The sequence below is a fragment of the Zonotrichia leucophrys genome, chromosome 1A (assembly GCF_028769735.1).
Source record: "Zonotrichia leucophrys gambelii isolate GWCS_2022_RI chromosome 1A, RI_Zleu_2.0, whole genome shotgun sequence".
NCBI classification, from domain to species: Eukaryota; Metazoa; Chordata; class Aves; order Passeriformes; family Passerellidae; genus Zonotrichia; species Zonotrichia leucophrys.
In genome coordinates this window covers 50,067,182-50,643,897 of record NC_088170.1, presented here as the reverse complement: position 1 = coordinate 50,643,897, position 576,716 = coordinate 50,067,182, and the positions used below count along the sequence as shown (strand labels likewise).

The 576,716-nt window shown below is 38.4% G+C and overlaps 8 protein-coding genes and 1 long non-coding RNA gene across 18 annotated transcripts; 7 read left to right on the top strand and 2 right to left on the bottom strand.

Moving 5' to 3' along the window:
• Positions 1–10,096: 10,096 nt before the first annotated feature.
• On the bottom strand, positions 10,097–12,003 carry ASB15 (ankyrin repeat and SOCS box containing 15). Its single transcript, XM_064733666.1, is given in 6 exon segments — positions 10,097–10,229; positions 10,231–10,315; positions 10,318–10,350; positions 10,353–10,633; positions 10,635–10,708; positions 11,917–12,003. Coding segments are annotated over 6 exon segments (693 nt in total).
• Positions 12,004–18,919: 6,916 nt separating this feature from the next.
• NDUFA5 (NADH:ubiquinone oxidoreductase subunit A5) lies at positions 18,920–23,156 on the top strand. The gene is made up of 5 exons (XM_064702738.1): positions 18,920–19,024; positions 20,012–20,056; positions 21,567–21,683; positions 22,299–22,364; positions 22,932–23,156. The coding sequence occupies exons 1-5, from the start codon at positions 18,950–18,952 to the stop codon at positions 23,031–23,033; spliced, it is 405 nt and encodes a 134-aa protein (XP_064558808.1). The 5' UTR covers positions 18,920–18,949; the 3' UTR covers positions 23,034–23,156.
• A 4,289-nt stretch (positions 23,157–27,445) lies between these two features.
• On the top strand, positions 27,446–46,856 carry IQUB (IQ motif and ubiquitin domain containing). Its single transcript, XM_064702735.1, has 12 exons — positions 27,446–27,677; positions 27,936–28,198; positions 29,030–29,161; positions 29,269–29,444; positions 29,688–29,843; positions 32,159–32,369; positions 35,953–36,128; positions 40,473–40,643; positions 42,038–42,214; positions 43,527–43,775; positions 44,189–44,374; positions 46,609–46,856. The coding sequence occupies exons 2-12, from the start codon at positions 27,970–27,972 to the stop codon at positions 46,768–46,770; spliced, it is 2,025 nt and encodes a 674-aa protein (XP_064558805.1). The 5' UTR covers positions 27,446–27,677; positions 27,936–27,969; the 3' UTR covers positions 46,771–46,856.
• A 4,071-nt stretch (positions 46,857–50,927) lies between these two features.
• ATP6AP1 (ATPase H+ transporting accessory protein 1) lies at positions 50,928–101,100 on the top strand. Its single transcript, XM_064702737.1, has 10 exons — positions 50,928–51,132; positions 57,274–57,400; positions 57,503–57,571; positions 64,356–64,549; positions 65,587–65,630; positions 69,200–69,285; positions 88,814–89,055; positions 89,644–89,697; positions 95,448–95,691; positions 100,402–101,100. Exons 1-10 carry the CDS (start codon positions 51,023–51,025, stop codon positions 100,609–100,611), a joined length of 1,380 nt encoding a protein of 459 aa, XP_064558807.1. The 5' UTR covers positions 50,928–51,022; the 3' UTR covers positions 100,612–101,100.
• LOC135442665 (uncharacterized) lies at positions 101,092–108,479 on the bottom strand. Its single transcript, XR_010438700.1, has 4 exons — positions 107,318–108,479; positions 106,395–106,477; positions 104,916–106,229; positions 101,092–102,036 (listed from the first exon to the last, which is right to left on the bottom strand). It is a non-coding gene; the product is annotated as an uncharacterized LOC135442665 (long non-coding RNA).
• Positions 105,076–150,975, top strand: SLC13A1 (solute carrier family 13 member 1). The gene is made up of 17 exons (XM_064702736.1): positions 105,076–105,167; positions 127,336–127,469; positions 129,260–129,388; positions 130,128–130,264; positions 134,140–134,327; positions 134,921–134,978; positions 135,068–135,134; positions 135,628–135,788; positions 137,386–137,505; positions 138,701–138,799; positions 138,889–138,990; positions 144,770–144,873; positions 146,692–146,801; positions 147,454–147,615; positions 149,796–149,933; positions 150,034–150,209; positions 150,899–150,975. The coding sequence occupies exons 2-16, from the start codon at positions 127,371–127,373 to the stop codon at positions 150,175–150,177; spliced, it is 1,818 nt and encodes a 605-aa protein (XP_064558806.1). The 5' UTR covers positions 105,076–105,167; positions 127,336–127,370; the 3' UTR covers positions 150,178–150,209; positions 150,899–150,975.
• A 72,710-nt stretch (positions 150,976–223,685) lies between these two features.
• Positions 223,686–507,900, top strand: CADPS2 (calcium dependent secretion activator 2). 8 transcript variants are annotated; one of them, XM_064702726.1, is made up of 30 exons: positions 223,686–224,179; positions 281,058–281,171; positions 316,811–317,143; positions 339,275–339,355; positions 340,871–341,107; positions 345,212–345,333; positions 361,927–362,038; positions 371,892–372,031; positions 399,808–399,874; positions 404,373–404,481; positions 405,641–405,844; positions 413,389–413,525; positions 417,105–417,292; positions 428,215–428,316; positions 432,397–432,460; positions 434,521–434,644; positions 437,120–437,140; positions 448,027–448,130; positions 451,665–451,821; positions 458,880–459,021; positions 459,151–459,270; positions 467,485–467,640; positions 469,306–469,453; positions 470,475–470,489; positions 473,200–473,274; positions 476,667–476,750; positions 476,865–476,897; positions 486,427–486,534; positions 503,117–503,221; positions 506,958–507,900. In XM_064702726.1, exons 1-30 carry the CDS (start codon positions 223,856–223,858, stop codon positions 507,126–507,128), a joined length of 3,897 nt encoding a protein of 1,298 aa, XP_064558796.1. In that variant the 5' UTR covers positions 223,686–223,855; the 3' UTR covers positions 507,129–507,900. The 8 variants fall into 8 exon arrangements, with proteins under 8 accessions (XP_064558796.1, XP_064558798.1, XP_064558801.1 ...); XM_064702728.1 differs by lacking the exon at positions 437,120–437,140; XM_064702729.1 differs by lacking the exon at positions 459,151–459,270 and having other exon boundaries at positions 223,687–224,179.
• Positions 507,901–516,963: 9,063 nt separating this feature from the next.
• Positions 516,964–520,418, top strand: FEZF1 (FEZ family zinc finger 1). Its single transcript, XM_064732613.1, has 4 exons — positions 516,964–518,151; positions 518,317–518,451; positions 518,733–518,865; positions 519,467–520,418. Exons 1-4 carry the CDS (start codon positions 517,354–517,356, stop codon positions 519,769–519,771), a joined length of 1,371 nt encoding a protein of 456 aa, XP_064588683.1. The 5' UTR covers positions 516,964–517,353; the 3' UTR covers positions 519,772–520,418.
• A 25,468-nt stretch (positions 520,419–545,886) lies between these two features.
• Positions 545,887–573,597, top strand: AASS (aminoadipate-semialdehyde synthase). Of its 3 annotated transcripts, XM_064702724.1 has the most exons (24): positions 545,887–545,955; positions 547,772–547,992; positions 549,049–549,225; positions 549,865–549,949; positions 550,691–550,758; positions 550,870–551,016; positions 552,008–552,086; positions 552,168–552,295; positions 552,461–552,609; positions 553,784–553,906; positions 554,057–554,168; positions 554,695–554,754; positions 554,848–554,915; positions 558,569–558,690; positions 560,919–561,048; positions 561,901–562,011; positions 563,255–563,363; positions 563,725–563,865; positions 565,736–565,903; positions 568,065–568,160; positions 569,770–569,885; positions 570,064–570,152; positions 570,478–570,654; positions 571,099–573,597. In XM_064702724.1, exons 2-24 carry the CDS (start codon positions 547,780–547,782, stop codon positions 571,215–571,217), a joined length of 2,787 nt encoding a protein of 928 aa, XP_064558794.1. In that variant the 5' UTR covers positions 545,887–545,955; positions 547,772–547,779; the 3' UTR covers positions 571,218–573,597. The 3 variants fall into 3 exon arrangements, with proteins under 3 accessions (XP_064558794.1, XP_064558793.1, XP_064558795.1); XM_064702723.1 differs by lacking the exon at positions 545,887–545,955 and having other exon boundaries at positions 547,517–547,992; XM_064702725.1 differs by lacking the exons at positions 545,887–545,955; positions 547,772–547,992; positions 549,865–549,949 and having other exon boundaries at positions 549,118–549,225.
• Positions 573,598–576,716: the final 3,119 nt, after the last annotated feature.

The window sequence follows — 576,716 nt, the reverse complement described above, 5'->3', positions numbered from 1 at the left end:
CCAGGGAGGAGAAAAACATCTACTTATAAGGTGGGATGAGGGAGGAGCGGTCATACAAACTGTAACATTAGCAACTAAAAATAGCACGGTAACTAAGCAACTTAACTGACAAGGAGGCAGTGGCGGGAAAAACTGGGGAGAGAGGAACCATTTACAAAGAACAAAAGAGGGTACATTACATAAAATGGGGGAGTAAACTGAAAAACTTAAAACACACTACAACAGAGAATGTCAGATCTTTTTGAAAATCACACTCAAAGAAATTACATTTTTCCTTTGATAATTTGTCCATACAAACTTCATGCAGTTATCTTGATCAAGAAATGGTACGAAAGCTTATAACCTTAGTCTTTCCTAACCTACAAAATACATTAATAAAGCAGACATAAGAATATCGTGTAGCTTAATATAAAATAAATATTTGCAGGTCATTTACATTGACAGAATCTTTGGATAAAATAAAAAGGAGGCAGATACTTGGCTTATGTAGCTAAGAATGTTACCTACACCCTTATACCTTCATAGTATAAGGTCCCATCATGGACCAAGTGCACACACAGGTCAGTTCTGTTCACTCTTTCACTGGGCCAAATTCTGAAAAATGTGAAAGACTAGGAAAATATAATAAGTTCCTTTTGTCTTTTAATTTGACATTATCAATGCTTTTGGGTAGAGCTGACATAGGCATTAATTATCTGTATATAGCCGCACTCCAAGCAATTTTATTTTTTTAATATGTCTAGGACAATGGTTCACATCATTCTCATTGGAGTTAGCCAGAGAAGCAGCATAATAAAGTTATATTTCTTGAGTGCACTTTTGCTGACAACATTTTGTTACAAGCATATTTTGATGGAGTTAGGAAATGTGAACTGGACATATTTTCTGTTGGAAAATCCCAATTGAAACTGAAATGCTTTTAGAAATATGCTATATTTTATTAGTACACTGTTGATATGTATTAGTATATGTTGATATGTATACAACACTGATATGTATAATATTAAAAGCAAAAACATGCTGTTAAAAATTAAATCTATTGAAATATATTGTTTCAATAAGAAAAAATCTCAGCTTTCTGCTCTTCCTTTTTTTGTCAGGTACAACAAAATTTATAAGTCTTTCAATTTTCCTGAGCTGAGAGTCCATCAAACAAAGTACAAACATACAGACACCTGAATTGTCTATACGAAGTTTTCTATGTATAAACAAAATTTTCCAAAATCAAAGAAACTTTTAAAAAGCAGCATGTATTATTCACTTCTAAAATAATATTCCAAAGGAATATTAAATAGTATGAATATTACCTTCAATGCTACTCCTTGCTGAGACATGATACAACACTGGGCCAGTAGCAATATTTTTTCTTCACAAAATGTCAATGATGTCCATTTTAGTAATGAGATAATTTAAAGACCTTACTAAAGATGGACAAGGTACTTTCTTGTACATTTCTCCCCTGAAGCAGGGGGAAAATTGGCAGTCAGGTGAGGTTATGAGAGGTTTGTGTCTCTTCTTGATCCTATATGGCACTCGTGGTATTTTATGACCTATTCTTTACAGGGAAATGGCCAAAGGTGAAGAGCCACAAACACTTTCTAGGACTAGTTTAATAAAAACAATAAGGCTGCAGCACATGGAAAATAACACACAGACTAAAATTAATATGCTAAAGCAGTACAAGTACTCACTTGTCAGAAAATGTGGCAATAGTATTTGTTATTGCCTACTTATGAGCACTGAAACACAGTCCTTAATTCCATAGCTCTCTAATCACATACTTTGATCCTAGACACATGAGTGTCAGAGCCATTACTCAGAACCTTTACTCTTTTTCATTGCATGGGAAAGATCACACACATTTAATAGCCTTACAGTGTTTTATTTTGCTCCTGTTCTTCAGCATAGTAAAGCTATCAATGATTTCAAATGTCAGTGGCCTTTTCAGAGGACCTGAAAGTGTTACCTCTGTTTTAAGGAAGAAGAAGAGAGGTACAGAAACCTTAAGACTCAAAGTACCCACTAATTTGGAATTTTGGATTCCCTTTCTGGCAGTATTTGGCATTATGCAAGCATTTCAGCTGATCAGGGTTCAGTTCCTGTGGGCGTCAGCCACGGTTGAAGCTTCCCACCCTTACAACACTTCAGATCACAGGTTCCAACTTCCAAGAGGAACTCAGAACAAAGACAGGAGTAATTGTGTTTTCCTGTTATTAGCATTCTTACCTGAAACATTTTGTTCCTGTTTCATAGTCTCCTTTCTCAGGCACTATACATGTTCTGATTTCTAAAAAAAACCAAGCAAAAGACCCAGAGATCTGACCAAACTATTTCCCCAGCTTTGTTCTCAATCACAGCATTAGAAACAGTTTAGGAAGAGTCCATTGTGGGCTAGTGAGGTGGCACAGGGAGCTTCCTTCCATCACAGGAGGCAGTGAGTAGAGCATGAACCATATGTAGTAGAGGAAGGCAGATTTATAGTGGCTACATTGGCTGCTGTTTAGGATGAGTCCTACAATTAGACATTAGGAAAAATCTCTTCATGAAAGGGGTTGTCAAGTACTGGAACAGGTGTCCATAGCTGAGTCACCATCCCTGCATGTATTGAAAATGCATGTAGATGTGGCACTTAGGAGCACAGTTTAGCTGTGGTCTTAGCAGTGTTAGGCTAACATTTGAACTTGATGACCTAAAAGATCTTTGTGATGATTTGATGAAGTGCTTTGCCAACTCCTAACAGAAAACCCAAACTCACCTCCCTAATGCCCTGCTGAAATCCTGTATGCAGGGAATTCACTATTTCACCAATAGGTCATGAAAACTCAACTCTCATTTTACAGAATTATTAAATGTTTTTTCACTTCAGAACCTGAGGTGAGGGAAAAGGAGAACTGGAAGCACCCATTTTCTAGGAGGAGGATTCACTCTATCATTGCAGACCTTGGCATCCAGGGTTCCTGACTTTCCGCAGCTAAATTTCAAACAAGATTTTCCATCTTTCCTAACCTGGAGGAAAGATCTTTTATTGTCTTGGTTTTACAAGAGGAAACCCTTCAAAGTGTCCATTTTGCCTTTCCAAGCAATTAATTATTTCAATCAGCAGCCAAGGGGACTCTCTCTGTTGTGCTTCTCACGTTTCTACACTTGGGGCACATTGGCTCAATTGCTTAAAGGCCACAAGTAACATGTGGCAGGTGGTGCTCACCCCTCAGCAGGACAAAGCCCACAGTTAAATGCATATTTCCACTCGGATGAGTGCAGGAGAGACTACAGGCAGGCACAGAGAGGGCTGCACAACCTTGTCCTCAGGCGCAGGACAGTGGCTATTTCAGTCCCGGCTCGGGAGGACAGCCTGTCAGACAGATGCGTTGGCTCATACTGAGCTCAGTCCCACACTGCAGGAACTGCTCCAATTGCCATAGAGCACACTAAAAACAATGCATCACAGCACACTGGGCTTTCCCCATGTCTCCTGCTGCCCATCTGCTGTGCTGCTTGCTCCTGCCTCCCACCACCACTTTTGCAACCCTCAGTCCTGAACCACCTCCTTCCCTCGTGCTGTCCACTCAAGGCACCAGCCCCTGAGCTCTCTCTTCATGCCTTATTGCTACTGGGCTGCCTTCTCCATCCCTGGTCCTGCAAGCCCCCTGCTCCTGCTTTCCCTGCAAGTCCCTCACTGTTCTCAGCCACCTCCACCGCCTGTTTGCTGACCTCTCCTTCCTACTCCGCCTTGCACATCCCCTGTGTCCTGCCCTTGTGTTCCTCACTGCCTGCTCTCCCCCTCCCACTATAGCAATATATATATATATATATACCTCTATATATGTCTCAGTTTTTGTATGCTGCGTGTACAGGCCCAGGTTGAATGCAGAATTCAAACCATCCTGGACAGACACAGGGTCAAGCAGCCTGGCAAGTACACACGACCACGAGGCAGACTGATGGGACAAGCTGCAGCTCTTTCCCTCGGGAGACTCGCATAACTTGTGAAAATCGTGTGCACGATACTGTGCCTGAAAAGGATGTGTCATCACCTACATTTAACAGTGCTGTCAGCAGAGCAAATGGGATGAAGCATGCACTGAAGGTATTTGAAGAAACAATTTTTCAGCTGCTTTTCTCAGTGCCAGATGATTCTGTTGTTCACTCCATCTCTCTGGGTGATGGCTGTAAACAGGGAGTCACACAGAAGAAAAAGATGTTTTCTATCATACATGCTGGGGGAACACAAAGTGGTGTAAGTGCAAACATGACCCTGATTCAAAACCAGTCTTTGCTTGGGAATCAGATTCAGCATTCTATCTCAAAGACAGATTTTTCCCACAGATTCCCAGCAACACACTCCAGGCTACCTACCAAGAGGGCAGATTCCAGGTCCAGGCTGTAGTTTAAGAACTCAAACCATCACAAACAATAACTAGCTTTCACTCAAAAACATGTGCATGTGGGCTGCCTCATTGCTCAGATCAGTTTGGAAAACAGCTTTCTCAACAGTTGCTGGGGACATAATTATGCACATATACCAACAAGGCACAGGGCAACCACTAATCTAATGTACTTCACCCCCACACAGTGAGGGTATTTGTGTTGCCTTACTTATGAATACAGAAGAGTAAGAGGGAGTGAAGAAGTGAATGGACTCCGATAATGCTGCTGATAGGAAGATAGTATGGATGCATCCTGGAAGGGGAGTCAGGTAAACCTGACTGCAGGGAAGGACTGGGGGCAAAAATACATCTGAGTGCAAATAAGAACATTTCTGAACTAACAAATTTCTCAACCTTTAATGAAAAGAAAGAATGCTCACCTTTGTGCATGGATCATGGTGGTATATTTTATTATACAGAGAGGATGCCACTGGGTGCCAAAGGTGCAGCAGACTTGGGATTTATTGCTCCTTCTGCCTACCTGAATCACACTAAAATAAGGAAGATATTAGGGGAAAATAAATTGTATTGAATAAATGTCATTCCCATTCCCAGTTTTCTTTTCTTCCTATATGGCCAATACTTTTTAATCATCTCATGTCAGTACAAAGTCATGTGCTGTGTTAACAGCATGAGATGAACCTACTTATCTTTGACAGCACAAACTACTCCTGCCAGGGTTTTGCCCAAAGCAATGCTTTTTCACGTGTCTGCAGACTGGCCATTTCCTCATTTCTCCACACCAAATAGATAAACTGATTTGTACGCAAGGACGGGATACTGCTCTTGCTTTCCCAGAGCTGCTCTTACTCCTCAGGAAGAATCTCAGTCTGCTTTACAAACATCGCCAACAGATTTGCAAACTATATATAGAAATCGTTTCACTTGCTACTGATGTACAGACATAGGGTGACCACAGCAGCTGTTTGGAATTACATCGCAATATTGCTCAACAGGTTTGGAAAGGAAGTAGAGGCCACTGTATTGCAAAGAAAGTAACAGAGGAACTGCTGTATGCACAAAAAATGTGGGGTTTGGAAGGATAATTTCAGTGGGATGCAGTTAGTCTATTACTTTTTTAAAAATGAAGCATAATAAAATAGGTAAAAATTACCAATGTAAGAACTGTATTATTTATGGTGGTGTTTGCAAGTACACTGTAATATGCATGTCTGCATGTAGTTATTAAATTATAAGTGATTATGAAAACTGCATGGATTTCATCCTTTGTTACTTGGGAGAATTATCTGTCAGAATTACCTGACAGATAATTCTCCCAAGTAACTTAGCCAAAACTATGGTTTGTAATTCAGTTTAAAAAATTACTCTATTTCTTTATACACAAGAGAGCAAAACAGGTAGTTACTATATTTAGCATCCTTTGTCACTTTTTTAACAGTGTGTGTTTATGAAGATTTTTTAAAAAGATGCCAGCAATATAAAGAAGTTATACACTTCATAGAGAATTAAACACAAGCAGCAGTACTAACCAGGTAAATTCTCTATTGTCTTTGATTATGTTGGGGGTTTGTTTTTATTTTTTGTCAGTCCATATTAATGATTACAGAAGTTCTGCGAATATCTACCATGCATAGTAAACGTGGACAAATAGCAATGTGTTTGCCCAATTAGATGTAGAGATTTCTACTGAAAATTTGGATTTTGAAAATTAAATGAAAATACATTGAACATGTCCCCAGAGCTACATTGTTATATCATTCTTATGACTACTAACGATTCACTAATATATTTTTGTAGCTTTTCAGGAGAACCTCAGCTTCCGCAGCCATTCCTCATACGACTTATGTTCCAGACCCTGGAAGTGATGGAAAAACAAAAGAGATAAAAACTTACTCACAGATAAGTAAAAACAAATTTATGTCCATGCAAGCCATAGCCAAACCATGGATATTTTAGTAGGGTTTTTTTCCTGCCCCAAGTAAGGGTCCCAAAAAATGCCTTTACCTTACCCCAAGGTAGACACAAAAGAGCCTGTGACTTTGTGACGGTGTTTTTCCATGTGTGACTCGTGTACTGATGGCAATAGTCTGGGAAAGGGCAGCTCAGGCACTTGGAGCCCATGCCGGAACACAGACTGCTGCAGTAAAATTGCTGCTCACCTCCCACCTCAGCCTCAGCCCGGCCTTGATATCCAGAACAAGCTCTGCCATGCCAGCTCCCAAAATTAGATGGTAGCCAGTGCACAGAGCTTTCTGGATGTCCCCCACACAACATTATGGCTTCTACAGAGAACAGCTTATCACATACAGGACTTGTGGCTATGGTTTTCTCCCTCCTGCACTGAGCTCTGAAAACACTCACAGCTACAAACTCCATCCCACGAAAAGGCTGAAAAGGCTAAAGGCTGATGTAACCACTGCTGAATGTCCGGCTCCTTGGAGAGCTCACAGCCTGGTGCAGCTGCTTGTGTCAGATTTTATGAGAAATAGAAACCAAATTATACCTCTGATTTCAAACATTGTCCCCTAATCGATAGGAGGCCCTATCCCACAGCATGCCTGATTCAGTGCCAGGGTATTTAATTACTTGTAGACAACACTGCCTGGGGGTGGGCATGCCATGGAATTGGGTTGCGGTGATACAGCCTGTGGGACACACCCAAATAGTCGAGAAAATTAAATGCTAGTGTTGCAAGGGTTCAAACACAGTCCAAGAAGGGAAAATAAAAAGGTTTTTTCCTACCAATTTATTCTTCCAGCTGGGAATGAAGCCTTTGTGCCTTTCCACACAACCACCAGCTCTGGCCCAGTTACATTTCCTGGTCCTACCATCACATAGTCAAGTCCATAAAAAGTAGCATCAAATGGTCTGGCTGCAAAATATGGGAGTCAAAAGAGCTGAGTTCAATTTCTAGCTGTGCCATAAACCTGACATGGGGAAAACAGCTCCATGACTATCTCACCTCATATTACATTTAAAATAAAGTTTTGCTTTTCCCTCCATTCAATTCACAGATGCCTTGAAAATATAAAAGATACTTTCTCATAATGCTGTACTTGCTTTAGAGTTGAGGTGGATAGGGGTGGGAAGGAAGGGAAGCAAGGGTGGGCAGAAGTCTTTAATAAATAAACAACTTCAATGGTGAAGGACAGAAAAGTTTTATACCAGTATCACTCCACCTCCTATAACAGGCAACCAAACAAAAAAAAGGGCCTGGCTGTACTGATTAAAAGATAAACACAACCAGTACCATGTCTTTTTAGCTTACCTAGTGAAATTCAAAGGACTAGTTCATGGTATTTTAAACACTTGGGGAAATGCTCACTGCTACATCTGAATGCTTTGATGCTGCAGGCAATGTAACTACTGCCTGATGCTTGTATGAAGTCCTAAATATAAACCTTTGCCCGTGAACTAAAATTACTAATGGAATTTGGCTCTAGCCACAGAAAGGGCTTAAAATCTCCTATCTAAAGCCTTATTTGATCATGTTTCCTTTGCTGGTAGCAGTATACTGTATCAGATATGTGATTACTCAGATTCTTGTGTTGTGGTCACTGTATTAATTAAAATTACCACAATTTAAGATTTATTATGATTAGGCCCATATTTCTGATTAAGAATTCCCACAAAGACGTGTCAGTTTATAGGTTAGGAGGCATACATGTATTTATCCTGTTATGTCCAGGAGGTATTGGCCAGTGGAGCCTCGACTTGCAGTCAGTTGTGTGGGGTTCACTGGGCACTCTGTGCTCAGGCCATGCCTGCAGTCACCAGTCACCTGGGGCATCCTTCTGTCAGGGGCCTGGCTCAGATACCTGATGCCTAGAAATTTTTCAGAAGTGACTAAATTATTATTTTTCATCCTGGTCAAAATTCCTGGCAAAACCCCCAGAAGTTGTGTCTCAGAAAGCTACATGAATAGTAGCCTTACTGAGAGCAGAAGGAGGAATTAAGCCTTCTGTTAAACCTTCTTCGTGTCCCAGACCAGTAATCTTCACTTTTTCCATTTGCTCCAGTGAATCTGTCATTAAGAAGGACAAACAAAGGACCAATCAAGCTGCCTTGGAAAGTGGAATTTACAAGTCTGACTCAGGGCTTATGTGACAATGACATTCAGCAAGTAAGGAGAAATTCCGAAGAACATGGAAAGTGAGTTCTGGGGGCAGGGCAGAAGCATCCTGGAGCTGAGTTTTGGTTTGTGTGAATATGTGTGTGTGTGATAACCAGCATATCTCTCAAATAACAGGATGCCCAGAGTTGTTGTGGCTGCCCCATCCCTGGAAGTGTTCAAGGCCAAGTTGCAGATGGCTTTGAGAAACTTGCTGTAATGGAAAGTGTCCCCACCCATGGTAGGGGGGTTGGAACTAAATGATTTTTAAGGTCCTTTCCAACACAATAATTTGATAACTGTGGGTTTAGCTAAATGGATTATGCCCTGTGTAATCCTGATATCCACCAACTGAAATATCTTCTTAGCTGGGAAGGTCTGCATTTTTTTCTTTCCTCAAGATGGAACAGATGCTAGAAAAACAAAGGGAGTAACTGCAAATAATTTTTAATTAAATATCTTTAAATTCATTCTGTCAGATTTTTTTTCTCTAAATGTGCAGAAACATACTGTGCAGTGCATGGAAGCATGACTGAGGGTGAGTCTGCTCAAGAACTGATCTGCCAAAACTCTGAAGGAACCAAAATTAAAGTTACAATATTTCCTAACCAAGGGAATAGGCTGCTTGATTTCCTGGTTTGCCCATCAAAATCTACTGTTTGTTTAAAAGAACTTACCTAAAGTCCCTTAAATTTTGCCAAGCCTTGATACATGTATACACCAAAGCTGTACCTGGACCAAACACTTTGCAAAAATACCTAAAAATAACAATTTAGATGTTTGAAGACTTTTACATAGAACCATGATCTTTAATGTACAAAGCATGCTACAACTCTTTGGATGATTGTGACCTGACGTAAGCAATTAAAATTTCCTATAATAGCTCTTAACATTACTATTAACTGGAAGTTAGATATTTATCCAGTCTGTTGTATCTCTGCTCATTTTTACTGTGTTTCTATGAAAGAATGAATTCTTGTGCTTAGAGGCACATAATCTGTGTAATTATAAAAAACACAAGCCACTTTTCCAGCTAAATGTCTCAATCACAGAACAGCAATAAACTCATAGAACTGAAACAGAGAACACATCAAGCCATAATTTCTAAATCTGTGCAGAGAAATGCCAAAGAACACATTTTAAAGTAATTACAGAAGTTAATTTAAACAAAGCCCTAGGAATGGCCTTCAACAGTCAAATTAATACCTAGGTAGGTTACCTTAAAAGCTGTTTTCTTCCATGTTTAGCCTTTGTGAACCCTTAATTTAAGCAAACAGGCTTGAAGGCAAAAAAAATCCTGTAATCTGTGGCACTGTTTTGTTCAACATAAATATTTCTTTGGAAACACATCTACTCCACTAGCTAGGAAAGGAACAGAAATTCCAGAATTCTTCCTCGTGATTTCTTAAAATTTCCTTTCTAAATCTCTGATATATTAATGTAAATAAATAATAAAACAACATCAGCACCATCATTTCCTCCACCTCAGAGAGGAAAATGAGAAATGGCTATTTTATTTTTAGAGTGTTTTCAAAAAATGATTTTGACAGTATGTTAATCTTAATTCAACACTATAAACCAGAGTGTTTCAATCTGGCTAATGAAAAGAGCCAAGTGAAGAGAAGCAAGGAATGTATGTATTTATTAGTTTATTATTTATTGAAGAAGTAGTCCAACTGGGAATAGGCTCAAGCTCTGGAGCTGGCCACACAAAAGAATTTCCAAAGATACCCTGACACAAAGTCCAAACACATCTTCACATTATATCCATGACAGAGCAACAGCCTCAGCATCATGTCACCACTCAAAGAATACCAAATGCACTGGGGAAATGTGCATCATTAAGCAACCAAATTAGCAGTTGACATCTGCTCCATAAGATAGGAGTAGTTTTACAGTTCCATGGCTGTCAGCTCTCACTGCTATGAGAACATAGTTTAAAGGATCCTTTTTTGGATTTGCTCCTGCTTTGAGCAATATTTTGGTGTGAAGAATCTCATTATTATAAACAGCACAACAAAGTGCAGTCCCTCTTCTGTCATCATAAGTATTTGAAGTTATGTGTTCAGACAAGAGAGTGTTGACATCCAAACCATTTTCAATGACAAGCTCTAGACACGGGTTCTGGCTGTCTAGCAGAATGAACAGTGCTTGGCCCACTTTCCTGGATTAAAGTTTGGGATGTGGCTGCAATGAGATACTTCCTGCCCTAAAAACAGTCAACAAAACTAGGCAGGTGAAACTTCCTTACAGGAAGAAAATAACCCTCATCCATCTATGTTCGTAGTTACCACCTAGACTTCTTACAAAAGATTAAAACATAGAAACACCAGTTTTGAGCACTGTCAAATAAGATGTGTTTAAGTTGCTTCAGTGGTTTTCACTTAATTCTAAGGAGTGTGTTTTGCATTTTGCTTAGTTTCTGCAAAAAAGAAAAGTTAATTAAATCTAATAGAACAATGGTACTTCTAAAATAGAAATGTACATAAATATATGTTTGCCAAGTTTACTACAAACATCTTTGATGTAACCTTGTGTCACATTGTCTCTTAGTAAAAATGTAAAGTCCAAGCTCATACTCACAGGTGTGAGTAAGCCACTCACAAGCCCTCACAGGCCCTCACAAGCCATTTTGTGTGTGGAGAGCAGCCCTGCCTCACCAGGCTCACTGCCACTTCATCTTTCAAAAGCAGAGTTATGCAGTCTAGACTACGTCGTCCAGCTGCTTAAAATAATGCTGGTACACAATCATCTGCTGAGGCCTTGACATTTCCACCTCAAAAGAGGAAACAGAACTTATATTTATATCCAAAGTGATTTACAGAGCATCATAAAAACAAACCCAGAGTACTTTCCTTCTTATTTTCAGATATATTTAAGTTAAAGCTTTACTAAAGCATGGCAAATATAAAACTCAAAATCAAAATAAGAGGTATACAGACACAAGTTCAAGTGCTCACCTGAGTGGGCTCTGCTTTGACTCTAAGCATTACAACTGAGAACTTTCAAACCAACATATTTCAAGTATACTACATTAATTAATAGCAATATAATTCCATATGTGGAAGGAAAGGTAGGAGGGAGGGATAGAGTGGAGTAAAGAGAAACAAAACAGAGCAAGAAGAGCACATATAGCAATCTCTCCTTGAGTGAAAGGGATTGCCTTCAACTCTGCCACTCCTCCCACATGCAATACAGAAACATGTAAGCATCACTCCAGTCCAGCAGAAACATTCATGTATGCTTCCTTTCCTTCCAGCTAATTTCCTCTTTTTTTCCTGAAAGACCTCAGCACTCAGGCAAGATGTATGCCAGTGCAGAGGTGAATTTCTCTTTTCTTGAATACCTATCAATATGATTAAGATGCTCCAGCACAGCACAGTGACCACATTCAGCCATAACCCCTAATGGTGTTACTCCATATTTGTCCTTAATGTTCACATTTACATCATTCTTCAGAACATCAAAAATGTCTTTGCATCTCTGTTTTGCAGCTTCTTGCATTGTTGACCAATAAGTTTTTCTTGTAACTTATGGTCTTGGGATAAACACCCTTTTCCAGGATCATTTGCACATTTTCCACAAAGCCAGTTTTTGCTGCCAAAATTAGTGCTGTTTTCCATTGCATGTTTTTTATTGTCATGTTGATTCATAAGATGCTAGAGGTAAGAAAGTGAAAAAAGATACAACAAAATAAAGCACAAGGCTGTTAACACATACACATATATCAGAAATCCTTAAGTGCTATGTTTTTATTAAAAGTATTTGTAATTATGTTCACCTAACCAGTACTGCCAAACACACAGAATACTGAATAGAAATTCTTGCTTTTTCTGTAAGCTTCTGAACAAAATGTTAAAAATGGTCCAATTTATTAGCTGTTGTAAACTGATGCAACTTTTCCAAAACCAGAAAATTTGCTGGAACATTTAAACAACATAAGCAAGATGCTCCATGGAGGACTTGGTCATACTTCTTTTAGTTAATAGTTCTAGCCTGTTGGTGTCTTCATTATTCTGTTTCTTTGTTGCTCCCCTTATCTTATAGGATATTTTAACCTTTCCTGCCATCTAAAGTGACTTCAAATACCTGTGGAATTGGCTGAACTGCAGCCTTCTGCAGTGGAAACCACTCCCTTTGATCAGTTTCCTTCAAAGCATATGTCAGGTTCACAAGTCCTTGAAGCCCAGATACTTGATCTTACAAACTTGAATGGATAAATGTGATGCAGTTGAAAAACAAAATGTCAAAAGATCAGATTTGCAATGGGACTATTTTATTTACTTTTAGGGTGTGGGTTTTGTTTTGTTTTTTGTTTATTTTGTTCTGTTTTCACCCCAGGATACCTTGCTTCATGGATGTTACAATTTTCCTATTTTTCTCACTAGGTGATACAATAAAATTATCTCATGTCATTAATTATCTCTTTTAATGGTCTTTAATATGTTAAAACCTCCCAAAACAAACCCCAAACACTCACAAATATTGTTTTATCTTTATACTGCCAAAGCACAGTCGATTACAGAAGAAAAAGGTCTTTGGACTCTGCACTATTTCTGCAGTCATGAATAATGGACATTCACATGAGTTTGGTCCACATGGTCAGGCTATGGCCAAGCCATGCCAGCTATTATTTTCAAGGTGTGAGAGTCATTGAAACGCTCAGTGGATTAGTAACAGAGTATGTCAAACCTTTTAACTATAGTCATCAACTTAATTCAGTCTGTTCATATCACCAACTGTAACTGTGGCTTATGTTCACTGCGCTTTTTCCTCATGATATCACATAAACCAACCATCTTACTAGTAAATTCTCATTATAACTGGAAGGTCAGGAATTTTGCTCTTTACAACATCTTCCAGGTTCTTGAACTATAAAATGCAGTCTTTATATGTTGTAAAACACACAGAAAGAAAAACATGTTAATATATGCTGTACCTACCTAGGTTTTTCCAAATAAGCTTTGGAATTTGATGGTTTCTCTGATTGATTCAATCTCAGTCGCTTAACACATTTGCCCTGTTGAATCTTTTTATTTATTTTTAAACTACTACTTCCACAGTTTGTGCAGTCATGTGCTCTTTCCACCACACTGAACACTTATAATCCTTAAAATGTTGCACGAATATTATACACTTATATTAAGTCCCTGTTGTATGTTTGTCACTGATCATGGTTCTAGTCATCCTGCAAATAGAGAAGGAAAGTTGGAAATTTTATTTGGAAGAAATCTTATGAAACTTGTGTTCAAGGGGAAGTGTTAATCAACTTTCTCTTCAGACTAGTTTCTGCATTGCTTTTGTAAGCACTAAGTCACTCAAAGTACCATAGCCAATATTATAATCCCATCCACAAATACCTTACTAGTTAGTACATTATGATAAAGCTTGCAAGCCAAAATTAAATTAGTAAGGGCTTACATTTAGATTGACTCAGAAACTAAAGTTCTCTTGGATTCTGACTCCCACATAACACAGTTTCTCACCTCTTTCGATGTGTACTGGAGTCATGGCCTGGGTTTTCAACTGCAAGCAAAAAAATTTGAAGGAAGATGTTAAAAATCTCTATGTTAATTCCATTTTGTCTGATGGAGAAAATATACAACTTGGGTCTTGAGTGCCATGTCTGAACACAATAAAAAGTAGTCTGAGAATAGTAAAAGAATATTCACAAACACATTTTCATTTGGGGCTTAGAAAAACAAACCTTTGTGCTGTTCATAAAGGACAAGCTTTTCTGAAGGTTCTCTTCTCTGTCCCTTCCTATTGTGTCCATAGTCAAGGTTTGAGCATAACAGGCCAAAAGAAGATTGAACATGGAAGTCAGACTGAGGAACTGCTCATCACTATGTGGACACATGCACCACTCTCCCTCATCTCTTGTGGGCAATACACTCCATTGACAGGCAGAAGAATTCTGAGGTAAGATTCTTTTATGCATTTTTTCTCTCATTTTCATTAACACTTCTCAAATTCTGATGGCACCTTACAGCTTCCATCATTTAAGTCACAAATACACTCTTGTTACAAACACACACAAACCTTTCAGGGAGCAAGGATAAAATCTCTCCTAGACTAGCAGTTTCAGAAGTATACATCAATGAACACAACTGCAACCTCAATCTGCCATCAGCTAACAGGAAAGTACATGTTAGAGCACATTAATATCTCATTGGCAGCTAAGAGGTGCTCCTAATGAAACAGTTAATTTACGTGAGATAATTTATTAAGGAAAAATATGTAACATTCATAATCTTATTTCCTCCACAACTGCTTTAAGACAAAAGTTACCTTCCCCTTTTTCATACCTTCCATTTTGAAAACCCTAAATTTGAATAACCCTCAGTTATACCATTGATAAAACTTTTTTTTAATGAATCAGGATCACCCTACTGGATCCAGACCTTCATGCTCTGCCAGCCTTACTGAAGTTGCTGTCCATAGGAAAGTTGAGAATTATTATATTCCAGCCCATCATATTATATTTACCCCAGAGCCTGAACCGAAGAGGCTCCTGAAGATTTGCACAGGTCTCAGATCAGACCCTCATACTGCAAAATCTCTGAAAAAAAAGTCAGCTTAGTATATTAAAAAGATATTTTAGCAATGTTCACATATGGTCTACTCCTGCGAGATGATAAACACGCTCTCAACATCAGTGTTTCCATGAAGAATTAAGAACACTAAGATAGTTTTTAGTAATAAAATCCTTTTATTTTCATTAGAATGTATTTCCTTTCTATGACTCCTTTCTCTCCAAAACATCAGAGGAATAAACCAGCTTAGAGGCCACCACAGAAAATTTTCTCTTAGTTATGCAGTTTCCATACCCAAAACTTTCTCCTGCTTTGCTATACTCCCTGAGTGATTCCACCAGAGGCATGAACTTAACTAGAACATGAACATGAACTTAACTAGAAAGGTCTTAGATGAGCAGTGTTTCAGAATTGCTGTGTGTACTATTTTCAAATTATCTCATCCCACAAAAATCCATACATTGTAAAATGAGAAAGTTGGTTAGTAGCAAGTAACTGTGACAGGGTAGAGCCGGTGTGAGGCAAAGAGCTCCCCAGAGCTGGACACGCTGCCAAGGGTCTACAGCCGCTCCTGAATTGCTGTATCACTGCTGGTAATACACTGTGCTGGGGTGACAAGGGCTGACAAAAGCATGGATGTTCCACAGGGATGACAGGGAACAAAACAGCATGGCTGATACCCTGAGCAGCACCAGAAACATCGCTGCCCCCTTACGTGATGTTGCAATGAAAAAGCTAAAAAGCTCAGCAGGAAAATCTTCTTCCATTCACCCTTGGCAGTTTCTCAACGGCCTGACACACACACTACCTCACTGGAAACAATTGCAAACCCTTACTCTAAATGAGTTGTAGTTTTTTATATTACAAAGAAGATTTTCCTGAAACAACATTTTGAGTAGGCTGATATTTTTCTGATACTTTTTATATTCATACCTGAAACACTAGACATTACTCCTTGATGTTCTATTTAGAAAAAATGTTTTTCTCTCTAAATTACTCCTTTCTCATTAGAAAAAATATGAACCACTTGCTGATCATGGAAGTTGTATCTTTCCTTGGAAAGAAGTGTATCAAGCATTTATTGTTTTTAAACACATAAAGTTACGTGAGAGTGAGATATTCTAATTTCTTAACCTCAAAATAAACTAGACAATCTTAGCTTTATTCTATAAATAGAAGGCCCTTAGGCATGCACAGAGGTTATTCATAGCAATGAAAGAATTACTAGCAATCTAAATTTGGACTCAGTCTCTGAAGTATTACGTTTTTAAACTATTTCTCTGTTCGTTTAATTGGCGAGCACAGCACAGTCTCACCATTTCAACCCATTATCTTGCCAGTGCTACTCTGGGGCCTGAATTTTGAGCAGCCAGGAACAGTGCCCTGCAAGCTGAGGTGTCCTGTGATACTTCTAAAATTAAATACGCAGTTGCTAGATAAATTAAGGTCTGACCTTGTACAACTGTAACATAAGCAGACTCGACCCTCAGGAAAGTATTACACATGACTTCTCTAAAATCTCATCAAATGTAACACGAGGTCTGGGGATATAAGAGTATCTGTGTTCCCATTGGTTAAACTACTCCCATTAAGAAAATTAAGTATTTGCCAATTATTCTCAAGCACTATGTTAATAACATATGGGAGCATATTTACATAAATCACAACAAATTTGAGAAGGTTTAGCCTTCAACTAGTTGCAGATCCCACCATGTAACATCACCAAACACTAATCTCTCTCTCTGAGGCTGGCATGATACAAAGCTTTATAGATTCAATGACAGACAATTACAGTACTTTTTTAACCAGTTAATAACTTGAAGCGGGACAAAGAAGCAGGAAGCATGGCGCCACAGACAGCAGTGATGAAAATACAGAATAGCTCCAGAATAAGATCAAGAACAGCAGTACACAGCAAGCTAAACCCAGGCATGGGATGAGGAAGAAGTTGAAAATACCACTGATTCAAAACCAGTCTTGTTCTGGTCTTAACCAATTAGTTATCATTTTTACCATAATGAACAGATCAATAAGAGTACACAACAAACTGAAAAAACTCCAAACTTCCATCTTGTCTTCAATTGTTCTAATGAAATTAAATTTTACAGTGAACTCCTCCATGACATTTGACTCACTTGCATTTATAGAACCATAAAAGTGTAAGCTTAACTAAGGCACTACATGCATTTCAATCTTTGAACACGAGATCAACAAAAACATTTAATGATGATAAACAATATTCACTGAAACTTCTTTGGCAAATGCAACCTAACTAAAGGTGGCACACCCCTAAAAAACCCCAGTATAAGCAGAAGCAGACAGAAGCAGACAGAAGCAATGCTGAGATCCTGTTCTACTGCTGGCTATGAGATGATATGGAGAGAGATATATTCTTATCTAATTAAAAAATGAAAAAATATGTATTTATAATACATATAAAGAACACAAATGTTGTAATTATTTACTTTCAGTTCTTTCATTTTTTTTACATAACCAAGACACCATCAGAATTAGTACACATCCACATTACAAACATGGTATTGTTTTGATTTTCAGATACTTTTAATAACATTGTGCATGAAGTGCATGATTCCACTCATACATAATTACTAGATATAAATCCATCAATTACGTTTCGTGCAGAATAAGTGAGTTGTTGTTGTACATACACCACATCACTTGGCAATTTGAGATATAATATCATGCAATAAATTCATTGGTGAGACAAACATGGGATGGAGAGCTATAGCAAGGCCTTCTTAGGTTACCTACATACTGAATATTAATACACAGGATACTAGTCATAACAGAATCCCCAGTGTAAAGCAAATAATAACTGTGAAATGTTATGTGGGTGGGGTTTGTTTGTTTGTTTTCAAAGTCAGTGTTGACTGTACACTGATAATATTTTGTAGGTTTCAGCTTAGTTATATTTTAAAATAAATCATGTATTTTAATGGTATTTGACCAGTTTGGAGAATTTCCCACAGTACCACTTTGAGATGGATTTCATGAAGGTTTTCATCAACAAGGTCTATTGTTTTTCACTTTGTTGGGATGTGGCAAGCACTCCCACATGCTTAGGCTGTCTAAAGTCAGTCAGAACTACTGCTGGAACGACACTGACTGTGCTCAAAGATTGCCAGGCACAGAGCCATTGGTGCTGTGCTCTGTTAGTGTCACCAGGAGACAGATAATCTGGTTAGACCATCAGAGAGGCGGGGAAAATACAGGGTGGTCCAATAAAAAAAAGGCAGGAATTTTTGAAGACTGGCATTTTGGAAAGAAAGAATTTCAGTACCTAGGAAAGAAATTCCAGCTCTTTCTGATGAAATTGCCAAGAACACAGGCGTGGGGAAACACAAACCCTGCATACTGATACAAACTGTATGAGCCACTGTGCTTTAGTTGCAGATTGAAGTGTTTGTTTTATCAAAGGACTGGCTTCCAGGGAAAAATGAGATAGAACTGAGACTCAGTTGGGGGAGTTTGCTCACCAGTTATGAAAAATAGGAGCTCAACAGCAGGACAAAGGAACTATAAAGAACGAGTTGTCCAGGATAAGATACAAACTTACAATGTAATTATTATAAAGTAGTACTGCGGAAAACTCACACTTTAAGTTAGCAACTAAGCATAAGACTTAATAGAGGGACAACTGGATCTTCAAATGAACATCAGGTTCACCTCTACCAATAACTTGTCTTTCCACTGCTCTTTTGTCCCACTTTCTCTATCGCAAGGTCCTTAATGAAGTTCCCTGTTGTCTATTTTCTGGCTAGCTCTGTTTTGGGGCGTTTTTTCGCTTTTCTAAGCGATCCCCTGACGGGACTCGCACCACTCCGAGCACTCTGCACACAGCGGCCCCGCGCACGCGCACTGCTGCCGCCCCGCCGGCCGGGCCGCTGCGGCGCATGCGCGGCCCGGCGCCCTCCGCTGCGTCCTCTGCGGGCGCCGCGAGCGCTGCCATGGCGGGGGCGCTGAGAAAGGTGAGGCGTTGCCGAGGGCCCGGGGCCGCGTCCTGCTCCTGCGGCGGGGCGGCAGTTCTGGGGGAGGGCAAGGAGTGCCGCAGCCGTGTGGGGAGAGCGGTCGGCCACCCCTCTGCGAGGGAAAGAAAGGCCGAGGGCAGCGCAGGGCCTGGGTGACCTCCCCGGCAGCCGGGGGTGGCTGGAGCCGGGGCACCGGAGCGGTGCCGGCAGCTGCTCGGTGCGCATCAGGCACAGCAGCGCCGGGGTGGCGAAGGAGGGATTGTCCCGCTGTGCTCTGCACTGAGGCGGCCTCACCTTCAGTGTTTGATCGCCGCGGTCTGAGAAAGATACTAAGCTATTAGAGAGCATACTAAGCTATTAGAGAGCATCCAAAGGAGGGCAACGGAGATGTTAAAGGGCTTGTAGGGGAAGCCCTGTGAGGAGCGGCTGAGGTCATTGGTGTGCTCAGCCTGGAGAAGAGGAGGCTGAGGGGAGACCTCATTGCAGTTACAGCAGCGAGGGGAAGAGGAGGGACAGACACTCAACTCTGTGGTGACCAGTGACAGAACCCGCGGGAATGGCCCGAAGTTGTGTCAGGAAGGTTGAGGTTGGATATTAGAAAAACGTTCTTCACCTAGGGGGTGTTTGGGCACTGAACAGGCTCCCCCGGGCAGTGGTCACAGCACCAGCCTGACAGAATTCAGGAAGTGTTTAAACAATGCTCTCAGCACATGGTGTGACCCCTGGGAATGGTGCTGTGCAGGGCAGGAGTTGGATTGGATGATCCTTGTGGGTCCCTTCCAGCTCAGGATATTTTATGATTCTGATTCTGCTAAGATGAGCTGCTCCCTCTTGGAGCACTGGAACTCTGGGATAACGGGCATATAGCAGGAGGTAAGGCTGGTGCCATGGAATGGTCCCTCTCAGCTGTATATTGAGTCAAAACAAAATAATTAATGTGGGAATGGATGCTTAGGTGTGTTAAGTATGTTTATGCTCTCTCTGCAGACCACTGGACTTGTAGGATTGGCTGTAGCTGAGAACCCTCATGAGGTATGTAACATGTCTCATTCTGTAGTAATAGAAACTGTCAGTCTGCTCTAAGGTTTTTGTGATGTGTTTGCATGTGTAGGTATGCAGTATATCTTAATATGGTGCCAGCTTAATGAAATAATTAAAATTGTCCACAGTGATAAAGGTTTAATGGATGTAATTATAAGTTATTTTACACATGTACTTTTTGTGGCATACACTGATTTCAAAAGCTCTCTAGTGTAAGTATCTTTATGAACCCATATTTGACTTCTTTCATCAGTAAGGCCAAAACAAAGAACTCTTTAAATTCAGCTCTTCATAGATATAATTCCTGCTTCTCGGGAAAAAAAAAAAATTTGCTGCTTTGCTGTGTATGCAAGTATTGAAATAACTTACACCAAAGGGCTGGCCTAGTCTTAGATGGTAGAGACTAGCTATGTGCAAAGCCATGGCAAAGCCCTGGGATGGAACACTTCAGTGGTACTCAGAAACTCCATTAGGGGGTTCTTGTAGCAATGTGTGGCTTTCTTTTGACCTTCTCAGGCTCAGTAGTGTAAGTATGTTTGTCACATCATGCTTATTCAGGAGGCATTAGCTTTGAAAGAACTTCAGTGATTTTTTAAAGTTCTCCACTTTGAAATTTGTTATTGTACAGCAATTCTATTTCAAAAATGCTTTTGACTCCAATACTTAAGAACGCTGTAAAAAAGAACCCTTGAAAAAATCACTACTGTTTGGTAGAAATTATTCTAGCTCAGTCTACAGCCTTGTCAGACTCCTTCTGAGTGAACTTAGTACATTTTAGTTTTTTTCTGCAATTTAAAGCTAAGAGTAAAGTACTGGGCAAGGGTTTAGTTGAAGTTCAGATTTTTTTGCCAATTTTCTTTTTGTTTCCTGTTTTTCTTCCTTGTACTTCTTTTAGTATTCTGCTTCTATTTCTTATTGTTCCTATGGGACATCCATTCCTTGTCAGGTAGATACAATTACATGGTACAAAAGTGTGAATTAATTCACCACAATGTGTCCTTTATCCCTGCATTTAAATCCAGCAACAAAAGTTTCAGGTTTAATTTAAATCTATTTGTTACCCAGAACTTTGCACCAGCATGAGGAAAAGTGACCAAAAACCCTCCATTATAATCTCTTTGTATCTACTCAGGTAAATTTTCGGTATCTGATGGGTTAGATATGAATTTGCCTCTTTTTTTCTTCCTCTTTTTTTTTTTTAAGAGCACTTTATGGCCTTTTCTGTTTTTTTCATTTTGCATCAAATCTGTTCAGATTGCAACTTTGCTTTATCATTTTATTTTTCCTTTGAGGAATGTGACAGCAGGAATTTTTCAGCCCTGATAAATCCCTGCTTTACCCAAGATGGAGTTCAGTGGCTCAGACTCAATAATTAGTTGATCATACACTTCTGGATTGAATACCATATTTTGTGTATAAGTAGTAGCTTAGTGGGTTTGGTAGGACAAGGAATTAAATAATTGCAGTTGTGTATTTTAACCATGCCTTGTGATCCCTTCAGCGCCTGCGAATACTGTACACAAAAATCCTTGGTGTCCTGGAAAACATTCCCAGAGATGCAGCTTACAGGAAATACACCGAGCAGATTGTAAATGAGCGAATGGATTTGGTGAAAAAGGTAAGTACAGTGCTATTTCCTTAATGCTGTATCAATTCAGAAACAGTTGAAGTGTCAAGGTTTGTTTTTGTTATTGACTGGGATATTTTGATGGCATATGAAAAGGAATTGTTAATTTCCTGTTGAAATTTTTCTTTGAAAGATGGAAAAGTGGTAATTTTCACACACTTTCACAAAAAAAAGTTTGTGCTCTTGCCAGTGTAGTGTCTTAGCACAATCCTTACCTTCAATATTTAAGACAACTTTTTGTTACATTAAACTCTACAATACTGTTATTGTGTATTCAAGGTGATAATTGAAAACTTGCATATAATTCTATAAAAATCTAAGAACAAGACTTTTTTCCAAGATAAAAACTAAAGCCTTTATCTGCTAATTCTTCTTTGGATTCAGTAAATATTATTCATTCTTTGTATTTATCATTGAGGGTTTGATGTTTGCTTCTCAGTAACAAATGAGTGTGAGATTTCTTTGATAATGTAAAATTATATAAGCCAGCTGATTTGATAGTAGTTCTGAGAAAGATTAGAGTGTGATCTGGTTAAATTATTGTTTTCATGCTTCTCATGGGCTTTCTACACTAAAACATTTTATTGTTTGTGTTTGAACACACAGGAATCTGATGTGCAAAAACTACAGGACAAACTGAACTGTGGTCAGATAGAAGAAGTCATTGTACAGGTAAAGAGGGGAAATTTGAGATGAAGTGAAAATGTAGCTGTGTTTTTTAATGCTCCTTGGGCTTTTGTTGAGAAAATTGGAAGTTTCGTCTATCTTCCTTTGCTGCAAAACAGTCAAGCAGAAGAAAAACCCCTGATAACAAATTGTCATGTAGTAATGGGATAGCCTTGCTAAAACCTAATAAATTAACAGCTGTTTCTTGCATTATGCTTATAGATATGCATGTATACCTACATTGCTTCTTCCAGAGTCTAAATCCGTGAAAAGGGCAGGAGAGGATTGAATAATACTGGGGTAATCCAAACCAAGTGGAAAATATCATGAAGTTCTCATTGGGAATGTCTCTCTAAACAGAATGTCTGTTTGGGTATTTAGGGGTGATGGGATTTTTTTTTAAAAACAACCCCGAAAAGCATACAGTTTCTTTGATATTTATAGGTGAAATTTGTGTAGTCTGTGATCATGACAGATAGCAACATCACTGAGGTAATTAACTGACATAGAGGTAATTTAATATTTTGGCAATTGTATAATATTTAAAACTTTGTGTATGGTGTTTGTTAACAGGCTGAAAATGAGCTGTCCCTGGCAAGAAAAATGATGCAGTGGAAACCATGGGAGCCTCTAGTTGAAGAACCTCCTTCTAATCAGTGGAGATGGCCAATATAATTTTCAAAATGGTGTAACCTCTTGAAAGTAAAAAGAAAAAATTAATTATTAACCTATTGTTACTGACAGTTGTCTTTAAATTAAAGCTAATCACTTCATTAAAATATATTTTGTCCACTTAATTCAGCAATCTAAAGGCTGCTGCCAATTTCTTGAGAAAAGGGTTTTAAGAAAATTCTTTCTGGCATTCCTACAACCTTTTGTTTATTTAATTTTTGGCATTTTTTATTAACAGGGTACTTGTGTCTTACGCTGAGTTGTTTTTATAATCTGTATTTCTGTGTTAAAAATACAGATATTATAGGCCACTTGAAATCAAAGTCCAAGTTGTAGAAAAGTGTGATGATTTTGTCCCACCTTTGGCTATGTATTTTTGCTACCCTCTGACAAGATCCTAATGGTCATGCAGATGCTGCACTGAGGGATCTAATGCTTCCCAAAAAGAACAGGATTTTAGGTTTCAGCTGAGTCCCTGTCCTGAACTGGTTGACCCTACTGCCCACATAACTAAACACGATTTCTGGCTTGTGGGAGATACTGGGAAAATTGGAGAGGTGAGAGGGAGAAAGAAGACTGCTACTCAGATTGATGGCAGCAGCAGGTCTCTTGTTAACAGGTAGGTTACCATGCTTGGCATAACACTGCAGCACAAACCTTGGCATTGGGATCTTCAGGAGCCATTGTGTAGGCTTGTGTTGGTCTGCTGTTGATTCACATCTTGAGTGTTAGGTGTTGCAGGAAATGAGGTGACATCAGGCTGGCCACCAGTCACCAGCTGGGTCCCTATCTTTGGCTGAGTGCTCTTGGTGTGTTCATTAACAACTTAGATGTGGGACAGGAAGGGATTCACAGTAAATCTGCTGATTACACTAGTCTGGGAGGAGCTGTTGGCTCCCTCCAAGGCAGAGAGGCCTTGTGGAGAAACCTCAACAGGTTAGAGATGGGCCATCACCATGGGAAGTTAAAGAGACAAGCACTGGATTCTCCACTGGGATGGGGCAATCCTGGAGGTAGCAACAGACTGAGGTACTGGAAAGCAACATTCCTGAGATACAGGAATGAGATACTGGGAAGAAGTGCTGCAGAAAGAGATTTGGAGTCCTGGTCAATGGCAAGCTGAATGTGAGCCAGCAGTGCCCTGGCAGCCAGAAGGGCCAGCCCTGTCCTGGGATGCATCAGGTACAAGCTGGGCAAGGGAGGGGATTGTCCCGCTCTGCTCTGCTCTGCTCTAGGGCAGCCTCACCTCTAGTGCTGGGGCAGTTTTGGGCACCACAAGAAAGATGAAGAGCTTTTAGAGAGTGTCCAAAGGAGGGCAGGGAAGCTGGTGAAGGGCCCTGAGGGGCAGCCATATGAGGAGTGGCTGAGGTCAGTGGACAGGCTGTCACCTGTTTAGTCTGGAGCAGAGGAGACGAGGAGAGACCTCATTGTGTCTTCAACATTCTCACAAGGGGAAGTGGAAGAGCAGGGACTCATCTCTGGTGAGTAGTGACAGGACCCAAGGGAACAGCATGGAGCTGTATCACGAGGAGTCTGGGTTTGCTATTAGGAAATGTTTTTCAACTACAGGATGTTGAGCACTGAGATTAGCTCAGTTGTTAAAGCTTGGGGCTAATCACACCAGGGTGTGGATTCAGTCCCTGGATGGGCTTTTCATTTAAGAGCTGGATTTGATGGTCCCTTGCAGGCCCCTTCCAACTTAGAATATTCTGTGATCTGGGAACTTAGGATATTCTGTGATTCTTTTGAAAGCTTGTGTTTAGAGAGTTAATCTTTAAAATCCTGAATAAAATATCCAAACTAGATCTAAGGCTCCTGTGCAAGTTTGCCTTTACTGATGTTTTTTTCAAGACCACTAGCAACATTCCTGCAAGTTTAAAGACAGAAATATAGCTATATCACAAAAATCTGCAGTTTAATAAGCTTTAGTTTATGCACTAGTTATATTACACATCATACTTGGCCATAGCTGTTTTTTCATCGTCTTTAGGCTTATAAATTTTCTTGTGACATGATTATTATAAATGGATTAATTACAAATTTATATTCTATGCAGTGGTATTTGGGGGTAGGTCAATAGAAGAGAAAACCAGTATTCCCAAGTTATTCCCTCCAGAAACTATTTTCACTGCATTCTTTAGCATTGAGTTCCCCCCCCCAACTATCATTACTGTAATTACATAAATATTTTAAATTTTGAAAAATTAAGAAGTGAAAAATACTTAGTTTTATTGTTTGGTTTTGAAGGATTTTTCAGTCTTGACCAAGATAGAAGCTGGTCTTTTCCTAAGTAAAACCACTAGATGGCATTCCAGAAGAGGACTTTGCTAAAGTCAACAAACACAATTTTCTCATGAGAAATAGTAAGGGATTACAGACTTGAATGAGGGCCAATGCTGTTACATGTGTAATGAAAATTAATGGATTTTGGTAATAAGTATTGAGCTGACCTGAGAGAAATCAAAATAAATTAAAAAAAACCCCACAATAAACAAAGTGTAGTATAAATGACAGACACATGAAATACTGGAGGTATGGGGGGGAAGGAAAGTTTGCAGAATATGGTAGCAACTACTGGAATTCTTTCTACTATTCTGTACCTGAGACATTTGCTGTACTCTCTTCTTGTTCAGTTATTTCCTCTACTTCTAAAGATGTATTTGTCATGTGATTTAAAAGAGCTCTCCTATAAGCTCATTAATTGTCCTCCAGGGGAGAGGAAGTTTTTTTCATGGCCCACTGCTGCTGAAATTTGATATATAGCCTTTTAAAACTGACTTTCACAAATAAAAACATACTCTCATCTTCCTTTCACAAATGCACATCTGTTTCCTCCATACAGGTCCTAATTTATTCCAAGAGGAATATGCTAGCAAAGTATAATTTGAAGGCTAACTAATGATGTTGCTTGATTTTTCTCCTTTAATTGTTGGAAATCCATGATGATGCAAACAATTTTATAATCTGTTGTAATGTAATTTTATAATCTGTAGTAAGGTAAATTGCTGCAAGCTGTAGAGTTAACAAAGTTTAGATCTTTAAAACACTTTGAGATCATCTGATTGAAGTCATGTCAGTAAAAAAGAGGTTTATCTGCAAGGATGGGACCTAGCAGAGACAGAGCCTTTTATAACAGAAAAACAACCTTCCCATCATGAGAGCAGAGCAAGTACTGAGGTTTTTGTAATTTCTAGCCAGATGGCAATCTGTGCTGCTTAACCTATCCCAAGTGGTTGTGTTCTGAACCTGAAACCAAAACCAATAGGAGATGAGTGAAAGCTGCTTTTTATTATTTTAATATTCAAAGCTTATATGCTATTTCATTAGGGAAAAAATGAAAAATCATTGCAACTTGAAAATGAGCTTGAATGTTTAATCAACTATATAACAGTGACAAAGTGACACAAATGACAGTATCTTTCTACAGAATTAATGGTGATCCTATTCTAGGAGTTCAAACAAGGTTTTACACAAAACAGCATTAGTAGTAGTAATGGGAAATTTCTGTCCTTTAGATGCGGAGTAGGCCCACGTTCAAGTGCCAAACAATGTCTGGGAAACATGGTAACAGTGATCATGGCATACAATTATTGAATATCCATTTGAATTCAATGCCTGTTGAAAGGCTTTTTTCCAGGATTCTCTTGGAATTGCAACACAGAACTGTGTATTTCACATCTGAAAGTTCTGTGATGTGACCGTCCACTTGGTTTTCTTGTAGCATGCTGAAAAGATTTGCAGGAGTTGTGTCTGAAATGGCACCTCAAACACCAGGAAATCCAATTTCGTATGGTTTTCATTCTGATTTGCAAGTCTTTAATTTCCAGTTGCCAGCCTCAGTCCTCACGCCACGGACCCTCCAGGAGAGCAGCAGGGTTAGGCACAAGCCATGTCACGGGTAGGCACTGCCACACAGCCCGGAAGGGACGGTGTGTGGCACGAAGGCTGCCAACACTCACACACAACACCCTTTCTCGATATCCAAGAGTTCTGGGGCTTTAGTACAACTTCTGCTATTACTCGCAGAATAAGGATATAAGGAAAAACGGTGTTTTCGTACATTGCTGCCGCTATGGGCTGGTACGAGCTCTCATCGCTGCTCAGGGCACGGCCCCTGCGGGTGTGCCGGCACTGGGGCCGCCCCAGGCCAGCACGGGTTCGTGCAGCTGCTGTGGCTGGAGGGAAGCAGGGCACTTGCTCGTCCTTTCGCACCGCCTCCCTTTCCACTTTGCCCGACCCGGCGGGTTCCCGGAGCGTTCTCAGTCCGCCCGGCCCGGCCCGGCCCCTCTCCCCAGTGCGCACGCTCCTGCTCCCCAGGCCGGTTGCCGTGGCTACCGCGCCGCCGCCGGGCCGAGCAGCGCCTGCTCGGAGCGCCGGGCCGGGAGGTGCCGGGACAGGGGCGGGACGGTGGGTGCGGGGGTCCCAGCCGTGCCCCCAGCGGCGGCCGCAGCCCCGGCCCCGGTGCGCACTGTGCCGGGGACCCACCCGCCCGAGCGGTTTGGCGTCCCCGGGCTGCCACCAGGAGCTGCGTCCCGGATCCTGCGGGTTTGGTTGTGGTTCTATGTTGAGGAATTTGGGCTTAGGACATTTCCACCCCGTATAATTTCTGTGGCAACTCGGATAACCGTAAAGGTGTGCTGTCTCTAGGTAATGACCCCTCGGACCATCTTGTTCTGTAGGCAGAGAACGAGAGGTAAAAAGAACTGTGCCGGCTACTTGCCTTGGAGTGTTACGTTTGGTAAACACCAGCCACAAGTGCTTTCTGTTTGGTGGAAGCAAAGATTTCATGCTGTTCTCAGTAGGCCTTTTGGGATTAGATACAGGAAAAGCTTTTCAGGACATAATTCTGGTAGTAGAAATGTGCCAGTATGCAATTTATAATAGATCCTGTGATTTTTCTTGCAGGAAGGTTAAAAGCATGCAACTGATGCTTTAGGAAATGGAAGGTGCATCAGATGGCTTTGAAGTTGTTACATCAGAAGGATCAGGTGCAGAGCAATCACCTGCCCCCTCACAAGGAAAAGCAGTCGGAGAGGATGGGGATCCAGCAGAAAAGCCTCCGCTCCCTGAACCTGCAGGCACTGCACAATCAGAGAGGGGCTGGAACCAGCCATCTCCTTCTCAAAATTCAGTACTACCAGAGAGTACAGAAAAGGGGACAATGACAGGTAAAGAAGTAGTTAAAATGTTGGGAATTAATGGTTTAAAGAGATATTTTTTCTTCAACTTGGTTATAGCTTCTTGCACTCCCACACACCCTCATTCTGTTTATGCTTGCTGAGATTTGGTCCTGCAGTAACTTTTTAAATTCTCATTTGAAACATAGTCCAAAGGAATGTATTCTTTATCTCAAACTGTAGTAGTAATTTCTAGATGGCATTTTATAGAATGATCCTTATTTCCAGAAATGTGTATGCATAAGTATACATATTTTGTATGTGCATTTAAATTACCAGTCTAGCCAACATTATAGAAATCACCTTACTATTTTACCTTTCTTAGATTCCCCTGAAAATTGCCTGCCACCCTTCTTTTATCCGTGTCTTTCTCCTGCAGCCTCCCAAATCCTCCATCATTTCCTACACCTGTTCTTCAGTGTTCTGGATGTCTTCTCAGTCACTTCCTAATACAGGACCACATTTGCTTGGTTCTTCAGAGCACAATACAGCATATCCTGTTCAGCAGCTGAGCACAGTGAATAACAATTCCTCGTATGGACTTGCTGACTACTTTCCTCTCGGCTAAGTTGCATTCATCTGCTCTCATTCTGAGAAGCTGGCTAGGAATATCTTTATGTGGTGGCAGTATTACATCAGATACCACCTTTAAAATTGTATGATAATACTGTTTCAGCTTTCAAATAGACTGTCTTTTAGCTGAAAAAATGGTGGTTATGCTGTGTTGCAGTGTTACAATAAAATCATCCTGGGCTAAAGTTGAAAGAGTTATTTGTTTGTTTTGAGAAGCTTCTCAGGAATGAATTTTGGTTTTATTTTTAGTAAGCATGATTAAGGATAATGGAACATCTTGGAAGACTTGGCCTAATTTTGAGAATCAGGAATGTTTCCCTGGAGAAGTCATTCAACAGGATTACCACATGCCTGATGTCTTAACTGTCAGAGTAGAAACAGGTAAATGCTGCTTTTGCACATTTGTCAATACATATGTAAATATTATCTAATCTAGATGTGTTACTGAAATAAGCAATATTTATATTTTGGAACTTCCCTTTTAACAGGTTCAGATTCATTTCAAGAAGTAGTTGTAAAAGTTGAAAGACCTACCTATAAAAAACCTTTTCTGGGTGGATTTAGGAACGTGTCAACAGGAGTGGAATTTCATAATGCAGGATCACAAACAAAACCCAAAAAACGACCTGACAAAGGAATTCAGTTATTTTGTAGGGGAACACAGGTAAAGGCTTTGTAATGTCCCTTTAGAATGTTGTTTTTACCAAATGGAATGGAATGCTGGCACTATTTCTGATAGGAAAGAGGAAATAAATCTGAGATAAATGTGCAAATGAAAGTATTTAATAGATAAATATCATCATTCTTGTGATTTTTATTGCAAATAGCTAATTTTGCCACTTACTGCAATGAGGAAAAAAAAATCTCTGTGTATTTGCTTCTAATCTGAGATGCATTTCTTCCCCAGACGGCCGTGGAAAAAAATGCCCAACAACAAACAAGAAATACAACATCAACACAGATGACTAAAACTGGCCTTTATGTATCAAACATGACTGACAAACTAATAACTCCTGGAAAGTATTTTACAGCAGAGGAATACCATAAACGTAGACTTGAAGCAGTAAGTCCTTATCTGTTTGAAACTATCTGGAAAATAATGAATTGTGAAGGTTATCTGAATATTTAATGAGTGTTCAGAGTGCTCAAAGACGGAATTTAAAAGTGAACTGTAAAATATCTTCTTATGCTCATCTTTTGTAATCTTTCAGATACAGGGGAAGTGCATGTTTGCTCTGGGGTTTTAGTGACATTTGATACCTTGCAATCTCTTAAATATTAAGAATTCTGAAATTATTGTTTTCTGTCTCACAGTGACAGTTACATTCCCATGTAGAGCATTAAGGATTAAAACAGGCTTGTTCTTACAACATTCTCATGATCTCTTTGGAATAACCTAAGATACATGCTTAATGTATGGCCTGAAATAAATGCAGTATTGGGTTAGGATTTAGGCAGTCTATTGTTCCTTGTCTGTTTGGTTGGGGTTTTTTTGTCAGACTTAGTAGGTTACCTTGTGCAAGCTGATCCATTTGGATTCTGTTCAAGCTCCCTGCTTTGACACTAAAGTAGAAATGGGCTGTTCAAACACAGGCAGTGGGTCTGTGGGGTTTTCTGGTGCACTGAGTTGCCTCATGAAGGCAATTCAGATTACAGATTCTGCATATTCATTGTGCAGAGGATGCCGTTTAGGCCTTCCACTCTGCTTTTTGAAAACCATGTGTTCTGTGACTGCACATCTAACTAAAGTCTGCCCTAAATTGTGTTAGATGAGGCATTGCTTTGTAAATGCTCTAGTTATTAATTTGATTGCTGAAAATAGACAGTCTGAATCCAACTGAATGGAGAAACAGTTGATTCCCCAAATGTCTAAGTAGAATAATTGTACTGGTAATTGTATTGACATGGTTGGCAAGGTATTTGAAGTTTTCTGGGCAAAAGTTTTCTTGTAAAGGTGCTGGTGTTCGCAGGGGTCCCAGGATGAGAAAAGAGACGAGAATCTTGACTCCATGTTTCAGAAGGCTGATTTATTATTTTATGATACATAGTATATTAAAAGAAAATTATATATTAATACTACACTAAAGAACAGAAGAAAGGATTTCATCAGAAGGCTTGAAAGGTATAGAAAGGAATGGAGTGATAATAAAATCTTGTGACTGACCAGAGAGTCCAAGACACCTCGACTGTGATTGGCCATTAATTAAAAACAACCACATGAGACAAATCACAGATGCACCTGTTGCATTCCACAGCAGCAGATAATTATTGTTTACATTTTGTTTCTGAGGCCTCTCAGCTTCTCAGGAGAAAAGATCCTAACAAAAGGACTTTTCCTAAAATATGTCTGTGAGAGTAAGAACTTCTTAAATCGCTCAGCTGTAGCTGATGGCAGTGTGCATCTTGTAGAAGTGGAACCCAGGTAGGGAGTAATTTCCTCAGGACTACCAATATGTTTTACTGTGGTCTTTAGTGACCCTTATGGAAATCTGTAATGTGTCTATAGGTAATTGATAATACATAGTAGAGACATGTCAGCTTGGTGTTGGTTCACATTGATGGGTTTGCCCAGTGCAGTATAGGTCCATATTGAAATACTGTTTGAAGACATATTCAAGAGAAGTTTTAGATTAAGATATTACCAGAGACAGTGTGACTGTGTTAGTATGATTTTGTGCTTGATAGCTTTTGATGCTAAACAGTGCTTGGTACCTCAAGGCATTGATCTGACTGAACTGTTTGTAGTGCAACAGCCAGCAGAAGGTGAGGCTTGTGCAGTATCCTCCCTTAACATATCATAGACATTTCCCCAGTCCTCAATAGCCACAGCTTGGCAAAGTTGATGATTTAATTTTCTTTTTTTCATTTCTGTCATAACAGCATTAGTAATTTCACTTTCATTGTTTGTTCACAAATAAAATGCAGTTGATGCTGTGTCTATGTGTTGATTTTTGTAACTAGAAATTTAAAAGAAATTTTGCAAATGTGTCTACATTTCCACTCTGTAAATTGGCAGTAAGATAAGGCAAAGAATAAAAACAGTGCATGGCAAAATACATTTTTAAAGGGGAGATTTGAGAAAGAAAAATGGATATTTAAATGTAGTTTATATTTTGATTTGATTATTTGAACCCGTTTTATCCACTGTACTCACTGGTTAAATTCCTGCAGTTACCTAACTGAGTAATCATACTAGTGCTTAAACTAATAGTACATGACTGATTTTGTAACATTTAAATTAGTTTCAGTACAAGAAAAGTTTTAGAAAATGTAGTTAGGGAGCTGGAGAAAAGAAGAGTTAAGAAATAATGCTACACTTCAAAATACTATGTTGTTTCATTTTAAATTCATGATTCTTTGGTATTGTATCACATATAGGTAATAGTAATACAGAAGTATTTCCGTCGTTGGCATGCTGCATATTTAGTGCAAAATCTGAAGGAGCAAAGGAGGTTAAGGCTGGCACAGGAGGCACAAGAAGAATTACAGAAAAAATTGGAGAAAGAAGAAAAATTGATTAGAGAGTATGAGAAAAAACTGAACCCTAAAACAAGAGAAGACTTTGAGCTACTCTACCATGACTTGGAATGTAAGTTTTCTTAAAGGGATATCCTTAAAGCAACAAAACAGTACAGTTTGTTTAAAACAAACTTAGGGTTTTTACATGTTTTTATAGATTTTTTTTTCTGCTTGACAGTGGAATCTTTTTCATTGTAAAATAATTATTTTACTTTAATGTATTACTAAAAAACAGGAAGAAGACCTTGATGCTCTGTAAGCACTGCTCAGCAATAACCAAACATCCCTGTGTTATCAACATCCAGCACCTTACAAGCTGCTGTGACTAAAAATTAACTCTATTGCAGCCAAAACCAGTACACCTTTTTTGAGAAACAACTGGCTTATAGAAGAGTGCTCTTTGACAGTTTTATTAACATTTTTTATTTATGTCTAAAGTTAAGGTCAGCTAGAAGAACAAATGGGTGTTTTTGTAGATCAGAGTTGCTTTTATCTTTCACTCTACATTTAAGATGCTGAAGAATTTTTGTACAGAATTTTACAGCATATGACAGAAGTTATTCTTTTTGTCTTAGTTGTCCTCTACTGATGCTTTTTCTCCTTCCTAGTTCATTCCATGTTTCATAAAACTGTGTTGTCAACATTTAAAAAATCTCTTAGGAGTTCTGCAGGATATTCTGAAAGTCATACATTTCCTGTTCTTGGAGTAGATGATGTTTAATACAGGCAAGCACCTCTAAACATCTTCAGAAAAATAATGTGAACACTGCAGATAATTGACATAAAACCTTACAAGAATGTAATGGTGCAAATAGAGCAAAAAACTTAGAGTATTACCTTTGGAAAGACAAAAACATTCAAAAACTGTGCACTTGTAGCAGCATATAATGAAACAGCAAGACAAATTTTGTTTTTTTACAATGTCTCTTTTAAAGCCAGAGGTTTGTACTGTAACTTGTAACAATTCTTATGTTATCTCAGCTACAGTGCTTTATGGTTTAGCTCTTTGCCAGTTTGGATATTGTTGTCCCTGTAGCAGAGCTGACCTAAGAGATGACCTACTTCATTGCAAAGCCACCTGCCCTACCATAAACCATCTCAGCTCTTTCTTCAGTGGTAAACTGAGCATAAATTTGATGGCATGTGTTATTCATAGAGCTCAGCATCACGATTCAAAAATTCCCAAGTTATACACTAATCTTTTAGGGCTGTCATACTTTGTGTGGCATTGAACAAATGGCTTTGTCTGAATTAATAAATGATTTATAAATATCACTGTTCGTGACAAATGTAAAAATTATTCCTTGTCTTGAGCTTTGCAGTTATTGGAATAGTATCTTCATGAGATTTGTGGCTTGTTTGAGGTTGTCTAGCCCCCCCCCTTTTTTCTGTGTAGATAGTTTGCTTTTCACTTCCCAAGAATCAAGCCCTTTTCAAGTTGTATCTGACTAAGTAATCAAAAGCCAAGGTACTCAAATAGGACTTTTTTCCATGCCACTTATGAGAAATCTTACTATTTCGCATCTGATTTTTTTTAAGTGTGAAAAGTCTTACTTGCAGTAGAAGCAAGTAAGTTCTGTTGAAATTATGGAAGAGTGCTGATCTTCATGATATTTTTAGATTTGAAACTTATGGTTATGCAAGTGTCTCTTGCTTAATTGAATGACTTTGGATTCACAAATAATGAAAGTTTCAGCCAAGCATGTTCACAAATTTCATATCTAGTCAACCTGAAAAAAACATGTGCCACTTCAGAACAGAACAAATTCCTGTATTTGAAATGGTTTTTTTTCTATTTTATTAAAAATAATGGTCTGGTATCAATCTCACTGTTTAGTTTTTGTTAACTGGTATTGACCAGTTGCTTCTCTACATGGAGATTTGCAATCATGCTCTTCATTTTAATAGAGCTTAATGATTCTAGGAACTTGGAGTTTTTTTCCTACCTGCATCTGCAACAATTTTGCATTCTTATAGTGCCAACAATATACACAAGCTAAATCATTGTGACAGTAATAGAATGAGACTATTGTCCTCCAGGGATCTGTGAAGGTTATTGCTGTAATCACAACAGGGTTACTATTACAGGGTCAGCCAGTACAAGCAATTCCTGGTGGTACAAGAACTGTTGACTATATAGTGCAAATGAGGTCTGTCTATATATGCAGCATGTCTGCATAGGCATTTATTATTTATTTGAAAAGTATGAGCTATTTTACTTTATAAACAGTGGAGTAAAAATTGTAATGAGTAAAATCTCTGCAGACATAATCTGCAGAACAGATAATCTAAAAGGAGATTAGATTGATTGCAGGTAAATGGGGAATCAAGAAGTGAGTATCAATGGTAAGTGGCAGCTTTTTAATTTCTGAATGTATAAAATTGCTTACTGTATTTATTGCTCCACCTTAGAAGTTGCTGGGGGGCATTATTATGCCCCCTTCAGGCATAATAAAGCTTCATGTAAATAATTCTGTATAATGCTGTTGTTTGGTGAATTGGCTGTATTTAAAATATATATCTTGGGGTTCTCAGAACTTGGCAGACAGCTGTCATGTTACAGCTTGGAGAGCCTTAAGGAAATGAATTTAAATATTTAAAAATGGAAAACAAGGTGTTGTAGATAAGAAGCCACAGGCAGAAAATAAGCCTTCCTCCTTTCCCTCCTCCTGTCTCTAATCTTACCTGATCCAGGATGTTACAGGATTTTTCAGTACCTCACATATTGAATGGTTTCCTTTTACTCTGGGTTTTTCTTTTGCGTAACTGCTCTGGGATGATAACAACACTTTGAGGTATTCTTCAGGAATGTTGAAGTTTTGGATCTTACAAAATTCCCTACAAAACCCTAGAGGTATTTGAACTAGATCAGACTCTTCAGAGAAGCCAGGAATTGTTATGGGATATGCAAAAGCAGTAAACACAGTTTAATTTTACAGGCAGATTTCTCTAAATCCATGCAGTGTCTATATTGGCAGCAAAAGTGTCAGGGGGTCAGATCCTTATACAGCATGTACTGATCCATGTGCTGCTGTCATCACCTCCTGTGGCTTCTTCTGTGGCCACTTTCACCCACTTGAAGGGTTGTGTTATAGAAAAGGAAAGGGAGAGTAAAGCAGTGACTGTTGAGTTATTAAAGTGTTCTCATCTGCCTTGGATGGCGCAAAAGGTGATACCACTGCAATATCCAGTGTAAAACCTGAAGTGCTAAATGTGACTGTCAGTCAAGTTTTACCTCAGTTTTGGAGGACTTCAAGCTTCTTTAGATTTTACTCATTTATGCAGGGAGAAGCAGTAATATTCTCAGCACTGAGTACTAGTGGTACCACAGTAAGATGCAGCCATTTCATCATACATTTCCACAGGAGCTAAATTCTTTTTCTCACATACAGATTCTTTTTCTCCTACTCATCCTTGAGTTTGGAGTGCAAATTGGCAGTCTGGAATTGATGTACACACACATACTCTCACAGAACATCTGTATAATTTACATTCATTTCTAGGCCATCTGCATGTATTGAAAATAGCTATAACATCAACTCCCTAAAATGGAAACTGAGTTTTAGTGAATATTGAAAGAAAAGTCGATTATGTTGTTTCTTAAATATGAAAGCAGAAGTTTTACTGGAAAGTAACAATATTTGTATCTGCAGTATGGATGCAGGAGGAGACTGAGCGAATTAACAGAACTCTTACTGGAGGTAAAAGAAAGGCAGCACTTTTTGCACTTCTGGAAGAAGAGACAGAGCTCATTGCTTGCATTGGGATGCACAAACTAAATGCCAATCTGGAGAATCAACAAAAAGCAATACTGCACTTTCTGAGTAAGGTCTGTAATTACTCTGATCATAAAGAATATCTAAGTACAGGAACAGAAAATACACCTGCAAAGTACAAAAATACATTTTGTAGTTTTTAACAGTTAATCATGTGAATGCAAACGTTATAAATATCCAAATTATGTGGTTGTTCATGTCGATACAATTTAGTAAATTTCTTTTTTCCAAGCTGAGAATTTCATAGCTACCAGACCAATTGAAGGTTGAACAGTGGATCATTAATGCTGTTAACTATAAAAAGTATAAACAACACATATAATTAATTATAATAATATAAATATGTTGTCCTTCAGGAAGTAAATTTGTCATTAATTTCCCAAATGAGTATAGGCCTCTGATCATCATATGTCTGTCTTTAAAGAAAGTATTTATTCTGTTTCCCTATATAAAGAAGAGTTTGAATCTGATGTTGAATTCAGTTATTAAATCACTGACTTTAGTTCCATTAGAACTTTAACTTGAGATTTCATTCATGTATAATCTTGGGGATGATAATTAAGGGAAGTGTTCTTCAGTCTTTATAAAAAAAAAGAGAATTCTTTAATTCACAAAAATTATTTAAATTGGCATTAAATTCAGTGGTATCTTAATGTAAAATACAAAAAAGCTTGTCCTTTTAGGTAGATGTCCAGCCATTGGAAAAAAGTAAGTTTGTTTATTTTCAAAATATATTACATGATTGTGAAAAGAAATACTGCAACAGAAATGGGTTTTAGCTATCTAATTTTTTTATTATTATTATTTTAAAAATTTTACTATTGAGTGTTCAAAAGTAGAAATGGTGGTTTTGTCCAAAAGAGACTTTTTTGCATTCTTTTTAGTAATGATGCTGGGGAACTGTACTCTAAATGTGATTTGATAAAATGTATTACATTTCTCATTATGAACAAGTTTCTTATCTGAAATGTTGGTGGAACTATTACCACATTTATTGCTGTGCTATGATGGTTTTCTCTCTTACTGCTTTCAAGAATGAAAAAAAAACCCCACTAAACCAAATAATTAGGATTATTTTCAGAGCCTTGAATAATTTTTATGTTTAACGTTTGCTTCTTCTACTTACAATCTGTTGTGTTACCTTCTTTGAAAAAGAAGCCTGGAACAGTCAAAGCAAATATATTTCACTTTTAACTGACTCTGTCCTTACTTTTCCATAAGGACTGATTTCCAGTGTCCTACCTGTACAGATTGCTTCCAGCACATATTCTGACAAGCTGGACAGTTTTCTTACATCTAGAATCAGGAGCAAAACGTTCTTCAGCACAAGAACTCTCAGTGACAGTTGATGTTTGGAGAATCAGGAGACACATCAGAGACAACTGATATTTTGTCTTTCCAAACAGTGGAAAGACAAGTGGAAAGACTGTTTTTCCTGAAGCAGTCACTAATAATTTATTTATTCCTACTTTGAATGTATAAATTATGCTTTTCATGAAAGGGACTGTAATATTTTTAGTTTTAAAATTTATTGAGCTTCTGAACTAGTGCAATGTTTCATGTTTTTTATCATGTTAGCTGTAGGATTTTGAGTGTTGTTCTAAACTGTTGACATAGATAATTCTAACTCAGAGAAAAAGTAAACATTTTTGCATTTTTATAAAAGATAAATTTAATTTCGTAAATCTCAAAATTAGATGGATGGTTTGCTATGACTGTAACAGTGCAATTTAAGCACTTTAAATTACAGTATGAAATTTATTTTTGAGTGCTTGATTAGGGATTATTTGGTTTTTTTCTTGAACTTTGAGCTGGCAATGTTGATCTGGACACTTGCCAGTTAAAGCTGCAACAATATCTTTCTCATGTGAAGACTGGAAGCTGCAATAGCCAATGTGGCATGAAAGTTGCATCTCCATGGAAACCTTTGTTCCCTTCTTTGCTACTTTAAGCATGTACCTCCACAGGCATGTGTGCCCTTATGAAGATTGCTACTGGTTGTGTGTGCCCTAAGTTCTAGGGGGTTCTTTATGCTGAACTTGTTCTTCTTCAGCTTTTGTACTTTGGAGAGGAAGTATTTGATTAAGCTTTTGTCCAGCAATCATATTGACTTAAAGAAATGTGTGTAACTATTAACTGTCACTCAGTTCATACCTTTCATGTTTTGTACTATTTCTGCACACATCCTATGGATTTTTTTTATTATACTCACCTTTTTCTCTCTCACTGTGGTGTTGTGTTTCCTCAGGCGCCTTCTCTGCTTTCATACATTGGCAGCAGAGTGTAGTTGTAGTAATACAGATAACAGGGTTATTGTAAATTCCACAGCACTGCCAGCAGACTAAAAGACAAGAGAAAGCTGGCAGAAGATCTCAAAGTTTTAGTTTTTCTCTTGTCAGTCTGGAGTACAGAAAAATAGTCCTGAAACCAGAGAACTTGTGATTCTTTCTTTTTTCAGTAAAAGGCTGCATATTTTTTTTTCCATTTTAAAATTTTTATGTAATACCCAGCTATGATCAAGTAGTAAGAAAAAATACAGAAGTTACAGATTTATTTTTGAAGAAATAATTATAATAACAGAATTGGTCTGTTTTAAGGGTCATTTGAAGAATGGGTTACCAAGTTTACTTGTACCTATTGGGTTTGCAAATTATCAGAAAAATCTAATTTTACTGATTATTTCTTAGGGTCTACCCTGGCCATTGATTTTTTCTAGCATTAGCAAATGACCTTTCTCTGTTATGGTAAGTGATTTCCTTGAAGAGGATCAAATGTAGGTACTGAATGAACTACTATATGGAAAAGAGTGATTTGTCCCAATCTAACATACAAAGGATTGCCAGCATGATAGACCTTCTAGGTTGGTCTGAATTTCATTGTTTGCAAAGTGTGGGGTTTTGGTTATGTTTTAGGGTTTTTTTAAGAATTTCTAATATTGTATAAAGATAGTGAAACAAAATGAACATACAATAGAATGCTCCCTATATATGACAGAGAAAAAATTGCCTTGCTCAAGTTTTGCAGAAATTCAAAGATTTCACCAAGTAATTAGGAGTTGGTTAGTTGTTTTGGGTTTTTTTTAGCTACTGTCTGATTTTGCTATTGCATTCTTAGTTTTGGCTGTGAAATGTGATCCCTGGTTAACAATATCTCCTTTAATTAGATTTCTACCCCCACTGAAAATCTAATTAAGTGTCATTAATTTGATGTTAAATCCTTTCTGAAATTATTTTTTCTTTCTTTTCCTTGCCTATTTACTTAAAAGTGAGGAAAAGTTTTGATTGTGGTGATAACTAATCACATCTCTTCTAGCTATCTAATATTCTTGATATTTTTATTACTTATCACCATATCAAGTCAATTTCATCAAAATAATGACTGTCAATGATGGATTCATATCCAGAAAGCTAGTAGACATGTGAATACTGCATAAAGTGTTCCTGTTGCTAGGTCACACTGAGACTGCAAGGTGAACTTCGTGAGTGTTAGTGAGTACTTAAGTTCCAAATATAGTGAAAGAGAATAATTGAAACATAGAAAGAGGTTTTGAGTACCTCTCCCCATTAAGAAAAGGAAATTGAGTTAAGTAATGATGGGAGAGGCTTTTGAAAACTCTTTTCTATTGGATTTGGACACCTGTCTCTTTGTGTAACAGTTATTTGTAACCAAAATCCATCTTCTGGAAAGAAGAAAATGAAGAAAATGGTTGTACTTTTCAGACCTTGTGGGGCAGGTGACATCATGGAACTTCTTACTGTCTATAAAAGTTAAAGATGTGTTAAAAGTTAAAAGCAAAGAGATAATTGAAGCATAAGGCATATGGCATGTGGTTAAGTTAGCAAACAAGAAGCTAGGTGAAGTGTCTGGTAAACTGTAAATACATACCTTGCCCCAGCTCTAACAAACTGTATTCCTTCTATCCTTCTCTGCAACTAGTATAAATAGAACAGTTCCCTGGAGATATTTTTTACTGCAATAGACTTTAAGGTCTTAAATTTTCAATCTTTACACAGTCAACAGACCCATTGATTTTTACTGAGAGTTTGATGGGATTTATGACTGCAAAGTGAAATACAGAACAAATGTATTCTAACACTACTGTCAGTAAATTCACTTTAAAGAAGTAGAGCATATCCATTTAGGAGAATATTATTTGCTTTTAATATCCTGTAAGTCGAAATTGTCATGACCTGCTGCTTTAAATAAAGTGTGCAATTGAATGCTTGCTTTGGTGGAAGAGGTGCTGTATCAATATCAGCAATAGAATTAGCCTTTTGCATTAGTCAAGCATTAATGTTAACTCCCTCTTTGCTCTGATAAAACTTGATGTAACAATGCAATTGTTCAGCTGGTGGTCAGATTTTAATAGCTCAGAGTTCTAAAAACTGTTTCTGAAGTGTGCACAACCTAGGAGGTGGAAAGCATTTGATGGAAAAATCACTGAAATGGATACACCAAACTCGCTCCGTGGCAAAGAGCTGCTTGGAATCTACCGCAGCATTAACGCAAAGGACGTCCCAAAAGATGAGAGGATATCTGTGCTGTTAACACTCAAATGGACAGTGAAGGTAAGGTTTAGTTTCCTATTTATGTTTAGCTTGAAGCTTTTTATTCTAAAGGTGCTGTCCCTTAATTGACTCACTAGCAGTGCTGCTGCTGGCAGGCAAGTGCCATGATGGTGAGCTAGAGACCCTCATGTACTACCTGGTGTGTGAGTGTAATTTAAATTCCAGATACACTCTAAATTCATATTTCACTTTATCATGTGCATATTTGTCTTCAGGTTGTGTTAGAATTTTAACCCCAGGGTTTTAGATGTCTTTGTATATTAATACATAATACAATTTTAGTACAAAGTTTTGTTTCCTATTTAATATCAACCTTATGAGAGCCGTGGCAGGGATATATGTGGCAACTGCTATTAATTTTTTCTCAGTTCTTTGAAATATCTGTGTAGAACCTTATCTATCTATTGGTTTGGATTACCAATTTTATGGGTAGCAAATACTGATTTTTTTTCTTCTTCTCTTTGCCCCCCACTCCCTGCTGCCACTGTTGCTGCTAGTGTTCCCAATGAATTAGAAGCTGGTTGCATTTTGTTTTAGTCTTTCATATATGTTTTATTTATTTACTCATGTGCAAAAACAATGAGTTTCATGGTCCTTTCAGATGATACTGTTGACATCAGCCTAGAATAGAATGCTGCTTCCTGGTCTTATTAAAACAAGCAAGCATCTTGCTGTTTGTTTTGGTAGTGCCAGTATTTGATTTAAAGTCACTGTGGCATTGAGAACACTTCTGTTTTATGAACTCTTGCCCATCGTAACACAAGTCAATATTGCTCTGGTGAACAAGGGAATTTCTGTAAATTAGCATTGTCTTTTACCTGAGAAATCACTGAACTCATTCACCTCTGACGTCTCTCTCTCTCTGGAGAATCTCCTGCCAAGCATTGGAAATACTGAAGTGACTAATTTCCAGGCAAAGTCCCCCATGCCTCTTGTGTGGTGGATTTTTTTTGGGTTTTCTAGTGGCATTTTTTTTAAACTCATCTATATTACACCTCCAATCTCATAGCCAAAGGAAGCTTCTTAGGGAAATATTTCTTGGGACTTTTGAAGACATAAAATTTTGCACTTGTTGAGTAGCTCTGCTAAGCATCTTTTAGTGCTTCCAGTCTTACAGTTCCTCACAGCTTTGGTTTACATATACAGGCCCTTTAAAACAGAATCTGTAAGCATTCTCACTTTTGTAGTTCTACAGTTCTTTCCGTGGAGATTTTTTTTCCCTGAGAGACTAACGAATTCTTCTGTGAACATGTTCTTATATGAACATACAGAGGCATGAATAGTAATGTCCATAGATTCCATAGGTTGCTTTCATGTCTTGTTGAATGATTTTGTTTGTTTGCTTCTTTATTGTGCAGTTGATTTTCCTTTTTCTCTCTCTTTTTTTTTTCCAGGAACATGAATGTAAATTAACCGAGGAATTAGTGGCATTAATTGACAGGGAAATTGATCTTTTGTCAAGAGAGGTGAAAGAATGCAACTTGGAAGGACTGAGAAAAAGAATTTGCACATTATTTCTCCAGTATATCAAAACTCCAGAGTTTAACCCTCAAGTTGCTGGGTTAATTAAGGTATTATTCTTATTTTGCAGCCTGACATAGTGGCCATTGAAGTAAAGAGAAGGGGGATGGAAAATATTGAAAGATTTTTTATTTTACATTTTGCTGTAGAATTTGTGGAGGAGTTCCTCAGGAAGTAAAATGTAGCAAGTACATAGGTTTCACACAAATAAATTTATATTGACCTATTAGGAAGCATGGGGCATAGACGTGGGTCATAAGCACCTGACAAGTGGCTGGCAGCACTGAGAGAGCCCAGGAACTCTTGTGTTTGAAATAAAAAATCTGAAAGCTATAAATGGTAGATCTCATGGGATAGTATCAGTAAAATGTAATAGCAAAGCAGTACCAATATACTGAGAGAGGAAGTTGTGTTTTTTCTACTGGTCAAGAGGCAGCATGCTGGGCATCCAGAAAGGAAGAGCATTGCCCATGTCAATGTCTAGTGAGTTTGCACCTAAGCAGAAACTGTTCCAGTGTGTGAGTGTTTTTCTTTTCTGACTACATATTGCAAATAAAAATATGATTCACTATCATATGTTGCTTTTCTAAGTAGCAATGTCTGTTTTGCATCTATCAGAAGAGCATTCCTCATACAGTGGTCAATGTTATCTCAGGAGTAGAGAATCTGTCAGATGTAGATGCAGATGTCAGATTTAGAACCAGCTAACAGTTAATGTTACACTGGGTTTATTAGCAGACACTGAAGATTATCAGACTACTTAAACTATCCAGTTACAGACTTGGTCCCTCTGCACAGACCGCATTACATTCTTTTCAGAACCCATGAAGGAATGTGAGGATGAGGAGGTCACTATCAAGTTTAGTCTATTTTCTTCCCCTGTGTTGTTTCTGGACATGTGGGTCTGATGGTTTTGTATTCTTATACCAAAATATTAATATGCCTATAATCTCAGGGTTTTATCTTTGCCAAAAAGGGCAGATTCTACATGAAAAATCAAATGTGGAGAATTTAGTTTCTCTTTTCTCTGTGTTGTCATCTTTCCAGAATAACTGACAATCTGCATACATAAAAGCACTGGTACATAAATTTTAGGATCTTCATATAGCTTAAAAATGAATTGACTGATTTATATAACTGGTTTTAGCTAATGCAGTAAGAAAATAGTTACTCTTGGTATCCTATCCAAGAACAATCACAACACTTTATTGAGTATTTTTAAATAAATACTTCTAGCTTTTACATATTAAAATACTTGCATGAAGATACGGAAGACTTATCCTGATAGTGTTTGAGTAACATACAAGTAATACAAAGATACCCTGTAGTAATTTAACTTTTTTGGTTTTTTTAAATTTCTAGGTTCCACAAGATCCCTTAACGCTTTATAAAAACGTTTACTTCTGTCATAGCTGTGAAAAGTACTTACCACCTTCTGAGTTTCCCATTCCTGCAAGTTCCCACACCATTGGCAGATGTCGCTCCTGTTACCAGCTCGATAATGAGGCTCGGAAACGAGAATCATATTTCAAGTACAGACTTATACTGGAAGATCTCAGGAAGTCTGAAGTTGATTATCAGGATGATAGTAAAATTGTTTTCTTAGTTCAGGTACTGTTGGAAAGAGCACTGCAACTCATAGTAAGCAGTGGCTTTGACTATATGTCCTCTATTTTCTGTATGTTGTGGACAGACTGAGAAATGGGGTAAAAGCTACAGCTTCTTCCTCTGATATGTGATGTTCCACACCATAAAGAAGCAGCTCTTAAGCTCTTGAAGCATAGGTGTGCTTTAAAAGGTGGTTTGCAATCTATGCACTAAAACAAGTCTAGCTGATAGGTCAAAGAATCAGATGCTCCAACAACTATGCAAAATGTATATCAAGATACTCTTTAATGAAGTGATCATATGAAATGTGCATAGAATTTTTTTTAACCCAAAGCTTTATTTGGATTTTTATATGGGTGTAAGACTTGTAGAATGAAACATGCTTCTTTCCTTTTTAACCCTGTTTTCAATCTCAGCTTCCAGATATGCAGTACCTGATGGAGAAGATATGGAACTGCCAGTCAGCTCTCAGTGCCTGCAGTGACCTGTATGAGCTGGTTATGGTCAGGTGGGATAAGCAACGTGAGTGGTCTCCATGGAACACTATTCTCCTCACTAAAGAAGAGGCAGACGTACATCTTAAGCTGTGTAACCTTCAGAAGGTAAATTTCAATGGGCTTTATTTTTTACTGTATTTATGTTATGTTTTAGTAGAATCCTGCCACTAATTATGTTGGGCCAAATTTAGTCCTTATACTTGTCCATCTTTAAATTAGCTCATTGTGACTATTTAAATGATTGCATCTGTGCTATTAAACAGAATGGACAGTAATCCAGAAGGCATCTGGCATGTACAGCTCATTCCATGTACCTGAACTCTGTCTTGCCCCAATTCTCCCTCCTGAAATGCAAGAAGCTGAGTGGCCTCACCCATGCTGCCTGCTGAGAACAGTGCCATGCATGCTGTCTTCCTTCAGATCAGACCAGACAAGAGCTAGGCTGGATGAAAAGCATACTAAAGACTAACCACAAATACTGTGACCATTGTGTGCCCATGCTCTTGCACATGCTCTGGCCCCATTAGTTTCTGGTCTTATAAATTTTTCATCAAAAACAAGAATGGCTCCTTGTCTATAACTTGTCCATTTGTCATCATAAAATTTGATGCTACTTTCTTACATGAATATCAGCTAAGTATCCCTTACAATGTAACCTTATAGTTTGCATTTAAGCAATAGAAACATAATTTCTCTTCTGAATTAAAACCACTCAGAACTGCGTTAAACTCATAATCAAAACTGGATTTTTACACAAACCTTCCCAAATTCCATATCTAAACATGGTAGTCTATGAAATACCTCTCCACTGAACATAATATATTAAGAGTATTTAGTTTTGTAAGGCTCAGGAGAATCCTGTGAGTTGTGTTTGTCCAGCACTTAATAATGGCTTATTAAGCCTTTCAGTTCCAGGTTAATGATTTATGTAAGTAGTGATCTGCAGTCATTGTTGCCTAGTGTTCTTTTGTTTTGGGTGTTCTTAATTCAATTTTTAACACAATATGTGTGCATCAGAAATGCAGCTTTAGCTGTTATGTATTGTTCTTCTTTCTGGAAGTCTTAAGAGCAAACTAAACAGAGCAAATTAATTGCTCTCTTTAAAGTTTCGCTTTATGGATGAAATATATCAGGGAATTCTAAAGGCAAAAGGAATTCTGCAATCCATTATATTTTGTGTGTGAGTGCCCAGTTTGTGTCTTCAAGCAGACATGTTTATGTGACTTTAGCTTTAGAAGGTAAAATTGGTTTCAAGCTGGGAATCCCTTTCTTGGCTCCTCTCACTCACTGTGAGTCAAGAAGGCTATTCAGACAATCTGAATCTAGTGATGCTCCTCAGCACCCATAAATTTGTTACCAGCATCATGGCAGGCAAAGATCCTGATTGAGCACTTCTCTGGTTTGATGGCCTGAGTCTCAATGTCATAGTCAAAGAAATGCCATTGACTTGATCAGGTCCAGGGCTTCAGTGGATGGGGGAGTTAGGTCAGAACAGCTAAGCTACACAAGCCTACATAAAAACCATGAGGTATTTTCATTAGCTCTTGCAACAAATATGGATGTGAATCGGTTGTAGTGAGGACTCAACTTTCTTCTTCAAAAAAATAAAATTAAGAGTGTGAAATAAGGAAAATGAGGCAAAGATAGAATGTTGGAAGTTGAATCATTGTTTTTCATTCACCAAAACAAAAAAGGTCTCTTAAGCCTTTTGTTCAATAGCAGTTATTCATAGTGATTTTATTTAATAGCAGTTATTCAAAGTGATGACTACAGCAATAGAAAAATGTTTTTTCAATTAAACATTCTGGTTATTTATTCCATCATCCAAACTACTAATAATAACTAGGAATTTGGGAAAATGTCACCACTGCATGCAAGTGCTGACCGAAATGCTGCAAAATACTTGCTGCCATGATTAGTTGAAAATAACTATTCTGATTCTTATCAAGGAATGCCTCTACAGTCTTCACCTAGCAAATCTTGCTAAGTGTTCCCTTATTTAATTTTCAAATGTAAGTACAAATGTTCTCACTTGAAATAAATAAATAAATAAATTTTATCTTGGATGGATAAAAAATAGTTACTCTGCTTTTAAAACACGACTAATGTTTCACAAGGAGAAATTTTCCCTACTGGTCCATAAGACAGTACTATAGAACTATAAAATATTTTATTATGTATATATACAAATAAATTATCTACCTTAGTTTATTAAAAGGTCAATATTTATAATGGCTAAAATATGTTGAAATGTTTATAATATCTAAAATATGAAGCAACACATATATTTTTAGATATCTTAATTGTATTTATGGTAATAGAATTTTTTTTTTTTTCAGACTTATGAAGCTCCATTTATTTACAGAATAGAACAAAAGCATATCCGGGCAAAAAGCTACTTTGCTCGGATTCCTGCGATGGCATCATTTTTGCATAGAAGTAACAATCAGTCTAATGCGAATTCCTCCAAAGAAAATAGTTCTTTGAATTTAAAGAAGTGAACTAAATTCCTAGATTTTAAAGAAATATACTTTTTCATCAATACCCTAACTGTATTAAACAGATCAAAATAAACTTCTAAGATAAAATAATTTGATCTCAATCAGTTAATTTAACTGCATTTTAAGTTTTGTAACCTCATTTAAAAAAAATAAAATGTTGTTAAACAGCTTTGTAAATTCTCAGTTTTTAAAGCAATGATTATTTTTCTGTGTATTTCTGCATTGCTTGGAACATTCTGTCTGTAGTGTAATATTCCTGTTGGGCAAATTCTGTTAATTCTTTGTCACCCTTTAATTAGAAAATTATTACTATAGCACTGTATTAAATTTATTTTTCTTGTCTTAAGCACATAAGGCAGAAACCCCCTCAAGCCCTGGATTCTTACAGAACAAATATTTGTGCAAAAGAACAACTTTACATTTTGTCGCTCATATAGATGGTCATAGAAGAACTGCCAGCATGCAATTGTATCCAAGTTGTTGAAATTATTATAATTATTATAAATTGAGTATTAATAATTTAAATATCATAATTTGAAATACACATTTCAGACTGTTTGAAATGTGTTTAGTTTTGAGGAGTTTGTATTTTTTTAAGAAGTAAATTCTCCCCATAATTAAAAAAGTTTATGTTTGATCATAGTTGCAGAGAAAAATATATGGTGTAAATTCAAAAATCCAACAGAAAGTTGCAAGGTTCTTCTTTAAACCTTTATTATAAGATGTGGATTTGACCCAGCCTTTTGTTCTAACAGATTAAACTACCTAGGAAAAAGCAGTTGCATTTACTGGAATAAGCACATATTTGGCAGCAAACAGCTGAAAACTGAATTGATTCCCTCAACAGAACATGAACTGTAGAACCAGCATCTGGCTGACAAGTGCATTGGAATCTTTCCACTGATTTTACCATTAAATTCAGAATTGTAGTTTGTTTAAGTTCTGGAATGTAGTTCAGTACTGAACTAATTGTAGAATTGCAGCACATGTGCATTCCAGCTGGCTTGTGTGCTTTCTGACATCTGAGCCTTGAGATAAGAATGGCTGCTAAGTCTGAATTTCCCCCAGAGTGATAAAAGGAGTTTTGAAGTAAATTATGGGTTGAATGGCAGTGAGTCACATAGATAGGAATCTGCCTCTCTATAAATTTTTTCTTTTCTTCTTAAGCATATTTTTAAAAAGGTGATTTACAACTCCAGAAGGATGATTTAAAAAAAAAGGTAAGGAAATAGTTCAAACAAATGTGAAAAGCCAGTAGTCCATTGATTTCAATGCAATGTGGTGTTGGAGGTTTCTGGAATCCCAGAATCATTTAGGTTGCGAGGACCTTTAAGATGAGTGCAACCATTAACCTGACACTGCCAACTCCACCCTTAAACTGTGTCTCAGTTCTACATCTACATGGCTTTTAAATACCTCCAGGTGTGGTGACTCCACCACTCCCCTGGGCAGCTTCTCCCAAAGCTTGACTGTCCTTTGAGTGAAGAATCTTTTCCTATTCTCCAACATAAATATCTTCTGGTGCAACTTGAGGCCATCTTCTGTGGTCTCTCTTGACTAGATTCACTGCCCTTCTCTGGACATGCTCCAGCACATCCTTCTCTTTCATCATCCTGAGGCAACAGATCCCCTCCTCCACGTCATTGGTAAAGACATTAATCAGGACTGGCCCCAGTAGTGAGCTCTGGGGAGCCCCACTGGTGGCTGTGTGCCAGATCAGTGTGAACTCCATTCACCACCACCATTGGCTCTTTCCTGGTAGTGCCATTTAGTCACACTGTGGAAACTTTTGTGTAAATAGTTAAAATTTTGTGCTGGAAGTACAGTCAGTTGGATGCTTGACTAATATTTGGAACGTGCTTTTCCACAAAAAAAGCATCTTCTAACTGTCATCCTTCAAATCAGTGTCCAAAAACCCACTATTTTTAGGAGTGAAGAAAAGAGGAGAAAATATATGCAGATATATTTGTGAGCTAAATTTACTTAGTGAAGCAAATTGAAATCCCACTCAATAGGCTCTTCTGGTTTCTTTTTTTCAAAGCTTTTTTCACTTCAGTTGTTCCCAAACTGTGGTTCATGCAGAAATATTAAAAAGGAAATGTCGGTTTGTTTTCAGTTAAAAGTTTGTTCATAAGTGATATGGTAATCTGAGAGAAAACACTCTGGTTATGTTTCAAGAAGATTTAAGACTGTTTCTGTAAGGCAGAATACAGAGTATACCCCCCAACTGTGCATGTCACTGGTGTGTGTTGGAAGCACGGAGCAGTGAAGAGAGGGCAAAGCTCAGGATGTGACGGAACCCGGGCGGAGTCCTGTGGTTTGTGCTGCCACAGCCATGGGGAGGAACGGGAAGTGAGGGTAGAAACCATGTGGCTGTGTTCCACTTGTTGCCCAGAAATGTTTTGTACAAACCAAGTACACCTCCTACCAGCAAATATTCCATAAAATGCAGAGAGTGGAAGGTTTGACCACAGTCCCACCATCAGTGCTTTGCACAATAGTGGTTAATAAGGTATAAAATGTACCTCAATTTTGTACCTCAGTGGGGGATGAGAATTTGACACAAAATTTTAAGGGACAGATTGACAGGTTTGTCTTTCTCACCCTCCACAAAAATGATGCCTTTTGGTTAGTCTTGGGTTGTCAGTTATGCTGAGTGTTGACACAGGAAATTAAACTTGTGCAATATATTCTGCAGCAGCTGCTTTTGTCACCAGCAATCCCAAAGAAGCTGCATTCAATAAACCATGGATTTGTGAACCCAGCTGGCTCTTCTGAATGTGATCAGACCTGCAGACTATTTGTGCATCTGGTGTAGGGCTTAGGGTGATGTTTTTGTAACTATGTGAATTGGTTAGTGTGTCAAATATTGTCCTTCTGCAAAATTGAGTTTTGTTGGAAATTCTGCAATTCCTTTATTCTGTCTAGGTGCTTCTGTTTCTACCTCTGTCTTTGAGATCTGGTTTACCGTCTTACCTATACAGACCCTTAAACAGACAAACACACACACTGGCTTGTTAAAGGGAATTCTAATATATCTCTGAGGTTAAGAGGAAAAGGTACAGTAAAAATCTGTGTTATGTAAAGATAAAATGGAGAAGAAAAGGAACATGGCAATGTTTTATTGCTACCCTTAAAATTATTTTTTTTCTGACAAATCAGATTTCAGATTGAGCTGATGAACAAATTGCCTTATATTAGGCAACCACACTCTAACAATATACTGTGATTCAAGACAAGTAGATTTAACTGATCTGACTGCATGTGCTCAGATTTAGTCATGCATGTCTTCTGACCTCTGTTTCTGTCATCTTGTACAGTTCTCATTGTGCTTCCTTATTTTCCCCTTAACACAACTCATTTTAATATAGCTCATAACTTCTTTTGTGTATGATCTCTAACATCCTGTTCTGAGGGTGAGGAGGCATTTTTGCCCAGAGCCAAACATGTGCCCGAGCTGCTGCTGCCTAATGTAGTCACAAGGTGTAGAAACTGCTCAGTGTTTGGCCGCCACAAAAAAGCGTCCCAGAGCAATTTGCTTCCGGGCATGAAGGAATTCTCTAAGACTATTTTGTTCTCACATGAGTCATGTGAAACACTGAAGTCCTGTCACATTCTGGAGTGATTATAATTTGCCCCGACTTAAAATATTTTTGATTTCTGAGGCAGCATTGCTCCGTGCAAAAGATAGCTTAACAATTTTGTGTTTCAGTGGCTCTGAACGTGCCATTTTCTCTCTCTTCCTTCTTGCTGGAATCTGCAGTTTGTTGCAGATTTCAAACCTGTCAACACCCAAATGTGTGACGCCAGATCTAAATACATGTGAAAAAACTAAGCTGAGGGACATGATAATATGTAGCAGGGGAAGAAGATAGAAGTTCTGCAGAATACATTTTGTGCAGTACAGAAAACTTTTCTGTAAACTCCATTTTGAAGTTACATAAGTGTTATCAGCCTGCATAGGACAGGCGTTTTGGACTTCATGACTTTCCCTTGCACTTGAAGGTTAGAGGAAACTGACAGGGCGTTTTACGAGCTGTTTGAACCACAAACATGAAAGTATTAAAAGCAGGAGTGACTCCCGAGCTGAGGCGGAGGAAGTTGGCGTTCTGAACGCCCTGCGGTCGGGAGCGGTGTCAGCGCTCGGCGCGGCGGGTCCGGCGGCAGGGCCGGGCGGGAAGTGCGGCTGTGCGCACGGCCGGGCCGGGCCGGGCTCTCCGAGTGCCGGCGCTCCCTGGGCAACCCCGCAGCCATGGCTCCGTGCCCCGCCACCCCAGCCCCGCTCCTCGCCTCCCTCGCCCTGCTGCTCCACGCGGCCCTGGCCGCGCACCATGTGCCGATGCTGCTCTGGTCAACACGGAGGTAAGAGATCGAATACAAGTGTATCCCTGCTTGTGCTCCTGCTCTGTGTGTGGCTGCACAGAGTATAGTGTGCCGCCGAATATGGTAAATCAGCTCTGGGCAGTAAATTCACCAATAAGTAAATTTGCACCTCGGCCATCAAACAAGTCAACAGGTGATTTTACCCGTTTTTATTTATAATTTTAGTGTTCTAAGCTGAGCAAGAAGTAAATAAATTCTGTGAACTAATCTGAAGTAGATGTGCTTTATTCACCTTAAGGCATCTTTGAACTCCACTGTTAGAGATGTTAAGGCTTAAATCCACAACATAAGGCAGTGGCACAAAAAGGGGCTGTGTAGTTTTTTAAAACTCTGTTGTAGTTTTTTAAGCCTTAGATTTCCTAACTTCTGAACCCTGACTTTTCGCTTTAATGTTCATTTAAATACAGGTTCTTAAGTACATTACTGCATGTATATGCATCGGATGTTAGAAACAACCGCAGTCTTGACAGATCCAGAGACACATGAAGTTCAGGGGTTTGCATATACTTATAAAATAGGACTGTGAAGCTGTTTTGAAAGAATCAGGAATAGACCTCTTTCTTTCCAACCAGGAATTTTGTTCATGATCACTTTAAGGATTAGTACTATTACTTGGGATTTCCAGAAATATGGCAGGTTGGGCACTGCAGTAGTTTCAGGTGGATAGTGAATATGTAAAGTTGTCAGAAAAATTCATTACCACTTATTAACCACCTTTGCCATATGTTTACTCATCTTTTATGGATTTCCAAAACCTGAAACTCTGCATATGGAAATCTGCATGTTTTGAAAAAGTTTGATTTTATAGCTTTCACTTTTTTTTCTCACCCTAAAAGAAAAAAAAAGTTTCAACATCAAGGCAATTTTATATTGAAAATACTTAGTGATTCACCACTATATAAGACAGGATTCATATGAGTGTATTAGCCCTGTGTAATACCCCTGTATTAAAAAGCAAAGTAAATGTTGGAAAGCACTGTTCTTAGGTTAAAAGTGATTCTAAGCATCTAAGAAAAGTTCAGTGCTTCCTTTGTCCTACTTCCTGGTTTATATAAAAAACATACCTGCTGTATATATAAACAAGGTCTTATCACTTAATCCCATGTGGTCATAAAAGCAAACTTTCCATCAATATGCAATTAGCAGCTTGTTCTACTGCAGATTTTTATGGTTTATACAAATCCAGAGCAGAAAATCAGGATACTGGACTGGGTAAACAGTTTCATGTCTTCAGGAATACAACATTTTGTGTAAGAAGTGCTCCTCCTCTTGTGGGGCCAAAATTAGTTCTGGTGAAGGTCTATGAAGCAACTGAAAAGAAGTTTTTCGTTATTTTATAAAACAAAGTAACACTAACAGCAACTTCCTGTTGCTAACCCCTAAGTCTGTGCTTTACATTTGCTACTTTCCAGTGATGCGAGGTTTGCAGTGTGTCATCCACAGGCCTACGAAATCTGGAAATTACTCTTAAGAGTCTTAGGAAAGTTAACTAGAGAACTGCAGTAATTATGGATATCTGTGGATATCTATTCACTCTGTAGGAACATGTCCCACCAGTATTTAAGTTCAGCAATTCATTAATCAACACAAGTTGTGATTCGCTGATCTATTCCATCACGCTTTCCCAGGTTATCTGTTAGGATTTCATATTGAATAATTGAAGGGATACTACATTTTTTTCTAATTTAGAACTAGCCAGTGTTTGCCAAGCCATGTCTCAGGACAGCTGAATTAGAGAATGTGACAATCTCTTTTATGCATTATTGCTATACTGTATTCATGCTATTAAAGATTATGTTAGATGCCAGACAGAGGCGAAACCCACAGCTGACAAACACATGCAGTGTACAAAGAAACGGGAAGTGTGATACCAGTTCTCACAGAGACATTAGTAAATCAAATACCTCTTTCCTCTAGAAAGTAAAATGCTGATCCTTACTTGGAGAAAAGTGTTTTTTTAAAAAGCAACACTCTATCCCAATTCAAATGTGGACTAACTCAGTACGTCACACTGTCCTGTTGGATGTTCTTCAAATAACTTTGGTGTAGAAAATTTGACCTTTATTTTAAATCAGCCTTTAAACTAATATTCCCTGATTGGGTTTTTGAAGCAGGGAAGGTTGAAAGGCTCTTCTTGCATATGATACACAGAAAAACTGGATTTATCCATTTTGAACTAATATTCAGAAGAATTGCTTTCCTTCCACAGATAAAGAGAAGGAGTTTCAGCAAATAAATTCATTAAAACTAGCTTTTGTAATTGCCCCCTCATGTGTTTGTTTTAGGAATGATTTTTGCCTACAGTCTTTTAAAATATATTACTTCCTTTTTTATGCTACACTTATATAGGGAAGATAATCCTTTTCTGACAAACCCAGGTCATAAATGACTTTGAGAATGTCTTAATGCAAATTAGTACATTTGCACTGTTTCCTAAACTACGGGGACTTTACTGATAAATCTACTGAAAGAAGGTGTAACACAGAAAGGAAAATTTTTTTAGCTATAATTTTATTGGATAAAACACACCACAACAATTGGATGCCTATGGAGACACTGTGTGCCAGCATGAAAGCTATTTTACTTCTCCTGAGCAGGGGAGAACATGATTTCTTACATGGTAATCACAAGGTGGCTGATAGAGACAACTGACAAGAATAACTGGTAGGAAAGATTTCTGAAACCAGCTACAAAGCAAAACTGTAATTATGAGTTAGAGTGCTAGAAGCCTTGTTGTCTACCCGTCTGCCCTTCTGGTGGGTCCAGATACAGGAAATCTTGAAATCTTTGCTTCCATCAACCCAATTGCTCAAATTCCAGAAAGAATACTGTTCAGGAAAGAGCACACTGTTGTCATGTCAGAGCAGTGAGGTATAAGAAGGGAGCAAAATACCAAGCTAAGCTTGCTTTCCTCACTTTCTTTGGGGCACTGTTTGACTGATGGAGGAAAGAGAGAGCAGTTGAGTTTTAAGTTTACTCAATCTTAAAGCTTCCTTAGGGTTCCTTAAAGCTGTGTGCTCCTGCACACATCCATTAGCAGAGATGCTTGTCATTCGGAGCTCCGCTGGTGCCATGGCAGGGAGCCCACTTGGCTCGTGGGTGGCTGTAGGAGGCTGTGTGTCTCTGGGCACAAGAGTTTGTGTGAGCAGTCAGTCAGAGCAATCAATGTGTGTGTTGGCCTGCCGCCAGTTCCACCATTCACCATCACTGAGGTGAGCAGTTCAGTGGGATGAGCTGCTTGGCTGCGTTCAGGGAAGCTCATCCTGGCTATATCCAGGAGCCCCTGGCACTCACAGATCTCCCTTTCACCCTGCAGCTCCCAGCAAAGCACCCAGCAAAATGTCCTGACCAGGCAAGGAAGCTGGTGTTGGCTGGGGCACAAGTCTTGTGAGGAGTGGCCGAGCAAACTGGGGGTATTCAGCCTGGAGAAAATGGGCTGAGGGGAGACCTTATCACTCTCTACAACTCTCCAAAAGGAGGCTGTAGCCAAGTGGGGGTTTGGTCTCTTCTCCCAACTAGCAAGAGATTGGATAAAAGGAAACAGCCTCAAGCTGCACCAGGGGAAGTTTGGGTCAGACATTAGGAAAAATTTCTTCACTGCAAGTGTGGTCAGGCATTGGAACAGGGAAGTGGTTGAGTCAGCTGGAAAAGTTCTAAAAACAGGTGGATGTGGATGTTTCACTTAGGCACATGGTTTAGTGGTGGGCATGGCAGTGCTGGATTGACAGTTGGACTTGATTTTAGAGGTCCTTTCCAGCCTCAGTGTTCCTGTGGTTCTATTTCCTGTCTGAACTAGGCTGAGAATGTTGTTGCACCAAGCAGACAGCAACAGCTCCCTCAGTGAAGGATGTAGCCTTCCCCAATGCCATGCATGGTGCTCAGCAAACTGTTAAAAAGCAGCAAAATAGATGCACGGATAATATTGTGAATACAAGTATTAGGCAAATGCTGCATTTTAATAGAATTATTAATCAACGGATGTGGATTTTTTTGATGATGAAGTTACTAAAGTTGACTGCTTGAAAGTTAAAAAGTGTCACAAAAGATGTTTTCAAGGTTAGATAGATAACAAGAACTGCTTCAAGGAACAGGGAACTTCTTAGAAGCAAGTATGTTTTAAAAGAGGATCATTAAACTTCTGAGGTTTTGAGTTCACAGCAAAAGCCTTTATCATTGTGCTGCTGCAGATAATTTCATTTTGTTTGATGTGCTTTTGTTACATTTTAGTCTTAATTACAAGTCCCCAAAGCTCTCAAAAGCTTCATTTTTCTAAGATTAGGTATGAAATAGATTTATTTAGTTTTTTTTTTAATAAACATACCAAGGTATTCTGTGTCATTTTCTTTCACACAAGCCATTTTTTATCATCTTTTAATTTGTTCTATCTGCTTTTTCTTTAATGTCATTAGTATTTTGATGTGGTAATGCAAGGCACAAAGTCAGTATCCAAGTCAGTTCCTGAAGAGTCGTTCAGAATCTTTGGGACTTTCTGTGTTTTCAAATATATTAATTTAAAAGATTATACTTAATTTTTTTAACTTGTGAGGTATGTCTTCTCTGAAAAGTTGAGGCATGCCTGTTGCAATTTCTCAGTTGTTTATGTTTATAAATATAAGTTAATGTGGATTTCCAAGCACAAATTAACAAAGCGAAGATGCTGAGTAAAGCTAAAAAAAATCAGATAATTTCAACCAATAAAAAACATCTCCTTAATCTCAGCAAGATTTATTTCTAAAGCTTGTAAAGTTTCTACTAGAATTTAATTTTCACATCTCCAGCACCTTGTCTTGAAGGAGCCTTCCACATACAGAGTTTGCTCTCATGCTTTCGCAAGCCCCAGAGTCCGCAGTGAGATGGGGATCGCCTGCTGCTGCAGGACTGTGCTGGTTTGACATCTGCCATGGGTGCAATTTGACACTTTTGATTCACTTTCAGCAATCTTCTTTGGAATTACAGGGAGGACTTGGAGCACAGTTTAGATTTTCTTATCCAAAAAACCACATTGAACCACACATATGAGTTCATTAACCCTGTTCTTTCTCCATTTTAAAGGATTGCAAAGGTTGTTCTTATTCATAAAAGTTTGCTGTGCAATGGTCACTTGCAAATTGCTTTGGGTTAGAAAATTTAACTTTTATCTCAACTTGATCAAATTGCAATCAATAATAAATGATGTTAGAGCACACAACAATTGCCTATATTCGACTCATTGTAATTAGAACCAGTTAGAGTATCATCAATTGCTAAGACCTGTTTTCTGGGGTTGCAACTGATGTGTGCCTGGGCAAAGATGGAAGATTATGCATTAAGTTCAATTTGTTTATCCAAAGACAATTTTCCTTAGTCAAAAAACCTGGGATAGAAATGTTCATAAAAAGTTTCATCCCTACATACCCATGTCACGTACTGTTAAAATCCCAATGAGGTGTTGAAAGAATAATGCCACCTCTTGTTTTGCCTGTTTCCTGTAGCAGCAGAACTAAATAGATGAGTTATTTCTCTGTCCAGTCCTCATAGTGACAGGTTGGCAAAGGAGTTACAGGGCTGGGTACTTTGAGTCATTCCATTCAGAAGAGCTACTGCTGCTGGCTTTTCTTAGCGGCTGCTGTGGAATGGTTCCTTCATCATGAAAACCTCAGGAGAGAACCTGTGTACAATGGCACTGTAAGACACTTCTACTAACAAAAGTTCTATTGAAAAAAACTAGTTTAAGACAACTTGTGATCTAGTCTGAGTTCTACTCCTCCTGACCTCCATCTGTCAGCACAGAAAAGTGTTTTGGGAGTTAGGATGCCATCTGGGAATTCTCTCCGAATGTTTTCAATGTATTCTTCTTCATTGCACTTAGTAAGTAACTTTTTATGGAAAGATGCAACTCTGCTGTTGTACACAAACAAGAAAATAGAGAGAGACGTTACACCTATTCATTCTTACTGTAATACAGTCAACTTTATGCAGGCATAAACAAGCAAAATCTTATTCTCTTGAGTAGAATGAAAGTAAACTGAACTGCAAAGTTGATCTTAAACGTGATGATTTCATTACATGCTGCTGCATATTTAAAGAAAGGTATCATCATTGGCAGAAAATTTTACAGAAAAAGGAATTATTGCTTTGTAGATCACAGTGGAATCCAGGCACTGCAGTGCATGAAGGAAAAGTTGTCACAGAACAGGAGCTGACATCGCTCTTGCAACCTCTTCTTACCCAGAACTCCAGAAATCTCGTCTTGTTCCTGCAAGATAGGGTATGTAAACCACTTTTTTTTCTCACCAATCCTGAGCACAAGTCTATACCTAAATGAGATGCCATGGCTCCTTCTCACCAACCTACTCTCTTTGTTTTTCAGCTTAGCATAGATGACTTCACATACTTCAGTGAATCCTATGGCAACAAGAATCCATTTCAAAATGTTCAGGCAAGCATTTATCTCATTTATTTCTTTATGTGCAGTATTTAAAAAGAAAAAGAAAGATGTAAGAAAGATGCATAGAGAAAATAACTTGGAAAAGGTCACTGAGTTGCAGAAGTTTTCCTGTTTAAATTATTGAGATTATTCTACTTAAGCAGATGTGTTAACTGAAATAAACTGAATTTGCAGATACATGCTTTGTAGCTACTATATTTTTAAAGACTGAGTTTTCACAATTCATCCTAACTGACAAAATTGCTCTGAAATATGCTGCAATATTCTATTGTAAAAACCAATATAAAGTTCCAGACCAACACCGCAAAATTCTGTTTTGAAGCCATAAGAAGAAAATAACTTATAGGAACCAATAATTTTTTTTCTTATTTTCATAATTTAATACCTATTTTCTTTTTACGGAAATTGAAGCTCATTCTGGGAGTTAACTCTTTTATATTTGTATTAATATATCATTAGATGCTATGTTGGCTTAATCTTCATGGAAAAAATAATGCTAGCTGAATAACTTTAAATAAACTTTAGGCACAGAATTTCAGATGGAATCATTCTGAGTCAGTCAACAGCTTCAAGTTTTGTCCTCACTGAGAAGTTTTATAGATTTTGTGCAGAGCATCTATGGTTGTACTTACATGACAGTTTATTGAAATGTAATTAGACAAAATGTTCACTTGTGGAAGTCATAAAGGCATTCCTGGAGGCAGTGCAGGATGAACAGAGCTATTAGTAATGTAAATGGTATCAGAGCTCACAAGGAAATGTAAATTCCCAAGCACCACACAGCAAGCACTATATGTAATTAAATACATAAATATTCACATAATACCTATCTCTACATCTTAGAACCTCACGTCTTCCTTGTACAAGTGGAACTGGAGATATTAATCTCTTTGTCATATAACAGCATTTTAATGCTGCTGCTGGAAGAGAAACAATTATTCAGAGTATCTGCATGAGTTTTCTGAGGAATGAATGGGAGTGATAATCATCTGTACTGGGAGGATCAGTGGCTGTGCCCGCAGGCAGCTGTGCTGGTTCTTCTCTGCTATGTCTTACCTTCTCAGGGTTTAACATCTCTGGAAGACTGTGTCCAGACCAAATTTTTGTTGCTGCCTGACTACAAAATGGGTTACATTTTAGCTCTTTGACGTGCATTGCAATGCATGACATTGCAAGTTCCTAATAATGTGGTGGTCTTACTGAAGTAGGCCCTCCACGTTTAAGAGGCATATCAAAGTACCTAAAACATTCTTCTTCACCTTGTAATCAGGACTCCCTCAGCCCTGTAGATAGAGATTAAAGGCTTTAAAGTCTAGAGATAAGGCCAGAGACTGATGGGTTTAGAAATCAGGTGGTATGCAAGGAGATTGGGACCTAGTGAGGCTGGGAAGGAGGTCCTCAGCTAAACAAAAGGTCGTGTTTAAGTAAATCCTTGTCTGTATCTGGCAGGTCAAACACTTATACCCAAGTATTTAACAATCTGAATAAATGTCAGCAACTGTTTTTCTTCTGCCTTTAACTCTGTTCCCTCTCTGTCTTGGAGCTGAGGAATTTTTTCTGTACTATGGCTTCTTTAAAACTGGGAAGTTTATTTTTACAAATTGCTCACCTTAACTCCAGCACTTCCTACATTCGTTCTCTTGGATTTGGCAATCTTAATGCTTTTCCAGTGTAGTTTGATGGAGGTGAGGTGAGTGAGTTTATAATTTTCTTTTCTTTCACGTGAGTGGAAGCAAATGAGATGTATAAACTGCATACTTTCCTTTTCACATGGGTGCCCACAGAGAGAGTTTTGTCAATATCTCTTGCATAGGGTTTAGTTCTCAGGGCCAGGAAAGGAACTTTATAGTCATCCATATTGGGCATAACAGAATCTACAAAAATTTGCTGGGTTGCTATCATATTACTTGAACTCCACTTGAGATACTTTGGGTAAGAAATCAATTCTTTATCATGCTGTGAAAATTGCAATAATACTCACACAACACAGGACAAAATGAAGGTCGGGTCTGAATTTTCTCACTGGGGAAATTAGAATCCTTGATGTTGCATAATCAGAAGTTTTTTACCTACACAGTCTATATTATACAAGTGATCAGTGAAGCTGTAATAAATGTTCCATTGCTCTCAAGCATCCTCCTTTATGAACCTCAGAAATGCAAACTTATTCATAAACCTAAGCTGGAGATTTCATTTAGAATGTATAAGAGCATGTAACAGCATGTGTTCTACAAGAAGAAAGTGTTATTTGAAAAAGAGTTATAGACTTGTAAACCCCAGAAACATTTGTAGATATTTGATTTGTTCAGCTGCATTAGCAGCTGTTCTGAGATTTTGGTATCAATGGGTTTACATGCAATAAAAGAATCTTACTCCAGTTCATACAAATGGAATCTTATAGGTAGATAATTTATCTTGAACTTTCAAACAACTTCTAAATTAAATAATAAAATACAGAGATTAGCATTTGGGGAACTTTTTTTTCAAGAAGTCACCTAGCTTACAGACTATTTTTCTTTAATATTAGCTTTGGCTTTCCCTAGACAATGCTCAGCTCCTCAGCTCCTGCAGTGTATATTAACACACTCCAATTAGTGGCCAGCTATGCATCTACATAATTATGACTGTGTAAGTCATTGCCACTTGTAGTGTGATAACTCCATCCTATCCTCACTCAGTGGTCATGGACTGAGCACTACTATTTATTCATGTGTGACACACAGGTTCTAACAAAATTTTGACTGTCTTTATTTTCTTTCTTCTAGTTTTATTATATTATTTATTTTTTGACAAGGGAACCTGCACAGAACCACATAATAATCAAGATAAAAGTTCATCATAGATTTATTCAGTGACATGATGATGTTTTGTTCTCTAGCCTTTTCTAAAATACTATTAATATTTGAATTTTTTTCCATCCTGATCTCTATCAGCCTCTGAATTACCATTTTCAAAGTGCTGCTGTAACTCTCAAGATTTCATTACTGAAGGGTAACTTAGTTCTGAGTTTAATACTTATTATTGTGTATGTAAAATTAGGTTTGTTTTTCTGTCACCCTGTACTGTGCTAAAATCAATTTACATTGAATCTTATCAGTTACTCAGTTGACCAAAAGGCTGTGCCAGAAGCTGCTTCTGTAGTTCATCAGTCAGTCACTGCCTTTACTAACCTGGAAAACTCATCATAATGAGCAAGTTTCATTAGCTCAATATTTATCTTTTTATCTGATAGTTTAGGAACATATGGAACAGAACAGACTCTAGTGCAGTAACAGATATTATTTTTATGCCCCTTGCTTGCTAAATCTTATCTATTCTTTAGCTACCTTCTTGTAGAGACTGCCTCTCTCTCCAAAGCAGCTCAGTTTCTTAGTTGCCCTTGCTTCAAGACTGCCAAATGCCTTGTGTGGGTCCAAGCAGACTGTACCATCTAGAGCTTCCTGGAGTACATGCCCATTAACTCCTTCAGATATCCTCAGCAGAACTGTTAGGCAAAACGTTTTTGGGAAGGCCACATCAATCTTTCCCCCGGTACAGTCCTTTGTTATTGTTATAGTCTGTATTTTATTCTTTGGAATGCTCCCTCCCATACTTGGACTTCAGGTTTTCTTCTTGACAGTTCCTTGGATCTGTCTGTAATCCTCAGAAAAAAAAAAAAATCGGTGTCATGTTTCCCACTACACAGTACAGCATTGGGGTTTTCAACAATACTTCCTGTAGCTGTAACACACTTTATCACGTAAAGTACAACAGATGAATGTTCATAAAAATTATAACTTACAAGTTTATGCATATATTTGAAGGGCATGGCTGCAGTGTAAAAGTTTGTGGGATAGATAATAATTGGAAAGTTAAAATTAAACCTTCCCCTTCTCCTTCTTTCCCCCTTCCTCTCTCTCCTTGTCCCTCTCATGTTCCTAGCTACTGTGTGGTTTTCTTCAGCAGAATGCAAAATCAGTTGTTTCTCAATATCCTCTTCATTCTCCACCCCCTTTTGGATTTTTCATGTTTTGAACAAGCATGGCAGCTGAAATCCTAAAATGTGCAAAGCAACATATGGGTATTGTAAGGAAAAGTGCACAATTGCCAAATGGCAAGAAGGACAAAGAGGCATGGGATCAGATTGCCTACCTGAGGCTGCTGAGCTGATATCCAGCTGTGTCTCCCCTTCAGATGAAAAGCAGCTGAATACCAGTGGCTGGAAGCTGAGACAGATGGCAGTGCAGCACTGGTTAGGAGTAGAGCACAATTAAGATGTTACTCAGTAATGATACATTTTATATCTTATTCTACATTAAATGAGTTATCTGTTTAATGTCCTTGGATGAAATGGCTGTTGCCATTCTGGCTCCTGCTATAGGACAGGGGATTAAAATATTGAAAATAAAAAAAATCCATTAAATTTCTCAGAATTTGAGGTCTAAATGCAAATCTGTAAACAAACCAAAATGAAATGTTTCATCATTTTTCTCCAGGAGATGCTAAGAGCTCTACTCAAAGACCAAACACTCAAACACTCACAGACAGACTCAAACACTACACAAGATCAGTGCTTTCTGCTCTATTTTAATTTCTGCAGTTACTTTGCTCTTAGTCTGGTAAATCAGACAGTTCCACATAATCCTTATGAGCATCTATAGAAATATGAAAGTACCTATAGCCTTTGCCTAGGAAGGAAGATGTGAGCAATTAGAAAGCATTAGAGAGCAGATCAGAAAAGCAGTCAAAGAACAGACAAAAAGGAGCAAATGAATAGTAGGAGAAAAGTGTTAGGAACACCATAACACTTGCATGGGAGGGAAAGACAGAGTCTGTAACAGCTTGAAGATCTCAGTGTTGGATTAAGTGAAAGACTTAATCTGGACTTAAATGTAGAAAACATAAAAGTAAAGTTAACAAGCTGTAAACTAGGACTCAATGAAAATATATCTTCCAGTATTCATATTTGTATTGGGTTTCTGTGGCAAGACTTTGGTAGTGGGTGGGCTGCAGGGGTGGCTTGTTTGAGAAGCTACCAGAAGCTTCCCCCATGTCCAAAAGTGTCAGTGCTCCAAGAGAGACCCACCACTGGCCAGGGCCAAGCCCATCAGAGACAGTGGCAGCATATTTAAAAAGGTGAAGTTACTGCACAGAAGCAGTTGAGTTTTGAGAAGAGAGTGAGAATTTATGAGAAACCAGCCCCAAGGTCAGCACAGGAGGGGTGGGAGGAAGCAGCAGAGCAGGCAGAGATTCGCCTGCAGCCCGTGGTGCAGCCCATGGTGTGACAGCTGTGCCTCTGTAGCCCAGGGAGGTACACGGGGGAGCAGAGATCCACCTGCAACCCAGTGCCAGGAGAGCTGGGGGCCTGAAGGAAGCTGTGACCCTGTGGGAAGGCTCCTGGCAGGACCTGTGGAGAGAGGAGCCCGGGCTGGAGCAGTCTGTTCCTGATGGACTGCACCCCATGGGAGGGACCCCGTGGAACAGTTCATGATGGACTGCAGCCTGTGGGAAGGACTCTCCTTGGAGAAGTCCCTGGAGGACTGATTCCCATGGGAGGGACCACATGTGGGAGCCAGGGAAGAGTATGAGGAGTCCTCCCCCCAAGCAGGAAGAGGCGTAGAGACAATGTGTGATGAACTGACCACAGACCCCTTTCTCTGTCCCCTTCTCCACTGCAGGGCAGGAGGTAGAGAGTCATGGGTAATGTTGTGCTTGGAAGAAGAGAGGGGTGGGTAGCAGGTGTTTTTTTTTTATTTCTATTATCATACTCTGACTTGATTGTTAATAAGTTTAATTAATTTTCCCAAATCAAGACTGTTTTTCCTGTGTAATTGGTTAGTGAATTCCCCCTGGCCCCTGAGCCTTTTATTTTCTCTCCTTCATATAGTTGAAGAGGGAAATGATAGAGCAGCTTTGGTTGGTACCTGCATCAGGCCAGGGTCAACCCACCATGACATTAAATATGGGCTACATTAATTTTGATAATTTTCAAATCTTTGCCTTGCATTTTGTTTCCCCAAATATTTTGGGTTAATTTTATTATCAAGAAAAATCTAGGAAATATGGTTTTTGACTATGAAGTTTCCAAATTTAAAGAATGAGAATGTTTTTCAATTAACTTTATTCAAGTATCTGTATCAGGAACTCAGCTATCAGATTTGTAAATAAAGTGGACAATACCCTGATGCTTTATCTGAACCAATTCAGCCTGAGCTTTGTAATTTGTACTTTGACTAAAAAAGTGGAAAGTATGACATGAATTTTGTTTGTGTGTGTCTGGAGGCTCTGTAGATCCTGAAATCTGCAGCTTTTTAAAATTAATAATTAGAAATTAGACATTTTTCTGTACCATGTGCTGTACCACCAGGATGTACACAAATGCAGGATGTTTTTTATGCAAAGTATGACTTAACTGAATGGAGCTGCTGGAACTGGAGGTGTCTGACACTGATCTTGCTCACATCCAAGGGCATTTAGTTAGAGTCATCTGAGCTTTGCTTCTGGCAGTGCTCATACCAATCACACACTTAGCTTGAGAACTTCTACATCATCTAGCTCACCTCTTCCATACATGTGGAAAAGACAGAAAAAAATTTGGTGTTACTGAGTGCTTTAGGCTTGCTGCAAGAAAGCTCAGGAGCAGCCTGCAAGCCACCATCAGAATTCATATGCTTTTTACTGTGTATGTCCCTCACCTTGAATGTTAAATTAAGGATACATTATAAGAAAGGTTGTGTTAATTATTAAGTAACTGAATATTAAGCAGGTAAATAAATGTCTTGTAAATTTTTTACAGGAAATTCTTCAGTCTTCTCCTTCATCTTTAGTTTTGCCAGCTGTTGACTGCAAGGCTACCAAGCATCTCCTGAATATTCTTCAAGAATCAGGAGATTGGAAGTTAACAAATGTAACTAATCTCAATGTCTCTCAGCTGGAAGTGAATGCATCTAACCCAAACTTACTGGTGGTTCAGCTACCTCCACTTGCCAGGTAGGGGCTTATCACAAACAGAGCTGACCCACATGTGTGCATGATTTTTGGAGCTTTTGAATATGTCAGGTATTCAGAGAACTAAAAAAACAGAATGCAAGCTTGTAGGGCTATCAAAATTGTTTCTCTTACAAGGATAAATTCAGTGTTTCTGAAAGTCGCCTGATGAGCTTACCGGGTGTAATAGATGAATTATGTTGAGAAAGGCAGTCAGGCATTCCTATTTTGTCTGCCTCATTATATGAGAACAAAGGGGCAGCTAATAAAACTAAATGGCAACACACTTTTCAGCAGAAAGGCTCAATTATTTTACTCGACACATGACTTACCTGCAGAATTAATTGCTAGAGGCATTCCAGGGGTCAAAAATACTGGCAGGATAAATAAGCAAGCAAATAAACATACAGACAAACCTGAAGCTAATAAACAGCCTCCTTTTTCCATTGCTATGGAAGGAAGGGAAGGGTTATAATTCTTTATGTTTCCAGCTCCATGAGGGCTGTAATCTAACAGAGAAAGGGAGACACTGTTCCTTCAGGTGAATGTATATTTAGACAATATAAGGCATGATTGCTGAGCTCATTCTGCTTACTCTTCTTCCCCCAAATGTTACTTGGGCATTTGTACATGTTGGTGTGAGGTGCAGATATCAACTTCTCCTAAACAAATGCAATTCTAGCTGTCACATCACTACACAGGAAGAGGCATGATAACAATTTTAAAGAGCTCCTGAACAAATGTTAAACAAGGGACCAACACCAAATGAAAAAAAGCTTCTCAGAGGCTGACCAAAATACTGTCGGTAGTATGGCTTCCCTGCTGCCTAGGAAATCTGAGGGGTTTAACAATCAGCTGAAGTTGTGGTCCTACATTTTTAATGGTTTTGCAGAAAAAAAGGGTCATTAGGAGGAGATGAAAGAAAAACAGAGGGATTGACAGTAATCCTTTTATCAGTCAGTATCTTCATACTTTTCTGATTCACATCATTCTTGCCTAGGAAAGATTTTTAATTATTTCTCTTCCCTCTTTTTCTCTAGTGATTTAAAAGAGATTTCCACCCTGGAAGCAATTGCTGAAAATGGTAAGTAATAGTACCTAGACATAACTAACATTTCATCATTTATGGTTTCATCTGAGCAGGTAGTATTCTCTAGTTCCCAGGCTTTGCTTTGCTACTACCATTTAAAGACTTTTATCCCCCTTCCCTTCTTCTGGCTGTCTTAGTTTTAATCAGACTCTAAGTGTCTGTGACATGAAATGTGAGCTTGATAAATTCACATGTGCTTCAGGCATGGGCCTTAGCTCACTCTCTGAGCAAAGCCTGCAAGTCTGTGCAGCTTGAGCTGCCTCCTTCAACCTCACCTTGCACACTGGCAGCTGGAGGTGCCAGGCTCATCTAGCAATTCCAAGGCCTTGGTCTCAGCAAAGGGTGTCAACATGAAAAGAAAATGCTTTTCTAATCTTTATAAAACAGTACTGATGGCCTTCTTTGCCTTTGATATCAGTCTTTTATTGGTTTTGCAGTGTATGAAACGTAACTTGTTAAACTTGAATGTCTCAATATAATACTATAGAAAAAGTTTCTTGCCTAGCATCTGGTTGAAAAAGAGGTGCTGTACATGAAAATGGACCTTAGAGGCATCTCATTGCAGAGCTTTCATTTACTACTCTAAATTAGAAATCAAATTATAAAGCATGCAAATCACTGAAGTGGTAGTTCTGGAGGTTTACAGTGTAGTGGGCTGATAATTAAACAGTGTTCTTAGTGGCTATGACTATTTCTGCTCAGAACTGGGATTGTAAAATCAGCAGCAGATTTGGAAATCAGGGGAAAATACCTTAGTTGTGTATGCTTTTCTGTTTGTTTTTGTTCTAGTCCAAAATGAGTGGGTTTTATACTAAAACAAGCAGTTGGGTTTTCATCTCTGAATTGCAGAGGAGGTATTTTGCTCTATTTTCTTGTCCCCAGAGCATACTGGGTAGCTGAGCCTTGGCTTAATGTTGGTCTTGGCTAAATAGTGGCTTTGTCTTTATGGGACATTTCTTTCATCAGCTGCATGGATTCAAGAATAAGCTTCCCAAGCCCTAGAATCATAGTATCATAGAATATGCTGAGTTGGAAGGGACCAGCTGGGATCACTGAGTCCACCCTAGCCCTGCACAGGACACCCCAAGAATCACATCACATGCCTGACGATGCTCTCCAAATGCTTCTTGAGCTCTGTCAGCTTTGGCCCTCTGCCACTTCTCTGGGGTGCTCTATTGCAGTGCTCTGGGTAGAAAACCTTTTCCTGATATCCAGCCTAAACCTCCACTGACTCAGTTTCATGCCCTTTCCTTGAGTCCTGTCATGGGTCACGAGTGGTGAGATCAGCAGTGCCTGCCCCTTCTCTGCCTCTCATGAGGAACTTGTAACAGCAATGAGGTTTTGCAATGAGGTTTCCCCTCAGTCTCCTCTTCTCCAGGCTGAACAGACCAAGTGACCTCAGCCACTCCTCATAAGGCTCCCTTCCTCCTTTTGACCCTTCACCATCCTCACTGCCCTCCTTTGAACACTCTCATAGCTCTATATCCTTCTTATATTGTGGCACCCAGACCTGCCCCCAGCCCTGGAGGTGAGGCTGCCCCAGCTCAGAGCAGAGCAGGACAATCCCCTGCCTTGCCTGGCTGGGGATGCTGTGCCTGATGCACCCCAGGACAGGGCTGGCCCTCCTGGCTGCCAGGGCACACTGTAGACTCAAGCAGCTGCTGTCCCAGGCCACTTTGTTTTGGGAAAGCAAAGTTAAGAGGTGATCTGTGGGAGGATGGAAGAAAAGGCTCTGCCAGCTTTTTGTTTAGTATCAACTAGATTTTAATCAGGAAGAAGGTGTGTGGATCAGGGAACATGTGCCACTTTGCTGGCCAAGTACAGAATCTGCACTATTGCTCCCAAGTAGGCACCTCATTTGGTGCTCTAAAACATGGTGCACAGTCTGAGCTCTTTTCTTTGGAGAATTTGAAAATACTTCATAAGAAAGGTATATTCTGATCACAGGCAAGCAAGAGATCTGTATCAACTCTGTTGTCATAAGGATGTTCAGAGAAGCTTCTCTGGATGAAGGAGTTGCCTCTAGAATCTTCCTGAAGGCAGGAGTTATGGATGTTACTGGTAACTATAGTTACACGTATCTCCCTTCTGAAGGGAAATGCAAATAACATGTTATTTCAGAAAGCTATTGGTTGCTTTAATGAAAGAAAACCCAAAGCCAATCTCTGTGTTTTTATTCATATTACTTTTTTTTGTTCTGCAAATTTTTGCTAAGGCTGAAGAGAATTTCCTATGAATCCAGATTACAAAATCAAGGTTATATAATGCCTTGGATCTCCATAACCAGTGTAATTATGGCAGTAGTTTTTAGGCAGTTGTTTTTCTGAGTAAGTACATTTCTCATAGTAGATTCTCTTAGCAATAATTTTGAGAAGGAAAATTCACATAGCTATGATTCTTGACTGATATGAGGAAATCAGTTCAGCTGAAACCCTACAGAAAAAAGCAATACTTAAATTCTTACAAAACCCAAATATTTTACTCAGCCAGGACACCATAATTACAGTAAATAGAAGCGGTTAAGGAGGATAATAATCTAAACTCCTAATTTCAGCAAATGCAAATAAAACACAATTCCTCTAAAGTATAACCTCAAAATCTGAGAAGTTTGTATATCCAGGTTACAAAATCTCCATCCGCCAGACTGGTGCATGAAGGAGAAGTGGGAAGGCATTGAGCAGTAAATGTGAGTCTGCTTGCTTGCTTCTCAAGCAGTCCCAATAACAACACTAATAATGGCTCATGAGTCACAACTATTGTGCTCCTTATAAGCAGATGTTAATGTTTCTGCACAAATATTGAAAACATTAATCAGTTGAAAGCATTTATTGCAACTGCCTGTGGTTTCAGAACTAGAAGAGGGTCTTTTGTAGAGGCATATTTGGACCTTTTTGAAAGGCCCTCCCTTATTTGCTTCTTCTTCCTTTTTCAGAAATACTCCACCATATTTCTCCTTTGGCCCCAGTGTAATTGGAGAAATTTTTCTGTGTCCTGTTGGGGGTGCAGAAGTAGGCTTTAAATCCACAGAAGGGAAAAGAATTATTGCTACCAGTATTGTACATATCACACCCCGCACCAAACACCATGTTTTGAGTGCTGTTTCTCAGTGGTAGTTATGTGTATTCTGTAATTCAAAGAACAATACTGCTTACATTTTGTTATTTATTTATTAACTGATCACTTGACTAATAGTACATGCATCCTGCATGTACTCTCTTAAAGAAAGAAAAGAAACCTCTGAAGTGATTTCTCCCACTCATGCTTTTAACTGCCCAAAGTTCAAACTTTTGGGTATATTTTCTGTGGTTTTACTTTTCTATTTCAAAATCACCCCTTTTTCTGAACAGTTGTATTTTCTTTTTAAATCATCTCGCTGAAATTGTGCATTTTTCCATAGACTGAGAGTGTCTTATCCCATTTGTACCTAGATACAATGAGCTCTTAAGTTGCTTAAGCAAACTGAATATGCTTAAACATCTAGCTCATTACTTCTCCAACTGCTGTAGGATTTTGGCTTTCTCAGTTTACTGAGATTGTTGAATTATACATATTTCTGTTTACAGACAAAATAATTGGAAGAGTGACCATGGATCTGCAGGAACGAGGGATTCATTTTTCAGTCATTTATACTGCAGTGAGACCCTCAAGGGTGAGTAATTGTCAGTGCCTACAACTGTCAGATTTTTATCATCCAATAGCTCAATGTTTACAGGAGAAGTCTGTAGATGATTTTCAAGATTATACAGACAAGCAATCTATATTATATGAAGTTTTGACCAGAAATGGTTGCATGAATTTTCATATATGATAGCTATATCACATAACTATTGAAGTTTTACTGTTCTAGGAGACTATAAATATGCCTTTGTCCATAGAACTTATTAGTGTTTTTAAGAACTGTAAGTTAATTTTTTTTTTCAGTTTAACTCTAGTGGTTTTGTAGTGAGTTCTACATGGAATGTTATCAAACTTCCTAGTGTGGCTGGTTAGTATAGACAGAGTGCTATTAATTAACTGAAGGCTACTAAAGTATCCGTTTTAAAATTAATTGGTTTAATTTCTTTTAAGCAATACTTGGTATTTACAACTGCAAGGTTAAGTTTTCACCCTTTCTGATAGTCAGAATATAATTTGTAGATCACATGATATCACATTAAGTAACAATGCAGGATAGTTATTTATGCAGAGTTATCTTTTTGTATGACAGACACTTTGCAATCAAAACATATAAAATTTTTAATTTAAATGTGAATAAATAGAAGACAGTCTTGCCTTGAGGAAAAAAAAAAGAATTCCCATTAAAAACAGAAACATCTGAAGGATGGGCTGAATCCTAAAAAATGCAACTTTGAAAGAAACATGTCTATCTGTTTCAGAAGTAACACAATCTGAGCTCCTAATATGATAATGGACTCACAGAATCATTAAGATTGGAAAACACCTCCAAGATCATTGAATCCAACCTTTGACTGGTCACCATCATGTCAACTAAGGCAGAGCACTAAGTGCCGCATCCAGTAATTTCTTGAGCTCTTCCAGGGATGGTGACTCCACCACCTTCCTGGACAGTCTGTTCCAATGGTTGATTCAGCCCATTCAGGGAAGAAATTCATCCTGATGTCCCACCTGAACCTCCCGTGGTGCAGCTTGAGGTTCCATTGCCCTCTCTGGACACACTCCAGCCCCTCAATGTCTGTCTTTTTGTTGTGAGGGGCCCAGAGCTGGACACAGCCCTTGAGGTGTGACCCCACCAGTGCTGAGAACAGGAGAACAATCCCTGGCCTGGTCCTGCTGGCCCCACCATGGCTGATCCAGGCCAGGATGGCAATGGCCTCACCAGTGCTGAGAACAGGAGAACAATCCCTGGCCTGGTCCTGCTGGTCCCACCATGGCTGGTACAGGCCAGGATGGCAATGGCCTCACCAGTGCTGAGTACAGGAGAACAATCCCTGGCCTGGTCCTGCTGGCCCCACCATGGCTGATCCAGGCCAGGATGGCAATGGCCTCACCAGTGCTGAGTACAGGAGAACAATCCCTGAACTGGCCCTTCTTGAACACCCAGGCACACTCTGGATTGTGTTCAGCTGCTGCAAACCAACACAACCACGTCCTTTGTAATCGCACAGACTCTTGAGTGTCCAGGTGGCACAGTGGGTCTCTGCTGCTTCTTCTTGGATTGCAGGGCTCCTGTCCTGCTCCCAGACCTTGTCCAACAGCTCAGCATGCTGCCCTGAGGACAACCAGTCTTGCTGTTAAAGACTGAGGCCAAGAAAGTACAAGTACCTCAGCCTTTTCCTGGTACTTGGTTACAATGTTTCCCCCTTCCCCACATCCAAGGATAGAGAATTTACTTAGCTCTCCTTTTGTTGTTAATTTATTTATAAAAACACTTTTTATTATCTCTCACAGCAGTTGCCAGATTGAGCTCCAGCTGAGTTTTCAACTTTCTAATTTTCTCTCTACATGGCCTAACAACACCCTTCTACTCTCCCTGAGTTGTCTGCCCCTTCTTGGAAAGGTCATAAACTCTTTTTTTTTTTTTTTTTTTTTTTTCCCCTCTGATTTCCAGTGAGAGCTCCCTGTTCAGCCAGGCAGGTCTTCTTCCTGCATGGACTCTTTTCTGGCACATGGGGATGGCCTGCTTCTGTGCTTTTAAGATTTCTTTCTTAAAGTGTGTCTAGCTCTCCTGCACTCCTTTGTCATTAAGGACTGTCCATGTTAGAGGTTTTGTTGACCCCCTTCCTCCCTTCACCAAGAATTGCAGACTCTCTCATTTTGGGGCCACTATGCCCAAGGCAGCCTCCGAGCACCACATGTCCCACCAGCCCTTCTCTCTTCATAACCAGCAAGTCCAGCAGGGCACTGTCCCTGGTAGGCTCACTCACCAGGTGTGTCAGGAATTTATCTTCCTCACGCTCCAGGAACCTCCTAGACTGCTTCTTTACAGTGTTGAATTTCCAGCCGACATCTGGCAAATTACAGTCTCCCATAAGAACAAGGGCTAGCAATCATGAAACATCAGCCAGTTGCTTACAGAATATTTCACCAGGCTTTCCTTGGTTTAGGCAACATGGAAGACATCTGTGTGATTGTCCAGATCTAGCATGAGAAGTGCCAGCAGGATCTTGAGAGACTGGGAGGTTTTCAGGAGGTAGCACAATGAAAACTGCACTGCTATTCTTATTACAAGAATAAAACCTAGAAAACCTGTGTTCAGTTGGTGCAGAGGGAAGTCCCTTTATCTTCTCCAAGAGAAGAGTAAGAGGCCACTTAAACGGACTTCATAAATGTTCTTAAAGTGGACGAGCCCCTCAAAGGGGTCCTGTGTTCATTTGAAAATGGTATGGGATTTTGCATGGAGGCAGGATCTTGAACCTCTGACTAATCCAACTAGGTGATCACAATACTCCAGGCTCTGAGGCAAAGGCAAATTCTACTAAAGAAAAACAGGAACTTTCTTCAAAAATTCACCCTGGAAAATTAACTTTCAGAGACTGGATTTTGGAGATCAAACTTAGAAAAAAACCCAGTAGCATGAGGAAGCAAACTCACATTGCTATTCTGTGTACTGTGTGGTTTTTGTGGCAAAGGAGATAATATTAGGCCAGAACTTGTGATCTGCCTTTTCTTTTATTTCTTTTTTTGACAAAGACCCAAAATAAAACTAAAATTTATTTTGTTATTGTGGCTCTTTATGGTTTGAAATCAAAGGCACATGAGCATTCTTAGCTGAAAATTGCATTAGAACAATTGAAATGAAGAATATTTTTAATTAATGAAAAATTGGAATTAAGAGAAGGATTTTTTTTATCAAGTTTAAAAATGTTTTAAATGTATGCGTATTTCAACAGGCTTTCCAAATTAAAGTAACTAAGTTTGAGCAGCTGAAGCAATTTTAAATAATTAAAACAACGTATTTTAAGACATTCTACATTTTAAAAATAAAAGCAATTTAAACTTTTCTCAATTGTACAAATTTAATACTTTATAAAAGCATTTGAACCATTTTTTGGCCCCTCACAATAACTTCATTTCAGTGCATTCAAGGTTATCAGCTTCTGCACAGATTTAGAAAAGCCAAAGCAGAATGTACTTTTAAGGTTCATCACTCTGTGTATTTGCATATAACCTCTCCTTGGTATGTATTGCATATCTTTGGCTGTGCTTGAACTGCAGAAGTTATGAACTGTTTGGTAACTGTAAATACAAATACTAACTCCCTTTGCTTAAACTATAAAGACTATATTGCATGGTCTAGATGTTACAGGATCACTCCCCAGTGATAGACAAGATCAATATATATAAGAAGTAAAAAATCAATATATATAAGAAGTTTAATAACAATGAGAATGATTTTCAAATGCACTATGAATGCTGTATAGCTATCATTCACTATGGAGGATTTTGCATTCACTCGTGGCCTTATTTTCAGTGATGAAGGAAATTAGCTTTAGGTATTACACTTTAAAAAAAAACCAACTAATCTCCTTCTAGTTAGGTAAATTAATTTTTTTCAATAAAGCTCCCAAAAAATTATGGTTTTGGGATGCTTATCTTCTAAAAACTCTACCTCCTTGCTCTTGGGCTGTTTATGGCTTAATAACACCACTATGTCATATTCATTTGTTCTTCCACTGCCTCAAGCAGAAAAAAATAGATGTGAGAAATTAATATATTAGAAAAGGTTCCAGACTGGTATTGGCTTTACAGAAAGTGAATTAATGAGCAGAACTCACCTATGCTTGAGCGTCTTTTCTGATTTGATGAGATAGAGCTATTTGGTTTAGTCAGTGCAGACACAGATGCCTTCAGGCTGTTATAATTATCAGTTCATTACCCCAGTGCAGGATGGAAATTTGCTCAGACTGGTTCTTGTTCTGTTCCAGTTTCAGCATGATTGGAGGGCTAGAGCACCTCTTCTTCGAGGAAAGGCTAAGGGAATCAGGATTGCTCAGCCTGGGGAAGAGGGAGCTTCAAGGTGAACTAATTGCTGGCCTCCAAATACCTGAAGGGAACCCACAGGAAAGCTGGAGAGAGGCTTTCTTACAAGAGGGTGTAGTTATAGGAAAAAGGGGAATGCTTTCAAACTGAAAGAGAGTAGGTTTAGATTTGATATAAGGAAGAAATTCTTTACTGTGAGGGTTGTGAGGCCCTGAAACAGGCCAGTGTCCCATCCCTGGAAGTGTTCAAGGCCAGGCTGGATGAGACCCTTAACAACCTGCTCTAGAGGAAGGTGTCCCTGTAAGGGGCTTGGAACTCGATGATCTTTAATGTGCCTTTTAATTCAAGGCATTCTATGATTCTATGATTTGAAGCTCGAAGACAGAATTAAGACTCTGAAAGAGGCACCACTTGGTGACCTGTTTGAAATGGTTTCACTAACCGGTTGATGATTCCTCCCACCATCTCATAAAGGAGCTGCCTTCCTCCAACAAGGCAACTGCTGAGTCTTGTGGCTCATGTTTTGAAATGCTTTGCCTTGTAGGTCTGGCTGAGTTGGGATGAATTGGGATCTCTCTGCCTGAGTGATTTGTATCAGCTAATTCTGGGCAAGTGAGGTCTATATGTCTGTATCTGAAGTCATCCACCAGGGTTCTCTTTACAATCAAGGGGTTTTAGGTTATGATTCTTCTGACTGTTTTGTAGGAGACGGCTGCAGGATGAGATGAAACTCACCCTTAAAGGCAGTCATCATGCTTGGGTCAGATCTTGACATGTACATATAGTCAGACAACGCTTACTCAATATTTCTCATATTTTTTTCCATTAAAAACCAGAAACTTATCTCCAGATATGAGGAGTATCTGGCCAAGACTTTCCTTCCCTTTGAAAATCATTTGATGTCTTATTTTTCTTCATGAGAACCAAACCCTTCTGCAGCCCTTTTCCTACTCTTTCATCAGGAGTTCTTGTGCATATCTCAATATCTGTGCTCTTGAGGAGTTTGATCATGGTCATCTCTCTACTCTGCTTTCTTCTGGTTAGCTTTTTGGCTTATGGTTGTAATGCATAATTTTACCATGCTGTTGTAATTGGAGAGGTTAAAAAGGATGCAATGATTTAAAGACAGATATGCTTCAAATCATAAATCTTAACAAGTTCCCCATCTTTCTGATACTCATAGGTGTCCCTGTAACATTTTTCTAGTTTTCTTCTGAAACTGCAAGACAGTTTTATAGTTGTTATCTTTTCTCAGTGAGATTGAATGCTGAGGGACCACATACTGCTAAAAGGAGATTTATGGCTACCTTCCAGCTGATACTCATTTTGTTGACTCCACTTTTTACAGATGCATTGTGAAATGCTGTTTAAATTTTCTGTACTGCCTCCACATTTCAGAGTGCTTCAGTTACCATCAGCTTTGGACTCCATTCTACAAGCTGTCTGCTCTAGTTGGTGTTTCTGTGTGTTGAGTCTTTGATGCCACTCAGAGCCAAGCAAGAGTTACAGAAACTTTTTACAGTCAGAAGTAACACTGGAATCTGTCACACAAGTGGTTACTTTTGACATTTAAAAAGTGTCTCTTGGAGATGTTTTCAGGTGCTATTGTTGTGCACTGCAGCTGAAAGGAATAAGAAAAGTTTTCATCTGCTTTGACAAGTGCTTGTGGTTATGTTTTCTTTGTTTCTGCTTTCCATCTAACACACATTTTAAAATGCATTGTATTTTGCTCTGCTGCATCTTCCACTTACGTCCAGCTCCCCTTGTTTTGTTGACTATTCAGTTTACCACTCCGAGGAGACTAAATGCTACCGCAGCCACCCCACTGACTTCACAGCTTCTGGCTAATGGAATGCTTTTGACCATTTAGTATACTCAAACTTTACATAACATGAGCTTTCCCATGAATAAACATTAGGAAAATGCTTATAATGCCATTTGAGGAGCTGGGGTGTAGATTAAATATCCTCACATATCCTTGAATACAGGAATTGCCTTATTCATTTAGTCTTCTATTTTTACATTTGAAGGAGCAGCTGTAGTTTGGCACAGTGTAATAAAGCATTGGTGTCTCCAGCCTAAAAGAAGAAAAAAAAAAAGGAATTTTTTATCCTTTGGTCCTTTCCTCTGCCCACTTAATGAATGCTATTATAATAAAACATAAACTTGTAGATGAAGAATGTATATTTGATTATTTTCTAGCAAACTCAGTTTTGAGAATTTTTTTCTGACAGAGGTAGAGTATTTTTAAATAACTACAAAAGAACTGCTTGAAGCAGGTTGAAGCCAGTTAGTTGTTATTCTAAATGAACAAACCAAAATTTAGCCAAATTAGTTTCAAAATTGAGTGATGAAAATGTGAGAGATTCTTGTTAGCAATGCTGTATGATTCATTCAATGTGTTAGTGGGGAATTCAGAGAAGTAACTAGTATTTTGCCTTTAACTCTAGACTTTGTGCCAGAGCAAGTTGATTCATTTACTTTAAACATTTTTACAACTTTAGCTTACATTTTATTATATATTTTTATATATTTATATATAGATATATATATATATGTTTATGCATTTCTCTGCTCAATGAAGGGTAGCATAGAGCGAAACTATTATTGTTATCTGATCAGAACAGCTTTGTTATTTTCAGGTGCTAAGATTTTAAGGCATAGATGAACCCATAGATGTACAGATGTTCCAAAAGATCAAATCAGAAAGTTGTATTTATTTTGCTTTTAAAATTAAGGACCAAGAAAACTGAGGTGGAAGAGGTATGGAGGGAGAAGGACACAGGTAATGATGAATTGTGTCTTAGCAATAAAATTTACCATAAATTGGTAAAATGCAGGCATAAAAGTTGCAATGAGTATTCTAAAAGATACAGTCATATATAAGCAGAAGTCATAAAAGTAATAATGCAGAATGAAATAAAGTTACAAGGGTAAAATAGGGTAGATTAAATGGAATCTGTAACTGTAAACAAGCATATTTATATGACACATTGGTAGGCATACTAAACACTTTCTGGAAGGAGAATGCCTAGGTAAAAAAAGTATTGGAGTGACAGAATAGAGCTGTAAAGGACTCATGCTGTGTCTTAAAGTAATTTTGGATTCCAGGGGACAAAAATAAATATTCTGAGAATCTTGGAGACCTAGTCTAAGAACAGTCTTTGAAGACTGAGGTTGAATGCAATATCCAAGTGACATTTCTTTAACCTAAAGATTAAAAATATACCGTCTATCTGTGATTTGATAAATTGCCCAATAATCTCCACTGATTATGTTGATTGACACTGCTTATATCTGAAATACAAACTGCTTCAACACAGCATATTAAAAGGTCAAATAATTTGTCAACAAAGCATTTTTCCCTCCCTACATGGGAGGGGAGTTAGGGGAAAAATGCTTTGTTGACATATTATTTGACCTTTTAATATGTCATAATCAACAGAGTGGAAGAGGTGAGGCTATTAAAAGTAATAGTCACACTTCAAAAAGTATAGTCCTGTATGATACAGAAAATTAAAAGAAATATAAATTCCTGCAAATTTAGTGCAGCATCATATGGCAAACATAAAGAGATTCAGAGGAATAATGTGCACAAGACTCAAAAACTATTCATAAAAACACATTAGACAGGAATTCTTTCAGAGAGTAATGTGTCTAATAAAAAAGAGGAGTGCAGGAAAATGAGTAACAATGCAAAGCCAAATGGCCTTTGTGTTGATCATTGCTGTGGTAGAACATAAAGAAGTTCTCATTTCAAACACTCTTTCAATAGTCACTGAGCCTCAAAATATTTTGCTGCTACTCCATTAGCAATAGAAGAGGTTTCAGAATAAATAAATAAAATTAATTTTGTTGTATCATCAAGGTTATATATTTTTCACCTAAGTTTAAACTAAAATAATAAATTGCCAAACTGTCATTATGATTTCTAATTTACAAATTTTCAATTACAATTTTTATAATTTACATGAAAACTAAAAAATCATTTAGCCTCCATCACAAGTGTGACATGGTGCTTGAAAAGAGGCTCCATATGTCTGGACAAATGCTTCCAGGAAACTTACCTACCATACTGACAAAAATGGTTGAAACTGTAGTTATAAATATGTGGATCTATGAAGAAAATACAGTGCGGTTTCAGTATTCTCTAAGAGACATAGGATGAGCAAGTAAAAGTGACTGTGTTGCTGAAGTAAAAAGGGTAAAAAAGTAAAATCCTTAGAGATTAATAGAAGTAAAATCTTTAAAGGTAGGAAACAAAGGATAAAAATAAAGTATTCATGTTCTCAGTGGGGAGTATTTGCCAGTGGAACTCTGTGGGGATTGATGTTGATGCCTGTGCTGTTCAGCAGAGTCATTATTATGGAAAGGGGGCTGAAATTCAAAGTGCCAAAGTTTGCTGATGTACTGACAGGCTGGAGAAACCACTCACAGCACTGCATTACTGAGTGATGAAAAGACAGATACAATCCAGCCTGAAGAAAAGTAACATGTAGGAAAACCTTAAATATGCATATTACACTGTAGTGAGTGGCTGCTATTTCTCAGAAGAGGAATTGCAGTACAGCCGTGGGTAGATCTCTTGGAACATCCCAGCAGTCAGCAGTAGGATGAATAGCAAGTAGAGTGTTGGAAAGGAGGAAGGCAAGGCAGCATCAGTTCACTAAGCCCTTACTGAGTACAAGTCTGCCAGCAGAATAGTGCATGTGGCTCTGGCCACCCCATCTCCAAAGGATACAGTAAAACTACAAGATTAAAATATTTCAGCTAGGAAAAGTGAGGGCAAGTCAAGAGGGAAATAATATATAAATCTGCCAATTGCGTGGACAGGCTGAACAGGAAATATTACTCACCTCAGAAAAATAATCATGACAATCACCACTCAGACAGTAACATGGAATTCAGGGGCACCAAAGACCTTTAAAGAAAAAAAGTGAACTATTTTTGGATGACAAAAGCACACAGACTTCAGTGATTACATAAACTAATGGAAGAAAGATAGGAAGGATGGATGCAAAGAGGTCATATTTACATGTGTTCATTTAAATGTAATCTTCAGCCCTGAAGGTTTCTAACCCAAAGATTGCAGAACTCAAAGAGGGCATCCTAGGACAAGTATTGTTTGTATTTACCCTTTCCTTATCTCAGCTGCCAGTTACTATCAGGAGCTCTGGCTGTGAGCTAGGTGGACCTTTGCCCTCACAGAGTTTAGCTGGTCTCATGTCTTGGCACTGGAAGCTTGGGATATTGACATAGCATTTCTCTGGAACAGGAGTGTGAAAAGTAATATGTAACTTATTTAACTAAAGGCCAAGAGCCAGAAGAGGCAGCCAACAATAAAGCAAAGCTCCACTATAAGAAGCTCTCGGACTTTCCTCTTCATGCTCGCCTATTAGGTTGTTGTAGAACTGCCGCTTCTAGAAATGAAAATAATTGCCACAACATAAAAAAAAGCCTACTGCATGTAAATCATTGCTCTGCTGTCAACCAGGAAATCCATAAGGAGAAGTGACTGTGCCAGATGAAAATCGGGTAGGTGGCAGCTCAAGCTTGGTGCAGTCTTCCCTACATTCAGTACAGTGAAACAGGCTGGATTCTCAAGATCCTTGTGATTAAGCATTTGCAAATTGCCTCTGGGAGCTCTGACTCTCATCCCTGTTCATTGCTGTTGATGAGCACAGAGACTTGTGTCTTCAATGCCTTCTCCTGACACCAAAGCTCATTGGCGTGATGTTTTTCACAGGGAGATACAGATTCCCATCTTAGGGAAGCACAGGGTTAGAAGTGGGAAACGATTACATCTACCCAGAGGATGACTGTGTATGTGAATCCCCTCAGGAGACACCAGGGGCTGAAAAGCCAGGAGCTGGGAGATGTGTGGCTGTATGGTTGGGTGGCCTCTGCATGTGATCATAGCAAGCCTTACCCTAAATATCTACCTGCAGTATTTCTTGTCTTCCTTATCTCATAGGAAATTAAACTAAAGCTTGTAAAAGAAAAAGCTGGTGCAATCACAGGGATACCCCATGCACTGAAAATACCATTTCTATCCTGTATCATTTGTTTTGTACTGCAGCCTCTGTTGTCTATGCTGGAGAAATATCTTTTAGAGGAAGAAAGACACACTTTACTATCAAGGCCATAAAAATTTGCTCTTAATCAGTAAAATGCAGATCACATATTCTGGGAAATGTGAGATCTGATGGCAGAATAACAAAGCCCTAAGTTTTAATGCATCCAGTCTGTAATACAGTTAGGACTAGTTAGAAGAAACCTGGATTATTTGATTTTAGTTTCAAGTGAAATTTCTTATTCTTTCTTTTCACTTTATAAAAATTTCTGGAAAAAAAAATCTGCACGTAGTGCCTCAGAAAGTTTTGATTTTGGAAGTCAGTTTTGTAGTAGAAAGACATTTTGTTGTGAAGTTCTAGATCTGCTATATTTTTGCATGTAGCAGCTGTGTTTTTCTCTAATTTTGAACTCTCACCCTGAATGTGATTCCCTGAAGTATTAGACTGTTCAATGCCATCAACTAATGATTTTCTGCCATTTAGAAAGGTAAAGAGGGGCCATCATTATTCATACATAGTCACTGTGTATACAAAAAAATAGAATCATTAAGGTTGGAAAAGACCTCTAAGATCACTGAGCCCAACTGCCAAACTGTGCAACCATTTAAATTCCTAAGTGCAGCATGCATGCCTCTGAAGTTAGGATAAAGAATGATAATTTCTAAATGGAATTTTCAAACATATTTATGATTTTAGCAGAGGAATATATCTTTTCTTTAGGGATGGGTGTTGAAATGCTCTCTCTAAGAGTTACTTCCATTAAAATTTAAGTAACTTTAAAAAGTTACTTTCATTAAATAATGAAAGGCTTTTCCATAAAAATCTCAAACCTGGAATTGTATGCAAGTATCTTTTCATAGTTTGTACATTAGAGCACTAAGCATACAAAGCTAAGGAATAGCCAGGGTGTTAATAAAAGGTTAACAGAATGTTAATGCAGTATTTTGGTATTGAAACACAGAGCTTATTTCTTTCTGAGGACTGTATAACCCATTCCTGCTAGATGACAACTTTGAATTGAAACTGATTTCAGTCTACTACTAATACATTATGTATTTCTTTTTAGAAAGCTGTCTAACTAGAAAATAGACTGAATAAAGAAAGCTGTGGCACTTACATCCTTTTAGGAAATGGTCCTGTATGGTCAGACCCCTGTAGAGTCACCTGTGCTAGCAGCATTGGGAGTACAGCAGAGCTGGAGGCAGTGTTGGGAGAGCTCTGAGACTTGCCAGTGTCCCCTGGGCTGGTTACTGGGGATGCTGGAAGGGAAGAGGCAAATTTGCCCTGCATGAGGTTAAGTCATTGTTTCTTCTGGGATCCCAGTTAGTATCACAGCACTGTTCTGTCCCACGCAGGCCTGCAACGCCCTCCAGCCTCGCACAGGAGTTTCTGCTATTGAGTTGCTGTGTTACATATTCATTAGTGTCACTGGTAGACCAGAAAAAAGGCAAGAAACTAATCCCTTTCCTGACAAAATGTCACAGACATATTTTTTAATTTGTTGGTGGAAGAATTACTTTGAAAGCTGTACATAAAGTGATGCCTGACATAAAATTTGATATTACATGGCATATTTTGTTCTTGTTCTGTCTTTTCTGTTTTATGAAAACCTCAATGTTTACAATTTTATTGAAACACTGCAACTATCATTCTGTGATATGATTTTTTATTTAGACTAAGTGAATGAGTGATTTCCTAGATTGATATTTAATGAATCAGAAGAAGCACATTCTACTTTTTAGTACACTACAGCATGAAGGCTAAACCTCAGCTATTTTAACAGCTAGATTTCTCTTCTTCTGGGACTTTCAGCCAAATCATTTGGAATCAGCCAAATCACTTGGAAAATTCTGCAACAGAACAGAGTGTTCCTTGCCTTATGTTGAGCAGAACTATTGGAAGGTCAATGTCGGATTCTGCTGTGCTTTATTGCTGTTAAAAACTCCTTCCTTCTCCCCAGGAGGGAAATTTTTAGGTTCGTTTCCTTATGAACCTAAAAATATTCCTTGCTCCTGATCCTCAGTTCTCAGGATCTGAACTTCCAGCAGGAGTTACTGACTGTAGTTGAACCAAATCCCCAGCCAGGCTTGCCATTACCTGGCACTGAATCCTGGATATGCTGTAAGAGCAGCAATAGGCATCAAGCTGCTAAAGCAATCCCACAAGAATGGTGGAAGGAAGTTGGTGTTCATTTTCTAATAAATCTCACCTTATAAATTTTCATTTTCCAAAGTTTCGTATCAAAGCATCCTGACAAGGATCCATAAGTAGCAGACACAGAGGTGGTAGTTCCACCAAACTACTGGGAAAGATTTCATGATTTGGTCTCATTTTGGTTTATTTGGTGGGCTAGAGACTGGTGAGAGATAAAGGAAATTATGAAATTGTGATTGATGACATTGGCTGGAATATTTAACTAGGTTTTGGTGGAAACACGTCTGTTTTGAGAAAAAAATTGGAAGAGAAAGAAAGGTTTGTCAAGAGAAAAGCATGGAAATCTTAAAAAAAAAGCATGGATATTATTTCTAAGATTAATTTTGCCTAGACTTTCTGGTGTGGATTTCATTTATATATGAACACCTTCTACCTTCAATATCCTACTCTCAGAAGAATTATATGCATATTAAGTGCAAGAAAGCAGAGTAGAAATTAAAAACCTTTCAATAGATTTTCTTTAAAAAATGCTTGTTTTAACTTCCCTGTCAAAAGATCCAATTTGCTAGATTTATTGGCCAGTTTTGCAGATAAGTCCTCCAAAGTCCTGCGGGATCTAAATATTAAGTAGAGAAAGGGAAAATGTTAAGGGTCTTCAGATTTTTAATTTCCCTGTGACTAGCCTACATCTGGGACAAACAGTGCTGGCAAGTCTCCCAGCACTGTGAGTAACACACTTTGGCTCCTGTCTGCATTTTTCAATTAAGTGACCCACCAGACCCCTGTGTAACCTCTTTCCAACTCTCACTGCATATCTGTTCCATTTTTTTGCAGCAGACACTCCTCCATCCTTTTTCACATCTCCCATAGCAACTTGAATTTTGCATATGGACATAAGAAAGGGGGTAAAAGCAACCAGTTGGAAGTGGGTATTCCCTTAGCAGTCTAAAAATTATGCAAAATCTGTAGCTTCTTTTATCTCTGTGGCAGAATTGCCAGAAACAGGGCCCAAAATCTAATGCTCTGCCTGGGGACATTGGCATCAGCAAATAGCTCTTGAATGATACATCTGGTAGATTCCTTTCAGGAATAATTTTGTTTTACAAGGCAAGTTCTTAATATATTTTTCCTCTCTTTTGTACATTGCTTGCAAAATCTGATTTACTAAAAAGGGGTAAGTAAGTTCTAACACTTTTGAAGATGGCCAGTTCATTGTTTTCTTTGAAGTACTTGTGTTTGGGTTAATTTAAGGTGGCGAGTGAATTAAGTGTAGTAGCTCCTTCCAGCTGCGATTCCAGCTTATGCTTTCTAAAATCAGGATATTTTTGTAGAAAAATACTGCTCTTTCTTAGGGTAGATTAAAAAGTTTGGTATAAAAATGCATTGAAAATTGTATCAAGAAAATAACACGAAAGATACATTTCTTCAGAAAATGGAGACTGCATTTACAGATGTTCTTGCATGTACCATACAATATCTGATTTTAAAGCCTTTCAAGTGGAATTGAATTGAAGTTTTCAGAAGTGCTGCATCCCAATACCTTGCTCTGCTCTGGGTTCTGTTGCTCACATGGTCCCTGCTCACTCTTGTCTCTGCACAGTGTTGGTGGCACAGACTAGTTCCATTCTCTGTAAATGACAGTCAAGAGATCTTTCATCCATCCCAGTGCTGCTACAGGACAGGCCTGTGAAGAAGCAGATCTAGCCCTGAATGTGTGAGCTGATCCTGCAGATCATGTTTATGCATGGATGGATTTGCCCACTGAACTGAGCAGTGTAGTAAATACTGAGGTTTTGTTGTCTCTCCTAGCAGAAGGTCTTGAAGTGCTTGCTCATGACTTGGTAATTTCCACAAGTCACAGCAGTTCTATCAATTTTAAAAGAGAACATTATGTTTTACAGAGAGATCATTATCTCTTACTGTAAGATGTGCATTTTGACTTTAACATTTGTGTCCCAGCCTTGTTTTTGTGAAAAACTCTGAGTGATGCAGAGCGCCAGGCACAAGCTGAGTGTCACAGTTGCCAAGCCATTTGGCTTGCTGCTGGAAGTGTGCATGGTTCGAGAGGGAAACCATCAGATACTAATGTGAGACATTTAGGTTGGTTATATATGCAAGGCACTGCAATGATCATAATCACTGTTAATAAATGAATGCACATTTCTGGGCATTCTTTTTTGCCTGCTTCATCAGAGTAATAATAGAGATGGGAAACAGAGGTCAAGGATTCTTCTGGGAAAAATATCAATATGCTATTGAAATTTATTCTGGTGTCTTGTTTAGGCTTACAGCTGCAGTACAAATACATAAAATAGGGTTGGAAGGGATCCTAAAGATCATCCAATTCCAATCCCCATGCCATGAGCAGAGGCACCTTCAAGTAGACCAGGTTGCTCTAAGCCCTGTTCAACCTGGCCTTAAACACTTCCATGTCTGAGGCAGCCACAAGTCAGCCTAGAGGGGAATTAAAAAACAAAATCCCAAAATGTTAGAAATAATAAAAATGTAGACAGTTAAAACTTTCAGAAATAGAGATAATTGGTAACTCTGCTTAATGTTCTAGATTTTGACAGCTTAAAGCACTGTTATGTTACAGTCTTCCACTGACAGGTGAAAGAATGAAGTCAAATCAAATATATTTCTGTTTGCTGCATGTATGATTTTGTAAACTTGACACCATAAAGAACATTTTTTCAGTTATGCCAAATTCTAATGCTTGCCTTTGAAATTGCTGACCTTTAGCAGTGAGATTGCCTGCATCACAGATTCGTGATACACTATCCTTCAAGAAAATTGTGTATTGGCAGAAGTGGTTGTGATGCTATCCATCGTGAGACCATGAGGCCATATCAAATAGAAGGCATGGAGGAAAACTGATCCGTTTGTGTGGGAAGGAATATTGAAATGATAATTTCAAAAAAAGGATTTGAAATATGCTGATACTTGGCTGGGATGTGAATGCTGAGTGGTTTCTGATATGCCACAGCCAAACCCCAGAAAGAAGCACGATCTGCCATTTTGCAGTACCCCTCTACTGAGCACATGGCAGCCTCCTAAGGTCATCTTTTTAAAGGACATCTTGCAAAATTTTTTTTTGTTGGTCCCTGTTAAAGCAAATGGAGAAAATGCAAGCATACAGTTCTTTTGGTATCCTGTGAAAAGAACTAAAGTTGGTACATGATATGTAGGTGCAGTTTCGTCTACCAAACCCCAAATCCAGTTCAGATAAAAGGTATTTGTCTTTGTGGTGTTATTTTAGCAGTTTTAGCACCTGCCCTTCCTTCCTTGGACCTTGTGCTTCATGATTTAGGGCATCATATGTGATCCAAAAAGATTCTTTGTCCTCATTTTACAATGAATTTTGAACTTTTCTCTACATACATTCCCTAAATATTTTCAGGTTCTTTTCTTCATTTGTGCTATGCTGTGCAATGCTAATAAGCAATATCTGGCTTTAATACTGCACTTTATTTTTTAGTAGAAGCTAGGATTCTTATGTAGTTTTACAATACTAACAACTAGATTAATCAGGTTATGACTAAAATTGGAAAAATTGCCATTTGTCATCCAAGTCAGGTATATACAGAGAACACACTGTAGTGCACAAAGTAGGATGGATGTACAGACTAAACTAAGATACAGCCTGAAAAGAGAAAGGGAATGGACCCTTCTGCTTACTCACCTCCCCCCTTGAAAGTACAGAAATATCCTTTCAATGACAGCACCAATCCCACAGAGAGGATGTGGTCATAAATCTATGCTGTTAGAAATGAAAAGGAGCAGCAAGCACCACCAGGACAGTTTTCTTATTCTTGATGTGCACACTTAAATGCAGCAATAAGAAGTCAAAAAACAAAAGATTGAAACAGAAGACAGAAGCGTCTGTTGAACTGATATCCAAAAATCCCATGTTGTAACCTGTGTAAAATGTCTGTTTCTGTTGTTCATTACCATTCATCAGTTCAGCAAATGAAAGTTTCATTTTCACAGTATTTTGTGTGGTTTTCATATGTGTTTACAACTGTTTGGTTTATATTTGTTTTCAAGTGTAATTTCAAATGGATTAGATGGCCCCAAATCTTTTTTCTTTTCTCTAGCCACTCTGTGTTGGAAGAGCCAACAAAATTGTGGCAACAACAAAATAAGTAATTTTGGATGTAAGGTCTGTTTGCTTTGAAAAAGATGTGTATGTTGGTGTATCAAAATGTTCCCAGATCTGCTTCCTTTCTTGTTTTCAAGAGAAATGATTCTGAATTGGGAGGCTTGAAAAACAGATCAAAGGGAAGAAGACTTTCAGGCTACCTCTATTGCAGGTTCAGTTAGTAATTACAACATTCCATTGTGGTCTAGGAAAATGTAAGTTCTTTGTTTTTCTTCTGCACGTTATTTAATCAGGTCTTACTGTTGTTCACTGCATGACTGAGATCAAGAATGCCATTGATAAATTCAGAGAATAAGACAGTGATTCACACATCCCTCAGTTCAGGTTAGCTGAAGGAGAAGAGCACACTGAATGACAGAATTAAATATGGTGTAATGACTGGCAACACTTCCACGATGTATTGTTCCTAAATAATCTAATTTGATTTACAGTAACTCAGTGTAAATATAATCCATTTGTCAAGGAAGTGTCTTGTAATTTATAGTTTAGCATGAAATATATGACATCAGAGAATGATTTTGATTTGGTAAGTTCATGTTTGTGCAGCAAAAAAATATAAACAAAATGTTCCTTAAACAGAGAAACAGGGACATAGTGGGGAAGCTCTCAGCTTCCCACTGCAGTTACCTGGAAGGAGCAGCTGCTGTCCCCAGGTCTCCAGTGGATCCCAGGCTGGGCTGTTTCAGAGATTCTCCTTCTAGCCTGAAGACTAAATTTTTAAATATCTCTCTCTGATTTCAAGCATGCTTAATTCACAGAATATCTGAGTTGGAAGCAGATTGAGAGTTCCCATGAATGCTCATTTCCCCAAGTTTTGGCTCACCATCTCATTGCTCTTCACTGGACAGCCTGGTTTTGTTCCTTCCTCCTTTCAAGCTCATTTAAAGCTTTGTCATCAAGCCCCAGTGGCTCCTGGGCTGGAGCTCTTCCCCTCTGAGACAGGCACATTCTCTCAGGTGCCACTGGACCACGTGTTGAGTAAGTTGTCCCGTGGTCAACAAATGCAAAATTTTTCCACTGACAGCAACCTTGGAGCCATGCATTGACCTGATGGATCTGCCTATTCCTATCAAACTTGTGAATTTCTTTGCCTCTGAAAGCCATTCTTTCCAGGTTTGCATTCTTTTGGTTCAAATGCTTTCTGAGAGAGACAAGGGAATCTGTATGTAAGAGCCTCATGGCAAAGGACTGCTCAGAGAGCAATAAAAATAAAGCTGTAGTCTTATGATTATATTTTAATAGTTTTCCTTTTAATTTAAGGTACTTCAACCTAATCCCCAAAGTTATCCCAGTCACAGTATCCGATGTAGCATTGTTTTCAGCAGGTGGTTTTTAAAGCCCTCTTTATATGATACATGGGGCCCACATGGTAAAGTCAATAGTTAGACAGGATATAATTTAGACTTCAGCTTTTCCTCTCAATTTGAAATAAAATGATTACATTTCAGGAAAGTCTAAGGAAAGGTTTAAAGTTTTATATCAAAAGTTGAATATTTTCTTTTGTTGTACTCTCTTCTTTTAAAGAACATGGTATTCATTTAAAATAATGCTTGTTCTGATGTTTTTGAAAAGGCACCACACTGAATTAAAAAGAAATTCATAAAGTATGCATGTATGGGAGGGGAAGACTGCATTCTTCACTGGAGCATTTAGTCATAGGGTTTTAATGCAGCCCATTCTGCACAATTGATAGAATGAGGTACCTGCAAAGACAAGCTGTAAATAACAGATGGCCAAGAGTGTTTGCAGAGCAGCCATTCAGGTGACAAAATCTTCAGGGGCTCCTCTCCACAGGCAGGTGATAAAGTGATATTATAGTCTCTGTTTCAGACTGGAAAATGACTGACTGTCCTTAAACCTGTCGTTTTACACTGGTTACAACATTGGCTGTCTTTAAACTCATGAAAAGGAGTTCCAGCAATAGCTCCACATAATTACAGTAATCCTTGTAACCTTTGTGATGCCTTTCATTTCTTGTACCCCAAAGTTATACAAGGGTAGAGGCCACTTGTAGCATACAAAGTTGTAAAGCTGACATGGGAATCAAAAATAGGTGGGATATTCCAGATATGAATAGAGTAAGAAGTGAGGAGAAAGATAAGAACAGAATAAATTTGTTGTGTGGTAAGGTAAGGTTGCTTTAACTGTTGATATCTGTGGGGCTGGTTTACCAAGGATGCCCTGGGCACATTTTTTATAAGCATTACCAACTAAGTGGAATTCCTAGAAATATCCTAAATATTCATGCAAATATCCTAAATTCCTGGAAATATCCTAAATTCCTGGAAATATCCTAAAAACAGATGCATCTCTTGTAGGCTGATGTTCACCACATCAGCCAAATGAGTGAAGGTCTTCTTTTTCCAGAAGCCATCAGAAGAGTCTAAAAATAAGCTTGCTGTAGCTAAGTAGACTGCTCTCATGCTTGTTAAAATGAAGACTGAAAAAATGGTTACTGTTACTTAAGGGGAGAGTGTCCCTGAACTAGCAAGTTGAAATTTTCTCATGATGTTATTGCAGAAAAAAACCCCTAATTTCTTTCAATATTTTTTCTGGGAAAAAATTCTTCTATCTGTTAGCACAAATGAATGCTACTATCTTAAGGCAACACTACCAACATTGTTTTACATTCATTTGCCCAGTATCACTGGTGCTTATTTTCACATGTGGACCTTGGGAGCCTCATTAGCCTTCACACCAGCAGTTAAGTAGACAGACAGTAACAACTATTGAGGTTGATGGAGGATTTAAGGAGAACAGGTGCTCATGATACAGAATGGTGAAGTCTGTTTTCAACTGAAATGACTCCTACAAATGGATGAATTGTTAATGTGTTGTTATTCCAGATTTCTAGAAGAACTGATGTGGTGGCAGAATTAAGACGACAGTTAATGGCAACTGAGGAAGAAGAAAGTTCATCATATCCTCCTCTGAATGTAACCATTGGAAATAATACATGCATCCTTTTTTATGCTAGTAATTTCAGCCTCAAAGCCAACAATTCAGTTTTAATAGATTTGACAAACGCAACATTTTTAGCACAGAATGTGGATAGTTCTGCCTCTGAGTGCACAGACAGCAACACAACGTGAGTAGCATAAGAAATTTCATATCATAATACATGTAATTCAGAAAAATTTCAGAAATATTATGTCAAATCAGTGCTATTTTAATTGTTTTCTTCTAAAGCATCCAAAACTTAAAAAAAAAGTATTTTTAGAACAAATAAGTTAAATCAAGACCACAAAAACTGTTCAGATGAGGCCAGTTATTTTCACAATTTTTTTCTTCTTATGTTTCCTACTTCCTTGTTTGTTTGTATTTGGCCCAAACAGGTTTCCCTGTGCCTGATCCCACAATCACAAAAATCTCCACTGGCATTAATGAGACTATAATTTCATTCCCTCAAAGGGGAGTATTGCCAGTTACGAGGTAGTAACTCAGCTAGAAGTACATTAATGAAACAAGGTCTCTATTTTCCTTTACTTTGAAGCACCTGCTCTTGGGTAAATAAAACCCTAGAAATATTTAGTCATGTTTTTCTATGTACTGAACCTTTGCTATATGACTTTTGTAATTGCCTACTGATTTACAATATATCCCTCAAACTGAAATGTCACAATGATCTAATTAAAGCTGACTACTCTAACATTAAAAATCTGTTTCTTATTCTTAGACTGTCATTAAAATACACAAGACCAGTGAATGGAATCAGCAGCCTAGAGATAAGGTAACTTAGGATTTCTTTTAAATAGATCTTTTGTGGTTTACAATGCCTGTTAATGAACTAGGAACAAAAAAAGGGGAGAAGTTAAATGAAATATTTTTAATTTATTATTTTCTTTCTCTTCTGAGGAGTCATGATGCAGGAAAACAACAGTACAGTCTTTATACAGGAAATATATTATTATTCTCAGGTAAAGTCCTGAAAAAATAAAACAATATTGTAGGCAAACATCCATACTATAAGGTACTGGTATATGCAGCTTCCTGTTTTACTAGTAGGATTGTTCCGCAGTCCTCTCAGGTAACTCTAACTGTGATTTGTAAAAACTTTGAGGGGTTGAAGTCTACCTGCATGGCCAGGGCTGTATTGAGTCCTAATGTGGGTTGCCAGTGCACTCTGTTAGTGCTAGCTTGTGGTTAATGAGGGGTGCAAAAAGTTTTAAAGTCTTTACTCCATGGATGGTGACAAGACCAAATTTCTCCTACCATGGCAAGAGAGACATTCTGTGTTAAGGTAAAATGGTCCCAAAAGAACTTGTCTTGAGGAGAGTCAGTGATGTGTTTGGAGTGGTATTCAGAGTGCATACAGACACTTGTATTCAGTATTAGAGATCATGGCAGGTGGCAAAAGACCAGACATGTATCTCCCTTCTCCCTCAACCAGCTAGAGCTTTGTAAGAGAACATACTGTACAGATAAGGTTGCTGTTAGTACAGTATTTTTACTTTTTTGGCTATTGAAATTAGCAGTGTATAGGATCCCTGGGACTTGTCCTTGGTGATGGTGCCAAGCATGCCTTGGTCTGTCATGTAAATTATCAAAGAGACACGTATTTCCCTAAACACCATGGTGAATTAAAAAAATATTTTCCTTAGATCCCATTTAAAAGGTACTGATCTCAAACCAAGACTACCCAAGCTGTGTTTTTCCTTTCACTAAAAGTCCCAGAATATAATTTTCTCTGGTGCTGCCCTGATGCTCTTCTGTCTGCTCTTTAGAGCTCCTCTCCCACTCTGATAGAGACAGGCCCTCCAAAACACTGCTCTGATTCTCGTTCTTCATCTTTGCACATCATAGCACAAGTCTTAGCTGGTCTGCTGTAATCTCTTTCTGTGTGAATGAGTGTGGTTGTTTCCTACATTTGTCCTGAATATGGCTATTCTCAGCACAGTATCATCTTTTCTAGTATAATTACAGTTCCAAAAAAATAGTACAAATCACAAAGCATCCTATGGAGCATGACACTGTGCTTCAAAACTAGCTCACAGCTAGATCTTAAAGGTGTTGTTTCCTTTAGTAGTCACCAGACTTCACTTAACTGAACAATGGCAAATTTCAGACCTTGAGATAGTACTATAGAAACAAAATCCTTTGGCAGTTTATCTTAGATTTTGTTTTCTGCAGCTGGCAGAAGATCAAATGTGATGTTAGTGCACACATGGATTTAGTGAAGATTATTTAGAATTATGTTTAATAATCTGTTTGTTAAAAACTTTTCATTTTAATTAATTATTGGATGAAAAATTTAATGCAGTCATGAATCTGAGTTGCATCAGGAGAGAAGAAATTTGAAGCAACTCTGCAGACAAACTGTAATTTAAACGAAAATGCCAGTACAAAAGGTGAATGGTTCATATTTTCTTTCTTTTTCAGGAAAAAAAAATTATATCCTTTGAGCCTGTTACAGTAGAGGCAGAAATATTCACAAAGTCTTTCTTGACCTGTGCCTCTGCTTGAACACATTATAGCTAAATACCAAATGCATAAACAGCCCTTGAAGCTGGAATAAGAAACTCAGGCTCTACAATAGGTGAGGACTTGAAAAGAGAGCTCAGGTAAGGCCCTGGATGTTTTCATGCCAAGTAAATAAGAGTAGCACAGGCTGGCTGTGTTTTGTGGAGAATTTGATTTATTCCATTGGGCTATGTGTGATCCAGGTTTTTAATAGACCTTCAGGGCAAATAAACACAAATATGTCTAAATTGATCAATTTTTATTTATGACACAGGTGCTTAGAAATATAAAATGGAATAGAGGAAGAATGTAGGGAGTAGCTGCCAGGGTAACCATTTCTTGGACCTTCACTATGCCTTGGCCTGTATGTGGGAGATAGAGACTGACTGTCTCTGTACTGCTTTCTTCCCCTCTCCCCTTAACTTACTAAGCTGTCTTCATCTTGACCCACAAGTTTCCTCATTTTTGCTCTTTCTATTATCCCTCCTGTCCTGTTGAACATGGGGAGTGAGCAAACAGCTGAATGTGTACTTGGCTGCTGGGCTGGTATCAATCCCTAACACCTCAGAGCCTTTATAAATTAGCAATAGTTCTAATGACTCACTTGATAATTTTTAGTTTTCTGTTGGATTGTCACTTGATGGGACAACGCTGTCATTTTAGGCCTCTGTTAGCTACCATAATATAGCAGTGCATGCTATATAATGCAAATAATGAGATTCATGGAACAGAACCAGAACGAGCCTTTGATTTTTTTCATGATTCACTAACACTTTATTCACCTTGTGCATCTCAGCATGTCTTGTCAGAGCTTCTAAAATCCATGGAGATGTGTTGCAACCTCTGTTTTCCCCTCTGGTTCATTTTGATTTGATTTCTTTTTCAAGATTACACCTTGCTAAGATCATGGTCTGCCTTAACAAACAGGATACAAGCCGGGCAGAGAGGTGGAAGGAAGAGAGCTGAGAGCCACGACTGCACTTTTTGCCTCTGTAAAGGCCTTTTACTAAGTGTAGGATAGCATTTCTTGAAAGTGACTCCAGAGAGGTCCATGTTCAAGTAGCTCAGTTTATTCTTCAATAAAGTAGGTTCTAACTTCAGCAGCATGAGCAGGATCCAGAGGCTGCCCCCCTTATCAGCACCAGTGCCCACAGCAGAGCAGCTGGTCACATCCCACCTGCACTGACAGCTGCACTGCTGCTTCATGCTGTGCACACACACACACAGCTGGCACCTCCCTCACCCTCTCTGGAGCCACAGTCTCACTCATCCTCCTGCACTTGCACTGGAGATGAGCTGGAAGGGAGTGCCTGCAGAGTGTTGTGGTGATTGTGTGAGGAGAGCAAGCTGCTGCTGCAGCAGGGGTGGGAGCAGTGGGCAGTAGTCCTTGGCTGGAAGAAGATCTCAGTTCTCTCATGAACTGATCCAACTGCTCAAGCACTTGTCTGTCATTTTCTCTGGGAAAAAGTGTCAAAGTGAATGGGAGTGCACAACATTAGTATTCCAAACTTACATTGATCCATGACTGCTGTTTTTGCTCCATGCATAGAACAGAACAGAACTGACCCAAAAAACATGTTTTAAAGTCTTCTGCTTAACAGTTGTATTTTTCTTTGAATATTTGAAACAGTAATTCTAGCTACCTCCCACTTCAGAAATACCTCTGCTTGTAATGATTAGCCACAGGAGACATGATCAGTGGTGGTGGCATTCAGAGTTCATACAGTTGTCTGGCACAAAGGGAGCCTGGCCCATGACCAGGAATTTTTTGTGCCACCATACATAAAGTACATAATGTCTCTAATGTACATAATTGTCTCTAATGTTTAACATGAACGTAACATTTCCTTAAGAAGCCAAGGTACTTTCAGTTCTGCAGATAAAACCTTTGTTCTCTCTCTGCTCTGTATGATTAATTTGCTATAATGTGCTCTATTTTACTATCTACTCATTTGAGAAAATGTTAAACTAAATTAAGTAATTCTATAGATTTTTGTTTTTTGAATGCCTTTTTTTCTTGTAGTTTAATGAACTCTATTCACATCCATTATCAATTAAGTGTGTGATTGTTGGAGGTTATTCACTGTTAGTTTGGAAAAATGCTAAGAATAACAGCCTTCATTACTAAGTTAACTGTGATCAACTAGTTAACCAATTAGAATGTTAATTCTCATAAGTCTGCAAGTAACACAAGTAACATTTTAGTCTTTGGTGTAATATGAAGAGACAGCATTCCCTTCAAAGTCATTTTAGACTGTACTCACATGCATGGCCTTATAAAACTTTTCTTTCTTAAGGTCAGCTTAAAAGGAATTTCCTTCTTTACCACTTTTCTCATCTTATCAGCAAAAGTACAGACCACACCCAGCTTCTGTGGTTGTCATAAACATTTAAGTAATCTTCTCTGTGTTTATAACTGGCTTTCAGCAAGTTATAAACACACTTTAGTGCTAATATAGTGCCTATAGCATTGCTACTGGGGCAATTCTGTTCAGATTGTACTGTACATCAGGAAAAGGTTCCTTTCTTCTAGCAATAATTTAATTTTGTAACTGCATAAGAATAGAACATTTTCTATATATATCTATAAATGTGGACTGGATAGGATTCTATTTTTTTTTCTTTTTCACTGATGCTTGCAGAATGGCATCAGACAAAACATCCTTTTCTGACTTCAATTACACTGTGTTCTGGAATTCCTTCTGAGCATTTTGAAACTCTTGACACTTCTGAACTTACCTGAATCAAAAGCCACTGATTATTAATAAATATTTTTTTAAAGCATCATTTGTGGTTAGATTTTATACTGTGTGGATGACACAATATTGAAAGTAACTAATTTGAGCAAACAAGCAATACTCTACAGAGAGAATATTTTCTCTATATACATATACCCTACAGAACATAAAATAGTTTATATTGTGCCTCTTTTAAGGTGATTATTCTTTTTTTTCGAACCAATCATAATTGCATCTAAGTTATTACTTCAATTTTTAAAGTGACCATACATGACACTCATTGGGGATAAACATATTGGAATGTTTCATTTTGTAGCAAGTCTTATTTATTGATAAATAGATTTCTCTTCTAAATCTTTTGTGGTTACCAATAATCAAAAGAAATCATCAGCAAACTATGTAGAGATCCACATGCATAGACCAAGTAGGGTTAAAGTATCAAACAATGTACAGTAATGGTAAAGGCTTATAATTTCTTTATGAAATAGCTTGCATGCCTAAAAGTAGCTTATAAAAACTGGTAAAGAGTAGCACATAGTCCTGATCTGCAAAGGATCAGAATGTACTTCTGGATGTCTGGATGTTCTCAGTTATGTCTGCTGGGAGCTGTTCAGACTGCATTGATAGTAACATAAATTCCATCATTATAAACTGCTGCAATACTACACATACATAGATGCTTTCAAAATTATAAAATAGTTTTTTGTGCCTAGCCTACTTCAAATTGTGAAACTAGATCTGACAATCCCTCCTGACCCACCAGTGGGAGAAAGCTCTGTCTTCTACACCAAATTCAGACCTTTGCAAAGGAAATGGCCATTTAGGCATTTGAGCCAAGAAAGAATTGCAATGAAAAATTAGAATGGCTATCATGCCTATAGCTATCAGAAAAACAATTTTCCAAAAATCCCATAGAATGTTTATTCAGAGCCACTGCAATCTTACTGACACTTTCTCAGCTTCGCCTCCATTTATTATAAACTGTTGGTAACTGATGAAATACAGCACTGGCAGAGGCCCTTGAAGAATGAAACTGCATTTGCTTCTTGCCTGCCACAGTTATAGAAAGCTGTGCTTGTGAGGTGAAACTGTGAGTAGTAAACACATTCACAGAACTTCTTCACTTGAAACAATTTTAATGACATGGGAGCCCATGTCATCATCAGCTGGGATGTTTGCAGCCAGCAATAGCGAGCCTTTATCTGTTACTTTATCAAATATATATTAATATTTTACTTCTAACCTGCTGACTTTTTCTTTTTGTCCTCTGTTGTATTCCCAGGTTTTTAATGACCAACAAGTTCTATGAAGTCTCGGCTAGAAGATGGTCCACTTTAGATTCAGTTGAGATTGTACAAGATGGAGACAAGTTAGCTAAATTTATTGTTTCTGGCCTCTCTGCCCCTGCAGAGTATTCATTTCATTGTCAGATGGTGGGAACAAGCAATCTCTATCCTGCAAGGCTGGATAGAGATCCACTCAACAGTGAGGCAAAAAATTGGGATGTTTTCCTTTCCAATTTGCAAGTGAGTATGCTTTGCCATTTCAGAGATAACTCCAAGTACTATTACTTGCTATTGTAGGTGGTGAATGACACACATTCATAATGTCCTTATTTTCATTCCAGCCAGAGGGAAAACATAAAAGAAAAGCTGTTCCCCTAGGTGAGCTATTCAGTAGGGGGGTAAACAAGACGCCAGTTGCTGAACAAGGAAAACATGAAAGCTCAGCTTTGAAAAACAAAACTATGAAGTTGTCCACAGAAAGAAAACCCAATTAAACCAAATGCGTCTAATCAGGCAAAGAATGGCTAAGTCCTCATGCCTGTTTAATGAATTGGGCTGCTCTTGGAAACAGGGGCCTCTTAGGTGGGTGGCTTTATGCTGCTTACTTTGTTTTTGTTTGATTTCTTGGTGCTTTGTTTACCTAGGAAAGTACAGCTTAGTGTGGCTGCTGTTTTTGGAGACATGGACTGTCTGTACTCCTGCAGAGAGAAACAAAGCCCAGTGCAAGTAGATTTAAAGGGAGATTTGCCATGGACTTCAATCAGGAATGGTACTAGTTCCTGCATGTCCCAGAAGGAAAGCAGATGGCTCTTTTTGAATGACACATAGCTTTTCTGCTTATTTAGTAGTAGTTAAGACTACATCTGTGAGGTATACATGATTTCACTTTTACTATTTGAGCTTTGCTCTTGACTTAAAAGAAGGATAACAACATTTATATTTTAAAACAATATTTCACTAAGGGATTTCTTTGATGGAAGAGATCATTAAAATAATAGGAATAATTTCAAACTGTACTCCATTTGTCAAGCATGAGCTAACCCCACAATAACTGGATACAAATGCTGACATAATTGTATTTATAATTTTGTTAACAAACCAAATCTCAATAATCTGACTCCAGACTTGACACTTCTGCTTAAGCAATGGAAATCTCACAGAGAGAGCATTGGTGCTTAGATTTATTTTCCACAAATTCCAGTATCTTGTCGCACCATTTTTTGAGAAACAATGTTGTAATACATACCAGTGTTGTGAAGGCTCTTTATGATGTTATTTTTTGTAGAGGTCTGCAAACACCATAGTTCATGCAACTGTACTTGGCCTAGTAAACTCTTTGGAGTTAGGCTTTCACATCACTAAGATATGAAAGAACATGACCTATGAAATTACAAACAATATACTTACCCCCTATCTTTCCTGACAGTTTCTATATGCACTGATATTGCTGAGTTCTTAAAGCTTAAATAGGCCTTGCTCCAACCTTAGCAGGCATCCTTTCATTGTGGTCTTAACTAAGAGTAGAAGTGGTGGTTTCCCACCTTCCTTATTGATTTGGAACAGCAGCTGCTTCCCCTGTTCAGACAACAGAAAATCCAGCTCCTCTTGAGAAAGGGCTTTTTTCTGATCAAATCCTAAACATAGAGCACAACCACAACAGTCTGGTATTCTTCTGTGGTGTGAGAAAACAGAAGGTGACCATTCTGGGCTCATTTCCAGGTTCTATCTGACCTAGATCATACTTTTCCAGGCATCTTCCACTGATACATACTGAAAGGCGATCTCTGTATCAGTCTTATTGCATAAGGTTTAGAAACCCCAAACTCTATTGCATGGTGAAGAAAGCATGTGGGATGTGCTCAGTAGTTGCAGCCAGCACAAAATCCTGTTCCTGAAACTGAGAAACACAATTTTCATGTCAATGTTACGCAATGAGTTAGAAACCAGGATCCAGTGCCAATCAAACTGGCACAACTGCACTTTAATATGCTGGATCCTGGAAGTTGAATCACAGCAATAGGGGGACAATGCCAGCTGCACAGCGGAGCCTTGCACTGCTTGTTCCTGGGCAAGGTTGAACAGGTGTAGCCTTCAACTTCAGTTCTGGAGCTGTCTCACTCACTACCATGTAAAAGAAGCTCTGTGGGATGCTGGCTAGGCACGGTCACAGCCCAGGGTGTCACCAGACCTCTGCAGAGCACCTAAACTGCTCTGGGTTTGGTGGGGGTTTGGTTCGTTATTGCTGCTACAGGAATGGCTCTTCTACCATGATATCTTTTGTGCTTCTGAGGATCTCATATTTGTCAATGAAATTAAAGAGGAGGCAGCCAGCAAAAACACTGCTTTTCTTTAGCATATGGGGTTCAGAAGTACTTTGAAACCCATGAAAAACTGCCAAAAACTTCAAAGTCAAGAATATTTTGATTCTTTGTAGCTAAAACATCTCAAAGTTCAAAAACTAGAAGTTTGGTGTGCACTTAAGAGCCATAAACCCAGCATATTTTACTTGAGGTTTTTGTCATAGGCCATATGATGAGAAATCTACATTCAAAAATATGTAAAAATTAACAGTAAATAAAGACTGGTATAATCAAGACAAATGACTGGTCTAAACACCAAAATCAAAACTTCCATTGGACAAAGGCCTGTATACAAAAGACTTCTGCATTCATAAATATTAGAGAACTACATGTAAGTATTTTTCACTTTTCTATATATGCTGCTGAGATTCTTATTTTTTGCCTGATGTCTAACACCCCACAGAAATGATAAAGCTTCAGAAAAACAATAAAATAACCCAGCATATTCTCTATCTCCTCCCTAAAAGTAGACATAGCATTTTAGGAATGTTCAATTGAATCTTTCACCTAGATGGTTCAATAAGCATAATGCTGTTTTAAAAATATATAAGACCACTAGAATTGAAATAATAAATTTCAGTATTTCTGGCTCTAAATCGGGAGTGGCAAAGCCCCTCTAAACTGAATATACCTGTTAAGTACTTCAGAGAGCCCTTGTAAATGTGTTAGGAAATGTGTATTGTTTTCCAGAATTTCAATCCATTTTTTTGAACACAAATGACATGAATCATCACTTTCTGTCCATTTTTATTGTCAATAATTCTTTCAGGCTACATTTCACAACTCCTATTCACATTCTCACTTGTGCTCAAAGCAGTGGCTTAACAAGCAAAGGCTTTTGCAGTCATGTATTCTCTAAAGCTGTGCAAATAGTTGTCCAGCCCTGCAGCTTGTGTTCACTAATCCTGCTTTAATCAGAAGTCTCGGTACCTTTGGTGAAAGCAGACAGTCTTTGTGAGTTAGCTACCATGATTTGGCTTGGAAAGATTCTTCTAAAAGGTTGAATTGCTAAAATTGTCTTCACCTCCACATTATCTAAAGAGCCTTTAGTTCCTCACAGTTTAATTAATCACCATTCTGGAAGGTACAGACATTGCTCATAACACACATGTTACATGAACATTAGGGACCTGAGCCATGCCTGAATACATACCCAGAGTGTTTACTGGTGTGTTTGTTGCCTGGTAGATTTGTTTGGTTTGTACCAACACCTTTCCTGGGAAGTACAAACTCTTTTATTACCACACATAAACTCAAGCTTTCCATTTGTTTATTGTAAATCATGGAATAATCATGGTGTGGGAACACATAAAAGTAGAAATCCATGATCTTCTGCTTTCATGCTTATTTCTGGGTGAGAGAAGTGATTTAAATAAAATAACCAGTTTAAAAAATTATTTGATAATATTTTATGGAAAATAGGAATTTTTAACATGTCATTTCTTTACCAGTGGGAGCCTTTTTGATATTTGGTGCTTTCCTTACACACCCATTTCATAGATTCTGTAAATGTATAAGAATCCTATTCTTAATTTTTCTTTATAAAATTATTTAAGAATGAATCAAAATGAATCAGATTAATTCTTTCCTTCCTCTTCTTCCATCAGTTTTGTTCCCTTCCTTCTAAAGGAATCAGTGCCTTTGTCATTATGTGCATGTTTGTAGAGGGGGGATTGTCTTCCCTTTCTTCATAGTTTTCTAATCCTTTGGTTGGTTTGAACAAAATTTCTAGGAAGTCATTGGACTCAAAGGCATTCAGTTTGTTGGTATTTTTGTACAGTTGGGATCTAGACAGAGACCGTATCTCCCGATTGGTTGATTTTTTTGATGAAAATAATATGGTCAGAGGACAGTCAGTGGTAGACAATGGGTATTCAGTCAAATCAGAGACATTACATTATATAGGTTTTATAAGTTAATAGACACCACGTATCCCATACCTCAGTAAAGCAAGCCTTTCCTTCTGTTTTGAGTCTTTGAATTACAAGGAGGGAGGAAGAAAGATTTTGCAACATTTTTCTCCCTGAACTCTCACTAACTCTCAGCCAAAAAAGGTCATCTTTATTAGAGGTGTTTTAAAGTAGGTTCTAGGAATTTTGTCCATCTCCTCTGTCAAGGAAATCTTAGCTAAAACTCTCAGACCATTTCAACAAATCTCATGATCTGAGGAGCCCTAACTCTCATGCCTTTGAGTGCTTTGAGTTTCCTGGTTCTGAAGTGGTCATAGAGCTGATGATCAGTGAATACTGACAATACTGATTATGTGAATACAGAATACTAATCAGAATACAGAGAATGTGGAAAACTGACCACACGTCCCCTCTGGGACTTTATTTCTATAAGTAATACAAATTTCTGAAGTGGGGAACCTACTGCTTACCAAAGAAATGGATTCTACATCTTTAGTTTCCTGGGTGAAAAGGAGATCTAGAAAATTGTTTTGCAGAAAATTTTGTTCTCACTCTTTTATTAATGGGCAGAGGGTATGATTGATAGTTAAAAGCTGTGGGGTTTTGTAATTACCAAATATATCCTGAAAGTAAGGACTGTGCTTAATTGCACTCTTCTATCTGCCTTTTCTCATTTTCAGATTCAAGGCTTCAACATTATAAACAACCAGTTTTCCTATGCAAGTGACTGTACAGGTTTCTTCACTCCTGGAATTTGGATGGGCTTGGTGACATCTATAATTTTACTGTGGATCCTGACCTATGGCATCCATATGATCATGCAGCTCACAACAAACAACAGATTTGATGATCCCAAAGGTCCAGCTCTATCAGTTCCTCAGACAGAATAGCCATGGATTGACTTAATGCCACTGTGGCTTTTCCCAGCCTGGTGTTTATGATTTTTATAACCTTTTTACTTCAAAATATGTTTAACTTAAAAAGATATCATAGGAAAACCAGATAATGAAACTACATATAAAAATGCTCCTTGTGCTTAGCAATGACAATAATTGTATCTGTTATTATGATCATTTGTTAACAGCTTTTTGTGTTAAGGTTCTGAAGTGAGACTGTAGATTACTCTCTCTGGCTATTAGACCATTAAAAACTTTCTTCAGATTAACTTCTGTTGGCAAAGAAAACATAGCAAAAACACAGATAATGGGGAAGGACAAAATGTTTTATGAGAAATTATACAGTAAAAATACTGGTCTCTCTAAAGGCTCTTTAGCATCATGATGATGTTACTTCTTAAGAAATTTTAACTGTGTTTTGAAATTTTTTCTCTTGAGTAAAACATCCAGAAATGTACAGGACTAATAAAGTATAAGTCACTAAATAAATGGTCCTGAGGAGTCTTTTCAAAATATATCACTTTGTTCAGATATGATATCACAAAGGAGAGTGGGTAGATTGTTTAGCTTCCATCTACTGTTATCTTACACTTTTGAGAATTGAGTAACACTGACTTGTGTTTGCTTTAGCAGTGGACAGCTGATGGAAGGTCAGTCAGTGGCAGAGAGGTCCTTATCCAAACTGATCACAAAATTAGATTTGGTGTCATGGCAATGAATGCAAATTTTCAAGTATAGAACCTATTATGATTCTATGTGCTGGTTCAGACAGCATCTTCACAGAGGTAAGGTAGTTTTCTTAGCCTCCTTCATTTTCCAGGCATCTTTGGAAAAGTTATGAAGCTCACAGTAAAAAAAAAAGGAAAAATAATATTATATAAAATCATTAGAAGCATTGTGTCAATGTACTGTTTGAGTCTGAGCATTTTATGGTCATTTCAGGGCTTCTAGAAGCCTGAAAACATTCACAGTGTTCTTTATTTTTCTGCAATTAATAGAAACACTACATCTTCCAATTGGGTGATCTGATTATGGAAAAAGTTACTGAATTTATGTAGAACTAGGAAATAGTAAAAGAGCAATGGTAAAATTGTAAAAAATAGTAAAAATGAGACTTTTATTCTTTCCTCTGGAATGTTTTTATGACTGTGCATGCATGTTCAATTAGTAGTTAAAACCCTGAAAAATATAATTTTGACAAAATTACAATTGTGAAATGAGAAAAAAAATCTAACTTTTCTGATCTTGATCCATGTCATAGTACAATGATACAGAGGAAAGACAGCTAGAACCAACTATTTAACTAGACAGACAGTAGTTTCTATCCATCTTTTCTGGGTGTCACACTTTTATTATGCAGTCCAAAATGTAGATGAAATGTTTTCTGAAGCTATTCTTTCTGAATAATTCAGTCCTGACCTGTAAAACAAAAGGAAAGTGTCATACAACTAGCAGAGGTGTCTCCTGTGCTGTAATATTTTTCCCAAATGCTTTTCAGAACTTCAAAAAATGTATTTGATCTACACAGAACCTCTGTGTTAGAAAGGCATATTTCCTTTGCACAAATTAGTTACCAGGAGACTACTGGACTTGTTCTATTAATTCTCCCTTTGAAGCAAGCTTGATAAGTATGAATGTGACGACAGAAAATTGACATAACAGCCACATAACTATTGCTAGAAGAGGGAAAGGCTATGCAAAGGACTTGAAAACTGCTTTCTTAGGACTTTTATCTAGCTTCAGTAAAATTTGGAAAAGATTTTGTTGAACAGTGGCAATAACAAGAGCTGAAGGAGAGCTTTACCAGGCGACCTAGCTTAGGATTCTATCCCCAGCAGTGGTATGAGTATGGAGAGCATCTCTGAGTGCTCCCCACAGATGTTCTCCATTCTCCACCATTTAGCTCAGCCACTTCCACAACCAGAAGTGTTGCCTTTGTATTTAATAGCTCTGGGTATAGCTACAGCCCATAAATTTGTCCAGCCTGCTCTGAAGCCTCTGGGCTCTCACACAGCTCACAGTGTCCTGATTATAGTATGGCATGGGAATGCTTACATCCTCTCTTGCTTGCCTAGGATGGACTCTGGAGAAGAGGCCAAGGAAACAGTCTCATATTGACTGTATCATGAGGAAAAGATAAGTCTCTTTCAGAAGAGCTGTTTGATGTGTTTGGTATTATACATTCCAAGGTGAAGGTGAAGGCATTTTTAATGGGGAAAAGCTTTTTCTTCCTACCCTCTCTCACAGCAAGGATACCATGCTTTGGCAAGTAGGGCCTGTAGGGCCTATAGTCTGCTTGTACAGCCACTTGGGTTGTCTTTGTCATGGAAAGATGAAACCACAGGCTTATCCTTGTGATGTCTGTGCTGGAAAACACATCAGGAAAAGAAAGGAACTATCTACAGCTCTAGCTGTCCTGTGGGCCAGCTGCACTGGGCTCTGGGGACAGTGGCCTGTCTGTCTGGAAAGGAGCTGCTCTCTGCCCACATGGAGTGGGCTTATCTTGCCTGGCTGGCAAATGCCCACCCTGCTGCTCTTCTCACAGGGGCCATCCCTGCTGGCAACACCTGGACACATCCAAAACCCACCCTCAGAGGCCATGCAGGCTGCTGGAGTGCCATGCCCTCTGAAAGCCCTGCAGCTGCCCATCACACTCCTGTGGCTGGAGACAAGGACAGCTGATCACTGTTCAGCAGGGCTGGCTTCCTTCTTTGTAAATAGGACTGGGCCTCAGGAAATTCTGGGAGGATTTTGCACCTCTCTGTGTTTGTTTCCCTTTCTGAATAAAGTTGAAACCCTGTCAGGAGCCTTCCAGTTCTACGTACTTCTGATTTCACAATTCAGCCTAATCATAAATGTACTTGTTAAAACATGCCTGTTTTGGGAGCTGCTCCAGACAGAATATTAGCTCAGTCTGGAAAAGTGTGAGCCTTTAGGACTTCTACCAAACTTCACTGAATTTATCAGAAGTACTGACTTCTCTGTGTGCTGGCTCATTTCTCTACCAGTTTAAAAAAGTATACAGTAAAGATGAAGGGGATGATGGGTAAGCATATGAGTTTGAAAAGTAAATTTTTTTTTTCATTTACATATATATAAATTAAATTTTATGAAAAAAATCAGGAACTTTATAAAACTATGACAAACCTAAAAAATCAATTTAGCTCTGAAGAATTAAGAGTTAAACCAGAGAAACCCCAAAACTAAACACAGAAGTCCTGAAGAAATAAGGTATTTCATCACAAAGTGCAGCAATAATCATTTGGTGAAAGGGATGGCTGAAATGGAGCTAGAATCTGATTTGTGTCCTGGTCTTTGGTTTCTCTGCCTGTGAAATTACTCATTCCACAAATCCTACAGAAACCCATCAATGACTTATAATGACACCTAATTATAATAGAAATAACCCAAAAATAGTATTTTCATGGAGACAATAAAGGAAGACAGGTTATTCCATCTGCAGGGAAAACTCAATGAAGTAATTAGTTCTATCTTTCTTTCTGTATGACTAATAAATTATACACAAATCTAAATCAGCTGAATTATTAGGCAGTGTCCAGGCATTAAAGAGTTCTGTAATTATTTCAGCATAAACTGAGGTCAAACAGGAGAAGCTATAGAGGCTGAAAACAAGGAATGACCTTGATAAGCTAATTCCTAAGATGATCAGAGACACAAGAAGAAGTCTGAATGTTGGATACTGCTCACTGCTGGCAAATAACATTGCAGTGGTGGTGATGATTTTCATGGCAGGTAGTGACAATCTTACTGTTACACTGAACAGGAGGAAGAGACAATGCACACAAGGGGGGCAGGGAACTCCTTTTCCTGAAGGCTGTGTTTTAATCTTGCATTCTCTGATGGGTTGACCTTGCTTGGCTGCCAAATGTCCAGTTGGCTACTCTCTCCCTCCTCCTCCTCAACAGGATGAAGGAAGAACGTAAAATGGAAAATCTTGACAGTGATACCATTTAGCAGTTACCACTATGGGCTAAAAAGATTTATGGAACATTAACTTATTGCCAATTAAAATAGGTTGGGAAGTAAGAAACCAAAGCAACACTAAAGCAATGCCTTCAGTCTGCACAAACACCAAAAAATCTCATGGTGTCTAATACCTTCAGTAAAAATCCCTGATCTTCAGTTTGCTAATAAAGGTTCTGTTCTCATGTTAGTTCATTACCTACTAAAAATAAAATAAAGGAGAAAATACCAGTTTCTTCAGAACTCAGATTTCTAAAGGCTTAAAACTGTTTGAAGTACAGGGAGGTGGGGCCAAGGAAAAAAAGAGATCTTACCAAGGGGTGGTTCCTGAAACAAGTAGCCTCTCCTCACCAGAATGCGGGCCAGTGTCTTTCTTAATCTTCTTGCTTGTGTAGGTGGAAAGGAGACTTACAGCAGTGACTGAGCCCAAGAGCAAACCAGCTGCTATTGATGTCCCACAAATGAAGTGGCTTCCTTCTCTCCACCACAACTTTTTGTATACCTCCTGTGGAAACACAGGTTCCCTGCTCCAAATTATCTGGATTTCTGTATAACCCCTGGAGCTGGTATGTTCTTGAATTATTATAGTTTGGCTTCATTTTAGACTGTCTTTTATGTCATTCATTATTGCCATAATAGAGGATTGTTTACTGATGTATGCTTTCTGCTTCTCAGAGAGAAATATGTGTCCAGTTGAAGACTGAGAAACCCATTTTTAGTCTTCCTTAGTATTTCTTTAGCTAGTTGTGTAAAAGTAACCTAATGAACAAATGAATGGTGAACAGTCAGCATGACATCATATGCAACTAACTTTCGTTAATGAAAACTGAAAAATAATGTTTGTAATGTAAAAAAGAACCCTAACAAATGCTTTTATAAAAGTAATTTAGGAAGGTGGATAAGTTAAGGACTTTCTGATGTAATGTTTGAATTACAATTTTGTGTACCTTATTTACTTTGAGTAAATATGAATGCATATGGATAGCAGATGATCAATTTAGTTATTTAACAGATATTTTTCACTGAAGTGTTCTGGCATGATTTAAGATATTGCTGTCCCTACCTACCCTGCCTTTCATTCATGTGTATCTGTGCCTCAGCTGCCTGATAAGACCACACTGCTGTGCTCCCTTGTTGCACCAATGGTGCAATGTGTCAGATTGTACACTGGAGTAGCAGAGATGCAGGTTCTTGTCTGCATCTGCCGTTCCTGCTGCTGAGTAATAAAATCCTGGCAGAGGAGCAAAGCAGATAGCTGCAAACACTGATGTGTAGCAATGCAGAGGAAAGATCTTTAGTATAGTTGACAAAAGGGGAAATATAAAGGATGGAAATAGGCAAGTGCCTTGGCAGGACCAACATTACTGACAGCCTGAGAGGCAGCACCAGCTCCAGTTCAGGGAAGGTGTTTTCTGTTTCCGCATGCCTCAACACACTTCAGCTAATAACTGTGTCAGGGAAAGGTCTGGAGTCCTCTGTTTGGTGTCCTGCTGTGGAGACCCCTAAAGGCTGTCTGTGGCAGAAGATAGTTAGAGAGCATCTAGATCCAGCTGTGGACAGCTTCTCTCATTTTGTATCTTCAGACTGCAACTGATCAGAGATGGCCAAGGCCCCCAACAAGTCTCACTCTGTAGTGAAAAAGAAGAAAAACAAATGTGGAAGGGGAGGGACAGAACAGATCTCTTCCTCCACAGTGAGAGTCCTTGCCCTTTTGGGCGGTTTCCTGAGTCCTTGCCTGCAACAGCAAGAGTGAGAACAAGGGACCCAGCCACTTTCAGCAGAAGTATGCACACCTGTGTCATGCTGGGCTGTCTTGGAATGTTGTTCAAATCTTCAGCTTTCTCTCCCAGAGCCACTCTTTGGAGCTGTCTGCAAACTAAGGCAGAAGTCACTGCTTTGGCTACCCTCCAGGAATTCTTAGGTAGCTGAAAGGGAGTGTAAGGAGGGTACCAGGCAGCTATATCACATTTATCTTACCACCTGCATGAAACAGCAGAATTAGACCCCAGGGTGCTTTAAACAGACAGCTGACTTCTGATTAGAAAATTCTGAGGTTTCATCTATCTTTTTACAACTAATTAATATTACAATACCAAAATAGACAGTCTGCTTTTGCTTGTAGAGCTTTCTTGGATATGTACTGATACTGCAAGAGTGGACTGGTTCCATCAGTTTTTATTGATTTAGATTTTCACAGGAGTTTTTGCCAGTGTACTCATTCGTTTTGACATCAGAATTTACACCTTAATGGCTTACTGCTACCAATTTCTGTGGTCTAACAGTGATTAATGGATACCCAAATGGAGATAAATTAGTATGGTGGGGTTTCCATCTGGGTTTTGTTTTGGGGTTTTTTTTGGATTTTTTTTGGTTTGGTTTTTTTTCCTTAAATAGCACAAAAAATTATGTACAGGATAGATCAGGGAATTTATAGTCCACTCATGTTTTGACATAATTTTAACCCATTTCTTCTATAATTGCTTTTATAGCAATTATGAAGTTCAAGGGGGCAGAAAGGGTTTATTGGGGTAAGCATGCTTCTGGCAATGGGTATATGAGCTAAAGGTTAATGATGACTTTTCAGAATTGTAATATCTGAAACTCTCTATAAAACTAGTGTCTAAGAATTAAGAAAGATATAGATTTTTGCCTGATGAATTACTATCTTCTGTTTGTTATGAAACTCTTGGTTAACACTTGATCTAGTTACTTTTACCAGCTTTATCAGAAAGGTGAGGGCCTCCTTCACCAGAGTCACTGTTTTCATCTGGATAGGTGGTGGTTTCACTCCAAAGGTTCAGAAAGGCTGCATGTTACTCATGAAGTAAATCTGCCTGGGCCTAATCAGGAGCGCATGCATCTTCTGCAAATCCAGGGTCGGATTCAGGCGCTCTGCAATGGGACTCTCACTCCAGAAACTCTTTCTGTTGTATCTGGAAGTTACATAGTGATGAAAATTATAGCTCTGACAGTGTAATATATACGGCCTCCTGTCTCAAAGTGTCAGCACACTTTAACTGCAATAGAATTTGTGGTCTAGCACTTTGCACCCTGAAGGGCACTTGCAGCAGGGGAGATAATGCCTGCCATTTGTTCTAAGTGAAATAATTTCATTATTGTCACTATGCATTATTGTTTTAATGTGTTTGGGAGGAGGATGATCTTTCCCCTTTAAACGCTAAGGCCAATGTTGAACAATTTTATATTGGATACTTCTTTTAGGAACCTTGTATCTTCACTCTACTGGTGGTGCAGTGGTGGTAGTCATTTCATACCAGATAGCAATACAAGCTTCTGATAGAGAAAGGGTCTCCAATTCTTGATGTATTAATGGAAATCAGTTCATGTATACATTAAAATTGAAGCTTTTTGTCAGAATACAGTCTCTTTTCTCTGGCATGCTACTGTATATTGCCATATATAAGCATGAATAAGGTACAGCCAATATCTGAGATAGCCTGGTTGTGTAGGCCATGTGGTTTGTCCAGGACCACAAAATTAGCAGTTCTCCCCCAAAACCTGAGGGATTAATGTGAAGATTATACAGATTTACCTCTTCCTCCTCTGCAGCATGATGGTCCTTTCCTGTCTTCTCCAAACAGACAAAGTACTATCACTCTCCCATCACACAGGCAAAAATGGTTTGGCATTTGAATATTACACCTGCTTTTACTTCATCATTTTTGTTCGTGGGACTATGCCACTCATCTGGACTTCTGGCTTTAAGCTTGGCCTGAGTTGAAACTTACATTGTTTCTCCACTTCTCGATGTTTGCCATGAACCTTCTTAGCCAGTAAGCAGCAGAAGTGAGGGTTAGCCTGATCTGATTTGGAAATACTGCCAGGTGTGAAACTTGAGGTCCCTTCTGCCCACACAAGGCAACACCTTCTAGCTGGTCCTTCCTGTTGGGTGACCTGCTTGCTTAGAGATGACCTCTGTGCTTAAAAGTGTTTGACAAGTGCAATGCACACCTGAGAGCAGCACAAGGCCCACTTACAGCCCTCTGCAGGAGGAAGCTGCTTATTTGTTTTGAAAATAGAGGCTATTGCTCAACTAACAGTACTTCAGTCACTTCCATGGCAACAGGCTCTGAGAGACAAAGCAGGTCTTCATCAGAATGCACAACAGCTTGAAAAGAGAATGGAGATAATTTTACATAGCAGCAATATGAAGTTTCCATTAATTTTTGAATTTTACCTGTTAGTTAGCAGATGATTTAATCAGTGAAGTAATGGCTATTCTGCTAACCATTTATGAGCAAATTGGCATTGATTTCTTTCAGTTGTCAGGCATCCCTTGTTTTTGTAATGACTGGGGATCTGCCAGCACAGCGTGGTGCCCCCTTCCCTCCTCTGCCCACACAATCTGCCAGGTGCCTTGCAATGATAATTGTATTTAAGGGGGAACAACATTTGGAAATTATGGCCTAGTTCAATGGTACTGGAATTTTTATATGAAGAAGTCAAGAAATCAAAGGAATCTGTAGCAAGTTACATCCATGTTTGTGATTGAATATGAAAGAATATGAAAGTAGTTGGAAGTGAGGAAACATGGTGGATGCAGTCTTTTTGTTGTCCTCTCCCCCAGGTTTTTTTAACTGCTTCTTGAGAAACAGAACAAGCCTTGATAAATCTTCACAAAATTATAGTTCTTTCTGCTTTTGCTCATGAATGTTTAAATCCAGTATTCCTAAAAAGCATCTGGGAAGAACAAGTGTCTTGATATTCAAATTATGGGCAAATACTGAAATTTCATCTTCCTATTTTATCATTGTATCATATTTTGTATAATGATTGCATCAAGATTGTAAGAACATAAAGTACCAAATTCATAATCTCCTGTTGTTCATGCTTTTAGATGATATGGCATTTTTTTAATGCAGGTAATTTTGAAAGCTAAAAAGGAATCCAGTTTTAGAGCAGAAACCCCACAATACTGTTGTAGTACTATTAAGAACTACTTAGCCATAAGGTAGCTGCATAAAATCCTTTCTTTTCAACTGAAAAAAGGTCTACTTGAAAACTTCTTCCTCATTTATGTTCTTTCAGTTAAATATGTAGGCAATGTAACAGAAATTTTTGGCAAACCAAAGGCTGCTATGGAAGCCACCAGCTCAGCAAACAACAGGAAACATTCTATCTAGCTATCCATCTATCCATCTCTGCATCTATATATCTCACAGAATCACAGAATGGGTCAGATTAAAAGGAACCCCAGTGGGTGTCTGTTCCAATCTCCGTGCTCAAGCAGGATCGTCCCAGAGCACGTGGCACAGGATTGCATCCAGATCATTCTTGAATATCTCCAGGAGGGAGACTCCACAGCCTTTCTGCACAACCTGTTCCAGTGCTCAGTCACTGCAGAGTAAAGAAATTCTTCCTTCATATTCATATTCAGGTGGAGCTTCCACCCACACCCTTGTTGTTGCTCAGACAGTGAAACAGCATCTCTGCTTTGCCATTGCTGCACACACACACAGAGGCACAGCAAAACTCAGGTGTCACCATCACTTGTAAGGAGTCTATCACCTCTTAGTCTGTCCTCAGACCTTGCTTCCATGTAGCACTCCCATGAACTTCCCTGAATATCTGCTCTAGTATCTCATTAGTTTTGGAGTTAGGAACAATTTTCATAATTCCACGCATTCAGAACATTTTATTTTCCTCAATTCTTACACTGGGGTTTTTCTTGGCTGTAAGAAAATCAGACCCTTAGACACCTAATACATATTTTTCCCTGATACAATTTGCTGAGATGAAAAATTCTAACTTTTTATTGTATATGAACTGAAAAAATATCAGGAGAATCTCTGTAAACAGTCCTGTATTCAAAATTTTTTTTGAATGTTCAAAGTTGAAAAGGTCACACATATTTAATCCCTTGCTCTTCATGCAGAAGAAGTTAGTCCTTCTCCTTCACCCTTTAAACAAGTAGTTCCTCAAGCCTGGTCAACATTAGAATCTCAGGACCACAATATTAATTGTTATAGTTTATTATCTGAAGAATAAATGAAAGTTATTAGCATTTTTGTAGCTAGATTAGAGAAAAATGACAGAGCATTCGACTTTTGTGAAGCCTGGATATTTTCAACAAGTTGGTGAAAGCAGAGTCCTTTGAAAAGCCGGTGTTGAAAACCTTTCAATTTCTCCTGAAGTAATACTATTTGTCTGAATGTGACAAAATTCTCACTGTGGTTAAATGAATTGTGAGGATTCTGTCCTGTTAAGTAGGGAAAGGAACCATTTTAATTAAATTTTTTTGTAGTTTAGTCTGCCAGAAGTTTGCTGTAGTTTAGCCTGCCAGCAAGTCCACTGAGGAGCAGAGAAAAGAAACAGAGCAGAGAGACAGAAATGACACGGCATACTGAAAATGAGATGAAAAAGGAAACACTGGAATACTTAATTCTTCCAGAGACAAAGTTGCTTCTGGTACTGCAAAAAAGGCTCAGCTCCACCTTCCAGAGACAGGAAAGCTGAATATATATAATAATTACAGCTGGATGAATATCATGAATAGTCATTCACATTCTGTTTTGATTGTATTTATGTCATCTTTTTTTCTTTGGTTTTGGTAGGTATTCTAGTGAGCTTGTGGTAAACAGCGGCTCACAGTTGATTAATGTAAAATCCTTGTTTATACATAACAGCTTTAACAATATAGTATGAATAATTCAGAATCTTTAGCAAAAGAGATGTAAACAAACATAAAGTACTTCCCCTGCCCACCATTCTCCCGCCCCCCCACCAAAAAAAAAATCCTTCATCCTTTGGGGTATGATAAAACATACAAAAATATATGTTAGTGAAGATCACTGAGAATTTTTAACAAAGAAATCTTTCATTTTATGTACCAACACTGCACTGTGCAGCCCCTAAATAATCCTAGCACATCCTCCCTAAGTGATCTCCTATACTTATAAAGGTTTGAAAGTTTACTGCCTTAGAATTCTACTGACCATTGCAACAGCAGAGTTTATGAGAAACTTTGAGTAATAAAAATAGTGCTCTTGTTGCTTTGTTGTAAGTTTGAATTTGGCACACATGTTAACAAATACTGCATGTGCTTTCTATAAAATACAGTTCTGCTGCAATGTATTAGTAGCCTATTTTCTGTGAGTAACTTTAGTCAAATCACACTACAGCAAACCATGGAGAACCACTGCAAAAAGGAACCCTGCCAAAAATAATGTAAATGCATAGTTAGTTAGAATTAAGTGAATTAGTAGGAAATTAGGGAATCTTGTATACAGACTTCTAAAACTCAGAAGAAGTCAATGTGTGTTTTGGGTTATACTCAGCTATAACTCACCCCAGTGCCAGAATCTGACATAGGCACAGTTTGTACCACATCAGTCACTAACTGTAAACCAAGTGTGTTCAGCTACAGAGATTAGTCAATGTTAAATTGCATTAGGTGAGGAGTTTCTTCACTAATTATTATATTTATAGTCCCATTGCCCACAGTATCGATAACAGTGGGCATGGACTTAACAAGAATGTTGTTTTGCAGCTTAGTCTGTTCTGATTGTGACTTTTAATTGTGTTGTTGTTTTGGTGTTTTGTTTTTGATTTTTTTTTTAAATAAGATATGGGCCTTAATTGCAATGGCCCTTTCCACAATACCTCTGACTTCCTGCAGAAGTGTGCATGTGCCTCTCTCAAAGTTTGATGGTGCCACTCAGATTCAGGGATAGCAGCAGCTCTTTTTCAGTCTGTTTGCAGGGAACAGGACTGACAGGAGTCTCTTGTGTCTTGGAGAAGGCAGCCAGGGTGCAAAGCAGAATGCTGAGGAGACCCAAATGTGGCAGTAACAGCACAGCCCTGGTGACACTGCCACGTCTTTTTGTGCAAGCGTCTGAGTTTGCTGAATTTGCTGTGTGGTCTGTCAAGAGACAAGACAGGTAAGGAAGATATCAGCAGAGTTAATGGCTTTTAATAAGGCTGAGGGCAGCACCGTTCCCTTTGCCTCCAAGGCTGAGCAGCAGGGCCTAACTTATCTTACCCCTAGGGCTGGCCACCAAAAAGCCAGTTGGTCCACACAACTGAGAAACTCTGAGCCAGGCAGTTTTAACACTTAGTTTGTTGCTACAGATGTACTCATGCTGATCACTTAAATAGAAACTTAATGGGCTCAGCCATCTGAAAGAAGGCAGGATGAGGGAACTTGCTCTTGAGGGAGAGTGCTGAGGGACTGGGCAGGTTCAAGAGCTGTCAGGGAGGGGTAGCAAAGGATCAGGGCACAGAGATGGAAACCTTTTGCTCAGAGATGGGAACTGCTGCAAGGAGCACAGAGCAGCTGGCCAGCCCTGACAGGGACAGAGGGAAATCTGTCCACATCAGAGGGCTGTGCAGGATTAGCTCTTGTCAGGAAGCCACAAAACCAGCATCACAATAAAGGACTGCTTTGGACATGGAGTGGTCTGTGTAAAAAAGTTAATATTTATTTATTTATTTTTCCTAGCATATCAAATAGTTGATTATTTTCTATTTAAAATATTAGCTGATTCACTTTATATCATGACAAAGCCTATTTCTTTTAGAGAGTTGTTTGCTTGTTTGTTTGTTTTTTTAAGCTATCAAGCTTTTTTCAGTTGCTTTTGAGTAGATGTATAAGAAAGTGGATTACAGAGGCCACTCGAGCATTGTGGGAAGCTTGCAGTCCCATCACCCGGCTGTGATCAGCTATTCCCTGGCTCCACCAATACTAACTTGAGCCTGGTTGAAAACCAAATTGTTACAATACAGGTTATTTGTCTCCTTGGTTGCTCTGCAACCAGCAGCAGCAGGTTTCCTGTTGTTAGATCACCCTGACACTCTGCAAAGGAATGTGGAGGCATTGAACCTTGAGACAGAGGAATTTGCAGGCTGCTTGAGTAGCCAGGAGAGCTTTCAGAATCTGACAGAAACTCCCATTAACCTCCCAATGTTATTGTTCAGAATACCTGGGGAAAGTGGTGTTTATCTGCATAGCCACACAACATATTTATCTTTTAAAAGACATCATGACACTCTGCATGCTTGGCTGCAGTGGGTTCACAGCACTTACTATCTGCACATAGCTAGTGCACAAAGACCCAAAGTGAAATGGGAGCCCCTTGATGGGGCTGTTAACACAGCAGAAATCTCTATTCCAAAATGTCTTGACCTCAGCAGCCAGAAGAAACTGGTTTTGAAGGTCAGGCTATCAGCCCTGCTCTGGACCAGGGCTGCAGAGCTGGCCTCTGCTCCCCACTGGCACCTCTGGGCAGGCAGGAGGAATGTGCCTGCTTGCCAATGATTGCTGATAGCCAGCAGCTGCCTCCTCCCAGGGAAAAGCAACAAGCCTGGTGAGGCTGTCCCTTGGGAAAAGCTGATTGGGATGAGCCAGCATCGAGTTGTGCCTGTCCTGTTACTGGAGACAGAAAAAGGGAGTTGTATTGCCCTCATCAGGGGTTAAAAGAGATACAGAACCAACTGTTCGGGCTATCTCTTTGGCCCTGGCTACCATAACTGGGAATGTAAGTTGTTTTCAATAAGTATTCCTTTGTATTGATAAAAAATTGTGTTCTACAGAGATCATAAACTGCTAAATCCAGTAGAAAAACGTTTTCATAGCATAAGGGAAGTTGACCAAGGGTGTTATGGTTGTTTTTTTTGACATGGAAGTTACTGTGTCACACATCAGGAAAGTAGAAGAAAGGATAATTTTGTTGAAATGCAGGCAATTTGTTTAAAGTGTATCCAAGAGTTGGCTGAGAAGCTATTTTGAGCTACTGCTGTTCAGTTTGCTCTGTTAAGAATCCAGCCCTTGGGAGCCCAGTGTTGTTGTGCCCTGCTACCCAGCAGTACACAAAATCATCTCTTACCCTTAACTATATTCTTCTGTCTTCTTCATAAGTAAAGTTATAATCATGCAGGATATATTTTAGAAAAAAGTGACCCTGTTCTGAAAAAGTCAGAATAAGATACAATTTTTTGTGGTATTTTTAGGTACTAAAAATCCAACTATTCATCCAACTATTGTTGGATGAATTTTGTTTTATTTTGGGGAAGAGGGGTGGTGGGGAAGAGAACATATACTGGAAGCTGATTTGGAAGAGCCCTTAAGATAGGAAGTTTGCCAGGACATCTGAAACTCATTCCTACCATTTGAACCTGTAAATCTTTTACAGAGCTATATATATGTAAATTGGCTGTTTGTTAATCTTTGCAAAGATTAAGAATAGAGGTAGTGACCTGAAGCTGGGTTAGAGGGAACAGTGAATGATGTCTCTCCATAACTAATTCCGGTAGGAAATTCCAGATTGCCATACTTTACATATTTGTGCTGCTGTATCTCTCTCCTCCTTGTCCTTAATGTTTTTCTGGGACTTGGAAATGTACAGCTAATGAAGCCTTTCATATAATTAAAAAAAAATACTGTTAGTTTGTAAGACAAAAAAGATGTTTCAGGATTTTTAAAGAGCATAAATTAAGCTCTTGCCACTTTCTTCTTGATTTATACCCAGTGGATCTGGAAATTTGACTTCCCAAATGTAAGCAGTTCCTTCAGTCAAGTGGGTCAGTAGGGCTGGCAAAGGCTGTGTGTTTCCAGGCCACAGGAGCTGTTAATATACAAACTAGATAGTTTAATCTAGTTTCAGATCAAAACTAGATTAAAAGCAAAAAAAAACCTCTTGCATGGTAGAAAATTAAGAGGGGGAGCACTTATTCCAAGGCATGAGGAGTTTCCAAAATTAGATTGTTCAGCTGATATTGGCTTTGGGAGCAGCTGCTGGGAAAGTAGCCTGGCCATCTGAACACATTTCTATGCATTGCTCTCACTGATATGAAATAATCTATGGCCATTTATTCCTGCTTCGTATCTGCCACACAAGGCTAGTAGCTGACATGTTGCAAATCCATCTCCCAAATTTCTCTTGAAAGCCCTTGTTGAAGAGGCCTTGCCCACCCCTGATGTGAACTTGCATGAGCCCATTCACCCTGGAGGCTGGGGCTCAGCCTCACGTGACTGAGCTGCTGCCTCGGAACCAGGCTGCTCCAGGGATATGTAGGAGGCTCAGAATTACATCTAATAATAAAGTAATAGCACCTTTATGCATTTTTTAATATATCCTCTTAAGTTCAATTAAGAAATCTGATTATTTTCACAAAAATGGCAGGGCCATACAATATTAATTTAGAGGTTTCTTTGAACCTGAAAAAGGTAATTATTTCTGAATAAAGGAGAAGGGGATAGTGCAAGTCAAACCTCATGATTAGTGCTCCCTGATCTTTCATGCTGTTAGAATTTAATACTGAATCAAATTCAAATGAAACAAATTAGAAGAGCCCTAAAATATGATTCAGTGCAGCTCTGGACCTGATCTCTGAGCTTGATTTATTTTAAAAGAAAGTATTAATGGTTAAGCAATTACTGATTATGTTTAATATTTTTCTCTTCTTTATTACTTTAATAAAGACATATGGAAATCAAAGTGTGATTTTTTTAGTGTGATTTCACACCTGAATTTTAGTCTTTATTCACTGAAATATATTTTCCTTGAAATACGTGTTTTCCTTTACTGTTTATTAAATGAAAGATACAAAAATGCTCTCTTCTTAGGAGGCTTATCTTGCATCCCAGACAAAGTCAACTTTTTGTAAGGAAAAAAACAATTGCAACATGGCATATAAGTCTCATTTTGCCTAAATCATGAGACATCAAGGGGATTTCTCCCCAACTCAAGGAAACCTCCTTACCCAAATTAAGAAGGATGCATACTAATTCATGCAGATTAATTCTGTGGATATGAGAAAGTTTGCACTTGGTCAGTTTTCATCTCATGACCTTTTCAAAAATAATTTCTCAGGTGATTTTTTTCCCACCTCTCCAGTATTCCCTCAGAGAATTCCTGTGAAAAGAAGTAATCTATGGAAACACATTATTATCAAGCAGAATTTACTTTTCAGAGTTGAGCTTTCTTTAACGTAACAGCGGATGTTTTTGGCATGGGCAATGTAAACAGCCAGACAATGCAGATGCAGAGAGAAACATCCCAGCACTGCTTCTGAATTTTAAACTGCTCTTAAGACATGCTATTAACATCATAGCTACCCTAATATTCTGTGATTCATTTCTGAGGGTAGTAAAACACATACACATGGCTATAGGCATGAAGAGGAGAGCAGAGACTTTCTTCACTACTTTTACTCCGCTCTGGTGGAGGTTATTTGGCTGCAGGCTCCTCTCATTACTGCAGTTTCAGCCTGAAATTTAACTTTGTTAACAGGAAATTTCCTCAGCCATGCTGAATGGGGCTGGAGATGTGAAATGTGTACCAGTACCTTATCTTCCCATTCCAGCAGAAGCTTGAGCCAGGCCCATTTTCCTTGTCCTGCCTGGCTTGGGGCAAGTTGGGAGCTTCCCTCACTGCCAGAAGTGCTCGGTGTGCTGGCAGCGTAAGGGGACACTGCCACCCAAGCTTGGAGAGTGTTTGCTAGGTCTTGACAGAATGGGGAAAAAGGGGAATGAGTACAGTTAAATCCAAGGCTTCACAAGTCAGTTTTATTGCAATTTGAGTTTGTTTGCAGCAGCAAAGGGCAATGGGAGTACTTGTGTGGTTTGTTTTGATGGTAGATATCATAGACATTTTTTATGAGAAAGTTAAGATTACAAAGAATCCCTGAGTAAATAGATTTGTGCCTTTATTGTCCAAAATTAGTGTAAGAGTAGGAAATAATGTTTTGAATAAGACATTAACCCAGCTTTGATCTAGCTATGTACTATTCTCAGGACCTTACAGAAATAAGTTACTGAAACAATTTTATTGTTGATGATAAACTGATCACTGAAAGTTCCAAGAGAGACAAAGAATGACGGAAAATTTAAGAAAGGAACAAGGAAAACAGATCTGAAGTTTGGCTAAATATATTACTGTCAATGAGAAAAATGTGAATGTGGTCATCCAGAAATTTGATAAACTTTATGAAAAAAACCAAAAGAGTACATAAGAAGACTGACAGAAAAGATTTTCCCCTGAACTCAAAAGTCAAACTGTGAAGTCAAACATTTACACATTATAAGATGCATTTATTGATGTGGGTTTTTTTACATGTGGACATTTTTTATATGTAGGCATATGTGGAAAAACAGATATTATTCAGAAGAAAAAAGTTTTAATGTGAAGTTTTGGGTCAAAGTGGGAAAAGACCTAATAAAGAATTCTAAAAAACTCCAAACGATAAAATTATGCAGAAACATGATTAACAAAATATCACCTGGGGGAAAAGTGTATTAATAAAATGGAAATATAAATGTCTTTTACTGAAAGGAAGCAAACTGTTAAAATCATTAGTAATTTAAAAAAAAAGAAGAAAAACTAAGATTAAATCTCAGAATGATATGTTTAGAATAATTATGGCACTGAAAAATTTCATATAGTTACATCTATCAATTAAAAGTTCCTGCATAACTTTGACAAACTATTCAATTTTGGGTTTCACCAAAATAAATTTATCCAAGGAAATTAAATTGAACTTTGCTGTAAGTCAAGCATAATAGTTAATGGTTTTGGCTGATGAACATCTTTCCTCAACAATAACACAACCGATCAAACATCTTAGATAAAAGCCAGCATGGATGATGACATTAGCATGTCATCATCACACAGACAACATCAATTATGAGAAGCATAACTCTAGCACTTCCAACTATCTGTCATCACCTGGAATAATTAAAAATGAAAAAGCTAGCTGGGGAAAGGATTTAAATATTTTTCTTTCTCATGTTGCGCCACAACAGATATCATTAGGGTATTACTGACTCACATTTTATTTGATAAAAGTCCCCATAAAAGATTTTGCTGTCATGAAGGGAAATCCCATGCAAACAAAGACACCTTTTATAGTGCCACTGTAGGCAAAATTTTTTCCTGCTGCTTTTGCATTCTGTATAAAAGCAAACAGAGAGTATTTGGGGTTGGAAAGGACCTTTAAGGAGCATCAAGTTCATTTCCTGCTGTGGGCAGGGACATCTTTTACTGGACCAGGTTGTTCAAAGTTCATCCAAGCTGTTCCTGAATATATTGACTTATGAAAATTAAGACACTTACCTTGGAGTTATATCATGCAACTAATTTTAAAACAAAATTCCTCCTCCAAAATGATAAAAATCGAAATTATAGGATGGTGTTTTATCAGAGCACACCTAGGTTATTTGCAGTTCAGATAGTTTGCTGACAATTGTGGACTATTTTCAGACATATATCTCAAAATTCATTACCAATCCAGTGTTTTGTAAGTTTGAGGAATATTACTAGCACTTTATGAAATTAATTCTTAAAAATCTGTGTTAACTCTACCACAATCTCTATCCTTTCATGAGGAATGTGCACATTTCAGTGGGAAAAGGTTGGAAAACTGTGCTGCTAGAGAATTAGATCATGGTGCAAGACCAACAGTTCTGCCTTTATAGCTGCTCCAATGTGCACATGAGCTCTCCCAGGCTGTGAGAGTGTCTATTCTAGAAAGGCAGATCTGCTTGTCCATGCAGATCCACTGCACGTTAGACTTTGGGTTCACACAGCACCAACTACACGTCATTCAACAAGAATAAACGCGGAGTTGTATTTTAATGAGGCAAAAAATTGTTAAATGATAAATTAGGCCTATAAATAATTTGAGGTTTGTGTTCTGATTTTGTACCGGGGCACATGAGAGCAGCCCAGAGGACGCATCTCTTACAAAATGGTATTATTGCCTGTTCAGTCAATGAGCAGAATATGCAGGAATATGAAAAGCTTATGAAGGCTTCAGGGTTTTCCCAGCCCATACTGGTTATTGGCAAGGGAAGTTTGCCAGAATATGAGAGGTGTCAGTTTCCAAAAGGCCTGTGTCTGTTGTCTTTAAAAGGAGCACATTGGACACCATGTTCAGGAGTCTGAGGCACTCGATGAAGCCTCTGGAATGAGGGTGGAGAAAATTATAGGGCAAACTGGAAGCATGGCAGCTCCTTCATCAAGAGAACTGTACTTACAGAGAGGTCCCGGCCAAGAAAATAACATGCTGTGCAAGCTGAGTTACAGGCTTGCCTGACAAGTGTCCAGGATGGGTTCTGAGTATGTGGAATTTGACTCACCTGCTTAATGTCATGCTCCAGCCAGGAAAAACTCTCAGCAGAACTTGTTTGCTGTAGGTACAATATCTCATTGATGAAGCTAAATTGGTTTCAGCTCTGAAGTCAAACTGCTCGCAGCTGCTTCAACGGTGAAGAGAAGCATTGTCAAGGAGCTGTTCGAGAGAAGCAGATTGATGTAGAAACAGTTTGTATAATGAATCTCAAATAATTGACACTTCTTAAGCTCTCAAGGTGTGCTTCAAATAAAGGAGACCCATATATAGGCCCTTTATTGTTTTAAAATTCCATTATTTCTTTGTCTTTTATTTTTTTTCATGAACAGGAAGTTTACATGTAGTTTATGTCTTGGAAATTCCCCTTTGTGTCACTGGGCAGTGATTCCAGTGGGAAGTATCACAGTAATGGAGTACCCAGAATAAATTAGAATATTGGAGAACCTCTGTGCTATCTAGCATCATTGGAAGAGAATAATTTGTTTCAGAAACTTGGAAGAATATATAGTGATTTCTATATATAGAATATATAGAATATATAGTGAAGCACTTGAACTGAAGCACTTGAACTTAGAGCCAAAGAAAATGGCTCTAAGTACAGGTCATCTTGAAAAATCATCACACTAAAGTAATTTAGGTACAGTGGGTTTCTATTCAAAGTGAGAAGGGACATGTTTACAATGAATAGTGAACTTCTTGCCCATTAAAATTTTCAGTGTCGAGTAATTGGATTTTGTTTCTTTTCAGTTTGTTTGCTTTTATGCAGTAAGGAGTGTGAAAGTGTATTCAACGTGTCAGATTCTTTCCACTCAGAAATACAGACTGAGTGTAGGTATAAAATGTGTTTCTCCTCTCATAATATGATGACAATTGATTCAATCTGGTTTTTGTGAACTGCTTCTCCAAAAAGCATCAATGATCTCTTTCAAAGAGAACTTTCTCAGCTGCTCTGTAGTGTACAAAAAGAAATGCAAGGAATAATATGAAAATAAATGGGGTTCAGTGTTCTTTTACTGTTGCTGTTTAGTATGTCAGAACAAAATTATAGGAATACAACACCCAAATTATTTCAGAAGCCTCCCAAGTCTCCATCTTCAATCTGCAGATAAATATCACATATTATTCAGAATTTTATGCTATTGAAATTCCAAAAAGTTACTTTTGTTTTGATTCTTTACCTCCTTTTCCATACAAATCTCATTGTCCCTGATAGCATTCTGCTAAGCTTAGAAGAGTCTGTTCCTTAGGAGATTCTTCGAAAAAAGAAAACACACAGTTTAAAATACAATTACAGTTCCATAACGATTTACTAACCTAGTTTTTAGAGCATTTAGAGTTGTTGGAGCAGTTGTCTGTTATCCTCTTGCATATGTACTTAGAAATTGGCAAAAACTTCAGGATGGGACATGTCACCTAACATCCAATTCCACCACTGTGGAGCTGCACTCAGTGCAGCTCTGCTTTCACTTCTGTAAGAAGAAAAAGGGAAAGAGGAGTGTTTAATTCTCTCTATATGCTGTATGGGGATGTTAATAGAATTTTCAGTTCCAAAAGCTTTATGTTTTTGACGAAAAATAATGAGCAGCAACAATGGGAACCAGCCAGGCAAAATTTCCTGTGCCTGTTAAAAGATTTGCAGAACTTGCAAATGCTTGGGGAATTAGTGCTTTTGACTTAATTTTTGTGCTTTCTAATTTGTGAAAATTTATTCTCAGTGGAATCTTTCTAAAGGTGGAGGTCAGTATTGGGTACAAAAGACATTTAATTTTTCCCTGGCAATAATGAAAATAGTGAAGCCCTCTGATCTCAGCCACTGGCAAATTAATACACAAATAAAATTAGAGGTGGTTTCCAATTTTTTTTTCAATGATAAGGAGTGAAAGCTAATTATTCAACAAAAATAATAATGTTTAAAATACTGACAAAATCTTGTTTTATGATGGGTATATGCTATATCAATTTACTTAAACCCTAAGACCGAAGGAAAGGAGAAAGTTTCTTTGCTCAGTGCTCCAGGTCTTTTGTAGCTGTTCTTGACTCCAGAGATCTTCTTAGGATTTTTTCCCAAACAAGCAGAGGATAAAACAAGTCTGTCCTGCCACAGACATCTAAAAGTTAGATGCCTTGAATAAGGTCTTGTAGTCAGTGAAGAGAAACACTCTGTAATTCACCTCAGCCTGGTTAAAGCACTTCAGTTGAGCAGGGTGGGACTACATCCATCTATCTGTAGATTGTGAGACAGAGGTTATAGTGACCAATTTAGATACAGAAGTGCAAAATCAGAAGTAAATCCCACAACAGTGCTTACTGAGGCCATTTCTGGAGCTTCCTTCTCTTTCCCCTACACAGTAGAACTTAGTAACTTCAGAATTCAAATTTTTCTATATAAAAAAGTTCAACATTTAATAACGCTTCTCATTTTTGTTATCAATAATTTTGAAAATCATTAATATAATTTTGTAGAAGCATAAATCCTTCAAATTTCTTTGAGAAGATTCTTTAATTACATTCCTTTGCCCTTTTTTTCCACATATTGCTTCCCGTTGAGTAATACCTTACTCATCTTAAAGTTCTTGTTGTGATATGTGGTATTTCTGTTACTATAATTAGTCATATATTGGTGTAAAAAGCTTTCCCTCTAGATTGGCTGCTCTAATATAGTACTTATCTTGTTCTATAAACCTATCCTGAATGATCAACCTTTGACAAGGATATATTGATTTTTCTTTTCCCCTTTCACATTTCTATCAATCCTGCCTTGCTGCACATTGTACTAGACTCTGCATGCTTTGAAATTTTCAGAAGTATTGCTTAACTGAAATGTTTTTCTTAGTCTGGTAATATTTCCATACTGTCTGTGATGTTCCAAAGGTTTTTAATTTCATGTTAAGATGAAAAGTGGTACTGTAATTTACAAGGCCATTGACAAGGTGTGGTGGGTTGACTCAGTAAACCAGCCAAGCACCACTCGGCTGTTCTGACTCCAGCAGGACAGGGGAGACAATAGGAAGGGCAAAGGTGAGAAAACATGTGGTTAAAAACATTTAATAAGCAAAATAAAGAGGAATAATAAAATGGAATAAAAAATTAATACAAAAGTAAACACTGACCACCTCCTGCAAATAGGTCAATGCCCAGCCAGGCTCTGAGCAGTGTCTCTCATTCCAAAATACCTGCCTGCTCCCCAAGTTTTTATTGCTAAACCTGCTTTTATATGGCAGAAAGTATCCTGCTTAATCAGTTTGTGTCAGTTACCTTTATTGTGTCCCCTCCTAACTTCTTGCACACCTTCAGCCTACTCACTGGGAGGCAGAGTGGGAATATCTGGATGCCATGGAAGGACTTCTCAGCAATAACCAAAACCCAGGTGTGTTATCTGCATTTTCAAAACAACACATGGTCCAAACCAGCACCATGAGAGACCGCCATGAACCAAATCCATCCATCCCAGCTCAATCTCTAGCCCTTACTTCATACAATGGATGCCACACTCAAGTCTCACACTATCCAATACAACCTTACTAAGCACCACCCTCTTTCCTGTCATGTGATACACATATGTACAGATAGGATTCTCGTAGTCTATGGGTCACCCCTGTTAAACATCCATAAAATGTCCATTGAGTTGTGTGATGCATGACTTGGCCTTCAAGTGTTGTGGTGGCTGCTCAGGACAGGAGAGGTTGTGTTAAATTGTTCCCTCATGTTGGGTCATTGCAGTGCTTGTCCGTCTTCTTGCACGGCTCATTCTCCATCGCTTCAGGTGATTCTTGACAAAGTACTTCCTATAACATGGAAATCAATTCACATTTTACTTTCCCCCAGGGTTTAATGTCCTTGGGACACACAACAGATATCCCCATTCTCCCACATTACCTGTGGGCTGTATCCAGGTCTTTGAGCAAATTGCCCTGTAGCCCTGGCACTGCTGTCCTGCAGGTGCCTTGTGCCAGAGACTCCAATGGAGTGGTGCATCCTGGCAGCAGCACAGAGAGCATTTCTCTCATCTGGTCCCGCCTGGAGTGGCCCAAGGGGACTGCATGAACCATATGCTGCTTGATCTGTGCAACAGTTTGTTGTTCAGGGCCTCAGTCAGAACAGATCTCTTGGACCACTCAAGAGAAAGATCTCACAATCGGACTGCGAGTCTTGGAATATGCATTCTACAGAAAATCATAGTGCCTAGGAAATTTTATTTTTTTGTCTGCTAATCAGTGGGGACATGACTTCTGTCTCATTTTATCTGTTGGGATATGATGATACCCCATCTCATTCCCCATAACTGGATCTCTAATCTTCCTTTGTTTTATTGAAAAATCAGCTTTTGGAACAATGAGAATTTTTCTCTCCTTTTTGTCAAACACTTCTTCTGCTTTATTGTCCCACACAACTATGTTTTGGAGCCTTGTATGCTCCAAAACATAGTTGTGTGGGACAATATTCTTCAAGTATTGTGTGGGACAAAATTCTTCAAGTATTAAAGAGAAATAGCAGTGCTCAACCAAACTGCAAATACAGCTATCTACACAAAACTTCAGCATAAAAGGACCATTCCTAGGTTTTTCTGATGTCTGAAAAAATGAACCAGAAAATGCAACTACTGGGAAAACGCACAAAGGAAGTCCACAGTTAACTCAAGACATTACAAAAATAAAGGAAACTTTCCAAGGCTAGGGATTAAGGGATCAGTGCTGACCCAGATCTGCTAACACTGGGCAGCACAACTAGAAATATTCTTTATCCTTCACAACTCTGCCTCTTTTGATTTTTTTCCAGTGTTGTCAATATGTCCTTATTTATTTTTTAAATTGAAATTTTTTTTCATAATCATTCAATAACACCTCAAATCACATTAAGACCACTTTTGTCTTCACATGCAGAGCTGTATGTTCAAAGTTGCTTAAGGAGGACTGCATATCCTCTCTTGTTCCTTCGTCTTGCTTGTAAGGTAAGTTTTCTCCCAAATTACATTCTTTCAGAAAGCCTCCAGCTCCCCACCATTAAAGTTACTCCACTGCATGTTCATTCTCTTCCAAACCATCTATCTGTCTATTTCAGGGCACCTGTAGAAGCTTGACTGTCCAGAAACATCTCAGCATAGTTTGGAAGGAAACCTCCTCAGCCTAACACCTTGTTCTCCCCTGACCATCTCTGATAGCTGACCAGGGAGCTGCAGGCAGGTTTGAGAATTTCAATGTTAATTATGCAGGACAATTTCTACTTTTCATCGGCAATATTTTATTTGAATTAGTATTGGAAGTATCTTTTCTCCTTTGTTCCGGACTTCTATCTCCCCACAGCATTTAGCTATAGCAGTGATTACCTAAGAATGCTGAAAAAGCAGATTTTATGGTTTAGTATCAGCTGGAAGGTCTTATCTTTGTCCTGCTGATTACAAGTTTATGATTCAAAAACATTAACAAAAATATGGGCTAGAAAACTAAGCAGAATAGACCTCTTAAGGATGCCATTTGAAATATCTTCAAAGTATGAATGTATAACAATTGCAACTGAATGTATAACAATTGCAACTGCTCTTCAAGAAGAAATTTTAAAAAATTATTTGTACGCACAGGCATAATTTCCCCTAGAGCATTTCTTCTATGCTTACCTCCGACTTGCTCTTGATTTATCTAATAAGTTCATTGAAGAAAAATAAAATGCATATAATTTACATCTTTGGTCACCATGTGACACCTTTAATTTCCATTTCTCTCTGATCAGTCTTCTAGAAATTTGCAATACTCCAACATTTTTCAAGTATTTGGCATAACAAAATATATTCAAATATATTCTAAAATAGTTCTCAGATTACTGTATGAATTATCACCAGTGAATTGTGTGTGAAATTCCTCTGGAACTGTTGACTTGAATACATATATTAAATCTAAATATTCACTACTCCCACCATCACTGTCCCCACAGTGTGTTCCAGTTTTCATATTAAAATTAATTTGACTTCCATTTACCTTTGTAAAGACTAAAGCAAAGAAAATGAATACGCCAGCACTGTCTGCAGTTTTTCTTTCCTTTTGCTTACTAAATTACTCTCCTGTAATTTCCTTTTAGTTCTGATATTTTAATAGAAATTTTCTGCGACTTCTTCAACTGAGATATGTTTCATATCACAATCCTTCTGAATTTATCAGTTTAAATGCTTGTTATTCCTTTATAGCACAGATTTTTCCAGGTCTCACATGATTCTCTTTGGATTTTTGGATATTTGAAGATTTCCTAATTCTGTCTCTGAACTCTTTAAACAAGTTTTTCTCTATATACTTAGAACAGCCCCTTTCAAAAGTTAGCATTGTGCTTGAACATCTTTAATCCCTTACACCATCTTCCCATGAAGTTTCAGTCTCATCTCCCTAGGTTGTGTCAAAGATGTTTTCCCAATTCCCCAGTAGCAAGGCTGTTATTTCATTTTACTTTTTCCCGTTTGTTTCCCACCTTTGGGTTTTCAGTGAATTGCTTTCTGACAGTTAGATATGAGATACTGCTTTCCCATAGCCAAAGTCCTCCCTTCCTGAAACCAGAAGTGCGTACTCAACACCGACAATCTAATCCCTTGCTTTGCCTGCACCTTGACACATGGGATTCTTATAATCAAAAGGTTATATGGATAGCAAAAATCTGCCTTTATTACCTGTCCTTTGGATGGTTCTGATGGCAGCTCAACTCTTCATCTGTCTCCTCTTCTGATTTTCTGCTTCATGTAAGTTTCCGAGCACAAAACAATGTGTTCTTCCCCCTTTTAATCTTCACCCACAGATAGTGTACAAGCTTCTTTCCTGTCTTTTCCTGTTCCTTATGTGATGCTATTTTGTTGTATTACAAAGACAGTACCAAATGTTCTTTTTATTGAAAAAGGGGGAAATTCAGGCAAAAGGATTTCTTTATTTTTGACTTTTATCTCAAAAAATCTTCTACTCTTAGACTTCCTCAAAACTTTATATGATGTACATAAAAAAGAACTTATCCTTTTTCTGCATGAGAAGAGAAAATGAGCTATTCCCTGCCTGGAAAGACAGAAAAAAAGCCTTGTTTTTCTCATATACTTTAGATTCTAGACAGATAAAAGCAACAGAAAGGCTGAGGCTGGAAGGGACTTCTGCAAGTCATCTAGTCCAACCTTTTACTCAAAGCAGAACAAAGTTCAGGTCAGGTTGCTTGGGATTTTATCCTATGAAGTTTTGAATATCTCCACAGATGGAGAAAACAATGAAGAATTTTTAATTCTGTTCAATAAAATTATCTTGGTTATGATTTCACATAAATGCCCCAACTGGCTTTGAGCATATATTTCATGTATGTTATATGTTTTGACTTCCTACAGAAGTCAGCAGTGGCTGGGAGAGCACTGGAAGGTTTTATTTTTCTGACTGTCTAGAACCTGTTGTAATTACATAAACTTCTTATGAGGAAGAGCAGGGAGAGAAAGTCCTGAGAGGGCTGACATCTAGCCTTGGTTTAAGGCGGACACTTATCTTATCAACCTACTGTTAATAAACTTGCTAAAACAGTAAAGAGCCAGATTTAATTTTAACTTGCTTTACTGGCCTGCTTTAGCAATGGCTAAAGGTGATAGCTTGGAAAAATATTAATCAGAGTCAGCTATTTAAAGTCAGACATGTTTTTTGGCAGTTTCTTCAGGGAAGTTCATCTAACAGCCATCAACCATGAAGATTCTTAGCTACCTCCTGGTTTACCGAAAGTTCCTGCTCATTGTCCTCACCCCACTGCTTTTACTTCCACTTCCACTTATCATCAAAACCAAAGTAAGTGACCTGCTTGGACAGATAATTATTTTGCACCTGTATGTAAAGATTGAGATTTCCAGACCTTTTCAGATTAACAGAATCACAAATAGTTTGAGTTGGAAGGGACCTTGAATGAATAATGATAATTGCATTGTGATTATTTTTCTGCCAATTCAGTGTATTTTCACAGAAATTTAGAGAAGACAGCTTCAACATAAAATTCTATACTGGGTGTATAAAGCTCAGAATCACATATTTGTTTTCTAACATCTGGACTACATTGAAATTATTGTTATCATTATTATTTTTGGACTCTTAAACAGCTCTGTATAATTGACAATGGAGATGAATTTTCAGGAAAAGATCTGCAATTACTTTTTGTTTAATAAAGGATTTTAAGTTCATCACATTTTGTGTTGTCTGCTAGGAAATGACCAAATTCAGTGAGCTGACAAATTCCCTCTGGTTCCTAAATAGAGCAAAATCTATAGTTTTATTTTACTGGAAATAAATTGTGGCATTCACTAACTCTTGGGACAACTCCAAACTGATGAAACAGCTATCTAACAATGTCATTAGTGACTCTATTTGGTACAGCTCTGATGCCAGCAGATTGAAATGGAATTCTGCGATGTGTTATCATGCGTGTGTTATACATACCATGTATGAAAATACATGAAAATTTGTTTCAGAAGTCTTTGCCTCACAGTTACATGGTGGGTACAGAGCAATGTGCTTCTCACTCTCACATCACATTCCAATATTTGATTTCCTTTCTGAGAGGAAACTCATGGGAAATTCCTAATATCATAAGACTTTAATGAGATGAACATTTGCTAGGTGAATGGATATTTAGAATTGTTTCATACATAACAAAAATTTCTTTCCCAAAATAAATGATAGCCACAGCTGACTGACTTAGGTTTAATATTGTTGTTTTCCAGTCAAAGGTTCCAAGAGCTACATCATTAAGCTGCTCCTTTCCCAGTACAAAACATCTCTGATGTTGTTGAGTAATTTCATACCCTAACCAGGGGCACTAAGAGTTCCAAACCATTTTCCTTAAAAGCAGAAATATAAATTTAAAACTACACAAAAGAGATTTCTAATACTCTGGAAAAAAAAAAAAAAACTAGATTTAATTCACCTCATTATATTTGTCTGGGGCTGCATTTTACAGACAGCATTGAAAATTATTCTCCTGAGAGGAAAAAAAAAAAGATCAAAAAAGGAAAAGAAAAACCTCCTGGTTTTAAGGAGTTGAAGCAAAAGACACTTGCTAAATTTACAAGTCTGAAAAACAACAACGTTTCCTGTCAGAATTGCATGATACCTTTTTTGCTAGATGATATCCTTGCCTTATTGCTACTGATGACAAAACATTTGCCCAATTACTGACTGCGAGTACTCCTGGACTCTTAAAGGTTTGCTTACAGAGTCAAAATGCTTTTGATTTATAGGAATTCATGGCCTGAGAATGCTTCAGAATGACCTAGAAGGTGATTAATTGTCCTTGAAAGAACAGGCAGCTGACTTTTTTCCCATTGTTCCTGAGTGATAGAATTGAAATAATTTTACAATTTTACTATCTCAGAAAAAATTCTGTACACCTATTTTACTGAGTGTGTTTCATATCTCAGCAGGATTGTCAATAGCACACAATAACTACCCTAAACACAGGTCCTTTGGCTCATACTTTTTCCAGCTGTGGGGACTCTCTCTACTGATGGAGATGTGCTTTTTGAATTGTGATTTTTTTTCCCCTGGATGATCAGCTCATGTTGTTATTGGCACCTTTTGTATTCTAGGAAGCAGAATGTGCATACACGTTGTTTGTAGTTGCCATCTATTGGCTCACAGAAGCTTTGCCACTGGCTGTTTCAGCTTTGCTGCCTGCCTTTATGTTCCCCTTGTTTGGTATAATGGCATCCAAGCAGGTAACCTTTATTTTTCTCTGGTTTATACTGTGCATATCAGGAATCAAAACTCCAAAGATGTGATGTTGAAACCTGTCAGGCAAATGCATGGATTAGCTGAGTGCCAATCACAACAGTTCTGCCTCAGGACTTGCTTACATGCTTTGTCTTCAGGACTTGTTCACATTTTTAAAATAATTTCTTTAATAATTTCTCCTAGATAGAGGCTCAGTGTTTAGATGTCAGTTGATGGGAAAATGTTAGGTAGTTATGAAACATCCTTAATATTACAGAGGCAAAATGTCACAATAACGACATCATTTGCAAACTGCTGACTATACACCTTTGTGTCAAAGAGATGAAATCACAGCTAATCATAATCTAAATCTATGCTTAAAGTTGTTACTTTACCTGTTGGATAGATAAAAAAGTAACAAGAACAACATTTAATTGCTGATTTAGTATGCATGTGAGATGTGACTGACAATTTTGGATTGTTCTATCTGAAACTTTATTTTATATTTTGTTTTAACAATATGAACTTTAATGCATTTATCCTTGAATCATTAGGTTAAATGCATTTAATAGTTCCGATGACCTAATTTTAAGAAAAAAGAGTCTCTTTATTTATTTCATAATATAATCTTATTGATTTTTTTCATTAAATTGGTATTACCAAAGGCTAAAAGAAATTCACCGTTTAATTTTAAAAATGGGTTTATTTCCTTTTTGGTTTTTGGGGTTTTTTATTTTGTTTCAGGTAGCATCTGCTTATTTTAAAGACTTTCATCTGCTGCTGATTGGAGTGATTTGTTTGGCAACGTCAATAGAAAAATGGAATCTTCACAAAAGAGTGGCTTTAAAAATGGTGATGCTGGTGGGTGTCAACCCTGCATGGTATGTGCTAAACAGTGTCTTGAAGGATAATAATATTTGTGGAAATCTGTATATTCCAGAAATAATTGCCTACTGCTCTTTCTACAGTAGAAATCCAGCCTTTCTTTTTTACTCAAACAAAGCAGATATTTAAATTGATGTGAAAGGTTTGTAGGTGACACTTTAATATTTTCCTGAAATCCTAATTGAAATTTCCCTGTAGTGCTTCTATTCCTAATGAGGATCCTTCTGAACAAAAAGTATGATTAGATTGTAAATAATACAGGGGTCCTGTTTCTTGATGGTCGTTGGAACATTCCCACCCAATGCCTACAATATAAAATTTGTTCTATGCTAATTTTTTTATTTCCATAGTGTTTTCAAAATCCTGGACATTCCCAAAAATACAAAAATAGTACAAATCCACAGTGAGGGGGAAAAAGTCCAAACATGAACTAAGCAGGTGGTGGGGAAGGAAAAACACATTAACATAATGTCTTTACTTAAGGTGTCTTCCTTTGTCTCCATATGAAAAAAAAAAAAGCAAAGGATAGGCACTTCCTCAGCTGGATGAGGGGATAAGGTAAAAGAAATCACACTCCCTGCTTACTGACTATCAACTCATATTTTTGGTAGTGAAAAATCCTTTTCAAAGCTTTGCTTGCTTTACAAACTTGCAGAAAGAGTTTAGGCTGACAGAAGCATCTGTCAGCATTCAAGTAAGGCTGCTCATAAGATCTAGGGAGCAAGTTTAGCTTCCCAGAATACATCATGCTTGTGACACCTTGCCAGGAAGCAGAAAAGAAGCAAAGGGTCAGAAAACCAGAAACCCCAGGCCTAAAAAGTAAGATGCCTCTTAAGTGATTTAAATAATGACACCTCATAAGAATGCTGGATTATTTCTATTCATCAGTAATTTGACCAACCTAATTTTAAATATCACATGTATTTTGATTTAGTTGTACCTCTTTTGGTAGCTTGTAGCTTTCTGTTTGGAAAAAATTCTCTTTACATTCTTGTTCTACGGCTTCCCATTATCTTAAGCTGTATTCTTGTGCTATGCAAGTTTAGTTATTTTGACTTCTTTTTCGAACACTCCTAAATTCTCATCTTTTAGCTGAAATGTTGAAAGGGAGATGACAAGTGGATGGTGTGCTGTGCTAAGCTGAGCATTGCTGGGGAGCTTGCTGTGAACAGTCAAACCTGAAGCCAGCATCTGAGGATACCTAAAGCAACTCCAGAGCTGTAACCCTGAGGAAGCACCCCTCATACCTATCACATTTCCTGGTCATGACAAAGGGATGATAAGATCATGATGAAAGGATGAAATGATGATCATGACGAAATGATCTGTGCAGGATTAAATGATCTGTGAGGGTAGATCACCTCCCAGCACCTGCTGCTCACTGGCTATGTCCACGGCAGGCACGGTGCAGCCTGTGCACACCGCAGCCTCACCCAGCCAACGCAGAGACATCACTGCATGAGACCTCTGCATTGCAGGCCAGAAAGGGTGCAGCAGGGAAAGTAAAACAGCAGGGGACTTCTGGATTTTCCATGATATATTCTTCTGGAAAAACTGATGTGTATCAGACATATGTGGCCAGCAGGATCAGGACAGGGATGGTCTCCCAGTACTCAACACCAGTGAGGTTGTAGCTCAAATCCTGTGCTCAGTTCTGGACCCTTCACTTCAAGAAAGACATTGAGGTGCTGGTGCAAGTCTGGAGAAGCTGGTGAAGGGTCTAAGGCATGAGTCTTATGAGGAGCAGCTGAGAGAGCTGGGGTTGTTCAGTCTGAAGAAAAAGCTTCTCAGGGGAGACCTTATCACTGTCTACAACTGCCTTGAAAGGAGGCTGTAGCCAAGGGAATGTCAGCCTCTTCTGCCAGGTGAAAAGTGAAAGGATAAGAGGAAATAGCTTCAAGTTGGGCCAGAGGAGGATTAGATTGGATAATAGGAAAAATTTCTTCAGTGAATTGTTGGTCAGGCATTGGAACTGGATGCCAAGGGAAGTGATTGAGTCATCATCCCTGGAGGTATTTGAAGACATGTAGATGTGGTACTTCAGAACATAGTTTAGTGGTGGACTTGGCAGTGTTATGTTTATGGTTGCACTTGATGATCGTAAGGGGTTTTCACAGCCCAGATTTTTCTGTGATCCTTTAAAGCCTTTCTGTCATTTGAGCTAAGCAGTAAAGTGTGCAGACTAGCAGAGAAAGGTGAATACATCTATACAACCTGCAAGGGAAATAAAATACTGGGCTTTTTGCACTACAAAGCAAAGAGTGACTTTGTAGTTGGATATAATGGAATAATTATCCAAGATTTCATGCATAATATTTTTTAACAATGCCACAGAGAAAATAATGCAGAAAAACTAGGCCTGAACAGAATAGGATATATTTTATTATTTTGCAATCATTTTTAGAGTCCCTCAGTAGAGCCCATCACATTGTACCAAATGGTCACCTCACTATCCATTATACCTGACCATCAATCCATCTAATGCTGGAAATTTATGATGAATAGTTTTAGAATACATTAGTGAATGTCTTAATTTGGTTTTTCTTTTAAAATCCCCTTGCAAGTTCTACTAAAATGACATTTTCCTACAGTATGAAAATTCATATTCAGTGTGCTTATTCTGACCGGTATTTTCTGCATAACAAACAATTCTTCCTCAACTTCTGTCTGCAGACCTAATCCAAAACTGCCTAAATTAATGGGTTTTACACTACTGATGACAATTTGTGCTGAATCAGATCTGTGACTTGCTGGTCTACAGATCATTTCATCACTGCAGTTAAAAGTGCACAGGGAAAGACAAGGTTCCCCTACTGAGAAAAAATCCAGTTTGAAATGTTGTTGCTATTAGCTGAAATGAAAGGCTACAAGAGATATTTTGATGGTGTTTTTACATCATCAAATAATGTTTACATGATTTTATATAATAGCTATATTGGTTTCATGTACCAAGTAAAACTGACTTTTTTGTGAAGCTTCTGATCAAGGCTGCACAAAGAATTTTACAAATTGCACAGAAGTCTTCTGATAGAAAGGTGCAACACCACCATCCCTCCACTAAGTTCTCTTGCTGTGATGATGTATGGCAGGTGTTTCATATCAGTGATAGCACCTTGGAACAGGGATTTGAGAGGACTGTTCACATTTCCAGCTCCAAGAAATGCATTAAAAACAACATTGTGACCTGTATTCTAAATTTACAATACAATTTCACCAGATACAACATGGAAAGTTTGATTTTTCAGTCATTGATGCAATTCAGTGTATTGCATCACTATTTGTAGTAAACCTACAAAAAGTTGGGCCTAGACCAGATTATGGAGTTGTAATGACCCTTCCCTTTCCCATTTAATATTGAAGATGTCATTTACTGAAGCTCAAATAATGCCTATGCTTGTCTTGGTGCTCTGAGTAAGAGCTAAGTTTTGTACCTCTTTCTGAATTTTTAATATTTCTTTCTGTAACAACCAAACTGGTATATCTAGAGAGCTTAACTAAGTGAAAACTCCAGGGTTTTGACCTAGACTGTACAATATGAGATTAATAGCGTCAGCCACATAGCCATTTTAACTCTCATTTGAATTTGTTACATGCATGGTGTTCTTTCTTCAAAGATGGTTCATATACAGTATAATTCTGTAAATAATTATTATTGCTTCTGCTTCACTTTAAAGCATATTTCGACCTCTAAAATATGATAATTTCAGCGTCTTAGATCAAGACAATTTTAATTCTAAAATGTTCTCAGAATTATAATCTTAAAATTTTCAGTGTTTCAACTTTTCTGTTGACAAAGTTCTCATTTATATTAAATAGACTCATGACAGGAGGTGTTACTGTAGCAGTCACAGACTCTTCTCTCCTGTTCCAGGCTTACGCTGGGTTTCATGGTTAGCTGTGCTTTCTTGTCAATGTGGCTCAGCAACACCTCTGCCGCTGCCATGGTGATGCCAATCGTAGAAGCCGTAGCTCAGCAGATCATCAGAGCTGAAGCAGAAGCTGATGAGCTGGAGATGTCCTGCTCTAATGGCTCCATCAACCCAGCCCTGGAGCTGGACGGTAGGCACGCTGCAGTTCTGCCTTTGCCACCCTCAGTGGGCAGGAGGGAGCTCTGAAATGACAGAGGAGTACTGGCATCTTCTCCTGCTTCACTGTGAGGCTTCTCTCAGGTCACCGTGTGTGAGCTCTCTCATGGTCACAAAGATCAATTAAAACTGAACAGATGCAGAAGGTGGCAGCTGGATGAGAGGAGGGGAGACAGGAACGGGCTGGCTTATCAGCCTCTCTTACCACCTATAAGATGGCTGGAAGGAAATATGCCTCCAGGCATATAGAAATGCTAAGGCTTAAATGTTAGCACAGGAAAAGAGCTCTTCAAGCTATAGGGTAATGTTGGAACGGCTACTGAATCTAAACTGATTGCCTTCACAGTTAGATTGTAAATTAGGAATATTTCTCCTCATGAGAAGATTCAGATTCTGAGGAACAGAAGTCATGAAGGAGTAGGGCACAAATCAACTGTTCCTGAGATTGGTGCTTGCAAATGTATTGATGGGATGATGTGAAGTAAGTGCATGGGATGAGATGTTGATGGAGCCTTTCCAGTTTTACTCCCTTAAATGCTTTTCTGTCTTTGCATCACTGTCTTACAGAAAATATAGGAGAACATGAAAGCCCAGATTGGAAAGAGAAAGAAAAACCAGTAAATGGGTAATTGTTAATGATTTAGTAAATTCTGTTCTAAGAATTCATCTAAATAGAATATCTGTTTGCTACAATGCATGCCTTTGTTTTTCCAGATATAACAACAATGTGGGTAGTACTGTATGCACAGTTGAAAAGGAAAATGAAAAAGGAAATGAACAGGTACTTAAAGTATTTTTATTATGCAGTGAAGCTTAGTTTTAACCTAAATTGCACTTCTATGCTATACCTAAAATGGCACAGGTTGTAATGAAGTTGGTTACATGTGAATAAGAAATATACATGTAGTCAGACACATGTACACACTTTGCTTGTATAGCCATTTCATTACTGGTTTGGGCCTCCCATTTCACACAAGTTAAAGCAACCTCACCAGAGTACAAAGTCTATATCAGGTGTGTGTATATGTATCAGCCTGTACAAAGGCAGTTCTGTAAAGACTAAGATCAGGGAAGGGACTTCAGGATTTGACTCTGCCTCCTTTTCCTTTACATGAATAATTGCATTACCAGTATTACTGTGAACTAAGACACACTGTAGACAACTATGCTGCCAGTAAATTGTCTGGCTCTTCTGACATATCCTCAAATTCTATTTTTGTGCCTGATGATGAGCCCTTCTTATACATTAATTAGTGTATATATTTTCTAAGCAGAACCTACCACCTGCTGAAGCAGAGAGAAAAAGCAGAAAGGACAAATACAGTGGGATTTTCAAAGTGATGTGTTTATGTGTGGCCTATTCTGCTACCATTGGAGGACTGACCACAATCACAGGAACATCGACTAATCTGATTTTTACTGAGCACTTCAATTCGTAAGAGACTATATTACATTATTTGTACTCTTCTTAGTCCAGAAGTTTAACTTTCTTTCTTAAGCTCTCACATGGCTCCCCTAAAACACATTAGAAACCTTGCACTTTGCTTTGATATTATTTGATTCTATTGCTTTTCCTTATTTTTTTTTTTTAACTGAGATAAAATGAAATTGCAGGTTTGTATTTGCCTTACACTGGGAAAGTCTGTAAGTGACCTTCCAACACATGCAACAAGATGACCATTGTTTGGTTAAGTAGTACATTACAATTTCAGTAGCTGCATGGAAAAAGATAGATTTTTCTTAGAAGGAAAGCAATATTTGGCATGAACAGAACAATCACTATCTAAAGATCTGTTATTAATTTTTAAGTACAGCAGGAAATAAGTTCAGACTTCTTAGCAAAGAGCATCAGGAGACTTTCAAGAGGCTAAGCACTGCTGAAATTAGAAATCTGGGTCCATTAATCAACAAAAAAAGCAAATAATTTCAAGGCAGTCTGAAACTTTGCATTCAATGGAACAATGTTTTAAGTTTTCCAAAGCATTTTCTAATATTCATTTTCTTTCTTAAGTAGAACTACTTTGAAAAGAAAATTGGCAAATTTAGTTCTAAACCCCTTGGAATCTAATAGTTCTTGCTGATCATTTTTTTTCTTCTGCAAACCTACCATTGTCAGTAATAGTCCTACTTGAATTCTGAAATAAAGCAAAATTCTTTTTTGTCCTCCACCCACTGGTTTGTATTGCACATGACAAAACTGTTGAATACCAGTTATTGATAGCGTTTTTAGAGTTTGCCTGCAAAGAGTTTACTGTTATTGGCACTAAATCACTGTAGAAAGAGGATTGTTAAAATCAATCACACTTGTAGATTTTCCAGAGGAAATAGGTCTATAAAATAAATCAGTGTGTCTTTCCCATTCTTGCTTCAGGCAAGACCTGTAGTAGATAATCCAACAATAGCAGATAATCCAACCAGAGCTATGTAATAGATTATTTTTAAAAAACATTTAAACTGATCATCCATTCTACCTGAGGGATATTTGCTTTGGAGATGAAGAATACCTAACTTCAATTTTCAGATTACTAGAAATACTTACACAAATATTCATCCCTGTACAACTTACATAGTACAAGTACAAAACTAAACAAAAGAAGTTTCAGTGTTGCTTCCACTGTTGTCTTCTACATCCATTGGAGCTTTTTCATTTGAGTATATTTTCTTGCACTAAATTCTCATCTCAAAAAATTCCTTTCTTTCAAGTTCTGTTTCTTTATAGTCCTAACAGCCCTTAGGCTGTGTATGGCCCTCCCTTGCCTACTGAACTCACTTTAGACACACCTCAGTCTGTGTCGGATCCCCAGACCTGTTGCTGATCCATTGCCCAAATAACTGGCACAGCCAGTTCCTGTAGTGGTCATGATGACCAGGAAGAGGATGGGAGGGTGAGGCAAGTGGATACCACAGACCACCTCATGCTGAAGTCTGCTGCCAGCCAGAAATATTCTCCCACAGAAGTGCTTTCTGGTAATTCTCACAAGTCTTCATTCCTTTGCAAAGGTGAACTAAACTTTTTTTTTGCTTTCATCCAGACGTTACCCAGGTTGCCAGTGCATCAATTTTGGATCCTGGTTTGTCCTTTCCATCCCCATTGCAGTTGTTATTCTGCTGCTCTCCTGGCTCTGGCTCCAGTGGCTTTTCCTTGGGTTTGAGTAAGTGAACAGTATAATCAATAGAAATAAAGGTTATTGATATAAATATTTTTTTTTACCAGGAATAAATATTGCATCTTAGCTTAATATATATTGAGCCTTTTCCTTAGGCTCAATAGGAAGAAAATGCAGCAACAGTGATTTTGTGACCTTGATTTATATGGCTCAATCTCCAGATGGACAAAAATTTTCTAAAATAAGAATCCTAGACTATTCAGTCCAATGTGAAAAGTCCACACCACAAATGGACTCACTTCTTTATAATATACACACAGAGTCATTAGTCAGTGCAAGACAAAAGAATACTGAAATCATATGCTTTTTTTTTTAACTGGAAGAGTCATAGGAATGCATCCTTTACTGGAGTTTGAATTTGTTTGAATACTTGAACAATGTCTGTTATAAACTAGATGGCTGTATTTGTAAATGTGAGGTAAGAAACTTCTGCTTTTCTTAAATCTATATCTGGTGGTATGGTAGGGTTTCTGTTTCTCCACACAGCTTGGGCTTTTATGGTTTTGGAGAGGACAATATGTCTTTTGGGATGGTCCTTCAAAGCCTTTTTCTCCATGAGTTCACTGGAGAGACAGGTGGGACACCAATCTTCCAAAATTACATGGCCACTTGTGGTGCAAGACATGAAAAGTGAGACTAGTTTTAAGCAGACAGAATCATCCTGTGCTTACCACTCTGTATGTGAACATTTATAGTTTCATTTTTCTTGATTGTTTTGATAATGTTCTTTTTAACTTTGTATAAGAGACTTATCCAAGAATGAAAACCTGGCTTGTAGCAAATACCCTGCTGATCAATATGTAATCTGCTCATGTGAGAAAAACCTTTTCATTCAAAAACAAAGTAAAGCAAAGCCATAGATTTAAAGAGACTCCCATTAAAGAGAGTTATGTATTTAATTCTTTAAATTAGTTCACATGGTTAAAGTTTCATCCTTCCTGGCCAAATGAGTTGGTCAATAAGAGAATGCATTTTGTTGCTGCCTCTGTCAGTTTCCCACTGGGCTTTGTCAATTAATTCCAATATGCTCAGTTTGGTGTGTAATAACTAAATGGGAGATACTGCATTGTAAAGTGACAAATATGCATTTTTCAAGTGCTATTGGTAACTGGAAAGGCTGGACAGTTTTTTCTTTATACACTAATATCTCATCATTCAATATTGCTGCTTTATATTCCAGTTTAAAAAACATGTTCAAGTGTGGCAAGAAGAAAACAGCTAGAGAAGAGGCCTCATCACAGGTGATTCAGGAGGAGTACAAGAAACTTGGACCAATTAGGTATTTCAAACTATAAATCTGCAAACAAGAGCAGGTAAATCTAAATGTCAATTCAGGAAAATTTATAATTCATTCTACTTCTGCTATAGCTACCCAGAAATTGTTACACTTGTCCTGTTCATTCTAATGACCCTCCTGTGGTTCACCAGAGATCCTGGCTTCATCCCAGGATGGTCTTCACTTTTCCCAAAGTAAGTGGTCTCTTTTAATAAACCGAAAAGAACTGTACTGTACCTTAACTATATACCTTCTTTTCTAACCAATTTTCAAAAATTAAAATACTTTCAATATTTCAGAAATTTGCCAGGCCAAACTTGTTGCAAACCTTTGTAGTGCATACAGAAGATAAACTCCAGCAACTTCACATATATATGTGAGCAATAGTTGAAATGTGTAAAACCTGTTATAGGATAAATTAAAGTGCCTCCTAAGAGGGATTGGTACAAGATTTTTGGCTTAATATGGTGGGGGAGAATGCCAAAGGTACTTTCATGCCAAAGTACCTCACTTCCAGTGTGAAATTCAAAGAATAGATCTGGTTAGGATTTTTTGATCTACTTCCCTTAGTGACAGCACACTTATATGCATACAGGCCAACATCCTCTGCTTTGACAGCTGAAATTAATGATATAAATTACTGTGCATTCATACATAACTCCCTTAAAGTCATAGTTTAGCTGAATACCAAAAAGTCAAGAACTATTGTAGGGGTTTTTTTGTTTTCTGCTGCAACTTTTCCAGGATCATCTGGATTTCTTTCCCTAAGTAATCAGTCTTACAGGAACTTATATTACTTATATGATATCTCCTTTTCTCTTGCTGCAATTACTGTAATTTCAGTTCTGTTTTTCTGTGATAAAGTTTCAAGTTTTGCCATGGAGTGGTGGGAAGTAGTTGCAGGATTGGGAGAAGTGGGACTTAATGCTGTTTAAGTCCTTATGGGTTTAACATTCATTACTAGTTATCCCAAAGACCAACTCTAGACTAGAAGGGTAATTTTCCATTTTGTTTTCCTGTGTGTTTGTGATAAATGACACGTGAACACACATACCTCATGCCTTCTCTCTTTAAGTATGTTTCCACCACTTACACACCTTCCCAGTGCTCTTCCATAATGTCTGGGAGGTAGTGTCACAAGGAATAATTGTAGCACTTTGAACATTTAAACTGTAACACAAAATTATTTAGCAAAAAAACCATACCATTAAAAAGTCCATTAAAAACTAAGATTAGTTTAAAATTATTTACTTTTAATCATCAGGAAAAAATTGAAAAGGAACATTTGTTTTTCTCTTATAACAACAGCAGAGCTGATGATCACTGTCTCATATGAAACACTACACTCTTGAAAGGGTATTGGAGTGGTGACCTAATTAAATTATCAGCTAGCCAAGCAATCAGGCTGGGTTGGCTTTTCTTCCTTCTTCCTATTAACACCCACAGCTTACCCAGCATTTTCTAAAGAGCTACATATTAAACTGAAATACAAGGCAATGTAAAATACCTTTCAAATATTTGACTTAGGGTTCAAATGACTTTTTTTCATCCAGAGAGCTACATATTCCTATTTGAAGCTGGTTATCATTGTCTGAGGATTTTGTTCATTGGTAGAGAAAAACAGAACATTCTCAAAAATGAGCAGGGTTACAGGTTCTACACAGGGATGTTATTTGTGGATTCCCTCTAATGTTGCCCTTGGAAGGAACTGCAAGCATGTGTCATAGCACACTAGGCCAAATTATGTTGTAATTTGGGTGAGCTAACCTGAAGAGAAACAAAGCTTTCCTTATGAACTTTAAGAGGAAAGAAAGCATTTCTTACTATTTATACCCTGACTATATCTAGATAGCTTTAATTTATCAATTGTATTAACAGGCACAAAAACAGTAAATTAGGTTAAAACTTTCTGAGCAACAAAACTTTTCAGGGAAAATAAAGGAGTGGGGCATAAGGTTGGCATAGGTACATGTGAGCAAGGCATGTTCTTAGAAGTAAAACCCAAACCAAACAAGAGCAACAACAAAGAAATGGGAGGGGAAAACCCCTCAGATCTTAGGAACTGTATTTCTGACACTGATGTCCAAGAGGCTTGTAGCAGTGCACTGAACTGCAGATTACATCTCTTACACACTTGTTCCCTAAGAGTGAGCATATAAAATTGCTCAGTGCTTTGGACTTAGGTACAGAGATAGGGATGTGCATGTCTTCTTTAAGTTTATGTTACAGGAAACACCTATAAGGAAATATTCTCCCCCTTACAGAAATCAGATAGTGCTTGTTTTCCATAAGGTTTTATCCCACAGTCTCAAGAAGGCCTAAGGGAAGTTCTGCCACCTGAAAAGAGTTTTTACCGTATGAAAAGCCACAATGTTGCTCTGAGACTAGTGAGGGCATCCTATTAGGTGGGAATTGCGCCACCCTCAGGTTCTTAAACCAGAAAGGGCTGTCTGATCCTTCATTCTAGCATGCTGAAGACCAAAAGAGTTACACTGTTCTGTGTGTTAAACCTAGTAGGAATTTACTTTATCAGAACCTGAATTTCCAGAAAGAAACCAGGCTTGATATTAGGGTGGCAAAGCCCAGGTTCGTCAAATTTTGGAATTTGCTAATTTCCTTGATAGTCATGTCTGTTGTCAAACTGAAAAAGACAAGCTAACATACTGCCTTCTGTCGGAATATGCTTCCAGATATCTATTTTTGTCTTTCTCTATTGGTTTAAAAAAAATCTTCTGTGCTTTAAAAGTATATGTATCTTGTGATTATATCGCCTTATAAGCTTTGCTTGATGAACTAAATTAAATACTTAAATCTTTGTTTCAAAGAAAATTTCCCATCACTGTCACCACCCATGTCATCAGACATTTGTGTGCACCATCATGTTACTGAGTATCCCTTTAATATGCAAACACTGATACTTTTGAAATCCCAGCAGGAATACCACTATTTATTTATGCTAACTTCATACCTCTTAAGAGCTACTTTTTGTACTGTCAGCAAGTTTTTAATCCACACTTCTGCTGTAGCAGTATTGAGTAGAGCCCATTATTTCCAGTTTTATCAGATGCCTTTCAAAAATACATTACTTCTACCAGTTCGTTTTTTTAAGAAAAAAATGTATATTTATTAAAGTCTAATCCTTCCTTTGTGGTTCTGCCTTGCACCCGTTATCTCCTTCTGTGAGCAGACGGCAGGATGTTTTAATAAATATTGTATAACACTACAGAGAACAGCACAGGGTAAAAATGCCTGCTTCCTCCCCATCTGTTGACAGCACATGATCACACATCATTTCTGCTACAGCAGTTTCCTTCTCTGTCCTGGTCTGATTCCAGGCTGCCGGGTATTAGCTTCAATTAGAGCAGTTCCAGGTTGGCCTTTGGCCTTTGGGTTTATGATCCTCATAAGAAACAGAAAGTTCAACACTGAGCTGCAGCTGATTACAGCTGATGTAGGCAAGGTAGGCTTCCCTCACTCTTCCACAGATTATTGCCTGGATGTACTGTATTGCTTTCTTCATGATTTATTGCTTTCTTTACTTCTAATACAAGACCACTATGTATTTCTGTCCACAGCCATGTTCTCTACTATAATCTCAGCTGGAGTGAGATCTCTTGAATCAACAGGTTTTTTGCTTCCTTATAGCACAATCAGATTTGCAGTCCCATAAGCAGATAGATGTTGTATGTGCAGTTGTATTACAACTTGGATAAATAGGCTTTAAAAAACGTTTATCTCAAAATTTGATAATGATTGAAAATCTTCTGTTTGAAATGACATCATGTGTGTCCTCATAATAATTTGACTGGTGGTAGGGTGTTGTGTGTGTCTCAAGCAGGTTTTTTGAGAATGCATCAGGAATACTGGGTTTGTGAGCAAAAAGTTGCACTCCCTAGTTCAGCTAGAGTAAGTGCAGAGTCCTGCACCTGGAGAGGAACAATCCCTGCAGGAAGGGGGCTGCAGGCTCGCCTTGACAATGTTTAAAACTACAGGAGAGAGAGCAAAGAGGAAAGAGTCAGGCTCTTCTCAGTGGGGCTCAGTGACAGGATGAGAGCCAATGGGCACAAAATTAAACTTACAGGTTACCTCCTGAACATCAGGAGATGTTTTTCACCTGTGATAGTGATCCAGAGAGGTTTTTGATTTTCCATCTTTGGAGATATTAAAAAACTGTCTGAACATAGTCCTGGGCAGCTGGCTCAGAGTGACCCTGCCTGAGCAGAGGGGGTTGGCCCAAACAACCTCCTGAGGCCCCTTTCAAACTCAACCATTATATGAAAATGGAGCTGCCTAGAGGAAAGTGACAGCATGGATTGTTTCTGTATCTAGATCTCACTTTCCTTCAAAACTTCTAGCAAGCCTTAGAAGAATGTAGGACAGGATCCAAGAGGAAGAGATTTTATATCTCTAGACCTGGTGCATCTGGTCCTAGGCTAAAGATGATATACAGGCAGAACCTCCTGCCTTAAGAAACCAGAAAAATATAGTAACTTTTTTTTAAAATGTATTTTCTATGCAGGCAGAGTCTAGGAAGCAGGAGACAAAAAATATGAGAGAATCACTTCAACTTCTAGGGCATCTTCATTTTGTGACAGTGTTAGCTAAAATTATGCTGGTTTTGGTGTAAGTCAGGTTCACATAATAAGGTTTTGTTTGAATTTCACCTAACAAATCAAAGGACTAGATATTTGCAGTGTATCACTGAGAGAATTGGTTTTTGCTTTCAGTGAGAAGCTCTGGTTCAGTACAAAACATTAAGCTGCTGGGAAGATCTGATGGGAAGTTATTATTGGACCTACTGTAGCTGAATATTTAGAAAGCATATGGTCTGAGGCTGAGAGAACAAATATATTGGTGTGTTGCTTCAGAAAATCTTACAGAAGAACTTGCAGAAAATAGAAAGAAATAACAAGGTTAAGAAAATGTTTGCTTAGCTTTCTTCAGTAAAATTTCTATTCATTTTAATGGCCATCTTGACTGAAATAAGGCTGGGATATGTCATCAGCTAACATTGGTTAACAGACTTGTATGTGTTAAAATGGACTTACAGCTCAGCTTGGCACCTTGCCTGATCTTGGTGCTACTCTTTACAAGTTAGGATATTGAAGCAGTTTAAGACACAGTAGTGCAAACAGTTCTTAGGTACTGGAAATGACCAAAACAAACACAACCCTTGTGACTGTGACCCTACTAACAACAGCCATAGGAGGATGACAATAATGTTCTGTTGCCCTTCCTCAGCTAGAAAATCCCCCTTGTTGGTATGCACTGTGTTCTTTAAGGCCTCTTAAACAGAATCTATTGCAGCGCATATTAAAATTATTAAATTTATCATTAAACTGTGAAAGCTAGTTATCTAAGCATCAGTTACTTCTGAATATCCCCCTCCACCAGCTAATTTCTGTATGGCAAAATAACACATGCTTACTTGAGATGGTTATTTATGAATTTATAGGGCCTCCACCAATAATTTCTATAGATCAAAGGAGCTGACCTTGATTGTCTGCCAGGTACCCACCCAACGACTTTGTCACTTCCTCTCCTCAACAGGAAAGGGGATAAAATAAGGTCAAAAAGCTTTTGGGTCAGGATAAAAATAGGGATAAATGATTGCTTATCAGTTACCACTATGGGCAGACTTGATATGGGAAAAATTAATTTAACTGCAAGTTAAAAATGGAGTTGGATGGTGAGAAACAAAGATAGAAACTAAAGCTCTTTCCCCTGATCCTATTTTTCCAGGCTCAACCTGACTCCTCTGCTTCCCCTGATCCTATTTTTCCAGGCTCAACCTGACTCCTCTGCTTCTTTCCACCACTCCTAATGGTGCAAGGGATGAGGAATAGAGGGTTATGGTCAGTCCATAGCAGACTGTGGGCTTTCCTGCTACTCTATCCTCTTCCTCTCTCCTCCCCTCCTTCTCCTGACTATATATATTTATCTGGTTTTTTTTTGTTGTTGATTTTTCCATAGATATAAAAGCTATATTACGGATTCAACAGCTGCCTTAGTGATAGGCCTCCTGTTCTTTATTATTCCAGCAAAAACATTGCATAGGACATCAAATGGAGAAAACAGTTGAGTATAATTTGATGTTGATTTTACTATAATAAGGTATCTAAGATGCTACTGTAAATGTAATTTATTGCACTGGTTAGAGGAATGTAGTTAAATACTAATGCTGAAGTCATAATAGAGGGTATAAAGCACTGGGGGGTAAAGCATCTCTGACCTGGAAGTCAGTGCCAACAATTATACAATGTGAGCGGCAGGAGCCAGTGCTGTGCAGGAAAGTGTTACCTGTACCCATGGACACCAATGGAAACCTCCTGCCCACTCACTGCAATGGGCTTTGAAATGGGCTGCATGGAGCAGGGCTAGGCTCATGTTTTGAAAATGTTACTGCTTGATTAGGGTACCCTATAAAACCCAAAATAGTACATTATTCATTATCATGTAATTTTTCCTCTTCAAAATGGATTTTTTTGTTTAAAGCATGCCTCTGGCTCATCCTCTTTAAGCATTTAGTTGTGCTGCTGAAAACAACGGGATCTAGGGGTTCCCAGAGAACGGAGGGTGTCTTGGTTTGGAAAAACAGGTGTGTGCTATTGAAGGCAGGTGCCTCCCCTGAAATGGAAAATGTAAACCCTCTCTCTCTGAATGGTTGTAAATTTGAAATTAAGCGGGGCTCTCAGGCAAACATATGGAAGCAGGAATAACAGTTCTTTATTAGGCAAGAAAATTTTAAAAATCCAGAAAATAAACAATGCGGTAAACTAAAACCACACTGACAAGAGTCAGAATACAACCTGACACCCAGTTGGTCAGGGTGTTGGTAGCAATCCAATTGGAATTGTGGCTGCAGTCCTCCTGGAGTGTCAGGTGTGGTTCTGTTAGAGCAGCGATCCTGTGGAAAGGTGTAGTCTTCCTCTGAAGACCAAGTGGAAGAGGCAGCTGTTCCTCTGGGAAGTCCAGTGGAGAGGCTATGCTGGTGTTCCAGAACCTCAAGATTATTGTATTCATATTGCTGCTATATTATTTCTAGAGTCCCATACCTTATGAGCAGGTCTTCTCAGCAGTGTTGTCTTGCTACTTTGCCAAGGCTCCTCCAAGGCTCTGCCTGACCAGAAAGCCCAGCCCCTTTTATCCCAGTTATCTTCATTAGCTACAGCTGCAGTCCAATTAAGTACATCACAGCTGTAGCTCATTTAGAACAACTAGGATTGGGGCACAGCCACTTACACAATACATATATTTTACAAGGATTCCTACTACAAAGATTATATCCAGATAGGAATGCTTGGCTCCTCCCTCTGGGTGTAGCATCTCACAACGGGGATGCTGCAGCTCTTATCAGTCACGCAGTGACAATCAGTAGCCTGTTATCAGCAGATGTCTTCCCAGAGGGAGGAGTGATTGCGGAAGAGATAAGGAAAACTGCCCACTTAACAGAAGACAACTGCCATACAGATGGCAAATAGAATACAATTTGCTTGGCAATCCAGGACAGAAGGTCAGAACCTAAATGAGTCTAAGTGAAACAGCATTGGCTCAGCAATCTGCCTGAATAGTGAAGTTTTACTGAATAAATAAAACCAATTGGTATCCTACACCTCTCTTCCACATGGGAAGGAGGGGAAAGGGACCAGTGCTCCACTGGCAGTAACCATCACAGCTCTAATGTTTCCATGCCATGACAGTTTTCCCCTGTCAAAGATCTGTACCAGGAAGTGCAGGTTGTTTCGGTCAGAGACCTTGTTCCTGTTACAATGATGAGCTTTTTGTCTTTGAATTTTTCCCAAGTACTTCCTCAGGGAGATTATTTCAAGAGCTTGACAATATGTTTTTAAATGTTGGTTGGGGGGTTATATATATATTATTTTTTTTTCCTCTAGCTGTTTCTGGTTACATTCCACTGATTACTTGGAAGGAATTTCAGTCATGCATGCCCTGGGAAATAGCTATTCTTGTTGGTGGCGGGTTTGCACTGGCAGACGGCTGCGAGGTAATGCAATTTATAGAAGTACTGAACAAATAATGTGACCCAATCAAGAGCAATTCAGACATGCAGTGAATTCACAGTTATTCTCTTGTTTTAGCAAGTTATTCTGTAGCAACATTGAACAGGATAAATGTGATGAATATTCAAGATATTCAGAAAGCAGGTTTAGAGAAAAAGAAGTTTCCTATGTTTTTCAAAACTATGCACAGTGATGACTACTGTTTCTTATTTAATGCAGATCTGATGGGGGCAGGGGTTGTGACAACACACTGTTTCCAAATCTTTAATGTCACTGAGATAACTTCCATGTGGAGCCTGATGGTTACTCCAGTAAATCAAGCAGCTTTGGACTTAGACTCTGGTTATGAAGCCTAATATACTCGTACTACCATTTTCTGATTAAGACTCCTCTAACCATCTCAGAGATGCAAATATAAATAAATGGAATATAGTTTGCCTGGGCTCCTATAGAGCACCATTGAATTAGAAAAAAAGTCTTAAAAACACATGGTAGAAATATAGAAAATATTTCAGATTTTTCTCTTTTACCTAAATACTTCACTATTAGCAGATAAGTTCTGTTTATATATCATTTAAAAAATTTTCCTTTCAGTGACTTGCTAAACATAATCATGTTGTCACATTCCTAATGCAGGTTTCAAAACTTTCTGAGTGGGTAGCAAGTAAATTGACACCTCTAGGATCATTACCCTTGTGGCTGATTATCCTGATATCCTGCCTTATTGTCACTACAGTAACAGAAGTAGCTAGCAATCCAGCTACCATTACGATCTTTTTGCCCATACTATCTCCTTTGGTGAGTATAACAAGCTTATTTTTAATCAGAATCTACTCTATCACCTATGTAGTAATGCGGCTGCTCAAAGAAGTGGTTTTAAAAAGTCTCAGTAAAATACTTCAGGTCTTTTGCTGTCCTGTATTGTGCATTGTATATTTGGTTGCTTTAGGTGTTTTTACCAGGAGATGCTGAAAAATTAGTAAAATTAGGAAAAAGTTCATTTTATGGATTAAACCCAGATGGCAATCAAGCCATAGGCAGCTGCTCACTCACTCCCACACCAGAGGGGTCCTGGACAGAATTAGAAGGGGAAAAGCTAGAAAATTCGTGGGTTCAGATGAAGACAATTTAACAGGGAAAGCAAAAGCCCCATGTGTAAACAAAGCAAAACAAGTAGTTAATTCACTGCTTCCCCTGGGCAGGCTGCTGTTCAGCCATCTCCAGGAGAGCAGGGCCCCATCACACATGACAGTAACTCGAGGTAAGAAATGCCACCACACCAAACTCCCCCTGCTTTATACGCTGAGGATGATGCCATACGGTAAGGAATATCCCTTGGTCAGCTGGGGTCAGCTGTCCTATGCCTCCTGCCAATTCCACCCCAGCCTCTCATCACTCTGGCAGTGAGAAAAATAGGAAAGGCCTTTGCTCTGTGTAAGTACTGCTCAGCCAGGAGAAAATATTGTCAACACTGTGTTCAGCACAAATCCAAAACATACAAGCCACTGTGAAGGAAATTACCTCAGAAAACTCCAGTATAGTTCAACATGTGAAAATTGATGCTGTCTTTACTATTTGTGAATATTTGAAGCTCTTAAAAGGACAGTTCTCTTAGGGTTTCTTCCAGACTGCATCTTCTGCAAAAATGGTTAACACTCCAGGTTGTCACAAAGAGAAGAGAGGGCTAATAGATGTGCTTTGTAATTCACATTTCTTCTGTCCTTAGATCAATTATGTTCTTTCTTCTCATCATCTTTATCAAAACATCTGATTCTTTCTTCTTCAAAACTTGTCTTCTTGTCTGTAGCTTTTCCTCCTGGCCAGCCTTGACAAATACTAATGCCTTTTTCTTTGAGAGAATTGTTAGTCCTCTTTTCCAAGAATTACAGAATCAATTCGGTTGGAAAAGATTTGTGAGAGCATCATGTTCAATCTTTCACTGATGACCATTTGTCAAATAACCATGACACTAAGTGCTCCATCCAATTGTTTTTTGGACACTTCCACAGATGATGACTCCACCACCTCCACGGGAAGTCCATTCCAATGTTTAACAACCCTTTCACTAAAGAAATTCTTCCCAATGTCCAACCTGAACCTCCCTTGGTGCAGTTTAAGGCCATTTCCTTGTCCTATCGCTATTGTCTGGGAGAAGAGACTGAGTCCTCCTTTCAGGGAGTTGTAGAGAGTGATAAGGTCTTTCCTGAGATGCCTGTCCCCAGGCTGACCACCCTCAGCCCCTTCAGCTGCTCTTTATAAGGACTTGTGCTCCCAGCCCTTCCCCAGCTCCATTGCCTTCCTCTGGACACGCTCCAGCCCCTCAACGTCTTTCTTGTAGTGAGAGGTCCAGAGCTGGACACAGCACTCAAAGTGTGGCCGCAACAGTGCTGAGTACAGGGGGACAAACACTGCCTGGTCCTGCTGGCCACACTGTTGCTGATACAGGCCAGGATGGCAATGGCCTTCTTGGCCACCTGGGCACACACTGGATCATGTTCATGTCCCATCAACCAACACAGCCACGTCCTTTTCCACCAGGCACCTTTGCAGCCTGCCCCCAGCCTGTGGAACTGCCTGCAATTGTTGTGACCCTAGGGCAGGACCTAGCATTTAGTCTTGTTAAACCTTATCAATCCAGTCTGTCCAGATCCTCTGCAGAGCCCTCCTACTCTCCAGCAGAACAACACCCCCCAATGTAGTGTCATTCACACCTTTACTGAGAGTACACGCAATCCCTTCATCCAAATCATCAGTAATGTATCATATATAAATTCAGCTTTATCATCTTGCAGTGGTTTTGCTTTTCATGCCTGTGCAATGTTCTTAAAAAACAATTTACCAAAAAAGGTGTTTTCTCACTATTTAAACTGGTAGTTCAATTCAGATTTCACTTGTGTTAATATAGGAAGTTTATATTTCTGTATTTAATTTGGCAAATGCATCCCGTGACAGCTGTACTCTCTTTCATTTTTTGGTAGGCTGAAGCCATTCATGTGAACCCACTCTTCATTTTGATACCTGCTACCTTGTGTACTTCCTTTGCATTCCTGCTTCCTGTAGCAAACCCAGCCAATGCCATCGTGTTTTCATATGGTCATTTAACTATTATGGACATGGTGAGTTTTAAGCAAAAGTCCTAAAGGGGATTTTTGGCATTCAAAAATTTTTATTCATTGTCTTGATGTATGTTTCTGCTTTCCTTTTCCTTTTCTTTAGGTGAAAGCTGGCTTGGGCATTAACATCATCGGAGTTGCTGTAGTTATGCTTGGGATCATGACATGGATAGTGCCTATATTTGATCTCTATACTTACCCAAGTTGGGTACCCAGCATCCCATCTACAAATGGCACTGGGCTGTAAAAAAGAAGTTTCCTTTTATTTTCTCACATGTGGTGAGTCACTTAAAATGCTTTCAGTCACCACAATTATAAGGATCTACATTACTATGAATGCTGTATTTCACAGTCCTAGAGACTGATGATCCAGTCTGAGAGTCTAATCAGGAAGAGTGCTAGACTTTCTAAAGATCATAGTTAGATCAGGTTTCTAATCTAGTTCAGCTAGTCTGAATTTTTATATCTTCATGTTATGAAGGAAAAAATAAATGTGCATAGCCATTATCACGGGCAATTTGCCCCCATTCTCAGGGTAGCAGAATAACGAAATTTAGAATTTATTATTTCAAATAAAAATCCTTGTTATTACTTTTTTGGGAGTTGTCAGAGAGCTTGTTGGTTTTCTGTTTTCTAGATTCAAGCTTTGTTTAAAACAGTGTTGATCACGAACAAAAGATCAGGGAGGGGACTGTCTTGAACCCATAGTTTACAGACCAGTCAAAAATGCACAAAAAATGGAGAAGAGCAGCATGACCGCTTCACAGCACTTTATCTATTAAGCACCTTGTAACCTGGAAGGAGAATGCATACTTAAGCAAATATTTATGCTACATCCTCCCAGGATTTCACTAAAATACATTGTTGCTTTTGTAAAAGAAAAAAATATATATTTCTCTGTATAGAGAATGTTGATTGATCTGAGTTGATCTGTACAAGTTATCATCGTATCTCTTTGCCAAAAGTAGATATATCTCCTTGAGGAATGAAACCATAAGACAGCGCTGAAGATTTAACAGTCAATCTGTCAACCAAGTGAATCTTCACCAGGAGGCTCATGATATCTGCAGGACAGGTGGCAGTTTAAGGTTACTATACTGTGTAAATATTGTAATTGTCTAAACAAAATAGTGTAATATGGTCAGAATGTAAGTTGGAGTTCAAAGATATCCCCAAATAATGATGTTCTTGGTTGTTACATATTTTTCACCATAAAGACTATATCTTTACCGATTGTGAAGATCTGTAATAATTTGTAAAGAGCATGTAGTCTGAATGTAGTCTGAATGAAAGCTGCGTGTATTTAGATTGGATCATGCCTTGGGGCATCCAAATGATAGTTGTAAACATCAATCTGTCTTTTAAAGATTCTGTCCATTTTCCTAACAACAACCAAAAAATGCTGTTGGTTTTTGATTAAGGGTTTACATTTGTTTTTGGTACTGCATATTTAGAGATGTCAGTCATGACTTCTGCAATGCCAGAATGCAGTGTATAACCTTGTATATGTAGCTTGTTACCTGTAACTATAAGTTGCAGGTTCAGCTGCAGTGAATTATTAAAAAAGCACTTTTTCTTAATTAATGATTCTGTGTAAGTATTGAAGTAAGTATTGGTGCATGACACCATGCTTTTAAGCCTGATTGAGGCTGCTGTCACAATTTTTTTATGCAGTGGCAAAATAGGACAGTGACCATCACTGGGGCAACCAGGAGCTGCCACTATAAAAATAATGCTTTGCTTATTGATCCCCTGTAGTAATGATCATCAGTACAGATATACAATGCTTGGCTAAATGAAGTCAGGTACCCGAGGGAAATGCTGATACAAGTAACTAATCCAAGATACAAATCCTGGAATATATCATATGGTATTTTACCATGAGCATGTGCAGTGCAGGAGCTCATGGCTTGTTCTGACCTTTGGTCCTGAAGGCACAGAGAGGAAGACCAGCAAAGAGTGCTCTTACTTAATTTAAGGTATCACTTTCCAATTTTGTCAGTAATTTTCCAATTATTCAAGAGCAGTGGAAACAGTGAATCACAGTATTTCAAGTGGAAGGGATCTCAGAAGCATCCAGTCTTGCTCAAAGCAAAGTTATTATTCTGTTCAGACCAGGTTGCTCAGGGATTTGTCTAGTCATCTTGAAACTCTCCAACATGAAACTCAACTTGCACGATTTCCCTGACCAATGTTCTCCAGTGCTTTACTGGCTTTGTGGTGAAATATTTTACCTTTAAACAAATAAGCAAACATATTTATTTCAGGTTAACAGACTCATTATTCTCCCTTTTATTTGGGATTGATACTTTTCTGTTAGTAAAAGTGGGGTCCTTTTACTTTTTAATGGACCATGAAATAGGGAAGACAGTCCTCTTTGTGGCTTTATGTTCACCACTCCCACTGGATGTTGTATTTTTAATCTCCACAGGTCTGATCTGCAAAGCCTTACAATCATGTGGCAACTGCTGTTTAGCCAAAGGATATCTGTTAACTTCTTCTGAACTGCCCCCGACTTTTATTAACTTTCCCAAAACAGAATTGGCTACAATTGGTTATAACCTCAGCCTTGAGTATGACAGTGAGGTCTACAGGTCCATGAATGCACTTCTCCTTTAAATCAGGCTTTGACACCGGTATTCTCTCTTCAAGTTGCATATCTTCATGGAAGAAAATAACCATTTTGCACCAGTTAAGAGTACTCTTGAGAAGCTATCAACCATAAGAAGTGATACAGTTTTCAGTAAAGCTGAAGCTGTTTGTGCTGGTTGATTTTCAGCTGTTCATTTTCTTTACTTTCTGTATTATTCATAAAATCAGTATGACAACAAAGGCCTGTCATGTCTGAACCATCATAATTCAGACCACAGAATTTCCCTAAGTTATTTTTTCAGGGAAGAAATTATGGTTAAGTATCTTAGTAAACAGGCAAAAATAATAAAATTTTTCATGAAGGATGCATTTTTTAAAAACTATTTTCACTAAAATTAGTGTATGCAGTGGATAATATACAAAGAGACAAGGGAGAGTTTTGTAAAGCCGGTCATCTCTTGGACCTCATGTTTTTGTAATTTGTTAAAATGAAACACAGAATTATATATAAACTTACTTTCAGCAACCAGCATCTTAATTGTGTCATAATGTGCTAAGTTAATGACGAAAGTAAACAATTAAACATGTTGGTTTTGGAGACTCTATCTTGCAAGTAAGGCAGTCATGAAAAATCAGGTTGGTGGTACTGGGAAAGTAGGTTCTCAGCAGGATTATTAACTTGTTTTGCTAGAAGTTTAAGGAATGGGTCAGACTCAATGTTTGAGATTATTTGTTATTATTATTAACTTATTTTTAAAGCTTTTAGGAAGGTTTTAAGTAAAAATTAACAACCCTGCAGTGCAGGGATTAATATAGATATTTTATTCCCCACCTGAGAGCATTGAAATGGAAGAAAAAGAAATTCAGAGTGTGGCGATCTTGGTACACAAGGAGTGGATTTAGCTTGGACTGCAGGCACAGATCACTATGCCGATCACCAGCAGAAACACACTCTTCATATGTTGCTATTATATTCCTTACTTTGACCAGAATTTGTATTAGGACAAATGGTGGGAATGCACCTATAATTGTTTTAAGAGTTGATTATTATATGATGACATTAACTATTTGTAAGTTGCTTTGTTCCTAATTTCCATATAAAAGGTGTTAGTTTTTTTTCTTTGAATCAGATGAGTCTAATCAGTTTACTTTAATAGCGCATAAGTAATATTTGTGACTTACTAATTATTTGTGATCCCATTCCTGATGAATTAGAAGGAGCTTTTGCTATGTACTTCACTGGGGATATGTTCTCCCTTTCTATGGTCATGGTATATTTAGTGTATTTTCACTTTATTTTGGAAGATGTGCATTCACATTAGCAGAAACCACAAACCATGTGTACCCTGGAAATATTTTCTTGGCTTTTCTGTTTTTCAATCAGGCAATCAGATCAATCTTGCAGCATAAACCCCTTTATGTACTTTTAAAATGAAATGACTGTGTTTGTTTACTGCCAGGGACTAGCTTGTTTAAAATCAACCAGCCTATAGCTCAAGGGCTCACTGAAGAGCAGTGCAGCACAGCAGTTTAGGAAGAGAGTAGCAAAAAATACCCTGGATTTTAACAACTCTTTGATTACGTGTGGATACGAAACCACCTTGCAACAACAACAAAAATACTCTTGCATGCTATGTGCAGCTGCTGGCAGGACTGGAAGGCTTCTAGTGAGCCTTTAGATGTCCAGAAGTTTAGTCCTGCCCTGTCTCCTGCCCTGCCCTTGGCAGCCCACAGCAGGATGCCGCTTTCTGTGGTGGTGGCACCCCAGAGCACCTGAGGACATCCCCCAGAGGTCAGGCCTGCACATATATCAGATCACTTTGCAGCCATTAGTCAGAAATTGTAATTTCAGTTATCAGCTTAGTTCTTTGTCTCTGCAAACTTCATTTGATGGTTTATGGTTTTAACAATCACTTGAACTGAATTCTTGTCAGTGCTATTCCCTAATACTTTTGCCTTTTGTGTTTGGAAGTTTATGTATGTTATTTTACCTGCACAATGTTCAATTTCTGCGCAATTTTACTTTACAATACAAATCTAGTGTTTTTAAAATAAATGTTTTCTGAATGCTGCTCAGTCCAACATGTTTATCACTTACAAGAGCTAAAGTTGTGATCTGCAAAGAAAAGCTATTTGTCAATAAAAGTGCCTGAGATTTCTTAAATCTTTTTTATTGTTATAGACCAACTCTTCATACACATGGCAGAGGAAAATAATTGCTAAGAATAATTTAAATTAGCTGGTTATTGAAAAAGTCCACTTTTAAAATAATTTTTAAAAGAGAAAGATCTTTCAGCTTTGAAAAGCAGTTGTAAAAATCTGCTCTCCGCCATATTCCTGTACAAACACAGAATAAATATATCACAGTCTCAAACATATTTGGGATTAACAAGAAATTAGAAGGTCAGAAAGCAAGGCATATACCTATAAAAAATAGCTCTTCAGCACCTTGTTTCTGATTCAAGAATAACCAATTTAGGTCAGGATGCTGGTGCAGACCCACAAGGATAGCAGGAAGAGTCACTTCCAAGAATTTAATTTGGTCATCTTTCAGGGCAGGGCCTCCGATTCTGCCATCTTCAGTTGTGGCAAATGTGAAAACTTGAGTCAAAATTTCAGATTGCTGACCTAAGTTTGCAAAATCTCTGTACAAGATGTAGGATAAAAGGTACACAAGAAGTCTAAAGAATTAGCAAACTGATGCACCCAAAACTATCTAAAATAAAATTCTAGTTAAAAGCATGGTCCTGAAACTCTTGTCCTCGCGCATCAATCCAAGAATGCTGCAGGGCATTTTTGTGCATCTTGTTTCCTTCCCATAGAGATTTCTATTTTCATCCTCCAACATTCTTTAACAACACAGTAAGAATGAAAACTTTTTGTGACCCTTCCTTAAATGCTGACTAATTTGAACCCACATCTTTTACATCTCAAGAGAGACCAGTGTTACCAGGATCAGCCTTTTTCTGTCAGACCTTAGGGCCAGCAGAGAAAAATTCCTGATCCCCAAAAATAGAGCGTGAAGTAAATAGCCTGGGCAATGAGCTGTGAGGGGAAGCTCTGGGTCTGTGGCTGGAGCACACTCACACCTCTGTTGTCTCACACTGGTGCCCCCTCCAAGGCACAGGGGAGACTCTCACCATGGGAGGCTGAGGATAGGAATGTTTTGCTGTAGCTGGATTCTGGTCTCATACCCCACAGAGAGACACAGGCACAGTGACATTCATAGATGTCTAAATTAGGAATCAATTTGAAAAATCTAAGAGACTTGTTTAATATTTCCAGACTAAGCAAGCAGGCAGGCTGATTCACTGATTTTTCTTTGAATATAATTCTAAGTAATCATGCAAAAAAAAAAAAAAAAAAAAAAAAAAAAAAAAAAAAAAAGTGTCAAGGCCTAAAATAAAGAGAGCTGGTTTTCCAGGCCAGGTGTTTACTTTAAAAATTAAAGTCTTTCTATTATAAGTGGGATCTACAACAATATAATTCAATAGGCTAAGAGACAAGACCTTTGTGGTACACAGAGCATCAATGAGGTAAGGTTTTCTTCATCCTGAATATTTTAATTTATGCTACACTATATGATGTCCATCTTCACATGTACTTATCATGAGCATAGATAGCAAAGCAAGCATATGTACTAAAGCTAAAAAACATTAGCATCTTAGGCTAAGTCAGTCTGGAATAACTAAGCCATAAGCATTTGATAGTTTTTACGACTTGTCTCAGGAGAAGTAAACAACGTTTAAATCTCTTGTATTTTGTAGCACTTCCTTGAATACATAACAAATGGAAAAAGTGTTTTCTGCTTTCCTAGACGATTTCTCTGAACAATTTCTCCCTTAAGTTATCTTGAAAAGTTCTGTCTCTTATTACAAAGAAATAAAAGGAAGAGATGAAGAAAAGAAAATAAATGAGAAGAGCATGGAAGCAAAGAATAAGAAGAGGAAGGAAGAGAGAGGGGGAGAGAGAGAGAGAGAGAAGCTAACCTACAATCTGCAGTTCTGAGTCTCACCTTTCAAAACTGGTAATGATCCATGTACAAGACTGACAACTTCTCCTGACATTCTTCATGGATTTGAAAAGTTCAGTTTGCGTAATAAAGAAAACCATGTGGTGGCTAGTTCTTTCTTTAGATGTTATTATAATGCATCAGAGGAGAAGGAAATGGATGGCATAGATAGTACTGTAATTTTTACTGTTCTCACTGTGAAAACAGATGGAGTTTTGCACCCATTAAGAACAATCCTTCAATTTCAATAAACCTTTAACACTTTCCTAGTTACACTGCATATTTTCAGTGTAACAACTGTTGAATACATGGCCTAGGCAGTACCTCAAGGGTGACATTTTTGAAAGCCACTCTTGAAATTGGTCTGTAATCCTCTTTATGTGATAGTGAAGTAAGATTAAAGCCTTATAACTAAAGCTGAACTGCCAGTGCCCTCTTGGAGCCACCTTCCTCCTTATTCTCAAGTTGTATTGCAGTTACAGTATGATTTTACAGAACACAAAGAGGAAATAGGTTGTGTTATTCATTATGTTGACAAGGTCAATGAAGGTCATTATATGAAGCTGCCAGGAGCTTAGGAGTTTTCTGCTTCACAGCTGTGATTGGACTAAATCACAGGAAACCTAAATCTTCTCCTAACTAATCCAAGATGGAAACTTCCATTTGCTCTTATTCCCCTTCAAAGGTGAAAAAGTGCAGTAGCAGACAGATGAACTTGGTCCAGCCAAACAGGTTTTGTTTCTATAATACTCCCTGAAACTGTATCACAACCAAAGGCAGCTAAATGTTAGTTGGACCCTAATCCAACCTCTTCTCATGGATTTTACCTTGCATTGTCACCTGGGAGCACAGATCTTGTTCTCAAGGTTCTCTTCTGACAGTAGATACCCACACAAGAAGCTTGCAGTCCAAGGAGGCATCCTCAACTTGGTTCAGTTTCTACAACTGTAGAATGCATATCCCCTCAGCACATCTTGGGTCTTCCTTGCCCACATCTGGGAAATGTGGAAATGTGAAGCTGTCTCTGATTGGAAGCCCTTGAGCTGTTTTCCTGAAAAGTAAGCAGTGTTAGCAGAAAAGCAAAAAAATTCTAAAAGAAAACAATAGTACTAATTACAGCTAGCTACTGTATTGTGTAGGGCCCTAGCAAAATTATGAGTGTTCTTTTAGGCTAACAAAGCAAATGAAAGTAAAAAACATTTTCAGAGACTGGTGACAGACAACATTAATGAAAGGTTTGAGCTATGTAGATCAGAACTATAGAAAATCCCACTCATTTTACTTTTAAGAATAGCTGTAAGCCCTTGCAGTGTGATTACCCAAGGCTGTGAGCCACATCCTGCTGAAATCCATTTGTAAATAAAATTCATACATAAATAAAATCACATCACTTGATTATGGTTGCAAATTAAACAGAACTGTTTCCCAAGATATGCACTCCCCCAGGATAAAATAATGACTTTTCAGCAGGACCAAGCAATAAATTGCTAGCATTATATTGGCTTCTATCTTAATTGTGAAAGTAACTAGTAAATATCAGTTGGAATGTGAAACTGGTTTGGGCATTTTCACATGTTTTCCTGTGTCTACTAATACCTCAAACCATAGCAATTGCAAAATGTTTTTGTAGGTACTAATTAAGACAATAAATAGTCTTTGCAATTTTGATTATAGCCAAGATACTTGTTAATACAAGTAATGAACTTGTATTAACAATACTTGTAAATGCAAAAAGCACGGCAAAATAATTAAACACTTTTAATTTGGTTAACATATTAGTATTTGCATGTGATAAGGTTGCTATTAACTTCAGGAAGTACTGCTCCAGCTGGAAAATAATCCCACATAAAAGGTAATGAGAAAAGAGAACTCCTTTCAGATGAATGCCAAGTTCATCTACTTGAGTTCAGGAAAGAAGACTCTGGTAGCACGGGAAGTTGTATAATACAGATTCCAGTCCATGACATAGCATTTAATTTTTTCTCACATCAATTAGCCATGTCTCAGCTGGAACCAGAGGATGTGGTGACCAATTGATCAATGCTCCTTGTAATGGTTTCTTTTGCGTCTGTGTTAAACATTTTAGCTGTCATTCTGTCACTTATTCAGACTTCAGCTCTCTAGACTGAAAGAACCAAGATGTTTCTGTAAGTTCCTGAGCATGATGCCAGTGGCCAGTCATGGGTAGATCAGCACAGGGACAACTTATACTTTACCCAGTAGATGAGTCTGACAAGTGTTACTGCTCATGTAATTATCTGTATATAGAAGCAGCATTTCCTTTGTGAAGTTCAGTATCCTAAGTTCCCAGATGCCCAGAAATATTGAAAAAAATTTGGTGTGGAAAAGTCTTATGTTCAAAAAGTTATGTATGTTTTAAGCAAATGTAAGTATTTATCTGACAGAGGAAAGTTTTCAATGGGATATCTGCCTAGTGGGTTCTTCATCATTAGGCAGTTTTCAATTTCAAAATCACTTGAGTATTTAATAATATTTTTTTTTAAATTTTGTTCATTTGTTTATGCTTTTCTGGACATTTTGCACTGTATTCACATCTCTTCTAAACCCAGGTGCCACAGAGGTGGAGGCCTTTTAGGGTTCAATCATATATAGGCCGGCATTCCTGATAAATCTAGATAAAGCCCCATCAGCTCTGAGTTCAGTAATCCACACTCCTTTTCTACAGCCCAAAATGCAGTTTATGCCACTTTTTAATTCCTTTTGGTGAAGCATATTTCTCTGCTTATGAACCACTGCAGACACTGGACTTTTTCAATCCTACTTGTGTCCAGGTAAGAAGTCCTTAACTTCATTAAGTTGATTTCATTGGAATCCTTCATGGGGAACCTTCAGGAAATCTTTATCCTCACCAAGTTCTACAAGGCCAAGAGCAAGGTGCTGCTCCTGGATTGGAGCAAATCCCAATATCAATACAAACTGGGGGATGAATGGATTTAGAGTAACCTTGCTGACAAAGGGCAATGATTTCAACTGAAGGAGGGGAGAATTACATTGGATATTAGGAAGAAAGTCTTTATCAAGAGGGTGGTGGGACACTGAAGCTGTGCAGAGAAGCTGTGGATGTTTCATCCCTGGAAATTTTCAAGACCAAGTGGAGCTTTGATTGCATTTCAAAATACTTACTCAATTTAGCTACACAGTTTGGAATTCTAAATCCGTCTCTAAACAGACCACAACCCACAAAACATTTCTGTTACCTGTAGGCTTCATTATAGCAGTCCCTTACACATTATCTAAATCTAAATCTAAATGCTACAAGAATCCAGAACCAAAATTTTCTCAAAGATATATATCTACTAGATATATGCCTCCACTGTTTATGGCAAATGACCCTTGTTTTTTAAACACAGATTTTGGACACATTATATATGTGTTATACCTATACCATGTAACTTTCTTGTAGGTCCTATCACTATAAATTACTTAGGAGAATGCAGTGAAACAAAACCCTTACTAAACCTAAGATACATTACTTTTATTGCTTCTTAATTTACTAGACCAGTCTTGCTGCATAGTCAGAGAAGATGCTGCTTTTTCTGGCATGACTGGCTTTTGACAAACTAGTGTTGGCTGTTTCTTACCAAGTTATTATCATCTAAGTATTTAAAATTTGTTATTTGATTGCTAAAATAGCATTCTGTGTATCCAAGTGAGCCTGACACATTTAGTTGCTCATTATTTACTCATGTCAGACCTTGCTGTGTACTTTCTCACAAGGAAGTGATTATTCAGAAATTGTTTCATGTGAATTCCTGAAATATTCAAGAGCATAATTCAATAAATTATCCCTGGTCTGAGTCCATCATATCTGTTCAAAGGTTCTTCACCTGTTCTTTTTCTATTCTGGATTGCTTCCCGTACCCTTTATAATTGCCATTTATTGAGCATTGGTTACAACTGACTTTTGTATGAAAATTTATACAGAAGTAAAAGGTCAGAAGATTTTTCTCTTCTTGGTGACTTACTGACTACATCTCTTACCCCGTAAGCTATGGCCTAGACTTTATACTCCCTCAAATTTGTTTGTTAAACAATATTCTGTTGTATCTTTTATGTTCATTGCTACTGGAAACACATTTTGGATACTGGCTGTGGAGGGTTCTGGAAGGACAAGAACCAATGAGCAGGTGCCAGTGAGCAGTCCTAGTTCATGGCCCCTGCTCAGCTTGGTGTCCCTGTGCGTGCCAGGCAGCAGAAGCGTGCACATTATCAGACAGCTCAACATCGGCACGCTGTAATTGCAAAAGTCATGGGAGCTCAGATGTTGTACCTTTTATGAGTCAGTTCCACAAAGGTGCACAGAAGTGGAATGAATGTGATTTGTAACTAATTTTTTAATGCACGCAGAAGGTCCTTACATTCAATTCAGCTGAGAAAATAGAAATTATTCTCCAGATTACTTTGTGTTTAATGTTTTACATTAAGTTCAATGCTTTTGTTTTTACTTCAAATATGGCAGTCACATGGTATAAGCTATGGCTTTTCTTTACCTGATTTCTTTCTTAGTGGGCCCCCCATGATAAAGAAATCTTGCTAAAATGGAAATAGAAGAAACCTTCTCAGTGTGAAGAGACACATAAATGGGCTTTCTGGTACTTCATGTGTTTGTGCTTCAGGATGTACAACATTATGGAAATAAATATTCAGGAGCATGTTGGAAGTTTTTAAACATCTAAGCATAAAATTAAAGGCATGTATGTAGGATATAATGGAGTAGCAGTTTTGTCTTTTCTTTCTGAGGAGCATCTGTATGTATACAGTTTTTCTGACTTCATAGAACCTTGTTGAAGTGCCTCCAGGAAGCAAACAAAATATTTAAGAAAGCAATCATAGCACCATGATGAATACTAACCTATCTCAGGGGTAAAGATCACTAAATCTATTAGGGCTATTGAGCTTTGCCTGCTGGTATTTCCAATTCCTCTAACTTATTTCCTTATTATTTTTAAGATAGATAACATAACTTGGCCTTGAATTTATTAATGGCCTATGCCACTAATTATACTACAGGTAGCAGTTAGAAAAACACAAGGTAGATAATACTAAATAATTATGCAAAGACTTTCTGCAGTTTCAGTTTTTATTGGCATTGCCTCAGCTAATTACAACTAAGTGAAGTTAATATGCAACATTACATATTCAGCTATAAAGATATTTGTATCAGAGGCTTTCCATGGACCTATGAAAAATTAAAAACTGATATTCATGGAGCAACATAAGAATCACCACTCAGGTCTCACTAGGAAAGGGATTGTGTATAGAATTTGAATGCAGAGTCTAAGACAGGACCATGAGGTAGGGGCCATGGGCTTCTCTTCACTGTTTTTCTGCGGCTTCACTCTAACCAGTAGCTCAACTTGCATGCGCTTTTTTTAACGAATACTATTGAAGAGATGGAATAAAAACACCCTCACAATCTTCTAAGAGATTGCTGACATTCAAAATAAGTTGCTCAATATTATCAAAGATAGAATGAATAGTTTTATTGGAACAAGGTGAAAAAACAGAGAAAATAAGTTGAAATTTTCACCATATTCTTTTGTTAAAACTATGCATACTCAAGTTGAAGATGATGTCATAACGCCATCTATTTCCTAGTGTAGGAAATAGATGGCATATTCAGTAGCAAAGTCAAATAAGGTTAATTATTTCCCAGACTGAGAAATAGCTGTAGGTGAAGGAGCCTCTTCCTGAGACAGTAGAGTGCAGTGAAAATAAAAATTATCCCTAGACCTCATGGTTTAAAGCTAAAGAAGTTAAAGAAAACCTGAAACAGTTACAGAAAACATCAAATCCCTTTCAGCATCTAAAGCAAGGAATCCTGTAAGCTTTCCTCATGGGTGGCTTTCTTCCCTTGCTCATTCAGTTTCCAGCTACTTTTCACAAAAACAATCTTCTCCTGTTTTCTCACTTTCCTTTTATCCAGAAGGAAAAGTTCGAGCACATGCACAAAGAGGTGGCAATTGTCTGGAGAGCCCTCAGGAGACTACATTAGGTTTTGGCTCACCTTGCACAGACGTCCACAAAACAAAAGGAATGTTCTATTGTACCAAATTGCCACGTATGAATAAATCCCAAATTTCCAATAACCCTAATAACTGCTTGGTCAATGTTGCTTTTCCTTTTCCAGCTGGCATCAGGGTAAATCCCACCCCCCTGCCCCCCCCAGGAGTGCTAGCATGCAGAGAAGGAAAGAAAGAGTTATGACTTTTTTTAAGATGCTCTCTTCTTGAAAGATCCCTTGAAGATATAGCGCTGAGAGAACCTGGCCATGGTAAAAATAAACATCTAATAGGGTCACATACAGCAAACTAAGACAGATGTCTGTAAATAAATATTTTAAATGTTTATTCACAGAATAAGTTTAATTTAATAGTCCTGGTTTTTGACAAATCAGTGTCTTTTCACCAAAGGAAGAATTACTGCTCCCTGGGAGTTTAAGACTGTGCTATTTGTTAGTCATTAAATACAAGAACTATTAATGTGACTTATAGAACTTAAAGCCTAAAGGTCATACAAGCATCTGTCTTGTTGGCCCTTAAAGATTCTAGGCATATGAATTCTCTCTTTAATACATTTAACACCAATAACTCTTACCATCCATGGGCTGTATACTGGTTGGAAAGATCATGGCTCTTTCATTGTCCTCTGTACACCCAAGGGAAGATATTCTAAAATGTGAGTTTTTCTGGGAATGAATTAAAATGTTGTGGTAGGGTGCCTTCTTGTTGTTATCCTAGTTGTGTGGGTTGAAACTGGATGGGAAAAGTATCCTTTCACTTCATAAAAGGTAAGGGGAAATAATAGTAACTGCTGGCATATATGGTAAGCAAATGACAGATGTGAAAATCTAATAATGCTTTCCTAACAAGATGGAAGAACTCAAGATATATTCACAGACAGCATCTCCAGGAATCCTATTCTGTAAAATTATGGCAATGAAAAATTGCCATAACAGATGCACATTAGCACTCCCTTTTGCTCTGCTCTCTTTATCAAATACATATTCAGAAGTGAATTATTATTTATCTGGCTGTTAGACTGTAGAGAGCACAACAATTTTGCTATTTGTTTAGCACTGAAAAAATGGGGGAAAATGTATAATCTATGTGTGTTTTCAATACCTATTGGTCAAATAATATGCTGGAATCAACTGCATACAGGTGTCTTTGAGAAGCAGCAGGATAGTATTGTCAAACTGCTTATCACTGTCTTGTTCCACTGTGTTGCTGGGTATTGTGGCTTGAAACCAGGACACCCTGTCCTTAAAATTACCAATGTGTAAGTGCTTTGCTGGGTAGTGGCCAATGATACCAGGCAAGATAAAGTCCACTGAGCTTTTAATATTGCATTTGTATAGATAAAATTTACAGATAACATCTGTTGGATATACCCAAGAGTATCTTAATTTGTTCATCATATTTGAGAACCTACCCAAGTGTTTTTCTTTCTTTCTGTCATAAATAGATTTACTCTGAACACTGTGATATTTATTTGTTTAAATTCCACCTGTCCTGTAGGTGATCCAACTGCCTGACAGGACCAGGGCTTTAAAAATGACAAGCCTAAGTATCTATAAAAAGATATATTCTCTTTCAGTAGTAGTGATGATATTTTTATGCTCCAAGACCATCTAACTTAGGGGGTTCGGGGTTGTTTTCTGCTTTTCTTCATGATTGTGGAGAGTGCAGTTACATAAATGAGAGGGAAAATGAGGAAATACTTTTTCAAAACTTATCTTAAAACTGTAAAATTATTCCAGAAGCAATTATTCTCCTGCTTTCCCTTTTCTTTGACTCCTATTCCTCATGTGTCTTTGTATTTTTTTTTTTTGGCTTGGCCAACCTCTGAGCTGCTTACATGCTTCATGCAAACAATTCATGAAACCAAAATTAGTCTGAAGTGATTAAATATTTAATGACCTGGATCCAGAGGCACACATGAATTCCTGCCACATAACCCCCAAAACAATACATTTCATGGTAGGGAGCTTGAGAGATAAATTTTAAATAAACAGGGAAGTCTGTGTAATATCATGGAATATCCTTGGAAAGGATGCTGCAGCACAGCCAAACTATAAGGATGGTTTGGTAAGGATGATACCAGATTTGCAATAGAAACCAATAGGTCTTGCACACTTAATTTAAATTTTATAAATTTAAAAGCCAAGATGGCTTTTCCATTAGAAAAGTCCAAAAGACCATTAATGTTTGTCAAGGAGTATTTTCCTTACAATTGCATTAATACTTGTGATACGCCTTAAAGAAAAAAAATAATGCACACAGACAACTGGGATATCTTCTCCAAGTCCTGCTGAATGTCCATCAGCAGTGATGCATTTGGGGGGGACAGCATTCCTGCTCCCAGGCTTCCCCAGACTCCTAACGTGGCCTTGGAGAGATCCCTCAGCTTTCGCATGGGCAGGAAGAATATATTCTCCATGGGCTGCTCCCAGTTAAACACAAAAACCAAACAGATATGTGAGTACATGTTTAGACCATTGCAGTGACCACACTGGTGTTACAGAGGTCCACCTGAGCTTTCTATCACAAATAAATTAATCAAGAACAGCTCATCTACATAAAAATGTTACCCCTGCCGTGCAGCCAGGAGCCATGCTGTCTGCAATATAGTGATCAGTCAAATCAGTTCTGTTGAAAATTAAAACTGCCTGAAGGCAGCTTTATTTCATCTAAATAACTTTTTCACATCTTCATATAAAATGATAGAGAGAGACTCTAGGCATGCTACTGGTTTTTTAACTGAGTTTATTTAAAGCAGATTTGTTGCATCATTTGGATATTGGCCCCTTCTTTACATACACAAAGTAAATAATTCATTTTCAAATCCAGAGTTGCTGCTCAAACTGAATTAAAATCTGAGTTTCACCAAGTTAAAGTGCAGGCTTACATAGGAGCTGAGACATTTAAAATCCTGGTATTGAAACAGAGAGATACTTTGCATGAAATTCTTTGCCCTACATTTTAGCCAGTTACAATAGAGGTCTTTCAATTAATCCTCTTTTCTGGAGATCCTTTCTGGTTGCAAGGGGGAGAGAGAGATGCCATAGAAGAAGATTCATTTGACTTAGCAGCTATCCTACAAAGCGGAGCTTCAACCCTCTGAAATGACTTCTAGAGGCAAGGGAGAGACCCCCACTAGAGGATGCTTTGGACAAGATGTTTAACAGTAAAATAGCTAAAAGTTTAGCCTACTCCGAACTATTGCCTCAGGATATTTATCAAAAACATCCAAAAAATATCAGCTGATTAAACCTGGTGGCAAATGTCTGGGTTCTCCACAGCTGCTGGGAGTGCAGACCCCAACCCCTCAATACTATCAGATAGGGCTGTAGTTCTGGGAGCAAAATTAGTAGCTGTAGGCCTACTGGTTATTGTCTTCTCCATTTTATTGGAGAAGAGAATAAAAGTTGCTAAGTACTAAATTGCTCTAAATACTCTGCTTGGAATGCCACAGTGATACAGAGCTTATTACTGAGTCTTTATTAATCCCTTTTGGCAATTCCTTAAGTGCAATTTCTACCTTAAGACAGGTAAAAGAAGCAACTGACAGCCAGTAAACTATGGCAATTTTCAGGGAACCTATGACTCCTGAAGTGATCATTGTCAGTTGGTTTAAATTACAAAAATCTTTAGGCTATACTGCCCGTGTCTGGATTTCTCAGGTTATGAGAAAAAAAAAAAAAATAAATCAAGGCTATTTTCTCTTCTGCTCAGCAAAAGAAAAGGAAAAATTATCCCTGTAGGTTAGGTTAAGACAAAAAAAAAAACGAAAAGCAATAAAACAAAACCAAATTTCTCATTGATTTTGTTCATATGAGAAAGACATCAAAATCATAATTAATGATGTTAGAATCTTTTAGATATGGTCTCCAGGGCTGTGGAAGACAGAGATGTGTATGGCATCATACAAGTCACACCAAGATCTCAGCTTGCTCCAAACACTATCGCATCTACCCAGATTCACAAAGGCAGTCCAACTGAAGGAGTCCTAAAGTCATTACTGGTTGTTCAGTGTTTCATCTCAAGTTATTCAGTGTTTCATCTCAAGTAACATGCTCTGAGAAATAAGTTTAAACCCATAGCAGGGCTATAACATTCCTGGCACCATGAAGACATGCTGGGATGCCTCCTGTGACTGTAGTGCTGGAATGGAAGGATCCAGCTCTCTAGGAAGGACAGGTGTGGGTAATGAGTGGATGGAGCTGCCTTCTCCATCAATGAGCAGCTGGAGGGCCTCAAGCTCCACATGGGAATGGGAGAGTTGACTGAGAATTTGTGAGTGAGGATCAAAGGGAGAGCAGGGACAAGAGATACTGTAGGTGAGTCCTCTACAGGCTATAGTCTGCCTGACCAGGCAGGCTGAGTGGATGAGGACCTCCATGGACAGGTAGGAGTGGCCCCACCTTCACAAGACCTGGTCCCTATGGGGGACTTAAACAATACTTCTTGAAGGAACAACACAGTGGGACATAACCAATCCTTTTCCAAGTGCTAGAGGAGCCTACAAGTAGAGGTGCTATGCTGGACGTTTTTCTCACCAGCATGGAGGGAGGGGCTGGTGGAGAATGTGAAGATCAAGGGCAGCTGGGGCTATGGAGACTGAAACAGCAGAAGACCCTCCTAAGATACTCAGGAGAGCAGGGAGTTTGACCAGCAAGCTCCCTACCCTGGACTTTCGTGGATGGCAAGGGCAACAAGAAAACTTCTATAGGCATGTTGGTTATTAAGTGAAGACTAGGGAAAATAAAGGTCCTGTCCAGAAGGAAACGGGAAACTGATTTACCTGGGATACAGAAAAGGCTGAAGTACTCAAAGTTTTTGCTTCAATCTTCACTGGCAAATGCTCCAGGCATGCTGCCCCAGTCACAGAAGGTAAAAGCAGGGACTGGGAAAATGAAGAACTTTCTACTGAGTAAGATGAACTCATCTAAGGAATCTGAAGGCATGCAAGTCCATGAGACCTGGTGAGATGCATCCATGAGTTCTGAGGGAACAGGCAGAGAAGGTGGCTAAGATACCACCCATTTTACTTGAGAAGTTGTGGCATTTCAGTATAGAAAGAGGGTTTATATGAAAGGTGGAGAGAAACATTTTACCAAGGTCTGTAATGACAGGATAAGGGGCAACAGTTTTATCCTGAAGAAGGTAGATTTGGATTGAACATAAGGAAGAAATTGTTCACTGTGAGGGTGATGAGACACTGCACCAGGCTGCCAGGAGAAGTTGTGCATGTCCCATCCCTGGAAGCATTCAAAACCAGTTTGGACAGGGACCAGACTAACCTGATCTAGTGGGTGGCATCCCTGCCCACAGCAGGGGGATTGGAACTACATGACCTTTAATTTGCCTTCCAATTCAAACCATTCTATGATTCTATGATAATGAGCCCATCAAATGACATTTATAAAAATTAAAAATAAATGTTTGAAATATTTTTTGATTCTGTCATCTGACTTAATTGTAATTCTGTAATACTCTTCCAGCAATTTATTTAGCTGTAAGCATGAACTATGAACCTGCTCACTGAAGAGCTCTTAATAAGTGCAAGTGGCAGAAAGATAGAAAGACTGAGATTAGCTGACCAATTCTTTTCTCTGCAGAACACATAATTCTAATTTTAAGTCATAAGTAGTTTGTTTTTCCTTCACAATTTATTTTTAATCCCATCTCTTTCAGCTTGATCTGTACAGATATAAAACGAGGCAGATGCATGAGCTTCCTCCTTGTTATTCCTTACCATTCCATTTGAATATTTACTAGTAGAGAAAGTAAGAGCCAACAATGAAATTTCAATGCAGGATTTCACAGCACTCCTTTGGAAAGATGATTAATAATGGTTGTCAAAAGTACAGGATATGAATCAGCCTCTATGTCCTAATGATTGGCTCTGTGAGAAAAAGAAAGCATCACCATACCAAGGCAAAAAAGGTATTTATAAAGTGATTTAAAGCAATCTACTTGCTGATTTACTTAGCTAGGTAATCACTACCGCTTTGGTCTAGGGAAAGAAAGATTTCTGGCCCAGTTGAAAAATATGCACTGGTATCTCAGAACACAACTTCTGAACAGAAAAATAAGATTTTGTCTTTGATTTATCTTAGATCAATAGTGAATCTCTAACGAAACACTGCAAAATAGGTATTACTGTGCATACTGTCATACGGCAATTTGTGCTTGCTTTTCCTTTGGTAATAGGTCTTATCTAGAAAAAAGTAGGGATGAACATATTCAATTAGCTTTCTATAATACAGTGTCGTTATTTAATTCTCCTACCTTTTTATCCATGGACATTTTCCCAGTCATTTTTAGTTACTGCCTCCTGTGGGCTTGTGTAGCAGACATGCTGACTCCTTAATTAAAATTGCATGCCAGGAAGTAAGTAACTGCCAGCTGAATGCTTGCCTCCTACTGCTGCATTCTGTCAGCTCAGGGATGGTTTTCTTTCTCCTCCCTTCTTATTATTTTTTAAGGAAATGCCAGTTTCTGTTTCTGAAAGTAAATTTGGGGAAATCTGTGAAATGCACTTAACCTGGTGTTCAAGTCTAGAAAATATTGTTATTTTTTGTGTAGAAGAAAAACACAAGCACGTTAGAAGGATGAAGTCAGTTTGATAAGTCTGACTAAACCAAAGACTGTGCTGGTTTAAAAATATTGATGGACAAATCAGAGTGGCTTATGCTGTTCTCATCTGAGGACATATCTGCAGAACACTCCTGGAATTAAGCAAGAACTTTCCCCAGACACGTCTCTGTTTTCCTGGAGGTAAAGTCCCATTCATGGAGGAATGAGAACACTGGACACCCGCCTGAAGCTCCCCAGGCTTTGAGAAGAGACGCAGGACAGCAGTTGGTCTTCAAGAGCGCACAGGTGGGGCATGCACATCTCTGCAAGGCAAAGAGGCTCCCACACCATCCATGCTGCTGCTGCCCAGGGCTAAAGGGCTGTGGCCAGCACTCCTCTGGAGACTGGTGCTGCTTCTCTGTGCTTGTGCACTGAGCTTTGTCTGGAACCTTTCCCTCTGGAGATCAATCACACTAATTCTGCTCTCAGCCAAGTCAGAGCTGAGTGTTGAAGGCCACTTCTAGAGTTGAAATGTTGAAGTCAGAATCATTAGGGCCCACACCTTTTGTTGATTTTCACCATTGCTTCCCATGACATCAGCCTCAGATAGTTTCTGATTTTGCTCCTAGGAGATTACATACAGAGGCCTTCTCCTACAGAGGGGAAAATTTAAAAACTTTGGCCTAAGTTCCTCCTATCCCTCTCGTTGTACATTTTGCACATTCCTCGCCCTGTCAAAATAAACTCACAGTTCCAAAGCTTTCCCCATACCTGCAGAGAGCTGAATCAGGCTGGTTTGTTTGCCCTGATAACTGGAATCCACTTTTATGTTGGCTGCCAGAGACCCCCAGGTAACTTCGGCTCTACCAGCTCCCAGGAATGGAGCTCCTGAGCAGCCAGAGGCCTCAGCAGCTTCTGTTCTCATGCGTGCTCTGCTCCAGAGCTCCCAGGGAGAAACAAGGGCTTAGCAGCTGCGATAGCTGGCTGCTTTAGCATTTCATATCTTCAGGCCACGATTTTTAGGGTTTTTTACAATTGTCTTTGTTTTTTCGCTTACAGAGTGAATTTTTGACCCTGGAAAACTCAATAGGAAAGTTCCCTTGGATTTTAGCTAAGCTAGGATGTCAACTTATTATGACAAAATGAGGAAGCAAAGCAAAGGTTTTAGAGACAAGTAACATATTTTATTACAGTAACTGACAAAGTTGGAGAAAAACAGGTAAGCCTTTGGGCTTACAGGCTTTATATTCATATTACACTGGCTTAAATATTCATTTGAAGTTAAAATGTACATAAATATAATCTAAATACATCAGGGCTTATATTTTAACTAGTACTCAAATTATTCACACTTTTCAGAACTAAATTTAGGCCTCTTTTTTGGGTTGAAACTGATAAAGCACAAAGCACCACCACAACCGAAACACTGAAAAGGAAAATAAATTTTTAAAGCCCTCAAAGTGCAAATTGGAAGCCAGCTAAGGTCCTCATGTAGATTGGAGAGAAATGGCTCTCTTGCTCTGGTTTGCATTTTATTTCTCATTTTTCATGTTTATTACATGCAGGTAGGAGCAAAGATTGTGAATCCAGATGTCTTGCTGCATTTAAACCTTCTTGAGTTTGAATTCAGGGAAATGAAAAGGAGCAGACAAAAACATGGATAAATACAAGATAAATTTTGAAGGAAAACTTTTAAAAACCAATCATGGTTGCTAAGTAACAAAAGCATACTTAACCTTTGCTAATGATTAACAAAGAACAAAATTGGCACAAGCCAGGAAACAAGTAGCAAAGGAGTTTCGTTTTGGGAGTTTTACAGGTTTTTTACAGTTTTTACTCTTCTAAAATTTGCAAGGCGATAAGAGGGAGGAAATTACTAAATTACTGAGCTAAAGAAGACTTTGTTCCCCTGTGAAATACTAGCAAGAGATGTTTGTGTTCAGGAGATTTTTCCCCAAATGATACTCACCCTGAAATGAGATCTGAGCCTAAATGTACCAAGCTCACTTTTGGGTAGGTGCCTGGCTTCCCAAGATTTATATCACCTACTCATCACTCCCAAGACATGGGGCATGACCTTCACTTTGACTTTCACAGTTAATTATGACTGTTTGACTGTTCAGAATCTTCACAGAATATTTTTATGTCTTGATCCTTTTTATCCCAGCATGGGTGATCACAGATACTGCTTAACAAATATTATTTCAGTCCTTGAAAATCTTTTATTGCATCAGCTAAAGTTAAATCCAGTCCATCTCGATACATATCTCTAAATTCATTTATAAGGCCTTTATCACTATGTTTTGCTAAACTTCTTACAAACTTCCCCCAGAGTAGTACATAAGGGATCAAATTAATTTCTCTTTAAGGGTTGGGCTGTTAGAAAACTGAAGGCTGTACAGCGAGGTACAAGAGTTAGGCCATGAAAATGCATTCTAGATATCCATGAGGCCACAATTTAGTCCACGGCTACCAATGCTATGAGTGCAAGTTACTTGCATATAAAAATCTTGGGAAAACCAAGACTTTAAGAACATCTGTCTCCTTGTTTACAAAATTAAACCAAGCTAGATTTGTTTAGATTTATCCTTTATGTATGACTCCTCCAAGTCCCTTTTATAAATCTGCCTGTTTGATTATGGGAGAAGCAATAACTTGCAGTTATGAAAGCAAAACTTTGTCTATATGATTGTAAGATCCTTGATCTCTGCACATTTCTGCTGTGTGATTCCATTTCTGCATCCAGTGAAAACTTTCACTGTTGCTGTTCTCTCGCCTATTTTTCCTTTCTGCCCTCATTACCAGGCAGTACATCCTCACAGGGTACATTATGTCACTAAAATAGATGATGTCTGTTCCTGTCAAACAGCCTTTGTTTGGAATGTCAAAGACAGGGCAGTAGGACAGAGCTTTCTTATTATCCCTGGCTCAGAAATGGATGTCACACACCTGTGTACTGAAAAACAAGATATTCAGTGAAATTGGCTGGGTATTTTGGGAATTATGTCCTTTATTCTCCAAAAAATAACAATTTATTTAAATTGAAACATAGAAGAGGAACAGTATTGACCCTTTTTTATCCAATTTCTTATATAAAAACAGAAATTACAGTTTCCTAGTTTGAAATTATATTTAGCATCATAAGATAATGAGACATTATCTTAAAAATTATCTAATATATAAAACCATTCTAAGTCAATTGGAACAGTATATCTTGATTGATGCAGACAAACTAACAAATACAAGGACAATAATTATTAACCAAAAACATTCAAAAAGACAAATGTTTATTCTAAGCTTGGAAAAGAAATTATTTTAATTGCATAAAAACCTTCTTGGATGAAAAAGCTACTTCTCAGAAAACGTGCAAGAAAATCCTGGCAGTACTTTTTCTCATAAACAAGACAAACGACAAAGAGACTAGGAATAGGAATGCCAGACAAAGCCTTTACTAATGCCTTTACAATTTAAGACTTCATTGGTTCTAAATTTAAAAACGTAAACTCTGGTAGATGGTGATTTAAAGCATTCATAGACTAAGATACTAAAGGGGAATTTCCTCACAGATCTTCTAAAGAAGACCTTTAGAAGATCTAGATCTGGAGGATGTACCGTATATCAGAGACCTAGGTGGAAAAAGCAGTTTCCATAAATCTGTTCAATAGGGGTGAAGTTTATTTCCTTTATTTGTGACATGTCTACATTAGATGCCTCGGCCTTTACCAATGTTATGCTCTAATTAAGGGATTAAAAGACACACGTCCTGTTGATGATTTTTCAGGTTTATGCTAGAGATGTATCTCAGAATACACTGAATTGCTCTGGTTGCATGCTTGTCATGCAGATTATTAAGGCAGGGTAGGATATCCAGTTTAGAATTACAAGTCTAAGTTTGGTCACCAAAGTAAAACCAGACAATTTCTCAAGTGTGTTTGTTTCATTTTGAGAATAGATACAACCAAGATGACAGTACCTTTTTTCAGTTGTTATGATGGTTCAGAGAGTCCCTCTCATGCACTTGTTTAACCCATGATGCTGGTTAAACACAGCTGTGTATACTACTTATTCATCTCTGCAGAAATTATTAGATCTTCATGTAGCACTGGGTATGATTATTCACAAATTAAAGCGTTTTATTACAACTTCCAATGTACTAAAATGTTTCCAATATAAGCAAACTGAAATTGCCCCTGGATTATGGATGCTGTCATGATAGCTTTGAAGCCACTGCCTTGCTTCTGTTCTTTTAGAAAGCAATCCTGCTCTTTTTAAGAGCATTAAACATCAAACTGATGCTAAATGCCAAGATCTAAAATCAAGAGGACAGTTATAACAGATTAACTTTACATAGGGGTTCAAAAATTTCAGAGCAAAACTGAACCAACTAAATACACTCTCCTTAATCGTATTTACAGTTAAGAGGAGAAAACAGGAAAGAGAAGGAAAAAAAAAATGGCCACATCCTGATGGGGTTAATAAAGTAGGCAGGATTAACAAGGCTGATGAAATTAGGTAAGAGAGTCTGCTACAAACAATAAAAACATTTTTAATGGGTTTTCCTTTTACTGGGAAACATTGTGTGAAACTAGCCAATGCACTGGAAAATGAAAGCACCGGTGGATTGGAGGAAGCATGATGCATCAAATACTGAAGAATCCAGACATAATACTTAGTATGTTTGCAAAGTAGATGCAAACAAGGAGATGCAACTGAACAGAAATTTCAATAATCAAGCATCAAGAAAATTCATGCAAAGTAAGTCATCATGTCAAAAGACTGTCTGCAGAAATTTTCTGTAGAAAATTATCAGTGCCATAGCTGAGAAAAATCCTGTAAACTTCCAAATAAAACATGGCTTTTTGTAGATGTTGATCTTCAGGATGTTAACCTACAGAAACTGTACAGAAATGCTTACTGATCTATACTTTAACACAGATCTTTTCCAAATGCCCCTCATACTTAAACTGTAGTTCCTCATATTTCTGACAGATATATACCAAGTGCACAGAGGTGATGGGAGGCATGACACTGAAAGCCTACTTGAGCTTCCCTGAGCTCTTTCCTTGGAACAGTCAAAATTTTGATATTTTATATCTTTTATACTAGAAGCCTTAATTTTTTATAGAGTTTAAGATTTTTTTTGTGTGTGCTTGCACTCAGTTAGATGAAGTAAGAAAGATGGGAGATACAATTAGTATGATGGGGATACATTTAGTATGATTGGCCCTCTCCAGACCCACATTTCTGAGTGTGAATTATACCTCATTTCCCCCTTTCTGACTGCCTCCTACACATACACACTGACACACACGTCTTGTTGCTGATAATTTCTAAACTCATAGCAGCTATCTTAAATTAATTTACATTTTAAAGGGGCAGTTACTCTTATTATTGAAAGACACTTTGTTTTTCAAGCAAGTTCCACCTTTACCCTTGCAGTGTCTCCACAGGAAGGGAATTCCTTGCTCTGGCACAATTCAAAGTCCAGTTCTGCAGCTAAGCTCGGAATTTAAATTGTCTTACATGACATTCCCTAGGTGAAACTCATTCATATTCTTATCAACAGATTATTTTTTGATATTCTGTTTGAAATTTGGCATCAACTACCTATGTTCCTCATAAAAAAATGAAGAATTTGTTTTCAAGAACTGCTGCCAAAACTCTGGGCATTATGCAAAAGCAAGGAAAGTCTCTTAGAAAGCAGTAGAAAAGGTTCAGTATCTTGAGCAAATAAAAAAAAGTACCTGTGAGCCAAAAATTCAAGTACCTGTGAGCCAAGAGTGGACATCTGATGTACACTGGGAAATACATATTCACAGATCTGATAAAGAAAAGACAGAGTGATACTTTTCTGCCTGAGAGAAAATAAACACCATTTTATTTACAGAAGTTTAACTCTTTTATCACAAATTAATTAATCACCCTCTTTGCTGCATGCAGAACTCAGAACAAATTCTTTTTGCTGTGTGAAGATTCATGTGTATGTCTGTACAAAGGAAAACTCCCCCAAGACCAGATGTCTTCTCCAAAATCATATTTCATTGCCAAAGCATCATGGCTACTGGACAGCTCAGAGGCTGAAGAGGGGTAGACAGATTTGATCGTTTGTCTATCAGCATAGAAAATGAACTCCCAGCTCTATTGCCATTAGAAGTTCAAAGAGAGTGTAACAGGCATATGCAGTTTTAAAAAAATAATAAATCTAGTTCTTCCCCAATGCAGAATCCAGCTGTTTGAAGCTAGGACCAAAACAACCCGGAGTGTACTGCATATAATCCAAATGGCCTGACACACCTGATCTCTACTGAAAGACTGGATATGAAAAAATGTTTGAAATTTTATTTAGCTCTTTAGATATTAATCATTTCAATTACACCTCAAGAGAATCTGAAAAAGCAGCTACAAAACCATAGAGGTTAAGTATAAGATAAAAACCCCACACCTCTGCAGAACAGTGGTTAAAAAGTCCATAAAGCACAATCCAGTACTTAAGATCAAATGATCCAAAGTGAGCTGCTACTGAATCTTAAATTCAGTATAACCTTCTCTTTTGGCTCTGGGAGTTCTCCCGCCTTTGGCACATGACCCTTATCTCAGGGAGTGCTGGCACAGGGTCACTCTCTGCTGAGGGACTCTGAGGCACCCACCTGCAGTCAGCAGAGGTCTGCTGCCTTCCCAGAGCAATGGTCTGAAAGGAACACAAATCACTACCCACTGTTAGTCTTTCAAGCAGGCATGACTCCAACAGAAAAAGGTCTCCCTCCTAACCTGAATGCACAAAAAATTAGTTCCTTCACTTACTAAAAGGCTGTTTACTGTGGGACTTAAGCTTGTTATTTACTTCTGTAATTGCCATATCATTAATTGCTATCACATCCTATGTCATATCTGAGGATGCTTGGTGAGCACAATTAATATTCATGAATATATACAAATTCTTTCATCTTGGAAGGAGGGCTGTTGACAGTCTTACAATGAACAACATTCTCTTTCACAGAAATAATTTCTTACACAGCTTAAGTGCACTTACTATGGGTTTAGAAAGAAAATGCCTTTGCACTGCTGGTATTTTCAGAAACTGGATATAGATCAAATTCCTGGCAAATAAATTCCAAGCGACACATTTGTGTTCCATTTATTTTTGGCAATTGCAGTATATGATCTCCAGTGTTCACTAAGGCTGACATCTATTTTTTTCATGTTGGTGAGACTTTTGCAAGACTGGCCAGCTTTCTAAAAATCTCCCCTTGCTCAGACTAACTCAGTGTGTTCTTGTTATCTTGTCACCTTTCTACTGTAATTTTTTTTTCCTCTTTTATACCAAAAGACCCCCAAGTAAATAGACTTTATTATTTTTATGGGAGAGCAGAACATTATCCTAAATCTTCAGGGAGTATTTAGGAGTTACTACCCAAAATACTGTTGGAAAGTTGCATGTTTGAATTTTATAGCATGTCTGTCTTTTGGTCATGGACAGAGGGAAAGATTCAAGCTATATCTCCATGCTATTAATGGTGTGACTGAAGCAGGCTAGAGACATCAAACTTGCCCAAATATATCTATATAGGTGGGATATAACAATCAAAAAGTCACAGAAGTAGAAAGTGGAGTCTTTAGCTTAGGCAAGAAATCAGAGCAGCTACCCAGAGTTTGGCACGTAGCCAAACTGGTAGAGCTGGTAGTTCAGAGGTTTATAACACATCTCTTATTGTACACATATAGCCAAAAAGCAAGGCTATATTCTCTTCCTGGCAGGTAATCATGTCACATCTCAAAAAAAATTTACCTCAAGAAGCCGTTTGCAAGCACTTCAGGTATTTCTATTAATTCATCCCTGATTAACCTGAGAAGAGATGGGATTTATTCTTATTTCTGCATTATGACTTCAGGGAACTGATCTTTGCTTCCCTGGTTATGTCTTTCCTGTTCTGCAAAAGTGGAATAATAAGAACTATATGAAGCATTCCGAAACCTAAGAGGAAGGAAGTACAGAAAGAAAAATACTATTATTTCTTCACCTTATCTACACCATATCTCTTCCTCCAAACAGCATTTTGTTCTAAACAAAAGAAATTCATCAGAAGTTCAACATCATCCTTGGCCCATCATGTTTCTATGGTTACAGAGCCAGTGTTTTTCATCTGTAGAAACTAGCAAGAATTTTCCATTTTACAAGACTGTTGTGCCCTATCTCTCTGACCCTCCCTTATCAAGGACAGGTTATTCTCATCTTGCCAGCCTTGTCAAGCCCTGCACTGAAAGCATCTCCCAATCAGACTCTAGCACAAAGCTTTTAAATACACAGTGGGCATTATTTGCAATAATACCAAGAAATAGCATCACTAAGAAATGGAAATGTAAAAAGGAATGCTAAACTTTACCCCTGAAGGCTTATCCAGTCTCCATTTTTCCACAGATCAGACAGGCCTCGGCATGATGGCAGGGACATGATCCTCTTCCTGCCAACACTACGTGCCTTGGTGCCTGTCTCAAGCCTGTTGCATGGCTCATGTCAGAGACAAGCCACCAGACTTCACCTCAGGTGCAGCCCAGCTTGGATATTTCCCCATGACATTTCATTTTGTGTATCAGGTGCAATACAATGCATACACAAGCATATATATCTCTATATATGCATATGCTGTCACAGCAGATAAGCAATATATGTAAATATACAAGCACACACACACACCTCTACTGCACAAACTACCATGAGGCAGCACAGATCCCTTTTATCACCCCAACTTTTCTACAGTAATAGCACATGCTTATAGATTAAGCTTAAATTTCCCTTAAGCACAAGTTTACAATTCCCTACCATTCCTTTGAAATCCTCTTGAAATATTAATTTTTTTATCTTCTCTATGCCTCTATGAAGAAAAACAACCCTCCCTTCTCAGAAAAGGAGCAAAGCCCACCCCTTCTCAGAATAACACCAGAATATGTCTGATTCTGAGTCAGTTTCCTCTTTATTCCCCTGTCCCAACCAGTGTATTCCTCATTTGCATTCCTCTCCTTCAGTCATGTGTGGGATTTTATCTGTTGCTGTAACATTAGTGAAAATTACCACATAAAACTTCAAAGTTAGTTTGGTGCATGACTTCTTAAAAACACCCTTTAACAGGATACTGTTTCCCAGTCTTCTTCCTTATTTTTCTCTGGACTCTTTCTAACTCCTCAGGGAACAACCAGGGCTTGAGGAACCTGCAAGAATTCCTGAAAGAAAATGCCTAGGAAAAAGTATATAGCAGAATTTCCTGCCAAATTTCATGAGAGAGAATGGAAATTTTCTGTACTTCATTAAAGTCCATTAAAGGCAACTTCCCACTGTCTAATAACTCTTCCTGTGCTTTTCTACCATGAACCAGCACAAGCTCATTTTGAACCCCTTTCAAACATGCACAATATTCCAGAGTAAGGAGTTCTGGTCTAGTTATTTATGGCATGAAGCACCCTGTACTTTTGTTTGACCTCATACCTAGCTCTATCACACAATTTCTGAGTGCAACTTGGACTGTATATTCAGTGCGAGCATGTGTGAATTCACAGTGAAAAAAAGAGAACCATTAAATCATAGCCAGCGTGCAGCTCCAAATGATTGGCACAAAGGTTCAACTGAGCAGAGGCTGGCACAACCAAGATGTCATTAATTTAAGTGATAGATCAACTAAAATTCACAGAGGATTAAAGTGTTGTTCATGTTTTTCTTCTAGACTACAGAGTTTAGAATTAGGATAAATATTTGATCGTGACAGAAGGTTTACCAGGGTGACATATGCCAGAAAGGAGATAAGAGGTTGACAGCAGGAGTTCCTTGGAGAGGAACCTGTCATGGCCCATCTCTCAAAAGCTGCTAATTCAGAACAATAACTAAACCCAAGTCTTCCACTCTAGATCTGGTTATGGTTAAGTTTTATTTTTGTGCCTCATCAAAAGCTTAACTGCAGTTTTAATTAAAAAAAGTTTGACAATTAAGTGGCTGCCAATTTCTTCTTAATTATTACATTCACCAAACACTGGTGCTAACTTGCCAGCATTTTGAATTTTCTAAGTGGAAAGAAGTAGAGAAAATAGATAAGATGTCAATTACAGTGAATTGCAATTAAGGTTATTGGCAGATAAAGACCCTCAGGGATCTAGAGTCCTACATAGCAATAAACTTGATAATCAGATGGTCTAACCTTGCCCTGAAAAAGAGAATGTGTCATGTTATGCAATATAAATTAATCATTTAAAATCAAAATTTAAAAGAAAAAATGGATAGAGAAATACACACTCAAAATCCTCCCTTTTCCTTGTCATTGAAGTGACAATCACTCATCTGATCACAGCTTCTTGACTGCATCCAGAGCAGAGAGCCCAGGAGCTCCTGGCACACACAACCATGTCCCAGCTCTGTGACAGAGTGAAACCCCGGGGTGCTCCTGCCTGAAAAAACAGGCTCAGGCCTCCTTACTGGATGTTTTTCAGGCTCCTCAGTTTAGCTGGAGAGGATTTGCTGGGCAGCCCTGTGGGGCTGCTGGCAGGATCTGCATGTCAAGAGACACCACAGCACATCCCCAGCAGAACACAGATGCTGCTTTTTCCTTCTGTCATTAAACCACAGCAAAAGCAGCCAGCTGATTTAATATGTAGATATTCATAACAAAAGACAAATCTAAGGAATGATCCTGAAGGTGATATCAGAAGGTAGGGAGGCTCCCTGGATTGCTAACTTCTGTGGCAAATCAATTCAGAAATTACTAATGACAGAAAATGAGAGAGAGAAAACCCTACCTCTGATATTAGAGATAAGAACTGTCATTTAAAGACAATGACAATCTTTCCACCAGCCAGACCTTGTGGAACACCACTCATGTCAAGTTAGAAGCATAAAAACAAGATTTCTTCTGTTCTCATTTCTTCCCACCACATTTCACAAACAATAATGAGGCTGAGGGGAAAGGGAATCATTGTAGTTTTACCAGCTGTAAAACATTCACACCAGCAGATACCATGAGGTTAGACTAGACATGCCAGTCCTGGAAACAGGATTTCTGTCCTTAACTCTGCAACCACCACTGAGGCTTTGTCATGGTTGTGCTGAACTGTCTTTGCATTTCTTATTCTGAAAGGGGTGAAAAAGAGAGCTGTGCTCATTTTCCTCCCTGTTAGCACTGCCTAAGGGGCAGTATGGGTCAGAAATACTCATAAGACAACCCCATTCTCCCTTCCCTTTAGCATGGAGCTCTATCAAGCTGTGCTGTAACACGCTCTTATTCACCATAGTCTCCTTTAAATCTAAATAATTCATTTCTTTCATATTCAGGGTCCCATCTGCTTACTCAGGAGACAGGAGAAAGCTGATATTCTTTAGACAGCAATAAACCACCAGCACATTTCAGAGAACATCCATAAGGTTTTATAGGGACTTCTGAATTATACTTTATTATAGTTCCCAATAGTAAAAGAAATTCTGCCCTCAATTTTTTTCTGCTCACAACATTGTGTGACAGGGACCATACAAGCAAATATCTTTTATAGACAGCCTGATAGATGATACAGATAAAATAGGAGAGATGTAAGTTCACCTTGGCTTGTGCTCAGTAAAACTCACCACTGGATTCAACTAGCAGAAAATGTATTTTTAGTGAAACATAAAGTGGAAACAATAGACCTTGAGATCCAGAACTAAGATGCACTGCACATAGAAAGTGCTGTTTTGGTTCACAAAGACACTGCTCCTGTGTCATTGCTTCAGTGGTTATTTGAAAGAATAGGGAGTTTAGCACCCTCAGAATAGAAAGAATGCGAAAACTTGGCAATTATACCTAATAATCTTCAAGGATGACAGCTGCTTGGGCATACCTGGCACATTCCAGCATCAGCTGCAGATAAGGAATTGTGGAGGTGACATCTGCATTCCAGTGGCTGGTCCTGGGCCCCCTGCTTAGGGGGTAACTGGGAGCCACGGTGTCTCAGCTCTAGCTGGCATTACCCTGTACTGTCATACTCTGCAGAGAAACCCCAGCCCACCCGTGCAGGGAGCACCCTTGCTCACCCCAGGTGCAGTGGTGGGATCCTTCTCAGTGTCAGCGCTAAACTAAATGGGAGAGAAGGCTCCAAGCTCCTGCAGCCGCAGTCAACATTACTACTTTGAATGAGTCTTTAACTTTCAAAGACTTCTTACAGGTTTATACAGCTAATTAATGTTGCCCCCAAATTATCAAGTAACTTCTTCTTTAACATTTTTTTACTGAAACTTATGACACTACTCTGCCTTGGGAACTGATATGACTGCCAGGCTTATGCTGGTGGTCTCTTACAATAATACAGAGTAAGAGTGACAGGTATATAGTATTACAAGTAACTTAAATAGTATTAGAAGTAACTAGAATAGCAATGGTTGGGAATTGGCTGGAATTATACACTATATAAGTGCAGTTATTTAAGTAAACTTAACTTTGGAAATAAAGCATATACAATTACCTGAAAGCAAATGCAAGTTTTCCCAGTAATCATTAAATTACACTTTCAGAGGGAGAAGACACATTCCATTTTGAAAATCACTGTGGTAAGAAAGAAGCAATGCAGCACATGAAGGTGCTGTAGTGGATTTTACATTTACATTTGATCTCTTTACATTAAAATTATCATTCAAAAAGAGACACTGTAGCTTAAAGAGAAAAAAAACTGATTAAGTGCCAAAATTACTTGCTGAATTTTTAAATGTTTATATGCTCTAGTAAGTCAAGTGGTTAAATTACTTGATCACTGTGTCTCTCTACAGTTGAAGATCTATAAATTGCCAACCAAGCTTAGTGATGTTAGTGATATACATAGACTACAGACAAAAGGGTTGCAAATTATTAAGGCAATCATTTCACTAATCAATTCTGCTTTGAAAATACTCTGATACTGAAGTTCAGATCTCATCTTTCCATTAAATAATAACATAGGAACTTAGAAAATAGAAAACAATTTATTTTGGTGAAGGTAAAGTGGATAAAATAATGCAGACAACAGAAAAATAAGTAAGGGTAATATTTAATTATTTTATTCATTTTAGTTATGATCAAAAGGTTTAAACTCCTAAACTGCCTAATGCTCCCAGTTATTTTTCATATACCTCCTATTGTGCACAGGAGATGAATAAAAATATGTCTGTAAACTTTAAATCACAAGCATCAAAAGGGATACTGGGGCTGAAATTTTGCTCTATAAGTATTCATAAAATTTTTTATTAATTCAGAAGTCATGGAGTCACCAGGGTAGAGCACTTACAGAACCAACTTAGACTTAGGAATTTACAGCCTTATTTAGAGAACTGCATTACTCTCTGGAGTTCTCTGCTGTTTTCTCTTAGTGAGACACCTAGACTACCAACTTCTAATTTAGATCCCCAAATGGAGTTTTGTATTCCTATCATGTTGAGAAGATGAAAAAAATGCCTTTTGAAAGAGACTTGAGAAAGGAATGGGGAGAGGAAGATTAAAGAAGTTTTGAGGCAAGCCAGGAAAGAGATTTTCTGCAGTTTTTCAGACAAGCAGGATCCAGTTTTGTACTTAACCTCAAAGAGGGAAAAAAGCAAATTTTGAAGACCATAGATATGTTTGAATGGAGCTGTAGAAGACTTGATTGCAAAATACCTCTAAAAGGCATGTGTATATATATATATATATGCAATTATTTATCTAACAATCTAACAAAATCTCAGGAATGTGTGTGGAATGCAGATAGCCTCTCCAAAATTAACACTGAATATAGAATATTATTATTCAGTACCAGAATATGATTCTGGTATTGAATACAGCTTTCAAGTTCAGCCCTTTTCTTCAAAATGCTATCAAAAGAGAGAAAATATGCAATTTGCATAAAATAACTCATCCCAGACTACCTAGGTTTTGAAAAGTTTTTAAAATAAATATGATTAAGTATTTCTGCTTATTTAAAAAAAACATTTTGAACTTTGTTTTATATTTTTCAGAAAATTACAGTAAGAAATGGCATGATATTGGAAATTTATTTAAATGGTCTAGCTAGCTGAATAGCATTCATAATGAACTATACATGCTTCTGAAATTGTATGATAAATATCCTCTTGGAAATGACATTAGGAAAGTGGAGACCTATGAGATCCAAACTGAGAGCTGGTTATTACACTGAAAGCAGCTCAAAGTCAAAGCCATCTTTTGGCTGTAATAAATACTAGTTGATGATTTCAACACAGGAACCAGACATTCAATCACATCTGGCTTACCTTCTCCGGTCACCCTAAAAAAGTCCAAAGCAGGTACACATGCACCGGTTCACATGTTCTCCTCTAAAGCAGGATGGACATTGTCAATGATTTGGGGAGGTTCAGACAGCAAGCAGCACAAAAGCTGCAGGCACAGCGTATGAGCCTTGCTATTACCTCCTTCAATTTCTCAAAAATTGGATTTTTTTCCTTTGCCAACAGCTACCCTCCCTGAAAATTCCTTCATCTGGGACTTCAGCCCTCTCTTCAGTCCCTCAAGATACATTTGTCCAACTGAGAGCTAGACAATATCTAAAACATCCTTGTATCTCCTTCTGATGGGTGAGAGAGAGAAGAGCACCCTCCTTTTAGCAGTGCCTTTTGCTAGTCCTTGCTAGCACACTTCGACCAGATGTGCCAGCAAAAAATACCTCTACTCCTCTTGTATCAGTCCAATTAAGCCTTCTGACTCTCTGGGGCAAGAAGACAATCTCTTTTCCCTGGCTGGAGAGACAGAAACCAGAAACCATGTGTGGCAGGTTCCCCCTGTGTGTTTATCCCACATGCAAGGGCAGACTGTGGGACTGGCAGCCTCCCCAGCGCTTTTTCTTCAAAGGCTGCAGCCTCCAAACAGCTCCTGAGATTTGTGCTGAGAGCTTCTGCTGCCCCAGGACTTGACCAAGACTTTCCACAGGGCTGCCAAGGTTTTCAAAGAGCCATGGCTCACAGTCACAATGGTAGAAAGCCAGATTTTGTGCTGAATGCAGTACGGACACAGCCTCTAGTGCTGCTGTTGAATTGCTCTCTTCTATGGAGTGTACTCCATTCAATCCTGATCTCAACGGACCTCAGCGAAAATTAAATGCCTCTCAAACGAACTCTTTCCATCCCTCTCTCTCCATGTTCATGCTTTCTTCTTTGGTTGTGCTTGTGAGATCCATGTGAAGTGGATAGTCACAGTTTATACCTTACAGCATGCTTTTTTCTTCTACCCCCTGCTCTACCCCCAAAAATGCAATGACCCCTTAATTGGTCTGTCTTATGTATGTAGCTGTGTATTGTACAGCTTTACAATTTTATTCATTGTTGGATTTGTTGTCCTGCATCTGCCATTAAAGTGTTATGCAATTCTGTTACCTCAAACATAAATATAAAAGAATTATTTTGAATAGCTATGCACTATTTAGTACATGTCCTAGAAATCATTTGTCTATATTTGAGCAATAATGAAACCACATAGCAGATATTATCTTGAAAAAAGAGATAAATGTGTACTTAAATTATAGTAATTTTTAAGACAGTAGTTATTAATAAATTGTCTGATTATAATAAATACCTTAGAGATATTTCAATAATAGTTACTGATAATTATTACACAGTTAAAGGCTTTTGTTGTTCGTGCATATACTTATATATTCATCAGTGACCACTGGGTTTAAATGACTTCACTGCTAATTGCATTCACCCTTCATGCAACTTTGTCTTCCTTCTTCTACCATGATTTATGCAATATATACTTTCTATCATTTATGAAATTTCCACAACACTTTTCAGCTACTTCTCTGCACTTTTCAAATATTTTTCATTTGATTCCCTCTAGGTCAGACATTGAAAGACCTCATCCAGAAAAACTAAAGCCAAGCTGAATATAATTAATTGACCCCGAAAAGGCCAGCAGAATCCCATTCACATAAAAATTATTTCCTTCTGGCTCCTGTTTGAATCTTGGTATTTCTGAATATCACCCACAAATAGAGAAAGGAGAGACACAGAGAGGAGCAATACAGAGAATGGAGAGTTTTGCAAAAGCCCCACCCACTGGCACAGCCTGGTAAAATGCCATGCTGGAAAGGGCTGGTGTGACCTGCTGCTGCTGGGAGGCAACCATCAGGCTTTCACACAAGCCACACATCAGCTTAAGACACCTTCACCACCACTGGAGAACAGGGCTTAATTCAATCCCTTATCTACCCTCAGTAATGCAACTGAAAATGTTGCTTTTCTTCATGTTTTCCCTCTGACATTTAGCACTATGATTTATGTTTGGCCTTCAGCTTGTATCATCTCTTTTCTGCATTCTCCATCCTCTCCTTTGCTTTCTCTCTTCTTTTTTTTTTTTTTAAGTTTTTCACTTCAAATCTTAGTAGTTGAACAGAAACCATACTTAGCAATTCCTCCTTGGCTGCTTCTTTCAAGGAGGACTTGCAAAGCCCCGTGCTTGGCAGCAAGTGCCTATGCCACCCCAGCAAAGTCCCTCCTGAGCAGCACTGCTTACTGGTGACAGCACTGTCCTTGCATGATTCACAGACATGTGGAAAGATGCAGAGTGCTAGGATTTGTATGAATATTCAGCTTAAATATATGTCTGAAGCCCTCATTTCTATAATTAGACTTCCAAATATCATAATAAAAAATAAAGGTATGTGTGTGGTTTTCTGTTATTTGTTTGGCAGTTTCACTTCAAGTACTTACATTTGCCGATGTTGTTGCTGCTGACTGTAGCAGATGGCTGGGTTAAATCTTTTGCCCTTTGCACAGGAATGTTTTTGCTATTGTTGTTTGATGAAATAACTGACTTTCAAAAGCAATTTTAATTTAACTAATGTACTCTTTGGGAGACAGGTGAAATTTATAAAAGTTTGTTGAAGCAAAGTGTCTGGTCACAGACACATTTAAAATGAGGGACATGTACGAGGGAATTTGAGTAGGATGTTCAGAACAATGGCTTCTGTTTATAAATTGCTATTTACATAATCTGCCATTTCTGTTATCTACAACATTCTGCACAACAAAATTACTGCGAGCAAATGAAATTTAAATGTCACTAGATGAACTAATCTTAGCTAAAGCATACGAAATTTAAATTAGCCCATCGTTAAAGCAGCTTGCATGACACCCTTAGAGGATGAAGTAATCTTTTCAGCTGGACAAGGATGGTGGCTCAGGCCTTATTTTTGCTAAACTGGTAATTTGGCTGTAATCTGAAGATGAGAAGTCTCATTCTTGGAAGGTATCACTGTCCTGCCAAAATGACACACTTCTCACATGGGCGATCCACCTGCAGGTCACCTTATGTTTCAGTTTGAACTATTGAACAACAAGGCTGTTCTTGTTTAACTGTGCAATATTTGATATTGTCACATCTGGACAGCTAAGCAGGAATGGAAAACATTGGATATTATGGGTTCAGTCCCTACAAGGGTCTTTGGACCCCGATTCAGCAAAACATTTAAAGCTAAGTTAAATGGGAACCATGTGAGTAATCTGACAGAAACTCAAGAGTACTTTGTGCTCTTCAGAATAAGCACATGCTTACAGTCTTTGGTGGATTAAGGCAAGAATGTGCACAAGTTTGTTGGAATGAGCCTTTGGTTTGCCCTGTTAATAACAAGACCCTTGTTCATCACTTTGGGTCCCAGGATGCTTTCTGAATGAGCTCACACAATACCTGCACCAGTAGCAGCAGTGTTTGGGCACCTGGAATAGACAAGGCAACTCCAAGTAAGGAATGTGCTCTGATTAGCCATCAGCAGTCTTTGCAGTAGAAGTGATTTTTACTGAAACACGGTGAGAAGTCCTCTCATGAATAAATGATAGCACACATCCATTATGAAGTTTGTGGGGCAGGAAGAAATAGGGTGATGCTGTGTTGTTCTCCCCACCTTATCAATGCACATGTTCTGGCTGCTAAGGGCACTTAACTGCATCAACAGATCTCTCTAACCTATATTGTGTATGGGCACCCCTCAAGATCTCCTCTTCCTGCCTTTCTTCATCTCCAGTATCATGAGCCACACGAAGACCCCGTGAAACATTGCTCCTGCACCACTCCAGAGATGTGCACTTGCCCACAAATCCATGAGGCTGCTGTAGGTAATAAAGTCCCTTCCTTACATTCACTGTGGCCTTATTGCTGAGGAAGTCAAGAAGGAGATCTGGCTCTTAGGCTACAGCATCTGCTTGTGTACACTCAGCACTCATTGCGGAAGCACACACACCACAGGAGGCTCAAGCACAGCCTTTCTCTCAAAGATCTCACAGAGATCAGCACAGCCCAGTAGCTGGGTTCAGCTGCAGCCAAGAATCACACCTCTGTGTGTGTGCCCCCATTTCTTTATCTTTGCACCCACACTGCAGTGCAATTTGCCCAACCCAGCTCAATCCAGGTGACCCACTGTAACTTCACTTTAGGACAGGGGAAAGGCACAAGAGAGAAGATCTTTCCATTTCCCAGGTCCACCAAGTGTGAGCTCCATTTGTGCAGATGTTGACCACAGTTCTTTTTGCTTCCTATACAGGTGCTTCAATATGCATGTGTTATATCATCCCATACATGTGTTTTTGTATGGGATCCAAATATGACCATGATAAGTGTGGAGATAAAGAGGATGCAAAAGATTACACAGAAAACTACCACTGTAAAGAGATGCAGAGACACCTTATGGTCTAGGATGAGAAAAATGGCAGAGGAAATTCAGTGTAGGTAAATTAAGAGATGTGATGAAAATAAACACTCTTTACTTTATATGTCTAAAAAATATGAGCTTCAAAAACAGTATTTCCAAGCGACAAAATTTGGTGCTATACTAGATAGCTCTATGACCTCTCCCAGGGCATCCTAGGGAGGAAAAATGTTTATATTATTACATGTAGTCTTAAGGAGCACATTATAAAATAATTTGTTGTAAAAGCATTACAATTATATTTAAAGATTTGTATTTAAATTTATATAGTGAGATAAAACAGATGCAAATATTTTTACTGGATTATTTCCTGCCATTTTTTCCTTCTTGTCAGGTTGTTTGTAGAGATGATGGAAAATTCCTGAGGGTACCATAATTGTGTTTCATAATATGAGAATTAAATGTGCATGACTTTAAAAACAGAGAAATCTTTGGGGATATCTTCCTTTTATAGACTGTGCTGCTATCACAAAAACTAACAGTCATGTAGAAAATTAAAGAATTAAATGTCACAAATTGCTCCTGCTTTTAATTTCTTCCACTAACCATGTCACCATGATTTATTGGTACATATTTTTACAACAAACACAGAGCATACAGAGAAAGTGTACTTATAAATTATTAGTATTTTAGACTAAAATTACAGGAATCATTCCTTTGAGATAAAAACTTATAAATATTTCTATTTTTTCTTTTATTTTATTGACTCAGGCAGCAGTACTAAAGCAGCATAACTGAATTGTGCTTTGTTTTTCTGCAACTGTACTGTAGGACTAGATGACCTCCCAAATCCCTGCCAAGCTGAATTACTCAATGGCTCTGTGATCATTGACCAAGACCAAGGCTGTGGCTAATTTTAAGCTGCTCTGCCACTATTCTCCAAGTGCCCCAGCACTATAACAGAAGCCTGAAACCAGGCCTTAGTTCCTTTAGTTGAATTATAGCACAAAATGCTTATAAGGCTTTAGTGTGACAAAACTCGGTCAATACAGTTTGTCCTGCTTAACATAAAGTTAGGAAACACTTATCCACATCCTGATTCATTTGACCTGCTTGACCATGGTAAATGGAAATCTCTGCCTCTCCATATGTAATGCATCTCTGCAGCAAAGGTCTTCATACAATGAAAACTTTTAATAACAAGTGCATTAAATAGCATTAAAAACTAAGGGAGGAAAGAAGTCTTAGAAGAATACATGGGGACTTACAGACTCACACTAGAGTAGCAAGTTTTAACATGTGAGCCCATACAAGCACAAGGAATTAGAATGCATAAAATACATGTGTTTTGAAATACCCTATTAATGGCCAAGTAAAGTCTAAACATTTAATTCCAGCAAAGTGAATCAAAGGATAGCAGAAGATAAAGCTCTGTCTCTTCAAGAAGAACCCGATTCACTAAGAAATGAAATATGATCTAAATAGAAAGCCCTCTAAAAAAGAAGGGAACAGCCATCCATTTACCAGACTATTAAAAAAATTTAGAAACTGATGGCTAATTTCTTTCTTCACTTTTGTCTGAGCAAGCTAAAAGAAATGCCCTAAATTTCAGTGGAGCTGGTCCAAACTTCTAGCATTTTTAATGATGTCTGTCCTTTGTCAGAAAGATCAATTCTTTTCCTAAACCCTGAGTGCTATTGTCTGCTTTTCAATGTTGTAAGAGTTTTTAATAAGATTAGTATTTTATCTCTTGATGTTCTTTTTAATATTCCAGGCAACTAGATAGTTTCTGTAATGTTCTGTGTGGCTGCCTCCATAAACTGTCTTTATTCTGAATTCACTGAACAGGTGTTCCTTTTATGTACCTGCAGATGGTAAGGCTACCAGAAAGGACATCAAAGCAAAGCTAAATAGCATTTCTGACAATATAATGCCAATTCCTCATCCAGCATACATCTATCATGAGTAACTTCAAAATGAGCAGGCTCCAAATACTAAAGTGGACTTAGATGGAGTAGTGGAGACACAGAGTTCTGGGGGGTAATTTAGAAATTTCACATTTTCTACAGAAAGACATGCTTTTGCTTTATACACAGGAAGGAATACCGCTAGACTCTTACCAAAAAACAACCCACCAAAAAAAAACAACCAAACAAAAAAAAAGCCAAAAATACCAAAACCAAAAATAACCCCACAAAACAACCAAACACTTCTCCAAAAAAAAAAAACTCTCATAAAAAAAGCTGGTTTAAATTTAGGTAAAAGGGCTTATTGGGGATTTCCTGAATTATTTCATCGCTGTATTTTGTGTATATTGAGTAATATTGTAATATTAAATATGAAATTTTTAATGTGGTTTTATAAGAGACAAGACAAGGCTGTGACTTAAGAGGAAAAGGACTTTTTTGTTATTTTTGATGTATTGTCTGTCTGTTCTGGTTCCCATCAAGCATCTGATAATCGCCAGTTTTCATTACCCAATATCTTAACTGCTGGCCCTCATAAACAGTTTCACAGAGTGATCCCAATCCAAAAGCTGCTATGGCATAATCTCATTCCCTTGGCATTGTGCATTTTTGCATCAAGAGGGATGACAATGTTTGTAGTGTCTCAGAAATGTGCCCTTACCCTCCTCCCCACCACAGTTCTGCTGTTAGAAGCCCTTGAGTTCAGGCTGGTTACCTGCACTACAGAAAACTGAAAACAACAGTATCTAAACCTTTACTGGCAGCTTTCATGGACTAAGATTCTAAATATGATGAAGAACAGGACACAGAGATTATGGCTTTCACAACAAAATACAATAAAGCTATGTCAATCTGAAACAAATCAAATTGCAGTGCTATTGCATGTAAAACCACAAGAATTGCACTTTGGACCTAGGAACTTTTAACAATACCAACAGCACAGGGTAATCATTTTGAACTAAGCTTTACTAGTAGCCATGACTCTAGTTTCTACTTGATATCTGCCAAACAAAGCAGATAGGTATTAACAACTCCTTAAAACATCTAAGCAAATAAAATTATAAAAATTGAATATAGAAACCTTAAAGGCAAGATATACAGAAGATCAACAGCTACTGATTTTATTTCTTACATTCAAGAGCCAAGAAATTTAGACAGACATGTTTATTTCTAGAATTTGCCACCAACCAGATTAGGCCTATGCTTAATAAAAGTGCAGCATACTGCATTTTTTATAGACCAATATGTCCTCACTCTTAACCATAGGAAAGATTTTAATTGTTTTAATGATCAGTGACAAGAAGCACCTTTCTGTTGCGAAATAAAACTACAGTGGGATTGCATAACTCTGTTTCTCTCACGCTCTTTAGCACAAGCTGAGAGTTTGTCATTGACACAGCTGATAGGTATGATTTGTCCTAATGGCAACACTTTGCATCAGAGATCAATCCCTCTGTCTACAGCTCAGTTCTAAGATACAGCATGGTTTAGTACAAATGAACATCTACATGGCTGTTCAGGACTAAAGCACACAAAGAATAAAGTCAAAGTCGTCGCCACTGAGACTGCAGGAAGACCTTGGGGAGAGAATAAATGTATTTACTCAACTTTGGATTAATCAGGATACATGATGAAGATCTTCATTTCTGTTGTTTTTTTAAAGAGATGTAAATAACACCACTTCATTTCTCAGTTTAGCTCCATTATCAGCCTTAGATCCAAATTTATTTTTATTCATTAACTGACAGTGATATTTGTTATGAGTTTTCTACTAACACAGGCTATAAATCTTTTATTCAGCATCCTAAGGCTGTAAGAAAATTGTGAAAAATCATAAAAGGCAGCCTGGCCATTCACAGCTGGTACAGTTTGTCATGAAAATACCAGTTAAGAATTCCAAGTTGATTGTCAGTTACATTAAAAATTTATTAACTAAAAGTTCTCAGGAAAAAGAGGAGAGGGGAATAAGCTCTTGATTTACAAAGGTACTGAATCTTCAGTATAATGCACTAGAAATCTAGAAGAAATAGATTCTAAGGATTCCAAACAAATATCCTTAGTAATAGAAGTATATGGCAAAATGAACCTTCCCCATTACTTGATAATAAACACTATACAAAGAAGAAAACTAGCTTAATTCTGATTGGATTCTTATGTCCTGAAAACTGATACCTTATTCATCAAGTCCAGTTGGAAACTACTCTGGATCAGTACACAGACTTGAATATACAAAGCAGGCTGAGCAAGTACTTACATTCAAGACAAATTTGCATTTATGAGCAAGTCCTGAGTATGCATATGTAGGGGGATAGAATATAAGAAAATGAATTTAGTGTAGAAAGTAATCTCACCCCTGAGGAGTTGCAGCTGGGCCAATTAGCAAAGATTAGGAACAGGCCTGACTTTAACAGGCCACAGCTGTAACCAATGAGAAGAAGAGTATTATAAAGGAGTGGGTTGGCCCCTCAAGTAGGGAATTGGTTGGCTGCTTTATGGAGAAGAGTCAGTGCTCTGAGGAGGTGCCCACAAGAAACACCAAGAAGGTGTGAAGCTTTTGTGATAAGGAGACAACAGTATGAAGCCCCTGCAATGAGATAGCAGCATGCATAGATATGAAAAAAGGGAGTTCTGTGTTTATGTACTTATTTAATTAACGTCCAAATGCAACACTAGCTACATTCAGCAAGAAAAAAGCATATAAAGGGAAAGGAAGTATTAGTATCCCAGTTTTACAGAGCATGAAATAATGAACAAAGAGCTTAGTGGCTTATCTTGAGTTACATAGGAAGTCTGAGACACAGGCAGGAAATGAAACCAGGACTGCCTGCTTTTCCCCCAATTCTTAGCAAAAGAGCAATCCTCACCTTTAAGTCTATATATCTGGGATCAAAGGCATACAGATGCTTTCAAACTAAATCAGAGAAGGTTTGTACAGCACTGTTCTTGTAAGCAGTAAACCTTCAACTTAATCTATAATTGAAGAGGCAGCTTTTCCAGGAGGCAAGCCCACGACAGGGCACTGGTTCAGTACAGAATATGGCTATTCATGAAATTTTTAGTACTTTTTCCTCTATCAAGTCTGTAGTCCTTAAATTTTTCCATTTGAATTTACTGTGTGTAGTAAGATCATGACCATAAATAATACAGCAGCAAGAAAACAAATCAATAAAATATATCACAGATATAGTCTGACTAAGAGACCACTTGCTTTTAAAGAGCAGAGCAAGAAGCACTACCTAATTAGACTGATGGCCACAGGTTTGTGAGAGGAAGGGATACTGGCAGGTTACTGGTGAATTCAATCTCTTGCTGGACAGTTGAACTCTCCAATGAACTCTCCACACAGGTCCTTGTTACACAGCTACCTAGAGGATAAGATTGAAGGAGCCTCTGGAGAGCTCTGCCTGGTCACTCCTGTTCCTTTCCAAGGAACCAGAGTGCACTGAAGAGTGATGTGAGTGAGGTTTGCCCTTACATAAAATCTGCAGGTGGCCAGAATAGGCATGGCTACCACCCTACAGCCTTACAGTAACACAGGCTGTAAAGCCTCAGATCACCATAGCTCCTGACTTTTTATTATGCTTGGCCCATCTTGGAACTAAGAATGCATCTAATTTTTTTGTGTTACTAAATCTTTGTGAGAAACATTTTCACCATCTGCAAAAGAACATACTGGAAGAAAATAACTATCTGTCTGAAAATGTAACTTTTGATTCCCCTTCCCCCCCCCCCCCGCCCGTGAAAGGCACCCAAGGTGAAGTAAGTGAACTTCTGATTTAATGCAAAACATAATTATGAATGTAACATATTTGTTTTGTTATGGCTTAGAACAATTATGTGAAAAAACTGTTTGTTCCAAAAGATACTTTGAGAGCACACAATGTAAAGGATTACATTACAAATATTACTGAGTTAAAGAGTAGGAGTGTTTTATGAATGGTGAATCCACACAGGCAGATTCCATTAACGCTAGTGGCTTATTTGCACCTTTCTTTACTTGTTTTCTTGAATGAAATGATAGTCCCTGCTAAAAAGAATAGATTCCTCACCTCAAAACGAGCAACAAAAATCTAAGAACAAGATACACACATTCTGCATGTAATTATATGTTGCTTGATGGATATTAATTGCACTAGCTGATGATTTGGTCCGTTATAAGCACAAGACTGCATAATCTCAAATATAATTCTGTGACATAATATCACAGAATATTAAGAATTGAAAGGGACCCCAAGCATCAAGTCTGACTCCTGGCCCTGCACAGCACCATCCCCAAGAGTCACACCATGTGCCTGAGAGCATTGTCCAAGTGCTTCGTGAGCTCTGTCAGGCTGGTGCTGTGACCACTGCCCTGGGGAGCCTGTTCAGTGCCCAAACACCCTCTGGGTGAAGAACCTTTTTCTAACATCCAACCTGAACCTCCCTGACAGGACTTGAGGCCACTCACTTGGGCCCTATCACTGGTAACCACTGAGAAGACATCAGTGCCTGGCCCTCCTCTTCCCCTCTTGAGGAAGTTTTAAACTGTGATGAGGTTTCCCCTCTGTCTCCTCCAGGCTGAACAGACCGAGTAACCTAAGCTGTTCCTCATAGGGTTTCCCTTCAAGGCCCTTCACCATCTTTGCTGTCCTCATTGGGATGTTCTCTAATAATTTAATGTCTTTCTTATATTGTGACACCCAAACCAGCCCCCAGCACTCGAGGTGAAGCTGTCCCAGCTCAGAGCAGAGCGGGACAATCCTCTCCCTTGCCCAGCTGGTGATGCTGTGCCTGATGCATCCCAGGACACTCTTGGCCCTCCTGGCTGCCAGGGCACTGCTGACTCATGTTCAGCTTGCCATTGACCAGAACCCCAGGTCCTTTTCTGCAGCACTGCTTTCCAGTCTCTCATTAGTCAGTCTGTCTGTACATCCAGAGTTGCCCCATCCCAGGTGCAGAATGTGGCACTTTCTGATGTTGAACTTCATTTGGTTGGTGGTTGCCCTGCTCTCTGTGTTGTCAGGGCCTCTCTGCAGGGCCTTCCTGCCTTCGAGGGAGTCAACAGCTCCTCTCAGTTTTGTTTTTGCAAATTTCTGCAAATTTGCTCAGTATCCCTTCCTGTCCTGCATCCAGCCTCATTTATGAAGATGTTGAAGAGCACAAGGTCAAGGATGCAGCCCTGCAGATCCCCATTAGTGTCAGGTCACCAGTCTGATGTCACCCTACTCACTCTCTTTGTCTCCAAATTAGCTGGATAGATATATGTGTAGAACTGTCCCACTCAGCTCATAGCTTTGATTACAACTTCCTCAGCTGCAATGGATGCCACACATCTGCTGTTCTCAGGGACTGACCCCCTCATGACCAGACTCCTCTCCATCACCCACATCAACTCAGTGGCACTGCCTGTCCTGAGCCTACCAACGTTTTCTACCTCTCTGTGACTTTAAATCTGTGACCCTGACTTGCCATCAGTTCTCATTCCCTCCTGCTCTGCCTGCCCTTTACTTTGCTTGTGAGCAGCTGCTCCTGTCTGTGTTTATGTCTCCTGCACCTTTGGTCATGACCATGGAAACTGCCTCCATCCAGCCTGTCAGTCAAATCTGCAGCACGGCTGGCACCTTTGGCAACAACTCCAAATCACCAACAGTTTTTTAAATAATATTTCTAAACTATTATATTTATTACTATCTTACAGCTAAATATTTGTCCATATTTTTATGATTCAGTGTGTGATTGCTATTACAATTTTTATGCTGTCTCTGACATGTGACTTCTTGCCCACTTGTGCCTATCAAAATTTTTATTTAAGGAGCACCTTCTTGGCTTGTGGCTATAGCAGTTCTCTCTGCCTCCCCATATACTCTCCTTTTTTTGGTCTCCAGCCACACACACTGTGTTTTGGGTTCATCGCAGCCTGAACCTCTTATTCAGTGTCCAGAGTTACCCCATGCTCCCATCCCCATAATACCACCTTCCACTCTGTACTTTCTAATTTCTAGGATGCCTTTGGCTTACCTCCCCACAAGACTCTCATTGGAGATCTCCAGCAATGGCACTCAGGACTGCCCTACCTTGTGCCAATTCTGCTCTTTCTTATGTTTGCTGGGATAAACAAGTCTGAACCAAGGCTTGAGGCTCCTGGGCACCATGATGATGGAAGCAATAAAAATGCTTCTGGATCTGAGTCCTAACTCCATTGCTGCTGAACTTGATGGTCCCAGTGGACTCTCTGAACTTAAACCAGATAAAAGGAGAGCAGAAAACACTTTGTGCACTGTAGGTTTTGTATTAATCTCCATAGAGAGTTCTAATCTGAATATGGTTCTGCAGCATGCAAGGACCATTTATTTCCTACCATGTTCATCTCTAATTGACAAAAAGATGAGGTGTTGCCACTTAATCACAGGGTCCCTTCCTTACTACAAATTATATATATAAAATTTTGTTATGATGTGTTGCACCTTCCAAAATTAAGAATAAATATCCGTTGTCGTGTCAACATGAGAGATTTCAGCTTTTGGGCCTTATCACAGAAACTTCTACTCCAGCCTTTTACAGTTACCAATTAAGTTCTCTTAGTGCTCTATACTTCCCTAAGTAATGTATTCCTAATTTCTGTACTAGGATAATAAGTTGTTCTGTAGGGGACTGCTAACTAAAGGAATGTTATTTCCCCAGTAAGGTGAAAAAAAATTAGATTTTATATAATCTCATAGGAGCAAATCTAGTTTGTGTTATCAGACACATTGTGGCCCTGTAGCAGGGCCACGATGATACTTGATTATATGTCAAATCACCTATTTAAAACTGTGAACTATTTTTCAGCTCTATTTCCTTTGTATTCAGGGTATTCCACAAACAGTGGAAAAAAAAAAAAAGAGTCCTAAACAACCTCATTGCTGCTGCTATTGGAGCAGTTTAGGAAAAGTCCTCCTTAAAGCCAAGTCATAAAGCAATGAACTGACCTGTTGGAGAAGTGCAGGTCACAGCAGGGCACTGGGAGTCACCACCTGGCAGACTACTAGATGGCACTGTTCTGCTTGGCACAGCTGTAAACAGAAACTTGTTTGCTGGGCTACTGGGACACCCAAAGGCCTGACTGATGTACCTTTTGTAAGTACGAACAGAAAAGGCAGTCTTAGTGTCTTTTTGTATGAGGGAAATATTTGTATTCTTTTCTTCTTATTTATTGTAAGGATAAACTCCAAGCATTAAAAATACATAATCAGGCATTTCATGTTACATTACTTTGGTAATTTCCGACATGGTCTCATTAGCTAAGTGCTTTAATCATTGTAGACCCCAAGTTAAAATCAAGCTGCAGTGAGCAATGACAGTTATATTAAAAACATATTTTTCATGTGAGTTTCAATGGTTTTAAGGCGAGCTAATTTTAGTATAACTGATGATCTAAGAGGAAAGCAATATTCAATGTCATTTGAGGAGATTCAAAACCAATTATACGTATGGGAAGTAATTGTATGTGTGAAAGAGAGGAACTCAAGAGACAGACCCAAAGGACAAAACTGCTAACAGTTAAATGATGATCTTTTTTTCAGTGCAGTGTTTGAACCAAGATAATGATCTCTGATTAATAAAATCAGGGTTTTATTCTGATTTGCTAATGACCTAGGGTGAATCTGTGAGCTGAACTTCAAGGCTCAGAGCTGACCTGCCCCTGCAGAGCCAGCTGGAGCCTCAGGCCTGCATGGATGCACCAGCTGGAGCTGAGAGGTTTTTCAGCTCCGGTGGAACACGAGGTGAATTTTTCATCATCCAATTTGGGCAAAATCAGGCAAATTTACTCAGATCACCTCTTTAAATGCTCCAAAGAGAATGCTTCTGTGGTCCCATCTGTTCAGCAGAAGAGCTTGGGAAGCCAGTATCCCCAGAAGAAAGGTTCCAAGAAACACCTCTGGGTTAAGAACTTCTTAAATCATTGCAGCTTTTTGCAAAGTTAAGGTCTGTGCTTGACATCTTTATTCCTTTATAGAGTTTATCTGCCCAAGGGCTGGAGAAGACCTAAAGTAATTTAGATTGCAAAGGGGAAGTACTGAAGATCTTGATAAGTAGCACATCCTTTCCTGATTTGCTTCTCTTACTCCATGAAATAATCTCCTATATCTCTCATCTCAAAGGCTCAGCTTTTCTCTACTGCCAAGCTGTGATGAAGTCTTTGCAGAGATCTTCATGTGTTTATGTTTGGCAAAGGGATAATCTGCCACATGCCAAACAGAAAAGTTTTATGTAATCATTCCAACATTTCAATCTTTTAATCTGGAATAGAAAAGCCAAAACTGTGGGAGAGGGTTTCATATCTTGTATTTACCCAGATGTCTGAAGTTTTTTTTCTATCACATGAAAGAATGCTGCAGATTGCTAAGTGACAAAGGATTTGTCTACTTCACCAAATCTTTTGCTTTGGGACTTCTGTTGCCTGCAGCATTTACAATAAGACACCTTCAATTTCTAGTAGCTACATTGTTCTTTGACAAACCTTTGCCCTAATGTTGCTACAGGCCTAATGTAAGCTATTCAGCTGTGCTCACAATCAACCACAGAATGAATTGCCTTGCAGAAGAGAGAGAGAAATTATGTCTCAAAGACCTTTAAAATAAATTCAATAAAATTGATAGAACCCTTCCAGCACTTTGCCTGAGAGCAAAGCATTTCTCAGCAGGTCCATCAGGTCTGGCATGGGTAAAGCAGGCAACCCACTCCCACTGCCTCCCGGCTGCTGCACACACCATTTGTGCACAGCAACCTCTTTTTCAATCTCTGATCCCACATGTCAGACCCAGTTAGATGATGGGTCACTCCTGGGTGTTCCAAGGAACATTCAGTTATTGATTTTTTTTTCTTTCATTGCAAGTCTGTTACACATAGCTTCAGTTAAGACAAGTTATTATTGTTATCACTGTTTAAGAAGTTTGTGAGGATGATTTTTAAAATCCATAAGGTTTCTGGAACTATTCGAGTATTTTAAATTAATTTATCTTCTTTTTAATTATGATTTTTGTCTCTCTTTTTTTCCCCCCAGATGTGATGTGTTCTAACCCACTTTAGATCTTAAATCCTTTGTTGTACAGCCGACGGGAGGTTGACTTAGTACAAGGGAACTAATGATGTGAGGATAAGAAGCAGCAGGCACGGGAAACAGTGTAAGGATAGCTTTTCCTATGGCAATGAAAATATTGTATATTTTTAGGGATATTTTAGAAAAACTTGATATGGTGGAAAAACACAGCCTTTGACATAGCACAGAGAGTCTGTTGGCCAGGGTCCCCTGAAGCACAGGATGGCCAGGTGTTCCACTGCTGGCAGAGGTGGGGGTTCCAAGGGCAGGAGTACAACTGCCAAATTGGGGTGAGGTCTGTAAGCTGTGTCTCATCATGAGGGTACTGCTGTGGAGTGCTCCATTGCTGCCCAGGTATTCAAAGATTGCAAGCCAAACATCAAGAATGTGAGAGTATTTAAAAGAGCAACATAGGAAGGCATTCACAATCTTACTATGTACTCATGGGATATCTTCCAAATCTCTTTTTCTATCTAGAATCTCCTTAATTAAATTTAAACCTATTTTTCCTTAGTAGCCTAGAAAATCAGGATGCAATAAAAGTTCCACTACCAGAAGTTTTAGGTTAAAATTCTGTATACTGGCAATGCTGACTGTATGAGATTCTACCTCTTCAATTATCAATTTATTTTGTGTTATTTTTTTCAGCTTTATTTCTGAGTAAATCCATCTTGCTGCCTTACCAGCCCCACTCTGCTTTGCTTATGAGCTCTAACAAGATCACAGCATGAGGTAGCATGATTGCCATCAATAGACAGAACAGAGTTGTGATCATGGTGATTTGCTGAGACATCCAGGCCTGTAATTGCTTAATAATAACCATATCTGGTCTTTTTTTTTGCACAGCAATCCTGTGTTAAAGTTGTCTCTGACTCCTAGCTAACTCAAAGTAGTGGTGCAAAAAGTGCAGCTGCTTGCAAATGGTGTGACAAATATAGAAACCATCAGATATGTAAAATGCTGCAATACAGGAGTAAGAGCAGCTAGCAGAAAAATCCCTGCTTGGAAAAATCAGGCTTGAGAAGCCCATGGTTTCCTGAAATAAAACAGTACGCAGTCATACTTAGGAAATACATCTCTGTATCTCAAATTATAGTTCTAGAGGGCATCCTGTGTGCTTGTGGTCACTTTTGAATTTTTCATAATTGTTTTTCTGATCTGCCAGTGAATATTCAGTCCTTAACATAATTACTTTATTCCCTCAAAGCTATTCCTTAAGGAATGCCGTTTGGGTGAGGGTTAGAAAACAATCTTGGATGAGAGACTTTTTTAAAATGCCTCCTATATTAAATATTTCAAGAACCATGATTGATTGGCATGATTTCTCTGGACCATCCAGTATAAACATTAATCTTTGCAAGAGCAAGTCCTGAGGATATTCAGGTGGCAGGCTTTTTTTTAATGCAGAAGGAAATTAAGGTCTGGGACAAGTTGTCAAGTAGCAGTTGTACCTGTCAACATCACTTTGTGCCTGTGTAATACATGAATTGTATCACAAATGTATAGAAAAAAATGACAGTCCAGATGAGAAAGTTAGACAGAAGGATATACAGCCTCAGATAAGGCACCTGTCTGCCTTTTCTGATTAAATTTTACCATTTTGAGTAACATTCCTAGGTAATAAGCATGGGAATTCTATGAATGAAAATGCAGTCTATTTTATTTGCTATTTTTCAGTATTTGAATGATGAATTTCTCCATATATGCTTTTTTTCAGCACTGAGGAGTATCATTACGGTGTAGAAAATGCTACTGAGAAGAAACAAAAAAGAATAAAAAGCAGAGCAGCAGCAATCAATACAAGGATAGGAAACCTGGTAAAAACAAAACAATTTAGTTAAAAGTCATGACATAGGCTTATATAACTAGTCAAAACTTATAAATCAAATGTCCTGACAGCCCACCACTTGAGTCAGTTTGTTGCTCAAAGGTACTTGAAGAAAAAAAGAAGTTTACATCAGAACTGAGTGAGTTCAGTTCCTGGTTGCAGAGAGAGATGATTGTGCTCTTAAATCAAAATGGTTATGTGCTATATACTATGGCATAAACATGAAATAAAAGAACTCCTCTGTTCTGGTGATGATAGGATGATATGAACAGTGGCTGGAATCACAAGACTTTGGGACAGATTGGGGAGATGCTGAAGCAAAGGGCTGCACCATGCAGAAAGCAGGTTACACCTGGCAGCAGATTTTCCAAGTACTTTTCTGCTTCTGTGATGATACAAGCTGTGCAAAATGATGATGTGCTTAAATCAAAGTGTTCTATTAACTCATACTTTTGCCCATGGTATGTTTCTATGTACTTAAATAACTGTGCAAATTTTGGTGTTAACAAAAATCCAGAGACTCACAGACAGAGGAGAGAAAGGAGGAATAAATCAAGCCAAACTAGCTGGCTTGACAGTGCACATAGCTGTTAGACTTCATGGTGTTCTCAAACAGACTTTCAAGCTGTAAATTTTTCAGTCTGCTTAACAGTATTATATTTTACAAACTTGCTACTAGATTAGTCTAAGGAAAACAGCCATAAATCTGTAGCATTCAATTTAATTCACCTGAGAAAGCTTTCTGACTCTCAGTCTAGTCTTTAATGACTTTCTGGAAATTGTAACATAAAAAAAATCCTCCCAAAAATTTCAAGTAGGAGCACAAAAAGTAATTGCTCATTTGATCAGTCTTACACTTCATGAACTTTCCACAGGTAATTTTTACCCATCAGATCAAAAGACAGATTTCTTCTAGGTTGCACTGAACTTCTTTAAATTCTTGCAAATTAAAAAAGCAGTAATATCACAGAAGAGCCATTTTGTTAATATCTGAATAGATTTTCTGACTCATGTAATTACATTTTAAAAACATTTAAAATATGGATTCCCCATGTAGAGCAAAAAATTTATCAACTCTTCAGACGTTTTACCTATAGAAAAGCATCTTCTGCATTTAAAACTGTAAAAACTAAATTTTAAATTGTATATAAACAAATAAATTCCTATCTTTTTGTAAACTGAAAGTATGTTCATGTTGGAAACTCTGAGGATTCTGCAGTTTTAAAGTCACACCACATTTCAAGGAGTTTGCAAACATAATTAAAGAGCAGACTCAAATTGTTAAAGGGATTACTGGGCCTTCCAAGTCTAGGCGTCTAACATTGGTTCAGTTGACGGACTCCAGAGGGAATAAACCTAAGGCCATGACTCTGGAAAATATACACACTTAAACATAATTTTCTGCAAATGCCAAGATATAGGCACATGCATCTCCTCAGGGCAGTGTCTTTTAACTAGATAGACCTTTCTCAGTTGTCTTTTCTAGGAATATTTTCCCAAATCAAACCCTAAAATAATATACCTGCTGTAGAATGTGTAAGCATATCTGGTGGGGGTAGAGGATGTTCTTGTGTCCTTTGGCTCCTGGCATTTTGCTACACGATCAAACTGCCACAGATGATATTTTCAAGGACAGGTAATCACACTGCACTTAAGCAAACAACAATATTCAGCTGCACAGTGTCAGAGACTCCAAGGCTATGGAAACAACATTATACTTTAAAGGAACATCATAAAAAAATTCTTGATTCAACCACACTGGCAAAGTTTGCTGTCTCAAAACTTAGAGGCCCTGGCAATTTCTGACCCAAATACCTCTCACACACAAACATATATTAAAAGAACAAGCAAAAACCCCAAAAAACTAAACCCAAAAATGGCTGCATATAAGTTATTATTGTGTGGCAGAGCATGTTCTTATCTTTGCAATATACATAATGAAATACAGTCACTCACCAGTTCATCATTCAAATAGCTAAATCTGATTTACAGTGAAAATGCAATTTTGTCTCATCAGGTTCCATAGTGCTGAAATGCTAAACTTAACAATAGAAACTGATGTGATATGTTTGAAATTAAATTGAATCACTGCAAACAATGGGTTTCTTCAGGGGCCAGCCTTGATTGAATATGTTTTTCCACTTCATTTTGCAAAGAAATCATCAAGTGTAATGGCTTCAAGCAATCTAAGTGACATGTAGGTTGAGAAAATATAAAAGCATCACTGAAAAAATGCCACACACAAAGAAGGAGAAATTATCACACAGGGCACTGAAGGCCTTATCACTTCCACATTTCATCTGAAGTCCTTTTAAGCAAAGCAAGGAGCCCAGCCTTAAGCCAGTGAAGTCAGTAAAAAAGATTCAGACTTCTTCAATCCCTGAATAAGGCCAATGCCTGAAGGCTCCTGTGCAAACCCAACATGTAATGGTAAAAGGTGGATGGTAGAAGACAGAGGGATGAGTTTGGATTGTTTATCAAATGCCAGATTTGTCCAGAACCATCAATGGGAGGAGAGAAGAACAAGTTCTCAGCCCACAGACAACACACCTCAGAGCCAGCCTGATGGGCCAGGGCCAAGGCCAGCTGCCCCAATGGACAGTACAGGCCATGGGCTGGGTGGAGATGCTGTTCTGCATGGCTGCTTGCTCCACACAGAAAAATTGGAACTTTTCCTCTAGAAGAGGAGAATCTAACAGTGATTTTCATCCACTTTCCTGGGAAGAAATTGAGAGTGCCGGCCTGAGAGCACATAGCAGATATATTATAGAAAGAGGCTTGTTTAGCTCACAATCATTCGTTTAAAAATTACATGTAAAGCAGGTTGGATCTCAGCCTGAATTTAGTCTTTTCATGGTCATTTATTTTCTTCAAATACTGTCCTAGGGTGACGTTATGATGCTTGTATCCCCATTCCTAGTTCTGTGTATGCTGGTAATTATGTTCTGTGCCTTCAAGACTGGCTCTGAAGAGCGAAGTTTTGTTTTGGTTTTGCTATCAGCCACTCCCCCATGGCTGGCAGGACACAGAGACAGGGCAGTACATGGTGCTGCTTTTGCCTTTTGCTCTGCTTTTCGTGTTGCTCTTGCTCTTGCTTTTTGCTTCTGCTCATTAGCTAGTTTAGCTAAGCAGTCCAGATTTTCCCTGGACTGTTTCTCCTTTCTCTTTTTTGGAACCAGCTTGAACCTGCTCCGGACTGGGACCTGGGAACACCGAGAGTTTGCACCTTGTGGCTGCAGCAGCTGCCCCAGAGCCAGAGGGACTGATAACAGACTGACCACTCCCAGAGAGACTTTCTGAATTTGTCATCTTTTTCAGAGCAGTGAAAGAGTGTTGTCATCTGGTATTGTTCATTTGGTGTGCTGAGGAGTGCTGTGCCTGTTAAATAAACAGGTTCTTTCCACTTCTCTCTGAGGAATCCTTCCTGAGCTGGTTGTGGGGAGGGGCTGTGTAGGTTTGCTTTCTGGAGGGGCCCTCTTTGGAGGTATTCTCCTAAATTTGCCCTAAACCAGGACAAATACTCTGAGAGACAGACTTCTTCAATATAGCCGCCATATACTAATTATTTTTTTTTCTATTTCTGCAAATAAATACTAAAACGTTAGGGAGAAATACTCAGTGTAGTTCGTTTCTTTCAGAGCTGAACTACCAGCCAATTCCTGCTTTCAGAGCCAGATGGCTGTTAGGTAATTCCAGTATCAACTGTCCAATTCCTAGTTGCCTGTTTAACAATATTGTTCATTTTATTTGTTTACTTTAAGGATAGATCTGCAGGGAGGTTTACAGTCTCTATTCTTACTTAGGGGAAAGCCTATATGAATAAAGAAGGGGTTAGGAAAACAAAACCTGTGAGGTTTCCTGGGGAAGACTTTTTCCTAATCCTTCCAGGAAAATAATGAGCTGAGTGATTTATTGAAAGAAAAAGCACTCAGTTGAATACTGCTCCAGTTTTTAGAAAATATGGACATCTGAGCCTTCCCTGCAGGACAGCAAATGTGTCCATAGCAGTGTTTTCTTTTCAGAACTGAGCTCCGCTGCCTTCTGTTACCCTCCAAAGCCCTCTTGCTCAGGGACATCCTTCTGAGAACTCACCTCAGAAGCTACAGAGACTTTGGAAGAATTTCTAGGGAAAATATGTAAATTCACAGAAACCAGCTCAGTATCTCACATGGAAAGCCTGCAACACTCTCACTGGGTTATTGCCACTGCTGCAGCTGGTAAAATAGGAATCCAGAATTTACTTAAAACAACAGTTTCCAGGTTCACCTTTTCAAAGAACAGAGACTGTGAAGGCTCTAGTCTTCCTCCATGGCTCACAGCTACTGTTTGGCTCATAACTTAACAGATATATCAAAACAGTAGTAGTGGTAGTGGTAGCAGTAGTAGTAGTAGTAATAATAATAATAATAATAATAATAATAATAATAATAATAATGACAACAATGTCTTTCTTCTACATTCATGTTCTTCCTCTGGGTAAGTTATACAGCCAAGGTGAAAAAATGCTGACCTGCTAGAGCCAGTGATCTTAATTAATATCTACCAATGGAGAATATAACAGATGATATATCAAGAATACTAAATGTGTCAAACTATTCACCATTTCCTTCCTGTATTAATAAAATTTAAACTAGGTTTTATTTTTCTTTCCATGCGTAAAACTTTTGAAAAGTTGGCAAAAGTTTTGTTAACCCTGGAAGCACAGAATTTTCACTAATTCTGATTTTTTTATATTACTGTCTTAATAGCAGAGTCTACTGAAGTTATGATAACATAGTTTTCATGATAGCCTTTTTATTCCTAGGAAATGAAAGAAGTCTAATGTAGTCTGTAAGAATCCAGTCAAATCAAATGAGTAAAGTCAGATCAAATGAATAAAGATTAGGTATGGAAAGCTCACATGGCTAGCTATGTTTTTACACATCATTTTATGGTGGTGAAAATAATCTTGCAATACGACAGAATCTCAGAATCTTCCACATTACATATTCTTTTACAGACTGCCCCTGGAAAATCAAGAGAAAACTGGGAATTACACCATGATCCCTTTTATTTTTCTTGGTGGCAATGTCTCTGCAGGTCAGATAATGCTTTACTTATGCCTGTGCAGCTGCAGTGTTTTAGGAAAGTGTCAGGAACAGAAAAGACAACAGATAACTGACAGCATAAGCAAAATCTTTGGCAGCCTTAGGACAAAATTTGTGTAGGGGTCCAAAGGAAAGGTTCAGTTTTGTATAATAAGAGAAAGTACAGGGATTTAGGAATCATGTGACTAGAGAAACTGATGATAAAGATTAATTTTGGAGCACCCTTTTGGTTATGTTGATGTGGACAGACAGAGCAAGGGTGAACAACTAAGCTGCCTTGGGCAGGAATTTCAGTGGTGAAGGAGAGAAGAATTTGGGATGTGAATCAGGAAAAAGAAATTTGAAAGCATATTGATCTTGAGGAAGTGGAGACAGTCATTAGGGAATATGACCCAAATTAAATATGTTACCTTAAGAATATTTGTACTTAACTCAGACATTACATTTTGAATGTGTGACTCTTTGTCAGCCCTTCATAGGGCTAGACAAATAATCTCTGGAAACTAACCTGATAAATCCTTTTTTTATTTTTGTTCATGGCATAAAGACCTTCTGAAGGCTGATGAGCAGAAGTAATTGGCTTTCACAGAGTAAGTACCAGGGTTTCATCTTGATTTGATAAAGGATCCATTTAAACTTGAGTGTTCCATGCCTTCTTTCTTAAAATGATACAAATATATCCCTTTCCTTCATTCTTATGGTCATGTAATCTAATTAAGAAAGGTAAAAGCATTAAACTTTTCTTAGAAGTTGACAAATGTGAGCTTAATGAGCAGTGGAAGGAGCAATTTGAACCAGCCACACTACTTGGTTTTAAATTGATTTTAGCCACTCAGAAAATGGACTTAGGTATCATCAAATCTCTGATCTCTCTGTGAAAGTAGTTAAGAAGCAAACAAATTGCTAGAATTTAAAAGGAGCAGGTGGGAAAGTAATAGCAAAAGTATAATAGTGCCATTTTGTAAATTGTCAGAATGGTGCATATGGCTCTAGACTCTCTATTCCCACAAAATACAAAGTAGAAAAATAAGAGCTCAGAGACAGATGAAGAGTATAATTTAGATGAACAGAATAATTAAATACTGGAAAGAGAGAGTGGTACTATTTTCAGAGAATAATTAGAACAGATATGCACAAGACTGAATGAAAAATCTACTAATTTTTTTTTTAAAGTTGCCCCTCTTTCTAAAGCATCTGTACCTTGTTGCAAACTGTCCTGATGGTGTCAGTACTACACATACTACAGATAAGTCTTATCTAATTTCTAGGAGATAACAGTAGTATGAAGAACTCCATATTAAAGATTTTCTTGAAGCCAGTCCTGTGAACATCTTCCTATTTAATCTGCCTCCTACATTTTGCTGTGACCTGTTTCCTACCCCCAGTGAGCCTATTGATGCAGTTGGAAATGATGCTTCCTGAGAATGCAATTCAGCCCCTCCATGCTAGCAGCAGGTGAGCGATGGCACGGTGTGCATGGCACTGCTATGCAGATCATGCACAACTCTGGCTGTCCTTCAAAAGGTTTCATCATGTCAGTGTCAGTAAATTGCCTCATCATCAGGTGTTTTCTCTCCCACATAAGGACCAGGAGGTTGGCTGTGAGTCCAGGTAAGGGAGGACAATGGTAGCAGGTAGATGAAATTACTTTGAAGGATTTTCTGCGCAGTCATCTGTGGTTAGAGGTACATATTCATTACAGCCAATTGAGCCTGTTGCTAAGGCCTGCTCTCTCATCTCTCCATGCCACTAAACTCTCACAGCCAGCATCTCCAAACGCTTTCAGTTGCCTGGGAGACCCTGCTCCGTCCTGGCAAGCAGCAGCTGCCTCACTTCTGCACACCTTCCCGGGGTCTCTGCGGAGCTGCAGCGACCTGCCCCAGCACAGGGCCCTCAGGGAGCAGCAGAAAGGGCCCTTGCCCATGCCTCCAACAGCCTGGAGTACTGTGCAACACCACTGCATACACCTGCAGCACAGGTTTCCCACTGAGTACAGGTCCACAGGCACTAAGCTGTTCTTAAAGGTGCCCCATGGTACAGGGCAAAACCAGCTGGAAAATTGAAGATGAATATCAAAGTTTAAACGTCAGAAACAAAATAATTTTATTTCTAAATTATTGCAGAAAACTCAGATTTTTTAGGCATATGAAAATGTGGTATGAATTTGCATAGGCAGTAAGCTCAGCTGCAAACTTCACCCTCTTGCTTCAACTTCAAAAAAAACAGCTTCAAATTTACTTTCTTTTAAAATAAAAACAGCTAACATAATAAAAATGAAATAAAAAATATGTACTCTTAGACAATAAGTCCATCAAAGCCAAGCACTACCCTTCACACAATTCTCCTCCTTGGAGAACAGATGAAGAGAATGAACCATATATAATTTTGACCATTTGGTCATTTAAAGCATTACTGCCAAAATAACTGGGAGAGCTTGGCTGTGACTCACATTTTTCTACTAAAATCCCATAATGAAAAAACGCACTTTTGTGACAGACCTTGGCTCCTAAGTAACAGCACATCACATAATTGCTTGAATCTTTTTGCCTTGTTTATTTCTAAAACAAATTTCCTCACCTCATAGCTTTCCAGGAAGATTATGACTATATTTTTGAAGAATCTAATTTACACGAGTTTTTTTCAAGAAAAAACACACACACACACACACACACACACCCAAATATACAAAGAATATCTCTTGCTATCACAAGTAAAAATCTTCAAATAGCCTAGGTCACTGTTCTTTACATGCCCAATACAGTTATCAGATATACTGTAGAGCATTTCTGAAACTTGTTTAGTACTGTTGAATATTACATATGCAAGACATGGAAAATAAATATTGGTTTATTTACATCTCCACCTCATCAAAAATTATTGAAATATAGTTAGGTTTTTTAAATTAACCATACAAATAGATTTCCTTCAAAGGAGCATGTTTTTTAAAGTGGCCCTTTAAACCCTAATTGTAATCAGGCTTCAGACAAAATTTCCAGATGGTAGTTTCATTCCAGACAATCTGCTCTTTCGAGTGCCTCTCTCTGTAAAGCCCAATGAGCATCAAGTGCATTTATCACATTCTGATGCAGTTCCTGGCACAAGATAAATTTACTTTTCATCTAATAGCATATCAAATATTTTACATTGTCATAATTGATGCAGCAATTGCAAAATTGCTGTTCAGCAGTGGAAAAAATGCCATTACAGAACTCAGCCAAGCACCCTGACAGTCTGATGTGAACCCTAATGAATTAGCTGACAAACGAGCCCAGTAAGGTTGCTCAAGTATGCTCTCTAAGCAGCAATTCACAAAATCTGCTTTTCACTGTATTTTTCCCTTGTGAGGCTAAAATCCATGCAAATTAGTTCTCATCTGGGGTCAATATTAAAAATATTGAAAACATTTGAAGAGAAGCTTCCAGACTTGTTCCCAGCCCAGCGCCATCCTCAACACTTCCTTTGTGCACACTAAACCCCTCTGAGCCTCTTAGCACTAGCCATGCTTTAACACTTATTGGCTGTGACACTGAAACAGATGGAACAAGAACATTTTGACCACTGCCCAAACCAGAATTTTCTCCTTGGAGATGTGTCTCCCTTGGCCTGTTGTACTCTTGCTTCAAAAGAGTCCTTCTGTAGCATCCCAGGCCCACACTGAATCTCACAGAACCTTCACAGCACTGATTCTGCAGAAGAGATTTTGAGATTCTGTACTGCAATCATAGTGCAAAGCCTGCCTACCAAGTGTTCTGTAAATCTTGTTCTGGCAGATTTTGATTTAGAAATAGGATATAGGCCTTATCTCAGTTGAGGGTTGCATAGAATCATTTAGGCTGGAAAAAGCCTTTAAAATCTGAAGACCTCACATAACAATGGACATAAAAGACAATGTATTTTAGAGACAGAGATTCATCTCCTCTGCTGTTGGTTGGGAATAACAAGAACTTTTCCAGTCTGAGCAGCCCTGACTGATAAGGTTACAGGGATGAGCAGACCAGCAGCCACCTCTGCTGGATGGCCTTAACTCAGAGTGGAAGGATTTTATCTCAAAGCTGCATTCACATTTGCAGGTGCCACTCAGTTACCATTTGAAAGGTAAGTTCCATCATCAACCTCACTATCTAGCCACCTGACAAACACACCAGGAATACTCAGGCATGAAACCATGAGGGAAAAAGGAGAGAAGGCTCAGGGCTGCTCATCCTGTTGCTTGCCCAGAGGGCTCCTTGGAGATGACAGTGAGAGAGACTTTCAATCCAAATGGAAAAAGTGCCTCTTAGAAAGCAGGTTCAGGAAACTGGACCACAAATGTCACATAGGGCTCCAACAATGACCTTGCAGGGAAAGCACTGCAATTGGTGTGATGGTAGGGACAGATGAAAAAAAAGGGGAGAAGTCCCATGGTCGGACCATGAACAGCAATTCTCCACTGCAGAGGAAACAAATGTACCTCCAAAATTACCTGTCCCAGAAGGACTTCAACAGAGTACTCACATATATGTGTGTGGAAGGAATGCTATAAAGGATGTTCCAACATCAGCCCTTAGTCCAATTTCAGAGAGAATGGGAATCCAAGAATATTCATGTTTAGCAGCTCCAAGACTCTGCTTTCTACAAGCAGCCTGTTAAGGAGGCCAAACAGGGAGCAGCAGGCACCAAATCACTGAGGCCTACTGAAGGCATAGCTGGACAAACTTGATCAGTAAGCCAGGACATAATGAATAACAAATGTGAACCAGGAACCTGCAGGGAAAGAGAAGTAATGGTCTGTGACAGGTGTGTTGTGTACCTGCAGACACACTGTGTGCACCTCAGTTCTGAGACTGTCTCACCTCTCCCAGGCACCTGCTCTGCCTGCTGCCCAGGGCACCCACCAGAACTGCAGCCTGGCCCAAGGACTGCAGAGCCTCAGCAAGGGACCTGCAGGGACGGAGCTTGCTCCATCCTTGTCCCACAGGCAGAGCAGTCTCTCGTTAGGGCAGGGCCAGGCACAGACACAGCACTGCAGTCCAGGTGGGGAATGGTGCAAATGAGGGAACCTCATGGAGACTCTTGAGAGGTGTCTTCCAGCTGTGGTCACAGTGGATATCCAGGGATTTACAAAGGCTCTGTAATGTGTAAAATAGATGCAGGCTGTATTCTAGCCTGGGATGCCCCTAAGAATCCCTATATCAGGAAAAGGGGACAGCATCTAAATATTCTTAATGTTATGGAACCTGGTTCCTTGGTTCTTTACCTCCCTTTTATGCTCTGTCACAGAACCAGAGTTCAGAGAAGTGATTTGTTTGTTCTGTTGCTGTTTCATGGGACTTAGTCTCTCAGGAAGTACCTTTGCTCAAGGAACCTATTCCTCATGAGGCACACTGATGTCTTTACCTGTCACAAAGACTGTTACCTGCAAGCACCTATGGCTTTTATGACTTTAATATTAGAATTTATTTTAGAAGTTACTTTTTTTTGTATGTCATTTATATACCTACTGAACACACAGTATTTAGTCATCAGATCTCCTGGAGATAGCTGCTTTATAAATCCATAAGTACATTCCAGAAAACTTCACTTTTTTCATTTTCTTATTTTAATGATAATATATATACAAAATAAATCAAGAATTCTGTCATGTCAAGATTATAATGGATGTGATCATGAGTTCATATTTTTAATAGGTCTTCTTGGTCTGGAATTATCTTACAAGTTTCATAAAGTGAAAAAGACAAAGCCAAGGGGCATTTTGCCACTGCTTCATCTATACCTTTTACCCTGAATTCATGCTTGCCACTGAAACATTCCATCTTTTTGGAAATGATGTGAACACTTTGCTTTGTTGATGTGGTGTGCTACCTAATGTATCAAACAAATGAGGTATCAGGTGGCATTATAACAACACAGCACATCAGCAGAGTTAGCTGTCTCTGTGATCAGGTCTTGCATCATTACACCAGAAAGCAATCAAAAAGCTGCTTGAAACATGGCACTGTAGAAAGGAAGAAAAACATTCTGAAGCATCTTTAACAAGAATTCGCAGAATTAAATTAAACCAGAATACACTGACAAGTTCTAGCCTTACATTGTCATGTAATCTTTTGCAACCAACCCTAAAGCATCCCATGAATAATTTGGCATAAACTACATTTGCTTTATATATGTATTGTTTTAGACTCCAGTTTATATTAGCTACATTAAAGAACCTTATGCTTCCATCTTTTCTTTCCTGATCCTCTGAACTGGTTCAACAACCAATTTACCTGCACAGGTGTTATCATAAGATCACATTAAGAGTGATATTTCAGGTTTTGATCCACAGCTAAATAACAAGAAGAAAAAGCTGAAAAAATATCTTTCAAGTTTGTGTTTATCTTTCACCAAAATACTGATTTTTTTTTTAAATATGGGGACTATGTCAGGAGTAAAAGAACACAGGTTTTTCTCCATAACATTTACAAGTGAATTAAATCCATTACCCATCTGAAAAAAAGGTTTCTAACCTTCTTTACTTAGTTCTTCTTACCTTCATTATCTATGAGGTAATTGGAGTTTCACCAGATCTGGAATCAACAGGGTGACAGGTTTATCCAAAGGAGGATGCAGTCTGCAGATATTATCATTCAAATCCTTCTAAAACAGAGGGAAGATGCTATGAGTCTCTTATTGGCATATTTCATCTCCTAGACCATACTGGATCAGCTCAGATACACTCCTGAAACTAAGTGCTCTCTGTCTTGCCCACTAAAAAAATCATTCACCATTTCCTTTTTTTCCTTACTGCATACAGCATTATGCTGCACTGAACTTTCTTTCCTTCTTCCTTTACTTCTGTGTTAGATATTTTTTATGTTATTTCTTCCCTGATTCTTGTTTTCATAGAGAAAAACTGACTCAGACTATGTACAGATAACTCCAGAAGTAAATGAGTAACTGAAAGACACTGTACAGAAAAACAGAGATTTATCAACTGATCACTTGCCCTTGTCATTGCACCCCTTCAGAGAAATGAACAGGGAGAAAAATGGACGGGCACACCTGGATCACTCCAGAAGGTAAAATTCCCAGTGCATTGAAGTATAGTAGCTTCCTACCTGAACCACACATGGAATTGCATGGACCTGGGAGATGTGACAGCCTATTCCCTCTCTGACAACCTCTTTTCCCTCATCCTGTCAGCAGTTTGTCTGCCCTGCTGCAGCCACAAGATGTGGTGGAAGGCTGTTACTGAGCAATGACCCACTGCCCAGGCTCCAGGGCCATAATGCTGTAACTGGTTCCTCTCCAGCCAGTCCTCCAATTGACACCATTGTTATCACCAAAATCCCACAAAACTATGTGTTGGCTGCACATCAGATCTCTGCTCTTGGGTAGCTGTAATGTCTCAGATTCATTTCTCTCACAGTCTTTTCATCTGCTGGACAGATTTGGCCATTATCTTTAATAGCCAACTTACCCCTTTAAGTAGACACTCCAGTGCACCGGGTTTTTTTCTTGAGTTTTTTTTGGGTTTTTTTTTTCCCCATTAAAGTAATGTCTAGAGGAGTTCTTGCACCATCACTCGCCTTCAGCAAAAAAGAAGGGAGTGAAGCTCAGCTGTGAAAGCAAGGTACTGACCACTCATAGCCTGAGCATGACTGATAAACCTTTACTGGTTTTACACTTTTCAGGCTTGAACAAAAATGCTGTGACTAATATTTCAATACATGTAAATTAACATATTGGAATGACTGGAAACTAACATTAGCAATATGTTTGCCAAAGAAATTGTTACCAACACAGCTTACAACAAGAGCTCTAAGCTACAATTGCAGCATAATTTTTACTTTTCAATGCAAATTACTCTCGTCAGATTTAAGATACAGCACCATCTTATGGATATTTCTTTATAGATTAATGAGCGCAGCTGGTTATCTGCTGGCAGAAATATTTCTTTGCAAACAAAATGTAGGAGGGCAGAACTATCCATTGCTGTGCATTTTGTATGTGGGAAAAGCCAGAATGAGCTCTGGAAATCAGAAAGGATATTGTTCTGACACACTTTCTCAAACCTTCCTTTCAACTACCATGTCTGTGCTAAAGATGCCAAGTATTCCCATTTCTGGAGTATCACAGATTTCAACAAGTACTAAAATTTCATGTAAGAGATATTAAAATACTTGCTGGTAATTTCTTAAGCATGTTAATAATGAATACATTTAAATGCCATTTAATTTGTCTCTTTGTTTCAGGGCTGTTCATAAGAAGTAGGATCAAATTTTCAAGATTTTTTACCTAAATTTTAAATAATAATGACTATCTCAGTAAGTTTTCTTTCCATGAAAGTTTAAATTTATTCCTATTTTGATCATTTCAGAAACTCCAAGAAAAAACCAAAGAGAACAAAACCAAAGCACATTCAAATAGCAAGAACCAGCAATTCTGTTTTCCAATTTAACAGCCCACTATTTAAGAGATCATTTAATTAAAGGAGGTGTAAATGTTCACTGTCATTTCATGCATTCTTAGTCATAAATGTCAAATAGAATCTTTTGTGAAAGTAAAAGCCAGACCTTAATTTTTTTTCCTTTCATCAGCATTGCAAAAAAAAAAAAAAATTAAACTAATTAAATGTATTTTTGCCATTTGTCACTTTGCAAGAAAAGCATTAGCTGAGTTTATTGCTTTGGTTTTTAAAGTATTCAATTAAGCATTGAACCATTGAATGCTTCAACTCATTAGCAGTGACTGACTACACAAACCCTGATTCTCTTGACTAATTCAGATCTGATTATAAGAAAAAAACATATTATCACTTAAAAAAGAACAACCTTCAATAAAACTCCACCTTTTTGGGAGCCTGTGTAAGTATGTGTTTAATCATAAATACAGGTTTTAGTCTCATCAAACTCAACAGTCTTAAAGTTTTGTAGGTACTTGCTGGACTAGTGTTAAGTTTGCAGGTAAAATGAAGCATCTTCCTGAATGGTGGAAAAAATGTCTGTAGGATTGATGGATGTGTAGATGTGTGTGTATTGAACAGAAATATTTTAAATTACATGACTGTTATCTAAAATATTGTCTAAAATTCTAGGTACCCTGCAACAATATAGTGCATACAGTGAAGTCCTAGGGGCTTTGAAACATTAATTGATTTCTGTAATAACTTAGGTCTGGGATTTTGTTTCTTAAGGAAGCGGAGGTTTCCAAAATCCCAACAGACTGTATGTTTGCAACCTCCCTGAAGTATCACCACTGAGGGGTGAAGGAGAAAGCTTTTCTTTGTCTTAGGTAATTATGTTGCTGCTGTCTCCCACACTGTCCTATCCAAGGCCTTTCACAGTTTTCTGATTTACAATAAATGTCTTAAACTCCTCTAGAAACCAAGGGACATGCAGCGCAGTATCCTGATAACAGTGTTGAGGCCTTACATTGAAGCAGCATGATCACATCTTCACCTGTATGATCTTTGTAATAAAAAGATCAGGCAGGTGCTGCTGGAGATCAAAAACCCTCTTGCAAAACTCAGTAGCAACGAGTGGCAGGAGAATTTGGCATAACTTCTGCCTTTCATTTTGTTAACTTTCTCTTTAACACTAATCTCATGCCATTATTCAGCAACCATTCCCCAAAGGTTGTATTCCAAAAAATTGACTGCAAAATGCAGGACAGAAAATAGAAATTATATTTGTATTTGTTGCTTGCCTTTGGAATTAGCTTAGCACAAATATTTAAACAGATTCTGTATGAAGAATGTATCACTTTCTACTTCTATATCTATTGTGGGGACAAATATGTTTCAATAAACTTGGCATTGAAGCACATGTTTTCATGTAGGACTCTACTGTCTGCAAATAATTTTTTGTGAAAAAAAATAGAATTTAAAAAGTAATTGATTTTTAAAAATGTATTTTAGTAAAATGTACTTAATAAAATTACTTAAAATATCTATTAGATACATGAAAAGATGAAAAAAAATATTAGCATTGCTCATGGGGTGTCCTGTGCAGGGCCAGGAGCTGGACTTGATGATCCTGACAGGTCCCTTCCAACTCAGCATACTCTATGATTCTATAAATATGTTCCTACTTTAGAAGCAAATGCAGGAATTACTTACCTGGCAAGGATTTTCAGCACTCCTTTCAGCTTACTGCCAGGCAGAAATTTGGTAGTTTCAGAAAAATCATGTCAGGGCTTCATTCAAATCAAATCAAAGTCTTACCTGTCTTGATTTTTTAACGATTTTATGACAGCCTCTCTGAAAGAGTCACCATATGACAGAAGATGATAAAAGGCTGAAGAGCCAATGTGACATTATTAAAAGATGCATAAAGCCAAAGGCAGCAGCACCAAGCTCAAGTTGTTGGGAGTCCAGGGTCCCAAATGGTAATTTTGCCTTTGGAGTCACCAGATCTGGGCAAAGCCCCACCCACATTCCACTCTTTTTAACTATGAGAAGGCATTAGAGCACAACCATTTCAACTTCCCTCCACAGGCAGAAGGACTGGGGGTTTTGGGAGGGGCTGGGGGAATATGAAAGCTGAATTCTCAGTATACTAACTACAGGTGATTAATTTAAAGATGCTGTTAAGATTGTAGCAAATTACATGAACAATGCAACTTCATGTTTTAACCAAAAATTTCCTGGAAAAAGGATCATAAGGTCACCTGTGAGAGGAATGAACTGAACTGTATTAAAATTGAACTGAAACTGCACTAAAGCAACTATATATTGAAATCACATCTTCAGCTAACCCAAGGCATTCTGTTAGAGGACAAAGAGGCTGAGAGCATGAGAAAGCAGAAAATTTTCAAGTGGTGATGGAGAGAAAAGAGTGCCCTGTCACTTCCACTTATTGGCTGAAATTATTTTGCTGGTTCAAAATAAAGAAATTTTTTAGCCAAAGAATAGTAATTAAAAAAAAAAATGTGATTAACAAATGTTTCCAGCTTGCTAGGTCTAAAGATATTCTCCTTCAGAAAGGCTGTAAGAAGGTCTTCTAAAGGATAAATCCAGACACTAACAAGAATTCTCTTATCCCTGGATTAAAAATTATTCTATTCTGGCATATCCAACTTCAACTTCCTTGAAGTTCAAAGGCAGGGCAGAATTTAGGAGCCTTTGGAAAACAAATGGCTAACGTTCACTGAAGAGAAAAAAGGGGCTATTTCTGTCAGCAGTGGACTTTGAATCAAGTACTAACTTGTCAAGATTAACATTCAAAACATGGACAACTGGTGTGATCAGAAGACTTTTCAAGAGGCATAATTGCAGTGACAAGATTTTTGCCCTTTCCAGAGCATAGCCCTTGGGCATGCTTGGTACAGCTGCCTCTATCTGCATTCTCTGCAACATTTTTCTGGGCAATAAAGTATATAAGTTGTTTGCAAGGATTTCTTCTGGGAGATATATCAAATTCAAACTCATACATAGCCATCTGAGAGACTATGACTCTCTGAGTACTCAAAATGCAGATTTCAACCCTGAGAAGAGGGATTATTTTTGTTTTGATCATGTGCTGTGAAAGGACTGACAATGCATATGAACACTCTCCATCATCAGACAGAAAATGACCACATCCATCACTCCCTAAGGGTTTGAATCAAGATAGTTTCCTAACATGCAGTGGAAAGATGTGGTCAGATCACAAGGTTCCCTTGATACAATTTCAAACTCTTGAAGAAATTTCCATACAGTCTCATCATCATTTTAGAATGGTTTGATGAAACAGTTAATCTTGCTTTGCCATCTAGAAGTATTTTTTTACATGAATCACTGAGTTAATGATCCTCTGTACCATTTATTTTATTATCCACTATCTGAAAAAACAAACATTGACTCTGACTGTTGTTCTAAACATTAGGGCATGATTGTTTAAAGTTAATCTATTTTCTTTTCCAGAAGGATGATTCTCAACTCCTCGGTCAGGGCAGTGCAGAATAGGGCCCTGTTAAATGGCAGGTCATTTCCATAACAAATGGAATGGAAGATATGGAAAGGACATTGTCAGTCCACCTGAATTCTGATACCCACCTTAAAGGAAGACGAATTCATTTTAAGTAACTAGACTGAGACTGAATTCCAGAGTTCAGAACAAACAAGAAATAATTCTCCTGAACAATGCAGGCAGTCACCCATCATGATATTCAATTATAGGCCCAGTTCCTGGTAAGAGTCCAAACAAACTGCATTTTTGGACAATTTTGATTAATTATGAGCACTGCCAGAGACCTGATCTCACCCAGGAAACAAAATCAATAGGATAACAATACCCTCAAACTAATAATACCGTCAAAATATTTTTAAGTGGATGATATGCAAAACTGCAGACTTGCATAGTGAGAGCAGAAAGAATTAGAAAGGCTGAGCCCCTTCTGCATCCCTGTTATCCCTCTCCCCTCCTCACCCCTACTCCTTTCACAACCACAGAGCTGCTCTCCCTGGCAGCATCACTGCACTGAACCCCTGCTTTGGCTGGAGTGGGGCCACATTTCTAACAGAATGACATTGGTGGCTGCTCAGTTCACAGTGTTAGGAAAATGAGGCAGCTCTGCAATTGGAAATATTAAAGGGACAGTCATATGCAAGCTCATAAATTCTATCTGTTCAGCATGATGTGGTAAAACTGGCTTACCTCTGACAGTGCCAATTTGGGGAAAGTGTACTTTGAATGTATCCATTGCCTTGCAGGAAGAATAAGGGATCATTTAGCCCGCAGAAAGCTGAGCAGGAGGAAGATAATTCCTTTTATTAAAAAAACCCTTTTATAAATTTGGAAGGAATACACGGTTTCCCATGTTTGCTGCAGACAGATGAGACTAATATGTTTAAATTGCTCATGGAAATGGTGTAGATTTTAGTGCCTCTGAGCTCATTACTGGCAAGAGGCTGAAAACTCCTGCTCCTGATTTGCTAACAGTATCTCCCAGTCATTGCCCTCTCTTGTTTCTGTTGTCCCCTTTGCAGGACTGGGACCAAGTTTGAAGGCAGTGCTGAAGGGTAAAGAAAAATGAGGTACTTGGTTTCCTCTTTATTATCTTTATTATGTGTTTTTGCCTAGGTGAAAGGTCATACATACAAATGGACAATAGTGTCAACAAATGCCTTCAGAAGCAGTAAGCAAGACCACAAAAACAATACATACTCAACCATTTTATTATTAAAAAAAAAGAAATCCCCCAAAATCATTAAAATATGTTTTTCTACTTTACATTTAGGTTTTATACTTTTGAGGAAGTATTCTGTCATGCTTTCCAATTTTTCTCCAAAAGTTCATGGTGTACAAACAAAGGAGGTCACAGTGGGTAAGGGTGAAGCAATACTTCACCCACCATTAAGTGCTGCCTAGTGTGGTAGAGTCTCACGAAAAACCAATTACAGAGCACCCTGGAAACATCACTGTCATGTCTGGCTTTGGCTATGACCTGCTTAGAAATAACATAAGGTGAGATTCATGCTTAATCACATGGTTTCATAATCTAAAATATTAGAGAAAAATAGCACAAGTCTCTGAAATGACAGTGCTATGCATGAAGCTAAAACTCATTACTGACCCTCAAAATAATAATGAATGTTATAATCAAAAGACAGTTACAGGTGAATTACAAGACACTCATTCTCTACTAGGAAATCTTTAACTGAGCATAAATATGTTCTTATATGCCTTAATTTTAGCCAGATATTTTCTCAAATGAAGAATTTGAAAACATAAGTACAATTTTTATATCTTGGGAAAAAAATCTTAAATCAGTTCAAAACTGATCTTTTCACCAGTAGCTATTTTATTATTTCTTTTATCCCCTAAAAAGCAAACCTTAACAGCAATATCCTCATTTCATTGCCTTATAAAAAAGAACAGTCCAGTTCTTAACACCATTTTGTTTAGACTAATATATTCTACAAACTAAGTAAGGCAGAATATAATACCTAGGCATAAAAAAATGCAGTCGAATCAGTGCAATTGTATACAAATCTGTGCTGAGGTTGGACAAATTGAAGAGTAAATATAAATAAAATGGTTTTAGTTAAATTTTTTTAAAGGGAATGAATGATTGACTTTTCATTGTTGTGGTTGGATTTTTTAAGCTTATAAGTATTTGAATATGAATATTATGCATTGACATTTGTGCATTTAATTGGCTGAGCATTTGAACACAAGCATCTGAGGAATGCAGGGACAAGTTCTGACTGATTCCTATAAGACTGATACCACCATTGTTTGATGGTGGCACTATCAGGGAAGTACAAAAAGGGCTCCAGAAAGGTAGCTTTTGTGCTCTGCAGAAACATCAGAATAGCTTTACGGAATGGAAATACACAAGATCAAATAAAAGGTTGTGATACAAGTAGCTGCAGAAGGTAAGGGTGCTCATCCTAAGCTGTTAGATATGCTGATAGTTATTGTCAGTTCATTTTACCAAGGTACCAAATTCCAAGCTGAGAACATTCTATTTTGAGCCTGGTCTGATGGAAAACAAAATCTAAATTGTTTCTAAAATTCATCTTTTTCTCCAAAAAGGAGATATAGGGAAAAAAGCTGAAGCCTGAAAGCAATGCATGTGACTTTTGCTGACTTGCTAGAGGTCCTTTGCTTGTAGCTCTAGGGAAGACATTAGTGTTTTAAGTAGTGGAAGAAAGCAAATAGCACTCCTATCTTCAGTAAAGACAAGAAGAAAAGAATAAAGAATAAAAGAACTACAAACCAGTCAGCCTCACTTTAATTCCTGGGAAAATGATGGAGCAAATAACTATGGAAACTGTTTCCAAACATATTCAAAGCAGAAAACTGATGGGATAGCCAGCATGGATCTGTGGAGGAGAGATTATGCTTGAGCAGCCTGATAGGCTTTCATGACTGAGCAACTCACTTGGTGGATGAGCAGAGAGCAGTGGGTGTTGTTTATCTTGACTTCAACCAGGCTTTCAACACTGCCTCTCTCCCACAGCAGTCTCACAGACAAACTGATGAAGGGCAGGCAGGCTAGGTGGGAACACGAAGCTGCCTGGCCTAAAGGTCTGTGATCACTGACACAAAGATCACCTGACAGCCCATCAGTAGTGCTGTACCCAGGGATTGGTACTGTGAGCAATGCCATTTAACATCTCTGTTAATGACCTGGACGATGGGACGGAGCACACCCTCTGACACTGAGCATATACCATGAATTTGGGAGGAGTAGTTGATACAACACATGATTGTGTGAGTGTTGTGTGACTCAACCAGCTGGAGAAAATAACAAACAGGAATCTCAAGAAGTTCAACAAGGGGAATTGTGAAGTCCTGCACCTAAAAGATGAAAACTTCCATGGCTCAGTGCAGGCTAGGAGCTGGCTTCTGAAAGCAGCTTTTCAGAAAGATTTAAGTTTTGCTGGAGACCATGCTGAACATGAGCCAGCAATGCACCCTTGCAGCCATGAAGGCCAACAGCATCCTGGGCTGCATTAGAATAGTGCCACCAACAGATCTTTCTGCTCTCCTCAGCACTGGAGAAGCCACATCCAGACTGCTGGTCTCCATGATACAAGAGGAATGTGGACATGCTGAAGAAAGAAAAAGGTCAGGAAGGTGAAAGAAAAAGGTCAGGTGGAATGATTTGGAGCATGGCACCTGTGTGGAGAGGCTGAGAAAGCTGGGATAGTTCAAACAGGAAAAGAGGAGGCTCATGGGAATCTTATCAATTTATAAATACCTGATGGAAGGGAATAAAGAACACAGAGCCAGATGCTTCTCAGTTATGCCCTAGAAGGAGAAGTAATGGGCACAAAATGAAATACAGGAAATTAATTGTGTTTAGACAAAGGACAAGGCTTTTTTTATTGCGAGTGTCAAACATGGGCATGAATTGCCCAGGGAGATTGTGGAGTCTTATCCTTGCAGATGTTCAAAACTTGATTGGACCTAGTCCTGGGAAATCTGCTTGAGGTGACCCTACTCCGCTGTTGGACTAGATGAGCTAAGAAAGTTCCTGTCCATCTTAACAATTCTGGTTCTGATAGAAAGTGTGAGAGAAAGTAAGAGAGACATCTCCCCTCCATTAGGGTTCAGGCAGCCAGTGGAGCGACCATAATCTTTTCTAAAAAGAAGAGTCATGTAATCTTCTGTATGATAACATGATTATCCTGCCCTTAATGCAGCAGTAGTTCAGAGATGACACTGCTGGATTGAGCCATTACATTTAAAATTGTTTGGGAGCTGACTGCTTTAAAGTTTCACAGAATTCACATGCTTTTCATATCGTTAGTGGAAAGATTTTTGTAGTGTTTCTTTATTTTTATTTGCTAGTGGAATGAGAACAACTTTTTGCAAAAGGCATCCACAAATCTGAGTGGAAATTCTATTCCTCTTAGTGAAAGTCATTTACAGTAACCATATTTTTTATGAAACTATCCCTTATCTACTATGGGACTAGCACTACTTGCTATGGAGACACAAACACTGGCATGTGATTGGTGATGATGGTCCCACAAAAACTGGCTTTACCAATTACTGCACTGAGAAAATGTGACCAGAGATGTTCAATAGGTTGACATGTATGTTTTTCCCTGACTACCTTTCTGCATTTCACAGACTTTGCTTACTTCTATTAGTTAATGTTAAGGATAGAAGCCACCCATAAAAATAGCTTACCTATTTCTGTTTGACTGCTACATTTTGCACCCAAAGTGTGAAGAAAGCCAGAATGTTTGTTAGCACAACTCTCCCTCAGCGTTCCCCTCATTCCCCTGGTACAGATCCAGAGGCAGAAGAACCCAGACTCTTAATGCTTAATGCTGCCATCTAGCTAATAGTTGCTGCTCACAGCAGGAGGAATTCCACCTTCTGAGAGCTGGCTCAACTAGGGAGATAACTGACATCTTTAAAGATCCTTTCCTAAATTTGCAGTACCAGGCACTTCAAAACATTGATAATGGACTAGAGCCTTTCACCATTCTAAGCCCAGCTCTGTTCATACAGTGAAAATCGGGTTGGCTGCCTGAGTTTGTTGAGTTTTCATACAGGGCTTTAGAAACTTGCCACTGCTAATGAGCAGTGCCTGGAGCAGCGTGGACACAGCCCCAGCTGCCATCATTTTAGAGCTGCATGGCCTTTCTGTGTGCCAGTCCATCCATCCAGCCTTTGTCCTCCTGGCCCCTAACACTTCCTGCTCAGTAGTTCCCTTGTCTTCCCTGGTACCAGGTCCTGTGGGTATGCAGGGAGTGAGAGAAGGACCTGATCCACATAAAGTCTGATGTCCCTTCCCTCCCCCAGCCTCCCTTCCCAGGAGGCCCTGATCAGACTCCAGAAATTTGGCTCTCATATGGTGAAGCCTTTTTTGTTTAATTTTAGCGAGTGCTAGTGGTAGGCTTTTGTATGTTTTTCACAGCCTTAACTGTGACAACAACCACTGAGACTATGCACCTATCTGCATCTAGATAGTCTAAAAAAAAATTATTTCAGACAGATGTGAACCACCTATTTGTGGCTGCAAGCTGTAAACAGAAGCAACCTGCGAGAGCAATGTACACTTCGGCATCAGCCCACCCGCCACCTCAGAAATGCTCGGCTTCGGTGGCATCCTATTCTGAGGCCATTTGAGATGCCTCTCATTCCCCCACCAACACCTGGCAGAGGGTACCAGGGAGGCTCGGGGTCCACAGCGAGCACAGCGTCCGCTCTGTCCGTCCAGCACGGAGTCCCGCCGTGTGTCCGAGCCGGCTGGCGAGCGGCGGCCGCGCTTCCCGCGCTGCCCGGGACGCGGGGCAAGGCAGGGCCCGAGCGGAGCAGCGCTGCTGAGGGCTCCCCGCCCCTTGTCGTTGACAGCGAGGCAGCCGAACCGAGCCGAATCGAACCGAGCCGAGCCGTGCGCTGGGCTGGGCTGCGTTGGCAGCTGCGGTGTTACGGCAGCCCCAGGCCAGCCTGCCCGACCCCGTCCCGGACCCTGGCGGGCCGCGGCGCTCGCCGGGGCGGGCGGAGATGTTAGCCCGGCCCCGGTCCCGCCCCTGCCTCCGCCGGGAGCCGCTCGGAGCAATTCCCACGGCAACCCAGGCTCGACGCCCTTCCCAAACCCCGCCTCTGCTCCCCGCCCCGCCGCTCCCGCCCGGCGGCCGCCGCGGGTCGGAAACAGTCCGTGTGTAAACTCGACGTGTCCGGAAAGGTGCGCGCCGCTCCCCGCCTCGCTCCGTGTCCGGCCGCGGGGCGCGCCCGCCGAGAGCGATGCTGGACCCTTCCTCCAGCGAGGAGGAGTCCGATGAGCTGCTGGAAGAGGAGCGGCGGGACGTGCTGGTGGCGGCGGGCGGCGGCTCGCCGCGCTCGCTGCCGCAGCCGCCCCGGGACTCGCGGGGCAGGGAGGCCGGGGCGGCACGGGCAGCCAGCCCCAGCCCTTCGGTGCTGAGCGAGGGCCTGGATGAGCAGGAGCGCCTGCAGCGAGAGGAGCGGGAGAAGCGGCTCCGGCTGCAGCTCTACGTGTTCATCGCGAGGTGCATCGCGCACCCCTTCAACGCCAAGCAGCCCACGGACATGGCCCGCCGGCAGCAGAAGGTGAGCCCCTGCCTCCCCGCTCCCCTGCCCCGCCGTGTGCGCTCGTTCCCCGCGGGCCGTCCCGCGCCGTCCGTCCCGCCCGCCGGTGCCGCCGCCGCGCCGCTCCGGCCCGCAACAGGTGCGCGGGGCCGCGGCTCCGGCCGGCGCGGCGCGGGGAGCGGCTGCTGCAGGGCTGGGTGTCAGCGCGCCCTGCCCCGCACACACCCTCTGCTCAGAAACCAGTCCGTCAGCGGGGGTGAAGTCGTGTAAGTTTGTAGAGTTGCGCTCGAAGTCGCCGTGCGAAGGGTGCAGGAGCGCGGGGAGCGGGCGCGCTGGGGCCGGGCTGCGCTGGAGGATTTATTCCTGCTTCTCGGCCGTGCCTGATGGGTGGAATTAAACCTTCCAGAGGTGCCTCCTGTCGCTCGCGTTCTGACCGTCTGTACCCAACCCGAGCAAATTAAGCCATGAAACACAGGTGAACGAGAAAACTATTTTATTTCATGAATTACTGAGTGTTCTCTCTGTACGTAGAAGCAATCAACATGCGTGCTTGTGGTGATAATGACCTGCTAATGAAGATTGACCTAAGTTGTTCTCTGTGTCTTATACGTGAAAGACAAGCTTTTGAGAACTGCAGGTGTGTGTAGGTATTTATGCTTATTCTCTCTTATTTTCAGCTGTTGAATACCTAAAGTTTTGGATTAAGGCATTACATTTCCAGATGACAACTTAAAAGCTCCGTTCTTGAAATGCTTGGTCTAAAAATTGTGGTTTTGCTTTCAGTTATATAAACAAACAAACTATTCCAAAACAAAAGAAACAAACAAAAACCCCGTTTTACATCACTTTCTAGAAGGACAGTGATAGGACACAAAAATTATTTAATTCTACGTGGCTTTTATGATTTTTATACTTCCATATGTCTGAGGGTTTGTAAAATCCAGTTCTAAATGTTTTGGCATGACTGAAGTATGCCTTTTGTAGGTAGTTGTGTTTAGTGAATTCTCAGACAAGTTAATGTGGCAACATAGTAGTAATAATAAGATTGTTTCTGGAAGATTATTTTGTTTTTATTAAGTGTTAGGTACTTAAACTCTAGAGCCTAAATAGAGACATTTTGTAAACAGAAAGCCAAAAACATCTGAAATAATAATTTTCAACCCACTGGAAATTCCCTAGCCAAACATGGAATCATCATAGAAATTATATTTTTAAGAGATAGCTGGATCCCTCTAAGTGTGACTTCCCACTGGACAAAGCCAAAGCAGACTTGATATAGTGTTGGTATCAACCTAGGTTTAAGCAGGAGGCTCAGAAGCGTCCAGGGATGAGATCTCACAACCTGTCTGTGTGACCTGCTCTACTGCTCCATTGCCCTTCTCTTGATTAAAGTTTCCTAATCAGCTTCCAAGTTGCAGCTTGTGGCCATCAATTTTAGAAGATACTGAGCATTTAGAAGTTCTCACTGATCTAAGTCACTAAGTATAGGAACTGTTTTAGAAATAACTACTGTATTAATTAGTTTTATTAATAAAATGTATGAAAAGAGATTACTGGTGTGCAGCAAATGCAGAAATAAAACTGTTGTGGATTTAGCTATGAGCAATGAACAGACTGATTGACAAAATTGACTTGATACCTACAATTAAATATTGCTCTTACTAATTACTATTTTTAAGTGAACTCTGGATTTTGCATTAATTGCTGTATGTACAAAGCTACTTTTGTCATATTTAGGAGTTCAGCTGCAGAACAAGGATGACTTGTCTTTTCCTGGTCAGGAAATAGTGTATTTAAATAAGGCATAACACAAAAAATAAGTCTTCTGAGGAGCTGCGCTTCTCTGTAGGCCTAATGAAATGCACATAACCATCCTTCCTCTTATTTGACAATTTTGTATGTATTACCCAGTAAATTATTGCATGTAGGGTAATAGAACTGGTCATGAGTTTTGAGAGTTCAGAGAACCTGCTTTGATAGTTTGGGATTGCTGAGAGATGTCTGAAGGAGCCCTCCTCATGTCTGACTTCTGTTCTCTGCACTGCCCCGTGGCCTCCTGTCAGCCTTGGGAATGAGAGCACAACCACCTGTCCTAAACCACGTCCTGAAGGACGACACTTTGGGAGGTGTGACAGGGGGTCTGGAGAAGAGATGACTGAGAGGGGACCTTGTCAATGGATATAAGTATCTGAAGGGAGGATGTCAAGAGGATGCTCTTCTTCATGGTGCAAAGTAGTAAGACAAGAGATGGCAGGCAGAAACTGAAGTTGCATCTGAATATGAGAAAGAACTTCTGTACTGGAGTATGAGGAAGAACTTCTTGACTGTGCGGATGATTGCACACAGGAACAGATTGCCCAGAGAGGCTGTGGAGTCTCCCTGACTGGAGATATTCAAGAACCATCTGGATGCAATCCTGTGCCATGTGCTCTGGGATGACCCTGCTTAAACAGCGAGGTTGAACCACATGAACCACTGTTGCCCCTTCCAACCTTACCCGTTATGTGACTCATATTCTATGGGATAAAAGTGTATCTTATTTCCTGAATTAATTTTCTATCTGCTAAGATAGGATATGGACTTGATCTCTTGCTCTTTTGCTTCAGTTGTGACTTGTGTGACAGCATGTGACAGCATGTGGCTGGCTGTCCACTGCGAGCTGGCCTGAGCTTCCTTCCCTGTGTTGTGTCACTGGAGCTGTTGGCTGCAGCATGCCCTGTCCATCATGGGTTATCCAAGGTACGGTTTGGAATGAGAGCTGTGATGCTGTGTCATTTCAGCTTGTGAACTCCTTGTAGTGCTTTTGCACCAGCAGTCTTTCAAGAGCCTAATAATAGTATCCACCCTGCTTAAGAGCAGAAGTAATTTGTTCTTTCTGCCAGTTCATTTGGCATATTGCTGAGCAAATATTGAGGAATGCAATTTGCTTCCTTTTTAATGTGGAACATATTTTCCAGTAAGGGAATGAGATGGAATTCATATATCAAGTATCTTGAACTGCGTTGTAATATAAGTAAGGAAATGGGTTACAGTATGGCTGGCTTCTTATGTTCTTGCTTTAGTATCAAATTAAAATACACTATATGATATCTTTAAACCACCATACTTAATGACTCTGTTATACTAATTAAAGGATTTTGAATGCAGGCAGTGTTTCGCTCCTCTGTTGTCCTTTCTTCTTCCTTCTTTCTTCTTGCTAAGGAAAATTAGCTCTGCTGTATTGTGATAGATAAGGTTATCTAAAAAAGAAAATCAAACTTTAAGAAAAAACAAGAACTAGCATAATTTGCTGGAGTCCATCAATTCCACTGTCTTGCTTTTAATGATAAATTAAACATAATTTAGCCCAGGGTTTGCTGTATCACATACTTTTATAATATGTCTCTTTGGTTTTTTCCTTAGTCTCTAGGATGCATATGTGATAGAAATGTTCTTTTTTTAACTGTTCAGAGTTAGTTGATGACCTGCTATTATATCCTATCTTACTTTGGTTGCTGGTAGATTTTTGATAGAGAATGGGGAATAATCAAATATTAGAGGTGTGGAACGGAAGCATGGTGTTGTTTTTCGAGGTGAGGTAGCATATCCTGTTGAAGATGGAGTTAGCTCTACAGAGAAGGGCTAGTAGGTATTTAGTAACATATTTTGAACAGGTATTTGTGAACATTTAGTCGTGTATTTTCCGCCTTGCAGAGAAATATTGATGCATCATTACATATTGTTATTTTATAAAGAAAATTTTGTCTGTCCATAGTTTAAAGAGACTGTCACTTTTTTGTAGCTATCACTTTTTGATGAGTCACCTCAAACATATATCACCAAATTTTTCTTCTGCCTCTTCACTCCTCCTTGTTTCTAGTCCCAACAATGAGCAGACAATAGTTAGCTAAGCCCATTCCTCTTTCTTCTGTTCTCCTAGCCTAGCCAAACCGAATCTCAAACCACCAGATTGAGATTTAGTGAAAAAAATTCACTTGTCACTGTCTTCCATCAAGGGAAAGGGGTGTATGTGAACATATATTATATATATGAGTAGATATGTACTGAGTGATTAGATGATAACTGGTAGCTGCTGTCCATACTAATCAGTTGTACACCCATATGTACCCACCCAGTTGTACTTAGTGAGTGTACAGAACCAAAGGCAGATTCTGTATCTGGGAGGTGAATCAGAGTTAAAGTTCCTGGGGAAGAAAGGGACAGCAAATTGCGACAATTAACTCACAAAAAAAAAAAAAAAAGATGTGTTTTCTGTTTTTCCTGTGTTTTTCTTTCTCAATATTTTAAAATTTCCTCTAGTAATCAAGTAGCCACACAGAAATCTAAGACTAAGGGAGAAGTAGCTAGGCTACTCCTAGGCTAAAAAAGATTTTTTAATGTATGAAAGGCTTAGTGCATCAGAGCTGATAATTCAAGTCTTGCTTTCATAGGTGATAGTATTAGAAGTAATTGAGAATTCATAACTGAGTTTACTTCCTGAATGCTTGATGACCTATTTTCCTTCCATTCCTTCTCTCCCATCCGGCTACTAAATCATGAGTAGATCAAAAGCATTGACTTCTAGCTAATTCTCAAAAGTAGGAGCAGTAATCAGTGATTCATTTTCATCTGAATTTTGTGCATTCATTCTTTCTTCTTTCTTGGACTTTATCTGTAAAGGAGAGGTTTATAATGATACTACATAACACTGTCAGGAAATACTGGTTATGGGGATAGACTTCATTCTCTGGACTGCAGTTTTATTTCCAGTGTTTGTCTTTGTTCTGTCTCAAGCCCTGTATCTCCTTGCTTTTGAGCTGATGGTATATATCTACTTATTTATTGGCTAAGCGTGTTTTGGGAAAGAAAAATTGTCTCTTGGCCTCTGAACATGCTTCATTAGATGTTGCTTTCTGCACTGCTAAGGTAGCAAGGAGAATACATCCAAACCCATTGTTTTCAGAAACTCTAGACACATTTCAGAGAAAAAAAGCATAGCTATAAAACTTGTTCATCTGGTCAAAATTCTGCTAAAGATCTTTCTAGGAACATGTCTTCCAATTCTACCTTCATTGCTTACTTTACAAATTTCAGTTCTTTTTGTAGTGTTATAGAAAGTAATTTAAAATCAAGTTTATTTCATTATTTTTCCCCATAACACCTTGTCATCATGCTCTAAGCTGTGTATAGTTTTTTTTTTCAGTCAAATGAGTATAGAGAGTTCTGGTAAATACTGTCAAAAGCCATAATAGGGTAGCCTACAGACCTGTCTACATGTTGAGGCAAGGTTATTCACAAATAGATCTTTCTACCCCTGTGAGAACCAGCTGTTTGGGGAAGAAGTTGGTTTTGCCTGCAGTAGGAAAGTTGGTCCCCATGGGCGATTGAATCAGCCATGACCGAAGAAGTACTGAAGGGTGATGAGAGAAGCAAAACTTCCTAGTAATCAGCACCACTTCAGAAATGACAACCCATCAGAGTTCTGTTTTGATCTGAAATTCTTCTTCTGGCCCACCAGCTGAGCATTGATCAGTGTGGCTTGGCCAGGAGCTGGTGGTGTGCTGGGAAAACCACGTGTTGGTAAATAGCTGTGTAATGAAGTGAACACGTTTGGACAGTCTGCAAACCTCTCATGGTCTACTGTGATGAAATTTATTACTCTCTTCTTTTGTCTGCTTTTTTTTCTTTGTTTTCAATGCCTGTTTTACCCATACTTGCCTTTGAAATTTGAGTAGTTATTATTATTGGATGGGACAATTTTATTTTTTGTTTTCTGAATGCATGACCTCAGATTCTTTTTTTCTGTCACCTGCACAGTTTGACAAATGTGCTAACTCTGTTGGCAAATACCCCATTCAAAGTGCCTGTGGAAGACTAATTTTTAGGGCTTTTTTCTACAGGGGAGCTGACAGGAGGAAAGTTTGAAGGATCAGTTGATTGCCACCCTCTCTTCAGGGACTCTATGGGGGAATTGTCTGGGTGGGCTGCCTTGCATTTCTAAGCCCTTTGCAGCTGTTATTCTCAAGCATTTTGTCTGTCTGAACTGGTGTAAGTGGTGATTGAGAGGCAGAAATACCAAATCAACTCATCTTGCCTTTAATACTTTCTCAGACATCATCTGTGAAATATACTCACTGATGCTGTGGAATAACAAAGCTGGAGAAAACACTTTTTTCCCCTCTGAACCACACTGCTTTACCTGCCCGAGGTGCAATGTATCAAAATATCAATTATTACATGCTGTCCTTACCTGTACACTATTGCCAGAACAGAAAATACTGTTTGGTTGCTAGTTTACTATTTATTGAGCAGTGTATTTCTGTCATAGCAAATTTTTAGTTTTTTCCCCTTGCTCCCCCATGCAAACCTGTTGTCACCAGTTCATGATTGGGGACACTAGTAACCAATTGCCTTTCCATTTTCATGCCGGTTATTAGAGTCGGTTTTTCTCTTTCTGGCTTTGTACCATTTCTTTTTAATACTAGTGAATATTATCCTGAAGTTGCTTTCAGTATGTATTGGTTTGCTTTTTTAATGTACCTTTGTATTTGTGTTCTACTTTCCCATTATCCTTGTTTTTACCTTGTGTGTAGATGTCCCTTACTTTGCCAGCTTAACATATCCCTGCCTCCTGCTGCTTCCCTTGCTGCAGGTGGAGAGCTGATAGCTCAGGGACAAGACTTGCTTTAGTGACCCAAGAGGTGTCCCTAGAGGAGATGGGATGGTGTGTTTGTGGTCTGCTAGGAACGTGCTTGGCTCTCCACCTCGCCTCTGCTCATTGAGGGGTGTGTTTTGGGGTGTTTGTCTTTATGCCTTGACTCTGCTTCACTGTTTAGTTGTACTGAGCCCCAGTTCGTATGTTGCTCTCTCTGAACCAGGTGCCAATCTCTAAGGCTTTTAAACGTTTAATCCTGTTATGAATAAGAAGCTTGATTAGGCCAATATTCAAGCAGCAATAAATTTATTATTTAATATGGTAAAGTATGAGCAATACAGTGCTGGGTACAGTGGGGGAAGTTTTCCCTCCAACTGCACACCAATAATTGATGGTTACAGGTATTTATAGGGGTACTCATCAGTTTTTTTCAGCAGTTTCTATTTCCAGTCTTTTATTCAGCAACAATTTTTATTCCAAATTATTACATCACAGTTCTATACACTATTGTGATTTTAATTTCTCAGGATGTATCTCAAAGGAGTATCCCCAGATGGCGACGGTCCAGTTTCTGAAAGAAGAAAGATGAATTCCATCTGGTGGGGATTCCAGCTCCCCAGATGTGTCTACCTTTTAATTGCAGAGACTATAAATCTCATAACAGTGAAGTCCAGCTTCCCTTTGGTCAAAACCATAAACCCTTGAGGTGATGTTCATCTTCCTTTCTCAAGCTGTTTTTCTCTGCTTCAATAAGGCATGAGATAAGCATATTTCCTTTATATATATTCCAAAGCTATAGTTTCAAGGATACAAGTAACATTCTAAAATTATACTTCAAAAGGTTATTATTGCAGAGCTTTTCATGGATTAAATGCAAGCAAAAGGCAACATCTTTAACACCTTAATTCCAATGCTCCTAAATCAACCAGGGTTAATTGCAAACAAAATATAGGTTCAAAGGCCTTTTTCCGTGCTTTATTTTCCTCAGGTATTATTAGAATCGCCTGTTTGTACCTGCCACGAAACACAGTTTTGCATCTCACAATCCTGAAGTCAGTTTTCATATAGGGGTTTCTTGGCCCATTAGCTGCAAACATGCCTCCTATATTTATTTCTTTCCAAGTTGCTCCCCTTGCTGCCAGCTGATGGCAGTGGCACACACGGGTCTGGCACTCAGACTCTCCGGGATGTCTGGCTCTTGCCATTCGGGATGGGAGGCAGGGTGAGCAGCAGAGTCTGCTCAGGTCCTCCTCGTTTGCCTAGTGCCTGTCTCCAGTGCCCATTCCTGCCTAGAAGTGCTGGCACTGAATTGAAAGCAGCCCAGTTCTTGTGCATTGCAGCTGATTCCCCCAGGTTTCAGAATAGCAGCTGTGAAAAGGCAGTTTTCAGTTTGTTGCTGTGTGTGGGAAACCCTGAGCAGCAGGAGAAATAGAGTGTTTGCATGTCAGTACCAGGCTGCATCAGCTTAAGCTTGCATTTTGAAGGTTATTTTCTCAGCCATAAGCATTGAAGGCTTTTCATTTTGTATTTAAAACTCCCTAGAAGTTGATGGTACTTGCTCAATAGAATTTATTTCCAGTTCTTATTTATTTTGCAGTGAGGAGATAAAGCATATGCTTCTCTTCAAGTGTGACTGCTTGTATGCATGAGTTCAAGAATGTTCTTGAGTGTTTTTCCTGTCAGGAAGGGGAAAAGCATTAATTAATAGCATTGTAAAGAATGAGCAGAGCTACAGTGAGTACTTCTTTAAATATGTGACCTGGTGAATCAAAATTAGAAAAAGAGAAAGTGATTATACAAGAAATTTTTTGCAATTTTGTTTCAATTTTTTTCTTAACCATTAATTATTCATTTGTGTTCAATTGTCTTGTCTGTAGGGTTTTAGAAATAGCGGCTGGCAGCTTCTGTGTAATGAAAGTGCTGGAGGGACACAGTGATAGACACAAAAAGAATCCTTAGGGTGATACTTTGGGTAGACTTGTTTGGGCTGTAGACAAGGATGTGGAAGGAAGGACAAATACACAGGGCATAAATGAGGCTTCTGAAGAGATGGTGTACATCTACAGTGATTAGAGGAGAAATAGCCACCAGTGATGGAGAGTTTCATGGACTAAGTTGAAGTTGTTGAGAAAGTGTATGGAACCAAATTAATTTTGGAGTAGAGTAACTGTTCAGCAAGGACAATGACAGAGTTAAAGAGGAATGAATTTGTAGCAGAGAAATCCATTGGTCATGAGAGTTATGCTTTTCAGTATTAAACAGAAATGAAGGAGGAATATCTCGGGGAGTGAATTTGCAAGAAAGAGATTGGTGTAGAAAAAAGGAGAATGATTAAACTGGTAAATAAGGGAATAGTCTCAAAATCCATGCTAGTGTAATACAGAATCACTAGGACGAAGACCTGGTGAGAAAAATGGTATGCAGAAGTTGGACTGCATGAAAATCAAAGCAGTAGCATATAGTGCACTGGGGAAAACTTTTTTCTGGAGAAGGTTTGAGTTGTTTTATATGTTTAGATTTTTCTAATGGTGAATTCATGAGTTTTCTTTTTCTAAGAAAAAATTCACCTTCAGGCAGTCTACGCCAAATGTTTATCTTGCTGGCTTTTGCTGGGAAACATCCCCAGTTTGTGCCTATTGCTCATAAATTCCTTGATTTATTTGTAAATTAGGTATTCTGAGGCCTTGCAGCAAGGTTATTTCTTATTCAGAAGTGTTCTACAAATGCTTTTTCCACTCCAACTATTTAATATACCACATACATATTATTGCTAAAATATTTATATTGACGATTTAATTTTTTTTATTATTTTGACCTTCTTATGGATAGAGCATAGGCAAAAAGAAATAAAAAAGGTAAGAGGTTTTTTGGTATAGATCTGATATTAAATCATAGAAATCAGTTCACCTTTCTCTTCCTTCCTACAGTGCCATTAATAGGCAGAGGATTTTTCAGTCTTTTACCTGTGGGGATTTAAGAGTAAATAGTGATAGTATGTTGAGATGGAAGTTAACAAACTCCGTTAGAATTTTTTTATTTGTAGTAATATTCAGCTAGCTGTTGGAGTATTTGTCTGAATGGACACTTGGATTCTGCTTGCAGTGACTTTAACTCCAAATGCAGTGTCATTCTCATAGCTGCATGTGTGCTACACACAGTAGGGATTCTGAGCATGCTGGTACATGGTTATGAAGCAGCTAGATGTGCTTTAGCTTAAACATTCTATGATACAAGTTCTGAAAATCTTGTTTATATGACTTTGGGTTCTTTTCAGCATACTTTGTCTCCCACATTAATTTACTTTAAAAACACTTCTTGAAATTAAGGACAGCTTTTAAAGTTGTCTTTCTCTGCCATCCAAAGTTTTTAGGTACTTAATGTTTAGGTACTTAATAACTTCATATTCTCAGGGCTTTTTCTGTGATAATAAATGTTACAAAATTATATAAATTGTACATAAAGCTATTATAAGACTAACTATGTTTTGTGAATAAAAGCCTTCTTTTTTTATCACCTGCAATATAAACACCCAAATATCCTACAGTGGAAAGCTGAAAATTACAGGATCCAGCTGCGTGTGCATATATATTGATGTGTTTTGCTCCTGTGTTGCTGAAAAGGAAGTATTGTTCTTAGCTGTGTAATGTAAAGCTAATCTGTTTGTTCTGCAGATCACAGACCCACTGATACCAGACTGTGCCAGTGTTTCAGTGCGTGGCTCTCTCACACACCCTGAGTGTAGGATGTACCTTACAGGACTTCTGTTGGAGCCAGATGAAAGTTTGTTTGTCCCCTGTTTGCCCCCACTACCCACAGCCCGGGGTGGGGAATTTTAAAACCTCTTTCCTTGTTGAATTGCCCGCAAGGTCAGTGGCATGCTGTGAGCAGAGCTGCTGTGTCTTTGCTTGACTCTTCCTCAAACTTTAATTGGAGCAACTGGATTACACCAGTCTTTCTGCTGCTTTAGTATACCTTACTCTCTGTAGATGAAAAAACCTGCGTAGGAAAGAGGAGTATTATTTCTTAAAATAATAAAATTATTCAGGTTATTACTAAACCTCTAGCTATTTTATGTATTCTGGATATTTAAACTTTAATGATTTATTAACCCATTGACTGCTAACAATGGGTTTGATCAGAACTCAGTCCAGAATGGCCTTCAAGAGGCCACAGAGGTGTGATAAAATCAGCAAACTGGGTAAAGCTTCCATACATGACCCACTTGGTGTATTACAGGCTGAGTCTGTTACAAGTGTACTTGACTACAGAAAGCAGCACAAATGGGTACGAGACTGTATGGGCTGGTAGCTTCTGTTTCACTGTACAGATGCACTTTTTTGGTGTCACTCTGCTTGCCAGTGTAGATGTGACTTCAGAGAGTCAGAGAGATTTAATATACAGCAATTAATACAGAGTCAAGAAAGAGAGATGGAGCCTAAATGAGATAAATAGCACAACAGGGACGAAGAGTCTCCTTTCTGAGCCATTAAAGCAGGACAGCATATGCAATGCAAACATAAAAACAGCTGAAATAACAAAGTAATAAGAGTCTTGCTATGTCTGAAGTTAATTAAGGGCAACAAACTGCCCCTAATTACTGAAAGTGTGGGCTTCTCAGCAAAGCTGCCTGGGATACTAATTAAAAGAACTGATTATAAGAAATAGAATGAATAATTAATGACTAAGAAATGGTTTTCAAGAGTATCTTCAGAGAGCAAATAATGTGCCCTTGGAAAATATTGTGACACACTGAGCCATCCCCTGAATCTAATCCTGCAGATAGACCTGAACTGACTTGTAAGTTTGCTGTGCTTATGCTTTCTAGTGCTGAGGCAGGGACTAATAGGGGCAGAATGACAGGTAAAATAGGAATAGTATTTCCATTTCAATATCAAATGCTCTCTTCAACTGTTTTCTTAATGTAGGACTTTAGCAGAACCTGCTTGTGAAACAAGCCAGCGTAGTGCATTCTGTTTCAATGGTTGGCTTTGCAGTAGCTCCCTGCTCACAGAGCTGAGAGAGGTCTGTGGTGCTTGCAGAGGCCCTCTGGGGAGCATCCTCTGTGTTGATCAGTAGCATGTGTGTCTGTAGCAACTGTTGGCTGTCAAATGTGTGGGCCACCAAATGGACTGTGATTTTTCAATGTCCTTGAAAAGACAGCAATATGGAAATTACATCTGACAGAATAAAAATTGAAAGTTTAAAGATTTATCTCCTTCTTAAGCTCAAATAATAAGGCTTTTTTTATCCTAAGCAGTTCTTTAAAGGGGCTAATCAGGGGTAAAGTTTTATCCAGGCATCCATTTGGGTATTCCCACCTAATTGGCACTCCTTAATTTATTCATTTGAACTGTTTTTAATAGCCTTAATCCTCAATTACATTGACACATATATAGAAATTTAGATTAGGAATAAATAAAAATAAATGCTTGGAAGCATTAAACCCTAGGAGCAATTTCCTGTACTGGTTCTAAGTCTCTGCTGGAGGCTGAGGTGGGAGGCTGCAGGTACCCCAGAGTGCTGGGGTGCCCATGAAGGGGACATGGGTCTGGGCAATCAACCCACTGCTGTGTGGTGTCCATCTGAGACAGACGTGACATTTAATTCTCTATGATTGATCTGTGATCATTGTAGTGAGCCCCTCTTTATGTAGGATTCATGTTCATAGAGGGACAAAACCCAGAACTGAAATACCCATGTCCTTTGGAGCGTCTTTTAGTTGTTCTGAGCTTCAACAGATTCATCAGGATATCCTTGGTCCCATGAGGTTGTGTGTTGCAATGAATTGATTAGTATCTGTTTGGTCCCATGAGGTTGTGTGCCCCAATGAATTGATTAGTATCTGTTTGGTCCCATAAGGCTGTGTGCTGTAACTCTGAATGTGTTCACATCCTGGAAGAAGGATGTGAGCACAGTTGACTCCTGTGTGCTCCCAGTGAGACCACGATCCATGGCAGAGGCAGAAAGCCATAGGTACCATGGAAGGGGATTAGAATGAGTGCTGCACTGCACGTTGTGATCTCATTAGTTTTAAAGTTATGATTAAGCATAAAATACTGAAATAGAAGTTACTTAATACTACTGCTTTTTCAGAAATGTCTTATTTGGTCTTTTTATTGTAGTAGAACTTGTAAATCGTCATTTAATTTCTTTAAAAACAAGCATCACAGTCCCAACCCCCCAAACCAAGCCAATAAATCCAACATCCCAAACCCTGCAGATCTGTATTTCTGCCTTGGCTTTTGTAGCTTTTTCAAAGACAAAACTACTAAACCTTGTAGTAAGGAAGCAAAAATGTTTCATATGAATTGTGTTAAAAATAAAGATTTTATTTTTTTTATTAATATTGAGCTTTTAGAATTGATCTGATTCCTGAGGGCTGGGCTAGAGTTCATTCTGTTGAAATGAATACACTGAATTTCTAGTATTCTTTTTCTGTTCTTTAAGTTTCACAGGCATAAGACTTAAATATCTATTTGATTTTATATTCAGGATGGATTTGTACCTTGGCTGCAGACATTTGCTTTGAAAGCATACCTGTTCTCAGTGTGAAGGATAATTTGTTTTCCTAATTTGATTGAATTTGTGAGTTTTTTCCTGTAGTGGAAAAATAACGAGTCCAACAGGAAAACAGCTATCTCAATTATGCAGCTTAAAAAAATAGTAAGAAAAAAATTCTCCTCCTGCACTGCACAGCTGTAGAGGTAGTGCTTATCTTTTACTCAGCCTGACTTTTTAGTGAGGCTGCAGAGCCGCCAACATAGCCATCATAAGTCACTTTTTAGTGACTAATTGATCTATTTTAAAATTGATCTATTTTATTATTAGTAGTGATGTGGTTAGGCTGAAACAGCTGTTTCATACTGGTGGTCAGACTAGCACTGCCTCAGTCAGTGCTAATAAGATAAATGGGGTAATGCCTATTGACTGTAATAGCTGGAGTAATGTGTCTGCTCAGAAATTGAGTGGAGGTGTGAGGAGCTGCAGCTCTGAGCAATACGGATGGTCAGTGATGCAAATCCATTTCTGTCTATAGTTCTGGAGAGCCTGGAAAATGGACAGGATTGCATAATAACGTCAGAATAAGATAGCTAGCCTCTAACCTTTACTTTCTGAAAGGCTGAAGGATTCAGGGAGAAAATCAGTCATTTTGTCAATGGGGTGAACCCATCCTTGGAAAGGATGTGCATTCGTGTGTCTAAGGCACATGTCAGATATCATGTACTCACCACAGCCATTCATATGAATAAGTGAGCAAAACAGTACTTAAGGTACCAAAATTGAAAACCATCTCAAATACTTGTAAGTAAATACTTGTAATGCTTGTAATGTAAATACTTGTAATGCTTTCTAATTTTGGGCCAAATAATTTTAAGCTCCAAATAAAGCATTGAAATAATATGTTGTTTGTTTGTTTGTTTTTTTCTGTTGCATGTGCAGTCAATGCAGAAGAGTGAGAAAGATCAAGATGGACTAAACAAATTCTGTTTTGAGGAGGATTTGCTTGTCTGAGTTAGGGACACCATTTCTGATGCAGTAGCTTCTAAACAGTTTAATGTCTGTATTTGAAAATTGTGTTCATACAACTTAGGAAACCAAAATAAGGGTTTTTTGGAAGCACAAATAGGAGAGCTGTAGGTTTTCCCTCAATATATTGTATGAAAGCAAGTATTTTATTCCCCTGCCAGTTCACAGAATTCTTTTTGAATCACCAGATAGTTACCAGGGGACACATCTGCTGCCAGACAGCTCAGCTACTGTATTTGTGCCTTTGACAGAACATGTAATAAACCAGGCTGACAAAGCCTCTGTGCCTCAGGTACACCAAGTAAACATGCTGGCAAATATCATGGCTGAATGAAATTTTGGATTTGCTATAGGATGGTAAGATTATATTGCAAAATTACTGGAAAGCTGATGAATGTATTCAGCACACAGACAAGTTACTGTGTATCATACTTAAAATGCAATGAGAAGGGACCTCCTGGGTTGAGTCAGTCTCATGACCAAAAATAAGACATCTTGTCTCTTTTAGAAGCACATGAACTTTCACTTAGTAGGTGTGGCTACTGTTTTTCCTTACTCTAATAGTTGTGAGACTTTTGTTTCCCAGACAAATGCATTTGGATGTTTGGTTTATACCCAGTTCCTGTTCTGTCGGCTCTGCCCTTCAGATGTAATAACAGCTTTTCCTTCCTGAAGGATTTAGTAGAGGGTGGCGTCTCATTCTGCTATATGAAACAATCCAGGTCTGAACTGTCCCTCAGGCAGTAGTCTCTCTTCGTCTCTGACTATCCTAACTGTCTTTATCTGTAGGTATTGCAGCTGGAATTAATGCCCCCTTGTTCTCATGTCGCATGAACATGGTACCTGGAGTGTGCTAAGGCAGTGTGTCTGAGTCTTCAGCTCAGAGCAGCTGAGGAGAACAGAAATATTGCAGAAATTGTTGTGAGTCCTGGCCTGAAGTTTGGGATGCTGAATGTCACCCCATTTATGTTACCACAGCTCCTGTGGTGGCTGTTTTCCAGTACATCTTTTTATCCAGTACATTTTTTTAATCCACTCTGTGTGCTAGTGCATCCCAGCTCTGAATGCTAATATCAGTCTTCAGATTCAGAATATTTGTAGTCATGTTCCTGTTCTCTCTGCCAACAACGTGGAAACACTGTATTTATAGTCAGTTTTCAGCTACTTTCTATTTCTCCTTTAACAGTTACCTTCACATTTTTGGAGTATTTTTTCCCTTTGTGACAGTATCTCCACTGTGTAACTGTTGTCTAGATAAGAGCTACAGCCAGAAAGCAAGAGTAAAAAGAAAACAGATTTCTTGATTTTTATAATCTTTTAAATTATTGTGGTAAATTTGCAACTTTTTAATCCTTCCTATTCTGGGTCAGTTATTACTCCATTACTCTTACTCTGATTCTAACCTTATTTTTATATCCTTGTCCTGTGGAGTCTGTGCTTCTCTGCATATAGATACCTGCTGCCCTCTTTTGGGAAGGAGGATACTTTGGTCGATGCTGGACAGCTTTCAGACTCTTTAGAAGAGTTTGCATACTGTCTCATTCAGGTCTCTCAGCTCTTCAGATGACTGAATTGACTAACTCTTCTTAATTCCTTGACATAGAGAATAAATTACCACTTCTCAGTTTCCAGGCTAAAGAGATCTTCCTGACAAAATACAAACTACTGAGACCAGAGTTGTGTTCAATAACCATGCCTATCAGCAAGCTCTCAAAATTATTAAGTGCTGTGGTGATAAAGAACAAAACGTGTTCAGTGGCACAATTTGTATGAATTCACTTGCAGTGTTGCTGTGTTCTAATTTGTTTTTAGCCCAACTGCCATCAATAGTCTTGAGTTCCTGGTTGTCCAGTAAGGTTCTAAAAAGGCTGTTCCTGGCATTCTGCCTGGCTACATTTGGCACACTGCAGAGCAGAGTTTACAAAACATCTGTTAGGTCAAGTGTTTTGTTGACCACAGGAGGTTAAAGGGTGAGGACATACTGATTTCTCTATCGAATCTGTATAGACTTGTGCATTTTCACTATACTTTTGCATATGACTTGAATGCTTGTAGCAGTCATGTGCAGCATGAATAACATGTATAACAGCAGTATTTGGAGTTGATCCTTCCCTCTAAAATGTTGAGCCAGTGTTTTTGTTTTGCAACCCATTGGCATGTATATACACGAGTTTTCTGTGCAACAGAAAACACAGACTGGTGCTTCCTTCCTAACTTTCCTTACTTTGACACCACAACTTTGTGGTTGAATAGAGTACAAGAGTGAGTTACTTATGGCCCTGTGTCATCTTTTATTCTGCCTGTAGTGTGGCAATTCAGGCATCTCCCAGCATTGGATACTTGCAAGAACCTTGGCTTGTCTGCCTTACTCCTACTCAGCACTCCTAAGTAATAATTTTAGGAAAAGCTGTTACAAAGTATATACTGTGGGTTTTTCTGAAGGTCAGTCATTTTTTCTGTGCTTCTTGAGAATGTTGCTTGTGCTGGGGACCAAGTGAATCACTTTGACAATCTTGGTCTTATTCCTCTGAGATTTAACTGAACAAAGTTAAGCAAACCTCATTGACCACAGCTCTTCCACTTTTCACACTCCTCAGCTGTACTGGATTTTATGGAATGGCATATATGTCTTTTGGTTTAGGCTTGTGTTGTCTGGTCCTTTGCAGCAGAAGGAAGAAAAGCTTTAGAAAGGGGAAAAGATCCTGCCAAATTAAGTTGGTTGTCTTGGTAGAAGAGCGGAGAACTGGGAGTTAGAGGAAGGAATAAGCTCTCTCTCTGGAAGCTCTGAGTTTTGTATGCTTCAATCCTTCATCATTATGCCTTCTGTGCAGAACAGGAAGAATATCAAAGTATTGCTTCTCTACTGTAACTTTGAAAATAATAGAAATACTGAAAGTTGGGTTCCATCTGAAGTTTGGAAAGGAAATTGCATCTCTGGGATGTCAGCCTACCCCCTAGCTGACAGTGCTATGTGGTAAGTGTGAGCTCAGTTCCTCTGACACGTACGTAATCACTGTGCCATTTTCTTTCTGTGACAGTGAGAGAGATGGAGATCTGGTCCTGTTCTGTTGTCTTTTGGTTAGATACATAAACTACCAGTCCAGTGTATACCAAAGCTTTTTTAGGCAACTTCTGCGTGATTGAAGATAAAAATTTATTCCTGACTTAAACTGGGAAGGTTGGGAGGCTTTCAGCCAATTTCCTTTCATTGTTTTCTTCATACATCTGATGTTATCTGGTCTGCCGTCATGTTGTTAAATGTGTGCGCTGTCCTGGAGCCACTTAACCTTTTCTCCTTTGCCCATGTGCTGTGCCCTGCTCAGGCCCTGGCCTTCAGGGGACTCGAGCAGGGAAACTTCTGTGGTTCAGAGGGGTTTTGCACAAGTAGATGCTCTGTGAATATACTGTGAAGTTGTAACTAAGAATTTATGGAGAGTAATAGCTTTAAGACTATTTTATCCTTTTCTTTTTTTCTTTTTTTTTCTTTTCTTTTTTATCTTTAAGAAGGGAACAAAAAAATGGTCACACTGCTAAGCTCTAATTAGAGTAGCTTTAGAGAGACCTGCTTGATTTGCCTTTTGAGCTCTGTGCTCTGTCAGGTAGGTTTTGATCAAATGCTTTCCTGCCAGCATTCAGTTGTTAGTATTCAGTATAAGTTAGTCACCAGTGAATTATGGTCTGTGATATGGTCCAGGTCCCATTGCTCTAGTTCTTTTCTCTTTATTGATTTCCATTCTCATTTTCATTATTGTCCTGGTCTCTCACTGCGTGCTTCCTAGTGCTTTTATTTTGTAGCTTTTCAGAATGAATGTCCATGAGTCATGATTTGAAATAAAATGCTAATAATGACATTATGCAACACTTTGAAATAAACATTTCTGAGATTGTTCCTTTTAAGTGGTAGACTTTGAGAAAAATCATACCACTTTGCAATGATAAGGCAGTAGGAATTAGAAAAAAAGAACAGGCTGGTAAACTTTAACATTTTAATTTAAATACCTCCTTCTTGAATAGGTTTGCCAGCATCAGGAAGAGTGAGAAAATTTCCTGGGCCATTTCCTTTAAGCAGAAATTAAATCATAATTGGTGCAGAATTAAAAAATATGTAATTATATGGTTTTCCTAATATACACAGATCTGATTAATGGCTGAATAGTGTTGTGTCCCTTTTCACTGTGGGTTTCTGTCTTTAGGAGTGTGCAAATGTTAAATGCTAGCTCCCCAAGTTGTCCAGAGGGACATAACATGGTATGGCCATAGAGCCAAACATTGTGTTCAAATAGGTAAATTTGAGCATGGAGTATTGTGATGTGAAAGCTTGCCAATTTTTGACTGTTTCTAGTCAGTTGTTGGGTCTATAGTTCTGGGTTTGTTTCTAAACTGAGAGATTTCTACATAACTCTGTTTCAGTGGTTTCCTTCTCCCTGGAAGTGCTGCTTTTTAAAGACCTACTGATGAATGTGGGAAACACTTCAGATGGAAGTTTATGTGTCCCTTTTCTTTTCTTATCTTTACAACTCTCTTTACAGTTCTCTTGAAAGTGAGACCACAGAATGCAGCTGCAACTGAAGAAGTTTCATGATATGCTTTGCAGAAATACAACTCCCATCCTCACTGCTGTCTTTTAATGAGATCATGTAATCTGAATACTGTAATTTTTATAACTATTTTTCAGGAGTCTAAGTATTGGCAGAGGAGTCATACATGGCGTAAGGATAGGCAGATGAGAGGGGGAATAATTTGTTTTAGGGAGGCAATGTGGATTTTCCCTTCCTGATTGTGGTGAACACGCTTGCTTGAATGTTTTGACTATGGGGAAAACTTTAGAAGCATTAACAAAGAAAAACTCTTATTTGGCAATATTTTCCAGAACTAAGCATACTTTTAGTTTGGGAAATATAGTGTTTCCTAGTAATTGGTATTTTTTTCCAAAATCAATTTATATGGTTTTACTTGTTTTGACAATGGTGCTTCTGAAGGTCAGACATGAATAAGAGGAGCCCCTCAAACTCTTCACTCTTTTAGCTCTTCTGCTTTCAAGATACTAATTTAGTAAAATTAATAGGAATTACAAAACTTATGGTGGTTGGGAGCCTGCTGTAAAAATAAAATCCATTGTAAAGAAGAGACAAGCATCTAAAAGACTTAGGTGAGTTATACAGTGGTACCAAGCATTAGTTGTCTGAGGCAAATCTGCTGTTATTTGCCTTAAAAATGCCTGTTGAGCTAATAAGCAGCTCAGCTTAGCAATTCCTAACTGGCCTGTAATTTAGGAGCACCTGGAAGTGATGAAAGGACTTCAGTGCTATTTGAGTGAAGTCATACCAATATCAATGTACTGAAAATTAGGTGTGTGATGATGGCAGCCCACAGTCAGATTGTAAAGTATCTTCTTTTTTTGATATTTCATTCCGCCTCCTGTTTAGAAAGGGACGTGTTTGTGAATCTGCCTTAGAAGGAATTGTGGATTTTTGAAAGATGTGTTCATTTTGAAGGAAAAATAATTTACTATTCTTATGTGTATACAAGATTTCTGGGTGGTGGAGAAGAATACTTGGCTTTAAACCAGATGGCTCATGAAGAATGTGAATTTATTCTTTAACGTGACTCTGGGATTTCACTGTATATAACCAACATAGTCAATCTTTTTTTGAATTTATTTTAGATAACACTGCAGCAGTTGTTTGTAGGAGCAATATGATTTGGTTAAATATGCCTGAAAGTCCTTGTTGTTAGAAGTTAGAAATTTAGGCTGAATTTGCATGGCTCTAGAATTTAGCTGAAATGGAGATCAAATCCTGGAGGAAAATTCCTTGTCAGAAGATGAGGCAGTGTTTACAAAAGGCTCACAGAATACTGATTTATTTTGCTTATTTGTCTGTTGTTCAATACTAATTATGATTAAATAATTCATTGTCTATTATTATTAAAAAGGGTTTGGTTTTGGTTTTGTTTTTTTTTTTTTTTGCTTACACAGAACCTTATTTTCTAAAGTAAGAGAAGAACTGTTCCTTAAGTGTTAGCTCCCTTTAAGTGTGGATTTTCCACAAATTCTGGATTATTGTGGATGTTGTGAGCATGCTGCTGTCTTGTCATGATGCCAGAAGCATCTGTTATTTTTGGGTAATAAAATGTTTCACTTTCAGAATATTTTTTAACCTGTGATGATGTATCAGGATGGAAACTGAGAGATGTAGAGTTTTGTGTCAACCTCTTTAGTGATTGTACAGTTTTTTTGTTCTACATGCAGTAAATGAGTCTGAGTGCTTTACTCTATCATGCACTGTAACCACTCTTCATATATTTCACTAATAAAATAATGGAAAATTTGGAGGGAATATGCTATTTATTGTAAAATAAAAAATCTTCCACATAGTAGGATTATTTCCCTCACTTCATACACAAAGAGGCTTTATTCTCACATGCTGTAATGTCAAACTGGCAGTATTGTTGTGGATGCAGTCAGTGACTCAGAAATGAATTAGCTAATTTTCAGTCCTGTATTTGGCTGAAGTGATGAGTTTGCACATGCAAGCAGACAAGTTTGGGAAGGCAATATGTAAATTTGGGCACTCTTATCTGGACTCCTATTTAGTCAGGGGTTATTTGGTCAGCAGAGACAGCTGTGCATCAGTTCATTCATTAGGACATCTACTCATCTGGGACATTTATAAGGCATGTGCTGTAGAGTGACAAGTGACTTACTTGCCTGGGTTCATTGACTCTCTGGGTAAGATCTCCACTGAGCACATGGGGGAATTTGAACATCCTTGACAGTGAAGACTCTGACTCTGAATATCTGTTCAGGGGTTTGACCACTGTTACAAGGGTAAAAAAGTTTCTGTAGGTCCAGAGGAGAATTCCCCATGAGTTGAGTTCTCCAGCTGTGGGCATTGTAGGTGGGACACAGCTGCCTGGGTCTCTGGCTAGGGGGAAGTGCTGACCTGGGGTGTCACTCAAGTTGTGGTAAGGAATATCTGTGTGACTCTCTTATAAGGAAATATATCCTGCATCCTGAAGTGTTGCCAAACTGTTTACAGTATAGAATGTATCTGGTGTTGCATTTGTTTTTCTGCTGTGCTGCGTCGTTACCACATTGTGTTTTGCATGGAGTCACTTCTGTCAAACCAGAATTCGTCTAAATGAGGACTCAAGCAACAATATTTTGCTTGCATGTGCTGTTTCACCTTTGGCATTAGGTATTGGACTGTCTAGTTCTTAACTTTATGAAGTTAGGTGTCAGGAGATGATAGCACTTGTTCTACCTATGGTAATTTGAAAAATAGAATCTTATGCTTTATACAATTTGTTTGCTTTCTCCTTTCTCAAGAGTATTAATCTTATTTTCAGTCTTTCTTTGCAAAGACCTTTCAAGGTAGCTTGCTGCATCTGAAGCCTTTCATAGTAACTTTATGCTTCACTACATGCTATCTTAGGTTTGTCTTTAAAAAAAGAACAGAAGTTCTACCTCCTTTTGCTGTTTCTAAAAGCAAACTTTCTTGGCATATGGGCTTTCAAAATTTAAACCTTCAAGTTTCAAGGTTTTTTCGAAGGAAAAATTAATGCCTTTATGAGACTGCTTTGCTTCCTTGCAAGCTTTGACTTCTTTTAGATCAGAGACAGTGCCTTGGGGAATCAGTGTTCCATTCGAAGTAACAGACACACAGATGGCGGTGAATTCTAATATCGTGAGAGATCATGATATGGGATTTCTGTATGTTAACATAAGTAACTTTAGAGCAGAATTGTTGTTAAAGACTTACCCATTTTGGGTGGTTTTTGCTTCCTTTTGGTTTCACCTGGCTAGCTTGTAAAACCAGACTGGAATACCAAGAAGTTTCAAACTGTTGAGAGCAGCACGTCTGTAAATGTGCATTATTTAATGTATGTGGCTTAAGGTACATAAGAAATATCTAAGCAACATGAAAATTAGAATACAAAGTTAAGTAATGTGCTGCCTTTAGAGGTCAAGAGCTAAATTTGCAAGACCAAAAGAATAATGGAATATACATTCAGTATCCTTCATGATTCTGGTAACTCCTTCAATAGCCACTTGTGTTCTATTATCTTTGTGTTGCCATGGAGTTGACAATCTCTCTTTTCCCTGGGAACTGTGCTCACTTGTATCACCCATGGGACACTGTAATAGCTTTGCACCATTCTGGTGCTGAAATTTCTGGTCAGAAAGGCTCTGGAAAGTTTCAATATTGAGTTCTTGACTAACTTCTTCCTGTGTTGAGAGAAGACTCAACACAGGAGTCTAAGTGTACCTGAGATCATGGAGCTTTTATAATTTATATTGCACAGGTGGGTTTTTTTGTTTGGTTGTGGTTTTTTTTAAATCCCTGTGTGTTTCTTTTTCTACCACTGTTGTTGCAAGTTGATCAGCTTGATGAGCTTATTTTGGAGCCAAAGTATAAAGCTTTTCTTTAAAGAACAGAACATAAAAGTCAGAACTTTAAGCCTGTGTTTGTGTAGTCTTAAACCGTATTCATGGGTCATCGTATGGCCTTTTGTTTAAAAACCAAAATTCTGATGCTACCCACAGATCTTTTTGGGCAAAAGCTAGTTTTGTTTGGTAATTGTCTTGACTATGAGGAAGAGCAATTTTGGTTTTAGGTTTAAAAACTCTTTCTGCTTGGTTTCTTTGGAGCCTTTTGTTGGCTTCTGTTTAGCTAGAATAGCTGAACTTCAGCACAGAGATGCAGTTACTTAGAGAAGATTCTTACAAGTGTGAACAAGAGTGCCGTGGGCATAATGTAGCATTTGTATTGATTTCTCTTTTTGTTTACTGCAAGTCGGTGTTCAAGTGTAACATCCTTCTGAGACCTGGCACTTGAGAATGCGTAAGAGCTCCTTCTCCCTTCAGTGCAGCTGCTTGTTTCTGCAGGGTAGAGATGCTTTCAGCAAGCTGCCTGGTAGTCTGCTCTGCAAACTGTTTGCTATCCGAGTTCACTTTGATAGGGGATGAGAAGAATTAACTGTTTCGGAGGGATAAACAAAAGTGTTATTGAGATGTAATCTTTCAAGTAATTACTTCTTGTAAGTGGTCTGAAGCCCTTCAGATGATGTAGAAAGCTTGGTGGAGGAAGAACTAAATATTTCTTGAAGTCCAGGCTTGTATCAGACCTGAGTGCCAGTGAAAAAGCAGATGAGAAATTTTAGGAAGGGTTGCCGTTAAGGAGAGGACATTTGTGGCAGACGTGGCTGGTGGCCTCCATGCAGTGCCGTGCCATGCAGGATCCCTGTGTGCCATGCACCACAGCCGGCGCCAGCGCTGGGGAAGCGTCAGCTGGGCTGCCATGCTCTCAGGCTGCTGGGCCCCTCTCTGCCCCCTGCCTGGCCACTCCCTGTCAGAGGGGGTGGAACAGTAATAAGAGCACTGTGCAAAGCATCTGAGCTGCCTGTGTGCCTGGGAGGGAGGAGGAATTTGCTGCCAGTGAGGACAGGCTGGGATTTGACTTTGGTTTAGCCATGGTGGACAGTCTTACTGCTTTTCCTGGAGATGTTGAAGGATATGCCATAGGGCAGGCATCACACAGAGAGCAGCCCTACTTATTTCACCACATTGACTTGTGAGGACATTTCCACCCAGTTCTCTCTCATTTTCCTAAAAAAATTTTCTTTTCTACCAAAAGTCATCCCATAATGGAGCTCTCCTGCAAGTCCTGTCTCCTTGTGCTGGCCACCTTCCTGTTTCCCAGTGCTACCTCCAGATCTTGTCCCAGCCTTGTGCAGCCTGACCCAGCTCTGGTTTCCTGTTTTTCCCAGTTTTCATCTTACAGCTGTTCACCACCCTCTCACTCTCTTTCACCATTCATCAAATCACCTTCTCTTTTACCATTTTTGCATATCCAGTGTCCAGTACCTAAAGGGTGCTTACAGGAAAACTGGAGAGGAGAGGGACTTCTTACAAGGGCATGTACAAGGGGGAGTGACCTTAAACTGAAGAAGGGTAGATTTGCATTAGACATTAGGAAGAAATTCTTCACTGTGAGGTTTATGAGGCACTTGAGCAGATTGCCCAGAGAAGTTTTGGACTTCCCATCCCTGGAGGTATTCAAGGCCAGGTTGGCAGGGGCTTTGAGAAACCTGGTTTAGTGGAAAGTTTGCTGCCCATGGCAGGGGGTTGGAACTAGATGATCTTTAAGGTCACTTCCAACCCATACTATTTTATGATTCTGTGATACCCTGAGCTGGGTAGGGTGGTCTCATTGATTTGGAGGGAAACACACGGCATGACTACACTGGCAAAGGCAGGATGGCCGTCTGTAGTTTTCTTTTGTAACCTCTGTTTGCTTGTTAGCTCTGTCAGAGGGCAGGCCAGCACCTTGTGGGGTTTTGGCTGCAGAGGGAGGTTTTAGCTGCTGGAGGTTTTTCAGAGTACACAGCTGCAGAAGACTTGATTGACTAGACAGAAATTAGTTTTGTAGCTCTACTGGGTTGACCTTGGCCAGCTGCCAAACATACAACCAGCTGCTCTCTCATTCCCTTTCTTAATAGGACAGGAGAAGAAAATATGATGGAAAATTTCTTGTGTTGAGGTAGACAGGGACTTCTCTTAACAGTTGCCATCACAGGCAAAACAGACTTGACGTAATATAATTTAATTTATGGTCAGTCTCAAGAGTGGATGGCGAGAAACAGTGGTCAAAACTAAGATGTCTTCCACTCCCATGGCACCTCATCTTTTTCCCAGGCTTGTTACCGCTTCTTTATTTCCAGCTCATTTGCCTCTTCCTCCCCACCCTGAGTGGCACTGCGGGAAGGATAATGAAGGCTGTGATCAGTACTGAACAGCTTCTCCCTGCTGCTCTTTCCTCCTCACACTTTTCCCTGGTCCAAGCATGGGTCTTCTCCAGGCTCTGCAGTCCTTCAGAAAATACCACGTGCTCCAGAGGGGTCTCCATGGGCTGTTGGGGCACAGCCTGCTGCACTGTGGTCTCTCTGCTTGGGGCCTGATGCACCTCCTCCACTTTTCTCACCTGAGTGTCACAGGACTCGTTCTCACACTTTTTTCCTCCCTCCTTGCTGCGGAACAACATTTTGCCCTTTCTCAAGTGTCTTTTCCCAAAGGTGCTGTCACTGTGCCCGAGGGTTCAGCCGTGCCCTGAGGAGGGTGGGCTGGAGCTGTGACTCTGGCTGTGTCCATCCCAGGGCTCCCCTCACAGGGGCCACCCCTGCACCCTGTCATGGTCACTGCTTGGGCAAGGACACCCCCTGCAGTAACTTGTCTTAAACAAGAGGTTGTTTCTACGGAGATGGCAAAATACCTTTTCTGCTGACAGGGAACATTCTTTTGTATGCTTTTGAATCCTCGGCCTACAGAGGTGTTACAGCCCTGTACTGGTCACCGTGGTCATTGCCTGGGATAGTGGGGCACTGGAGTGGGCTGTGATGAAAGGGGAGATCACTGCAGGTGCATAAAAACAAAGGTACAGTCTAAAAGTGAAATCTGTGCTGTGTGATCCAATTAAGGGGTTTCCAGTTGAGTGCTGTCAATCTTGCTTACCCAAGCAAAGCGTCTGTCTAAGTATGTTAAATCATGCATAGGATGAACAAGATTTATTTAGAAGTGATCTGTGTGTTTGCACAACACAGTGATTGCTTCTTTATTTGTGGGGTTTGTTCTTTATGCATTTGGGATATTTTCTAGTAGAATAAACATCTTGATTACTTTTTTCTGGTAACATTCAAATCCATCTTCCATGCCCCCTTACTTTTGAAAAAGATATAATTGATTTCTTTTTTGGTTTTTTTTTAGGTCTAGGTGGATTGGATATTATGCTCTTTTTATCTGCTATAGCAGCCAAAGAAGGAATAGTCTTGAATCAAGAGCTGCACAGTCCATTGTCAAAGTGCTCCTTTTTATTTAAAAAAAAAATGGTTTAAGTAATGCAGGAGGAAAAAGCATTCAACTTTGCAAATACTTAATTTCTGTTCTCTCTAGGGATAAAAGGACATGTGGGAGTCACTTAAACCCCCTTGTATTAAATGTTACTGGCTCATGGTGATTATTGCTGTTCCCTGCAATATGTCTTTACAAAGTGAGAGGGGAAGGCAAGTCAAGCTTGGCCTCCCTATGTGTGAGGGTGGATTCTCAGAGGTGCTAAGCAGCCTTTACTCCCTTTGCACACCAGTGGCATTGATGGTTTTTTTTAATGTTGCTGTATTTTTACCACATGTATTCAGCCCCAAACTGGATGTAATTTTAAGTCTGGAACATCAAAGAGCTGTTTTAGTTGGAAGTGTCTTGGGAGGCTTATTTATTTTCTCTTTTTGTCTCTCTCAGGTTTTATCTATTACTTGAAGGAGACAAAGAAAACATGAATATAGAGGTTTCTGTCCATTGTGGCTTTGATCTGTTCCAGGAAGGAAATAAGAGCTGTGTGGATGCACCCTGTCTCTAAAGGTGACCCTGTACCACTGCTGAAGATCAGAGATTGACTTTCATCCCTCCTACCTTTTAATGTGCCAGGGAAGGAAGAAGAGGGGACCAGACCTCTCTGCAAAAGCTTTTGCATTTTATTGCACAGCAGAAATACTTGCTTTTACTGTTCTTTCCTCTCCCACCTGATGCACTTGAAGAAATGTTTAGTTTTAAGCTGGAATGGAGAATTAATAGATAAGATGGTGTGAAGATAGCTGGCTGTTTGCACTGCAGCAGGTAGGGGAGAGCTCAGCACTTGAGATGTGTGGGAATCAGGGAAGGATGGAGAGCTAACCTCAGTGTTACTTTCACAGAGTTACAGGCAGCATGAAGTCCTACATCCCATGACTGTCATTGGGTGTATTGGCAACTAGGCTATGTTTCTGGGTTTCAAGACACTTTTTTATTTTTCAGGATAGCAGAGAAGAACATCTAAGTGTATCCAATAGTTTGTTGTTCAAGCACACAGAAGTATTTGCAAGTGAGTGTAATTCTGTTCACATTTACAAATATTCTTATCCTTTCCTGCACAAAAGAGGGATTAAATTCCTTTGATGAAAATCATGCTGAAATGCTGACAAGGAATGAATGGAATAAGGGTTTTACACTGTTATTTGAATAGTCCAGTTGACTTTGAGACTGTTGATGTGCTTGAAAGAAAAGCTATACTGATATATGTGTAATTTTGCTCTAAAGTCAGTTTCATTATCTCTCAATAGCTTACTTTTTAGCACTAAGAGATCTTGTTCTGAAACAATTCAAATCTTAAGAATTATTGTAACTTACTTCATATTATTGAGTCTTAATTCTTTAGGTTTATAGAATAAAACCACAAATCCTACAAATGCCAAAATCTTTTGGCAAGTTAAACTATAGTTACTGTATGTATGTGCCTAGTAGAGAGGACTTGAGAATTCATGTGATGTGGAAGCGCAGGACTTAATAAACTCCGGCAGTAACCCCTCCTGGTAACCCCTTACTACTGCTCAGAAGCTCTTGGGCTTTAACTGTGCTAGTGAATGCATAAGTGCATGAACTGAGTTTATATAGTTCTTCTTGCTGGAGAAGTCACATTGACTTTTCTAGTGTAGGTGATCACTTGAAATACAAAAAAAAAAAGGAAAAAATTATCTGGGAGAAGCCTCTGTAAGACAAGGTAAAACTTCTTCAGGAAGAATCAGGGAACCAAAGAAATGCAGTTGGAAATGCACTAGTAGCCTACAGCTAAAAACTGAGTAGCATCCAGTTTCATACAGTAGTTCAACTTGACATTAAGTTAAAATTGTTGATGAATTTTAACAAAAGATACCTTGTTAAATTAGGTTTGTCTTTCTAAATCAGGAGTTGAATCATATTTCCATTATTGCTTATTGATGCAAATGATATCAGATTCCTTTTTGAATGCATTAATTTCGGTTGTACCTTTTTTAAGTGTTCTCAGTAAAAGTGCTCTTTGGGTAAAACTTTGGGTAAAACTTTATTTCATACTTACAGTATGGCCATTTTTAACGGCCTCATTAAGTGAAATAGTTTTCAATTAATTTCTGATAGTTTGTAAGCAGGAGGATTTTTTAAGTAGAAATTATGTTTGCTTCTTTTCATTTTTAAGTTTTAGTAGTTATGGCAAGGATGAAGGAACTCGACCCTGTATGTGGAATTCATCACAGAATGGCTCAGGTTGGAAGCACCACAGTGCATCATCAGGGCCACCCTCCCTGGTAGAGCAGGGCCATCCCAGAGCACATGGCACAGGATTGTGTCCAGACAGTTCCAGTGAGGGGGACTGCACAGCGTCTCTGGGCAGCCTGTTCCAGTGTGCTTGGTCACCAGCACACTCACTGAAAATGAGTTCTTCCTTATGTTCAGGTGGAACTTCCTGTGCATCAGGTTCTGCTCATTGCCTCTTGTTGCTTGGCAGCCCTGAGAAGAGCCTGGCTAGTGGGAGTGGCTGGCTCTGTCTCACAGGTCACTTTGCATTGTCAGCAGAGGCAAGGCGGGCATTCCAGGCTGCAGGGTCCCATCTCTCCGTGTTTGCATTAGGATGAGCAGATCATGCTGTGCCTGCTGGCCTGTGCTGTCTGGAAGGGGACCTGAGCTGATGGATCAGCTGCCAGAATAAATATATATTTTATATTTAATATGTATATATATATTCAGAGACATCTCATGTGAGGATAAAAAGCAGAAGGAGCCTGCCACTATTAAATGCTGACAGGACCAGAATCTTTTGGACTTTTTCTTGTGGAAGCTTAGGCCACATTTGCTGAAAGAAGTAGTAGCTTGTTAATAATGATTCTTGTCCTCCTAATTTATCATAAAATGTTTTTGTCAGTGCATTTGCCGTGTTACAATTTTTTTTTCTACAATGCTTGTGAAAGTATACAAAATCTTTCTGCAATCTAAAAAAGACTAATAACACATTTGAACTCGCCAATTTAAAGGCTTGTTGCTGTCTCCTTTTCCTATCAATAACTTGCCTTATTTTGCTTTACTTGAGTGGGTCAGAGGCTTTCTACTTGTGAATTTAACTTAGTTCCTGTATTTGTTCAGTTCAACATCAGTATATTATATTTTTGTCCTACCTTTCTAGTTCAAATTAAAAGGTTGAGCCTAGAAAATTTGTACAAGGTAGGATGTGTTTGAATCCCTGAAAGCTCTTCCGGAACTTTATAAACTCAGAAATCTGTGTCTTGACATAACATATGCTCTTGAATCTGTGGAGGCAAATTGTCAGTGGAAATTGTCTGAGCTTTAAGATTTCTGTCGCAGGGATTTTATTGCCAGACAAGTTGCTGTGTAATTAACTGATGGCTTGCAATCACAAGTTCTTGTCAAAAAGTGGAATACTACATAATTCTCAATTGAGATCTGTTTGTTTGAAAACAAAGTTAATTATCCTATTCTTCTTAATACTTAAACTTCTTTTGTGGTTCTCTTTCTTTAGAAAATGTTTATTCTTAAAAATTCTGAGTATTTGGCTTATCTTCATTAATTTGCATTTAAATTATGACTGGTCTTTTGTGCAGTTAGAATATAAAGAAATGCTGATAAAGACATAATTAGGTAGCATTTTCCTTTAAGGGTTTATAACTGCTTACTACTGAGATATGTGAGAGGGAAAGGAAAAGAAATTGATAGTGTTGTGCTGATTCTCTGATACACTTTTCTTCCATAATGCATCCATTGCATACCCTGAAGTTCAAAGCAGAATGTCTTCTACTGGCATGCAAGAGTTTTATGGGATAATTAACCTTCATCCTCTCTGGTCTGTGAGATTGTGTGTTCTGTGAGATTGTGAATATATACATAAAGAATGCACAGAGAATGTATTTTTAAGCAAGATAGCATTTAGCAGATTGCTGGATTTTCCCTTCCTCTGTTTCCTTTGCATTTCCATTATGTTAACACTTGGATTAGACCAAAGCTAGATGGTCACCCCAGAAGTGCAGGTTGTAAGAATAAGCAAAGGAGTGGGGAAATGAGTGTTGTATTCACTTGCATGCACTCGTGGAGCCACCTCAGCGATGTAAATAGGTTTGGCACACACAGTAAAAGTGTATCTGTGTATGTATGAATGAAATGGCAAAGAGTGTATGTAGTTCTGAATAGTTAAAATAATGTACATTTTATAAAATATGTTATTAATATGCACTACAGGATGTGGTTTTGCAAGAGATGTAAGGGGGGAAAGAGGAGACAGAAGTGTAAAAAGAGAAGATAATCACACACTGTCCTCTGTCTCTGCGGAATCATCTGCATACTGGGAGGTCATGAGTTTCTCATGTTGTTGATAGTCCTTCAATTCAGGCAATTCAGAAATATGAAAGAAATAATAAATTGCTGCCTTAGAATATCTTCTGATTCTCCCTGCCGCAAAGATTCTAACTTCAGTTTTAATTTTTGCTCATAAAAAATCATAGGCTTCTGTGAAAAACTGTGAATGTCTAGTCAAAGCAGAATATAGAAAAAAAATAGTTATTTTATCTGCTCAAAACAAACGGCTCATTCAAATACGGTAGCTGTACCTTTTGGAATTTAGACGCTTTTCAGAACTATTAAAGATTTTTTTTGTATTATTATCTTGTGGGATGCAGCTGTTAGTCACCCATTTTACAGTTGAAAGTTGTAAGTTTACACATGGCTTCAAGCTGAGTTCTGAATAGAATTCAAAAATACATGTCTCTGTTACTTACAGTGATTATCCCACATAGGAAGTGAGGCAACTTCTGCCCACCTTTCTGCACATCAAATGAAAACTGGTGGCAGACTCAAAATTTATGATTCATATTTAGATTTAATAGTCACCAGTCAATCTTTACCTAGAGATGACAAACAGCTTTGGCTGTTGCAGTAGTTCACATTAACATTTTTCTGCCTGCTAGCATTTTTTTGCTTTGTTTTTATTAATTAGTTCCTATCTGAACTAGGACAGACACTAGCAGTGCTACCCTGCTTTCCTTTTTTTTTTTTCCTAAGGTTCTGAAGAATTTGTGGAAACTAAAATTAATTTTTTTTTTGTATTTAAGGTTGTGCACATTTAAATGTGACGCAAGTAGGATTTATCACCTTCCAAGAGAAGAATAGAAGACTACTATAACTCCTCTGACCTAAACAGACAATTTTCCCAAGCTTGCTGGATTTTTTCTTGGCTGGTGGTTTTGAGCACTTTCTGTGCTAATGGCTCAGAGTTTTCTGCTTTTTATGCTTCTTGGAAATGATGTGTATAGAGCTTAACATTGTATATGGTAATACACAAATTCTGGCTAATTGGTTAATATTTTTTATATGTGCCATGCCTTTTTTTAGTCATTATCTTTTTTAATATATGTGGTCTTTTGGACAGAAGTTGCTGTAGTGCATTGCCTCTAGACTGAATTCATGCTAGAAGCCCTTGGCTGTATTAGGTGCTTGTGCATGGTAACCCATTTTGCTGTTTAATATTGTAGCAGGAGATCATACCTGTATTCTTCTCACAGATGACTGTAATGGGATATTTTATAGTTGGATATATTGCCTGCCATCTTTAGACTGCACTCTTGTTCCTGGAGCCATGTATAAACATCTCTTATCCTGAATATTCTGCTGCTGTCACAAAGTTAGTGGTTTCCTGGTGGAGCATATGTTGCCCATATGGGCTGCTCTACATGCTGCTTCCCCTCCAGTCATTCCTATCAACTGTGTTGTGGATCTGAGAGTTTTAGGTTCCAACACTGGATGACCTACATATGGCTGAAAAGTAGCCTTTATTTCTTTAGCCACTACAATTATTTTGGTTCAGCTGTTGAAAGTGTTTAGAATAAGTTGTATTTAGAAATAAATGTATCACACTCGGTATCGTGTGGAACATTAGCCTGGTGAGCTTTGGTTTGGTGGTGCTTGTTTTCCCAGAGCAGGGAGGCTTGCTCTGTGCTCTTGGCAGCTGACAGAAGGGCTGGAAGAGCTGCCAGGTGACTCTGAGGAGCAGAGGAAGGTCTCACACCAGCACTCCCCTCCTGCCCTCCGTGTGTGCGAGCACTGGAGCCTGTGAGCAAGGGAGCAGCCAGGCTGGCTCCTGTCCCACAGCCCGGGGCTGGTGCGGAGTCTGTCACCAGGACCGGCCCAAGGAAGGGCACAGGCTGAAATGGGAGCTCAGCTGGATGCTGAATCCACCCAGGGCAACAGAAGGATAGGAAACAAGGAAAATGAACTGATGGAAAGAAGGATGCGTGTTAAAAACCCCGAGCTGGGATTGATGCAAACACATTTATAGCAGTGGGGAATAACAAAGAGGTTTCTTCAGTAATAGCAAGACATAAATTAAATTAATAACTGCCTGAGCACTTTGTACTACAAGACTGAGATAATTCACTAACAAAATAAAATCAATGACATGCTGGAGTTCTGTAGCCAAATATTTCTTGGGCAAAACAAACTAGTAAAACACAGCACCAAAGGGCCATCTGCTAACATGAAACACTATATTAAAACCTTTCATATTACCATTAGCACGTGTGCATGCATGTAAAATGGAGTCCTGTGAATCTTTAAAGAGGAAAAAAAAAAGAGTAATACTATTTGTATCTAGTGTAAAAGCTATTAAAATACAATAATTCCAAAAATAGTTTGCAGTCCCCCTTGTTGATACATATATTCCTGATAATGTTGGATATTTTTAAGCAAGAGAATTAAATCCTTTTTCCAAAAGGTAGAAATCATCAGTGTAAAGGATTCTTGAGAAAAGATTTAGCACTAAGGTCTGCTATTATTATAATGTTCAGTAATATGCTAACTTTTAGTCTGTGTTAGCAATGTAAGGGAAAAAGCGCATTTCTGAGAGCCCACTCTGCATATCTTTGTGAGAAAAAAAAACTTGTAAATGGAAAAGTGTGACACTGATCGGGAAAGTCGTAATTTTTATGTACTGGGCCACTCTGACTGAACTCATGCAAATTGTGTAAGGTTCTTCCCTACTCCCACTGAAGTGGCAAGATGATTATGCACTGTGTGTATTACCTCTGCTCCATTGTCTTCCTTTTTTCATTTCATTGTTTCTGTTATACTGATAGGAATTTATTATTAATCTCAAATCAAATTATTAATCATACAAGCCTTTTATTTTGGCTGTGGTTGCACTGTAACTTGCCAACCTTTGCACTGTTAACAAAGAAATAAACCTGAGATTTTTGACACTTAGTTGGTGGAGTCTGGATTTTCAGCAGTTCCTAACTGTGGTCTGTTCCTGCTGCATCCTGGAGCTGGATCATTGTTCAGTTCACTCTGTTGCAGTGAAGAAAGAGCCTATCACTTTTTGTTCTCTATGTGTTGCTTTTACATCTTGTTTGGGAAATTATGCAGCTTCTCATCTGTTGTCTTCTAGAAGAAAGATGCTTTTGGAAAGAAGCTCTTTCCACTACAACAGATCTGTTAAAACTGATTTCTCCATCTCAGGAAATGACTCTCAGTGACTAAGGAGTCGGAATTTTCCCCAGGAACTGTGGGATTTTGATCAGCATCCTAAATTGCTAGAGAAAGTCTCTCTTCACTGAGCACTTTTTAGGATCTTTCATAGTAATACTACCCTGCTGTAGGAATAAAATGAGGGGTAAAAGCCGAAATAGAGACTAGTCCTTCTAAGAACTGTAGGAATAAAATGAGGGGTAAAAGCCGAAATAGAGACTAGTCCTTCTAAGAACGGTGTTAGTAAGATGGGAAAAGATGGCAAATCTTAAATTTGGGTTCAGTGAATCTTTCCTGTGTAAAGGTGAATAAAACTGAGAATTGCTTGTGCTGATGATAACACTAAGGCTTAAAAATTGTGAAACAATTTTTTTTTGTTTCCCCCTCACTGTGTTTCAAAGCTTTTCCTCCCTAGGCAAATCTAAACAGCAGATGCCCCAACTCTGTCAATAAAGAAAAAATAATTAATTTTTTGAATCCTGGTCTGTGTCCCCATGAATCCTGGTCTGTCTCCCCGTGTGGAACAGGGAAAAGTGACCCATATTTATATCATTCATGTTTGTTACTTGTAGGATGTGTGTTCTGTAGCCGCACTTTTTGATTTTAGTTCTCAGTTTGTCTTCTTTCAAAGCACAGCTGATTGTTTCACCTCTTTCACCTGCACGTACATCTTGTGTGGTTTCTGTAGCTTTCTTCTTGCCTTTTTCTTCACCATATCTCTGCCCTAAATGCTTCTATGAAATCTTAGAAGGAAGGTAGAAACTGAGATTTTCCAAAAAAGCCTAGGGAAAATATTATGGAACTTACAATTTGATTACAGTTGCTGGTGTATGTTGGATTTTGGGGGCTTTTGGAAAGTTTGTATTGACTCAATAGCTGAACTCCCAAATCTAACAGTTTCATTTGATTTAATTGTAAGATTAAACTTTTTTTCCAACATTTTTGTTTGTTTGTTTTCTTTTAGGGAGGCAGGGGTGAAAGAAATGGTGTAGGGAAGAACTGTTTCCTTAAGCATTTCCCAATTTTTATTAATAAAATATGGTCAGCTGATTTGTCACGATTTTTCAGTGTCTAAGGAAGAAGGGGATGGTGAAGGGCACCTGTTTATGTTAGTTTGTAAAACAGGTAATTCTGTGTTTGTTTACCATGTTGTAAAGTAAAGGTTATGAAAGCTGCCAAATACCATTATTCCAGTGCATTTGACAAATTAGGACAGTGGGAAGACAGTGTCTTGGGACTCACCTGTGATGGCACATATTGGCTCAGTTTGATTATCTCAGGAAACTTTTAAATATCACAGAACAGGTGAAGTTGGAAGGGAGCACTGGAGACAACCTAGTGCAGGATCCTCTGCAGCACATCACTCAGAATTGTGTCCAGATAGATTCTGAGTATCTCCAGAGAAGGAGAATCCACAACCCCTCTAGGAAATGCAGTCTAAGATTACTCACAAGATAGACAAAATTTCATTTCTTTTGATAACTTTGAAGTAATTTGTGGATTTTTTTAAACTTTTCTTATCCCAGTTCATTAACATGGTACTTAAAAATGAAGGATTTCTATCCTTGATAACCATATCCCTGTTAGTGCTCTAGGCAGCTTGATTTATATGAAATTAGCTCTGTTCTGATGCTGGGTTTATGCTAAATGACTTCCAGGCATTGCTGCCAACCTTAAATTCCCTATGATTATGTTGGAGCAAAGGATGGTTACATGATTTGATTCAACTGATATTTCAAATTTCAAGTTCCAGGACTGCCAACATGACGGATTGCATGTGTGACTGCAGATTAGGTAATCAGTTTGTTAAAATCTGTTTGGAATTCATGCTTCATATATAGGTTTAGAAAAGACAATTTGACTTCTTTAAAGTAAAGGCAATTTTTTCCAGTTGTTAGCAACATCTGCTGCTGCTTTAAATCTGAACTCTAAACCAAATTTCTAAGATTTAGAATTTGTCACCTGGGTTGGTTTCTTGTTCCCTATGGTGTGTTAGGATGTAGGGAGTTTAACTTGTTGTTCTGCTTTTTTCAACACTAATATGTATCCTTTAGAGCCAATATGCTTGACCAAATTTATTAAGCATCATCCTTTCCTTTCATTAATTAGAATACTAATTATCCTATTTCCCCCCTGAATTTCCTGCCAAGAAATCTGTGAAGCAGTCTTGCATAATAGATTTAATTGAAGTGTTTTGGTTAATAAGACAGATCTGAACATACTTGGTTCAGCTTCTTGGTTCAGTTCTTTTCCACGATTGCTTATTTTTTTTAACTTTTCTCTTGAGAGTCAGCTTCATCTGTGTAAATGAGATCACCCTGTAGCAGAAAAGAGCGAATTTTGGGTTTCCATCACTTATTTAGCTGTCTGGTTTTACAGCAACAAGTGGTATACAATGAGCATTCTGAACCTCATCCTCACTGAAGTAATAGGATTTTGGGACTGTCTGCCCTCTGTATCAACCAGTACTCTGTCTGTAGAACTGGAGTTGTGTCTATTGATTGGATTTTCCCTGACCTAATTAAACTATCTGCTACTTTCATACTAATTTGTTCAGCTTTTAATCAAGCAGTTTAATTGTCTACAATCAACAGCTGAATTTGTCACTGGGGCAGTGGGGTACCTCAGGATGGAAACTGTCTTTTGGAGAGTTATCTGACATGCAGGGAGGACATATGTGCATGCATCTGTGTTTATAAAGATGAATGTCATATGAGAAAAATATTTTGTGATGATTTTTGTGACATCAGACAGTCTGACACTAATGTGTATAGGTATATGTGAGGCAAGTTAAGGTAGGAACTTTAACTCTGGTTTCTTTTGAGTTCTTGGTTTTTGCTAATTGAATGGGTAGTTTAAACACAATTTTTACAGTATACAGTTCATTATCTTCTAACTAATAAGTGCATGTTCCATTGTCACTCCATTTTAAACCTCGGAACAAGAATTCTTGTTCTTGAGAAAATGTTATGAACTTCCTGCAAATGTCTGTTAGTACAGGAGAGTTGGGCTAGCAGTGGTATTAATATATTGACTGTACTTGTCAATACAGTCAAGCCTCTGTGCAGTCAAACCTCTTGATACAGACACTTTTTTGCTTTTAATGGGAAACCAGGAGACTTTCAGATAGATAGATCTGTGAATCTAAACAAAGCTGCAGGGACAGCACAGAATAAGTCTAGGGTGCTGATTTAACCTCAAGGATTTACTGCACATGAGGCCAAGATTTAGAGCTTCTATTGGATACTGCATCCATCTTATCTAAGAGGACCGAATTTTAGGCAGTGAAAATTACATATCATTACCAGCTTCTAAACTTATTTGTAGGAGTAGCAAATACTTACTGAAATGAGACAAAGCTAAATTGGATATGTTATTTTATGAAAAGAGCTAAATCCTGGAATCTTGACAGCTTAGAATCTAGCTAGTGGGCATCAGGGTTTTTTTCCCAAAGTGAGAGTGTTTAAAATAGGTGTAATTCAGCTTTATTGGAGAGCATTTTGGCAAAAAAATCATAGAAATACTCAATTACTTGATCTAGTGCAATGTGGAGTTTTTTTTCTTTTTTCCTTTCCAGTGAAAAATATCAGATCATGAGGAGAAAAACAGAAAAGGGAGGAAAAATAACACAAAAGCTCTTAATAAAACCAATACACCGAACTAAAACCCTGTGTATGCACTTCCAAATAATGGTACCTCTTTGTCTAGCTTCTCTGTCCAAGCCAAAGTTAAGCAATCCCCTGAACTTTGAGATTTATTTTCCTCATTGGTATTCAAATTGTTGCTTTTGCGGTTGATGTTGGTGTGGAAGTGGTAGTTACTGATAAACACCTTTCAGCTGCTAAGTGGCTGTAGTGTCTTGCTGGTGCTTTTGCTTTTTGTCTTTCTTCCTTTCTGCAAGTTCGTTATGAATTGGGTGTACTGTGCTGACGTGCATTGCTGAGCTCAGAGGGCCTTTCAGAGGCAAGTATTGCTGCGTCTGCCACTTGTTTTCTCTCTGGCAAGGCAGCAGAAGCCAGCAGCTGGACACACTCCTGTTGTGCTCATGGAGCTCAAGTAGCTGAGACAGTGTTTTAAAACACAAAAATATACCATTTTGTATGAGGGCTATTTCTACTCTCCATATCATGCATTCTTCTTACTACTCACCTATCTTTGTTCTTGTGTTGAAATTAGTATCCATTGTGCTGTCACAGACCTGGCTGGACTTGTGTGAGGAAACATTTTCTTCTTTCTCATCTTTCATGGATAAATTCTGCCAGTGTTGACATATTGGGGATATACTGTTCTGTTGTGGGTGCTGGAAAGTCTTGTTCACAATGGACAGATGGATGTTTGACCTTGGAAGTCAGGGAGAAACTCAATAGGAGTGCAGTGGAACAGAATAAAGGCAAATGTCCTGAGGCAGAACTCTGATAGGGACTGGAAGGAGTGAGAAGGATCATTTTAGGGTGGAAAGTCATTTCAAGGGAACTAGAAGATTCTCATCAGTACTCTTTTTATATCTTCTTCAGCACAGCTGGAAGATCCAATTGCTTCATAAGAAGCTTGCCTGCTGTACTCAGCCTCTGAGTTAAAACTTACTTGGACAATAACATTCAAGAGCTCACAGTCCTCCTTCCTACACTTTCTTGCAGAACAAGTGGAGAAGACGATAAGGAGTTACATATTGATGAACCAGAAAATAAATCAGTATACAGAGTCTTGGCAGACATTTCTTACCATAGTTGACATAGCTAACTCTGCAGCAGATGTGTGACTAAAAGTCATTTGTGGTTGTGAACATATTCAGTTTCTCTGGTCAGGATGATACATTTCAGTTGTGTTTACACAGTGTCAACTAAACCATGCACTGTTGTCAGTAAAAGAGTCCATATGAAGATTTTTAAGGAAACTGATGCTCAAAAATACTGGAAAAAATTTATCTACCTGTTTATCTGGCCCATAGAAGCAGAATATGAAACTTTATTTCTTCAAAAATTAGTAAAAATTTAACACTTAATGCCATCATGTCTAGTGATAGAAACGTATTATGTAAGGCTGGGTCTTTACACCCATCTGAATCATTAGGGAGCCTTTCCTTCAGTTCCTTTTCCATTTGCATGTAATTAATTAGGAATAAGAAAATAAATAATAATAATTAAAATATAAAAATAATGCATTAATAAAATTATTAAAATAAATAGGAATATTCTGGAGTCACTGAAACCTGGAAATTCCATATTTGCCAATCAACACAGTTAAGTCGTCTCTGGATGCATCTGTATGCATGTGTGCTGCAGATCAGGCAATAACTGGTGTTTTCAGACATGCTTTGACATTTGCTCCCTGGATCTGACTCTAGCAGATATAGGAGATTCATCATGTTTTGTGGATTTTTTTCTTCTTTGGGTTATTCTGAAGGAATAACTAGCTGTGTTTAAATACCTTGCTTATACTTTTTGCTTTTAGTCTTAGGTTTGGATTTCAGCATAATTAACTCTGAATTTGAGCTATTTCCAAGGCGCAGTTCTGGAGGGTGACTGCAGTCTGTAAACTAAAGACTTTGTTCTGGCACATAGAATTTCAATGTTCTGTGACTCCTTCTCGTTTCAAAAATCTCATTGAACTACTTTGCACAGAGAAGAAGCACAGTATCAGAATTCATTTTCTGGTATAGGCAGGAAAGATGAGATTGCAGAATCAATGTATGCACTTTCAAGGACCTTAGCACACGACCTTCTGTCTGTGATGCCTTGAATGTGACTTCCACATTTTCTGCTAATTGCAGCATAGTCTGGAGATGAGGGAACCTTTAAAGAATGCAGAGATGTTTGCAAGGTAAGCTACCCAGAGCAATGTGCAGTATCTCTCTCAGACAACTAAGTACTTAAGGGTGGTGCCTTTTTTTTTAATTAGGCAAGCGTTCCTGTTTTTACCCATCATATGTGCAGAAGACACATCTAACCATTGCCTTATGTGTCTTCCTCTTTTCTGACAGATATCTTCCAGTGTTAATATTTTTTATGAGTAACTTTGCTATTGATATGTACAGAAATAATTTAAAATGGTCTCAAAAGCAGTTTCCTAACAGCTTTTGAAGAGTTAGGGTCAGTGGAATGGGAGAAATAGAGATTCTTCTGAGAGATGGACAGCAAAAGGCTAAGATGCAGAAGTTGTGAATTGCAACAAAGGAAACTCCAGCTTGATATCAGGAAATTCGGTTCTGATGGTGAATATGGTTAAGCACTGGAAGAAGTTGCTCAGAGATTTTGCAGAATTTGTGTTATTGCAGATGGAAGGCCTGGACTGGCCAATGTCCTGAGCATTGTAGTAGTTTCAGTATAGCAACTTTGATTGCTGACTGTGCTTTGAATAGGAGTTTGGATTGTATGTTCTCTACATATCCCAGCCATCCTACATTTTTCTTTGATTTTTGCGCGTGAGAAGTGCTCAAATTATGTGTACTTTCATAGCATGCTTGATTCTTCCAAGAAATTTTGGATTGATTTATTTGGACATATGTGTACCAGCTCTATGGTGTATACAGACATGTCTCAAAAGCATGGGATGCACTGAGCTTTGGTGACATTGCCCAAAAATAAGAAACTGTTAGGAAAATCATAGAAAGAGCTATGCTTAGGGAGGGTTGGGGAAGCTTACTTGGTGACATGGTTTAGAGGTGTGAGCTGACTGCAGCAATGTCACACACCAGTGTGCTGGAGCATAAAGGCTCTTGGCACCGCTGGAGTGGTAAACATGCTGCTAATACTGGAAGTGGTGTTGGAAATAATCCTCTACTGTGAGAGTTACTCATCTCATGGTGGCAGAGTTGACTTCTGGTAATGTCAGACTACCCTCCCTAGTTAATCCCTGCCTGTTTCCTTGTGTATTAATCCATTAAATTCACCGGGTGCAATTTAACCTAATTACTATCTATTTTCATAGAAATATACTATATTTGCTTCATGTGAAGTAATTTTAACTGTATGGGAAACTACATGGGTTTTGGGCATTCTTTTAGAAAATATTCTGAAAGAATAAAGAGCAAAAGCTGTGCCTCTGGAAGAGCTGAGATAGATCATGGGTTGGTTTATTTGTGATCTTTAATAAGCCCTTGAAGGCTTAAATTTTTGCTTAATGGCTTAGTGTTTTGGAGGCAAAAACAGTGTTTAGTTTAACCAGCAGTTTTAGCTGTTGATAGTCAGCTATGCAATTTCGGTATGTCTTTGCTTGCTTGTTTTCTCTCTCTGCTCTTTTAACTAGAGAGAAAAAAGTTAAAATTGAATTTTAATTCTTCCCTCTCCTACTCCCCTTTTTCAAGGGGAAAACTACTCCTCGTGAGGGTGGTAAAATAGGAGGATTTGTAGAAGATTAGGGCAATAAAATGTGTATGGAATCCCCTTTTCACTCTTCGTGATCAAGTGTTTGAACTTTAAGAATAAAGAGGGATGGATGATGGCTGTATGATATGTACTTTCTTACTTATCTTCCTATATTACTTGGACACCTAATTTTTATGTGTTAGGATAGTAGCAACTTGAGGGAGTGGAAGAACTCTTGGAACCTTAACTTGTGAAATGTTAATCAAACACACCATACTGCAAATACTTGTCAGTGTAGAAGAAAAGGTAAATTGAGAGAAGTTCACTGTTTTTTCTATACTTCATAATTTGGGAATTGATTTCAAGAGGAAACAATGAAAGTGTTCCTAGTAAATTTTTAATGCACATTCAGTAATAAATAATAGGAGACCTCATCTCCACTCGCTTATCTGCAGCCCATCTCACTCTGAGGTCCACTTGCTGGCTGCTCTTGTACTCAGGGTTTTTTCATACAGCTCTTTGCTCCTTCTTTTCTTCTTTATTGCACACTTTATTAAAGTCTGGCACAAGACATTGCCTCTTGGTGCTTGTGTCACACTGAGCTTTGTCCTTGAATTGCAGCTGGCCAGTTCCAATCCCTCAAACCCCGGAGAATCTGATACTTCAGACTTGGGCTGTTCACTCGTGCCTAACCAGTTTTATTTGTGTATGTCTCTTTCCCCATTTGTTTCTTAACATTATAACATAAATTGTTCTAGTGTAAGTAGAAACTAAGCACAACATCTGATAAAGGAGTTATATTATCTTGTGTTAGGATGTCAGTAATGCAGGGATTTTGTGAAGTGTAAAAACTGTTTGACAGACTCCATCCTCTCATTCATATCCTCAGACCAAGTTTTAAAACCAGTTCTTCCTTTGAAGTTGTTTACTATGTACCTAAAATCCAAACAGTTTATTATCCAAGTAATTACCAAACTCTATTCATGGTATTAATTTTCTAGACTCTGTTCCCTTGAATTCTCTTTTCTAAATAAAAGTTTTTTGAATTCTAATATTGTTTCTCACCACTAGATTCCCTGTAACTGTGTGGTACATTTCCTTATCTATTTTTTTAGCTAGCTCCTAATCAGAATTGTAAGACTTCTACAATATTTTTTTTAAATCTTGATCTATTTTTTTTTACACTGCACTGAGTTTATCAAATGCATGTATCCCAAAATACTATGTCAATCCAGTACCCTTTCAAACCTTAATGAACAATCTGTGACAAGTTAATGAGGGATATTTATAACAATTCCAGACTAAGTGATATACTTGTCAGAAAAAAAGTTATTAGATGCTGTGTTGTCCTCTGAACATAGAAATGATCTTGTTTGGGTTAAAGTTTGGAGGTGATAAAAATGGAATTTATCTATTCCTGTGTTCTGCAGTTCTAGAAGGAACCTTGGCACTGGTTTCAGTGATTTAGTCTCTAGCAAACATTTGAAGAGAGGAGAGGAACATGATCACTTTTTGCCTGATTTCCTGGGTTTGCTGGGGGTTTTCCACCATGATTTCCACTTCTGGGTTACTTTATCAAGTCAAAGGACCATTTTTTCTTCTGTTGGAATGCTAGTGACAAACTACTGAAGTTGGCTCAAACTTGCCTCCCTCACTTAGATCTCTGGCCATCTGTCCCTGCTCCACCCAGGCTGCATCTGATGCTGCTGCCTTTTCCTTCTGATCTCCTGTGTTTTATCAAACCTGATTCCACAATGTGCCCTGGAAGTTATTGAAGTCTATATCAATGGTATAAAACTGTCACATTTTCTGCCACTCTTCTCTTTCCAGCTGCATTCCCACAGTGTACTGCACTTTTTTTTCCTAGCAGGGAAGCATGGACTCTTGATTTAAAAAAGGAGTAGTGAGGTTTCACTGGCATGGGCTGTTTTGGCAGAAACCTATGAACTTTACCATGAGTATAAAAAGGAATGTCTTTATAAAAAAATTGATCATAGGTAAATCTTCAGATTCACATGTTCTCGTAGTGGAAGTATTTTGTTTGAAGTAACTTCTTGCGTAATGTGACTATTTGGAGAATGTCTTGAAGCTGTTGTTCCCCATTATTTGACTTATGGAGGCTGTGAAAAAAGAAGAGAAAAATAATACATATCATTATGTATTAATAATAATTAATGTGCAGAGTAAGAGTGAAGATCTTAAAGGTAGCATTACCGTTGGATTTTCTTTGTTACTTTGCAAATAAAAAAAAACCCCAAAACTTCCCTGTAGAATGAGTTTTAGTAACAACCTTTATTTACTGTTGAGTTGAATATGAATGTGTAGAATAAACAAATCTGTAGTATTATATTGTACAACCTCATTGTTGTGATTCATTTGGTTTATTCATTGAGGACGGAGCAAGTTATCAATACATCAGGCATGGTCCAGAGTCACATTTCAGCTGGCAGACACTCAGCTTTTGTTTTCAATATTCTGTCCTGATTAGTATTCAGAGCATGAAGGAGAATGTGATGCAAGGGAATTGGTTTCTGTTTTACTGACTGACTCAGCCATTTAACTCTGTTCCCTCAAGGCATCAAAGACTACAATAAAAGAAATACATTTTGCCAATAACTTCCTATGGAAATAAGTGCAGCTTAATAACTTTTTTAATTAGTACTAACATTATTGCAGAGTGAAAAACTCTTTAATTAACCTTGTCTTCTTTTTTTTTTTTTTGGTTTCCTGTTAAGACTGTATTACTGATACTGAAATCTTATGTTAATCTAACCTCTGATTTATAATTGAAGATGAGATTTTTTTTTTCTTTTAATTGAAATTTCAATTCATCACAGGAAGGTGGTTTCTTCCAGTACTATTCCTTGTGGGAAGCAGAATTTTCTATGATTTTATTCCTCCTTATTTTTAAGTAGGATAAGTGATAAGGTTAAGGCCAGATTTCTCCAGACTTTTATGTTCTATTTTTACAGAATTAAATTTATCTCAGTGCTGTATTGTGCATTGCAATGAGTCTGATGGTTCCTGATGCTTGCATTGAAGGGCTGATGAGAAATGAGATACTGGGATACAACTCTAAAGGACATAAAGTCTTTAGTTAAACACTGTATTGAACACTTAATTTAAAAAAATCTAATATATTAGAAACCTAAACCCCAAAATTTCTCCATTAATTGCTTTAGAAAAATGCATCTGTGTAAAACTAGTGACATGACTGAATTACAGCCTAACCGTCTACCTTCTTTTCATGGCACAGAAAGGAGCAGATATTTGCAGTGGTGAATAATTATGTCTTTGGAAGACAGTGATGCTTGGCTTAGGTAGAAATTGAGAAAATAGCTCAAGCATAAGCAGCTTGTGTTGAATGTAGGAAAATTTGGATCACAGAGATTATATAGGGAGAAGCAAAAATTCTGCCTGGAAGGAGGCCTGAGCTGAAGATGATTTCCATTTCTAGTCCTGATGGAGAAGTGCAGTGTCTCCATAAACAGTGAGAGAAGGAAGGAAAGGAACTGTACATGGACAACACTGTGAATATCTGAGGAGGGGCACTGGACCCACGTTGGCACCTGGGCACCCTGGGAGAGATACCAGAATGACACCAGTCCCTTTTTCCGAGTTAAACCTGAGATGAGGGAAGAAGCAAAGGGACCTGTGGGTGGTCTGCTTAGGTAAGCCTGTTAAATGAGATCCACTTATGCGTGTGAGCTGCAATGAATACAAAGATGAAATCTTCAGGATTCTCTCCAAAGCATCTGTGAGGAAAGAAGACACAAAAAGAGAAAATTTATGAAACCTGCAAAAGTTTGAAAACGTTAGAGAAATGAGGAAGACAGAGATAAAACATGGTTTGTATCTGAAAGTAATTATTGTAAATCTTGATGAAAGCTATTCTGATAACATCAGGGAACAGTTTATACAATTTGTGCAGTGTGGATGTGGAGATCTACATGGAGATGTCATGAATTATGTTGTTTCTGCTTCTGTTTGAGTAATCTGTGTTCAGATGTTAAAAATCCATTTTTATTCATGGGGTTGAGGGTTGGTTATTTTTAAGGGTGTTGTTCTGCCTTTCTGCTGGAGCATACCTGACAGGAGCAGGAGGAGAGGGAACATAGGAAGCAGCATGCTAGAAGCTCTGTGATGACTGAAGGAGGTAAAAGTAAGGAAGGAGGGGAGATAAGATGTGAAGACCCAGGGCTGTTGCTAGGAAAGGGATGATTCAGAGGGTCATAAATAGAAATGAAAGGGGCATCAGAGAGCAGTAAGGGCAGATTGACCCCTAAGGAGACCAAGCTGGGATGCTGATGGGGGCCAGAGTCATGATCATGTCTGAACACACTGGTCAAGGTCAGCCTCTGTGCAGTGGTCCTCTGTGAAGCCGTGGTGATGAGGCAGGTTGAAGACCAAGCCAGGGCAACTGGCTTGTGGGTCACTGTGTGATGTTGAGGCTGAGGATCAGGGAGGTGGGAGATGAGGTGCTCATGCGTGCCTTGTAGCCACCACAGGGGCCAGGGAAAAGCAACTCCCATGGTAAGAGGCTCAGGACCTGTCTGCTGCCCTTCACCACAATTCTGCAGTGATGGGGCTGATCTCTACCTCAGCCAGCACGTTATACAGCAGAGGGAATAAACACAGTTATTTTACTCAGAAATATTAAAATACCGATATTGTCCATTATTCAAGTTCTTTCTTGTGCAAGCACATCTGTGCTGCAGAACAAATTAAGGCTTATCAGTTATGAAAATTGTGGTGGCCTGAATTGTGCATATCAGGTTGCAGAAAGACTTGGTGAGAACCAAGGAGCATTTTCAGAAGGGAAGACAGAAATAACACTAGGAATGAAATTTGTAGGTTATAATTAGTAGGTGGTATGATAGCAAATACTGTGGGTTCATTTCAAATGGTTAAGAAGAGGGAACTATTTAATTAAGTAGAAAAGGAAAATGAATCCAGAATCTTGATTATGAAAGAAAAAAGGCAGGAAATGGTTTCTTTTTAAAGTATGAAACTGCCTCCTCCCTCTGAGAAAACCCCGCAGGAACAAGGATGAGATAGGAAAAATGTTCTGATAAACAGAAATAAATTCTAAAATGTTTGGATGATATGAATACATACCATGCAGAAGAAATCACTTATCTTAACAAAAGGCAGCACTTGAAATAGGGTTAAAAGGCATCAAAAAAGGAGAAGGTTCTGAATCACTATCAGAAAAACCTGTCAGTAAAATCTGTTAGCCACTGTTATAAGTTCCTATTTAACCACTGAGGATCCCATTGCTTGAAATCTCTGAAACATAAGGTTTTTGTGATACTCAGGGTGGGAGGGTGTTTGTGCATTTCTCCTTTTAGGGGAATTTTATTAAGGTGTCTTCTTGAGGCACGTAAATGCATAAAGATTGCCTGGCAAAATATAGCTTTGGATAGCATTATTGTACCAGTCTCTTGTGTGAAGTCTGACAGATTTATTTTGAATGTGAAAACTGTACATTTAGATTTATGTACTGTGTTTTCCTTTTACACTTAAATGTTATAGCATACAGTTCTGAGACGAGCTCATTTTTCCAGAGAGCTGAATGATTTTGTAAGAATTAATGAATTTACTCAGTATTAAATCTGCTGTGGAAAAAAATATTTACAGATGTTTGAGTGCTGCTTTAAACTTTTCATAGACTAAAATAACACTTTGATGGAAGGATTGTATGTACATACAATCACAATGAAATGGTCTGTGGAATGCTCCATCTTGTGTTTCAAATACATGGTTCAGTATGACTAAATATGTAATTTGGATAGTACGTCTATGTATTTTGATACGGAAAGGATGTCTAGTGCACCCAGATATCTGAGAAAACATTTGATTGTAATGCTAAAGGATTGAATGTTACCTCTGCATCCCTTTTGGAAAGTTTTGAGTTTTTTCAGCTTGATAATTCGAAACTAATCTTAGCTTGAGAATTCAGAACTAAGTGGAGTACTGCTTAAAGCTGCAATCAAGTTGCAAGATCTGTATTATTCTCCCCAGTAGTTTCAGCTGTCACAGACATGTTTTATGAAAAATCCTTTCCGTAGGATTTTTTCTCCTGAGAAGCTGAGAGGCCTCAGAAACAAAATGTAAGCAATAATTATCTGCTGCTGTGGAATGCCTCAGGTGCATCTTTGATTGGTCTATGTTCGTTGTTTCTAATTAATGGCCAGTCTCAGGCAGCTGGCTCAGACTGTCTCAGTCAGTCACAAGATTTTATCATCATTCCATTCTTCCCTTTGCTTTCAAGCCTTCTGGTGAAATCCTTTCTTCTATTTTTTTAGTATAGTTTTAATATAATATATATATCATAAAATAATAAACCAGCCTTCTGAAACATGGAGTCAACATTCTTGTCTCTTCCCTCTTCCTGGGACCCCTGTGAACACCACCACATTCAGCCATGTAAAGTAAGCCTTGAGAACTTTCTGCAAACTGACCAGAAGGACTTTGATGATCTAGTATGGCTTCCTAATTGTGTGCATGTAAATAAATCCTTTTGTTCATTTTTTCAAATCCTTTCTCTCAGCTAGAATATTTGATTCAGGGAGATGTTCCTTTATACTTTAGTCTTCAAATGGTGGAGAATCTCCTGCATATCCTGATGAGAAAGCCTAGTGGTGTATTAAGAATTTCCATTTGAGTGTATTAGATTGACTTCCAGTGTTGAATAATCCTGTAGCAATCATGGCTCTTTGATTTAAGAAGAACAAGATTTGTGGGGAAAAATAAAGTCCTCCTATTAGATTGGTCTTTTTGACTGGCGGAGGTGGTAAAACAAAAGGGAGTTTTTGGTATGTGAGATATTAAAAACTTTTTGCCATTAAAATGGCAAAAGCAAAAAGTTTCAGAGTTACTTACGTTAGAGAATAGGTAGTTTGTGGAAGGTGTACACAGTATTGGCAGGGGACATGATAAAACTTGTACTTATTTATTGGATGTTTCTCTGGTAGAATCTTATAATGAAAAACAAAACTAATCTTTCATGGGTTCATGAGTACTGCAGTCCTCTAGGTTAATGAAAAGTATTTTCCAGAGAGAGTTCTGGGAGATGGGGCCGACAAGTCAGAAAGGGAGGAGCATTTTCATGGCAAGTGCTGTCTTTGCATTGAAGGAGCTTTTAAGTGCAGATTGGTGGCCATGTGCAGTTGCTTAGTTTCATCCCTGTAGTCTTCATGAGATTATCTGCTGTGCTGGTTCTAAGTCATATTGCATGCTGAGAAATAAATGTGTTCAGGGACTTGGATGTGTCTCTCACGGAGGATGTTTATTGCGATGGTATGCAGATGTTTGTATTTATTGTTCAGATGGTTTCTAGATTTTGTTTGTTACAAATGTATTCCTGAGGCTCCTAGAAAATTAAGAGATGAGAATGTTTGAAGGCTCCTCTTGTGAGGCTGGGAAAGGATTTCAAAGTAGAAATTCTTCCCACTGCAGGTTTCCAAGGTAGAAGAGCATATTACAGATAGAAGTGTACAAGATGAGATGATACCTGGGTAGCTCCTTCAGAGTTGAAGTCCTCTTTCAGAACCAGGGGTGTCCTTGCCTGACAAAACTGAAGGTCACTTGGCTTAGCACAGTATTTACTTTTTTCATGTAGTTTCTAATATTAAGAGTCCTTGAGCATCCTAGTTCTACTATACCATGGTTAAATTGGGTTGTGTATTCACATGTGTAAAGTATACATGTCCATATGATGTGATTACTTAACTGTTAATGACCTTACAGGCCAGACTTTACCTCTGTTTCTGTAATTTCTTCTGGTTTTTAATTGATCAGAAAATCAGTCCATCTAGCCAACCAGTGGTCTAGTGGAAGGTTTGCTTCCCACAGTGCAGGGGTTGGGACTGAGTTATCCTGAAGGTCTCTATGAAAGGCACTGGTAGCTGAGGTTCCCACTGTGGCCACACATCACTGTGTACTCCTACTGGGCATGGTTTTCATGGTCGCTGCATGAGTCATCACCAGTTTCCTTGGCTGGAAGCTTTGTTTGCATAGCTCTCAGGCATGACTGTTCTCCTTGTAACTCTGGCAATCTCAGGGAAGTAAGGCTGCAGTGCCCCTGTGTACCCTGCATGGGACATGGCCTCAAGGAGGCTGTCACAAGGGACAGCAGAACTGAGCTGCCCTAGCTGCAGAGCTCTGGCAGCCACTCCAGACTAAGAGGACATCAGTGAAGCACAGCACAGAGGAAACAAATATTATAAATTTAGCTGATGATTGTCAGCTAAATTCTACAGCAAATCTCAGGTAGTAGGAGTAGGTACAAAGAAAATGATTGCAACTGTACTGACAACCTCATCTCGGTGGAGATAGCTTTTATTGGGGTGTGTTATTTACTGCCTTTAGGAAAAACACATAGCAGATTCTTTCTTTTCTAGCATGGCATAGTCTGTAAAAGTTTGACTTTTCTTTCAACAAGAAAGAAACCTATCATTGTTATGAATGTGTTCTAAGCAGTTAAATTATCCTGTATTTATTTATATATTTTCTCACTCTTCTGCCAAAAAATTAGGAAAGTCTGATTTTTATTTCTTCTTTTCCCCCACAAAATACTTGTTCCTCTTCATTATCAAAACACCTGTTTTTCTTTTCCTCTCAGGTGCCAATCTGACCTTGCTGGAATCTGTCTCCAGTTCTATATTTTGGTGGTCAGTGAGATACACTTGAATGCCTTCACATATATCAGGCTTTGCTTTGCTCACTGCCTGGAATTTTTGTGCCATCACCTCTACTCCCTGAAGAAAACTAACCCCCAAACCCTCTGGTCCTTGGAGATATTTTACAATTCTGCCAAAGAATCTTGAATATGCTCCTCTGGACAATGAAATTGTTTAAGATTTCAGACCTAATGATGCATAAAATATTTATAGCTAAAACACCCTGTAAGTGGAATTGACTGACCATTATGGTAATGATAATGTTCTGATTTTTAAACAAGCCACTGAAAGGTAAATGCAATGTTGTGCTTGTTAGATTATAAAGAATGATAAATGTGTTTGGTAAATGAATTGGCTGATTTTGGTAAGCTAATATTTGATGCTACAAGGCACTGAATTGTTACACTAGAATTATGTACTGAGTGTAGTGTGCATGGAATGACAGCAAACAGAATCCTTACAGACACTGTTTTACTTGGAATAGCTTCAACTTCAAGAAAATCAAAGAACAGCCGAGGTTGCTAAGTGACAGCAAAATATTTATCCTTTTTTTAGAAAATCACACTGGTTTATGCAATGAGGAGTAGGGGACAGCATATATTGTGTGCCACCCACATGCTGTATAGGACCATTATTGCACATAATTAGGACCTGCATAATTCAGCACAGTAACCACGAAGCTATCACCTCTGTCTTAGTACTGATATTTTCTAATACTGTTTATTTAGTCTTCTTCCTCAGAAGAAAATAATCCATTATAAATGAATACTCTCTGTCTCTGCTGTGAAATACAAGTATTATCCTTTTGTAGACCGAGACTGGAAGGGGAGGCAAGATGGGAGAGAGAGAGAAAAAACAGAGCAAGAATCACTGTTTATAACAGGCCATTTGCTTTGCAGGCTTATTCTCATCACCAGTGTGAGATGAAGCTCACTAAGAGGCAATGATGTGGCACAAGTGTTATGTTTTTCTGGAAAGAGAGGATAATGATGGGTTCAGCCTAAGGTTCCATGCCTTGTTCTTGGCTCTCACAGAGGAGCTGTGTGTGGCTTTCCAGTCTGGCCCTGTGGATAAAGCCCTCCCCACCACTACGGAGGGTGATGGGAAGCTCTAATTACAGCAGGATGGTGAATTCAACCTGGGGTGGCTCTTGAGTCTCACTCAGCAGCAGAGTGAGAGTTTTTTCAGGTGTCCTTAGATCCACTCCTACCATTCAAATGCTAAGGCTGATCTGGGGGGAGGAGAGCTGCTGTGATGGGCTGAGCATCAGTATTGCCTCCCAGCTGCACTGGGAGAGCCTGCAGAGGAGACACAGGGAGGGAGTCACTGAGGTCAACATTCTTGAGCATGCTACTGTGGCAGTGGGATGAGCTAGTCCTTGACAGAATTTCATCTTATTTTTTGGGGTTTTTTTGATTTTCCCCTTGACCAAGAGGTTGTCAGGACAAGAAACAAAGTTATGTTCAAAGATATGTGTGAGAAGTTGACTGGAAAAGATTTATTTGTACCTTCCGTTTTCTTAAATCGCCAGATGAAAATTTATCTTCTGACTGAATTGGAAGAGAGGGACAGGTGTTTGAGGGAACCCTCATCAGGCTCTTTTTCCACTCTGCTCTCAAAAATTACAGCTTTGACTAAAGTTTTTCAAAACCAATTACTGCAAAGACATTTTACAAAATGGCATAATTTTGAAATAAAAATGCATCTTATTTCTTTAAAGTATTCGGGGACTTAGTGGAGTGGTACAGACAATACACGTTGCAGCACTGAGGGTTCAGCAGGTGGCTCTGTGGCTGGCTCCTCCCTACCCCTGTGTTTTTGCAGTCTGTGTAAGAAATATTTCATCTTGCTCTGTCTGTAGTTGCAGCCATCACTTCCGGCTATTTCCCTAAAATTCCCATATGGTCTGAAGAGGGGAGTTGCACTCTGCACTGTGGGAGGGAGCAGGGAACAGGCAGTGCTGTTGCTGGTGTTGTGGTCAGGGTTGGGGATGCTCCGGAAATGCAATCCCAGAGTGGGCGGAGCCGCAGCCCGCGGTGTCCCGCGCCCACTGCAAGGTGGCGATGGCTCCCAGTGTCACCGCCATGGCTCCGAGTGTCACTGCCATGGCTCCCAGTGTCCCCACCATGGCTCCCAGTGTCACCGCCATGGCTCCCAGTGTCACCGCCATGGCTCCGAGTGTCATCGCGACGGCTCTGAGTGTCACGGTGACGGCTCTGAGTGTCATCACGATGGCTCCGAGTGTCGCTGCGATGGCTCCCAAGTGTCCCCACCATGGCTCCCAGTGTCACCGGCCATGGCTCCGAGTGTCCCTGCCATGGCTCCCAGTGTCCCTGCCATGGCTCTGAGTGTCCCCGCCATGGCTCCCAGTGTCCCCGCCATGGCTCCGAGTGTCCCCGCCATGGCTCTGAGTGTCACTGCCATGGCTCTGAGTGTCACTGCCATGGCTCCCAGTGTCCCTGCGATGGCTCCGAGTGTCCCCGCCATGGCTCCCAGTGTCCCTGCGATGGCTCCAAGTGTCCCCGCCTTGGCTCTGAGTGTCCCCGCCATGGCTCCCAGTGTCACCGCCATGGCTCCCAAGTGTCACTGCTATGGCTCCCAAGTGTCACTGCTATGGCTCTAAGTGTCACCGCCATGGCTCCCCATGTCCCCGCCATGGCTCTGAGTGTCACTGCTATGGCTCCCAGTGTCCCTGTGATGGCTCCGAGTGTCCCCGCCATGGCTCCCAAGTGTCCCCGCCATGGCTCCCAGTGTCACCGCCATGGCTCCCGAGTGTCACTGCTATGGCTCCCAAGTGTCACCGCCATGGCTCCCAAGTGTCACTGCTATGGCTCCCGAGTGTCACTGCTATGGCTCCCAAGTGTCACCGCTATGGCTCCCAAGTGTCACCGCCATGGCTCCCAGTGTCACCGCCATGGCCCCAAGTGTCACTGCTATGGCTCCCGAGTGTCACTGCTATGGCTCCCAAGTGTCACCGCCATGGCTCCCAAGTGTCACTGCTATGGCTCCCAAGTGTCACCGCCATGGCTCCCCATGTCCCCGCCATGGCTCTGAGTGTCACTGCCCAGCACCACACCCAGCCCGTTGCTCTGTGGGGACAGTGGCAGTACCAGCCTGGCTGAGGCCCATGAACTGTTAGCCACCTGTTAAACCTTTTCATTTCTAAAGTTTTCTCAGGGCAGTGGTCCCGTGAGTTACGTCTCTGCCAGCTGCTGTTGGCTGCATGTGATCAGGGCAGTAGTGAGTGCTCTGTGTACTCAGGCAGCAAGAAGCAGATGAAGATGCTCTTAGTGAAGCATCAAGCACAGTGAAGCTACAATTTCATTTTTTTTCCTTCTGTCTTTCAAAGAGAAATAAGCAGTATTACTCTTAAAAATTGTTTTTTACGATTATCGTATGTATACAGTACAAAATATCGAAAAGAGTATACAAAAATCGTATTACTCTTAAAAATGTTTTGTTTTTCCTTCATTGGAGTTTATTATTTAAGGAAGCAAAACTTGTGACATTGGAATAACTCCCTGAACTTCGACATCTATTTGAAATGTGACTTCTTATAAAAATAGGATTTTAAATTCTGTGTAAAAGCCATTTATTGAAATTGTTTAAAGGTATAAGTGGAGCTAAACCAGAAGTGCCCCTAGGTTTTCATATCCAGCTTTCACTTTAGAAGGGAAAAAGCAAATCTTTAAATTAATGCTCAAAGATGAATATAGCTGGATATATGAGTTCTTTGAAATGTTAAATGCAAGGTGAGAAAGTTTTTTTAGTGGTTAAATGCTTGAGGCTCTTTCATGCTTTTATATTACTCTGGTTAAATTGCTACTGCAACTTGAAAAAGTTATTCTTACTTTATTTAAATAGCTCTTTGAGAAGTTTACTCTTAAAAATTTTCATTGTTTGATAGCTTATTAAGGCTAGCAAATGTAAAGCGAAAAAAAGTTACCTTTTTTGAAAGACACAGGTATGAAAGGGAAGAAAACTTTTTATCTGTTGTGTGACTGCAGTAAGGAAAAACAAATCTGAGGGCAGTTAATCTTGTTTTCCCTTAAATTTGTCTTTACTTATCTTCAGTCATCCTGCAGAATGCACTCAGATCTGATATTCTGAGTCACTGGAATTTAGTTACAGTATACATTCTCCCATGAAGCAGCAGTAGTTGCTCATGAAGTATCACACAGAGTTATGACAACAGATTCTATGCCACTGAGACTGCGAAATCCAAAGAAGCAATAGAAAGCTGAAGCAGGTTAATGGAAAGCAGCAGAATCAATGAGGCTTTGCTGTGAACTTTTGGTAGTATTCCCAGTTTAGTTTAAATTTGGAGGTACATATAGTAATGTATTTCTTTAATTTTAAATTTCCTGTTTGTAGTTATTCCTACTAAAATTAAAATGTGGAAGCAGAGGCACTGGCAGTGAAGATGAGAGCTGACTGAAAGCCAAGGTCTGATGTGCATGGATCTTGCACAGAGCAGAGGAGAGCCTTGTGCCATTGAAAGGAAGTGCTGCTGTGAAGGATTTGAGCTCCATTACGGGAGCTCATTCCATGTGGACCAACTTCAAAGGTGGCTCAGGCTTTGACAGGTTGAGCTGCTTGGCAGTATCCAAGAGCTAATGTCCTGTACAAATGCCTGTTTCCCTGCTTTTGCTGCTACAGCATTCCAAGGCAATTAGTCTTTCTTTTTCTCTCCACATTTCCAAGCTATTACTTTTACTGTTAGCTTTGTTTCATTTTTAAGTGCTTCAAATTGAAGAGTGTTAATGAATTCATTAAAAATGACCAACATAACAAAAGAGATGAGAGAGAATTCACTGTACACTCAATATTCTGACAAGTAAAAAAACCCAGAGGAGCTGTATGCTGTAGTAGACTACTATAAATTATTCTGTATCTTCACAGTTAACTGCATTTCTATATATGACAGTACTTGGGACATGTTAAATAGACTTCATATCATCCTTAGTACAAGTTGTAGCTTTTCATCTTTTCCATTGGAAATACTATTATTTTTTAGCTTTGCAGGAGAACTTTATTCTGTACATCCAGATTTGCATGGAAATAAAAGTAATTTAAGAAATATACAGTAATCCTAAAATGCCACTCAAACCTTAGAAATTCTTACTACCTAAGGTAGTGAATATGGAAGCCATATATTAAATATTTTAAAGGCATTTCAGTTTACTGAACTATGATGGTTAGAAATGAGAAAGTCAGAATTAAATTTATATTTCATTGCCTTATTCATAAGGTTTTGTTTGGTGTGGGGGTAATAGAGAAGCAAATCACCTAAAGAATGAAGTCTGCAAGCATGAAAACACATTTTCATAATTGCCTTGGCAGGAAGCCTGCATGCTCTCGTGGCAGAGCTGTGAATATTCCAGGGGATGAAGGAGCTGCTTGCTCTGCAGAGGGGCACTGTCTGTGAGAGTGCTCATCTCTTTTCTAACTCCCCCAAAAGAACATGTGTATGCTGGAAAAAAAACCCTCAAAACATCCATAAATATTTGCATTTCTGGTATCTCAGCTTGTCCAAAGTATTTAGAAAATGAGAGAAAAATAAGAGGAATCAGATCAGTGCAATGAAGTTTGATTTCGGTTAGAAACAGCTATCAAGTCTTTGCAAGGAGTGGATTTTTGGCAGGCAGGTGAATAGGTGCTGTTTTGGGTGGATGTGCAGACACAGTATGAATAATTCTCCCATTGATTTTTAATTAGCAGTGGTACAGGATGGGGTGTCAGTGTCAGGCTGCTACTCTCAGGAGTTCGTCCAGGAAATTTGTCCAAGTCACAGCAACCTCTGTTGAAGTTTGCTTGCCTCTACAGGAAGCCTTTTTTTTCCATGGGGGTCTCCTGAGGCTTGTTCTGTATCGTTAATTGTTCTGTTAAATGAGGAACAGAATTATAATGTATTTATAACTAGCTTGAATTTTTTTTCAGAGGCATAGTTTTTTGGCTTTGCATCACTACTGCCTACATTGCCTTTTTTTTAGAGGATTTCTGGTACCCAGTATATAGATGGCATCTATGCTGTTGTTTCCTGTCAAAATAAAACAGCTTTCAGGTTTGTAATCAATTTGGAGAGTTTTGCAGAAAATTGTTAGATTTTTCAAACAACCACATCAGTTTGCAGACTTAGCAAACTTTGTGTAGAATGAATATCTTCCTGTGATAATTAAGAAAATAGAAGTTGTCCACAGTAGGCCCATTATCAGGATAGCAGAGATTTTGCTAATTTGATAACAGTGTTGTAGCTTAAATGACTTATGTGTTGACATAAAAGACCTGAAAGCCTAAGGCCACCATGTTTACTGTAAATGCCAAAAAAATCTTCAATAAGAAATTATGCCATTGTGGGCAGTTTTATTTGCTGCAGGTTAAACATTAAAAATAACACTTTCTTCCCTCTGGAAAAATATTTACATTTTCTGTCTATATGTTTGTTTGTTTGTTTGTTTTACTTAAACAACATACAGGAGGGATGAGAAACCTTTCTGTCAGTTGTGTTTGAAATTTTTTTAGTGTTAAAGTTCAAGAACATGATGTGATATTCAAGCTTCTCACAGATCTGATAAGGAGAAATAGCCTATTAAATAATTCAGGAGTGGATAGAAACCCTGGCAAAAGACCTGGATCTCAGATCCCTGGAGAGCTTCTGAACTTTGCTGTTTCCCTTAAAATTAAACTTTGATAAAAATGGGTTGATTGCAAGGTTTAATTGTGTAATGTGCTCTTCTAGGAGTTTGTTTTCAAAATGTACTCAGCTTTGGTATGAAGTCCACCAAGAGTTATTGGGTGTCAATCTTGGAGCCATTGTCTGCTCTTCCCGAAGATCCAGTTGTTTCATGTCATTCATAATGTTGTAGCATCAGTGGCTGGAACTCCATTTTCTTCACAGTGCACATGCTTGTTGAGGCACTCCAGTGGTAGTGCTTAGTTTACTCCAAGAAATGGAGACATCTCATTTGTTTTTGTTCAGTTACTGGAAGACTGAAAAGAAAATTATGTATTTGAAGACAAGCTAAGAGCTGTTTTATCAGCTGCTGCTGCTACCATGGAGAAGATCAACCATTATATTCAGTATGTGCATATGAAATACTGCACAGAAGTATCCATGCAGACCTACCTCTGGCATCCCAGGGACACCAGGGGAAGAGCAGAAGTTTCCTTGCATGCTGCCTGTGTGCATGTCTGGCTGCCACAGCGTGGCTTGTCCAGCTGGGACTCCAATAGCTCCACTCTCCAGGGAGCCAGGTGGCCAGGGAGCCTCTGTTGTCTTTTCCTGTTCACAGGTTCCAGGTGTGTGCAGTGCTGTGTATTATTACATGGAGACTAACTGAATTTATTTTCTTCTCTCCCCTCTCCTTGTTTTTCTCTTGCACAGCTCAACAAGCAGCAGCTGCAGGTACTGAAGGAGCGTTTCCAGGCCTTTTTGAATGGGGAGACACAAATTGTAGCAGATGAAGCATTTTGCAATGCTGTGAGGAGCTACTATGAGGTGAGCTGTGTGCTTTGTGCTCTCTGTTATGTTCATAGCATGCCTTTTAATGCAGGTACAAGGAAAGTAATTTTAAGTTTCAAAGGCTGTGAACTTCCAAACCTTCCAGAAACTATTTCCTCCTAAACCAGCTTTGCTGTTTTAAAAGTTGAAATCTACTGCCTGAGCACAGGAGAGAAACTGAACTGGAAAATATCCACCCTTTTTTAAGAAGGGGAAAAAATTTATAAGAGAAGATAAAATGAAAAACCCCTGGTGCTAAAAATCTTCCTGGCAGCATTTGATACAGCTAGGCACTGCTATCTTTATCTCCATATGTCCAAGGTAGCTCTTTTAATCAGCACTTGGTGTTACCATCCTGAGAAATGTGTCTTCAGATTTTTAGTTGCCGTGCAGAATGTTTTGGTGAAGACCTGCCTGTTGCCTTCCAAAAGAACAGAAGAACTGTGCAGACAGGCCAGCTCTCACAATCTGCTGTGACCTCCCAGGCATGTTCAGTGCCTGCAGCCCCAGTGCAGATCCGTAGGTGAAGCTTTAATTGCCTAAGTGACAGGTCCAGTTCCAAACTAGAGGACAGTTCCCTGTCAATCAGCAGCATACGGCTAATGAATTAACTTGTTACTCTTAGTAAATGTTGCTATTTTCATTTTGCTTTGTCTAACTTCTGACCTGCTCAATGAATCAAAAAGGCTGGATGTTAAACTTCTATGCCTTTTGAGAGATCTTCCCTCATATTTCAGCCCACCACTTTTTTTTTCAAAATTTAGCTTTATTTTTGGTATATTATTTGTTCATTTTTCCTGTCAGCTATTCTTTGCTGATGAATAACTTTTTCCTCGAGTAGAAAAAGATGTGATTTATGTCCTGGATTGGTTTTATCTACAGTAAATTATATTGCACAAGAAAAAAGAGAAGGATGGCAAATGGTTTTCCTTTTGTGCTGAAATCATGGACTCAGTGTGTAGAAATAGAAATTTGTGTAGAAACCATAAAACTCAGTGTGCCTTCTCCCATATTATGGCCTGATCGGTGCTGTGACATTTGAAATTAAGGGATTCTCACAAAAAGACTTGTGAAAAGATAGGGATAGGTCTGCATGTGAAACTAGAATTTTTAGGTACTATTTTAGGTGTGTAACAACATGACAGAAGTGGTTAGAAAGTAATCCATTTTTCTGTATAGCCAATGAAGAAGTTAAGGCTGGGAGGAAGGACAGTTTGGAAGATGGTGCAGGGCAAGGCTGAGCTACTCAGTGGCCCAGCAATGGGTTTCAGAGTAGGGGGATGTCTCAAGACACTGAACAGAGGGTAGAAGTGAAAAGGACTTAAAGGTTCATTCTTTAGCACACTGTGTAAAAAGCTTGATGTGTTAGAGGAAGTAGTCTGCTCTTCGGAAAGGATGTGATAGTGAATAAAAATTATTTGAAAATAAATGTCTAAACAGTAACTGTTCTGTTAAGATTTACTTCATGCCTTTTTTAATGAAATTTTTAAAATTAGTTGAGAACTGGTTTTTAGCATATCTGCTCTTGCAGTGAAAGGCTGTGCATAATAATCTAAGATAGCCTTGCAAAATGAACGGCTCAAATTTTCCAGCTATTTTCAGACATTCACCATTTTGAATTGTGTTTTGAGTGTCCAGTTTCAAACAGAGAATTCCAAAGCATTACTGTCAAGGATATAATGACACTAAAGGTATAATGACTTCATCCTGTGTTAGTATACCATCATCTGATATACCAGCTCTAATTTCAGTCTTTTTTTTGTTTATCTCAGCCTCCCAATTCCATTTTGCATTCTTTCCACAGACTTTCTTTCAGACTTGCACAACCCTTTCCAGTTGTGCAGTTGGAGTCAGCATTTGCTAGTGATTTTTAATTTCTTTTCAGGGTTGTAGTAGATAGTTACCAGTAGATTTTATGACCAGTGCAGTGGTGGAATCCAGCTGGAGACTTAGTTCAAGTTACTGCTCCTCTTTAATGCATTTTAATCAAATTTACTGGATCTGATCACATATTCTCATATTTACTTGCATGCATCTCTTGTGCCTTTTTCCTTATCGTTGCTACCCATTGGTTGAAAATATTAGTCTCTATTACTTCTTTGTGTGCTCTGTTGATGCTGGGCTTTGGTGCTTTCTCCTCTCCACGTCTACCACATATGGTCCATCACATCTTCCATGTGGTGTTTGTTAGTACTTTGAATTATGGGCATCTTCCTTGTTTCTGGCATATGGCATCTTACAAACTTCTGTGTTAATTTCCTTATACTTCAGTTGCTCACCTACAGTTTAATTTTACCTGATAAAGCAGGAAAGAAATATGTGGTCTGCCCAGTAATTATTTTATTCTGAAAATTATTAACTTGTCTTTAATCCTATGCAGTAGGCATGGTTTGAGAGTTATTGTAATATTGTTTGTAAATCCAGAGTATATTCATTACTGTAGTTGATTTTCTGCTTTAAGTTTGAATGTGAAAGAGAAGGTCTGCTTTGGGGATGTGACATAAATTCTGTATCAGTAGTTGCAGGTGTTTTCACACTAATCTGTCATTAATGAGTTTGTTCAGACTGTGTCCTGTTAAGAATCTTAAGAAAAAGCTCCAAGGGTTTAGAAACTTATTATTGCTAAGTCTTTGATTTGCTTTTTTATAAATATTTACAGAAAGAGCAATTTGTTTGCTAAATAAAGAAATATGAATTTCAGTATTAATTTCACTGGCTCTAAGTCCTGCTCCTGTGTTAGAACACTTGGGAAGTTTGCACCAGTCAAGTTTTTTGCCTTATTTCCTCCACTATGTCTTTTCCAATGCTACTGTTGTTTTTAAGATTATGTATGAATAATCTGGCATCAGTTTTCATTTGTCATAAAAAATTAGTAGAAAAAAAAATTCATATTCATAGGAAAAGTTTCATAAATTCTTCTTTAACTCTCCAGAAAAGGTTATTTTCATATTCTGTGTAATCTCCCTCTAGAATCCCATCATATTTTCTGAAAGTCTCACTGAAATTTAGCATGTTTCTTTTTTGTATACATTAAAGTATGATTATCTTGTTTTTCTCTTCAGTCTCAGTTTAGAGAAGGTATGGAAATGTTTACTCTTTCTGAAATTCTTCTCTGAGAATTAACATAGGATTTTATTTTTCTGTGTGTGGAAAATTCCATTACAGACAGACATTGAGCCAGATTCTAATCAGTAGAACATCAGATGCTAGTGCTACTTTTCAGATAAAGAGAAAAATTCAATCATATGGCAATTTTTTATGAGTAATTATATTGGACACACTGCTAAGTATAAAATTAAGTGAGAAAGTGACTTATGAAATTAAATCCTTTTTTTTGCTTAATTCAACCCTGTATTTTAAAAACTTGTTTGTGAAATAGTAGATAATCTTCCATTCATCAATTCTTGTGTGCTCTTGCACTGAGGTTGGAAAATGCTGCTGGGCAGAGCCCTGGGAGGTTTATTCACCACCTGTAATATACTTACCTCTAATAGGTATGCATATACCTTGGGCTAAACTCACAGTGCTAATCCATTATTCTTGAATGTATGCAGTCTTAGATATCGGTAAAATGGGTGCAAAGAACTGTAATGAATATTTGAAATACTGTGAAAACGTTTTCCATATTGTAATGATTGCAAGTTCTCAGGTTTCCAGCACTGCCTAAAGAAGTACTCCATACTGGTGTTTTTCCTGTTTTTCTTGCTGTTCCATTTTAAATATGTGGTTCTAAGCCTTGATTACTTCATGCTGCTTAAATCTGAATGTTAAATGCAGGATCTGTAACACTTAGTACTGTGGGGTGTTTGAGAATTTAAAATCAGAGTTTGTTTGACTGTACCAGTTTGCCTGTGATACAAAGATCATATTTAACATACTTTCTGTTTAAATTGAGGGGATTTGTGTACAGAAACCTAGGTGTTAGTTTGGCACTACCAGGCTGCCAAAAATGAACTGAAAGTAGAAAACAAATTAAATAAAAAATAAGAAAAATAAGAGGACCCATGTCATAGAATCATAGAATGATTTGAGTGGGAAGGAACTCCAGAGATCATCTATTCCAATCTGCCTGCCACAGGCAGGGACATTTTTCAGTAGATCAGTTGCCCAAAGTCCCATCCAGCCTAACTTTGAGGGCTTCCATCAATGGGGCATCTAAAAATTCTCTGGACAATATGTCCTTGTATTTGACCACCCTTATTATAAAAATTTCTTCCTTACATCCAACCCAAATCTACCCTTAACAGCTTTCTAAGTGGTAAAAGAAAGCCTTTCCCTTCCTTCATACCAGTGTGCATAGGTGGCACCTTTCATCTTCTGCAGGAAGTGAGCCAAGTGTTCTACAATTACCAAGCTCCTTTGGTACCAAATCCTGAACTGCTAATGCAAATCCTTGCACTTATCCTTAGAAAAGGTTGAATTTTGTTCATGAGAGTTTTTTTATGTGAAGAACTTAAGTGATTTGTTACTCTGTAGAAAAAGTTGAGGTATTTCTGTAGAGAAAGGAGTGACACGATGCTATTTCTACCTGTGATTATGGAAAACTTGATCTGAAAATTTTTTGCATGGATGTGAGGGCAGAAGGATCTCACTGATGAAATGAGAAAAAGGATCTAGCTTTCTGGAGTAAGTGGTGCTTTGGTTGCTTTTACAATTTTATTTTTACTGTCAGCTATTTTAGGCACACCATTTTTATTCAAGGAAACAAAAGGCATAGTTGATCATGATGAATGTTTCAGAGATGAAGATGACACCTAAAGGAAACAGAAAGCATTCATTAGAATCAAAACATAGTACACACAAAATAAATAGTAATTAAATGTTGGAACATTCAATTTTTATATTATTGAGATAAAAGAATGGAATCAGTAGATTAACCATTTATTTAAATACATTAAGCTAATAAGTGTAGAAGATAAAAGGTTCAGAGTGAAAATTCACTGGTGTCTGCTTTCATGTTTTTAAAAAGTCATAGTTGCCATGCACATGTATTTAAGGATATGGGCTTTTTGCTCTGTTCAAGTTCTCTTCAAAAATCTGAGTACTACACCAGCATGGGATTTATGGTTTGTACAGTCTCATTTGGAGAAGCTGTTTCAAAAGGATATTTTTTTATATTAACTTTAGGATAATCTTGTAGTTTGCCTTGTGAGGATGCCTTTCAACACATTTGTAGTTGCAGCCTATTGGCACTTCCACAATTTCCTTCCAGGTGCTTGAAAACATGGTCAGACTTGAGGTCAGTGTAATATTCTATGGGTTCTGTTATTTTAGCTGTTAGAACTGGTGTAGGCCAGTTCTTTTAAAAGCTTCTTAGAAACTTTAGGGCACCCCCAGGAAAGATGCATAACACAGGTTTATGTAGGTCATCCTCTCTGCTAAAGAAGCTCTAATGCCTTCAGTGTTTTGGATCACCAACTACAATTTGGCATGTAATGGAGATTGTCTCACTGTTAGCAGTCTAATTATTTTCCTTAAAGAAGTGAGGGGGAGATAAGATACAACAAATTAAAACGTGCTTTGCATGATCTGGACCCCTTCACACTAAGGAGAGACCTGACAGAGTGGAACTGCAGGGTTTGTGATGTGCAGCTTTCTCTTGAGAGTGCTGTTGTGTTGCTGCTGCATGGGAAGTGTGTCAGTGCTGAAATCCACAAAGTCCCTTGCTTCACTCATAGCTAAGTGTAACTATTCTTTGTGTTTCCAGACTGGAACTCCCCTTTTCACTCTCACCTGTGTGGTGTCAGAGAGGCTGTACACCTGCACAGAAACACACAGCTGCCATTGACACTGTGCTTGTCCAGTCTCTCTGCACACTGATATTTGTGGATGATCACTATTCCTTTGAGGATGCTGTAAGGTTTCCATATTAGCATGGTTGTAAAAGACTTGTATTTCAAACTTTTATATTAGGTAGGTGGTTGATGGATAGAGTGTAGTGCATTACTTATACCAGTCCTTTGATTTGGATGTGCTGATAGGAAGACAGAAAGGGATGGATATAGATTAAAAATTTTCCAGTAATGGTATCAATTTTTGTTTGGTGACTGTTGTTGTCCCAGGCAAAGAAGGATGCCTGTTAGGTCTGACACTACACTGCAGAGGCAATTAGTGTTTGGTAGTGAGGGATGTCTACTGTAGTAAGCATTATGTGATGTTAGCTACTTGTTTATTAGATAAATTCTGAATGTCTATTAATCTGAACAAACCAATTAGAAAACCAGCAATGGCCCACACTGTTACACAACAGTGAATTTGGTCTGCTTTGCTTAATTGTTTTCTTCCCTAATCTCAGTTCTGTTTTACTCAGTCTCAGAGGAAAATAAAACTTATCTGAACCTTGGTTTTGCAATTAACAGCATGTTGCACTGAGACATACACTATACATGTTTTTGTTGATACTGTCTTCTGGGCAACTAAAAGCAGTGGGAATTTTTTCAGCTAGCCTGATACTGGCAAAAAATATGACGGTTTAACATCCCATCTGCCAAAATCTTGCAGGAGATAGTAAGGAGATTTTATTCTGTGGGGTTTTTTAAAATTTGAAAATTACTATGTGGAAGAATTTTTCTTTCATTTCATCATGAAAGGGTGATAACTCTTGATATTTTTAAGTTATCCTTCCTACTACCTTTTCCAGGTCTCAGCACAGAGCCCTTAAAGGCCTCTGGATGTGGAAATAATATCACAAAATATTTCATTAGAGTTATGTTAATGCCAGTGAATTTTCTTTTGTGTCTTTTTATCGTGATATCTGTGTGTCACGATTCCATTCAACAGTATCTCAGGGAATCTCCAAGTCACTGTGGAACAACAGGAAACTTTTTTTCTCCATTTAGCAGTTAAACAGAAATTCAGCCATGACTGAATTTTTGTCTCTCTCTGTGACCAGAGAGAGATATGTAGTTTCACCTTTATAGTACACTTGAAGTATCTCAATACAATTGAAAATTCTTATAAGATGCTATGTAAGCCAAAGTTAGTCCAAGCAGGGTCTCTCTGTGTCATGACTCTTTTAGTTCTAGAATTTTCTCGTGCAATTTCTTTAGGCTTCAAGTTTTGATTAGCAATCCACTGCACAAAATTGCTATATTCATCTAATCAGTCATTTCACTGAATTGAAAAAAACTACTGTCTGATTGATTTCTCAAGCTTAAACACACAAAAAAAAAAACCAAAACCCCCACAAAAAACCCCCAAACCAAACCAAACCAAACCAATCAACCAACCAAACACCCAAAACACAACCCATTCAACAAATAAGCAGTAAAGGAGAAAACCTCTTGTTTTCCTGCACCATCAGACTGAATTTTTAGGACTGGTATTTACTCTGTATATTGTTTTGCTTGCTCTTGGATTTCTAGATAGTGGGATAAATGTTTTTTTTTTGCATGCTTTAATTGAACCTCTCTGTCACTATTTTACTTTGTTTTAGAAAGCTTTTCCCATCAAATCCTTAGAGCTGTGCGACTTCTCAAAATCTTTTAAACATAAAAGTAATATCTTGCAAAAGTGCTGTTAATGGTGAATTCTTAATCTCTATGTAAACCAAGCTAGAGAAGGCATGGAAGTAAGGAATAAAAAAAGTCAGCAAATGTATGGCTGAAATCCAGAAATCAGTACATGAGAAGTGAGGCTTTCAATTCTCACTGATCTCTCTCAACTCTATTTCAGATCTGTTCTGATAATAATTTCAAAAGCCAACAACAAATTTTTATATCCTGAGAAACGTAAAGGCAGAACACAGACAGTGATGATGTAAATATTTTCTGAATTATTTTTTTCCAAGTATTGCTTGATTTGCATTTCCCACAATGGAGTATTTCTGAAAAGCTACATTGAAAAACAAGATTCTTCTCAAGCTTTTATTTCCTTAAGTTTTAGAGATGCTTTTTCTATTGCATGTTGCCTTTAAAAAGCTATCCTCACTTAGCAAGCAAGAGGTTTCTTCAAAGTTAAATGCAGGCATAAAGTTTCTATCCACCCAAGATTCTCAACAAGAAACAACATTATCTTAAACAGAGAATGCTAGGAGAAACAGATTACTGAGTCTGTTCCAGTTACTGAATGCCTTCTTCAAGCATTGCTAGTGAACAGTAACTACCTCATTAAGGAAACTTGCTTTCCACTCGGCCTTGCCATTAAACCATTTCTCCTAATTTCCTCATTCAGATTTTCCTATTAACTTAAAGTCATTGCATTAATTTGAGGTCATTGCTTAGCTTGCTTTGTTTTAAATGTGAAGCGTACAATCCCTTCTTTTACTGAATTATCATTATATATAAATGTGTCTGTCTTATGCCTCCTTAGCAAAACAAAAATACTGAGCAAATTACATATTCTTAATCTGTGGTATATCATTTTATATCAGGCATTTATTATGGTCCCTCTTTGGACCTTTCACTTTCTTATTTCTCTAGGTTGCAAACACAGCCCCAAATCCTGGTGTGGTTCTGATACTTAGTACTGCTTTATATTTTGCTCTGCAATTCCTCTCACCCAGGTAGTGATGGTCCTTACAGAAGTGAGTGATCAGAAGGGATTCAAATTTTAAGAATAATGTAAAGGAAGAAGAATGTCTGCAGGTGAGCACATGTTTAGGGCAGCTGGTCCCTGAGCTACCCTGTCTGTACCTCAGCTTGTCAGAGCTGGCTGTCTGTCTGCTTGCCAGCATGTGGTCACAGAGATGTGCTCCAGCATCCAGAGCAGAGTCCCACACAGCTTGCCTGCTTGCACAATTGCCAGTGACTGGCAAGATTATTAAAGACCATGCTGCTGGTTGTTTGGTTGGTTTTTTTTTCCCTTATGAAATAGTCAAAAGATAGATGCATATGGTCCTAGATGTGCATATGACTTGATTTCTCTGGACACCTTTGTGCTTCCTGATACCTGAAGAACTGATGCCAGAGTAACTGTGAAGATGCTCACCATGCTACTGGTGCAGCACTGCCCAGCCAGAAAGCTGCAACTGGGTGCTTGGAGCTTCGGAGCAACACTTCACTTTCAGCATTTCCCCTCAGCTTGAATGTCAGCATGCTGGTTGGCAGCCAGAATGAGAGAATGAATAATCTCCTGGAGATGAGACCTTGATATTTTTGTTTTATTTAAGTTTTCTGTTCTTGGTGTACTTTTCGTAAACAAGGAAGGTTTTCCTTTGAGAGCAGCAGGCATCCTTTGTTTCCATGTGTTTGTTTCTCTGTAATTTTCTGTGATAAATATGCTTCATGAATAATATGTTGTTCTGCTCCTTGGATGTGGGCACTCCTGCAGCAGAGCTTTCCAAGTCTAAGAAGTATGTTAATCAGAGATGAATTTTCAATTTCAAGGAAATCTAAACTTTTCTCAAATCTTTATTCCTGATCAGCATAAGATTAGTCACAAACACTTATTTCCCTTTTTTGAGTCTATTCACTTGCAAGTCTTCTGTGATCTTTCTTTGAACATGAACAATAAAAGGATTACACCTTTGTCAGTTTCTCTATTAAATTACTGCTTGTTTATTTCTTTTTCTTTTGGTTTATTTAGTCTCCTTGGTTTGTTTATGTCCAGACAATCTGGAATGCTGTGGTAGAAATCTGGACAAATTACAGGAGTCAGTATCCAAATACTGCCCCTTCACTATTTTGCTGGTTGTCTCTGAATGCAATTCAGTTTTTAATGCTTTCGAGAGTGTTTCCTCTATAAGTAGTTAAATTACATGGTTGCAAAAGGAAGCAAAGCAGATCTAAGTGTCTAGTTCTGTGCTGTTTTTTGCAGTGTTGTAATCAGCTGTGACACATGCAGTGTGATCAGTAGTACTGAAATGCCCACTGAAACCTCTTTGGCTTTACTCTCTTGTCATCTCTTATACCTTCCTCCAGGGCAGTAGTGCAAAAGTCTTTTATTTGAAATAAATCTGCCGATTAGAAAATATCCTTAATTTTTGCCTTCAGGTAAGTAATTTTGTAATTTTAAAGTTCAATCTTTCATAATTGAAAGCAAGTTACCTTTTTTTTTCTTGGCTTTTGATCACTTTTAGATCAATAAAACTTAGCAGAAAGCTATGAAAAAAACCCCAAAACAAAAGAGCCAAATCATTTAAAAAACTTGATTTTTAAAAAGGCAATGAGCAAGTTTCCCAAACTTAGTAACATTCAAGCAGCAATATTGTGTCAGATCAAAATTCAAGATACTCAGAATCCTTTGTCAGATAGTGCCAAATCAAAGGAGATTCCTGATGAAAAACTACCAGGGTAGGGGAGGCTCATGCAAGGATTTCCAGGAAAGTCTTCTTCAATTCTAGTCACTAGGGCTCAGGGTGTGTCCACATTTCCATCACTGTTAACAGCATAAAGCAATTAACCAGGTCTCCAGTTTTGTCTTTCAACAGCAGGAGGAGCTTGTGGTTACTGTATTTGTATTCCTTGCAGGCACTTGTGTGTCTGAAAAATGAGCCTTTCATCAGTTGTTAAAATGTTACCTTTTCTCATTTCTCAGAAGTTTGGTTTTGGGAAGACATATGGGTGATGTTTTAGAAGCCCTGTTGTCTTATCTCCCTCCACAATCATTTCCTCCAATCTAGTAAAGGTGGTTTTAGTTGCTGTCTGACCATTCTTTCCATGCTTGTGTTTGGAGGGAATGATAGACTTAGAGAAGTAATCTTAAAATACAGACATTTCTTCTGACAGTGGCATACTGTCCTAAAAATTTTACAGATGTTCAATTGTGGAAAGACAAGTAAGCTGGTCCTTGGGACTCCAGGAACTGATATAGGTTGTGTAACTGGAGAAAAAAGTTCTTTTGAAACACCAGTTCTGACCTGAGACTTACAGCAGTAATCAGTGATTAATTGTAAATTATCTCTGTTGCCTGATTCCAGCTCTCAGCCTTCTGACTGTGCTTCAGATATGCTGCAAATACAATTGAGAAAATGAAACAAGGGAAGAAAATTCCATTTATCTTCTTCTGTTTCACTGCATGCTTTGAACTCATGAGTCTTCTGTGCCAAAATTGTGGCAAGGGGCTCAGAGGGGAGGAAGAAGGAGTGTGTCTCAAAGTGTGCTGGGAATCCACCGCCTCACCATGGCAGTGCAGCTCACTGTGATGCTTTTAGCTCTTTTTCCCTCTTGAGCACAACCATCAGGGCTCACTGGGAAGTAAGCTAAGGCTTTCATCCTTCCACATGAAAGATATTTACCACTTTTCTAATCCAACTAGCAGTGAGTACTGCTTCAGAAAGTCAATTTCTGCTGATGGTGAACTGATCAGAAAGGAAGAGGTAAAATGTCCTTCTTCCCTACCTGAGTTCTCCTGATGCTGCCATTATGCTACTCTAAAATATCCTTATAGTTCATTGTGTTCAGCACTGGTGTTGAATTTCAAAGCTAAGATTGAAAGGAAGGATAGGTTCAAGTCCACACCAATAACAGGCCCTGAAGAGAAGATGAGCAAAAAAACAAAAGAAATTAAACACCATAACCCTCATGTGAGTAACAAGTTTCTCACTGTTTGAGGAATGAGCTTTAAACATACAGGACTCATTGTAGTGGCCATGGGCACAGATGTGTATGGATGCCAAAGTCCTTTTGTGGAAACCTCTGAAACAAAAGTTGAGATGTCACTCCATGATGTACTTGAAAAGTATTCTCCTGGAAATATGCCTTGTTTCTGATACTGAGCAGGGAAGCTCTTCTATGTAGGGGGATACAATATAATAAAATAAAGGTAGTATAGAAAGTAATCTTACCCCTTAAGGAGTTGCAGCTGAGCCAATTATTAGAGATTGGGAGCAGGCCTGATTTTAACAGGCCACAACTATAGCCAATAAGGAGAGTGTTATAAAAGAGTGGATTGGTTTGCCAAGGGGAGCTGAAGTCAGTTAGTTACTGTGAGGACAAGGCAGAGCTAGAGGAGCTGCCTACAAGAAACATCAGGGAGGTGTGAAACTCTAGCAATGTGGCACCCCTGCTATATAATGACAATAGAACTCTTGCACTCTAATGACAGCCCTTCTACATTTGATAATGAACCCAGACTGAGTATGCAGCTTTTGTTTCCTTGGCAGTTTTACAGAGATGGGTCTGAGAACTGCAGGTGGGCTGCGTCCCTCCCATGTGCCAGCCTGATCATCATGACCCAGCTGGTGTGCAGGTTGCATCTGACTGCATTCTGTAGGCCCATGGGGACTGAGTTGTCTGCCAGCATTATAAGACAGTTTGATGATGAAGAGGTCAGACTTCTATAACCAAAAATGGCAGCAAGAAAAGAAAAAATTACATGTGAGAGATGCTATAACTATTTTAAGACCGCCTGTGGAACAAAGATAAGGCCTCCTTGAACAGGAGTCACTGAGAAATTTCCAAGCAGTTGGAGGGGAAGATAATTTAGCTTGTGAAATGCAGATTTCTGTTCTACCATTAACTCTGAGAATAACTGTGTGTATGCTGTGAATGGAAAGGGGAGTCTTAAACAAGTTTTTGTCTTTGCACAGGCTTCTGGCAGTAGACAATAACTACTGAGGCAGCCAGCACCCCAAAACCCCCTCTTGTTGCGAGTTCTTAATAATGGCGAATTAGCTCTAATACAAAATGAATTATTCATTTGATACACAAATTTAACAGAAATAAGATTTTAACAGATGACTTACTGCACAGGACAAACAAACACTGCTAGTAGATAAACAATACAGCACGATTGAGGTACTTGTATTACAGCTAGCAAAGAAGTTGTACAGATTAGGATTCTGTGTATCTTACCATCCATTTGCTGATGGGAGCTAGAGATGATCCTTCCTCTCAGTTTTCAGAAAAGTATCCAGCGACATGCATCCACATTTTGTGGGCAAAGCCCTGCACATTTCCAGGGAGTGTGTGGGAGGGTTCTGTCTCTGATAATTTGTGTAGCTTTTTATATGGTAAAGCAGTGACTTTCAGTCAATGATATTTAAATTTTCTTTCTGTCTACATCTGCTCTCCAGACCAAGCTATTTATTCTCACTGGGGGTCCCAGAGATAACCCCCTGTCACGTTATCTCATCCATATAAAACAGCTGAATGTGTTGGTAGTGAAGGGAAGCGAGGAGGAACATCCTGCTGCAGTGCATCACTGCAGAATCACATTGATCACTATGGATGTCTTCAGGCTTAGCATTGTTTTATGGCTCTTGATCTGAATATGCAGAGTAATTTCTCCTGACTCAAGTATGAAGACTTGCAGGAGCTGTAGACTTCACAGTAATTATTTCTTTAAACCTGAATTTGTCTACTGAAAGGAAAGGCGCGTCTGTCTTTTCCTAAAGCAACGCAAGAGGCAAATGCTGCTTCTAAAATGTTCATGTTTAATCATAACAAAGTTGAATAAGTTATCCTAAAGGACTGAAAAAATGGGTAGGTAAATAGCATGCGGTACAGGGACTAGAATAACTGAACTAGTCAAGGAATGAGACTATGAGACTTTTTTTTAGAAGTAGGTAGTAAGCCCTGTGTGTGTCTGTGAACCCAGACCTCATTCTTTGGAAAAATAATAGTGAATACTGGTGGCAGGGGAGTTTGCAAAGCACGAGCAGGCATGGACTGAAAGCTGTGTGCAGTGCAAACAGTAATAAGATGACCTTTTTATTACTGTTTGTTTAGAGAGGGAGGGAAAGCCTTTTTTACTGAAAGCTCTTAAAAGTACTGAGGTTAACAATGTAGAAAATGTTCCTTATTGTAGTCGGCAAATTTAATTTTTGGTGATGGTCTTAATTTGCTTGTTAGCCTAAGTTAGAAGAGATGTTAATGAATGTTAAGGTCATGCTGTTGAACTGTCAGAAAAGGTTATGGTAAAACAGCAGTGTGAACATGTTAGCAGCTTTTGTTAAAGCCTGTTCCCTTTCCACTAAACTGACTTTGACACAGGAGTTGGTGATTTGCAAAGGAGATCTATTTTCCCTGTCAAAGTATTGTTACAGCTAGTGTAATGGCAGTCTCTGAGTTGGAGTTTGTTACCTTCACAGCACCAAAGACCCTTGATACTCGTGCTAAAGCAGACCTGCTACATCATTGTCTCATTGTTCTCTGCATAGAGCAGGGTAGCAGAAAGATCTCCGGTACCAGCTGTGTGTTCAGGTTCATTGCTTTGTTTGAGGAAATGCCCAGGAGTCCGGTGTCCAGAATTCTTTTGATGGCTACCAGTGCAGATACTGAATAATATTTATTAGACTGTTTGAACTAATGGAAGCATTTAGCTCAGTCTTTGTTGATTCTTTAAAACATTTATTTGTTTGCCTTAAATTTTGCAAATCTGTGATCATGAAACAGTTGCTGTTCTGATTGAAATCAACTGGAGACATAAGCCTGCTGCAGTTCAGAGATTCAGAATGAGTACAAAATTGCTAACCTAAATAACTATGGTAAGGGGCGAGAGTGTGTGTGTGTGCAGAGGTGGGTTGGATTTTTGGGGGGGTTTCTCTTTACTTTGTTCATTAACTGAGAAAGCTTTGTGGTGAAGGTAGGTGCAGTGGGTCTGGAATATACAGAAGCTTAAAATGGTAGTTAGAAAAAGTCACAAAATTACACTTCTAAAGGTGATTTCTGTAAAATGTGCTTGGTTCTTGTAATTCACATGTTGCTGTGTGATGAGATCCAGCTGGTACCCGTCAGCCTGATCATGGGTCAGACAAATGTCCTAAGCATGGCCCATTAGTGAAATAAAATTCAATCCTGAAAAACTACTACAAAGAAGGCTGTTTACATTTAAAATTCAGCACACATTTAGCTAATTAATAGAGCTTCAGCAAGGGACTCATCACATTACAGCCTTCAGAAATTTGTTTAATCTGGACTAGAGCAGCATATCAGGCTACATTTTGTAGAAATGCAAAGGTTCAGGTGCTCACATTTGGATTGACAGGTCTGCTTAAATTAGAAATCCCCTCAGTTTGTTCCATCTGTGCCCAATTTCAACATGTCCAGTCCAAGCCCAAGAACCAGCTTTCTGCCTTAAATTGAAGTTGGTTGAAATTTGTTTGGAGTTCCTGAAAAGTAAGGAGACATGGTATTTTAAAAAGCAGGATTTAAAAAAGGTCTTTCCAGTGATTATCTGTTCAGATGAAAGGTGAGTAATAGACCAAAACTTGGTGGGAATTCTATGTGCGTAAAATATCCTGAGCTGGAAGGGACCCACAAGGATCATCCAGTCCAACTCCTGCCCTGCACAGCACCATTCCCAGGGGTCACACCATGTGCTGAGAGCATTGTTTAAACACTTCCTGAATTCTGTCAGGCTGGTGCTGTGACCGCTGCACTGGGGAGCCTGTTCAGTGCCCAAACACCCTGTGGGTGAAGAACCTTTTTCTAACATCCAACCTGAACCTCCCTGACAGAGCTTCAGGCCACTCCCTTGGGTTCTGTCACTAGTCACTACAGAGAAGAAATCAGTGCCTGCCCCTCCTCTTCCCCTCATGAAGAAGTTAAAACTGCAGTGAGGTCTCCCCTCATTTTCCTCTTCTTCAGGCTGAACAGAAGTAACCTCAGCTGTTTCTCATAGAGTGTCCTCTCAAGGCCCTTCACCATCTTCATTGCTGTCCTTTGGATGCTCTCCAATAGCTAATATCTTTCTAATACCACCAAAAAGTGCACACTGTTATTTAGAGTTCTAGCATATAAGTCTGTAGTTAAAAAATAAACTGTTGGTGCTGCCTTGCTTTCTGTGGGGGCTGGGCTTGATAATCAAATTCATCATCTGCAATCCAGACCCAGTGAACTTGGATGGCAACCAGTGAGAGGTTGCCATAAGCAGAGCTGAATGTTTGTTTTTCAAATTTGCATAACTAATTGACAGCTTATTAGGAAAGCTGAAAGCTAAAGGCAGGAAAATAAATTGGTTACAGCAGAGGAAAATTATTGTTACAGCATTTCGGTACTGGGGACACTTAAGCCACATTAAAAAATTATCTTTCGGGGGGCAGATGGAGCAGTCTGTCAGGAGGCCTCAGAAATAAGTTTAAGCTGAGCTTGTTGATATTGTCACTTGTTTGATTCCATGGCTGTGCTTCTGCTGCACACTGCCTGACTGCTACAGCCATGGCCACAGCAACAATAAATCTTGTTCTTTGTTCTGGTTTTCTTCTCTGGGAGCCCCAGCTGTCCTGTTTCTGCATCTCCATGCCATGCTGGATGGCTGCACTGTTCACCTGCATGGGGCCTGACGGGCAGGAGTGCTGACCATGTGGGTGCTGCTGGCTGGGCTGTGAGCTCTAGAGCTGGTCTGAGACTGCACCATGGGCAGGGCACCCACCGCTGCTTCCCAGGGCTCCTCTGTCTGCCAGCTGCATCCTGAGCCACACTCTGGGAGAGGAACTTTGATGATTCAGTGTGGACTGTATTGCACCCACTGGCAAACAGGATAACCAAGTGTAGAGAGGGAAAGGATGTATTCAGCCTCAAAAAAAACATGTAAAAAGCAAATATCCTTGCCTGCCAAAACATCTGCCTCAAATACCCTAAAATAAAAAAGTGTTAATTATGTTAAAATAGTTCTAATCATATATGTCTTGTGGTCATAATGAAAGCAACAGTCTTAAAGATAAGAAATACAGAAAAATTGGCTTCAGAGGTAGAAGAGAAGAAATCATGCTGTCTGCTGATTTATGTTTCAGAGTGGGAGAAACTTGTTTCTTAATTTCTGTTGTAAGGATGGGAAAGTTAAGGAAAAATTATTTTTAGGTAGCTTTGACTGGAGATTTCATGTAGCTGGTTGTAAAATACCATCAGATCTTTTTAGGGCTTTTTGCAATGATTTTTCATATAGGACTTCTAAGGAATATCTTTTGGGTCATGTAAAAATAGGACTTAAAGAGTAGAATTTCCATGGCAGCATTCTGGAGCTCATCCTGCCTCTTTAGCTGGCCCTGTGCCTTGTGCTGGGAGCATTTCAGTATGTTCTTGAGGAAAATGTTGTGAGGAGGAGGAGGTTTGTTAAGAACTAGCTAAAGTTTAGACAGCCAGAGGGCTGTATGAAAAAGATGGGCATTATCTAAGCTAGAAATGGACTGGGCTGATGGAAATTGGAAAAAGATTGTACCAGATTTTTAAAAACCAACTATAGGAGAAAGCAGTAACTTCAAAATAATGCGTTGTTTGTAAAATGAAATCATAACATCCTATCTTAGACAAAATAGGAGAAAAGTCTGTAAAAAGCCCAAATAAATAGGAAAAAGCAATTTAAAGAAATGTCAGTTAAGCAGAGCCCATATATTAAAAGCAGAAAATAGTTTCCAATAATCCAAGTGAGTAGTTGTACAAATGGCTCTCATTTGAAGGGGGCAGATATCTTCAGGTGCAGCAGATTTTCAGATGTCAGGAACAACTGTGATCTGTAGAGAGCAAGTGATAACTCTGCAGAAGGAAGACTACTCACGAAAGAAAAGAAGCCCATAATTATTCTGCATGGATCACAGAGCAGTCAGGTTTGGAAGGGACCACTGGAGATCATCTAGTAAAAACCTCCTGCCAAGGTAGAGCCCCTTATAGCAGGTGACAGAGAATCCTGTACAGTGGATTTTGGATGTCTCCAGACAGGGAGACTCCATGACCTTCCTGAGCAGCCTGTTCCAGTGCTCTGCTATCTATGGTGTGAAGTCTTGTGTTGAGGTGGAACTTGTGTTTTAGTTTATGGCCTTTGCTCTTCGTGTCACTGGGCACTGGTGAAAAGACTAAACAAGCCCTGCTCCCACAAGTCTTTCCTCACAAGAGAGATGCTCCAGTCCCCAGATCACCTTTGTGGCCTCTGCAGGACCCACTCTGGTGGTTCCTTGTCTTCCCTGTGCTGAGGAGCCCAGAGCTGGAGCCAGCCCTGCAGGTGTGGCCTCACTGGGGCTGAGTAGAGGGGCAGGATCACCACCTTCAGCCTGCTGGCCACACTCTTCCCAATGCACTCCAGGATACCAAACTGTAATGATTTGTAATGACTTCAATTGCTGTCTATTGCTACATTTGTTCCATCTCCAGAAAAGGATGTAGCAGAAATAAAAGAACCATAGAAAAGAACATCATATGTGTGCATGTATGTTTGTATATTTATGTGCATATATTTTTTACTTATTTGTAAACCAGAGTGCAGATTATAAAGACTCTTTAGCAAGGCTGCTGGACTAAATGCAACTACTCTCAAAGTTTCTGAAGCACAGAAAAATTGCTAAAGTTCCTGAAGCTTAAGAAACTGTAAAGATTCACTGGGTGGGAGGGGGAAAATGGATGTGGAAAATTAGGAGCAGTTTAATAAGAGTTGATTGCCTACAAACTGTAGTTGCAAATGTGTTGGATAAAAGAAACCATATCCACAAAGAAAGAGAGCCTGCAATTAAACAGAGTGTAAAACATCTGTAATTGGAAGCAATCAGTATAACAGAGAATATATTCAATGTAGGAGATGGATATGAGAATATTCATAGGGGGTAGTGAAGAAAAGAAATTCTGTAGTTACCAAGACAAAGATGCATGCTCTCTGCCTCTGATTCAGCACTTCTTGTAGTTCATTAAAGAAAAAAAAGAGTTATATACATTAAAATGGCAAGGGTGTTACTCAGCATCTTTTCTAACTTATACCTACCACTTCTATTAAACTAGCTTCAGTCTGGCAAAAGGAGACACAATTTTAGCTATGTCTTGTTATCACAAGGAAAAAATACTATCCCAGTAACTAATATGATAGTCATTACCTCTTTAGGTAGACCTTCATATGAGATGGTTGCTTGGAATCTTTAAGATCAGGATAGCTACAGCCTTGATATATTAGTTAAATATAAGCTAAATTTCCCTTATCAGACTTCACATATGGTAACCTTGCTTAGAAGGTTAAATATTTGTTTTCTAAAGATGTAAACAAGGTCATGTTAGGCTTGTGAGCAGTTTCTGACTTTAGGAACTACAATAGAAATAGCTTCTCCAGATCTTTTATCTATTTTTCTGTCTACTCTGTTGGCATTTTATCTTCTTTGAGGCTTCTCTCCAGTGATTTGTTCAAGCTCGTGTTTATGTATTTTAAATTAATTTGTTGCTGGTTAAAACAGATTACCATGCCTTAGAGGAGGAACTAAGAATAAAGACTGCTTCCTCCCAGGTAAATGTTGTAATTAACATTAATCCTGTGTGCCAACTTCCTATGTCTCAGTTGTATTAGGAAGATTGAGAAGGCTCCTGGACTGAGGAAAGTCAGTCTCCTTATTGATGGAGAATTTGTTCTTTAGAGAACAGGAGATGTAGTTTTCATTCTCCCAACCTCTATCACCTCTCACTGTGAAGGAAGTGGCTTCTTGCCCATGTCTCAGTTAAATTATTTGACCATTTCCCTCCAGGACTTTGAGGCAACTTAGGTCAGCCAGCTTGATGCTTGACAGTGGAGCTGTGAAAAAAAATAGGATCTTTAGATACCATCTCTTTTGTCTGTGTTTAGACATCTGTGAACCCTGTAATGTTGTACCAAACCTTCTGGCACAATGCTTTTAGCATGTGGAGGCACCTAGGCCTGGAATTTCCGCTCCATGGTAAATTCCTACCAGCAGAGCTGCAGGGTTCTTCTGAGGTCTGTCCCTGAGTTTTCCCAGCTCCTTGCATTATAAAGGGCTTCTGATGTCTGTATGCCACTACTACCTAAATAATTGATGCTTTAAATAAATGGAAAGAGTGAAATGGTTTTTAGGATGTGTATGTAAATGCTTTCAAATACAGTGGTTTGAGAATTCCTTTAAGTAGACTGTAGTGAAAACTGTGGTGGGAGGATTTCTTTCCCCCCATCTCACTGTCCCCACTGCATAACCAAGCTGTGAGCCAGGTTTGTAAACTCATAGAGAGATAGAGCAGGTTGTTTCAGTTATCCATTTTTTGTTAATTTTCAGCTGGATCAGATCCTTGATTTATATGACTGAGTCATGGAATTGAGATAATCAGCAGATTTGAGTCCGGTGCCAGATAGCCTCTGAACACTTGAGAAATTTGGGCAGGAGGTGTTGGCTGCCTTTGGGTGGCTGCCAGTCTCTGATTGTCATAAGCATTTTTGCTCAAGACTACTTCTTTTTCCTAGCATTTTAATAATTTGCAGGGGGAATTGAATGATGATGATATTATTGACCTTGTTAGATGTCATTATTTAGGTGACAGCTGGTATTAATGCACGCAGAAAAATTCAAATTTCATCAACGAAAGAATTGTAATGGTAATATGAAAAATAGTTTGACAATGCTTCTTCACCTTTTTTCCAGCATTCTGTAGAAGATTAAAACTTGTACACAGATAGCAATTTTCTTTTTTGATATAAGTTTATGACCCCCTCCAAGCCTTCTCTATTCTTTTTCACTTTTAGATATAGATAATCGCGATTCTGTTGTGACACATGAAGAAGCTTTAATAGTATTTTCTTCATATAGTGTGTGGTTCATAATTGTTACATAAAAACACAAAGTGAAGTGCACCCAATTAAACACCTGCAGGAATAAAATAGAATAAATCAGGAGAGAAGCCACCTCTGTGTGGTTGGGGTACACATCTGTGGTACATTTCTTTTCTAGTCCTATTTTGCACAAATTAGAAAATGTAACTTTTTTCTGGCACTGTCCCCAGAGTTCTCAACTAGATAAAATGAGAAAAACTGAACTATTGTCTTCTGATCCCAACTGAAATATCAGAAGATGTTACCTAAAAAGATGAGGAAGTCAATAATAGTTCCAGTGGGTTTTAGATGTATAACATTGATCTCTATGACTGTGTTGGAGTCAGAAGTTCATGTTGTTTATATAGCATTTGTATAAAGTCTCTGTGGTATTATGGATTGTTTTGAAGCTGTCTCCAATCCTTCAGGTTTAAATAAAGCTACAGAATAAGTCCAGCCTGAGGTTCACTCTAGTACTAAAGCAAACCAACCAATAACCACTAAATGAAATGAAGCATAATATCTAGAAAGTGCAAGCAAATTAGGGTTCCTAAGTTACTTCTGGGCTGGAGCCATGCCATATATATGTATGGCACCACCTTTTTTCCCTCACATTTTGACTTCCTTACCCATTAACTCAGTGGGCATAAGGTAGAAAAATGGGTGCTGTTCATAAACAGTGTTTCTGATTAAGAAAACAGTGCAGGGGGGGTTCTTTTGATGAAGAAAACAGTGTGTCCAGTTTAACACCTTTGCTCAGTTTAGTGTTAGTTCTGAGTATGTCTGGGTAGCCATGAGAAAGGGGCCTGGGTCATGTTTCACTGGCTGCTGCACATGGAGTCAGGGGAGACCTTGGATGAGTGGAAGATCAATCTTCTTGGATATCTCCTAGAAATATTCCAGCAGGGAGCATTCCCAGTCTTACAGGCTATAGAGAAGAAAATTAAGGGTTAAAAAGGTATCATCGTGCTTTTAATTAAGTACTGAGAAATATTGCTAGCTAGCATGAACCTTTATTTGAAATAAAGCTAAAATCTGGTTAAATTTCAGTGTAAATCTGTTTCTGTTGCTGGTATTGAGACATAACTGCCTTTTCTGAAGTTTTAACTTAGGCTTTTTCAAATCTAGAAGTGGCTGCTTAACTTGGCGTTTTTTCATTCTTGATGTCACTCATTCTTTGCATCCCAAAAGATCAAAGCTTGTGCATGACAGTGAAGTTTTCCTGCCTTTTGACAATGTGTTTATCAACCTGCCTCTATGATGATTCCACTGCCAGTTTCTTACTTGATGACATTGAATCTCTAATTGCGTCCGTATTGCACGGCTGAAGCTGAACTTTGCTGTGTGCCTGGGAGCTCCAGAGTTTTTGGTATAATTTAATGCAGGCAGATTTCAAATGCAGCCTGCCAAAACATATAACAACTTGAGATGTTGAGCTTGTCTCTGTCAGCACGTGAAGCAGTGCCTGCCAAAACCATGGGATTTGCTGGGCGTGAACGAGGGCAGCTGCAGGTGATGCCAAGGCAGCATTCTGGTGTTTGCTGTAGCTTCCGTACCTCTCGTAGGTGTGAGCATCTTCCTGGCTGTGGCTGCTCCAGAGCACGTGCTCGGGGATGTGGCAGAGCTGCTGCACAGCTTTGCTCCACTGCGCCAAGCTTTGTGGTTCAAATCTGACAGCCTTCTAAAAATCCTTTTCTCCTTGACTTGAAAGTAGAGTTCACTTTTTTGGTCTTGTTGGGCAGATGCGTACTGACTTTGTGGCTGCAGCACATATTAGACTGACGTTCCAATAGTGCATTTCTTGTTAGAGTTTTTTTCCTTTTCCTAATCTTTGCCCCTTACATGTTCAAATTCTTTTGCCTGTTTCATGTTTTATGGGCTAAATTCTTAGTGTGAGGGTGAAATAATCTGAATTTCACTGATTAGAGCCATGAATTCTGAAATGACACCTCAATACAAACTCTAAGTACACGCTTACTGCCTCTATTGTAACAGATTTTTTTTCAGTACTTAAATAGTGATCATGATAAATATGCAAATTCTACAGTAAATTAACCTGTCAGTAATAATAAGTATGTTGAAAGGTGCAATCATTTGTAGAAGTGGCCATGATAAGGAGGTTGTTTCTGGCTGTCATAAAATTTATGATTAAAATAAAAACCTTTAGGGATTATTCTGGGCTCTTCGGACCATCAAATTAGAAAATCTGTGTTAGAAGATGACAGAAGGCTCTTGGTATGAGTAATATGTTTCAGAAGTTGGCAGATGAATAGTGCAAATGTTTCCAAATAGCCTGATGCAAAATTGAGTTACTTTTTTATAAAAACTACTTAGATCAGTATAAGTCTGCTGCTTAGATAAGTGGGAAATATGTTTTGAGAATAGTCTAAAAGAAGCTGTAATAAAAATTAAAAATCTTATGCATTAGTGGAATTATGGCTAGAGATTGAGTGGAATGACAGTACAAAGACTAAATTTAGAAGAATTTACAATTAGACTTTGGCTTTGCAGTGTTCAGGTTTTGGCCCTATGGGTGGCAAGAGATGTGTGGTCTTCTCTCTGGGCATTAAAAGTGCATTATGATGTTGACTAATAGGCTAGTCACAATAACCAAATAACTTAGGCTTTATCTTGGTGTAAGTAGAGCTGGTTTTCCAGCAGGAGGGTAATGTTTGCTTGCTTATTACATGACTTGCAAACCATTTGCATTTCTTGCCAAAGCTCTTGACTGGCTTAGCTTGAAAGCATTTTAGAATGTAGATGCTACTGTCATTTAAGAGACAAAGCATAAAAATAAGCATACTTTCTTGTACATTTCTGGTTTATTGAAACTGGAGCCTATAATTGGAGAAAAGAGAAAGAAGTGAAGTCCTTGTGGGGTGAATTTGAAACAGACTGGGCACACACTGGAGACGGAGAACTTTTCAACATCATGGTGGTGTTGTTTTTTTAATATCTTTTACCATCTTGAGTTCTCCACACTGTACTGGTTGCTGGGAGCTTTGAAGCAAAAAAGTTCAGGACTTTGGGGGGTTTTTCTGGGAGAGGTCCTCAATTGTAAGAGCTCTGTGAAGAATTTTTTTCCTGCTTCTATGTGTAACTGTGCAACAAAACTCTGTAGGATCTTGAATTTCAGTGGGTAGATAACTTGAGTTTGTCCCTTGGTACATAAGCGTAGTTACCTCTAGGCAAGATTGATTGTAATAATTGCAGACTGCTCCATTAATTGCAAATGAAGTATCATAGATTGTTCTGCTATTGTCAGCACCTCCCTTGGAAGCCCAGGAGAGAAATGAATGTTTGTGGAAATGCTGAGGCAGGAGGATAAAGGCATGAGGACAATGTCTTCCCCATCATCCCAGGCTGGGTGCAAATTTTCTTACCTCATCTTACCATTCCTTTGGACTTCAGGCATAACCTGAGCAGTATGGAGGTCAGGAGGAGCAGGAACTTGACAGGTTCCTGTTAGAGGTAGAGGCAATAACTTGCTGGTGTGGCTGTAGAGAAGAACTTACTTTTTGTGTCTTAAGTTAAATTTAAAACACAAAATAAAGTTAAATCTTTGCCATAGAAAACTACTAGCAAGGCAAAATAGTTGATGATTGTGTAAAATTATTTATAAATAAATAAAGAAGAAATCAAAGGTGATTTCTGAAGTGAGATGATATCTTGAATGGTGATCTTTAAAATGGTCTAGAGAATGTTGAATTATAGTGAATAATATTTTCTAAAACTTAAGTACACTAAAGAGAGAGTAAACTATGACTAAGAAACCTCAAAGTTACCATTAAAGCTATTTGGACCTTGACATATAATTGGAATGCATAAAAATAGTCCAACTTGTAAAAGTTTGCATTCTGCATGCTAAAATCTAGAGGGATTAAACAGCAGACCAACTGTTCATTAATCTTCCCATTGAAGCATTGCTTTCTGAAGTGCAGCCAGCTGGGTGATTATTAAATCTAAGGAAGGATTTAAGATTTAGAATGCATTTTGAAGCTCTTTTTGTGTATTATAACTTTCCTGCCGACACTATGAATTGATCACCCTTGTGAAAAATTAATCAAGGAAAATGTATTCTTGTTTTTTGACACACAAAGATTACACTTAATAAAGATGAAGAGAGAGAATGTATTTATGATAAAGGCTGTTTTTTTAAGAAAATTGTATTGGAATGAAAATATTTGTACGACTACAGTTAGCAGCTAACTGTGACATGCCATGGCTTAGTGTCTGCCAGCCCAAATATCCTTTATAACTTTCTGAAATAGAAATGCATTCTAATGAGTGATGAGATGGTGTTGAGAAATGTCCACACAAGTAATAATGCATTCTAAGTGCAAAGACATAAAAAAAAATTCCCCAAGCATTCCCATTTTCATGATGCATTGTTTCTGCCTGCATTTGCACTTACATTCCATTGTTCTGATCTTCCTCTTAGAACAGAAAGACTTTGGAGTACAGATTGTCCTTTGGGAGAAGCAAGGAAGCAGTTTTTGTAACATCAGATACATTCTCATCACAAAGCTTGTATTATCTATCACATCAGCCTGCAGTTAAACTCAACTGTGTTGTTCCATCCTGTTTCTCCCCAAATGATTCAAAGTCTTCTTCTGTTGTGACTGTCCAGAAGTTCTGGAAGGCGCTCACACCACTTGCTTTGGGATGTTTTGTAGAAGTCTGGACAGTGATTCTTTGCAAGCTTCTCTGTCCTCATTGTGGCAAGAGAGCTTCCTCTAGGAGGGCTTCAAAGCAGAGCCTGCATGAGGAGCTCTGGGCTGTCCTCTGTAGCAGTGTGCCCTTGCCCAGCATTCGGAAGGGTTCCTAAAATGGGTGAATTGCACAGGCAAACATGGGCAGTAGAACAGTTTGTACTCCTTTCATCTTCTAGATTACATCTCTTTATATACTTGACTCCAGTCAGGCAGTTCCAGATACCTGTGGCAGTTGCCACCTTCTTTTCTCCTCTTCAGCCTTGGTTCTTACTTCCCATATTTTAGTAATGATGGAATTATTTTTTAAGCAGTTGTAGTAAACTATCCTAGCAGCTGTTGGGTCGTGCAGGAGGTGAAAGGTGCAAGCAGCCTTTTCTATTTGGTTTTGGGATGCAAAGTACACAGCTGTGAATTCTTTCTCATAGATCTTTTGCTCTGCCACTTCATCTAATTCTCAAGAATACTGTTAAAACTAGGTCACCCTTCATGGGGTACAGAAGAAGTTTTTCCTTAGATGGAAAGTGGCTGCATTTTCCCATGTGTCTATTACTCCTTAATCCTGGGGATCACTATAGGAGAAAGGAGCCATATTGGTAGATAGGACATCATCAGGAAGCCTTTAGAGGGTCTGCCCTTGTCCTTGTTTTCCAGTGAGTACCCAAGTTTTGCAGTATTTGCAGTGTCAGTTCTTTTCCAATTTCCTTAGGCCACAGAGTGAAGTCTGTGCTTTAAACTTTCTCTCCACCCAACAGTGCCCTTCCTACTCCACTGAAAATATAAGCCACTAAAACGAATTAGTACAGGGAAAGAAAGTGGCAGGTTGTTTGCTTAAGTTGTCAGTTTGCTGGCACTTCTTCAGTTGCTAAAGCAGAAAAAAAATAATGTTATGAGACAACATTTCAGGTGGCTTCAGCCCAATTTCTATTTGCTCATGTCCTTTCTGAGCATTCAGCTGCAGAATATATAAACTGGAAGTGAAACAGTGGCACTGATCAGTAAAAATACGTGTTCTGAAACAGTGTCCTCATTTTGCATGAAAGTATTTGGGGTGGTGGTGGGTGATGGGGACTGAAAGGATCTCAGCAGACCTGGCCTGACTATAGAGTCCTTGGCATTATAGTCAAAAATAGAGATATAGTAGTATGCTCATTTGAACTAAAAGCTGTTAATCTATACTCAGGTGAAAATGGTTGATGCAGAAACATATTAATGGTGATAGGGAAGTGAAATAGCCAATTCTTTTCATCTCTGACAAAATGAACCCAGTGCAATACCAATGATGAAAACTGTCACTTACATAACTTCCACTTTCAGTCAAGTGGAATAAAAACTAGAACCACAAGTGACTGCGGAAGAAAATTTAGAGAAGTGAAGGACTATTTTCTCTTCTTTATTGTACTTGCCCATTTACTTCAATTTTTCTCACAGTTAATGGAAGAAATCGGATTTTATATTTAGAAACATTGTATCCTGAGAGGTAGGACTGTCATAAGAGTTAAGGTGCTGGGGCTTCTTGTGTTTTTTACAGCACTCAGTAAACACCAAAAAGTCAGAGAATTGGGGAGTTCCTTAGCAAGCCAAATGAAAATATGAGTTACTGATTTTAAGCAGGTGTGTGTTTTTCTCAGGTTTGCACATACCAGAGGTAGTTTTGTATAAACTAGTCATCATCTGTTGATTTTGGAATAGATAAGTATGCTAAGTAAATGTTTTTTTCCTAATCCTTTTTAGCAAGACTATGTTTGCTACTCATTATTTCTGTGTAAATATGTTTTCTGTTTGATGTCTTATTTTTTCAAGTTTCTTCTTTTTGCCTTTTTTTTTTTTTTTTTAGCTTTTTTATCCTTTGTCTTCTTCCCTTATAGTCAGGGTTGGACACCTTCCTTATGGAATTTGCTGGAAAATAGAGACCAATTGTGAGGTGAGAGTAAGCCTTTTTACAGTGGCATCACCAAGGCATGCTGTGTTACACATTCAATTTAACAGCCTGTTTCAGTTTTAAGCTATCTAAAATGGAGCCTTTGAAATCCTCATAACCTGGAACTTTGCAGTGGTCACCAAAGGGAGGAGCTGTGGTCAGGGAGAATCAGCCCACTGGAGAGCAAGCTGTAGCTCTCTTACAGCATGCTTCAGCCTGAGCAGTGGGGCTTGGGAAAAGGGGATCTGCTGTTAAAGGCAAGATCACAGTGCCTGTTCCGAGTGGAGGCTGAGCAGAAGTGACCCACAGCCGTGCTCACATAGGCAGCAGCGTGTATACTGTGTCTCACTACGGTGCAAGAACTATTGCTGCTGTTATCAGCTGTGAAAGGAGGATAAATATGCTTGTTTCAAAAGGGTAGCTGGTTAACTTTGATAAATTAACCCAGGAGAAAACGCTGCTTCTGGGTGAAACAGTTTTGTGGATTTTTTATGGTGATTGTCACTCTACCTCTGTTTGTTCTTATGCCCAAGGCACGAGCATTGCAGCACATGACTGTGAAATGTGTTGCCAACAGGAACAGCAGTTTGGGCAGACATTGGCAATTGCTTGTGCATTTAGAAAAAGCTGGAAAAGAAAAAAAATCCCAGTGCACAGTGCTGTGTAGTTTGCTTACAAGCATGTACCCCTGGAGCTGTAGCAGACATTTTAATTTTCAAGAGTTTGAGTTTTGGTGGGTTTTTTTACAGATAGCTGGTTGCTAAGCTAAGGTAAGTGCTCAGTGTGCAGCTGTTGTGCCCAAAAGAGATGAAGAAAGCAAAGTACATCACCTGAAAATTTCAGCTTGTGATGGTTTCTGAACCATTAATCTTAATAAGAAGAAAGGTGCTCAGGAAGGGTAGTAGGTATATTAAAAAAAAAAAAAAAAAAGGAAAATTTGGAATGATATGCCTCTTTGGATGATGATGGTTTACTACTTTAAATTTTCCTTCCTTTTTTACCTTAATGTAATGTGCTACTTTAAAGAGGTTTTGAAAAAAAACAGAAACCCATGACCTCAGTGTAAGCCAAAACGATTTTTTTTTTTTTCAGATTTCTCACCCCCTCAAAATTAAGGAAAACTGTACAATGTACTTCTAAGAGAAGTAACTTTCATTAACAAAATAATAATGAAAATTCTGAAGTAATTAGAGTTTATAGGTGTGATTTCTTAAAATATTTTGCTTTTACCTGAAGGTGAGGACTCTGTTCTGATGACTTACATAGATTTAAAAATAGGATCCTTTAACTCTGATCATTTCATTGTAAAAAAATCAAAATAGTGCCTGGAGGGTATTTCTAGGGTATGAAAGAGAACAGGGGAGGAATAAGACTTGCAAGCAATGTCTAATTTATTTTTTTTCTAAAAATGTGAAAAGTGCTTCTGATTTCAAAATACTAAGCAAATCTCATTAACTACCTCAATTTCCACTCATGTTCAGCAGCCAAGAGTTATTAGAAGTAGCTATTAACATGCTACATTGATAACTACTAATGTCTTCTTTGATATAAATGCTATTTCAGTAGCCAGTGCAGAAATTTTACTCAAGGAGCATAAAAATAATTATATTACTCTTGGATGTATGATGCTACTACATTAACTATTTATTTTTGACCCGAAATGATCTTCTTGTTCTAATTTGCTTAGTTGAACTAATCTAAACATCAACTTAATAATTTTTGGTGTGAAGAAAATAATTTTTTCTTTCTTTCAAGACTGTTGTAAGTGCAGTGAGAATATCATATCTTCTGCAGCTCCAAGCTATAGCAGCAGACAGTGCTGGACATTATATATGTTAATTGCTACTAGGAATAAACCTTTATTCTTAAAATGTAATAGCTGTGGAAAGCTGTTCCCCAAATTGTCAGAAGTTTTTGTGCCTTCATCAAACAAGCCCCAGCCCTTGATGTGTTGCATTGTGTGGTTTCAGTCTAGAGTGGAACTACTGAGCAGTGTGAGAGCTGGTCCCATAGAACATTGCTCACATTAATGACTGAAATTGGAATAATTTTTATTCCTGTGGAACAGGATAGACTTTAGGTTGGTGAGATCTCTCAGCAGTGACTCTGAGGAGCTGCTGCAGTGGCTGCATTGGGGCTATTTAATATTACACAGTAAATGTCTTATGCTTTGTTTTGCCTCAAATAACGCTTCTAACACAACATGATGATGCATGTCACATCCAGTTTTTTATTTAAAAACTTGTTTCAATTCCTTTTACTTTGCAGAACAAGAATTATTGTCTTTTGGAGAAATTTTAGCGCTCAATTTAGCCCTGAAAATTGCTGTCTTTTTCCAAAAAATTATTCTGTAAGTCATAAACTCAAGATGGTAATTGTGCAAAGCACAGCAGGAGCTTGAGTACAAAACACATCAGCAAAGTATATCAGAAACCTAAAAAGCTTTCATAGACTTGAATATTCCTTGGACTTCCATCAAAGTCCTTTTTGCCCTTGTTCAGTCTTTATCAAAGAGGTACTTCTGTTCATTTTTTTTTTTTTTATTGAAAATTTCTGATATTACATAGTTGCCATTAATCTTAATATAGTTCCAGCTTTGCTTCTGGTAAGCTTAAAGGAGAAAATTCCTTTAAAACAAGAACACATTCATAAGAACAAAATGTATCTCTCTGTAGCTGAGTATCTGTGTCTGGGTGATAGCATACTTCTGAAAAAATATCTCCAAAGAGAAATATCTTTAGGCCTTACATGACAGTCCTTTTTCTAAGTTATATGGAAAGGTTCTGTTTTAATAGTAGCATGTTTTAAGGATGCCCCAAATATCAGTTTCAGTATATTGCCCTGAATAAACACACTGGAGATCTAGGTAGTTACCTCTCTGGATCATCAGTCATTGTGCTGCTGCAGGAGGGCAGTGCTTGGCCCTTGTGCAGCAGGACCCTTACAATTGCCTCTGGTGGAGTCTTTGGAAGAAGGAGACCATTAAAGAATGTGTTTGTATTGCTGGTGCTGGCCCACTGGCCACACTGTAGTTCTTGCAGCTCCTTAGCAAGCTTCTGGAGGCCAACAGAGTCCTGAATAGTCCTAGTTAGAAGGGCATCATGTACTTTCACGGGTTAAAAAAAATAATGTGCAGCATCAGTTGGAACAGTTGATGCGACGACTTTTGAATGCTCAAATGTAGGTAATGAAGCATTTCCTATGGTCTGCATCAGTGCAGAGATTCCTGTTACAATTGTTTTATGCCTAATTCAGAATGGCATATAAGTAATAGAAGGAGGAAGGTATCAGAACTCCGGGATAACCTATTATTTTGAGACCCTGGGTGCAGTGGCTGTGTTTTTTATTCCACCTTGTCACGAATGCGTGATTTAGATTTCTTAAAGAAGCCTTGTGAAAGGTGTTAGCAAAAGCATTTTGAATATGGTGTTGTGAAAGTGTGATTTAACAAGGTTCAATGTCAACGTTCACATTACTCTGCAGCAGAGTTGTTTGAACAGTGATTCAAAACTACAAAGGCATAAGTAAAGCTACCAGGGCACAAGTCAAAGTTGTCATACTAAAAGGTTACGCGTAATATCACTTGCTTACCACGGATCTGCTATTGTAAAGGGTCTCAGCCTTGAGAGGCTCAAGGGAAGATCACAGCCAGGCTGTATAGCTGGGAGAGCTCAAAGAAAACTCACTTCATCTGTCATAGACAGGGAACACAGTTCCATGTATAGGATATATATGTTGGCTTTTAGTGAAATTACATGCAATGGGAGAGGTATTTGTGAGATTTTTTGTACCCACCGCCTTCTTTGTTCCTTGATAAATGGGTCTTGGAAAAGCCACCTGCTGTTCATGCGTGAGTCGCCTGATCAGTGTTCCAAGGTCACCAGTGCTCACTTGTGGGTTTTCCGAGAACACATGGGAGCTAGCAGAGTTCTTGGCCAAGCTATGGCCCCGGCCATGGCCTCCACTGGAGCCTGTACCAAGCTGCTGGTGGTTTGGTTGTGTGGCTGAGTGCACCCATCACACACCCCTAACTGTGCTGGAGTCTGCATGGAGCCCAAGGGTTTGCATCCAGAATTTAGCAAAAGTGCAAAAAGCTGTTATGCAGCCTGAAAGAAGTATTGGAAGAAAGGTAATAAGCTGATTCAGGTGGTGTTTAGTGTGTCTTGCAGTTTGCTGTCCCAGAGATGTAGTGTGCAATTTGGGCTTTCACAGTATCTTTCATGAATGATGATGCATTGAGCCCTGACTGTTAAGACGTAGGACATGTCTAAAGGGAAAAGGTGATCTCCTCAAAGCCACAGGAACAGAAGTGACCATCAAAAATGAAGAGAAATCTCTAATGGCTCTTGTGGAGGATGGCAAATGAAGCTCCAAGTGGTGCGTTGCTTAAAGAGGAGGAGAATGTTGGTGCTTTTGCACTACTAGAAGGTGTACAGAGGCCTGATGAGCAAGAAGTTTTCAGAGGTTGAGAAATCACTCCTGTGACCCACCTATCCTACTACATTTGCTTGAATTTTCTTTTTTCCTTAGCTTAAAAGTAGAGAATAAGATAATCATGTTTGTGTTGCCTAATTGTATAATTAGTCAAATTTGGTATGATGTCTAATAAATAGAAAAGTTATTTAAGGAGTATGTTCTAGAAGTGAAAAACAGTTATTTTCATAATATTTCTAACATTTTCTTAAGTTGTAGACACTGCTAAATAATGATTTTTCATCTTTAAACAAAAATAAACTTTAAAGATAATTAGTGCTAAAGACTGTTTTGAATTAAGGTTTTTTTACTGGCATTTGCATTAGATGAAATTGCATATGTGTAATGATTGGAAAAAAGTGGATTTAAACAGTGCTTTGGTAGATTACAATTGTTATTGGGGTTTTTTGAATACATGTTATCTCACCTTTGAATGAGTTGAACTTTATCCATCAGAAACTGAAGGTGTGGTTCAGTCCAGAAGTACTTAGGAGGACACTAAATAACACGAATTGAAAAGTTCCTCAAACTGGATATATATGGCCCATTGGAACCTGTATTTGAATGATCTGTTTTCTCCAGAATGCATTTTAATTGTTAATAGAGCATTCCTTTTTAGTGTTTGATACTTTGTTAGCAGCGGGTAACATGGACAGTTGATGCTGATTTGTGGATTCAATAAACTAGTAATGATACTAGACATTCAACTATTGACTGTCAACAGTATCAATCCAGGATGTCTTTGAGGAAGTCTGAAAAATGTTTGTAGTAACAAGAAATGCTTCATTAAAAAGTTTTACTCTTTCAGATTATTTCTGAATAATGTCTGGATTTCCAAAAGATGGTGGCTGATCTGCCAAATCTAGTTCCATGCAGAATTAAATTTTTGTTCCCACAGTAACTTTTTCTGATGTTTTATATTTTGCACTCAAACCTCTTAATGTTTTCATCTCCAGTTCCCCCCTAGTGTTGACAGACTTGAGATAACCTTTTACATTGTAAGCTTTTGAATAATTATTTAATTAGAACTAAGTCTAATGATCAGTTGAAATACAGGAATGAAGGCAGTACAAACCAGAGATTTAGTGAATGTACTTAATTAGCATTTTGCTTTAAAGATAAATATCAATAAAAATATTTTCCCTCATGGGTATGACTGTGCTGCTCATATAATCTTTGAAAGCTCTGAAACCAAGCAGATGAATCTCAGAAGTCTAACTGAAGCAAATAATTTTACATTCAACATGAATGCACCATATGTCTTTCAGGAACAGGATTAATGAGACACTTAATAGCTTTTTAATGCTATCTTAGTGTTTTAAATTTGTGACACATTTGGTACAATCCTAATAGAATTTCTATTCTCTTATGGTTTTCTGTTGCAAATAAATCCTTGACTATGAAATAGTTTTACTAAAATGTTATTATTGCTTTTTAATTACCTTAAATGCAAGTACTTCATTTTAGAGATGATGTTACTTTTTTTTCCCCCTCAGGAAAAAAATGGTAAATTTCCACTCAAATAGGAGTAATACTGCAAGAACTTTAGGTCCAGTGGATTCCTTTGCAGAGCAAACCATGTTTTTCATACCCTGTCACTCACACCTTGAGTTTATATCTTGAGTAATTTCCTTCTGTATCCATTGTATCTTGAGAAATAATTACCTTAGAATACTTTTTGAAAATTTAATAAAAATACAGTTTGTGACCCAAAACACATCAGAAGGGAATATTTTAGAGTCAAGGGCACATGCATATTGTTCTTTCTTTTTGCACATACCTGTTGCTTTGTCCAACGTGTGCATGCCATTATTTTGTGATTGTTATGTGCACCAAGTGTTGCAGTAGTGCTTCCTTTCCATGGTTAAATGGTTAAAACAATGGAATGGGTCTTTCATGGAAAAAATTCTCTTGGAAAATCAACTTAAGAATCACTAATAAGTTTTGAATTAGTATGGCTTATAAATCAAGGAAACTGCTTGCAGCTTTACAGCCCTTTCATTCAGGATTAATCCTGTCGAATAACAACACAGACGGAAAGTAATGCAAGGTGAATGATATGCTGATGTTTTCACAGTGTGTATTTTGCAGGTTTGGAGTTGGGGTTTTTTGGTTTTGGAAGTATTTTTTGGTTTTTGGGGGGGTTTGAGGGTTTTTTCTGGTGGTTTTTGGTGGGGTGGATTTTTCGTGGGTTTTTTTGTTTGGTTTCGTTTGGTTTTTTTGATTTGTTTTCACAAGACTGGTCCAGTTATAATAGCAATACATCAGTTTGTGTAATCTTGCATGAATATGAGATTTTGGGTGGGAAGTGTCTATAAATATTCTTAATTTCTCACTGTCTTCTGCATCTGCTTTCTCTTGTTGGTAGGCAGGCTAATGTGATGGGAGATTAAATATTTTGATGAACAGTACAAAGCAGCTGAAATAAGTTTGAAGTAATTTTTTTTACCAGTGAAGCTGTTAGAGGAATGAATAATTTGTAATTACAGACTGTTAAAAGAAGGCAAGACTTAATATCCTTGTACCTATTTGTGTGAATAAGTTTTATTGCTGAATGGAATTTCTGACTATTAGTTGTTTTGAAATGAGATTCAATATTTGTGTAGCCTTTTGAGGAAATTAATGTAAGCAGTAATTGACAGTAACTACATCAGGTCCCATTATGGGTAAGAATTTAACCTTACATGCTCATGTTTACATGAAAGAAAATGTATTGTAGTACAGATAGAGCATAACGTGATTAGCATATATTGGTGATGGAGTTTTTTTTAAAATAATCTCTTTGGGCAAGTACTTTTGGGTTTAATCTGCAGCATTCCTGTGCAATATTGATTAGGATATCTGTTGAAAAATACATTTTATAAGTAACAGCATTTTAAAATATGCTGCAAGAGAATGTGTATTGACACATTTTAGAATTAATTTTCCTTTATCTGTTTGCATCTGTGTACTCCTCTGCTCAGCTTTTCAGCTCCTCTCTTACTCCCCTTTTCTGTATTTTGAAAGTGAAGCTCAGTAGATTGATTTAGGTTGGTTGTTAGGTACACCATCTTCTAACATGACCTGGAGTCAGAGCTCTGCTGTGCTATCATTTTCATTCACAAAATCATACATGATTTCATAGCCCTTGGTGACTGTAATGACTGTCTGAAAATGCATGCTTAATTCCCAGTTCATACATCTGACTGGAGAGAGCAGACAGGCAGAAAGGTGATGGTTCTGTTTCAACTTTGTGGTTTCTCATGTGTTCCTTGCATTTCAGCTGTGCTTGGGATGTTGGTGTGGCACCCAAGCAGCTGAACCATGCAGAGTGGGGGGCCTTGATTCATCTCCCTCTCCTGCAGAATCCAGGTGGTTCTCCCTGGGTTATCCTTCCAGTGGCATGATGTAGTTTAATCCCTGCCCAAGGCACAAGTCCATGGTTTACACAGGTGATTGTGCTGCATTGTCAGCTTTTTGTTCGTTGCATCTTGTAGAGAAACAGTTTCATGAGACTTGGTACTATAAATGAGCTACGTGCAGGCCACATACAGTGTCTGGGAAGGTTGATCTTGCCAAGGCCCTTCTAAAAGAGATGAAAACAACTGTTCTTGAACACTGAAAAGTTTTTACAGAATGTGGGGCTGATTTAATTGGTTTGTTGTTTTAATTTGATTTGTCGTATCTTAGAGGATGAGTAGGTGGGAGGGGCATTTTTATGTTGGTCATTGCTGATTTTACATGGAGAATCCCATACTGTATTTCCAGTATTGTATCTTCGGCAGTAGAAAGAGCTGTCTGTCTTTGAGTCTATCTTCTCAATTGTTAATATTGATTGTGATGTTTCTTTAGTTTTTGGGGGTATTTTGGTTGGTGGTGGTTTTTTTTCCTTTTTTCTTCCTGGATTTCTGTCTCATTGTGGGTAAATTTTAAATTAGCTGCTGTTAATCCAAGGTTCATCTAGTCTAGCTATTCTAAATTTATGCATAAATACTTGTAAAAAAACCCACAACAAACATAAAAAACTGTACAACTCTCTCATATAAAGCCATCTTGTGTAGGAGCAAAGTACTGTCTTGTATTCCGTTACACAGGGATTGTTTTGTATTTGTGTCCGTGCCTAACTGGTTTTGTTTCTTTTTTTTTCCTCTCTTCTTTTACTTTAAAAGGTTTTTCTCAAGAGTGACCGAGTTGCAAGAATGGTCCACAGTGGAGGATGTTCTGCAAGTGACTTTAGAGATGTTTTTAAGAAAAACATAGAGAAGAGAGTCCGAAGTTTGCCGGAAATCGATGGATTAAGCAAAGAGACAGTGTTGAGCTCTTGGCTGGCCAAATACGATGCCATATACAGGGGAGAAGAGGACTTGTGCAAACAGCCAAATAGAATGGCCTTAAGTGCTGTATCAGAGCTGATTCTGAGCAAGGAACAGCTTTATGAAATGTTTCAACAGATTCTAGGGATCAAAAAATTGGAACACCAGTTGATTTATAATGCCTGCCAAGTAAGTATTGGTGTCATTTGCTTTTGTTGTGTCCAGAATATCTCCCCTCTGCCAGCTGGTCCAGTGTTTCCTCTCTGTGTGTGGAATCATTCAATTATAGGTACAGTCCAAGGAGATGAGAATGCTCAGCAAGGAATCTTTGCATGATCTGTTTGCTGCTGAGCACTGGGATAAAGGGTGTTCAGAGAATGTGGTGCTTATGCTACAGGGGTCTCCTTTTACAGTGTCACAGCTCACATGATTTGAGTGATTCTGAGGAATGTGCCATGGTCTGTCCATCTGCATATCCTCTGATAAATTGGATATGCATGCACATACATTTCTAAGCCTGTGTGTGTTAATCTTTAAAAGAAATTTGCTGCCATAAATAGATGACAGGTGATTCAGGCTCCTGTTGGACATCCAGTGTCTAGAGGGTTTGCGTGTTAGAGCTAAATGTGCTTCTATTCAAGCATCCTCTACAAAGCTAATTTTCACATTTCTGCATTGTTGTTTTGTTGGATAATGATTTTTCTTGTAAATTACCGAGGCCAAGACAGTCCATTCAACAGTCATATTTAGATTTATGTGTATAATCTCTACCTAATCAGTAATATATTTGGTATGTAAAAGTATTTTATTAACCAGTGATCATAGTGATGGAAGTGTAAATTAACATTTACTTAAGGAGGAAAAACCTGAAGAAAAAGAAGGTATTTTTGCTAGTCTCACAACCAAACAGCATAGATGAAGCATTTAAACTGAGATCAGACAGCTTCTCACACTGTCTATGAAATATTCAACCAGATTACAGCTAAAATGTTTTTCATATATTATGCTGAAGGCGGGTTTGTAGTTATAGACCATCTTAATATAGGAACAAATTATATGTGTTAGTGTAGCATAAAATCATGTATCTGTTCTATGATCGAAACATCTGCAGTATGTAACACTTCTGCTGCCTCAAATTATGAGCAGTGTTTTGAATTAAAAGAAATAGAAAGTATTCCTTCTTTTTTTTTCCTATTGGTCCCTTCTTTTTTGCATTTGCCTCTAAATTTTCAGGTAAATCACTAAACCTCTGGGATATGTGAGTTGGTAATAAAATGAAGAAGCATTGAAATCTAGGGGAATAATTCTGCTTAATTTTGGGAGGGTTTTATATACAATAGAATGTAGAGGCATGGGAGGCAGTTTGGATAAGTCCTCCAGAGGTCATTCAGTCCATCTTCCTGCTCAGAGCAGGGTGAGCCATGAGGACAGACTGGGTTACTGAGGGCTTTACCAGGCAGGTCTTAAAGCTTCGAAGAATGGAAATGGATTGTGCAAACCTTATGGGCAACCTTTTCCATCATCTGAAAATGTGAAAAAAAACCACTATTTTTGGCCAAGTAGATAACTTGTTACTTATCATAGAAACTCAGTATGGATTCCTCTCTCCTCTAAAGTCTGGTGATTGCTGAGTCTTGCTTTTTACATTACGGTGGGTGATCAAAATCTGCTGTTAGTCTGCACTGGGCTAGAGGAACACAAAAAAGTGTGACCTGCACAACTTTGAACAATTAAACAAGAAAATTGTTCCCTTAGTCTAGTAGTGGTTTTGATGATACATCCACTAGGTTATTGTATCTGTGTACTTGAAGGCCTCTTTGTTTTGGTTCATATGTGTATATAATGTGATGGACCAAAACTGTTTGGCAAATATCAATAATTTTCTGTATAATTATTGGTCCATAACCCATAGAGAGACTGAAACATCCCAGTGGCTAATTTCTGTCTTCTAACATGGTAGAATTGTGAGCATGGAATGGTTGTCTTTTCTGAGTTTTTTACTTGTAAATTAAAGAAAATAATTTGTTGTGGGTAAGAAGGGAGAAAGATTGACCACCCTGACATGTGCAAAGATGACTCAATGGGATTAAGAGAAGGCATTTCTCTTGCTCTTCCTGCTTTTAAGGTCTGAAATCTGTAAAGTCTCCCGTGCAGGTCTCTGAAGTACACAGTGTTTACCCTGGATTTGTGTGAGTATTGGAGGATGGGAAGCAATGAAAATCTACTTCTTTGGGAGCAGATATATGAGCACTTATGTACCTAAAGCTGGAAAGAATGGAGAGGGAAAGGCTTCAAGACTATACCGTTGTTTGGGGTTCTAGCTTTCTGCAGATTTTAGTTTTCTGAGGCAAGGATGAGGTTACTTTGCTAAAGCAAAATCTTCCATTATGTACTCCAACAGAGTTGCTACCAACAACATTTTTCATATCCTGTTCCTGTGGTCCAGTCAAGCACATAATAGACCAAAGTTATGAGGAGAAGTCTGTTGCAAAGAAAAAGACAACAATCATACCTAACCTTGCCAAGAAGTGCAGCGTAGACAGCAACCAGTCTCTGATAATGTAATACCTTTTCTCCTTTAAGGGTGAAATCCCTTATTTCTCTTTATAGTTTTAATAATACTTTAGTTTAGGCTGTATCTTATGCCTTTCTTTTGACAGTGTATTTATAGAAGTTGAGATGAAGTTAGGCTGTTTTCAGTCAGACCAGCAGTTTTCATTCTGCCCTAGAAGCCTCTATCTGTCTTTGTACGGAAATGCTCACTTTCATTTCCCTTTGCTGCTGCTGTTTAGAATACTAGAGACATGCAGATAATGATAATCAATAGTGTCTGGGAGCAGTGAGATAAGTCCAAGCCCAAATAGATGTTAAAATTGTATTTTTGATAGAGGTTTGATTAGTTTGGCTTCTAGCCTGTGCTTCTAGCAGAGAATCAGATATATGAAATTCTCTATATTTTCCAGCTCTGAGAAACAGCTGCCCTTTAAAGCAAATCTGTATAGTTATAATTTGTGCAGAAAACTCTTTTTTCTTTCCCCTATTTTTTTTATGCCTTCCAGCCATTTGGAAATAGGAAACAGAAAAATGTCTTACAATGTTGATGATAAGAGTAAATTATCCTGCTCCTACAGGGTTGCTAAGCAGACAAGGGTGCTCTGTATAACCGTAGGAGGTATTGTCTGCCAGCCTCCTCCTTGTGACTTCCTCAGCATTTAGAACTTTTTATTGGATTTCTGTGGCTTCTGCTCCCCAGCCTGATCTAAATGGAGCATTCCCTTCAACTCCTGGACCACTGGTATCTTGGTGTCTCAGCCTAGCAGGCTGTTGTCGCAGACATCTTGTATGAAAAATCCTTTCCTTAGGATTTTTCCTCCTGAGAAGCTGAGAGGCTTCAGAAACAAAATGTAAACATTGATTATCTGCTGCTGTGGAATGCAACAGGTGGATCTATGATCGGCCCATGTTGGATGTTTGTAATTAATGGCCAATGGCAGCCCAGCTGGCTCAGACAGAGAGCTGAGCCACAAACCTTTGTTATCATTCTTTGCTATTCTATTCTCAGCTAGCCTTCTGATGAAATCCTTTCTTCTATCCTTTCAGTATACTTTTAATGTAGTGTATATCATAAAATAATAAGTCAAGCCTTCTGAAACATGGAGTCAGATCCTCATCTCTTCCCTCATCCTGGTACCCCTGTGAACACCGTCACAGACTGTTCTGCTGGGTGTGGGTTCCTGCCCATCCACGCTGGCTTAGGTTCTCCATCCCTCGTGTGATAGCAGTGAGCACCAATGTTCATTCAACTAGCAAAAAACCTAATCAGAAATAAAGTGAATAGTGATAGATCAACTCTCTGACACTGTCTAGCAGAATTCGCATAGTTATGAGAATTTTATGCTTTTTTTTTCAAAGAAGACCTTTTTTTTCACAATTTTCTAGCATACACTAAAAGCCTGAGCTTGTACTTAGGGAGTGAACATTAACAAGATGTTTGCACGAGGATGTTGAAGATGTCCATGATCTTGTTTTCTACTTCACAATTTAGTGAATGACCAGCAACTGCTGTTAACCACCCACATCTCCTTGTGATTAAAAGGTTCAATTTTGTAAATGTTAGGACTTTCACCTGATTTTTATTTACATTGTGTTGCCTCCAGCTGTGTTATATGATAAAGAAATGATTTCTAATTAGCTGGGACTTAATGAGCCCTTCACTTGCGTTTGAGATGCTTGGCCAAACTGTTTAAATTTCTTTGGTTTACAGAGATCAGACATGATACTTTTTTCCCTTTTTAAAAAATTTTATTTATTCACTGATGTAGAAGATAATTTTGCAGTAAGTCAAACCGAAAGAAACTCAAACTGATTTGTGGTCATAGACCATTATTACACCACTTCATCAGAATCAGAATTTCTTTGTCAGGTAAATTGTAATTCCACACAGGAGTTTATTTTATTTTGAAAATGCCTTTATAGGGTTGCCTTTTTTTGGGTGATCTAAATTCTCTTCTTGGGTGCCCAGAGGAGAGAACAATACTGTTCATAATAAACAAATGCAAATCGCATTCTATTTTCTAACAAGCAATAAATAACTTTCAATATAATGTAACAGTTTTTAAGAAGAAGTATTTGCTAAGTGTTTTAGTCTTGACAATCAACCACAAACTAGTGGTAATCTTTGGTAATCAACCACAAACTACGTCTTTTGGAAATAGCTTTAGATGGTGCTTTGCTACAAGATACAATTATCTGCTTAAAATCCTTGTATTGTGTCTGATTCTTAATTATGTTTAGCTTTTGCAAGATACTACTTTTTGTATGTGTCTAATATTGAGAACAATGGATTATATTGTCCCTTCCATAATAAATATTTTTAGTTCTAAGAGTAGATTCTGTCAAGAATTTCTTCTGACTGAAGTCTGCTTGTGGTGCTACAATTGCAGTCTTTCACCCAGCACTTTTCTGAAGTCCAGTTAATTATGTAGTTTTGGAAATAAGTCAGATTAAGGGCAATTTAATTTGCAGCAAGGCCTTTGTGACTTTTGCATGTGTTTAGTTCTGATCCTTTCCTGGGTAAAATGATGGGAAATAGTAGAGTTATTTCACAGATTATAGAATTTCTCATGCTTCTGGATATTTTCTGTAGAAACTTTTGTACCCTTTATAAGTTATGAGGACAAGTGTGAGTTTATGAAGCACAAAGAAGAATGATATCTTTGTACAGAAATTTTCAGTGTAGTGTTGGTTTTCTTCTTCTTGGAGTAATTAAACAAGTACTAAGATTCAGTTTAGATTTTAGACCAAAATTTAAAATGATTTGTCAATTCTTTAAGTTGAGACCTGGCACAGGAAAAACAAATTGCTTTGGGCTATATATATTCTAGAGCACATAAACATATATATCTGCAGGTTTTTTAGTCACAAGAAAAGGCACATCTGTGAAATCATATAACAGACCAGGGCTTCTTTTAAGCCACTGTATTTTTGATGGTCACCAGTGATTGTCATTCCTTACTTCATGCACAATTTTACTTTGCACAACAAAGCAACCTGTGAAGAATATTAGCAAGGTCCATTGCTATATTTTCAAGGTAACATCAGGTGTTAGCTAAGACGTCCACTGATGTCTTAAACTTCCCATAAAGCTCAAAATGTCCTTTTACCTTGCCCAAGATATTCCTATTTTCCTTTAATAAAAAAAATCCCACACCACAGTCTTGTTCTCATCATGTGCTTTATACAGGAGGTCTGCTGCTTTCAGGCCTTACCTGCTAAGAGTTTACTGCTGGGTAGCTGATGCACAGCCCCAGCATGGGGCAGGGTTTTTCGCTCTCTAGATAAAAGACATTTTTGCAGACAGTGCAGAGTGGATGCAGACAGGGCAGGAGTGAGGGTAGAAGCTGTCAGGGCTCTCAGGGGGCAGAAAGGACTTCAGTGGTATGAGAGATGTCTGGGGAGAAGAAAAGCAGTGATTTTGTGGGACTGTGAGAGGCTGGTGTAGAGTTATAGTTAGTATTCAATTGTTGACTGGATTTTTGTGAGTCTAGAAAGTTTCTTCACATTGTCATGGGATCATAGTGATGTCCTTCCTTACAGAACAGGTTAGTAATTTAAAATTGTCCCATGTGTCTGTCAACCTGCAAACGGTTTCATGCCTTTTATAGCAGAAAAATTCAAATAACCACACTTCAGGTTTATTCACACATGCTTTTAGTTTCTAGTACCTGTAAATATATCTCAGAATATATCCAGAATATATCTTCCTTCATGGTGTCTTCCCAAAAAATAAAAGTTTGCTTTCTGACTGATTTTACCCTCTTCTGGGGAAGAAAGATGAGCCACTGTCTATTCTTGAGCAGAATAATTCAAATAAGTATTTCAGTGAAGAAATAAATTGTAATTTCCTACAGGATTTTGGATGAGATGTAATTATTGATTACATGCATATAGGATTTTAATATGAAATTATTTAATATTAAATTATTACAGTAATTAAATTTTCTTAATGGTGGTTTTCATTGGTATTTTACCTCAATTCAAAAGGTTTTGAAAGGTCTCACTCAAGACAAAAAATTTCAGTGCTTGGGAAATAGTGCTGCAACCTCAAGTCTTCCTCCCAAGATTATTCCTGTAATCCTCTTGTGAGAAGTTCAGAGCTAAAATGAATAGTGTTTGTGAGGCCAGTTTAGATTTTCAACTTAATAGCATGAGTTCTGAAGAAAAAGGAAGTCTTGTGACCCCAGGTGCTTCAGTTCTGTTAGCATGCAGTGATGGTATTTAAATAGGCTGGAGAGAGTGTTTTAGCTTCTGTAAACAAATGTTTTTTTCTATAATGGCAGAGTTTACTTTGGGAAAAAAGTCTCTGATTGGCCCAAAGGTTGTTGATTTGTTCTCATTTACTCTAATGAGAGAAGAGTGATGGAAAGAATATTAAAACATCCTCAGAAAGCAAGTTACCTTTTTACCATGCTTAAGTATCTGACTCTGAACAATGTTTAGAAGCCATGCAAGCTACATCATTAAATACTTTGAATTATTTTTGTTTGTAGCTAAAGCAATACTGAGAAAACACAGGGAGAAATGGTATGTTGGCAGCATTAATATGTTTTTCAGTACTTGTGGTATTGCAGTATCCTTATGCAGCTATTGCACAAGGAAAATTGGCTTTGACATACACATTTAAAAGAAAAACAAGTGGATCTTCTGAAAGCCATAAAACTATTCAAAGCTTTATCCAGTATAAGCATTAAGAAAAAACTCTGAAGGATAATTTTGCACTTTTAATTTTAAGATGAAATTTACATGTGGATTTTTCTATCATAGAGTTCTTTATGCATATGTGGCTTCTGTTTTGCATCTGTGTGAGGGGTTTGGACATTTAGGGTCTCTAGTAGACTATCAACACTCATACACTGGTGGATTTACTAGTTGGCATCCTGGCAGGCCTGTTCTGTGCATCACCTCTGTTGCCATGAGAGGCCTGACTGGGATCAGCAGAGAGAAGCTGAGAATCCGTCACCCATCTACCCTGCCCAGTCTTATGCCTCCTCTGAGGATGGAAATCATGGGCACTGGGACTTTGGCTGCAGATCTTTCTTTCAAGCTGCTTTGTTTTCTAAGACTGCCTTTGGCATTCAGTGAGTGAAGGAACAGCAGTGGAATGGCTGTGTTAGCACAATGAAATAAGGAAGTTGTTCTGGGCTTTATAAAAGGAGATCCTCTGAGCTTTTAATTTTACCTTGCCTGTGTTTCTTCCCCTAAATACTCTTTTGGAGCTTTAATGAAGTAATTAATGGTGTTTTGACAGTTGCTTGAGTTCTAGATCCAAGGGAGTTAAGCTTGCCTGAACACTCAAAGCCAAATATATCCAGCATTTAACTTGCACTTACATTGAAATCACCCATGCATTTGACTCATCATGTTTTATATTACCAGATAAGAATAAAATTTGTCTACTTTAGTATTGAGGAATAAAAATAAATCTTTTCTACCAAAGGTTGTTCTATTATTAATTTATTTTAAAATCTTTTTTAAAGAGAGATTCTGTGTCTTCAGGTAGGTGAATACAAAACAAATCATTTTTACAGCCACATTTCCAGACTGATGATTAAGTTTATGAATGTGTCTGACTGCTAGCTTATATGTGCATTTGAATGAATCCCTGTGAGCAAGCTGAGTAAGTTAATGACCCTTAGCATGAGTTAGTTACCTGTTTTTCTTATGGCAAATTAGTATTTTATATTTTGTCTTCATCAATTTGAAGTAAAAAAGTTTTGCTTAAACAATTGTTTCTCTGCAGCATTTTTCATCCTGAGGTGTCTTCAGCAGCCACTGTGAGGCTTCTCCTGTGGAAAAGCCACAGGAGAAGAATCACCCTATTTCTGTATCTCTCTGTCTCACTGGTAGTGAACTTTTTGTTCTGAAGCTCAGCTGCTTTTTTCCTCCATTATTTTTGAGATTTTGAGGGAGAACTTCTTACCTCTTCCTTCTTCAGAAGAAGTTTCTTTACAAATAGATTCCAGGACAAGATCCTTAGGGGTTCCTGCACCCCAGTCACTCCAGAGGCAAAGATGCAGGTCGATGTGGAAACGAGCTGTCTCTTTCTCTCTCTATATATATGTGTGTATATATATATTACAGATACATATTTTGGCTGTAAACTCATTATCAGGAAGAACTAGAAAAGGCTGCTCCGGGAGGTCCCATCTGGACACATTAGGTTTGACCCTGCCTTGGCAGGGAGGCTGGACTAGATGTTTTCCAGAGGTCCCCTCCCAACCCCTCCTGTCCTGTGATTCTGTGATATTTTAAATATAAATGTAATAGCACCTCCATAATACAGGATGGACTGCCCTGTGCAAGAGTACTTGTTTATATAAAATGGCTGAGAAATCTACAGCTCTCTTTGAATGAGCAATAATTCATGGGTTTATTTTTTGTCCTCTAGCAGGGTATTGCTGTGCCTGTCCTAAAAATGAGAGAGCTCTCAGGACACCTTTTCAGCTGTCTCCTCTGCTGAGGCTGTCCTGATCTCTAGGATCTAATCTCTCAATCTCTAAGCTTTCAGGCTGTCCATCCCATTTACCTTCTCACCTTGAAAGCAGATTGATTCTCACCATCACGCAGGGAGGTGCTGCTTGTCCTTTCATTTATTCCCAGACTTTGTATTACAAGCCTCAAGGACAGTTGTTAAGATTCAGTCTGGTGTCTGTGCCAAAGCAGTCTGATTTGTGATTAGATGTTCATAATTTCCAACTTCTGAAATGTTTACAAGGATATGCCTGTTTCTCTCTCTAGGCCTTCTATACGTAGGTGAATTATCCTCATTTTAGTGCTGTATGCATTATATAAAAATTCTCAGGCCTACTAAAATAACCTTGGTCAGTAACATGACTAGATACTGAAAAAAAAAAAAGTAACCCTCGGACTAAAAGTTTACAGCCTACTGAGAAAAAGTAAGAGAAGAGTAAAAATAGGATTCATCTCTATTTTTTCCTTATAGGAATCTGTTTCTTGAGATAATGAATAAATAAATTGACTTCCAGACATTTTAGCTACAAACAGGAAAATTCTGTAATAATATTGAGGCTATTTATTTAGGAGAAATGTCAACTTCTAGCTGATGTTAAAAGGACGTATTGTATGGTAAGCACTCTGGGGCTATGGCAGGAGAAATATCCCTTGCAAATGATGTAAGGGAAGATTCACTCCTGATATCACCTTGGAATAAGCTGTCTTCCCAACCGGTCATGCAGTGCCAAGGTTTTTTTAATGTGAGAACAGTAAACTTCCTGTAAATGAGGGAAGATAGTACTGAACCATGCCTGAGAGAGCATCCAAGGTATACACAATTTCTGGAGAAGCTTTATTTTATTCTTAGGAGCACTGTGAACTCTGTAAACTCATGTTCCAGTCAATCTGGCACAGTCTTCTCACTGTACTGTGTCTTTTCTCAGGAGGCTGGAGACAGCAGAATCTTGCCTGAAACACCTATGCCTCCCTTGGGGAACTTTTCTGAGTGATATTCCATGTTAACCATACTGGAGTAACTACTTTGCCTTAAAGATGGATAGGAGACTTTCTGTGAAAACTGGTGTTTTCACACATGTTTGATGTTAGCAATGAAGCTCTCCCTGTCTCTCTGCAGCTGGTCTGGAAAACTGGCTCAGGACCTGGCTGCAGGAGTGGATGAGTTCTGTTGTGGAAGGAGTACGTGATGGACACTTCAGGTTGTGGGGGTGGGATCCGAAGAAAGAGAAAGCAAAGTGTTCTTGGTTGAGTTCACCCTGTCCTGGACAAAGGCTCTCATCTGCTGGCCAAACATTTATAGTTGCTTCTAGCCTGCATCTGAGGGTACAAAGATTCCTGAGGCCCTTTTAGCCTTCAGCAGCTGCCCCTTAATCTTTGTGAGCACCGGTGACATGACCCTGACATCAAAGGTGACTGTGAGGGTCTGACAACAAAGGTGGCCCAGGTGCCATCCAATGTGTCAAGAAAGCCAAGACATGATTGTGGGCAGGATTGCTAACCTAACATGGAGGATTTTAAACTGGATTTTTAGACGGATGAGCCCTAAACTGCTTTGTTTTGGGCCTCACTCCACAGATAAGAACCTTCACACATAGAAAAGTGACATTCTCAGGGTGCAACACAAATCTGAAGTTTACCTTCTTATACATTGACCTCTGGATTAAATCTATTCTTCAGTCCTTACTCAACTGTTTGGGATTTTGTATTGTGTGGATAGGTATCTATACATCACACCACCACTGATCCCTAGAAATAGGTGGAAATACAGAACATTCTCCAGGTTATGCTATAAAATGGAACAGAAAGGGGGGAAATTGCATTCCATTTCTGCTGTCATCTAGCTTCTCCACACCATGTTTACAGAAAGTTGTCAGCTTGAAGTTTGTCTAATAAAGTCAACAATATTTAATTATTTGGAAAAAGTATTGACGTGACATTCAAGGTGCTTTTGCTTACTTATGCAATTCTCATTAACATTTATTGCCTTAATTGCATATATTCCCTTTGGTTTCAACACCCCAAAGAAATTCTTACCAGTGATTAGTAAGGCAAGAAAACATTTTGCATGATATTTTTGGAGAATGAGTAGGGTAAACAGAAGGAGAGGGGATTTCCTTATGAAGCAAGGATGACTTCAGGAAAATAGAAAACACTGTGAGCCGCTTTAGGACATAAATATGCATATACCAACAAGGTTTGCATGCTAATCTTTCGGTTGTCTTGGATATGGTAATCTCTGTGCAGGTGGTGGGAGAGGAGGAGGGTGGAAGGCTTTTCCTAAGGAGGATCAGGACATGAGTCATAACTCATTTAAGGCCCATCACTTCCTCTGAGGGTGGGTGTGGGAGGGTATTCCCTAGGCAGAACCTGAAACTAAGTTGTATTTGAGGTGACAGCCAGTATCTATTTCAGCAGGGTCTGGGGGAAGGTGAGAGAGAGAATAAAAACACCCATTTCTTTGATCCTCTTACTCACCAGAGATTACCAGTGCAGCTGGGACTTCCACAGTATCCATGGTAGGCGTGCAGATAACTGCTTAGCACTTTAAATAACTCTGGGGGCTTTTCCATCTCTCCATTGATCACCTAGGGACCCTACATTCTGACTTAAAAGGTACTTTATTTAGATGGTTCAATAGAGTCTGTAAATAGATTTGAAGCTTTTTGCCCTGCCTAGGTGTAGGGAGAACACTCATACAAATAAGACTAAGATTTGAGTGAAAAAAAATTAATAAAAGTTAAGCTATTTTGTTTGTGGATATTCGTAATTTCTGTGGCAAATTTGGGGTGGAAGGCATTTTCATAGTTACCAACAACTGAAAAATTTGACCTTTACAGTGTGGACAACAGCACTGTGATGAGTGTGAAAAGTCTATCTGAAAGGTATTCCTGACCTCCAGTAAGCAGATGTGAAAACCAAGATATAGTTAAATTAAAAATGTTTACAGTATGGCATATTACAGACTTATTCTTTCATTTCTGTTAATAAAAAAATGATGCTTTGCGTCCATGTCTTTGATTTATCTGAAGGATGTATTCTTAGTATTTATTGTGACTAAATCTGTAAATAGTAAGAGCTTGTCATTATTATCCTTCCTTCTGTCACAGCATAAAGTGTTTTCCTTGTATTTTTATCCTGTCTAGCAGTGGTGGCCAAACATTGTAGTTTCAACCAGTAAGAAGGGCAAACCTGGGTTTGGTCAACTGCTCTGTTGCATTGCAAATGCCAAGAGAAAGAGAGGCAGAAAATTCAATTGTTTTCTGTGGCCCTTCTGACCTGTGCTGACATCTTTTTTCTCCTCTGTAATCCCTTACTGATTCAGTAATTTGAATCCTAATGTGATTCTAATCACATCTAATTGTGCAATTTAATATTTATGTTTGTTATATAAAAACAATGCTGCTCTAGACACCCAGTGGTCTGACTCCTCATCAGCCCATGGCACTTTTTTCTGAATGACAAACTCTGTGGTAAATACCCAAGTCTAAGTAGCAGTCTTCTTATGGTACAGTCTTGATATTTTCAAAGGAGCTTTTGGATAAAGGTTTCTTATGTTTTCCTTTTGATTCGTTCCTAGGGAGTTTTAAGCGTTTTTTCTATCTGGTTCAGTCTGTTTAGGAGAATTGTTGCATGTTTATTCAGTATATTTTGGCCTGGAAAAGGCAATGTAAGAGAAATCTCTGACTTTACAGATGGGGTGAAAATGTTTTGTCTACTCTAATGCTGCTTGAGCTGCAGGGAACTCCAGGAGAGTCTCACAAAACTGCATGGGCAGAAGTGTGAGGAGATGTAATTTCATTTAGCTCTAATGTAGCTAAGCTAAGGTGCTGCACCAGAGGAGAAATAAGCCAGGGCAGGTCCAGAAGATGCTGAACTGAGCATGGGCAATTACAACTCAGAAAGACACTTTGGTTTCCCTGTGGTGAAATCATTAGTTCTTTATACAACAGTGGCATCGTTTTCCTGCTGTATATAACCTTCTTATGCCTTTACATTCAGTATTGTGTGCAGCTTTTTTCTTCCTCTCTGAAGGATATAGGGGAGGTCAGCGAGGACTAAAGGGTGGCATTGAAAATCATGGAACAGCAGCATTTTGCAGGGAGACTGAAAGGGCTGAAACTCTTCAGTCTGCAGCTGAGAAGGTTGTCAGGGAGGAGGAGTATGGTTTACAAAGTTTACAAAGTCATGAAGGTACTGGGTAAGGTGAATGTGTACCGTCACTCAATAAACGCCACACCACCAGAAACTGGGACACTCAAGGAAATTTGTAGGCGATTGAAAATGGAAGCAATGCGTCCATATGCAACTTTTGGAGAACTTGCCAAACCTTTTGTCATGGGGAGTGGTGAGGGCAGAGGTTCACAAAGGTATGGACAAGTTGCTGGAGAGCAGGTCCATAATTTGACAAAAATAGAATTTTGCCTGGGTGTACCTTATAGCATGCCACACATTTCCTCAGGCTCCACAACTATCATTAGAGATGTTTGCTTTGGAGAGCAGCCAGGCCTCAGCATTTTACCCAAATAATCTCTTCTGCTGTCCCTTTCACACCCACAATTCTGGTCTATATGGACCAAATTCTGGGGGAGTTTAATGTTGTCATTTTCTTTTTCAAATTTGTTTTTTATTTGGGTTTTTTTCCCCCTTTCAGAATCTGCTGGTAGTAATGTCCAAGTATTATAATGATTCCAAGGCTAAGTAAAGAGTCTGAAATACTTACAGACACTCTAGCTAAAGACCATTAGTACATGCTGTCTCATTTTTCTCTCGTTGTTGCCTAAACAGACTGCTGTGAATAAATAAATATTTAAAATATCTTTATCTAGGTCAGAGTATCTTTATCACTGAATGCTCACATTGCATACTTAACAACTTCTCTGAACCAAATAAAGCATCAGCTTTTATCTTTGCATCAAGTCAGAGTTAAAACTAGTAGCAGACTCAGTATGGAGGTAGTGATTTTCTTTGTAAATACGAGATCTTAGCAGACTTTGTTCAAATGGTGTTATCCCAATAGCTTGGCAAAATAGTGATATGTGTGCATTATTGAATTATCTTCATTTGTTTACATATCTATTGCCATGATTTTTTCAAGGCAAGAAACTGATCTCAGCTCTTGGAATTTAGATTATCAGAATACCGACATTCCTATAAAATATTTCTTTTATTTGGGCAGTCAATGCAGGGCAATTGAATGACAATGTTGTGGAAAGGACATGCCTATAAATTAGTGAAAATGCTGGTTGGGAAGCTCTAGTTTCTTTTCAGCTCTCATTAACAAAAATGGTGCTGGGGTTCTGTTCAAATCCAAATAGACCAACAAAAACCTCATTCTTAACTGTGCAAGGAGATTTGTATTACTTTTCCGAGTGTCCTGTTCACAAAATATCAGTTCAACTCTGTAGATCAAAATATGCAATAATATATTGAAGGCTACATTTTCATTTGGTCTAGAATAAATTTTGAACTGTTAATTTATTTTTTAGTTTTCTTCGGTAATGGTAATATTAAGAAGAAGAATATTGAATGTCACATGACATTTGGGACATACAATAAAGGCCAAGGTTGTCTGGCAAGGTTAATCAAGTTCACTGTTAATAAAAGGTTTTCCACTACTTAGAGTTTCTCTGAAAGATTAATAGCAGTCAAGTAGGAAAGATGATTGATAGGGAAGCAGTCATTGACTGAAGTTGTATTGTACAGCTGCACATCACAGTATTAAATAAACTCTTTCTTGATAGAGATTTCCTCATTAATACATGGTTTGTATTTATTTCTTCAAATATCTCACCATTTACAGAATTGGCAATGTACAGTGAAAGTTTGACTTCTGTACATGTCCTGAATAAGTGGATTTATGTTAGCTCTTCCCACTGTGTACATTGTGATTAGCTTGGATATTGTATGTACTTTCCTTCCTGTTCATTTTCAAGTCTTATTGTAGGTTTTAGTTGGGATTTTGGTATGGGAAGTCCCTAAATAAAATGAATAATGAGAGACATTTTAGCCAGTGCTAGAAACTCAAAACTGCATATACCTTATTTTCCAAAGTTGAATGTAAGGACAGGCCGTATTAAATTCTCAGCTTTGATTATTTTGGGAATTTCCTAAGGGTCTATCCACTAGTTGATTTAAAAAAAGTCTGTATTTTAAAATTTTATGGTTTTCAGTGGGTTTTTTTGCAAGTTTGAATTATTTTTTTTAATTCATTTAATTCATTAACATAATAATGACTCTAAATTCTGGGTTGGTTTTAATATTTTTATGATAACCATATTGTATAAATCAGTATATAGTAAGTTTAATTAATGAGTACAAGCAATTAGTATAAGTGGTACCTTACAAATCAATATTGGAATCAAATAAACAGGTTCAGGACTTTATAAAAATATTTCAGAGAAGAAAGTATCTCACTATCTGACATTGCACATGATTTTTTTAGAGCTTTTTAGGTAGTACAAAGATTGTGAAAAAATTTTTAGTACAATTGTACATATGTGCACATTGAAGGTGCTCAGACACAATTTTTGAAAATATTGATTTATTTTTTTTATTCAGCTGAAGCCAGTGTAGATTATGACTGTTAATTTGCCTTGCTCTTTACCTGCATTATTACTTGTTTTTAACAATATTGCCACACTACAGAGAGTGAAATGAGAATTTCAATATTTATATGATTATTTAACTGCTGCTTACTGTCCCCCCAAAAACACTGTTAAAAAATTAGCAGTCAGTAAGACTTTTGACTAAAACTCATTTTAGCAGATGTTTGAGCTTTTTGTGGGCACTGTGTTGCCAGAAAACGGAGTGATCAGCCTGGCCAGCTGTCTGAGAGGCAATCTTGTGCTCTGCTAGAGCAAAATCAATATAAGAAGCCTAAGAGGCCTGATGGTGCATTGGGAGAAAGTGTTTGAACACCTAATATGGCTTTTGGACTTGTGCAGCTTTTATAAGTGTACTTACTGCAGACACATTGAAAGCAAAAATTATTTCAGTGGTAGCTGAGTTTTGTCATAAAAATTTTTCGAAAATGTCTCCTGCATTTTACAAAACAAACCATTTCTAAAGCAGGTGCCTTTTCTTCCTCTTTATTTTAACTATTGAGATTTTATCTCTCTTGACACCCTTTCCCTTACGTTTCACTAGATTTTTTGTTGCACATATTCTAAACCAAATTCTCCATATATTTGCCAAAACTAGTGATTTTTGAGGGATTTGTGTATGTTGACTGGGAAAAGGACTGAGTTGGGAAGAGCAAGATATAGGAAATGAGTTTTTAAAATTTGTGATTTGCAGAGTTCTGTGAGAAATCCAAAGGATTTCATTACCACAGTGTGGGTCATCTGTTAGCACAGGCATTTGCATGATTCATGATAGGGATTTTACAGCATGCAGAGAATATGAGAGTTTTAAAATATCATTTTATTGATCTCTTTTATGAATCTTAATTAATCCACTGTGTAATCTATGGACAAGGAAGAGAAAATAAAACTAAAGCCAAATGGCACAGCCTCCACTGAAATAAAGGAGTGATGACATTTTCTTTACTTTTACAGCTGTGTCTTCCTTGCTGTGAAACAGGAGGCAGGAGGTTTATCAAAAGGTCCAGCAGTAGCTTAAAAAAGCTCCACACATCCTGCCCTTTAATCTGGTTTTTACCTCCTGTATGATGTGGAAGCAATTCACTTCCATCACAGTCATCCTTCAGAAGTTAAGTCCTGTTGAATTCATGTCTGAAAGTGATTTCAGTCGTGAACTGGGTATGGCTCTTCTGAATTGAAATTTGTTGATTCTTCTGCTTTCTCATATTTAGTTGCTAATCTTGGTTCACAAATTTGGGAAACTTTGGGAGTCTCTGCAGGCTGTTTGTGTTCAGTGCACGGTGGCTCCTTAGCGCTGCAGACACCTTTATTCTTTTCCCAGTCTGCTCCTCTCAAGCAACTCTGCCTGTGCAAAGATAAGCATGGGAACAAATCCTGCAGGCCTGAGAGGTGCCTGGTCTGTCTGGAGCAAAACTCCTTTTTTTTAGAGTCAGAGATAAGAGTAGCAAGGACAGTGATCTGAAAACTGCCAGCATCTGCATCTGCTACACCCATTACCTGCCTGCTGCTTTCTTGATTGACGCCCAAAGTTGAGTGCTAGGACTTCCCCATCCTCTTCCAGCCTTGATGCCATTAGTTGCTTCCAGAAAACCATTTTTTTCATTACTCTATTATCTCAACAATTTAGATCCAAGTCCTTTATTCCATTTGGTTTATGTTGAACGTTTTTACCTTGGCTGTCTGGCAGTAGTCAGGGATGAACCCTGCAGGTTGCCTCACAGGGGCATCTGCAAACAGCCTTTCAGCTCAGCAGGCTCAGACTTGGTTATTGTGGCAAAAGGTAGCTGTAAAGGAAAAACAAGCATTGCTGTCCCACAGAATGAAAAAATACTTTGGATTTCATGTTGCAGAAAGAAGAGCAAGTACTTAGATATGTGTAGCATCATTTCAGTCATTAAATGTAGAGAAATTTATAATACTATGGGCATTTGTGTGTAGTTTCATGTTGATGTTACTGTGAATTAGAAAGCTGCAGGGAAGCTAACACAGCAATAAAATATAGTCATGTGGAGGAATTTATTGGTTTGAGCATTGTGAAGACAAAGAACAATAACTTGCAGCAGTTTTGTATTCATCTCTACACAAGCTGATCTCATGTCTTGGGCATAGAGTATCTGACTTTGTGTGTAAAGTAGTGCAGGTGTGTGCTGGGGGCTTTAGCACAGCACCTCCTGGCAGCATTAGTACCTTTTTTATCTTAAGTTGCACATTAACCAGATTTTTTTTTCTAGTGTAATTTTTTTTTTTTTGTTCTGGACCAAAATACAGTGCTACATTACAGCCTTCTAAGTAATTTTAAAAGAGAAAAAATATTTGAATAGGAAAATCACAAAGTATGCTGCCTTTTTCCAACCTGTTAAAATATAGAAGTATTCATTTATTCAGATGTATTTATAACAGATGTATTTCTGTTCTGTGCTGTTCAGGCGCACAAATTAAGCAACAGTTTGTCAAGTAAGATAGCTTGATATTTCTGAATAGTAATTTTTAACTCTGATAAGTTTACAGTCATACTTAAATTACCAGATAAACTGAGGAGCATTGACTTCATGCAGATTCAAGACAGAGGGCAGCACAACCTGAAGATGTGTCTGAATGCAGTTTGATTTAGCCTCTGATAGTGGCTGTTTGGAGCTTGACTACTGCAAAAGTGACTTTTCAAAGGTTTGTAATGTGATCAGGATTGAGCTGATTTTCACAGTCAGGATCCTGCTAAATGTCAGATCCTTACTTCAAAGGAAGGTACTGCTTGAACTCTTTGACAAGATGGCCACCACTTTTCTAATAGTGTATAAAGCAGAGTGTTTTCTGTTGTCTAGCATGGTCTCTTCAGAAGCAAGGGAATGTTTTGGCTGAAATCCTTAAAGCAGAAATTTGGAGTAGAAAACTTCAGTCTGTCTTTCAGAAGTGGACTTACATAAGCAACTGAAATCCTCTTAATAAGAATTGCTGGGCAACTTGCATTTTGAGGATGCTCCCACTCTATCTCCAAAGATGATTGTCCTTTCCAGAGTGAGAAAAAATAAAGGCAACTTCAAGCATTAAGGAATAAAAATATTTTTGAATTAATAGCTTGATGTCTAATGGTGGTGAGTTTATTTTAGAAAGTTGTTTTAATGTAATGCCATTGGGAAAAAAAAAGAGGTGATGATCTTTTTTTTCAAAGTAACTTTTTATGCACCCAAGTTTAGTCACTCATAAGTACTGATTTTTCTGGTTAAGCTTTAAAAATCACAATCATCTTTGGAGAAAGAAAATCTATCTCACTCATGCTTTTGCTCAGTTGGGAATGTTCCAACTGAATTAACTAGCCCTCAAAAGGGGAGTCAATGTCTTTGCCTTGGTTTTACAAGTATTCGACATCCTATGTGTGGCATTTAGGGGAAACATTGGTTTGTTTGGCCAGGACTTCTAATGTGTCTGATCTGCTGAAAACTGGTCTCTGGTGTCTGTAGAGTGTTCTGTAGTCTGAGGTCCCCTGCTGGTAAAACACTAACTGGTTATGTGAGGTTTAAGTGACATGGGAAACATCTCTAGTGTCGATGGAACCAGTGAATAGCTAGGGTATGGTACAATTACTGTTACAGCAAACTGAAAAGTTTTTTGTTAAATGAGATTTCTGTATACCCTCTTTTTCAATAGTCTCTAATGCTGCAGTTTTTAAAAAACACGACTTTGTATTTAAGAGTGGGAAGCATTATGTGTGATGCCCATGAAAATGTGAATTGTTCATAAAAAAAAACCAAACCTTTTGTACAAAGCCTCTATTATAAATCTATCCAGATCAGTGGTTTCTTTTAACCAAATTTCAATTGCAATACTGAGAAGAATCTGAGTAGCTGTTCTGCACAGTTGCATTAATTTCTATGCAGTGTCATGCTTTTCTAGTTTTTATTTAACAGTTTGAAAATTACTCCAATGGTTGTCATAGCTGATATCCACAGATGTTTTGGGTATGGATCTGATTCTCAAATATGGAATAAAGGAAAAGGGTACACTTGATGTTAATGGTTGTCACTTCTCCCACCCATGTTATGGGTCGAATCAGGTATCTCCCTATGTAAAAAAGTGGATACAACTCAGAAATTCCAAATTCTTACATTTGCAGAATTTTCTCAGTCTTACTGCCATTTTCACTTCATATTCATTAGATAAATTAGTTATGATGGAGTACACATTCATAATCATTCCAGTGCATTGCTTTTAAAGTTGTTTCTTCATGTAGTTTTTTGAGTTTAGAATAAAAACAGGTAAAATCATCTTGCATGGAATGAGATATCAAGGTTACTGTTTTTCTGATTATCACTTCGTTTTGCATACTGCAAAAATAATATCAACAGCTTTACTTCTTACTGGGACAGATGTGAATGACCTACCAGTCATTATTACCTTGGCTCTTCCCTGCAAATAAAACCACCTTCTTTGCTTTTCACCTCTTCAGCTTCTTTCCATACTTTACAAAACACCATTACATAAGAACAGCAAACTCATTAGAATTTATAAGTATTTTGGGAAGAAGACTGAAGTTTTAAAGTAAGTAAGTAGGGAAAACACATTTTTAAGTACTCAAGTGCAAAGAGATGATGAAAAGCAATGAAAGGTTAAGGAAAAAAAAGCTAAGATTTTCAAGATTAGCTTACATATTCATTAACTTTAATGATCATTTTTTAAATAGAAAAATAGCTAAATATCAGTCTTGAAGTAAAATCTCTTACTACTTCAAATGAATTAATAGTGGAGGCAGTCATTTAAGTTGTGTATTAGCACAGGAAGAGGTTTTAGCTTTGTTCCATTCTACACACTTCTTTTTGCAGAAATCAAAATTCAGTCATTTTAATTACTTTCAAGCAGATATTTTCAAGCAAATGTCTGTCATGGTATATATTATTAAAATTATTTTGACCTTCTCTTAGCCAAAAAGAGAAAAACATATTATTAAAATTATTTTGACCTTCTCTTAGCCAAAAAGAGAAAAACAAAATAATTTTTCTTATTGGGCAGGCTTTCATAGTGAGAAAACAAAAATAATTACAAAGTTATCTGGTTATAATACAAAGAAAAATAGAAATATTCTCAGTGACAAGTTCAATAAGTCTCTTCTTTTGCAAAATGGAAGAATACAATCTTGGGAATTTTTTTGGAGTACCATAACTCTATTCTGAAAACTTAAAACATTTTCTTTCATGAAGAAAATTTTGCTTTTTATTCTCACAGTCAAGTTAGGAGGAGATTTTTTGACAGGCTTAGTGGGAGAACCCTTCCAGTCTGGGACATGATCCCTCTTGTACTCTCTGGTATAAACTTGAGCATGTTTGGGGATGCCATCAGCTTTTGTTCTCTTTCTTTCTGGTAGCCTGACTGAGTTTCTGCAAGGATTTTGTAAGATGCCAGATTGTACAAGTGACAGATTCCATGTTCCCTTCTCACTTTTCTATTAGGAAAACACTTTTTATCCCATTTCTAAATATGCTCAGATTTGCGTTAAGCACATTGACCTGTAAGCACTAGATAGTGGATTTTTAATTGTTATTTTTCTTTTTTTTTTTTAAATTGGAATCCTAATTTTCATGAATGTTTTGGTTTAAAAAGCATTAGATTTAACTGAGAAACATTGTAAAGGAGATGGTGTTACAAATTTGGCATGATACACTCAGAGTAGCAGTCTTAGTGAGAAAAACACTGAAAAATCCTAGTTTAATGTAATAAATAATCTGCCATGTTCATTAGCTGGAGATCTGATTTAATTAAAGGACCAGTTTATGCCAATTTGCATCACTAATGATTTTGAGTTTTCTTTTAATCAAGAACAATTCAGGTATCAATTAACCGTAGCTATACACTAAATGCACAAGGGTTGTTTCGGCATGTCATGTCTGTGTTTAGCCCCAGGGACAGAGAGAGCCCTCGGTAGCAACTCTGTCCTTGTTTGGCAATTATTCAGGTGAGATGGCAAGATGTGTCCCTCTTTTTTCCTCTTAACAAGCCTTGCAGGTCCGTGCATTGAGCTGGAGCCCCATTTCACCTCCCCTGCCCTTAAAAAGTGAACAGGTGAAAAATGAGTTGGTCAGTCTCATTCCTGGTGAGACCCAGCGGTTCTGTTGAGGTGAAGAGATGTGTCCTTCCCCTTTGCCTCCCTGTAGAAGTCAGACATTTAGTCCTGACTGTTCTGTAGGTATGAAAAAATTGGAAGTTCACAAATTGGATATGCCTTGGTGTGAGCAGTTGGGCAATACTGGGAGAAAGGAGCTTTGTGAGTGAAATAATACCATTCTTAGGAAGGAAAGTTACACAGTTTTATTCCACATACCTATATATGCCTATACAGGAACTCATGGCACCAAAGGGTAAACTTCCTTGCAAACATTTTCTAAGCCAATCTGTCATTCCAGTTTTCTGATTCATGGAGAAATTTTTTAGCTGCTATTTTTATAAAGAAAAACACCTCTTCTGTATAGCCTGAGTATTAAAAATGCAAGGGAGCACTGGTTACCCTTCAGAAACCCTGAGTGCTCTGACTATATGGTGGCCATTATATTTCTTTCATCTTGGTGAGCCTCAAAGCTGTGTACTTGCTTAGTGATTTTAAGATGAAAACTAATTTCTCTTGTTTTTTAGCTACATGGCTTGCTATAAATTTAAAATACAGTGTGTTTCTCACAGTTGGATTTATTTTTGTTCTCTTTCCAAGTTGGATAATGGAGATGAGCAAGCAGCCCAGATAAGACGTGAACTAGATGGACGACTGCAACTGGCAGAACAAATGGCAAGGGTAAGTGCTTGCTTTCCTGTACCAAAAACATATCTCCAGATGAAATTGAGTGGGCTGGTCCATAAAGTGTGTTTCCTGTTTCTTATTCTAAAATTAAACTGAAGATTGTTTGAAAACAGTCTGGCAGATGCATTTCTTTCTACTATGAAGAATATCTGACAACTGGGCTAGGGAGAAAGCAAAACCTGGTTTTGGGAAGGCATATCCTGTGTGATCCAACATTTCCTTCAACATCAAGTCCAATTTTCCTAATTTTTTTACTTTGGATGGGAAAAGCATCTTAGCAAGAGGATAGATATTTTGAGGACACTATAACAGTCTGTTTTATTTGTCTTCTCTGTGGGCATATTATTATCTGAATGATCCTCACAGGATATAGTACAGTTAGAAAAACACTACTAAGGGTTTGGGTTTTTTTGCTAGACAGCCCTGAGCCTTGGTCTGTGTTTTCAGTCTCTAACTGTGAATTACTTGTTTTTATTTTTAGGGTTTTTTTAATAAGTCATTTACTGGCTCTGCCATGGTGTGGTGAGCCAGTCCACATGGCTTGCTGCAGGACTTTTTGGTCACAGTCGACTTGCTTGGTCTTTGTTATTGAAACGAAATCAACTGTAAAGGTTTTAATATAAAAAAATTTATTATAGGCCTTATAACATAAAACAATAAAAATTGTCCAGTTTAGGAGCAAGGTGCCTGTCTTTGCAGACAGTATATTGGGATTAGTGTTTGTTTCCCATTACTCTCCTAAGATTCCAGTATTCAGTATTTGGAGAAACTGTGCATAACATTAGCTCTGTATGAGTTCATATATGCACTCCACATGTACATATGTTTTTTCATTGTGTTTATTGTTATAAACACAATATTTAAATACTATTGTCTAACTTCTACAGAGGAAAAAATATTATTAAGTTATGTCTAATATTTAAGAGAGAGATTATTATTTAAAATAAACCAGTGCATTGTAAGTAAATGTTACTTTCAAAATAAATGACTCATTATTAAAAATAAAGGTAAACAATGATAGGAATTTCTTGTCATGGTTGTAGTTTATTAGCTTTATATTAGAAGCATGAATGTGATTGACTTATTATTGGTAGCATGGGAAATAGATGAAGTAAAAGAACTACTAGTGGACAGGTCCTTTTATAAATGTCAGTTTATAAAATCTTAGAGGTAACATTAAGGGCATTTTATTAATTACTATGCTTAAAACACCTGTAAGTAGAAATACATAATGTGTAGTTCTTCAGCTTGGGTTTATGGTTAAATTATTCAGGGAGATGTGCAAGGGTCCATTTTTACTTTATTTCTTCTTTTGAAAATTACCTGTACTGTATTTATGGGACAGGATTACCTTTCCATTACTATTTTGAAGACATAAAATAGATAGACACTGAAATTATTACTTATATTCTTATTTATTGTCTCTTAACTGAAAGCAAGTTGGTAAATTAATATGATCTATAATGTGGGAATTTTTTTCACCCTAACTTTTAAAATTTATTTTCCAAGGAAAGAAAATTCCCAAAATTTGTAACAAGGGAAATGGAGAACATGTACATAGAAGAGTTACGGTCTTCAGTGAATTTGCTGATGGCAAATTTGGAAAGTCTGCCAGTGTCTAAGGGTGGGCCAGAATTCAAACTGCAGAAATTAAAGCGATCACAGAATTCTGCATTCTTGGACATAGGAGATGAAAATGAAGTTCAGCTATCAAAGTCTGATGTGGTTCTCTCCTTCACATTAGAGGTAATCACAAATTTCACAGGAAACTTGTTGATGCTTTAAATTGCTAGAATATCTGTCTTGATACTCTTTTTTTATTAGTCCTTTCTTGGTAATATTAGAATGTTATGTTAAAGAAGTTAATTATGCCCTGTATCTTTGGTAATTAGGATTTAGAATACAGCTGGATGATGCATTTTCCTCTTGCAGTGGTAGTTGCATTTGGGCCTACACAGTAGTGTGGGAAGTTGAATCTCCCACACAAATGTACCTTTAAATGAATTCCAGTTTATTAAATAGCTAAGTATAATTTTAAATGTTAAAATGAAACACTGTTATTATCAGGAATGCCTTTCTGGAATTTTATAAATGAATAGAGTTTTCTCTCTAGAAGCATTTAGATAAAATACAGTGATTTTTCTTTACTGGTGATCATAGCAGTTTTTTATGAATTTCTGCATTTTCTTCAAGAAAATGTTTTTTCTGAGATTATACAGGAAGTCTGGCCTGTAGGAATGCAGTCCTAATCTGTATGGATTTCATCTTCTTCCAGAGGAAGCCACAAATACATTTGGTTATCAAACAATTCTGATGACAGAATAGAATCATAGAATGGTTTGGGTTGGGAGGCACCTTAAAGATCATTTAGTTCCTACGCCCCTGTCATAGTCACCTTCCACTAGATGTGATGGATTAAAGCCCCCTTCAGGCTGGCCTCATAACTCAGGTCCAATTCTGCAAATGTGCATACCAAGAAATTATTATTTTTCTTTCTATATTAGTAGAATCAAAACATTACCACGGTGTGCATTGAGTATTTGTTGGTCAGAAAGTGCCATACTTGTGTTATGCTCTTGAAGTGCCTCTAGTTTGTTTAAGACAGCAGGTAATGTTACACAATAAATATTTCAATTGTTAAAGAGTTCAAAAGAAATAAAAATAGTTTATCTTTTAACTATTTATTTTCTCAAGTGAAACGAGCATCTTTTTTCATGTATTGAAAAGTCAGATAATTTTTTCCCATGTTGTCATTAAAGATACAGAATAAAAAACATCAATAATGGACAATGAAGTTTCAATTCTTTGTATAAAAGAGAAATTACTTATCCCAATATATGCAATTTTAATATTGCTAAGTAATAATGTAAAAGCCCAACAATCAGCTTTCAGATCCATCATTCTATATGCCAAAAAGTTTTAGTTCATCAAGCATGTAAAACTGGAGTGCAGTTTTTAGTGTTGAAGTATATGAGAAGATGAAGTATTTATAACTCCTGTGCTAAATCCTGTGTGCCTCCATCTCCTGTGCCATGTCTGCCTCAAGGGGAATACCAAGCCTGGAATGGCCCATAAATAGCATTTACAAGAGTAGTTCTGAATAATCTAAAACGTGCCATAAAAAGTTTGGCAATAATATTTCTGGTCTTCAAGAAAGCATGCTTGGTGATAGATGTAAGAAGAAGCAAAGCCTTCCCTGTCCCTCTAGAGAGAAATGATGGGGTATTTAGGGCAAAAGCACAGTAAAAGTTTGAAACAATCATGAAATGAAATATGACAGGAGGTGTAATTTCTGTTAAATTTATAGCAGTTTTGCTTTGTTTATAGCCCCTCTGCTCTTCCACCACTCTTCTAGATATGTAGACTATTAGGTCTGGTGAACTAAGTTTTTTTTTTTTCCTTTTTCCCCATTAGCAATGAGGAGATTTGCTGCAAGATAACTAATCCACAGTTCATCCCACGCAAGGCAAAGAATTAAAGTATTACTCCACATGAGATAGTTTGTAGTAGGGCAGATTTTCATTTTAGACATGATAGTAACCACATAAGTTCACTCTCTTGCCTAACAGTGTGTGCATCTTTTGCTCTTGAGAAGCAAAATCTCTGAAGGTATAAGGGCAAAAAGAAAGTTGAAATTATATGAATGAAGACTGAAATATGAAATATGTGATCTTTTACTGTGCAAATGGCCAAATAAGAAGTGCTGATTGCATTTCCTAGAAGACAGAGTACTTCCTTCTTTGAAAATGTGAGCTCAAATGTACACGATTTCACATCTTTTGAATACCACATAAACATATCTCTGTCACACCTTGTGTGGGGACTCAGTTGTAGGGTAACCAACACAGCAGAATCCCCATTGGAGGCTGCTGAACTAGCACATGAATGAATGGGAAATCTACATCATGTAGGACAGGGTGGAAGACCCCCAAAATTTCTAGATGCTGGGTAAAGTGGGCAGGGTTCTTGCTGTCACTGTGCATTGTTACTATAAATAGTAGAACTTGTTAGTAATACTAACAGTGTTCTAGTGGGAGTAGACCTTACTGACTAAGGTCAGAGACATTCCTGAGCCTCCTCACTGCATGCAACAGACAACGTTTTTACAATTTGAATATTTCTTTAAATATCCTGTTTGTAGAAATTTATAAAATAAAATTTAAAAATCCATAGTAGTAGGAGAGGATTTATTTATATTCTTATGCTGTTAGACAGTTTCAAAAGTAGACAGGCATTTAGGAAATTGTTTATCAGCTAATGAGCTAATACATCCACCAGTGACAGTTTCCTCTGGAAGGTATGAAATGCAACTTTTTTCCAGTGCTGGAATCCAGAATTGTTACCAGAGAAAAGTGTACTGTGCAATTACATTGGAAACTCAGGAAAAGAAGTATCTCCATAAAAAAGAGTAAACATGAAGTCAGTATTCAGCAAGGACATATATTTATGTGGAAAGACCACATAGGCAGTATTACCTAGAAGGATCTTTAGTGCTGCCTAACTGCTTGAATTCCTGAACAACAGATAGAAAAGAGGGATGACTTGATCATCCTCCCTGGATTGCTGTTATTATTTATGAAACATAATAGACAGTATTGTTTATTTATTGGTAATATGAAAATTATCTAAATGATCAGTGACTGTTGTCTCACTGTAATATTTACAAACTGGCAATTTTGCAAGACATGTACCTATTACTAACATTCTGGGATATTTAAAGAAAAAAGGATTTTATAGCTGAGGGGCTGGGGGTAAAGTCTTTTAATTTGCTTGAATTGGAACAAAGTGTCACATGTGCAAAGAAGTTCAGTAGCAACATATTTTAGTAGTTGCTTGATGATCTAAGAAGCCTATTGCCTATAGGTAGTCATTACTTCTGGCATCTTTAAAACAAATTAAACAAATGTTGGTTTACATGTAAGAATCAGTTGAGAGCAGTTTCTGTTGATAGAGTACATTTTTCCAAGTTTCTTTTCATGGGCCCAAAGGGAACTGTCAAGAAAAGCAGCTTTTCCAAAGAAACCCGGGGAACCTGACTGTGTTTTCAAATCTTCTGAATTAGAAACATCTGAAATGCAAAAATTCCAATAATTTCACACTGTGACAAGATTTATAAAAGGCAGAGAGCATTTAAAGTAGAGCTGCATTTGGCTTTTCTGAGCAAGTGTAGAGTAGTCTAGAGGAGGTGAAAATCTACAGGATCTGCCAAGCTGAAAATTTCCCTGGTGAGGAAAACTTTCAGGGCACAGCTGGTAGTGGTGGCTTTTTCTGTTTCTCTTCTCCCTCTTCTCCATATGCATACTGAACCTGACTGCAAGTACTGCACTGGGAGAAGGAAAGGATGTGCATAGTGGGGAGAATCTTACAGGAGCTGATACCAGTGCTCTGACCTGCCTCTTGCTCAGCACAGCACAAAATCCCTTCTGAGGTTCCAGGGTTGCAACCTCCAGAGACACAGCACCATAATTTGCCTGTCTAGATATGATCAATGTACTTGCTTGTTTACCATCAGACTGATTAATAGATACAGTTTCTCATGTACAAAAATTTAGAATTATGTTCAGACATGAGTCTCAAATTGTGTTATTGGCATTTAAATAAGGATTGGAGTGAGTTTTTGGTCACTGCCCAAGTAGAAACAGAACAAAATTTCAATTCCTTTTAGATGTGTTTGAAAGTGGAAAAAGAAGAAAAAATCAAAACTTTCCTCCGTCTTAAGATTTGAGTGAGTGGACTTTGGGATTTTGGGGATTTTTGGTTTTTTCTTAATCTTCACAGAGCTTAGTACTGCAATAATTATGCTGTGTAATTTTTTTCTGAAGGGTAAACTATTTGCTCTCTTTTCCTCAGATTGTTATAATGGAAGTACAAGGTTTAAAGTCAGTCGCTCCCAATCGGATTGTCTACTGCACCATGGAAGTGGAAGGGGGAGAAAAGCTTCAGACAGACCAAGCAGAAGCTTCCAGGCCACAGTAAGCCGCTCTGCTGTTGCTGCATCAGTATCTCTTTTCTGTCATGGGGCAACTTGTCTGGTTTTCTTTGCTTATTATTTTTATTTATTATTTTCTTAGCACTAATTAGCTTAGTGCTAGGTTATGGGATTTTTTTTTCTGAGTAGTTATCTTGAATTCTTTCTGAGAAGTTAAAATACAGATAATACTTTTTTAGGGCGAAGTAAGTTCACTCTGTGGATGCTGTCCAAATGAAAGCCATTGAATGTACAGGTGAGGAAAAGAACTAGAGACTGCATCCTCCAAAAATACAAACTTCTTGATAGATGTTAGCCTGAGGTGATTTTATGTATTCTAGGTTAATGTGCAGGTGGCCTTGTGGAGTGTAACTTGTACAATTGGAGGGAAATCAATACTCAGTAATCAATCTTGACAAAGCTTGCTCACCTGCTGAGCCTATTTCATTTTAAATTATAGGATCCAGTTCTTTCAATTAATTTTTGATGGAGCCAGTCAGCAAACTGGCTTGGAGGGGGATAACATCATGCCATCTGTAGTTGAACCAGTTAGTGTAGCAGAGAGTAGGAAATTAAATTGGTTGATTTGTTTGACCTACACGCTGTCTTCAGACACTTTTCACTCTGTTAAAATGTCATTTGGAATCTTTTGTAGATAACTTTCCAGACAGTATGTTGGGGTTTTACTGGCACCATAGTGTGCCGTGTGAAAGACAATTTAAAAATTGCAGTTGTTACAGTATCTGATAAAACATCTTCAACGGAATTGGGATGGTAGTTTCTATTCCATTCAGACCGAAGACAGAATTTTTTTGACAAAATTTGAAGCACACTTTTATCTGTCTCTTCTACAGTTGGGAGTAGAAGGAGATCTAATTTGGTGGACTTTATTCTAGCTGCGGCAACTTTCCTTGGCAAATAAGCCAGCAGCATATTCAAGCAGCTTTGCAGAACACTAAGTATGTGGGACAAGATGTAAAATTCATTTGTCACAGACCCTGGCTGTGTTCCTTCTCCAGGGTATTGGAATGCTTATTCTTATCATTTCCATGTACTGCAAGGGCCTTCTAAAAGGAGCAATGATAAAAAAGACACACAGATGTACACACTGAAGCAAGGTCATAAGTGGGTAGGCAACATCATCTGCTAATTTTTTCACCTTTTGGGGTGTTTTTTTGGTGGTTCAGGATCCCATGAGACCCACTAGGGTTTTTTATGGAGGGCACATCTCCAAACTCTCCTGTGTCTTACAATTGCTCTCTTATGGTTCCCTGTAGCACATGCCTACAGCCTTTGCCAGCTGGCACAGCCAAGGTTCTTGTTTCTTCTCATGGTATATTGGTCTTTTTCCTCACCCTTGAACTTGTTCAGGTCTGTTTTAGATGCTTGGTTAACCTCTGATGTCATTGATATGAGTCTTTAAATCACCTAGAATACACAAGTTTTTGAATTTTGGACATATTTATCTTCCTTTCAGAAAACAGTCTGAGGATGTTAAGGGTTTTGTTTTCTCTAGCTATTTCCAGATATGGTGAACAGAACATGATAGGGACAGCTCACAATCAGTTCATGCCTTACTTATTTCGTACTGCAGGTTAAGGTAAAGTTTACAAAATCAATCAGAAGTACATAGAGTCATCAAGTAAAAATTACAAAGAGGGTAATTGATTTTCCTACTTGTAAAAGTGGAAGCTTTGTAAAAAGGAAGTTCCAAACAAGATGGAGTCAGTATAAGAACTGAAGTGTTTCTAGGAAAAAGTGTAATGTTAGGACCTGCTGCAAGCTTGTAAACTGATTTAATGAACTTCAGGCTCAAAAGGTATGAGTTGATTGAATATGGGAGAGAGACAGATTATGTGCTATTGCATCTAAGTGATATCATACAAACCGAAGTCATATGGATTTGTTTGCAAAAAATTATGCATTTTTAGAAGATGAATTTTTGAGAAATGCCCTGAACTGTAGCCTGGAAAAACAGAAATGGGAGTTACTGGTGCTGTTGACCTGCTAACCTCTAAAACAGTGTAACTTTAACGGGCAAGGATTATAGAGCTCTGAAAATTATCTAGTTCTTGTGCTGCTCTGAGTTGTGCTCTTTTCCATTTCTGGCAAGAGTGATTAGGAGACATTGGCATGCAGTATGATTATGAGTATTTAGAGACTTAGCTTTTGAGCACAGATAGAGACCTCGTTTGAGGCAATGGGGGAGGATATTAAATTAGACAAGCATGAAATTAGCAAATTACGAGCAAACATTAAGAAGATGGAGGAAACTGCCTATGTAAACGGACATGCTTTCTTCCATTGCTTAGTTTTTCTGTTAGAGCCAAATCAGGTTTTTTTGGCAGTAGCAATATTGCTTTTATTGATTGGTGGTGGAGGCAACCAAGAGGGCTCAGCAGAGTTTAATCAGAAATTACAGTGGTGGAAGAGCACTGGTGGGCAAGCACAGCCAGACCTTCTCTTCCCTGATACAGAAAAAACAGCTGTCAGGTGCCTGAGGCTACTGCCTGCCTGCTCTGTCTGCTGCTGGAGCTGCCTTTTACTGGTATGATTTTCGGTACTGTCTTTCTGATAGGATGGAAAAGTATCAGTGAGGCTGGAGGAGATCGTAACTTCAGATTTTAAGTAGGATGTGCAGCTAGAAAAAGGGTACCAAAACTCTCATACTAAGCATAGAATGAGACAGTGATGAAAAGTGAATGATTACCACCAGCCTGCTGTGGGGATTGCTGGCAGGAGATGTTTTTCTGTAGTCAGTTAGTCATTTTGAACTGGTAGCTACACTTATGGAAAGAAAAAAAAACCAATATAAAGAATTATTTATGACTACTTTTTTTTATCTTTGGAACATCTTTATATGCAGTGCAATGCTACTACTCACAATTCAAAAACTTTTACAGTGAAAAGGAGAAAATAAGATACTCAGATGAATGTTTCAAAATGCCATTGCAAGCCAGTGTGATCTTAGAGGAGAGATTAATGGAAACATGAGTCAAGTGCACACTTAGTTCACAATTTATCCACTATTCCAAATGCTGAATATTTTCTCAAGTATTTTTATACATGTATATAAGTATTCCTCTAAATCCCTGAGTGCTATTTTAAGAGTAATACAAAAACTAGAAACAATATTCATTCTTAAAGGGAAGATGCCTAATTAACGTCCCTGGAAGGGGCTTTCAGTTTTCATCAGTAGTAAATATTTTCTGGTTTTTTAATACATTTAACTCATGCTTTCTTTCTCTTTGAATAATGACTTTGTAAGTTTATGTTTAAGTGCTTCATTTTCTTCTTTAGCAACCTAAATGAAGTAATGCATATATGCATCTTACTGAGTAACTTATGGTCATTCTAAAATGCAAATGCTGTAGAATGATGTAGTTTTACTGAGCTTATGTCTTGGACAGTTTTACAAACAGATCAGTTACACAGCTTCATATGCAAACCAAATAAAATTTTTATAACTGCCTGTGGAATATTTCTTCATTCCTTCCAACTGTTTCCTGCCTTTTAGCCCTGCTGAAAATCCCTCCAACATAGCCTGTGACCTTTTCTACCAGAGATCAGTAAGCAGAGCCCTCAGAGGGCCCTTTTAGTTGTGTGAAGCTTTGCATAACTTTGTTGTGATGCCACAGGGGGTCATCTGCAGAAATCCAGTGCTAATTTCATTTTTCAAACATTGTTGAAGTCGTCTTGTTTTTAGTCTTGTGGAGTCTGGTATCCACATTTCTTTCTTACCCTTGATTTTTATTCATTCTGAATATTAAATAATGTGATTTCTTGAAAGTGTCATGTTTTAGGCGTGTAAAATCATGCCTAAAAATAAAAAAATGGGAACATACTGTCATTTAGTACTACATGTGACTTCTTCTTGTCACATACTTATGCAATCAGAAAAGATCATATCTTGATGGTGAGAAAACTTTAATAAAGACAGGATATTTATTCATGTGAACAAGACAAATGAGGTGACCATATTTTACTGCCAGTGATTGTAGAATCTTATTAAAAGGGCTGTTATATGTTAGAAGTATGTGAAGAATGCATGATTAAATATGACTAGAGGAGGCAGGGAACCTCAGTCGGTACTGCGCAAATAAAGTAAATGCTGCTCACATTATTTTTATGCCATATTCCACCATCATTAATTCCATAAAATATTTGAAATATGAGAACTTGTGCGTACATTACCTAAAGATTGCATAGAAACCTTCCATAGAGCAGTTTAAAAAATGGAGAAAAAGGCTTAATTTGTAAAATTTCAGACTTTCTTAAATTACATTATCACTCATAAAAAATAGTAATTTTTTAATATGATGTTTTGAGAATGTGGTCTAAGCCAACATTTCTGAAAGGAAAAAAGATAAATAACATTTATAATGTTGGACAGTCATGTTCCAAACATCAGGAAGTTTTCTTTCTTCATCTTCCTTGTAGTCCCTGCATCTTTATAGTTTTTTTACTTTTGATTAAGGGAAACAAGGGGCCAATAACACTTAAAGCTGTCGCCTAGCTTGTGGTTGACAACACAGATATACAGCGTGTAAAGGAAGAGAAAGCACACCTACTCCTCCTTTCGCACATGCTACTGCTCTCTGTCTGATACATGTGCATAAATGAAGTTTGTTTCATTCAGTAACACTTCAATTATACTGTTGGTTTTCTGCAGTCATTCCTCATATTGTTTTCATGTGTAGGAATTCATGTTCTTGCTTTTGTACAAGAGAAAAGGTAAAATGGAGAAGTTTTACTTGCCTCATATTGCTTGAATTCTTAAATAGAAAATGAGAGAATATGCATAGGAAGAAGGGCGGGACAGAAAGACAAATTTTGGCTGATCAGAGAGGCAGTAATCAAACTCTGCTGTTGCTGGCAAGCTGACTAACTCTCCTTACAGTGTTTACAGTGTTTTCTGTTCTTTGTTTGGGTGCTTTTTTTATTGAAATGGGTATATTTGAGCATGGGATTTTCTACATGGAACTACTAAGACTGCGTTTTCATAGTACCTGATACAATTGTGCTTAGCTTTCTCTTCATATGCTTCCTAATGTATCTTCTGAGGAAAGATTTCCTTTAGGATTTAGCTTCTTGATCAGGGTTTTTTACTTTCACCTGTTCTTTTGACTGTTTATTACCTCTGAAAGATTTCTACTTGCAGTTAGGTGCTGCAAAATCCAGTGTTGATGTCCCAGATCAAGTACAAAGCAGTTCATCCTAATTTTGGCATACAGAGTTATTTTCTTTAAGTCGTAAATACATTTAAGGCGACATTTACAAAAGTGAGGTTATTTGTTAGAGAATGTCTGTGTATTTTTAGTAATATCATTTCACAGGCTTAAGTTTGAGAGACATAATTATGCTGATGTATGCAATGCTGAAAACTTGGTGAAGATGAGCATGATCCTTTAATAATATTTCGGAATTTTAAGGGGAATAGTGGGGATCATGAAAGGAAACTATGTGTGTCTACTTTCATAAACTAGGCTTGACTGAGTGGTGTAAGCATTGTTATAATTTTCTCTAAATTTCGCATTTCTATCTCTAAAGTAAACATTCCATCATTGTGTTCATCTTGTCATGTATCAGTATGTGTTTCTGTTTGGAGCAATTCACAGAATACAGTGAAGAAACAATCTTTCAAAAACTTGGGTGCATTGATTAAATACTGTATATGTTTGTTATCCAGCTGTTAAGAGGGGAATAAAGAAATTAACAGTAGGAAAGTATCTGATGTTTCCTTGGTTCTACAAAGGAAATTATGGAGAAGAAAAAGAATATACATTTATCTCAGTGTGTCTTCTGGATTAATGCTGGAAAAGTTTCTCATAAAAGAGTTTCACCAAGTTTCACTTGGTGCATTGGTTTTATGGTCTGTCATTGATTACTGTTTTATATTGTATTCTCTCTTATTGCAGAGAAATATGAATTATATACAGACAATATTAAAATACATTTGAAACTCCACTGGATAATAACTTGAACAACCTAATTTTAACTGCTCTTGCTCTGCACAGGGTTTGAACTAGGTGACCTCCAGAGGTTCCTTTCAGCCTAAATTTTATGGTGATTCTGTGATTAACTCCCAAAATAGTCTAAGTCTGTTCTATTTGAGGGACTTGTGAAAGCCACTTTTGTTAGAAGGGAATATTCTGTTTTCAGATAAAGAAGGATAGCATGGAAGAAATTGGTATGAAAGGAGATAATTAAGGTTGGTTGTATTCCCTGCTCTATTTGGATAGTTAACAATAAACATAATCCTTATGTCACCAGGGCATATATTAGGGTATATGGTATATATACCCTATGTCATACATATAGCATATAGAGAGAGTATTAACCCTCCTCATCCAGAGGCACCACTGGAAGGAATAGCTATGTATCTGTCTTCTTCTAAAATGCAGTATTGTGTTACATGTCTCTTGCAAGACTGATACCAGTTTTATTTCACAGTGCATTTTGGAAATTTTGGGGTTTGAAGATGCATGTTCCACCCATGCCTTTCACTGTAACAATCAGAGCTTGGAGGAAGACTGTTTACACACTGCTGAATGCACAAGTTGTCTGTTTCCATTCTCATTCCCACCTGATCCACAAAAATTGCAGACAGCTGTAAGCTTTCTATAACATTGTGCTAAAGCAAATGCAGATGTGTGATCCAGCTTAAACCTGGAAGGCCTTTGGCTGTGAATAGCATGGTGAAGCCAAATCTTCACCATTAAATCTTGCTTATAAGCAAAATGGTTTTGATGAGGAAAGCCTGATTCTATCTACCTGGTCTCTGGCTGGCTCAAGCTGAAGGCAAGGGCAGCCGGTAAAGCATCATCTACAGTGATGTGGTCTGTCAAAGCAAAAGGTGGGGCAGGAAGATTACCTCAAATTTTACCTCCCTTCTCCTCCTAGAATACTTCAGTAGAGTGAATTTGAAATTTGTGTTTCAGAGTGGTCTGCACCTGTCTTATCTTGGAAAAGTTCAATTGTTGTTTGTGGGCAATAGTTGACTTGAAAACAATTCCTTTGAATTCTTCTTAAATTTTGATATGACCTAAATGACCGATTTTATGTTTTAAAAATATCCTATTCTTGTCTCTTGATTTGGAGAGACCTTTCAAAAATTTGCTTATATGTCTTGTAAGTATGACACAGGTACATTCGAATGAATTAGAAAATATTTTATTAGATACAGTGTTTTAATTGGAACACACTTTACAGCCTAATTTAGTTTAGGGCTGTTGTTTTGGGTAAAGAGAAATCTTGAGAAAAAGGATTTGAAGCAAAGAAGTTTCTGCTTTTGGATCCTGTTCAGGCTAAGAATACTTCATACATCTCAAATGCTCATGACGTTCAGAAAACTGTTTTTCACCCCACTATGGGCAGGCTCCTCTTTGCTGTCACTGTGTTAGTATGTGCATTGATCCTCAGAGGTGTTCCAGTAGTTCTAGAATACAGAATAGCCCACTGAACAGATGAAAAAAATATATTTATAGGTCCTGAAATTTCTTAATAACTACACATAATTTCAGGTGTGTGTCCACAGGTTAATGTGCCTATTTGAAAGCAATACCAGTGGATTGAGAGTAGGAGGACAGCAAAAACAAAGGCAGGGTGGTGTGGACAGCTAATAAGAGCAGTATGAGTCAGAAAGAGCAATAAAAGGGGTTTCAGAATAAAACACACTAATTGGTCTTATGCCAACTGGAATACTGACATTTTCTGATTCTATTCCTGGCTTCTTCCTGGTAGACTCTGCAGACCCAAGTGGGTCAGTCTAGTTTGTGATTTGTTTTCCCACATCTTTAGACTGACCTGACAGCATCTACCTCTTCATCAGAGTACTGTGAGTTTTTATCAATGTTTGACAAGATTTTGAAAGTTTAAAGTGTCACAGAAATACAAAGTAACATAAAGTAAATAGGAGTTGCAACTTTTAACAGTGTTGTTATGGATTCATAATTATCTCTTTTTCAAGGAAATAGTGAAATAGATATGCATATAGAAATTTCGAGAGCATAAATGACCATATCTTGCCCTTTTGCCCATCACCAGTCTCTAGGTGGTTTTGAACCTTGCTGGGAAACAGGAGGTAATGCCTCTCATGAATTGTTCACTCCATATGTACCAGTGCCTGGCAGTGCCAGTCTCGATACACACCCATGAAAATTTTCACCCTGGCTTGTGTCTTGGTTGCCTGTATTGAAAGTGAGATGGGAAAGCAAGACTAATAATTTATTCATACTGTTTTATGTTTGTAATGACAATACTTGTCATAATAGCATTCTGTACTGTTAGAGTGCACTTTTCTGCTTTTCAGTGTAGGAAGCCTAAATGAGTGTTTTTACTTAGGTGCTTATTATGCACAGGACCCCTCTTCTGGTTTGCTTTTCTGCTTTCTATTAGATACTTTTTTTTTTGAAAAACAAACTAGATTCAGTTTTCTTGTGATTTTCTACAAGTAATTTTTTCATATATTATTAATTATTTATGCTTAAAAATAAATACATGATTGTGCATAGATCATTATTAGCTCTCAGATAAGCAGTAATTTTGAGGTCTGTTAATTTTTTTATTTAAAACAGTTGTTATTTTATCAAAAGCAGATCCTGAAAAAAAAATCTGCATACTGACAGATTATTCTTTTTTTCCTTTCATATTAGTCTAGTTGTATAAAGGAGCATTACAATATAGCATATCCATCTAAACAGTGTATCCTTGCTGTTGCTGAAATTACATTTTGGAGCTTTCTGTTCCTTGAGAAAAAAGTTCCAAGAAGGGATTTCCAGTGTTTTGTAGCAATCACCCTAAAACCCCTTAATTTTGCTGCTGAATCCACAGAAAAAGGAAAAATTACCCAAACAATTACTTTTTTTTTTTTTAGTGACTGCACTAGACAGTGGCTCAGCAAAGCATTGAGAAGTTAAGCAATGGGCTGCTTGGTGTGTGCAGCTGCAGGTGCTGGACACAGATTTTCTGGAAGGAAAGTGCTGAAGAGATGGTTTGTTATTCTGCATTTCAAACTATTAGTGTGCTGGGTCAAAAGTTCCCATATAGACAGAAATAAATGATAAAGGGTAAAAGACAGTAGTGTAGACTCAGCTTAGGTGGAATCAAAGGTGACATTTAAAAGTAATTGTGTGACTTTCCATACTTATACCAGGACTTCCTTTTTCACTTTCCCTTTCTCATGTCATTCACCTCTGTAGAACAATTTATTTTTCTGCTATCTACATTTTGTGGCTTTAGGAACACTTTGATTGGAACCTCAGGGTTAAAACCATTGCCTTTGTCATTTTCCTTCAGTAGCTACAGTCCAAAAGGTAGTAGCTAAATAGAGAAAGCCTTTATACAGAGTATCAGTGTTTCTTCAATAGGGATTGTAAAACAATGAATCTGTAGCTCTCCTCAAGATTTGTGCATAAAATAGTGGCATCATAGTAACACAGGGAAGAACAGAATCACAAAAGATTAGGTAAGGTCATTAATGAAAGGCCAGACACATGGCTACCTCCTGGTTCAGTTTGCCTGAGTGTGGAGCTTTTCTGTGCTTCTACTGTGAAAGGTTTTTATGATTTGTTTAGCACTTTCTTTATGCCTTGCTTTTCAGCTGCAGTTTAATGTGCTTGCTCTGAGCGAGCAAATTATGCTCCTTGTTCTTCCATTAAAATAAATGAGTAATTTTGAAATAGAGAAACAAAAAATTATTTTCCACGGAAAGCATTAACAATGTAAATCCCATTCTAAGCATTATAGAAATACAAGCTCTTTCCCTTGGGGTTGCAAGCATTAATTCCAGATCTCACTGATGTACTGGAGAATGCATACCTAAATAACTAAATAACTAAATAAATAAAAATAGTGGTTGTAATGTTGCATATAAGGAATGGTCTTTACCCTGTTAAATTCTTAGTGGTGCACAATAGACTTCTGTTGCATGTGCAGCACCTTTCAATACCCTTTTTCAAAGGGAGAAGCTTCAATGTTCTTATTATTTTGTATGGTAGTCATAACAAAAACTAAACATGCTTTTGGGCTGTATGAGACAGCTGTTAGAGTTAAATCTGTGATTTCCAGTGTAGCATCCTGGTGTCAATCATTAACAAATGGATGAGTAATTTTGTGCTCAGAAGAGAAAATGAAATGCTTGTGATATTTTTCCAAGTATCAGCGGGGAAGAACAAGTAGCAATTAGCACCAACTAATACTCTCTTTAGGAGTCTCAGTAAAAACACCAAAATCAGATAAGTATGGATTTAACTCTATTTTTATTTGTGTGAGTGGAGCCTCCTCGTCAAATTATAGATTTATTGTCACATTGCTTGGGGGTGACTTGCACTGCTGGTACAGTGCCTGGCTCGCGGTCTCGCATTTTCTCTCTCTGTGTCTGTGCAGTTGGACATAGTAATGTGCATCACTTCATAAATTCCACACTCACACAATCCTTCACTAACAACAGAAGGTTTTTCAGACCCGCATTTGAAGTGCTTCAATGTATCAGTGTACTTGCATGTGTCAGGGGGTGCTGAGCCTCCTCCCTCCTTTAGTTTTCTGGTATTTCATACAACTTGCACTGTGAGTGTGATTTCTAACCTGAGGGTTAAGATACCTGGTTTTATACAGTTAAAGTTGGTTTCTAAACAAAGTAGAAACAGAGTTGGTAGGTTCTTGACATGGTTGAAACACAAAGATATTGCAGAGACCTCAACATACTAATTGCAGTCCAGCTCCAGGATGTGCAAAGATGAAGGGCTGGTGAATCTCTTACTCCTGTGGAGCAGTAAAATGCTTAACAAGCTGGCTTGGATGGGTCTTCCTGCTCATTCCACCTCTGTCCACATCCCTGTTTGGATAGCAAATAAGAAAACTCTTCCAGAAGGCCTCTTAAGGTAATTTAACTTACAGATAAGAAACATGTTGAGGTTATGCAGAAGACTTAAACCCAAAGTCAAACCCAGAACGATGCAAAAGATGGCACCAAGGAGACTAATACACTCTGGTACTAGTTTTAAAAGTGAGATTTCCATATTGCTGAGGACAAAACAATGGTGTAAAAATTCTGTAGAGTTGGTATTTTATCAGAAATAAAGTATTCCAATAAACAGGGCTAAAATAAAATTTCTAGATTTTTACTTAGAATAATAAATTTTATTACATTCACTCCCATTATCTCATAAAAAAAGTTTTGACTAACAGAGACCATGAGTTAAATGGAAAACCTGAGAGAGAAATTTGCTGCTGTTTCCAGTGTATGAAATGCATTCCAAACTGAAGTAGAAGAATAAATTCCCTTAGAGGGGTTTCTGTGACACAGTGATAAATCTTCAGCTGAAATAAACATTCACCTTCTTGCTGGCAGTAGGTACTTTTGCAGTGAAGGGAAATAAACTTTGGCAATGTATTTTGTCTCTAATTATTATATCAACCCACGTACCTCTGACAGCAGCAGAGAAATATGGTGAAAAGACTGTGGCTTATGGTTAAAGATGAACAAACATCAAATCACTGCAGTTTCTATAGTAAGGAGAATGAGTAGGTAAAAGCAGAAAAATTATTTAAACGGAGGAAAATTATGTGGTGAAATGAGAGCCTGAAGAGGCAGAATTAGGGGCTTTTTTTAGACTTAAAGGTGGTACTTTTAGAGGTATCCAGTCTGCTACATGGGCTGCTGCTAAAAGTGCTGTGCGCTCACTGCAGCAGTTAGTGTTGAAATTATTGTTACTTGGAGCAGTTTATCTAGCAAGATTTAAACAGACAAAAAAACAATCATGCTGCAATGGTAGTTACTTAATAGAAATACTGCATGAGATACATACTTGTTTTGTCTAAAATTTTGCACTTCCCATCTGAACACTTCCAGCACCAACATTGTTCACATTCTTGGACCAGTACTCAAAAATCAATGGCTCTTCCAAAGGTGTGGAGGTGGTTGTTTTTTTGTTTCCGTCATTTGCATACATTTGCTAGTTAAAACATATGCTATTACAAACACAAATCATTGCATTTTTCTTTGTAGTTAAGATTTACTAAAGGTACACTGTTTGCAAATAACAATTTCATAAGGTACATGAATTAATTTGCTTGATCTTTCATCCTTTCTTCCATCCTTCCTTCTGGAGCTTCCTAGCAGAGCAAGCTGTAAGTAAATTACCTGCAACATACTTTGACTCAAACAAGATCTAAATGGCATGAAGGAATTGCATCTCTTTTCACAGAAAGCCAGGTTTCAACCTACAGGTTCAGCTGTATGAAAAGTAAAAGTCAGCTGTAAGATTTATTTTCATGCAGAAAACATTTCAGTTGTTGATGTTGAAAGTTAAAATATAAATAAAAGCAGCTTTTTTAAATTCAGCATTCAGATTCTGGATACCACATTGTTAGTTCCTATTTAAAACAGGAAGTAGTTCCGTTAAGCAATCTAAAAATTTTTGTCTTGCAAATAATGTGAACAGTCTTTTGTGTGGTGGTTGACTTCCATGTATGTGGTTCAGCAAAAAAATATTTTTTGGGAAGTACTGTATTTTCTTCAGGAAAAATATCAGGGTGCAAACCCAAACTTGGCCCTGATTTGTCTGACCTATAGCAGCTTATCTTTTGAATTTAAAGGAGATGTTCTCTCACGGGAGATTAAGAAATGCAAGAACCAGAAATATTAATGTTTTAATAGGGGTCAAAAAATGCATTTTACAGGCAACAAAATTTTTTTGGAAGAAAATAATGAAATTTTTGAGAAACAAAGTGGATGTGATTATACTAGCACCTAAAATCTAATAGTTGAAACAAGAAATCACAGTAATGGTGATAAAAATTTTCATAATGATAATTACGATTCAGGCATTGATTTCATTAATTATTCGGTATTCTCCTAACCTATTTACACCATTAAACTCACCAGCTCCTTGAACAGATATATAGACCTAGAATAAATATCCAAAAGTATGGAGAAAATTTTGATGGAATTTTGCAGTGGAAATAACAAGTGATTCAGTAAAATCTTATTTATTGTCTAGGAATACTGTATTTACAATCTTGGCATAGTAGGGAAGATTGATGCAATTTAATTATACAGTTCTTAGTCACAGCTGGTGGTGGGACAGTACCTTATTCAAAGTTATTGTTTGCATGTATGTTGTAATGAATTTTAAATTCATCTGTATGCTGAAAATCTGATATAGTTTTTTATGCTCTGAGATATAGAAGCTGAAAGTGTGGCATCCATTTAAATGGAATTTGGTTAAAATGAAGTGTTATTCATAAACAGGAAGAGTAAACAAATTGTTGATTTGTTGACTGGAGTCTGGCCAGCTGTCATAAAAGAAATAGCCAGGGGAGAAAATAAAGTTGAAATCTGACATATCTTGAACACCTATATAATTTCAGAGCAGTAAAGGATATTTCAAAATAGGCTAGTTTATGTACACCTGCATGCTTTGCTCAGTCATTCCTTTATTTTGGGTCATGATTAATAAATATTGAGTTCCTAGTATCTTTTTATATTCATGGCACAATCTTTACAGATCTGAATTTTATTTCTAACAGAACTGAAGTTTATTGGGAGACATTGACAGTGCAAAAGACAGCCAGAAAGGCCATTCTTATTGCTACACCTCATTTCATACCAACAAAAAAAAAAGCAAATTTTTATTAACATAAACATTCATACAAGTTAGATTACAAGTTGGAGTTTGGATTAGGCTGTCATTTGTGACTTCTGCTTCAGTTGTTGCCTGATGCATAATAACATAATAGTGTGCTTTTACATGTACAGCATATAGATGAACTCAATCTATCTAGATAAAGTCAGTTTGCTTGGAGTATTGGGTCTCTTATGTTCTTTCTTTGAAGGAGCAAACTAAAATAAACATGATACCACTCTTTTGGCTGCTGATTTCAAATTGTATTAATTCATACTGTGCAAAAACATGAAGTTTCAAAGAAACAGGACTTGTGTTCTACTAATTCACAAGGAACATAAGGATGATCTACGTGTACTTTACTGTTATATTGGCAACATCAGATGCCCACAAGTTAAGTGTGTTAGTAAGGGATGTAATCTTGGATTTGCCTTTTCTAACTGAACTTGATTTCTCAGGAGCTCTTTCATGAGCAATGATATTAAGACCTAGTCAGTAAATTCTCTGATAATCAGCTCTGACACATAATTCACTTCCAAAGAAATGTTCCTGAGAAGCTATGGGAGTCAGCTGAAGTCCTAATCATCCAGGAGCATGCAGATAAGTGCATGGAATATTTCTACCATGAACATTAAGCCTTAGGAATTGATTCAGACCATTCATTTTCAGCCCAAGATTTTCACTCACTGCTGCAGATGAAACAAGGGATGAGAGAAAGGTGTCAGTCAAGGCTGGTGATCAGATTCAATGTTAAAGGTGATTTCTAGTACTACGTAAGTGCCAACAACAGGTGGATGGCCCCACATTACTCCCATTCTCATCATCCCTGTGCCTCTAAATTGGAGAAGGAGCAAATTCTCTCAGCTTCCTGGGCTAGGCTCATGTGTGCCCCATCCCTGGGGGCTGTGTCCTGCAGAGATGGAGCCTGGGTCTCCAAAGAAAGCTGCACCACTTTCCAGGAAGTTCTTTGAACTTGATGCCAGGGTGCTCAAACCCCAGCAGATGCTGAACCACACTCTGCTGCTCAGCTTGCAGCAACTGAGCAGGTGCTGTTCTCTTCATTGAATGGGCTGGGTCTGTTCCCATCAGCATGACCTCTTCTTTCTCTTCTCTTTTGTATGAATTGATGCTGGCACTAGACTTTTGTAGAGAGGGTTTGGGTTTGTTTTGTTATTTTAATGGGAGTCTCTCCTGGGTTTGTTTTTTTTGGGGGTTTTTTTTGGGGGTTTTTTTTGTGGTGCTGTCCAATATGGCATGCACAATTTAATGCCTCTGGAAGCTCAGGGACAAGCAAACCTGACAGCTGAGAGAGAAGGGGCAGCTATCAAAGTGCTTAGATTATGTTTCCAAATTCAAGGCAGCATGCTTCCTGAATACTGGGATCTGGAGGCTGAACTAAAAATACAGATACCTCATCTTTTATAAAGGTGCTTTCTCCTTGGAAATTTCATTTCTGTATTGTGACAAAACCTACCCCTGGCACCACCACAGGGAGAAGCAGTAGTGCTAGGCATTGTCTTATTCTGAATTTGTAGGATCTATCATCAGGTCATAAACAGGTTTTCTCTCACTCAGGAAGGTAATTTGTCAGAGTTCCTGTTTCTATTACCACTTTGCTGAGGCTAAAGCTATGCACATCACAGACAGATTAAGCATCTATCTAACCTAATCAGAGTGAAGAAGACAGAAATTAGTGCAAGATTCGATTAATTTGTGGTGAACCTCCCTTTCAGAGTCAGGCATGTTCAGCCACCTGTAGGACTTGTTTATACAGAACTGCTGCTTCCTTAAAGCTTTCTGGTTTTGATTGCATATTACTTTCTAGATTTAGTCTTGAAGTCTGCAACTCATGCTAATTGAAGCATTTTCTTTTGCCTAATAGGTCCCTTTGCTGGAAAATTGCTATTTTATGTTCACGTTGCAATACTGGAGAGATTGTGTATTCTTGAACGTAAATGAAAATTATTGCTTTTCCTAAATGAGGGCCTAAGATTTTGGCTTGTGTAATGCATCCTTTTATAGAGCATACTCTTAAGGTCTTCTGTTTTCTTTATTTTATTATTTTATCTCACACAGTGGACAAAAGCAGGAGAAACTGGAGCTGTGCTTACTTTTTGCATTTTGTATGTACCTACTAGCATAATCACAATCAGTTTAATCAGTTAATGCAATGAGCTCCATGTGGTTGTCCAGGATAATGAAATAGATCATTGAAGGAAATTGCAACCTAATTTGTATAACTTTTATTTTATGTACCACTGACACACAGGGAGGAGGAGGGGAAGGCTGGCAAACCAAGTGTCTTAACTGAGATAAGAGATTAACGACTAGAAGTCTGTCTGCCTAATTAAGGTTCTCTAAAAGCACAGAGCCTTGCAGCAGTAATTATTTTGCAGAGCTATAGTCACTCCAATAATATTTTTTCCTATTGTTTGCATTTGTGTTTATGTTTTTTCTACATTCTAAGTTGTAAAATATATAATATAAAATATAAGATTTTCTCAGCCTAAGTCTCCTAATTTATTCATGCTGTGGTTGCCTGAAGTGAATTGCGACATGGTTCTTTGCTAAATTAATTTGACTGGTGTGCAGAAGATAGTGAATATGTTTCATAGAAAATATATCTCTCTTTATTTGCCTTCTTGCTTGATTCTTTTTTCTCTATGAAGATATAATTTCTGTTCTTTGAGTTTTGCCATTAATAATTTTTGGATTGATATTTTATGACAAAAGTCATACAGAAAAGCCCTGATTTGTTTGATGGCAGAGAAAAGCCATTTTTTCTATGTAGATAGTTGATCTTGAATGTTCAAAAATGTACCTCCATTTTCTTTCCCACCCTCCTCCTCCTAAAGCTTGAAAATTAAGTTCCAAGAGTGCATTGATAAATATTCTACAAAAATATTAAAAGTCCTATCAGTCTCAGGCCTGTACTCAGCCCCAGTTAAATTTTGTTGGTTTTTTTGTTGCAGATGGGGAACCCAAGGGGATTTCACCACTACTCACCCTCGGCCTGTTGTCAAAGTAAAACTCTTTACAGAAAGCACCGGGGTGCTGGCACTTGAAGATAAAGAACTGGGAAGAGTGAGTATTATGTGCAGAGAAGAGAAATATGTGAGAAATGATGGGTAGAAGTGTGAATATTGATAAAATGTGCCATAAAATGATATAAGGCCTTCATTACCAGCCTGTTTTGCTGTGGCTCTATCAAACAGGGTTTTTTTTATGTTAGTGTGGCTTTTAGCAGTGTTCAAAACGTGGTAGGTTGACTTTAATTACCTTTCAGAAACTTACATCCGACATCCACAGTGGTTCTCTTTGTCTTATTTAAAGCATTAATTTCTATGTGACATATCAATGCTTTTATCTATTCAAATTAGGAGTGGAAGGGAGAGGGGTAGGACTTGGCATATAATAAATGTAGCAAACAATGGGGGTAAGGAAAGGGAGGACTTAAGTGGTAGAAGGATGGAGCAGAATGGGAGAGGAGTGAGGGATAATATGGGAGGGTAAAATAAGAGCTTATTCTTGTACTCCGTGTGCTTTTCCTCCGTTTCTGTGTTTCCCTGTCTTGGCAGGATAATCTGATATTGGCTCAGTTAGTCAGAGGACAGTGCTAATAATGCCAAGGTCATGGGTTCGATTGCCATATGGGCCATCCACTTAATAGCTGGCTTCAATGATCCTTCTGGGTCCCTTCCAACTCAGACTATTCTGCAAATTCTGTCAATTTATCCTTCTTAGGCCAAAATCAAGAGCTAGTGAGTGCAACGTATCGTAGAAAGAAGACAGTAGGGTGAATGAGGCATAGAGGCTCTGCAAATCTCCCCCTCTTCTCCTGTTGAAATTTTCCCCTCTGCCATGTAGCACATGGAAGACAGCTCACATTTTAATGCTTAGTTCTACAATCAGAGTCCTGGCTGTTTCTCATTCATACAAGCAAGCTCATTGGAAAGAGCAGGGCTCTTTGCACTTTGTGTCTTCTGAGCACACGTGGTTGTGCTCAGACACGTTGTCCCATGCATTGTGTCACTTGTTAAAGTCAGGACTGTGTCTTCAGGATTACTTCTTGCCTCATCTCATATCCTTCTAAGGGGCTTCCAGGGTCACTTGGTCAAGGTGTAGGTGGGATCTGCATGGAGAAGGTTCCCACAGAAGTAATGCCCTGGCAAGAGCCAGGAAGGCAGTGTGACAGGCACAGAGGTGCCACAGTGTGCAACTGAGCAAACCAGAGTCACCAATATCTGGATTCAGAGCAGTAAAAGAGACACTGAAAGGGTGAAATTGCATGGTGTTACTAACCACAGAGGAGTTTTGTCTCTGTCCCTCCTTGCACAGTCCTTTCAAAGAAGCAGAAGGGAAGTCAAATGCCAAGGTGAAGGACAGTGGAGGAGGGACTATGTGGCCATTGTGAACAGTAGCCAGCATACTCATTGCCAAGGAGTCAGAGAAGAAAAGAACCATTGTCAATATAAAGAGGCTAAAAGTATCGCAGGTTTTAGCAAGATCCTCTGTTTCTGCAACCTCAAATAGCCAAAGTTCAGGTACCTTGGTCTGCTTTCTTACACTGCAGCTTGTCTAAGTTTCTAGGAGAGGAAGTTAAAAAGATTTCAAATTTAATTTTAAAGAATAAATGCATTTCAAATGTAAAATATTGAGTATTGCTTTTACCTTATTTGTGTCCTGTGGCCACAGAGGGTTGGTTTGTAGGTTTTTTAGTCTTTCCTCTCCCTGCACACTCCTGGCTGCCTTCTGACACATCTGTGTTTGTCAGCTAGTCCAAGCAGTTTAAAGAAAGTGTCTTGGTTGGGAGGGGTGAGGGGAAAGAGAAAAACAGCAAGTAATTGAGAGGGGATAGTGACCTCAGTGCCCTGTTGTTGGAGTTTGACCCAGCTTTCCCAGAAACAAAGCAAGATCTCCAAAAGATGAGGTAGGGAAGAGCAATCTTCTATTTCTGATTCTCACTTTCCTGGTACTTGCTTCTTGCTTTTATCAGATGCTCTGAGATTTGGCAGTTTATACCAAAATAAGCCTATCAAAATAATTTCTTTTTGCTGTTTTTCCTCGCCTTGTGAAAAAATATAAAGGCCATCACCTTTTTTCCCCCTTGCATTAAAGCTTGTGCTGAGATTGGGAATAGCAAACAGGAGTATCCATGGGATGCCTGGATACTGCTTTTCTATTGTATAATACACTCCTGATTTGCCAAAGAATTCTTTCTGAGAAAGACGTCAGTAAAAGAGAAACCTCCCACAATGATCCTATATACATGCACATGGTCTTTAGCAGTGAAAAGTAACATAAAAAGGGCATGTTGGCTGTGCAGTAGCCTGTTTGAGTGTCTGTCTTTCTGCACCTCCCAGGTCTGGTAAAACCTGTGGTTGCTGAAAGACAACTTCTCCTTAATTCAGGAGAAAAAGAAATCTTCCAAGTCACTTCTCTGATATAACCAGAGTATTTGTGAGAGGTGGTTGCTAGCTTCAGGGGAGACTGGAAGACGGTTTGACATAACTTTTACAAAATAATTTGCAGTATTATGTACTCTTGTGGTACACATTTTAGCTTTCAAGCTCTTCTTTTGTTGGTGATGTCTTTGTTTTCTGGTCTGAGATTTTTAACTTCAGGTATTATTTGAAAATATGTGGGATCCCACTGGAAAAGCTTAATTTTTGTAAAGTTTGGCAACTTTATGCATGTCATTACAATTGCAGGAGTCCATCTGATTCAGCCAGGTTTCTTATCCTTGGAAAAGGTCTGAAGATCCTTCCTACTGGTATTTTTCCTGTACTTAATAATTCAACTCAAACCTTCCCCTTCTGAGGTAGGCTTACTGTGGACATTAATTTTCATCTGTCAAGTACTTTCTTAAAAGTGTGTGTCTTGACCTGATACCACTTTTTTACATTACTGAAGCTTGCATTTCCAATACCTTGCAGTTATCCTGAAGGTTTTGTTCTGTTTAATCTATAATTAGAAATATAAGGCAGCATCAAGTTACATGATTGGAATTTTGAACTTCCATCACATACCAAAAGGTTTCTTCTGCCACCAAGGGGTCAGATTTTTAGAAAAAGAGATCTAAAGTATGAAATATGGAGTCAGCAAAGGTGTCCCCAGTACTGTAGAGGAGAAGGTATTTCCATTGAACCCATCAGTGGGTGGTGATGTCTCTAACTTGTGAACTTAAGATGTAGACCCTGATATCAGCAGGCCCCTTGTTTGCAGGGAAGTCACCGCTTATTTCCGAAAGTAATTAATTAGCTCATTGGGGAGCAGAGGGGATGCAGGCCAGTGCTTTCAGCAGAGAGACAGATCATGGTTGCAGCTTTTTATACTCCATGTTTGAAAACTCAGGCTCACAACCTCTGCAGGTCAGCACCAAGTGATAGAAAGGCTGATGTCTGTATTTAACATCTTTTCCCTTCAAAGCATTTAAGACGTGGTTAACTGAAAGGAAGTAAGTAATGCTTGCTATGTCCCTTGTCTGATATGGCTGTCTTCCTCCAAAAATACCAATACATCCGGTTGTGAATCCCAAGAGAAATATTGCTTGCTGCAGGATATTCTTCTGGTTTCCTGCTGAACGCTTTCAAACAAAAATAAATCTTAATATTTATTCTCTGTTCTACCCAAACTGGAGAACAGTTGTACAAATTCAGTTTTTCACTGAAATGAAAAACAGAGATGTGTGCTGCACAAAAGGGGAAAGGATGTTATTTGGATTTGGGTTCTGCAGAACATGAGCTTTTGGAGTGGTGTGTGTCTGTTTGTGCAGACCTCTACATACAGTGAATTGAATCCCTGACTAACTTCTAGAAAGGGAAACAGGCTGCATTTTTGAAGCTAAACTTATTCTAATGAGGAAATGTGAAGGACTTGCTTAAGTCAAAGATCTTTGAAATTTGTGGTACAGATTTTATGTGACTGATACTGATCTGGCCGCTTGAATAATTTTTGTATGTGCATGCAGAAGGCAGAATTGATGTTTCATTTGTACGTGCAACAGCTGAGAAAGTGTGAAGAAGCCTTCAGAGTTTGATGTAACTACGTCTAAAAAAATCAGCCTGGTGGTTTCTGAAACACAGGGATCTGACACCACTTTTGCTTGTTCAGTACTTTGTGTATAAAGATGTTCAGACCTAGTAAGTAATTCAAAGTGACAGCCCTTGTGCGTGCTTAGCACACATGTGGTTACAATGTGAGAGCAGCAGGTGGTGTTTGATCGCTGATACTTTTTGAATATAAGAATATTTCAGCCTTGTTGCTCTGACTATTCAATTAAAAGAGAACTATTCTCTCACAGCCTGCGTGTCACAGTTAGCTGCAACCAGCAATAATTAGCTGTGCAACTATGCTTTTTGTTTTTTTTTCCTTTAGTGCTGTTAGTCTGTGTTTGATTTAAAATTATAAAATAGCAGTACTGGCTAGCTACCTATACTCACAGGATTGATGGGTTTCTGAATGTCGACTGCACTGGGCAGTTGTTGTTTTTCTTCTGTGCCACATTCAAAGAGCCCCTGAGCAGAGACAGTTTCATTCTGTGACTGTTAATTTAAAGCCTGCCATCCTGGGGGTTGTGTTTCTCCATCGCACTTTGAAACTACTGTGGTTTCTCAGCCCTGAGTTCTTCTGTCTTTCTTTTTTAAGTGTGGAAAATTATAAGAGATTGCTTCCACTCCTGCTTTGTCTCTTGCTCCCCAAGTAGTTTGCCTGTCAGCACTCTGTGATGTCTGAGTGTTATTGTTTCCATTTTAACGGCGAGGTTCTCAGTAGCTTCTTTGAGAGTGCCTCTCGTTGAAAATGCTTGAGATGTTTTGCATTCAGGCCTTGTCTCTCTTAGATGTGGGGGAGAGCCTCTTTGGGAAGGACTCATATAAGGCCTGTTAGGGTTAGTGTTCGGCCAGCACCATCAACAGAGGGTGATTGTATAAATTGTGAAGTCTTCCCAGTTCTTTTTCATCAGCAGTATTCTAGATACCTCTCTCACCATGTGCCTATTCAATTTCTCTTGTTTTTTGTTTCTTTTTTACCACCTGTTACCCAAAGCCTTGTCTTGGTGTTTCAGCCATAATGCAATCATAGCCAAAAAGCAAGAGATACTCAGTAGGTGAGATGATAGATCTTGCATGGAAAACTCATAAACTCCCTCTGTGATTGAGCTCTTATTAACCCATTCTTTAGGGGTTCCCAAGATGATAACTTTTGTAAGGGAAATATTCTCAAGAGAGACATCTCCTTTTCCCCCTTCTACCTCCAATTTTGAGTCTCTTCTTTAGCTTCTTTTTCTTCATCCTCCTGGCAGCAGGGAGTCATGACTTAATGCTCAGGGAAAGTGAGTGCAGTGCTGTGCTTGTCAGGCTGCTGCTGGGGCATTCAGCTGAGCTTCTTGTCACCCTGACAGCAGCTTCTGCCTTTCTGGCATCAGCCAGTCTTTGGGAAGGGGGCTGACAACACAGAACAGCTCCAAACTTTCAAGTTAGGGCAGAAGATGTCTTGAGAAGAGTCAGTGGACATTTCTTTCAAAATCAGATGTCCCATAAGTGAAGTTGGGGCCATTTGTATTCTGAAAGAGCACATCAGACATGAGAACTTTTGTCTCAGTTTTCCTGTTGGAGACTATGGAGTTTGAAGAAAGGATAGGAAGCTGGATGCCAGAAGCAGGAACAATTCCCTGGGGTATCAGGGCACAGAGCAGGATTGGGAGACACCAGGGCAGCCCCTTGCATCAGTAACATCCCTGGGGATGAGGCTAGGCTGAGGTTTGGTTTGCTTCCTGAAGATGACCCAGGCTGTGTTATGAAGAGGAGACTGTGGATAGGCTGCATCTTTCTTTTTTACACAGATCTGTCTGTACTGAAGGCTAGATAACAATTTTCTGTAATAACATGCTAAACATCCCCTGCCTCTTCAGCCAGGGCATTAAGATGTAGATCTTCTTCACTTTCATCTCTTTTGCTTGTGACAGTGAGCCAAAACTCAACACAGTCAACTCAGAATTACCATAATTACCAAGGTCTGGTGCCCAGAGTCTAAGATCTCAGAATATGTCTTAGATCATCCCTACTTGAACAATCTTTCTCACCTCAAATACTTGGGTCAGAACTGTGGTAACTCCATCACTTGGGTTCAGCTGTTGAATATCATGGGGTTTGGTGGAAGTAGGGGACTGGGGAGCATCCAGAATGTGAGGACATAAGTTGGCTGACATGCAGCCACAGGCGTCAGGTGGGGGAAAATGTAGAGAATATCTTGACTCTTGATTTTTCCCAGGGTCTTGCTAGTCTGTTTGCCTCTTGCCTTTGTGAGTCCCTTTTGAAGGCTGCATATTTTTTTGATAACAGGACAACTGCAGCCTGGAATGGTTAGCTTGATAGCTTTATCTCAACATGGAAGTACCAGTAGGAGATACTTCAGCACAGAACTTTTGACTCTGAATCTTTTGCTCAGTTACCTTCTCTGAGAAAGCAAGAACGCCCCCAGTTTTAGAGTACTTTGGACAACTCAACCTTTCTTTCATACCTTTAAAAGAAGATATGATCAATGTGCCAAAAATAGAATTAATAATGGCCTTTCTGGATTGGCTCAGGTGTACTTAAATTAACTTTTTTTTTATTATGATCCAGCTGGGGACCTAAATAAATAATGGAATCACAAAAATGGTGGTTAGTTCAGCTGTCAAGTGATATTAGCTTCAACCTGTCTTTCTACCTGTCAGCTTTTAAGGTCAAGAGAGAAACATTTTCGGTCATTTACAGCTAAGAAACAATATTTTCAGAGCATCACTTTGCACAAATGCCTACAAGTTATGCTCTATGATATTTAAAATTTTCGTGTTTATTTTTCATCCAGATGTGGAGGGGCACGAAGGGAACTTGACACTTTTTTAGTTACTGTGTGGTCTGAGGAAATGTAATGCTAGGTGTAATTGGAACACGTGGTCAAGTATTTTTTAATGATTATGAGATGATTAAATTTACTGAATTATCTCAACCCACGCTGTTCTCATACTATTAATTTGCCTTAAATGAGTTGAAGCAATGCAATGCACAGCAGCTGTGTTTGCTATGTAGCTTTCTAGTCATTAATAGTTCATTATACTTTTTAATGTTGATTACCTGTTAGTATAATTATGGTAAACACTTTCCTATACTAAAAACTCATAATGCTCTGTGCTGTTGCTGAATAAACTACCATGGTGATATCCGCAGGTGTATGAACAATAAAATAAAATAAAATAAAATAAAATAAACTTCAGGAATATATGATGTAGTACAGAAACATATGAATCAGTAGGAATTCTATTAAATTTATAAAATTTTCAGGCACAGTGAGGGTATCCTCTAGGTGATTCTTATGTCTGCCAGAGGAGACATTTGAGTTGATACCTTTTCATTTTTTAAAGTAGATTATGAAACAACCAGAAGATTTAAATCCCTAAGGAAATCTGATACAGAATAACCTTAGAAAGTTTCTCCATGGACAATGGCAGTGGCTTCACACTGCAGCATTCCATAGTGGAGAGAATGCTTTTCATAGAAATTTCAGCAATTTTTTACTTTCCTTATCAAGGAGAAGTTGCCAAGTGTTTTGGTTTCAGTGATTTTGCGGAAGCTTGGAGCTTGCAGCCACCTGATGCTGTGGTTCACAGTAGCTATCAATGCCCTTAAGAGCAATATTAGTATGAAGGTTTTTGCAAAGATAGTTCATGCTTGTCAAATGCTTTGTGTGTGTTTTTGTGTAACAAAAAGTTTGATTACAAAGTTCTTTCAAGCTCTCGTTGTTTAAAGCTGGAAGGCTTGACAAAATATAATACAAACCCAGCACAGTACATACTCAAATAGTCTGACAGATACTTATTCTTTGTGAGAGCTTTGAAATTGAAGCTCCGTAATACTCCTTTTAAAATTCAGAAAAGGAATTGTCACTACCACAGATATAAATTAATCATACTCTTGTCTACTTTTATTTTCATCAGCATTCTAAAAACTCTGGAAGTTGACAGGAGAGAGGTGTCACTTGAGATGCATGAGCTGTAATAAGCAGTTACAGGACAACAGGAACTGCAGACTGTAGAAAAGGAAAAATTCTTAGCATCACCTGCAGTCCTGTATGAATTCCTAGTGATTAAATGCAAGGAATGTGTAATAATTCTGCTTATATAATCTTGCAGTTAAAGGGATAAATAAACTAAAAATAATTTCCCCCTTGATACATCAGAATGCAAAGGTTTCCATGCTCATAATATTTTTTAATGTTATTTAAGGAATGCCTTTTACTCAGAATGAGAACCAGAAAGAAGGAATAACTCTGTTATAAGTAGTGGTTTCTGTGCATTTGCAAAAGAAAAAAAAGTAACCAAGTTTGCTAAAATCAGAATGTACTGATTCTTCTGCTGTTGCTTTAAAAGGTACTGAATGTACTCAATAGATCTGACAGGTTAATTCTTCCACTGGTCTTACAAAGGTTGCATATTTGATTAGGAGTGATGCATCATATTCCTCTGCTTGACTGGAGCTCCTGATATTAACAGAATGTGCTTCTGCAAAGTATTGAGATGTGGAACTGAAGGCCTTCTACTTACACCATCTTTCAGATGATTTTGATCTGAATGACACTGTTGTAATATTTTTGGCTAATAACATCTGTTAGATTTATAGTTGCTTGGACAGTTTTGCTCAAATCCTTAACTTATCCTTTGTAGTAACACAGAGGACAATATATTGCATTTTATATATATGACACAAGCACTATGTGTAGGACATTAACTTGATGGTTAACATAATGATTCATTTTATTTTTCAAGAAATGAAAGATGTGAAAAATGATGCTTTTTAGAGTGTTGTTGCTTTCAAAATGATAACGGTAATTCATGGTAGTTGTAATTCAGAACTCACTAAATGTTATGAAAGTCTCCCTAGTAATACATTTAGAATACTTTAGAGTCTAAATTCTAATACTTTAGAATACTTCAGACTCCAGATTCAAAAGTAGTGCTTATAATAAAGATGAAAGAAATTATATTTCAGCAGCATTTAACTGCTGAACATGTCACTTTGGGTAAGAATTTGATGAAGCAGTAATTTTTAATTGTACTGACTATAAATGGATACACTTTTTAGATGGTAAATAAATATTTAAAAATACTAATAATTAAAAATAACAATACTAATAACAATAATATTTTATTTATTGTAACTTACACTAGTCTAAAATTACTTGTTAATAAAAGTTTCTATAAATTTATCTAAATGTTTTAAAAATTAAATATTTAAAATTCAGTGGTTTGGGGGGTTTTTTGTCTACTACTGTGGATTACACAAAAGATTTGTGTCATATCACATGTGGATTGGACATAGTATTTTACATCTATTACATTCCATTTGCAGCAAAGGTGCTTTGGAATTCATCTACAATTTCTGTGTTTTTTTACTAAAATTGACTTTTATTAATGCTATTGATCAAAATTGGAGACAGTAACAAGAGATATACTTTGGTTATCTTCTCTCAAGCAGTGCCACTACTGAGGGCTGATCCGTTGCATAACGCTACAGCAAATGGCTTCAAAAGGGTTTCCAGCAGAGCACTGAATAATGTAAAAGTTTAAGTTCCTATTTAATTGTACATGACCCTTTTGAAATGCCAACTGTTCCTTTAAAAAAAAAAAAGTTAATTCAAAATGTATTAACAGGAGGAAATTTTATTAACTCATAATATGAAAATTTCCATTTGTAAGAGAAGGAAGGAGTTAATTTTTGAAATTGGTCTGTTACAATGAGATTGAGTCAGCTGGTTTATTAGATTTAGGAAATCTTTTTTAGTCATCTTTTGTACTGGAGGAGATGCAACAAGAATCTTCACTGCTTAGATGTTTCCATTAAAGACTACAAGCAGTTTTTTTAAATCAGCTTGCTGAAGTTTTTCTTTTCATGACTTGCAGGTTGTGTTGTATCCAACATCCAATAGTCCAAAGTCTCCTGATCTGCATAAGATGATAGTTCCCAAAAACAGCCAGGACAGTGACCTGAAAATTAAACTGGCAGTGAGAATGGATAAACCACCTCACATGAAGCACTGTGGGTAAGTGGCCATTTCCTGGCTGTCTCTATTTTACTATTTTGTCTCACTGTGCCTGTGTTTTAACAAAGTATCTAACAAGTATTTAACAAAGTATATAAAATCATAAAGTTTGTAAAACATTTTAAATGTCTAAAACATTTCCTGTGCTATGGTATTGTGTTATATCTTCATTTTATACAAAAAGTTTGGACTAGTCAGTAATAAGGTTCATTTCAGATGTTCTGTGATGTGTAAATACAGATGACGAGCTACATCTGAAATGGAGAACTAAGAGTACAGTCTCATTTAGATACTGGTCTTGAATGTTACAATTTATGGCACTTTGTTAAAAAATATTTAGGAGAAACATACTTTTCCATTAAAATGGGATTAATTATAAATTTGAATAAAGTGGTATTTGCCACATAGTCTCCCCTTCCTTTCTCTGTCTGCTGCATGGTCTTTCTCTTGAAAGAAATTATGTATGAATGCTAGTTTAAGGATGTTTTTCTGTCTAACACTGAAACTATGTGGAATAGATTGTTCATAAAGAGACCCCCTTAAATCAACTGCCGCCACTATTCCTCAGCCCACCTGCAAAAACAGGTAGTGTTGCTGGCAGTAAACAAGTTTGTATTTTTTTTATAAAGCAATAAAAAAGAATCAATGTACTGCCCGTGCTTTATGGGTTTCTTTTTAGTCTCCTCCTGTTTGTATTCTGCCCATTGTACACAGGCAATAATTGCCAAAATTTCCTATGTATTATGCTTTCTTTAAAAAAGCAACAAAATTGACTTAAGTTTTTTTCAAAGTGTTAATCAGTTGGACTCAAATTCCCCAGGTATCATTTGTATCCCTCATTTTGGTTTTGTGAAACTTAGACACAAATGGTTGGGACTGTAACAATGGGATTTGGTGCATGGAGCCCTGTGCCTGGTGACCAGGAACCGTGAGGAAAGGGAGGGAAACCAGTCATGGAGTCAGTGCGGGACTGGAGTTACTGTGCTTGGAGACTGGAACTGAGATGAGAAAACTTCCAAGCAGGGCAGCAAATACATAAGGGAAATGGGATAATGTAGCAGGAGAATGCAGGAGGACTCGGGTGACATGGATAATTTGGAGTAGAGAGCAGAGGTAAGTGTTTGTACTAAAGCATGACGCTCTCCTGTGAGTCCCACCTTCTGCCCCATTCATTTGCGCTCACCAAACACCTATGAAATGGTTTGGTGATGGTGGCACGTCTTTGTCTGGATCCAGCCCGCTAGCCTGGATTCGGTTTCCTGCTGCTGGAGGGTGTTGAGCTGCTGCAGGGTGCAGGGGGGCACAGTGCTTGCTGCCCGCCCTCCTCAGCAGCCTTGTCAAAAGGCAGCCACACAGGCAGGCTGACTTGAGCACATCAGCAAAGAGTGATGTCCAACTGATTCATCTGCACATGACCTGGTTCAATTGCAAACTTCCACCCTAAACACATCAGGGGTGTTGTTGTGCTGTGCATCCATCACAAGCAATGGCTGGGAGAAATTCCTATTTTTGATCAGGTCACTGATAATGTCGGGGTCATGCTGTCTACAACCCCAATTAGAGTATGATGTGCAGCTGGATCCAGCAACAAGGAGAAGGCTCCAGTGTTTCCTCTCATCATGCTCCTGTGTTTCCCCAGAGGCTGTCTTGGCAAGGAGCTGTTCTTCTGGGGTCTTCAGAGGGTCTTCCTAACCTCCCCAGTTCAGTTTTCCATACTGGTTTATATCAGTCTTCTTGTCTGACCATTAAAGAACCAAATCAAATATTGTTGTCAATAATTTAGTGCAGCCATTTTCCCTTTTGTCTGCTGCTGATGGTTGCTTCCTCAGATTGATTTTGAATACTTGTCTCCTGGCACTGTGATTTACTTCTACATTTTACTTCAGGGTCATTGCTGTGACTATTCTTTAGGCAGATACTGTAGTTCCTCTCACTAAAAATGCTCTGGGTCAGTCATAATTTCCTTTTCTTTATAGCTATTAGCTATAATGATTATTAGACACATGTTAAGGAAAGTTAAGGCACCAACAGATGTGTGGACTTTCCCCCATTAACATATGTAAAATGAAATTAAAACTTAATAATTCCTTCAATAACTATTTAAGAGATTGAAGTGGTACTGTAGGAAACACTGAAATTGCAGTGAGAGGAAGGAAAAGGTTATTTATTTAGAGGGAAAAGAACACCTGCTAGCAGAATTGTTAGTGTGTACAGTCAGGAACTGTTAATATTATGAAGAGCCATCATCCAGGCACTCCCTGCAGCCTTCTCTTGACTTCCTGGGTAAGCGTAAGTATTAAGTGATCATTTGCTGTTTTTTCAAGAGGGATTCCCATCTGCTTCAATACACATACTAAAGCTGCTCTGGTTCTGAAATGATGCTGTGTTATCAGGGAAATCTGAATTTGTGAAGAGACTGGAAACCTGTGATGGATGATGGGCAATATCATCAGAAAGGCTAAGGAATATTTCACAGTTAAAATAGTTGAGAGTTGATTGAAAGAAACTGGCTTTTATCCCCATTTGTGCTGCACAGAAGGACCTCCTTGTAAGAGACTGAAATGTTTCCCCCTGTAGTAACTGATGGTGTCTTATTTGTTTCCCATGTCCAGTTTGATAATCTGGAGTCTGATTTCATAGAGGTGCGCACCACTAACAGCTATTAGCTGAAGTCAGTGGAAATGGGGCTTTAAATATCCATTGTGCTCTTCAAGTCCAAATATCCTAAAAATTAATATCTGAAGCCTAAAACTTTTAGTATTTCAATTGTCCTGTTTTCAGGAGGGTACTGTTTACAAGGGAAAACAGTACCACCTCCCAGGATCATACACATACGAGGGTGAATCTAGGGAAGCATCTGGTAGAAAAGGTTCCCACACTCTGGAGAGCTGTGGGAGTGGAGGCACTGTGACTTTGCTCAGCCAAAGGCTTGTGCTCTGCTGAGCAGGGTTATAACAGTGCCAGGATCTGCAATTCCCTGGAAAACCTGCACAATATGGAAATTCAAGTCTCTCTGTAAAGCAGGGTTTGCTTAAAACATAATGAAGGAGGCCATAGGATAAAATCAAATGCTGAAGGGCTCAAAGACAGCTGCTGCTATCCTGAATAGTGAAAATGACAGGGAGATCTTTGTCTATGTTTATTTTATTTTATTTTATTTTATTTTATTTTATTTTATTTTATTTTATTTTATTTTATTTTATTTTATTTCCTTATTAGAATGTTGTCATATATATACAGGGTCATAGAGTACACAAAAGGAACAGATATAAAAGGATGAGAGAATGTGATCATCCTTTCTCCTGGAATTTCATCACATCAGCAAGTTGAATTTTACAACCTTTAGGACAGACTTCTAGTGTAGTTAGTGTGTTCAACCCACCTAAGTTCTAATTCTTCATTGTATTTTTCAGAGGCATCTCATGCCTTATCCTTAACCAGTGTTTGAACTAGACATCTTACATTTTCTGTACATTTTTGTCAAAGTTAACAAAATAACATGCAAGATTCGTTGTCTGTCATAGGAAAAGAAGGCAATGTGTTGGGATTACATAATGTTTTTCAGATGAGAGTCTCAAAATTTATTCAGAGTTGAATTCAAATTTTATCCTGCAGCCAATTGCAGAAAGATGGGTTTTAGTAGATTAATACTCTATCTAAGATAATTACAGTAAGAGAAAGTTTTTTTAGATATGGGAACTGTGCCCAAATATTTCAGATTCTGCAGGGTTGGCAAAACCCACAGGCCAATGGTGGTTTTCAATTTTATCTCTTGAGAAAATTTTCTCCTTTTTAAGGCTGACTTTACTTGCTAACACAGGGGATATGTTAGAAGACTTCAAAACTTCTAACATATCTTGCATTTATGTTTCAAGAATATTCACTTCTACAAATTATACTGCCTTGTACTAAAGTCACAAATAGTATTGTGGACTGCAGCACCTTCAAGTCATGTTCTTGCTTTGATTTCCGCAGTCATAACAAAAAATTATATTTTAAAATAGACTATAAAGTTGGGATTTTTAATTATTAATTGTAACCTTTCTAAGAGCAGGAAATAAAAATCATTATGAGAGTCTCAATTGCAGTTCATTTGTACTTTTCCAAAGAAGAGGGGTTTTTTTTATGTTGACACATTCATACAGTCAATCTAGTGTAACTCCACTAATTTGACTTAAAACATTATTAAAGAAACAATTCATTTTTTTCAATGTATTCTGTTACCTGCTTTAAAAAATGGAGCACTATTATACATCTTACAGTAAACATAATCTTATTACTTATTTTACATTTTTATTTTTATTTTTGCATGAAAGGCTCTCAAAGGGGGAATTAACTTGACTGATAGATAATTATCCTTTTGTATCTAAATCCTGTCAATACATTACAAGGCAAAGCATTCATAGCTAGTCTGAGTAGTGGCAAGGTAAATATAGCTCATTAATGGGGATTTGTAGAACAGTTCCAATTATTGACAATTCATGACATTACAGATTCCTTTCTCATAATTTGTATTGTATTTACTTTCTCACAGGATGAGGTAACCTTTCCCTTATCTATAAGTATGAGCACATACCAGATACTTTTAAAATCTCCTTTACTTAGTAAAGCAAACATCCATATAAAAGATTTTTTAACATTTCTAATTTTTTTTTTCAGTTGCAATCTTGAATAAAAAGCAAATCATCAGAGGAAAGAAGTAAAATTTGAGCTAAAAACTTCCTCTATAAAATGCTAAAAACCTGTTTATTTCTGTTGAGTTACAACAGCAGCATTAAGTAGTACTGTTTGCTTCAGGAAGGCTCAGTTGGATCTCCTTAATTCATAATTATATTAGGGTTTAAAACCCCAGCAGGACAGGTTAATTGACTCAAGATATGTGGGTTACTCTAAATATCTTCTCTAATGCATGGGGGTTTTTTGATGTGCCTTTGCACATCTGCATGCATTTAAATCATGCATTATTTTAAAAAGTAGATTGAGTTGTATCCTAGCATAGCCTAGTGGTTACTAAAAGGTATTATTCTGTTGCTTCCAATCTAGAAATGAAAAAAGAATGAATGAGAGATGGTTTTGTAAAGCTTGCTTTAAAATTATTAGGAGTGCTCCATGATCTTACCACAAAAAAGAAAAAAAAAAAGGAAAATAAATAATAAAGTAAAATGAAATTCCTACTAACTAAACAGCCTGAACAGGACAATATTACTAAGTGGTAGTATTTGGGTTTGACTTCCAGAGTGAAGCATTTTAGCCTCGCTCTTGCCCTAAACTTTTGCCAAGATTTGAAGGGCAAAATTCATTCTTCATGTTCTGTTCTGCTTTCTGCTACGACATGTTGCATATGGAACTGATACACATTTAATTTCTTAAACTTTTGCATTTGGAATAAACATTCTACAAGCACTTAGAATTTTCTCTGTCTCTCATCTATAAAGAAAGCATTTTGGTGACTTCTTTAAAATTGTAATCTCTGTAATAATAAAGAATCTGTGCAAGATGATTTTTCTGTCACAACTTGTTGATGCTTTGGGTTTTGCTTTGTGTTTTTTTTTTTTTATAGTTGTAGTTTGAGAATATAAAGATCACCATTAATTTGCTAACATTTTAATTTTTATTTTCTCTTTTGCACTTGAAATTGGCCAAGATGTTCTTAGGAGACCATTTATAAGTAGTAAATATAGGTACTGACTCCTGAATGTGACTGAAGAATCACATTTCTCCTGCTGCTGTAGTTTCAGAACTGAAGGAAACCTGTGAGGCAAATGGTTAGCAGTCTTCTAAGATCTAGAATTAGAGAAGTAATTTTTTCCTCTATTTTATATGACACTTGTCACACATCCTTAGAGAGGAAGATGAGTGTAATCTGGTTTGCAACTGAGTGAAGTGAAACATAGGAATAAACAAAGATCACCCAAGGTCACGGGCAATTTGGTGACAGAGCTGAGGATGGCACTGGGGTCTCAGTGGTAGGGCTGTTGTGTGTGCCTGTCACCTGGATAAACCACGGTCACTGCTGCTACTGAGCTCATAACTCAGCTGATCAGAGCCACGGGGGCACTGAAGTCAGCCAGAATGAGGGTGGTGCCAGCTCTTACACAGACTGTTTGTTTGCAGTCACCTGGCAAAGAAGGGCAGGATGAGAAACAGAATTACCTTTGCAACTTAAAGGTGGGTAATCCGGGTTTGATCTGAAGGTGAGATCTGCTCCCACTCTCATTATTTCAGAAAAATATGCAAGGTGATTACATTGAAATTACTCTATTGCAGCTCTGGGTTACTTGTACAGATAAAGTAAGATGTCAGGAATACAATCACACCTCTTAGCAAGTGCTGCAAGATCCCTGTCACAGATAAGACAGAAGGAGCTTTTTGCTAATTTAAAACTTCAAGTTTAATTTTTCTTAAATCACTAGGTCTAGGATTGCTTCAAAGTGAAGGAAAGTGTTAAAAACCTTATAATAATTAAGATATTTCCAAAATCTTAGAAAATCCTTACTAATACTTGGTATTATATGGTAATAGGAAGCATAGACTTCTTCAATTAGTACTACGTTCTGTGAGATAAAACTTTTTATATTGCTTTTCAACAGTACTTGAAAATGTGTTTCTCCTTAGTGTTTTTCTCTGTCAAAAGCAAGAGCAGATTATCCGAGAGATTCGTTTTGCTTTTTCATTTCTTATCAATATAGCCTAATTTCCTGAACCAAAAGTTAAAATACTCAAATACTTACCTAATTACAGCATTTTTTCCTCTACATATGTAAACTCTTCTGGATCTCTTTATAATATTTGATTCATTTTTCCAAGTTTGTGTGCTGCATATCTGGTTGTAATCATAAAGTCAGCTTAGTAGCACCATCTAGCTTTCTGTTTGCTGCTGCTGCATTTCTTAGAAAAGGGTAGCAGAGCAAAGACTTTCAGCTACTGCCTCAAAGAGGAAAGTTCTCCCTTGTCCTTTGGTGGAATGCTTACTTTTTGGTTTGTGAATTTAAAGACCAGGAAGCATAGGGTTTGTTTGAATTTTGCAAGCTTTACATAGCATCGGATAGTTTGCAATTCTTTTCTGATCATTTAATCATATGGCCTCAGTATAGCTGCCAAAACAATTAGGTGTTTAGGCTATGTAAGGATTCTCTGAGTTTTCTCAAAGCAGCTGCTAGGTAGGGTGGGGTACCTTGACAAGTTGGCTTATCAGTGCTAAGACACTGGCAATTGAAAAACAGAAAAGGTGCACTGGAAGTAGTAAGGTAAATTTTTCTCTCTATATATATTGCACTTAGAACAGTAGTTAGTATTTTTGTCATTTCTACTACAATTACTCCTAATTAGTCTCAAATAAATTTATAAGGTAAATCTTTCTAAAAATGCTTGACAGATTGCCCACTGCCAGCATTTTTTTGAGATGACCAGCAATCCATATAGAAATGGGAGATTTTTCTACTAGCTTTGTGCCATTTGAAACTCCTCTGTGAAAAGATAATCCTCAGCCAGTGTTCCTCATGTGTAGTAAAGGGATGATTACCACAAAGTAAAGATGAGTTCTTGATTCACTAACCAAATTACAAAAATATTCCTGATTCCTGTTGTCACAGTTGTTGCCTTGTGAAATCTTGCTACCTGTTGAAGCACTGTGAGATGCAGCAGTCTGCTGCAAGATAATCCCCTCACAAAAATTGTGTGTATTCATCTCAGCTGGGTCTAAGTAAAACTTAGTTGCTCCCTCTCACCATGATTTTATATTGTGTGCAGTTTTTCTTGACTGTCCTGTTACTGGCAAATGGGATGCAGCAATGTTTGCTCAGTCTAGCTGGCCTCTAGTGCCCAAGTTATTTTTATTTTTGAGGTCCAAAGAGCCTCATTTTCATCTACTCACACTGCGGAGCTCTTTTCCAAAGAGTACGTTATAGGCTAATTTTATGTCTGGAATACAGAACATGAACAAAAGTGTATATTTCCAAAGGCAATTGTCTCATAATTAAACTTATTTATGAAGCAAAAGGGAGGTAGAGATTTCTTTTACTCTAATTGAAGAGGTCATGGGACTTGGTAGCAGAGATATGGAGCCATAATAGTTGGCCAAAACCCAGAAGAAACCCCAAGCATTGGCACAGTGATGCCAGTACCTGCACTACAGACCTGTTGGGGTCACTGACTTGTTCACAACACTTTTGAATTTGAGTTGGCTCATCTTCGGGCTCAATGCATGGACAATGTGACCATGTATTTACTTGCCATATACTTTTGAGACGCTGGGCAAAAGATTTCATTGTCATTTCTGACAGGAAGGGATAAAGATGTATTAGAGTTTCAGCTGAGTTTATTTGACTTCAAAGACAAAAGAGGTGTGAACTAAAAAGTTTCATTTCCCAATCCATGTTCAGTCTGGACCTAACATGACAATCTCAGGTTTGATCAAGACAAGCACTGTGGCTGTAGGTGGCTCTGTAGTGCTGAGGCAAACTGTATTAACGCAAGGTTTTTACCATTCATGAAAGATATGTTGTGTGGCTGATGAAATAGGCCTTTTTGAATTTCAGACATGGTGGACTGTTTAAGAAAAAATGTGGGGTTGGTAAAAAATGCAATCAGCACCTGAAGTGTGGAGCACAGCAAATACCACTGCATATTCAGAAATGCCTGCTCCTTACTTTACATCAAGGTCTGCCAAAGTGTCATCTAACATCCAGCACCACAAATCTATGTGTAGAGCATACTTTCTTTACTCTGTGAAAAATCCTAGAGAAGGATATGTCACAAACTGCTATGAAAATATCCTGGCTGCAAACTTCAGAATACTTCATTGAATAATACTTCATAGTACTTCATCTGCTGGAAAAGACTGGCATGGTTGATCTGCAAGTTAACTACAGCAGGAAGTTAACATGGTTCCTTTGAAACCGTAAGAGCTTTTCTTGAAAAACTTGTGAAGAGGGGATAATCTTTCTTTTCAAGAGTAAATCACAGACAGTTGCTGACTCTGAAGATCCAAGACCCTCAGACCCTGAAGACAAGCACGTGAGTATCCCTTTCTGCGAGATAAAACTCATAAATCCCAGCACAGAGTAAACCCAAGGATTTCAAGGACTTCCAACATTTGGAATGAGACTACTGAGAAAGTAACAGAAAATTTAAAAACTAAGCTAGTGGATTTATATTTCTGCAGAAATATTGGTCAAATTTTGGCCCATAATTAATAAATAATTAAGCCGGGGCTCAAAAGCAACGGTGTATATTTTTTGCTTATTTTGTCAGAGGGTCAAAAATATCCTTCATGTAGGTGTAACTATTTTATCCTGCTAAATTTTGATAAACCTGTCCTCATTTTAACATTCGTAAAGGAACATGCACTTGTATATATCAAGGTCAACATTTCCTATGTATGTTATAAGCTGCACTTCTGGTGCTGTGTGAAGGTGTTACTATTATTATACCAAGGTGTCTCATGTGACTATTTTCTGTTATGCTACTTTGTGCTTAATGCTGGCATTTCATTGTGCTAAATGAATGTTAGCATCTTGCCATGGAGAAAAGTGCTAATGTGATAACTGTCTTCATTTAAATGATTTTGCTATTACACACTTCTGCAAAATCAATTTACTATAATCAGTTACTTTTTAAAAATTAAATTGAACTTCATGAAAAATGACACATTAAAATTACATTAATGATTGATTGGATAATGATAATGGCTTAATGCAAAATTACTATGGAAGGAAGAAGCAAAAGTGTTTATCCTGCTGCTAGATCCTTAGAGAACAGATTATAGCTATGAGCCTGATTTTCAGTGCTTCACACAGTAATTGCTTCTGAGGAGGCACAGGGAATCTGAAGATCTTAATGATATGCCACTGCCACTTTAATTGCTGAAAGAAGCCAAGAGAATCCTAATTGCCAAGGGAAGCATTACTAATTAAGGTGTCATTCTTCATTTATTCCATAAAAATTCATCTGAAATATTTGTAAAAGCTGAGATGTAAATTTAGATCCAAACTCACTTAGCTTAATCACAACAGACTTTATGTGAAAATATCTATGGGTTAGGCAAGGTTGATCGTAAAAATTAAAATATTTATTTTCATATGAAAAATTTTGGTTTGCTTTTGCTCATAACTTCTTTTAAAATGAAGTAAAATAATTGAGAGTAGATTAAATAATCTGGTTTTATTAATATGTAATTTATATTTAAATTGTGATTCTACCCTCACATTAAAAATTGTTACAGCTGTTTACATAGCGTGCTTCTTTTTTTATATTTCACCTTAAAGCTCCATACTTTTGAAATGTTAAGATGGGTTTTCTTCGGCTCTGATAGGCAGAGTAATGCGGGTTCAGTTGTATAAATATATTCTTTAGATCATAACTGTAGCAACACTTGTTCAATATCTCCTTGCCTTCACTAGAATGGAGTATGCATAATTGATTAGGTATAGAAATTTCCCATGATCAGTGCTTCATGTGTGTCAAATCCTTCTTTGGCTCAGCTTTGCTAAAGTCCTTATTCAACCTCACAAAACAAGCAGTTAGGCTGGGTGGTCATGCTGGTGGTACTTGTCCATTTCCTGCATACTGGGTTTTGTACCTTGTTCTCTTCTCAGCCTTCTTTAATGCAGTTATTCACATTCTCACTGTGTCCTAAACTCTTCTTCTTTTGCCGTGGATTACCTCTTATAGTTGACCTTAATGGTGCCTTGCATTCACATATAAATGCCAATTCTTTTTCCTCTTGTTATTTAATATCTCAGAATCTATGACCAAACATCTCAGCAGCCCATGGAACATCTAGGTAGACTTTTCTAGTTATACTATCCAAATTTGCAATTCTTAACTTTAAAGCTCTTCCCATCTCAACTTCTTGGTCTTTGTGTGCACGTGTTAGAAAAAAGAGGAGTGAGAAAACCTTTGGCAGTAATTCTCAGCTTGTCACAAAAGAGAAGAGATCAGTTCCAGGCCATAAAGATGGTGATGAGCTGCGCTGCAGCATCACTTGGGACTTGTCATCATAGTTTATGGGACTGACTCCAAATTCATGTCTTCTCCATATGGGCAAATTTGAATGCAGAATCACTGCTGAGAGAGCCTGGTCAATTGAGTACCTTCTAGCAGCAGCCACTTGTTGTAACAGTGGCATGAGATTCAGCCCTGCACCAAGAAGGCAAATTGCATGTGATAAACCATGGAGAGGGAAGAATTAAAGAATTAGTTGTTCAAAGAGCAGTAAACTGGTCTTATCTGAGGCACCTGTGAAGGATTTTTAGTCACTGATGGCTATCAAAATTATGTTACCCAATACAAAGAGATGGGAAATGTGAAAGACCTGATCTCTGTTTGGCTTTTGTCTTCTTGACTACAAGGGGAGCCAAGTGTGAAGTGTCCCCAGAGAGTTCTGTACAGAGACTCAGTGGTTGCTGGGGATCTGATAATCACCTCCTACGCATTTCTGGTGATGTAGTTCAGTCTCTGTCCTGTCTTGTCCTAGGCTTACATCACCTTAGTGGCTGGAATATGTGAGGTACACTGGCTGAGCACCGCAGCTCATTTCATTTAATTCAAGACAGGTCCAGTTCACCTGCCATGGATCAGTTCTGCAGTGTGAACTGCTGCAGCTTTGGGGCAATGAAGCGATTTTCTTCATAAGCACAGTCATTACTAAGACTAATTAACCAATGTAGATAAGTTCTTTTTTCTTTAGATATTTCATTTAAGTACCTGAAAGAGGTTGGGCCAAACTGGGCAACATCTTCAACTGATGCCCATGTCAAGGGTTCCATTAAGGCTTCAGTCCTGGAAGTACATGAAATATATGTTATGTGAAGTCTTGCATTTGTGATTGTAAATATTTACTTTACTGGATTTTTTTTTTAAATATAAAGAATTCAATCTAAAACTTTTGCCTGTTATTGGAAATTCTCAAATCAGGACTTTGGAAAGTTATTAATATGCAAAAATTGGGTTGTTTTTCTTTTCTATTTTCATTAAAATAGCAAAGCTGTTGGTAATTTATAAGCTGAAATGATCCACTAATATTTTACTGCAAATAGACATTAAGTTCATTAAATTTTAGGGGAGGAATTGAGAAAAAACTTGGATTTGTAACTGGGATTTTTTTTCTAAAATACTAAGTAACAACTTTACAATTTCATTTGCATGTGTTTTTTCTACCAAGTAAGTAGAGTAGATGGGCTGACCAGTCAGTGCTATGTGGATTGAAGGTAGTATTAAAAAATTAATTGTTTTCATGCTGTAGCAAAAAATGCCTGCCTTATTAGGTCCTCACAGGGAAGATCATGATCTGAGTAATTTCATGGATGTGAGGTGAAATGTAGGCAGGACATTTTTTTTTTTTTAGTATGCATCATTGATCTTACTAAAGTGAAAGCATAGAGGAGGCTGCTTACTTTTAATACAATAAATGATGAAGAAATTTATCATATCAGAAGTGTTCTACAATTTGCAGTAATAAGTTCAGATATCAGGAACTTCACAGTAATTCCACGGCATATTTGAGGAGTCTCTGCTCTCACTGGGGAGTTCAGGCTGCCTTCTGCTGAAATTTCTTCATGCTATTGTTACACAGTTCCCTTAGCTTTGGAAAAGCATCATTCAGAGCAAAATCTGACTTTTAGTTTTGTCTGAATTTGCAACTCAATGCACCCAAAATATGCTGACAGTATCATAAGAATGAAATCACATGCAGGTATTCCTGCTTCATCACTTATTCCAGAATTTTATATGGTAGACTTCATTATATTTTTTATTTATTTCAGATTATTTAACTTTTTGCCATCTAAGTTTCTTTTGAAGCTTGTCTAGAAACTTCCCTTACATGCATGAGTCTGCAGTACTGGAGACACAACTGATTATGATATTCATAACAATATGCTGTACATAGTCACCTAAGCAATATTCTCATTTTCCCAGACTGCAGGACCAATCATCATTTAAATAGTTGCTTCAGATTTTGTTTATATTGCTTTATTCTTGTACAAATAAGCATATCACAAATATCATGCAGGTGAAAGATGCAGTTTATTTATTGGCCTTTCTCATCAGGTGATCTGAGCTGTTCCTTGACACCACACCTTCATCTGTGACATCAAATTTAAGAGAGAGTTATTTTCACCTGACATACATTGACACTGCATATGGTCTGGCCTGGCCTGGCATTATTTCTATACTGAAAGTGCCAGTCTGTTAACTGCAAGGATGGGGGCATGCCACCTACCTCTTATGTCCTTCTGTCTTGTGCTGCCCATCTGTTACTTCTAGGAAGGTAAAATTCACCTAATTTTTGTCTTTTGGAATATAAGCCTTTACAAAATCAGAGGTACTTAACGGGAGCAAAATTATTTTCAGAAACTAAAAGTATGTGGCCAGTTTAATCCACCCTCTGTGTCAGAAGGCTGCTTGAGAAACTGCAGGTCACTTGTGGTATCGTGGGTCTGAGGGTGGATTTCAATTCATAATGCCCTATTCTTTATGGGCAAAAATAATTCTAACACAATACTGAATGTAAAGGCAAAGGTAACTTTCTATAAATTCAATTAAGTAGTTTGTTGGTTTTGGTTTTCCTCCACAGTAGTATAATTTCAATTATTAAATGATTGCATTTATTTTTCACATAATAGCAAAGCCCCATGGTCCTGTACTAATTTCATTTTGTTCAAATAGTTTGTTTGTCATAGCTAACTCCCTTTAAATAGTCCATGTCCTGTTACACAATTGTGTTGGCAGATCAATACTGTACTGTTTTGTCAGGGGCCTGAGTATGTCTCATCCCCAAATAGGCATCACCTTGGAAGGCTGACATGTAGTGTAGTTAATGATGCTTTCATACAGAGTTATGCACTGTTAGCTCACATGGTCTTTTTATTTAAATAAAAACTGTAAACAACAACTTCTCCCACACTACAAATGGTCTTTTTTGTGTGCTTACCATTACAAACCTGTTTCAATTTAATCCTGTCTTAAATTAGCTTTATGCCTGCTCAGCAATGTTGCTCAAAGCCCCATCTAATCTGGCATTGAACTCTTCCAGGGATGGGGCATCCCCAACTTCTCTGGGCAATCTTTTCCAGTGTCTCACCACCCTCACAGGAAAGAATTTCTTCTTAATATCTAATCTAAACCTACCCTCCTTTAGCCTAAAGCCATTCCCTCTTGTCCTATCACTACATGCCCTTGCAAAAAGTCCCTCTCCTCTTTTCTGGAAGGTTCTCTTTAGGTTCTGGAAACCTGCTCTAAGGTCTCCTCAAGACCTTCTCTTCTCCATGCTAACAATCCCAAATCTCTCAGCCTTTCGTCATAGGAGAGGTGGTCCATACCTTTGAGCATCTTTGGGACCCTCCTCAGGACTCACTCCAGCAGGTCCTTGTTCTTATGTTGGTGGACTCAGTGCTGTGGGTAAATCCTGTGCATGGTTTGTCTTTGGAGCAATGGACAGCAAAGACCTCTAAGGCTGCCTCTTATGCTGCTGCTTGTTTGGACTAATCTGGGGACAAATTGGCGGAAGTGTTCTGGTGGGGGTAGGTTTGGGTTCCACTGCTAAGTCTCCATTGGGGTCAGACCAGCTTCCCTTTTCTTCCACATGGAGAGCTTCTCTGATAATGTTAGAAGATTGCCAGCCCAGAACTGTTGTCTTTTTTTCTTCATAGTTTTTTCCAAAGATGGAAATCAATATGGTTGTGATGAGAGAAGTGTACCTTCTCCTAAATACACTACTAGTTGCCCTTGCTCAATAAATCAGTGACTTAGAAGTTAGCATTTTTATCATGGTTTATTACATTTGTGATTTTAACTGTTTATTTAAAATTTGAGATCATTTTAGGTTCTTAAGTAGAATGCACTATGTAGAAAGTCATAAGTAGAATGCACTATGTCATAGACCAAACGAATGAGAGTAAGAAACTTGGCTCAGATTTTAGTAGTTTTGCTGTAGAGAAGTGTGCCTAAAAATATACTCTCCTCATAGCTGGAGAGCTGACAGCAATTATCTTTTCCAAAGCTGAATGTTTGTAGATCTGTAACCTTTTTCATCTGGTTTAAAGTCTTAGTTTTGAAGGGCAAAGTAAGATCTGAAGCAAGGTCTAAAGATTTAAGGGTATGGAATGACTCGTTTTAGATTAAGGGCAGTAGGCTGGGCATGGGATGTCATTTAACAGATCTTTTAGTCAAGCCATTTAGAAACACATTCTGAGTAATGAAGACATCCAAATGAAATTGCAGTTAATCAAGCAACACATCTGGGACAGGTATTAAATATTACAAATATTCCCAGTAGTTGAGAGCACTTGCTAGGCTAAGATCTCTACAAATAGTACATGCATTGCAACTGGGGGGTTTTATTCATTACTGATGAAAATAAAAAAAAGCTTCAGAGAAGGGAAACCCAACAGTTTCTGTAAATACAGCTTTACTGTTGTTTTGTATATTGAGAACAATGGATCCATTTTCAAACAGAAAATAGCCGTGATCCTTAGATTAGAATTGGATGATTAAGTTAATAAAGTAATCATGTAATGTGAAACTTTATTGTCATTATAGAATGTGAGTGTTCAACTTAATGATAAATGTTAAGTTCATTTTTAATTGAGCTGTATATACTCTCCTTAATGGAAGGCTTGTTTTTTTTCCTTGCACACTCAATATATTTTAATTGAACACCTGATTCTTGCCATCAACACATTAACATCTGGACACTCTGTTTTATGCATATAGATATACTGATTAAAACTCAGCAGAGAAATAGATAATGGGAAAATAAAATGACATTATAGAACACTTTCAGCCATATTTTTTATTATGTATTGAGAAGCTTTTAATTACCTTATTTCATTTAATTAGTCCCACTGCTTAGGTCATTTGTTTTTTATTGATATGGCATGTCAGCAACTTTGCTAATTGGCACAAAATGGCGTATGACTAAACTGTCTTGTCTAGTTTGGTCCAAAAGAATTTCTTATATTTTTTCCACATTCCTGAGACTTTTTATTTATTTCACAGTCTTTTCAACAATATAAGAAATATTTTGACAGAGCAGCTTGATTTAAAATTTGACATTTCACTTTTCATTTTTGTTTCTGAGTTAAATAAGATTCTTTTTAAGTGATTACTTCCTAATGTATTTTACCTTCAGAAAATAACACTAAATTCTGTAGCTTTTAAAAATTTTAGTCTTTCTTCAGAGAGAAAATTAATTTAAAGCATTTTTTGTCATTTAGACTTTAGGCACAGTTTGTCAGCATTTACAAATATAGTCTGGAAGAAAAGCAACAGTCCTGTGCCACCCCAGCAGTTGTACTCTAAGTTTTAGGGATCTGCTTTGCACTGTTCTGTTTTAAGCCAGTGATTTAACAAATCTAACAGCTGTTGAATATTGATGAGCTCGTTACATAAACATTTTAGTGCATAATATTAACTTCCTGTTGATTATTAATACACCTTATAACAATAGAGATTTATAAATATAATTTTAAAAGGATTTTTTTTTGCCTGAGAGAATTTCATTGAGTAATTGATAATAGATCCCTCCTAATTTGAGATTCTTCTGTTTCAAACCATCTTTTGTATTTTTCTTTGAAGATGTAACATATTTTTTACTCAATAATTTCTAAAGATGTGTGTAGTATCTCTGTACCGGGCAAAAAAGATTACAGTTTAACTAATTAACGTTTTTTGGTTTACCAAATACTGATGCTTTTGCAGATTTTTTCTATGCTTTTTGAGTTGTTGGATAATCTTTATAATGTATGTGTTCAACTGTGTTGGCACTTCAGCAGATGAAGTAACTCATCACTATGCAATGAATGTTCTCCCCTTAATTTGAGAATAAATGTATTATTAATATTTATGACACTGTGCTCCCACAGATTCATGATTTGTGGAACAATAAGAAATTCTACTAATTTAAAATACTCATTTCAAAACTATTTGAAATATAGTTTCACACTCCTTGCCCTGAAGTTTAACACAACCACTTTTTGTGATTACACAGTGGCATTTTCTTTCCTCTTCAAGTCTGTCACGAACAGGTAACAGGGATCGATTTGAATGAGTTTTTTTAGTCTGAGCCGTGGCATTTTACATGTCCTGACATCCACAGGAGGGCAGCATGGTTAAATCAAGGGAAAAGATGTATGATCATAATGCAGCTAAATTAATCTCACTTTTGATTGTTTATATCATCTTGTGAAAGTGTTTATAATTGAAAAAAGTGCTTATTTTCCTGGCCAGGACAGGTAAAAGAACTGCATGTTAATTTTAGAAGTTTCAAAGTGTAGCTTCTTAGTACCTATAAAGTTTTTCTCCGTATATACATGATCCATTTTGGAAGAAGGTCTTAAAATACTTAGTGTGGGAGTTATTAAAGCCTAGTTAAAAATTTGATTCTTTAAATTCCAATAAATTCTGTTACACCATTGTGATAAATAAAATATTTATTTTATTATAAATATTTTATTATAAATATTATTTAAGAGTAGAGGCAGCTATTATTATATATTTACAGGCCACAGTAACTGCTCTATCCTCTAATACTTGACTGAACTATAGCAGGAAATTAGTCCTTTTATATACATGTCTAAATATACACATACATATATATATATATACACATATATGTATATATACACACTGTAAAATTCTATTTGGGGAAAGAGATTAAAAAATTTCAATCTCAGAGTTGAATAATAATTATGAGTAACACAAAAAATATTCTTTTTTTTTTTTATTGATCACCCAAATGCCCATAGAAGACATTTTATTCATTTGGGTTATTTACAAATAAATGCTATTTTTCAAAAAGTACTTCTAAAACTTGAAGTGAGGAGAAGCTTTACTTCTTACCTCTGCTCTCATCCAATTCATCAGCACCACAGCTTCTATTCTCTGAGATTTTATGGATTTTAAAAAGAAATTATTTACTGGCAATTTTGTAGGTGAATATCAGTGCAGCATTGAAGTTTTGGGAAGGCAAGTCTGTGCAGCAGCAATGGACTGACCCCAGTAGATGGCTCTGATGCTCCCTCACAGGCAGGATTCTGTATTCCTAAACTCCTACAGCTCCAGTCACAAATCAGTTCCAGTTTAGCAACTCCAGTGGGAGAACAACATTTGAATGTTTTGTTTTCTACATATTTATTTTCTACATATTTTATGACAAATAGGAAATTCTGGGTTTTTGTAGGCTTATATCTTTCTTGCATAGCTTTTTTATTTTTTTTCCCTAACGATCACCCAAACTAAAACCATCTTAGGAATTTTCTTCCTAATAATATAAATCAATTTTTAAAATTCTAAATATATGAAGAAATGCATAAGGAACTTTCTCAAAGAGGAGATATTTTTCAGTGATGCATTTCTGTTGTTTTCTGATATAAGTCCTGCAGAAATCAGTTTGCTTGTGTACAGCATTTTCAAGGATAAACATCCAGTTATGTTAATGATTCTAAAACAAATTTCTGTACACTGAAGTCTCTTCCAGTGCCACAAGACAATTGCTGAATAGTGCTAGAGGTGCCAGTTTCAGTATGAACCCTACAAGCTGCTTCAGGCACAGCTTGTTCAGATGTGGAACTGTTCTCCTGGGTGTAGATTTTAAACGTTTTAAATGGTTGAGAAAATCATTACAGAAACTAATTTAAGCAAAAACCCATTCAAAGGTTTCCAACACAGAGACACCATTTCTAGATGAAGAAGCTTCTAGGGACGGTATCAGCATGGGTATATGAGGAATCTCTGGGAATAGATACCTGCTTGCTTCCCTCCATGCTATGTTGAGAAGAAGGCATAGGCCTGAAAGTGCTTCTGAGTGTCCACTTCTGTGTTCTTTTGGAGAAGTTTCTTCCGAAGTGACATGGAGTCAGAAGTCTGTTTGTTATTCTGGTATTTTTAAAATTCTAAATGAATTCTGTATAGGAAAGTTTTTAAAAAATTTATATTTTCAGAGAACGGGTTTGCTGGGTCATACTATGAAAGCCTTCTTCCTTCTTCTTGCCCTTGTATTGTCATCAAAATATGACCAGGAGTGTAAAAGTACTTTTTTGAATCTAGTTTTTGATGAAAGGATCACCTACAGGTGTCATTCTGCACCAGTAGGTTTTTTGAGGCATAATGACTCTATTAGAATATTAGATTAGCCTTACTGTCTTGGGCTAAATGTTCACCTAAGCAGTTTTCCTCTATGGCCAGCATCAGATGACTTGGAAAATTTTTATAAGAGTAATTTCAGTATTCTTTCATACTTGACCCATTTGCAGATGAAGGACTTTCTGAACCAGATAGGACTCTTGGCACATGCAAACATTCATTGCAATTAAATTTCTCTTTTGCAGACTGTCCAGGAATGCCTAAAATGCACAATGAAATGTAACTGATTTGGCTTCATGGAAAGAAGCCTCAGTGGTGGCACTGCTGTGTAAGAGTGGAAATTAATGTCTGGCACTGTTCCTACATTCCTTAGAGGTGCTCGAGACACGAAGGAGTCAGTCTGATACACAACAGTGTTGTCTTGTCTTGCTGTTTTGTGCTGGGTAGACAGAAAAGTGGTATTCATTGGATGCAATGTTTACATGAAGTCTGCTAAGTTAAAAGGGAATTTTCCAGTGTATGAGAGCATGAAGTGTCAAAATTTCAATCCAGAAGAAAGTCATATAGTTCCCAATAAAAGCTTTTTATTTCTGCAACATGGAGAGAGACTGCTATTTAAAAGATTGTGTATGAATTCCAAAAAGGGTTAACTGCATTTTTGCCACTGCTGCTTAAATTGTACTGTAGTGTTTTTCATTCTGGATGGCTCTGTAGTTGCACAAATAAAAAGATTTATTTTCTGCCAAGTGTGCCAAACATTTTGAAATCTCTATAGTCAATGTCATCTCTATTCATTATTAGCTAAGTTCAGCCATTGCATCCACAGAAGTTTTACCTCCTAGAATTTACTGAAAAGAGCAAACAGGTTTATTTTTCTGAATTGTGCTTTAAAATTAATAATTTTGTCAGGCAGAAAATAACAATCATTTTCCACGAATGCCACATGGTTGACTTTTCATGATTCCTAGATACAGAAAACCTCCTTCATATCATCTCTTTTCATGCAAGTAATTACAACAGCTAAGTTAAGAGTCTGCACTGCAGAGATCTGGGAGAGCCCATGGAGACAGAAGGGTGCTTCCAAAGGGTAATCTGCAAAGTTCAGAGGAGGAAATATACCCCAAGCACTTTACACTGGATCCCTACAAAATACAAAGGAAACATGATTACTGAAAGTAGCTGAGTGGAGTTGCAAAGACAAATACATTTAATTTGCTGTTTCCCTTATAACATTTTCTTTTCCCCCTTTTTTTTTTTAATCATAAGTGTGTTGCATGTTTTGACACACAGTTAAAAGGCTGAACAGCTTTACAATCTTCTGAAATGCATTTTCCAACTTCTGGAAGATAAGGGCTGTTGTAAGGCTTTCCTGAGTGTGTCTTCTGGTGCACTAGGACCTCAAGTTTTGAACAGTCTTGCTCTTTTCCACTTCGGTTTCTCTCCCAACAGAAATTAATGTGGAAATACTAACCTCCTGCACTGGACATGTTGTGAGGAGTAATTGCTTGGTTTATAAAGCACTTGACTAAGTGTCAAGTAATGCTCCTATTAAGAGAATAATGCTATGTAAGTGAGAACTTGCTAAACTGATTTGTTTCAAAGCTTTGGTGATGTTTTTAAGTGGTGGTTTTAATTGAATTTCTTTAGGATTTTTTAAAAAAAATCCAGCTATCAAGAATTTTTTAAAATTGTTTGAAAGCATCCTACCATTCTGAATAAGCATCTTCTTTGAGCACAAATTAAAGGAAAATGCTAGGCTTATTCATTATCATAATTTCTGTCCTTTCTTTCAAATCACAAATAGGATACCAAGTTAAACATGCCTTCTCATGCCTTTGCTAGCTTAGATATACCGCTTTATATTAATTCATAAGTACTTTAAAATACTTACTCATACTTAGAATTTTCTGTCTTTAAATGAAAATATATGTATCTTATTTTTCTAACGTTTTATTTAAAAAAATAACTCTGCTGAGGTCTGTGTTCTTTATGAAATTTCAATTATATCAATACAAAATGGCAGTGAAAAGGAGTGCATAATCAGTCAGAGATAATCAAAGCCAAGTATCATTCCTGAAGGAACTCTCTGCTCTTGCTGTTTTCTACCACCAAAGTTTTCAACACCTTTTGCTGTTCCATCAGTGGATGTGTATGACCTAAAACAAAAGTAAATTTTGCATGCAAACAAGCTCTTAGCAATTTAGGCTTTCTAGATCACAAAAACTATCAATGCCTGGCTGGAAAAAAGGTCATTGGTCTTTTCTATCTGATTGCGATGCCATGTGCTTCCAGTGGCACGGAGAGGTGTTTAGGCTGGACACCAGCTGCTTCTGGGTGCTCGAGATGCTTGCAAGTTCTTTAAGGTCTGTCAGCATTAAGAATTGTTTCCACAGCCAAAGTGAATGCTCAAGGGAGAGCAGTGCAGTTGAAATTTTTTCTACTACTTCAACATCAGAATTTAAATTCAGGTTTTCCCTTTGAAAAGCAGTCTCTTTGCTCCTTCTTTCTGTGCTTTTGTGGTCACAGACTATTATCTTTTTAGATTAAATTAAACCAAGAGATCATTTTCAGGGGTGTACCCATATATTCTGCAAAACACTGGTAGCTGTTTTGTCCATGGGTTCAGTTCAGAGCTAGTCCAAAGTAAACTGCCTCAAAAAACACAGAGGGGGGATGTCAGCTCCTCAGCACCAGCTGTTTTGCAGCAGTGCTGCATTACCTGTTTACACTGCAATTAGATTACATTAGAATCAGAATGCTTTCTACATTTATGTTGCATCTGAAGGATTTCATTCTTTTATTGCTTGGAATTCTTTCAAGGCTACAGAATGTTTTTCTGTCTTGACAAACACTCACATTTGCATGCCAGATAGGTTTCATGATATGACATAAATTAGATTAATAATTCTCAAGTTGCCATTGTAGTTACCTCTCAGGTTCCATAAGTACTGGCGTGCATATTCACAAATGGTGAAGCGCTCCAGAGTGCAGTAAGATATCACTGATAAAGAATCTAGGGATAGCAGGTCATCCAGCAGTCTTAAAACCATTTAGACTGTAAGGGAAAAGTGTACAGCAGGGAAAAAAGCCACACATTTTCCTGTTCATGCCATGAGTATCTTGCTTATTGGAGTAAATGGAACTGTTTTCTGTGGCTGTGATGTTTTTATTACTTGACATTCTTACACGTTTCTTTATTCTTAGCAAGCATAATTACAGTAGTTTAGGCTGATTGTTTTTCATTCCGTCTGTTGAAGGCTTATTTAGTTCTCTTTCTCAAGAGCACAGAAAGGACTAAAATGAATTTGAAAATGTTTACAGCTAGGTTTCTTATGACCCAGGTCATATTGTTGTCTTGAATCAGTTTTCTCCTCGTCCTCAACTGAAAACAAAAAAAATTCTTAATCTTGCAGGGTTAAATAAAAGGAGGAATGCAGTGCAGGGAAGATTCCTTTTATGCAAGACGCGGGGATGACTGAAAGTGCCTGTGGGCATTTGGTCCCCATTGGCTCTCTCAGCGAATGCAGTGATGCCCACGGATAGCCTGTATTGTTGTCAGTTAAATGGGATCATGAGTGTCTGAAAGGTGTTTGAGAATGAACTGAAAATCATTTTCACAAGTGGATGATTACTTCTGCCACATGTTAACCGAACTCTATCAGAGTGGCCCAGATTTTTGAGACTGCATTAATTGCTCTTTCAACCTTGACTGAGGTTTCTCTTTAAGAAAGGCCTTTGCTGGACTAAACTGCTACACGTATTGATTTTTCTTTCTATATTTTTTTTCATTGTTTGTGATAAATGAAGCCTTTTACAAGTAGAGAATTTATCATTCAAAATGTAGATAGATTGCTTCATTCCTTAGAATAAAAAGGCTGGTCTAAAAATGATCTCTGTAGAAGGAGTAAGTCCATTCTCATTTCTCTCTCAGTGAATAGCTCCGGTATTCCACACACAATTATGCTTTTTCAGCTATTCATTAGTGCTGATTTTTTTCATCAAAAAGTGGAACCCTGCACTCTCGCAGTGAGGTGAGGACTTAAAGCAAATAAGCTGCCATCTTCCCTCCTGTGTGTGTCATCATGGAACTGAAACTGAGCTATAATATTTAGCAACATGGTTTTGCATTTTGGTAGCACAAGGAAATGCACTTTGAGAGATGTACAAACTTTGTGTAATTACAACATGGTTATGCCCAGACTTTTACAAGAAAATGGCTCATTTTATTTGTTCTGTTTCTGGAGAGGAAAGTGATACTGACTGAGATGAGATGATATATAAAACATTTTTATCCAGGTGTTTCTGTGGTTTGTAGTGGAAATGTAATTTCTTGTAATTGTATTTGTTTTCCAGGAAAACTAAATATTAAGGGGGGGGGGGGGGTTGTACCATGTTGTAAGCATTGTGAGGTATAATCATGTGTAACTCTGTGACTTCATACAAATCCAATTTTTATTTTTTCATTGGAGAGTGAGTGAAGAGAAAAAAAAACAATATTAAATAATATTGAAGAAAAGAAGATTGCAAAAGATTGTTTTTAAAAGAAAAAGTCTCAGAAAAGTGATTGTATGGTTTGTACATTTGGTTGCATTTTCATGTTACTACAAAACATGTTAGAAAATCTTCATATTGGGGTGACATTTAATGACTTATCATATTTTCTTTGTGATTAGTACAAGCAGGTGTATTAGTCCTAAGTTACTGGAAATTACATGAGTAAAATAAGAAAATTGAAGAAGGCAACCACACATGCATAGTAACTATGAATATACTTTCTAATGTGAGTTAGAACAGACATAGATGTTATGTGTACATATCTCATATATTATATACTTTTACAGGATAGAAGTCTGTCATTTATATATGTTTCAATGTACATGAAAACATCAATATTTTCTCCTTGTCAGAATATTTATTAAACATTCTCAAAACATGATTGTAAGGAGAACTCAAAACAAATCTAAGCAGTTACTATTATGGTGTTTAGATACAGGGTGTATAGTAGATACAGGTGTTTAGTGTCTTCTTTCCCTGGATATGGCTGAACTTTAATAATTCAAGTATTATTTTAGATTATCCCAACTTTGGAACCCAAATGACAGCAAGAAAAATTGAAGCAAATGGTGGTTTTAGTGTTTAGAGATATGGAACTGGCACTTCTGAATATCAGTTTCTTGTTTGTATTGCACAAAATCTTTTGCCTAAAGGTACAGTGTTTGAGTAGCTGTTCTGTGTTTCTTGTTGCTGCTGAGAATGTTTAAAATAGTCTGAGCAACTGATGCTGAGCATTTTGTGTACGTTATTTAGGATGGAGAGAGTGACTGTGGCTTCTGGGTGAGTGCAGAGACACTGATGGGTAGAGAAAGTGCAGGCTGCAGCTTTGTGAGTTCGTGACTGAGATTCTGTTCTGGTTTGCAGTACTGGCCTTTACCTGAGACTCATGGAGAGTTACACATTTGTCCATCTTAAAAATAGAACATTCTTCAACTTAGCTCTAAGGCTTAGCTCACTTCTGAATCTGTTAACCTATTAATTTTCTGCGCCAGTTGTGAAGCCCAAGTGTCATTTAATTGTGAAAACTGGCTATTGTAGATTTTTTTCTGTTCTAGACCTCCACTGCAGTTTTACAGATCCTAGATGTTACTGTCTAAATATAGGAAGGTTCTTGAAGATTCTTAGGTCCTGTGCTTCCTTTTCTCTTCCTTTTTTTTTTCTTTTTCTTTTTCTTTTTCTTTTTCTTTTTCTTTTTCTTTTTCTTTTTCTTTTTCTTTTTCTTTTTCTTTTTCTTTTTCTTTTTCTTTTTCTTTTTCTTTTCTCCAAATAGAAAATGAATGTGAAAGAAAGGCTCAAAGAAGACTGTAGAAGCCTAGGTGGGTCCTTCCACCTAAAAATGTCAGACTCTTGACTAAGAATTAATCTCTTTATCTTTCAGGAGCAAAAACAATTAAGATGAGCACAGGATATATCCCTTGTAAATGGCTGAAACTTAAGAAAAAAACTGGTACCATTAGAGATGGCACTGGAAGAGGGATTAATAACATACCTGTGTGTTTATAGTGATTTGTAAAACCAGACAGCATAAGTCTTTGCATTTCTATACTAAATCCCAGCTTTGTGTCATTAATATTATTTTCTTTGTTACCTGGTCTTATGTAAGATCTGTGAATTTTAAAGTTAGATAGTTAATGTTCCACTCCTTTGTTTCCCAAGGAAGCTCTTATTTAGCACCTTAGGTAGAAGTGATTTATAGGAGCAATAAAAGTACACATTGCTATTTAATTTCTTTTTGTATGATTTATTATTTTATACTTTTGAATTTACTGTATATTATATTATTTCTCCCTATACTGCAGAACTGTAGATGGTATGTCTTAAATTAAGAGAAATTTAAAAGGCAGCCAAGTTATATAAAAACATCACCTTTTCTCTGATTGAAATTGTTCTTTTAAGACCTCTTATTTTAAAAGCACATTTCTGGAGCAGGATCAGTTAATAATGAGAAAGAATTAGCATAGAGTTTCTAAGGTTGGGTTACTCATTTTCTGATGTGCAAGAGGCAAGAAGTCTTTGTTAGTCTATGGTTTCTTTACAGTTGTCTAAGACATGCCAAGAGGGTGGGAACATGGTCAGGATATCTTTGTACTGTAGCTTTGGAGGACTGTGTATTTTCAACTGGGTTTTCAAAGTACAGTTTCAAAATTGGGCAGTTGCCTTCTCACATATATCAATAAAACCTTCATGATACTCCCAGGGATGCAGGGGATGAATCACCATGAAGAACAGAGCAGTCTTAGGACTGAGACAAACCAAAGGCCACGCAAGGACTTTTTTTGCTTTTCTCTCTCAGGTCATTAAGCTTTGAGGCTATGTGAAATTCATAATTTATTTCCCCTCCACCCTCTGACAATAGTAAAGGTATTAGCATGGCAATAGCAATGTTGTGTGCTTTGGGGAAAGGTAATGCTCTGAAACATATATGAAAAAGAAAACAATTTGTATTTTGTGGGAGAATGTGTGACCATAAGTCTGTGAGGTAAATGCTTCCTTAGTTGCAAAAAATTATAAATTTAAAAATAACCCCTAGTAGGTCCTTTTTTGGTACCCTTTCTCCTTTATTTTCATATATATATATATATATATATATAACCCCTACTCCTTTATTTTCATTGAATTTATAATAGTTACAGAATTAGACGTTAAAAAGACTGTGGCAAGATCTGGACTATTCAAAGGCCACATCAACTGGTAATTCTGTACACAAAGCCAATTTTTTTTCCTTCTCATACAAATAAAAAGCAGAGTAACCAAGTAAGGTAGACCTTCAATACAGGTGTAGCAGAAGTCAAAGAACTTGTGTTCTGTTTTCATAATAATAATGGAGCCTCTACATAATCTGAAAACAACAATTGTAAGCAGTACGCTGAACATTTATTTTAGACATAAATTTGTCCTTTGTGATGCCTAATGTGGGAGAAAGCATTCTTGAGAGTATGCCCAGGATGGTATAAAAAAGTTTTTGCCTTTATCTTGCTTACTCATTTCACATAGGATGTTGGTTCATTGCTCTGTTTTTTGACTGAGATGCAAACCACCAGGCAGCAAAGGCACAGAAGTGAGTGGAGGACAGCAGACCATATTCTCTTAGCAGAGAGGCCCCTGTTCATCTGACCAACCATCTCCCATCCTAGTTATTTTAGCTACCTCATAATGTGTGTACTGGCATCCTCTGGAGAGTGCCCTGTGAAGCCAAGATTCATTGGTCTGAACAACCTTTAATTCTGCCTGTGACCACCCTGGCTGTAGCAGCTGTCCTTGACAGAAGCTGGCCAGCCTGAAGGGGCATCTCCTATGTCATATTTTGCTCTCCTGTCAGGTTTTAAGCAGCAGGTTGTTACCACTCATGGGCTCTTGCTTACAGTCTCACAGCTCATCCTTTTCTTCTTGCTGTCTTTGTTACCAACAGTGCAACATGACCACAGTGACAGAAAAAGTGTCACTATAATGCCAGAAAATTCACTCCAAGTTCTTGGGTAATGAGTGTGCTCTCTCTACCACCCAATAGCATCAGCATCTGTGGTTTTCTCTTCTCACTGGTTGATACTCCTGATAATGTCCTCTCATTCAAAGCCTGGAAATTGCTAAAGTGACAAGGAGTTTTTGTAATCTAAGAGCCTTTATAGTGAAGTGCTTCTGTTTGGGAAATTAGATTCTACTTTACTCTGAAAAAAAAATTAATATTGTGTGTCTGCTGACATTGTGTTATGTGAGCATTTTATCACACTATCTCTGGGACTGACTTCTCACAGACTAAATAAACACTAGCGAATCCGTGGAAACCAAATGGAATAAAAACTGTCAGGAACATCAACTTTGATAACATCAAGTATTTCTGTGTATCTACTTTAAGCTACTTTTTCTATTTTTCAGATAAAATTGGTGAAATAAAATATGATAAACCAGTTAATCTTTGCAAACATGAAATCATTTGTTTCTGATTTTTGTCTTGTTTTGGGTGAAAAGGAATGTCTCTTACATTTTTATGGTTTTTACATATGACAACTTTTTACATATGACAACACTGAAGAAGCAGCTCAGTAGACAGAGTAAATTAATACACAGATTTTTTGTTTGCTGCTTCTAATATCAGGCTCCTTATTAATGGAAAACCACTCCCTTTATTGTTTCCTTTGCAGGTACTTGTATGCTCTAGGACAGAAGGTTTGGAAGCGGTGGAAAAAACGTTATTTTGTCCTTGTTCAGGTTAGTAGCCAGCCATGGAATTTCAATAAAATAATTCTTGGACTGTAAATTATGTATGATTTCTGGAATAGTTTGTAAACCAGTATCTTCAGGCAGCACATGCAGGACTACTCCCGACTTCTTGCAGCACAGAGACACCCAGCTTTTTTTTTTTTTAATTTGTATACCTAGTAAACAGAAATGTTACCAAGTTTTACACACATATATAAATGGATCCATACACTGAGCAATGTTTCAACTGAAACCTATAAATTTCTGGATGAAATTTTTGTGACCTTGTAATAGTCCAATGACGGCTTTGACAGCACTCAATTTGAAATAAATTCATGTATTACAAAATGGATTGTACTTACTGTTTAATTTATTCTATCTCAGCAAATATTTCCTGCCTTTGAAATTAAAGCAACAATACCTATATTAAGAACTTTTGCTGATTTTTTAAAATAATGCTATTTTTTTCCTTTCTTGTAGCATTAAACTGGGTAAAATTATATAATTGTTACATAAAATTTGGTGCAGTAGTTGTTCTTGGCCACAAAAATGGTGTTCATATTTTATAACTTTTGGTCCAAACCTGAACTGTTACTATTTTCACATGCTAGTGAATGGTGATATTGACCTGAGATAAATAGAAAAGTAGATTTTGAGTGGTCAAAACAGAGAAATTAATGATTTTAGGGAGTCTTTGGAAAAAAGTCGTTGTTTTCAGTTGGTGTTTGTCTTCAGATTACATTTGATGTTCTTCACAGTAAGTTCAGAGATTACTGTTCTGTCTCCTTTGTTTTATTGACAGAAAACTCTTAAAATCTGAGTCTCCATAAGTATCATACAAAGACTGAAGTCTGTTAATGAGGCTTTTTAAGGAAAAAAACTTCTAAAACTGCTTTACAGAAAGTCTGATTTCTCCATCAGTCACACTCACCTGGTCTCCTCATACTCCTAAGTGATTAAAATCATAAGGTTGTAAAAAAAATACCAACTGAACAAGTTCTTTATTAATGTTAAAAGCCAAGAATATTTGAAGGAAATTCTGTAAAGTCTACAGAATTCATTTGGTTTCTGATTTTTCATTTGGTTTTCTGATTTTTTCACTGTGTGAAGTGATGAGGACATTTTGTGACTCTTAATATTTGTTGGGAAGATCTCTATATAGGATAGCTGTCAAGGCATGGCTGTGAAGAGAAAATAATTTCAAGTTGCAAAGAAAAACAATAATACTGCACCCTCCCTTGTCCTTCGTGCTTTTCTTCAACACTTTTCCTACTTGTCACTCCTTTCACAGAAAGAATGAATTTGTTCTTTTCCTCTAAACCACAGGTGTCATCTGATTTTTAAATTGTACATCTAACAGACACACAGTCTTCATGTGTGTGTAATATGGAACCATCATCTGGAAGACTGGTTTATTCCAGTCAAGTTAATTTTAACTATTTTCTCCTCTCTATGCTGAAATTGAAATACTGGAGGAGAATATTACAGGAATTTTCCTACTGTGATGGGATTTAGTCATCTATTTCATTTTAAAACAGCTATCAATTCAATAAAGCTATATAAAAAATACAATGTTAAATCAATATTTACTGTCCTGACAGCTCTGGCTCATTGATATAGTCCTGCTGTGATACATTCACTGGCAATAAGCTGAAGTCAATACATGTGAAATAAGCATTCAGTAATGGACCAGTCTGTTGTATTGATACATTATTGACATATTGACGTGTCTTCCTCTATGTATTAACTTTTAGCTTACAGTAGTAAAACATCAAGGACATGAAATTCAGTGCCAGAACAGAGGCTACTAGTATGGTTTACACACACTTTGTAAATTTAACTCAGTTGTGACATTAGATGAATAATGTTGACTTTTTCCGAGTGTGATGTGAGTAATGTGAACCTTCATTATTGCTGCACCTTTTACAAGTTGTTAGTGGTTTCTGAAAGAACAGATCAACATTATAGAAAGGTTACAGTATCTGGAAATTTTAACCTCTTCATTTTTTTTATTTTTATCCTTTAGTATCCAGTCTCTTCTCTATAAGGTTATTAATTTAAACCAGACAAAGACAGGGATGTAACATGGTTGGTAAAAAGCCTCCGTCAGACCTGATGTGTTTTGCTTAATTTACTGCCTGATATCTTCCTCCAGTAATTGGAATGCAGATCCACTTCTATCCTTTTAATTTCACCTGGTCAGATGTTTGAAAAGTCAGTCGTTTGTTCCACGGATAATTTTTCTCCAGACACACAAACCACTGGGGTAATTCTTGCTGCTGAGCCCTGGAGCGGGCAGCCCAGTGCTGGCCTGTAGCAGACCCCACAGAGGCAGCTGCCAGGTGTGCAGTGACACCTCCTCCCAGCACACGAAACAGGGGCTGTGTGCCCGGTGGGGACATCCCTTAGTGACAAAGGAGACCACCTGCCCTGGCTGTCTCTGCCCACAGCCCAGACTCCCATTTGAGCCTCCTGGGGCCATCATCCCAGCCCCAGAAATGCCACAGCAGGGCTGGTCTCCAGTTCCCACATCCCAGTCCATCCTTGGCCTGTGCGCAGGGCTGGGGCTGGGGCTGGTTGTCCTGCTTCCAGCTGGACCCTGTCTGCAAGGCCCTGCTCTGTCAAATATTTAAAATATTTAAACCAAAGTATGGTAATTTTCTAAAATTTTCTATGAATGAAAGCAAAACTGTGGGCTCAATGCACAAATAGTGAGGTTCAATTCTGCTATGCCTGTAATGCTGAAGGATGGACTGACTGCTTGTAGTAGTCCCTTTCGGAAAAAATCCTGAAAAGAATTTTCTGAACAGGCCTGAAAATCTGAATTTTGGTGTAGACTAGATTTTCCTTTGTGTTTATGTATATTTAAGGTGGTCTTGGTGTGCCCATTTAAGCAAATGTACCAAATCTGATGTGGAAAGCTGACGCTCAGTTTCAGTTGCCTGACAGTGTCTCTCAAATTCCTATCCTTGTAAAACTGTCTTTGCTTAACTAAAGAAATAACTAAAACTAGAAGAGCTATGTGTAGTTTCTCTCCCCTGTAGACTCCTGCTATGGGTCTGGAGATACCAATTTGGCATTGGAGACCCGATGGCCATTTTACAGAGAGTTGTTACACCTGTTCCTTTTGCTTGTACAGGCTGTGCCAGGGATGTTCAGTCACCCTGCACTGCACACACATAGATAGCATAGTCCTGTTTCAAAAAGGCCCAATACATAAAATAATGAATATTTTTAGAGCATTACCTAGATAATAATCACACATTCCATTCTTATTTTCAAAAAGCATCAATCTTTTAGAAAGAGTAAAGGTACAGCACCAGCAAATATATTAATTAAGCTGAAATCAGCTGTCCAGTTTTTACTTTAAAAAGGATCATTCCTAAAGTTGTAGCTAAAACAATAAATTTAGATAAGTTAGCTGAGCAATCAGCAGTCAAAATAAAAACTATCCACTATATATCAGATGAGCTCCTTACCTGTCTGGAAATCATAGCATAATTTTACAGATAGCTTTAAACAAGTCTGTTGGCCAGGTATCCTACAGTCCTTGGAGATGAGAGTTTCAGAGGTACATATACATTCAGTTCCCTTTAGTTTCAAGTGTTCACAGATTGATGTGCTCTTTCTTCTGGTCATCTTCTATAATCCTCCCTGCTCTACATGTAAAACTGGGAACACCTCAGTTTTCTTCCAGTGATTGCTTTTCTCTTCACAGATATTACATGTCTTTCTTTATCATTCTTTATCTTTCCAGTCAGCTTTTCCTCATCTATCCTTATAATTTTGTATTCTGTCTACAGAGTCAAAAACCACCTGGTGACAGATTCTCTTCTTATTGCTTCATAAGTTTATTGATAATTGTACTTGATGACAAGTGGCTGATGTTGTCCATGCCAGCTGCAAGCAGCTTGGCCTACACGGTACCTTGTCTCGTGAGCCAAGCAGCACGAGAGGGCTGGGTGAGAACACAGATGCAAAAGACACAGAAATTAGACTGTAAAATCAAACTGAAGGTTCTAATACTTGCCATCATTAGCTAGAATTGGCCAGATTATAGCAGTTTCATGGTAATTGTGCCACTCATTCTGCAAACAGTACTTTTATACATAAAAGTTCTTGTTCTCTCAGTTTCTTGGAATATAGTTATTTTTCCTCTTACAGTATACTGAATAATTTGGTCAGTACCAATATACTAAGTGTTTTCACTACCAGAATCTAAATGGCTTCTCTTCATTTTTTCATAAAGCCCCTGCCCAAAATGTATTTCAGAAAAGTGCAGAGATGTGTGTTCGTGGGTGATTTGTTTTAGAGCTTTTTTTCCTTCATTTTGGCAGAAAGGGGAAATAAAGGAGGAAAAATTTTACACTGTAAATGCTTCTGGGAAAGGGGAAAAAAAAAGTGGATTTATTTATTCAGTGCAAATGAAAGCTAATTTAAACCATGGTACATTTCTTATACAATTCTGGAATGCAATTCATTAATTAAGAAGTCCTTTCTTATTCAGGTTAGCCAATACACATTTGCAATGTGCAGTTACAGAGAAAAGAAGTCTGAGCCTCAAGAACTGATGCAGCTGGAAGGATACACTGTGGATTACACAGCTCCTCACACAGGTACTTTTCATTATTTTGAAGTAGCTCAATATATTTGTGTAAAAAAGCTGTTTCAATTTGCTCCTTTTGATCTAGCAGCAAAAACTCCCAAGTTTCTTTGACAGAAAAAAAATCCCAAGATTCTTTGACAATTACTCCACTAGGACATTCTGATGTGAAAAATCATGCTTTTAGAAATAAGTTTGTTGTAAGACTAATGAAAAATAAACTTTACACTAAAGTTTCCTGAAACATTGTAAGATCACATATAATACAAGGAGAAAATTGTGAATACTAGTTAGTCTTCCCCTTTTCTCTTTTTGATGGTGGTGGCCCATGGCAGTATACTGTTAAGTATATTCATAAATAATTTAGAAAAGAAGACAAATTATGACAATGCCTGTAAAAGACAAGTTACTCATAGTAATCAAAAATCAATTTTGACATAACAGTAAAATCTCCATAAGTTAATATTAAAATGGAAGAGGGAAATCCCATGCGTAGAAAAACAATCCTGCCTATGTAGTGGAGGGTTATGGAATTAGGAGACTTCTGAGACATTAAAGATTTATCTTTGAAAATGTTGTGTCAACGTTCAGGATAATTGAGAAGGTAAACAATGCTCAGATGGCATTTGGAAAACTGAAACAATTCTGTCATAAAGAAATCCCCAGCACAGCCACGTTGACTGTTGTGTCCTGTTCTCCTTACGTGCTCTCAGAAAGAAAAACACTGGAATGAGAAAAAGGGCTAAGGAAGAGCAGCACTGATAAAGGATATGGAGTTGTCTCTGTTCAATAAGAGATAAAGTTGACAGGGATTTCCAGCTAATAAAATATGACCAGGAAGGAGAATATGTTTAAAAAAAAGCAAAATAGCATATGGCAGAGAGAAGATTATTAAGAAATAACTTGGAGCTGAATTTAAAGTGGAGTCATGTAAATATTTTCTCATGTGATTTCTATATTTATTTTACTTATGTTACTTCTATGTATTACCATTTGATCCTTATAGCTCTAGATTTATCTTATTTCTAGGTCTATAAATACCTATAAAATGTTTTAGCACACCCCTCCACACACGCACATACTCTGAGTAAAGCCAGTAATGTAATAAACATTGATGGTGATTGAGAAGTAACTTGTATTTATCAAGATTACCTTCTTATTTACTCCTTCAGGTCTCCAGGGTGGTCGGATGTTTTTCAATGCTGTTAAAGAGGGCGATACTGTGATATTTGCCAGTGATGATGAGCAGGATAGAATACTCTGGGTTCAAGCCATGTACAGAGCCACAGGTCAATCCTACAAGCCTGTTCCTGCAAGTCAAGCTCAGAAGATGAACCTTAAGGGAGGCAATGCCAACACAGATATATCTCCACTTTGTAAGTTGGTTTTTCTTTTCTTTTGTGGCTTTGGTTTTGGTTTTTTGCTGGTAAAATATGTAGCAGTTCCCTCAATGAAGTTTAATTAAGCAGAATTTATTCACTAGGCAAATGTATCTAGCAGTTCATTGTTAGCCAGAAGCTCTTTAACTCAGATTATTATTAACAACAGGGGAAATCCTGACTTGCAGGTCATTATTTTTATTATAATCCATGAAAATACAGCAATTAGCTTCATATTCCTTACAATTGACCCATATATTACCATGGAGACGGTGTTTAGTTTGCATTGTATTTTTCATTAGCCAGCCAGTGTAGTGTTGAATAGAAAAGTATCAATCTATTCTCACAATTTTTGTAGATTTAGATCAGCTTTATCATACATTGTACATATTAGTTACCAAAAAATTGCTATTTAGGCATTGCATTACATTGTGAGTTGAAAGGCAATAGATGGGCTCCTGGATTTTTTTGGCACATACTGTAATATTAAATTACATATAAAAAATTCTTTAAATTATTCAGGTTTAAATTTTCATCACCTTTCTTTAAGGAAAGAATAGTGTCAGAGAAATTGAGGTAGATATTTTAAATCTTCAGATTATGTCTTTGAAAGTATACTGTCATGTAGATATCTGCACAAAGGAATCTCATTGTTTTATGTTGTTACAGAGGCTGAGTGCAATTCAATGACCTTTTGTAGTAGCCATCAAATTTCTGGAACATCATGTGATTATTATACAATAATCCTTCTTCATTATCACGTAACCATACATGCATAGTGATAGAAGGGAGACATATGTTTTAGACTAAACTTGGTTTAGTGTCTGAAGTCTGTAGCAGGTTGATCCAAACCCATTCTCTTCCCTCAGTCTTCTGTCACTCAGTTTCATGAACTTCTGTTCTTCCTCTACTCTTATATCAGTTTGCTTTTAGAAAACAGTAAAATGTGCTTGTTAAACTTAGTAATATTTATGTAAAATCCTGAGGAACTCTCAATGTCATTGAGCTTTCCAGTGTCAAAATCACTGAAAAAAGTTTAATCTCACTAAAGCACTGAAATCTGTTTTTCATGTGAAGCAATTTTGAAGGGCATTAATCTGAAACACATTGCGAAGTAATCTTTCATTATGGGGCCATTAAGGAGAAGTAGGATGGAAGCAACATTGCAAAAGCAAAGATGGGGCAACAGCCAAAAAATGCTTCTGCTCACCTCCTCCCAGCTCCCTGGATTTGTGCTCAGTGGTGGGATCACTGTGTTCCTGCCTAATGTCCCTGCTTTATGGGCATCAGTTAGAAAGTACAAGAGAAGTGACTACTGACAGCAGTAGCCAAGGACCTGCTCCTGCTTTTGGACACAGTGTTTACCTGGAAGTGAAAGCAACTAGAAAACTCTGACCATGGGATAGTGAAAATTATAGAAAGAAAAAAGTACAGAAAGCAATCACAAATTTGTATATACTGAAACTGTGTTTTCAAAGATAAAATTACTGATAGTGTTAAAGAATTAAACAACAATATTGTCGCGTCTTGATATTATTTTAGACATTATTTTAGAGGTACTACAGTTCTGGAAACCACAGAAAAAAGTAAGGGTTATTTTAAAGGTGTTTTAAGGCAAGCTCCAAGAACATGATGCATTTTTCTGTCATGCTTATGTATCTACTTACACAAACTAGTATGACTGAGCTGTATATAAAGCAAAATTCCATGTTTAAATTATTATTTTCTTTTGGGTATAATACACTTAAATGTTGATATTTTGTAATAATTCACAAAATAATTAATAACTTATAATAATTCTTAAAATTTTTTACAGTAGAGTAACTTGTGGAAATTAATTTAATGTGATTTATAATCATTGTTTGACTGATTTCTGTAATATCCCAGTACTCTCTACATGAGGAAATTTTTTATTTCATCCCTTATACTTGGGGTAGAAATGGGCATAATCAAATTAATCAGTTTTTAAAAAACTTCAGGAATTGGGGTTTTTAAATATAACCTTAAATAATTTTCTAAGAGTCCTTCTTCCTTTAAATATATGCTGTGCTGAATTTCTTGAGACATAGTTTTACTCCTAAGAAGAGACTCTATAGCTGACCTTTTGTCACATTTAAATAGATTCAGTTTCATAAGTTCATTTTCTTTTCCCCTAGAAAAATGTTTACATGAAGCTAAGTGTCTTTTATTTTAATCAAGATATAACAGCACATACTTGAGAGCTGGCATATGTATTAAATGAAATTAATTTCCATTTTTTTCTTTGCTTCTATGGCACATTTTTAGTATCAGGAAATACAGTTTTGAACAGATGATTTCTCAGTTACTATTTTTATGATCTTTAGTTTCCTATTGATGCACAATTTAAGCATTTCCAGCCAATAGGAGATCACAGTGTTTTAGTTTCTGCAGTATATCATGCAATGACATCTCCATGTACAGAAGCAGAAAACCAGCTTGGGTTTTGCAAAACAAATGTCAGTTAATGGCATTCAGACCTCAAAAGTCTGTCCCCATTTTCTTTATCCTCTAAGATGAAAAATCAATTCACCCGGACAAAATGTTCCAAAAGAATTTTCAATAACTTGGAGAAAATTAAATATCTTTAAACTGCAGGATGTAAAAAAAAAAATCAACTTGAGGAGAAATGTTTCAATATTTTTCTGTATTGTGCTTAGAAAAAAATGTTCTTTCATCCTGAAATTTTCTTGGTCGTTAGAAAAATATCTGAAAGTGGTATTTAACAGAATCAAACTACTGTTGTACTTGTCCAACTTCTAAAATGTATACTAGTCAATTTTTTCATCTCTAAGTAACATGGTGTAGCAGTGTTGTGGTATTTGGTGACTCCAAAACAAAAGTGAAGATAGACTAATGTCAGCAATGATCAAGAAAAGGAGACTGACCTTCAGATCCACTGTTCTGCATAAGCATGTTGAATGAAAGAATAGAATCTTTAAGGATGCATGACTGTAGAATTGCCAGAAGTTTCCCAAGGACATTAATGTTTCAGGGAAAGCACCAATGAAAAACAGGTTAATTTGAATCACATAAAGGTTCAGGAAGTGATACCTTTTTAATGAGCAATGTATTAGGAGATACATTCATACAGTTGAAAAGCCTGCTGGAGTGCTCAGCACTGCTAATAACTTGTTCATAACCTAGGAGTTAAAAGCAGCACATGAGGGAATTGTCAGGTCTTAATGAAGAAATACAAAGCCAAACATCATTCTGAACCTACACCCTCATGAGTTCAGAGGGGTAAAGAATTGGAAGAGGTAATCTCTTGCAATTCATTACATTTTTAGAAACAAACAAGTCAAAGGTATTTTTTTATTTGACATAGTTTTCTCGGCAGGTTTTGCAGCTTTATGTCCACCATACCCTTTTAGTAACTCCATCCTCCCTGCATGTTTCCCCATTCCCCTTATGTCCATTTCCTGCTTGCCTCCAGCCATCCCTGTCTCCCTTTTAGAAAGAAAATGTTTACACCAGCCTTCACCACCTTAGGCAACCAGTAACTCACCTGTGTGCTCTCTTCTGTACTAGTCAGGAGCATGTAAAACTTTCCACAATCCTCTTCAAACCTGCCCTTCAACAAAATGCTGGCAATCAGTCTGTGTGGTATCCCCAGCCCAGCAGTCAGACCATACGGGCCAGCTGCTTTCTCATTCTCTGCCACTTTCTCTGCAGAAGTTATTTCATGGCCTGATACCTAAATTATAAAGTTCTGGGGTCACAGATTGTCTCTTTGGCCTGTGTAGTACTTTGGAGTCCTGGTCAATGATCAGGAGTCAAAATGTTCCCAGTGCAAGCTGTCACCATCTGTCTGGAGTGGCACTTGAGGGAATGTAATGCATGTCTTACCACTGTCTTTTCCAACCAGTTCCAGCCCCTTCTGGAACAGAGTCATAGTTCTTACCCTACCAGTCTTAGTCTTTAAATCTTTTTAATCCCTACAATACTAGATTGCTTGCCTCTACCTTCTCTTCTTTCCTGCTTGCCTGAGCTGGTTCAAATTGCTTTTTCGATGCTTAAAATCAAGGAGGGATGTTACTGAGAGGCACAAAAAGGAGTAGGTCACCACTCAGCAAGGCCAGTACCTGTGGTTCACCCTAGCACAGAGCAGATGATGCAAGAAATGTGTATTTGCTTCTAGGCTGGAACGAGGCAGAGATGCTGGGTAGGGATGCTAGAACTACTTGATAGCGTGCCATAAACATAAAAATCTTGGTAGTCTTAATTCACTCAACTCTGATCTGAGTCACTGAGGATGTGATGATTTTAAAGCATTTGCAGCTGGACTAAAATTTAAAGTTTCTTGCAAAGATGGCAAAAGGCATACTTAAAATGCTGTTCTGCCCTAATGAGTATCTTTGTCTAAAAGAGCATCCAAAGAATGTGCTAAAACTTCTGTAATAGCTTTTGTTAGTTTTTAGCATTGCTTGCAAATATATTTGTTTGTCCTATCTTGATTAAAAAAAAGATCATTTCGAAAAGATAAAATATACAACCTGAAACAGGCAGTGCAACATAGAAATAGCAGCCAATGATTTTGAGTTAAAGGCAACATGGAAAGCATGGCAACAAATTTGATTAAGAAGGAAGAAAAACTAATTGTGAAAAAGCAAGAAAAATATTACTGCTTCAGTGCTCTCCCCAGATATCTTCCCAATATTTTCCAAGATTGAGAAACTGTAGTAAAAAATGAATTCGTATTTTTTTCTTTGTGACAATATAGCTCCTTATATGCCTTTTGCATTTGCTTGCTGTTTGAACAGGACATCTAAAGCTCATTTATGTAAGAATTTTAAAAAAGTAATTACTAACAATTTTTGAAGTAGAGCCTTGAGTAATTTTTTAGTCACAGTCATATACCATTTATGAATTGCTCGTGATTCTTGCTCAAATTCTTAAATTTGTTTTAATTCCTTTTTGTTTCAAAATGTTTGCCAATTATCTTGTTTGTGCGTCCTAGCAATAAACAAAAATGTAATGTATTACTCTAGATCTATTTTTCTGTTATTTCGTGCTTGCCTACAGCTGGCAAAGGTAAGTTTTTAGTTGTTTTTCTGTTGCTTAAATATATTTGATAACAGATATTCTGTGACTGTTTGACAATGTTATTTGTACTACTTGATTCATGCAAAAAGATGATCAGTCATGGATCTTTCTTTTAGAATTAAACCTAGCAAATATTTATACTTTCAAATCAATACTTTTGCTTATTTTGCCCAAATTATGTAATAGCAAATTCTGCTTTCACGAGCTGTATTGTGTTCAATAGGTCTCATTACTCATTATGGTCATCTGGATACTGTATCAGTGTGCTGGATCTGTTTCATTTCCAACATCCAATCTCCTGATTTCAAAATACTGAAATTACTTGTCAGTACTTACACCTTCTCTCTTAAAAAGGGGGATTTTTTTTATATATTGATGTGGTTAACCAGAGAAAAAACCAAAAGGTTATTTTAAGAATGATTCAGCTCTGTATAATTTTCTAAGTGATGGCAAAAAGAAATATTATTACAAATTCTTTTTTGTCATATGTCTTACTATGAGAAATGTTTATAGTATATGATAAACCTGATATAAGAAGGAAAATTTATAAGAAATGCTGAAATAAGTCACAATAAATATAATGGACTTGAAAAGAGTTTTATCTGGGTTTGAACATTTTGAAAGCTACAGATAACTTCATCTGTTGTTCAGTACTTTTGGTAGTGTAGTTGTGTTGATGTCAGTTGTTTATCTTTGAATTAATGTGTTTAAATGCGGTTAGATTGCACTAATTAAGAGAGAGCATTTGTTGTACCTATGTCAAAAAATATGAGCTAGATTTGTCATTAATGATAGGCAGGTCTAATGCTCATTGAAATATTGCTAATCTGTGTAATCACATATGCTACAGATATTTCAAGCATTTAAAATACATGCTGCTGCTTGTCTGGGGTGATGGTCTCATACCTTACACCATCGATATATTGTCATACTGTTTATTTGCTACATCCACCTTGGTGAAATCTGTCACATGGATGTGACTCTTGCTTTGACAATGCAAAGCCAAGTGATATGAATTAGTTTCTGCATCTTTCTAGGATTTGATGTTGCAGATCCTTCAGCTTGAATTAAATAATTCTCCCATCCACAAACACAGCTGAAAGTTGGACTTGACATGGATCAATATGATCTGGGGCTAAATTTCTAAATGTGACTGATTATGTTAGCATCATGCCCACAGATCAATATTGAGTTTTATTATGAACCTGACTCTATAATTGGGTTTAATCAATAAACTTTTGTCTCCTTTCTTTAGAAATTTTAGATTTCTACTATGCAGGTTTTCAAAATTGCATTTAGGATACACTTAGATCTATACTTTTCTGGTAACGAATATAAAAAGACCTAGGTTTGAATTTAAAGGAACAAAGAGCTAAGACCCTATTGAAAGGGGAAGTCAATTTTTAAGTTGATAGGACTGTTCACCCCAGTACAGTCTATAGAATCCAAGACAGCTAATGTGCTAATACGTAACTAGTCCTTTTGGGCACTGTAAGGCTTTTTCTGTCCATACTAGATAGATAATTCACATTGAAGACTTTGACAAAACATAACATTAATGAAAGCAATCACTAGAGCTTCTCTTTTGATAAACCCGCGGGGTTTAAAGGCGTTGAAAAATGCAATCTGTGAAGAACAATAAATTTGGGCCTTTGATTGAAGTGCCATTTGGGATGGTATGCTTTCTCAATGTATTTACACAAAAATGCTGCTCCCTTTTTCAGTACACTTTGCTGGAAGGTTGAAGGAGCTCTTTGCCATTACTACATTAAGGTTCGTCTCATTAAAAGCTGAGTACAAAAAGAAGGCTGGAAATGACCTAGCTCAAGCCAGTGTGTTCATTTCTGCTCCAGTTTGCCATTTGAGAAGTAGGCTTCAAGCCATGATGAATATTTCTATTAAGTGGTACTTTGAACTGCAGTAAAGATGCTCTTTCTTTTCTGAAGAAATAAATGCATAAACCTGTTTGGGGTTCTTTTTGGTTTTTTTCTCTTTTCCTTCTTTTTTAATATTTTGTGGTTATTTTGCTAAAATTAGAAGGAGAACCATACTAAACCAGGAAATTACAGAATATTTTTCATTTCTACTCATAACATTGTTTTTACATTGAAACATTTTCAGAGCCCACTAGAAAACAATGGTTTAATACTTTTTTCAGGTACTACGTTGTGTTTTCTGGCAGCCTTTCTAAATTTTGGTTTATCTGTCAGTGGGTAGCAATTTTTTCCACTGTTACACTCCATAAATTGGTATGATTGATTGATAGAAAAATAATTCAGTAATGATATTTTCAGATTAGAAGATCAAGATTCTGTAATAATTCACTGCAAGCATTCCTCTATATATGAGTTATTTCTTTGAGATACTTTCAAGAAAGCTTAGATATTGAGACTTATATGCCATGCATACACTGGTGTTTGTAAGTCTGAGCACACACTCACATGTATTGTTCTGCACATTTTTCCTTTGTATAACAGATACGGACCGTGGCCAGAAACATGGCATGGATGAGTTTATTTCTGCTAATCCCTGCAAATTTGACCATGCTTCCCTCTTTAGACTGCTTCAGAGACAGACCTTGGATCACAGATTGAATGACTCCTATTCTTGTTTGGTGAGTACTGACTGAAAGATGGATATAAAGAAGTGAGAAATAGTTGTTACAAAGTAGTCCTTTCTTCTTCGTTCATTCAACAACTGCAGTTGTAGGTGGAATAAAGGGTCCAATCGATTGGTTTTAAATTTGAAAATCACATACTTGCAAGCGGCTGCTGTGCCACTCAATAGAAGGCAAAGAGACACGAACAGTCTTCAATTTCATCAGCTGAAATTTGTCATGTCCTCTGGGGAGGTCTGAACAAAAACAGAAAGTTTTGACAATAGCAAGAGCTCCTGTGGTAGAATTTACTGACACCTGTACAGGCATTTCAAGGTCCAGATGTAGTTGCCTCAGCTCAGAGATTTTCACCTGTCTTATAATTCTTCATTCCACTCTGCTGTGAAGGCAAAACACCAAAGAAGGGAGGCAGACCCATAAGCAATACATGGGCATATGTGCATTACCTGAACTGCAAGTAACAAAGGGGAGTCTAGTCATTAGACAAAAGCAAATACAATGTGATCTCTGTATCAAAATGAATGTTTTCCACATTCAAATACCATCATTACCATCATAAAAGGCAAGATGTTTGCTGCAGTTTCCTTTTTGTACAATCATTATCTGTTCTGTGCTTTGCAAACTAGTTGAGGATGGGGCTGCTTCAGGTTTTGTTTTCATTAGGGAAGAAAACCAGCAGCAATCTCATGGAAGTTCATCAGATTATGCACACTTGTTAAACAGGTTTGTATGAGGCAGACCTTTTAACTTCCTGAGGCTTTATTTTTCACTTGATATTACACCTGAAATAGGGATCAGTCACTAAGAATCTAAAATGCCTCATAGGACATAAATTTTTTTCACTTTAATGTCCCAACAGCAACAAAAAAAAAAAAGATAATGGGGATTTTTTCTTATTTTTCCATTGTTCTGACTAGTCTTGTAACACAGAGATAATAATTGGAATTTTTAGGATTGTTGCAGTTGCTAAAAAGGGGGAAAATTATTATTTGATGAGAATTGCCTCCTTTTTAAAATACTGCCAGATAAATATGTATAGAAAAGTTAAAGGATTCATTTTCTGTCTGTGGGTTGCACACTGTATCAAAGAGGCCTGAAGGTACATCTGTACAAAGTAATTGGCACTCAAAGAGAAAATGGTTAGCTTTCTACCAGTGCATTGGGGTCAAACTCTTTTTTATAATAATAATATAGTAAGACACTTAATATAACCTTGAAATCAGGAACTTTTAGAAGAGGTTAGGTGAAATGCACAGTGCTATAGCAACCATAAAGCAGATGTATTTCTTATCGTTCTTTTTTTAAATTCAGCTTTAAATAAGTGGAATGGGTGATTTTTTTTTAATTGCATATTTAACTACATTCTTTTATTTTAAAAAAATTGGGAATGTCAAGGTAACAATAGAATAGATGGACATGTAAGTGTGATTTTTCTTTTCTCTAACAGCTCATTTCCCATAATCTTTTAGAAACAATTCATCCCTTATTTCAACAAATACCACATATGTGTAACCACACATATGACTTGTAAAAAAAATTTTAAACCATAGGAATTAATATTATGCAAAGTTCTGTTATTTAAAAAATAATCTGTTAATTATTATGTAACCTAAATTTCTCCAATTCTACATTCTTCTTGGAATAGGGAGAGTATTGAGGGGATGGGGGATTTTGGGTTTGGGGGTTTTTTTCCAATTTTAAAATGAAAAAAATTGTAGTTATCTAATACCAGTGCTTTGTAGGACATATGTTTGAGAGACTTGTGCCTGATGTGGGTTTGAACAAGGGCAAGGAAAGCACACATTTAAATGAAAAACAACCACTCCAACAGATATTTTAAGAGGGATTGAAGTTAAATTAATGAGTTCTTTACAATTTTGTATTCTTGTCACAATTATATCTTATGAGAATGAGCAGAAATTTTAATCGTTTGCTCTTGTACTGCTAGGCAATGATATGCAACATTTTGTTATGTTTTCCATAAAAACATAGGGAGAGATAAGTGACAATGACAACATATTGGGAGAATATCAATCACAATAACCACTGTTAATTATATCTAGGGCTAGCATACATATTATTGCAAAAATACAGTTAAAATCCGCTTTCTCTCTTCTTGCAGTAGAATACCATGTTTTGTATCAAACACTGTGTAAGCTATATGAGGCATTGCAACATGATCAGATTAACATGCTGAGTATTGTTCTGGGTTCTAAAGCTAAGTGTTCTCTAGAAATAGATGAAGCTCCTTAAAGGCAGTGGGAACACTGATTTCAAAGAAATTAATTAGGAGCAGAAATTATAAATATAAAATACCATTGAGGTGTTCTTGCTTGCTGATAGTACGTTAAATTGAAGAGTTTGAGGAAAATAGAAAGCTGGAATTCTTGTCTCAAACAAGTATTTTTGTGAAGTAAAAAAAACACAGATTTTTTAAAACTGATGTGAATATATTTTTAAGTTTTGTTCAATAGTATTTCTGCTGATATTTTGTACAAATATTAACCGTCAGATCTTGTGAAAGTATTCACAAGCATTAGGGAAATATTGGTCTTCAGCCGCTATATTGATGTTATAAATTCTTTATTTTGCAAAATATTTTGCTTATCCAAGTTATTTGTATATTTGAGTTCAGGTATTCCTCAATCTCTCTCAACCATTTGATGAGATGGAATGATGAGAGATGATGAGAGGGAAATATCACCATAATCAAAACAAGAACAAAGAAAAATGCTTACATAGAACAGCTGTACAGTATTTGTAGTTTTCCAAGGTTTTTGTTTTTTTCCATGCTGCTTTTTGGAAGCTCACTCTGCTACTTCTTATCATATTTCTGCATCAAGACTCAATTATATTTTTACACTCTGGACTCACTCAAGAACTGTTTTTATCATGTGAAGGAGTCTGTGCTTTGCTCATGTCTGTGTCAGGGTTAAGCTGTTCTCATCAAGACTCTGACCAAGAAATCTCTCAGTAAGCGTGAGAATATCTAATAATTATTTAAGGTCAAATCTTACTCAGGTGGCTTTTAACAAGCTACCTAGCTTTGCATCTCTTTACTCGTAAAAGTTGTTTTAAAGTTGTTAGAAGTGCATGCATGTTACATGGATAAAGGGTGGAATTGTGGTAAGAATTTTAAAGTTGCAGCCACAGAGAAATGACCATCCAGAAACTGTGCTTTAATGTCTGTGTTGATGTCCTTTGGCATTCCTGAAATTTTATTTTTCATCTTATAATTGATTGATAAAATAAATTATTTAAAATGTTAGTTTATTTTAGATTTTGATATATGACTTAATCTTTGGATGTATTAGGATGTTTTTTGTAAATGAGGTATTTCATAGTAGTGGTATCTATAACTGCAAATAGTTTCCTGACATTTAATCTTTTCAGTAATAGGGCTATTGTAGGGTCTAGTTTCAGTGCCATCAGCATTAGTCAGATGGAAATCATTCTAATATAAAAAGTTTATGTAATGGGCATATATAAAAATCTATGTTTCTATTTTTTGTCTGATTTAAAGCTGAGAGTGGGAAGATAAATCTCAAGTGGTGTGTGTGTGTTTTTGCCTTCCAGGGCTGGTTTAGCCCGGGTCAGGTGTTCGTGCTGGACGAGTACTGCGCTCGCTACGGGGTGCGGGGCTGCCACCGCCATCTCTGCTACCTCGATGAGCTCATTGAATACTCAGAAAATGGCTCTGTCATTGATCCAACCTTGCTCCACTACAGCTTTGCATTTTGTGCTTCTCATGTTCATGGTAACAGGTAATTTAATGATATTTTTCCTTATCCATAGTATTTAAATGCGTAGTCTGAATAAAAGTATTTATAGGCTCTTGCATTCACCAGGCAGGGAACTGCACACAACAGAAATCAGTTCATGAAAGTTTCTTCAGGGGTACGGGAGGTTCCATACAGATTACTGTTAAAAGAAATATTTTAGCATGTACTTGATTTCAAGTACAAGTACATGCTTTCAAGCATGTAGTATGTTTTCAAGATAAAAACCTGTTAAAAGGGTAATCTTCATTCTGCATTTGTGTTGTGGTACTAAATGGTGTTTCCAGTTAACATTTTGAATAATTATGCCGTTTAAGGGAAATTTTGACTCTTTCGGCAGTCTGTAGCTTGGCAACTAATCATACTATACTGTGTTCTTCTCTCTGTGCTGTTACAGAGAGAAATAACTTACATTGGGAATTAGCTGTAAGCCGCAGCCAGGAAGCACTAGGACACTTCTGGACTCCTTTCCACTAGACAGGTAGACTACTTCTGGAGCTTTTGGCCACAGTGATTGTTGTGATATCTTCTTTCCACTTGCAAGTGAAAGACTTAGAAAAAAAATAAGTTGTTTCTTTGCTATTTTTGCACATTCTTTAAAAGAAGCAGTGCTTCATCTACCTCTTATTCCAGACTGTGAGAGGACTAGCTCTGCTGCTGGAGAGCACCACTTGCAGATCACTAGCTCAGGTCAGGAGGGACCACAGGAGATCTCTAGGCAAACCTCCTGCCTGAGGCAGGGTCAGTTATGAGGTCAGACCAGGTTGCTCAGGGCTTTTTCCAGCCAGGACTTTACCCTCTTTGAACCTGCCAAATTTCAGTGTAGTTATTTCTGTGCCTGGTGTGTACCCCGGAGGGCTCAGTCCACCCCATCACCTCCCTTTCTCCAGGCTGAGCAAGCCCAACTCCCTCAGCCTCACGTCAGAACATGTGCTCTGGTGTCTGACCATCACAGTGGCAACTCAATAAACTGACTCCCTGTCTTCCTTGTATTTGAGTGGGAAGTGGGGCAGGCAATCTATCAAATTATAGGAGAACATGCATTTATGTCTATTTTGTGCACTAGAGGTGTAGACTGCTCTATGGAATATGTTTAAGAAGTCCAAAAATAGCAAGGAGAAACCCAGTAGATCCTCCCAATGGTCCAATCCTGCCACTAGGGGAAACCATCACAATCCCAAAGGGAAATTACTCTCAGGAAGTCCCCAAACTGAATCTTGATTAGGATTGGAAGAGACATTTTCTGTCCCAAGATGTATGCTTATGTTGCTTTGCTACCCGCCAGGCACAGAGGCTGTTTTGCTTGTCCTCAAGCCAGAGAAGAAGAGCTAATCCTTAGGAAGGATATTGTTTCCTTCGCTGGCTCAGACAAAGCCTCATCTGGAGCTGGGGATTTGTGACCTGAGTGATTTCATTGGGGTAGACTAACAATATATAATACATGATAATAATATCCAAAATTGAAATGGTTTTGAATGTGCTTGAAACACTGTCAAGAATCTTAACATTCATAGCAGTAAGTTAGGAGATTTCTGGCTTTTATTTGGTAACCTATTCTCTGTAAAAGCCTGCTTCTTCATCGGTTCCTCAAGAACCTGACACATTTGTATTTCCTATTGAGTCCAAGTCTTTGTTGTTTCTCGCCTTTTTATTATTGGGTTCAACCTAAGCAGACAAACATATGTGATAATTGCTCAAACTTATTTCAAGAATTCAAAAGAAAGGTAGATACATTTCTTTTTATTTCATAATTTGAGTGAAGGACAACCGTGCACGCAGTGCATGAAAATATCTCAGAGAGCACATCATTTACACAGTGGTAAGCACTCTGTATTCTGTCTGTTCCTACAGTACAGATATTCACTGAATAGCATTATGAGTGTTTTAGGAATAAAAGAAGTGTTGAACAGAGAGGGTCTGACTAGAACTGAGATATTGTAAAAAGGAAGAAAAAAGAAACATGAAGAAAGAAAAAAAGTAAGTCAAGGACAGAGGCAGACACACTCACGCAGAATGACAGACACAGATATACGGGCACATAATATACCCACTCATTCATTTACTGCAGCACTGAAAAATAGTAAAAGGTAAAAGAGAATTTCACAGACAATGCATGACAGGCCAAAGTTCTAGGCTGGTCCCTGGCGTTACACATTTTTGTTTTGTAAGTCAGTCTGGGAATCAGAAAGACCACAGAACAAAGGGCTTTGTACTCTGGCCATGATGTATTTAATTTATATGTTACCTTTGCTTCACAGAGGGATCTTAGACCCTCCCCAAGCCTGAGAAAGATCATCAAAATTGATCTTGAAGTCAGGTGGCAGAGGGGCATGTAGAAATGCAGCTGCATCTGTAGTTCACATTGTCCATTTCTTTTATGTATGAATTTTAAAATAACAGGCAATCTAGTGACATCAGTCAAACAATCATATACAAGTTTCTCTCACCTTTGTTTCTGTTGAGGAGAATCTAAATCTGAATCAGCTTTGGCTCTTTCCATCCTTCATATGTTTTCAAAATTCTTCCAACATGTTTTTGAACCTTCAGGTGTCCCCTGTGCTGGTTTTCTGCACCGTAGGACATGAAGCATCTTTCCTGCTGCAGGCTGTAATCTTGCAGATTTTAACACAGTACTGTGGGTTTATTTCCAGACACCTGGAATAACCATGCACAAGTTTTGTTGTTACAGAGCTCCAGGGACATTTGGAGCACAGAAGAGACCTGAGCTCCAGAGTAGGCTGTATGCAGCAGACCTTGTCTCCTGATCTCAGGACTAGAGAACAGTCCCCAGCTCCTTTTTATTCTTTCCTGAGATGAAGAGGTAGACAACAACTTCTGCTAGATTTATCAAGCATACTTGTACTTTGTGTGTCTTATGCCAGTGTTGTTGGTTTAGGAACAGAAATGTTTACTCAGGGTCAAACACAATGTGCTGAGTCCTAGACTGAGAAATTAAAAGCTTGTTTGTTCTTTTCCTTTCCTGTTTGTTAGTCCATTACGACTGGGCTAGCAAACTGCTTATGTAGAAAAGGTATTTCTGCTTTTGTAGATGATAGTCTTAAGACATTCTCTTCCTAAATAGCCAACAAGGAAAATATTTCACTAAAAATATAGCAGTGCTGTGTTTAAACAAATATACATCCTTGGTTTTGAGTCAGCTATTTTATTTTCTTCTGTAAATAAAATCATCTTTCATTGTCTATACTTGTGGTGCTATGTGGATTTACTGTACCATCTCCTTTGGCTTCTCATCACCATGATTTTCTTTTAAAATATTCCATGGGCATTCATATGAAATATTCTATATAGTCCTCATCAATATAGTTATTTCACAAGTAAACTTTTTGCTTTGGACTTATGCATAAATTTATTGCTGGTGAAAGTGAAATGGGCAGAACAGAGAACTATAGGACATTCCTGAATGATGACATTTCAGTCTAAACAGTCCAGGTAGGAGCTATTGTTTTCTTCCCCATCATGTTCACTCTTGTCTACTTTTCATGCTGTGACTTCTATTTAGTCCCTCTTGTCTGAAATGAATGCTGGTGGGTATCACATGAAGTGTGAAGTGACTTCTTTCCACCTGCTGAGTTACAGACTGAATTGAAAAATTCAAAATTCAAACATATTCCCTTGTTATAACTTTTCTTATTCAGAAAGATGTCTGATGAAATGGAAGTTCAGATATGAGAAGTGAATGTGAAAGTAAGACTACAAAAATCAGTATATAACTGAAGATTAACAGATTGGGAGTTTTTGTCTTTATTATAAAAGCTTCAGCACAGGTGTGTTTCTAGAAGAACAGTCATATTGAGTCAGGGTTCTTCAAACCAGTCAGTCATTTGTCTCCAGCATTGACCTGCTTGCAGTAAAAGATGAGCAAGCATATGCAATATTTCCTCTTTCTGACTCCCAGCTCTCTGCAGCTCAGAATATTCCCTGTTTGGTAACCTGGAGTGAGTCTTTATTTCAGATACTTGTCCATTGCCCCCCTGAACCCTTTTCACCCTCAGCACCTCGGGCAGCAAGTTCCACAGCTCAGCCTCCTCTTGCTTGAAGAACTATTGCTTTGAACTTGACTCCTACACATCTCATTTCATGCTCTGCTGCTATTGGAGAGGTGAAGGAGAAAAAAGAAAAATCCTGTTCTGTCTCTTTGCTATTTAAGAATCAAGAATTGAAGTGAACAATACAATGATTGCATTGGACAGAAGTTGTCTGCTAGTTGCTTATCCTTTTCTGGTGTTTCCCAGTGTTGATTTGCTCCTTTGATTGGTGCTGAGCAGAAACAGTTTAATGGAATTATCCATCATAAAACCAGGATCTTAATTCTGAACAACAACTGTGTTTTCCTTACATTTATCTATGTTTGTAATTCTTTTCTGTTGTATTGCTACCTGATTTCATGGGGTCTTTCTGGAATTCCACACTATGCTACATAACTGTCATTAAAATTACATTTTCTATCACCTCAGTTCTCAGCTGTTAGCCAGGTAATTTATAAATACTATAAAATAGCTCAAATCTCTGCAGAACTTTACTGATAACATACCTTCACAGCAGGTACTCATCTCTGTAATTTTAAGTGTAAATGTAGGAACTTTTACTCAGACACTGTTTAATTGCCTTTAAAGCCTTTGATTAGGGACTGTCAAAAGAGCTTTGGAAATCCAGGTATTTCTGATGAATCAGGTCACACTCATGCACCTGTTTCCAATCCTTTTAGAGAACTCCAGGGTCAGAAGGTAAGATTTCTCTGTCTTATGGCTTCGAAGCCATACAGACTTGACAATAGGTAATATTTACCCAAATTTCCATATTTTTATACTTAAATATCCTTATGTTATAGTTCCTTCTGACTTTCTGAGATGCATGTAAGACTTACTGGCCTGTATTCCCCTTGGCTCCCTGGTATTTTTTATTTTCTGGTATTTAATATTTTCTGGTATTTATCCGCCCTTTCTGATTCTTATCTCCCACTCCCCAGAAGTTCTTGATGAGCGCTTTCACATACCTGCAGGTAATTCAGGTTGCCAGGTGGTCCTGGGAATTTACTGCTGTCTGGTTTTTTTTTCATTTGTTTCATAAAGGGTTTTTTTAGTTGCCTTCATTTTTAAAACATATTATGCTGAAAATGAAGTCTTCTTCATAATTTTTTACTTCATGATAATACACCAGTACAAAAAAATCATTTTCTAGTTCTGTAGTAGCCTTGCCCTCTCTGAAAGCTACTTTTAGGTCCTTGCCATCATTTGGCAGTGTGTATTTTCTCTCTGCTAGGCTTCTTGCTTTGGTTATGCTTGGAGGAAATAGAGTAGAATAATGGGTTTCACTTGACAAGAGAAGTGAAACTGTGGAAACTTTGGAGAGTGCTATGCATTCATATATTTCTTTTCATTTTTTGTGTTTTGTGGCAAGAAACATTATTGCAATTTTACACTTTGTGTCAAGTCAAGTCATAAAAGAATGTTCAGAGAAATCACCCCGTTTAAATCTGGGACAAGGAAATTAATGAAAATAAAGAAAATAGTGTCATTACATTGTTCTGTCTCTTCTTATTTTTTTTCTGGAACTTCTGAATAGGTATTTTATTCTCTGACTAACTTAACTTCAAAGTAAGGTTGTCTGTATCTTGATAAGCTCTCCTTAATTTTGTGTCATTCATAAACAATATGGAATATGACTTAAAATAAAATTCCAGAACTTTAGTCAGTGGTTTCACCATTTATCTGCTTGTGTTCACCATCTGACATGAAACGTTTTGTCCAGTTGATCTCTTCCCAGGAGTGTTAAGTTTTCACATGCACAGCTTTATATATAAAATATTTGTATATCATGTAGACTTGTTCTTAGATGGTTTTCCTCAAGAAAATGTTGCTAACAGGATTTTGTGGAACATTTTGGTTTTAAGGACTTGAGAATGCTTCCTCTTCCTGTGGTGTTTCTTATTCACTCTCAATCCTACATGTTCTGTCTGTGTGGTAATTACAGCAGGTGCAAGGTCTGTTTCTACTGGTTTTTATTGGCAGATAGACCTTCTGCTTTAATCCTAGATCTGTTCCCAGGCTGTCCAGCAGCTGGAGGAAGGAGCCCGAGTTCCCTTACAGTGTGGATCTTTAGGGAAGTTAGTGTGTAGCATCAGCCTGCCAGTCTCTCTCATGTTTGGTACAGCATCTAGAGATGTAACAAGAGTCTATTGTTTTTACAGTTTGTCTCATTTTTCTATCAATCATTTATAATGAGAATTGTGAGAGTGGATTTCTCATCCTTAAACCCATGTTTTTGTTCAGAAGTCATTTGGTATCAGTCACTATTTGCCCAGAACAATGGAATGAGAAAATGACCTTTTAGGATTGATACGCTGTGTGAGTTTGTGCTGCTAAAGGAGAAGCAGTATTCTCTCAATAAAAAGCTGTCTCTCTTCTTCCAAGTGAATATAATCTTCCCTTTTTTCTGAGGCTTGTGGGCGCTGTTGAGAATAGAAGTTTTTCACTAGGCCCTGTGTCAAGCACCTTGCATCTTCCAGTTCATCCTTCTTTTTTTGGAAGCTGATCATGTCCAAGGTATATGAAACACAGAGGTAGGCTTACCATCCCTAAACATTATACAATATTTTGTTATTAATTTTAACTAATTACTGCCTTTACATAATCCTATATAAACCCTATATAAATGACCCTATATAAATTATATTAATACATGCTTTGCTTTTCAGTAGAAAATATAACTGCATAAAAGATAATTAAAATCAACCCAATGTATGATCTTAATCTGTTTTAGTGACCTTCAGAATTGATCTTTTTCGTTCCGTTGTGAAAAAAGGGCATGACCTGTAAGCAGATGTCAGAGCAGCCTGAGAACTGCATACAGCAGAAGGCTCTATTGTGCCAGTTTTGTGTCAGAAATATTCGAAGAATAGTTAATATAAACAAGAAAATGCTCAGTCTTCAAGTGTCTGCTGGGTAAAGCTGTGTTTGAATGCCATGCAGTAATGCACTGTGTTCATATTCTGTGATAAAAAGACATCTGCTCTGTGAGCTGATAGTGGAAATTGTCATTCTTACATTTCTGTAACATAAACCATGGACTCTACAAAAGCCTTAATACAGTTGCATTTTAAAGGAAAATTTGTGTATTTGAGTTCTTGAATATCAAGTCCTATAAACAGGTAATAAAAATTCTACATCAAATTCTAAAAAACTTAGTCTTTGGTTTTCTAAGAAACAAGCAGTCAAACAAGCAGTTTATCTTGCTAATTTGAAATTTGTCACTGTTCTTTCATTTGATTGTACATCCTACTGGATATAAAAAACAAGTGCTTTCAGAAAGCATGAAAGTCTTTTAGAACAATTTGTTTCTAGAAGAAAGATGCCTTTAAGTTTGGTTTTGTTTTTTCTATGTCTTAAAGACCTTAACTGAAGTAGGGTTCTTTTTATTTTTTTTTCCATAATAATTTTCCATCTTGATCTAGCAAGATGGCAAATTCTTTTGGTCAGCCTTACTGTTCAAACCTGTGTGTATGTTAGAATATCAATCTGTACATTACTCTCCTCATACTCCTTTTTTTTTCATGGCACACCAAAGTGATAGTCTGTCTTTTTAATGAAGAAAACATGTTGAAAATACTTTTATAATTTTTAAAACATGTAAAGATGCAAAAAATCACCAGTATCAATGATGTTCCAGTGCAAGAAAGGCATGTTCAGTTAGTATTTCCAAGGCAGCCTCGCTTAAGGTAACAATTCTCTCTCTGACAGGCCACTAGGAGAAGCTGTTTCCAAAGTTGAGGGCTGGGAACAATCCACAGCCAACCCAGTGTCCTTATCTAATTCCTGTTGGAACAAGAATGCAGTTTTATCTTACCTGTTGTAGGTCTTCACAGTAATTTAATCCTACAATTCATCAAGTGACCTCTGCAAATTATTGCAGGTTTTAAGACCTCTAGAGATCAAAATAATTCTAGATGATGCTCCAAGCCTTAAAGGATTATATAATGTGAGGAAAAACAGATCATTGAACAGGAAAACCAAAATCCACTGCCTAATCAGTCAGCTCACTAGAGCAACTGCTGTCAGGACAACAATCTTGCAAGATTTTTGCAGTAAAAAAGCAATTTTTGAAATTCTGATCAACCATTACTTTTGGTTCATTATTTAAGTGGTTCATGGTTGAACAGCTACTTTCCACTTGCATTTACTAGCTCTAGTTCATGAGATATTTATTTCAAATCTCTTCTGATATTTAAGTCTGAGTGAATTAATCAATTTCACTTGTGGCCAGAGACAACATTATATCTGTGCCAGTTAGACTGTGATCTAAGCAGGTGAGACAAGCCAATCTAAATCCAACTGACAGAGCCCTCAAAAAATGGTAAACTAATATAAGTGAGAGAGAGAAGGCTACTCAGGTTTTGAGTGTTCACTCTTTCACCTAGTTCTCTAATTCTAAAAAACGTTGTGAACAATAAAGAGGAAAAAGAGTTTGGAGGAAAGGAAAATTCACTCTCCATTACCTTCTTGAGAAGATGATGTTAAAATGAAAACTCTTCTTAAGACAGTCCGTCACTTTTCTGGCTGTGTTCTCGTAAGAGAGTTCCCAGGCTGCAATATCAAAGCTTAGTACTAGTTTTGAATTGAAAAAAATCAAGTCCATTACATTTGAGACAGCAGGAAGGACACATTTGTTGTTGTTTTAATTGCAAAATAGTTCTGGCATAGTTTATGGATGGCCTAAACCTTTGAAAACTAAATGACTGTATGAGTCTGATTTTCCTTGCATAAATAAAAGTAACCAGATCAAAACAATGCTATTGATTTTATGCAGTCTTCAAAGTTAATAAAGAAAAAATATCCATAAGATTAAATTACTGGAAATACTGAAATATTTATTTATTTTTAATATTTCAGCTTATCTCAGAAACAGGTGGTTTTTTTTCATTGATTCTTTTCTAATCAGTAGTAGGTATATATTCCCCAAAGTAGAAAAATTATCACCAGCATGATATGTCTCAGGACTCTGTTGCAAAAATGCATTTTTATATTGTTGTTGCAATGAGGTTTGCAAGAAGAAGAGACAAAATTGTGGTTTAGACTTTGTGCTATTTTCTGGAAGCATGTTTTCAAGAGGTGAATTTTTCAGTGCTATAGGTGGTCGTTTTCCAAAACCTTTTTATGTACTCCTCTTTCTGGGACATCTGCTTTTATGCAAACATATATTATAGCAGTTCTGAAAATTTTAGTTGTTGTCTACAAGGTTCCTAATGACAACAAACTCAGTGAAGTGACAGGTCCCTGGTACATAGTGATCCCAGCCTTAGTGCAGGATGACAGATATGACATCCTACTGGCTCACCTTTTTCACTTACTGTTATCTGCACCCCTAGGTCTTTCCTGACACATATATGACATGCCTCAGCGAGGTTAATATGACAGAACTATTTACTTTATCAGTCCAGAGCACAATCTCTCCTGACAATGAAATCAGACAGTGCAATTTACTTAAATTTGAGCTCATTCTGTTTGTCAGAAGGCTGAGGTAAAGTATCCTGGCATCCATCAAAAGAGAGAAGATAAGTTTTTTGCTCTTTCACATCAAATTTATACAACAGTGCATTGATGTGCCTCACTACTCCCATCCCAAACCACATCTGATTTTTTATTGTTGTCTTCACAATAATTTAAGGAAATCAGGCATTCTTTCCACCTTGACTTGACATGTCACAAATATAAGTGATTTAAACGGTGAGAGAATTGTTCAAGTCATGACCAGGTAGCAACTTACCCCTTCTAGGTTTAAGTATAGTGCAGAAAGTCAAAGTACCAATTTTGGAAAAAGATGCTCATAGAATCCTAGAATGATTCTTGGAACATTCAGAATGTTCCAAAAAAGAATGTTTTCTTTCCTTATGTCATTTTACAACAATTTTCTCAGTTCTAGAAACACTGAGATAGTTTTGGAGGCTCTGGAGAGGATCCAGGGCAGAGCCACACATAGTGTCATGTTCACAAACTCAGGCGAGAAGCAGTAGCTTATTTGTTACCTTGGAGCAAGAAGTTAGGAAAGTAATAGGAACATTTCAGATACTTCTTTTTAATGTATGCTGTGTGTGAGGAAGTTGTGACTGCATGGCATAAATAATATTTGGGAGCTGTATATTTAATTTTTTTTTTACTCTTGTCATAATTTTAATATAAATACATTAGTAACACCTTTAGGCTAAGACTTTAGACTAAGTGTATGTTTAACATACTAAATATAAGCTTATTTTTAATTATTGTGACTCAAATTTGATGCTTAAAAATGCCAAAGCTTTTGGTTTTTAAAGACTTTTGTTACATCTTTAATACTGCATCTATATGGAAGTCTTGATTACATGATGCTATTTGTCAATGTAAGATGGGGAATCAAGCTCTGTCCTCACTATGCAGGATTCCTAGGTGCTGCCTGCTGTGGCTTTTCTCACTCCAGTTTTCTTCCCACCTTTACTTTAAAATCACTTTTAGCTATATTGTGCCTCTAGGAAAATAAACAGAAGATTCAAGGAGATGAAATTCAACAAGATTTCAGTAGACCTCTCTACTCTAACAATAGTACTATTTTTTTGAGAAAAGATACTGTGTTTTGAAAGGATTTGGGAGAACTACATGCAAACTTGTGTTCATATTGAGATGATGTAGAAACTTAGAAACTTAGGACTTGAATTCAAAAGTTCAACTCAAAAGAGAAATTTTTGTCCAGCCCGTTCTTTAGCTATATTCACAAGTAACTGTTTATCCTTGGAGACAGTGAGGAAGAGGAAAGGGGAGTTAACACTCACATTAAATGAAAACTTTAGAATTAAAGATCATTGTCCAAAGACAAATCAGCATGAAGGGATGTCAATGGCTATTAAACATTTAATATTACAGGCCAGATGGAATTGGAACGGTATCTGTGGAAGAGAAAGAAAGGTTTGAGGAAATTAAGGAGAGACTTTCCTCCCTTTTGGAAAACCAAATAAGCCATTTCAGGTGAGTGTATAATTTATTCAATGAATACTACATTTTTTCTGGAAGAGTTTCCTTATGGTGTTTGATTATGGTCTTGAATGAGTGGAGTGAAAATAAAATGGTCAGCTTACAAAGGAATAGCTTAAATATGGAATGATTTATTTACACAAGTGGTTGTACTTGAAATTTGTTTGTGTAATATGTGAGTTTATAGATATTATAGAAAAGATTATTCAATAATACAGGCCTTGATTTTGTGGATTTTTTCAAAGTTCAAACTTTGTGTAACTCTAACCAAAAAAATTGTCTAAATGAAAGTGACTGTGCCATAACTATTTCTGAATTACTATGGATCAAGAAAATCATAGGAGTAGACAACATCTTTAACAGATGGCAGCTAAAACTTTTCTTGATGTCTAATGTAATTTTCTTAGTTTCATGATATACTTGTCTTTCTTAAGTTAAGGTTCATCATGCTGTATGAGGAGTTTGTCATATTAAGGACTGTCAGTACCCGCAGAAGATGTTTAGAGAAGGAGTGTGAGAAACAGAGGAAATGGGATTTCCTGCTGTTTTGCAGCAATTGATGGTTTATGAAACTTAGTATAAGAATTGCAGACAGACCACCAAACCTGTTACTTTGTCGCACTAAGCTAACCTATCTGCCACTATTCTGTCAATCTGATTCTTTTAGACTGTATGTATAGAATTGTTTTGGTCTCTGTATCACATCATAAGAACCAGTTCCACAGTTTAAATAGTTCTTTGTGAATCAGAACTTTTGTTTGGCAGGGTTGACTGTGAGTTTGTTGAATGCCTCTCTGGTCTGATGAGGTAAATATCTGAGATTCAGTGTCATCGTTGGTCATTGGGGATTTTTTGGAGCATAGAGGACATAGCAGCCTTCACTTGGGACTTCATATGCATATCAAACTAAAAAGAGCTAGAGCTCTCCTTGGAGAGTATTCCTTTCAGGGAAAAACAACAGTCCTTCCTTTCCTCTTTCCTCCCTTCCAAGGGAGCAAAGGGCTCTTGCAGGAGAAATGATAGAGAGTGCTCCCTAACTTCAGGCCTTCACATGCATGAGACTAATTAGAAAATGTATAATAAAGTCTAAATTATCTTTTGAGTTGGAACAAATAAACATCCTCATCATGTCTGCTGACCTACACATTAGAGTTACATTGATGAGCTTGGGCTGCAACATAGAACCTTTCTGCCTCAGTCTTGGCGGATTTTGAGCAAATTTGAACAGCATTAGAAATTCCTCCTTGAGAGCAGTTAAATGTGTCATTCAAATATGAATGACTTCATCCTTCAGAGGACTCTAAGGTTTGCCTTAAAATCCTATTTGATTTATACAGACAAACTGTCCTCTGCCAGGTGAGGAGTAATTGCTATTTCTTACTGTGAACAAATACTGGAAATAAAATAAAATAATAGGTGAAATGTCTGGATTTAAACGAGGATAGTGGCATAATACTGAAAGAAAGACAAATGATAGTGCCTTCGAATCTAAATTTATAAAGCATATAAAGTCACATTATAGGACATCCTGACAAAGCAATGGTAGTAATATTTTAAATAAAACCTTGACTCAAAACATGTATAAGGGTCCCCTCTATCAATTAACAAAGAATAACCTTGGCTGTCAGATTGCTTTCTTAGGAAAATGTGGTATTCAAACTCCATATTTCAGTCCTTCAAAATTGTTATGATAACTGTGAAATGCTGAATATTTGGAAAAATACATTAAACAGTGAGGATTTATTCAGAGTATACACTGAATTTCTCTCTTTGGCCTTACTGTCCTTGAATGCCCTGTATTCCTTGTCATCAGATGATCCCACCTTCTCCCAGGCTGGATTCTTGCTTCCACTGTCCTTTCTGCTGGCAGTTTGGGCACCCATGTGCTTTATTTGTTACATTTCCTACAATGTTTCAGAGACTTTCATGCCCTCCATTTCACATAAGTTTTATTATTTTTAGATGCCAGATTGTCTATGATAACCTCTTTATCTTCCTCATGGAATCACAGAGAGGGTGTCAGATTGTTTGTTACCACTTTGGTTTCTTAATTGTGGCATGCATTTGGCTCCTACATTTTTGAATTTTACCTCAGGCTGCTTGAAGGTTTCTTGCTTTTTTTGATTGTATCTTTTGCTTTTGTTTTTCAAGTTCTTCATATTTTTTTTATATATCCCATTCTTGAAATTGTAGATACATGTACTAAATGTACATTTACTGAATTTTCTGGCCTGTTCTCTTTTGCTACATTATTAAATTGTATTGTTTTGTGATTATTACTACAGAGCACCTCTTCTGTTCTGCACCTCTCAAACTATGTTCTCTTCACATTTGAGACTGAATCCAGAATAAGATTTTTTTTGTGGCTAAATTAGGTATTCAAGAAAGCAATTCAAACTTGTGTCCCAAAATATTGTCATTATACCTTGTCCTAATAAGATATCAGTCAAGTGTATATGTCTAGAGCTGAAATTTTGAATTTGCAGCTCCTCTAATCCTCACTTAACATTTTGTAATCTCACTGATCATTATAACTAGCAGATGAGCAATACAGTTTCAAGGATCATCAGCTTTTTTTTTCTTCTGGAATATGTTGATACTTATTCTAAGCTTTGCCCTTTCTTCATTGCTTATTGTTGCATGCCCTGGTCAGCTGTCATGGGCAGTTTAATTGAAGAGTGCATGTCTCTTCCTGCCTTTTCAGAGCAGCTCTGAGCATTTGCTGTGTCCATTTAAGTGACTAGGTCACACCCATCTGGAAAAGATGCTCTCCCTTGCCTGCCAACTGACCTGCACCTCCCAATTTTAATATCCCCCCATGGCCTTCTAAATTTTCATTTTCACTGCTATCAGCCTGGTTCCATTTGGATTAACATGCAGTCAGCCCATCCTGTGCTAGTGGCTGTCATCTAAAGTAGTTCTTAAGGTACTTACACCTTTCCTCTCTGTCACCTTCTCTGCCCACTGAGCCTTCTGGTCTCTGCCAGCCTCTCAGGCACCAAATGTGCAAGAGACAATATTTCTGAGAAAGCTATCATGAAGGTCTTGGACTTTAACCTCTTGCCTGGCTGTGTGAATTTTATCTCTGGAGTCTTTGCAGAGATAAAAGTAAATACTGGAATTCTCACTGCAGGAAATCCTGTTTTGATCTCATTTATAGGGCTTTATTTTGGCTGACCAAAATGTAGATATAAAATTCACTGGTCTGAATCCTTTTATCATAAGAAAAGATTTGACTAGTGGAAAACATTAGAATAGGAGGCTGCTGTTCTCGGTGAGTAATAATAAGAAAAAAATTAATCTCAGCAAAGCAAAAATCATTTTTCCAATTGGGGATATCCCAGTAAGATTTTATAGACAGGATTAAGAGAGGTTACAGTTGCCTGAGAATTGTATTCTCATTGACCTGCTATATTGCATCATTCAGCAGACAAAAATAAAAAAATAAAGCTATGAATGCAATCACTTTTTAATTTACATGATTTTAGGAGTGGGTAGGGTTTAAGTTGTAGCTGATAAAATTTATGATAAGTGCTTTTCCAAGGTATTTTTAATATAATAGAAAAAACGCAGAATATCTGACAACGTTGATATCTCTAGAAATTAAAATACTTGACATTTTATCCTTGTCTTAATCTAATTTTAAAATAAAATACTATATACAGAATGTTGCTTCACAGGTCCAGTAGCAGTCATGGCTACATGAGAAATAGTGCCTCTTTCCAGGAAGATGACAATTAAACTCATCAAAGACCTTTAAATATCCTTCATAGCTGATAATTTGGAAGTGATGCTTTCTGCCTTTTAGGTTTTTTTCTGCACTTAGGCCTAAAATGAAGTGTTGGTGAGCTGATACTGTTATGTGTATGTACTCCATGGTAAAATACTGAAGAGGCTTTCTGCTTTTATTAGTACTTCAGGTATGGGAGTCTTCTGCTAACATAATACAAGTTGTATGTAGATACATCTTAAAGTAAATCCATAAAGCAGCTTTTATAATTCTGATAATTTTATGTTCCTCTTATTTTTTCTTTCTCCTTTTTGTTCTTTTTTAATTTTTTTTAAATTTTTAAGATACTGTTTCCCTTTTGGACGTCCTGAAGGAGCTTTAAAAGCCACACTTTCATTACTTGAAAGGGTAAGTTTGGGAACACAAGTCCTGCTGAGCCTGCATTTTTCTTTTGCATTCAGGTTGCTGAAAAGCGTACTCATTATTTTACTGCTGGTTATAACTGCTTACTGGAATGATGGTTGGTTTGGTTTTTCTCTCATTGTCTTCCACAGAGGCAAACATCTGTTTTCTGCAGGAGTTATTTACTGGACTTTCGCTTCAAGCCACTGAATTGTAGTCAGCGACTCTGGTCCTTTTTCATTTAACACTTACCCAGCATTAACCCTAAAGTGGTACAAGTCTACTCTACAGCCCCCACTTACTGCTGTTTATGCCTTCTATGCTGCTGATATTGCCTATACTCATATGGAATATTAAACTCCTTCTCTATAATTTAAATAATATTCAATAAATGCGTCATCTGAGTCAATTTAAGAAGCAAAAGCTATACACAGCAAATCTGACATAGGCAGCTATAAATGTCAGCTCCTGCCCAGCAAATCCTCTTGTATTGACTGGAAAGGAGAATATCTCATAATGATAAAAACATCTCAGTCATCTCTGTGGAAAAAGGACTTCAAATTCCAGCAGAGATTCCAAAGGAATTGTATCAGCAGGAGTCTGATGAAGTTATGAATTCGAAAAAGGCTTAGGTCCCAGGCTGTGTTGCTTTGCCAAAATTTGTGAGGTTTGATCCTGGCAAATATTAGTTATTCTGCAGTGCAGAACAATTCATGGATGGAGATTCTCTCTTAGAAAACCTCTGCCATGTTCTGAAAACGCATAAGGAGTCTAGGTATATATGTTTAATTTCACTTAGCATCTCAGTGATTGCAGTGCTGTGTAGGTTCCTTGTGCTTTTTGAAACATCAATTTCTTCTCCCCTTTCCTGCTGTTGCAAATTGTAATGGTGCTCTAACTGGTGCTCAAGCAGCACCACTGTCAGTTTTGACTGGGAATAAATGTACTTTCCTACATTTGTGGATGCACAATAGGTTAAAACCATCTTATTTTACTTGTCTTTGAAAAATTTGGAAAAATTCAGACCAAGAACAAAAGGTTTTGAATACTGTAAATTCACTTGTTGATAACTCAGAAGTTATTAATTGAAAAATCAAGTAAACACAGATAGAGATGTCATACTTGTGTACAGCTATTCTGGAAGCCTGATTTGCAGCAATGTCTTCCTAATAGCATCTCTGTTGCTGAACCTGTTTCTTTTCTACCGTGTCCTTCCCTAGACTGCATCTCTCACTCTCTTCTTTTAGCAGTAACTTTTAGATATATAAGGGTGTATCTTGTCCAGGGATTCACTTGAGAAGCATTTTTTTAAGGTTGTGAGTTATCAAAAATTTTATTATTTACATGAAAATGTGATAAAACCATATTAAGTTTTGTTTACACTTACCTGTTGAAAGTTAATGGAGTGCAGAATTAAATTTTAAATGCAAGTGAATTATCAACATTTTTTTTACATAGTAATCCAGAGTATATTATGCTGCATTCATATAAAGAGGTATGGATTCTTGGTTCACCTCACTTGCAATAGGTGAGGTAACAACTCACATGTTTTGAAAACATTTATATGGACTGTTCTTCTACTTGTTCATAATAAAATATTCTGCTGGAAGTTCAATGTTTTCCCTTCCCCCTATATAGATGACATTTTTTTCACAGCAAGGATGTGTTGAAATTGAATAACCTTACCCTGTTGAAGAGTCCATAGTTCTGCAATGGTGGAAGTTTTTCCACAGCCGAGAACCAAGCCAATTTCCATAATCACATCTTTAGTGGTAACTGTGATCCAGCCCATCCACAGAATGCTCTTGTTCTACTGGTCTCAATTTCACCCAAAGACTGATTGGCATGCTGCAAGATGGCAAACAGGAGGGATAAATACTGTACAGGCAGTCAAATCAGGGCTGAACAGAAACCTTCAAAGATGAAGGTCCACCAAGCTGAAATAGTTCCTTTTTGACTTCAGCCTTTAATCATTATCAGATCTGTAGTAACTTTAGTATACTTTTGTCCTTTTCCTGTGGGGTTTGGGTAATTGTAATGAAGTGGTATAATTGTTCCTGACACAGGTTTTAATGAAAGATATTGCCACTCCTATACCAGCAGAAGAGGTGAAGAAAGTGGTTAGAAAATGTCTGGAGAAGGCTGCCTTGATCAATTACACGCGACTTACAGAATATGCCAAAATAGAAGGTTAGTACAGCAATCAACTGCCGAGGTGGCTGTAAAAGCCAACAATGCCCATTAACTGCATATTCAGTGAGCAGCCTTTTCCCTTTCCAGAACAAACCCCTTCCACAGCAAGGGGAAATGTCTCATTAAAATCTCAGCTGGTGAACTGTGGAGCTTTTTCCTATTCATTGCTTTAATATGCCTCCTGGGACCCTGTTTGAATAAAAGACTAGGACTTCCTAATTTAAGTTGCCCTTTGTTCTTACTTTTGAGTTCTTCATAAATTTAAGAGGTTGTTTATGGGTTATTTTTTATTTCTCTAGCTATTTCCAGTGATTAAACTACTGACAGGAAATTCTTTCCTTAACAGCAGTGTCGCTGCCTTGAAATTTGAAAACTGTGTATAGATTCTTTTCTGAAGTATTTATAAGGCAGACAAATAGATAAATGCTATTTATTTTTGCTACTGTGTGATCAGATGTATAACAATAATCTGATCATTAAAACCCTAATTACATACTGATTTAATGAATTAAGGGAACAAAATACTAAGTTTGAAGGTAACCAGGAGTTTTTCTGAAAGTTTGGTATGTTCTATAAAGCCCATTATGAAGTTAACTAAAATTCTGCTTTAAAAAATGGCCAGGATGCACAATGTCATTTTACTATTTGTAAATCTTATGGAGAACAAAAAGGAAGTCATAATAGTCAAATGCCTTCTCAAGACAGACTTTTATTCTCCCCATAAAGTACAAAAAGCTAGAGATACTCCTGTCCAAATGTATTCAAGAACAGAAAGATGTATGCACTGCATTTTTGGAGCTAGAATTATTCTCAGGAAAATATTGCAGGATTAATTCTGTTTTTTTAAAAATACAAATTTTATACACATTAATTTTTTAAATAGCATGTATTTCTAGCAATACACCAGAAGAAACAGAGCTAGCTTAGGAACAATTTGAAGAAGCCTCAAATATTTAGCAATATTATAAAGCCAACTTTTTTCCCATTTGTATCTCTGCTCAAATTCTCTGAAAAACATGAGTTAACCGATCTCACAAGTGATTAACAAAAGATCCATCTCATCACTATAGCAACCAGTATTATATCATGGAAGTAACAACATGAAACCATCCTAGTAACCAGTTTATCATAATTAATTATGATATCATGTTGTGTTAAAGAGAAAAAGGATGAATATTAAACCTGTTCTGGAAAATGAAAGGGAAAAAAAGAATGTTTTCCTTAGTTTTTTAATATTTCTGTATTCATAAAGGGAAATGTTAATATTCAGTATTTAAGTCATGTGTCAAACCTGTTGAAACAATGAGTATAAAAATAGAAACATTTTTTATAATTTGAAAAAAAGCTTGTAAAAGATACCTGACAATAAAATGGATTGGAAAGTTTTTTGACATGATGTAAATAAATCTTTTCCCAAGATTTTTTACTGTATCCTAGAGAATTGTGGGACCTCCCCTGAAGTAGCAAAGTTTGCACTTTAAGATATTCACACTGCTAACACCGAGTAAGCTGGAGCAGAACATGAAACTGACTCCCATATTTCGACTTGCAATTTTCTTTTTTGGATTTATTGCCTTTTGGTAGGAACCCAACTAGATTTATTTAAGTAGTTTTACACTCATGTAGATATAAACACAAAGCACAGCACATCATTGCATATATAAAGAGAAATAGGTGAAGTACTTTTGTGAGAATAAAGTACTGTTGAAAGTGAAGGACTCCAGCATCGTAACATCAGAAAATTCAATGCACTGGATTTCAATGGCAATGAGACCTGTATTGATGACTTTTCGTACTCTGGTCATTACAAACATCCTACTTTTGTACCAATATAAATGTAATATTTTATAGCAATGGGTTTCATTCTGCTCCTTTAGGTTTATAGGAGCATTGTTGTATCTGTGCACTGAAGTTACATTCTTCTCTTGAAAACAATTTATGTTAGTGTTTGCATTAAATGCTTACTCCTCAAACTGCATACAGGAAGCATAGAGTCCTTATCTTTATAATATTACTGATGTCCTCAAATGTGGCTGGCACATCTTTTGGAGATTTTTGTCTATTTTTGTCCTTTGACTATTTATTTACTGAACAACATCATATTAGTTGGTCAAAAGGTAAATATTACAAGGTAATATCAGTTATAGACCAATAGCAAATACCTAAAACGTAGAGATAAAAAGAAGGTTCTAATACAAATAATATTCTCATATATGTTTCTGAATTCCCATGCACAGTATGGATGCAAGCTCAGTGCCTGAGCTTGAAATAAAGACTATATAGGGCTAGTAAATGCAAATATATTGCTCAGAAATATGCACCATTTCTCCCTCACATGAAAAATCCCATCAGTTGTGTGATGTACTCAAGATGTTAAGAAGCTATGAACTCCTTATGTGGTATTTATTCTTCTCTAATTATATGAGTTTTATTTCTGTAATGATGTTTTTCTTTCCCTATTTTTTTATTCAGCAACAACGGAAAAGGACCCAGGTGATTACTATTTTGCATGTCTGCATGTATTACAGATGTAGTGTGTTGTGTCTGTTGTTAATATTTTTCTTGATTTGAACAATACCAACATACCAGAACATTTTTAAATATTAGAATTAATTTTGGTGTAGTTGAGTCCATGTATTTACACTAATACTTAATTATGATGTACCTATTTATTAGCAGTTTAGCTTTCTGTTTTGGAATATGATGAAGTTGTATTTTCTCTGAAAGGGGTATAACTAAATGATGCAGAAAAGTTTAATTTTGTTAAATTCAAAAACAGTTTGTGTATTTAGAGAAATGTAATTTCACAGTCCTCTGCAAAAATTGTATGTTTCAAAACAGAATTTTTCAATTTATTAATGAAGATATTGCTATGAAAACTAATTTTGTAAAACTGGTTTTACATTTCTCTCATATGGCTTTGTTTAGTGATACATTTCTTTTTCTAGGTATAGCTGAGGGCTACATGGAAGGTAGTTCTTTTTTTTCCCGATTTCATGATGATATGGTGTATCTTCTCCAGTCATACAGGGAGGGAGTTTTGAGTTCTTATATCCCAATATTTTAAAGTCATCATACAAAGAGCACAGCCAAAGTAGTATTTGCAGCTGAGTAAAACTGGCTGCATAGAAATATGAGGGATTGTGCATATCTAGACTGTGAAATAGAGCCGTGCACTGCTTTGTCTTACCTGACATACATACCCAAAGACAGAATGATTGTGGTGCATTTTGGGGTTTCACCAGCAATATCAAACACAGTTATGGGCAGGGGCATTGAGCAGGTAGTACTCTCATGTTGAACCTAATTTTCCATCTGGAAAGACAGGCTGGTGTGATGATAACAAAGTTGCATGAAGGTAATTCAAAGAGAATCTCCTTGCTGATGAGGGGCTTGAAAATTACAAGCAAATTATTAAGACTGCTTTTTTTAACAACTGTGTCCATAACTGAAGTAAAAAAAATTCCACTGATTTCCAAGACTTCCAGTGGTTTTTGTTTAAAAGCTTTAAATAAATAGAAGGTAAACAGAAGGTCTTTTGGAATTGTTCAAGAAGAGATCGGGCAGTGCACTGGTGGAATGGATATTCGTGCCACAGTCAGTCAGGGTGGGCTGGGGGAGCCCACAATGCTCAGATCATCTACTGACCCCTCCCATCAACAGGGGAGGTTCCTTAGGCAGGGGACTCCAAGTGCTCTGAAGGTCCTTCAGCAACTTCTCTGTGCAAGGACAATCTCACTGCATCAAATGCAAAACACCCTAAAAAATCTTTGCCCTCTGCGTTAAATACCCAAAGCGAGATAGCACAAATTTTCCGTTTAATACTTTTACGCCTCTAGGAATTAAAGAAAATATGTCTTGAAATTAGAAATTCAAAAAAAATTAATTGAAGTTAATTGAAAATTATTTGGCAAATTGTAGAGATTTTTTCCTTTCACCTTGGCACTCCAAAACCTCGCCTGTGCACTTTTATACTATGTATACACTTTTATGCAATGCACTGACTTTTATACAATATGTATCACCTGAAGTACCAATCTTCTTGTGCCACACACTTGCTAATCTTTGTTTTTCTCAGGCTCTTTATGAGGGAAGCCCAAAACCATTAAGCATCAATGACATAGTTACAGACACATAAATAAATAAATAAATAAATACATAAATAAATATATACATAAATAAATAGCTGTACCTGTTTTTAAATATTTTACATTAGGTTTCACCACGCTTTGAAAGAAACCATAGCCCTTCTTAACACAGGATAGCAAGGTTGTCCCTTAAGTGACCTGGCAAATAAGTAGATTAGAGAATGGATGAGAGGAAAGCCTATCACATATAGTAAGTTCACTGCCTGAGTTAGCTGAAGCTAGAGGTGTACAGGCTACGTTTATAATTTAGTTGCTTAATTAAATACCAGTTCTGACTAAAAATGCAAATGAAAATGAATCAAAAACTCAAAAAAAAAATTGTTGTTTTGAAAGGAGTAGATAGACTGTATCCACTGGAATTTTGTGAAGCACTGGACATATTTCTCTGATGCAAAAGACAAAGCCACTGAGATGAATCCCAATACATTTTAGGGCCAAATCCTGCTCCTGTTGTTGTCTCTAGCTGGACTCCTGCAGATTTCATAATGAACTTGATGTATAATATGCTTAGCCCTAATACCATATATTGTACTTTTGTGGAAGATGAGAAAAACTATATCTAGATAGCTGTTATTTACCCTTTAACTTGTGCACTATATACTGATAATGAAGCTTGAATTTCAGGAGTGTCCTTGTTAGGTAATACAGAGGTGAATATGCAAATTCTTCTTGTTGTAAGAGCCTTTTCTTGGCAGCGTGGTTGCCAGGTTCCCAGGTCTATTCCCCAAGTGCTCTCATTTGCAGAGTCTCAGCTGAACAAGTCTCTGAATGTTTTCCCAAAGACAGTGGTTACTTTCTTAATGGCAAACATGGTGGCATAAGCAGCACTGCCATCAAAAATATTTGTTTACAGTCAGGATGACGTTTTATTGAGCATCCTTCATCATTGTACTGTTATGAATATAGAATAGATTTTTTTTTAACAAAAATTACATTTGCCATGAAAATTATATAGGGTTCAGCATGTCATTCTTTATTACATGTACAGCTGAATTTCTCATGGAGTAGCTAATCTGCTCAGTCAGTATAATTACCATTATGAAGAGAATAGCAGGAAACCTACTATTATAATTTTGAACTATATCTAAGAACTCTTAAATAATGTCCTGGTAGTTTGCAGCAGGGGTTTATAATTTGTCAAGGATATGAATCACAGCATCAATACATGAAAATCTTTTTTTAAGTATGACCCATTTTCATTTCAGCATATGCTGCCTTTGAGATTTCACTACCTGAAAATACTTTTTCAATCATTTTGTGTATGGCATGTATTCCTGTCTTATTCAGTATTTAACTTATATTAACTCTTCCTATAGATAATGTTGAACATAAATGGACCTGCCAGATTCTGAGGCCAGAGACAAACAGTATTATTCATATGCATTTTGCACACTTCCTGTGAAGAGCGTAAAGAGATCTGCATGGTCCCATCACCTGTTTTCTCTCCCTCAAAAAAGATGGCCTTCCTTACACAGACTTCTTATTTTTAACTTATATTTAATACACATCCATACACACAAAGTAATAAAATGCATTATTTGTTCTTTCTCATAAATTAATGGTTTTGCCTCTTAAATTTATTAGAAATCTAAATGCCTGAGAACTAATTAATTCTGCTATTGCTGCTGTTATTGCCTGAGAAAAGACAGAAAGTTACACATAAATGCATTTTTCAGCACAGGGGCATTCCTTTGCTGTGCAGATATAAAAGGGATTAAAGTGGTAAATGTCTGTAAAGCAAACAGGCCAGTATTTATCATTGTCCGTGGATATTAATTTCTGAAGCAACAGACAGATTGTAAACATTTGAATTATAAGTTCAGTTGTCTTTTAACTTTTAACTTTAACTTAATTTTTTAAATTCTGTAGTAACTCAGTATACTGGGCTCTTTCTGCCAAACAGTTTGAATAAAAGGAATAAGAATAAGTTTCATTAAAATTGGAGCAAATAGTTACTCTGAAGTGTACAATTGTTCAAAGACAAATCAGTTGTGATGCCAAAATTTGTTTCTATCAGAAAGACTGCCAAAGGCTGAATAAATGTTAACTCCATGCAAGAGAAGGTCAGGAGAAACTCAGAAGTTTGCTGGGGTTTAAGACATCAATCATTAACATACTCATTACATTCAAGTTTCTAAAGGAAGGGTAGTATGTAAATGCCCTCAAGGCTCAGAAGGATCTGTCTGGCTTAAAAAAGAAGAACACTACAAACATTATTGAAGCTGAGAAGGCAAGTGGAGAGAGTCATTGTACGTGGAGAGGACTTGATTTAAGCTCTCCATGCATGTTCATTTCACTGAACAAATAGAAGAGGCTTGCACAGCAGCACAGCATCTTCTCGGTCTCTGTTGTACAACTAAATGGAAATGAGGATATGGGCAAACATCCATGATTTCAGTTTTGGACCTGTAAAATAATCCCCAGACTGGATCCTGATACTCCTTTGTAAACATACCCACATCCTCCTTTAACAGTAGGGCTGAGTCAGCCTTTGTCACTGTGCTTCCCCTTTTCAGTCCCCTGCTTCACCCACAGGAAGGTCATTTCAAGTCCTATGTGCTGTACAGGTGTATCATCACCCATACACTTAAATTAATTGTGCTGTACAGTTAAATTAGCTCCCAAAATTAGCATGACAATCTTATCCTGTCTCCCAAATGAGGGAGGGATAGTTCCATCCTTCATTAGCATTTTGTCATCTCCAGTTCCTCCCTGCCCTATGATGCATTTTTAGACAAGAGTTTAGTACTCGTGCAGCCCAGACTTTCATCACCTTGTCTCAGAGTAGATGCCTGTTCTTCATTTCTATCATTTCAGGAGTCTTTCTCTATTAAAGTTTGAATTCCATCTTCTTGAACATTGGTGACAAGAACTGTGCAAAGTCATCCCCATTAGATGCCTTGCACAGTATGAGCAGTGCTGTTATAGCAGAAACATTTTATCTGATATAGGAAGGGTCTGATGTCTGTATCATGCTTGTGTCCCACAACCCTTCTGTGAAAAGCTAATTCAACCCAGTCTTAGAGTTTTGATCATTTTGAGCTGACATGTTCCCAGTTTATAGGAAATTTTTATTGCTGTTCATGTGTCAAAATGTATTGTCCCTTCTTTAACTCTTGAAGGTATTTTGAAATGTTTCTCTCTCCCATTCTTTGGAATTATCAAATTCTTGTTACTGCATCTTTCTATCTCACATGTTTTACACACTGTCATTGTGCTTCTGATATTTATTCTAAAGTCCCTGGTGAAAATATTAAGGAAGCTAAGATGAATCTTCAAGAAATCTCTCAAGAATCCTTTTCTTGCACTTTCTCAGCACTGCTTATTCCCTTTCACTTGAGGCATCTTCTTTATACCCCACACAGTTTCTTTTTTTAATCCTCACTTTCTTCAGCTTAACTGGTAGTTTTCCCATGAGGCACAGTATCAAATGCTTCATTAAAGTCAGAATAAATAAGATCTACTGAATTTCTTTTATACAAAAATATCCTATCTAAAAATGCACAAGTCTAGTTCAATCTATCTTTGCAAATCTGTGTTATATTTTATTTTATTTTCTGTTCATTTTGTGTCCTCAATTAGTAATTTCTTCAAATTTTGTTTCAGTTAATAATTTTAAACATACCTTTTCCCTTCCCCTTGCCTGCCAGCATTAGATTTTTTGTTTTCATTTTTCAGTAAGGCTCCAAAATTTAGAATCTTAAAATATTCTGGTTTTTTTAAAATACCTTTTTCTAAGTCTGCATTTTCAAGTGCCAGTTTTCTCTCCATCTGACAGGTGAGTTATTAATCTATCCAGTTCTCTTAATTCACGGAACGTTGCAGTTTAGCATGTTTGTTATCTCTGAGTTTTATTCTACAGTATCAGGAAGTGCTGAGAATATTAGTTCTTTCCCCCTTTGAAGTGAAACTAGAAGTGAGAAAAAGAAAGAAAATACCAACTGCTTATATCTGTGTTGCCAAAATCAGAATACAAAAAAATTCTTATATTAAATGCTTTGATGATCAGCTGGCAAAGAATGAGATTTTTCTTCCACTGTTGCCTTTTTGATTTTGTTATTTTTATGCTTTTCAATGAGCCAAGATTCCCTTTAGAAAACAAAACAAAACAAAACAAAAACATGTGATTGCCTCATGAAGGTAATAACATTCAATACTATGATAAATTTTAAAAACCAGAAAATATTGGAACATGACTCACTTAATAAAATGGTAGGTCATGGAGTAGGAGATGTGTACTCTAAATTTTTACCAATCTCACAGTCTTTCTGTATTTAGTTAATAATGGTAATTAATTCTAATTTTTTTCCCCTAGGATTTAAAATGCTGTTGAAGTCATAGAAAGCAATCATGGAATGACTGGTTTCAGCTTCATGATTAAAGCTAAATTCCACTATTTGTATAAGGCTGGAATTTGTTTCTAATGTGAAAAATATAGAATGTCCTTCCAGATCTACCTCCTTACTTTTTCATGCAGAATTAATTCTGTGAGAAATTGCACTAAAATTTAGCACAGTGAAATCTAAATTATCTGTGGGGTTGATTATACCAGTTTTGGGTTTACTCTTCAGAGTCAGTTCAGGTTTAGTAGCAAACTAGCTTCAAGCAATCTTGCAGGTTTCACATGTTAAAAAGACCAAATGAATGGGCCCTGCTGGAGCAGAGTTGGCTCCATAAAGCTCAAATTATGCTGCGTCTGTATTGTCAATTACATTTTGTCCAGATTTACTGTAAGCCCACTGAGGCTGTGAATTTGGGAGCTTCTCAGCATGCTTGCCCTTTTTCCAATGCCTCTGGCTGGAGATGGGTTGGCTTTCCTGAGACACTGGTTCTGGACATGCTTGTTGGAAGAGAAGGGGGAAGGATGAAATACGAGGCAGGAAAACCAGCAAGGGATATGTGCTGTGTCACTGAGGGGGAGACTGGCAGGCCAGAGTCAGGAGTCTCCTTGTTGCATTTTATTCATAACCAAGAAAAAAAAAATGCCTCTCTAATGAGCAGATTCCTGTGTACAGCAAATGGCAATGAGAAATTAATCACACATGTTTAACAGCTTACATGCTGGGGAGAAAATGAGAGAGAAGAATTGTGCATTTGTCTTCAAGGATGTCTTCGACTCTCTTGTGGGAAGAAAGCTTGAGGTGGGTTTTAGACACACTGATGTTAGGTTTTAGACATCCTGATTGTCTCAGCAAGGAGGACTGGGGAGAAGTTCCCTGACCTGTGTGATGCAGGAGGTGAGGCTGGATGATCTGACAGTCCCCTGTGGCCCGAGGCTCCGCTGGTTCATGAAGCAGTCACTTTTTCATTTCAGCAGTGCTTCACTCAGTTAACTTAGCTCATTTAACAATATTGCTGGGTACCTGTGTGACTCACTGGTAATGCATACTTGAGAAAGCATCCATTATTTGCAAAGCCTCGTTTGCTTTTTCATTTTGGCAGGATGTGAAGCTGGAAACAGATGATTGATGGCTTTTTCTGTTTATTTTCTAAAAGATGTCAAGCAGCATATTTACTGACTTGACTCCTACTGCAACTTGTTAGTTTGAACAGTGTAAACACATCTTAACAACCTTTAGTAATTGTGGGAAGAAAGACATCATGAATATAATGAAAACTGACAGCACTGATTTCCATTCCTGTAATTCCTTTACGCTTACAAAGACAAGCACAGTATTTGGCTCAGGTGTTTTGGAGGGTCTAAAACTTCCAAATAAGAATTTATTGCTACTCATATTTCATATACACTACTTGCTTGGCTAAAAAAAAAAAAATCTTTATTTCTCAAATTACTTCATAGCCCCTTATGTATATACACATGTAACTGGTGGATATCCATAAGATATATTCCCTAGAATTTGGAAGGTGTTTAGTTACAGAGAAATATGGCTAGGTGGTGTGGTAACTTACATATGGAGAAGGAGGCTTTACATGAAGCTTAAGTGAAATATAGGGAAGTCCATGTCATGCAAAAGAAATAGCATGTACTGATTTATTCTGTGAATAAGTAAACAAAAAAAAATTAAGAGAGATTTGTCCAAGAATACAGACTGACACAGATACAGTCCAAGGATACAGACTGAGCACAATTCTCTGCCACCTTTCCTTAAGAACAGATCTTCTAAGAAAATAATTGTTTTTAAATTATTGTGGAAAGCTAGAAATATTAAGGGTAATTTGCATATATTTAGCTAGTAATAAATAGTTTCAGTGTAAACTAGTAAATAGCATGCTGAGTTTTATGGAAACATGGAATTGGAATTGATTCAGTCTAGTATAACCCACACTTTTAGTCATTCCTGCCATTAAATATCAATTGGAAACCTGCCATACTCAAAGGTGTATTTACAGTTTTCATACCCTTTTTCCTCCTAAACATGCTAATCCTATTGAAAATAACTGTTCCTGAGCATTAGTCCCACAATGACTGAAAACTTTAAAATGTCTAGTTTAAATCACTTGCCATGACTGATCTATTCTTCTGCCAGCATCATCCCTGATCAAAGGTAGGTCCTGTCCTTCCCAAGTGTTCCCACTCTGGGAACACTGAATTCCTACATTGCCTGTGCGTGAGCATTTCTGATCCTCACTTTCATCCTTCAATTTATTAGACTTATGATGCCTTTCAGACAAACAAAACAAAACAAAAAAAAAAAAAAAAAACAAACAAACAAAAAAACTGATCAAAATCCATCACTTCAGCACAGATGACCAGAACTGTATTTCCTTAATGCCTTGTTCAATGTAATTGGTACTTGCCCGAGACCATATTTCTCTTCACTGTGATCTTATCACAGTGGTGGGGCAAGATAATCTCACAGTTAGGTGATAAATCTCTTTTCTCCTGCTCTCCCTGGTGATAATGATATCTGTTCAACAGCCATTTTTAGGCCATCTTGAGCTAATTGCAAGTGTGGAATAAGTGAATTTATTCCAGAGCAAAAATGCAACATGAGATTCAACGTAATTATTAGAATTACTTTCTTAATGATGTAGAGGAGCCCTTATAGGATAGAATTTCTGAATATTTTACAGCTTATTTAGTTTCATTAGCAAGATATGCAATTATGTATGCAATTATTTTGTTTACTTGGTAAATGGTGAGGTAATGAAGATCAGGCTGAGTTTGCAATAAAATGAGTTGTTTATGATGAAATCAGATGTTCCAGTCATGCTCTCTATTAATATCACTGGTTTATTCCTAAGACTCATTAACATCAGTGACACTGCTAGTGATGTATGTTATCTGTATGAATTGTACTTGCTATGTGTTCAGGGAGGGGAGGACACTGACCACTAGGAGAAAGAGCGATTTCAGTCCAGGATAAGTGTAGAAACCACTGGTTTAGTCTGAATCCAATAGTAGTCTTTATAATGTGAAACCTAAATAATAGGCACTTGGCTGATCCTTGCTAATCTCTTTTGATTCAATATGTTTGTTGTTGTATTCATATAATCATTGTACAATATAAGAATTGTGAAGGCAATACAGTACAGTATTAAAAACAATGATCTTGGCATTATGAATGTATTTTTGTGCCTTGTGTGTGCTTTGTGCTTGACCCATGTTCCTACACTAACTCTTTCTTGAGCTAAATTCTGGTTTCAGAAAAAAAAAAAGTATTTCAACATATCTGGTTATGTGGTCTCTTCTAATAAGATTTGAAAAAATTCTTTGTAGTTGCTTCAATAAGTAGTTTTCCTGCTTGGTTTTTGCATGCAAACAATGTGGGGTATTAGTCACTTTGAAGTAGGTGTTTGCTGGCGATTCTAATCCAGTGTTTCTTCAAAATTGCATCAAAGCTCTATATTTCATTGCTGTAATAAGCATTAATGTGTTAGTGCTGGAGAACTGGACAAGGTCACCTGCCTTTAAAATGTCTGCAATGTTGCTTTGACTTGCTATAAATGTCAAGTGCTAAAAATATTTATTGCATGCAGATTGATATTCTTACTAAAACCAAGGAGATTATGTGAATTGTTTCATTAATCTGCTATTGGTCTATGTAATGATCAATGCAATATGGGAAGGAAATGTCACAATTTTCTGCATATGAAGGTGTGTATTCACATGATTTGCTGTCCATGTGAAGATGTGTATTCACATGATTTGATATCCATAAACTTGCACAAAAAATGAGAGAACAGAATTCCTGAAATCCACTTTACCTTGTTATCAGCTTTATGAGTTCTCTGCAAACCTGGTTAATGTGACCATACATTTATGCTTAGCAACAAGAAGATGTTTAAGCAAACAAGCTCTAATAGCTAATGCTGAAGTTATCCCTAACAATGCAGATTACATAGTCAGACAAGTTACTTTTACTGACTAAAATGTTTGTAAAAAATTCTGTTGGACTCTTCCCTTATCTCCTGTGATTCTTCCTGAAATATAGTGCTATGATTTTTTTAATTGCAAGCTAATTTTTGTTTAATTTCCCTGTAAGTATTTTAGTTACATTTGGGTTACCTTTGTTGTTTCTTTTCTTTTTGAAGTCTTCTGGGTAGAGTAAGTGAGCCTCATGTAATTTGTAATTTTTGCATTTGTATTTCTTCTAGGTGGAATTTTTAGTAGACTTGTGTTAATTCTGTTATAAGATCCTTATTTCGTAATGCTATTTTTCATGGTATGGTATTGGAAAGAATTCAGATTCACCTTTACTGATGAACAGCAGGTAGAAAATTAGTTATTTGAATAAGTAGTTACTAGAAATTAGTTGTATGAGTTATTTTGGTTTGCATTTTCTTATTTTTAAATATACCTAAAATGGAATGTCTTCTTTTGATTGAACATTTGGAATTTTTGACTGCTGCAAAAGGTATGAATTTTGCTGATGACAGTAATGAGTCACCTGGTGAGAGGATATTGTACTGATAATAACAAAAAAGGTCTCCACTATCTGCTGTCTTTGTATATATGGCCTTGAAGAGAAAAAGAACTTCCTTATTGCAAAAGTTGAGCATCTAATACACTGATGCATCTGTTATTTCTCACATCTTAGATAATGTTTACAGTGACCACTGATGCTCTTGTGAATTATTTTCTCTTTTTAGTAATCTGGACATTCAGCTCTGTTTATGTGTATTAAATCATTATCCTTAACACTTGAAATTTCTTTTACTTTAGAAATTTGTCAGTTTGCAGCATTCCCATTTCTGACATAATTTTCTCTTACTGTAAATCATATTTGTAACTAAAACAATTTTGGTTTACATTTTATATTCATATAGAGACTATGAATCAAGCAACACCTGCAAGAAAACTGGAAGAGGTTCTCCACCTCGCAGAACTCTGTATTGAGGTATTGCAGCAAAACGAAGAGCATCATTCAGAGGTGAGTCTGTAATTGCATTTGCTGCAGAGAATGGTTCGTTCCTGCATTTTTGCTCCTCTGATGTGAAGCAAGTCTGTCAAGAAACATTTTAGTTTTCCTTTCTGACATATGTTTAAGGCAGTTCACATTTACAGAGGAATAAGAGACTTGAAGCTTATGTAAAGTGAAGTGAAATAAAACTCTACTTCAATTCACTTGAATGAACTGTAGGTTTAGAAGTGAAAATTAAAGAGCATAAAAAAGAGAAAGCATCTTTGTGCTGGAGGTGCTGAAATGGTATGGAAAACATTCATGGCCTTATACAGTTTTTCCTTCCAACTTTTCACCTTCACCTTTTCATCATGCTGTATAGATCTAATTATGTATAAGAAAATAATGATAGGTATAATAATCTCATTTCCATTGCTCTTCTGTTGATTGGAAAAGTATGCTCTTAAACTTTTGCTTTTAAAAATGGCATTGTAAGGTAGAAGCAATGAAATAAAACAATTTTATGTTTCTTACTTTCACATCTTTTCTTAGTGATAAAGAAACCACAACAGCTAGAATTCTAGCACCTCTTATGTCAAGGAATTACAAAACCTAACTTGCCTGGAAACACTGGTATATATTATTGAAATTTAATTAATAAATACAGTTTTCTAAGGTTCAGGAAATTGTTTTTAAAATGATCTCAAAATACTCAATAAATATTCTTTAAATATGCAAATAGATAAACATTATCTAGTATATATAGTTATAAAATATGATCATTCAAAACATCTGGTTTTATATCACACTATGGAATCTGGTTTTTAGCCTACATCTGTCATGTGTGAACTTGTTAGAGATGTTTTATCATATACTGAAGAAACAGCTGTTTTGATGATTTGAAATTAATTCCCTGGAGGTCCTGTTCTACACTACTGTTGCCACTGTGTTACAGTGTAATGATTACTTAATAAAATGTATATATTGTTGTCTTTGTCTTTTGAGGACCTGCACTACTGTAAGAAAATTGGACTTCTGTGGAAAAGAACAGAGAAACAAAAGCCAGATCAAATCATACATATATGATTAAGCATCTCTGTTAAAGATTGCATTCTATACTACTTATTTGCAGTCAGAGATGTGGTGTTTTTCAGAAGGATAAGTATATTGCACGTGTCTTCAGAAAAATTTATTCAAAAAGTTTGCAATCTAATCTAAGGTACCTTGAAAAGAAAAAAGGAAATGTTAAGGTTATTTTCCCTTTCCTTCATTCATATAATGCATGTTCAATTTCACTGAAATTTATAGGGCATACAGAATTTCTGAGAAAAAGATTGCCAAATTATACATTCCCTACTCAAAAAAGATAATTAAGTCTGGTGACTTCACATCTTAATGTTATGCAAATATTCAGTGTTTGATGCTACAGTTAACAAAAAGGATCAGTAATCTGTAAAGTAATATATCACATTTTTAACACTAGATTTTTTTTTCTTTTTTTTTTAATTCATAACATTTACAAATTTCGGGGATTCCCAAAGGGAAGAGAGGTATGTGATTCCTGATGAACTAAGCATTGTTTTGCTCTGCTCACAGCATGGAACTGTGCATTGAACATGTAGCATAAAATGTTTCGATGATTTCTGGTGTTGCATAGCCACATTTATGTGCCTTCTACAATCTAAGAATTCCATTCCTCCTTTAATGCAGGCAATGTTTCTGTTCTCCTAGAATGTGTGTCACCAATTGCTAATTGCTTTTAGCCTATTATTATCCATAGCAACTGTGCTGTTACATTTAGCTTTAACTTTTTTTTTTTCTATTATCTCTTGCTGCACAAGTAATGATGCATATCTCTTGAGAGAGAGTCAGAAGAATTTCTGTCTGGTTCAAAGTGTCATTTACAAGAAGGAAGAAAATTGAGAGAAAATGTGTTCATTTTCTAGTTTTGGTTTTGCTTTGTTTTGAAATTTTGGCAATATTTTGTGAGTAGAGTTTTGCTTGCTTAGAAGGGTCCCCTGCCAGTGCCTATATACATATTTTATTTTCATGCAGCTATTTTCTAGAGTAAAGAGCCTGCTCCTTTAATTAACTCCTACTTAAACAGGTTCATGAATAAGAAATTTCTTCCACTTTGATGAAACTGAGAGACTCCATTTCAAACTCTTGCCCAAGTTTTTACAGCCTCATCTCTCCTCCTCACTGTGGTGCCAGTTGTCATCCTTCAGTCCTACCGCTGGAACACACAAAGTACTTTTCAGTAATAGCAGGAGATGCTCAGCATTTCTTTCAGACTTTTGCCAATTCATCATTTCTCCATTTGCCCCATGTCAAAAAGAACTATAGGTAGTCATCAGAAAGTCCATGATGCAAAACCACATTTGTAGACCACTTTACAGAAGTTGTCTTTTATTTCATGCCTTTCAGACCTGACTACATAAGTCTACACCACCCAGGGCCTGCATTTCATAAATGCAAGTGAAGATTTATCTGAATTTATTTGAAGCTGAGGGGTCTCAGCTCTTGTGTAGATCAAGCTACCTATGTTCCATGCTGGCAACTCAAAAATATTCAAAATTATATATTCAAAATGAGTGGCATAAGTTTGAAAGCAATAACATCTTCCTGTGTTGCATGTGTAGGCATTTCTCACTGTGATATGTTCTTATAAACCCTGAGCAAAACACTCTCAGCAGGATTCAATGCTCATCCTGTTTCACAAACTCCTTCCACCTTCATCTTTAACTCCAGGATCAGAGAACTCCCCTGATGCAGTGCTCAGCTCCAACACTGGCATTTTAAAGCCTACGTTTATGTGCTGGTAAAAAGGTACAATAGTTATATGTCTTTGATGAAGAACTGGATTTACTTGCTGATAATATTTTTCACAGATTTCTTCTCTTCTTTAATGATTGCCTAAGAATATAAATTTTTGACAGAGAAAACAGTTCCAACATGTTAAGTTACTGAAAATGAGTATAGACATTAGTGAACTTCTAAAGATTTACAGCATTTGCACAAGGAAAACTGGATGTCCTCCTCAGAAGAAGCTGATCTCTTTAAGGCAAATATAGGAAGTAAAATCACTCTCTAGCTGTTAAAAAACACCCTCAGACTTCAAGGAATAAAATTTTACTATAAACCATCCTTTTTGATTACCAAATGAATGTAAAATGTATTCAAAAAGATTTATTTTAAAAATAAATTCATCTGCTCTAGAATGTAATGAAATCAAAAGAAACATATACAGTCATTTTTTCAAGAGTAAGGCCTTCATGCTTTTCTTTGCTCTCTGAAAAAAAAAGTTTATATTCTCTCTTTTTTTTTTTTGCTGTTATATTTTTATTCTGATCATATCACCTTGCCCACAATAATCTGTTTGATTTTTTTCCTTTTTTTGATGCAAAGTTTCATAAAATATTTTCACATTTTTCACTTGGCCCATTCTTCCTCCCCAAATGAGACAGGACCTGACATGACATACTCAGATGTGTTCTGCCACAGACAGAGCACATCTCTTGGCTTTGGCTCATGTTTAGTAATTTTATTTTGTCATGTTTGCAGGCATTCGCTTGGTGGCCTGAACTGTTGGCTGAGCATGCAGAGAAGTTTTTGTCTCTGTATTCTGTTGACATGGATTCAGCGCTTGAGGCACAGCCACAAGACTCCTGGGACAGCTTCCCACTTTTCCAGCTGCTGAATAATGCCCTCAGAAATGACAGTAAGATCTTATTTTTTGTTTACATACTGTTTGCATAAGATTTTTCAATGTATCCACACCTTAGAAATGTGTTTCCAAACAGGACAATGCTCAAAATAAAAGTGACAGTGCCTGTTTTTTATGATACATGCCCTGATGTTCCATTTCCTGCAAGCTGAGCAGTTTCTCTCTAGCCTTGCACCATTTCACTCCTTATTCAGGCAGTGCATTAACCACTTGGTATTCACAAATTACTCAGTTTTGAATCAATTATGTACAAGTAGTGTAAGAGGTTTTGATAGCTTGCATTTAATCTGTATTGCTTAAATAAAGTTCTAGTTCATATTTCCTTCTAAACTTCTTTCACACTAGTTATGTCTATAAAGGTATAGTAGTGTCAGCATGAATGGAATAAAATGCACACAACAGATGTTCTGTTTGGATCCATTGTTGGGCAAACTGCAACTTCAGAAACTTATTAAAATCACCATGATGGCAATTGAGGTTGCTGAAGAGGATGCAGGAATTTTCAATCCTGCTGCAGATCTCAGAAGAGCTGGGCTCCTGAAAGGTGGATTGTGCACTACTTTAAGTGGTGTCTCATCATCTAAAATCCAGATTAAAAATCTGAAGTCTGTATTCAGGTGGGATATTCAGCCTATTTTCCTACCATCATACATTTTCAGTTAAGGAAGCACATCTCTAGTTGTGATGGTTCATGCTCTTAAAACAATTCTTTGGTTTCTGAAAACTGTGTATATATTTTAAAGCAGTCTTACAAGAAGGATTTGTGACACCAGTTTTAACTTTATTGTTGTGTCATTTGTGTTCCTTTGAGCTTTGGTTCCAGACTTAGAGAAGTGTTAGGAACAAACAAGGGTTGTCCTCACATAGAAGGGATTGCTAATAGGCTGCTGATTTTTCTTTCCTTAAAAGATTAAGTGGACAATAATGCTAAGTTGCTAGAATAGGCTTAAGAAAGACATTTTATGAAAACTTCCATGTTAAAGCAACTCTTACAAATATTGTAAAACTTTAACTGAAGGACATGAAACAACTGTTGTATGAAATATCACACCTGTATACCAATTTCAGTAATTCCCTAATGGTAACAGATATATTAAATGACAGTTTCTGGCAGGTGAAAACCATCTGGAAAATTACACACTTTTTTTTTTCCCAGAACTACTGGAAAGAAACCATGGAAATTAGTCACCTATTAATCAGTGGACATGTTAGCAAGTGGCAAGTGACCATTCTACCAAGAAGTGATTCCCAAGTGGAACATACCTCAGTGCTCATTCTTTAATTAACAGCCTTTTCACCTTTTAACTGCATTAAAAGCATTAGCAAGAGCTTCCCATGCTTATATAATAAAATTTACAGTTTTTCAAATAATTCTGACTTTACCCTAAGTGGAAATCTTTTCCTGAAAACTATCACCTTCATAAAGATATATTTAGAAAAAAAATCTAAAGAGGGAAAAACTGGAATGTGGTCTCATGAGGATAAAAAGGCTAGTGTTAATAATTAACAAGGAGAGTGAAGTGGAGTAAATTAGCCATAATAGAGCCCACAGTGACTGGCAAAGTCACCTCTCATTATCAAAAAACTCATTAGGAAATGAAGAGGTGGAAATCCCACTGGGTTATTCTCACTCTCTGGCTATATCAGAGATTACTTTTCAGACTTCTTTCAAATGAAGAACAGTTAGGTCACCATATTGCATATTAGGTTAATCTTCACTGAAATTTGGAGGACTGACACCTGCATGTTATTCTATCTTGAGAGCATTAAATGAGCTCTAAATCTTTGGTGCATGAATCAGTTTTCACATAAACCTGACATGAGAGAACTCCTAACAATAAAGAAACAGTCTTACATTTTACAGCATTAAAGAAAACTTGCATGTAAAACTATTTTTGCAACTACAAAACTAAAGTATAATAAAAAAAACTGTGAGATAATGAAAATTCATATTCAAATAATACTGAAGGTGCTATTTTAAACTGTGCAAAAAACATTGTACAAGATTCAAGACGAATACTTCAAAGTCGGCATTCAATTAACAATGAGAAAAAATGCATTTTCCAATATGGTGTATTATTTTTTTATGAAGAGAGGGGAGGATGGGGAAGTCCTGACTGAAGCTTCTCATTTCTTTCATGAAAGAGTCCATTTTGTGTCACCTTAAGACTCTCCATTTTTTCTGATCTTATTCCACAAGGAAGAGCACATCAGCTATTGCATTCCCATTTAGTCTAACTGAAAAACTGTAAAGAACAGAGGTAGGGAAGGAGGAGGATGATCTTCCCATCTTGTAAAATATTTCAGCTGTTCTCTTGAGAGAACAGCTCTCATGGGAACATCTAACTGCTAACATCTAACATCTCTCTGCTAACTACAAAAAGTGAATTAAAAAATTACATTCACTGTGGAGATGAATAATAGATTGAAGATAAACTCCTTGTGTTTTTTCAAATTGTAAATATTTGAAAAAAATGTTATAGCTGCTTTTATAGTATACATTTTAATGATCTCCAGAGTTGCTATTGTCCACACACAATTATGCCCGACTCTGTAAAGCTTTGCAGACTGTCCACCAATAGAGTACTCAACATCTCTCTAGGACAGCAAAATTATTTTTTCCAAAATTAGATATTCATAAGGGGAAGAAGAACATAGTTGTCCCAGGATTGTATCTTATTTTCTGTAATGACTATGTTACTTTTCTTCCACAGAGCCTATAAATTGTGTTTGAAGAGGCCTGCTTTAGAGGGCAACTTACATTCTGTAGTTGTTTAATTATTCAGATTAATCTGGGTTTTAGTGCCCAAAAGACAGACCTATTAATTCCTCTTAATTTAACATGGTGTGAGGGATATTTTTAGTGGCATATGCCTAGTCGGATGAAGTGTCTATATTTTGGTTGTAGAAGTTTTCCAACTCTATATTCAGTATTCTGATCATTTTCTTACCAAGTTTTCTCTACAAATGTCACTTACCGACACTTTGTCCTGCGCTATTGCTCAGCATTGTTGCATTGCTATCTTGGCATGAACCTGTCAAAACCAGGGGTGTTATAAAGGTGACTCATAATCTTCATTCTCCTTCAAGTATTACTCAGTGGAATGTCTGTGCACCTGCTCTGAAGGGCAGAGTCTGATGAAGCTGATTCAGAAAAAGCAGCATGTTGAGTGTTAGCCTTTTGAAAGCCATTGCCATAATTATGGTTATTGACCTCAAACAGGAATTCTCTGATACACTTTTTTCCACTATTGTTGTTAGTAGCAGTGGCAAGCACCACCAAAGACAGAATCATCACCTTCTTGCTTTGTACAGAGTGTGTACCACTTTTGGACTAGAATTTGTGTAAAATAATTGTACCCTATCTTAAACTAGAGGATAGAGTTAGAAAGCAACTTGGATTTAAGGTAATCAGAGCAAACTGTATACCCACCCCAATACCTCAAACCTTACACTTCTCATTCATTGTGGAGGGTATCTTTTCTCACATCAGGGCTCAGTCCTATTAGGAACTGCTTTGAAATCATAAATAGATATACAGCTACCTGTCTTGGTTACTGATACTGAGAGTTAAGCTGCATTATTCCTTTACAGAATATTCAATAATCATTTTTCCTAATGGGACTTTTACACGAACGTAAATTGTGCTATAACCTGTTTATGTCACTCTATCTTGTAAAGTTCAAATAAATTTTAACCTTGCTTTCACAAAGCAAACCTCTAAATTTCACTTTTAAAATATGACTTATATCTAAAAATACAAGATCATTTCCATTTAATTTGGAACACTTGCAATTTTTACTGCAATTTAACTAGCTAATTAAGAAATTCTCTGTGGAGGCAGAATATAAACAGCAAATGAACAGGAATATAAACTTTCTTTTCACATGTCATTGGTTGAGTTTCAGTTGCTAGAAATATAATCTGGGCCCTCAAGGATATTTACTTCTTGAAATATACTCTTTCTTATTTTGGATTTTAAAATATTCCAGAAAATTCCGGTTATCTTTTCAGTAGGATCCAATTAAGAGCAGAATAATTACAGACTCTCTGACAGAGTAACAATTTTGTCAAGGGAAAGGAGACTCATGTTAATCTGTGTGATGCTTGCCTGCCTTGGATTCTGCAGAAGCTCTTGAGGACAGCATGACATGCTGACTCTAGGAAAGCCCCTGAGATGTGCCTGTATTAGTAAAAGCAATAGAAACCTCTCTGCTTCTGTGGTACACAGGCACAGCAGATTCATTTCCTACTGTTGGAGATGAAACCTCATTCCAGTACTGAATAACTAGACTTTAGATTAATCTCTGGTATTTTCTTGTACTATTTTAATATATTTCAGCTAATATGTTTCCTAACATGGAAAAAATATAATAGTTTTCTTCCTCAATATTTCAAGAATATCTAGTTCAGGTTTCTGTTTCTGTTCCCATAATCTGTTTTCCTTTAATATTGCCTATGCATTACCTTGCTCTGGCATGGGCTTTCATTTTATTGTTGCTTGTGTGAATATGCATGACTCATATGATGGCTCATATGAAGAGGGTGTGAGGTGTCCATATTTAAAAGACAGTGGAGAATTAAGCTACATAGCTTTGAAGACAAATGGTAGTTGTGGGATCTGAAGCATGGCATTTCCTCAAGGATCTCTTGTTTCCCATCTGCTTTGATGCACAGGTGGTACCTTTTGGCAAGATCAATTTTAATCATAGGGTAGAGTGCCATGAGTCTGATGATGATAATCAGCTATATCACTTATCTCTGTGCTCTGAGTTCTTTCCCTGCCCTGCATTAATCCTTGATGGAGATCTCCAGATGAGTAAATCAGAGCTGCCAAGTCCTTAACCCTGGGAAAACAGAATGCTCATGGAGCTGTTGATCCACGACAGTTCTCTTGTGGGTGTGTACCCACATACAGAGAGAATTCCGTGGAGGTAAAGTGACAATAAGTCTTGGCATAATTTTGGAAAATTTCACTTCTCTGTAAAGACTGGTGTCATGATGTTAGGAAAATTATTCAGCTTTTGAACACCTTTATTGACTGTGACTTCTTAAAATTTCTTGCTGGCTTCAAAATAACAAGTCACCTTCCTGCCCATGAGGCTTCATTACTGTAATTCCCAGAGCAGTGCTTGTAGCAGAGCATTTTTGCAGTGAGCTCAGAAAACACTGAGCTTATCCCTTCCAGTAACTGTGATTGCCTGATTAATTACACTTCTTCACTGGTGCACTATAAAGCAGCAAGATTGATTTAATTGGCACAGTTGTATTCTTGCTGTTATTTTTCAGCTCAAAGTTGCCTTGAAAACTCAGTCTAATATGCAAATGGATGCTAGCAACCTTTTGTTTCTCAAAGGCAGTGCTCATCAGCTGTTTACTGTGCAACTTCTATAATATCCAAATCCTCCTCAGTCATTTTTGCTGCTTGTGAAAGGTGCTGTAGTTTTAGGATATATATAAGACAATTATAAATAGAGGAAAATAACGCTGTTTTGGATTCCTGATATAGAAATAATAAGCCAGAACTAACTAGTTAACAATTATTTTGAGGAGCAGTGTAAATAATGGATCATGTTTGTAATGGACTCACAGGTACTCTCAAGGGTGGATTCTCAAGTGTTTAATAAAGAGATGATCCTACACCTCTGCCTTTTTCTCAGTGGAAACCCTAATAATCTCTGCCTGCTACCTAGCTGCCTGTTTTTATAAAACTTCATGTATCTGATATCTCCACCCCTGTGTCTAAAGTGGTTGGAAATTAGCTGAAAGTTTCAAAATTCTTAGCAAGATAGGCAATTACACAAAACCAGAGAGCTGATCACATAATATTGCTTCCTCAGGTAAAAGTGATTGATACAGTATTTCCTATTGCTCTACAAGGATGTTTTCAAGAAAATAATTTTTGTTTTCACATCATTTTATTCAAGGAAAAAAGTAAAATGGTGTCCAGACATTCAGCAACAAGGGCACTCCTTGCAGTACAAGTAGCGACAGGAGACAGAAATTTGACAGCACATTTTCCCTACAGTCTCCATGTCTCCCAAGTTCAGTTTGGGCTGGACATCATTCAGGAATGGAAGGCAAAATAGTTTCTGGAAGTTATAGAAATTATTTTAGCATGTTAGACATGGAGTGGCATTGATAGTAGAACAAAAAGGGATTGTAATTTTAAAGGATTGTGTCCATGGTGAGCTCTGTGATCCAGGATTTTCTTCCTTGGAAGAGGAGGAAGCCTCCTCAATATGTGGTTTTGGTGCCCATCCAATTATACAGGAAGCCTGTATGCTAGAATAAGTGGGAGGAGAAACCCACAAAATAATTTAAAACAACAGAGCACAGACAAAAGAAAACAAAGGTTGGCAAGGTCATGAAAATTCTTCTCTGTGTCTGAGCTTCTGTGATTTCCATATCCCCATGGGAATACTCTCATGGGTTCTTATAACAGTGCTAGATTAAAGGGTGAACAGACACATTCAAAACATTAAACATATATTGTCTTGGTGGGACAGGACATTAGTGTGCTAAGAGTTAGGATTTGCTGAGAGAGCACTTCGGCAAATACAGGGACAAGCAGGGCTGATGGCAAATGAATTTCCAGATTTTGAGCATGTTCAGTTTGCATGTGTATGCAGTTTTTCATGTAGTAAGTCCCGTCTATGAAGTAGATAATATTCTACTGCTTATGAATGGCATTCAAATACTTTTTTTTTTTTTTTTGTTCAGGTATTTTTGTCCTGTCTTAGTGTAGAAGTAATGAACAAAATTGCTAATCTTTAGATTCAGCAAAGCATATTATTAATGTTAAGATGCAAAAAGTTCTGGTTCAGTAAAGAATTTCTGTATGTACCTACTTTTCATTGCACTGACAATTTGAAATGGACTACACTGTCCTTATGGAACACTTCATTTATCTTTTCTGAACTGTACTTCCTACTAGATCTTATAAGCTAGATCTTATTCTTATAATGCCTTTGTGTACCAAAACATTTTAAGATACACTTCTTCCTGTAACAAAAGGTCTGACATTTTTGTCTCTTGTTTATTTTTTAAAGCACTTTTGTGCAATGGAAAGTTTCACAAGCACTTGCAAGAAATTTTTGTTCCCATGGTCGTCCGCTACATTGATCTCATGGAATCATCAATTGCTCAGTCCATTCACAGAGGTCTTGAACAAGAGTCATGGCAACCTGTCAAGTAAGTGCTTTTTACAAAATCTGAACAAAGCACCTGCTTATAGCTTTCTGTCTAATAAGGGGTTCTCCCCTGTTGTCCTCCAAATATTCTATTTTTTATTGTATTCCTACATTGTTTATTTCTTCACAGGAGCATCACCAACAGTCTTCCTAATGTAGCTCTTCCAAAAGTTCCAAGTTTGCCTGTTAATCTTCCACAAATACCTAGCTTTACTACACCAACCTGGATGACTTCTTTGTATGACTCCACGTGTGTATTCTTCAATAACTTTCTGACTGTATGTCAGCTCTGCATGGCCTTGCTAGTGTTCTGTGCAGCTGTATTTGGATTGCATGGTGTTTATCCTCTCTTAGTTGGAAATTGTTGTTTCTTGGGAGTGAGCCCAGCATGGACTGTTAGTGAGTTGCGCTTTCTAGTGCATTAAAATGTAGCAATCTTAAACCTGGTAACTCAGAAAATCAACTTTGCAAAGGTCTGTCATAGCAGGAATGATGTTTAATACTCTAAACATCCTAATGATTCTTTTGAATTAATAAGCAGTGGGGAACCTTTTGGATGATTGATTTTAGATTGTGGTTTTGTAAAATGAGGCAGCCCATTATATTTTTTGCATGGGTTTGATTAACTCATTTTATATTGGCTCGGAAAGTCATTGATTGCAAATATTGTCATCAGATTAAATATCCATGTTAGAGGAAAATAGTAAAATGTTAATAAGTGCCAAGGGGAGAAGTACATCCCTTTCTTTGTCTGCTTGAAAAAAAATTATTTCTTTTTGATTTTTCTCCAACATTTCAGTGCTCAGTGGAAATATTCCCATAGTTATAGGTCTGATTTCTGTGTGAAGACACATCAATTGATGTCAGAGAAGGGCTCATGAACCTTATTTTAGCAAAAGTTATATTAGGAAAGCATGAAAGTGAAAAGCTTCAAAAAACACACATTCAAAACACATATGTTGATAACATCATTTCAAGACAAGTGTTGACTTGTCAAGTACATGACAGACTCCTAAATAGCATTAGATTTATTTCTGCAAGAGTTAATGCAATCAAAGAATACCATGTTAAAAGGGATCTCAAGGATCATCTCATCAACTTTTCTTGGCAAAACCATGGTCTAGGAAGGCCTAGTGCCCTGTCCAGATTAATTTTTAAAATGTGCAATGTTGGGGAACCCATCATTTCCTCTGGGGGGATTATTCCAATGGCATATTGTCTTAATTGTGAAAAATTTCCTCTACTTTCTAATCAGAAACTCCCCATAAGTAACTCGAACCCATTATCCCTTGCCTTTTTCATGTGACTTGACTCCTTGTAAAAAAAAGGAGTATTATCATTGTTGTTCTGCTGTTAATTCCCCTAAAAAGTGACAGAATTCCTCTTAATCCTTGGCTTTGGTACCTTTTGTGTTTACTATAGTAATGCTAGGTTTCTCCTGATGTGCTTATGCAAGTCATTTCAGCTTTGAATACAAACTAATTGGCCTTCTGGAACTCAAATTCCTTTCTGTTATCCCCAGGTTTTCAAAGGTCACCTTTTTTTTAAAGAATAGCTTTCAGAGTTAAGAGTTGCTAATCTTGGATGTGCTCTTGTAGTCTGCTTTCTAGCAGCCCTATCCAGTAAAAATAAATTGTGTAGATGAAATTTCCTATATTTTGAATACTGAATTCATGATGAATACAGATTTTGGTTGGAGGATTATAGTGGTAGATCTTTCCTAAATGAAGGGGTTTGTGCAGCAATATATCTGGACTCTGTGGTCAAAACATGTACAAGCAAAGTAAAATTCAGCCATGGGCTCATCCTCCTTGCATATGTTCTTGTATTCAGTTTCAGGTATATGTGAATATGCATATATTCTTAACATGCATAAAATGCATAAAATTCTTAACCAACCAGTGAGGTTTTCATAGCCTTTGGTGAGCAGTGAGGTTGGCATGCTGTGAACACTTGCCAGAAGTAGCTACCATTCTGCTGCTTTTGGAGAGAAGTGGGGGTGAGCAGTGTCTCTTACTGGGGTTGTGACCTCTGTAAGGCCACCATCCCCTCTCAGCCACCCCACACTGCATCCTAGAAGAGATCTGCCATGGTGCTGGCTCTGATGGAGGCACCTCTTTATGTTCTTTCCCCAAAACATAGAGCTTTGAGGTTATATTTATAAAATGTGCATGAATTGACCGTCTCAATTGCAGGCAGCATTAAGTTACCTTTGTAATACTTTGGTATTCAGGCAGTATTTTAAGAATCAGCCTATCTTAATTCTACTGAAGAGCCAAGTGAATTCTCAGAATGGTCATGTGTTTGGGTAAAAAAAAAAAAAAAAAAAAAACACAGCTAAAGCACTGCAAGTCACTTGTCCCTCCTCCCATGCCAAGGAGTTTCCTTTTTCCTCCTGGTAATGGTGGCTCAGTTTCTGGCAGAGGAAGTGGATCACTTTCACTGTTATGTCATAGAAAGGAGGAGGGTTTTATTTTCTCCCTCTTCTCCCATCCCGTCTTTTTCAGGAAGAACACACTTACTAGTCAAGTTCTTCAACAAGGAGTAACCCAATACTTTTGCTCCAATGCCTGCTAAGCACAGCCCACAGCTTCCTGACAGTTTTCCCTTTCAATGATGAACAACCCAGCTTAGGTGGACTAGAGGGGTACACAGAATTATACATGCAGTCAGCAGAGTCATCTAATTCAGAATGCAAGTGGACTCCTCCTCACTGCCTCCCCCAAGTCTTTCTTTCCCAGTTCACTCTGCTCCCCCCTCCTGGCCACAAAACTGATAATTTGGCAAGAAGATAGCTATGTACATCACAGAGTTCTGCGGGACTTTCCTCTTTAACCAAAAAGTGATGGTTTTGGCTAGTTAATCATTATCAGTTTGAACTGCACAATGTAGAACCGAGAGTCAAAAACAATGAGAATGCGTAGTCTGTGGGCCAACTGTGTTAAAGGTTTGCTGCAGCCCTGTGTCTCTTTTATCTGTAACAGAAAGAGATTTATTGTTCTCCAAACTTTACTAAAGTTTGTGTCCATGCTCTCAGGCTCATATTTAAGTATATTCATATTCAATAGAGCTATTATGTGCCTACCTAAGAATTTTGCTGAAGAGAAAGAAGTGAAAATATATTCACAGTGGACATCCATTTGTGTGCTTTACTGATGAAAATAGATTTTTCCCATTTTCACTTTAAAGTTGGTACAATTCTCTTGAACATTACTAGCAAAGATTGTTTATATTTTTTAATTAATCCTTTACTTTTTTGTCCTTGATAATTCGCTTTGGAGCAATAAATATATGCTACTTATAACCGCATTTAGAAGGATCATTACCTTTTTTCACTTCTTTTTGGGCATTGGAAAGTGAGATATGAAAAGGGGAAATTGTTATGAGTAGCAGTCTGTTCTTCTTGATTGGTCTCTGGAGAAGATAACTCTGAGGACACATTGGCTAGACATGCAGAGCACTGTGAATTACTCTTCCATTTGGCTGAAGATAATCTTAAAGAGCAAAAATGTTTGAGTATTCTGTAAAAGCTTTCAATCAGCCACAATGAGGAGTTTTTCCTTACTTATTCATTCATTCATTCAAATACACTATTTTAAATGGCTCTTCATTTTTTTTTTTTTTTGTGTGTGTCTACTGGACCTGGGCTTTAAGTTCAATATGTGGGTGATTTTAATTTTTTATGGTTTAATTTATGATTATTCTTTTCAGTGCAGACATAACATAGTGTCACTAACCAGAAATATTGTAGGTACACACCCAAGGTTGTTGCTATCTGGTGCCAGTCTAAAACATCATCTTCAGGAAAATTCAGGTCTGGGGAAACCTGGAATAAGATATTTGCTTATAGGAGAATTGTCCTGTCTTGTCTTCCACCCAGAAGAAGAAACGCCAAAGGAAATGTGTCATTTCTATTCTTCCTGCTAAGGCTCAGCTGTAATGGGTGATGAGAGAGACAAGGCTGGGGCAGTCACAGTGCCCCAATAGTGATGTAGAGGGAGTTGGTCTGAATGTGTCTGAGCTCCTGTGCTGGAGCTCTGTGTGTTTGTGAGTGCTGAGGGAGTCAGGAGGACATCTTTCATCTCTGTTCTGAGGGGTTGTGTCTGCAGTGCCACATACATTCCTGTCATAGAGCTTTCCTCCAGCCAAGTGCTAGGAGGACATGGCCTGCATTTCCAAGGATGGGTATTTAGAATTATAGCCCTAGGACTGATGGCATGGGGAAATGTGGCTGATCTGCTCTCTATAGAATAAGGAATTTTGAATAGCTAGGTCCTATTGAGCATTCTGCAAGACAAATTTATATTGTGGGGCAAATTTCTTCTGAAAATATTGATATGCAGTAAGAAAGAAGACTTGAGAAACTCGTTTTGGTTGCTTGACCCTTAGGTTGCCTCAGCCTTGAGCTAAGAGAAGTCATGGAGTAGCTCTGTCCCCAGTGTCTTTGAGGGACTTTACACCAACTGATGCTTGCAAAGGTTCTTCTCCATCCTTCTGCCTCATCTGCTGGTGAAAAGTGGAGAGATGGGGCTGAGTGCAACTGACATTGAAATTATTGAAAATCCTGTTCTGCTGAAGGAATTCTCTATTGACTTTCTGAGCCCTGACCATGTATTTTGAGGCAGCATAAAGAATGAAAAGCTGGAGTTCACAAGCTGGGGGCTCACAATGGATGCAGTGCTTGTGCCATGTTTTCTAAATGGTCCTCACAAAATGCTAGTGGGTAGTATCTCAGTAGTAACCTTTAAAAAAAAATTGCAGTAATTTGTAAAATGACCATCCCTGTCCTTGGTAGTTTACAGAATAAATGAAACCAGCTGCTTTTGAATCTTTGGGTTTATTTATAATATTCTTAGATATTTAATACTTACATTTTCATATCCCAAGCCACCCTATGGAGTTTCATATGTAGCCAGAAATTATTCATTCTACATCTACTCTGGAGTCATGTGTGGGAGTATCTTGCAACCAGTGTACTTTATTAGTGTACTGTTTGACTAATTGCTGCTGCTTAGGTACCTGGCAAGCCCAGTGGGAAGCTGCCTCTTTCAGCTGTCAGTGGATAAGTGAATTAAGGCTGCATGCAATTCCTAGATTTGATATGCTGCAGGTTCTTGGAGAAACATTATGTCTGGGATCTTATTTTTGTGCTCTGTTCAGTATGATGCAAGGCATAAAGACATAAAATAATTTAAAAGGGACCTCTGGAGATACCTGGTTTGCTTTCCCAGTCAAAGTGTGACCAATAGCAAAGTTAAATTCCCATTAAAATAAATCTGAATATAATGTGCAGAATATTTGCCTCTTTTAATCCCTGGTAATCTTCTCTTACTGCCATGAGCTTATTAATAGGAATGAGCAGCTAGACAGTGGCTGAAAGGTTAAGTTTTGGACAGCAAAGCAGTAGAATTTGTGCTTAATTTTAAAACTATGGATAACTATTATAATTTTTAAAGAAAGAATGTCAGTTCACTTTCCTGGTAGAGCAATGTTATTCCTTTCTTTAGACTGAAGTAGCTTTACCATGCACATTCAAATAAAAACTTTTCAATAGTCAAGAATGTGTCCTGTCTCAAGAAAAAAAACAAGGTTCTCAGATAATGGGTACAGATTCAGTCTTGAGTTAAATGCAGGAATTGCTCCTGTGCCAGGAAGATGTAAAGTCTGAGTTTAGCTCTTCTTTTGAAGCATTCAGCAAACAAATTAGACATTTGTGTTAGGATGTGTGAACCAGGAGCAAACAATTTCTGTTGTAGCACGTTTTCTTTCTTCGTCTTATTAGTACAATGTGTTAGTCAAATTCAAAGGTCATCGGACAATGCTGAATAAAAGTTGAGGGATGAAAACTCAAAATTATTTGGAAAGAAAACAAATTAATTAGTGTTTCTCACAGAATTAATTCTTCCGTGAACCTGTGCCTGTTATTACTTTTGTTATAATTCTGAAATTTCATTTGGTAGTCTAATTAAACAAAATTAAGTGGCTACTACAATGTAGTGGTAAACAAGGTAGTAAATGTACATAAGAATACATTTATACATTTATATACATTTATATACATTTATATTGTTATGAATTAATCAGTCCTCCTGAGTCCTAAGGAGTTTCCTTTGGAATTCCATCAGGTGAAAAAGAAATAACTATGGGAGAGTAAAAATGGTTAATTTTATGATTAACCATTTCATCATCATTTTATGATGATGAAAATTATTAGTTTTGTTTCTTGAGAAAGTTTGGTTTGTTTTCTAGAAAATACGTGTTTTTATCAACAGTTATAAAAATACTGAGATTATCCCATTTCTGTCCCCATATGATTTGTCTTATTCTTTTACCCCAATCATCTCAAAACTTGATTTAGTCACTTTTGAATCAGATAAGGTCTAAACAAAGCATCTACAGCTTCACTCACTGCCAGTGTACACAGCAGATGCAATGTATTTTCAATATTTGCTTGTCATATAACTTAAAAATAGTCTAACGGGATTATAAATTTTCCAGAAGCTTTGGTTGTTTTTTTCTTTCTGTTCCTTAATTAAACTTAGTGATGTATGAAACTTAGCTGGGGTCCCTCAGAAGGTAGAACCCCTGTGCAAGTTGTAACCTTAGCAGTCCCATGGGCCTTTTCCCTGTTTTTGCTGTTTTCTTTCAGGACCACAATACAATGCAAAATTAACAGTAGCTGTGTAACACAAGTGGGGAAAATATGCGTAATATCGAAAAAAGCCTAAACAAAAAGTGTGTTGGGGCTGTGGAGTATCCTGTTGTGCACCATGATGGGATCAAAACCTGCACCATTAAAGCCAGAGGCAGAGCTGCTCAGAGGCACTGTTTCCCTTGGGCAGGATGCCCTGCTGCCAGCTTGTCACTGCCTGGCTGTCCCCTCGCCTGGCCCGGGGCTGTGCTGGGCACTGAGGCACCATTGCCTCAGGTGGCAGGGCTGGCTGTGGTGGCAGGGGAGCAAGGGGCACATGGGTGTGTCTGGAAGGTGATGGATGCAGGTGTGAGACTGAAGCGGCACCTGCTGCAACCCTGCTGCACTTCAGGGCCCTGAAGGTGGGCTGGGCTGTGGTTCACCCCTGAACATGGGCTGGGCTGTGATTCGCCTCCCATCTCACTGTCCCTGAACATGGGCTGGGCTGTGATTCATCTCCCTCCTCACAGCCCCTGAAGGTGGGCTAGGCTGAGATTCACCTCCCTCCTCACTGCCCCTGAGCATGAGCTGGGCAGTGATTCATGTCCCTGCCCACTGCCCCTGAGCATGGGCTGGGCAGTGATTCACCTCGCTGCCCACTGCCTCTGAGCATGGGCTGGGCTGAGATTCACCTCCCTGCCCACTGCCCCCATGGGACCCATGGGGTGCCACTGGCTGAGGGGTGCCTTAGGTGGACAGACATTAGAGCTCCTTCCTGGTTGTTTCATTCTGAATCTGACCCTGCTCTGTCCTGAGCACAGTCAGTGCTCGCTGATTCCTTCCATGAGAGCTGGGGTCACTTAACACTTTGATAATTCTCTTCTTCAGTCATAAGGCATAAGAAGCAAAATGATAGCAGAGACTATCATTAAACTGTTTGGATCTGAATCATTTAAACTGTTTGGATCTGAATTGGGTCTGTCAGGCTGAGTTTTGGTTGGTTGTGTCACTCACAACCTGGAATTCCATGTTGCATAGTATACTCTAATCTTAAATGGTAATGCAGGCATTGCAATACAACACATTATGAAAATGTAATTAATCTCTATTGACAGTGGAAGTGTAAATCAACTTACTGCTTAGTTTGAGTTGTTGCATTTTATCACAAGCAATTGATTTAGCAATCAAATCAGGGTGGGAGAACTTTAAAACATTATGGGCAATCTGAGATGGCATAGAGCCTTATTAATCTGCTGGTTTTGTTTGTACACAAATTTTCTTGAATAGTTTCTCTTCTCTTTTTTTTTTTCTCACCCAGATCTGATGCTATTCCTGCACTTAGAATTCATGAGCATTTATCAGGGGGCTATTTTTCTGGTTATCTCTTCTACAATATTAGTACTGCCATCCTCCTTTCTTTGGTAGACTTGTCTACCAGAGTTATGAAGGCAAGAAAATATATGCACAAAATCTTCACTATATTGAAAATATCCATACTATTCCTGTACCCTATATTTTTCCTATCTTGATCTGAAACTTGAGCTATTTCATTTTCCATGCTCCCCAACATCCCATCTACCTCCCATCCGGCCATATTTCTCAGCTAACAAATGAGAAATCATTCACTTTTTTCACCCTAAGGGGATATATTTTAAACTTCCCACTACCATTTTCACGTTTTTTAAATAAAAGCTACTGTGATAAAAGATACAGGGAAATGAAGGAAGAAGATGGTGTGATAAGGAAATCTTATTACCTTAATTATGTGGCAACTGGGATAGACATCCATATATTTATCTTCTGTTTCTTGGGGGCTTGTTTTGTTTCTTATAGCAATGGATCAGCTACATCAGAAGATCTTTTCTGGAAACTGGATGCTCTGCAGATGTTTGTTTTTGATCTTCACTGGCCAGAACCAGAATTTGCCCACCATTTAGAGCAGAGACTTAAACTCATGGCCACTGACATGATTGAAGCCTGCGTTAAAAGGTACAGTTGAAATGATCACTTAAAAACTGGGAGAGATTTGAAAATTAGCACAGGAGGGCTCATGCTGGCCTGCTGAGGTACACCTATACCAGAATCCTGTCACTGGAATCACGGCAGTTCTAAAAGGATCATGACTTCTGTTTATTTCCAGTATCTGGCAATCAGCAATTTGGCAACATCCAGGAAATACCAAGGAAAATTTCTCTGTCTGTTATGAATATACCCTAGGTGCTTCAGAAAGCTTAATCTGGACATATAAAAATGCAGATTTAAAAAAAATAATAGAATGGGGGAAATAAATTTTGTAGATAATTTGTGTTAATCATAAAATGACAATATTGATATGAAAGGCTAAACAAGCAGAGAATCTTGACCGATGACATAGTATTGCATTATTTTCTCTAAACACAGTAGGAAAAAGTAGAGCCTCAGGCTAAGGATATAAGCCTGTTCCTAGAGCTGGAGTGATGAAATCATGATTAAAAAACCAGAAACACTTAAAAGAACTTTTCTATGTTATTATGAAAGGGCAACGATACAGGGAATAGAATTAAAGTTAAAGCTCTAATAAAGAAAGGTAGGAAACACTAAAATTAAAGCAATCCATCTGTTCTAAAGAATTTGGCATAGAAGCTCAGTCAATTACAGTTATTTAAGAAACCTTAGAAAAATGGTGAAATCTTAAAGAACTAGAAGAGTGTTAGTATAATCATAGTCTAAAAAAATATAGAGTAGCAAAGAGATTCAGTGCTACTAATACATGGATTATTTTGATTTTGAGCTGGACAAAGAAAAAAAGCTTTTACTGTCTTATCAACAGGACTATAGACTATATTAATATTTTAGACTTAATACATAACATACCAGTCTTAATACACTAATTATGTTTTCTGTGTGGTCAAACCTGTATGTTAGGTAATAAAGATTAGAGTAGCAATGCAGAATAAAATGATGGAATTCTTCTATTATAACTCTTCTTGTGATATTAATATGATCTTAAAAAAATTTTAAATGGGAATAGGATTCTTCTGTTCCTATCTTCTAAAAATACTGTGTGAATTTCTGGTATCCACATATAAAAATAAGGGTGAAAATAAAACATTTTATCTTCAGGTATGTTGATTTACAGTTCATTTTAGTGACATTGCTCCTTATTTACACTGTTTTGAGAAGAAAATAGGGATTTTATAATATGCATCTCCTAAAATGTTGTCATTTTCATTATAAATGTTAGTATTTTCTTAATATTGGACTCATTTTCTTTATTAAAATTCTCTTTCCATGAAAGCTAGAAGAGGAATTTCTCATTATATTTCTTAGAAGCAAGCATTTTATACAATAAACTGCATTTTAGCATAGAAAAGCTGGACAGTAAGGGGTATTTTCTTTCATTGCTTTATGTTAAACACAAGGAAACATATTGTTATCTAGAAAGCAAGAAGATAATACTTTTATTGTTCAACTGAATTCACTAAAGAAATACAGAACCTTGAGATTACCATCAGTGCAATTGCTTATTGAAAGGCTGATATTCTGAATTTACAGAATTTTAATTCTAGTGTTCTCATGCATATGTATATTTTTAAGCCAACATGTTTAATAACATTTTTATGTTTACTGTGATTGTTCAGAATTATCAATTACAAATTGTGTTTTAATAAACAGAACAAGAATTGCATTTGAGCTGAAGCTGCAAAAGACAAACAAGTCAACAGACCTGCGTATACCTTCTTACCTGTGCACAATGTTTAACGTCTTGGTTGACGCCAAGAAACAGACAGCTAAACTCTGCATACTGGATGGGGGGCAAGAGGTAAGTGGAAATTTGTATGTTTAAATCCTGTGTTTGGTTGATCTGAAACATTTCATGCTGCAGACTGTCCTTAGATTAATTTCAGACTAACTGAGATGCATCACATAGCTCTGTTGGTATAGAAGTGTGCATCAGCTGATCCCTAGCAGCATCATGCAAAGACACAGCCCCTCATCTTCCACCAGAGAGCACACAGAGTGCCTCTGTAATTTGCTTGCTTTGACCTGTGAGTGTGTTGAACATTCAGAGGATTTCTTGACTCACAGCCCCTCCAGGAATTTCTCTCGGGCTGCAAGAGAAAAAGAGCCCACTTCAGGACTCCTTTGTAATTGTAAACTAGAGCCAAAATATTGTGCCTTGCAAACAGGTTTTAATTTAGTAAGGTTTGGTTTTAAATGGATTATAGACTCAGCATTCATGCCTAGGAATATGCTGAAAATAGAGGAAACAAATAATCAGGCAGTTTAATGGGGTTTTTTAATTTGGTCTCCAAGGACAGGGACCGTTTTGGCAGTAGACTGCTGCCAGGACTGTAGGTACTCCACAGTGGAGCACTGATGTGCTTTTGAAGGAAATGTAAACTTCCCTGACTTCTGTCACTCCCGTGTTGTCACTCTCAGCAGGATTAATCTGTGAAACGAAAAGAGTATGCTATGTAGATTGGTGAGACCACCAGCAAAAATTAAAACTCTTCTTTCTGTGCTAATGTATTAGCATGTCGTTTGGTTCATAATTTGTTTGATTTGGTTTTGAAGAGACAGTAAAAACATTTTTCGGAATTTGGCAACAAAAAATGTAGGTCTGCTTTAGGCATCTTCACAATTATACTATTTGGACATATTTTTTTCAGTTGATTTTTGCGTTTCTATATTGTGTTCTTCATTTCATTGGCTGATCTTTTCAAGTGAACATATTCGATGTAATTGTCTTTTTTTTTCCTAATTCAATGAGACATTCATCATTTTCCTGTTCCACCCTGTCGTCTTTATTTTTCCTTTTGGTTTTCCGTGACATGAACCAGTTTGCTAGTCAATGGGTAAGTGTCTTTTCATTGTTTTTTAATTTGCATTTTTTTCATTCAATATTAGCAGCCACTTTTTGTTTTAAATGGTAATGTTGCTTTTTGTTAGCCAGGCCCTCAGAATTCCTTCACAGTCTGACTGTGCAACAGACTGAACATCAGCTTCTCAGTTCTTTCCTTGTTCATCCTTCAGGGCATTCCAGATGAACTCTTCACTTTTTTGCTTTTCAGACTCAGTGTCCTGTCTTACCAGGTCGCAAAGTTTTGGGTTCTTTCATCTTTCAGTGAGGCTCACCAGAAATAAACCCCAGCTGTCAGCCCTTGCCCTGAGCTGATGCTGCCATTTCACCTTTCATGTGTGTGAGCAGTAACCTGCAAACGCCCACGAGCACGCGCTGCTTTGGGGCAGGCAGTGCCAGTAGCTCTGTAGTGCCCTGCAGACAGACAGAATGAGCCCTTCTCCAGGGTGTGCCATTCCTCCTGCCTGCTCTGGGTCATCAAATACTGGAATCATCTACCCAGGGAGGTGGTGGAGTCACCATCCCTCAAAGAGTTTAAAAAAAGACTGGATGTGGCACTTGGTGCCATGATCTAGTTGAGGTGTTAGAACATGGGTTGGACTCGATGATCTTAAAGGTCTCTTCCAACCTAGAAATTCTGTGATTCTGTTTGATTCTGTGATCCTCCTGCACTGTCAGCCAGTCCCCTGGGAGCCAAAGTTCAGCCACCTTCATAAAGCCCAGAGTCAAATCATCTTCCACAAGGATCTCAAGTTTTGTTTTGCTGAGGGTGACTGTTTTAGTGGAAATTAGCACTGAAGAGGAGCGGGTTAGAGTATTTATGATCTTATGGTTTTCAAAATAAAATGTGAAAAAAAATCAGATTAATGTGATTTAAAAATTATTTCTAAAGAAATGTCATGGTTTTGGAACCTTGTGGTTTTTTAAAAGCTTGATTCAGTTATATTTTTTTGCCTTGTCCAGAAGTGAAGTTACTCTTTATATGCCATTTCTACAAAATTATATTTGCTTTATAGTGAGAAAAAATAATAAGAAAAAAGGAAAGAAAAAAAAATACAAGAAAAAAAATCACAAAAAATAGGAACTGATCTTATATACATAAATTCATTAATTAATGCACTGTGGAGATAAACTTGCAGACACTTTCTGGGAGGGACAACTGATTTTTTATGGATCACAGCAGTATATACAGTTTTGACATTCATCAGTGGGAGAATAATTGTTTTTGGTTTCCAGAGAGTAAGAAAGCAATGCCTTCTGAAGGCTTGTAAGCAACAGATATTACACACTGTTTGGGGTGATTAGTCCCCTTAGCAGATCAAGACAATATTTTATTGGTCAAGACATTAATACGCTTGGAATGTAATAAATATGAAAATGTAGAAAGCTCTTTGATGTATTTCTAATATGCTCTTTTACTGTTCCAGTGTGACCTCAGCTGTTTGTCTGAGTTGCGAATTAACATTTTTCAAGTGTTCTTAAACATGAAAAGAAATTAGAAGCAAAAATTGATGTTTGGTGTTAGTACCTGTAGCAGATGCATGTATGTGGGCAAACACATCTCATAGTTTTATTCTCTCTTAATTTAACCCAAGTTCAAGATCTGTGCTTTTTAGAAAATCATTCCTAAAAATATTCAGCAGATTGGAATTAATGTTTTGATCTGTATGGCAACTCTGAAATGAATTAAAAATGCCTTTAAAAACATAGAACTCTGAAAACTATTCAGCTGGCAGCTGCTAAGTTAGGCTGATGTTTACACTGACCTCAGTACTTTTCCTCCGAGCATTATGCTGTTAGCTGCTCCAAGTAGCCTTGAACTAGGAAGATAGGGTTAGTCTTTACAAGTCACATTTTCTGTGAAGTGGCTATTGGGGACAATCTTTGCTGTCAGATAAATGTTTCTAAAGGAAGAATTACTGTTTAAATTGATGTGCCTCCTTGACAGAATGGGATCCCTAGTTCTCGTTAATTTCAGAAGGGAGCTTGGTAGGATTATCTAAAAAGTCTTTCGGATTTATTTTAAAAGCATTTACTTAAAGGCACCTTCTTTATTAAAAATCAAAAGAAAAAGTCTATGGAGAATGAAGTCTGTTTTATTATGCCTTCTATGGCCTATTAATTTGTTACCATCTATTCTGCTTTGTTGATGAAATTTTAATTTTGCCCTTGCTTGAGCATATTGTAAGATTTGTATAAACTGAAGCTCACTGTGGTAACAGAAAGGCTCTTTCAGGATGAACAATTGGAGCTCATTTTATTTCTAGAGGACATTTAAAATAACTTATGAATGAGAGTTGTCAGACATGAAATGCTGTATTAATTAAATCTTATTCTAGTCTTTTCGCTTCTCCAGCTAAACCAACTCTTTAGAAAAAAATACATGGCCACCTTAATTATATAGGAGAAGACAAAAACTATCCTTCACATTCCTTTGCCTGAATAAGTATAAGAACTCAATTCATCTAAATAATAACCCCATTAGCTGCTTAACTCAACAGTGTACATGGGAAAATTTTCAACACAGAATGTAAGAAACTGTTGATTGGGTGGATCATTTTCAAGGGTTTGTTCTTCTGATGTTCAAAATGATAATTTTAAGTAAATCTGATCTGGCAGGGTTATCAGCTTTGCACCATTTATGACTTATGACAAAAGTGTGTGTTCATATACATGCTAATGCTTTTTTATCTTTTGAATTACAGCAACAATACCATTCGAAAATAGATGACTTGGTTGAAGAAACTGTTAAAGAAATTATTTCACTTCTTGTTTCAAAGGTAAAACTGTTTACATTTTCATTTATAATACTGCAGAAAATGGTTGAACTTTGGAGATGTATTCAAATATCACACAGTTTCTCTATATTCAGGAAAATTTTAGGAGACAATATGATTTGTAAATACTGTTTGTACAACTAATACTGAATTTACAAAATTAAATTTTATAACAATTGAGTAAACAATTTCTGTGCAGCCTGCTATTGAAATTAAGTTTGTCTTCTGTGTTTCTGCTGTAGATAGGAATTGCTAGAAGCTAGTAGAACTGGTAGGACTAAATTTTGTCAATATTGTCTTACATAATGCCATGTGTTATTTTTTGTTGAATTTCTTACATGAGAACTTTCATCCTATCATTTAGTATTTAAATTTTGTGTTTGAAGGTGAACAATATCCAGAGTTTCAATTCAACCTTTTAATGAGATTTTGGTCCACAAAGCATTTAATTACAAGTATTTTATAAGTTGTTGTTTCTTGAAATTGACTTTTTGGGATTTTATATTTAAAAATAAAATGTGTTTTGACATGATATAAGGACTGGAGATTAAGTGAATAAAACTTAAACTGTCTTGTCTTTCTGAAGCACCTCTATTCCAGTAAAAGTTTTAAGTGATTGATACAAAAATCCTTTCCATCCTGAATAGTTTGAAGGAAACAGCAAATAATGACAGAAAAGAAAGATTTTATAAGAAATTTTGTTATCTATACATTGCAAACTACCCAGAAATATTTGGTTTTCAAAGCAGGATAAATAAGCCATATATTCACAATTTGTGAGTTAGTGACAAAAAGTGAGACTCTGGTCACACTTTCATCATGCTTTCATTTTTGCTTGTCACAGCTTGCTGAGGGGGGATGGGGGGTGGGAATCTGCTTTTTGGACTGACACCTACTTGAAGAGAAAGGCTTTGTAGAATCATTATAGAAGTTGAAAATAAATGTGTCCACTTAATGATAACTGTGTAGAAGCATTTAAACCATATTTGGTCTAAAGTGAAGTTTTGGTGTAAACATAATTATAAGCAGTTCAATTCAATGGTTTCAAGTTTTACATGTTGCCTATCATAGCTCCCAAGTAATCTTCCAGTTTATGGTTTTAGTGTTATTGAAAAGGAATAGGAAGAAAGGGGAATTTGATCAGAAAAAATCGTGCTATTAAAGGTTAAAGTTTTTTATTTTTTTTCCTTAATATCTGAGATTATGAAAAAGGAGGAATATTCCCTCTGGATGTATGTGCAAGAAATTCTAGGGACAACTGCTGTCAATACAGAAGGATTTGGATTATTAGTTATCTCTGTAATACTACAGGCTGAAATATCAAAACAGAAAGCAAATATTCTGTGTCATTGGCTCATCACTGGAAGCTTAACCAGTGTCTCCTCACTTGAGATGTGAAATACCAGGGGCATCCTGATTGCTTGTGTTTCAAGGCAGAAAGCTTCTGAGGGTACAAAGGAAGACTGAGGTTTAGATCTTGGTTTTGGCCAGAAAAAATGCACATCAGTGTGCACAATAACCCATATGCATTCATCTTTTGCATCTAATATATTTTCATTATTTTCCAACCTTTACCTCTTTATTGACTCCTTTGTGTCTCAGTGGAATAAGGGTTTCAGTCATTGTTTTTAACTGCAAGTCACTTGTGAAACTGAAAATAATTCTTTTCCTTCAGTGAGGTTTTACTTGTTTAGAACTGTACTGGGCAGTTTTTACACAGACACATCAGTCTAAAGCACTCAGGAATTCACAGGAATAGCACAAAACAGTGAGGCAAAAGCACAGTGTGTCTCAGGGTAACCTATTCATAGAATGTGAGGCATGTGCAGAAATGCTTTTACAGTTTCACAAGTCCATACACTGACATCTCAGAAAACAAGTTTGCAGCTACATAACTGAGCCTTTTGTTTAAACAGACATCCTGGATGCTGAAATGTTTTGCTGTCTGTTATTTTGTGTCCCACTTGTATTGGATTCGTATGCTGGCACTGTGGACACCACGTTGTTTATGAAGTCAGCCTTTTCCTTAGCCAATCTTTGCACAGTAAAGTTGAACACTTTTCTGCAGAAGGAATCCTTGTCAATCAGATAAAATTAAAGTATGAATAGCAGCTTCTCACAGGCGTGCAACTGCAAAGCAGAAAGCTGGTATTTGGTCTAATAAAGCGGGTGAGGAAACAACTGCCAGTCTCTCTTGTGATGGGGATTTATTCTTTGATTGGCACCTATGTACCAGTGTCTTAATTAATCACTGTAAATATGACAGGTTAGATTGATAAATGACAAATGTAGGTTTGCACTTGCTCCTGCTCCTTGAACTGTTAAGAGCAGGGCTTATTGTAAAGTGATGATCTCAGTTCCTCTGGAGGTGACACTGTTGTGACACTGTTACAGGGCCCATTAACAGCATGCCAGATGGAATTTTGTTCTGTCCTCACACTCATAAAATGATACTCTTGGTTGTGGGAATGACTGTTTTGGGAGCAAGGGATGACTTTTAAAACAATCTTTTTATAAACTGGAAAGCAATTTATATGTGTAAAATAAATGTGCATGAATACAATGGCTGACAGATATTTTATGTTATATACTGTGAATTACTTGAGCAAAGTAACATTACAGAGGGATGCGAAAGGGGAATTTGTTTGCTTTAAGGAAAATTTTGGGGAGTTTAAACATTAAAGCTGTCATTAATGCAATTAATAAGATTTTATTTTTTGTCAGAACAAAAATTTTGTCAAAAACACCTATTCATACCTTTTACTGAGGAGTCACACTACTCAGACAATAGCAGGTGAAAGTCTAGGGGAGAGAAACCACATCAGACCAGAGACTTTAGGCATACATTTTCTTGCCACCTTCTTGGCCACGGAATAGCAGCTCAACAGCTCATGCTGCTGACAGAAAACCAGTGCTATTACACTTTCACCTGAAATCAGAGCTGGTTTTCTGTTTAATAGCAAAAATAAAAGAAACATGGTATCACAATCTCCACCTTTAGCAATTGTTCTCCATCATCTTTGAAACTGTGGTCCTAGAAAATAACGTGATTTCTACCCAAAATACAAGCTGGGTACACACACTGCTATATTCAACCATGTTCTAGAGGCAGCAATGTTTTATTGGAAGCAGGCCTGCCTCAGGAGACACTTTGGGTTGGGTTTCTATTTCTGCTGTGGTGCAGCAGTTTCCATCTGTTTGATCAATAAGTGAAGCTGCAGAAAGAAGGTTATCCTTGATTTCAGCACTTTGTGAGGTGGACAAAGTGATCGGATTTACAGTTCATGTTGCCCTGCTAATCCAGAAAAATATGAGGAAGAAAAGTTAACATTCTCACTCTAAATATTTAATTTTCACACTGTTCATTTAGATTTTTCTCTGTGCTTTTCCTCCAGGTTGTTTCAGTGTTAGAAGGTGTGCTGTCTAAATTGTCAAGATATGATGAAGGTACTTTCTTCTCATCATTAGTTTCATTCACTGTAAGTGTTTGGATTCTCAAAGGTTCTGTTATTCTTTCTGTGCATAATTCTGAAATTGTGTGCAATTTGTAGTAATAAGTACTTACTGTGTGTTTTATGCTTAATTTTCTAAAGGTAAAAGCAGCTGCCAAATATGTTGATGTTCCGGTAAGTGTAACTCTTTTAGATTTATTTATTCTATTGTTCATACTAATTCAGAAATTAGGGGGGGCTTTAGCTCACAGTTTTTATTGTTGACATTTTGCTTTCCTACAGAGATTCATTACAGCTTTACATAGAGTATTTAAACAGCCACTCCAGCCCTGAGAGGACGTTTCATTTCCCTTGTGCAATAAGTAACTCTCAAAGCAAACTGTGGAAAGGTTATTCTCAATGCACATTTCCAGTTGTGGAAGAGTGAGGATTGTAACTTAGATACTCTTTTGTGGTGATAAATTGTTCAAATATGTAGTATAAGCAACAAGTAAAAGCATCATACTTGAATATCCATTATTTCTTGATTTCTTACTTCACGACTCAGGTCTGCTTGTTTAACCCCTTGCTTGCTTAATCCCTATTTGATTTACCAATGGTTGGGCAATAAGTAAAAAAAATTAAGGGGAAATTGTTGGAGCTCTTTTATACATAAAGGCAAAATTCGGCTGTTAAAATATTTTTATTAGAGTATGAGAGTAGAATATCTTTTCTTTAAATAAATATTAAAGTTATGTAATACTGTCATTTTCACTGTCAATGTCACTTGTTCTCTCATAAGTCTGCATTCTCATCCCTTTTTAATGCAGTTCTAAAAAAATCTTGTTTTTCAAGCACAGCAAAAACGACTACAATTATTACATAAGTGAAAAATATTTTTTAAATTAAAAATGCTAAATTAAAATATAGATAAATACCAGATCTGCTAAACTGTGTGGTGACCAGCAAAACCTTCATCACTTCTCTCCTGAAAAATGCAAGCTTAAATAATTATTTTTTTGACTGAATTATTTTTCAGTCCATGCATGTTAAATAAAAGGAAAAATCTCTGTTTCTGAAATTTGTTATTTTGCTGTCTTTATATTTGTTTTATTCATAAGATAAATTGTAACATTTCTGTTGTTTTCAGATAATGTTTTCAGACTTTTTTTTTTGCCTAGGTATTTTTTACCTTTGTAAGTGCTCTTTTGTTTTATAAAAAAGATAAAAGTAGGCTGTCTTTCATTCAAAGGAGTGACCTCATATCAAATACAGTTTAGTTTACCTTTTGTTAATATATTGTGCTGTGTAGCTTCCTTATTGAGTAACCTAAAACCCAAAGACCTAAAGAAAAAATTAGTGGACAGACTAGAAATTCATTGGCTTCTTTCAGGTAATATGGAAAACTCTCCAAATTACATATCTATGAGGAGGAGACATCAGTCTTTTACCACTGGCCTGGATACACTGATGTTGAAGTTCACAATAAAAATGGGACTGAAAAATACGTTTGCCACAAGCTCTGTGGAATATTACAAACCAGTCCCACAGGGATGCACCCACTGTTCCAGGGGAAGAGGGAGGCGAGCAGGGAGGGGTTGCTGGAGCCCCACTGCCCTTCTCACATTCACTGGATGGTGTGGCTTGAAGAAAGCACCAGATTATTGACAGGCTAGCAAGATCCTTGCATTGTTGCAATATCTTCACTTCCCAGCTTTCTCACACACCTTTCCCCAAGCACTTCAACTGCACTGTAGCTCCACAGCTGTAAACTACAAATGTAAACTGTGCTTCAGGGAAGCTGTGGATCTGACCAGGCAAAGATTTTCAAATTCTGGAGGTCTTTTTACCTGGACTGAAAGGTTTTCATAGGCTGGGGGTTAGTTTTCCTTCTTCACATTCTTTTGTTGTGAAGATGCAGTTGAGGCCAAGAGCCCTTACTGACAGCAGCTGTCCAGTCTGAATAGGGCCTAAAACCTCCAGATGTCAAAGCAAAAAATTCCAGCTGTAAGAGGAGGCTGAAAGCCATCACATCACAAGGTCATCACCTGGGCTCACAGCTGAAGTGAGAAGTGGAGTGAGGGGCAGCCACAGGGAGGAATGTACACTGAGCTCTTGCTAGTGTGACAGTGACCTAGCAAGCCTGCACTGAAGCTAATTAAATGCCTCGTTGTTTTATTTTGACCTAATATGTTGTAAAATTTCTTCTTGTCTTCTTTCTTCTTCTTCTTTCTTACCTTACTGCCTTCTTACCTTAGCTGCCTGTGTGAAAGTTACTTAAATTGACCACAGTCAGCCCTTTCTTTTGATGTAGTTGCAAATATGTGCAGGCTTGCACGTGTTAGACAATGGCATTCTGCCCCTGTGCCCCACCTCCGTCAGGGTGAGACCCCTTGGTGCATCTGGGGGAGAAGGCAGGGGGGCTGGGGGGGGACAAGGTGTTTGGGGGAGTTGTTTGTGTGTGTGCGTTTGACAGAGTTTTTCATCTTTGACTACCAGGATTTGGCAAAGAGTGAAAAATGTGCTGGTTTGTACTGAAATAAAAAGAAGCTAACTAGGCAAAAAAGATGTTAGAAGAAAAATGAAGGTAGTGCTGAGCAAAATGTTTTAGAGGGAGGATAAGAGGCAAAGGGGATAAAAAAGTTAAATAAAACTAAATAAAAATGGTAAATTATTCAAAAGGAGGGAAGGCATTCCTGGATGATTTTTAGTCATTTTGAGGAACAGGCTAATTCTATTGATGTTGAGATAGGCTTTAGACAGTAAATAGTTGGACACAAAGGTGCACATTCCCTAGACAGCATCTGTCAATCTCTCAGGACCAGGGTTGGAAAGATAGACACAGACTTGTGGTTCATTTGGCAGATAGGTTGGTAAAAATGCTACCTACCCTTGCTGTCTACCATGTCTATTCATTATTCTTGCTAGAGAATTATTGTTAATTACAACCAAGTGAAGAAAAAAAAAGTGGTTTTATGGGGTTTTTTAACTGTTTAAGAAAACATGCAACGTAAGCCTCAATTTTTCAGAATGCCCTTCAGGAAGTGGGACATATGAAAGGCCAAGGAGCTCTCATTGCTTTCCCCAGCTCTGCATAGCGGGCTGTATGGACACTACCTATGTTTTGGTAATTGAAACCCCAGCAGAAATAATAGCAACAGTGCAGAATTACCCAGACTAGGAAGAATAACAATGATGTCCTGTCATTTCCGAAAAATAATAATGAAAAAATCTAGTTGCTGTTATGCTCACCTTATTGGTAATTGTTGCAGTATACAAGGCTCTGCAGTGGAAAAAAATGTGGCTGCTGTGCAAGTGGAAGAAACCAAATGTTTGGAGGAAAATAACACAAATGTTACAAGCAGTGCACAAGGGATGACATTGGTTCTCTTTTTCATGCTATGTTTTGATAACTGGGAATGCAGAAGCTGATTTAAATAGACAACTCATCTAAATCCACTATAATCCTTTGTTAGTTTCTCTTAAAGCCCAAGCAATCCATAGGAGATGTAGAAGTACAACCTAATATATTTCCTTTTTTTTAATATTCTGTTCACAAAGCCAGTTAATTAATGAGAACAGGGAAAGAATGCAGTAAAATTGAGGTTAAAAAAAAAGTATGTTGTTAATCTCAAATGATTATTATTCCTTAATCATGTAGATAATTTCGTTGTGTTCAATTTCTCATCATGTAAGTCAGTTTTGCATACAAATAATTGTGTCTTTGGCTGGTCATTTCCACACACATTTGGTGCATTGACAAATACAACCAGAGCAATTACTCATACAAATTGAGCGTCCAGTTACATGCTCATGTATATAGTGCTTTTTGTTCAGAAAGGTATGTTTAAATCCCTTTGTAGGAGCCAGTAATCTATGCCAGTTACTCAGAGGGCACAGAAGGAACCTAATCCTCCCTCTCTTCCTATGGGCCACCTGTCATAGCCAGTGCAGAGGGGCCATTGGAGGGAGCCAGGGCTGACAGCAGTGCACAGCTCGCACAATGCCAGCCCTCTCGCTCCGCTCCTGCCTTTATGTGGGGATCAAAGTATGAAAAGGGGCCTCACACATGTGCCAGCATTTGACTTATGGGGTCTTGCAGAGGCCAGAGAGGGAACTCTGCCTCCTACCAGGCAGACACACATGGGGACCTTCCAGATACCTTCATTTTCAGATATCACACTTGTACTGCATGGCCTCACCTAGCTGATTTTAAGAATCAAAAATCTTCTTGAGAGGAATAATTGTTTATTCAGGTGTGGCCATACGATGCTAGTCATTTTTAAGCTGGATTTTCTTTTAGAACTCTATTTTTATAAAAAGACCCCAGAAAGGGTATTATCCTTACACTTAGGGCTTCTGCTGGCTTCCTCCTCCTCTGTAAACCCAGACCTGAGAATTGGCCCTTCTGTTTTCCAGTCTGTGGAAACAAGCTATTGTGGAATTGGAGGGAAAGCCCTGCAGCATTAGTTTTAAGTCAGCATTACTTTTGAGATACCTCTTAAATAGCAATCAGAAGGATAACTACTAATCAGTAGGAAAGCTAATATGGCATAGTAAAATACAACTTTATGGAGGAAAAAAAAGCATATTTTAATACCAAATTTTTTTCATAGGGGCTTTAGTGTTTTTTTCACTAAGAATCAAAATCCTGGTGCAGACGTTTGCACGCCTGTGTTTCCCCATGAATGCAATGAAACTATATGTACATGAAAAGGTGTTTTTGTAAATGCTTGCAGAATCAGTTTAAATTTTCCATGAGACTTCTCAAAATACACAATCTCCTCTTTGCCAAATTTGCTGTTTCTTTTAAAGAAGATGTTTTTAAGGGAGAGAAAATGCTTTGCATTTTTTTCATTTAAACAAAACAATTTCTTTATAACCATGTGAAATTAAAATGTTACCTTTATAATAGACTGATTATGCAAATGGTGCACCTTCCTCCCTGGCTTATGTATTTAATTTCCTAAGAAAATATGGGGATGATGATCTAGCCATGGATACAAGTAGGTTTTATTCCAAAAGTATTTTAATGATATTTTAATTTTGTAATTCCATACCCCAGTGATGAGCCTTGCAGTATTTAGAGAAGAACTTACAGGCAGTGAAATTTTCCAACATGCTTTTTCATTTTGTGGTGGACACTGAATAAGGAGCTCCTGTGTTCCTCACAATAGCCCCCTCCAGCTCATCTCTCCTTTTCATTGCATTGTTACAACCATGCTGTAGTTGAAATGACTCCCTCCAGGATGCAAGGGAGGGGAAGGAGGTGGAGAGGAGAGCAAACAGAAAACTGGATGGATTTTGTTATTGTATGGTTAGTCTCTAGCATCTGTTCTCATCTTTGAAACATTAATGCCTTGGCAGGACAGCAACTCAGTAAAACTAGTGTAGTGGATTGAGGCTGGTTTCTTGGTTTTGGTAATATAAGTTCATTTAATAGTCTCTAATGCTAAGAAATGTTCTGTGACAAAAGCCAAAAGGAGAATAAACATAACTCAAGTATTACAAATGTACTGATTTTCCCTGAGATTTATGCCAAACTGTTGCGTTGCAAAATGCTGTTCAGAAACTTAGGTGTACCTTGCCTGTAGGAAAATGCGTAATATTAGTGGCAACATTAAACCCACTGCAATCTTTCAGCAGCAAAATATTTAAATCACTGCAAATTAAGGCAATTTCACTAAGTGCTTCGGGCAAATATTGCCTGTGGGAGCCATGCATGTCATTCATAAAACAGGTTCTTCATCATCTTGGAAACAAATAATATATTTTAACATTTAACATTTGCCTCCCTGTTAAATAGACACTGTGATACTGTTTTACTGTTCAAGTGGGGAAAACAAGGCTGTTTCTTCTTTATCTGAATTTATTGCTATGCAGAAGAGCCTGGCGGTAGGACCCACCTACCAGTGAATAGTAAGGGACAACCTGCACCTGTGGGATTAGGTGCAGCAGCAGGAAGTAAGAGCACTTGCACTATATAATTAACAAGGATTTTAAATTTTTTTTCCCCAAACAGCATGTTCATCTTGCCAGGTTAACTAGTGATTAACCCTAAAAAAGAATGTGCTGAAGCCTACACCCTTATTTAAACTCATTCACTCGCCAGTGTATTCAGTTACTTGTGTAACCAGTGACAAAGTAACCCTATTTACAACTCTTAATTTCCTGGTATTTTATTTGATGTCTTTGTGTTTCCAGTTTCTCTATTCATCTCTTTGTCTGGTTCTCTTTCATTTTCAGATAGGCAAAACAGCTTGTCTGCTGTTCTGAATAAAACAAACTTAAAATAACTTTCTATCTATCATAAAAAACCCACCTTTTTTCCTGGGGAAACTTTCACACAATATTTTTTTTTTATACTTACCTGGATAACGTACCAGGTTACATTTTTCTCCCAAAGATGTGCAAATAACTCTCATTAACTTCAGCAGATGTTCTGCCAGAGATTCAGAGAAGATTTTTTTATGGAGTATGGCTGTGGAGACTGGAATGCTTTAGTCTTTTCAATTAAATGCCCCCTGTGACAATTATTTAAAATATATCTCTGTTTCTATTTGTTTGTTTTCTAAAGCACATGAAAGTTCTTGTTGTTTGTTTGTTTGTTTAATTCTGTGTTAACTTGGGTTTTTTCTGACGCTTAATAATTTAAAGCAGATCAATAAAGAATAGTGTTGTCAAAGGTTTCCAAATATTACATAATCCCTATAAAAAAAGTTAAAACATTAAATATACAGCATTAATACTATTTTGATTTTTATAATAGTTTTCTTTTTCCCCATGTTTGGAGGAAAACAAATAAATTCAATTCATGCAATATGAAAAGATAATGAAGAATTTGATGTTCTGTTGGTTCATTCAGTGTTTAATGTGTACTTTGCCCACTATGAGCAAAGATGATTAACCTTCAGTGATTTTGGTGAGGTTTAAACAGACATACTTCAGAGTATTGATAATCTGCCTTACCCAGACTTACTTCCACTGAAGTCAGACACTGTTTAAAAGGAAAATTAATTTTTTTTTCCACAGTAATTTCAAAGATAATTATCCTGCACACATTAAGAAGGATGAAGTGTTTAAAAGAACTGTAATTCTAATTGGTAAATGTCACCAGCTGTTGCAGTTACTCTTACTTGTGTATATTCTTTTAATGATTACACTCCTGTGCCACAAGCTACATGAAAATATATTCACTAGGTGTGAAATTCCCATATGTCACAGCTTCAAGACTAGGTAAACATCTCAAAGATAAGGGAGTTAATGCTGATAGGAAATGTTACTTTTTTTGCTTTGGCTGTCTGCAAGATGAACATTTTTTATTGAACTTAGTAAAAGAAAATATTGTATTAATTGCAGAACCACTAAGTTTTAGAATTCAGTGGAAGATTCATTAATACACTTGAATGTATATCTTCAAGAACTACAGAGAGCCTTTCATTTACTAGATTATCTCCTTCACCTATCTCTGGAGATTTCAAAACATTTACATATTTTTAAAATATTTCAAAATATCTTTCCATTATTCCTCCAATTCAACTCTAGTCTAATTCCTATAAATTCTGTATAAGGTTTAAGAAAGTTCATAAGGTTTCAACACTGATTGTATTCTCTTGTGTCATCACAAATGAGTATGCTAAGGTAAAATATGGAGTTTTCTGTTTTAAATCTGCTTCATTTTCTGATTTATCTTAAGAATTTCTATCACATTTTAGTTAAGGTACTTTTTTATGAAGAAGATTTTTTAATTTCTGCAAATCAGGTTTTCCAACAGAAAATGTTTTGTCTATTGAAGTCTTAGATTTTTTATTCTATGCTTAGGATTTAGGTGTTTAATGCAGATATAAATATCAGTGGTCCTGCTTTCCTCTTAAGAGTTTCATCTAAACATATATAGATGGGATAAGTTTTTGCAATGAGCTTTCATTGCCTCTGGAATGACCAGTCCAAATGTAGGAGATATTTCAGTTTTTCACTCTGAGTTTTGGAAATGCTACAAGCATGTAAGCTGGCCATCATTCTACATTTAATGGCTACTTTTGAAAAATGAAACTGCCATATATGCACGTGTATAAATGAAAAATAAAATCTTTTTATTTTGGAACATATTCCTCTATATTTTGGTGGTAGATTCAGGGTAAAAAGAGTTGAACCTCATAAGCCAGGAGGTTTCACTCACTGCAGCTTTGAGGAAAGAATGTTGTCATCCTGTTACTGTAATAAGATGACAGCAGTTTCTGGACAAGTTTTAGTATGGACATGTTGCACCTCTCCTTCCCTCTTGTGCTCAGACCTGTTCATATAAATTACAAAATATTACATACAAGATAATAAGAAATAAGAAAAAAAAGTTGAATACCCACTTGCAGACTAGAAAGGAAGCCTAAATATAAAATAATATATTAATATTTTAACTATATGAGCATGTTCATGCATACAGCTTTTAAAGTATGCTAAATATTTTACTGTGTCGTTCATGTCCTATTTTCAGACAATAACAGTTTCTAAGAAATAGATACGTCTTATGCTTGGGAATTCAGGGGCTGGGTATAACTGCTTTTGTCCTTCTTCCTTAGAACTATTAATTATTCTATCTTAGCAAAATCTACATCCTCTACAAATTTTAAGGCCCATGTTAAAACTATAATACTATACTAGATGCTATAATACTATAAAACTGATTACAGAGCTTAACGTTCTTTTGCATGCCAAGAACGTTATAAACCATTGTTTGGGAGTAAGTAATACTTTAACAAGCTCGTTCATATAGAGGGCATTTGCAGAAGACTTCTCAAAGTGCCTGTGTGCATTCCTGGTTCCAGTTAGAAAGAAGGGAACTCCTTAGCATCTTTGCATACACTGCCAGGAAAGGGCAGGTTGCAGGCTGTTAGGAGTGTTATTGTGGAACAACTTTTCATGAGTACAGAGATCCAGAAATCACAGCTGGATTCTGGAGCAGTTCAGAGGAGAGAGCAGTTTCAGCCACCACTGTGCCCGCACACCTGTGGTACCACATACACACAACATGTCCTAGGGGGTGTGGTATAGAAATTATGCCTGCTCTGCTATTCGTACAGAACTTCTATTGGTACAGGAAGGGAAAAATTTTGGTCCTTGTTCCTCCCCTAGCCGTCCTCTGGGCTGACTGCACCAGTGCAACAGTTTACAAATTATGAGCACGCAGGACTACACTCAAAACTGCCTTTTTCTGCCATTGCTCTCAGGGATGTGCTTGAGCTTAGTTTGAATTGCAGTTAGTTGAAGCTAACGTCAAACACAAAATTCAGCTTTACACTGGAAGTAAATTAGAAGAAATCTTAGGCAGTGAGAAAGGAGCTGAATGCTTTTTTAAGTGTTTTCTGAATGTGATAGCAGGATTTGGATCTCCACACTTGGGCTGGAGTGGCTATCTGTGAAAGCCTCACTATCAAAAACAGGGGAAGATGTCCGAGTTTGGCACTGATGTTTCCAGAGCCAAGACTCGATTCAACTGCATATGGCAATGTAGATTTATGACTCAGAACTTCCATAAATTAAAACATGTAGAACTACCTTGATAGTGAAAGTTCGTGAACATGTTAACTAACCAGAATTCACAGAAGGTGAATTACAGTTTGTACATCTATGAACATTGTAACATTTGTTTTCATTATGCTTAAGTCTCAGTTTTTGAGGGGTTTGTTCTGTTCCCATTACTTTCTCCCCTCACTTTTTTTCTTCACAGAAACCAGGAATGGATCTAGCAGACACCTACATTATGTTTGTTCGGCAAAACCAAGATATCCTTCGAGAAAAGGTCAATGAGGAAATGTACATAGAGAAGTTATTTGATGTAAGTAACTAGCCTTGCAAGGTGTGCTTGCATCACTACTACATCAGGAGGGATAAGCTGGACTTCGATGGTGTTCAGCAAGCTGTTTAGATGTTCTTCTCTGTTGATAAATTTTTTTTGCTCATATTTTCTGTGTGAAACTTAAGTGCTAGAGGACAAATAAAATTGGTCGAATACTATTATTTGAAACAGCAATTTTTCCCACTGTGAGTAGTCCAATTATATTCCATCTTTTGATTTTAATTTGTTAATGGAGAGGATTGGATTGGTGTGGTTTGTGGATTCCACTGCTGACCAAATTTTGCTAAATTAAGAAAATTAAGAATTAATTACATATCCCTGCCTGCTGGTATATAGAAGGAGTACACAGATGCCAGGTACATCTGTGGGTTTGGCTGGTACTTCTGCAAAATGACTTTTAGAATTTTGTTTTATGGATTTCCAGTTTAAGACTTCTAATTTCTTGAAGTTGACATTTATAAACATTTACTGAATTTTCAAACTCATTTTCAAATTTCTAATCTGACTTCTGCAAGTTCAGAGTGATCCTCATCCTCAAGGTGCACACAATAATTTTCTTCAGCTTTGATAACTTCTGCAGCCTTCTTCCATTCATTCCTTTGCCCTCATTCCTCATCTTTTTGTTAGAAATGATCACATTTCAGTTCATTCAAGTTCTGACTACTAATTTATGTCTATTATGTCCTTTTCTTAATTGGCTGAAGGGGAAGCTGTAGGCAGCTGAAATAGTACCTTCTGTATAAATTTAAAGCACTACACATGTAAAATATATGTAAAATAAAAGCTATTTAACTATAAGCTGGGCTCAGTTTATGTGACAGTTATCTCAATCACAATTACATAGGAATTTGAACAGGAAAAGAAGTCATTTCTAGCACTGTGAAATGGAATTTATTACAAAACTAATTCTGGATCGTAATATAGACTTTGAAATGTATTTATTTGTGTCATCTCCTAAGTATTTTAGGAAGCTTTGCTGGCAGTTTAATTTAATTATGCAAGTTACAGCTAATGTTTTCATAACAGCAATTCACAGCCTTTACTGTGACACTACAGTTGTGGCAGTCACAGAAGGTCCCATAACATAGACTCTCAGCCATGGTATGTCATGTCAGTGTTTGTTGTTTGTTAGGCTGGCTGGTCAAAATAAGACTTAACTCTCAGATTTTATATTTCCAGACACTCCCAGGCATCTTTACAAAACAAAAAAAAAAAAAAAGTATCATCTGTTTTAATAAGCTAAGTGCTAATATGTGTGAAAAGAATGATTTTATAAAAGCTTTGATGCCCTGCAGGGGTAGAAAAATTATCATCCATCCAGCTGGCACCTTCACAAAGTACTAAAACCGTATTAGCAACTTCTGCTTCAGTTTGCTTTTGCGATGAATCTGCAAGCATATGTTTCATTTTCAAGTTTCTATTTTTTTGTTTTTCTTTGGGGTTATTTTTGCTTATGTTGTCATTTCCTGAATGTTAATAAAATTATCTGCCTAAGGCCAAATCTAACTCTCACTGGAGAGACCGCATTGACTTTTTGGAGGTAGTGGGATGGGACTGATTTCGCTGTGCCAATGTGGGGCACTGGCCAAGGCCTGGGCATGGTCTGGGAACTGTCACGGGATCCAGCACAATTCCTGGCATGATTTTGGCTCAGCACTAGCACACGGACAGGGCTTCAGTAGGGCTGGATTAATATGGGTTCAGGACCTCTTCTGCATTTCATTTCAGCAATTAAGCTTTTCAGCACTAGAAAACATCTCCTGTATGGACACAAGTTCTGATACAGCACTTGCCTTTGAGTTTGCAAATCCTTTTCTATCCCCTTTTACTCAGTAGTATACATTGTATGCTGCTGTGACCAATGCTAGTATCTCTAAGAAAATAAAAAATATATACATAATGTGTATTTTTTGTATCAGATACCTATTTGTGTCTTTATTTTTCTTTCTACATGCTGGTATCACATTTCTGTGTAACATCACACTTGGAGATATTATTGACTGGACAGATGCAGCATTAAAAAAGCATTAACAAATAGGGAAGCGCATAGCATGCAGAAATGTAAAACAAAGTCATCTCACTCTGTTAATTCGCCTTTCCTGACATTAATTCAGATTTAGAGCATTATGACTGAGCAAGATTTTGCAAATTAGTTTTGAAGGTTTTTTTAGATTATTGTTATTATTATTATTTAGGAAAACCTAGGTACTCTTTTTATAAATTCAAATATGTCAAGTTATATCTCAATAGAAAGAATAAAATATATTAACTTTTTTATGTAAATGTACTTGAAGCCATTGGACTGGCTAGAGCTGTAGATCACAGTTGCTTTCCTCTTAAAACACATTGAATTAGTATCAGCTAAGTAATCATCAGCATATTGAAAGAGGAAAAGTACACTTTCCTCTGCTCCAGCCAGGGAAATACCTCATCCAGAATAACAAAAAACCCTGACTTTTCTGTGTGCTAGAGGTCTTAGTTATAAATATAGAGAAGATCAGCCCTGAGACACTATTTTATCCCCACAAAAATGTATCAATGCAAACTGTTTATGTCCAGATATCACTGACTTGATCCCGGGCTGCTATATGCTAACAGCTATTAGGGTGACCGAGTGAACAGCTTGTCTGTCTCACAAGTTATGTGCATAACAACGATAATTTAAATTTAAGAATAATATTGATACAAGTACAAGTGCCTGACAGTGAGTCATAATATGTTAAAGCTAGGAGTTGTAACATTTTTAATCCAGCTGAGTAGTTTCAAACTGGAGAGAAGACTAAAAATATGTGGTGTTTTATGGCAGTGTTTGGTAATCCTATAAACGCAGTGCCCTGCTATACAAAATATGAAAATGAGGAGAATGGAACTTCAGTTTGTGATATGAACCCTTCAATATGAAAGAGGTTCAAATCTATGGGGACTTTGAATGGGCTGGTAGTTTTTTCAGCACCATTTTTAAACCATTTATATCTTGTGCTTCAGTGTATCTGCTGATCATGCAGCAGAACCAATGTGGATTTTTTTTTTCCTCCGTTTCCACTGAAAAACCCAACTCCTGGACACATTTCATTATTTCCTCCTCCAGAAGGACTACAGACAGCAGGCAGAGTGATATGTCAGGTGCTCCTGGTAGCATTGGTCTCTCCCAGGTCGGTGTGCTGCCTTCCTCTTCTCAAAACAAGTCGCCAGGTTTGAAGGCACAAAGATTTTTCACTTGGTCAGTTTATCAAAGACATGGGAATTTTTGCCTCCCTTTGCAGTATGGGACATGGTCTTCTTCCTAAAATCAGCTGAGAATTTTGCTTGTCAAATTCCTTCTGTCACAGGGATTCAGGACATTTGTCTCCTACTCTCATGCAGTAACAGCTTATAGCTGAGGGCACAGGAGGGATGGAGAGTAGTGTTTATTTGTTTTTAACATCACAATTCTTAAAGAGCACTTGAAACGTTTATAATCTGTTGCATATGATTAAGCTCTGCAGTAGCTCTGGGTTAATGTTTTAGAAACAGTGTTTAACATTAGTTTTGGTTTTTTTTGTAAATAATTTTTAAAATATTTGTTTTCAGAAAAGGCAGTAAATCAAGTTGGTGAGTGGAGAAATTAAATATTTAGAATGTAATTGTACAAAACTAGAATAAATAGAGAATATTACTAAGTATTATTAATGCCTCTCTTATCTATAAAGACAATCCGTTTCATGGATAATGTAAGAGCATCTGTGCAGCCTACCAAAAAACAGTGCTGTGTATCTGATCACAAAATTATCAGATTTTAAAAATACCCAACTATGAAATTCCCATGGGATCTGGTTCTACCTTTTCAAAATCAATAGGCCTTTTACCATTAACTTTAATAAATGCAGTGCTGTGTCCATAAACATGCCAGGTTTTTTCCATTGGTTAGACTTAGATTCATGTTTCTACTAGAATTTTTAAGATGGGACTAATAAATCTTAAGGATTTTAAAAAATATCAGACTTGTAAATTAAAAACTACTTCCTTTAAACAAAATTGGATTTTGTTGACAAACCTCTTGGAAAAGCATTTTTTTTAATTTTGCTTACAGCTTTTGTAAAAGATCAATGCAATACTTACTTTCTGTAGTAATGTCTAGTTCCTAAGTGCCACCTGGGTAGATTCTCACTTTGTTGTACCTGTGATTTGCATGTGAAGTATGGACATTTTTGCTTCAGATTCCTTCTTGGTGTGTTTGCCATTGAGAGCATTATCTAACAGGTTATTTTGTGTCTGTTGTGGAAAACTGATGGTGTAAACAGATGTGTGATTACAGTTTTATTAAGTCTGTATGTGCAATGAAATCTTTATGCAATTAGTGATTGCTGCTCTGAGAAATAAAAAATAGTTTCAGAGAACAGCTCTAATGCATCAGTGTTCAGCCATTGATACAACTGAAAGAGCTTCCGATTTTGTTAGGCCATAATTTCTGGGAAACCTCTTCCCACGTGTACCATAAACACATAAAATAGTCAGAGTGCACATCCTGGAAAGGTCAGCACTGGCAAAGTGATGCCCAGAGTTATCTTGTGCCAGATGGCACCTGTGAGCAGATGTTGCCCATCTCCTCTGGTGCTAAACTGGTGTGGTGGGATGCAGTATTCCTGCTGATTTTGCAGGGACTGCCCATGAGGGAGGACTTCATGGAGGGTGTGCCCTCGTTCATGGTGGCAATTCAACAAGCTGAGCAAGAGTTGTATATGGCAGGGAACTCATACAACTGTCTTTGGAGTGCAGAAAGACTGAGCGTCTTCATAACGCATTTAAAAGCTTAAGCACTCCATATTTACATTGCTGGTTTTGGCTTTTGTATTTCAAAAGTTCAGATGTAATGGGATATTCTTTTTCTGTTGAAAAACTGCTTGTATTTTGCCTGGAATGTTTATTAAATGCTAGTGGTGTTCCCATATTCCAACCATTATTTTCATTTTCTATTAGTAGCGGGGATAGAACAATTCAAGTTCAATGATGTACTTGAGATTATTTGAGGTCTTAATTATTCTTCAAAGGTTATTATGATACATGCTCTGCTCAGTGGCTAAATGGAGATATGAAGTACTCTCTGACTAATTTTTGTTTGCCAAATGCTTTATCCAATTGCCTAATTTCTATAGATTTTCTGACCTATTACAAAAAAAAGTGTTTAAAAATCTGCAAATTGTGGTGTTACACAGCTGAGAGGAACACTTAATTTAAATTGAGTTTTCAGTAGTAGCAACTCCTTCTGCTGCTTATGGCTAACTCAGAAGTACTATTTTTGTAGTATTTAGTAGTCAGCAATGTTTTTCTAGAAAATTTCAATTGTGGAATTTTTTTCCTTATTCTCAAATTACTTCCTGTCACGCTAATTTTAATAAGTAATCTTCACTTTTGTTGTTATGTAATTATTTGCAAGTGTGTGATTTGACAAAAGGTCTACTTGGTTAAAGGCCACATTTGAATCAAAAGCTGTGTTTGTATTAACCTCTGCGAAACATGAGAGGACCGTGCCTAATTACTTAAAAAAATACTCAACAAAAATGGATTGTAGCTTGTTGATCTTCTTATTTCTTTGATAACTCAGAGTAATCTTCAAGAAATATGTGGGCTTCTTTCTCAGATTCTTGAAATTTGATCACAGTGCAAAATTGTCCTTTGGCGCAAACCCAGAAATACGCATCTTTGCATGATGCACCTGGACATATGTGGCAGGTCTGGTAGAATCAGCTAATTAACAACACAGGCTTAAACAGGCACCTCATCTGGCAGTGTAGTTAGTTGCCTGATGGTGCTCAGCAGGATTTGGTAGTGCTTTTTATTTTTCTATCCTAATGGTCTGCTGCCCACCTAATTTTGCCTTATTGTCAGCCACTACTTACCGCAGCTTGAGGCCCTCCCAGGAGGCTAAATTATTATCAAAGGATTAGGGAGATGTAGCCTTGCAGCTCTGACATTTCTGATTACTTGTCTATGCCAGAACAGTAATTAGCTGTGACTAATTAAGAAAAATGTTCCTGCCATAGAAAACCATTTAAAAGAACCGAGAAGTAGAAAAGCAATTGAAAAGCTGAGCAGTGCTCAGATTTGCCGATGCTCTTTAGATTTTCACCAAAGTCTTAACTCATCTTTAATTACGTCTCTTACTTTATAGGGGAAATAGAAAGCTCGTGATATGAAAACCACTCTGTAGTTGTCTCGTGATCTAACAGAAATTTTTGTCATTTTGAAACAGTTTTTTCTCTTTTGGTAAAAGAATTTTAAAGAAAACTGTAGGCAGTGTCACTGAAAAAGTAAGTTATATTGACATGATCAAATAAATATAGGAAACTCTTCTGCAAGATAGAAGCAACATCTTGCAAAGTTACTGTTCAAAGTCTTTTTAAAGTTCACTAAATTATTCCTCATGTTTTCAAATAGACACCTCATTTTTTCAAGGTAGCAATCTCTAGAAAAGAAAAAAAAGTTCATTTGAAATCTGAAAAAATGTAGCCTCCCTCTGTTTTCATTTAGTGTAGAAGTTTTCTTTGATTTTTTTTTCTGGATTATGCTGAGAAAAAGAGTGCCCACTCTTAGAGGGTGCTGATTATGCTGCTATGACTGCAGCAAAGCTCAGTTCTGTTGAAATCAGCACAACCACAACATACTTAAAGTAAAGCATGTGCTTCAGAGTTTCCTGCTTCAGGATCAGAATATTCAGCACTTTGAAAGCTGTTTTATACTGCAGCTGATAGTGTTTTCTCTAGAGAAACACAATGACATAATATGACTGTATTTATATGGCTTTGATATGATGCACTTTCACATGTCTTCATTCTTTATGTCATTCTTAATTCTTGAATTTCCATTTTGTTTTGTACCACACAACCCAAAAATATACAAAAATTATTTTCCCAAGACATTAAATATGCCATAGTCCAGTCTGCATTTAGTATTCATGGAATGAATGTCTGACACCTTTTTCACACTAATTCAATCATATTAAATTTTTCCAGCTGGGAAGTAAGAAACTATGAAATGGATATTTTGATATCTTGCTAAAAGTGCTCTCTGGGTATAAAAGGAAAATAGAAGATTATTTTTAGGCCACTAAAACTCATAGCCTGATATTCAGAATTCCTTATACTGCGCCACCCCCTAAGTTCCCTGAGTTGTGTGAGAAGCTCACTTTTTTAGAAAGGAAATAAAGAACAATGAATAAATTCCTTATAAAAAGAAATTTTAAATGGATGTTACAAGTCACAACAGGAAAAATGAGGGGGAAAAAAATCCTAAACTTAATATTCTAAAACCCATCTGATTTTTTTTTTTTTCCCTGAGGGAAGTTTTTCAATCAAATAGAACCACAAGGTGGTTTTGCTTGTTTCTTTGGAGAGTGTCTATAATACTGGGAGCTTCCAGTACAGTTTCCTCATATGCATTTCTGGTATATACTGTTCATTCATTTATTAACTTAGTTATTATGGATCTATCCATCACTCACAATATCCATTCACTAAAAACAATAACAATTCTATCTAATAAAAGAGAGCTCCTTCCAACATCCAGGCCCAATTTAGTCCTTTAACCTTTTTATCCCACTTAGGCATAAAGTAGCAGCATCTCATTCCAGGCACTGCACTTATTCTTCTTACCTAGATGGCTTGAAATGTGTCTAGCAACTTAATAGAATCAATTGAGCATGGACAACTATAAAAATATAAAATAGCACTGAAACTTCAGATGAGGCTGTCAGTAAGTGTTAACTGTGGCTGCAGCTTTCACATTCTACACAGTCAAGAGAAATCAATAAGGATTGTACCATTTGTATTGTCTTACCTAATGTTTGTTCACCATGAAGTGCCAGGCACAAGCACCATCTAGGGAATATTGATTTCTTGATGTACTGTAATTCACACACGTATAAACAGCAGGAGAACCTTGTGGCTTCTCAAACCTTACTTGCAGGTTTGATGTTTATACTTGTATTTCATTTGGGTCAAGCTTATTTGAAAAAGGAAGATAAAACAAAACTCTTCATAAGTGTTCACAAATAGACACACAACCACATTGTTGATCACATTACAAGGAAAATAGTACCAGAAACCATAAGAATAATCTGGTTTTACTATAACGAGTCAGGTATAACACAAAGAGGTTGCTATGTTACAAATCAGAATAGATAAGCATGCTGCAGAGTGCTCTGACACAGATTTGTCAGTGGAAAGTGCTTCTTCACCTCTTCAGTATGGGAAACCAAAGCTTTAGTGGTGGTTTAAATGTGCAGAAGTGTTGAACTGTACAGATATTATTTTCTTTAAATAATTTTCAGGTGTTTCAAGGTATATTTTCTTAATTTACATTGCATTGACTTTCTTTTGCATTATACTGCACTTAAAGAGCAAGGGGAAAAAAGTAAAAATAATACAGATAAAAATCGGCTCAAAAAACCACCCCAACACAGCTGTAAAATTTACATAGCTGAAAGAGTGTTCATGGGCAACAGGGTCTGGGATGGAAAGGAGCAAACCAGGCACCTGCCAGTCCAAGGACATTTCATCCAAAGAGAAAGGGGAGGAGAGAAGCAGGAGGGAGGTAGAAGGCTGGACCTCTGCTCCACATTAGGGCAGTGTAGTGCCCAGTTGCTGTGGTGTAAGAGCTGCAGCAGTGTGCACCTCCCTGTCAGCTTCACAGCTACATCCAGCTCTGCCACATGGCACTGCAGTAACATAATGAGTCAATGGAGGAGTCAAGATTGATGAGGTGGAAAGAAATGAGCTGCCTGTAAATATTCACTCAGAACAACTCAGGATGGTTTAAATATGGTAATAAAAAATATGTACTTGACCTCACTCCACAGGGAGCAGGGAGTCTTAAGTAGAAGATTCTAGGACAAAATGTACTAAAGTGAGTGTAAAAGCTACAGCACAGATTCTGGCCAGTTTCAGCCTATCTCACTTTTGGTAGTGAAATGAAGAATATTCTTACTTAAGGGAGAAGCTAACAGGAGATCTCCTGTGGTCCCTTTGATGATATCTCACTCCAGGGAGTGAGAAGTCCCCAGGGAGTTCTGGATGAGTGGCCTAAAGGAGAGATGGGGGTCTTGATTGCATACCTTGCAGGCAGAGTGAACCCAGACCTTTAGCCTTACTAAGGGCCACAAGGATGATACAAGGGCTGGAGCATCTCTCCTGTGAAGACAGGCTGGGAGAGCTGGGGTTGTTCAGCCTGGGGAAGAGAAAGCTCCAGGGAGACCTTAGAGCAGCCTCCCAGTACAACAAGGAGGCTTATAAAAAGGGAGAGAGACTTTTTATAGGGGTATGTACTGACACAACAAGGGACAGTGGTTTTAAACTGAAAGAGTGTAGGTTTAGATTAGATGTTAAAAAGAAAGTACTTAGAGGGTAGTGAGGCATTGGAACAAGTTGCTCAGAGAGGCTGGAGATGCCTCATCCCTGAAAGTGTTGAAGGTCAGGTTGGATGGGACCTTGAGCAGTTTGGTCTGCTGGATTGGCAGGAGGATTGGAACTAAATTATCTTTAATGCCACTTCCAATTCAAACCATTCTATGATTCTATAATGTTAGGCATTCACTTAGGAAAACTGCTTAGCATTTGTACAGCTAAATACATTTGTAGGGCTTTTGAAACTAGAGCCTGACAGCAAGAGGCAAGTGTTATAATGAGTAAAACTTGGTCATTTTGCATTATGTTAATTTGTTTATTTTGAGGATCCAAGCTGGCTTTCATTTCAGGGTCACTCAAGTGATGTTCTCAGTTCTGTGCCTTGGAGGATGTTTGTGGATATACCCAAATTGCAACACAACACAGTGTAGCAAGACTGACAGTGTTTGCTCCACAGAGTTTAGCACCAGAATAACCTATGGAAGTTTTGTTCACAGATGCAGTGTGTATCCAGAGTGGAGCTGTTTATGCTGTTAGTCTCTCACAGTCAGGAGCATCATGCCAGTACCTACTGTTTCAAATCAGAACAGTAACATTACATATGTCCAGATATGGAAGGAAGTTATATGTGTCTAATTTTGCAAACTTACAGTTTTTCAGCTTATCTGCCATATGTGAAGAAGCCAGAGAAACAAAAAAAGTTAAAAAGATTATAAAGTAGCATATATTGTAAATTGCTGTTTAACAACTAGTATGAAATACAGGCAAATATGAGTACTGTATATTTTGCATTAAAAGTGTATATTTATTTGTGATTTGGCAGCAGTTCTATAGCAACTAGACATCATCTAATTAGAAGCCAAAAATATAAGAAAATTACTTTCCTTCTAAAAGATAAGCTTTTCATACGATGATGTTCTTTGGTTTTTCAGAACTATATATCCTTTTTGATCAAGAATTTCAAAGATGCTTAATATGCTTTTAAATGAGTCATGGTTTTTCTTTTCTCCTCATTAATGATTTCTGAAAATTAATTTTGTTTCCTTTTATCATCAAAATATCTCCTCCAGCAACTGTTCACTTGTTGTCAAAAGTCTTTCTGAACAAGGTCTTTCCATCAAGGTTTGGGTCCCTTTTTCTGTTGAGCTCCTTTCCCCGATGGCTTTGGGAGTGGCAGTGAGAATCCTTCATTCAAATGGGCTGAAAAGAGACTGGCTAGAGACTAAAGTATTTGTTCTTAAGAAAAACAAAATGCTTTCTGAGCTTCCTGGGAGGCTGGAGTAATGGCACAAAAAAAGGAAAGGCAAAAGAAAGCCAAAGGAAGCATCCCACTGGAAGAAAGAAAAGCTCTCTTCCTTGGTCAAGTAGTGTGCAAGAAGCAAGTTCTTAAATCTACTAGAATCAGATTAAAAAAACAAAAGCAAAAACAAAAAATGGGGGTTGGAGGGTGGAAAGGGTAGGAAAAAATTAAAGGGGGGGGGTGGTGTGCAAGTACTAAAACAGAGTTTGTAATTTCAAATCACTAAACTTAGGAAATCTTGTATCAGAAGTTTGAGTGCTGAGGCAGACAGTGGTGTCTGATTCCTTTCTCACCTCTCCTTTCCTAATACATATACCTGTGACTTAAGCTAACATTTTTGCACATTCCTAAGACAAAGTTCAAAACATGACTTAGCATTCCAGGCCCAGAGGAGGAAGCAAAATATGGAAGCTGGATGAAAGCCTGAGATGTTTCCAGGAAAGTTCCTGGATAAATGGTGCCATGCATTGGAAGGGTGAGACACTGGTGAGGTGAAAGAGGAATGTGTCAGAGATTCAGGGAACATAGGAGCATTGCAGCAGAAATGAGTGACCAAGGAACAGGAAGACTTCTGGACAAGTCCTTGAATGAAAATGTAGGAAGGGACTTCAGCGAAATGGGGAACAGAGATAGAGTTTTTGCATTTGATACAATATTGATTTAGTCTTTGGCATTTTCCAGATCAAGGGTTTTTAAATATCTGATTTTTTTTTGCATAGGGAAAAGCTTCATTTGTTTGTTCTTCCTGCTAATCCTGTGGTTCCAACAAGGCAAACTCCATGGATTTTCCACTCATACTTACTTTAATTGTAATTCCTTTCAGTTTATGTTAAATAGAAGTTCCTAGGGGAAAAAAAAAGATGCAAAAGGAATAAATGTGGTGGCATCATGATGACTCCCCCCATGACTTGGGGGGTACTTTCAGAGTTACCAAGACTTCCCAGCTTTCAGAAGAGTGTATGAAGTCATCATTGCTGAGATAAAAATCCTCATTTAAGTGGATGATATCTATCTAATTTGAAAAATCTACCTGACTTGAAAATAAAGCTATAACTTCTAAACCTCTAAATATTTTCAAAAACACTACAAGTGACATTTGTGTCCCTCATTATCTTTAACATTCAACAAAGGCAATCAGTAAGACTACTCATATTTTGCAAAACGGGGAAATTAATTATGAAACTTAAATCAGGGCCTTTTTTTTTCAGCTTTTGCTGTTTGCATTTTTAAGAAATAATTAGTTTATTTTTTAAATATCCTGAAAGTTCCATGGTCTACTTGTAGTGCTGTCATAAACTTGAAGCAATATAATAGCATTGACCTTTAATAAAAACTAGGCATTTTAGCACTTAAATTTTAACATGCTCCTGTTTTGTCTTATATTAGCTCATTATTATTTTCTCATTTTAGCTTATGCTGCATTTAGTGTACAGTGTCTTTAGTGAGAAGTGTACTTTTTGTTACTGTTGCTGGTAGGGCAAGGAAAGCTGAAGGAAGTAGAAACATCCTGTTGTTGTCTGAGCTACTAAATTCCTGATCAATAGTGCGATAAAGGCTTCCCCAGGAACACAAAATGCAGTTCCTAGAAAAGCTGTTCCCCTGCCATACTCAGTGGAGAAAGCATTCTGACAATGCCCATTTATCAGGAGCAGTCAAGGTATAGAAACTCAACGGGGTCTTGTGGCTCAGGCGTTAGGGATACCAGCCCTAGAAGGACTAAGCCATTGTGTATTGCTATGTATTGAGCCTCCTTCCAGGTGGCAAACAGCTGCACCTTTTTATAAATCTTCAAAAATAAATTTGAAGTGCTTGCTTTCAGCCAATAAGTGTTATATTTAATTGAACCATTCTGCGAATGTTATAGCTCAGACACCCAGAAAGGTGGTGAATATTTATTATATTTGTTTTGTGTTTCCACTGGTCAGCAGAATAATGAAATTCCTTAACTACTTCTCTTTAACTTGCCTGAAGAAAGCACGGTATGTTGCTAAATCGCTTTTCACTAGCCCTGCCGAGAAACAACTTTAATCCTTGTTAGAAAATTGCAGAGTCTGGGCCTGACAAAGAGCTCATGCCTGGCGCATTGTGAGCGCTGGGAGCGGGGCGAGGGGAGCCCTTTACAGCTGCGTGCCTCCAGCCCGTCTGAGCTGGACTATTTAGGCCAGGAGGTTTGTCAATTCCTCCTGACAATGGAACGAGTTTTTCAGTGCCTGTAGCTGCGCCGAGCCCCGTTGGGGATCAATGCTGGCCATTCAAGCTGCACCCTCTTTCATTGCTTTGGTTTGTTAATTTAAGACTAAAGGTCTGCTGAGGGGGTTTAGGGTGTTTAAGAAAGCTGATGAACTGTTTAAGAAATCTGATGAACTGAGAGCGTTTATAGCCCTGGTGTGGCAACTATTGGCACTGAGGGAGCTGTGTCCTTGTTGACCCTCTTGTTATTAAAAATGCACAAGTGCTGCGCTTCTCAATATTTCAACACTCTTTCATTGTCAATACCACCTTCTGAGCCCTTCAGCTTGTTGCTTGCTCTAAAGATCTTCTTAGATTGGGTTTGAAAACTTCACCTTAAACACTAGATTAGACTGATGTTCTGTTTTCCGTGCTCCTGTTGATTTGTTGAACCTTCCCAGGGCTGGAAAGCAAGTAGCAGCTTGATGGGGAGACGGGCTGCTAATATGATTTACCAGTGTACAGTCATGCACAATAAGTGTGAATAAATACAAGGGTCTCACAGAGTCAACCCCAGCCTTTCCTTTTCTCTTATTTTTTACTTTGAAAGAGGTATCTCAGGAAAATGAAGTGAGTAATGCATGCCCTTACAGGAGCTGGATGGGCTGTGAATAAGGAGACAGGAGGAAATAGAGAGGCAAACATTTTTGTTAAAGTGGTTGGCTGCTGTTATCTGCTGATTTGGAAAAAATGTATAATAAACACTTACTGCTTTACTCTTGCATAGACACCAGCAAAGAATGTGGCAGTAGTAGTACCAAATAATGAGATCTGCAAGAGATGCATTGTCCTTTCACTGCTATTGTTACTAATGGGAAAGGTACTTTTTCTTAAAACTGGTTAAAAGCAATTGTTGTTGTTGTTGTTGTTGCTGCTGTTTTAACCGGGTAATCTCAGGACAATTATCCAATCACTGAAGTTTTGGGGTTTGCAATAGGTTCCCATCAGTCACAAGAGATCCATCCCTGCCTCTCTAACCTGCTCATGGTTGTCAAAATGTATGGCCTTGAATTCTCTGAGAGGAATCTGCAGTGCTGTGCTTTTTAACAGACTCAAAAAGAAGTTATAGGGAAATATTTATTTTCTTGTTATGGAGTCCAGTAGATTTAAGTTTATGCAGCTTCAGCCTATACTAAGTCCTCAAAACTAGTGGATACAAGACCAATCATTAACAAGAGTCCTACCTTCAAGTACCACTGGGAGAATTCTACAAATATACTGCATGTGATTTTTATTAAAAATACTGTTAAAAAACAAAAATACTTTTTTTTTTAATAAAACAGCAGTCATATTTTTTCTGAACAAGAGGTGTTGACAGAAGAGGAAGTATTGTAGTATTATTTCACAATCACTAAATTAAACATTTGTACTGAAAGTTTAATGCATCAAAGCTAGTCAGGACAACATATTATATTGCTTTCATTCATAATGTTGAGTAGAGAATTCATTTCCTTCAATGTTTTAGCTTTGTTTTCAGTGTATGTAAGAATATCACAGGTATGTAAAGTCAAAGTTTTATCGCATCCATCTTAAATTAAGTTTCCTGGTTGGTCTTTAAAACATTTTGCCAGAAAACTGGAGCAGTCTATTGTCAGTAATCTGTCACTGTTCACTATTGTTGCATGGGAAAGTCAGTCTCAGAATTTTCAATCCTGTCTGTAGGTTGCTTGTCTGAGCAAGTTTGAGCCCGTTCTGTGTTCTACTTGATACAAACAAAATACATAACAGATGCATTACTGGAGAATATCAGTTTTCAAAAAGCTCCCCTAGCAAAATAGTTCTCTTTTTCAGGATTGTGTTTACAATGAAAAACAGTAGGGTCTGAATGATAATATAATTTCTTGGCTTATTGCATTTGGGTAGAATGTTTCATGTAAGGATTTTTATGTTTATTTAAATCAGTAGAGTTCCCCAATTAATAAGCACAATTGCATTTAATTTTCTAGACATCTGTATAGATACAACACCTGTCATATAATTTACCACTTAGCAACAAATCTGTCACATTAAAAATATTTTGCAGATACTTACAAAGGAAATCAATACCAGCATTCATGTTAGGGATGAAATAATGTAAATAGGATAAGAATGTCATTCAGTGATCTAAAACCAGTATTTTATGAATATCTAATCAGTCCCACAATTTAGTGAACAAATCAAACTACTTTTATGAAATTTGCAGCTGTCTGCCTTTTCTGTGCTGCATTTTTTCCTGTCTGTAAAATAGTAAATTAATAGGAGAAACTCTAAAAAGTAAAAGTAATTTCTTTTCAGTGACTTATAATTAAAATATAATTTAGCACATACAAAAAATAAACAGAAGAACTATTATATGAATATCTAATTTCAAACTTCTCTTAAAACTGATAGTTATAATGTGATGAGACTGTTCCCTGTAAGGAAAAGGCATTTGTAGTTATTTACTGTATGTATTGCGAGCTTTTTACAGAGAGCTACATTTTGATGGAAGAATTATATTTCCTTCTTTTGTTATATCCAGTAGCAAATAATTTGTCTTCATATTTTCAGTATGTATTTTATTTTATTTTTTCATGTGGAGGTGGATAATGAGACATGTTAGATACTTCCTTTGAATTACTCTCTCAAAATATACCTTGCCTAACATGCTGCATTTTTAAATATGCATGATTTGCTCTCTTTGCATATCTCTGTATCTTACAAAGACACAGGAAATTATATTAGAAAAGAATTTAAGCCTCTTTCTTGAGGGAAAAGAGACTAGAAACACAGCTATGACACAAACTCTTTTAATCTCTCACTGTTAAAATGATAAAAAAAATCTCTTCTTTTTTACAGTTTGACTAAATGACATCTGGTTGTGATTTTACAGGAGGGGGGAAAAATGCTACAACTATATTTAGTAAAATCTCTTCTAATCCAGTTAATGTGAAAGAACTATTACAGTAGCTATTTGGAACTGAGCATTTTTTTACAGTAACATAGACTCCAACAGCAGAGGGCTTATTCTTAACCCATCCATTTGTGAAGTGTTGAGTGAAAACATACCCATGCCTAAGACATAAAAAGGAAATAAGGTAGGCTGTAATTATAATTACTAATTAATGTAAATCAAAACCTTAATATGGTTATTTTGAGAAGGGTGGAGTAGTGTTTTGATCATATTTAAAAACAGTTTCCAGGGATTTTTGATATTTTTTTATTTAATGATGAAGTAATAAAAAAAATAAAATAAAAAGTTTCTTTTTTATTTTTCTGGTACTGTTTTCTTGTCTGGATTGAAAAATCTAGTTATTGTAAATTCTCTCTCAAGATAGCCTACCTGCTTCTATCCTGGCTGTTTCAGCTGTCAATTCTCTCCTGTAATTGTATCTTTAATATCCATTCTCACTGACAGATAACAAAGTGCATAACGCTATTTTGCTTGAATATGTTGCAACTGAAAGATAAAATGGCACGTGCTAATTCATGTAAAGAATGGTTTAGGTCAAGTTATTTGATTTCCTACTGACCCATGCAATTCTCATAACAGGAAATTATATCATTGTTGACTTCAAGTGCTGATCTGTGATCATTTCAAAGTGTTTCATTACCTCTCATTACCAAATCTGTTAAATGAATACTGCAGGGTTATTTAGTGGTGTTTGTTGTTGGTTTTTTTTTTCCTTCTTTTCAGCAATGGTATAGCAACTCCATGAAAGTCATAAGCATGTGGTTGGCTGACAGATTAGATGTTCAGCTTCACATCTACCAGCTGAAGACTCTCATCAAGATAGTGAAGGTAAATAAAATATGTTTGCATTATACTGCATAGTACAGAGAGAAAAGTAATAAAGTAAGAACATGGATGATCAACCCAAAACTTAAAAAATGTGTGGGTTTAGGTTGGGATTTTGTCCCCCCACAGTTGTAGCAAATTCCAGGAGTAAAATAACTTACTGAAACCCTTAATGTTAATTATATGTGCAATTGGATTTGTTATATATTCTAGATTTGGGGACAATTAAAATAGTTCCAAGGATTTTTGCAGCTAGCTGTACAGCATTGCTGTATGAATATTCTTACTAAATTATTATTTGTCTTGTTACTGATTTTTTGTTGTACCTGAATAATTTTAATAGTGTTCCTTCTCCATTTTCCCCCTACTTCTAAAAATAGGAACTATTTTGGTTTTTGTGCACATGTAATTACTGGGCTTAATTGAAAACAGTTTTCAATGTATTAAATAACATTTTCTAATGTTTCATACTCAGGGATAAGTAATAAGAGAAATACAAATCCCTTCTCTTCAGTCCTCAGTCATTTACATTGGCTAAGGTCAAAAGCTTCCAAGCAGAGTGTAACATGCCTTGCAATAGGCAATTATGGGTTAGCCTACCATAAAAGAAAGTTTGCTCCTAACTCCCTTTCAGATTGTAGTTGATACCCTTATGGAAGAGACAGAAAACCATTTCAGATTTTTTTCCTTTTAATTCTGTCTTGTTTAACTTTGGACATTCTTGTTATCTGTAAAAATGTGGAATAAGAAACACCTGTTGTCAGTGGTGACCTTGATTTCTTTAAAAAAATTTCTCATTAAGTTCGTGCAAGACTATAAAGTCAGAAGCCTTTTAATTCTTGGTCACTGGAATTGCAACTGCAGCTTTCAGGATTCACTAGCAAAAAGGAATAGAACAGAGGGAAATGCAAGAAAACAGTCATAATAATGATGGCTCCCTGGAACACCCAAGCTTAGCTTTTCTGGTTTTGACCTTAACTGATTTCTCTGGGAGCAGGATGTGGCTTTTAAGTTGATTGTGTGCCCAAATGACAAAAGCAGTTTGCTGTTCCTTGTTAAAATGAATGGCTCTTGGGAAAAGCTTAAAGCTATTCTCAAATGAAAATGGTTTGGGTTGGAAGGGTCCTTAAATATTACCTAGTTCCAACCCCTCTGCCATGGGCAGGGACACCTCTCACTAGACCAGGCTGCTCAAAGCTCCACCCAGACTGGCCTTGAAGACTTCCAGAGATGGGGCATCTGTAACTTAATCTGGGCAGCCTGTTCCAGTGCCTCACCACCCTCACAGGAAAGACTTTTACAAATGTCAAATCTAAACATACTCTCAGTTTGAATCCATTCCCTCTTGTTCTCACTCCATGCCCTTGTAAAAAGTCCCTTTCCGAGGTAGCTATCATCCTCTGAGGAAGAAGATAGCTACCATGTTAGAGGATCTAAAACCTGTGCCCCATGAGATCTGAGAATGGGCAGGCTAAATTGTACAAGAGAAGTATCACCAGGCAGATTAAAGGATACTCCTACAAAACTGAATTTCAGGTGAATGGGCAGCACTGCCAACCTACCTTCCCTCTGCCACCTGGCAGGTTGGTTAGCCTTGTTCAAAAGGGGGAGGCTCCTGCTGGAGGTGGGGACACTGCTGCTGGCAGGGGCCTTTCTGTGCCATACGTGTACCTGGTTTGCTCTGTGTAAATTCCAACTGTGTTATTCCATGGCACCTTCTGTGGATATTAAAGACTGAAGAAGATTATGTCAATCAAATTGGTTCTGGAAAACAGAAAATTTTGGTGGGTGAACATAAAACTGGTAAAACAGGAACTCAGCAGACAGGAATCTGCTGGGAAATACAAAACAGTGGTTCAAGAAGAGTATCGTAAAAAACTTTTCCTGCTGTAGCCCAGCTGCAGAGAGATGTGGGGAAGCACAGTTCCTCCAAAATAGAGTGAATGAATGCATTTTTGTGTTTGCTTTAGAAAAAAAAAATAAATAAACAAATGAAACCAAGGAAAAAAAAGCACACAAAAAAACCCTTAGGAAGCTATTTTGCTCCTGTTGCCTCTTAAAAAATATTAAAAAAAAAATAATAATAAAAACAGCAATAAAACCCCAAATAAGTAGGAGGTCATTTTTGAAGGACACAGGATGAGTAAGAGAAATATAATTCTTTCAGACCTGGATGCAACAAGAGTAGTGGCCTCATAAAGAAAGCCTAGAAGAAGAAACATTGTTCCCTTTATTCTCTTTAAAGGCTTATGATGGCATAAAGGTTTCATTAGATGTCTGAGACACGTGCAGAGGGATGTGACTAAAGAAGGGTCAAGGACCAAGAAAGTTAGGGAGAAATGAAAAATTAAGCTTGGAAGTGAACATTATTATCCTGCAAAACTATGTCAAGAGAAGAGCAATGTCTGAACCCCAGAGTGCTGGCCTGAGAATGGGAAGAATACAATGTAAAAGTGAAGGAAATTGCTGTAGGACCTGTTCACAGCATCAAAGCAAATTGAAAGCACAGTGTTATAAAAAGGGAATGCAATGGTGACACTTGAAAAAGACCAGGCAGGGTACTCGCAGGAGTGTGTGAGCAAAACATAAGCTGCATCCATTGACTCTGACGTTGACCTGTGAAAGTCAAATAAATCTGTCACAGGATTTCAAACATGGTTTAAATAATCATCATAGTAGCAGAAAAAAAATCTCCCAACTGAAATGTTACCCATTTTGAAAGTAGTCTTTTGCAGTTCTCTGAAGTTTTGAGTGAAATCTTTTCTTTCTCTAAGGGTTGTACGTGGTCTCCTCCTCAGGCAAAGGAATGGGCCTGATAGCCCTTAATTATCTTCCATTTTCTTTTCCCCGTATTCTCTTCCAAAACATTGAGAATTTGTAGTGGTAGCATACACAAAACAAGAAACTACCTAGATCAACTTGTCCTTTTTAAGCCTTTAAGGGTAACATCAGGAAAGATTATTTCAAATGTGTTACAATTTAAGAATAAAGTACATAGGTGATTTTTCCATGTGCTTACTTGAACACAGCATTAATGAATAAAACAATTCCACTCAGAATTCTTACATGATGGAAAAACAAAGAAAGAAAGGATGAATACCAGGGAAACAAAATCTTTTTAAATGAAAAAAAAGAGTAGATGCAAATCAAGATGTAGAGACTTAGAATGTAAATTAACTAGGTAGTCACCTCAGAAATTCTGACACTGCATAGCATAGATCATAATCTGCATTCATTTTAAGAGTATATATATTATAATGTAATTATAATCATTATTTTCCCACATTTGGCATAGAAATGTCTAGAGGAATATAAATAAAATTGCACTATGGCGAAGAAGTTAGGCATTTACATTTTCTGTGAAATGACAGAACTGAACTACCTGTAGCCAGATTCACATTTCAATAGGTATTTAGAAAAATTCTCAGCTGGTGTCTTATTGAATAAATGAAAGAAATGGAAGTTACCGAGAAATCAGCAGTTAGAGTATGCTGCAGCACAAAATACAATCTCTTAAAGGAATGACCATCAAATTAGAATCTCTAGAGTTTGTAGAAATCTCAGAAACAAAACTAAGACCGCAAAATCGTTATCAAGGCAGGTCCTTCACCTGTAGGAGGAATAAACCTGTGCCCCTGGCATGCTAGAAATGGCCAGTGTTTAGTGAAAGAGTACTGAGAGAGTACTTGCTGGAGAGACTTGCTGGAGTCCAGTTGAGGATGTTTTGCTTTTGCCACAGAAAACCTACCGAGACTTCAGGCTGCAAGGCGTGATGGAGGGGACGCTGAACAGCAAAACCTACGACACCGTGCACAGCCGGCTGACCGTGGAGGAAGCCACGGTCTCGGTCACGGATGCAGGAGGACTTCAGGGCATTACAATGAAAGACAGTGACGAGGAGGAGGGATGATTTTATTTCACAAAGCATTCAGAGCTGGGGGGTGATGGTCTGAGGGTGGGATTTATCTTTGCCTTGGGGTTTTTTGGCAACTTGTCCTTGTAATTGCTTTTATAGTTTTGCCTTATGATATCGGTGCAGAAATGTAATTTGCTCCATTAAAAAAAGAAAGTAAGATTATCAGAGGAAAAGTGCCAAGGACTTTTTGAGACTAATGGTTGTAGCATATTTATAGCTTTGCTTAGGGCTGCAAGAACACTGGCATGGAGTTTGAGTTCCACTTGTGATTACATTTCTTTCCCTTATGTTTGCTACTGTTCATTCTTGTATCTCCATCTGATATTGATGTCCTGTGCAGAAACAAGGTGTGTGTCTTACTTAAAACATAACTATACAGGAAATCATCCTTGGAATGAGTCAATGCCCTAGGTTAAAAAAAAAAAAAATTCAGGATTACAATTTGTTCACCTCTTTTTGTGCTTAATTTTACATCATTATGTGATGTGCATTAAAAATTTTAATCTTGGTTCTTTGTATATTGAGGTCGGTATATAAGCAGAAGAACTTCAAGGATAGCCAAACACATACAAACTGCTTAGGAGTGCCGTGTCTATTCATTTTGCAAGTTTAAAGATATCTCATCCTGTTGGATGTCAGTAAGCTTGCCATCTATGTTTGTATTTCTGTGAAAATTTTCAGGCAATAAGAACACATTTTGTTGTGGCCATTTATGTATCTACCCAAGTTTGTATAGAATTCTACAATTAAAAGATGTTTTCAGTATTTCAAACAATTTGAACCATTGTATGATTCCTCATGAGAATGAGGGTTTTGAATTATTTCATTGACATAGTGATTTGTAGCAAATACGTTTCTTTTATAGAGAAGATATATATAGCAAACAAGTACCCAAGGACACAATGCCTTGATAAAGGAAAAAAGCAAACAAAAATCTCTCAGTAGCAGATGAACAGACAGGGCCCACTGCCTGCTTTGTGATACCCTCAGGATGAACTAGAAAGAACTCAAATTTTCATCAGTCAAAACCCACACAGCTTATAAAAACACAGCAGCCTTTTTTTGATGTTTGTTTTGTGGGAGCGTGACTAATTCCTGAGTTTATGTACACAAAACCAGAAAAAACACAAATGACACCCAGAGAAGTAATAATAGGTTACCAAGGTCCTTGTTGAGCCATAGCATTATACCTGAGGGACTTCACTGAGGAACTGGTGTGGGTTTACAAGGTTGATGTGAGGTTTCTGTGCAAGAACAGTCTGTAGGATTTCAGGGTTCTATTGCAAGCATGCAGGGCTGCAGGAACTGAGAATGAGAGCTGCGGGGAAAAGTGGCTTTCAGCACACTTGGAAGCTTAGCCAAGGAGGGAAGGGCAAGTTACACTTCTCCTGGGTATCTACAGAGAAAGCCTAAGTGACAACTTCTTTCTGTGGCAAACCAGCCTAATCATCCCATGAGCTGAGGTGAATTCATCTACAAGGAAGAGCTGGGAGTTGCTAAGGTAGACCATCTCTGCTGGGCTGAAGGAGGCACAGGGAAGCCAAGCATTATTTTTCCCTATTGCCAGGCTGCTAGATGGCTGATTCAGTTTTTGATAGCAGTAAAATAATTGTATATTCCTTTCCTGTCATTTGTCCTAGTTGTGCTCGTGTGTGGAAGCTGAAGATGCTTGAAGGGCCATCTGGGGCTCTGGCTGAGACCCAGCCTTGGTAAGGGATAACCTGGGCAGGAGCTGCAGGCTCAGCCCCAGCCTGGCTGGGCAGACAGCAGGGTCTGAGGAAGCCAGGCTGTCCAATGTAACACCCATCTCCTAAACCCAGTGAAGCAGAGAGATCAGTGTCAGGCACAGAGGGAGTTTCAGCTCTGCAAAAGTCTCCCTGCTTCTCCTCTCCCCATCCTGACATTCCTTAGACCCAGCAGAGGTACCTGTGGAGAGGCCAGGTGTGAGGAGGCAAAGGCAGGTATCACTTAAGTGGCCCTGCAGTGCTTGCCAAGGCCTCCTACTGAAGAGTTGTGCCAGATCTGTGCAGGACTTTCACCAGAAGACATTAGATTTTTGAGCTTCCAAGGTGACACAAGAGTAGGAAGCAAAATCCAAATTGACCACTATCCTTATCAAGCCACTAACAGAGTATAGAGCTGGAGTGGGACCTAGGAGCACCAGGACAGAAGTGCCTGTCACCAGCACAACCCAGGAGGTATGTGATGGGTCTGTCTCCTTCCACAGAGAGTGACCTGGCACTATCCTCTCTGCCCAGCCCTGCTATCCAAAAGCCCTGGGGAAACAGTGATTGCACTTGCCTCCCCTTGGGGCCTTTCCTCTGTCCCAAGCTGCCCCCATGCCAAGAAGGATTTCCTGATGAGGCAAACAACTCTCCCTATCAATTTGGATGATTACAGAGTAGGTTATATTAATTTCACCTGTCAGGTCCTCAAGAGGCTGTAGGCCATCATGGTCCTGATGGGCTTCACCTGAGACCCCCCCAGCCACAGCCTCTGTCCAGGGACTCGGTCTCAGCTCTGTTCAGGGCGGCTAGTCTCTGCCCCAGTGATGGAAGAATGCTGGATTCGCACCTCAGCTACAGCCCCCATGTACTTGTTTATGGGCCCTGTTTGTCTAGAACCTGATCCAGAGATTGACTTCAGAGCTTTCTGACCATCACAAACATGTTAATGATCTCTGAGTTGCCACCACCTCTTCCCCTGCTCTGCTCCCTGGCTGGGTGTGGTGGGACTGGCCCTGACTGGTGGGGCCTTGTCCAGGCACCCAGGGGAGTCCCCCCAGCTCCCTATGCCTTAGGGAGCAGTTAATCCTGTCTACATCCTGACATATTTTTTTTAAAAAATAAGGAAAAACCCACCTGAACAAGACAGGACTATGACTTTTTGTGGCTTGAAGTGGGCCCGAGTTACTCAAATTTCAAAAAGTATTATACCCAGACACACCATATATCAAGCACTTTGCTATGCAATTTCTTCTGCTTGCAGTACTTGCAAGATATAGTTGTCAGAAAGAGAGAGATGAGTAAGGAAATGCTAAACGAACAAACAAAAAACCCAAAACAAAGATGATGAGAATTACAAAAAAAAACAAACAAAAAAAAACAAACAAACAAACAAAAAAAAACAGATTATGTAACCATGAAGAAGTTTCAAGATGTTTGGGGAAGAAATTAACTCAGTCACAAAGTACAGGATTGTTAAAGACACAGCGCAGCAGACTTCAATGGATGACAGGTACAGAAAAGACAGTGCTTCAGATGTCCTTTAATTTCTTCCAAATGCAACTCATTTTTTTAGTACCTAGATTTGTGAAACCGTGAACCAACACGATGCTTGAGAAGGCCAGAGAGTACAGCGTGACAGCTCCAGCGTTAGGCACCGTCGCCTCCAGCAGCCAGGGCAGTGCCCGGTGAGGGAGCGCGCAGGGGCCGCCTCTACATCCCAGCTTGGGCTGTGTTTAAGCGAGGCTGTGTGCCCGTCCCGAGCGGGCAGCATCCCCGCTCGCTGTGAGCCTTCGGGCGAGGCAAACAGCGCCGCGCTCTCCCGGGGCTCCGCGGGGACCTCCGCTCTCCCTACGCCGGCGCGGGGTGCAGAGAGCCCTTCGGAAAGAGGCAGGAGCGGCCTCGTTTAATTCATTTCCCCTGAGTCTCAGTGGTACAAACGGGGCTTTAGCAGCCGAATCAGAAGTCACGCCAGGTGCGCGCCGCCGCTGCGAGCGCTGCTCGGGGCCGGGACCGGGAAGCGATGCTCGCAGCTCTCCCGCCGCCGGGCAAAGGGCGCTGGAGCCAAGAGCTCGCTGCTCTCGGCTGTCGCTTACCCCAGAGGCGATAGGCAAGGCAGCGGCTGGGGGAGCCCAGCGGCGGCAGGGCGACGCTGGGGCACTGAGCTTCCCAGCTGCAGATGAGCACGGCCGCCGGCCCGGGCCGCGCCCTTTGAGCCCGCACCGGCGGGTCCGACATCTGAGACCGGCGCTGGTAGAGCGACCCCTCCCTTTAACCCCGACCCGGAGCGGAGGGCAGCCCCCGGCGCAGGAACCGGCTTTGGAGGAGAAGCCGAGGGAGAGGGCGAGTGGCTCCCGGGCACCGCTGCTCATGGAAGGCGCCCAGCGGAACGCCCTCCCTTCCTCCCTCCTTGGCCCTGTGGACACGGCACCCACAACAGCGCTTCCTGGGCTCCCGGGGGGTCTTGGTCAGGTGCCGGGTGTTTTCAGGTTTTGGGAATTCCTCCTGAGACCCACCAGACCCCGGCGCAGAGGGCGGGCCGGGCACCAGTGTCAGCTTCGGCGTGGGCAGCAAGTGCGGCTCCACGAGGGACGAGGCGATCAGCGCGGGGGCCGGGGAGCGAGTGTAAGGCTGTGGGGCGGGTTCCTGCCCAGGGAATGCTCCTCAGGCACCCCAGGGGGGCTGAGTCAGATGTCTGACTGTCAGCATGGGAGCACGGCAGCGGCGGGGCAGTCGGGGAGCGGGCGGGAGCGGGGCTCCCTCTGTGCCAAAGGGACGGAACCCGGGACGCCTCTGGGAGCCGCAGAGACACCACGGCCGACCTCCCTCCGGCACGGCCAGACTTGGCTTTAACGGCGACTGGGGGGAAAATGCAGCTAAACAAACAGAAAAATCAATCGCACACACGCCAAAAGTTTGTTTTCGGCCTTAGCAGATGCATTGTCGTGTCGCGCCCACCTCTTCCTCCTTCCCCCTCACTTCCGAGGGTGGCTCAGCTGTCCCCTGTGTCTGCTCCCGGGTAGGGGCGCCGAGCTCCGTCCGCTGCGACAGAGCACGACTGCTACTTTCCCTCTTACGTTCACCTTTCTCACTCGTCTTCTCCCGCTCTCTCAGCAGCGGCACATCGAAACGGGTCCCGCCATAAACGAGCGGGGTTTTGTCCCGCTCCGTGTCCGGCAGACACCTTCCTGTCGCCATGGCGAGCCCGGCGTATCCCGGTGCCGGAATACTGCACACGGGCCCCCACACAGCGACCGGCTCTTCGCTTTGCTCCAGGTTACCTCCCAATACACCGACAGCAAATGGAAACAAAAAATAAGTTAATTGCTCCTGATCCTATTCAGGAATCTTAAAAATAAATAGCTTCCCCCAGCCAAAGAGCGCAAGGCGTTCATTTAGCAGTAACGGGACTAAACATTTGTTGAACTGGGAAAGGAACAAATGAGAAAGTGTCATTCATGGCTCCAGCTGCCGCTGGCCTCTCCCAGCCACTTCCACCAAGGGCCCTTTGGAGTTGATGACACCGCCGGGTCCCCTCACAGGCGGACTGATTAGATTAGACGTGATAGCTGCAGCCCACGTTCGGAGCTGGCACACTTAGTCAAATCGCTCGCATGAATTACGGGAGGGCCGGAAGCGCTGCTTTAGAGGGTCACTTGTAATTTCGTTTATATGTGATTAAAGGCTTTATACATGAAAAGGCTTAATTTGCACCAGTTTGGTTTTCCATTTAGGGGGGTCTGTACGAAATGTACTGTACTGCCAAACTTTGTTTTACCTCCGGGAGCACTTGTATTTTGCGGGGCAGCGTTAAATGTTTTTCTTTTGTGATGGATTCGGTTACAAATAGCAATACTTTATTATTTTGCTTGCGGTGGAACTGCTACAGAAGGACGCCAACACGCCGTCACTGTACGGGAAAATTACACATAGTTTCGGAAGGTATATACACGCACGCACGCACATATTTCTATTACTTTCTTCCACTGGAAAAATGATCAATGGAGAAAACGCCGAAGTGTTACAACTTCAAAGCTGGGAAAGGCCAAGCGCCTTTGCCCACGCTCCAGAACCTGGGGCTGCTGCGAGGTGGGCTCGGGAACGGGAGCCGGGGCCGGGGCCGGGGCCGGGTGGGCCAGGGAGCCGCGGCCACCCCAGCAGCCGGGCGGGGGGCGGTAGCAGCAGATTCCCACCCTAAAGGATGGGGTCGGGATCTCCCCCAGCGCCGGGTGATGACAAACTCTGAGGGCGGCTGGTCCACTTCCCCCCGCTGTAACTCTCCCGTTCATATTTTTTACTTCCCTTCAAAAATACAGTAAAGGACAAGTTCTGAGTAGGAATGAACAGCGGCATCCCTCCAGCACCGCAGCAGCCAGGGGCTGGTTCCGAACTGTACCAAGCCAGGGACACCGCGTTCCGCGTTGCGGGCTGTGCGGGCGGTGGCGCTGCGGCTGGGGGAGCGCGGCGTCCCTCGTGTCGGGGTAAATCACCTCTTCAAAAATCCGGCGGTTCGGGAGGGACCGTCTGGGACTGAAGCGTAGCGAGAGCAAACCCAAGCTTTAGCAGCGGATCCCAACAGTGTCACTATTAACGACGACAATCACAAGAGTAATAACCGTTATCAGGGTCTGTCCAGCCGCCGTCGAGCCCGCTGATGTCGTGGCCAGAAGGATGTTTTGTGACCTCCCTGGCTCCCTGCACGCTTGGGCTGCCCAGAGGCGTCCCGGAGCCAGGAGGAATGCTGCCGTCCCTATTCGTACCCGGCCTTGGGGAGCCAGCTCCGGGCGCACGGGGGGAGCAGCTCCCTTGGGCAGGAGGGTTACGGTAAAATACTCCCAGGAAAATATTAATACAAGCAACAGAAGGTTAGCGGAGTTATTATCCTTTTCAATTCATTTTTTACTTAAAAACGCAATGGAATTATTCATTTTATTAAGGAGGAAGAAATTAAAGATTAGGCTCTAAGGCGGTATTTTACCTCCCTCTAATCGCCTCTGGGATCGGATTGAAGTAATCCTGACGACGAGATGAATTCGCTGGTGACTCGGATTTTGAGTGCATGTAGAGATACGTTATGATAATAATGCAAGTGAGCAATATCAAGAACATACCTTAGGAACGAATGAAACACAAAGCCGATTACGGGGAAAAAGAGAACAGCAGCTTTCCCGGGCAGAGCACGAAATCAACTCGAGGCAAAACTTTTGCCCTTAATTTCTGCGATGGTTTGTAACTGCGGGAGGCCGGCGGGCAGGCTCCTTCCCCCGCCAGCCCCTTCAACTGGGACTCGGTACGTGCTGCCAGCCTGGAGGGAGCCCGGGGCCGCCGTGCTCCCCCGATAGAAACCGGCCGAGAAGTTCCTTACTGCCCCTTTCAGAGGCTGTAAATCTCTCTGCCCCGGGAAAAACGCCAGCACGAGTGCAGGATATTTGCCGCTCGGCAGATATGTAAAACTTAAAAAAAGATGCGGTCCGAGAGCAAGGCGAAGCTCAGGACAGGACTAATAGGATACATCGAGGTTGATTTTAGTGATTTTATCTATATTGCGGGCAACAGCAACACCCAGCAAGGCTCCATCTCTGAGATAGAAGACGATGACGTCCCCTCGCCCCCCCGCCCCCAAAAAATTTTGCTTTTAGATCGCTACGGAAAATTTGGCACTTACATAAATTATCGTGAGAGGTACCGAAAGAAAGGGAGATATATTCGTAAGGAAGTACTGAATAATAAAGCTATCGCTTCTTCAAAAGTGCATCTCAATATTGAGTAGACCAGTATAATTGCAATGGCAGGGCTGTAATTGCTGCTTTGGGATATTTACCCTGCTCAAATGACACTACATATTTTACTTTCAAACACTTGTCAAAAAGTCAATCCCAAAAAGACCAGTTAAGAACAAGCTGTTAACATATTAAGTATATGAGATTTGAACCCTCTAAAACCCACTCAACAATAATTCCCTTCTTCAGCACCAATCAAGAGGAAATTTGCCTAGATTGAATTAAATGTAAATTGCTCTGAAGGAGGAAAATCTCCTCTGGCGGACACAAAGTACGAGAGAGAGACACCGACAGTGCGGAGAAGGGGGCAGCCCGAGGCAGCTGCCCCTCACGGCTCTGGGGGGGCCGCCTGCATCCCCCCGCCAGTCCACGATCCTTCCTTCCTCCAGGTAAAAGGCGGGCGGCTGCAACAGCCCGATCCGGGACAGCAATGACGGTCTGAGCGCCCCGACCCATCTGCCGTGGGGAATTGCGGGGGAGAAGAACGTGAGCGGTGCAGCCCCGGTCAGCGGCCCCCCGGGCAGGGGAACGCAGGGAGCAGGGCCGGGGAGGCACGGCGGGTCCCGTCCTTCCTCCGCCTCACGCTTGCCCGCACGGCTGTGTCCATCCCGAGGCCAGCCCCGGCTCCTGTCCCCGCCTGAGCTCCGGGACACGGGAGGGACGGGGCGGACACGGAGGTCGCAGGGAGAGGTGCCCGGGCCACTGCCCGACGTTCGACGTCTGTCCTGGGGACCGCAGGACACTCTCTTCCTCCGTGCCCCGCACGGAGCTCCCGGCTGCGGAGGTACCGTCGTGGAACAGCCGCTGCCTTGCTCTCCTCAAAAGGAGCCGCGGTGGCTTGAGGCCGCAATAGACAGGTCACAGCTTCGGGGACAAGGATGCCTGCCTCCATCCCTCCTTCCGTCTCCCCATCTCTCTCTCCCTTTCTCCCTGGGCCCCAGCCCTTCCTCCCTGCTCTCACTCCTCGCAGGACGGCTGTCCCGGGCCGGCGGCTGCGGGGCAGACACTGCCATGTGCCTGTTCCAGGGCTGGAACCCGAGCTGTGGGGTCGGGCCTCCCTGCCTCGCTGGAGGCTTCTCTCCATCAGCAAACCCGAGGCCTCCTGCCTCTCTCCCGCTGCGCCGAGAAGGGCAGTGCTGGACCTCTGATACGGGAACTGCTGCATGGGTCCCTGCGCTGAGGCCGCGGCCTGGCCGCTCGCTGCCGGGGGCGGCGGGATGGACGGACCCTCGCTGTCTCCCGGCTCTTATTGCGGTAGCGGCTCCTCAGCCACCAGCCGAGTGAGCCCCAGGCCGGCGGGAGGAACGGGACCTTGTCCTGACCCGAACTGTCCCGTGGTGGGGTGGGCGGGAACACAGAAAGCCCCGTACCCACTGCTGCCCCTCTCATCTCCCCAGGCACCCCGCTTCGCTGACAGGACGAACACCCGAACAGGGCCGTCAAGCTTCTATTAAATACATGGGGATTGCATCTGTTTAGGTGCATATGTATCTATAAACAGTGTGTGAGCTGTATATTTCTTCGTGTATCTGTGCCAGCCCAGAGTTTTCGGTATTTGTGCTGTGAGTGTATTCTGTAAGGACACAGAAGCTATATTTAGCGTATATGCAGGCTACATATGTATATATCTACAAAAATATAGAAATATATCAGTAATGCTTCGGATTTAAAAGGCACTCCTTCCTACCTCCTTTTTCTTCTCCTCCCCTGCCCCAGGTTTTGAGTCATCCTTTTGCTCCCAAGCACTCGCTCCATTTGGCCCGGGATGTTCCTGCATCCCCACGCGCTGGTCTCGCCGTCTGCTTGTTGCAAGTCCCCCGCTTATTTGTCTACCGTGTTTTCCAAAAGCTCACCGCCACCTGACCTTGTTCTTTAAAGCAGTGAGCAGTCCCAGGAGCAGTCCCAGGAGCAGAGCAGCCATTTCCCTCCCTCCCTCAGACACACACACGTACGCACGCACAAAGAGAGCTCGGGCTGGAAAGTGGCAAGGAAACAAACAGCTTCCCCTCCAGCCGCTTCTTCTGCAGCACCTTGTTTGACAAACACCCTGGCGCTTGCCCTTGAATTGGGTTTCACATCCCTATTTAGCACTTGGACAATGATTTTAGATGATGTCATTTAAAGCCAAACAAGAAAATTGATCTCGGATTTGCTTGGCCTCTAAAGCCTGGTTAAGCAGATTGCAAATAATAATAATAAAAAGCGAGAGGGAGGGAGGCAGAGGGGAGAGAGGCGAGAAGGAGGGAGGGCCACCTCCTTCCCTGGGCGGGGGAGGCGCGGGCGCCAATGAAAAGTAGCCGCTTGCTGGGGGGGAAAAACTTTTCCTGTTGACTGTTGGAAGCGAATTGAGCAATTATCTAGTTTACCTTCTCCTCTTGGAAGTTAACGATTGGCGAGATCTTGGCTGCGTTATTGACACAACACTTTCTATTGATAGAAATAAGTAGCGATTGTCCCGAGTCATTGGTGCGCCAAAGTAAACTGTGATGGGCTGGCATGAGTCCACTGGACTGAGAAGGCTGGTTCCGCCGGCGGAGGCTGTGGTGATGGTGGCAGCGGCAATGCCGGTCTCCCTCCTCGCAGATCAGTAACAAGAAAAGAGGCAGAGAAAGTGAAAGAGAGAGAGAGGGGAGAGAGGAAAAAAAAAAGGAAAAAAAAAAAAAAAGAGGCGTCTACCAGAGCGACTCAAACCGGGAGAACAAATGCAGTTCAGCCATGGACAATAGTGGCAACCACACGGCGACCAAAATCCTAGCGACTCCTCCGTCCAGAGAAAGCCTGTCTGCCAGGAGCAACATGATCAGCACGCCCAAGCCACTCGCCTTCTCCATTGAGCGCATCATGGCGCGGACTCCAGAGCCGCGCTCCATCCCCGTCCCGCAGCTCCTCCATGGCTCCGTGGCCAAAGGCGACCCCAAGCATCCGCTGCACCTCAACTCCTCCATCCCCTGCATGATCCCCTTTGTCCCGGTGGCGTACGATACCCTGCCCAAAGCAGCGGTGGCTGGAGCGGAACCCAGGAAGGCTCACTTAGAGTCCTCTTCCTCGCCCTCCTTTAGCTGCGGCGATCTCTTGAACTGTGCCCTGAGTTTGAAAGGAGATTTCCCCCGCGATGCCCTGCCCTTGCAGCAGTACAAACTGGTAAGACCCCGAGTGGTCAATCACTCCTCCTTCCACGCCATGGGAGCCCTGTGCTATTTCAACCGAGGCGACAGCCCCTGTCACCCGTCCTCCAGTGTCAACATCCACCCGGTGGCTTCTTATTTCCTCAGCTCTCCCTTGCACCCGCAGCCCAAGGCTTACCTGGCGGAGCGGAACAAGCTGGTGCTACCGACCGTGGACAAGTACTCGGCGGGGGTGGCCTTCAAGGACTTATCGCAGGCTCAGTTGCAGCACTACATGAAAGAAAGCGCTCAGATCCTCTCGGAAAAAATCGCCTATAAGACGTCGGAGTTCAGCCGCGGCTCCCCGAGCAGCAAGCCCAAAGTTTTCACGTGTGAAGTTTGTGGAAAGGCAAGTAGCACCGTAGCCCGCCTCCCTTCCCCAGCCTCCTGTCCCTGTCCGTCTTCCCGCCGGCTGTCTGTCGCTTGCTTGATTTTTAAACGACGGCTCCCCCTTGGCACTCTCGCCTTCTAATCGCAATTTTATTTTATTTTATTGTCTCCTTTCTCTTTCAAGGTATTTAATGCACATTATAATTTAACGCGCCATATGCCAGTGCACACGGGAGCCAGACCCTTTGTTTGCAAAGTTTGCGGGAAGGGCTTCAGACAGGCGAGCACGCTCTGCCGGCACAAGATCATCCACACCCAGGTGAGCCCATCCCCTGTCCCTTCCTCCCTGCCCGAGGGTTTCCACTCACGTTTTTGGGGGAGCTCCGAAGCAGCGGCGCGGGGGGGCGGCCAGCCCGCAGCCGCGGCGACATTTCGTTTGTCCCGAGCGCGGTGGGTTCGGCGGGGTGCCCGCACCGGCACCGGCGGGCCGTCAACTGAACACACAGAACTCCACAAATCGGCTCATAAAATCCCGCTACACAGAACACAGAACCCTCAGGACAGCCAACAAGCCGTGACTTGGTGTTTGTTTCCTTCCAGGAAAAGCCACACAAGTGCAACCAGTGCGGCAAAGCTTTTAACCGGAGCTCGACCCTGAACACGCACACGCGAATACACGCCGGCTATAAACCATTTGTCTGTGAATTTTGTGGCAAAGGATTTCACCAGAAAGGTACCAGTCTCCAGCACCCTCTCTCCTCCCCGGCTTCCCCCTCCCCAAGCCAGGTCAAGTGTCGGGACAATTTGCGACAGGGAGAGTGGTGGAGAGTTAATTTTGTGTTCAAGTTTTATTATTAGATATTGAGGGTAATTTTAAGTTTAGATAGCTCCGACACATGTCTTGCCCCACGACGCGGGGCAGAGGTCTCTGTTCGGGGGAACGGCGGGGCAGTCGTTCTGCTAGAAGTGTCTGTTCTCCCTTCACCGCAACATGCTGCTTCCAGCGCGGTTCGGCAAACGAATTCTCCTCGTATTTCCCCTTCCAAATACAAGAATTTAGCTACTTTTTCTTCCTGGGTTGCTGTGAAGTCTAAACCCCGGGGTTGTATTTCCGCAATTGTCGTGATTTTGGTTTATTCGATCCTTTCTTTGTCGTCTGTTAAGTGTAACAGCCGCGGGGAGGATGGAGAGAAGGCGGGAGGTTTGCGGTCGTTTCATCCTAAAGCCGAACTCTGGTGATGGGACAGAGCTCGGGTGTTTATTTTATTTTTCTTGTCTTTTCATTGTCCGTCTTTGAAATCCAGGTCCATTAGCCTTTCTTTTCTCATTCCCAGGCAATTACAAAAACCACAAGCTGACTCACAGCGGGGAGAAGCAGTTCAAGTGCAATATCTGCAACAAGGCTTTTCACCAGGTGTACAATCTGACCTTCCACATGCACACCCACAACGACAAGAAGCCCTTCACCTGCCCCACCTGCGGCAAAGGCTTCTGCAGGAACTTTGACCTCAAGAAGCACGTCCGTAAGCTGCATGACAGCGCCCTGGGACTGCCCCGGGCCCCCGCCGAGCTGGGGGGGCCGGAGCCGCCGGCCCCGCCCGGGGCGCTGCTGCAGGGCCCGCCGCCGCTGCAGCCGTGAGGGGCGGCCCCGGCCCCGCCGAGCGAGCCCCAGCGCCTCCTTGCATGCACCTGTTAAGCGGTTTTGTGTATTATGCTCTATATCGCCACTAACGTTAATGGGACTGATTGTTTCCTATTTTTTTTTTTTACTTTTTCCTTTGTTCTTTACAGACTACTTTTTTTGTTGTCGTTGCATCTCAGGTGGAGAGATGGTTAAAACAAAACAAAACAAAACACAAAAACAAAAAGCGCCAAGCCAATTTCTGCTGTATTTATTTGGGAAACTGTATTACTCGAGCCGGGAATGCTGCACCACTTTAATTATTTCGATGTATATATATATTCCCCTTGTGTTGATCCTGCCCTGCCTCCGCTGTCTGCTGGTTATCCTACCCTTCTTGGTTCCCTCCTCTCCCTCTCCCCCTGAATATCGTATCTATATGGACACAACTGTTCTCTATGTACGGATTTGAATTTCGCATTGATTCTTGCACGTGGAGAGAAAAAAAAAAAAAAAAAAAAAGAATTCGTTGACCTGATGGAAATAAACCTTTGCCAAGGAGTGACTGCGGCGGCCGGGGCTGCGGCGCGGACGGGCGGGAGGGGAGCGCGGCGTTGGCGCTGCCGCACGGCAAAGCTCTCCTCGCCCTTGCCAAAACACTGAAGCAACCGCTAAAGACTTTAATTAAGAGGGGTAATTAGTTCGAATTGATCAAAGCAGGGTTGTTATGTTATTAGCTGCTCAGCAGCCTCTGCCAAGCCGAGCCTTGAAAGCGAAGCCCGCCCGTCGGTGGGGGCCTGAGGAGCGGCGGGAGGGGGTCTGGGATTATCCCGCTCCCGGGGTAACCGGACCGGGCACGGAAGATGGGTGCTACCCTCGAGCAGGGCAGGCAGGCCCCGCTCGGCTCCCTCTGCCCTCTCAGGGCTGTGCCCACCGCCCCCCTTCAGGCTCGGGGCTTCTTTTCGGGCAGGGGCCGGGCCGTGCTCCACGCCGGGGTCGGGCCGAGGACGGCCAGGCGGGGCGGTCGGGGGACAGGCGGAGGGTGTCCCACGGCCCCTGGGGATTTGCCCCGCTCGGGGAACCTGTCAGGAGCGCTCGTGGGTCTGCCCCAGGGTGAGCCCTGCGAGAACGGGTGGTGTGACATCCCAGGTCTCGCCCAGATCCTGTACACCTGGAGCTCTCCCAGGGTTTCGGCTTTTGGCGAAGGGCGAGGCGCCGTGGTGACAGTCGTAGCTAACGCGTTACACCAAGAGAGGGATATCGCCTTACTGGCGGCGCTCCCGCCGCCCCCCGGCAGTGCCCGCATCCAGCAGGTGCTGTCCCCGGGCTGGGGCCGGCGGCTCTGCCAGCACCGTGCGCCTTTGAAAGCGCTGAGAGGGGAAGTGCATCCCTCGCCTTTCACACGTGTCAGATTACCGCGGTAAACTCCCGGGCAGGCGGCTCTGCGTGTAAAAAGCAAAGCAACAGGTCAGAGCCACGGCGCGGGCAGACCTGCGGCACCCCGGCAGGGCCCAGCCGCTCGGGGCTCTGCTTTTCCCCCGCTCCAGGGGAGAAGTGTCGCATGGTTTGGGTGCGGGGTCCTCGGTACAGCCGCAAGAAGCGCTGGCTGCAGAGGCGTGGGCCTCCCTCTGCGCGTCTCCTCTTCGGAGACCTTGGGGAAAACTTCGGGGAAATTGGGGAGACCCCTGCGGCAGCAGAGGCAGGAAGAAGGGGAGTTGAGACAGCCTTGAAATGACCTCGGGTAAACTAGAATTCGGGATGAAGCAGGGCGGAGAGGAGAGGCTCCTGCAGATAGAGCAAGTGTCCTTTGAGGATCTGGCCCTATGGACAGTTCTCTTCAGCTTGGCTCGGATCCCGGGACTAGAAGAGTGTCATTCTGGCTTCCACACAGATAAATTCCTCCTAGATCAGGTGGCTGCAGTGTGCTGCTAGTTCAAAGGAAAACTTTTGTGACATGTAATGAAAGGCAAGGAGTCCCAAAGATCCCACTGATTTGATGCTGGTGTGCCATTCCTCTGAGGCTCAGCTCTGAGGCTAAGCAGGAAACATTTCAAAGCAGAAGCCCAGCTTGCTTTCTTATCTGAGCAGAAGTCCAGCTTGTGTTTCTTATTGCTGAGCAAGTGTGATAGTCCAAGGTACTGAAACCTTGCTAAATATCATAATTTTACTAATATTTAAACTGGTTCAAAACTATTCAAGCACCATAGAAATATTGAAGCAGTGCTAAAAATATTTTATATCATGACAAAGAGATATGAATGTAAATATATAGTAAAACAAAAGGAGAATATAATCTGTCCACCTTGTGATGAGCACATAACATCAGCTTCAAATCACATACATGAGGCCTGAAGATACTACTGGAGATTATGAGCATTGGTTACCCAGATGTCTGTGCTCAATTTTTGTTTCTTCAGATTATTTTCCAGATGCCAGGAGAAACGAGGGCTCAGTCCTCCCCATGCAGAAGCTGTATTTTCTCCCATTTTTATCAGTAGAGGAGAGAGAATTTCCAGTGTTGCTTTACCACAAACCATCTGCATGTTTATAGAAAATAATTGGATTTGTTTGCCTTTTCTCCCTTAAAAGATCTTCAGTAACTGCATAATCTGGATTCTTCTATGTCTTCCTGGTGAAGAACAATATTTTGCTAAGGAACACGCATTGCATGCAGGGGTGCATGTAGAAATGAGGCACTCCAGCTTTATTCCAAGGTGAAGCAGAGAAAGCCAGTGATGAGCATAGATAAGCATTTCTCTTCCTAGATATCTCAGAGTAAACGCTACTGATGTGGGACTTCACATGGAGATGAGGACAGCTCATTTGTTATTTCACTGTATAAAACATTGTTTGTGTCAAAGACTGGTATTAATTCATGTCTTGGAAGGCCTGCACAGAATTACCTTTCATTTCCTCTCTTTCAAGATTAATCTCAGGTCAAGCAAATTTCTAGTTAATGGTCAGAGGCAATTCAAAGCTGGTGAAATCATCATGAGAGGCAAAAGCTATAATTTTATGTATATCCAAAGTGTAGAACTATTAACTGCTCTCCTTACTACAGACATTTTTTTTAAATGTTAATAATTTTGACAGGAGAAATGGAGCCATCTGTGCCTAAAGGAAAGTTTATATGTTCCCATTTCTGTGCCAATCAGCATCACTGCCATATGATGTGTATACTGTGTGACAACTGGTCAGCCCCATTCTACCAGTCCCTCATGGATGCTGGGAGAAGAGCCTTGGTGTGTCTGGATCTGCTCAAATCCAGAGCTGCAGAGCTGAGCATTGGCATCCTGACACCAGTGTAGCCCACCGCCCACCAACCACAGCAGCTTCACTGCACGCTGAATGAAAGGCAGGCAAGACTGGTCCTATGGGACCCTGGAGCAGAAAGCCCTTGAGGAGGAGGAGCTGTTGCCCTCCACCTTCATCTCCAGCCAGGACTTCTCAGATGGGACTGAATTTCTTCTGTGCTTCTCAGATACTACAGTTTTGTCAGCATGTGCCAATACTGAAAGTGTTATGTTTCTGAAAGAGCTACCAGAATTACCAAAGCTGTTGTATATTGTTGTGGAAATAAAATAGAGCACAGCAGGATCTTCTCACAGCATCCAAGTTCCTTCTGAAGCTGAAATGGTATTGACTTTGTTTTGCTAGTGCTTTATTCATGATCAGACATTTCTCAACAGCAGAAAAAATTCTCCCCCCCCCCCAAAAAAAGGAAAAAAAGAACAAAGATATTAGTAAAAATGTTTGTGGGTTTTTCTTGTTGGGGTGGGGGGTTAGGAAGGTGTGACTGCGTGTTTTTGTTTTTTACAAAAAATCCATGCATGCCAAAACGTAAACTAAATCCACAGCTTTTTAATAGCTTCCAAAATAATTCTCTGCTTCATGGGAAATTATATAGAAATCCAGCATATCTCAAAGTACCCAAAATGAATACTGGATAGTATTAGTCAAGGAAGTATTTTAAAAATATTTTTTATGATTTTTAATCACTTTTTCCTCCCAGTCTTTACAAATACAGTGGTGAAAATTGAGAGATTAAACAAAATTCAACAAATTCATCCAGAGCCATCTCAAATGAAGGCATGTTGGTCACAGCTTAGTACCAGAACAGTTTATTTGGACAGTGCTTGACAACTAGCAATTAGAAAATGCTCCTAGCTCTCCATGCCTCCTCTGCCATACTTAGAATGGGACAGTCACCATTTTGTTCTTTGGAGCTTGGTACAGGAAAAAGGGACCTAATTTGCTCTTGGGGTTTTGTCATGTTAATACCAGATAGTTATAACTCTTTAATTATGTAAATCTTTCCACCCATGCTCTGTTTAGCTGCCAGTTTGCTCAGGTATCATCCTCACGGAGGGAGAATTGTGTAGTACCCTGCTGGGAACTGTAGCAGTAACTATTTAATGGTAACTCCCATATCTCCCATGAAAGTAGTGGTGGTAGCTCCAGCCCCACTCCATGCTGGGTCCCCTTCTCTCCCTGGCCCAAGGGTTCAGGCTGCATGACTTTTGGATGATCACTCAGGGGCTGCACAGCACGCTGTGACCCTCTGCAGCACATGGCTGTACTCACCCTGTGAGTTTGCAGAAAATCTTTTCCTTCAGTAATCTGCAACTCCTGAAACAATACAAAAGTTCTCTTTTTAAAACTTCTCGTTGTATTATGAAGTACCAACTGTGTCTATCTTTTGTCTTCCTTTGAAACTTCCATGGAAGTTATTTAATGGCTTCACTGTTCAGTCACTGTTGTAGTGAAATCCTTGCCTATTTGATTCGGCACGGTATTAAATCCAATAACCATGCCCATGGAAATACAAAAAAACTCCTCCCTTTTTGTGTTTGGGATGGTTAGTATTTCACCACCATTATTGTGTGAATTCTAAAAAATCATCTTCAGTTACCAATGAATTAAAATACACAGAGAAGTTGCATTTCTGAATTTTTAATAATTATATGACAAATTTACACACAGTATGTTTTATTTTGTGTGGCAAATGGAAGAGCGATACGTTGCAAATGTAAGCCTGAGCATTTATCTGCAACAATACAGGTAAGTTTTTATTTTCAGGGATGGGACTATAAGATTTAGTTGCAGACTGACACAACATGAAAGAGAAACTTTGATTCACAGTACTTTAGCTTATTGGGATTAAATACAACAGATGGCACAAAAAGAAACCTTTTCAAAATATTTCTAAACTCCCTGTCAACCTCTTGATATTACCATGAAACATCTGAAGAGTGTATATCTCCACTTAATAAACCTTGTCTAACTCCGATTTTACAAAAATAACCTTAAACAAGAGCTTTCTTTCTAAACAAAAAATAATGAAAAACTCTTGGACGATAAATGAGTTCAAGTGAATTTTTTTCTGAGCAAGCAAGAATTTGTAAAACAATGTCTGCTGAATAAGTTAAACAAAATCTGAACCACAATTTATTTAGAAAAATATTTAGCTTTATATAAGAAACACCTCAATAAATTGGTTTTTTTTCCTATGTTCACCAGAAAATAAGAAAGAAATGGAAATCTTATTTTCTAACCTAATATATTTTAAAAGGAACAATATATTTTCCCTTAAAACGGGGAATTCAGGAATCACATAAGCATTTGTTCTCTTTTTTTTTGGCAGCAAATACATTAATCTGCATATCATAAACAAAAATGTGTTTTTTAAAACCACTTTTGCTGCTTTAAGTGAATGCTAAAAGCTGAGGGTCAATGGTTGCTTATGTCCAATAACACTACTGCATGAAGAAGGGCAAGAGAGACAGTGAATTTAATTTAGATGACATTTTCAAATTCATGGCACATATTTCAAATTTATCCAGTTTGAAAAGATGCAGTAGCACTGGCTAGAACCTTTAGGTAAAGACCAAAACAAATTCTTAATTACTTTTGTGGGCAACGTGTAATTATTATGATTTCCTATAATTAAGTAATGGAGTGTTTTGATCTGCAGGTTCTAAGAAGCAGAGACACCCTTTGCTACAAACAGTGTTTCTTCTGTTCTGTGGAGTGTGCTGATTCTCACATACCTTTAGAAATGCAGTGTACACTTACATTTTCTTTGTAAAAATATGCAAGGGTTATAACAAGAGCAGAAACTGAGTTACCCCAAAAGAACACTGCCACAAGACAGGCAGCTGTGAGTTCTCATCAATGCAAAACTCATGTTTCTTGAAAAAGCAGTCAGCAATTGTTCTAAATCCTGCCTGATGCTGAATGTTGTTGCACTGCAGACTGACTTGTGACAGATACAGTGTGCAAAGAGCTACTTTAATTTGTGCAAGCAAAGGAGTACAACACAGCCAAATTGCATTTACTAAATTTAACTTACATCTCTCTCTATACTAATTACAGAGGGTGGTACTTTATAAGATTTTAAAAAATAATTTTTTGCAAAAATTTCTTTGACAAATCAGCATTTATATACTGCTGTAGAAGTTTACAAGTAGATGATGACAAAACATAAATACAAAACCTTTCACTATTGGGAGGAATTTTCTCCAAACCAGAGATAACCTGCTTAAGGGCAAGGAAGAGACTGATGAGTTGGGTTCTTGCCTGTGAGGGTCATGCTCGCATTCAAACACCCCTTCTGTTTCTCATGCTTTCAAGCACTTTAGGAGCACCTGTCTTGTATTACTAAATCAGAGTACCTATCCCTGCTTTCCTTGGACTGCTTCTCTTTGCATGAGTGTCAAAAAGTTGTAAGATCGGGGAGGGATTTGGACATTGGATGGGGATCCCAAATCTGGAGCAAGTGATTGGTTCTGTGACAGTGTTCAGTATTTAGATTGCAAGAGAAAGGCCTTTTTAGAAGTGGCTTAATTAAAAATTATCTTACTATGCTTATGCAACTCATAGGCAGGTATGAATAATTTAATTTAATTTAATGCAGGTGTCAAACATCTCAGGAGCCTTCCCTAGTCCCCAGGTTTTTGATATTCCCGATTCTGGGATTTAAGTGTCAGAAAAGGACTGTTGGTCACTCAGAGTGGGGCTGCAATTCTTTTGAAAGAGCTTGGTTTTGCCCTAGTGCACCAATGAAGGTAATTTGAGGAACTATGAGATTATTTGCTGACCAGCATTCCTGCTTCCCCAGCTAGTTTTTTGGTCATGTTCTTTGTTCAAGCCATCTGCTTCTTTTACAGATCTCTCTGACTTTTTTGTTTCCATTTCCTAAGGTGCATGCAGCACCAACTCATAAAGTGTCCCACTGTCTTATCCAAGGTTTAGATACAGTTACCCCCTCACCCCTTTTTATAATCAAGGGGTTGCCTCATGCCACATGGAGTAATTAGGTTATGAATAATTTTGTTTTCCAGATTTTTTTTTCTTGTTAGCAAAGTTCAATTCAGAAAAATCTTGTTCAAGGTATGAGTTCAAACCAGCCTGTCTACTTTGGGCAATGCTTATGGGCTTTGGGCATCTTAATAGGAAGTAAATGAACATAAATGTATTTTCTATACCATCAATGGAGAGACAGACATGCCTCTAGCAGCACGAAAAATAGACTCAGTCCTTACTGTGTTATAGATGGTACCTTTAGTGCAGACAGTCTGCAGTTCTAGCAGCCTCCTCAAACAATCCAGTTGCTGAAGCATCATTCTCTATGATGTCTTCTGGGTGAACAAGGTGAAATCCCAGCATTTGGTGATAGTGACCAGTTTTTCCACAGTAATTTGGTGGTAAAGTTACTTATCCATATGGCCAGAAGCTCTGCATGCCAGACTCACATGCCTGACCAACACCTGCATTGTAGGAGACCATCCTGGTCCTTTGGCCATGGAGTTTGTGGAGTGAAAGCACTCTCCAAGCCTCCTAGTTTGCTCTGTAGCTGACATGACAACTCTGATGTGGCTGGCAGAACAGTGAGCAAAAAGGACTCCTTCCCCTGCCCTCCTGGGTCAGGCAGTCAGAGGGAGCAGAGCTGCTGTTCCAGCTGAGTGCTGTGGAGCACACATACAGTTTTTGAGCAGCTTTGGAAGCAGGGATGAAATCCCAGTCCTGCTGCCCAGTGAGTATGTGGTGTAATCATTGGCAGCTTTGTGTCTTGCATTCCTGGCTGCACAGTATCTCATTTTAGAGAGAGGAAAAATACTGTCATGTAAAATACTGTGTGGCTTTCTTGCTTTCAGCTTTTCCCTTGGATCTGTGTATAGCCCATCTTGTGTTGTGCAGATTAAGAACTTCTTCCTGCTGGACGAGCTGAATTCTTACAATTGTTAGGTTTCATTGCCAAATGCCATTTTTGCTTGCACCAGGTAGATTTTAAGAAACCTTGAGCTCCCATAAATGAAGGCTGGAATGACTTTTTCCGGAACCCATGATTGTGTCTGTATTCTCCTGTGAAGACTTTCCAGCCTAGTAAAGTGCCCAGGCAGATGGGCTGTACCTGCTGCAGATAATGTCAGAACAGCTGTTATTTCTAATACCTAGCACAGCTGAGGGAACAGAAAAGTTCTGGATTCTTCAGCGCAGAAAAATCAAGTGCATAGGACACTTCTCCCGTCTCTTTAAAAAATATCCCAAAATTAATTTGATTTTATTGAATTGTTAAAACTTTTCAACTGTTTGGGGTAATCAGGAAACCTGTTCTTGGTTTGCTTTCAAAAATTATCTTCCTTGGAGAGGTATTTCTTTTGGATACCTGTATCCTCTCATCAAAAATTAGTATTTAAAAGTAACAGTACTAGAGTATAAGTACTGTTACCAGTGAAGGTACTTACCCAGTGAAGGCTAGCACAAGAAAATATAACTTCATAAACTTCCCCATATTTCCCACTCAACATATGATACTTTGGATTTTATGAATTTGCATAAAAGGGAATGCTTCTTGCTTTATACGTGAAATATCTGCAACAAGTGCAGAGAATCTTCCTCACACTTGGCTACCTATCAATTTCTTCAAATATTTGAGAGCCACCATACCCTTATATCCATCCTGGGAAGACAAGAGGAGTCTCACGGTGATCTCAGGACGGCTGGGGCTGATCAGATGTGGAGTTGAGAGCGAGATGAGATGGTGGTGATGACTGCAGACACACTCACTCCTGCTTTCTTGTCTCTTGCCTGCACTGAGGAACCTGAATTAACTGGCAGCCCATGTGCCAGGGTGAACTCACTGTAAGTCATCTGACACCTCCTCAGTGTGGCAGCTGCACTTGGAGGCTGCGTGCTGTATTGGGAGACCCTTCATCTCAAGCACTGAGGCTTCTGCCAGGCAATGTAAAATTATATTGTGCTGATCCCACCGAGGGTTTCTGGGGATTGGGAAAGCTCTTGGGGTTTTTTTGTGCTGAAGATTGGCTTTTTTTTTTTTCCCCTGAGACTGGAATTTAAATCCTATTAAATGGAATGGGGAAAAAAAAATCCCAACCCTTCTCTCCTTCGAGCCCAACTACTTGGATAAAAAATTTTGGAAGACAATTATCCTGTGTTATCAGGAATCTAAAAAAGTAAAAAATGGTACCATACTTTGTAACTAATAATTTTCCATTTCCAAAGGGCTTTCCAAGTTGTCAGGAACACCATATCCAAATTGATCTGGATGTTCGCAAGTATCTTATAGCTTCTACTCTATTACTCTTTCTAAAAATCTGGTGACACACTGCACTATTCTGTGCTATTGCAAAATGAATTATTCAGAATGAGCAGCAGAAAACCTTCACAATTTAGATACAGATTTTTTAAATTCACTTCTTAAATTGTATATACTTGCATACACAATTGTATTATATACAACTGTATATACAAGTATATACAATTATAGATGATAATGAAAACAGCTGTGCATTTTTAAAATAAAATATAGTATAGTATATTTTATTTAAAGTATATACAGTTGTACATGATAATGAAAACTGCTGTGCATTTTCTAAATAAAATAACTTACTTTTATTAAAACTTCAGACAGAAGCTTCATGGAATTTACATTTTGCCATCAACTTCATCTGAATCAGTGTGGGACATGGGTATTGGAAAGATGATAATATGAATATGCTGAAATATTATCCACTTTGGTATGTAATAGTTTTGGGAAGATGTTATGTTACCATCCAAATATAAGCACTCTGAAGATAGAAAAAGAGAAAGATGAAAGTGTGTTTCAAAAATCTAAATATTCTATTTATATTGGTAAAAATCACAGAATAACTTGAGCTGGACAAGGAGCACCAGGTCTGGCTCTTAAAAGAATGGCCCTTTTGATTGAACTCACAACCTTGGCACTATTAGCACTGTGCTGTGACCAACTGAGCTAAAATGGGCATCAACAACCCTGGGTATAACAAGTAAGGGACACAGTGTTTCTCACCCATAAAATGTTACCATTATCTAGTCTATTTCAGAATGTTCTGCCAAATAAATATTTATGGCTAATCCTTCATTTTCAAGGTTAGTAGTCTGATCTCTTCAGTAGATATCTGGGCAGTGTCATTCCACTGCAGATGTACCATGCAATCAGCCTCACACTCACAGCGGGATACTGCTGCTAATTGCCACAGTCATAGCTCAGAATAAGGTAGCAGCTTCTTAGTGAAACAGAAACAAATTAAGATTGAATGAATCAATTGTAAAAAATATCCCAATTCCACAACTGTCTATTGCTTTTATAGTTCATTAGCTATTAACACTAATAACACCGTAAAGGAATTACTAATTTTCTTGGGGCATATTGTACATGCTATTATCCAGTAAAAGGGAGTGTTTGAAATGTGAGTTGATACTTAGGAATCTGACTAAGGTAATCTTTGAGCTTTCTGCTGAAAGATTCCTCAGTATTCAAGTTTTTTGGTGTGCATGTGATTCTTGGGAGTGAGTATAATTTCCTTTTGTTTTGTTTCTTTGCTTTCCCAAGCCAGGAGATTCTCCTGGTCTTTGACATATAAAAATATACAAGAATTCAGTATCTATGAGTTGAGAAGCTATTTTGTTATTGGTTTCTTCTGACCTGAACCTTCACCACACCAGTGAAGTAACCTGTTGTCAAGGAAGACAGATGGAATCCAAAACTGTGGGTTGATTTTTAAATCCCATTCTGACCCCTAATGCTATCATTTTCTATTTGTCCATATTAAAGACAAAAGTGGGTCATAACAAGATATCCCTGAATGCTAGACCATCTTAATTAAGAGGAGCATGCTCCTCATGATGATGAGCTGGGGGACTAGAACACCTGTTCTAGCTATAAAACTGTAATACAAAACAGACCCCTCCCTGCTCTGGAGGAACAGTCTGTGTTAGGCTTTTGCACTGGAATTACACAGATCGTGTCTAAGGCTGTAGCTAAGCAGAAAGAAACTTGGCATGTAAGACTAGACACAAGAGAAAATCTTCATTGTTAAAGTTACTGACAGATCCTGTCATCTCTGTGAAATCCAATTGAACTAAACCTTTGCTTGTTGATTTAGACGTGAAGGGCAGAGATTTAAGCAATTGTTTTCTGTGGCTGGTAATTGAAAGCAAACAGTGGAAATTTAGCAGGAGGTTTTCGGGAAAACCCAAGATTAAAAATTTGTTTTTCTCATAATTTTCCTTTACGTAAGTAGGTGATTTTTACTCTCCGCCCCCTTTCTCCCTCACACAAACATGTAGAGAAAAAAAGTACTCTGTGTATACTCATTCAAGTCTGTAGCCATACAGTCCTTTCTGGATGCGTGGTGTGGAGCTTTGTGCATTCATGCAGCCAAAGACCCTTTAGCTAAAGGAAAACTCTGTACAGGTTTTGTACAGAACTGTGAATACTGGCAAGCTCCAAAACAGTTGAATAGATCTGGGGGAGCCCTCTTGGGCTCTGAAACTCAGATGTTAGTCCCGTCACTAGCATAAGGGCCAGACAAACAATTCCCAAACATAGTTAAAGATTAATATTTATCAGAGACCATTCCCAGCAGGCAGATTGGATGCAACTACTCTATTTTGGAGAGAAAGAAAATTTAATAATTTAAATACAGGTTGTTTTTTGTGTTTTTCTTGCAAGTTAGGTTAAGTGCTTGCAAAGAAGTTCAGTGCGTGTTTTATTCACTAATATAGAGGCAGCTAGTGTGCACACATGTGCTTATGCAATTTAGGTGGTGTTTCTTTGGAAGGGTTGGATGTATTGCACAACTGCAGGAAAAAATCCTGTGCTGGGTGTATAGAGCATGCCCAAGGCTGCAGTCCACTCCCTATTTTTCTGAGAAGTGTTGAAGAGAAGACTGGGTGGAAATTTAAAGAAGTAGCAAGTAGCTTGGACATCTTCAACAATATGGTCCACTTAGACACAGGACCATGTTCTTGATGCTATCTGGTGTGACAACCCAGGCCTGAAGCAGCTTCTAGAAGATTGTTATATTTATTTTTCAGTATCTTCATTTCTCAGTATTTAGTGTCACATTTAGTTAATTCTATAAAAAGTGATGGGCCTGACTTAATATACTGTTCTGGGTAAAAGTGCTTGCAGCAAGGGAAAATAACTTAGAAACATTCAAACTAAGCAAGTGTTACAAACAAGACTTCAAAATACATTATTTTTTTGGGGCTATTTTGTCTAACAGATACAGAAAATAATTCCAAAGCATTTCTTCTGATGCTTTGTCTGGCATTAATATTTCCTAACAGAAACTGTTCACAGTTTAATTGTCCAGACTCCTCTTAAAGTCACTGAAGAGAAATAAACATTTCTATAGCATGATCCATCCTCTCTAAAACTGATTTCATGAACTTTGCTTTAGATGTGCTTTTTATTTTTTTTCTTTTTTTTGTAATTGTGTATAGAAGGAGTAGTGATATCACTTGGGTTACGTGCCTGTAGTTGAAAGAACCCCGTGCTAAACTGGCTGAGTAACACCTTCCTGTGCCTTTGTGGTAGGACAGGGTCACCAGTTACCCAATTCCACCCACATACTCTGCATTCTTCAGAAAACAGATGACACCCAGAAATGTTATGACTAATTACTCTTGCTAATAACAGCAATACCCTCTCTTTTAATTTTTTTTTCTTCCAGCTGTGAGATGTCCTTTAGCAGTAGGTGTTTCAGCAAACACATCAACCTTTGTGTGCTCTGTTTGCAAGCATATCCTCCTGTATGGAAAATCAGATATTTCCTTTGGTAGAATTTTCTTTCTGTGTCTTCTGTGTTGTATATCCTCTTAATCAAACTTTACAAAATATAATAATCTCATGGCATGAGCTAAACTTTATCTACCTTATTTCTCAACAGATGCATCTTAATTTCAACATCTATTTCAAATTTCTTTTTTTCCCCCTAGATCTGTTTAGATATTTGCATATACTTTACCACAAATCACTGCGTTGTGCTTTTGACATGTTTTTCTCTTTGTTTGTGAAGGGTGCAAATGTGAAATGTTTTGCTTTGTGTCGCTTTGTACATGGCTTTCCTAATGGTATGTTTCCTTCATGATGTAATCCACACCTGATAAAAAAAATTGCAATATGTTTGCCCTTTCTGCTTGGTTCTGTTTCTACATTTAAATGCCTGGTGCCATACAGCTCAATTTTTGTCTGTATAATTATTTGCAGGTACGACCTTTCTGTTTATACTATGTATTCAACTGGTGCTAGTATTTCTCTCTGCTATTCTGAATGCTTTTCATGGCTTTCCAACAATTATTTTTTCTAATATGAAGTTGTCTTATGACAGCGCTTTCTTTTGTATTTCTTTTGAGTGTCATCCTCCTGTGATCTTTATCATCACCATGTCACATTTATCAGTGAAACAGATATTTGGTTTTAGTAGGTATAACAGGGTTACCCACTCACCAGCTGCCTCTGTGGGTTCCTGTTTCTCTCACACAACACATTTCTTTGTATGAAAGGCCTTTTCTTGACAAAACAATAAAACTCAAATGGCATAAACAACCTATCTGATTTTTTCCCTTTCTGCTTCAGTGAGCTTGCCACTTGAGCCCGTTGCTCTGCCAATATCTCTGTCTTTTTGCCCAACACTCTTCAGAAATGAGCAGCTTCCTGGATTGCTGACCACTTAGGTGCTTCAGATCCTGCACAGATTAACATCATTAACTCTTTCCACTTCACGTCTCTTCAGCTTCTGTTTTCATTAGTCCTTGAAGAACACATTGCTGGCACTAATCTGCACAAGACCCATGGTCAGTTAATTTTTTTTTCTACTGATGCTATGACATCTTGATGAGATCACTTAGAGCAATGGAGAGTTGTAGACAGATACTCTGAAAGGTCTGTGAATAACCAGAAACTTGAATATCATATAAGGTTGGAAAGATCTGTAAGATCACTGAGTCCAACAGTTAAAAATATATTTTCTTGGACCTGGGTTCATGCCTTGGTTCATAATTCAGGGCTTAAACTCCTACTGGAGCCCAAGGTCTCAGCTTATCCCTACTGCTCACATGTTGGGCATCTTCCACACTTGCCTTGGACAGGGTCAGCTAGCTTCCCATCTGGGAAAGGTAAAATATGGGGGTATCGTGGTCATTACTGAGCTTTCCACTATAGTTAATATGGCTGCAAAATGGCCCAGACCATGTCTCTAAACTTAGACTGGCATTTGGCACCTAGATTTAAGTGTGGTTACTAAAACAATATCAGAAATATCTGTTAACAAAAAGTGAGGCAAGCAGTGTCTTACGCCAGAATAATACAGAATCTAAGCAGAGGCAGAATTTCCTAGTAACTTCATAACAAGAATTAAACACAAAGTATGTGTAACAAAAAGAAGCTGGGCACAGGATAATTGCAAAATTATTTGGCATTGGCATGATAATTTTTTCTTTGCTCCACGACTCCATTTCTAATTTAAAATAAATTTTAGTAATAAAAATGATATGATGCAGAATTTGTGTGGAGTAGAAGTAAATGATTGCTAAGACATGAGAGCTAAGACATGAGAGCTAACTCATGAGTATGTTGTCAGGACACTACTCAGGCAAATGTAGTTGTTTGAATATGGGAGGCAAAAAAGTAATTTTGAGTTTGGTTTCTTTTTGTGTGATGTTAATAACTTCTGGTTTAATTGTGAGTTAAGACTAACATGACCAACAAAGGTTGGTGCCTAAAAAACAGGGGAAATGAAGGGTGTAAGTGAGATTAATTAGCCATGGAAAATGAGTTTGGCTGTCAGACCTCTGTCCCAGGGGTAGTTCATCTCTTAGTTAAAGCCCACATGGTTAATCAGAATGGCAGCACTGGAGTGTGGGCTGGCTCTGATGTGCCCTGCCAGGATCTCTGCTCCCAGAGAAGCTGCTTTGGGCTGGATGCTAGATAGCTGGAGTGGCTTGGAAAGGTGCTATGGTGCCAGGAGTTTTCTTCCTCTGTGTGAGGAAAAGAGAAATAGCAGCTCACAGCTGCTATTTTTCATCTCTAATAAAGCTCTTGCTTGTAATGATTGCTATTAGTATTTCCCAGAGACAGAAAAGAGGCTCATGCTCTTTTCACAGGCTCTTAGATTTCCTCACCAATTTTTTTCAGGTTCTAACAGAAAATGAAACACCAGAAATGTCATGTAGTAATTGAGTAACAGTAATGAGCAGGGAAGAAAACACAGAAGAGCATAAAGTAAAATGAAAAAGTGAAAGGCTTGGAGGTTTTTACAGTTAGTTGAAATGACTGATTTCTGTTATTAGACAGCAAATATAAAAGAACACTTGCTTAAAATAACTGAATGTTAATGAATAGTGCTGTCCTTACATGTTTGTAGGACTGAGCTTTCTTCCATGCTGTTCTTCTAGAATGAAAAGGAGGAAAAGGAGACAATGACAGATATTTGTTTTAGTGACTGGGTTCAGTTCCTGACCCAAGAACTCCAGTTACATGAAATATTCATGTTCTCAAAGAGAGGGGTTTTACTTCAAAAGCAGTTCTCAAATGTAGCTAAGATTGTGTGGAAATCTTAACATCCAGGACTGGGCAAGTGGCTTACTTTTGCACAGCAGAGAAAGAAATCTTGTGGAAATTAAAATTGAAAGATACTTCTAAAGAAGATAGGAAATCAGTCTCATTATAGATTTGTGAACTGGCAGTAGATGATCAAGTTTTATTGGATAATCTTTTAAATCTTATAGCTCAAAGAGCAATTCAGAGGTCATCTCAGAGAAGTCTGGACCTTGAAAGCAGGAAAAGAAAGCAGGCAGCAGAAGGAAAGGGAGATTTGTAGATGAAAGCAGCCTCTACCTAGGCTTTTACATAGAAGTACTCTTCCCTATAAATTAAGTGAGACCTTTGGATATCTGGCAGCCTGTTTGTGCCAGTGACAGTAGCTTCAATCAGGCTGTGTATCTGAACATCTAAGTGACAGTACATACTTGTGTATGCACAGAGAAGCTGTGTCACAGGCACTTGGTAAATGGGATGTATCTGGGAAGTGTCAGCCCTGCTTTACACACTAAGCAGTCAATTTGCACCTGAGCAATAAATACAGCACATCCCAAGGGCTCTTCTACTGCACATGTGCACAATGTCTGTGCAGAGCACACATTGCAGAGTTGCTCCTACAAGACATAAAATGCAGCCTCTGGAATAACCTTTACCTATATCCTAATTTTGGATGAGGACATGCACAAAACTGTTCTGCCCCTCCTTCCCTGTTCTCTCCCTAGAGAGAACTGTGCCCCTCATCCTTCAAAACCACAAATGCTGTACCACATTCTCTATTTTATAGACAGAAATATTACAGATATAATTATACATGACTAAAATACTTGTAGAACCTGAATGGATGGTTCTGTACATCATTCATGCCACTGTAGCACCTGGGAGGTTTAGTCATGAACCACTTCATCCTCCCTTCCTCTTGCAGGTGTTGCACAGACACAGCCCTGCCTCACCCAGCTTACTGTTGCAAGAGGAGATGAGAAACAAGAAATGGATGTTTGCTGTAATGTTATCCAATACACTGTCTGTTGCTGTCTGGTACCTTGTACATGATTCTGACCATTGCCTGAAGATTGTGAAATCCCCAAGGACTGGACAACGATTGAAACAACATTTTTGTTTATTTACACTCCTAGTGCCTAAACAGAATAACTAAGCAGAGCTTAAAAACATTTTTAAAGTATTTAAGGCTATTGGAGAATCACTAGTCAGTAATTAATAATAATAAGCAACAGATAATTTAGAGTAAGAATTGAAGTTGGTACTTAGCCCTTAAAGAATTGGCTGTTATTTTGCTATGATCTGAATAGGTGCCTTTCTTTCTTGAAACAAGAAAGTGCATGTGGAGTTTCCAGGATTGGGCCAGAAACATAACTTATCTTAAAATACATTATTCATCCACATTCAGAAGCTGGCCTATAACAATATTATAACCCTTTCTTCACTAAAAGAAGATACTCTCTAAGCACTGGGGAGTAAAAATAGGTAGTTTGAATGACTGTCATTGCCAAATAGAAGAGTCAAAGCCACTCTAAGAAATTCAATACAATTATTATAAACAAGTCCAGATTTTAAGAAATGTGCTCAGAACAAAGCACAAAATAATTTTTTTTTTCCAGATTACCTCCTCAGAATTCAAAATCTCATTAGAGAATTATTTTCAGCTAAGGTTAAAAAAAATTTGGTGCCATCAAGTGGAAATATTCTGTATTGCTGAGAAGAGCTGGTAAAGTGGCAGCACACGGATTTTATTAGCTATACATACCAGAACTTTCAACTATTGCAATGGAAATGTTTTCCCCAACACACACATTATATCCTGGTTGAAAATGGGCAAGAAATCCCATCTGTCAACATGTTTTGAGAACTAGCATCCTTCTCTCTTACACATGGAAAGCATTTCTTGGTTTTTGACAAATCCTATTTATGGCTGCCACTAAAGACTATCTGTAATTACCTTGCTAGGAATGTAGCAGTGTGCTGCTGGCAAGAATTTTGCCTATTGCCAAATCCTCATTCCAGAGCACAGTGGTCCCTTTGAGGGAGCTCTTCACCAGAGCCAGCCAGCAGCCAATGCTATGTATTGAATTTGTTCCAATGCAGGTATTAAAAGTCACATTCCTTTGTATTTCTAAATTTCTCAAGTAATAATTTTTTTTCTTAAGGCAGGATAACCTGATAGAGTTGAAACTCACTCCAACAAGTTCTTTTGCAGTGGTCCTTTGTGTTTTACCTCTTTTCTTGGAGTACCCTGCTTTCTCACTGGAACTGGCAGAGCATAACATCCCTTGGTAATGCTTGACACTGCCTCAGCTGCTTGTTCACTGAAAGTCAATTAAATCCCTTGGCTTTATGTCAGAGAGGAATTGCATGGAATAAACTTCAGTTCAGCATAGTCAGAGGTTTCTGAGACCTGTCACTTAAATAATATATTCCCTGCCCTCTAGAGACTACTTTTTCAATATTAAGATATCTGGATCAACCTGAATAACTCAGATTTGGTGTTATTTTTACTGAGTTTTTCCATGGCTATGCCATATTTTTTAAAAACCCAAAAAAATTACATATTTCTTACTCTAAAAACCTTTGCTTATAAAACAAAGTAGTTTTATTTTGGAATGATAATAATAATTCTAAATAAACAAAGAAGTTTAATTTTTTCTGAAACAAGATTATTTCAAATTGAATTATCAAAATCTTTGAACTATTCTCTTGAGAACATTGGAAAAAACAGGAAAACCCTTCACTTTGGTAATTTATTTTTTTCCCTTCTATTTCTGAACAGTTATTACACCCATTTTTTCTGCTATATTCAGGAAGGCCACTCTTGTCAGTTATCACACATAAACTATAATGTATTATCATGAACCTTTTCCAACTAAATGATTCTTTGAATCATTTCCAGCTAATTTCTCTGTTATTAATTACCATGATTTCCTTCAGGAAAGCAAAATTGGTGGATTGTGTTGCTTAAATAAAATTCAGAAGATGGACTCTGCATGCACACACTGTACACCTACACACATGTGCATGTATTTACAAAAACACCTACTCTCCACAGTTTCTCAAGTCTGGCAAACTACTCTCCTAAATTATTACAATATTCAGTTGTAGACCAAAATATTATATTATACTTTGTTTTGGAAAACAAACTCTAGTGTCTCATGCCCTGTTTTCGTCCCTCCTGGTACATAGGGACAGGGTCCCACTGATGCTTGTCACCCACTGATGCTTCTGATGCTTGTCATGAGGTGTCACTGATGCTTTCTCACCATTAGGTTTGGCTCCTGCTTTTTTTTTTTTTTTCCTTTCCTCCATGATCATTATGGAGAAATGAACAAATTGTCCATGATTATTATGTAAATGTACAAAGCACTCTGCACGAGGCCTGGAAACCAGAGCAGAGTCCTAGATCACAGATGCCATGTGAGATCTTGTCATGCTCCTGCGCCGCTTCCCACCCGCTACTCTGTCTCCTCGCACAGGGCTCTGGGCAGAGGGATGCTCTGGAGCTCTACTGCCGTAGTGTATCAGGAAAAGAAACTCCTTAAACAAAGGTTATTTTCAGAGGGGCTGTTTCTATACATTTGAAGGGTTTTAGAAGCCCACTACATTCCAAAGTGGTTAAAAGGATGCAGGTATAACTGAGAATCGTGTCCCTTGGATCTCAAGGGAACAGTATGACTGTACTTGATACACTAATTTACTGAAGCATTTTTGAGTGTTGTATGTGGAGGAGAGACTAACTATATTATGTCTGTAGGTATTTCAGGAAAGGGAGGAGATTGGACATGGTTAAATGCTTCAAAGAGCTCATATGAAGTATGTTTAACTGTGTATTTGTTATATATCTTCACCTTCAGGATCTTACAGGTTGAAGTCTCCAGGGGCATTGCTGTAAGGAAAGCATGTAGAGTTTTTTTCATGCATACAGTAACAAATATATAAGCTGTAAGTCCTTACATCAGAAGAACAATGCACTCTTGTCAAAAAAGATTGTGAAGTTTGTTGTTTAATTCTTTGGAGATGTGGTTTGCTTTCTCATATTTGAAAGAGAGAGAGAGAAAATGGTTCCTGAAAATTTTTACTTTGTTATTGCCCATTAACAAGTGGAGTTGCATTCTGCACCTTGCTTTTGATTGTTTAGTAGAATCTCTTTCAGTGGCAAAAAGATTTCCTTACAAGTCAGTAAATGTCATTCATGCTGCTGTTTTCCATGTTCATCACCCTAATAAGTGAGTGTTTTCTTCTATGTACCAAATAAAGTCAGACACACTGGTAACACATTACATTTTCGCTGTATTAGCAATCTTCACAAAACTTCTCTCAAAGGCCTGTCTTTTTTAACCATTTTCTCAAAACTCTCTAACTTTATGAATCTCAGAACTATATCTACATTAAAACAGTACCCCAATCACTAAAAATTGCTGAGGTCGCTCAAAGACAAAAAATATTTAATTAATGAACTCAAAGGCAGTCTAGATTCACTCTCATGTTCTTCTTTTAAATGATAAAATGATAAGCATTTACATTTTCTCATTAAAGAGGTACTCAGAAACAACCTATTTAAGTCATGCTACAACCTCAAGGGCTGGTGGGCTGGTATTTGTTTGGTTTGGGGTTTTTGTGCTTTTTAAAAAATTTCATTGTTGTTGTTGGAATAGAAATGCAGGTAATGGTTTAATGGCAAACTTTAATTGCTATGGTCCTATTTGTTATCTTATGATATGGGATGTACAAGGGTGAGACACAAAGATTTGATTTCATAAACACAATATAAAGTTTTTAATCCTTTCATCCTTTTTAAACAACTTAAGTGACACAGTGGCTTTCAGTACATTTTTTATTGCCCAAATGTATCCACTGTATGTAGTTTAAATGTTTTCCCAAAGAAGATGAAGACACTAAGCATGAGTAGATATACATGCATGTGGTTATATGTGCATATAAACATGCTCACATACAGTCATGCACTGGGTGTATAATTTTCTCTATAGTGTTTTTAATCACAATAGATCAATTATCTAAAGATTGAAAATTACACAGAAAGATGATGTACCTCAGTTAGTGGTGTGTTTTATGATATATTTTTGTCATACAAAAGTAATTTTTAAAGCGTAACACAAAACCAGCAGTTTTTGTCTCAGGGTCCTGGGCAGATGGAATTGACTGCAAGGAGAAAGAAACTGGGCCATAAAATTCACATAGTAAAACAGGTGGATTAACAAGATAGGAAAATCCTCATGGCATTACATTTTTAGTCTAGTTCTAGTTCATATTCTCTCTGTGGAAATCTGTTTTTGTCTCCACTGCGCTCTTCCGGATGGTGGAGTGAAGGGAATCTGTATGGATACATTGACGGGAAGGCAAGGCAAGCCTTGTCACACTTACAGGACAATTAGGGTTATCTCACCCTGATGTATATTCGTTTGCAGTTAACAATGGTGCCAGAACACTTACTGTAACACCCAGAAAGTTACCTAGATGTGATTTGAAAGCCAGCTGGCCCTTGGATATACTGTCACTCTGGTCACGTGCAGGAGTACATTGAGGATCTATTTTGGGACATCTGATTGTTGTTCTTGGTAAAATTTTTCTTACACCCTGTGTTTCAGGACCCGCTCCAACATGTACTTCTCAATGGATGTCAAAACCGACCATACTGAGACAGTAGTCTAGCACACATGTTTTTTTTAATCAGCAGTTGTGGCTTAAGCAGACATCTCCTTTTACTCTTCCCATCCCTATACACGTTGTTCTTCTGCCTGCACACAACTTGTGTTGTTTAAGACTGCTGACTTGTACTGAAGAATGAGAAGTATTCTTATTAAAGAAATAGCTATTTTTTAAAGGCAGTCCAGTTCTGTTTTATTTCGTTCTTTAGAAATAGTTTTGCTAATCTAGAACCTGCCACTGTGCATGTTCTATATTTCCTACTATTTTCATGGTTGTGTTCAAATAATTTTTATATCTCTAATTTTAAAAGTCCATAAAGAATAAGGAACTCTTGCAAAAAAAAACTTCAGTGAAGAAGTGCTGAACATCTGGTCTGGCACTGGTCTGAATGTGAATTGTAGGCTGGACCATAATTTTGTGTCATTTTTATCAGTTTTAAAATGTGAACAATACACATTCTCCTACAACTCAATTGATAAAGACACTAATGGTACAAAAAAAAAAAAAAAAAGTTGAGTTTTGTTGTGATCTTTTTTCAGAAGAAGTTCAGCTCTCTCTGACAAACCTCCCTTGCAGGAGCTGGGGCAGTGATAACCATTGTTTGCTGAAGGAGCCTAAGAAGCAGGTTTGCACTTTTAACGCAGCTACAGAATAATTGCTTTAAGGGACTCTTCAAGCAGTAACCCCTGATTCTCTGAAAAGAAGGCCCCAGTTTTGATTTTATTCATTCAGTGGATCTATAATTAATGGTAGATTGTTATTGACTTGAATGCCCTACTGGTGTGAGCATCAGTAAGTCTAATTAATAGATTAAACGAAGATTTTAATGAAAGTATGTCAGGTTATTTTAGCTGACCTGCTGTGGTTTCTTGCAGTGAACCTGGTACCTGTCTTCTAATCAGCCAATTCACTAATTTGCTGACTAACCTGACATCACAGCCTATAATTTTCTTCTGTGTTTAGGTTTATTTACAGAGCCATTTAAAAATACTTACATGGTGTCTCAAGGATTATGAGAACAGCTTAAAAAAGCACCTCAATTTGATGCAGCAGTCTGAGTATGCAATGTGAATGCAAAAAACAAAGTTTTACAGTGAACAGGAACATAAATTATGCTACTGTGAGTTCTAGTGTTTACAAATGAGAACACATATATACTACATCTTAGGTGTTACTAAAATTAGAAGGTCTTTGGGGATGCTGAGAAGGCAATTTTCCCCACTGAGCAATAGGAATGTAAATATACTCTCTACGTGACTGTAGAGAACACAACACTGTGCTGTTCAGTGATGTCTAGTACTCTGCTGGGAGGTCAGTATTCACAGTGGCAGCCAACAGCCACTGCAGGTAGTGGCTTTTGAATAAAAGGTCATGTTTTTCAATAGCCTCATTCTGACTGAAAGCCTGAAAGCTTCTTGGAACTTCTTGATCTCTGCAGTATAAAATCAGAATTAAAGCAGAAGCAAGAGTAGGTACACAGTCTGCAATAATGTCTTCAAGGCACCAAATCCTTTTTTCACTTGAGACCTAGGGAGAAGCCCTATTCCAGCAGAAGTTGGTGTGAGTTTTTCATTGACTTCAACAGATTCAGGAATTATACGTGACTGTCTAAGAACAAAATCTATGAAGTCCACCTCTCTCTATGTGTTCTGCGAGTTTATTGTTACCATAATGGAAGTCAGCACTTCCCCCACAGTGCTGAGTAAAAAGCATTCCAGCTGAGTAAGAATTAGAACTTATAATTAGGGTTTTTCAGACAAATGGAATCACAATCCACACAGACCAGAAGGTATTTATTACAGAAAACAGCTCTAATTCCAAATTAGCATGTTTTGTAAAGACAGAATTCCAGATTTTTTTTTCCTTTGAGCCATTCAGTCTTCCATATCCGGAACACAGCACAGTGCAGGTGGGATTCACCTTACCTGGCTTTACATTGTCACAGCATGACTCCATGCTGGCTCCTTAGGCTGTCTTTTTTCTCTTTGAAGCATAATGGGAACTTTTGGAGGACCCATTATGCTTCAAATATAAAACAATTCTCCTGGTCTGTTTTAGATGCAGGAAGAGATTCAAGTGGTGCTGATAAAATTCTCAATCTCCATTCAGAAGGATGACAAATCTGTGGCAGAAATCAACTCTCCAAATGGCATTTTGGCAGTATCTCAGCCACGTCCTTATTTGATCTGCTCTTCCTGCTTGCACACAGGGTTTTGCTGCTGGGTAAAGCCAGAGTCACCAAGTATATCTCTGTGACTAAAGAAAGATGATCTTTGGTGCGCTGACTATTTTGGCCCATCCTGCAACTTCATTTCCTAGAACTTAATTTCCTATTCTGAAAGCATCAGTAAACTAGAATGTACAAACCTCAATTGTTGCAGTGTGTTTTTTAATTGTAATGCATTTCTAGCAGTCAGTCTTATAATCTTTCTTATTTTGTACTGTTATAGCATATTTTATTATTGATGGATTGTTCCTTTCCCCCCTGTGTTATTGGTTTTGCCCAATCTCCTCAAAGCTCTGCCCGTCTGTTCCCTGTTCCTCCTCCTATTGAATGCCAATCCTTCCCCAAGCCTGCCTCTTTTTCTGGAAACTTCCCTATCAATTTTGTATCCTTCGAAACCCCATTGGTTTGTTGAAGTTACTCTCCTCCCCTGCAGTCCCCTATTGGCTTAAACATTGTATTCCCGGCCTTGTATTCCACCCCCAATTTTTCCCAATTGGTCAAAGATTGTATCCTCTCCTGGGACCTCCTCCCCCTTATAGGCTGATGTATGGTGGTGAGTTTGCCTTTTCTGTCACTGGGCGTGGGGGAGTAAGCTTCTTTGGAAACCATACAGAAGGCTTCTCCCTGATCCTTGTCCCTACCCTCGGCACAGGCTGCAGTCCACCTGAGCCGTAGAGCCGCCGTACCCTGCAGCTGCACCCCGGATCCGACAGCTTTCTGGGGCAGCCCACCTGTGCTGTCGGTGCCGGGAGCTGGTCGGGCAGAAATCTGGCACCGTGGCACTCAATAATGTCAAATGACACAACATATACTTTGACCCCAAGCAAAGTAGTGTATATAGAGTTCTAGCTAAAAGTGAAGCCTTTTTTATACACACATGAAGGAATCTCTAAACGTTCTTGCAAAGAGAAATATGTTAAAAGTGAAATGGTTTGGTGGTAAAAAAAGTTTTTCGCTACTCTTCTGTAAAATACAGTTTTGCAGAGCTCACCAGAGCTATAGCCCTACATATATCCGTGCATCCTCTATCATTAGGAATCAACTTCTCATGTACAGGAGTCGACCCTATTGGTGTCTAGACTGGTTTAAATGATCAATCGAAAAGCCAAATTATCAAAAATGTGAAAAGATTTTATTTATCTTTTTCTGCGACCAAAATATGGTCCTCAAAACCACCAGAGCCAAAGAGACAGCGTCGAGCCCGGTATCGGCGCTGGGCGAACAGAGATCCGACCTCTATCGCATCGGACCTCCCTCTGTTCACACATGCCCGAGGCTATTTTATACAGTTTTTTATGCCTGAAGCAGAGGTGCGCCGCTTTCCTTTGTAACCCCGCATATGCATGAGAGTTTCTTTCCCTGTGCTGGGCTGGACAATTGCTGTTTCCTGAGTGGTGGCAGGCACTGATCACATCAGGGGAAATTGCGTATTCAGATGTATCTTTCTGGCGACTTCTGTTATCTCGATCGATGGTATCAGTCGAGCGTTGATTACTCTGGAGTGTCTCCTAATTACCCCGGAGGATGACATCATCGCGCTGGCCACATCTAGTCATAGGTAAACGGGGCATTGTTCCCTTGCTGCCTTCAGGAATTTCGACATTCCGAGCTAGACATCTGTCTCTGAGCTGCTTGTGGTCAGAGACTCGTTTGGATTTTACAATCTTAAAAAACACATTCTCTCTTTAAGCATGAATTATTTCATGACATATATTACATAGACCATGTTCCGGGCCTCACAAAAGACAGCAGGAACTTTAAAAACATTTTTTACCACCATCACAGCAGTTAGGGCATTCAGGAGGGGCTCGGATGTGAGACCCTTCAGTTACAAGGAGCCATATACAGAAAGTATCTTCCAATGTAAAAAGCTGAAGGAGGCTCGCCCTGGAAACCCGAGTTTGCTTGCGTTGATGCTTTCGACACATGTTTTCAAGTCAGCGTTTCAGATTACACTGCGACTTCGAGCACAGCCCTCAACTTTCGAGCAGAGTGTTCTAAGCGCTAGGCTCATGGCCAAAGCAGAACATGGAACATAGGAGACGACACAGGGACACGTATGTTATCTCTGTAACATCTCCATTGGAAAGGCTCGTGGCCTGGTAAAGGCTCCAAACTCCCAAGGAATATTCACAGTTGACGGCTCTTGACAAAGACAGTCCTCTCCTCTCCTGTCCGGTCAGCATTAGGTTCAGGCAAGTGCCTCCTCCTGGCCTGCCCCGCTGGGTGGCCGGCATGTTTCCTGCCCAGTTCCCATAACCGGCGCATTTCCCCGAAGCGCGGGGGGCGCGGGCGGCCATTGGCGGCCCGGGAGGTGTTTCCCGCCGCCGCCTCGCGGTTGGCTGCGGCGCGGGGCGGCGGCGCCGCCGGACCTCGGCCGGAGGAGGGGCCGGGGCCGCTCGGCCGTGCCGCCGCTGCCCCGCTGCCCGAGGTAGGTCCGCGCTGCCCGGCGCTCCGGGTTCGCGCTGCCCGGCGCTCCGGGAGTCAGCGAGCGCTTCTTGCTGCCCTGCGCCCGCCCGTTCACAGCGCTTCTCCCCCTGCCCGCCGCCGCCCCTCTGCCTTGCCCTGCTGCTCCCCAGGGATTTTTCCCGTCCGCGCGTCGCCCCTTTGGGCGGCAGGCCCTTCGCTGTGCTGCGGGGCACTGTCCCAGCCCCAGGGATGCTGGCGGGGATGTGACCTGCTCCAAGCAGGACCGGGTCGGTGGCGGCCCCGCGGTCACTCGGCTGCTGGAGAGGGGGCCGGGGAGGGTTCCCAGCGTTCAGGCTTGGAATGCTGAAGTTAGTTTCACTTTTACAACGGGATGTGGATATCGCTGTGGCTGAGCCTGAGCACACACAGGGAGGCATGCAGGCGAACTTGTGGCCTGCCAGAGGTCACCCGGCTGTTTGCTCCCTGCCCGGACAGCCGCGATCCCGGTGCACTCCCTCAGGAAGGCACCGCTTCTCTCCTTTTGCAAATCTTCTATGAGGGAAATTTGCTTCGCTGCAGGCTTGGGTATGAGGTGCGGTGTTTTAGTACAAGCTGCTCCCATCGTTAGGTTTTAGTGTGCCGAGATAGTGACATGGTGTGACAAGGCTTCTTGTTTTTTGAGAGGGAACATTATGCGCTTTGAGAACCCCCTCAGCATGCTGAAGAGAAACATCAAAATACCTGCAAATTCAGTACAGTAACCTTTGCTGGTGGACAGATGCAGTCGTAGGAAGGCGACGCTTGGAGCTGTTGTAGATAACTGTGTGCTTCCCTTCGTGCTGTCGTTCATGTGCTAGTCCCTCTGTTTCACCAAGCCGGGAGTTCAACAGGACCTCTGAAGTCTTTAGGTATATAGAGATTTTACTTATATAGAGATTTTACAAGTTTGAGGCATGAGGACAAACAGGATTTTCCAAATGATTCAGATACAGAGATTGATGTATTATCAGTTAAAATTGTGTTGGAAGCAAAGTTCAGATTTTTGAAGCCTATCTCTGAGACTCACATCTTTTAATTGCATATGTATCCAACGGCCTTAGGATCCTGGATATTTGATGCTGGAGCTGGCAGTGTCCCTGCAGAAATAAGCAATGGCACGTAGGCTTCACTGGGAGTGAAGAGACTGAGACAGAAGATAAAGGACTTTTTCTCTGCAGTGGGAATCTGTTCCAGTGAAGCTTTTCCATTTTGCAGAAAATTCATATTAGGGTGAAACCTGTTGTTCCTGATCACACATAGGCTCACTGCTACTCAGTAGTTAAGGTCTTGATCTTCCAGTTTTGGCCTGTGTAAGCATTAGCTGTATACTTAGTGCTGGTCGTTCTCTTTTAATCAACTGCCTGCCATGCAGCCTGTGTTCTGCTTTCTTTCTGTGTGTTTGTTAGATCTGACTGTTCTTGATGCAAAAACTTGTGATGGTCTTTGCCTGGTTTATGTTGGCAAATGAATATAATTGGAAAATTTAAGTTTCCAGAATTCTTTTTAAGCCATACAGTTAAAACTAGCTGCATAGAACACATTAAAACCCTTCCTTTACAGTAATCAAAACAATTACTAAAATTGAAAATTTGTCTCTAAAGACACCTCATCAGACCAAGATGCAACAAAATTCACTGAAATTGAATTGATGTCTCACAACAGTATGAAGAACTAGAGTATGAAGTGTCTGGTTTATGTTTTACAGCAGATGCCAAAGGAGACCAGAACTTTTGCACAAACAGTGTCTGACTTGAGTATGTACCTGTATTATTTTATTACTTTGTCTTTGCTGCCATCAGGCTTTACCATGCTCCGAGCCTTTAGTCACACAAAGGGTAGGTGTGTGTTCCACCACGCTAAGCGCTGGCAGCACCGTAAGTCTGTGCTGGCCATCAGGAGGGAGGATGTCAATGCGTGGGAGAGAAGAGCTCCTCTGGCACCAAAGCATGTTAAAGAGTTGACAAAGATGGGATACAAGGTCTTGGTGCAGCCATCAAACCGGAGAGCCATCCATGAAAAGGTAAGGTCCCATTTGGAGACACAAGCAAAGTCATAGTGCAGTTGTTAACCATAGTACAGGAAAAATAATACTCAAAGGCTATTCATGAGGAAACATATAAAACCCCCAGAAACAAGTAAATTTTGTTGCTAAATGAGGAGTTGTGCTAATGGAAAGCGAAAGGAGTAGTTTGTTTAGCCTTGTAATGTGATATTGGCACCATGGTGGGTTTTTGGAGTTGTTTTCATTAATTTTGTGTCCTGTCATCACTCTCCCTAGAAGTTCTAGGTTCTCTTGAAGCAGAAGCTTGGGAATTTCTTTAACGTTGGTGTTTTTGTCCTCTGTTTGTGAGAATTCAAGAACTCTTAAAAACGCTGTACTTTTTAAAAGAGCAGGAAAGATGAATCTGGTGAATTCCACTCTTGCTTCAATCCTATTCCTCATGTGAAATGAGGAGATTTTTTTCTTTAATGCTGTGAGCTTCAGGACAGAGAGCTTTTACAGTTTTTGTAGCAGCAGTAATACTGTGTTGTAAGATAACAGAAATTGGGAATTAGTCATTACTTGCAGATACCACCTTTTTATTAAGACACAATGCTTTTTTCACCAAAGTGCAGATCATACTATTGCATTTCCTTAGAAATAGCTCATCAGCTTGGACTTGCACGTACACAATTTTATAAAATTGCATGTTACCAGTCTTCATATTTTTGAATTTTCCATATTTCTCTAATCTTATTTCCAAGTATTTGAACATCTTACAAAGTGTTTATTATTGCAATACTGCAAGATATTTCAAATTTAGTGAAATATCCTTTTTGTAGTCTGTAAATATAAGATGAAGTACTTTACTCACACATAATTATAATTTGGCCTTGTATAATAGGATAATAGCATGGTAATTCAATTTGATACTTGATACCTCTTTATCAAAGAATTTTGTGAATGTATCACATGCAGTAACTTGTTTCTGCTTGGTAGAATTATTTATTTTTCCCTCTGTTCTAGATGCTAATATGCTGAGATCTGATTAAGAAAAAACACAGAAAAATCTTCTTTGATTTTTCTCTTTCATAGGAGTACATCAAAGCAGGTGCCATTATTCAGGAAGATATTTCTGAGGCTTCACTGATAATAGGTGTGAAGAGACCTCCAGAGGACAAATTAATCCCAAAAAAGAACTATGCCTTCTTCTCTCACACTATTAAAGCCCAAGAGGCAAACATGCCCCTTTTGGATGAGATTTTAAAACAGGTAAATTATGTCATATTGAAGATCATTGTCAATTAACATGGGATGGAAAATGAACTTAATGCTTAAGTGCGATCAAGAGCTTGCGGCCTAGTATGGTTACTTCCAGCACACATACTTGTAAACGAGGCTAACGAGGATAGTTTTTGGTGTCCTTTCCTGAAACTGAGTATTTCTTGCTCAGAGGATCTTGTGTTTGCAGTGTTACTCTCTTCATGTGCATGAGGCAGATAAGTTGTGAGCATGGTGTGCTCAAGGGAGGCTCTTTCTCTCTGAGCACAAAGAGTTGGGAAGTTACTAAGCTGGAGTGCAATCTGGCCATTTCAGAGGAAGGCAGCCAGTTCATGCAGAAATGAGCAGCCTCTTGCCAGAGGATGTGAATGGGCCTGCAGCAGCTGGAGTGGCACATTGGGAGCCCTGTACAAAGAGGGCATGGGCAGTGCAGACACTCTTTCAAACAAGAGTTCAGTGCTGCTGTTATGTTTTTATTTTTATACTTTATCTTCTTACCGTATATAAACCCATGAGGCTCTATCAATAAAGAATGACAAAGGCATGTGAAAAGGTAGTTCCTGGGAGAGCAACGTGCCACAGACTGCATTCACTGAAAGTTTTAATACTCAGTTTGCTGTGTATTTTCAGGAAATACGACTGTTTGACTATGAAAAAATGGTTGATCATAAAGGAATGCGAGTTGTGGCCTTTGGAAAGTGGGCTGGTGTAGCAGGTATAGTGTATAAAGTAAAGGCAGGCTTGCAACAAGTGACTTCCTGTAATACTTCTGGTTGTCTGTCCTTCCTGGAAGTTGAGGCTTGCAATGTGTTTTTAACTGCATTTTGAATTCTTGCTTTTAACAGCTTTTTTTCCATTCTGGTTTGTGCCTCCTGCTTTCATGAGATGACATGTCAATTAGTCATGTGGATTCCTGACAAATCTAATATTTTATGCTGTTGTCTTGAAGTCCTGTTTGTCCATTGAACTATCTGGAGCATACTAAATATCAAGAGATCAACTGATTAGGCTTTTGATAAAAAAGAGGCTGCTGTCAGTCCCAAGAGCTTGAACAATATCTGTTTGTCACTGTTATGCATTTAATCTGATTCTTGTGTGGCATGGTTCTCATTTCTTTCTACTGAACTTTAACACTGTTTCTTCAGGAGACTCTTTTATTTCCTTCTTTGGAATCCGGTGATGTGGATACACCTCATAAAAGGATATCTGAATATTAAATGGTGCCTTAATGCATAATGGGCCAAGAGCAAGTTTAAGGTCATGGACTGCTATTAATTTTCTCCTTCTCTGGTTTTATGTAGACTTTCTTTAGAAGCAAAGTATTAATATAAAAACATGGGAAAAATACCTGGGATGATTTGAGACTTCAGTCAATCTCTGCAATTTCTAACTATGCATATTTGTAATTAACACTGATGGACTGATGGTCCAATTGTCTATTATTTTTTAACAACAGGAATGATCAACATTCTGCATGGATTGGGTTTGCGATTTTTAGCTCTGGGTCATCACACTCCCTTCATGGTAAGAGTATTTTTTATGTATTTTTCTTTAGCTGAATAAATTTTGGTATCTGCTAGTTATCTGTATTTGAATATGGAGAATATCTTGATGGATCTGTGCCTTTGATTTCAGCACATTGGGATGGCACATAACTACAGGAATAGCAGTCAGGCTGTGCAGGCAGTTCGGGATGCCGGGTATGAAATTTCTCTGGGACTGATGCCAAAGTCAGTGGGGCCCTTAACATTTGTGTTTACGGGCACTGGTAATGTTTCTAAGGTAAGAATTGTCTTCAAAATGAAATGCTATATAATTGTTAATAGAAATTCTTGGCATTTGATCTCTATCAGGTTAAATGGGTTGATGGGTTCATTTTGTTTGCTTGAGCTTGACATTTTCCTTTGCCAGTAAGAATTTTTAACTACCACAAACTAAGATGTTTAATATGAGGTCATGCCTAACCAGGCTGACATGCTAAATTCTTATCAATGAACATGGATTAAATTTTATTGCTTCTTTCTCCTTTCCATCCTGCATGATTTCTCTCCCCCTCTCTCTCTCCACTGTTGACTCTGTCCTCACAAGGTAAATTAATCACTCCTTTAAAGTATGGAGGAAAGAATTATTTTTTCCAACACCTGCTGAGTTTTTATGTCTGGATATCATTGACTTGGCTTACAAGTTCTTGACTTTAGGGCTATTTTTTGTGACATAGGGAAAAGACTTACCCCTGGTTTTGGCAATAAGTATCAGTTAACAAGGCTCCAGCTATAAAACGAAATCACTGCCTGCATAAATATGTTCATTCTAGCCAAAAGGATGATGTGTCTGAAAATCATCTGGTTGTGATCATAGCTCATTGGGGAAGTCATCTTGTAGTTCCTGGCTTTTAGAACAGCCTGGTTGATGAGGAGTGGCTTCAGGGATCTTTCCTAAAGAGAAACTGCTCCTCAGAGTGGCAGCAAAACCCTCTTGTGGCTGAGTTGAGGTTTCCTGCTCAGCCATTAGAAGTAAGAACCAGGCACTGGATTGTGGTTTAGGCATTTTGCAGTAGTGGGGAATGATGTAAATTCCTTGCACATAATGCCCAAGCTGCTTAGTTTTGGGTAAGCAGGAGTGTGTGTGAAACAATGTGTACATCTCTGGAGCTGTTCTCTGGCAGGGCTGTCAAATTGTGTGTGAAATTTTATATTTGTTTTCAAACACCAAGTGAGCAGTGTTACATGACATTTATGGTCTGCTTCTTCTAAATCCTTCTTTGTGATTTCAGGGTGCTCAAGAAATGTTCAGTGCTCTCCCATGTGAGTTTGTGGAGCCCCATGAGTTAAAGGAAGTTTCCAGATCTGGAGGTAGGCAGTGACAATAGTGATTAAAAACACTGAAATCCTTTTTGTCCAAGTATAAGAGCTAATTTTTCTTTTTTACTTCAGACCTCAGGAAAGTCTATGGAACAGTGCTAAGTCGTCACCATCATCTCGTGAGGAAACGTGATGGACAGTATGATCCAGTAGACTATGATAAACATCCAGAAAATTACATTTCTCGCTTTCACATTGATGTGAGCATCTTTTCTGTTCTTTTATGAGGGGTTTTCTACAGTGTGTTTGTACTTACTACACTTTTGCATATTCATCATTTGAGAGAGCATTAACCTAAAATGCTAGACCAGGTCCTTCTTGAAGTACTAGGTGAAAACTTCAGGCATCTGTAACTTTGCCTGCAGGTTGCACCCTACACAACTTGTTTAATTAATGGCATATACTGGGAACAAAATAGTCCTCGCTTGCTGAGTCGGCAGGACACTCAGAAGCTGCTGGTGCCTGTTAAATCTGCTACTGGTGCAACGGATGGCTGTCCTGAATTACCACACAGGTAAGGCACTCATTTCACTTGTAACAATTTTGCAGCACAATGATTAACTTGTAAAGTTAGGCAGTTTCACCTCAGTACATAGTAAATGATTCTGTTTATTTTACATTGTTCCTGTGGCATGTTTTACACTGCCCCATTGATTTCACTCTTGTTCTTTTGTGCTTTGCAGTCCTATTTTCACAGTTTGGAGTTTTTTAAAACATTACAGTAGAAATGATTAGCAAGTATCAGCTGTCTTTCTGCAGAGGTAGTTCTGCCACTGATTTTCATACAGAATCTCATACAAACAAAAGTGTGGTATTTGGGAATGTACCTGCTGCACCAGTATTGGGAGAAGTTTCTATGCCTGAGCAGAGTTTCAGGGAAAGTTCTTCCTACCCTGTCATTTGGCATGTACAAGTTCAATAACTGTTCTTTACCACCTCTTACTTCTGCAACAGGTCCTGGAAATGCTTCACAGCCCTGAATAGTTTTAAGGATAGAATGTAGGGGGCAAATCAAGGGTTAGTCTCCTTTCAGTGGGGATGGGAGCTACCCTTTCTCTAATAGCCCTGACACAGATTTGGGGAGGACATGAAAATACATCCTAGTGAGGAGTCAGGTCTTTGTCTCTTCTCTGCCAGCTCTTGACACCTTTCTTTCTCTAACATGACGAACAAAGAGTTGAAGAGTTAACCTTCAGTGGAGCCAGAGGCTGTGCATTAGGCTAATGAATGCTCCACCTGCACCTGCTATCTGTGAACTGGTAGGAGGCAGCTCCTTCTTTAGGCTTCCCTTTAGGATGGGAAGTTAGTTTAATGCAGGACTGCATAGGCATGACCTGAGGGAATTGGTAGATGGGAAATGAATGGGAGGTGTTGGCCACACATGGCATAGAGAGAAGATATCATGGGTGAATGGATTCTGTCAGTCTTTCCATGAAACTGGATGCTCTTGATAGGAATTCAAACCTGATGACTACAGTAGGGCCAAATTTCCATTATATTTCTGGATACCATTTTTTGTGTTTTGTTGACTTCTAAATTGGTTGAGATGAAGAAGGCTACAAGTTGCATAGATCTTTTCACATTTCTTTTATCTCCTGTTCACTTGTGACCTTTAATACCTGTGTTTCTTAGTAATTTGTATAATGCTCTCTTTGTATAATGCTGCCTTTTTATTTTAATTGCTTTAGGCTTCTGGCCATATGTGACATTTCAGCAGATACTGGAGGATCTATAGAATTTATGACTGAGTGTACAACAATTGACAACCCATTTTGTATGTATGATGCTGACCAGCATATTACTCATGACAGGTGGGAGAGCCCTTACTTTGTACTATTTTCCTTTGTAACTTACAGAGTGAAACATTGAATTGAAAAAATCGTGCATTTATAACACTTCTGAAAGGTGATGCCTTTCAGGTACTAAGAGGTAGCTTAGAAGAGCTGTTTTCTCTCTTTCAGTGTTGAAGGCTCGGGGATTCTGATGTGTTCCATTGACAATCTGCCAGCTCAGCTTCCTATAGAAGCAACAGAGTACTTTGGGGATATGCTTTTCCCTTATATTGAAGAGATGGTAAGAGCTTATGTGTCCAACAAGAAGGTAAAAGGCTCAGAATTTGGTCTGCTTGTTTGTTGCTTTTCTGGTCTCCTGTATACATTCAAAAGGAATCTGCTGTAGAACATAACTGACGTTGTACTTCAGAAAAAGAAAAAAAAAACTTTTGAAGTCTTGAGGAATCCTTTGAAAAGGAAACATGTGAATGAGACATGAGTGACCTGGATGTCTTAGGGATTTGTCAAGAATGCTGTCTGTAGGAAGAAAACAGGCTCTGGCAGGTAGTTCATTGTTTCTGGACCCTGCACCAGATATAAACATCTGGTTTTCTTGGGCACTCAGCAGTCCCTCACAGTCAGACTGCTGTTTGAATTCCTGTATTTTCCTAAAAGTCAAGTGATGCTGATTGCAGCCAAAAGTGTTTCAAATATACAAGATATTGGTATTGTTGCATGCATTTAAATATTGCTCAAAATCTTAATGTTTTACTTTGAGAAATACTTGGTAATAAAATGATCTGATTTGCAATAACTTATCTCCACAGCTGGTATCAGAAGGCTCAGAACCTCTTGAAAAACAGAATTACTCGCCTGTTGTTCGAGATGTAAGTTTTGCAATTTTGCACCCTTCTTGTCTTCCTCTGCTTTGAAATATACAGACACATAAAGCCCTCAAAATCTGTTTCATATGTTTCCAGGCAGTGATTGCGTCCAATGGCTCACTGACACCTAAGTATCAATATATCCAGAAACTGAGAGAGAGCAGGTAATGTAGGCTCTTGAAGTTTATTTGATTCAGGATTTAAAAAGCCACTCTGTCTGCATTCTGTCTCTCCTTTTACATTCATTTATTCTTGTGTCTTGGTGGAATGCGTCTATACTGCACTGTGTCTAAATGTCTTCTAGGTTGATGATCTTATTTCTTCATGCACATTGCCTAAATCATTAACATGTGTTGTTAGTAACTTATATTGAAGTTGAGAAAGTGGTCATTTTTCTGTGTCTTGCATTATGAAAACTGTTTTACCAGAGGCAGAGAGCAGCCACATGCTAGATTTACTCTGTTACTCCTTGCCCTTTTGAAAAGGATGTAACATACAGTCATTTGAAAGGAATTGCTGAAAGCAAAAGTCTCTTGAATATTCCTTGAATCTAGTTACTTCTTGTATGGCTCAAGTGCTGTGCTGTGTAGCATTGTTCTGTGGCTGGGCGTATTGAGGAGACTCTGAGACACTCAGACTTTGTTATATTCATCACATACAGCTTCAGCTACCACTTCATCCCCACCCTGTCACAGCAGTTATGTGCCAGTGGTAGCCTAGGGTGAATTAAGCTAACAAAAGTATAAATAAGTTGTCCATCCCTTCCATTTCCCTTGCCCCCTTACTATTAACAAATATCTATAGTTTACACGTGAAAAATGTTAATTTCACAGTAAGTGGGTTCATGTTCCTGGTCAGTGACAGCTGCACTGTACATCTTACAAACATTTAAATTGGTCTGACCATAAGCACTATGCACTAAAACCAGTGTGTTGACTTCTGCATCTCAAACCCCTCCAATTTTCTTTGGGACTTCTGGTTATGAACTATAGGTGAATTTTTCACACTAAGTAATGTGCTATTTGCCTCTCAGAGGCTTCAGCTCACAGTGATTTTTGTTATGTGCTCTTTGTTATTTGTGCCCTTCGAGAGGCTGTCTCAATAATATTTTTTTTTATTCCTCACACAGTGCAAGGATCTGATATTTTTTTAGCTTCCTCCCTAATCACTTGCATGATCTTTTGTGAACTACCATGGAGACTTAATTTCCAAGGGTGTTTTTTTTTGGGTAGATTTTTGATATTTCTGCAGATATGTGTGCTGCATGTGATGTTCATTTGTTCAGTGGTGTTATTCACTTAGCTGTCAGAAAAGCAGCACCTGCTAACAATACTGTCCTTTATTTTTCAGAGGTAATGCAAGTGAAAGAAGGGTTTTAGTGCTTAGGATGTGATGGTTTAGATAGGCCCTATAGGAATTATGTGGCTTGTTTCCTCTCTAGAAAAGTATTATGCTACATCTAGTTTAGTTTTTGAGGGTTCTATTTAGACTAATTGCTAATACTCCTTCCAGTCTGTGAACATTTCAGATGTTGGACAGCCAGACTGTATGAGCTGAACTGTCTTGGGTGCCATTAGATTTACCAAACAAACTCATCTACATATTTGCACTCTTACTTGCTTCTTAACTCTTACTGATTTCCCACCCACAGCTGTAAAGGCATATCACATTAACAATGTAGATGTTATTTGTAACTGAATTATTAAAACTCATTTATAGAGAGTAGGCATGATCTGGAGCTGTGTAGATTCTGTTCTCATGCTTGATGGGTCATTTGGCAGCTCATGTTTTTGCCTGTCCTAGAGTAAACATGCTGTGTTTGATCCAAGTGTGACTACATTCTGTACACCAGAAAATTTTTAGTAAATATGATAAGTTGGATTTCAAAATCCAGCTTGCTTTCATATAAGAACTTCTCCTTCATCAACACTCCAAGCTACCTACCACTTCAGTTCCCTAAAGCATGGAGAGAAATTCTTCTCTTTCCCTGCCCATAAGAGTACAGTTGTGGAAGATGTTCTGATAGGAGGAAGACAAGGAAAACCCTGGGATCTGAAATATAAAGGCTTAGGAGAATTTCTGTGAATGTATTAAATAATGATTTAGCATTTTTTTAGAAAAAATCAAATCTGTAAAACTTTTATGAAGGTCAAAATTTACAGTAATCTGTAGTAATAATTTGGGTTAGAGAGTTGATACATTGGTACATACCATTCAGATTTAATTATCTGAAAAGAATGACTTTTAAAAAAGGCTCTGAAATAGGAGTAAAGGAGGATGGAGCATCTGAAATTTTGGAGAGTAATTCAAGCTTTACAGTACTGATACAGTAAGCTGGAATGTGCTTCAGACATATGATATTGATGTATTTGGCATTGATTTAACACTCTTCACTCACAGTAGTTTTTCATTGGTATTATTTGAAGCCTTGTGCCCCTAAATATGGTCAGATACTTCTGCCGTGCTTTAGGTTGGGCAATCGTGCCCTGGTTTGTCTTGCTATTAGGTGTTTCTCTGGCAGACTTCTGTCACATCTATCATTGTTATGGCCATTTTTGAAATGGAAAATCACAACCAAAATACTGACTTCTGACTGCCATGAGAAGCCTCAAAAACATCTGAACCAAATATTATTTAGTAGACATGTGGTTGGTCCTCTTCTAAGGTCAGCAGGTTTCAGCAGAGTGGACATCATCTTGTCAGCTACAGGTCAGGATTCTGTCTGAGGCATAATCTGCAACGCTGCTATAAACTCTTAGTGGACAAAGGGGAAACTGAGGATCTTGCTTTGATGCTTATGAAGATTCCCATGAGACTGTATCTTTGAAAGTCTGACCTATTGTTGAAATTTATTTTCAGGGCATGGGATAAGAAAAGCCAAGCCTCAATCTCCTTTAATTAGATTAAACAGTAGTGCAGTGAACAACTTTCTCAAAAATAAGAAGTGCTTTAAGAATTTTTTCTTTTGCTAAATAATTTTTATCTGTGTAGTCATATGTTAGACAGTTTCACAATCCTGATTTTACAACTTAGTGCAAATTTAACCTAAAGGGAAAACTAATTATAAACAGCCAAAATGTGTATTCCTGCTATGATTTCTGAGTTTCTGAGAGCATATTTAAACAGCTGCTGAGTGTATAATTCTGTTGACTGAAAGAAATGCAAAATCTGATGTGAGTACATCATATATTGAAAGTCAACAGGAGATCAACTTCAATTTATTTATGAGAGTAGTAGTAGTTAGGTTGAAACACTGCGATGGTTTCCAAATCTGAGTCCTTGTCTGCAATGATGATTTCTTGGTTGGGCATTAACTTTTATTTGACTTTTATTGACTATCATGTTTCTGTGGTGGACTAATATGAACCTAGTATCATTTACAGAAACATTCTTTCACCAGCATGATTTTGTGTCTTTTAAGAGTTGCTGTGATGTAAAGGGAGCAAGGCAGAGCCTGGAATCCCTTTCTGACAGCCCAGCATGACATTGGTGGCCCTCAAGTTATCAGGTTACAGTAATTTGGCCATTGGAAAAAATACAACTGAGGAAGGTTTTGATGAAGAGCTAAAAGAAATTGGAGAAGCATTGGGAATGTTGATGGATTTGATCATGTTTATGTTGGAGGAATGGAACTAGAAGTTGTGCAGCAGAAGAATGGGAGCAGCACTAGATAGTCCTGGATTTGGCAGCTAGGAACTTGACTCGGTCTGAACAGAGCTCGTGCTTTGTAGACTTACTGACACATTTCTTCTGTTAACCTGGGCAGACTACAGTTTCCTTCTGTGTGATTTTAAATTTTGCCTGTATCACCTTCTAGGGAGCAGGCTCAGTTACTGAAGATGAGTGGTGAGAAGAGAGTTTTATTGCTTGGATCTGGCTATGTTTCTGGCCCTGTGCTTGAATATCTCACTAGGGATTCCAACACTGGCATCACAGTTGGTATGTAAGAATTTGTTTTTATTACAATATTACAGTATTATGTCTTACTGAAGCATGTGGCAGAACCCTTCTCATAAATAATAAATGGATGTGGTTCTGAGAAGAGATAAAGGAAATCTTTGTTATTATGCACAGCAGAAAAGGATTTTGCAGCTTTGTGAGCACTTAGAATTTAAATAATTGATTTGAAAATGACATAGCCATGTTAGAAATTAACTGTGTGCATGTGTAACCTGTAGGGAAATTGGAAGAATTTTTCCTTCTAACCCACTTTGGGTTCAGGATTGGTTTTGTAGATAGTCAGTCACTTTGTTGGTCTTTGTCTGTGTTTTCATCCTCACACAACAATAATATGAAAATGTTTTTATAGACATCTCTATGAGTTAATTAACTGCTTTCCTTAAAATGAGTGTCTTGATGGTAAAAACTTCAGACTGTCTTTCCCATGAGCACCAAATGGCTACTTGTTTATTCCTCTGTTTTGGTTTTATCTGTAGCATATTTCAGGCTGGGCATCTCAATAATTCTTTTTTGTACCCTTAATGATGACTTTACCCTGATTCTGGGACTTCAGATTTAAAACTCAGGCTCTATTGCCTTGTTGCCTGAAACATAACTTTGCGGGCAAGTGGTTTCCCTTAGAACTTACAGTTTTATTGTGGTTGATTGTTGTTGTTATTGCATTGATTTTTTTTTTTTGTCATGCTATTTTCATACTTGGCTCTTGGCTGCTTTTTCTACCCTTCATGGTGACAACCATAGTACTTTTAACCCCTGGGAAAAGATTTAGAGGGAGGAAGAGGAGAAATCTAGGAAAGCTGCACCCTTGTTGTGAGCAGTGCCTGAGGTGGTGAAGAAGGAAGGATTACAGCAATGTGCAGTGCCCATCCCCTTGTCACTACACAGGTTCCATCCACTCCCTGCAGTGCAGTAGCAGGAAGGGAAACCAGGTGAACTGGAAGATCTGTTTTGCCAGGCACTGAACAAACATAGCCTCTTATCTGGGTAGCTGAAAAACATGCAGTTTCTACAGCACACATGCACAAAAATAGCACAGAAGGAAAGGGACATGAAGATATTACTTGTTTAATGTTTTGATAGCAGGCAAGTAGGTGCAGAAAACAAAATGCACATCCAAGTGCCATGTTTGGTTTTGTACTGTTAAGCTACACCACTTTAAGTCCAGATGATGAAGACTTTAATTGGGAAACCTTCATGTAATCAAATTTTTTTTAGTTTGAATTTGTGGATGATTTTGCCTAGCTCTTTTCCTTCAGCACAATTTGATTTGTAGGATATAGAGAAACACCTTCTGGTAATGTTTATTTCCCACTGACTGTGGAAAGGCCATAAGGGAATAAGGCCCTAACTCAGAGGCACAGATGCTTTTAATTCTCCATAACCTTGTGCCCTTCTGCTGCCTTCTTTGACTGTTCCTTTTTCCTGGCTGTGTTCTCTGGTTTGTGCTGGCAGCATGGTGAGCTGGGAAAGGAAATTAGTCAGATGTAGCAAATACTGCTTGTGTTACTGTTGTTCTCTTTTTCAGTTCTGCTTTCCTTATAATGGTAAGTGCTGATGCCTTTTAATTCCCCAGGAGCTTGTGCCCCATGTGCTGTCTTCTTTGGCCACTTCTTTTTTGTTCTCTCTGGCTTGTGCTGGCAGCATGGTGAGCTGGAAGGGAAACCAGTCAAAGGTGGCAGATACTGGTGGTGTTAGTGTGGATCTCTTTCAGTTCTGCTTTCTTTATAATGGTAGTTAAATGAGGGCAGGCAGAGACTGGGTTTATCCCATTTAGTTAAAATACGGTATTTGGGACTGGGAGGACTAAGCCATATGTAAATATTAAAAGTAGTCAGTTTGAATCTTTTGCTCACACTTGATCTAAGCTGAAGCTTATTGTTTCTATCTTTGTCATTTTTAAAATTGTGATTGATGTGAATTAGTTTTTGCTTTAAGCTATTAAACTGTTCTTGACTGTAAATAGGTATTCTATTGAAGTGTGTTGAAAGAGTTTCAAAATACTTCTTTTTAAACATGTGGAATGAGGGATTGAGTAAATTTTTCTGAACATATTTGTTTACTAAATGGCTGGTTTTTCTTCGACTGTTAGTGAAGGAAAACATGCATGCAAATGTTTCTCTTTGGTAAATATGGCACACTTATACATGGCCTGCTTTAGACTTAGCTTCATCTCTAGGTAATGGTTTATTGTTTTATATTTAAAACAGTATCTGTCATGAAGGAGCAACTTGAACAACTGACAGAGAAGTACAGAAATGTTACTCCAGTTCATATGGATGTCCTTAAGCATGAGGAAAAGCTGTCCTCCTTGGTGAAAAACCACGACCTTGTGATCAGGTTAGATTTCTGTGTAAAACATGATGGCTCAACCCTAAGTCATGCTGCTTCTTTCCCATAGTTACTTGACCTAAATCAACACATAAACTTATTTTTAATGGCCAAGATTTGGGGTGGTATTTGTGCATGTAAGTTGTTGTAACTGGCTGCTGCCTTCTCATGTAGCAGGGCATCAAAACTTTAAAAGGGGTTTTGACTTCTTCAGAAGTGTTCACCATTAGGTGGATTTCCTTGTTAATGTGAAGGGCCAGTTGCATCCACAAGCTTATGTGTCTCTGGGATCAAATTTTCATGTTCACAAGAGGAGGCAAAATTCTGGCATCTTGGTAATTTCTTCTGAATATCCCATTAAGAAAAAACTCATTCCAGATAATGATACAGGGAAGGAACTTCATTGTCCTTGCCATTTTGTTTCTTTTGCCATAGCTGTCATGAATGTTACTTCTGTTCCGTGTAAAATGTGCTTTTCACAAAGTAGTTCAAGATCTTTGTAATGCAAGCTTTCTCAAGGACAGTTTTGCATCTTCTAAACCTCCAGCATGCTTGTTTAGAAGATGTCTTTGGAAAGAGGTCAGTGGTTTGTTGTTCACAGAGAAGTGTGATGCCCTCTCAAGAATGACTTCCCTATTGTTCAGTGCCCTGTTCTGGGTGCATACAACAATGCTGTCCTGCTAGGGTACTGTTTCACTTCCATTGGTATGGAATTGCTCAGGGCAAGGCAGGTGCGACTGTTTTTTTGAGCTATTACTTGAGCTCTTTTGTAGGCATTCAAAAAACATCTGAGTGCCTTTCCAGTGACAAGATAAATAACTGGTTGAATTTTGATGTTGCATGATTCTCCTTCCTTTGTAGTTTGCTGCCTTATTCAGCACATCCTTTTGTTGCTAAGAAATGTATTGACAACAAAGTGAACTTGGTAACAGCCAGCTACTTAACACCAGCCATGAAAGAACTTCAGGAGAGGTAGGTGTGGAAGTAGAATCTCCCTGGTGTTGCTTCCTTCTTTAGTGCATTATCTGAATATTTTGTAGTCTGTTGCACCTGCAACACTTGTGAATTACTGCTTTCCAAATTCTTTCTGCTTCTCTTTCTGTGATGGAGGACCAAGAAACTTTCCCATGTTGCAATGAGTGCATACCCCAGCCTGGTTAGACTAATGCTCTAAATAATGGAATGTATTTTTTTGCCTGCATCATCCTATTTCATGTTAATGTACCTTTTCCTCTTCCCTCAGACCTGTTAAGATGTTTGAGCTGGGCTGATATTCAAGCTGAGTAGCTGTGCTGTCATATTCTACCAGCAAGCTTGTTTGTCATCCTTTGCCTTCCTGTAATAAAAACTCATTTCTTGGTTTATTGTATCTACACTTAATCTCCTTCATGCTCTTCTTTTGGATACGCCCACTGTATAATTCTCAGACTGGTGACAACTGTAACTAATGTTTCTGTTGTCCTACTTACTAAATGCTTGGAAGTTGTTTTGAGCGTGAAGCTTAATCTAGGTGCTCCTCTGAGTCACAGTATCGGAAAATCTGTAGTGCATTCAAGTGAAGAATTGTACATGCTGTGTCTTTACAAAAGATAAAACAACAAAAACTAGACTGGTAGAGAACCAGTGTTGCAGAAAGTGAAAGATATTTAGGGGCTTCTCCTACCATTCTTATTGAGAATATAGCATGCGCTCAGGAAAAAAAATAAAAAGGGCACTTCTCATTTGTCAAAAGACAAACTGATTTTGAAAATAAAATAAATCCTTGGTTTGTGGTGATGTGTGAACTCCTCTGGGACTGTAGGCAACTATTAGGAAAAAAAAAAACCCCAAATACTTGTAATTTTGGAAAGCAGACATTTTAGTCTCTCTTCCTTGTGGGAGCTCTTTGGGACAATTATGACTAGCTTTGTGCTGCTCTCTGCATTATAGCATTGTCCAGGAGATTGTGGGATATGGAATAGCTGTTAGAAAATTATTTTCCTACCAGCACCTGGGTGTGGAGAAGTAAGAGAAAAAAAAGGTTAGAAGGCTTTTAGATGGTTGTCACTTTTCAGGGTTTTATATCTGCTTTTGTTTCTTTATTCCCACTAGCTACAGACAGAGCCCAGAATTTACTGTTTTGGGGAGGGTTCACTGGGCAGATTGGACAGATTTATGGAATAAAAGGCCAGCAATAGTGAATATTCTGATGGCTCTGTGTTTCTGTTACTTTTAGTGTAGAAGCTGCTGGTATTACAGTTGTCAGTGAAATGGGCTTGGATCCTGGTCTTGATCACATGCTGGCGATGGAATGTATTGACAAGGCGAAAGAAGTTGGTGCTACGGTAAGGTTGACGCGGAGTGTGTAGTTCTGCCAAGATTATATTAGTAAAGGTCTTTTAACACCATGCAGGTTTGAGCTTGTCAGTGATGTGTAACAGATTCTGGACATTTTACTTCTTCTGATGCTTTGAATTTCATAGCTACTAACTCACTTGGTGAGAACATCAACTAAGATGGCCCTGCCCCAGTGTATCGTTTCCTATCCCTTATGGGCAGTGCCTGTAGTTTTTCCCTCCCCACTGTAGATCCTTCTCATCTGACCATTTGAGGAAAACCAGAAATTTTAAGAACTGATGGGTACGTCTCTATGCATCCTGATCTGTTTTCTCTTCTCTGTTTCTTTCCTGTGGATAAATCTGGCAGGTTATATCGTACACCTCTTTCTGCGGTGGCCTGCCAGCTCCAGAGCACTCTGACAATCCTCTGAGGTACAAGTTCAGCTGGAGTCCGCAAGGAGTGTTGCTGAATACAGTTCAGTCTGCTACGTATTTAAAAGATGGAGAGGTGAAGTAACAGGAAAATTTTCATTTAAAAACAGATAAAAACTGTGGTATTTGGCTAAGGGAGGAACTGGGACTTGTAAGATGCTGCATTTACTTTCAAGCTGGTGGCAGCCAGTTGCCTAAGCCAGTTGCATAAATCACTTAGGACTATGTTTGGAGCATGATGATACCTAGCTGCTGCTAGCTTAATACTTACTGTGTGGAAACTGGTTGCCAGGAAGGAATTTATTCTAAAGACAAAAGCAGTGGATTGGAGTTGATTTTTCTGGACACAACTTCCATTCCTGTTGGATGTTGCTTTTGCTATTTAATTGCCCTGCCTTTGGTCCTGTGAAACAAAGGTGAGAATGCTTGTCTATCTAGTTGTGTTAATAAATCAAATAGCTTCATTTTGTACTTGCACAGTGGATAGTAGAACTCTTGATTCCTTTCTCTTTTGGTGCAATGTGTAATACCAATAACCCACTGAGTGGGTTTTGTGAAATGCTTTTTGGTCTGCTTTATAGAAGCTCTGTTTTGCTGTTTGTGCAGGAGTCATTAGACTTAACCTTGCAAATGTCACTGCTTCTGTTGTGTGTAAACATTGTAATTGATTTGTGCAAAGCTATTGCAAGCCATTATCACATTTCTGCTTTCCAGCACTATTTCTGCTGTCACTTGCTCAGAGTAGTTACTGCAATTGTCAAGGAGACTGCCTTGTATAACCACTGTAAAGTTTAGCTAGTTACCTAAAACTTTGATCTGCAAGACTTATAAATCTTTTGAAATATAATTTTCTATGTTTTATGACATTTGGTGCTCTACTGTTTTTATAGAAGTAAGAAAGGAGAAGTCCAGGGGTTGTATGTTGGATCATTATTTAAAAAGCAATGAAGTATAAGTTTCAGATGAAAAGGGTTCTTGGAAAATGTTGAAATATTTCTATTTCTGATCTGGTTCACCCATTGCTAGGAGCAATTAGATCATGCATATGAATGAGTCATTATGCCAGCACTAGATGAGCTTGTCAGTAAATTCAGCAATTTTCTCTCCTTGCCTCTAAATACTTATGTCTTTGACCATTGTGTGGGATTCTTTCACACACCTGTCTTGCCTGGAAAACACAAGAGTATCTTTTGGCATTGCTGCAGGCTTCACTGCTTGAGTATTTCTTCTATAAGTAAATCTTGGCCCTTTGCTCAGAAGTCAGAAAATGAGTTTGTATTGATGCTACATAGCAGGTCTGGGCTTTAGCTGCTTGAAGGAAATAAGATTCTGGGCTGTGGTTGGGAAGAGAGTGGCAAGAGAACTACTCACCCTTTTTTTTTTTCCTTCCATGGTGCTTTGTAGCTTCAAGTAAAGACACACATGGGCAGTAATTTTATATCATGTGGTATCACTTGATTTATTTTAATATTTTTTTAAAACAATGAACAAGCATCCATCATTTTCTTTATATCTGCTTTCTCTCCCATATAAAAACTACCAAACAAAACCTAAACAAGATAATAAATTATTTGACCAAAAAACAGAGAGCTCATGGGTGGAATCTCCCATCACACTGGGGCAGTTAGAGACATGCTCCAAAATGGCATTAATGTAAGTGAAATGGGAACCTGCCATTTTAATATAAGTGCAGCAGGAACTAACTGTGTGTGTGAGAAGAACATGGCTTGTTTTAGCCCTTTGATGGCTGACACATTGCATGCTCTTCCTGCACCAGGTATGATTAAATGGCTTGGGCAACTGCTTTATTTAGACTGGGCCTTTGTTTGCACTTGAATGCCAAACTTGTTTTTCCTGCTTTTGAGCATACTTTATCTTTTCTGTTCTAAAATAAGTTGAATACAACTGCACAAAAATAATATTTGCTGTTCTGTCACAAACTTTAGATTATCAATATTCCAGCTGGAGGAGCGTTACTGGATTCTGTTACTCCAATGGATTTTTTCCCAGGATTAAACCTTGAAGGTTTTCCTAACAGAGACAGTACAAAATATGCAGAGCCATATGGTATTCAGACAGCTCGTACTTTACTGAGAGGCACCTTAAGATACAAAGTAAGTTGTTGGTGTTATTGTTAGTAATTATTGTTTTCCTCAAGAGGTGAATGTTGCAATTTCAATAAAAATGTGTATTTAAGCCTTTTGTAGGTTTGCACTTGCTGTTTATGAGCTCCCCATTATCCCAGTTGAGAGACAATTGAAAGCAGTTATTTTTTTTAATGTAACTTTACCTGGTGTATTTAACAGGTACTTGCTGCAAAATGGAAAAATAATTTTATTTGTTTTAGACAGTTGGCCAGTTCTCTTGCATAGTCTGTGTTTGCTCTTTTTATTCTGGCTCTGTATCTGGTGTCAGATCAATAGAAGATACAAAAAAAATTAAATAATTCTGTGCTCTTATATTCCCATGGAAAACACAGTGTAATAATCTTACAGAAAATTATGATTTTTCATTAAGCTGAGAAGTTTTTCATTAAGTAACTAGTAATCTTAAATTTGAGAAGCTTTATAATTTTGGTCCGCTAAGTAAAATGTTGAGAGATAAATGTGTTTCCCTTCTAACTGATCGAGTCTTTTCCTTTAATTTGTTAGATGTCCAAAGCAGAATAAAAATGCTTTGATGTTTTTCTGTCAGATTTTCTTTTTCTTTATTTTTTTCAGTCAATATACATTAAGAAGGAATAAACCTAGAACGATACTGAAGGTTTGAAAAAGCTTTGATGGACGTTGTATTATGTCTGTTAAGGTTTATGCTAGGGTTTAAGTTCTTGTTATTTGTCCATAGCCTGAGGAAGTTGTATGTCCTTTTTGTCTTAATTCCTCTGTTGCAATACAACAGGATTTTTTCTGTATTTTTGGGAGGGAAGCTTGCTTAGATAAAGGCATAGAAGAAGGAAGGCCTATATGAGGGAAAAATAAATTGCAATAGCTCTCTTTCTGTCAGTCTAGATACAATCTCTTTTTCAGAAGAGATTGTAAAAATATGTGGGACATGTCTATCTCATAATGGAATCCTAATATGGCAATATCTATTCCATTTCGTGCCTGGTAAAACTTTCTTCTTTAGTATGGGCTCGTGCAAGGAACTGCAGAAGTGTCAGGGTGCCACGCCAGGTGGATATCAGTGTGCTGCAGGAATGCTGCTCCTGTGGTTAGTGCTGTTCCCTTATCCCACAGCAGGGCCAGCACTTTGGGCTGGGCTGGGGTTGGCAGGGCTTGGGGAAGGGTTTCCATACCTTTGCCTGCATGGTGCTATTATTAGTATTTTTTGTTTATACTGTGTTGACATTCCAGCACAGAGTCACTGTGCTGAGCAGGACAGAAGTTAGTGTTGGCCCTTTGCATGTGCTGCTGTGCTGCAGAGCAGGAGCCAGTCTGTTCACTGAGGAGCCAATCATCTCCTAAAAGTGCCTTTTAGAGATTAAGTTTAGATAGCTAATGGAGTCAGTTTAAAAGAGGTGTCACACAGAAGGATCTCACTGCAAGGCCATCTGAGCTGATAACCTAGTGCTCCTAATAAGTGACTCCTAATTTAATTAGTGTTCTTTCAGTGTGCTTTATTTCCTTCATTCTGCTTTTTTTGTGTTTCTAGTCACTTGCATGTAAGTGCTCTCAGGTATTCAGCAGCTGTGTGGGAATGTTAATGGGATACAAACTGAAGTAAGCAGAAATCAGTCGAGACTTAGTGTGCAGCCTAATGCAACCTTTGCAGTTCCTTTTAAACCATTCTGCTTTGTCTGTCTGATATTCCTGAAGATGAAAAGTAAGCACACAGGATTCTTACCTTTAAAAGCAGTCCGTGTGATGTCCACAGAATCCCAGTGGTGTGAACTGGGTGAGCGGAGTTCAGCATTGTGCTCTGTGTATTCAGTAGTTTGTTTATGGGCCAGCTGGCTGATACAACCCTGCAGTGGTGGGCTGGGATTTCAACCGGTGCTGGCCAGCTGAGCCCTTTGATCTCAGCAGCCAATGGTACTTGCCATGGAAGTATTGATGACAGAATAAAGCATTAAAAAGAAGTATTGAAAAGTGGGGAAGGGTGGAGAGGGGCTGGGGAAGACACTGCTCTGTGGCAGTGTCCTCACTGACAGCAGGTTGTTGTGCCTGGCTTCCCAGGGAATAATGATGGTTATGTCTATCACTGCATTCAAACCAAGGAGAAATACCTCAGTTTCAAGTGATTAATATATTTAATGCTGTTACTCTTTTATTTCAGGGATACTCCAGAACCATGGGGGGCTTTGTAAAACTAGGATTAATTAACCCAGACCCTTACCCTTTGCTAAGCTCAACTACACCACCTCTAACCTGGGTAAGTTACTCTGCCTACTCTGCCTTCTTTCCTCTGGTTTATTGATGGTTTTCTTATTGCTAGACTTGGGTGTACTTAGCAATGAGAATCTTCTGTTGCATCCCAATCTTTGATTTTTTTCCTGGAAATTTGGAGAACTTTCTTCAGCAGGAATGGAATAAGGTGCTGGAACAGGTTCCCTGATAGATTCTGGGGTGTCTGACATTGGAGGCTTTCAGGCCTCAGCTAGGCAAAGCCATGGCCATATTTTTATGAATTGTCTTATGCTTTTTGTTAGTCACAATCTAGTACTCAGTGCTCTGAGTTTGCAGTGTCCAAATCATTACTGGCTCATAATTGTCAGTGTAAAAGCATTTTTCAGGGCATCAAGAAGTAAGAGCTTGTGCATAAAGGGGTATATTGATGTTTTTTTCTATTGAAATTCTGTACAAGCATTTGTTAGATCTTCTGTTATGCAGCTTTTCTGTCTTGATTTTGGGTGCCTTACTTCATCTTTATCCCAGCCAAGACATGAGTCTGATGTGCTGCTCTTACATTTGGCAATCAGAATTTTTGTTGTCTCTGTAGAGACTGGGTATTTCATATTTCAGTATGGGGTGGAAAGAGCTGAAGAATGTCTTGAGTGTTCTCAGAACCAAGAAAGCAGAAGGTGAGGAGGCCACAGTCTTGCTTGTCTCTAACTAACATTTAGTTTTGGGAAGATGAGCAAACTCCAAGAGTTTTTGAGTGGCCATATAGGAATTACTTTTTTTTTTCCTTTTTTAATTTTTTTTTCTAATTTTGTGATTTTTTTTGTCTACTTTCAATTTTAGAGTTGATAGTTTCAAGTTTTCTTTGCAAAGACGGCTGGAATTTCCAGTTCTTCTAGCCTCAGTGAATAAGTATAAAGTGTTATGTAATCTGTAAAAATAGCTGTAAACTCATTATTCTCACTGCAAACATTTAGCAATGTTTTTACATCTACTCTGTCAGGGAAGTAGAAGAGAAAGGCTAACATGAGCTTGTAGACTGCAGTTCTTGCTTATTTCGTATGTTGCTCATAGTTCTTTTCATTATCCACCTTGCTGTGAATGAAGCAAGCAATAATTAGCATCTGGGTGGCACAGAATGGCCTTCAGATATGCACAAGTATCATGAGAAATCTCTTTGGTAACACTCACAGGATTTTGCCAGAGCTTCGTTCATCTTATTGGTCTGTTTCCTTCCTTTTGAAAGGGACATTCTCCATTTCTACACCAACTGAAAGATATTCTATCTCTAAATTTTCACTCTGTCATTTTCCAGGGGGCTTCTCTTTCATCCTAATATTCTCCTGGTGTTCCTTGTTTATGCAAGTTTTTATGTTCTTTCTTTGCTGCCAGAGGAAGGGGTAAGACTAAAATATGGGGTGGAGGAGTGGAGTACAAAGTCTTTCAGGAAAAGATAAACCCTATTTTCACCTGTTGTGATTAAAATTCTCAAATTTCTCACTTTCCCAGTACATATAAGCTGACTTCTCTGAAGTCCTGGATTTTAACTGATCTTAGTAGAGTAGTTAGTTCTCAAAACCTTGCATGAGATGGAGTGGGAACAGATGTCAGACCTTCATGAACCTTTTGTTTTCAAACAGAAAGAGCTCATGTGCAAACTGGTTGGAATTGAGTCACCTGCTGAGCATGATGTTCTTAAAGAAGCTGTATTTAACAAACTGGACAAGGACAAAAGTCAGCTGGAAGCAGTGGAATGGTAAAATGTTCCAATGATTTTGAAAGTTTAAAAATTAAAAAAAGAAATGTTTGCAATTCTAGCCATTTTGGTTCATGTTAACACTGTTAAACTGCTATGCTGAACAACTAGAAATTTAAAAAATGAGATGAAACTGCTGATACGCACTGATGTAAGACTTCCTCATTTCTTGTGCCAGGTTAGGTTTATTGGGAGATGAACCGGTTCCAGCAGCAGATTCCATTGTAGGGGCTCTTGCAAAGCACATGGAGATGAAGCTGCCCTTTGGTATGAGAAAAATTCTTTTTCACAGGTTTGAATGGAACAAGGGCAATATCTTTTATAAGCCTTAATTGGATTAGTTTTCTCACCTTCATTACTAAACCTTCATGATAGGTTTTTTAATATATTGTTGTGTTCCCTACCTCCCCAATTTATCCTTTTCTTTTCCTGTTACACTTTTAGTTTGATCCTAGTGTTCTGTCCTTCTCTGTTGCCTTCAGTCACTTCCCTGATATACATGCTGTGTATGTGAAGTGCCTGGCTATTCAGGAACCTCATCTTGATGTGACTGAAATACAAGTAATGGATAGTTTGTGTGCTTTTCTCTTAGGCACTGGAGAGAGAGATATGATTGTTATGAGAAGTGAAATAGGTCTCAGGCATCCGTCTGGCCATTTGGAAGACAAATTTATTGATCTGGTTGTCTATGGGGATAACAAAGGATATTCTGCGATGGCTAAAACAGTAGGATACCCTGCAGCCATAGCTGCTAAAATGGTTCTAGATGGTAAGTGGCTATTCCAACTTCAGTAACAGTATTTCAGTCCTCTTTATCTTCCTGCCTGTAGAAGGTAAATACATAGTGTCTCTTAAGTACATTTATGTGTATTTTTTTAATTTGTCAGATGCTTCCTGTCTACTGTACAGGAATTTTTAATCTGCATGTTTGGATGTTCAGATGTTCAGTGACAACTCTTAATTTACTGCTTAATCCACAAAGATTTTTAAGTCCTTTAATATTAAATGTTACACTAGTATAGACAAAACCTTTAGCATGATAAATTATAATTGATGATGTGGCAGGGCTGAATGACTCAGCAGTTCCCTGCACCTAAATCTGGCTGTGTCCAGCACAGCAACCTCCACAGAAACCCTACTGTGAAGCTGCCAAAGCTTTCTCAAATAAACCTGGTAGAGGACTAACACTGTTTTTTTAATGCCTTTATTTCAGGTGAAATAAATGCCAAAGGCATGGTCATACCTTTGACAAAGAATGTTTATGGGCCAATACTTGAACGTGTTCGGGCAGAAGGCATTATGTACAGTACTCGCAGCATTATCAAACAGTAACTGAAAGCAGTGGATTTAAGCAGGTTTTGGGTTTTTTTTGTTTCCTCACCTCCCCTTTTAGAATCTCAGTTGGACCAGCTAAAGGCAGCAGCTACCATTTCATAGGCAAGTGTTGCCTTCTGTAAAACTGCCACCAGGCTTGATGCAGAAACTGTCAATACTCACAGGTTGTGATATTTTCCTCTTAAAATTGTTGAGCTTTCATGTACATGTTTCAGCATCGATCAGATCTTTCCTTATATATTTTCTAAAATATCTCAGAAGGTTTTTGTTTTTTGTTGTTAGAGTTTATCTTGTAAGTGTATAGGGTTGTTATTGCGACAAATTTAAGCTGAAAAAAAAATCTATTAGTGGATTATTTTGTGGTGGAAAAGTCTGGGTAATGAACTCCATTGATGAAGTTTAATTGTTCATGTGGTAAAAATTATTTTTCAGAAAAATGGAGATGGACATGATACTTAAATTTTAAGTCAGGTTGTCCCTTTCACTTTAGCAGTATTCATGAATGTTTTCACAATAACAATATGCAAAAAATAGTTTAGAAATTCTGCACTACTAGCAAATAAGTTCCTGTTACATCTTGAAAATGTTCAGTTCTTAAATATTTGAAACCTAGATCTTAATATTTTTAATCACTTCATAATGAATGTAAATTTAAATTTATTGGAGGAGGAAGAAAATTAAAAGCAGGCTTCCCCCCATACCCTTTCTTGTTACAGAGTGGAAGCTGGTTGCAGTATATTGAAATACCTGCTGTTAGGTGTTGCCTTGTGCTGTGGAGAGAGCACATTAACATTTAGCTCTGCAGCTCCGAAGGGCAGTCTGAAATACAGCACAGTTACTGTGCTTAGAAGATGCTCCAAATGACATGTTTACTCTTCCCACTTACACTGTGTGCCTCATCCAAGTTAAGTACTGTTACAAAGGGAATACAGCTTTGAAATGCACTAGGTTTAGAGGTTTAAATTGCCACTTTTTGAGTTAGCTCCTGTTGTGCTAGCATGGTTTTGAAGCGTTCACTTGGGAACCTATGCCTACTACTCAGTACTGTGTCACGTTAGCCTGATGGAGTTTGCCAGTTCATTTGCTGCTGAGTGCTGTGCTGTCACATGTGTCAGCCCTGCTCTAGCTGCAGTTTAGCCACATCAGTCCACAACTGAACTTTAGCCCAAGTGCAGGTTCTCCTTAACATAATACCAATTGCATCCTTTCATTTCAGGCCTTCTTCTCTGGCTTTTGCTTAGGGATTTCTATACCACCTTGAAACTAAGCATGGCTTAAAACTTCACTAGTCAGGTCTGTGAGGTGCAGTGCTGTGGGCAGATTGTATTTGCACTGGTACCTGTGCACCTGCCTAGAGCTTCCCTTTTCTAAAGCTGAATACTGATGCAGGAAGCTGTCTGCTTTCAGCTTTGCTCACAAATGCACTTTGCTGATAAACGCCTTTTCCTTCCTGAGAACCAGTACTGTAATCACAGTTCCAAGAGGCTGGAATTCCAGATGTTGTTTTGCATGGTAGGAAAAGCAGCCATAACAATAATTCAAGTTTTGATCTTCAGGTTTTGCTGCTCAGGATTTGGATTTTCTCTGTGCAGATGCAATGAAGTAGCAGCTGCTAGGGAGTTAGGTGAAAGGAGCCAAAGGGAGAATGAAGGGCAGGTGTTACTGTGAAAGAGAAGGACTTTTTCTACTGAACCAATGCTTTTTTAATGTAATGTCAAATTTGGATTCTGTTACAGTTCCATGCATATATATATCACACAAAATCCTGTCTCCACCGAGTTCTTTTCCTTCCCACTGACCTTACAGCCTGTTGGTCTGTTGTCTGGCTGGTAGATGCAGCTGGGATAAGGATGGAGCCTGCAATGTTCTGCTCTCTGCTGCCTCCTCCTTCTCCAGGTAGATTAATGGCCTACAACTAAGGGTTAAGTTATGTTTGTACCTGCTGGTCCCTTCCAGTCCAGTGCTTGGTGGGACCAGGATTTTACTTGAGAATTCTGTCCCCTCCCTTAGCCCACAAATACAGAGTTGTTCCTCTGTATATATGCATGCACCATACTTGCTTTTCTGCCTTGGAAATGCAGTATGGGATGAAAATGAGATTTTTTTACAAATATCCAATATTTTTGGAGCACTAAAGAATGAGAACTCCAGTGTTTTCATCAAGAAACACAGCTACTATTTTTGAAACATTTTATATTGCAATATATTTCTAATTCCCAGTGCAATGCTGCATTTTGTTTTCTATGTTTAGACTCAAATGAATTTATTGCTCATCTTTTTGTATGAAGATTATACTTCTCAGTTCTCTTTGCATATTACTGGAAAGATAATTGTATCTTATACATGAGATTGCTTGAAAAATAAATCTGAACTCTTCTGTTTTGTTGTCATGTCGTCTTTACAGTCTAATAATAGGATGTACCTGAATGGGATTTTGTTTTTCACATAGATGGTTACATTGAAAGGATGCTTACACATGGACTTGTCCATGTGCATGAAATGCCTCTGCATACTTCTTGCTAGACTCACAGGAGAAGACTCTTCAAGGATTGTTTAAACATGCCCTCTGTATATTTATATACATATATATATACATACATACACACACACATATATATATATATATATAAATAGGTATATCTGTATCTAGATAATTTTCAGCTATAATCCAAAGCAATCTTTTTTTCCCAGCATGTTTTGATCTTGGGCACAAGGACAGCTACTGAAGTGGTAAGCTACAGAATATCTCCCTGTGCCCCAGGAAAGCATGGAACACCGGTGTCTCACAGCCTGTCTCAGCTTGAGGACCTTGCTCAGCTGAACACATTGCTTCTGCTATCACTGTCTGTGCTGAAAGGCTTTTAAACTCTTTGTTCACATCAGGCTTCAAGGAACAGATTGTTTCACTGTGTGTCTCTCACTTTTTCATTTTGGAATTTATGCTAATGCCAGATCTTCATGACATGTAAAATCACAGTTTCTTTTTGAGATGAAGGTGCTTGAGCCCCATTACCCTCAGACTGGCTTCTTTGCCTCTGTGTTTCACACTCTCTCAGCCCCAGATTTTCCTGCAGGTGAGAATTATATCCCTTGGAGGGACTGGAGTACAAAAGTGACACTGCTGGAAAAGGGTGTAAGCTGATAGCAAAATAGCTGTTTATGGGAGGGGAAAAAATGGGCTCTAGTGGTTGTGATTAGGCTGGAAAACTAAGAAGAGAGAGAGAAAGAGAGAAAAATTCAGCTGTGAGTGTCTAGCAAAATTTATCAAGGCAAATCAGACCATCTCAAATACATTCCTGCTAACCTAGTGTGTACAGGTGGTGACTTCCCAGAAACAAAGAAACTAATTCCGTAAGCCATAAGAATTCCATAAGAGGGTTTTTTTTCCCCCTGACTTGTTTAGGCTTCAAAAAGAACGAATGCTATTTGAAATGGAGGGAATCAGACATGATGTGGCCAAATAATGTGACAGACACTTCTCTTCCTTTTTGTGCCTTTGAAACCCTACTCCAGCAAAGCACAAACTGTGAGAAGTGGATGGCCAGGCATGGGCCTTGCTGCAGGGAAGTAGTGAAAACTAAGGCTGTAACCTATGGTACCTCAACCTAGGGGAGCAGTGGGGTCTTTGTTTCTGTTTTTAATCCCAACAAGACAATATTGCTCTTCTCCTCCCCAGCTGTGCTTTGTTTATGCTTCAGAATGAGAGAGAAAGGAGTTTAACTTTGCTAAACTCACCTTGCAGAAAGCATTTACCACAGAGAATTACAACCTGTCTGAAATTCCTCACATTGTCCTAGGACATAGCAAAGAATTGTAAAGCCAGGCAAAGCATTGTGATAAAACATTGCTAACAAGTTTTGTCAGCCGATTTTTGAAGTCCAACAATTCTTTGAAGTCTTTATCTGATTTGTTGTTGTACTGATAGTGATGAGTTTTTGTGACTTCTGTTCACCACTTACTGCTGATCCTTGTAAAGCTTTTCCATAGCTATTAAATCTCTAAATCACAATCACTAAAAAGTTGATGATAGTAAATGACTTGTTTTTTTCTAAACTCTCAACTCTTCTATAATTCTTAGGAGGAAGATCACTAATCAAGTTCTCCCTGTCACACATTGGACTTCCAGCTTTGTAAAGAAAAAAGCTTAACCTGATGTTGTTTATTAATATCTTACTTTTTGCCAGAGATACATAACATCTTCTCCACACTTGACCCAGTTTGAATAGGCAGGCTATATGTCTTTTGAGTCTGTGGCTTGGATTATAAGAAAAAAATTAATTAGAATATGGCCTTTGTCTGAGAGAGGAACTGACACGCATTTATTAAAATCTATAATCCATCACAGTTGAAGATTATAGAAGATTTTTTTATGATTCTTATTTTTTTTCTAGATCAGAACCAATATGTGTGAGTAAAGAGATTATGTTAAGCACTTATGTTTTAAATAACTTGTCAGCATGCTAAGATGATGAATGTGATTACAAACATCTCTGCAAGAAACTTTGAATGACAGCTGATTCCTTGGATTACAATTTTAAAATGTCTGCAAAAAATTTAGGTTGAAAGGAACAGTTATGTCAAGATGGGATTTTAGAAAGGAGGATTCCTTTTGTGCTTTTGGTCCACAGATGCTTGAAAAAACATAACAGAATTATTGGCCAAAAAATTACTTTTAATATACAGCTATATGAAACTGTAAACACATTAGCAGAAGGTAACTTCATGCTTGTTATTTGATATGTGAGGCAACAAGCCAGTTTTCCAGAAGAAAAGGCTAAATAAGTAGCACACGAGATGCTAATGTGGTGAAGTGCAGAAGTATAGTATCTGCTAATAAGGTTATGGAATATGGTTTGCAATTGGCCATAAAATCACAATTAACCTTTCTGGTAGGTGCACCCCTAGAGATTAGGACATCAAAATTTTTTTCTATAATTTTTGAATAAGAAGGATACAAAATATTGAGGTCCTTGTTAGCCTAGATGTGCAAATGGAGTCTGTCAGAAAATCTGAGTGCTTTAGAAGAAATAATAAGGAACCCTCAGGACACCTGAGAAAGAAAATAATCCATTTTGCAAAGCACAACCATTACACACCTTTGTATGCACCAAATTTGTGCCTGAACACTGTGAAAAACATGTATGTGTAATTCTTTTAAAAAGTGCATCTTTTGGGGCAATGCACCCCCTGTGTACATTTTGAACTGCGGCCAACCCCCAAACTCTGCAATTTAAAATAGTTCTAGATCCTACTTGTTCGCAGCACTTAACTCCATAAGGGATATATTGCATTTTCCTTGCACTTAGGAGTTCTGTCTCACTCCTGTTCTTCCTGAACTTCAGAATTACCAATTACGCAACCACGGCAAGAACCACAGGATTAAAAAAAAAAAAAAATGTGTAAAACCTGGATAAAGATATTTTAGTCCAGAAAAGTAGGTTCCATCTGAATTATTTAATGAACTAATTATATCTTTGAACTAAAGAAATGAGTACT

What these genes read in the sequence shown, in the direction of transcription:
- NDUFA5 (XM_064702738.1), top strand. Translation starts at nt 18,950, where the DNA reads ATGCGCGGCCCGGCGCCCTCCGCTGCGTCCTCTGCGGGCGCCGCGAGC. An exon ending in TGGCGGGGGCGCTGAGAAAG is followed by an intron (nt 19,025 to 20,011) that starts GTGAGGCGTTGC and finishes CTCTCTCTGCAG; the next exon opens with ACCACTGGACTTGTAGGATT. An exon ending in GAATGGATTTGGTGAAAAAG is followed by an intron (nt 21,684 to 22,298) that starts GTAAGTACAGTG and finishes TTGAACACACAG; the next exon opens with GAATCTGATGTGCAAAAACT.
- IQUB (XM_064702735.1), top strand. Translation starts at nt 27,970, where the DNA reads ATGGAAGGTGCATCAGATGGCTTTGAAGTTGTTACATCAGAAGGATCA. An exon ending in AGAAAAGGGGACAATGACAG is followed by an intron (nt 28,199 to 29,029) that starts GTAAAGAAGTAG and finishes TTTTATTTTTAG; the next exon opens with TAAGCATGATTAAGGATAAT. An exon ending in AACTGTCAGAGTAGAAACAG is followed by an intron (nt 29,162 to 29,268) that starts GTAAATGCTGCT and finishes CCCTTTTAACAG; the next exon opens with GTTCAGATTCATTTCAAGAA.
- ATP6AP1 (XM_064702737.1), top strand. Translation starts at nt 51,023, where the DNA reads ATGGCTCCGTGCCCCGCCACCCCAGCCCCGCTCCTCGCCTCCCTCGCC. An exon ending in CTGCAGTGAGACCCTCAAGG is followed by an intron (nt 69,286 to 88,813) that starts GTGAGTAATTGT and finishes TTGTTATTCCAG; the next exon opens with ATTTCTAGAAGAACTGATGT. An exon ending in TTTTCCTTTCCAATTTGCAA is followed by an intron (nt 95,692 to 100,401) that starts GTGAGTATGCTT and finishes TCTCATTTTCAG; the next exon opens with ATTCAAGGCTTCAACATTAT.
- SLC13A1 (XM_064702736.1), top strand. Translation starts at nt 127,371, where the DNA reads ATGAAGATTCTTAGCTACCTCCTGGTTTACCGAAAGTTCCTGCTCATT. An exon ending in GTATAATGGCATCCAAGCAG is followed by an intron (nt 129,389 to 130,127) that starts GTAACCTTTATT and finishes ATTTTGTTTCAG; the next exon opens with GTAGCATCTGCTTATTTTAA. An exon ending in TGCCCATACTATCTCCTTTG is followed by an intron (nt 147,616 to 149,795) that starts GTGAGTATAACA and finishes ATTTTTTGGTAG; the next exon opens with GCTGAAGCCATTCATGTGAA.
- CADPS2 (XM_064702726.1), top strand. Translation starts at nt 223,856, where the DNA reads ATGCTGGACCCTTCCTCCAGCGAGGAGGAGTCCGATGAGCTGCTGGAA. An exon ending in TTACACAGCTCCTCACACAG is followed by an intron (nt 404,482 to 405,640) that starts GTACTTTTCATT and finishes TTACTCCTTCAG; the next exon opens with GTCTCCAGGGTGGTCGGATG. An exon ending in CACTTTCATTACTTGAAAGG is followed by an intron (nt 432,461 to 434,520) that starts GTAAGTTTGGGA and finishes TTCCTGACACAG; the next exon opens with GTTTTAATGAAAGATATTGC.
- FEZF1 (XM_064732613.1), top strand. Translation starts at nt 517,354, where the DNA reads ATGGACAATAGTGGCAACCACACGGCGACCAAAATCCTAGCGACTCCT. An exon ending in CGTGTGAAGTTTGTGGAAAG is followed by an intron (nt 518,152 to 518,316) that starts GCAAGTAGCACC and finishes TTCTCTTTCAAG; the next exon opens with GTATTTAATGCACATTATAA. An exon ending in ACAAGATCATCCACACCCAG is followed by an intron (nt 518,452 to 518,732) that starts GTGAGCCCATCC and finishes GTTTCCTTCCAG; the next exon opens with GAAAAGCCACACAAGTGCAA.
- AASS (XM_064702723.1), top strand. Translation starts at nt 547,651, where the DNA reads ATGAAGTGTCTGGTTTATGTTTTACAGCAGATGCCAAAGGAGACCAGA. An exon ending in TCCCTTATATTGAAGAGATG is followed by an intron (nt 554,169 to 554,694) that starts GTAAGAGCTTAT and finishes TTATCTCCACAG; the next exon opens with CTGGTATCAGAAGGCTCAGA. An exon ending in CGAAAGAAGTTGGTGCTACG is followed by an intron (nt 563,364 to 563,724) that starts GTAAGGTTGACG and finishes TAAATCTGGCAG; the next exon opens with GTTATATCGTACACCTCTTT.